Raw genomic sequence first — 576,716 nt, 5'->3', positions numbered from 1 at the left:
GCCTAGTACAAGCACAGCTTGCTTCGATTTCAGTTACATCAGGAGACCAAGAAGATCTTATGGATTGAATTGTGTCACCTCAAAATTCATATGTTGAAGCCCTAACCCCAATATGTCTATATTTGCAGATATGACCTTTAAAGAGGTAGCAAAAATGAGATTATAAAGGTATGGCCCTAATCTAATTGGATGGGTGTCCTTACAAGAAGAAGAGACTGCAAGGGGGTACACACACAGAGGAAAGGCCAAGTGAGGACACAGCAAGAAGACAGCAATCTGCATCCCAAGGAGAGAGGCCTCAGGAGAAACCATCCCTGCTAGCACCTTGATCTTGTACTTCCAACCTCCAGAGCTGTGAGAAATAAACGTATGTTGCTTAAGCCGCACAGGCTTACGTGTTTTGTTATGGTACCACTAGAAGACAAATATGGATGTCAAATATTCAATACAGCTTTCCATGCAAGATGATGCCTGAAACCTCACCTTACTGACTCCTCTTTTCATTAAAGACAAGGGCTGGGTGCAGTAGCTCAAGCCTGTAATCCCAGCACTTTGGAAGGCCAAGGCAGATAACTTGAGGTCAAAAGTTTGAGATCAGCCTGGCCACAATGGTGAAACCCCATCTCTATTAAAAACACAAAAAATAGCTGAGCATGGTGGCCCGTGCCTGCAATCCCAGCTACTCAGGAGGCTGGGACAGGAGAGTTGCTTGAACCTGGGAGGCAGAGGTTGCAGTGAGCCAAGGTCGCACCACCGCCCTCCAGCCAGGGCCACAGACTGATACTCCGTCCCCCACCCAAAAAAAAGACAAAAAACTGCTCCAACAAATGGTGCTGGGAAAACTGTTATGTCCACATGCAATAAAGTTGGACCCTTACCTAACATCATACACAAAAGTTAACTCAAATTAGATTAAAGACTTAAAACTATAAAACTCTTGAAAGAAAACATAGGTCAAAACCTTCATAACATTGGATTTGGGAGTGATTTTTTGAATGTGAAAGCAAAGGCTCCGGCAAACAAAAAAAAGTAGACCGTGAAAATATTTAACATTTGGTGTATCAAAAGGCGCTATGAAAAGAGTAAAAAGGCATCCTAGAGAATGAGAGAAAACAGTTGCAAATCATATATCTGATAAGAGATTGATATCCAGAATATATAGAAAACTAAAAGTTAACAGCAAAGACAAACAATCCAACTCAAAAGTGGGCAAATGACTTGATAGACATTTTTCCAAAGACATATACAAAGAGCCAATAAGCACATAAGAAGATATTCAATCTCATTAATGATTAGAGAAATGCAAATCAAAACTATGAGATGCCACCTCATACTAATTAAGACGGCTACTATCCAAAAACAGAAAATAATAGGTGTTGGCATGGATGCAGAAAAACTGGAACCCTTATGCAATGTTGTTAGAAACCAAAAATGGTATTGCAGTTGTGGAAAATAGTATGGTGATTCCTCAAAAGAGATATTGCTATACCCATGTTCATAGCACATTAGTGGTAGAATGGTGCTTGCCAGGTGCTGGAGGGAAGGGAGAATAGGGAGTTGTTCTCTAATGGGTACAGAGTTTCGGTTTGATAAGATGAAAAGAGTTCTGGAGATGGATGATGGTGATGGCTGGACAACATTATGAATGCATTTAATACCAAAGAACTGTACACTTTAAATAGTTAAGATGGTAAATTGTATATGTATTTTACCACAATAAACAAATAATAATTTTTTCTTAAAAGTCAAAAAACTGAGGCCCAAGCTCATGACATTTGGAGAACAAAAACTAAATAGAAACACAGTCTTCTCGGCCCGAAATGCTGAAACCAGCTACTTTCTCCATGGACTTGTCCACTCTGAACATCAAGGTAACCACAAGATTTGGAGAGTAAAGGACATCCCAGAAAGAAAACAGCCATAAAAGAGTGTCCCAAATTTTGTGTATAAACTCTGTCCAAATCTCTGGCTGACTTTTACACCGTGTTTGTACAGGGCAAATGTCAATCAGACCAGATGAGATAAAATAACTAAATTGAAATTAAAGCCATCATTCTCCACAGGAAGACCAAGTTTTTAGTTTGAGCTGAGGGAAATTAACCACTTGATAAAACAAAAGAAATCAGTATCTTCCAAATAAACAAACAGCAGGACAGGTATCACCAAAAAGGGCAGAGTAGGGAACGCTAAAACTCAGTCCCTCCATTAAAGTAATAATTAAGCTGGCAAAAAATGTTAGAATCAACGTTTTCAGAACTCTAGAATCTAATAAAAAACTTATAACAGTGAAAGGAAAACTTAATAAGAAAGAAGCTACTAAACTTTGATAAAAGAGTGTTGTAGCATTGTAACCCATCTACCATCTCCCACTTCTCCAGTCAGGCAGTGGATGTGAAAATGGTGGCCCACATTCCTGGTCCAGCTTGCTAGGGCCAGAGGGATCAATACGGACCTTCTTCTCAAAAACTTCGGTTGTGTGTTTTTACTTGTCTGGTGGCTCCCTGGGAGATTCACTCAGGAGCTTGCCCTTTTTTCTTTTCTTTTCTCTTTTCTTCTTTTCTTTTCCTCACTTGCTCAGGAGCTTTCTCAGGCTGAACTTTGGTGGGAAATAAAATTGTGCAGTTGCTTAGGAAAACTGTTTTGCAGCTCCTCAGAAAGTAAAACATAAATTTACCACGTGACTCAGCAGTTGCACCCCTAAGTATGTATCAAAAAAAGTAAAAATAGACATTCAAGCAAAAACTTGCACATGAATGTTTCTAGAAGCACTATTCACAGTAGCCAAAGAGTAGAAACAAACCAAATGTCCATCAACTGATGAATGGATAAACCAAACATGGTATTTCCATGCTATGGAATGTTATTCAGCCATAAAAAGGAATAAGGTATTCATACATGTTGCAACATGCATGAACCTTGAAAACATCAAGCTAAATGAAAGAAGGTAGACACAAAAAGCCACATATTGCATTATTCTATTTCTATGAAAGATCCAGAGTAGGCAAGTCTATGAAGAAAGAATGAAGATTAGTGGCTGCCAGGGGTTGGGGATAGGGAAAGAATGGGGAGACAGTGATGAACGCTGGCACAGGTTTCCTTTCAAGGTAATGAAAATGTTCTAGCACTAGACAGTGATATAGTTAAATGACATTGTAAATGTACTAAACACCAAGGAATTGTACTTTAAAACAGTTAAAATGAGAATTCTATGTTTTACAAATTTTACCACAATTTAAAAAATAACAGAACCCAGACTATCAACAATGTATTCTTCAAAATGTCCACAATACAATCCAAAATTACTTAACCTATGAAGAAACAGAAAAAAACACAACTTATACTCAAGAGAAGAGACAGTACATATGTGTGGCCTAGGAGGACCCAGACATTAGATATAGCAGACAATGGCTTTAAAGAAATTATAAAATTATGCTCAAGGATGTAAAGGAAATATGTTTATAATTAATAAAAATATGAAAAATCTCAGTAAAAAAATAAAAGTCATACTCAAAAACATAGAACTATTGAGCTGAAAGTACAATATCTGGAGAGATGTCAAATGTTCATTAATAGACTCAATACTGCTGAGCTGTGACTTCTTCCAAATTTGATGTATAAATCCAATGCAATCTCAATCAAAATACTGGCAAGATTTTGTTTGTTTGTTTTTTATTTGTTTGGAGTCAGGGTCTCGCTCTGACACTTGGAATGGAGTGCAGTGGTGTGATCATGACTCACTGCAGCCTCAAACCCGTGGCCTCAAGAGATCCTCCCACCTCAGCCTCCCAGGTTGTGGGGACTACAAGCACACGCCACCATGCCAGGCAATTTTTTTTTATGTTCTATAGAAATGGAGTCTCACTATGTTGTCCGGGCTAGTCTCAAACTCGTGGCCACAAGTGACCCTACCACCTTAACTTCCTAAATTGTTGAGATTATAGGAATGAGCCATAGCACCCCATTTACCAGCAAGTTATTTTGTGGCTATTGACAAACTGATTCTAAAGTTCATATAGAAACGGTATTGGTGAAAGAATAGACAGAGCAATGGAACAGATTAGAGAGCTTATATGAGGTAACTAAGATAATCAAATTCATAGAGCAGAAAGTAGAATAGTGGTTACCATGAAAGCTAGGGGGAGGGGAGAATGGGGAGATACTGTTTAATGGGTAGAGTTTCAGTTATATAAAAATGCAAAGGACCCAGAATAACCAAAGTAATTTCAAAAATAAACAATAAAACAAAATTGGAGGACTCACACTACCAGACTTGAAGACTTATTATAAAGCTATAGTAATCAAGAATTACTGTATTTATATATGGATTTATAAATTCATCAATGGAATAGAATAGAGCCCAAAGATACACTTTCAGACATACAGTCATTTGATTTTCAGCAATGATTTTTACTAACAGGACTATTCAATATTGAATACAGTGGGAAAAAAAGACCAAAAAAGTAAGGACTGTGCATGATCAGGGAAGCTCATCTGACTGCCATCTTCTAAGGCTGCAGGCCTAGATGACAGTGGTAAAATCTCAGTTTTCTGAAACCTTAAGTAATCAGTTACCCAAATCCAGTATGTTTTCCAGACAGCTAAGTTTATCCCTTCTAAGCAACAAAATTTTAAATTATTAATATTAACTATTTTAGGTGGAAACCTTAACATGATGTATTCTTTTTTTCCTTTTTTTTTTTGAGATGGAGTTTCACTCTTGTTACCCAGGCTGGAGTGCAATGGCGCAATCTCGGCTCACCGCAACCTCCGCCTCCTGGGTTCAGGCAATTCTCCTGCCTCAGCCTCCTGAGTAGCTGAGATTACAGGCACGCGCCACCATGCCCAGCTAATTTTTTTTGTATTTTTAGTAGAGACGGGGTTTCAGCATGTTGACCAGGATGGTCTCGATCTCTTGACCTCGTGATCCACCCGCCTCGGACTCCCAAAGTGCTGGGATTACAGACGTGAGCCACCGCGCCCAGCCAACATGATGTATTCTATGTTTACCTGCCTTCTTAAAACAAAAGTAATTCAACCTTTTCTTTAATGACTTAAATTTTTCATTACTAATATCAATTATGATAGTCCCAACCTCACTGATCTTCAGAATCTCCTGAAGAATGTTTAAGCACAGGTTTTTATACCTCACTGCTAGAACAGTCTTTTGATGCAGAAGGTGTGGAGTGGAGCCTAGGAACCTGTGTTCATCTTCCCAGGTGATGCAGATGATCAGCCTGTTGGGGAACACAGTGGTGTGCAGTGTGAAATTCCCAGAGGCTTCTGAGCAATGCACAACTGTATTTCCTCTGCATGTTAGCTTCAGTTCTTGTGCCTGAATTTAAGGGGTCTTTTGTTTTACTTCTTTGCTGCCAGTTCACCAGTTGTCTCACATCATTCTTGTCAATATGTTTACCTGCAGTAGTGACTTTCCTTATCTTTAAGACATTGCTTTTATTTTTATTTATTTTTATTTTTTGAGACAGAGTCTAACTCCATTACCCAGGCTGGAATGCAGTGGTGCGATCTCAGTTCACTGCAACCTCTGCCTCTGGGGTTCAAGTGACTCTCTTGCCTTAGTCTCACGAGTAGCTGAGATTACAGGTGCCTATCGCACCCAGCTAATTTTAGTATTTTTAGTAAAGACAGAGTTTCGCCATGTTGGCCAAGTCGGTCTTGAACTCCTGACCTCAGGTGGTCCACCTGCTTCAGGCCTCCCAAAGTGCAGGGATTACAGCCAAAAGCCACCACACCCAACCAAGACATTGCTTTTACATACTATGAATTTACAAGATAAACAAAATTATGGCAATTATGTATAAATTAAAAATAAATGGAACATCTTTGGCTCTAAAGTCACCAAAACAAACTGCTGCAACACAAAAAGAATTCTGGAGAGGGTCAGGACTTGGAGGCAGCAGCTATAATTGAAGGTAGAAGTAAGAATAAGACTAAACTCAGGGATAATCATGAAATTGATTAAAGGTCTATATTGCCACCAGCACTGCCATCATTTCATCAACAAAATCATTCTAAAGAACTTGAACAACCTATCAGGGAAAGTTAAGGTTGTTAGTGAGTAACAGTAACCCATGGTGATTGTATTAATATGTTTTTATACTGCTATAAAGAATACCACCCAAGACTGGTGGTAGCATAAACAAAGGAAGTTTAATTCACTCACAGTTCTGCATGGCTTGGGAGGCCTCAGAAACTTACAAACATGGTGGGAGGGGAAGCTGGTACCTTCTTTACAGGTAGCAGGAAAGACAGAGAGAGTGAAGAGGGAAGAATCTCCTATACAACCATCAGGTCTTGGCCAGGCGCAGTGGCTCACGCCTGCAATCCCAGCACTTTGGGAGGCCGAGATGGGCAGATCAAGAGGTCAAAAGATCGAGACCATCCTGGGCAACACGGTGAAACTCCATCTCTACTAAAAAACACAAAAAAATTAGCTGGGTGTGGTGGCACGCGCCTGCAGTCCCAGCTACTCGAGAGGCTGAGGCAGGAGAATTGCTTGAACCCAGGAGGTGGAGATTACAGTGAGCCGAGATTGTGCCACTGCACTCCAACCTGGCACCTGGCGACAGAGCAAGACTCTGTCTCAAAAAAAAAAAAAAGAAAAAAAAACCATCAGGTCTTGTGGAACTCACTCACTATCACAAGAACAGCATGGGGGAAACTGCCACCAGGATCCAGTCACCTCCCACCAGCTCTCTCCCTTGACATATAGGAAGTACAATTCAAGATGAGATTTGGTTGAGGACACGAAGCCAAACCGTATCAGTGATGTTTTCTCAATCCTGATATCTGGGGTCCTCTAGCACAATGGCTGGCCCCTCACACAGAGTTTCCAGTCAGCCTTCATTTTCCTTTGAGCAAGAAAAAATTACCAGACATTAGAGAAAAACCTGCTGCATGAAAGAGAAAAATCACAAGAAGCCCAGAAAAAAAATTTTTCCTGGAGGAAAGAGACAGTATGTGAAGAGACAAAGAAAGCAATTTGAAAAGCATGTCTTGATTAAAAGAGGATTTGCTAAGCCCAATATTTCAAATTTCTCTTTTGTTTGATACACTGGGATTTTGACGCCTTGAAGTAACATACCACGATAAGACTCAGACAAAAGCTATGCTATTCTTACATTCTCATAAAACAATTAGGGCCTACAAACACTTAGGAAAGTCATCACACATCCTCAAGGGTACGTATATTCTAAAGACTGCTATTATATTCAACTCTAAACTAAGCATTAAATAATCCAGATGAAATAGTTAATTTGTTACATATGGAAAATTACCAAAAGTGACTCAAGAATCAGGAATGAAAGAGTAGAAATCCAAAGAGTTACCTCAAATATTAGAAAGATAATAAAGGGATATTACAAACAACACAAGGCAAAAAAAGTGACCATTTAGATGAACTGGACAAGGTCTTTGAAAAACACATTAATCAAGATCAACGCATGATAACACAGAAAATATGAATAGTTCATAGAAAATACTATTTATGTAATAAATTGAATTTATCATCAAAAATGTATTCCCTTCAAGCCCAGATGGCTTAACTGGTTAATTCTATCAAATTTGAAAGACATAATGCCATTCTTATAAAAAGTATTTCAGGAAATAGAAAGAAAAACTTCCACCTGGTTTTATGAGGTCAGCATTGTACTGATACCAAAAACAGATGAAAACATTATAAAGAAAACTCCATCTGACAAAAATAGAACCCCTCATGAATATAGACATAAGAATTCTGTAAAATACATTAGCCCATTGATTACAGATGGAATAGCCCTGTGGTCAGACAGTGGTCGGCATCCCCCCGTGGAGTAACGTATTTGGAAAAGAAGAGCTGTGCCCAAAAGGCAGTACACTGCTCCATTAATTTTTAGAACTTTATCTGAACAGTTTTCAATCTACAGGCTTTCCACACATTTTGTTCAATTTATCCCTAAGGTTTTTGTGGTTTTTCTATATACTGAAAATAAAATTTTTTAAAAAGACTACTTAGTACTAACCATGTCAGCAAACAATGACAGAGCAAGGGCCTCTGAAAGAATACTATGCAGCCATCAAAAACAATGAGTTCGTGTCCTTTGTAGGGACATGGATGAACCTGGAAACCATCATTCTCAGCAAACTGACACAAGAACACAAAATCAAACACCGCATGTTCTGACTCACAGGTGGGTCTTGAACAATGAGAACACATGGACACAGGGAGGGAAACATCACACACTGAGGTCTGTGGGGGTGAACTAGGGGAGGGACAGTGGGGGGTGGGGAGTTGGGGAGGGATAACACGGGGAGAAATTCCAGATATAGGTGATGGGGAGGAAGGCAGCAAACCACATTGCCATGTATGCACCTATGCAACAATCCTGTATGTTGTTCATGTGTACCCCAAAACCTAAAACGCAATAAAATGTATATATTTTAAAACATGGAAAAAAACTGAAAAAAAAGTCATAATAAAGTTTTTCAAAACTCTGGAAATTAACCAAAGGCTTGCAATAACCCAGGTAGCATTCAGTCAAGAAAAATAGCTAGATCTTGACAGAAACTTGAGCTTTTAATTTTACACTCGTCTCATTTCCAACTTCCCAGCTCTTTAGCAGCCTTAGAGAGACAACAGAGGAAGAAAGATAGGCTTGGAGCTAATTTAAAGCCACATTTTTTAACTGAAATTATTATTTGATCAGTCTCATTATTTTCTGGAAAACCCTACTCAAAAGGCTTGTCTTTATTAACATGCAAGAGGGAAGTATGGGATGTCATATTCTAAGTGCTGAAAGAGCCAGGCATGGTGGCTCATATCGGTAATCCCAGCACTTTGGGAGGCCAAGGTGGGCAAATCACCTGAGGTCAGGATTTTGAGACCAGCCTGGCCAACATGGTGAAACCCTGCCTCTACTAAAAATACAAAAATTAGCTGGATGTGGTGGCGGGTGCCCATAATCCCAGCTATTTCGGAGGCTGAGGCAGGAGAACTGCTTGCATTCAGGAGGCAGAGGTTGTGGTGAGCCAAGATCGTGTCACTGCACTCCAGTCTGGGCAACAGAGCAAGACTCCATCTCAAAAAAAAAAGAAAGAAAGAAAGATGCATTAAGAAAAGATAGGCCGGGCGCGGTGGCTCAAGCCTGTAATCCCAGCACTTTGGGAGGCCGAGGCGGGTGGATCACGAGGTCGAGAGATCGAGACCATCCTGGTCAACATTGTGAAACCCCGTCTCTATTAATACAAAAAAATTAGCTGGGCACGGTGGCGCGTGCCTGTAATCCCAGCTACTCAGGAGGCTGAGGCAGGAGAATTGCCTGAACCCAGGAGGCGGAGGTTGCGGTGAGCCGAGATCGCGCCATTGCACTCCAGCCTGGGAAACAAGAGCGAGACTCCGTCTCAAAAAAAAAAAAAAAGAAAAAGAAAAGATAGCCATCAGAAAATTCTGACTATTAAGAACTTACTCCCTCATGATATTTCCTTTAGAGAGTACCATAAAGCAGTGGTCCCCAACCTTTTTGGCACCAACTCCAGGGACCAGTTTTGTGGAATACAATTTTTCCACAGACCGGAGGGAGGGAGGATGGGTTTAAGGGTGATTCAACCACATTATATTTATCGTGCACTTTATTTCTATCATTATTAACATTGTAAAATATAATAATTTTATAACTCACCATAATATGGAATCAGTGGGAGCCCTGAGCTCATTTTCCTGCAGTGAGATGGTCCTGTCTGGGGGTGAAGGGAGACACTGACAGATCATCAGGCATTAGATTCTCATAAGGAACGTGCAACCTAGATCCCTCAGATGCACAGTTCACATCCACAGTTCATGCTCCTATGAGAAGGTAATGCCACCACTGCCCTGACCTGGCAGGAGGTAGAGTTCAGGTGGTAATGCGAGTGATGGGGAGTGGCTGTAACTACAGTTAGAGCTTCACCCACCCACTGCCCAACTCCTGTGGTGCGGCCTGGTTCCTAACCGCTTCCACAGACTGACACCCAGTCCGTGACCTGGGAGCTGGGGACCACTGCCATAAAATACCTTCATGTGCTTCAGCTAATTGTATGTGTAGCTTGTTTTATTTCTTATTTTTATTGTTTGGTTCACTGTTGTCACTTTCAATGCAAATCTGTGCTCAGAATAGAACTCAATGTGACCCAACATTATTTTGATTTCATGAGAAAGATCATAGGCTCAGAATTCAAATAGACCTTAAGTCAAATCTTAACTCCTTTACCTAATAGGTAAGTGATTTTCATAAACTACCACCAATTATTAAGCTCTATGTACCTAGTCTAAATGTTGCTTAATTTAGCTTGTGATCAAGATATTGCCTCTAGTAGCCTTTTCACCTTCTGTAATGTAGCTAAGTGACAATCATGATCAGCAGTTGATCCTGACTGATAACAAGATAACTAAATGCAGTTAAAGTAGTCCTCCTGATTCTCAGGGATAGGTTCCAAGACCCCCAATGCATGACTGAGACCATGGAGAGTACAAAGTCTTATATATGCAGTCATGTGCCACATAACTGTTCTGGTCGATGACAGCCATGGTCCCAAAAGATGATGATGGAACTGAAAGATTCCTATTGCCTACTGACGTCATAGCAAGCATAGGGCGACACAGTACTCACACAGGACTCACCTGTCTGTGGTGATGCTGATGTATACAAACCTAATGCACTGCCAGTCATGTGAAAGTCTAACATATAAAATTATGTACAGGCCAGGCACGGTGGCTCACACCTGTAATCCCAGCACTTTGGGAGGCCAAGGTGGGTGGATCCCTTGAGGTCAGGAGTTTGAGACCTGCCTGGCCAACATGGTGAAACCCGTCTCTACAAAAATTACAAAAACTAGCCAGGGTGGCATGTGCCTGCAATCCCAGCTACTCTGGAGGCTGAGGTACAAGAATCACTTGAATCTGGGAGGCAGAGGTTGCAGTGAGCTGAGATCTGCCACTGCACTCCAGACTGGGTAACAGAGCAAGACTCCATCTCAAAAAAAAAAATTATGCATAATACATAATGCTTAATAATGATAATAAATGACTATGTTACTGGTTTATGTATTTACTATATTGTACTTTTTTAACACTGTTATAGAGCGCACTCCTTCTACATTTAAAAAGAAGTTACCTGTAAAACAGCCTCAGGTATGCCTTTCAGGAGGTATTCCAGAAGAAGACATCGTTATCACAGGAGATGACAGCTCCATGAGTTTCACTGACACTGAAGAGCTTTCTGTGGGACAAAATGTAGAGATGGAAAATTATATTGATAATCCTAACCCTGTGTAGGCCTAGGCTAATGTGTATGTTTGTGTCTTAAACAAAGAAGTTTAAAAAGTAAAAAAAAAAAGAAAGAAAGAAAGAAAAAAGCTTATAGAATAAGAAGATGAAGAAAGAAAATATTTTTGTACAGCTATATAATGTGTTTGTGTGTGTGTTTTAGGTTGTTTCTACAGGAGAATCAAAAAGTTAAAAAAGTTTTTAAGTGTGTAAAGTAAAAAGGTTGCAGTAAGCTAAGGTTAATTTATTGTTCGAAAGACAAATACAGTGATGTCCTAGACCTTCACATTCACCACTCACTCATTGGCTCAGCCGGAGCAAATTCCAGTCCTGCAAGCTCCATTCATGCTAAGTGCTCTATACATGTTTAAATCTTTTATACCATATTTGTACTGTAATTTATTTAGATACAAAATTCTTACCATTGTGTTACCACTGCCCACAGTATTCAGTGCAGTAACACGCCATACATACAGGTTTGTAGCATAGGCGTAACAGTCTATACCATATAGCCTAGGCGTGCAGTAGGCTCTACCAATCTAGGTTTGTCTAAGTACACTCTATGATGTTGATGCAATAACAAAATTGCCTAAGGACACATTTCTCAGAAGGTACACCTGTCATTAAATGAGTCATAACTGTACTATTTTTATTTTTTTCTTTCTTTTTTCTTTTTGAAACATAGTCTCACTCTGTCATCCAGGTTGGAGTGCAATGGCACAATCTCAGCTCACTGCCACCTCTGCCTCTCAGGTTCAAGCAATTCTCCCGCCTCAACCTCCCAAATAGCTAGGATTACAGGTGCCTGCCACCATGCCTGGCTAATTTTTGTATTTTTAGTAGAGACAGGGTTTCAACATGTTGGCCAGGCTGGTCTTACACTCCTGACCTCAGGTGATCCACCTACCTCAGTCTCCCAAAGTGCTGGGATTACAGGTGTGAGCCACCATGCCCAGCCTATTTTGTTCTATACATGCATACCTATGGATAGAGTTTAATTTATAAATTTAATCACAGTAAGAGATGAAGAACAATAATAAAACAGAACATGTATAACAATATGCCAGCATCACTACTCTTGCAGTTTGGGGCCATTACTGAGTAAAATAAAGATTACTTGAATACAAGCACTATGATACTGCAACAGTTGGTCTGATAACTGAGAGGACTACTAAATTATTAATGGATGGGTAATATATACAGCATGGATGCACAGAACAGGATTATTCACTCCAGGGTGGAAAAGAACAGAACAGCTTGGTAGTTCATGCACTCAAAATGGTGTGCAATCTAAAACTCATGAATTGTTTATTTCTGGAATTGTCCATTTAATATTTTTGGATGGTGGTTGACTGTGGGTCACTAAAACCACAGGAAGTGAAACTGTAGATAAAGAAGGACTACTGTAATTGCTTCATAAATTCCTCAGGTAGTTGGACATATTTTAAAAAATAGCTCCAGCTATCTTAGGTCTACAATGAATGTCACCCTTCACTAATACAATTTTTATTATTTCTCACACCCTGGTAAACCAAGTGGCAAATACTATTATCAAGTCAATGAAAAATAGGAAAGTGAAGTTGAGACAAATCAGGAGGAGAGCTCAAACTAAGATAATGCTTCCAGCCTGCAGTGCAAAGCTTCACAGGGGCTGAGATTTTTGTCTTATCCATTGATATTTTCTCAGAGCCTAGAATGGCGTCTCAACGAATGCAATATTTAATAAATGAAAGTATTCCATCTCTAATTACCAGTTGCATTTATGATACCCAAGGCCTGGCTAAGGGGTCCATGGTAAGGATGAAGAAAAAGACCTACCTAGCTCTCATAAAAGTAAGGGCTTAAGAGTTAGAAATAAACTATATTCCTTCTGGAATATATCATAAGTGACATGCTTTCTTTCAGAGATCTTCAGTCTAATACAGAAAATACTTCTATACCAATAATTTCCAGACATTATATAGAAACTAGCAGTGTGACACAAAATTGTACAGGAGTTTAGAGAAAGGAGAGATCACTCTAGACCATGGTTTGGCAAGCTATGCACCATGAGCCAAATTCACCCTGTGGTCTGTTTTTGAATGGTCTAGAGGCTAAGGATCATTTTTATATTTTGATTTAAAAAAAGAAAGAATACAGAGGCTATATGCAGTCTGCAAAGCCTGAAATATTTACTATCTGTTCCTTTATATAAAAAGTTTGTAGACATCTGTTCCAGACTTGAGTGAACAAAGAAGGCTTTGCAGAAGGCACACTTGATCGGGACAGAGATGAGATTTGGGAAGGGCACTTGGAAAAGCGGGAGTGACTTGGCTAAAAGCCCAGGGGGCAGTGGACTTTAGAGCACATTTGAATAGTGGTGACAAATCCCATTTGGCAGGGCTATGAGGTTTATGAAGGGGAGAAGTGAAAGAGAAGTCTGGAAAGAGTCTCGTGGTGCTGGCCTAAAGAATTTTGCTATGCATATAGTAACTGAGGGCATAATAGGTGCCAGAAAGAATTTTATGGAGTTTTTGCAGTGGCCTCTCTTCAAGCACTCTAGTGATGACAGTGAAGATAATTTTTCACAGTAGAGTATTACAGAAACATAATTTTTATGATAATTAGCAAGGGATATACCCCATGCTTTATTCTGGCCACCAAATAAAGTATAACAGCGATGTATATCCTCTTAACCTCAGCCTAAGTCAAACTGAAACTCCTAAATTGCTGCTTAAAGACATTTTGCTTTATTACTGCTCATCTCCTCAACCATCCAGCTCCCTGAAAAAGGGATTTAAATGGGATTTGAGACAGACCCTCCAGTGTAGCTTTGTTTCACATGACACTGTGTTATTAATGCATGACACTATATTATTAATAATATTCACCAACAAGCCTCAGACCCACTATTTCATCCTCATTTAGCAGCAATCTCCAGCAATCAGATAATTGTGCCTGTCTGTCTGGCCCGGGCACAAGAAGCACTTACACAGATTGTTCTGTTGGTCAGTTCCATTCACTGACAGCTCAGCAGGGAGAGCTCAATTTATTTAACGCATAAAGCTGCTACATACAATTGGAACCCCAGATAACGGAAGAGAAAAAAGGACTGAGAATGGCAATGGGCAAATACATGCTAAGATGGAATGAAATGGAGGGTCAGTCGAGGAATCCCCATTTTGGAAAGGCACTTAGGCTACCCCAACTTTCAACTTTTCTCTGAAATCCAGAGTGCCTCAGTTTTCTTTCCTCACTGCCTGAGAAGAGAGCAAAGCCTTTACCCTGAAATATATGTTTCCTGGATGCTGTCATTCTGATCAAACACATTGCAGTTCTCTCACTGGTCCACCACCCATGCCCTAGACTTACACACACACACACACACACACACACACACACACACACACACACACACACACACACACGTCTTTGTAATTAGAAAGGAAAGGAAAGTAGGAGGTCAGTCCAAAACAGGTGCAGGCTGGGCATGGTTGCTCATCCCTGTAATAACGACACTGGGGAGGTCAAGGCCCGAGGATCACTTGAAGCCAGGAGTTCCAGACCAACCTGGGCAACATCATCGCTATAAAAAAAAATTTTTTTTTAATTAGCTGTGTGTGGTGGCACAAACCTATAGCCCCTGCTACTCAGCAGGTTGAGGCAGGAGGATTGCTTGAGCCCAGGAGTTCGAGGCTGCAGTGAGCTATGATTGCACCACTGCACTCCAGCCTGGGTGACACAGTAAGACTGTGTCAAAAAATAATAAAATAAAACAAAACAGATGCAGTGAGAGAAAAATGAAGCAAGTTGAGGAAAGGGGTGATAAAATCACAGAAGAAACAGTTATAAATTATTTTATAATAGCCACAGGGTAGAGCAGGGCCACCTGACTTGGATGCAGATGAGGCCAGCGGGAAGAAAAAGTGATTGGATGCTGGGTCTTCCCTTCTGGCTTCCCAGCATCCCCTCTTCTTCCCCAGTGCCCTGGGTCCTTACATCTTTCCTACCTGGGCCTGTCCTCAACCCCTCTCTTGCTCTAAATGTCTTCTCCTTCCTTTCTTTCTTTTTTTGCACTCCAATTAAAATCTTCCTTTGACTAGTTATAATACCAAAATGATCTATTAGAACACGTTGTAGAAGCGTCTGTTGATCATATCTCAGTCCGGTCATTTACCAAGAATTTCACATTCAGACAGGCGACACAGGATGAATTCCCAATGGTAGTATAAACCAAAAAGCATCTGAGACAGGTCTCAATCAATTTTGAAGTTTATTTTGATAAGGCTAAGGACATGCCTGTAAGAAATAAACACAGAATCACAGAAACAGTCTGTGGTCTATGCCATCCTCCAAAGATAATTTTGAGGGCTTCCATATTTAAAGGGGAAACATGGGCTAGAGGAGAAAGTATGGTAATCCACATGTTGCAAGAGAAAAAGAGCAGGCAAGAGATGAGTCAACAATGCATTTGTCTCATGCTCAGTTAACCAACACTTTGCAGAAGATAAGGTGAATGCAGAGGAGCTACCTATGGAGATATTTAACCTTGTATCTGCAGCTATCTGCTGAGGAACAAAAGGAAAGTCAGCTTTTTGCATGACTCAGCTTTCAGCTTCATTTCTTTCTTTTGGAGTAGTGAACTGGGGTCCCATGTTTTTATTTTCCTTTCACAGTAGATTGTCAGAAGATGGCAGGATCATTGAAAGAAAGGAGAGAGGCCAGGCACAGTGGCTCTCACCTGTATTCCCAGCACTTTGGGAGGCCAAGGCAGGTGAATCATGAGGTCAGGAGTTCGAGACCAGCCTGGCCAATATGGTGAAACCTCGTCTCTACTAAAAATACAAAAATCAGCTAGGCATGGTGGTGCATGCCTGTAGTCCCAGTTACTCAGAGGCTGAGGCAGAAGAAATGCTTGAACCCGAGGTGGGGGTTGCATTGAGCAGAGATCACGCCACTGCACTCCAGCCTGACAACGGAGCAAAACTCCATCTCAAAAAGAAAAGAAAGAGAAAGAAAGGAGAGAAGGAAGAGACAAAAATGGGTAGAACAAAGAAGGGAAAGAAGGGAATATCTACCAAGTGCCATTGCGTTTTAGGCAAGGGGCTTTTCCATTTAGCATTATGTGAACAGCTGCCCACACAAGATAGATCTCCTGGGCTTAAATGGCTACTAGTGAGGAATTTAGATGTCACTAATCCAGACATCGAATAATCCCTAGAAAGAGCGGTAAGGAAATATAGGCAAAGACAATTCTAGGACCTTCTAATTTTATGACCCTAACATACCTTCTGGATAGCTAACAGTAAGACAATTACTGGACTCTGTCAGGGATTTAGAAAAGTCAGTCAACCACTCTGAGGCCCTGTTTCTTCATTTATAAAATAAAACTGCAGGGGAAATATGGTCTCTACATTTTCTTTGCATTCTTAAATTACATAATTCAATAAATGTTTCCAATTTTTCTCCTCTATAATAAGATCATTCCTATACCAGATAAACATGCTTCTCTTTTCCTTTCTTTCTTTTTTAAGACAGTCTCGCCCTGTCGCCCAGGCTGGAGTGCAGTGGTGCAATCTCTCCTCACTGCAATCTCTGCCTCCCAGGTTCAAGTGATTCTCCTGCCTCAGCCTCCCAAGTAGCTTGGACTACAGGTGTGTCACCACGCCCAGCTAATTTTTGTATTTTTAGTAGAGATGGGGTTTTACCGTGTTGTCCAAGATGGTCTCAATCTCTTGACCTCATGATCTGCCTGCCTCGGCCTCCCAAAGTGCTGCGATTACAGGCGCAAGACACTGCACCCAGCCGCTTTTATTTCTTCTACCTTACTCAAAGCTCATTGTTGTTAGTATTTTTTAGAAAAAAAAGCTCTCCTTACGCTGCTTCCTCCTTTCATACTGCCCATTTCTCTAATTTCCTTTTCAGCAAAATTCCTTGAAAGCGATTTTTTAGAATCTGTATCTTCACTCTCTCTCCTCCCATCCTCTTCTAAACCCACTCCAATCAAACTTTCATTCCCATCACACCACAGAAAGTCTCATGAATATGACCTCCAGTAGTCAATTCTCAGTTCTTTACTATTTGACTACTAGCAACACTTGTTTGCTTGTCTGGCTTTTCTGTTTCCAAAGGCTCTCCCTCAGAAGGATATTAGCAGCATTTGACACAGCTAATGACTTCCTCCACTGAACACTTTCTTCACTTGGCTACCGAGACACTACACTTACCTGGCTTATGCCTACCCTTCTTCAGTCTATTACATCATTTTCTGTTCTTCGCTCACGTCCCAAATTCCAAACGCAGATGCATCCCAAAACACAGTTCTTATTCCTCTTTTTTCTGCTCCAGTCATGCAAAGGATGACTTCATCTGTTCCATGGCCTCAAAGACCACCCATGGGCTGAAGACTCGCAAACCTCTCTTTTGACACCAGAGCTATGCGTCCAATTGCTGACTGAACGACACTATGTGGATATCTCACTGGCATTTCAAACTGAACATGGCAAAAGCCTTCCACTTCCTGCTTCTTGCTCTTTCTGAAGTTTTTCTAGCCCGATTCAGTGGCAAATCCGTCCTTCCAGTTGCTAAAGCCTCTAGCTTTGGAGACATTCTTGACTTCTCTCTTTCTCTCACACAATGTATCTCATCCATCAGCAAATTCTATCAGCTATATGTTAAATATATAAGCAAGAGTCCAGCCCCTTCGCTCTACCTCCACTACCATCATTTCTCATTTGAATTATTGCAATGGTCTTTTATAACAGTTATCATCAAATTGGGATCAGTGGCTCATGCCTATAGTCCCCTTAACTTGGAAAGCTAAGAAGGGAGGATCGCTTGAGGCCAGGACTTAGAGGCTGCAGTGAGCCACTGTCATGCCACTGCACTTCAGCCTGGGGAACAGGGCAAGACTTTGACTCAAAAAGAAAAAAAAAAGCATAAACATAATAGTCACTATTCATGTTGGAAACAGATGGTACACTGCCTTAGTCTGGGCTGCTTTAACAAAATACCATAAACTGGTAGCTTATAAACACAAAAAATTGTTTCTCAGAGTTCTGGAAGGTGGGGAAGTTTAAGAATAAGGTGCTGACTGATTTGGTGTCTGATGAGGGCCTATGTCTTCATAGACAGCCATCTTTTCACTCTAAGTCCAAGACCAAGGCAGAATCCATCTGACAAGGGCTCCCTTTCTGTTTCACAGACAGTTCCTTCTCAATGCGTTCTCACAGGGTGGAGGAGGGTCTCTCTCATGCCTCTTTTATGAGGGCGCTAATCCAATTCACAAGGCTCTACCATTATGATCTAATCACTTTCCAAAGGCCCCATCTCTTTGTACCATCACATTGGTTATTAAGTTTCAACATATTAATTTGTGAGGAGACAAACATTCAGACCACAGCCAAATGGAAAGTTTAATTAGAGGACTGTTTACAAAGATGTGGACAGGATTAAGGGAAACTAGCAGAAAATGTTCAAGTGCCCTGTGACTAGCAAGGCAGTAGGGGCCAGTAGCAAAGGCATGACAACCCTTAAATTTGAAGGAGGGAGAGGCAGGAGTAATTACCAGAACACATGCACACAGTAGGAGCTGTATTCTTCAGCAGACCAATTCAGTCAGCCTACAGCAATCACCAGAGAGTGAGAAGTAGAAATAAAAACCATGAATTCACTTTCCTCCTGCCTTCTTATCTCCTGACTACAGAACTAAATTGAACTCTAAGACAGAAAATGAGGGAGCTGCTCATTGATACAGTGCATTAAGGTCACCTCCTAACCTTTTCTGCTCCTCTGGAACATAGAACAGGATAGAAAGGTAGAGAGAGGATCTGGGGAAAAGTGAAATGCCTCTAGCAATATAGCCTCATCTGCAAAACAGAAGTAAATGTTACTTTCACAGAGTGAAATGAAACAATCTAGGTAAAGCATTTAGCAGAATGTCTGGCACATGGTATTTGGCTGGTGGGGGAACCCCTTACTTGCGTGGCATTATAGTTACAAATGTGGATTTTTGCACAGTGATAATTTACAAACTTTAGGTGATGACCAATTAGTGGGCTGTGAGTTTGGTAGGTTTTCTAGCACTTACTTTTTAAGAAACAGAAAAGACCAGCATGCATTTCATGAAGTAAGGATAAGTATTGTCTCATAAATACACTTCTACTACGTATATTTGCGTGTGCAAATATGTATTTTCTCCCTGGGTCACAGTGTAACATGCATTTCTTACTAAGGATGACAGTCAAAAAAGCTGAGAACACTCTCAGCTACTGCTCTTGACTCTCACATTTCTTTCCAAGGAGAAGTGACGTACCTGATTTATAAATGTGGGACAAGAAACTAAGAAGATGTACTTGAATCCTTCTCATTCTTTTGTCCCTAGCCCTCTTTTGTCTTTTATTCCTTTCTATAGTAAATAATATGCCCCAAAGATATCATGTCCTAATCCTTGGAACCTGTGAACGTTACCTTATATGGCAAAGTCTTCGAAACTATGATTAAGTTAAGGATCTTGAGATGGGAAGATTATCGTGGATTATCTGGATGGCCCCTAAATGCAATCACTTGTATCCTCTCAGAGGAAACCAGAAGAAGATTTTACAAACAGAAGAGAAAGACAATGTAAAGATGGAGCAGAGTGAGATTTCAAGATGCTGGCTTACAAGGCTGCAGTGATTCAGTCACAAGTCAAGGAATGCTGGCAGCTGCCAGAAGCTAGAAGAAACCAGGAATGATTATCCATTCATCAGTCAATGGACATTTAAAAAGATTACTTTTCAAAGCTCTTTCTAGGATCTTGACAGGTAGGTAAGAGGCAACCAGACTTAGATTCCTGAGTGAGGTAACATGAGAATCAGGAAGGCTTTGCACTCTGGCTTCCCTCATAATAACAGCCCCACACTGAGTGACGACCACATGCAGAATACAGTATGTGCATAATCTCTATGTACAATATGTGCATAATCTCACAAAAACTCCACAAGGTAGTTACCACTACCTTCATTTTACAAATGAGGAAACTCAATCAGAAATAACTTGTCCAAGTCACAGTGATAGTAAGTGACAGAGCCAGGTTCCCTCCAGTTTGATCTGCCATCAAAAACAGAGCTATCTCCAGCTCAACAAAGTGTCTTTCGGTGTTGCCACTCCCAATTTCCTGAGTCTGGGCTTTTGTAAAGTCTCAAAGCTAATTAGATTCTATTGTAAATCTATCCCTCCAGAAAACTGCATGCCGTAGTTTGTACATACCAAAAGTACACATAATAAAGTTTTCCAGATAGCATTCCAGCCAATTTGGTCCCAGTGTCTTATGCCTCACTTGATTATTTTGTAATTGTTTGGTAAAAACTAGATAAAAGAGAGGCAAAAGAGAAAGTTATAAACTTAATGCTAGTGTCTTAGTGCTGGATGTCACCTTAAATCATGTGTTGACAATGAATTATATTAAAAAATCTTTAGAGCTAGAAGAGCTCTTGGGTTGTCAAATGCAAACTGTTTTTACAGATGAGGAAAACAAAGCCAAAAATTTTGCATATTTGTTTAATAACTAACCAATTCATTAAAGCAGAACTGCGTTGCAATGTAAACAGATTTTTAATACTCTGTAAATTCTAAGTGGTAATTCCACACTTATTTTGATCATACAAACACTGCATTAAAAAAATTATTGTGTCCATTATTTTTCTCTTCTCAAGCATTTAAGTACGGATATATAAAACTGATGTCCACCTAAGAGCAAAATCCAGCTCTACTTTTTATTTTTGGTGAGGGGGGAAACTTTTAAATAGCCCTTTTCAGACAGAATATGAACTGTCTTTAATCCCATTCTACAAAATGAAAACCCAAACATTCACAGAAAGTCTTGTCAAGTCACATCCTTAAACGAAGTTCTTTCAAATTAAAAAAATGTTACCGAGCAGCGCCTGAAACACAGTGCGGTTGGCTTCATTTGTTTTCATCTCATTTCCCACACTGGGTGACAACAATTTGCTTGGGTTCGTGGTGGAAATTGGTTACAGCAAGTTTAGGTAAATTCACTACCCTTGACAACTATTAACATCAACCAAATAAAGGCAAAACGAGGTGCTAAGACGTAGGAAAAGAAACTCGCGCTAAGGTTGCCCGCGTCCTTCCCTGCAAGAATTTCCAAATACCCACCGCCCAGGAGCAAAGGGCAGAAGACACAGAGAAGCCCCACCCCGACGCCTAGAAAGGAAAAGATCCGCCCACCCTTCCACCAACCCGAAGTCGCCATCTCCGCCTGTCCGCCGCTGGCGCGACTCTCCGTCTCCTCCGCGACCCCTTTTACGACAGTTTTGCGGCTTCGTTTGCGGCAGCGCGGGCAGCGTTGCGTAGGGCGCCCGTGCTCGGCCGTTAGTGCGTGCGGTCGCAGGTGCGTCGCTGTCTGCTCCAGGCGTGCGGGTGTCGGCCGCGATCTCTGCGCTGGGATGAGCCGGGCCCCGGGTGGAAGCAAGGGAGCCCAGCCGCAGCAGCCATGGTGAGTGCGGCCTCGGGTCTCCTTGGCCACCTCCGGCGCGGGCCTGGACCTCAGCTCCCGGGCTCAGAGGTGTGCAGCTCTGGGCGGGAGGGTTCGGTTTTGGGCGCGTCATACTCGCCAGGGCACAGCCCTTTTGGCTAGCAGCTCGTGGGTCTTTGTGTTTTTACATCGTCTTTCTGACGGCTCTCCAGCGTCTTGTCCGCTGTCCCCGGGTTCTGGGCGCTAAGGTGTTGCTTCCCTGGAACTGTTGTGGACCCGGAGATGAGTGGAAACGTATTTGATTGTAACTGCCCTCGCCCTAACACATCGTCACGGCCCTGGCTGCCCTCTGCTGCATCCTTTCTTTGGCTCTCGCTGGCAGGTGTCTTCTCCCTCCTATCTGAAAGTATTTGGGCCTCTCTTATTAGGAAACAACAGGGCAGTGCCGAAGGCGTTAGTCTCCTAGTTTAGCCCACGTGTAGCCTTGAAAATGCTGTATCAGGAGTTTACAGGAGCCGTCTGTGAGCAGTTTTTATTTTTCTAGCAGAAACCTTATTTCCACTACTTTTGATTGATCTTTAATGTGACCTAATTTGTCCTGGAATTAAAGAAGTTCTCAAAGGGAGGGAATTATATTTTTCACTGTTGTAGAGGTAAATAAGCAAATCGACTTGCCCTCTTTTCCATAGTAATAAATTCGGTGACTTTAATGCATTGAGTATAACAGATACAGTTTTAAGGCTCATTGGGCAGAATATTTCCGCCTTAAAATTTGTTTCTCGGCTAGACATGGTGTCTGATGCCTGTAATCTTAGCACTTTGGGAGGCCAAGGTGGAAGGATTGCTTGAGGCCAGGAGTTTAAGACTAGCCTAGGCAACAAAGCAACTCCATCTCTTAAAAAAAAAAAAAAAAAAAAAAAATTGTTTCTGCTATTAAAATGCAGTTTGTAATGAGCTGGGAGATGGGAGAATGGGCAAAATGAGAAAGGGTGGGAATTAGAGAAGTAAATATTTGCTCTTCTCCCCTTCACTAGGCCAGTACAGTGGTAGCAGTTGGACTGACCATTGCAGCTGCAGGATTTGCAGGTTTGTTTATGGTTTGGGGGCGGAAGTGAAGTCGGAGAGATTGGAGATTTAGTTTACTTATTCTATTGCTTTTGGTTTTAGGCCGTTATGTTTTGCAAGCCATGAAGCATATGGAGCCTCAAGTAAAACAAGTTTTTCAAAGTCTACCAAAATCTGTAAGACTTAATGAACACTTTTGCTAATTCTTTGCTGCTTATGTTTAAAACCTAGAGCCACACTTGAGGAAGGGTACATTTCCAAACATCCGTGAAGCGCTAAGTGATTGCTTTGGACCCTTTTCCTTGCTTCCCACAGGAGAGTAGAGAAGTTCTGAACTTTGTAATGGTGCCACCCTGAAACATCAGTTGTTACATGCGACAGAGTTGGGTGGGGTACTGACAATTCTAATACCCCACTAGACTTAACTTTCTTGTGGAAGTTAATACCACTTTTTCATATACTGTCAGCTTCAGTATTATCTGTACATGTTCTTGTTTTCCTTCATCTGCATCACACACACACAGAGGGCTGTAAGATTCTAAAGTGATCCGATCTTACCATGTGGCCCTGGCACTCCCAAACATCATACTGTAGTTAATTAGGCTGTAGGGTTTGACCTGATGTTATGGTCATACCCTCTGTGGTCACAATTAAGAATAGATAGGGCTGTGATAGCCTGTTGAATATTTATGTTGTGATCAAGTGTAACAGAATGGAATGATTGTAGGCTTTACCAGTATGATTTCTGACGTAGCAAGCTTAGAGGACCTGAGAGTGGTATTTTCTGTATCTGTATCTTAAAGTCTTACTTCAAATACCCTTGAATCTCTTGTCTCAACAGACCTCCACATCCTGTTCCTGAGGCACTTCTTGCAGACTTTTATCTATAATATGGCTAATTTGGAACTGTCTTTCCTTTACTCCTGGAAGAACTGGCTTTCAGATACTTTTTTTTCTTTTGTCTTATATTTCTAAGGTAGTTCATATTGGCTGGAAAAAAAAATGGATCTGTTTAATAATCATTAAAATACTACTTGTTGCTATTTATTTATAAGCTTTATTTAGCTTTAGCTAAAATACCTCGGGAATTGCACTTAAAGTCCTCTGAAGTGTCAGTTTTTCTTCTGATTCTGTGAACATTCCAGACTTCTTTTTTAAAGCAACTTTGTTTATTCTATTAACCTTTCTTTGCAAATGCATTTCTTCTTTCAGGCCTTCAGTGGTGGCTATTACAGAGGTGGGTTTGAACCCAAAATGACAAAACGGGAAGCAGCGTTAATACTGGGTGTAAGGTAAAATAATCTCTAATATTTTTAGCATTTTTCTACCACTCTAGAGCCATGAGGAAATATAAGAAAGACCTTCTCTCCTTTAATAGGAGGGGTTTATGGAGGATTTTGTCCTAGGAAGATTGATATTATAAATTCTAGTCAATGAAGCTGTACTGTTCCTTTTATGTTATTTTTAAGGTCTTAACACTCCTTCAAATAAGAAGGCATACTGGCACTTAAGCATTTTTTTTCCCTAGAGTGTTTGCTAAAACACAGGCACTTTTCCATTTATTGAAAGATAAGACTCCTCAGCAGATTATCAGTGTTCAGTGTTCGCTGTTAACTGACATTTTTGTGGTGAAATTCTGCCTTCGGCCGGGCATGGTGACTCACCCTGTAATCCCAGCACTTTGGGAGGCCAAGGTGGGTGTATTACTTGAGGTCAGGAGTTCGAGACCAGCCTGGCCAACATGGTAAAACCCTTCTCTACTAAAAGTACGAAAATTAGCCAGGTGTGGTGGTGTATGCCTGTAACTCCAGCTACTCGGAAGGCTGAGGCAGGAGAATCACTTGAACCTGAGGCTGAGATTGCAGTGAGCCAAGATCGAGCCACTGCACTCCAGCCTGGCCACACAGTGAGACTTCATTTAAAAACAAAAGAAAATCTGCTTTCATTTTCAAATCCTTAAACATGCTTTTCTTATCAGTAAGAGGACTGTTGTAACGTATATTACAAGTTCAGTACATTTTTGAGAATGCCTTACTTTTCTAAGCAGTTTAGTCCCCCAATTTAGGATATGCGTTTTGTGTGTGTTGAGGTTTCTAAACAACTTTTCATACTGTTAATTTACTAGTTACAGATCTTTAATTGGCCTTTATATATAGTTTTTTTTGATGTGATGCAGAAGTAGCTGAAGTAAATACTTTTTGTTTTTAATTAGCCCTACTGCCAATAAAGGGAAGATAAGAGATGCTCATCGACGAATTATGCTTTTAAATCATCCTGACAAAGGTAAGTGGTCACCAAATTCTTGTTGTAGATGTTGTTGGTCTAATTGTTACTAATGGAATAATTTTCTCTCAAATTCCTGGCTATTAGAAGGGAAACACCTCAATCTGTGTGTAAGTATTGTCTCCTAGGCTGGAGCCATATATTTTTGGTATCTTAAAAGAAATTTGAGTGCAAACTTTTATTTACAGAATGAGTAGATGTAAGTGCTACTATTAACGTTTTGTGGGGTTCTGGGCCTACATTTAATTATAATTAAAATGCTAAATTTCAGTTTAAACTAAAATGTAATTTTTCCTCATCCATTTTGGATACCTTCAAATGGAGATCACCTAGATAGAAACTTACGGGATTTATTTATTCGTTTCTGATGCACTTATAAGCAGCCTTGGCTATGCTGAAGAAAAGCAAGAAAGAATTCCTTTGAATACCAAAAAATAGACCACAGAATTCATGTTCTTAGTGTTCATATCCTTTTACTTGTACAGAAGAGAGCTTTCATTAATAAAGAGGGTTTTGACAGTTTAAACAGGGTTTTAATTGTTAACTTCACCGTCTCTTTTATGAAATTTAGCTTGTATTATGTAGAGGCCTTCTGATTCAGTAGGTCTGCAGTGGAGCCCCAAAAATAGACACGTATACTAAATTTGCTGCTGTTATTTCTTGCTGGTCTTAGGACCACACTTTGAGAATCACTCCTCCAGCAGATTCATAGGACAGCAGCTGTAGATGACATTGTGAAGGGACAGTAGATAATAGGAAAAGAAAAACTAGACAGAAAAAGAATGTAAAGCAAACATCTTTCCAGTAAACTCAGAGCTCGGAAGCCCCTGAAAATATCACGGTATTAAAATAACATGGGATAATTGATGTTCACTCATGACCCGTAATCATGAATAGGCTAACGCCATTTCAAAGGCATATACATATGTATCTAATATACGTTATAGAAATCCTTTTTCTATCAGTTTAAGATTTCTAAAAAGGTGTCATTTTTGTAGAAATCTCTCCCATGTAAGTTACTTCATTTCCCATCTGGTCATCCAGTTGCAGTGCCAAGGTTATTTATTTTTTAAAAATTAAAAACACCATTTCTGCTATTTCTACCTCGGATAAGCACTGGAGTCCTTGAAACAAGATTACCTTTTTATCAAGCAGAAATTGAGAATCCATATTATAACTGTTCTTTTTTCTTTCTTCCTATAGGAGGATCTCCTTATATAGCAGCCAAAATCAATGAAGCTAAAGATCTACTAGAAGGTCAAGCTAAAAAATGAAGTAAATGTATCATGAATTTTAAGTACATATTATGTATATGAGTATTAACTTTTTATAATAAAATGCCTCAGAGTCACAGTTTTAAAAAATGATTTAGCACAAGCTAAATCTCAAAGCCTTGGTATAATTTTGTTGTTTAAACATGGGGATTTTAGACTATAGTTTAGAATATTTGCATATTAATTATGGGCAAACACACACCATTTGAAGAGGAATATTGTTCATTCCTCATTTAGCAGATGATTTGGGACCTATGTCTACTCTTCAAGGCAAAGTGAAGATGACAGTCCTTGCTCTCAGGTAGCCCCCCCTTTAATGGGAGACCGATAAACTGGTAATTGGATTGTGTGATAAATAGCATGATAGAAATTTACTCAAGCTGTTCAAGTAGGGAGTCTTACGAGGTAAAAAAGGCTGTTCCAGGTACAGGCAACTGGCCCAGCAACTTGGATACTTGGAACTTTGTATTTAGAAATAATGAATTTAGCCACAACTTAGACCTAAGAAATTGACCTAGGGGTGTGAGTGAGTGGGTGTGTATGTATTCTATTTACATACATATATTTATAAACATATTTATTCCATACATTAAAAATAGTATGATAAAGATTTCAGAGTACGGGTCTGGCACAATCACAGCTCATTGCAGCCTCAACCTTCGGGGCTCAAGCAGTCCTCCCACCTCAGCCTCCCAAAGTGCTTGGATTACAGGCATGAGAAGTATTTACTTTGTATTGAGCTAGCCCCTTAAAGGTACTGACCGTTTATAAATTATTCCTTCAGTTGGCTATTATTTCTTGACAATCAAACTTCTGTAATTGTTATGATTAAGCTTAAACACTGTTAGCAAAACTGAAATGTTCTCAATGTAAAAATATTCAATTTGGACTGTTTATACACTAGTAAGTTTAAATGATGTTTAAAGGCAGATTACTTACTGTTCATTTAACATAAAATATATAAGGATCTTAACCAGAGGACCTATATAAAACATCTGACATAAACTTCTATTTCCCAACAGGAGTATTTGTTATGCGTAGCTCTAATATGATAAAGTATACTACCTACCATCTAAACATCCTTAAATCATCATAAGGTTCTTAGTTATTAATGGAGGATACAAGGACTTTTGAGGTTAAAAAGTAGTGGAGGTAATATTTATCTGCCTCTTAAAGGTATATCTGTTTTGTGTTTTCTATCCTATACCCTTGTTTAAAATCTGATGGAGTCTGTTATGATTTAGTGTATGATGAAGCACTAGCTTCTAAGGCTTTTATACAGGATAAATTCTTTTATTTCCAGGGACAAGGAGGCAGGAAGGTATAGTTGGTTCTTGTTTGTGGTAATTCTGTTTTTTAAGGCGGTTGTGAACACTGAAGTCGCAAATAAGTAACAAGTTCCTAAGAGAATTAGATTCTGTGACCCTTTTGTCACAATTTTGTCTACCAGTCAGTATATAAGTTTCATCTACATGTTTCTGCTTGAAAACACCTTTAGTAGTATTTCATTAACTGAATTCACAGCCAGCAGCACTGTAACTCACGCTTGGCACATCACGGCCCTCTTTGCATTTAAGAACACTAGACAGCACGCCTCACTCCTTGGGAACCATCTTAAAAACAGCAAAATCAACAAAAAGCACAAACATGAAACCTGGCACTAAACAGACCCCAGAGAGGATACCTGTTTATGGTGTGAGAGCTGAAACATGGCAGAGCATTGCCTTGTGCACATAAAGTGATTTAAATTTTTTGTCACTGCAAATATTTACAAATGACCAGAAAAGGATGTTGATTTTGGAGTTACAAATAAATTCTAGTGAGTAGGCAAATTCACAAGTAAGGAATCCTGCTAGTAATAAATAATCCTACTAGTAATGAAGATCAACTATATTTTGGTTTACTAACCTTTTATTTCAGTCCATTGGACAAATCAAAAAATGTTTCTCTGAACAAGAGGTTTATGAAGAAATAGTTCACTTAAAAGCAAATTTTTCAAAGACAGACAGTGATTACATGCCCACAGGCAATGAAGCATTAACTCTAAAAAGGGAAATTTAACTTAATAGGTATAAATACTTGAGTGTTTAGTGCAAATAGCATACCTGTTCTAAGACAGGTGTTAAGACAATGGAAGCCACTTTAAAATAATACTGAGAAGCACAGCAGAGCACATTTTTTCTTGCATAGTCATCAGTTTTATTTTCTCTAGGCTTACCTTTTTCAAGTAGAAGAATCCGTATTTCATTGAAGGCTATTAGGCAAACTGAACATTTAAATGTCATCCGTGTGAGGGCTCTAGATCATGGTAGGTAATTGATGCAATTACCTACATATCCATTAAATACAATCCATAAAAAAAACTTTTACTGTTATTTTCTTACAAAATACTTGATCTGTAACATTTGTTGAGTACTTACAATGTGCTAGTATTCTTCCTGTATCTCAGTAGACTAGTTAGTCTACTAACTAGTAGACTAACTAGTAGACTGATGAGTACGTTTTACATGTGAGGAAATGGAAGTTTAGTAAGATTAAGCACCCCAGGTGACGTGCTGAGACAGGCTGATCTTTCTCAGATCCCGAGTTCTAGTCTCTTAACTTTTCTACTACAGTCTTCACAATTCTGATAACCTAAGCATGTTTTCCTTGATGGTACTGAGATTTGAGTCTGGTACTTGTCTCTACGGATCTAGCTTGGGGTCTCATTGGTTTACTCAGGGTTTACTCATTGGTGTTTCGAGATATATTTCAAAGGAGAAGGCGGCATGATTAAACACACTTAGGCAATGGGAGGTAGGTTGCAAGTTAAACTTCTGCAAAAACCAGGTCAATCTGAGCTTTGAGGCTCCGGCTTGCTCTGTAAAAGGGAAGGATACATGAGCAACTTGAAATTCCGAGGATTCCTCCACATTTATGGCTAGGGAAACAGAAGTCCAGAGCAAATGCTTTCCGAGGTCCCACAGCTGGTGAAACTAGAATTGGATCCTGAGAGTCTTCTCCAATTCACTGTGTTCATATTAGTCCTCTTAGAAGTCTGTGGGGAATTCCTATCTAGAGCCTTCATATTAGACCTGAATATCAAGTTTTTGTGATTCACTTAAGCCTCTTCCCTTTGGCCTTTACTGGCCACCTGAGTTGACGTTATTAGAAGTGAGTCCTAAGGTGCTGTATAAAAACTGCTTTGTTGGTAAAAAGTGAGCTATAATGGGTGGTCCTAGAAGTTAACTCTCTTCCCACCTTTAGTTCTCCTGCCATCAAGTATTTTCCCAATGATATACTTATGGAAAACCAGTGAGAACTGAGAAAAATTAGGTAACTGTCTTCTTAACATACTGCCACACTGAAAGCTGAATAAATTCAGTGTACTGAATATATACACCCTCCATACAGAAAACCTTGTATCAGAAATGTCTAAAAATAAAACTTCAGGCATAATGCTTCATTTAAAGGGTTAGTGGGGTTTTAGTTAGAATGCAGAGCTCTGTTTCTATCATGAGAAACTGTATAAGGCATCTTTCTGTTGACAGTAACCTATAAAGGTTTTACAGTTCAGAAGCTTGTAGTAGGTTCACATTTTGAGTGCACATGATGCTCCAAACATGTTAATATGAAGATTTAGAACATGGCTCAACAGTGTCATAGAAGAGACTAATTTTTAAAACCTGTAAATTTGATGTAAACGAAGTAAAAAAATCACTATGTAGAATGCTCTCCTAGGTTTTTGGTTGCGTAAATTATCCTGGAGTGGGTAACCTTGAGTACCAGTTAATCTGAATGACCTAAGCTCTGCTTTTAGTTTTTGGACTGCTGTACAGTGTGCTGTTTATTAGCTTAGAGCCAGCTACTGCCTTAGCAACAAGATGTATTTAAATGAAAGTTGCCAGGAAAAAAAAAAACCAACAAGACATATATATATGAAGAGCTCCTATCTTGTGTCACTTATCACTCCTGACCCAGTAATAGAACAGTCCAGTGATATGAGATAATCTGTTACGGTTAACATTTGCTGCCACCTTACTGCTGTTTCAATTAATGAAATTTCAAATATATGTTTGCATTTTCATTTACAACCTAAAGACAGCAAGTTAGTTGAAAAGGGAAGCTTAAAGAGGTTGAAATATAAGCACCAGGCAACAATTAAGTATAAATTGTTTATCTGAAAAAGCTATTGGAAAATACTTTTAATGAAAATGGTCTCTAAAACTAAAAAATTAGTACGTACATTTTACAGTTAATCCAGTTAAGAGGATACAAATGTGTAAAAACTTTTAGCCAAAAAAAAAATACCAGTCACTGAAATACCAAGAAATTCAAGAAGGTATTAAGTAGCATACTTAATACTGGGGCTGTTAAGACTCTGAAAAATTATTTGTCCTTGCTTTGAGTATCTTATCGATTGCATTCAGCATAGTTGAAAATGGGATGGATACATATGTGAAACAAAAACCACTTAAATTCAGCATACTCCTCCTTATGAGAATAGTTGAAGATTTGGTTAGGTGTTACAGTGTCTGACACATGACTAGACTCAAATTGTATTAATATTGGAAGGGCCTTAAAAATACCAACTAGTGCAGCCCTCTCTGGTTGGATAAAATTGAAAACAGAAAAAGTTAATAGAACTAAAATAGCGGTTTCTAATTCTGTACTGTTACTTAAAGCATCTTTTTGAGTTACCAAAGGAAGAAATAAACAAATGGACTGTGGGAAAGCATCTTACAAAACTGCAGTATAGTTTTTCCAGAATTTTGGTATACCTTGCCTCAGTACTGGCAATAATAGTACAGAAGATACAGATGATCCTGAATCCAAAGTGATACACTGATACTCTTTTTAAAAATTTGTAATTAGATTGAACCATAGGAAATTGCTAATAGTTGATGATTTTTGACCCACAGAAGTGGTAATTTCCTACTGTTTAATCTAATGAACACACATCAGTCTTAAGTTAACACCACTTGCCAAAAGTCTGACTACAGCTATTTCAAAAGCTTCTGAAATAAAACCAAATGCTATCATAGATTAAAGTACACGTTCTAATAAAGAACTAAAATTTAAATGGGGGATGCCTAGCAAATTCACTATAGCAGACAGATATTTTTATGACAAAATATAGGGCATCCAAACCGTGTAGCAAAGACAGGAAGACTGAGACAATAACAAACATCCTTTTCTTTGGGAATTTGCCAAAACAGTAGATTTGAGTTCAATTCCAAGTTCCTTGAAACCTTCCAGAAGAAAACTCCAGGTCTAATTTTCCTTTACTGTCATTCTTAACCACCAGTCATCTGTCCCGGGACATTACATCCCTAGACATAGCCTGTTTTCCATTTTTATCTGTCCTTAGGCAACAGCCTATGAAACCACTAGTTAGTTTGAGCCTCAAAAGTGTCAATCTGTTTGCAGAGGATACAAATGGTACTATTTCTCAATCCAAGATTTAGTTAACATACCAACCTAAGACCTCCTTAGGTTACAGAACAGTAGACACACAGCTGACAGCAGCTACAAAAACACGTGACCGCACAGCAGCTACGGAACCCAGCAGCAGCTCAGGTAAGTTTCCGTGAACTCACCAGTCTGATGTGCTGCTTCTAATTCCACGTTAAAAATACATGATTATTTCAAAATGAAGATTTGTGTATTCCTGTTATACTTTTGCCAATTATGTCTTAAGTGTTACCAGAGACACCATTTTATACAAAACCTTAAAGGGTTTAACAAAGGTGACGCCTAAACCAAGAATCCTAGGGCTTCCAAAGTTTCAGGAAAAGCAGGTCATTTTTGCCACCATATTATCTCAGCTGCTACTGCATGATTCAGTTCAGGTGTCATATATGAATTCATATATATATGCTGAAACATTGTTGGAACTGCACAAGATCTTCCAGAATACTTTTTTTCCCTTCTCTTTAAAGAGACAAGGACTCACTGACCCAGAACTTCTGAGCTCAAATGATGTTCCCGCCTCAGGCTCCCGAGTAGCTAGACCCAGAGGCATGAGCTACCGCCCTGGCTCCAGTCGAATGCCTTTTTTGCTGAGGGCTGTTCAGTGTGTACTGGCAAGTTTTTCCCATAGCAACATCTCGCCCAACAAGGATAGCCGCCAACAAGACAGACCTCTCTCAAATACACTTAGAAGGCTACCTGAATTAAACATGGCTACACTTTGGGGAGTGGGCTCTAAAAAAAACACATGCATGTTTATCACAATTCTGCAGTACCTATATTTTTTAAAGGACAAGACATGGGGTTTAGTCATTTGTGAAGTAATGAATTTCATGTGGTTATTTATTGCTAGTATGAAGAACTGGTTAAGCTATCCTCACGCTTTTTGATTATTCCATTCCCACTCAAACAATCCTTATGGAAAAGGGATTTTAGTGTATCTGACTATTCTATGTGGGAGAGAATGAAAAGTAATTTTTTTCCTTTACCACATTTGCCAATTTTGGCATTAAAATTCTTCTAATACCTTATAATTTTTAACCCAATTATGGAAGAGAACTGAGGCAATTTAAACCTGTTCCTAGCTTTGTTCGATTTTAAAAAAGACATTTGTGGGTAAATTTTTAAAAATCAGGATATGAAATTACTTGATACCTTTTAAATATAAAGGACAAGAGTTGCACTACTCACACCTTTAAAATTATGTTGCCAAAAAACAATTAGAAGGCCTTAGGAAAAAGCATTTAACAACCACATTTTAACCTTAATTAGAATAACTCTGAGGGATAGGGTTATATACATTGACCTGGCAAATTTTACATTTTTAACTACATCCTTAATTATCTCTCAGATCATATAAATTCACATTTTTATGCACATAAAAAATTAACTGCACACAAAAAATACTTTTCATATGCCAAAAAATACAACGGGCTGTCACTCTTCCTCAGTGGTCCATGTAATATTGTGGAACAACCCTTCCCCTATGTCTAACAATTATTTGACTTGACCTCACAATTAGCTGTACTAATTATTGTACCATTGTTCTCTAAAACAAACATGTTATCTTCATAAAATTAAGCTCTGGCTAAAATATATACCTAAAGTTTAATAACTGATTTTCAGTCACTGGTATGAGAGCCTTCAAAATAAGTTACTTGAAAATCAAGAAGCAAATCATTGGCCTATTATTTAAAAATTGCCTGTCATACCTGCTACCCCTCATTGTCTTCCAAAGTTGCCTTTGATTAGAATTTAGTCTTTTTCCCTAATATCACATGTATTATTAATTAGCTATGCATCTAACAGCCTAAGCTTGTGTTAAGATTTCAGAGGATTCTGAAAAAATGATTAAATAGCCAACTGACATTTTAATGCTGTTTATGAGCAACTATAAATGCTTTTTAAAAAGCAAAGTATAGAATAGTATACTTTGCGTTTTAAAAAGCAAAGCATAGGCTTATCCTAAGCCTACAAATAGTTCCAACTACTTTGCAACAATTGGTGTAAAAAGTAGAAAGTTAAAAAAAAAATCAGCAAATGGAAGATCAAAGTTTATTTACTACCTGCATACAAAAACATATTGCACATCAAACAACCAAAAGAAAAAAAAAGAAAAAAAAAAAGATACTCTACTGAAGACTAACATGTAGTTTATACAGAATAAACCTTCTGGAAATTGATCTTTTCAGTAGTTCAGGTTATGTCTGAATGGACATGACTAATTCAGCTTAGTGTTTCAACTAAAGCTATGTTTGATTTTTAAATACTGTACACTTTAATAAATAAACCAAACAAAGCCTCAAGGTAGAACAGTCACTGCCAAGTATCACCCAGTGTCCCTGCAGATTAGAGTTTAACAAATGTATTCCAGTGGTCTGCAGATTTTCCTCACATACAGCATTTAAAAAACATATTAAAACAGACCAGTTTCCAGACTAATGAAGAAATTACAATTCAGTGCAAAATATTGTAGACTGCATTTCACTCTAGTTTTCCTCAGGTGAAGAAGTGGTTGCATATTAAAAATGTAACAAAAGCAGCTAATGCTTTCATAAAGAAAATTACGTTAGGGATTCCCCCCACCCACCACCCCCCATCTCTGCCATATTTTGAAAACAAAATAACATTTTTTCCTATAGCCAGCAACTTTTTTTTAATGTTACATATACTATTCTCAAGGCACATCTGATGATATATTTTATAACACAGTAGGTGTCAAAGTTATGTTTAACATATGATTTCCTCAGGATCCCTCCCCTTTTTGAATTCCAAATGGAGGAACTGAAAGTGCGATGTAAAGACTGGCGATCCATATTCTATCTTTGGCAAGCTTGTACAAGCACTATTGTAAATGTAATGTAAAAGAACTGTAAACTAGGAACGTCTTCAGTTTATGAAACACCATTCAGGACTGCTGCTTCTTGAGTGTTTTCTTCTTTCGGGTTATTAATCTTTTCTTCTCCTGGAGTGCGCTGTAGCTTAGCAATGTCATCGCCAGAAGCACTAGCTGGGCCATTTATTGCCTTTTCTGAAGGACCGTGCTCTTCAATCACATCTTTTGCCTGCCAAAGGGAGACAACTTTTTCAACTTCTTTATTAATGAAATCTGTAGCTGAGGAGGAAAACAGCTACATAAACATTAGCTAATTAAAAATTTCAGTTTCATACACCACAATGGATCAAAGTATTAAAACGTCTTTTAAAATTCAAAACAAAGAGCAAAGTATTCCACTCTATGGGTCTTTCAACTTTGTATCTCTTAGCAGTGCCCAAACCACACAAGACATCTGTACTGTCTAATAAAAACTGTACCTAATTTTAAAACACTGGAAAGCTCACCATGTAAATCACATAAACAGTTAATACTAAATAAAACAAATTTAACTACTCACCTTTTTTTGAAAAATCACATTTACATATCAAATACCTTAAAGCATTTAAAAGAACTAAAATTTAAAAGGTCTATATCCATCAATGAGAAGACGTATATAGCCTATTGCTCCTGAATTAAACAACAGTCTCTATGCCCAATATCTTTGGGCAGACTGAATTTTATAAATGCTATTTGAAGTTCTACCTAAAAAGTATTTCAGGCTCAAGCATGCATATCTTTAGTTACGGGCCAAGAACAAATTCAAGAGTCTTTAACTAAAATAGTATTGTCTACTTGTGGAAACAAGTGATCACACAGTAATAGTAGTAAAAAAAATAAAGCTAAACCATACCAAAAATTAAAAAACCTACAGGTTAAATTCTCCTTACCATTTCTTTCTTGTTTTTAGCCAAAGTTTCCCTTGGGAGGTTTCTTTGTCTGCTCTGAGACTCAGCTCTAGAAATATAATCTGCAACTGTGACTGTTAAAGATGAGAAAAAAATTACAGGTGTTGAAAAAATATTTCTAAAGTTTATGGCTAAAGAGTAATTTCACTATTAAACTAGTGGTGGGTCACCCAGTGTCAAAATTTTCTTAAGCTGGGTATCACCTCCAACCAAAAACAAAGCTTGAAAAATCTGCCTGGGCTTTTGGGCTGAAGAAAATTTCAACTTGAGATTGAGGAAGTCTAGATTAAAGTCCTCTTTCCCCAAGAATCCAGCTCTTTGTTTCCGGTTGAACCTAAGGTTGCGGAACAAGTTTGTAGAGAAACCCACAACCAGCAAAAGGAAGTACAAATGCAGTGTTCTAAGCCCAGTGTGTGCAATTATCAGTGGGGGTAAATGAGGCAAATTTGGTGTAAATTATGGATAAATTTGAAAATTTCATCAGATACAAAAAGTCTTTTTTTAAAAAAAGCACAATTAAGATATCCAAGTGTGGTTTATTCTATGGTTCTGTTTTTTAACGTTTCACACTAGAAACGATTCTGTGTGATTAAAATAACAAACTACAGGCAAACTGAAGATGATAGACCACCACCCTAAAGATGTGGACATTGATCAGAGTGGGAAAAGGTTCAGAGTGTAATCAATGACACCCCTCCCACACCCCCTCTGCCAGTCTTGGTAGGGACTGTCTGAAATGCATGCAAAGAAATGGCAGTAGTGGATTAGGAAAAAGACTCAACTCAAGCCAACACCCTACTGTCAACCGAACTTCAACAAATGACCTATGTTCTACAGTATGTGGACTGACATTTTATACCTCAGCACTTTCTCTTCAAGAATTGAAACTTAGGGCTGGGCGTGGTGGCTCACACCTATAAATCCAGCACTTTGGGAGGCCAGGATGGTCCTGAGGTCAGGAATTTGAGACCAGCCTGACCAACATGTTGAAACCTGGTCTCTAACAATGCAAAATTAGCCGGGCGTGGTGGCACATGCCTGTTAATTCAAGCTACTTGGGAGGCTGAGGCAAGAGAATCACTTGAACCCGGGAGGCAGAGGTTGCAGTAAGCCAAGATCTGCCACACTGCACTCCAGCCTGGGTAACAAGATCGAAACTCTGTCTCAAAAACAAAGAATTGAAACTTAGAATTCACTGGTTTTAAGAAATATCAAAAGATCCACCCTTTATTTTCTATCACAAACTGTTTTAGAAAATCGCTGATACGTAAAAGCACAGTTTATCTTTTAAATTACGGTAGCAAGTTAATTATGTAAAGAATAAAAGCTCAGGTAAATTTAAAATTATTTATTTAAAGTCACTACGTATGGGGAGAATTGGTCCATAAAGTATAAATTCTATGAAAACAACAATCATTCTCGTATAATAAAAAGCTGGATAGTATTTACAATTTATGTTTCCTAATTATGAATTAACATGCTAACACTTTTTAAGACTGAAGAACTTTCTAGAACTATTAAATCAATCTGTTAAAATCACAAAGAAACAACCTATTTCAGAACTTAATACATCATTTAACTAGAAAACCACTAAAGATGTTTGAAATCTGAAAACTATTTCCTTCCAAACTGGAAGAAACTCAGTACGCTCATCTTAAAGCTTTTTAAATTATTTAAATTTATTGCTAATATGTTTATAACTACATTAATGATATCGGTAGCAGGGCTATTGTCATAATCCACTTTATTATGTCTACATACATGGTAGCAAACCCATTACAAGAACAATTCTAGCCAGTGTGGGGAACAGCGTAGCAAAAGCACTGTTTCCAAGTTCAGTCCTCAGTGACACCTGGGAAAACTCATCTAATTGGAAACCCTGCTGCTAAATTAGGTTGGTGCAAAAGTAATTGTGGTTTTTGCCATTTTCAGGTAGGTGCAAAAACTCACCAACCTAACATGTTTAAACAATTCCTAGAACCCTTCATCCACTGTGTACAGAGACATCATAATATATTTTAGTTATCAACTAATATAATTTAGTTATCAACTAAATTAACAAGCATTTAGCTGGAATATCCCCTACCCAAATAAAATGAAGCCAAAAGAAACCTGTTAATTCAAATAAAAACCTGTTTATAGCCAGTCCTTATAATACAATCCCCTTACAAGTCCAATATGGATTAATAAATAATATCTAGAAAAAATAAAGGCAAATTTGTGTAATGACTTGGACTCTAGAACTTCCTCTAAAGGATCCAAGTTAATCAACTGTATTGTCACATTCTAAGTGTGGTAAAGAATATTCACTGCTTAATTTACACTAAGAACAACAAGAAATTTTGAGCAGATGAGATCAAATGAATTGAGTGTTTAAAAGAGAATGTTGATATTAACTTTGGATGGAGGCTGCCCTCTGCAACTGCTGCCAGGATCAAGGTAACAATTTTGTGCTTGTTTCACCCACCCTGTCTTTTGGGAGAAGGGGCAAGCTAGGGAGTGCAAGGAGTTTTAAGAGAGAAAAACTAGTAATCCCAAGCAGAAGTAAAATAGGAATAGATGCAGTGTGGAACACAAATCATTGTCAAATTGTTGAAACCTCCAACTACTTAAGTTGCAATTAATACCATACAGAAATTTTTGCCTCTTCTCCAACAAACCCCACTGTTACTCCTTTTATGCCTGTTGACTTGGTAATAAACCACCATACATCTAGTTAATAAATGTAATATATCCTACGTTAAGCCCATACTGGTATCCTGAATTTTCTTGTTTATAAAGTAGGGCCAGATAATGTATTCACTGCTGTGTCATCTTCAAACAAATGAAATAATCTCTTCATCTAAAACATTTCTTTTTTTTGACAGTGGGTCTCACTCTGTCATCCAGGCTGGATGCTGTGGCACAATCACTATTGACCGCAGCCTCCACCTCCCAAGCTAAAGTGATTCGCCCACCTCAGCCTCCAGAGTAGCTGGTGCAACAGGTGCGCACTACCACACCCAGCTAGTTTTTTATATTTTTAGACAGGATCCCACTACGCTGCCCAAGCTGGTCTCAAACTCCTGGGCTAAAGCAATCCTCCTACCTTGGCCTCCCAAAGTGCTGGGGACACAGGTGTGAGCTACCAAGCCCAGGCCTAAAATATATTCTCAATATTAAAGGAGGAGAGGACAGAAGAGAGAGGAAAACATATTTTTTCTGGACACTTAAAATTTTTGACAATATTTAATTGCTCTAAAAATTTCCAACTATCTTTAAAACATAAACTTTCAGGGATGCGAACTAATTCCCTTAACCGGTTTTACCAAATGTCTCTACAACCACTAAATTTAAAATGGTAAAGAAGCCAGAATTTACATTTTTATTTGGGGAAAACACATGAAAGAACTGGTTTTGGAAAGAATGCAAAAATGGATTTGTTTGAAAGGGGTTTATTTCTGGTGCACACAATTTCTTCATTGTGAATATACATGTGATTCTCTGTACAGGAAATGGAATTATGTTCAAAATAATAGACACAGCAAACAAGTTTCTTTAAAGTCAAAAATTAATGACTACATAAAATAAACATTCTAAAACTAAGTACTATTAATTTGAATAGTTAGTAGGTGTAAAAGGTATCACACTACAGTAAACAAAAACATAACATGCATTACTCTTATTAGGTGAAAGACACTTTCAAGTATTTTTCTTTTATACTTTTTTTTTTTAAACTGTGGGTATTACAACTCCCACAAAAATGAGGTGCTGAATTCAGATATAGTAAGCAGGCACCATGCAAAAGCTGCCCAGTTTTGCCAATCAACCTCAATCACAATCTACAACATAGCCCCTGGGATGGCAGGCCCCATCTCAAGTGTGAAGAAACTGCCAAGTGAAGAAAATAAAATGGTCTTCTCAACAGTCTTTCCATGTAAACAATTGAGACACAACATTAGTTCAATCAGACAAGTTACTAACGCTTACGCTGTGAAGGAAGAATGCATTTTCTTAATAGTAGTAGTCTTATTAGTTGAATAAACAACTTATGCAATGCAAATTTTGAATGTATATGCACACATGTGTACATGTAAGTATAATATATTTAGAAAGCAGGCATATGACATTTTTCTCATGCTTTGTGACCTGATGTCAACAGGTCCACTCAAGTTACCTGGCTGTCTATCTTCTGCCTGACCCCTGAAGCGACGCCTGCGGCTACGATTGCGTCGCTGGGGTTTTTTTTCACTATCATCTGTAATTGCAAAGTTTAACATGAACTATTCTGACAAAAACAAACAAACAAACAAACAAAAAACCTTCTTTCCTTTAAAGATTTAAAGAAGGGGCAAGAGAAACTTTTAATTAAACACCAACAATAAAACAATAAATGTTTACTGACAGGAAATACGTTTTTGTAGCTTTCAGCATTCCAAATGGATTAAAAATGGAATCATCATCTGGAAATTAAGAGGGTTTTAACTCACAGTAAACAAACTCTCAGACTTAAACTGCCATCATTCAGGGACACCATTTTCCTCTCTGGTACGGTTTGGTTTATAGTGAAGTTAATGACATTTTAGCCCTTGAAAATTAATGCCTACTCTTGATATATATATATACATATATACCTTTACCAGTGTCATTTATAATTATTTTAAAAGAGGCATGATGAAAGCCTGATTTTAGTTTGGGGACAATAAAAGCACTAAATACCCTGCAGTTTGAGTATCTGTCTTGATTTAATGGCATCAAAGGGCACTTTAACCCTCCAAGTTTCAAATAATTTGGCTCTAACAAATCTCAGAACTAAACATTTAAGACAGACAAAAAAGCTATCTACCTTGTTCAAAGTAAACACTAAGAAAAAGTCAATTTGTGAATTGCATACTTTCTTTGAAAAAAGCTTCATACACTAACAATAGTATACAGTTATATACGTGTGTGTGTGTGTGTGTGTGTGTGTGTGTGTGTATATATATATATATCTCTTTTCCCTAAGTGCTTACATACCTAGCCCATTTTCATTAACTGAGGCTGTATCAGATTCAGTCATTCCATCCATCAGAACAGCATCTTCATCAGTCCTTCGTCTACGAGACCGCCTACGACGGTTAGTACTGTGATGAGACTCGCTGGCATCAGTGTCTGCAGTCTGATCTGATTCTGTATTATCAAGTAAGCTGTATGGATTGCTGTCTGGATCTTTGAGCACTATATTCATGTCAGAGGCAAGAAATATTCGTTTAAGAGGGCTGCAATTATGAATGTTTGATCTATACTGAAATATATCAATTAATGATAAACTTCAATCTCCCCCAATAAAAATGCACTGTCTTCAAATAAAATCTTTTCAATATCATTATTTTACCTGGAAAATAGCAAAGATAATTAAATATGATAAAACTTTAAATGGTGATGAAAAATTAAAGCAGAAAGTGAGCAGACATCTTGGCTTGCTAACATTTCTTGTGCTTTTTTTTTAAAATATTCATTATAAAATAGTGTATTAAATGCTAATTTTGACATTCACATTTCAAGGTAATCCTGCCCAGAGGCTAGAAAAACAGAAGTAAAAATAAATAAATATTCAGCTGTTAAAAATCATTATAAGAAAGAGCTTTCGTCCCCTTAACTGAGTTCAAAATGACTGCAGCTTTGTTGTGCTAATGCTGATGGACTATTTCCAAATAATACATGCACTCCATGACATAACAGAAATCTGTAACTATAAACTGAAGCAATCAAAACAAGTTTAAATAAAGCAGCCAATTAAATAAGGTTGAACTTGTAACTGGTTATGAAAGGAAAATGTTCAAATGAATGTTGACTAGCACTCTATCTTTAGAAATAATGTGTGAAGGAGAGGTAAAGGTGGAAAAAGAAAAACTGTAAGGTGTAATTTGTAAAAAAAAAAAAAAAAAAAAAAAAATACCCATCTTACCTATGTGCATTTATTGCCTCCAACAATCAAATTTATAGGAGAAATTCACCTAATTCCGATTTTTCCTAAGATTCCTTTGGTAACAGCTAGCAAGCTAAGCATCTTTGCAAAAGACACTAAGTTTATCCATTAATCATAAACACTAGGTCAAGTACATTTATTTTGCAATTCATAATTTTAAACACCTTGGTAACAGTGCACAGTGTACTAAAATATAAAAACTATTTCCCTGAAAGCCTGTAAACTAAAATTAGGGGTCAAAGAATAGTAAGTACTGTGGAAAGAGAGAAAATCTGGTTTGTTCCAGTTTTTGTAATTTGTAAACAGTTGGCATCTATATTTCATGTACATACAAATACTTTATGTACTATTTAAAATACTACGTAAGTTTTCACAAGTGTAACATTAAGAAAAGTGTGAGGTTCTTAAAGTGGTATACCATAATGATATGCTGAAGTTACATCCTTAATATCGTCTATGTATCCCTGGCAATTCTCCCCCTAGCCCATTATGCTAACCAAGAATATTCTGGAAATTCCTACAACTTAACATAAACCATAAAAGAATTTCAAAAGACAGAAGTAATCAAGTAAAATGTTGCTTATACACTCAAATCTTCAGTCATCCAAACACTCCTCATTACAGCTCAATTCCTCAAATGATTAAAAAACTTAATTTCACAATTTTTCCCAGTTCCCAAAGTACTATATAGTGTATCTAAGGACACTCTTCACTTAGTTTTCAATATTAAGTATAGGAAAGTATTGAGATTTCTCTGTATGTTAGAAATCTCTGGGTCTGTCTCACAAACAAAAATACATAACCCAAAAATTCTAGGGAAAACAAAAAATGTCTAATCAAATAAGCCTCCAAAACCTGAAGAGATAAACATCTGACTCTCATAAAGAAAAGCAGCCAACTGAAGTTCTAACCAGAATATTCTAAGTAAACCTTCACTGAAACACTCTACAAGGGCTTTTCCTGATATTGCTACGTGGTCCAATACTTTCTCTGAGACAGTGAGTAGAAAGAGAAACTTGAAAAAATGCATGGCCCTGGGAGATGAATTAACTTTCGTAAAGTTATATTGTTTACACAGAATGGATGTTGACAGAGTATATAAAAGACTACCAGAACTGATGGAGGATTTGCCACCACGTGGTCCACCACGACCTCGACCCCCTGAAACACTTCTGCCTCTTCCTCCTGGGCGTCTCCTGCTGTCACGCTGATGTCGACTGTCTCGATCATCTTCTCCTGCCAATGACCAGTCACTCAGCTCGTCTTTACGCTCAGATTCTGTTTCAGAGGGGTTAGACAGCTCAGAATTTGTACCTTGGAAAAGAGAAGAACATAAGCCAATTAGATTTCTATAAAAAGAGGCTTTAAAATGTTCAGTATTATTTCCTACAAATTATTGTTTAAATAAACAGTAACATTTGGCTGCTTCAAAGAAAGCTCCATGAAAGTTAAAAAAAATCAATAAAAAACGTACTAAGGAATCATCAAATATTATACTATTAATATTATACTAATAGTATCTATTAATTAATATGGATTAAAAACTGATGTGTAGAAGGCTGCTCACTTCTTCAAAACCAGAAGAATCCCTTACTGCAGTCTAAGATGGGTTGTTATATAATATATTCAAAGGTGTAAGCATCCCATCAGCAAAAGGGGATAATATCCAGAAAATATAAAGTCATGGAAATTAAAAAAAACTGATGTGCAGAAATAGAGTCAACAGAAAAATGACATAAAATATACACAACATAATTCATGGGTTTTGGCACCAAAAAGGTAAAAAAATAAGAGGAGGAGAAAAAAGGAAAGGAATAAAACATACAAGAACATCATATATCAGTATTAAAATGTACTTTAGTCAAATGATTCTGCTCATTTGAGTTTTAGTAACCTAAATTATCAGTACAATAAAAATAACTTCTATCCAATATTTGAGAGTAATCATATTTAGAAAAATGAATAGTTTAACTGTATAGTGTATTTCACCATTATTTCACTGATTCTATGGTAGACTTTTATTTCATACATTAACATCTCTAAAATGTATGAAACATATTTTAAAGTATGAAATAAAAGTATGAAACAATTATGAGACACATTTCTTACATTTGAGGGCATCTATATTATAAGCTGGAAGTGTTTTTTCCAGTAGGTTGTATATAAAATAATAGTGTATTTTATTGGCAAGTGTCTTAAATTGTGGTTTTGGCCATTAAAAGTAATTACTTTTACTTTTTGCCATTAATGGCTCAAGCCTGTAATCCCAGCACTTTGTGAGGCCGAGGCAGGCAGATCACAAGGTTAGGAGTTCAAGACCAGACTGGCCAACATGGTGAAACCCTGTCTCTACTAAAAATACAAATTAGCCGGGCATAGTGGCACCATTTCTAACACCACAACTATTGTAATGGTGACCTTTCAAAAATTTAAACACTACAAAGATTTCATCAGAAACCTACAGTATCATTATTTAATCATTGCTGTAATTAAAGTGTCAGATACATATAACTCAATCACTATCATACTCATTTCCACTGATTGGTTCTAGGATGCCACTTCCTCTTTCCCTTATATATGACCAAATATATCTCCTTCATAGCCTAGTTCAATTTCTAACTTCAGACCACCCTAACTAAAAACAGATCTCTCCGCATTTTCTGTTATCCTAAAATCACCCCATATCATAGACTGTGCTGTGTTATTTTCTTCCCCTTTAGAATTCCTTCAAAATTCATCTATGATACAGGGTAGTACTCCATCTTATAAGTCCTCAAATGCCTAGCAGTGTGTAACAATTTTCCAAGCAAAAAATCTGCTGCATTATTTTGAAGTTTATTTGCTAAACTCTCAGACATGAGTGATTTCATGAAACACCTTGAAGTTCCCTATATTTAAGTTCCACAATCATGAGAAAAAATGCAAACAAGAGCTCTTCAGACATAAAAAGTTTTAAGTATTAAGGTGCAGGGAATAAAATGTAAACTTGGATACATCGAGTTTCTATTACTCACTTTCAATTATTTGTTGGGAAATAGAATCTCAGGAAAGGGAATTAATCTCCCCTAACATTTATTTCTCCAAATGACAAAAAGCACTTTATTAACATAGAAGTTGCAATGAAGGCAATTTATCTTTCCTTGAATTGTGAAAAAAACCTTTGGAATGTTTAAGAACTTCTGTATTTATTTACAAACCTATACCCTACCTGAAAACATTACCAAAATTCAGGGCAAATCAAGAATACTTAATTTTGAAGATTCTATCAAAAGTTCCTATTCAAGTATCCTTGGAAATCTAGTGTAATATTTATCTAACCCAGTGTCACAACAAGGAAAGTCTTCCTTAAATTTAACCTACATATAGAATTCAAGAGACTCAGAAGAAACGTCTAAATAATAGATTTCAACAGTTAACACAGATATTGAGGCCAAACCCCTCCAAAATTTTAATGAATTGGCTAGTGCTCAAGATTATAAAAAACTCTTAATAACTCATATTAAATGTTTCTGTGATAGCAAAAAGGACTCTGCAAATGTGACTAAGGTTAAAGACCATGAGATAGAGAGATTATCCTGGATTATCCAGGTGAGTTCAAACTAATCTCACTGGGTCTTTCAAAGTAGAGAAACTTTCTCAACTTCAGAAAAGGGAATCTCTGCCTAGACCTTCCAGAAATAAATGTACCCCAGCGGACACGACTTTAGCGTAGTGAAACCCATCTCAGCCTTCTGACCAACAGAACTATAAGGCAATAAATTTCTGTGGTTCAAGCCTACAAGCTTGTGGTAATTTATAACTACAATTAAAGTGAATAAGGAAACCAGCGAAACCATTTATTCTAACCCCTCAATTTTGTAAAATACAAGTTGGTGATTCAAAGTCTTTTTAAGCAAGTTTAAAAGTAACGACACATTTAATTTTAAATGTCTCCATGACATCCTGTTTTTAACCAATTTTAAAATTGCATTTTCGCCTCAAACATCTAAATTCACCTTATCATGAGATGGCATACATCAATTTCAATGGTTTTTTGTGCTAAGCTTAATAGCTAAAAATAATCACGTTTTATCAAATCCAAGATGACATCAATTTTAAGATATTATTTTATGTGCCATTAAAAAAGAGAAAATACTGCTAATTAAAGTTGTAAGATGTCCAATTTAACACACATAACAACTTCAAAGATGTTACACTGGGAAATGTTTCTTACAGTTCCTATTAAACAGATGAACTATAGTACTTGTTTTATATTGTATATATTATATATATACATATATAATAATATATGTATTATTAATATGTATTATATACATTATATATATGTATTATATATAATACATATAATATATTTTATATATATGTATTATATATATTATGTATTATATATACAATATATATAATACATGTATTATATATATTATATATATAATATATACTTTATATATACTGCACCTTAATACTTAAAACTTGTATTATATATATAATACATGTATTATATATATAATACATATATAAAATCACCTAAAAGTCCCTCCGATATAAAGTATACATGAACATCTACAACCACATTCAAATGTTTTTTCTTGTTTTTTTCAAGCCCACTCAGGTTAAACAACTATTTCAAGAAATAAAATGGTATTAATTCTGCAAAGATTCAGAGCTAAGAGTGCCATCTACTGAACAATTTGCACAGCTTTCTTAAATCCAGATGTTTTTCTACCTCTCATATAAATTCATTATCTAATCTCAACAAAAGCATTTGCCACAGAGTAAGCTCTCATCAATAAGCAGAAATCCCAGAGGCTAATAAAATTCTTCAATGAATTCATCATACTCATCATCCAATAAGCCAAATCTAATTATGCTAATAATATGTATGCTTCCAAAATCAATGAGAATATAATTTCTATGTGATTACTGGTTAACTGTCTTTTGCATTAAATATATTTTCAGGAATATAGTAATAGTTTATAGTTTTCAGTCCCTTATATGCTGAACATTTCTTTATTAGAATTTTGCTTTTTAGGTTTCAATACAGCATTAAATAAAAATATGTATGTAAGAAAATGAGAAGATAAAGATATGATATTAACGGGAAGGGACACAAACTGACAACTCTACAACAAATGGAAGATAGTTCAAGCTCACTGACTTTCACTGCATTAGATTATCCTTCAGTTAATCATGACATTTGCATTTATCTCTATTTTCCTTAAATGCCTTACATTTTTAAAAAGGATTTATAAAGTATTTCCTCAAAAGAGAGTAAGTACAGGAGTGAAGAAAAGGAACAGAAAAGAGAAAAGAAAACGGGAGAATGCAAAAAACAAATCAGGCACTGCTAAGATCCAAGTCCAAATGGAGAAAAACGGAACTCCAAAGCTGAAGAAGAATAAGGGAGAATTGAGGATTAGAGAATTGTACACTATCACCACTCCACTGTCCTCTTCCTACCTGGGTTAGACCCAATCCTCGCAGAGAAATACATTTTAGAAAATGTTCATTTATAAAGTATTAAATTAGATTCTGGCTTTTGGAGCCTTCATTTTAGTGAAATATTATAAAAATAATTCCAGATATGAGATGTTAATATATATGAACATGCCAAATGAGTCAATAAAGTATTTTTTAAAAACTAGTAAAGACTTGCTATATGCAATCTTGGCAGTGATTCACATACTTTTCATTTTTTACTTTAAAGAGGGTAAACAAAGATGATTCCTAAAAGTATCACCACCATTACTAGGTATTTATTGGGAAAGGTATAAACTGTACTAGCAAAATATTTGACAAACAAGTTACATATGTATTCTTTCTAAATATTTATAAAAAACATAATTATGAACTACCAACTTAAAAACATACTTTGCTTCACTACATAACTGCTTGGAAATATTATATATTTTACTGTCATTTTAATGTATACCATCACCACTTTATTAAGAAATGTACTGGCCGGGCGCAGTGGCTCAAGCCTGTAATCCCAGCACTTGGGGAGGCCGAGGCGGGTGGATCACGAGGTCAAGAGATCGAGACCACCCTGGTCAACATGGTGAAACCCCGTCTCTACTAAAAATATAAAAAATTAGCTGGGCATGGTGGCGCGTGCCTGTAATCCCAGCTACTCAGGAGGCTGAGGCAGGAGAATTGCCTGAACCCAGGAGGCGGAGGCTGCGGTGAGCCGAGATCTCGCCATTGCACTCCAGCCTGGGCAACAAGAGGGAAACTCCGTCTCAAAAAAAAAAAAAAAAGAAATGTACTAAACCTTCAGAACGACCTTCTACCCTCAAAGCCAAGACAGAGTAATGAATTACAAGAAAATGTGTTAGAGCACCTAAACTATAACTACTATTACTACCACTACTACAATTACCAAAAAAAAACAAAAAAAGGTTTTTTTACCATAACCGGAGGTGTAATTAGGGCCCCGACGACCTCTGCCTCTTCCACTATAAGACCTAGAACCTTGTACAGAAGAGACGGTACTTTCATCAGTGGCATATCCTTTCTCTTTTTCAGGCCCTCTGGTGGAAGAAGGTCTGAAACCCATACCAATCTGTCGTAGCTGTTCATCAATCTGTAGGCGTTCCATTCTTAGCTGTTCTACTTCCTACAATCAAAACAAAAAAGAGTGGTGTGTGACTTTTTGTCTTCTTAAAGCCTAGAGCTAGAGCTGTACTCCCTACCAAAGCTACGACCTTGGGCAATTACATGGTAAAAAGCATTGTGTTCCTGTCAACAGAACTTATGAGATCATTTGCTGTTTCAGTTCAACATTTACTGAACAGCCTAGAGGGTGCCAAACGTGCTGCTATAAGCATGCAATGTAAAAGACGACATAGGCTCTCCACAATCAAGAGGATGATTAACAGCTTTAAAGTAAGTTATTTATTAAATAGCTAATAATTATACAGTATTACCGGATTTTGCCCTTAAGGAGTTAGGACTGCTGAATGAGATACAGGTAACATCTATGAAAGGTACTATTAACAAGCTACTTTCCTATCAAAGTAGTGACACTTCAGTTGTGACATAGAAGTAGAATGCTAGACTTGGTCATTCGGAAATTCGGGTCATTACAGGATGCAAAGGTTCGATGTGTAGAGAAAGCTCTTGGTTAAAATGAGTACTGAAAGATGCAGCGCTGGCTTTAAAATGCCAGTTTTAATTGCAATTTTTCATATACAGATGAATTTCAAAGAAAAGGAATGACATTATCAGAGAGATTTCAAAATATTAGCAGCAATGATACGAGAGAAAACATAGTAGAGGTAGAGAGCAGGTGAGGATATTATACTTTAAAAAGAGACACAGAGCAGGCAGGAATAAAAGGCAAAGAGGAGAAAATAAACTTAAAATGTTTAATAATCTATAGGTCATGTTTTTTCTAAAACCCTTGCTCTTTATAACCCTAACCCTAACTCTAGACTATTTTGGTAACAATGGTTCGAATAATATCTGTGGACATAATGGAGATGATTTGCATAATGCCAAAGTTACCAAGGAAGTCCCACGTATCTCCTGGTTCTGTACTCTATTTGTATGTAAAGTACAAAAGTAAAAACAAAACGACTTCAGTATAAACATGCAGATACATAAGTGATTTGAATCAAATTACATGAAGACAAAGTAACCATTTCTTAAACAGTAAGGAAAGAAATATAAAAGCTCAGAGAGAAGAGAAACTATGCCCACAAAGGCAGTCATTTTGTGATGACAAAGGACTTTTTAAATTCTCATGTAGAAAAATGGCAAATCTGAAGCTCAATTAACAAAAATATATAAAGATTTGAAATTTACTTCAAATATAAAATGTTTAATGTGAGGACATTTTAAATTTGTAGTAAGTGTACAACGTTTATGTAGTAAATGCAAGAACAATGATATCAGAATACAGTATGAATCATATAGTATGAACCACATACAAACCTTTAGATAAGCAATATGATACTCTAAAAGAACTTGCACATTTCCAATGCTTTCTTTAGTGCCAACAAATACAAATGGAACCATACCCTGTTTAAAAAAAAAAGAGACAGTCTTTAGTATTTAATATTTTAGCAAAGTTCTAGCCTGAAAGTGACATGACATTGACAGGCATGAGTGTGTCTTTTTCTTGAGATGACATCTTGCTCCGTTGCCCACCAGGGCTCACTGCAGCATCAAACTCCTGGGCTCAGCTGATTCTCCTGTCTGAGCCTCCAGAGTTGCTGGGGCTATAGATGCATGTCACCAAAACCAGATTTTTTTTTAATTTTTTATAGAGACAGGGTCTTGGTCTATTGCCCAACTCCTGGCCTTAAGCGATCCTCCTGCCTTGGATTACCAACGTGCTGGGATTATTGGCTTCCCAAAGTGTTGAGATTACAGGCATGAGCCACTATACTCAGCCCTAATACATAATTAGGAAAACTTTTCTGAAGCACACAGCAATTTACATGTACTAAACTTCAAGATTTAATGGGGGAAAAAATGCTAAAATCCATGTAAGTTGAAATACTCAGATTTTCAGTAACTTGTCGTATTTGCACCACAATTTACTACTGTAAATTGTGTGCTGTGCGTTAAAGACTTTAAAAATCATTTTTAAAAATCAGTTTATACCAAGTTTTCTGATTTATAATCAATTTAATTTTCCAAGTATATAAGTCAACGTTTAAAGTTAAGATGATTTTCTGGAAGGTCACAGTGACTCACACCCATAATCCTAGCATTTTGGGAGACCGATGCAGGTGGATCACTTGAGTTCAAAACCAGACTGGGCAACATGGAGAAACCCCGTCTCCACAAAATATACAAAAATTAGCTGACATGGTAGCACATGCCTGTAGTCCCAGTTACTTGGGTGGCTGAGGCAGGAGGACAGCTTTAGTGTAGGAGGCAGAGGTTGCAGTGAGCCAAGATTGTGCCACTGCCCTCCAGCCTGGGCAACAGAGCAAGGCTGTCTCCAAAATCAAACAAACAAAATGTTCCTTCAAACTGGCAATAAACTTACAGACTAGACATATCACCTTAGTAGGTATAGCTTTAAAACATAATAAAGCTCATTAGCCAGTTATCCCTACAGTATGTGCTCAGGTAACAAAATCTTGAATGTACTACAAGAGGTAGTTCCTAACCACTAAAAGAAACATCAACTCCAGAGCATAAATATTTACACAATGTAAAATTAAAGGAATTATTAAGATTTGTAGAAGTATTAAACTAAATCAAAGTATTAGGCCAGACTTCGTTTACTTTGCTGAACTTCTGAATAGAAGGTTTTTAAAAAGTGGCAGAAGAGAAAAATAAGCTGGCACACTGAATTTTTCTTCTTTAAAGAAACATACTTCCAGCTTCTTAATGGCTGAGAAAAATGAGAGTAAAGCTTAAATAAACTCCCCCCAATCAGTTTCCATGTCTCTAATTTTCTTCGTTTTACAGAAGTTTCTAACAGTTACTTACACAGAATGGCTTAGGGATTTTTGATTCTAAATATGAAACTAAGCATAGGTTAAGAAATTTTAGTTCTATATATGACTCAATTATTTTCAAAGTAATTTTTTTAAAATTACGATGATTTTTAGATAGATACGGTTGATTTAAAACTTAGGCAACAGGGCAAGTGCTAGGATACAGCACAGCTGTCATGAAGATTCATAGTGACTGTGAAGAAGTCACTTCAACTATGAAAGCACGAAACGAGGGAAACTAACAGTGTCCTTAGGAGTTCACAAGCAGATAAAAGGGCATTCAAAGTAAATTAAAAACACGTACCCTGTTTTCAGGACTGTATTATACATTCCATGTATTTTATTTAATGTTCATTAAAATATTAACTAAGAAAGAGTATCCTAGCTTTACAGTTAACAAAATAACTTGCTGAAGGCATAAAATTAGCAACTGAGCCAGCCTATTTTATCTAGTTACCTAATTCCAAATAATATCTAATTTGTTAACTGCCAGGATCTTATGCTAAGGTATAAGAATAAAGTTTCTGTAAATCTCAGGAAAAAAAATATACTAAACATTCTTATAAAAAATCCATTGTACAGCATTTATGATATGACCAAAAAACAGGAATTTTATGGAAAATGTGAATTATGCAACTCCAGGTATGGAAAGTTAAGGGAATAAGAAAGAATAATGTTATGTAAAGAAAATATTAAAAATAAACAAAATTTTGCCAAATACATAAAGAGAAAGTCATTCCAGACAGATGACCTAAAGGGAATAAAGAATACAGTGGCTTGACCTTCAATGGGAAATGTTATCACCTTTATGCCATAAAAAAGGAATGGTAAACTCTAAAGAGTCAAGGATTACTAACGAATATGAGTTCATTTTTTCTAAGTTATTTAAGTGAAACTTAAAAGGTTTTTTTTAAAAAAATGCTAAAAAAACAGATGAACACTGAGATAATCAGTTAGCACTAAGAAAAATCTGAATCCCTATTCCTGACACCTTGCACCAATACATATCAACTGGAGCAAAAAGTTTATGCACTGAAAACCAACAACAACAAAAACAAGAATATAATGTATTTCTCAATGATCTAGGAGCAGGAAAGACCCTGCCAAGCATGACAGAAAATCCAGCCATAAAGCAAAAGCCTAAAAAAAAAAAATCCAACAATATAAAAATTTTAAAATGTCTGCTCAGGAAAAAAGAAATCAAGTCAAAATTAACAAGGAATATTTGCTACACATACAAAAATGCAAAATAGTCTTATAACCCACTAATACTGAAGACAAAAAATATATAAAGGACAAAAAGTTCACAGAAAAATAAGTATCTTTTAAGCATACAGAAAGATAACGTGGTATACTTTCTGTAATAGCATTAACTAAAGTTTGATAAAACCTAATACTGAAAATATGTGTAAAACAGACCTATTTCCTACACTGGTGATAGAGATGCGTGAGAAAATAATTATCAAGCTCTAAAAATTTAAATACTATAAAACCTTGATCACTTGAGCCCAGGTTCAAGACCAGACTGGGCAACATGGAGAATTTCCTCTCCATTTATAGTTGGCAAAGAGTCACAGGGGATGTTCACTACAGCACTGTTTTTATAGTATTTATGTATGTATGTATTTATTTAGAGACAGAGTTTCGCTCTTGTTGCCCAGGCTGGAGTGCAGTGGCGTGATCTCGGCTCCCTGCAACCTCCACCTCCTGGGTTCAAGCAATTCTCTGCCTCAGCCTCCTGAGTAGTTGAGATTACAGGTGCCCGCCAGCATGCCTGGCTAATATTTTTTGTATTTTTAGTAGAGACAGGGTTTCACCACCTTGGCCAGGCTGGTCCTAAACTTTTGATCTCGTAATCTACCTGCCTCGGCCTCCCAAAGTGCTGGGGCATGAGCCATGGTGCCCAGTCAGCGTTATTTTTAATAGCAAAACAAAAGCATGCAACAGCAGCTTAAATAGGTTAAAGCCTAGGAGGCATGACGAGGAAAGGAGAGACATGTAGAAGGCACAGATACACATCTATTTTTGGTATTATACTCATCTGTTATTCTAACCTTTAAACTTTCATAATTAAAAACTCAAACTTAATTTTTTTATGACTTAAAATATTTATCAAGTGCCTGTTCTACTCAATTCATAGTCATAGGGGAGAATGAAAAATATGGGAGCTCAGATTTGACTTCGTGATTTCAAGGAGTTCATAAACTGGTTTGGAGACATATACCAGAAAACAAAATGCAAATAAGACTGAAAGACTATCATTAAAAACCCAATTATAAAGACAATAATTACTATAGTATACATGTAGAAAAAGTTATTTCAGGCTAGCAACAGATCACCAAAGCCTTCGGAGTAAAGAAGTTACAGACTGAGTCTCCAACTTAAATTGTGAAATGGTGGCACCAATAAGCCAATACTAACCTTCGGATTTATTTTACCATGCAGTGTTTTGAAAACTGAATATTTGTATATTATAGGTTTCCTGCTTCTCAAAACATATCACTGTAGCAAAAAATAAGGCATTCATTCCCTATGAAGAAAGGCACTGTCCTCTCCATCTCTGTCTTACACAGTCCAACTTGCCTAATCGTGTAACTGCTTGGCCTCTGCAAGCATTTACGTCTCTTGGCCCTGGCATAGAAATGACAGTAACAATGGCCAAAACTACAAACAAGAAAGTACAGTAAATTCTTACTTATGAAGGAAAACCTAAAGCATATGCTTACAACAAAATAAGTATCGAAAAGCAACTGGGAATAAATCAAGCTAAGAGAAGACACTAATATCACACTTACAAATTCATAGTTGAGCAAGTTAATGATTCTGGCCAATGACTATCATGATTTTAAGACAAATGTTTAGGCAGTGGTTGTATGCCAAATGGTTCAGCATTCATCTTACCTTAGTTATACTAAGCACAACAAAAAAAGGTGCCAATAATAATGGCATGAGACCATCAGTTTTAATCCTTATATTTTAATTTTATTTTTTTGAGACGGAGTTTCGTTCTTGTTTCCCAGGATGGAGTGTGATGGTGCAATCTCAGCTCACCACAACCTCCGCCTCTCAGGGTTCAAGCAATTCTCCTGCTTCAGCCTCTGGAGTAGCTGGGATTACAGGCATGCGCCACCACACCCAGCTAATTTTGTATTTTTAGTAGAGATGGGGTTTCTCCATGTTGGACAGGCTTGTCTCAAACTCCTGACACCAGGTGATCCGCCCACCTTAGCCTCCAAAAGTGCTGGGATTACAGGCGTGAGCCACCACGCCCGGCCTTAATCCTTTTCTTAAGCCATCTTTAAAATAATGCAAAATGGGGCAGAAGTGCTTATGAAGAGTAAGTTCTGTGAGATTTGTACTTTTTAAAGCAGTGTAGAATAAAATTACTGAAAACAGCATTCCAAGCCACAAGTATTCATTTGTATGATAATACCTAAACATTTGTTGTTCCTCATTTATTCTTAGTATATTCACCTCCACATTCTAATTAAAAAGGAATAAAGGAAGGCTATCTTTAACATCTTTACAATACCAATACTTGGTTGGGCTAAATATCTAATTTTCTCTTTTTAAAAGACAGATCCTCTATCCAACAGGTTAACAAACTCCCCATACAATGCCCTGCTGTGCAAAGCTAAAGCAACTGTGACTATTTTCTGATAATTTTGTAAAAAATCCTTGTCTTATATTCAGGCACACAAAGCTTAAGCATATAGAGCTGACCACTGAAGCCATAAATGTGAGATCCTTAAAATGAAGTACAAGGAGTAAAGAACAAAATTAGGGACAAAACATCAACATGTGGGAAAAAAGAGGTAGAAAAATTTTAGAAAGCTAGGATCAGAATTAATAGCAATGTAAAAGCATAAGAGGATTTCAATTAAGACACGGTCAGCCAGGTGCAGTGGCTCACGCCTGTAATCCCAGCACTTTGGGGGGGTGAGGCAGGCAGATCAAGAGGTCAACAGATTGAGACCATCCTGCCAAACATGGTGAAATCCCGTCTCTACTAAAAATACAAAAATTAGCAGGGTATGGCAGTGCCCACCCGTAATCCCAGCTACTCAAGAGGCTAAGGCAGAATCGTTTGAACCTGGGAGGCAGAGACTGCACTGAGCTGAGATCGCGCCACAGCACTCCAACCTGGCGACAGAGCGAGAGTCCATCTCAGGGGGAAAAAAAAAAAAAAGGTCAATACTTTCAGATTCTATAAAATGGTTAAGGAGAGTATGATCTACAATTTCTTTGTCAGCACGGTTCACAAGAGCAAAGATATGGAACCAACCTAAGTGCCCATAAACCAATGAGTGGTTTAAAAGAAAATGTGGTATATATGTATCTACAACATGGAATATTACTTAGCCATAAAAAGGAACAAATTAACATTTTTTTTTGAGAAACTGGGATGGAGGCCATTATTCTAAGTAAAGTAAACAGGAATGGAAAACCAAATAACGTTATGTTCTCACTTGTAAGGGGGAGCTAAGCTATGAGGACGCAAAGGTAAAAGAATGCTATAATGGACTTTGGGGACTCAGTGGGGAGGAAGGTTGGGGAAGTGAAGCATAAAAGATTACATATTGGGTACAGTGTCCACTGCTCAGGTGACAGGTGCACCGAAATCTCAGAAATCGCCACTAAAGAACTTTAACCATGTAACCAAAAACCACCCGTACGCCAAAACCTATTCAAATTAAAAATTCCTTTCAAAGTATCAAATTCTATAGCTTTACACTCTACGTATGAAAGAAAACTGTTAAGATTATCAAATAGACATCTTTTTATCGTGTCGTTTTTTTTTTTTACTGAAGTACTACCAAAACAATAAAGAACGACACCCACACAGTAGAAAATGACTTGTTTTCTATGTGTATAAAGCAGTATTACAAAAACAGAATTTTAAAAACAAGAAAAACCCTCTATCAGATAAAATTTTTACCACTATTAAGTTGGCCAAAAAAAGGACATTTTAAAGAGGCAAAGAAATTACATTTTAAACACTTACGTCTTCTCTGGGTAGTTTATTTTCATTGTCCCCTTCAATTCTCACCCGAACCACACCAGATTTGTCCACTATTTCTTGAATAACTTTGCCATTTTTTCCAATTACTTTTCCTTTAGTAAGAGAAAACAAATATAATGGTAAGCTAAAAACCAATTCTGCTATTCTTTCAGTATCGGCCCAACTACTGTAACTTGCTAATAATTATAACCATCGAGTGAAGCTCCAACTTTTTACTGTCAATTAACTCACCCTATAGACTACCAAGGAATTTTAACCCTGGTCTGAAACTCACTTCTCTTTCAGCATGCCTAAGGTTACTAACTGGGAATGACAACAGTGCTAGACATTTTCAGAATCTAGACTTTTAAAATATCCTTTTACCACTTTCATATTTTTTAAATATCCAACCCATTTCAAAACCATAAATATGTACATAAAGGCAAGGAGAAAACTATTTTAATTTGGCATTAATTATATCACTTTCATAATTCACCTAAGTAACAAATCTCAATCTTACTTTTATTTTCAAGTTTCTATCTGTCCAAGAGATTTCTATGACTTGAAGATAACTTTAGAATATTTACATGTATTGCATTTTAACCAAGAAGATTTTAAAGTACTTCACAGCTATACAAAAAATGACATAAAGCATGTACATAATATGTTGTCTTGCTAGGTATAAAATATTGTAAAACGACATAAAATTCAAATTAATTTTTCTACACTTAAAAGTCTGTCAAACAGCAGTTATTGAGTATATTCATAAATAAAGGGGTCAAAAGGCTCTCTTTCCCTGAAGGACTACCTATCTAAAGATTAGCATATACTCACATAAACTACAAAGCAACACTGAGTTGTGTACCCATTAGCAAGTACTATTCAAGTAACCTTCACCATTTGGAACAGATGCATCCCTTAGACAGTGAACAGCAACAGCATAGTTGTTATCAAGTCCACATCCTCAAATAATTTTTTAAGTAAATCACTTCGCAAAAACTTAAATCTTGTTTGAAAGAGTTAGAATGGAAGATTTTCCTACTGCATGCCTAAACAAACAGTTTTCATTAAAGAATGAATAAGAACAAGGACAACAGTAGACTGGTCAATACAATAAAATGACGATAATGGGTTTTTCTCTCTTGTATTCCTACTCTCAAGCCTCATTCCCCATTAATAATCCTAAATTTAAAAGCAGCAGCAATTGAACAGGTTAAAAAAAAAAAGTAGGGCAGGGATTCACATGACATGTATCTTCTCTGAGCAGCCCTAGCAGCAGCACATAAAAGCAACCTTCACTGTTAAGACAGTGAAGCTCAAGCAGCAACTCCATCCTTGACCCTGCTAAAAATAAGCAAATGTCTTTCGAAGAACAAAGATTAGGTTGATATACCATATTCCTCCCCCAGACCCTTTGCCACTTCCTTCTTTTCAACTATACCAGTTGTGAGTGATCGTCCATCACCCGTCCGGGGTCCTTGGTAGGAACCTACCTGCAAGTTTTATTTAGTCCCACCAGAGACCATCAGTATTTTAAATGACCATTTCCATAGTTTAAACTCCAGACCATACTGACAAATTGAAGCAGACCTGTAGTATAAATTGAGCACTTAATACAAATGCTTAAGGGACAAAGAGAAGTGATTAAGGAAGGCTTCTGGAGGTCAAAGGTTTTGAACCATTTTCAAATCAATGTTCAGATATTTTTTCCTTTCATCTGGGAGGGATGGGAATGGTCACCTTAGAACTCTCGGAATCTGAATGAGGAAGGAAATTCTCGCTGGAACTTACCCACCATGTGTCCTCATTCCCTTTTATTCCTCAGTTCTCTTTTTCTTTCATTTGGACTAACAATGTACTATTTTTCAAAAGACTGCTTCATCCATAAAACATTATGGAGGAAAATATTGTATCTGTACACATGACAACCAATAGAAATTCTTATACTCCTTCTGAGTATTTCACCAATGTGTAACAGTTACTGCTAATGTCTATTTCCCTGAAGAGCACACAACCCACATCACCAGAGCCAATGGAGACAAGATCCAGGAAGAGACAAGAGGTACTCACCACTTCACTGAATAAAGACAATGATCTGAGAACTACTAACATACCCAATTTTCTTATTTTTGAAACACCAGAAATTTTTACTCAACTAAGATCACAACTGTCTAAGACCAAGGCTATCTTTTATAATTGATAGACTTGGATTGAAAAGAAACCCAGTTCCCTTTCACAAACCCACTGCCAAATTATTTTTACAAGCGAGGAAACCAGCTGGGCATGGGGGCTTACGCTTGTAATCCCAGCACTTTGGGAGGCCGAGGCAGGAGGATCACCTGAGGTTGGGAGTTCGAGACCAGCCTGATCAACATGGAAAAACCTGGTCGTCTCTATTAAAAATACAAATTTAGCCCAAGTGTGCTGGTGCATGCCTGTAGTCCCAGCTACTTGGGAGGCTGAGGCAGGAGAATCGCTTGAACCCAGGAGGCGGAGGTTGCAGTGAGCTGAGATCACAACATTGCACTCCAGCCTGGGGAACAAGAGCAAAGCTCCATCTCAAAAAAAAAAAAAAAAAAAAAACCAGCAATAAGTGTGACCTTAGTAAAGTTCAATTATGCTCTATAGAGCAGTTACCACAATGTTAGTACTGATAGATGTCAATAATTACAATTTTTTTTTTTAAAGGGCATCATTTTGCAAAAGCAGCTTTCTTGTGAAAGGATTCCATTTGATACTGATAAACATTTGATAACACTGTGGACCCTACCTATGTATATTTATAATGATACAAAATTCTTCAAGTTTATATTCAATTTTAACATCTCAAGTCATCTTTCTAGCACTTCAGTCTACAGTGAACAAAGGTATACCAAGAACAAATAAAGCAGAGCTTACACAACTGGCAATAATGCCACACCTATCCAAATGTTTGAGCAGAACTGAAAGACTTTTTATAGCCAGGCATGGTGGCTCATGCCTACAATCCCAACATTTTGGGAAGCTGAGGCAAAGTCAGGATGAGACCAGCCTGGCCAATATGGTAAAACCCCGTCTCTACTAAAAATACAAAAATCGGTCAAGCATGGTGGTGGATGCCTGTAGTCCCAGCTACTCAGGAGGATGAGGCAGAATTGCTTGAACCTGGGAGGCAGAGGCTGCAGTGAGCTGAGATCATGCCACTGACTCCAGCCTGGGTGACAAAGCAAGACTATCGGCGGGGGGGTAAAAAAAAAAGGCAGGCTTTTTACATAAATACTAATAGTTGAATTCCAAGAAACAAACTGCTGTGTTGTTAACTACTTTTCCTGAATGCACTACTCATTAATGACCAATAAAACAATCTTTTTAGAATGAAAGAGGTTTTTTAGAGCCGGGCGCGGTGGCTCACACCAGTAATCCCAGCACTTTGGGAGGCCAAGGCGGGCGGATCACGAGGTCAAGAGATCGAGACCAACCTGGTCAACATGGTGAAACCCCGTCTCTACTAAAAATACAAAAAATTGGCTGGGCACGGTGGCACGTGCCTGTAATCCCAGCTACTCAGGAGGCTGAGGCAGGAGAACTGCCTGAACCCAGGAGGCGGAGGTTGCAGTGAGCCGAGATCGCGCCATTGCACTCCAGCCTGGGTAACAAGAGCGAAACTCCATCTCAAAAAAAAAAAAGAAAGAGGTTTTTAAAAATTTTTCTATTAATGTTTGTTTTACACAATTTAACAAATAGAATGCCTGTAGTTAAATCATTTCCTAAAGGCAGAACAGGCCATATTATATAAATGGAACCGAAGAAGCTGAAAGTATTTCCTTAGCATCAAAAAAAAATTGAGAGATAACAGGGAACAAAAACTCATCCCCCTTCTAGTAAACTCACTACATTATCTTGATGCTTCTTTTTATATTAAGTATTTACAAGAGTCAATTTTTGGTATAGTCACTGCGTATTTAACACATAACTAAAGCCTTCCTGATTGCCTCACACAGCACCTAAAAGACAGACAGCACAGATGCAGGGCATAGTAACAGAGCTACAAATTAACTCACTCCAAGCTACAGTGCTCATTTAACCAGCTTCAAATTCTCGTCACTTAACTATAATCCATGGGTACAACAGTTTCAGTAATGGTGTCAAATAACTAATAGTGAAACCTCTCCTCACATCATCATCCTTCTCTCCTGCCAGTAAGTTCTTACCTTATTATTCTATGCCTTTGCAACAACTTGTTACTCAGGACCTACTGTGTACAATTTTATAACCCTATTGTTTGTTAGTTCACTGTTACTTTTCTTCTGCACTAAACAATTATCACAAATACCTTCTCAAAAAGTACTATCATAATTTTGACGAATATAAATTAATGATGAAAAGACCATAAGGGAGTGAGAATAATAGGAAAGAACCCATGGGATGAGAAGGCTTACAAAAAACTGTAATGACAAACTTATAAAAACCCTGGGCCTTATTAGTGGGTCACCCTGTAGAGAAGAAACAAACATCTTTACTTTTTAACATGACAAAAACAAGTTACAAGTCACACAAAATGTTATCACCAAAAAAAATAAGTATTGCTATCTAAATAATTGTACACAGAAGTGGAAAAAGGTTATTAGACTACAAGACTAGTTTTCAATAGTTGCTGTATGTAACTAAACGTTTATTTAACATTTAGTAAAAGTACCTACCAACGAGATTCCTAGGAACCTGAATAAAATCCTCCACAAATTCCAAGAAACCTCTAGCTTTTTTTACAGCATCAGCACTCTGTAGATGAGGGGAAAAGTAAAAATGAAATCCTTTTTCAATCTTGAAGCAACCCACAATCCACAACAAAGAGATGAGAAAAGAGAAAATTCTGAATGATTATATTTTAGTAAAAGATTATGCTCATTCCATTGAGGAGAGATTTCAGGTGAAGTGATTCACAAAGTACTTAAAAAAATCATTTTTAAAAACCCCAAATCAGTCAGTACTATTAAAACCAAAAATAACATCTGTAAAATCTTTTTTAAGCTGCTGAGAAATTTAGTATCAGAGTTTACATTACACAGCTGCTGAACAGCCAAACTTCAACCCAATCCTAAATATACTCCTAGGTTTTAATTCTCATGTTGAATGTTAACAATACAAATTGTCTAAATTGTCTGAATTATTTTATTTATTCTCAAAATCAGGTATATGACTTAAAAAGCTATTTTTGCAGAGATGCATTTTTAAAAAGTACCTTCTGTCTGATAAGATAATCAAAATTCATAATTTCTAATGAGTATAATTTTAAATGACTAGAGGGTTGGGAGTGAGTCTCTAAATGAACTTTCTACCTCTCAATAAAGTTACTTTCATTTTTAACATTTGTTCTTCAATAACCATAGCTAAGGCCAGATGTGGTGGGCTCACGTGTGTAATTCCAGCACTCTGAGAGGCCAATGTAGGAGGATCATTTAAGCCAAGAGTTTGACACTAGCCTGGGCAACACAGGAAACCCCCTTCTCTACAAAATATATAGATACATGTTTAAATTAGCCCAGCATGGAAGCACAGGCCTGTAGTCCCAGCTACTCAAGAGGCTGAGGCCAGAGGATTGCTCGAGCCCAGAAGTTTGAGGCTGCAGTGAGCTATGATCACACTACTGCACTTCAGCCGGAGCAACAGAGTATACCCTCTTTTTAAAAAAAAAAAAAAAAAAGCAAATAAAATTTTAAAAAAATATTAAAACAATAGCTCAAATTATTGTGTGCTCACTACATGACATACCATATACGGTATTTTTTACAATATACTCCATCCTTAAGAACTATATTAAGGAAAGTACTACTGTTATTATTTTATAATGAGAACACTTATACAAGGAAGTAAAGTAACGTACTCCAAGCCTACTAAAGTGGTAGATAGAATTCCAACCCAGGCAGTATAGCTCCAAAGGCTGTCTTTTTTTGTTCTTCTTTTCCTCCTCCTCAACAAGAAGGACAGAACCTTGGCTCTGTCGCTCAGGCTAGAGGACAATGGTACAACCACAGCTCACTGCAGCCACTCAGTCTTGGCCTCAAGTGATCTTCCTGCCTCAGCCTCCAAAACTGCTGGAGTTACATACATGAGCTACCATGCCTGGCTGTCTTAATTACTATGTTATACTATCTACTTTTAAAGTTTTCAAAATTAAAAATGAAGCCTCCAGTCAGCTTTACTATGTGAAAGAAGCTTTTCACAGAGCTATGTATAAAAAGTCAAGACACAAAATTGTCATTCAAAAAAAAAAAAAAATCCAGGCCAGGCATAGTGGCTCATGCCTATAGTCCCGGCACTTTGCGAAGCTGAGGCAAGCAGATCACTTGAGCTCAGGAGTTCAAGACCAGCCTGTACAATATGGCAAAACCTTGTCTCTTATTTAAAAAAAAAATTCACTTACTCAAATTTGAAGGATGGTCTCAATTTATATACATAAAAATAGATGTGTGTGTATACATATACATATATATTATATATATATATATATACACACACGTGTGTGTATATATATATATATATTTAAACTCTATGTTGCCCTGGCTGGATTAAAACTCATGGGCTCAAGTAATCCTCCTGCCTCAGATTCCCAAGTAGATGGGACTACAGGTGTATGCCACTACACCTGGCTGAATTACAATTTAAAAATAACTTACTAATTTCCTACCCCTGCAAATGTCATGATTCACTAGTGATGAAGTATTACAGAAATTCAAGTTCTAGAAAAGCTATTCTAATATATGCCATTTACTCCTACCAGTGTATGGCACACAGTAAGCACTCAAAAAAAAAATTGGATAAATTATTTGATATGGGCATAAAACTGAAGTAAACTAGAAGCAGTTAAGAAATTTCAATTAAAAAACACTACATCCTTAATTACTCAGTAAATCTTTCAGTGCCCCCAGTACAAAATCAGCTTCAATTTATCTTAAGTCATGATTATGAGGCTGACTGATGCTAACTGAATAAATTCTACCTCAAAAGTATTTCACTGCAAAACTGGAATTTCAGATAAAAATATAATCAAACAACAGATTGTTAATACATTACAGTAAAGGCCAAGGCAGGAGACAGAGAACTTACCTCTCCATAGATTCTAAATGTTCCGGTATCTTCATCTAGCTCGATGGCGGTAACTCCAGGAACCTTCCTAGCTTGCTGAATGTTACTACCATGTGTTCCTATTGCCAGGCCCATTAAATCTTCTCTCACAACAAATTCCTCATGAAAAGCTGCTGCAAGTTGTTTTGTGCACTAATAAAAAAGGAAAATTAGAATATAAAAGATCAAAATACAAAATGGTTTTTTGTTTGGTGTTTTTGAGACAGGCTCTCTCAATGTCACCAAGACTGGGGGTGCAGTGGTGTGATCGTGGCTCCCTGCCGCCTCAATTTACTGAGCTCAAGCAATCTTCCCACTTCAGCCTCCAATACAGGCACGCACCACTGAGACCTAGGCTTTTCTCGAACTCCTGGACTAAAGCAATCCTCCCACCTCAGACTCCTAAAGTGCTGGGATTATAGGCATGAGCCACCACACACGGCCACAAAATGTTTTATTGCACATCCATGTTTACAGCATTATAAAGAAGTGAAAGAACCCAGATATACAGGCCAATGAATGAATAAACACAATGTTATATATACATTCTGCCTTAAAAAGGAAATTCTGATACAGGCTACATAAATGAACCTTGATGCTAAGTTAAATATACCAGTCACAAAAAAAGACTAAAATGCTTTTACTTACATGAGGTATCTAAAATAGTCAAATTTATAGCAACAGAAAGTAGAATGATGGTTGCCAGGGACTGGGGAAAGGAGAAAATGAGCAGCTGTATAAAAGGTATAGATTTTCAGTTTTACAAGATGAGAAGTCCTGAAGATTTATCAATAATGTAAAATATACTTAACTACGAAGCGTACACTTAGAAATGGTTATGATGCTAAGTTTTATATGTGCTTTATCACAGTGTGAAGAAATACCTGAGAAGAAAAAACCCACAAAAATTAAGTTAAAAAAAGGCCAAAACTCAATCTCTTAAAAAATAAATTAAACTCATCTAATATGTCATAAAATGAATGGGGGAAAAAACTGTTTTATTAGTCTATTTTATTAGTCTAAAACATTTTTCCAGATATAGGCAGATATGTTCACGTATCCCTTGTTCAGAACTTTCAATGAGAACACTTCCAAATTTGTCCTAAGGATAATAAACATATCTCAGTTTCTCTAAGACAGCACAGTGCATGCACGCACGTGTGTTCATCTAGATCTAGAGAGTGGGTGAGTGGAAAAACAACTATCCTAGTAGTGTAGCAAGGAGAAGAGGACAAAACAGATGACCTCAGGACAAGTCAGAGATGTAATGACAAGCTTAATATTTTTTTTTTTTTTTTTTTTGAGACGGAGTTTCGCTCTTGTTACCCAGGCTGGAGTGCAATGGCGCGATCTCGGCTCACCGCAACCTCTGCCTCCTGGGTTCAGGCAATTCTCCTGCCTCAGCCTCCTGAGTAGCTGGGATTACAGGCACGCGCCACCGTGCCCAGCTAATTTTTGTATTTTTAGTAGAGACGGGGTTTCACCGTGTTGACCAGGATGGTCTTGATCTCTTGACCTCGTGATCCACCCGCCTCGGCCTCCCAAAGTGCTGGGATTACAGGCGTGAGCCACCACGCCCGGCAATGCCCCACTCCTAATCCTCCTCTCCTCTCACACAAGAGCCGTTACAATGAAGTAGTTAATGATGAAAAATAGCAGGACTGATAAACAGGGCAGTTAAAAAAATAAAAAGGTTAAATACAAAGTAAAGAACCAGCAATACAGTCTACCCAGTATCTCTAGTTTCTTAGGTTTTTGGTACCTGTCATCTAAGTCCTACCAACAAGTTAATGGGCATTTAGCAAAGGAAAGGCTACATTTGATAAAAGGTAAAATGGAAAAGTAATTCTAAAGACACGACAACTCTAGATAGTCACGAAACAGAGGTCCTAGGTGGCCTTAGTTTGAAGCAAGAAACTTGAAAAATATACTTATAAAACTAAATGGGGGCCAGGCACGGTGGCTCATGCCTATAACCCCAGCACTTTGGGAGGCCAAGGTAGGCGATCACGTGAGGCCAGGAGTTCAAGAGCAGCCTGGCCAACATGACAACAACCCGTCTCCCAAAATACAAAAATTAGTTGGGCTGGGTGGTACACACCTGTAATCCCAGCTACATGGAAGCTGAGGCAAGAGAACTGCTTCAACAAGGGAGGCAGAGGTTGCAGTAGGCCAAGATCGCGCCACTGCACTCTGGGTGACAGAGCCAGAATCTGTCTCCAAAAAAACAAACAAAAACTCAATAGGACACACAGAATTCTTTTGTAGGTAAACCCACTTACTTCTAAATGCTTAGTGGCCTCTTCATTTCTGGACATAAGCATCAACTTCGTACGAATACTTCGCAAATGCATGTCACTTAAGATATTTACTCTCTTCACAGTTGCTTCACTGGCAGACTATAAACAAACAAGCTAATTACTCAAAACTTTAATCATTCTTCCAAATAGCACAAATACCATCTTCTATACAAAGCGTTCCCTGCATCTCATCTACTACACTCCTTTCAACTAACATTCAGTACTCTGAGTAATCACACTTTCCTTTCTGAATTCCTGTATTATTTAGATCTGCTATTCAGAATACGTTTGGTTGGGAAAAAAATCCAGGTTCTCACATGTTAAGAATTTTATGTTAAGAATGTCATGTTAAGAATTTTTTCTCCTTACTCCAGAAGAAATCAAAATTAACATTTTATAGCTGCAAATTTTTCTCCCACACTGTTTTAATAAATAATTCACTATACACTAAGTTGACCTTAGCTTTTCTCTTTTGAAATATCTAATAATAAAATCTGTGCAGTATCCATTAACAATCTACTTTAAAATATGATGTTATCTTACCAGTATCATTAGCTGTGTTGTTTCTGGATGGTAAAAAATTCTGCAGGCTCCTACTGCTTTCTTAAAATCTTTATGTGCATTTTCATTAGCACACCTAGAGAAAAATTAATTCATGTGTAAGACCTCAGTAACAGATTAAATTTAGAGGAGACTTGTAATACAAAGTCAGTGTTTCATTTTGACATCCCCCATTAAAACCTTTGTTCATTAAGATGACTTTCCATCAAAAGGTTTTGATCGGGCATTTGGGAAAATGTTTTGTAGCACTGAAAAATCCTCTTAAGTCAAAAAACAATTCAATAGTAAATAAAATTACTCACGCCTCTCTCAAATCCTCAGGAACATCCACTGTGCATTTAAAGAAGGTATTTTTTTTGACAGTTTTATTTTGATTGACAGGTCGAAGTCGTTCAAATGTGACTATTTCATTGTAAGTAGCATCACAAGCAGCATATTCAATGACATAAAACTAAAAGACATCAAAATACTTTTAAAATCCCATATGAACAAAAATAATGAAGTTTAAATGAAGTTCTAATTACCTTGCTCAGCTTAACCAATGGACCCTCCCCCATGTGGCACAAACACTAAGCACAGCTTAGTTACATCAATCTGATTTGCCTCAACTAGATGGTAAGTTCTTACAAGCATGAACCTTGGTGATCCTTACATGCTTGAGGTGTACCTCTGGAGTGCAGCTTTGGTGTTTGCCAATACAGAACACAAACAGAAATTAATGCTAATGAACTTCTGAAATGTTTGATCAACTATTTCTCAGGTGGGCTTTTAGAAATAAAACTGACAGTAGAAGTAACATTTACAAAAACCAAGCACTGAGGTGTTTCCTTAGAAACTAGTCACAAAGCAAGTGTTAAGACTACTTACTTCTCCTTTCATCATCCGAACTTTAGCCAACCACCATCCACATGGCTCTTGGTCATTTGCTCTTGAATATACCTGAGAAGGAAAACAAAATGCCTATATCCATTCATCCCCAAAAGATTTCAATGCTGTAAATAATGACTTGGTATAAATGTCCAATCCCATTAAAGTTAAGAATCAAAATTGCTATTTTATTTAAATTGGTATAATAAATGCAATATAATAAAAGTGATAGCTACACTTAAATTTAGTACTTAAAAATAAAACTATACTTTTTTGGGCAATTTAGCTTCTTGGAAATTAATTCCATATCCATGAGGTTAACTAAACGTAAGCATTTTAAAGAAATGCTCTTAAAAAGGAGTTTTAAATAATGTATGACATAGGTCTTCCTATTTCTGTCAACATTGTTAATATTAAATATTATTCTCAGAAAGTGATTAACCTAATTTTTAAATTTCATCAGGGATATGACACTTAGATCCCTTGCTAAAGAACCTAAAGCAAATGTACTAAAACTGTGTGAGTAACAAAAAAACTACATACATTCAGTCCATCCAGCAGAGTATACTAAGTATCTTACAAAACTTCTATTCAGGCCAGGCGCTGTGGCTCATGCCTGTAATCCCAGACCTTTGGAGGCCAAGGTAGGTGGATCACCTGAGATCAGGAGCTCGAGACCAGCCTGATCAACATGGTAAAACCCTGTCTCTATTAAAATACAAAAATTAGCCGGGCATGGTGGCAGGCGTCTATAATCTCAGCTACTCGGGAGGAGGCAGCAGGTCGATCATTTGAACTCAGGAGACACGCCACTGCACTCCAGCCTGGGCAACTAGAGAGAAACTCCATCTCAAAAAAACAAAACAAAACAAAACAAAACAAAACAAGAACAACAAAAAAACTCCTATCCACAAAAAAAGTAGTCTTATATTCTTTATAAATATCAGTTTTATTAACATATCACAGAAGTTTTCACTTGGTATTCTAGTTATTTCTTATGATACAACACAGCTTAATGTATTATATTTTCAATATATGGAAAGGTAGAAAAGGGGGGCTGAGAAGAAACAAGTTAAGAACCAATAAAAACCAAGAATGATTGCCCTCGCAGAGATGGCCAGGGAAACCTATCAGTGGGTGTTAACAGCCATCTGGGAGACAAACATAAACAACTAAAGACAAAAAGTTTTAGAAAGCCTGAAGCTTCTATCAGGATGATTTGAGAGTAATCTGAGAAGTGGTAGGAATACTGGAACTGGAAATGAATAAACCAAAACCTACTAATCAACTTTACTGTACACCGTGATTAGAAAAAAGCTATGAGAAAAACAGGAAGTCCAATATACCAATCAGGATCCATTAAACTCAATTAGCTTTTCCATTTCTTTTATAAACAGATCTAACTATTCAAAGGGATCAGTATCTCATGACTTTATTCTTCCTTAGACATATACAAAAAACAAGAAAGTTTACTTTTTTAAGACTAGAATAAAACTCACCCTTATTCTGCAATTATTTTATGTATCCACTGGGCCCTTTTATAAATGTAAGGTAGAATCTAGTGATCTTATTTTTCCTATATCTTGAAACATTTTACTATTTCATCAACATTCATCAGTTATTCTCAGCTATGTTTTAAATAAAGACTAAAATGGAACAGAGGAGTGACGGCATCACCTAGAAGGACACAACAGTGAAATAAATTGTTAACGCTGTGTCATCATACAGGTTCCTTACTGTATAGCCCGAGGTACCACATCTCTGTCAAGAAAGTTCAAAAAGACTGAAGACACCATCCTTGTAGTCTGCTTGTAGCTACTGTTGACCAATTGAGAATTATGAATTTATTTTTCACTCATAATTGCAAAGAGAAGAAAATTTACAGAGGAATGCCTTTCTAATTATTAGAGGTATCAGACAACAGATCCAAAAAGATAGCAGCACACTTGATTCCACTGATAAATGTGAAATTATCTTACAAAGCAAAATCTCAGACTATGAAGTCTTTGGATGGTGACATCCTAGACGAATGTTCTCAAACCACGTATTTCTAAGGAGAAAAGGCAAAGATGATGTGTATTCTCATCCAGTTAATCACTCAACTGAGACTTCATCATGCAAAATCCTCCAACAAGAACCCAGATCATTCTGGTTTTCTAAAATGGTTTATGACAGTATTCTTACATCTTTTTAAGATGTCTGTGGTCAGGCATGGCGGCTCACACCTGTAATCCCAGCACTATGGGAGGCCAAAGTAGGGGGAATGCTTGAACTCAGGAGTTCAAGGCCAGCCTGGACAACATGACAAAACTCTGTCTCTACCAAAAATACAAAAGAAATTAGTCAGGCATGGTAGCACACAACAGTGGTCCCAGCTACATGGTAGGCTAAGGTGGGAGGATCAATGGAGCCCAGGAAGTTGAGACGGCAGTGAGCCAAGATTGAACCACTACACTCAAGCCTGGGTGACAGAACAAGACCCTGTCCGAAAAAAAAAAGTAAAATAAAAATTGAAAATAAAGTTTTTAAAAATATGTTTGTGTGCCAAAATTTACTTCATTTAAGTGGAAATGTCAAAGACAGATATGTATACAAAGGTAAATGCAAAAGATAATGAAATGCAAATATATTCATTAGTCAATCCAACTGACTAAATATGCTAAAATCACAGCACAAAGATGGCTATCCCTTCTTTCATAGAATGAAATGCCAGTAAAAGTTCCAAGTGTTCCAGAACTACATTCTGATTATCCAAGTGTAAGAATAACCAGAAGTGATGATAAACAAATTTATTAGAGATATTTTAAATCTGATAATTTATAAAATGAGTATAATCTAGGTTCATGTTTAACAGTTACTGAGCAGTTAAGTTACATTTAGAGAACTGCATTCATTGTGGATACATATATCATCAAAACCTGGAAAATATGAAAAAGTTGGATTTGCCATGTTTAAACTCTTACTAAAATGTCTAATAAGGCCATGCGTGGTGACTCACACCGGTAATCCCTGTACTCTGGGAGGCCAAGGTGGGCAGATCACTTGAGCTCCAGAGTTGAAGACCAGCCTGGTGAAACCCCATCACTATGTAAAATGCAAAAATTAACCAAGCATGGTAGCATGTGCCTATAATCCCAGCTACTCCAAGTGGAAAGATCACTTGAGCCCAGAAGGTTGAGGCTGCAGTAAGTTGTGTTCACTCCACTGTATTCCAGCATGGAGTCTAATAATGGCCAGGAACAGTGGCCCACGCCTGTAACCCCAGAGCTTTTGGAGGCCAAGGCAGGAGGACTACTTGAGCCCAGGAATTTGAGACCAACCTGGACAACACAGGGAGATCCCATAACTATAAAAAAAATTTTTTTAATTGGCCAGATGTGGTGATGAATGCCTCTAGTCCCAGCTACTTGGGAGGCTGAGGTAGAAGGATCACTTGAGACTGGGAGGTTGAGGCTGCAGTAAGCCATGATCATACCACTGTACAGAAAAAGAATATGCTAACAATCAAAAGAAAGTGCCCATTCGAAGCACTATCTTAAGAGAGGCAGCTCATCCAAGCAGACTGGAATATCTCTTGCTAATCTGTGGGTACATCAAGACTGATCTGCTGAAAAGGTTATGTCTTTAAAACTACCTAGACCCCTTATTCTATTTTCACTAAAGCATAACCATCCATTAACCTGGCTTCCTAAATAAACCATTCTTAACTGCCTGGAGGCTTTTCTAACTAAACAATGAAATGCTGAATTCAGCTTTAAACTTAATATCTAGTTTTCTAAGCTTCGTTAATAACCTCACTCCTGAAAGACCAAGTTACTTTCATAAAGTGACTAAATCTAAATGTCTGAATTAAAACACTACAAATTTGGCCGTGCACGGTGGCTAGCACTTGTAATCCGAGCACTTTGGAAGGCCGAGGCGGGCGGATCACCTGAGGTCAGGAATTCGAGACCAGCCTGGCCAAATGGCGAAACCCTGTCTCTACTAAAAATACAAAAATTAGCTGGGCATGGTGGTACATAACAGATATAAAAATCTGTTATATATTGTGTTTTTCTCCCCAGGCAGTTTTTTAATGCCTTCTGAATTATCGCTTTATAATTCTGTTAACACACTGGAGGTATCTTTTTCATACTCTGAGTGACTGTATTATATTGTTGATATGTACAGTTTTGTAAACTTGGTGGATGGAAGCTGATGTCTCCTGAATTCTCATTTCCTTAATGGTAATATGGGTACATCATTTAAATTAGTTTATTGGCTCTTCATCCTTTGTTCTGTGAATTGTCTATTTTTTGTTTGTGTAGCTTATGGTGTAGGAAATCCTTGTGTTTTATGGCTATCTGGGTTTTTTTCTTGAGACGGAGTCTTACTGTTGCCCAGGCTGGAGTGGCATGATCTCGCCTCAGTGCAACCTCTGCCTCCTGGGTTCAAGCAATTCTCCTGCCTCAGCTTCCCAAGTAGCTGCAATCATAGGCGTCCGCCACCACACCTGGCTAATTTTTTTTCTTTTTTTTTTTTTTAAGTGGAGATGGGGTTTCACCTTGTTGACCAGGCTGGTCTCAAACTCCTGACCTCAGGTGATCTACCTGCCTCAGCCTCCCAAATTGCTGGGATTACAGGTGTGAGCTACCGTGCCCAGAAGGCATTTTTGGAGGATGAAATTGTACATTTTAGTACTTTTCAAAACGTAAATATCATGCCTTTTGATTCTGCAATTGAACCTCTTAGAATATAAAATACTACCAGAAGATTTACATAAGCTGATTAACTTTAACTCTGGTATTGTTTTCTTCTGCTAATAGCAACAATTTTTGGTAATAATTTCAACGGCTTTTAATTTGATATATCCACACCAAATAATTTTGAGGTGATTACAAAAAATGAGGTAAATTTAAAATAAGGAAGAGAAAAAACAAAAAAACAAAAAAAAAAAATGAGGTAAATTTAAATGAGAAGACATCAAAACGTCTGCTATCCTAATTAACTGAATACAAAAATCACAAATATATAACTCAATCCTATTTTTTCAACTTAAATATTTCCTTTACAAATGCAAATAAAAAACTCAGAAGAGACAATCAATCAACGCTGGTAAGTGACATTTAACTTAGGGTTGGTGGGCAAGTACACCTACATTAAGAGGGAAGTACTTCATATAATCTTTTACAATAAGCTTTATTACTTTGAGGGAGGCGGCTTTCAAAACGTTACCTGGTAAAGTACTAACTCAAGAGTTTCTAAACACTCTAGGTACTATGGATAGATCCTTAATAAATGGTGGCAAAAAAAAACCAAAATTCTACGGGTGGCAAGATTACACTTCAACTTTCTCATATGAATTTTCAAATTTTTCAAAAGTGAAAAAACTATGACATCTGAATTTCAAATGACTTACAAAATTCTAGAGAGCAAATTTTCAGTGATGGGCAGCTATTTTAAATTTTAAAATTTAAAAAAAAAAAAGCAAATTTCACAAGAACTGAATCATAAAACATAACATGAAATTTTTTTTAAAGTTCTAGATTCGTTTCTCAATCATTCAATCTCTAGCATCAATGTCTTATTTACAGAAGGGGAGGCAGGCCACAGGGGTGAGCCAGAGACTGTTCAGGAACAGGGCAGGACCTTCCTGGACAGGAACGGAAAAAGTACACTGTTAACAACACCCTCAGCACTCCACTAAGAGTAGTTTTCCCTTTAATCTGAGACTTCACGCTACCAATTTTGTGTCTCAACATCAAAAAAGTCTAAGAAGCACTACTACCAAAACTGACTGCCACACATTTCTAATTCTAGTACATGTCCAAACCTACATCATTCCTTGCTTGACCTAACTTCTGCTTATTCAATATCTAAAAGAAAAACACTGCACCACCAATTTTGAAAAATGAAAATGAATCAAGCCCCTTCCATCCTCACAGAAAACTATCAGAAAGAGCTACAACAATGAGAAACACATTTTCAATAAAATCTAAAGTCCAAATGAAGAGAGTAATCAGCAGCATCAATCTCTGCCACACATAGCACCACCCAGAACCCCACTTGACACTCCCTGATTTGCAGCAGTCACTTCATCACTGTTCCTCGTGCCTCCCCCACGCACATCAGTAACATTTTCCTCAAGAACTCTAATACAACAGCCAGACTACAGTACAGGTATCGTTACAAAAAGTTATTTCTTAACTTACTGCCATTTAAAACTTCTGCCTGGATTTTAACTATGTGCACTAAGTTCACTGTGTACTATTTTGCTTTTGCAAAATCGAACTATAAACTACGTGCGGATGCCAAGAGCCAAGCCCCGCATGAATGAGTAAAGCATTCACTTTACGCTTTTATCTCTGACTTCCACCAAAGTTGAAATGCTGCAATTATCTGACTTCGCAGCATATTATCTTAATGAGAGCTCAAAGAAAATTTATCATTAAAAAAAGTCAGGCCAGGTGAGGTGGCTCACGCCTATAATCCGAGCACTTTGGTAGGCCACGGTGGGCAGATCACCTGAGGTCAGGAGTTCAAGACAAGCCTAGCCAACATGGTAAAACCCTGTCTCTATTAAAATAAAACATTTGCTGGGCATGGTGGTGGGTACCTGTAATCCCAGCTACTCAGGACGCTGAGGCAGGGGAATCACTTGAACCTGGGAGGAGGAGATTGCAGTGAGCTGAGATAGCTCCACTGCACTCCAGCCTGGGTGACAAAGCGAGACTCCATTGCAAAAAAAAAAAAGTAAAATAAAATTGGCAGATAACCAAATCATTTGCAGTGCTTAGTACAGAATATGCATGTTTAAAACGTTTCTAAATGGTCAGGTGTGGTGGCTCACACTTGTAATTCCAGCACTTTGGGAAGCTAAAGCAGGTGGATCACCTAACGTCATGAGCTCGAGACCAGTCTGGGCAACACTGTGAAACCCCGTCTCTACTAAAAATACAAAAATTAGCCAGGCATGGTGGCGCATGCCTGTAATCCCAGCTACCTGGGAGGCTGACGCAGGTGAATTGCTTGAACCCAGGAGGCGGAGGTTGCAGTGAGCCAAGATCGCACCACTGCACTCCAGCCTGGGAGAGGAGGGAAACTCCATCTCACAATAAATAAATAAATAAAATAAAATGTTTGTAGGGTCGGGAGTGGCGGCTTACGTCTGTAATCCCAGCAATCTGGGCACATGCCTTTAGTCCCAGGTACTTGGGAGGCTGAGGCAGAAGAACGGTTTGAACCTAGGAGGCGGAGGCTGCAATGAGCCAAGATCACACCACTGCATTCCAGCCTGGATGAGAGTGAGGCTCCATCTCCAAAAAAAAAAAAAAAAAAAAAAAAAAAAGAAAAAAAAAAAGTTTGTAAAAACACTGAGATAGGTATTTCATCAGTTAAGTTCTCCTACCCCAATTCCCATAACCCACCCTATGTATAGTAGGTACAGTCGAAACTTAAAAATCTTTCAATACTATCAAGCAACTTTCAGTGAGAAATATGTTTAAGAAATTTGAGCACAGTGGCCGGGCATGGTGGCTCACGCCTGTAATTCTAGCACTTTGGAAGGCCGAGGTGGGTGGATCACCTGAGGTTGGAGTTCAAGACCAGCCTGGCCAACATGGTGAAACCCCATCTTTAAAAAAAAAAAAGAAAAGAAATTTGAGCACAAAGGAGGAATGGTATCAGTTTCTTAAAAATTGAAAAAAAAAATTATATTCATCATATCACCAATGTGGTTCCATTTGAAAATTATTTCCAGGTTTCTTGTTATATAACCACAAATAACACGGGAAAGACAGACATCCAAAATCTACTAAGTGTGAAAAAAAGCAAGATACAAAGAAGCAGTATAACATGATCCCATTTTTATTCTGAGAGGTGGGGGTCGGGGGAGAGAGAGAGACAGACAGACACAGACACAGACACACACACACACATGCCTGGAAGAACATGCACAACATGAATAGTGCTTTTTAAATCTCTGAGCGGTGATTTTTCTTTCCCTCGTCCTTTATTACTTCTATTTTTTTGCTTTTCTGTACTTTTAAATTTTTCCTCAGACATTTCTATAATATTCTACAAGGCAAAAAGCTAGTTACAATATTTCACATTGTTACACATGAACTCTGTTAATGATCACTATAGTAAAATAACTGTCATTTCATAAAGACACCCAGGCAAATCATAAGACAAATTATTTAAAGTAAATAGGAAAAAGAAGGAAAAGAATGACACCATAGCACATAGTGTTCTATGCCAGATTCTTTTAAAAATTCAAATGCAGCCTGGGAGCGGTGGCTCACACCTCTAATACTAGCACTTTGGGAGGTTGAGGCAGGTGGATCACCTGAGGTCAGAAGTTCGAGACCAGCCTGACCAACATGGAGAAACCAGTCTCTACTAAAAATACAAAATTAGCAAGGCGAGGTGGTGCGCATCTGTAATCCCAGCTACTCAGGAGACTGAGGCAAGAGAATCACTTGAACCCAGGAGGTGGAGGTTGTGGTGAGCTGAGATCACACCATTGCACGCCAGCCTGAACAACAAGAGCGAAACTCTGTCTCAAAAAAAAAAAAAAATTCAAATGTACTATCATCCATGACTTCCAAATTATAATGATAAGTCTACAAAGCTAACAATGCGACAGGTGAGATCTATCTGACTCCAAAATTCAAGCACTGCTAGATTACACAGCCATTACCACCAATAGAAAGAACAAAGGAATTAGATTTATCATCCATCAACTATGCTAATTTTCCTAAAAGAATATTTAAATACAAAAAATAGACACCACAAGAAAATAAACTTAAAAATACATACCTCTACTTCATCTCCTTCACTAATTTCTTTTTTTATATCAGGTGGTGGTGGTAATCTAACTTCATTAAATGGAACCTGGCGTTCTGGCTGCCAGCTGAAGGATTAGAAAAGGTGTATTAACAATTTAAAAATATACAGTCTATGCTTGGTGCTGCATAGTTTCAAGTTAGTTTACCATTTAGCTTTCCCTAAAGAGAAGAAAAACAACCTTCATACTATTAATATAATTTCCCCAAGTAATTAGTTACTGAAGTAGAACAGATTTTGTATGACAACTCTTGATGAAGTTCATAATTAACATAATTGATAGCAACTGTACATTACCTCCCAAATTACTCATCTTAAGAGCAGTACACATATTCTCCCAACTTATTCATCCTAAGAGCAGAACATACATTATTCTGCAAATGAAATAAGTTCATAATGATGACTAACTTCAAATCAAAATGTCAAATCGATACAGCTGCCCAATAAATAGTAGATCAACTTATTTCAAATACTTTTACAACTATATGACCTATCAATAAAGGAAACACAATTTCATAGATTACAAAACAATATAAACTGTGTAACTCTTTTTAATATACATGTTTACCGAAACACAGAAAATAAATCAGCAATTATTTTGAATATCTGAATTACAAAAGATTACTTTTCTCACGTTCCATTTATCTTTCCTATAGTGGATACATACGTTGTAATTAGAACCCAGAAAAAGCTTACTTTTAACTCTGTAGCAAATATGAATGTATTAAACCAGTAACTTATCAGTTAACTGACATTTTTCTATGTTGTATTTTAAAAGCTGAATTTATAAAGTTAAAAATTCTTCCCTACTATACTATCTCACAGGTCATTTACATGTCTGAGAAGTATACTATGACATAAAATGTCTCTCGAGTTTCTATCTGCCAAGGCTAGGCAAAGTAGCAGCTGACAAAAGATTTGGGGATGCTTTCTTTTCATCATTACTTTCCAAATGGCAGCTGCTCAAAGAAATCATCTCAACACTTGTTTCTACATGAAGCAGCTGTTAGGCAAAGATATTTTCAGGCAATTCCACAAACGGCTTAAAAGTAAAAGCTGAACAGTTTTTTTCTGACCATCAATTAAACAGTTTTTTTTTTTTTTTTTTTTGAGACATAGTTCGCTCTTGCTGCCCAGGCTGGATGCAATGGCATAGTCTTGGCTCATTGCAACCCCCATCTCCCTGGTTCAAGCGATTCTCCTGCCTCAGTCTCCTAAGTAATTAGGATTACAGGCACCCATCACCAAGCCTGGCTACGTTTTTTGTATTTTTAGTAGAGACAGGGTTTCACCATGTTGAGCAGGCTGTCTCAAACTCCTGATCTCAGGTAATTCGCCTGCCTCAGCCGCCCAAAGTGCTGGGATTACAGGTGTGAGCCACGACACCCAGCCCAGTGCTCTTTTATAACCCTTCCTAACCAAGCCCAACATACTGTCTTCCCCATTTTTAGACTGCATACCCCTCAAGCAATTAAAGATGGCTTAATACTTATTCTGATGACCAGTAGTCAACTGGAAAACCTTCTACAACATCATTTCAACATTCTGGGCTTTTAAATATTAAGCATATTATCATCTAATTTGTGCCAGTGATTCACATCCATACATGTTCTGGCAAAGAGAGTTATGAAAAAAGTAACAAGTAAATTATGGACAGAAAAACAGGTAAAGAGTTATCAAAACTAGACTTAAGATCAAACAACCAACCCCCCCCCCACACACACACACCCTCCAAAAGCAAAATCATTTTTCCACTGGCAGCAGGAACACCCAAAAACAAACAGTTTGGCATTGCCAATCTCTAAAATTAAGATCTTTGTCAACAAAAATAACTTACTTATTTTCAAAAACAACTGTAAGAGAGTCTTCATGAACATCTTTGATAAATCCCTGCAAAACACGAAAACATTATTAAAAACATATCAATCTTAGGCACTTCATAACTCTACAAGGCTGTATACAAGATACAAAGATGGCATGGAATACTGAAAGGACAGAGGGTTCGGAATTAGGCAGATGTGAGTTTGATTTCCATCTTTACCATTTATGAGATATATGATCTTTTAAGTTATATAACCTCTCTGAACCTCATTTTTCACCTGGTGTCATCTACCTGGAATTAGCAAAAGTAAATGTGCATCGCTGGAACATCTCAGGTATTAGTTCAGCAAGACAGTTATTTAGTATTGTTGACTAAGAGTTCACTATTTACTACTGTGACAAAGAGTTCAAGCTCTGGAGTACTGGCTCCCAGGATTCATAACCAAGCCCTATCACTTGTATATTCCTGAATATAGTTTTGACCTAATGAAATTAATTACAGCATCATACACCTAATGAAAAATTATGAGAACTAAATGAAGTAATATTTACCACAGTACCTGGCACAAATAAAGAATTTAATTTTGTTAGAAGTGCTATTGGCCGGGCATGGTGGCTCACGCCTATAATCCCAGCACTTTAGGAGGCCAAGGCGGGTGGATCATGAGGTCAAGAGATCGAGACCACCCTGGTCAACATGGTGAAACCCCATCTCTACTAAAAATACAAAAATTAGCTGGGCATGGTGGCGTGCACTTGTAGTCCCAGCTACTCAGGAGGCTGAGGCAGGAGAATTGCTTGAACCCAGGAGGCGGAGGTTGTGGTGAGCCAAGATCGCGCCATTGCACTCCAGCCTGCGTAACAAGAGTGAAACTCCGTCTCAAAAAAAAAAAAAAGTGCTATCAATACTACAACAGTCCACCTTCAGTAAAATGCATGACTAGATTTTGAATACTACCTTTGCCATTAACTTAATCTTATTTTTCCTAGATACTTCTCTTCTTCCCTTAAAAGAAAACTGGGTTATGGTGAGTACACTGTTCACAACTATGACGGAATGAATACAGTCTCAATAACAACTGGTTGCCATTTATCAGCCTTAAAATTAATATTAAAATTAGCCTTTGTACTCTATCTTCCTTTGATTAATACAGCTGAAATAAACCATTAAAGTCTGACATAAGAAAGAGCAAAGGACTTGAGTGTAGAATTATTGTTGCTGAAATCCTGATTCCACTACTATGTAACCTTAGGCAAGCCGTCCCTTTGCACTTGTATAATTACCCTTAACATTAAATGACCTTATATTACTATGAATCAGAACTGCAGATTACTCAATGTTAGTCAAATGCTTATACACAATCAACCACTGGGTACACAGGAAATACTTTTCTGAAACATCTTTATCACAATAGACTCCATAATGTCCACAGCAAACTAGCTACATAAACATATGTATGCAGTATCTAGTCAAAGCATGGCAAAAATGAGCACATCTGTTTATCTCACTCCTTCCCAAAAGTCCATTAAGTAACACTAAAGACATCTGAATAAACCCAAAAGAAAGAGAATAAAGGGAAAAGACAAACTTGCAACAACAACAACAAAAATTTTTTTAAACTTACACAGTAAATGGAAGATTAACAGTAACAAAAAAACGAAGCTTTGGGAGGCCAAGGAGGGCGGATCACCTGAGGTAGGGAGTTTGAGACTAGCCTGAACAATATGGAGAAACCCTGTGTCCACTAAAAATACAAAAAATTAGCCAGGCATGGTGACACATGTCTATAATCCCAGCTACTCAGGAGGCTAAGGCAAGAGAATCGCTCGAACCCGAGAGGTGGAGGGTGTAGTGAGCCAAGACCACGCCACTGCACTCCAGCCTCGGCAACAAGAGCAAAACTCCATCTCACACACACCCAAAAAAAAAAAAAAAAAAGACTGCTATAGTGCTCTGCCTTGCAATTCTGGATATTAATAATTAATCCTCCCTAAATTTAAATATAAGAGTTGCCACTCTAGTTCAGGCTCTGATTATCCGACCATGCTATACTGATGACTTTCTGGCCAGTTTATTTCTAGTAGGGCACACTCTACCTACCTACCTACCTACCTACCTACCTATCTGTTTCTAGTAGGGCACATTCTTATTTATTTATTTGATTGATTGATTGAGACAGATGAGACAGAGTCTCATGCTGTTGCCCAGGCCGGAATGCAGTGGTACGATCTTAGCCTCCTGCCTCAGCCTCTTTAGTAGCTGGGAGTACACCAACCACACCCAGCTAATTTTCTGTACTTTTAGTAGATACGGGGGTTTCGCCATGTTGGCCAGGCTGGTCTCAAACTCCTGACCTCAGGTGATCCACCCACCTGGGCTTCCCAAAGTGCTGGGATTACAGGCGTGAGCCACCACACCTGGCCCACATTCACTTTCTTTCAACAATCACTCTGGTCAGCGCATTCACCATTATATTACCAGCAAATATATCTATATTATACCCTTGCCATTTTTTAATAAATTTCAGAAACTGAGAATGTCCATGTTTATGATTAGTAAAGCATCAGAAGACAGCCATATTTTCAACTTCCACTAACATTTTCTAGTTCTTCAACAAACTCACACAAAGTTTGAAAAGTCTCACAAACTAATCTTCCTAGTTTCTGTATAAACCATATATAGTGGATTAGTTCAAATCAGAACTCTAAGCCACTAGATAATTTCACTCTCCATTCTCAACTTTAATTTTTTTCCCTCACTCTCCTTTGTAATAAGATTCTTTTTTTCTATCTAAAAACCAGCACCCTTCCTTTCTTTCCCATAAATACTTCTATCATAAACATCAGCATCAACTATGAGTGCACATTTTTCACAAAGTTTGAAACATAGCTCTGTACACATCTACTTTTTTTTTTTTTTTTCTCTGAGACGGAGTCTTGCTCTGTCGCCAGGCTGGAGTGCAGTGGCGCCACCTCGGCTCACTGCAACGACTCCCCAGTTGAAGCAATTCTCCTGCCTCAGCCTCCTGAATAGCTGGTATTACAGGCACACGCCACCACATCCAGTTAATTTTTGTACTTTTAGTAGAGATGGGGTTTCACCATGTTGGCCAGGCTGGTCTCAAACTCCTGACTCATGATCCGCCTGCCTTGGCCTCCCAAAGTGCTGGAATTACAGGCGTGAGCCACCGCATCAGGCCCCTTTGCACATCTACTTTTATTGCCAGCACCATTCCGCCATAAATTTTCTAGATTAAGGCCGGATAGTTAGTCCTTAAAATTTATGTGGACTGTGGTGAAGAATTTTTAATATTCTACTCCATAAAATCTAATCCCCAATTCCTAAATGTTAGACAGACATGTTTCTAATGGCCAGATTTCTGTAAAACTGAGCCCACTTGATACAAGACACAGTCAATACTTTTAAATATATTTTTGTACTCTCCAAGTCACCAGAATGATGCTAGGTCCCCTTACCTGCTCAAAAGACCCAAATTGACAGGGTTGGGTCTTTACCAAAATCTAACAGGAGACACCAGTAACAGTCACATTTGTCTGAACACGGCAGGGGTTTTATGCCTTTAAGTCTCCGTAACTTCCATCCTCAGTCCCCATCTCTCTTCTGATTCATACTTATCTGGCCCAGGCCCCATATTTCTCAAAACAAAGCCTCTGACATTTCTTTTTCTTCTTCCCATACATATGCAGACATGGAAGATTTCAAGGCATCCTTATTAAATGCTCACCTGTCTTGTTCACTCACACAGTCCAATATATGTTTACATTTGAAACTCTTAACTATAAGATAATCATTAATAAATAGGCAGTATAACACATCTTAAGAGTATTCAAATGTTCACAGCCTGCTGCAGGTAAATGGAAAAAAAACTTAAAATGTACCCATAACTCTGACAAAACAACAAATAGGCATTATATAATAAAAAACCAGAAATGCCATAAACTAAATGCAAAATGAAGGTAGGCATGGAAGGAGTAGAAGGAATCCTTGAGCAGTGAAAAAACACTATCTGAAGAACTAATTTCAAAAGCAATCTAGTATAAAACAATTTTTTTAAAAAGGTTCTTAGTTAAAGATCCACTTGAGCGGCAAATTAACAATCCATTAGCTTTCTAGATGTAAACGAGCAGGTGTGTAAAATAAAAATTTTATACAAAAAATGTTCTACTTACACTAACAGCCAAAAAATAAACCCTACAAGTGTTCTCAACAAAAATATGCACAGAGCTATGCACAAAAATGGCTGAAGCTCTAATAAATAGAAAATTCAGAATAATGTGAAACACTATCATGTTCTTAGAGACCTTGATATTAAGAAAATTTCAATATGCCCCTAACATTAACCTATTACTTCAATGGGATCCCACAGAAATACTGAGGAAGAGTGTGTCTGTGTTGGGCAAGGAGGGAGAAGGTGGGTAATAAAATAAGTCTATCTCAAAGAAAATTTTTAAAAAGACAGCATTCTAAAAGGAAACTTCTAAAATGGGGTGCGGGGGGGCTGGAGCGGGAGAGAACAGTAACACTCTACACTTACCAAACTATAAAGATTATTTTAAAACTACAATAATGAAAATGGATAATATATTTTAAAGGAACAGAACACAGATTCCAAAAGTAGGCCTAAGTCGCTTAGGAATTTACAAATAGGGAAGGAATGGATTCTTTTTAAAATGGTATTGGAACATTTAAATAATTCTTGAGGAAAACAGAAATAGATGTCCTCACCAAAAAAAAACAAAAACAAAAAAAGATAAAACATTCAAACTTAAAAAAAAAATCAATAAAGATTTCAGGAGAAAGCAGGAGCCAATGGAAGGCCTTTCTAACCAAAAAAGCAAAACCCCAAAACCACCAAGTTTGATAAAGGTATACTACCCGGAAGCTAAAATATGAAAGCATCACATACAAAGGAGAAAGGGGGACAGGGGCCGAAACAACATACAACAGGGTTAAATCCCCAATTCCAGATATCCTCGGGTGAGTAAGAACTAGCTGATGGAAGTATCAATGGACATAAACCAGGTGAACAGGTAATTCACAGGAAAAAATGTAATTTTAATCATATATAAATCTCCTTTAAAGTGTTACATATTTGTTACAATTTGTTCTGAACTTTTTCTCTTCAGTTGTGTCTTGTAGATCCTACCTTATAAAGATCTACTCTTTTTTAGATAGTGCTTAAATGGTCTGTGGAAAGAAAAAGGTACACAGGGTATCCGCCTACTTTATGAACACGTTTTTTAAATTACAGAATACAGCTGAAAAACAAGTTTTTCAACTTGACAGGAGCAGTCATAGAAAAAAAATCCCATAAACAGAAAGAAACATGGTATGAATATATTTCAGGAGTTAAAAGATTAATATTACAACTATAACAAAAAATCTGAACAGATGAATTACAGACCCTGGCTGTGGAAAAGTCACCTAATAACTCTGTATGTGGATAAAAACATCATTTACAAACCTCTCATTTTATAAGAGAATTCATTTTTAAAAAAATGAAGTTGAAACAATACACATATAGCCCCAAAGTTTCACTCTCTAGGTTAAAAGTACTAATTTAAAACCTTATCCGTCTTGAGCTCTTTTCACTAAATCACTATGAACCAGATGATTAAATGCTTTTGCCAATTCGTATAGTTTTAAACTCTAAAAGATTAAGTCTGGTAGTCATGTTAATCAGGGGAATAAGGCACCTATCATAAAAAGATATTTAAGGCAAGGTTCCCAAAGTATCAAAAACTCACAATTGGTAAGGCAATATCTTTTCCAAAACTAGGATTCCAGCTGAAAGAATATTTTAATGTTTAAAATACTGATCAATAGATCAGATACCTTGATTGAGTTGTGGCTCTGAAATCTGTACAGTTGTCCCTTCAGGAACATTCCTGATAAACCCATTAAGAAAATATCATCCTAGTCTAGAAAAATTCCTTTGACTGGAAAGTAACTGCAATTTCAAATTCATCTATTATTATAGTTTTTTTTTTTTTTCAAAGATGGGGTTTCACAATGATGGCCAGGTTGGTCTTGAACTCCTGACCTCAGGTGATCCACCCACCTTGGCCTCCCAAAGTGCTAGGATTACAGGCGTGAGCCACCACGCCTAGCCTATTACAGATTTTTTTAAAACTCACTAATGCCTTCCTACCATTGCAATTCATTACAACACTAAATTTACATTCCTTATAACAACAGAGTAAACAGAAACTTTATTTCAAAATTCTTCTTAGAAGAGTTTTCTGATTGTAAAACAAACTGCCTTTTTTTCCTGACAACAAAAGAACAGTCAGCAAAAAAAAATACAATCCTCCTAAATAGAGGTTAGGAACGATCCTTAGTTAAGCCAACAACTTTTTAATTAAAGACTCCAATCTCAAGATTCCAATCTATTAACATGTTCACGGTAAAACAGGGGACCTGTCAGGAATCACAACTCTAGTTCACGCTTATTCTCTTAAGTAAGCAAAAGGAAGTATCAGACTCACATTACGGATTCCCTCAAAGGTGATCAAGTATTCTTACATAGTTTGTCACTCCAGCTTTTAGACTACAGTTTTTCTTTTTAATTCTCTTCTCATGAATCACTGGCAATAAATTTAAACATTTTTCTCTCTAGATATGGCACAACAGTCAGAAATAACTTTACATCTATTTATGCCTTTGTCAAATGTGTTATTTAAAAAAAAAAAAAAGTGCAATTGATGGCTTAATTCCTGATGCAAAGTTGTGGTAAAGTACTTACTGTATTTCCAAAAATAAACTGATGAAAATTAATTCTTCTTTATTAGAGACACTGGGCTGTTTGTCAGATAGTGAAAGGTCTTTCCTCTGACTAGGTTAACTCTCCATTTTCCCCAACTACACCAGTTAAATATTACTTCTGTGGATAAATGTGATTACAAAACACAGCTCATAAGAAAAAGTTACTAACATAATTTATGCAAATTCAGCAACTCCGGTTTATTTTTTCCCCAAGAACTGCCACAATGGATTTGATTATCACCTGTTATTCCTTGATCAATTATCAGTTTATTTACTGATTCATACTGTGGCTCCAGTCTTGATTTCCAGCTCATCAATTCTAACAACTTAACATCTCTGAAATCAGGATGCGTCTTACAATGGATGGCATCTTGGAATAGCCGATAGCCACATGTCAGTCAGGATATAAATGTCCCTCTTTAGTGCTCAAACTTGGTTTGCTTGCAATTTTCTGCGGTACCTGATGGTAACTCCTTAACATTTCAGTCAGCAAACCAATGAAGAACCACTGTTAAGAATGACTGCGGTTTCTTATCAGAATGTTGTTCTGTTGACACCTTCTGATAAAATCTAGAAAACACCAGGATCAAAGCTCACAAAATGAGTAAAAATTTCTGGAAGAAAATCCTGGAGATAATAGAGGAGAGCACTTTTAAAGTATGCTTACAAGTTCAATACTCTAGATGACACTAAGGAAGATATTTTGAGAAGAAACACAAATATGTGAATATGTTTTAACGAATTTCTTTTGCTTGAACTTCCCATTTTATGTATGGGAGTGTTTAAAAGGTATCTTTCAATAAGTACATAAGAATACTAGAAGATAACCATGTTCAGATTAATTGGCACATTTCTTCTTTCTTCAAGGTAGAGTGCCTCTTACACCTGATGCTGTTTTATGTATAATGAAATTGCAACTGCATCAACGCCCAGCAGTGACTCACGCCTGTAATCCCAGCACTTTGGGAGGCCAAGGCAGGTGGATTACCGAGGTCAGGAGTTTGAGACCAGCCTGGCCAACATGGTGAAACCCCATCTGTACTCAAAGTACAAAAATTAGCTGGGTATGGTGGTGAGCACCTGTAATCCCAGCTACTCGGTAGGCTGAGGTAGGAGAATCGCTTGAACTCAGGAGGCGGAGGTTTCAGTGAGCCAAGATTACGCCATTGCACTCCAGCCAGGGTGACAAAAGTGAAACTTGGTCCCCCCCAAAAAAAGGAAATTGCATCGATCTTCCACTAACTTCCCAAATCTATATATGGAAAAACAATCTATTCTGTTGATTGTAAACCCAGCTTCCAACTATTTAGACATCTCCATGCATAGTTTACTGACATCTAAAATGAACATATCCACAGTCAGAATCTCCTGTTGTCTGCTCTGCACCCTACACAGTATGATCCATTTAACAGGATTTTGAAAATGAAAGAGAAAACTGAACAAAGCAAACAATCTTTGTAAACCAGGGTTCTAAGAGAATACAGCCCAATGTAATAAGGCATCCACTGTGTATAATGAATTCACTGCTCTCTCGTACATCTACATAGTGCTACTACCTATGTACTTTCACTGAGAGAAATGAGAAAACAGTGTTTCTGTGCTTTATAGTTCCGATGAGAAACTCAAGCTAAAGGCTAGGCATGATAGCTCACACCTGTAACCCCAGCACTTTGGGAGGTCAAGGTGGGCAGCTCACCTGAAGTCAGGAGTGCTAGGCCAACCTGGCCAACAAGGCAAAACCCCACCTCTACTAAAACAAAAATCAGCTGGGTATGATAGTGCACATCTGTAGTCTCAGCTACCTGGGAGCCTAAGGTAGGAGAATCGCTTGAACCCAGGAGGCAGAGGTTTCAGTAAGCGAGTATCACGCCACTGCACCCCAGCCTGGGCAACAGAGCAAAACTCTGTCTCAAAAAAAAAAAAAAAGAAATTCAAGTTGCAAGCTGCAAAGTCTGATGTGGTGTCTCTCAGATCTGGGTGATCATCATTATCTAGGCAACTTTAAAGTTCTCAGATCTGGGTGATCATCATTATCTAGGCAACTTTAAAGTTCTCTTTAAAGTTCACCAAAGGGTGGTCTGTAATCCCAACCCACTCAGGAGGCTGAGGCAGGAAGATGACTTGAGCCCAGGAGTTCCAGGCCAGCCTGGGCAACGCAGGGAGACCCAAGACCCGGTCAAACAACAACAATTTCTCTACTTGCAAAATAAAGGAGGTGAAGATTCTTAAACTGGGGTACTCCCAGACATTCAAAGATGTCCTAGGAGTACTTAAAGCCACTCCCTCCACACAACTGCCATGGTAAATCTTCCTGGAGCTTTTATGACAAGTAATTTAAAAGATTGATAATAAACACTTTATGTTTCTGGACTGTCTACATGGTTAACAAATACATAAAGAGCTCCTTATCAAGGCAAGGAAAAAAAAAATCTCACTAAATGAAGACACTATAATATAGTGATTTCACTGTAAGTTCTCAGATCCTACTACTTATGATGTTGTAGGTAAAACAAGAGAGGATCCAAGACAGTAAGAAAAGGAAAATAAGATCCCTAACTGGCCTTATTTGCCAAAAGGCAAATCACAATGTTCCCTTCTCCAGATCTCTGTATGGTATTCCCAAAACACCCCAGACTCTCTGGAGTAATTCTTAGGAGGGTCTGTCAACCTGGAATGGAATCCAGCCCTCCAGGAAGCTGAGCATCATCCTCTCATCCCAGTCCTAGAAGTGAGGGAGATCGAGCTAAGGAGGGCAAATACCTAATTCCCACACATGCAAGAAAAACAGTCTTCAAACAGAGATGATTAATACATGGCACTAGCATAACTGCCTATTCATATGAATATGAAAAATAATTCATGTACTATTTAAATGTAAAAAATAAATAAAACTGCAAAATAACCTAAGAAATTATATGTATAATCTGGGCACAGATTGTCTTAACCAGGACTGGAAACCCAGAAGACTTAATGGAAAAAAAATGAGTATGTTAAAAACTAAAATTTCACTATGGCCAGCAATACAAGAAAAAGAAGCAAAAAGAATAGGGAGGCAGGTCACAGTGTGGCTCATGCCTGTAATCCCAGCACTATGGAAGGCTGAGGCAGGAAGATCACTTGAGTGCCAGGAATTCGAGGCCAGCCTGGGCAATACAGCAAGACCCTATCTCTACAAAAAATTATTTTTTAAAATTAGCTGGGCATGGTGGCACATGTCTTAGTCTCAGGTACTCTGGAGGCTGAGGTGGGAGGACTGCTTTAACCTGGGAGGTCAAGACTACAATGAGCCATGATCTTGCCACTGCACTGCAACCTGGGTGACAAAGTATTATTTATTTTGAGGTCCTATCTCAAAATAAATAATTAATCTAAATAAACAGGTGAGAGAGGGGATACTCTTACATTAGGTGAGGCTTAATATCAGTAATACAAAAAGATTTCCAAAACTGACAAAGGATATCCCAACAGAAAAATGGGCCAAAGACAAGAAATTCTTAGAAAATCAAATTCAAATGGCAAAAAGTCAAGTCTTGAAGAACAAATTCAAACGGCAAACAAACATTAAAATTCACAAGTGGGATCAAGTTCTAATGAGATAATATCCCTTTACATCCAAGAGATTGGCAATAATTAAACCTAATAAAGCCAATTTCTGGCAGAGATATAAAGAAAACCAACTGCCATTTGCTGATGGAGGAAACAGGAAGCCTTTTTGGAAAGTAATCTTTTAACATTTATTACAGTTTTTTTTTTTTTTTTTTAAAGGTTCCCTTTCACCAAGCTATCCCAGTCTTTAAAATCTATCCAATGGAAATAGTTACGTGGAGCAACAAAAAACTGAAAACAAAATGTATGTCTATTAACTAGGGAATGGCTTAATTGTATATATTCTTACAACTATATAACCTTAAATAAATCATACTCCACATGAAAATCGTCAAGATGTGGATGATCCTATTTTTATTTTATTTTATTTTTTTGAGACAGAGTCTTTCTCTGTCACCAGACTGAAGTGTAATGATGCAATCTTGGCTCACTGCAACCTCTGCCTCCTGGGTTCAAGTGATGTTCCTGCCTCAGCCTCCCAAGTAGCTGGGATTACAGGCACCTGCCACCACATCCAGCTAATTTTTGTATTTTTTAGTAGAAAGGAGTTTCACCCGTTGTCCAGGATGGTCTGGATCTCCTGACCTCATGATCTGCCCACCTCAGCCTCCCAAAGTGCTGGGATTACAGGTGTGAGCCATGGCACCCAGCCAAATGATCCTATTTTTATACAGTAATATTGAAAAACCCTATACTTTTATCTGAACACATATATATATACAATTCTATGAGCATGGTAAAAATACCTGGAACCATGTACACTTGCTACAAACAAGGGTTACCTAATATGGATGGGGAGATGAGAGACCCAGGTGGTGAAGGGCAACCAGGAGCCCAAAAAAAAGGGAAAAATGCAATAAACGAAGTTTTTATATCATACTTATATATGTGTGTGTAAAATTATACACATGTATATGTAAACATATACCTTTAAGAGTTAGAATATATCAAATATTTTGTCAGCCAACACGTTTTCAATATAGCAGATATATGCATCACCACTCCGCACATCCATCTAATTTTTCCATCTCTAGGGATCTCGAATATACGCTTTGTGTAATAAACTTATAAGATGCTTACAACACCTAAAAGATTCCAACAAGCAACAGTCAAGGTTGCTATTGCAATCAAATGTCTTAACTTTAAACAACATACTTTTAAGATCTACGCAACTCAATCTACAAAATAAAATTATTTCGAATCACTAGATACTTGTACCACAAATTTAAAAAGTCTGCAAATTTACCAATTACATTATACATTGCAGTAATTATTGCATCATTATGGAGCAAGTTCTTTTTTTTTTGAGATGAAGTTTCACTCTGTTGCCCAGGCTAGAGTGCACTGGCACAACCTCAACTCACTGCAACCTCTGCCCCCTGGGTTCAAGGGATTGTCCTGCCTCAGCCTCCTGAGCAGCTGGAATTACAGGCACTAGCCACAATGCCCCGCTAATTTTTGTGTTTTTAGTGGAGACAGGGTTTCACCATGTTAGTCGGGCTGGTCTTGAACTCCTGACCTCAAGTGATCCGCCCTGCCTCAGCCTCCCAAAGTGCTGGCATTACAGGCGTGAGTTACTGGTCCTGGCCAATTATGGAATAAGCTCTAATTAGAAAAAAGTTATTCAAGGCAAGTATTCAGCATTGATTAGTATTGACCATGTAACTGTTCGGAATTTGAAGAAAAAAAAAGGGGGGGGGGACAACGAGGCTGTGAAGATTTGTTAAACATACATAAGTAATCTACCACTGCTTGCACACCAGTTATGTTCTTGGCTTGTTAGGTTCACCCATTTGTATGTAGTAATACACAGTTCTCTTTGAAATGGAATGAGTTAACTGTTTTCTTTGTCATGGAATGAGTTAATGTTTCCAAATGACCACCCAAAACTATTCTGAGCCAGATAGGATGGCTCACACCTGTAATCCTAGCACTTTGGGAGGCAGAGGCAGACGGATCACCTGAAGTCAGGAGTTCGAGATTAGCCTAGCCAACATGGCAAATCGCTGTCTCTACTAAAAATACAAAAATTAGCTGAGCTTAGTGATGCATGGCTGTAATCTCAGCTACAATAATTACTGAGGCCAGAGAATCGCTTGAACTCAAGAGGCAGAGGTTGCAGTGAGCCAAGACTGCTTCACTGCACTCCAGCCTGGGTGACAGAACTAGACTCAAACAAACAAAAAAGCTTTTATGACTTTCTTGTTGCAGAGTTTAAGTTCTATACAGTTCCTTCTATGTATGCATAAAGTTTGTGACAGTATCTGAACTTGACCATGATCAAAACATAACTCCTTAAAAAAAAAATCATTTAAGTTCAGTTTGAACTAAAATCAGAAATGATAAAATTAGTTACTAAGATTACACATCGTTCAACAAATATATACTGAGGGCTTATGATGTACTAGGTACACATATCAACAAAATTTAAGACTTGAAAATAACCGAAAAACTATAAAAGCAAAAAGTTTGTATGAAAAGAGAACCAAAAAAAGCTATCTGTGATTAATTATGTAGTTTGAGAAAGGAAGTTGGGAGCCTCTGAGGCTCCTGATCCCGAAGAAATCTCAACACAGGAGCACATCCCTTTGCCAACAACAATCAACTTCATCAGCTATTCTACTAATGGAGACCTCTGTTCATCCTCCCAAAAGAGATGGCACAAAACGCTGAAGTTAGAGTATGGCAGGCAAGTTAAAACAACTGAGATCATAAATTATCTTAAAGAAAGAGGTCAGGTGGTGGCTCAAGCCTGCAATCCCAGCACTTTGGGAGGCCAAGGAAGGCGCATTATTGGAGCCCAGGAGTTTGAGACCAGCCTGGCCAACATGGTGAAACCCCGTCTCCACTAAAAACATAAAAACTAGCCGGACATGGTGGCGGCCACCTGTAGTCCCAGCTACTCAAACGGCTGAGGCAGGAGAATCGCTTGAACCTGGGAGGCGGAGGCTGCAGTGAGCCGAGATCACTCCTGGGCAACAGAGCAAGATTCTGTCTCAAAACAAAACAAAATGTATGAAAAACAGGTAATACTAATTTCACTATTATTTAACCTAATGTATCTAAAATATTATCCAACATGTAATCAATAAAAAAAATTATTGGCCAGGCACAGTGGCTCACGCCTGTAATCCCAGCAGTTTGGGAGGCGGAGATGGGCAGATCATTTGAGGCCAGGAGTTGAAACCAGCCTGGCCAACATGGTGAAGCCCCGACTTTACTAAAAATACAAAAATTAGCCAGGCATGATGGAGGGCTCCTGCAATCCCAGTTTCTCAGGGGGCTGAGGCATGAGAATCACCTGATCCTAGAAGGTGGAGGCTGCAATGAGCTTAGATCCTGCCACTGCACTCCAGCCTGGGCAACAGAGCGAGACTCCCGTTCAAAAAAAAAAAAAAAAACCAATTAATGAGGGATTTCACATTCTTTTTTTAATACTAGGTCTTTGAAACCCAATTTGTATTTTACATTTAAAGCATATCTCAATTCAGGCTAGTACATTTCAGCTCTGTGGCTGGCGGCTACCATATTAGAGCAGATTTTTCTAAAGCAAAGGCATAGCTCAAATCATTTCTTTGGGAATCCTCCCAATTTATTCCTCATAATTCTCCTTGTATTAATTAATAACAATTCATAATTAGTAATAATGTGGCAAAACATATTTGTACTTCAAATTATACTTCAAAAAAATTATACCATAACAGTTAAAGAGATTGGCTCTGTGCAGTCAAACTTCAGAGTCTGAATCTTAAATCAGCACCTAACTTTACAGACCTGGATTCACTTAGCCTCAGTACTCTCATATGGTGTTAACATTAACTACTTCACTGTGGTTGAGAGGATTAAATAGGAAATTCAGGTAAGGTGCCTACAAAGTGTGGTAAGTAGTCTGTGTGCTCAATGAAAATTAGTTATGGTTGAGATGGGACTGCCACCAAAGGAAACTAGCAAAGATTCCATACTTGATAAAGAGGTTAAGGGAAATACAACTGCTTCATACTACATATGAAAAAACTAAGTTGTTTACCTGGATGATCCCGCCAGTTAAGAGCTATTACAAGAATTAGGGTCAATCATGGAATGAATGCATATTGCTCTTCCCACTACAAAAAAACTAATCTGACAACCTGAACACTATGATAGAGAACTTACTCATAATTCAGCAAAGTGTCTGCCGTTTTCCTCCTAATGAAAATGTAAGGTCACTACACTAAAATTTACTTTGAAAAATCCCTAATGCTGGCCAGACTCGGTAGTTCATGCCTATAATCCCAGCACTCTGGGAGGCCCAGATGGGAGGATCACTTGAGGCCAGGAGTTTGAGACCAGCCTTGTCAAAATAGCGAGACCCTATCTCTACTAAAAAATAAAAATTTAAAAATAAAACCTACCTCACAGAGTCCTTGGGAGAATAAAATCAGGAAATACACATAAAAGCTTAATACATAATCTAGTAAAGAACAGGCTCTCATCTTAAACTATTATCTTACTCACAGGAGGCATACAATTATCTGATATAGAAAATACACAGGTACACAGAAGTAAAAATATGGAAAAATTATGTTTTCTGGAAGTATTTAAAGCCAGGGCCTTGACAATACATCTCTAGATAGATGTGCTTTTCTGCTTTCATATTTTTTGCAATTATGTCTTGCTCTTGTAATACAAAACACAAAACTTCACAAGAAAAATATGCATTTAAGTTGACTTTTTTTTTTTTGAGACAGAGTCTCACTCTGTCACCCAGGCTGGAGTGCAATGGTATAGCTTTGGCTCACTGCAACCTTTGTCTCTCAGGTTCAAGCGATTCTCCCACCTAAGTCTCCTGAGTAGATGGGACTACATACAGGCACGTGGCAACACACCCGGCTAATTTTTTTATTTTTAGTAGAGACTGGAATTCACTATGTTGGCCAGGCTGCCCTCCAACTCCTGACCTCATGATCCATCCCTGCCTCAGCCTCCCAAAGTGCTGGGATTACAGGCGTGAGCCACCGTGCTGGCCTAAATTGACGTTTTAATAACTGTGATTGACATCAACAAGTTAGAGTAGAAAATCCCAGCCTTCCTTCCCCTCCACAAATAGCAACGTTTTGCAACTATCTGTGAATAAAAATAAAAATTGTTCTTATCAATTTTCACTCTGAGTTAAATCTTCATTCCTTAGCATTTTAATGAAAATCATCTTTTTAAAGATGCACAACCATTTTAAAAGATCTGGAACTACATATTTTTAACAGAGTACCCTAATATTAAGACAGTTTTCATCTTTATATTTTCAATTACGAATCTCCACAATGGAACCAACTAACAAGATTCTGTGCTAACCTTGAAAAGTCAGTATACTCTCTGAACACAAGTCCTTTACTATAATTCTATTGGTCATCATTATTATTGATAATATACCTACTGCATAATTTAGATTGTGATCAAATTCCACTTAATATTAAGCTAAATATGGAAGTTAATTACAGAAATATTATAGTACTTTGAGATTTGTTTTGTAGTCAGTTACATAGTTAAAACAGAGCTCTAAAAGTAATTAACTCTACCTTCTGTACAAAGTGCTTGAAATCTTAGAGATTACAGGTTCCCTTGGAACATCATGGAAAACTTTCCTCTCTCTGAGCCAGAAGCTGAGTAACTCACTTTCAACTTCTATTTACAATTATACTCATGGTCGGGCCCAGTGGCTCATACCTGTAATCCCAGCACTTTGGGAGGCCAAGGAGGGTGGATCACTTGAGGTCAGGAGTTCAAGGCCAGCCTGGCCAACATAGTGAAACCCCATCTCTACTAGAAATACAAAAATCAGCGGAGCATGGTCGCACACACCTGTAGTCCCAGCTACTTGGGAGGTTGAGGCAGGAGAATCTTGAACCTGGGAGGTGGAAGTTGCAGTGAGCCAAGATCATGCCACTGCACTCCCGCCTGGGCAACACAGCAGGGTTCCATCTCAAAAAAATGTAAAATTATACTCAGCCCAAGGCCATATAAATTGCAATGCTATTACAAAGTTTAATATACATTAATACATCAGTTAAAAAGCACTTTAGGCTGGACATGGCGGCTCATGTGTGTAATCCCAGCACTTTAGGAGGCCAAGGCAGGCAGATCACCTGACCTCAGGTGATCTGAAAACCCGTCTCTACTAAAAATACAAAAATTAGCAGGGCATAGTGGCGGGTGCTTGTAATCCCAAGTACTCAGGAGGCTGAGGCAGGAGAATAGCTTGAACCCAAGAGGTGGAGATTGCAGTGAGCAGAGATCACGCCACTGCACTCCAGCCTAGGCGACAGAGCGAGACTGTGTGTGTGTGTGTGTGTGTGTGCGTGCCTTTCTCTCTCACACATTCACACACTCTCACACAGCATTTTAATGATACAAATGGGCAGGAGGTTTCTTTGGGGTAATGGAATGTTCTGAAGTGGTTATACAATTCTGTAAATACACTGTCATGCAACTGTACACTTAAAACAGGTTAATTTTTATAAGATATACATTCTACCTCAATAAAACTTTTTTTTCAGGGCACCTTAAATGTCCAGTAGTATAAAACCTAAGATACTACTCTAGGTATGAGAAGTACAAATGTACAAAGGCTATGTTATTTTATGTAACAGCACAGCCCACTATCAAATGCTTAATTAACGTCTTCCCATTCTCTCTCATCCCCACAGATTTTCAGGGCTGCAAACATACACAAGTCAAGTTTTTATCTCTTTAACTATAGATTCACTGTTAAATGCAGAATAATGTGCACGCCATCATCTGTTTACATACTATTTTTCAAAGACTACCCTAATTTTAGGTAAAATACTCAGATCTTCAGCGCTTCTCTGATTCCAATTAATGTGCGAAATGAAGTTTCACTTCTACTAGAAAAACTTGAATCAAGGTCTACTGACCACTGCTTCAAGGCCTGATAACTGACTTTGAAATTCAATGGCAATTCACACTTGTAGCCAAATGTGTGTCATCTGTGTATATGGGGGGTAAGAGGAGGGGAAAAAGGGAAATTCAAATCACCTGTACATTGAAAATCACCAAAAAAAAAAAAAACTCCAACAAATACACTTAAATGTGAACAGTTCTCATCTTAAGGCAACTTCTAGTTTTTGCTGAGTTCCAAAATTCCCTCAGTGACTATGTATTATCTTCTAAATTAGAAAAAATTAAAATTGCTCCTATGCTAAACGGAAGCCAGACTCAAAACACTACACGATATATTGTATGATTCTATATACATAACATTCTGAATAAAGCAAAACTAAGAAGACAGAAGACGCTAGAGGCTGCGGTTGAGGAATGGCTGACTAAAAAAGGCATGACAGAAATTTGGGGGGTTATGAATCTCGATAAATGCTGACAACTGTGTAACCACCACCACAGTTAAGGTGACAGATAATCTTGGTAATTATCAGCAAAAAATGCTTATCTTACTGTATGTAAATTAACTGCAACTTTTAAATTCTAATGATTAAAAACCAATAAATTTCTGTGCAATAAGCCAATGTTTTTCAAGTCAGCAGTTTAATAGGATACAAAATACTGGATCACTGAACTACTTCAAATCTCTCGTATTAGAGAGATTTGTTCAGGGGTCCATTGTTAAGGTAACAGTAAGCTGAAGTACAGACCTAGAATTCCCATTTGTTCACCACTTCAAATCCAGAACTCTCTTCCACTTCACCATTCTCATTCTTCCAGAGTTCTGAAGACCACGGTGTCCACAAAGTGCATGTGCAAGTGGATTACGGCTGGACATAAAATTCCAAATGTTCGAGTGTACATTATTTCAGTGCATACACATGTGACTAGTGTCCTTTCCAACCCTGCCAAAGTACCACCTCACTTTGTGAGGCAAATGAGTTATGGAGTCAAAGCTTAAGCAGAACCAAGCAGTAGACTGTAGAGTATGCATAGAGATCAATAATAAATACTTCAGAGTTCCAAAATGGGGATATTTGATTCCTTGTGAATTGACTGGGGAAAAAAAAATACCATGAGAAACCAAAGTAAGACTGCAAACAATCTTTGAAACAAATTGACCACCTTCACCTTATTAAAAAAAAGGAAAACATAGCTTGTATAGCAGGCTAATGAAAAATATACTTTGCTAAAAAGAAATAGCTGTCTACCACATGCATTATGTAGAATAACGTGTTAACGCAAAATAATCACTTTATTTTTTCCATCATGCAAGACAAAAATGCCTATCTCCCTTATACAAGAACTATATAGCCAAATCGTGAGAAGCTAAAACTTTTCGGGAAACGGGTGGGGGATGATGCAAAACGACTTATCTACGCTTGATAGGAAAAACGTGGCTAAGTCTGTTCTTTGCGCCATCTAACCCAGCGAACCATATCTGCAGTCGTCCAGGGAAGGCAACCACCAGGTTTCAATAACAACAAAAGTCAATTAAATATCCACTCAAATTTCACCTAGGTCATTTGTCTGACATCAAGTCTTAAACCTAGAACGTAAGGTTAATGTAACTACTCACGCATTAACTTAAAGTCTCATTTCCAACAGGCACTGTCCTGCTTTACGTTTACCACCTAAGGAGATTTAAACTTGTGAAAAGCTTAGGGAGATCCTTTATACGCTGTGATTCCCCATTATGCTAGTACCACGTGAGAGTTAAACCAAATCCACAGAGCTAATCAGTAAACTAAGAAAGGAGAAACAAAACGCTGAAAATAGAAAATCATGCCCAAATAAAATAAAAACTCGTGGGATAAAAGGTACGCTGAAATGAAAACCTGTGAGAATTCATTTTGTAGGCGCACAATACTCACGCATATTAGAAGGCCCTTCATAAAAATAGCCAAGACTCTCAAACATTTGAGATGCTGGCTTAGTGAGATTGACTGACAGACAACAGCTGGGGAGATTTTGTATTGATCTTGTAACATCCTGGCATACTTCGGGAGAATAAGGAGAAAAGAACGCTATAGTGGCAAAAAAAAAAAAAAAAAAAAAAAACTGCTAGGATTTCATTTTCAGATATGTGAACGCTGAAAGCCCCTACCAAATTCCTGTACTCTATTTCTCTTACGTTTTCCAGCCCCGATTTCACAGTAATGCATGTTCTTCCTCCCCAACCAAACAAAAAAACCTCGTGGAAAAAAAGACACACACACCTCCCTCCAAAAACACGGGCAGTCATACAAAGAAATTGGTCACCTCCCCGCCTATCTCCCTGATCCATTTCGCATTTTAAATCTTACTTTAAAGCGGAGAACTCTCTCCTTTTCTTCCGCAATAGAGGGGCTAAGGCGCCGCCCAATTTCCCAGGCCGCAAAAATATTCCAACCCGCCACAATACAAGGTTTCTGCTTTTCTGTCTTCGATCCTGTAACCCTAAATCCGGTACCCCCATTCTCCTCAGACGCTAAAGATGTGTTGGCCAGAAACTCAAATACAAGGGGTGAATTCCAAAGATTCCGCGCTACACGCGCCCCAGGGGGCGGGGAGGGGTCGCAGGCGCGGGCCGAGGCGCTCGGGCCGGGCAGGTCCGCGGGCGGGGGAGCGGGCGCGACCACACAATCCCACCGCCTCCTCACGCCTCCCCGCCTCCCCGGGCTCGGGCCTGCTCCGAGGAGCTCCCGTTGTCCCGCCGCCGCTCAGCTGCTTCCCACCGGCCCGCCAAGAGCCGCACTGGCAACAAGGAAGGTTTCTAACTAGGAAAACGCAAGAGGTGTCCGACGTGTTATTTCAAAACATAACGGAGCCCCGGCCCCCGAGACCGTTAAACCGCGGGTGGAGGGGGGAAAAGCAAGGAATCCCGCGGCCTCGGACTTGGGCCTGGCCGCCTTTCGACCCCAAACCTCACTCTCCGGGACCACCAACCCTCCCTCAAACGCGCCCCAGCCCCCAGAACACTCGACAGAGTGGCAAAGGGGTCAGTACCTTGTAGAAAGCCCCGTTGGAGCCGCGAACCTCCACCGTCAGCTCCGCCATGTTGGAACCGCAAAGGCCGCCGGGAAGAGATTCTAGAAACTTTCCAACCAGAGGGGAGGAGGGGGGAGGGGCGCGGAGGCGGGGAAGGGGAGGGGACAGCAGGGCGGGGATCCGAATCCCCGCCCCTCACCCCGGGGTCTCAGCGTGCCGCACCGACTCTCCAGGTGGGATCCCGGCGCTCCCAGCATCGCCCGCCTCGGGCTCCGCCTGCCGCCGTCTACGTCGGCTTCGCCTCCCGGCACAATCGCCGACCTTTGTTGACCCGCCTCCGGGTCCCCGCCCCCCCGTGGCCGCTGTTCGCGCAGCGCCTGGGTGCTGCCTCCCGCCGCCCCGGAATCATCGGCCCGGGCTCAGCCTGCCCCGCGCGTCGCTTTCGCTCGCGCCCCGCATCCAGACCTGAAACTTCTGGGAGGGCTGGATGCCTGGGAATGGCGTTCTCACCCACTTTTATGGTGCCCCAAGTTTTGTCGCCCCGCTCTTGTTTTTTAAAAAAAGTCGGGCCTTCTCCTCACTCAAACTCCCCGGTTCCACGGCCCTCAAACGAGTTCGCCCAGCCCTCTCCCCACCTGTTACCACTTTAGCTATTTAAAAGTCACACTAGGCCAGGCGCGGTGGCTCACACCTGTCATCCCAGCACTCTGAGAGGCCGAGGAGGGCGGATCACGAGGTCAGGAGTTCGAGACCAGCCTGACCAACATGGTGAAACCCCTGTCTCCACTAAAATTTAGCCGGGCGTGGTGACGCGCGCCTATCGTCTCAGCTGCTCGGGAGACTGAGACTGGAGAATCGCTTGAACCGGGGAGGCAGAGGCTGCAGTGAACCGAAATCGCACCACTGCACTCCAGCCTGTTGACAGAGCGAGATTCCGTCTCAAAAAAAAAAAAAAAAAAAAAAAGTCAAACTATTTTCAAAACTGCGTTCACACCCTGGAGCAGAGTTTACATGAATTCGCCTTATTAAAAGCAGAGGGCTGTATGTGGTGGCTCATGCCTGTAATTTCAGCACTTTGGGAGGCCGAGGTGGGCAGATCACCTGGGGTTGGGAGTTCGAGACCAGCCTGACCAACATGGAGAAATCCCGTTTCTACTAAAAATACAAAATTAGCGGGCCTGGTGGTGCATGCCTGTAATCCCAGCTACTTGGGAGGCTGAGGCAAGAGAATCGCTTGACCCTGGAGAGGGTGGTTGCAGCGAGCAGAGATAGCCTATTGCACTCCAGCTTGGTCAACAAGAGGGAAACTCCGTCTCAAAAAAAAAAAATCAGACAATAGAGCAGGAGACCACGTTTTCCTCTGCTAAGTGAATGTAAAGTTCCACAAATAGGATCAAAGCATCACCGTCTCCGGTTTTGTAAGCATTGTAACAAATACTTTGAGTATGGATTTTAACAAGTTGATAGTGAAGCTTTTTTCCTACACAAGGCCTTTGGAAATAATACTATAAGGGCTCCTTGTTATACTTATTACCATTTTCACAGAAAAACCTTAAAGAAAGGATACTTTGCTAACATTCTATACTTCCCGTGAAATGCCCACTGACCTGGTTTTTCAGATTCTGAAAACAAAACAAAACAAATACGTACATAGCATTTTATGAGCATGTCTGCATCTCTGAAAGTTCTGGAAGAAAATGAGGGCTGTGTAAGTGTTCATTCTTACGTACAGGATATTCTCTTTATTGATTTAAGATAGGGTCTCACTGTGTCACACAGGATGGAGTGCAGTGGCATGATTACGTTGCAGTCTGGACTTCCCAGGCTCAGATGATTCTCCCACCTCAGTCTCCCGAGTAACTGGGACTCCAATATTTATTTATTTATTTATGTTTTCAACAGAATCTCACCCTGTCATCCAGGCTGGAGTGCAGTGGTGCGATCTTGGCTCACCGCAACCTCCACCTCCCGGTTTCAAGTGAGTCTCCTACCTCAGCCTCCCCAGTAGTTGGGATTACAGGTGTCTGCTACCACACTGGGCCAATTTTTTGTATTTTTAATAGAGACGTAGTTTCACCATCTTGGCCAGGCTGGTATTGAACTCCTGACTTCATGATCCACCTGCCTTGGCCTCCCAGAGTGCTGAGATTACAGGCATGAGCCATGGCGCCCAGCCTTTTTTTTTTTTTTTTTTTTAAGAGGGATCTCTATCACCAAGGCTGAAGTACAGTGGCACAATTATAGCTCATTGTAATCATGAACTCTCGGCCATCCCACACTCGGCTGGGATGTTCTTTTTAAAGTGTTGATCATATTGAGAAAAATGTAAACAAACTAATGAGTTTTTTTTTTGAGATGGAGTCTCACTCTGTCACCAGGCTAGAGGCCATTTATTAAGGGCGTCTTATGCTAACACTTCATATGCCATCTCTTTATGATCCTTCAGAATTATAATGTCCTATTTGCTTTTTAAAAAAGTTTTCTTCAGATATAATTCTCCAATTTATAGTGTACAATTCGGTGGTTTTTAGTATATTCACAGATTTGTGCAACCACCACCACAGTCAATTTTAGAATATTTTCACCCCTGCAAAAATAACCCCATACCTGTTAGCAGTCACTCTAGATTTCACCCCAACTCCCAGGCCCTAGGATATCAGTAAACTGTTTTCTACCTGTATATATTTGCCTAGTCTAGATACTTAACATAAATGAAATTGCAGAATATGTGGTGTGTTATGACTGGCTTTCTTTTTTCTTTCTTTTTTGTTTTTTTGAGACAGAGTCTCGCTCTGTTGCCCAGGCTGGAGGACAGTGGCTCCATCTCCACTCACTGCAACCTCCGCCTCCTGGGCTAAAGCGATCCTTCCGCCTCCTGGGCTAAAGCGATCCTTTCGCCTCCTAAGTAGCTGGGAGTACAGATGTGAGTCACCACGCCCACCTAATCTTTGTATTTTTTAGTAGGGATGGGGTTTCACCATGTTGCCCAGGCTGGTTTCGAACTCCTGAGCTCAAGCTATCCACTCGCCTCTGCCTCCCAGAGTGCTAGAGTTACAGGCGTGAGCCACTGCACCTGGCCAATGACTGGCTTCTTTCATTTAGCGTAATGTTTCCAAGGTTCATCCATATTGTAGAATGTATTAATACTCATTCCTTTTTGTCAAGTATACTGTCATATGTATACACCACATCATTTTATTAATTCATCAGTTGATAGACATTTGTGTTGTTTTTACTTTTTGGCTATTAGGAATAATGCTGCTATGAAAGTTTCTTTACATGTTTTAGTATAGAAAGATGTATGCTTTCGTTTCTCTTGGGTATATAGCTAGAAATGAAACTGCTGACTCGTGATAACTCCATGTTTAAACCTGTTGAGGAATTGCCAGACTTTTCCAAAGTGGCTGCAGTATTTGCAACCCCAGGAGCAGTGTAAGAGGGTCCGAGTTTGCTTTATGAGTGTCTTTCTCTCGTAAGGACTGCCCCTCTTCAGGCCTTGCATACAGAAAACATTTGAATTTGGAACCCAGCCAACACTTTACTACTTCTCCTAGGTAGACTTTGTGCTAAGCAACTGAGCTTTATAGCAACCAGTAACACATGTAAGATCAGACAAGCTCCAAGTGGCAGAACTGGGATTTGAGCCCTCTACTTTCCATTTCCAATGCCACATCAATGACTGTTTGCAGCCTCCATGTAATATTCAAAATGGGACATTACACAAAGTTAAAATGTTGATATAGATCTATTTTCATCATCATAAAAAGACGTTCATTTAAAAAACAGCATGCATAATCATATTAAAATATATATGTAGTGTGTCTATACATACATAAAGTCTGAAAGTTAATATTTCCTTATATTAATGGAGGATATTTCCAGAAGATGGGCTTATGATTTACATAAACTTTATAATGTCTATATTTTTTGCACTATCTGAATTTTTTTGTATATTTTATTTATTTATTAAAATTTTTTTTTTCATTTTATTGCACTTTAGGTTCTGGGGTACATGTGCAGATCACGCAGGATTGTCGCATAGGTACACACGTGGCAAGGTGGTTTGCCGCCTCCATCCCCCCTTCACTTACATCTGGCATTTCTCTCCATGTTATCCCTCCCCAACCTCCCCCACAACTGTCCCTCCCTTCCCCCGCCAACAGACCCCAGTGTGTGATGCTCTCCTCCCAGTGTCCATGTGTTTTCATTGTTTAACTCCCGCCTGTGAGTGAGAACATGCGGTGTTTGATTTGCTGTTCTTGTGTCAGTTTGCTGAGAGTGATGGTTTCCAGATTCATCCATGTCCCTACAAAGGATGCAAACTCATCATTTTTTATGGCTGCATAGTATTCCATGGTGTATATGTGTCATATTTTCCTTGTCCAGTCTATCATTGATGGGCATTTGGGTTGGTTCCAGGTCTTTACTATTGTAAACAGTGTCTCCATGAACATACGTGTGCAGGTGTCTTTATAATACAACAATTTATAATTCTTCAGGTATATACCCAGTAATGGGATTGCTGGGTCAAATGGTATTTCTGTTTCTAGGTCCTTGAGGAATTGCCACGCTGTCTTCCACAATGCTTGCACCAATTTGCACTCCCACCAACAGTGTAAAAGTGTTCCTATTTATCCACATCCGCGTTGGTGGTATAGTGATGAGCATAGCTGCCTTCCTATTTCTCCACATCCTCTCCAGCATCTGTTGTCTTCAGATTTTTTAATGATCGCCATTCTAACTGGTGTGAAATGGTATCTCAATGTGGTTTTGATTTGCATTTCTCTAATGACCAGTGATGATGAGCATTTTTTCATATGTTTGTTGGCCTCATGTATGTCTTCTTTTGTAAAGTGTCTGTTCATATCCTTTGCCCACTTTTGAATGGGTTTGTTTGGTTTTGTTCTTATAAATATGTTTTAGTTCTTTGTAGATTCTGGATATTAGCCCTTTGTCAGATGGGTAGATTGCAAAAAATTTTTCCCATTCTCTTGGTTGCCAGTTCATTCTAATGATTGTTTCTTTGGCTGTACACAGCTCTGGAGTTTGATTAGGTCCCATTTGTCTATTTTGGCTTTTGTTGCCAATACTTTTGGTGTTTTAGTAATGAAGTCCTTGCCTATGCCTATGTCCTGAATGGTTTTGCCTAGGTGTTTTTCTAGGGTTTTTATGGTGTTAGGTCTTATGTTTAAGTCTTTAATCCATCTGGAGTTAATTTTAGTGTAAGGTGTCAGGAAGGGGTCCAGTTACTGCTTTCTGCACACTGCTAGCCAGTTTTCCCAACACCGTTTATTAAACAGGGAATCCTTTCCCCATTGCTTGTTTTTGTCAGGTTTGTCAAAGATTAGATGGTTGTAGATGTGTGGCGTTGCCTCTGAGGCTTCTGTTCTATTCCATTGGTCTATATCTCTGTTTTCTTACCAGTACCATGCTGTTTTGATTACTGTAACCTTGTAGTATAGTTTGATATCAGGTAGCGTAATGCCTCCGGCTTTGTTCTTTTTGCTTAGGATTGTCTTGGCTATGTGGGCTCATTTTTGGTTCCATATGAAGTTTAAGGTGGTTTTTTCCAGTTCTGTGAAGAAGGTCATATGTAGCTTGATGGGGATAGCGTTGAATCTATAAATTCCTTTGGGCAGTATGGCCATTTTCACAATATTGATTCTTCCTAACCATGAGCATGGAATGTTTCTCCATCTGTTTGTGTCCTCTCTTATTTCCTTGAGCAGTGGTTTGTAGTTCTCCTTAAAGAGGTCCTTTACATCCTTTGTTAGTTGTATTGCTAGGTATTTCATTCTCTTTGTAGCAACTGTGAATGGGAGTTCACTCATAATTTGGCTCTCTGTTTGTCTGTTATTGGTGTATAGAAATGCTTGTGATTTCTGCACATTGATTTTGTATCCTGAGACTTTGCTGAAGTTGCTTATTAGTTTAAGGAGATTTTGGGCTGAGATGATAGGGTCTTCTAAATATACAATCATGTTGTCTGCAAATAGAGACAATTTGACTTCCTCCTTTCCTAATTGAATTCCCTTTATTTTTTTTTTTTCTTGCCTAATTGCTCTGGCTAGAACTTCTAATACTATATTGAATAGGAGTGGTGAGAGAGGGCATCCTTGTCTAGTGCCGGATTTCAAAGGGAATGCTTCCGGTTTTTGCCCATTCGGTATGATATTGGCTGCAGGTTTGTCGTAAATAGCTTTTATTATTTTGAAATATGTTCCTTTGATACCTAGTTTATTGAGAGTTTTTAGCATAAAGCGCTGTTGAATTTTGTCGAAGGCCTCCTCTGCATCTATTGAGATAATCATGTGGTTTTTGTCTTTGGTTCTGTTTATGTGGTGAATTACATTTATAGACTTGCATATGTTGAACCAGCCTTGCATCCCCAGGATGAAGCCTACTTGATCATGATGAATAAGCTTTTTGATTTGCTGTTGCAATTGGTTTGCCAGTATTTTGTAGAAGATTTTTGCATCAATGTTCATTATGGATATTGGCCTGAAGTTTTCTTTTTTTTGTTGAGTCTCTGCCGGATTTTGGTATCAGGATGATGTTGGTCTCATAAAATGATTTGGGAAGGATTCCCTCTTTTTGGATTGTTTGGAATAGTTTCAGAAGGAGTGGTTCCAGCTCCTCATTGTATGTCTGGTAGAATTTGGCTGTGAACCCATCTGGTCTTGGGCTTTTTTTGGTTAGTAGGCTATTAATTGCTGCCTTAACTTCAGCCCTTGTTATTGGTCTAGTCAGGGTTTCAACTTCTTCCAGGTTTAGGCTTGGGAGGAGGCAACTGTCCAGGAATTTATCCATTTCTTCCAGGTTTACTGATTTATGTGCATAGAGTTGTGGTAATCTCCGATGGTAGTTTGTATTTCTGTGGAATCGGTGGTGATATCCCCTTTATTGTTTTTTATTGCATCTATTTGATTCTTCTCTCTTTTCTTTTTTATTAATCTGGCTAGCGGTCTATTTTGTTGATCTTTTCAAAAAACCAGCTCCTGGATTTGTTGACTTTTTGAAGGGTTTTTTGTGTCTCTATCTCCTTCAGTTCTGCTCTGATCTTAGTTATTTATTGTCTTCTGCCAGCTTTTGAGTTTTCTTGATCTTACTCCTCTAGCTCTTTCAATTTTGATGATAGGGTGTCAATTTTAGATCTTTCCTCATGTCTCTGGTGGGCATTTATTGCTATAAATTTCCTTTTAGACACTGCTTTAAATGTGTCTAGAGATTCTGGTACATTGTGTCTTCGTTCTCGTTGGTTTCAAAGAACATCTTTATTTCTGCCTTCATTTCATTGTTTATCCAGTCGACATTCAGGAACAGGTTGTTCCATTTCCATGAAGTTGTGCCGTTCTGAGTTAGTTTCTTAATTCTGAGTTCTAATTTGATAGCACTGTGGTCTGAGAAACTGTTATGATTTCTGTTGTTTTGCATTTGCTGAGGAGTGATTTACTTCCAATTATGTGGTCAATTTTACAGTAGGTGCAATGTGGTGCTGAGAAGAATGCATATTCCATGGATTTGGGGTGGAGATTTCTGTAGATGTCTATTAGGTCCACTTGGTCCAGATCTGAGTTCAAGTCCTAGACATCCTTGTTAATTTTCTGTCTCACTGATCTGTCTAATATTGACAGTGGAGTGTTAAAGTCTCCCATTATTATTGTGTGGGAGTCTAAGTCTCTTTGTAGGTCGTTAAGAACTTGCTTTATATACCTGGGTGTGCCTGTATTGGGTGTGTATTTATTTAGGATCATTAGCTCTTCTCGTTGCATTGATCCTTTTACCATTATGTAATGCCCTTCTTTGTCTCTTCTGATCTTTGTGGGTTTAAAGTCCATTTTATCAGATACTAGGATTGCAACTCCTGTTTTTTTTTGCTCTCCATTTGCTTGATAAATCTTCCTCCAACCCTTTATTTTTAGCCTATGTGCTTCCTTGCCCATGAGATGGGTTTCCTGAATGCAGCACACCGATGGGTCTTGACTTTTTATCCAATTTGCCAGTCTGTATCTTTTGATTGGGGCATTTAGCCCATTTACATTTAAGGTTAATATTGTTATGTGTGAATTTGATCCTGCCATTTTGATGCTAGCTGGATGTTTTGCCCTTTAGTTGACGCATTTTCTTCATCATGTTGAATGGTCTTTACTATTTGGTACGTTTTTGGAGTGGCTGGAACTGGTTGTTCCTTACCTTGTTTAGTGCTTCTTTTAGGAGCTCTTGTAAGGCAGGCCTGGTGGTGACGAAATCTCTCAGCAATTGCTTGTCCGTAAAGCGTTTTATTTTTCCTTCACTTATGAAGTTTAGTTTGGCTGGATATGAAATTCTAGGTTGAAAGTTCTTTTCTTTAAGGATGTTGAAAGTTAGCCCCACACTATTCTGGCTTGTAGGGTTTCTGCCGAGAGATCCGCTATGAGTCTGATGGGCTTCCCTTTGTGGGTAACCTGACCTTTCTCTCTGGCTGCTCATAGCATTTTTTCCTTCATTTCAACCCTGGTGAATCTGACGATTATGTGCCTTGGGGTTGCTCTTCTTGAGGAATGTCTTTGTGGTGTTCTCTGTATTTCCTGAACTTGTTTGGTGGCCTGCCTTGCTAGGTTGGGGAAGTTCTCCTAGATAATATCCTGAAGAGTGTTTTCCAGCTTGGATTCGTTCTCTCTGTCACATTCAGGTACACCTATCAAACGTAGATTAGGTTTTTTCACATAATCTCATAGTTCTTGGAGGCCTTGTTCATTTCTTTTCACCCTTTCTTCTCTAATCTTGCCTTCTCATTTTATTTCATTGAGTTGATCTTCAATCTCTAATATCCTTTCTTCTGCTTCATCAATTCTGCTATTGAAACTTGTGTATGCTTTGTGAAGTTCTCGTGCTGTGTTTTTCTGCTCCATCAAGTTGTTTATATTCTTCTCTAAGCTGTTTATTCTAATTAGAATCTCATCTAACCTTTTTTCTAGGTTCTTAGTTTCTTTGCATTGGGTTAGCACATGTTCTTTTAGCTCTGAGAAGTTTGTTATTACCCACCTTCTGAAGCCTGTATCTGTCAATTCATCAGATTCATTCTCCATCCATCTTTTATCCCTAGCTGATGAGGAGTTGTGATCCCTTGGAGGAGAAGAGGTGTTTTGGTTTTTGGTGTTTTCATCCTTTTTACACTGGTTTCTTCCCATCTTAGTGGCTTTATCTCCCTGTGGTCTTTGTAGTTGGTGACTTTCAGATGGGGTCTCTGAGTGGACGTCCTTTTTGTTGATGGTGAAGTTATTTCTTTCTGTTTCTTAGTTGTCCTTTCAACAGCCAGGCCCCTCTGCTGCAGGACTGCTGGAGGTCCACTCCAGACCCTGCTTGCCTGGGAATCACCCACGGGGGCTGCAGAACAGTAAGGGTTGCTGCCAGTTTCTTCTTCTGTTATCTTCATCTCAGAAGGGTACCTGCCAGATGTCGGCCTGAGCTCTCCTTTATGAGGTGTCTCTTTGGGTACACGGTGGTCAGGGTGCTGCTTGAGGCAATCTGTCCCTTCTAGGAGCTCAGGTGCTGTGCTGGGAGCTCCATTGTTCTGTGCAGAGCTGCTGGGCAGGTACCTTTAAGTCTGCTGCAGCGGAACACATAACTGCCTCTTTTCCCAGGTGCTCTGACCTAGGAAGGTCGGCTTTATTTATAAGTTCCTGACACGTTGCTGCCTTTTTTCAGAGATGCCCTGCCCCACACAGAGTAGTCTAGTCACAGTCTGACAACAGAGACGTTGCTGAGCTGCTGCGGGCTCTGCCCAGCTGCTGACTACCTCGGTAGCAGCGGATGCCCTTCCCCCAACTGAGCTGGACCGCCCTGGGTCCAGCTGTGCTTGCTGCAAAACTCTCAATCCAGAGCATTACAAACTGCTTGTTTTGTGGGGGTGGTACCCGCCGAGCCCGATTGCCTGGCTCCCAGTCTCAGCCCCCTCCCTTTCAGCTGAATGGGCGGCTCTGTCTCCCAGGCATTCCAGGCGCCAGTTGAAACAGCCACCCAGATTTGTATGTGTTTCTGTGCACCAACTCGTGGCACCAACTGTGCTAAAAACTCATGGTGCTTTTCGTCTGGGAATCTCCTGGTCTGTGGGCAGTGCAAACTTGTTTGGAAATGCAGTGAGCACTCACCCTCTGCGTTGTTCCTGCTGAGAACTGCACTCCGGAGCTGTTCCTACTTGGCCATCTTGGATCCTCCCTCCTGAATTTTTTGCAATGAGCATGTTACCTGATATCAGGAAAAAAAAATCTTTTTAATTGGGCACAGTGGCTCACACCTTTAATTCCAGCACTTTGGGAGGCCAAGGCAGGGGGATCACTAGAGGCCAGGAGTTTAAAGCCAGGCTGGGCAACATAGAGCTCGTCTCTACAAAAAATGCAAAAATTAGCCGGGCGTGGTGGCATGCACCTGTAGTCCTGGCTCCTCAGGAGGCTGAGGCAGGAGGATCGCTTTAGCCTGGAGGCTGAGGGTGCAGTGAGCTATGTTTGCACCACTGCGCTCCAGCCAGGGCAACAGAGCAATACATTGTCTAAAAAAAACAAAAAAAATTCTATTTTTTTAATACTATGCCATGGAATAGTCTACAACCAGTAGCAATGAAGTTATAGAAGACTCTCTCCTGATATGAGAAGATGGGACTGTTGGAATGCAGTCACTGCAATCTCCGCCTCCCAGGTTCAAGTGATTCTCCTGCCCCAGCCTCCAGAGTAGCTGGGATTACAGGACTGCACACCACCACGCCTGGCTAATTTTTGTATTTTTAGTGGAGACAGGGTTTCGTCATGTTGTCCAGGCTAGTCTTGAGCTCCTGAGCTCAGGTGATCTGCCCACCTTGACCTCTCAAAGTGCTGGTGTTGTAGGACTTTTCCTTAGTTCAGCTAAAGATGGGATCCTTGTCTGTCCCACAGCTGCAAAAATTTAGGCTCACAGTTGGATTGAAGGGTGAGTAAAGCAGGGTTTTATTGGATGAAAAGGAAGAAAAAAGGGAAGCAGAGATTCTCGCCAAGTCAGAGTTCCTTTTAGACGCTGTTCAAATCCCAGATTCAGGAGGGGCCAGTCTCCTCCCTGCTGCAAACATGAACTTCCTGAGGCCCCATCCCAGTGGGCAGACTGGCTAGAGTTTCTCTGAGGGCCCCCTCCCACCTGGCTGTCTCACCCCCCCATCTAAAGAAGTACATCTGCCGGGCACAGTGGCTCACACCTGTAATCCTAGCACTTTGGGAGGCTGAGGGAGGTGGATTGACTGAGCTCAAGAGTTCAAGACCAGCCTGGGCAACATAGTCAAACCCTGTCTCTACTAAAATACAAAAAATTAGAAGGGCATAGCAGCATGTGCCTGTAATCCCAGCAACTCGGGAGGCTGAGGCAGGAGAATCACTTGAACCTGGGAGGCAGAGGTTGCAGTGAGCTGAGATTGTGTCACTGCACTCCAGCCTGGGCGACAGAGCAAGACTCCGGCTCTCTAAAACAAACCAACAACAACAACAAAACAAACAAAACAAAAAAACAGACAAAAACCAGAAGTCCATCTAACCTCCCTTAGACTAAGGATAAGGACAAAGACTGATCTTAACTGCTTCCTGCTGACAGGGGCTCTTTTTTGGGGGAAACAGCAGTCAGCGCTCCCTCAGAGGCCTGTGGTCAGGCTCCAGCTGCATGACTTGTTGGAGTTTGATATCCTGAAGGGAAGAGCAGACAAATGAAGTTATTAGAAAACATGATCAAAACGAAACAAGGGGAGGGGTAAGGACAGCTCAAAAATCCCCAGGCCTTTTACCAGTTTGCACAGGGAGAGGGAGGCCAAAAGCCCAACTGGAAAAAACTTTACCCTTTTGCTGGCATGTTGGGCTTCTGGGTTCCCTTCCCTGAGTCCAGTCCTAAGACGACCAGTTTAAGGGTTGGGAAATTAACTCTTTTCAGGTTGGACGATGCATCTGAGGGGAGCATAGTACAAAAACACAATTCCCTTTTAGCGAAGAGAGAACAGAGGAGGAGGAAGGACAAAGAAGGCGTTTTTAAAGGAGTGCCAGAGGTTCTGTACGCATTCAAAAGGGGTATACACTGAAGACGAGTGGCTACCCACACGGAAAGAGGAAAGCAGGTTTCCCCGGTTCCCTTCTCTTCCTAACAGATACCCGGGGTGTGTGAGGGAGACGGGGAAGAGCACCTTGTTTCCGTCTTCCGTCCTTTCATCCCCGAGTCCCTGCGACCTTGGCAGGTGCAACCATGGGTGTCAAAGCCACTTGCAGCCATAAAGCAGTGGGGGTCTATGGCGGAGTCACCCGCTCTCACCCACGTGTACCCTGTCTCCCCTGCTGTCAGTAGCCTTGGTCTTGCCTTGACCTAACTTATGCCATGGATACTAACATGGCCTTTATCCATAGAATAGGAAGCTTGGGCTTGGCTTAATCAGCAGGAATCAGTCACACTCCCCTGCACTGTGCCTTTTACCCTCTGTTGTCGTCTGCCTCTGTGTCCCTTAGATCCAGTTTTCTTTCCCAGAGCTTTGACTTGAAGCTTGAAATTGAATCTGGGACAAAAAATGTGTCTCGGGGGTTGCATAGACTCCTTATCACAAGTTTCACCTTAGCAGGTGACATTGTGGCGTTGAGTCCTGCTCTGACGAGGGAGAGAAAAGGATGTCTTGTGGCACACCCAGATACTGGTAGCTACAGTTTTGCTTGTTAGGATTTGGGTGCAAGGTGCTTGGCTTTGGTTAGCTTCCTTGGTTTTACTTTCCCAAAAGGGAAACCGCCAAGCGATGGGCATCCTGTTCATCCCCATCACCTGGCAGGATTTGCAGGATAATCGCTCAGAACTAGAATACTGATCCGGATTTCTACATTACCCATTCCTCTTGTTCTTTCTGAGCTGCAGCTGGAGATTGCCGGTTGCTTCACAGGAGCAAGCAGGGTTAGTCTAACATGCAGACGAAAACTTAAAAACAACCAATGAGTTTAGAATTTAGCGACAAACATATGATCAGTTTTGGAACACAATTTCTCCATCTCCAGTCCTCGTTTTTTAAAAAACATTACAATAGGACTGAGTGATTTGCAGAATAGACTTCAGTCTTATACTTGACCTGATTATTTGCATGAAGTGCAACAAGAATAACTATTTCTACATAGGCCTTTTGGATTGGCTTTAATGGAACTCTGTTCCCCAAGGGATCTCAGATAAGACCTTTTAAAGCTGAGCCCAACCGTGAGTTTTTATCCTCAAACACCTGTGAGTTGGGTGATTCTCTCCTTTTAAGGTCTCAAGATAAACTTGGAGCTTCTAGATCTGTTAGAAAGTGACATTCTTTACTGACCACAGCTCAGGAATCCTGTGCAGGGACTGTATAGGCAAGGGTATGAGGCCAGTTTCCCCACTCAGCTTTCATTGGCTCTGCAAGTCAAGACTGACTCCTTAAAGGGAAGCATCCCCTTCCAGTGGAAACGGCCAGTTTCTCCAATTGTGTCCTGTTGCAAAAGAAAATGGATTCTTACTGCACTGATGCAAACAACTATATTGCCATATGAATACTCACAGATAATTTCCAAATTTTAGAGGAACCAGGGAGAGAGAAACAAACACGCTCCAAATTTTGTTCACAGGAGCGTAACTTACTCAATTATTAAAGGCCTTGAAGAGTTCCAATACGCTTCCTTGACTCTGAAAAACAAAACAAGGATCAGCAATATTCCAAGCAAATGTCGAAAAGGTTGTTTCAGCTGAGTTCAGTCCATTTAGTTAACTCTTGTTTTGCTTGATATTCATGAGTGTTTCAGCTTTATGAGCCTTGTACGTTTCCTTTATTCTAATGTTACAGTCTCTAAAGTTATCGGAAGCCTATATTTGACAGCACCTGTTAAAGTTCTGTAGCTCATTATAAGCCATCTTTGAAAAGCATTAAAACAAGACAACAATTGTCTGTGAATAGCAAAATGTCCAGGGTAGTTATAGTTTTTAGAAACATAATTGACAAAGATGTTGGATATCTCCCTGGTTTACAATAACTTAACATAAAAACCTCAATTATGATTGGTAGCATAAACTCAGACATTAGAATTTTAGAAATCCCATACAATTTGGAACACGTATTAGCATTATTCACGAAGATATAAACCAAAGAAGGTAGAGCCTGAGTTTGGCAATCCGACGTACCTCAACTTGTCACATCATCCTGTTTACCTCTCTTTTCTGGACACTTCAGGGGCCCTCTGAAGTATTCAAAAAGCCAGGTGGCAGGAAATACAATTTTGAAACTGAAGTTTGATTTTCAGAAGGCTGTTGATGTTCGAGGTTTAAAACACTTGATACTATGAAATAGAATTGCAGATTCCTGGGCTGGGCATGGTGACTCCGGCCTGTAATCCTAGCATTTGGGGAGGCCAAGGTGGGTGAATCATCTCAGGTCAGGAGTTTGAGGCCATCCTGGCCAACACAGTGAACCACCGTCTCTACTAAAAATACAAAGATTAGCCAGGCGTGGTGGCATATGCCTGTAGTCTGTGCTGCTCAGGAGGCTGAGGCAGGAGAATCACTTGAGCTGGGGAGTCGGAGGTTGCAGTGAGCTGAGATTGCGCCACTGCACTCCAGCCTGGGTGACAGAGCAAGACTCTCTCTTAAAAAAAAAAAAATCCAGATTATCATAAGTTATTTATTTTTGCCAAAATGATGACATAGAAATTTTAAAGAAGCAAAAAATCTTTTATAACCCTTTACAAATTTTGCCAAAGAGCAGATTAGCACCTTAGAAAAACCCCATTGTGCTTTTTTTTTTTTTTTTTGAGACGAAGTCTCACTCTGTCACCCAGGCTAGAGTGCAGTGTTGCTAATCTTGGCTCACTGCAACCTCCACCTCCTGGGTTCAGGCAATTCTCCTGCCTCAACCTCCCTAGTAGCTGGGATTACAGGTGCTTGCCACCATGCCTGCCTAACTTTTGTATTTTGGTAGAGATGGAGTTTCACCATGTTGGCCAGGCTGGTCTCAAACTCTGACCTCAAGCCATCCACCTGCTTTGGCCTCTCAAAGTGCTGGGATTACAGGTGTGAGCCACTGCACCTGGCCTTTGTTATGCTTTTATTTAAATGCTCAATTTACAAAAAAAGCTATATAATACCCTTTTTTGAATTTAGTCAATATGTTCCTACAGAGAACTTCTTCTGCAAGATTAATTTCCACAATTCTTCCACCATTTCTTTGAGCCTTCAGCTTTTTCCTAAATTAACACAAAACTAGCATTTAGTGCTAAGCAGAAGTTTACATTTTCCATGCCTTTTTTTTTTTTTTTTTTGAGCTGGAGTCTCGTTTTGTCTCTTAGGCTGGAGTGCAGTGGTGCAATCTCAGTTCCCTGTAACCTCTGGCTCCCAGGTTCCAGCAATTCTCCCCACTCAGCCTCCCAAGTGGCTGGGTGGGATTACAGGTGCACGCCACCACACTTGGCTAATTTTGAGAGGATTTGAGACCCCATCTCACTCACCACTTCTGGAGCCCCCAAGTTGGGTGCCCAAAAATGTTGCAGGACTTTCCTTTAGATCAGCTAAAGATGGGGTCCTTGTGCGTCCTACAGCCACAAAACTTTAGGCGCACAGACAGTTTGAAGGGTGAGTAAAGCAGGGTTTTATTGGGCGAAAAGAAAGAAAAGGGGGAAACAGGGATTCTCGCTGGGACAGAGTCACTGCTGGAGGGGCCAGGCTCCACCTTCTCTTTCCTCAGGACGCAAGGTCTTCTAGCACAAACCCCAACCCTTAAATTTCCAGTCCACCAGCGCCAGCCCAGAGACCTCGTTCTCATCAAAAGTTGGAAAGAGGGAATGCTCGAACCCATCTAGGACCTTATCTAGCACTCCTAACAATTGAAACAGTGGTGTGGACCGCTGAAAAAGGATGGACTCCTCATACCGAATCAAAAAGGCATCACTCTCTCCAGAATCATGGACGGCTCTTCCAGGACCCCAACCAAAGTTTGCTGCAAATGTTATGAGCTTCTCGAGGCTCCACCTCAGTGGGCAGGCTGGTTGGAGTTTCTCCAGGGACCCCCTTCAACCAGGCTGTCTCATTGGGATTACAGGCATGAGCCACCGCGCCTACCTGGGACGAATTATTAATGAAAAAGAATATTTGGAGAACTAAATTATTCTAGGGCTGGGCCAGAGAAAATATTAAATGAGCCATAAACGTCTTCCAGATGCTTACAGAGGCCTATAGAAAACAAGGAAGTACTCAGCAAATTAAAGGGTGGGAGCACATCAAAGAACACAGGACCCAACCTGAAAGAGCTCTCAATGGCCAAAGATGGACAATCTGAGCAAAAAAATAAAGTCGGGTGGCTCAGTGGCTCATGCCTGTAATCCCAGCACTTTGGGAGGCTGAGGCAGTAGGATCACCTGAGGTCGGGAGTTCAAGACCAGCCTGACCAACATGGAGAAACCCCGTCTCTATTAAAAATATAAAATTAGCTGGGCATGGTGGCTCAGGCCTGTAGTTCCAGCTACTCAGAAAGCTGAGGCAGGAGAGTCACTTGAACCTGGGAGGCAGAGGTTATGGTGAGCCGAGATCATGCCATTGCACTCCAGCCTGGGCAACAGGAACAAAACGCCATCTCAAAAATAAAAACAAAAACAAAACAACAAAAAAAAGATAAAAATAAAATAAAATAAATAAATAATGAAAAAAATTCAAAAATTGGCTGGGTGTGGAGGCTGAGGTGGGAGGATCTCTTGAGCCAGGGAGGAGCAGTTTGCAGTGAGCCGAGGTGGCACTACTGCACTCCAGTCTGGGCAGCAGAGCAAGACCCTGCGACAAAAATAAAATAAGGCTGGGTGCAGTGCCTACTCCTGTAATCCCAGCACTTTAGGAAACCAAGGTGTCTGGATCACGTGAGGTCATGAGTTTGAGACCAGCCTGGCCAACATGGTGAAACCCCATCTCTACTAAAAATACAAAAATTAGTTGGGTGTGGTGGTGTGTGCCTGTAATCCCGGCTACTTGGGAGGCTGAGGCAGGAGAATTGCTTGAATCTGGGAGGCAGAGGCTGCAGTGAGCCGAGATCGTGCCACTGCACTCCAGCCCGGGTGGCAAGAGTGAAACTCTGTCTCAAAAATAAATTAGCTAATTAATTAAAAGAAAAGTGTTGGATTACACTCAATGTATATAGTGAATAACAAAGCATCCAGACTGATATAAATGAGTAAAAAAACATATAAATGGAAATAAAGGGACAAACTTTTTTCTTACTGAAGCATTCCAAATAATACATGCAGATAACCTCCCCTCCTGAAGATGGAGCTTATTCACTCTTTCCCCTCTTTACTTTTCCTCACCTTGATTGTGGGTTGAACTTAGTGATGTGCAAAGAATAAAGTATGTATAAGAAACAATTGGGTCAGGTGTGGTGGCTTACCCTTGTAATCCCAGCACTTTGGGAGGCCGAGGTGGGCAGATCACCTGAGGTCAGGAGTTCGAGACCAGCCTGACCAACAAGGAGAAACCCCTGTCTCCACTAAAAATACAAAATTAGCTGGGTGTGGTGGTGAATGCCAGTAATTCCAACTACTGGGGAGGCTGAGACAGGAGAATTGCTTGAACCCAGGAGGCAGAGGTTGCGGTGAGCTGAGATTGTGCCATTGCACTCCAGCCTGGGTAACAAGAGCAAAACTCTGTCTCAAAAAAAAAAAAAAAAAGCAAGTGTTATCTAATTATTTAATACAAGAACATTAAGAAAGAACTGAAAGCAAAGAATTCTAAAATTAAGGATGCCCATAATTTTCCATGCAAATTCTGGAAAATATTCTGGGTAATGTGGAGGCGAGCAAGTTTTTAGGAGGCTGATCACAGCCCCCAGATTATGAGTTTGTAATAATATATTTTCAGGCTTCATTCCCAAGAAGTTGAGAATTTTCCTGAGGTTACCTGCCTAGGCAAGTCAGGTGAACAGCTATCTTGTGATAGTCTCTAAATTTTGTTTTGTTTTGTTTTCATTTTTGCCTTTTTTTTTTTAATTTGAGATAGGGTCTCTGCCACCCAGGTTTAAGTGCAGTGGCTCCATCAAGGCTCACTGCAGCCTGGAGCTCCTGGTCTCAAGCCGTCCTCCCACCTCAGCCTCTCGAGTTTTGATAAAACCTTATGTTTCCTCACATGAGCTTCTGGTCTTCTAAAAGCCACAGCTTGCTTTATTCTACCTTTATTTATTTTTTTATTTTTGAGACTGAGTCTTGCTCTGTTGTCCAGGATGGAGTGTGGTGGCATGATCTTGGCTCATTGCAACCTCTACCTCCTGGGCTCAAGCAATTCTCCTGCCTCAGCCTCCTGACTAGCTGTGCCACCACGGCCAGCTAACTTTTGCATTTTTAGTAGAGATGGAGTTTCACCATATTGGTCAGGCTGGTCTTGAACTCCTGACCTCATGATCCACCCACCTCAGCCTCCCAAAGTGCTGGGATTACAGGCATGAGCCACCACACCCAGCTATTCTACCTTTAATGGATTCCCATTGTCCTTAGAATAACAGCTTTTTTTTCCTTTCTCTCTTTTTTTAGAATGGGTCTTACTCTGTTGCTTAGGCTAAATACAGACTCCTGGGCTCAAGTGATTCTCCCATCTCAGCCACCCAAGTAGCTGAAATGACAGAGGATGAAATGTAAATCCCTAAGTTGTTTGTCAGGGATCTCTAGGCCAAGCTCACCTCTTGCCATATCTCCCTTATTTTCTACGCTCCAGTCATCTTGATCCTTGGGGGCCTTCAAATTCTGACTAGAATACCATCCCCTCATTACTGTCTCCATTCCACCTGGTTACATCTGAAATCATCTTTTTCATGTTTGGACATAGTGGCACTACCTCAAAGAGGTGAACTGGCTAACCTAAGGTAACCACAATAGACTGAAGCCTGCTGTAGAGGTCAGTGCTCTTGCCTTCTGGTCAAAAATGTTTCAATACCAACTTGGGCAACATGGCAAGATCCATCTCTACAAAAAAAATTTCTTTTCTTTCTTTTTTTTTTTTTTTGAGACGGAGTTTTTGCTCTTGTTACCCAGGCTGGAGTGCAATGGCGCGATCTCGGCTCACCGCAACCTCCGCCTCCTGGGTTCAGGCAATTCTCCTGCCTCAGCCTCTTGAATAGCTGGGATTACAGGCACATGCCATCATGCCCAGCTAATTTTTTGTATTTTTAGTAGAGACAGGGTTTCACCATGTTGACCAGGATGGTCTCGATCTCTTGACCTCGTGATCCACCAGCCTTGGCCTCCCAAAGTGCTGGGATTATAGGCGTAAGCCACTGCACCCGCCACAAAAAAATTTCTTAAAAAATTAGGTATGCTCTGGTTTCTCTTCATAACGAATAAATCTTTCGCCTTTTACTAACGATTTCCATGGAGAGGAACATTTATGAGTTTATAACTGAATTTTTTGATGTCCTCCTTAGGCAGGGCTCAAAAAAAAAAAAAAAGAAAAAAAAATTAGATGTGGTGGCATGTACCTGTAATCCCAGCTACGCAGGAGGCTGAGGCAGGAGGATTGCTTGAGCCCAGGAGTTCAAGGTTACAGTGAGCTGTGATCATGCCACTGCACTTCGGCCCAGGCAACAGAGCAAGATGGCAAGCCTGCCTCTAATACATAAATAAAATGAAAAATATGTTTTAACAGTTCTCTTTCTTATTAAATTACATTATGAATGGAATTACAAATAAATGGTTGAGTTGGAGAGGAGCAGTATTCTAATCACCCTAACAAACTGTTTTCATTTAAATTCTTGACTTATTCTTATCTATTTGCACATATAAATTTTACAAAGTTATAATCATAGTGCTGATGAACTTTTTCTTTCAAACCCCAGTACACACCAGAGGATCAACTTATATTCTGCCTTATTTTTTGTGCACGTATTGTTAAGCATTTTCCATGTTATTACATAGGTTAAATATCTATTTACGATTTTTTATTTTGAATTTTTTTGGAGAATGGGGAAATCACTATATTGCCTAGGCAAGTCTTAAACTCCTAGGCTCAAGCTATCCTCCTACCTTTTCCTCCGTAAGTGCTGGGATTACAGGCGTGAGCCACTGTGCCTGGACTATTTATTTTTATCATTCGTATCTTGTGTATTCATCTATATTTACTTAGAACTTGTAATGAATGAAGTAGCAGGCAAGATAGTGTCATGCAAAAACATAAATCTTTGCATCTTTGCTCTAGGGGAGTTTATATCTAGTCTGTGTTAATTGGCTACTTTGCTTTCCATCTTTTTTTTTTTTTTTGAGACTGAGTCTTACTCTGTCGCCAGGCTGGAGTGCAGTAGCACACTCTCCATTCACTGCAACCTCTGCCTTCTGGGTTCAAGCGATTCTCCTGCCTCAGCCTTGTGCGTAGCTGGGATTACAGGGGCCCACCACCACACCAGGCTAATTTTTGTATTTTTAGTAGAGATGGGATTTCACCATGTTGACTAGGCTGGTCTGGAACTCCCGACCTCAGGTGATCCTCGCCCCTACCCCTGCCTCACCTGCCAAAGGACTAGGATTATAGGCGTGAGCCACCATGCCCATCGGACACTTAAATTTTTAAAGGTGATTTACAAACTAAAAAAAAAAAAACAAAATCAGCATTTTTCAACTTTACCACAGAACTCTTTTCTGTTTGGACATGAATTGCCTTTGCTAATTTCGATTATATTATTTCTATGAGGCATTTTGAAAGATAACTACAGATGATATGTATTTTGTAGTACTTGTTTAATGTATTTGGGATAAGAAGTAAAACTACTTAGAAACACGGGTTAAATTTAATAGTGTTTCCTTCAATTTCCAATATAAAGGAAATTTCAAAGCCAAAACAATGGGCAATAAATAACTGCCAAAAATTTTACTGTTCTGATGGGGCGCGGTGGCTCACACCTGTAATCCTAGCACTTTGAGAGGCTGAGGTGGGTGGATCACCTGAGGTCAGGAGTTCAAGACCAGCCTGGCCATCATGGTGAAACCCCATCTTTAAAAAAAAAGAAAAAAGAAAAAAAAATTTTTACTGTTCAGTACTTCCAAGAGTTAATAAGACAGGGGAGGGAATTGGTTTATAAAACATATCTTCAAACAGGCCATATCATTTTATAATGATATGAAATGTGCATCAAAGAAGATTATTCTGAAACTCTATAAAGCATGGCAGTACCACCATTCTGGTAGATTATGAAAAGAGGAATTGGCTGGAGCCCATTAATCTGCATGAGAATTTGATTAAAATTGTTTTGCTTTAAATATATACATGGATATGTTGAGAGGGAGATACTTCTATTTAAAAAACATTAAATCAAGTAGGTACAGTCGGGTAAAAATGGGAAAGAAGTCATCTCATCCGACGGAAGGTACGAAGAGAAGGTTGTTTTGTTTTTGGGAGATTTAACCAGTCATTTGACCTGGATTAGGTTTTTCGTCTGTTTTTCTCTTGTGAGTTTTTCATTCTGTTTGCTGTGAATAAACTAATGCCTAAAAAGAGTTGCAGTAATGATAATGACACCGGCTCTCAAGAAACCATGGGAGGAGGGGATATGGGAGGCGTTTTGGATCCAGTCCACTGTATCCAATGATGCTCTTACCCAGGGAAAAGCTTTTTCCCTTATGTCAAACATGATTAACTATATTGGGTAACCTAAGAAATGTAATCAAATACACATTTGTATATAGATTAAGATAGGAAAGATTTTCAATTCTATCTTTTTTTTAGATTTTTAAAAATTTAAAGTATGATCTTCTAAATTTAACAAAGATTCTTGGGTTTTTTTCTTTGAGATGGAATCTCGCTCTGTCACCCAGGCTGGAGAGCAGCGGCGTGATCTCGGCTCACTGCAACCTCTGCCTCCCGGGTTCAAGTGATTCTCCCGTCTCAGCCTCCAGAGCAGCTGGGGTTAGAGGTGTGCGCCACCACACCTGGCTGATTTTGTATTTTTAGTAGAGATGGGGTTTCACCATATTGGCCAGGCTGATCTCGAACGCCTGACCTCGTGGTCCACCTGCCTCAGCCTTCCTAAGTGCTGGGATTAAAGGTGTGAGCCACCGAGCCTGGCTAAAAAATTCTTACAAAAGCAGTTTTTTATTCATTCATCAACTAAACATGTTTGGAATACTTAAACATGTTAAGTGTTGCCTAGGTGCTAAGCATATAAAGAGCAAAAAAGGACATGGTCGATTTGTTTTAATCTCATATTCTTTTTTTTTTTTTGAGACTAAGTTGCTCTGTTGCCCAGGCTGGAGTGCAATGGTGTGATCTTGGCTCACTGCAACATCTGCCTCCTTGGTTCAAGCAATTCTCTGCCTCAGCCTCCCAAGTAGCTGGGATTACAGGCCCCCGCCACCATGCCCAGCTAATTTTTTGTATTTTTAGTAGAAATGGAGTTTCACCATGTTGGCCAGGCTGGTCTTGAACTCCTGACCTCGTGATCCACCTGCCTCAGCCTCCCAAAGTGCTGTGATTACAGGTGTGAGCCACCGCACCTGGCCTGAATCTCATATTCTTTTGATAGGTACAGGTTAGAGTAAAATTTTTAGAACTACGTGGATTCATTGTCCCCTTCCTAGGGAGTAAAGAGCAGAATAGATGAGGAGAAAGATGAAATAATACTTGAGTGTTTAATTTTCCATTGCATTTTCCAGTTGACTAATTGTGTGTAAGCTTTCTATCAAGACAGTAACCATAATACTCTTATTTTTAGGTCATATCATTCGTTTAAATGAGGACTGGCTTAGCACATCTCTTGAGAAAGACCATATTAATATATGACCACCTCAGATATGGTGTGAGAAATTAAAAAAAATTATTAATGCATCCAAGTAGTCTTTATATTTTGTTATAATTTTGTTTTCTGGTGTCACTTGTAAATTTATTTTATTTCTTTTTCTGATCTTGCTCTGTGAAATCTTTTTCTGCCACAGCTAGAAAATAGTTTCCCTTCTATATTAAGAATTATATTTTTAGGGAAAAGAGTGTTATTGGTAAGATGACGTTTTTGGAGAATAATATGTAATTTACACTGACACAAGTGATAACTCTGAATTTCATCTTCTTGATGATCCCTCATTTAAATACACCAGTTTTATTTTTTCTTTGTTCTTTTTGGCATTGAATTTTTAACCTGTAATTTTGTAACCAGCCAATCTAAAAGTAAAGTACGAAAGTAAAGCAGATATTTTCAGACTAATAGTGACTTGAAAAGTATACTTCTGTTAAAGAATAACTTCAAAAAAGGTAAAATCATGACTCTCATACAGGTAGATATAAAGTGAACATGTGCTAAATATCTTACTTAACTCATTGTTAATGAGGGAACCAGTAAGATTTCACAGCCAGTTTAAAGGATAATTCAAAGAAGCACAAATTTATATGGAAAAAAGGAATTTTGAAATAAACTTGCAAATGTATATGAAGCTTTTTTTTTGTGGAGGTGGGTAGAGGGATGTGAATTATTTATTTTACGTCTATAGATAAAAATTATTTTGCATTGCCGTCAGTTATCCCCAATTTACAGAGTTGTAAAATAGCTCAAAGGTAACAAAAGGAACTGAGCCTCTGTATACAGAATCAGGCAGCTTGGAAAGGTGTGCTCTAAATAACGCATCATTTTTCACTGAAGAACAAAATGTTCCAAGTACACTCCCAAGTGACTTTTATTAGGACACTGCTAGAGAAATGCTTCATCAAAGGGAATGAGTAAGTTTTAAATAAAGAAGACAAAGAAGAGACAGGAGATCCCTCAAACGGGGTGCAGGGTATCCCACACCACAGCAGAGCAATAGGCCAGAGCCCAGCCAGCCCAGTGTCCAGAAGCAAGGGGACCTCCAAAGACGGTTCCAGGAAAACAGACGTGGAATTGGTGTGCTTGAGTATATGGAAAATCTAATTTAAAGGCTTTTGGTAGAGATGTTAAAACTTTTAGAGAACACTAATGATGAATAACAAAAAACAAGGTGAATTTGAAAATGAGGCCAGCATTAACTTTAGGAATCCTGGCTGCACAGGAATGGATATGTGATGCTACAGTTGGCTCATGCATGGTGAAACAGTACGTTGTCTAGGATATACCCTGGGGTTTGCTGTCTCACACTGAGAAATCAGGACATGGACACATATGGGTGGGCTAAGGAGTGGAAAGTTTAGTAGAGGAAAGGAGAGAGGAGAGCAGCTTTTTGCCACAGAGAGAGAGAGGAGAGAGGAGAGAAGAGACAGAGAGAGATCTGGAAAAGAAGGGGACTTCGTGGACAGCAGCAGGTTTTATAGTCAGGCTGGAGGAGGCAGTGTCTGATTTAGCAGGGCTCACAGATTGGTTTGATCAGGTGTGATGTTTACATAGCACACGGGAAGGCTGGTTGCCCCACCCCAATCTTATTATGCAAATGAGCTTTCCAGTTGGTGGTGGCCATCTTCTTTTCTTTTTTTTTTTGAACATATTCCGTAGTCTCACAGAAAAGGTGGGGGCCATCTTGCCTGCTCTACTGAACACGTGGCTGACAAAGAGAAGGAAAGATGGAAGCCGGGCGTCCCAGCACTTTGGGAGGCCAAGGTGGGTGGATCATCTGAGGTCAGGAGTTCAAGACTAGCCTGACCAATCTGGAGAAACGCCGTCTCTACTGAAAATACAAAAATTAGCTGGGCGTGATGGCATACGCCTATAATCCCAGATACTTGGGAGGCTGAGACAGGAGAATTGCTTGAACCCAGGAGGCAGAGGTTGCAGTGAGCCCAGATGGTGCCATGGCACTCCAGCCTGGGCAATAGAGCAAGACTCTGTCTCAAAAAAAGAAAAAAGAAGGGAAGATGGAGCCACCGTCTTGAACATCTAGTCCCTAGTTCCTGCTGGCAGTCACCCGTGCAAGCTCCCAGCATGCTTGTCTGTGTCTGCAGCTTGCCTTTACAGGCTGCTCTCTTTTTTCCTTTTCTTTTCTTTCTTTTTTTTTAAAGATGGAGTTTCACCATAATGGCCAGGCTGGTCTTGAACTCCTGACCTCAGATGATCCACCCACCTCGGCCTCCCAAAGTGCTAGGATTACAGGCATGAGCTACCACACCTGGCCCTTCTTTTCTTTTCTTTTTTTTTTTTTTTGAGACTGAGTCTCCCTCTGTCACCCAGACTGGAGTGGTTTGATCTCGGCTCACTGCAACCTCCACCTCCCAGGTTCAAGTGATTCTCCCGCTTCAGCCTCCTGAGTAGCTGGGATTACAGGCACCTGCCACCACACCCAGCTAACTTTTTTATTTTTGTAAAGATGGGGTTTCGCCATGTTGGCCAGGCTGGTCTTGAACTCCTGACCTCAGGTGGTCTGCCCACCTTGGCCTCCCAAAGTGCTGGGATTACAGGAGTAAGCCACGGAGCCTAGCTAACAGGCTGCTGTTTGTTAGAAAATGATTTGGGGCTGCCTTTCATTAAAAATAAAAGCCTTACCAAGGACTTCTATACACTCACTATCTGCCTGAATGATTTTTTTTCTCAACTCCTATATCAATTATAATGTAAATATTGACTATTTATTCCTCCAAAAATGTGATAAAGCTATGCTGGGATGATGGGGAGGAGAAATGATAGATGTACATGTGGGAAGGTTGGTCATCCACCAGACTCATTAAGCAATGTCTAAAAATAAGGCCGGTGGCAGCGGCTCACGTCTGTAATCCCAGCACTTTGGGAAGCTGAAGTTGGAATTGGAGACCTGTCACAAAACCATGGCTCTACAAAAATGTTTAAAAAATTACCCAGGTATAGGCCGGGTGTGGTGGCTCACGCCTGTAATCCTAGCATTTTGAGAGGCTGAGGTGGGTAGATTACTTGAGGTCAGGGGTTCAAGACCAGGCTGGCCAACATGGTAAAACCTCATCTTTACTAAAAATAAAAACATTAGCCAGCATGGTGGTGTATGCCTGTAATCCCAGCTACTTGGGAGGCTGAGGCAGGTACATTGCTTAAACTTGGGAGGCAGACGCTACAGTAGGCCAGAATCATGCTGCTGCACTTCAGCCTGGGCAACAGAGCGAGACTCTGTCTCAAAAAAAAAAAAAATAGCCAGATGTGGTGACGTGTGCCTATCGTACCAGCTACTCGGGAGGTTGAAGTAGGAGAATCACTTGAGTCCAGGGGATCTGGCTGTAGTGAGCCATGATTGTGCCACTGCACTCCAGCCGGGATGACACAGCCACAGCCGAGCTCAAAAAAATAATTTTTTTCAAAAAATGATAAATTAACAAATAGCCACAGAAGCATAGTACCCGCAAATGTGGAGATAAATACCAGAAAAAAATAGCTAGCAGAGCTTCCAATGACTGCCTCTGGGGAGTGGATAGCAGTTGTAAGAAAGCACAAGGCAGAGAATGGGTGTTTTTCATTAAAAACTTATATACATAAATTTACACATATATCCATGTATAATTATGCATCTATGTATTAAAAATAAATTTGAAAAAAGAGTTATACCTAAAAAATGAGTATCTATCACTAAATGCTGGTGTGGTATTGGCAATCTCAAACATTTACCAGTGATTATAAATGGCCATGGCCATTGTGAAAGATCTAACTGAATGAGTATTTATTTATTTATGTATTTATTTATTTAGAGATGCAGTCTCACTCTGCCACCAGGCTGGAGTGCAATGGTGCAGTCTCGGCTCACTGCAACCTCTGACTCCCTGGTTCAAGTGATTCTCCCATCTCAGCCTCCCGAGTAGCTGGGATTACAGGCATGTGCCACCACACCCAGCCAATTTTTGTATTTTTAGTAGAGACAGGATTTTACCATGTTGGCCAGGATGGTCTTGATCTCCTGACCTTGTGATCCGCCAGCCTTGGCCTCCCAAAGTGCTGGGATTACAGGCGTGAGCCACTGCGATTGGCTGCTATTTATTTATTTATTTATTTGTAATGGAGTCTTGCTTTGTGGCCCAGGCTGGAGATAGTGATGCAATCTCAGCTCACTATAACCTCCTCTCCCGGGTTCAGGCAATTCTCTCTCAGCCTCCCAAGTAGCTGAGATTGCAGGCATGCACCACCACATTTGGCGAATTTTTGTATTATTAGTAGAGATGAAGTTTTGCCATGTTGGCCAAACTGGTCTCGAACTCCTGGTCTCAGGTGACCTCCCTGCCTCAGCCTCCCAAAGTGTTGGGATCACAGGCATGAGCCACCGCGCCTGGATTGACTGATTGATTGATTGATTTTGAGACAGCGTCTCACTCTGAGGCTGGAGTGCAGTGGCACAATCTGAGCTCACTTCAACTGCCCCCCAGGCTCAAGTGATTCTCCCACCTCAGCCTTCCGAATAGCTGGGACCACAGGTGTGTGCCATCACACTGGGCTAATATTTGTATTTTTAGTAGAGATGGGGTTTCGCCATGTTGGCCAGGCTGGTCTAGAAGTCCTGACCTCAGATAATCTACTGACCTTGGCCTCCCAAAGTGCTGAGCTTACAGGAGTGAGCCACCATGCCTGGTCTCCAATGAAATATATATTTTTTAAATTCAAAACCACAATCAGAAGAACCCCAGTGAAATTTTAAATATGTATATTGTGGACCAAACTCTGATTTTTTTCTTTTTATCTTGCCCAAATTCCTATCTAAGGGGTCTGGGGATCCATACCCTACAAATCATAAATTCTCATCAGGTGGGTTGTATTTAACACTATATATCGTTACTGACTTTCCAGCCAGACTCTGACATAACGTTACAAGACAAGGAAAAAAATCAAAATATTTTACCCCAAAACATGTTTCTTTGCCATATTTTGAAATGGCCCTGCAAAGCTGTTCTTTGTGGGAGAAATTTTGCTCTATAAAAAAACTCCATTAACATAGCTAGATCTTTTTCTTCCAGACCATCCCAATCCTAAAGAGATTAACTAAGATCTGAATAGGAGATATTTGTTATGTATCGTCTCTAAGGGCAGCCGCTTTAAGACTTCAAAAGAACTTTGGTCTCCACAATCTTTATCTTAATCTGAACATTCCCTTTCTATCACTCCCAGGTCTTTAGACAAACTCAACCAATTGTCAACCAGAAAATGTTTAAATTCACCTATAGCCTGGAAGCCCCTGCTTTGAGTAGTCCTGCCTTTCTAGACCAAACCAATGTATTACTTAAATATATTTGACTGATGTCTCATGCTGCTCTGAAATGTATAAAACTAGCCGGATGTGATGGCTCACACCTGTAATCCTAGCAGTTTGGGAGGCCAAGCTGGATGGATCGCCTGAGGTCAGGAGTTTGAGACCAGCCTGGCCATCATGGCGAAACCCCATCTCTACTACTAAAAATACAAAAACTAGCCGAGTGTGGTGACACACGCCTGTAATCCCAGCTACTTGAGAGGCTGAGGCAGGAGATTTGCTTGAACCTGGGAGACAGAGGTTGCAGTGACCCGAGATTGTGCTACTGTACTCCAGCCTGGGCAACAGAGCAAAATTCCATCTCAAAAAAAAAAAAAAAAAAAAATTAAGAGAAAACATGAACCATAATCCATATTCTTGGTTTCTTTTAAATTTCATGGTTCATGTTTTAGATAATTTTGTGAGATTATAAAGCGCGGCTAGTGTTGGAGATAAAGGTAGTTTATATGCTGCCAGGTTATCTAACACTGAATTCGGTTTTCGTTTTGTCTGTTTTTCAGCAAAAGACCTTTACCTGGGTCTTTTGTTCTCGCAGTCATTATATATACACAGAGAAACAAACCCACCTCATTGCAGCTTATGTTGTTTGAGAGAGCAGTTTCCTCTACTAATTTTTTCTGCTTCAGTTGTTTGAATTAAACTTGAATTACATTTTCCTCAGCCATTTAAAAAAATCCAGTATCAAGAAAGCTGAATGTAAGCTTCGTGGCAACAGGAAATTTTGTTTTGTTCACGGATCCATTCTAAAAGCAGTGCTGGCACGCTGTAGAGTAAACAACAGACAGCTCCTGACCTTCGCACTTTTTGACTGTAACAAATATAAACAATATAAAAACATTTAAATTTAAAAATGAGCCAGGTGTGGTGGTGCGTGCCTGTAATCCCAGTACTTTGGGAGGTCAAGGCTGGTAGATCGCTTGAGTCCAGGAGTTTGAGACCAGCCTGGGCAACACAGTGAAAACTCTTTTCTACAAAAAATGCAAAAATTAGCCAAGCGTGGTGGCATGTGCCTGTGGTCCCGGCTACTCGGGAAGCTGAGGTGGGAGAATCATTTGAACCCAGGAGGCGGAGGCTGCTGTGAGCCAGGATCATGCCACTGCACTCCAGCCTGAAAGACAGAGCGAGATCCTGTCTCAAAAAATAAATAAATAAAAGTATTTTCTGCCATAAGCCTAATTCCCCAAAGCAACTATTGTTAAGTAGTGTATATCCTTGCACATTTTTTCTATGTGCATCTACTATTTTTCTCAGTTCTTAGAGAGGGTGTACATATTTTATATGTTAATTTTCCATTTATATTTCTTATTTTGTTTAGTTTCTCCTTTTTCCTCTTAGGAACAACGATAAATATAGCAAGCATTGACACTTAAAAAAAAAAAAAAAACCCTTAATTTCAATAGGATTTGGGGGAACAGGTGGCGTTGGGTTACAAGAATAAGTTCTTTAGTGGTGATTTCTGAGATTTTAGTGTACCCGTCACCCAAGCAGTGTACACTGTACTCAGGGTTAGCTTTTATCCCTCACCCCCTCCCACCCTTTCCCCGAGTCCCCAAAGTCTACTGTGCCATTCTTAAGCCTCTGCATCTTCGTAGCTTATCTCCTACTTACAAGTGAGAACATAGGATGTTTGGTTTTTCATTCCTGAGTTACCTCACTTAGAATAATGGTCTCCAACTTCATCCAAGTTGCTGAGAAATAAACCACAACTTCTTTATCCATTCGTTGATTGATGGGCTGGTTCCATATTTGTGCTGCTATAAACATGCATGTGCAAGTATCTTTTTTCTTTTCTGAGACGGAGTTTTACTCTTGTCGCCCAGGCTGGAGTGCAGTGGCTCGATCTCAGCTCAGCGCAACCTCCGCCTCCTGCATTCAAGCAATTCTCCTGCCTCAGCCTCCTGAGTAGCTGGGATTACAGGCTTGTGCCACAATGCCTGGCTAATTTTGTATTTTTAGTAGAGATGGGATTTCTCCATGTTGGCCAGGCTGGTCTCGAACTCCAGACCTCAGGTGATCCGCCCGCCTAGACCTCCCAAAGAGCTGAGATTACAGGCATGAGCCACCATGCCTGGCCCATAAGTATCTTTCTTTGTATAATGATGTCTGTTTTTCTGGGTAGATACCCAGTAGTGGGATTACTGGATCAAATGGTAGTTCTACTTTTAGTTCTCTAAGAAATCTTCACACTGTTTTCCGTAGTGATTGTACTTCTACAATCACCTTCTGGTTTACATGCCCACCAGCAGAGTAATAGTGTTCCCTTTTTACCAAATCCACGATAACATCTATTTTTTTTAAAAAATTTTTTGATTATGGCAATTAGCAAGCATCAACACTTCTGCACTATGGCATCAACTGTAATTCATTCCTATCTTCAGTCACTGTGTTGGTATTTCAAGATCGTTTAGTAAGTTAAGTCACATCCTGAAATTTCCAAAAGACAGATTCTAATTTTTTACTAAAGTGCTGTGTGAGCTTGGGCAAATTATTCAACATCTCTATGCATTTGATTAGATTCCTTCTCTATGAAATAGAAATAGCCAAGGGATTGGTGTAAATAGTCAGCAAAGGAAAATGAGTAACGAATGGATCTTCCACGTCTCAGGATCTGATTCCATATAACCACTGAGCAGGAATCAAATAAAATGCATTTGTTGCAACTTTAAGAGCCAATAATAGTCTTTTTAAAAGACCTATTTAATTGGTGAGTAAAATCATTTAAAATACATACTTCAAAGATTTGAATATTGGAATACTAATTCATCATACAATCAACATATCAGAAAGCACCTACGATTTATGAATCACAAACAGTATAAAATACTTGCAACAGTTACATAGATCACTTAGAATGAGTCAGAATTAGAATGAAAACATCTTCTGGATGTACTAGTGTATTAAAAAAAAATTCTCCCTAATTTTGTAAATGCATTTACCGATACAAGTTCAAACTTGATTCTAATTCATTATATTTTAAAACAATCTTCAAGGTATAAAGGAGTTGCTCTGAGTTTTAGCATGAAAATGCTGAGAAAATATAATTAATGTGAGATTAAAAAAAAAAGACTCAACTGAAAAACTTAAGCCACTTTTAAAGCCTTCTAAGAAATCTATTTCCCTGAAAATTTTCTTTATTCAGTATGGTTGAATTAAATTTAACCTGGCAGGAAATTCAGTTTCACAAGTTTATTAGACACATACAAAGAATGTTGTCCATTGCCTCCCTTGACGGATACCTAACCTGATAGCAATTTGTGCTAATGGGCAATGAATAACTTAGTGCGTGTTATTTTATGGGCTCTTCACTGCCAAATCACGAAGGCTTTTACAACTGGCTGCCTAAGAATAGCAGGGCACAACGGGAAACATGTTGAAATATTATTGAAAACAATATTGGAATTAAAACGAAAAGGTATCCTTTGTTATCATTCGGGACCCATAGCATTGTTTCATTATGCTTGCTGCCTTAACTGGCTTTATGGAGTTTGGAACACTAGTTACTGAATTTTAATACGTGAAATCCACACCTAAAAAGAGCGGACCATGACCCCACAGAGGTCTAAAAATACCCTCTGAGGCCTTCAGAGCTTGATTCTGTTACAATATTCTTAGGTTGCCAAATTAAGAATTACTGCTAATGGAGATGGTACCACATGCGGGAGATTTGGTTTCATTGTTCGGTTTGTCCACCCATGAACCACAGGAATATTTCGTGCCGCATGTAAAACTTATCACATTTCTGCTTCCTTTCTGCTGAATAAGAAAATCTATTTATAGGCTACATAACATGAAAAGCATGGCAGGGTTTTCTTTCAGGCAATAAAAAAATGTAATGTAAGTCTTCCCTTTTAATGAAAAACAAACAGTTTGGCAATGTAATTTCGTAACTGCTTAAAAGAGGAATCACCTACTGAAACAGATCTTTTAGTCTTCTAACAGTGTGTAAATTTAAAACACCTCTGTGTTGTCCATACATAATAATTTTTTTTCTTTTTTGAGAAGGAGTCTTGCTCTTGTCACCCAGGCTGGAGTGCAACGGTGTGATCTCAGCTGACTGCAACCTCCACCTCCCAAGTTCAAATGATTCTCCTACCTCAGCCTCCTGAGTAGCTGGGATTACAGGCACCCACCACCACACCCGGCTAATTTTTTGTATTTTAAGTAGAGATGAGTTTTCACCATGTTGGTCAGGCTGGTCACAAACTCCTGACCTCAGGTGATCCACCTGCCTCAGCCTCCCAAAGTGTTGGGATTACAGGTGTGAGCCACAGTGCCCGTTCTATACATAATAATTACACACTTATGTCTCAATGGGTAATGAGGTACCAAGACTTGAAAGGTACATTCTAACACTCAATAAATGGTTAGTGGTAGCCTAGTGTGAGAGGAGGGAAAAAGGAAGGAAGGAAGGAGGGAAGGAAGAGAAAAAAAATGAAGAAAAGAAGGGAGAAAAAGGAATGAAGAAAAGAAGGCAAGAAAGAAGGAAGAAAGGAATAATAAACTGCACCTAAAGTCAGCTTGTGTTCTCAATTAGATCGGTCATCTCATGAATTTGTCTGTTGCGGTTCCATTTTGAGACATAAGTAACATTTATTAAGGATACTGCTTTAGGTTATATTCATGTAGGCGGTGCTCTATTTGTTCAAATGGTATTATTACGAATCAGTTAGGCAATTCTCTATATGCAACTAAAGTAAAAATGCTAAGCAAACGTATATATGGGAGCGGTTAAGAGGATATTATGTCATTCTAGCTGTTTTCTGCTTTAATTGATTTTTTCAAATGCTATAGAAAAATATGAATAAAGGAATGCTTATTATTCATTACAGCATTGTTTTTAATTACCAAAAACGAGAAGGAATTTATCCATTAATAGATATGATTGAATAAATATATACATCCTACTACTGAATAGCAGTTACTAAAATGAGCTCAGCACATGGAAAATTTTCAAAACGAATTATTAACTAAAAATGCAAGCATAGAAAAATACATTTGTTATGATTTCATTTATGTAAAATATTCAGTTATATATGTGTGTGCAAATACTTATAAAAAAGGAAAGGAACTTTGAGACTGCTTGAATTTTTTTTTTTTTTTTCCTGCTGTTCCTGTTTTGAATTGAATCTTTTATAATAGAATAGGATATATTTATGTGTTGATTATAAAATTTTTTTTTTTTGAGACAAAGTCTTACTCTGTTGCCCAGGCTGGAGTGCAATGATGTGATCTCGGCTCACTGAAACCTTCGCCTCCTGGATTCAAGCGATTCTCCTGCCTCAGTCTCCCAAGTAGCTGGGATTACAGGCACCCACAACCACACTCAGCTACTTTTTGTATTTTTAGTAGAGATGGGGTTTCTCCGTGTTTGTCAGGCTGGTTTCAAACTCCTGACCTCAGGTGATCCACCTGCCTCGGCTTCCCAAAGTGCTGGGATTACAGGCATGAGCCACGGTGCCTGGTCTGAGTTACTTACAAAATTAAATAGACATCTGAACGTAGCAGTTATATTTAGGTTCGAATTGGTTCATTGCATGTTTAGTTTAGCATGCAGCTGGGTACAAAAATTAGTCTCTTTATTTCTTTTGGTTTCTGATCAGTTTTAAGGCAGCTATTAATATATTACAGTTACTGCTTAAAACATATGGACATTCATTCCATCTAATTTCCTAAAACTCTGTCAATCTCAGAGAAAACTCACTTGGGAAGTTTCAAGGAGAAAAGTCCAGGAGCTCTGCCCTTTGCTGGTCTTGGGATAAAATTCTCAAGAATTACTTTTAAAAGTAATTCTTTATTATAGTTTTTATTCATAATCATAATTTAATAATTTCCTCAATATTCTTCTTATATAACAAGGCTTTTCTCTGAGGCTCTGAACGGATGAAGCATAAACCTTCTAAATCAGGACCAGTGAAATTTTCTAAAGAGAAATCGAACACACAAACAAGTAACAACTCCCCTCCCAAAAAATAAGCAAGATACCAGGAGGAGAAACAGTTTAATTCACGTTGCTCTATCAGTGAAAATGCCTTTGGCTGCAGATACCCCGAAACGATGACTCGATTCACCTAACGAGGAAAACATATACTTTCACTTAGCAAGAGATTTTTCTAAGAAGATTGCCTGGGAAGAGAATGGGTCCCCAACAGAGGTTCTGAGAAGTGGGCTCTTGTTTCCAGCTAAGGGTGGATCAGGAACTATAAGAACAGAATGTCTGGCCCGTGTCATAGGAGTTGTAGTTGGAAAGGTCCTACAGGATAGTGTCCAAAGAATCCATGAAACCATCTTTAAGTATGACTCAGTTTGAAACATCTGCCAAAACCAGAGCGTGCAAAGCCATCTTAAAATAGTACCAGTCAAGGAAGAGCTTTCTGCTTCCCGTTCTTCTCCCTCTTCGTGTTCCCGCTGAGAGGGGTCAGCTACAGCAGCTGGGAATGTGAGGGAAGGTGAACAAACAAAACAAAGATTACCACGCTCCCTTTCGCAAAGACAGATGGCCTGCCGCAGCTACGCCCTAACTGGGTAGAGGAGTAAGTGGAGGGAATCCCTTTTTTTTTTTTTTTTTTTTTTTTTTTTGAGATGGAGTCTCCCTCTGTCGCTCAGGCTGGAGTGCAGTGGCGCTATCTTGGCTCACTGCAACCTCTGCCTCCCGGGTTCAAGCGATTCTCCTGCCTCAGCCTCCCAAGTAGCTGGGATTACAGGCATGCACCACCAGACCAGGCTAATTTTTGTATTTTTAGTAGAGACAGAGTTTTACCATGTTGGCCAGGATGGTCTCGATCTCCTGATGATCTGCCCACCTCGGCCTCCCTAAGTGCTGGGATTGCAGGCGTGAGCCACCACGCCTGGCTGGGAATTCTATTTTTTTTTTTTTTTTTTGAGACGGAGTTTCGCTCTTGTTACCCAGGCTGGAGTGCAATGGCGCGATCTCGGCTCACCGCCAACCTCCGCCTCCTGGGTTCAGGCAATTCTCCTGCCTCAGCCTCCTGAGTAGCTGGGATTACAGGCACGCGCCACCATGCCCAGCTAATTTTTTTGTATTAGTAGAGACGGGGTTTCACCGTGTTGACCAGGATGGTCTCGATCTCTTGACCTCATGATCCACCCTCCTCGGCCTCCCAAAGTGCTGGGATTACAGGCTTGAGCCACCGCGCCCGGCCCGGGAATTCTATTTTTAATGAAGGTTAAGGCTGGGTGCGGTGGCTCACGCCGGTAATCCCAGCACTCCAGGCAGTCTAGGCTGGTGGATCACCTGAACTCAAGAGTTCGAGACCATCCTGGCCAACATGGTGAAACACCATCTCTACTAAAAATACAAAATTAGCTGTGTGTGGTGGCACATGCCTGTGATCCCAGCTATTCAGGAGGCTGAGACAGGAGAATTGCTTGAATCTGTGAGGTGGAGGTTGCGGTGAGCCGAGATTATGCCATTGCACTCCAGCCTGGGCAGTAAGAACGGAAACTCTATCTGAAAAAAAAAAAAAAAAAAAAAAAAGAAGGTTGAACTGTTGATTAACATAATGGCCTGGGCATTGGAGTTTCACCTTCAAGTCTGTGTAATGTGGTTTAAAGTGAAGATTCAACTTTGGATTACTTAAGCATGAAGAGGAAATGGAGAACCTGGATTATCCTCCAAGGATCTAGGAACAAATTCCTTTATTGAATATAATTTTCTGAGGGATAGTGGGAAATAATAGTTTCCCGAGATCTACTGATTAGAAATGGTTCCATTTCTTTTGTGTCTTTAACTGCTCCCTCTATATTGGCTACTTTGCACAATCCCGTTTAAACATCTTCACGTCACCTCTATTCTAAAACTAACACCTCACCTCCAACGGCAGCTACATTGACCTCTTGCTCTCTTCTTCCTTTTAAAGTCAAACTTCCAGAAAAAATCAGGTGGGTGGCACGGATGTGTCTCCCAGGACCCTGAATTCCTGATTTCAGCAGTGGGCACATGATTCTGACCCCACGAATCATAATGAGCCATCTCTATGGGAACAGTGATTGATCTGAGGAGTAGGTCTGTGACAGTTTCAGTCAGAGTACTACTTCCTTGACATTGCTACTCAGGGCTGAGAAGCCCCGACCTCCTGGGAAACCTAGTTTTTGCCTCCACTGCCTTACTGATCACGCACTTGCAAGATTAAGTATTTCCAATATTTATTATTATTAACCACGTATTACATCTTTATGCTAGTATCGCTGTAGTATATGTTACTAGACCTGGAATGACTAGAGTAAGGTATATGCATATATATTTTTGAAAAACAGCTTTACTGAGATATAATTCCTATATTATACAGTTAATCTATTTAAAGTACACAGTTCAGTGGTTTTTAGTACATTTATAAGTTGCATTTATAAATGTTTTTTAGTACATTTAGTACATTTATAAGTTTAGTACATTTATAAGTTGTGCAACTTATAAATCTATCACTGATACAGAATGGCTGGGCTCCCAGCTAAACCCCACACTTAAGCCTGGAAGCACAGCCTTGAAAACAGCTGAGCCCGTTTTTCCGCCCAAGGGTTGCTTTTTCGGCCCGCCACGCCCCTCCCGTGGGCCCGTGAAAGGCTTCAGCTGGCCGGGCGGTGGGACGCGAGCGGAGCGCTGCGGGCTGCGGGCGGGGGTCGCCTCCTCTCAGCGCCCCCGTTCCAGTTCCCGTCCTCCGACAGCCATCGCTCATTAAAGCCTCCGCTGACTCTGCTCCTCAGTCCGCTCCTGTGACCTGATGCTTCCCGGACTCCGGGGGGAACCGGGTGCCGAGGGGCAGGGCTCGGACGCCGCCGTGAGGCCCGCGGGGACCGGGCGCCCTGCGCGAAACGAGCGGCTCCAGCTCCCGCCACGGAGGGCGCTCGGGTGAAGGAACAGTCCCGCCTCCTCTGGGCCTGTCCAGGAAATGAAAAAGGGTGAGTTCAAAGGAGGGACTGTTGGATCTGTGTCTTTGCCGAGACCCTGCCACCTCGCTGTCTCCTTTGGGTACAAGGAATGTTGGCACCGTTTCCAGCCTCGCAGAGGTTTAGCTGGCCTGAACCGGGGGAGGGACAGTGATTAAAGAAACGCTTTTCAACAGAGCAAGCGGCTCTTCGCCGGGTGCCACCGCTTTTGTACTTTAAGCTGTTTTTCTTTTCTAAGCGAGTTCTTTTCCTACCCCAGCACTTTGCTTATGATAGGGACGCAGCAGAGGAGCAAGCCCTCCTGGCCGATAGCTGCAAACTTGGCAAAGTCCATCTGGGACTTAATCTAAATGAATCCGTGCAGCCTCTGAAACACTGAAGCGCTTTATTTTTTTTGTTCCAAACTTGATTCTAAGCTTCAGGTTGAAGCCCCAGAAAGGAAAACCAGATCTGAGGGGTCCAAAGCCAGGTAGCAGGCGCAGTGCCAATGGGCAGGACCAGTTCCTGCCAGCGGAAGGAGGCCATGCTCCATGGCATAAATGAAGCCCAGTCAACTCAAAGGGGAGGTAGAGGCATAGATGAGTGTGGGTAATTCCTATTTTCCCGGCCCTCCCCGCTTGGTGGGTGCATGCCACCTTGGCACCCATGGGTGGCACCTGCCAGGGTCGCCAGGACTCAGACAAAAAGAAGAAAAAGGGGGAATGCCTGCTTTCTCTCTCCCTCACACCCCAAGTTTTCACTGAAGAAAGGGAATGAGAGATGCCAAATTCCCTGTCTTTCAGAACGGGTAACCAACAAACTTTACCGCCTCCATTTTATACTCAGAAATGCACCTCCACTTTAGAGGACCTCCTGAAAGTGGCCGCCACAGTCTTTTAGACACGAGAAAGAGGCAGAAGCTTTAATGACCACCATGCAAGCCCACAGACCCCAGAATTCCTAAGGTTCACCTGTTAACTGCTACAGATGTGGCAAAAGCAGTGATCCCTCTCATAATCTTTAACTGCTTCCATGCAAGGTTTAATCTCTTTCACCAGGCTGAGGCAGTTTGGAGTACAGTGTTGCTAGTATATTTCACTTCTTATTTCTGTAATATTTCTTTTTTTAAAATTATATGTTAAGTTCTGGGGTACATATGCAGAATGTGCAGGTTTGTTACATAGGTATACATGTGCCATGACAGTTTGCTGCATCCATCACCTGGTCATCTACATTAGGTATTTCTCCTAATGCTATCCCTCCCCTAGTCTCTCACCCCTCAAGAGGCCCCAGTGTGTGATGTTCCCCTCCCTGTGTCCAGGTGTTCTCATTGTTCAACACCCACTTATGAGTGAGAACATGTGGTGTTTGGTTTTCTGTTCTTGTGTCAGTTTGCTGAGAATGATGGTTTCCAGCTTTTTATTTTCCTGCAAAGGACATGAATTCATTCTTTTTTATGGCTGCATAGTATTCCATGGTGTATATGTGCCACATTTTCTTTATCCAATCTATCACTGATGGGCATTTAGGTTGGTTCCAAGTCTTTACTATTGTGAACAGTGAGGCAATAAACATATGTGTGCATGTGTCTTTATAATAGAATGATTTATAATCCTTTGTAGTGGGATTGCTGGGTCAAATGGTATTTCTAGTTGTAGATCCTTGAGAAATTGCCACACTGTCTTCCACAATGGTTGAACTAATTTACACTGCCACCAAGAGTGTCAAAGTATTCCTATTTCTCCACATCCTCTCCAGCACCTGTCTCCTGGTTTTTTAATGATTGCCATTCTAACTGGCGTGAAATGGTATTTCAAGGTGGTTTTGATTTGCTTTTCTCTAATACCAGCGATGATAAGCTTTTTTTCATGTTTGTTGGTTGCATAAATGTCTTCTTTTGAAAGTATCTGTTCATATCATTTGCCCACTTTTTGATGGGGTTGTTTAGTTTTTTCTTGTAAATTTGTTTAGGTTCTTTGTAGAGTCTGGATATTAGCCCTTTGTCAGATGGGTAGATTGCAAAAATTTTTTCCCATTCTATTGGTTACCGTTTCACTCTAATGATTGTTTCTTTTGCTGTATAGAAGCTCTTAAGTTTAATTACATTGCATTTGTCTATTTTGGCTTTTGTTGCCATTGCTTTTGGTGTTTTAGTCATGAAGTCCTTGTCCATGCCTATGTCCTGAATGGTGTCGCCTAGGTTTTCTTCTAGGGTTTTTATGGTGTTAGGTCTTATGTTTAAATCTTTAATCCATCTGGAGTTAATTTCTGTATAAGGTGTAAGGAAGGGATCCAGTTTCAGCTTTCTGCATATGGCTAGCCAGTTTTCCCAACACCATTTATTAAATAGAGAATCCTTTCCCCATTGCTTGTTTTTGTCAGATTTGTCAAAGATCAGATGGTTGTAGATGTGTGGCATTATTTCTGCAGCCTCTGTTCTGTTCCATTGGTCTATATCTCTGTTTTGGTACCAGTACCAGGCTGTTTTGATTACTGTATATTTATAGTATATTTGTAGTCTTGTAGTCTGTTTTGAGGTCAGGTAGCGTTGTAGTATATTTTGAAGTCAGGTAGCATGATGCCTCCAGCTTTGTTTTTTTTGCTTAGTATTGTCTTGGCTATGTGGGCTCGTTTTTGGTTCCATATGAAGTTTAAGGTTTTTTTTCCAGTTCTGTAAAGAAAGTCAATGGTAGCTTGATAGGGATAGCATTGAATCTATAAATTCCTTTGGGCAGTATGGCCATTTTCACAATATTGATTCTTCCCAAGCTTGAGCATGGAATATTTTTCCATCTGTTTGTGTCCTCTCTTATTTCCTTGAGCAGTGGTTTGTAGTTCTCCTTGAAGAGGTCCTTCACATCCTTTGTTAGTTGTATTCCTAGGTATTTTATTCTCTTTGTAGCAATTGTGAATGGGTATTCACTCATAATTTAGCTCTCTGTTTGTCTGTTACTGGTATATAGAAATGCTTGTGATTTTTGCCCATTGATTTTGTGTCCTGAGACTTTGCTGAAGTTGCTTATCAGCTTAAGGAGATCTTGGGCTGAGATGATGGGGCCTAAATATACAATCATGTCATCTGCAAAAAGAGACAATTTGACTTCCTCTTTTCCTAATTGAATATCCTTTATTTCTTTTTCTTGCCTGATTGCCCTGGCCAGAACTTCCAGTACTATGTTGAATAGGAGTGATAAGAGAGGGCATCCTTGTCTAGTGCCAGGTTTCAAAGGGAATGCTTCCAGTTTTTCCCCAATTCAGTATGATATTGGCTGTGGGTTTGTCATAAATAGCTCTTATTATTTTCAGATACGTTCCTTTGATTCCAAGGTTATCGAGAGTTTTTAGCAAAAAGTGCTGTTGAATTTTGTTGAAGGCCTTCTCTGAATCTATTGATATAATCATGTGGTTTTTGTTTTTGGTTCTGTTTATGTGATGGATTACATTTATAGATTTGCATATGTTGAACCAGCCTTGCATCCCAGGGATGAAGCCAACTTAATCGTGTTGGATAAGCTTTTTGATGTGCTGTTGGATTCGATTTTCCAGTATTTTATTGAGGATTTTTGCATCAATGTTCATCACGGATATTGGCTTGAAATTTTCTTTTTTAGTTGAGTCTCTGCCAGATTTTGGTATCAGGATGATGTTAGTCTCATGAAATGGGTTAGAGAGGATTCCCTCTTTTTGTATTGTTTGGAATAGTTTCAGAAGGAGTGGTGTCAGCTCCTCTTTGTACCTCTGGTAGAATTCAGTGTGAACCCGTCTGGTCCTGTACTTTTTTTGATTGGTAGGCTATTAATTGCTGTCTCAATTTCAGACCTTGTTATTGATCTATTCAGGGATTCAACTTCTTTCTGGTTTAGTCTTGGGAGTATGTAAGTGTCCAGGAATTTATCCATTTCTTCTAGATTTACTGATTTATTTGCATAGAGGTGTTTGTAGTAATCTCTGATGGTAGTTTGTATTTCTGTGGGATCAGTGGTGATATCCCCTTTATCATTTTTTTATTGCATCTATTTAATTCTGCTCACTTTTCTTGTTTATTATTCTGGATAGTGGTCTATCTACTTTATTGATCTTTTCAAAAAACCATCTCCTTGATTGATTGATTTTTTGAAGGGTTTTTTGTGTCTCTATCTGTTTCAGTTCTGCTGTAATCTTAGTTATCTCTTGTCTTCTGCTGGCCTTTGAATTTGTTTGATCTTGCTCTTCTAGTTCTTTTGGTCGTGACATTAGGGTGTAGATTTTCTATGTTTCCTTGTTTCTTTTGTAGGCATTTCGTGCTATAAATTTTCCTCTAGACACTGCTTTAAATGTGTTCCAGAGATTCTGGTATGTTGTGTCTTTGCTCTCATTGGTTTCAAAGAATATCTTGATTTCTGCCTTCGTTTCATTGTTTATCCAGCAGTCATTCAGGAGCAGGGGTTGCTCTTCTCAAGGAATCGCTTTGTGGTGCCCTCTGTACTTGAATTTGAATGTTGGCCCGCCTTGGTAGGTTGGGGAAGTTCTCCTGGATAATATCCTGAAGAGTGTTTTCCAACTTGGTTTCATTCTCCCCAACACTTTCAGGTACACTGATCAAATGTAGATTTGGTCTTTTCACATAATCCCACATTTCTTGGAGGCTTTGTTCATTTCTTTTCACTCCTTTTTCACTAATCTTGCCTTCTCACTTTATTTCATTGAGTTGATCTTCAGTCTCTGATATCCTTTCTTCTGCTTGGTCGATTTGGGTATTGAAACTTGCGTATGCTTCGTGAAGTTCTTGTGCTGTGTTGTTCATCTCCATTAAGTCATTTATGTTCTTCTCTGTGCTGGTTATTCTAGTTAGCATTTCATCTAACCTTTTTTCAAGGTTCTTAGCTTCCTTGCATTGGGTTAGATCATGCTCCTTTAGCTCGGAGAAGTTCGTTATTACCCACCTTCTCGAAGCCTGCTTCTGTCAATTCCTCAAACTCATTCTCTATCCAGTTTTATTCCCTTGCTGATGAGGAGTTGTGATCCCCTGGAGGAGAGGAGGCATTCTGGTTTTTGGAGATTTCACACTTTTTGCGCTGGTTTCTTCCCATCTTCGTGGATTTATGTACTTTTGGTTTTTGAAGCTGGTGGTCTTTGGATGGGGTCTCTGAGTGGACATCCTTTCTTTTAATGTTGCAACTATTTCTTTCTGTTTGCTGGTTTTCCTTCTAACAGTCGAGACTTCCTGCTGCAGGTCTGCTGGAGTTTGCTGGTGTCCACTCCAGACCCTGCTTGTCTGGGAATCACCTACGGGGGCTGCAGAACAGCAAAGATTGCTGCCTGTTCCTTTCTCTGGTAGCTTCATCCCGGAAGGGTACCTGCCAGATGCCTGCCAGAGCTCTCCTGTATGAAGTGGCTCCCAGTCAGGATACACTGGGATCAGGGAGCCACTTAAGGAGGCAGTCTGTCTCTTATTGGAGGTCGAGCACTGTGCTGGGAGATCTGTTGCTCCCATCAGAGCTGCCAGGCAAGGAAGTTTAAGTCTGCTAAAGCTGCACAACTGCCCCTTTTCCTGGGTGCTCTGTCCCAGAAAGGTGGGGCCTTTATTTATAAGTCCCTGACAGGCTGCTGCCTTTTCCCAGAGATGCCCTGCCCAGCAAGAAGGGAGTCAAGTGACAGTCTGCCTGCAGATGACTTGCTGAGCTGCCATGGGCTCTGCCCAGTTGCTGTGTAAACTTCCCAGTGACTTTGTTTACACAGGTGAGGTTAAAACCAGCCACCCGGACCTCAGCAATGGTGGATGCCTCTCCTCCCACAAAGCTCGAACGTCCCTGGTTGAGCTCAGACTGCTGTGCTGGCTGTGAGAATTTCAAGCCATTGGATCTTAGCTTGCTGGTCTTCATGGAGCCAGATCACTTGGCTCCTTGGCTTCAGCCCCCTTTTTCAGGGCAATGAATGATTCTGTCTCACTGGCATTCCAGGCACCATGGGAAACCATGGGAAACCATGGGAAAAGCGCAGTATCTGAGCCAGACTGTTGGGAAAAGTCCCTAATGGCTTCCCTCGGCTAGGAGAGGGAGTTCTCTGGCCCCTTGTGCTTCCTGGGTGAGGCGACTCCCCACCCTGCTTCAGCTCACCCTTCTTGGGCTGCACCCACTGTCTAACCAGTGCCAATGAGATGAACCTGGTACCTCAGTTAGAAATGTGGAGATCACTTGCCTTCTGCATTGCTCTCGCTGGGAACTGCACTCGAGCTGTTCTTATTTGGCCATCTTGGTGGAAATCCCTTCTGTAATATTTCACGCTAGATTCTTTCCTTGTATAATACATGCTTGATCCATGCATATTTAACCTCGTAAAGCTTGTTTTTTTCTCTCACCTAGAGGCCATCACCAAACAAGCAGGCAACCAGAGCCTTGGACTATGGCTCCCTTTTGCTGGAGGTCCTTGGGTAGACCTCTGGGAGGAATCTATCTGCCATCTTCCTTAAACAACAGAAAGACTGGCCATTGTCCATATTCTAATGGCGGTTAGATGTGCCTCTCCAGAGGGGGGAAATGGTACAGAATGGCTTGGCTCCTGACTAAATTCCACCCTTAATCCTGGAACCACAGCCCTACATGAAAACAGCTGACCCCATTTTTGCACTCAAATGTTGCTTTTTGGCCTGCCATTCCCCTATCCTGTGCCCATATAAAAAAGACTTCAGCTGGCAGAGCACCACAAGTGGCTAAGTGTTGGGGATACAAGTCGCTGTGCAGCAAGCAAAGAGCAACTGAGTGTCAGAGACTACAGATAGCTGCAGCTAACTTCAGACGGTGTGGCTTCAGGGAAAAATCACTTTCTTCCCACACCATCCCTTTTCTAACTCCCATCCTGCTGAGAACCATTACCCAATAAAATCCTCTGCATACACTACCCTTCAGTCCCTTTGGGTGACCTAATTCTTCCTGGTCACCAACCAAGAACCTGGGTGCTGAGAGGACAAGGGCTTGAGTGCGGCTGTGGGGCTGCACAGAGCCTGCTCCCACCAGAGAGGAGTGACTGGCCAGTTCCAGCGTTCATTCCCTCCAGTTCCCACACACACTTGCTTGTACAGTCCCTCTCACGAGGAGTGGCCGGTGGCAGGCTGAGTGAAAGAAGCCACTTCAGTTCCCACCCACGAAGGGGGCCAAGGTCAAGGGAACTATCCCATCTCATCTCTATGATCAATTTTAGAACATTTTTGTCACCCCAAAGTAATAGTCTATGCCCATTGGCAGTCATGCCCCATTCCAACCCCAGTCCTTGGCAACCAGTCATTTACTTTGTCACTATAGATTTGTCTATTCTGGACATTTCATATAAATGCAGTCATACAATATGTGTTTTTTTTTTGTGTGTGGTGGTTTCTTTCACTTAGCATAATGCTTTCAAGGTTAATCTGTGTTGAAGTATGTATGAGATTTTCATTCTTTCTCCTTGCTAGATAATGTGCTACTGACTGGATATATCACACTTTATGCATCCATTCATCAGTTGATGGACATTTGAATCATTTCCCTTTTTCTTGCTGTTGTGAATAATGTTACTCTGGACATTTGTGTACAAGTGTTTGTGCAGATTAATGTTTTCATTTGGCTTGGGTATATACCTAGGAGTGGAATTCCTGGATCGTGTAGTAATTCTATGTTTAACCTATTGAGGAAATGCCAGCCTGTTTTCCAAAGCTGTACTCTTACATTCCCACCAGCAATGTACAAAAGTCCGAATTCCTCCACATCCTCACCAACACTTAGTACTGTCTGTCTTTATATATGCATATATAAGTACGTGTGCATACATATATACAGACATGCATGTGTATATAGTGCAATCCTGGGAGTTTTGAAATACTCTCCCATGCATACATATATATAGTGCGATCCTAGTGGTTCTGAAGTATTTTTCGTTTTTTTTCTTCTTTTTTTTGGTTCTGAAATGTTATCTCATTGTGGGTTAGATTTACATTTCTCTAATGGCTAATGATGTTGAGCACATTTTCATGTGCTTCTTGGCCATTTGTATTTCTTTGTGGAAATGTCTATTCAGACACTTTGCCCACTTTTAATTTGTGTTATTTATCTTTTTACCATTGAGTTATAACCGTTCCTTATACATTCCGGATACTAGGCCCTTACCTGATATGTAATTTGCAAGTATTTTCTTCAATTCTGTAGGCTGTCTATTCATTTTCTTGACAGTATCCTTTAATGGACACAGTTTTTTATTTTGGTGATATGATTTGTTTAATTTCTAGTTGGTTGATTGTACTTTTGGTGATACATCTAAGAAACCATTTGAACCAAGGTAAAAATACTTATGTTTTTTTCTAACATTTTTGTAGCTTTAGCTCTTGTATTTATGCCTATGATATATCTTGTGTTATTTTTTGCATGTGGTGTGAGGAAGGGTCTAACTTCCTACATTATTTTACATGTAGCTATATAGTTGTCCCTGCACCATTTGTGAATATGCTATCCTTTCACTCATTGAATGTTCTTGGCAACTTCATAAAAAATCAACTGACTGGGCCAGGTATGGCAGCTCACACTTGTAATGCCAGCACTTTGAGAGAGCGAGGCAGGAGAATAGCTTGAGCGCAGGAGTTTGAGACCAGCCTGGGTAACATAGCAAGACTCTGTCTCTACAAAAAATAAAAAACAACAAAAAAAATTAGCTGGGCATGGTGGTGTGTGCCTGTGGTACCACCTACTTGGGAGGCTGAGGTGGGAGAATTGCTTAAGCCTGGGAGGTTGAGACTGCAGTAAGCCATGATTGTGCCACTGCACTCCAGGCTGGGCAACAGAGTGAGGCCCTGTCTTGAAAAAAAAAAAAAAAAAGAAAAAAAGAGAAGAAAAAAAGAAAAAGGCTGGGCACGGTGGCTCATGCCTGTAATCCCAGCACTTTGGGAGGCCAAGGCGTGCAGCTCATCTGAGATTGGGAGCTCAAGACCAGCCTGACCAACATGGAGAAACGCCATCTCTACTAAAAATACAAAATTAGCCAGGCGTCATGGCACATATCTGTAATCCCAGCTACTTGGAAGGCTGAGGCAGAAGAATCACTTGAACCCAGGAGGCGGAGATGAAGGTGAGCCGAGATTGTGCCATTGCACTCCAGCCTGGGCAACAAAGTCAAAACTCTGTCTCAAAAAAAAAAAAAAAAAAAATCTACTCACTGTAAACTGAGGGGGTGGCACGTGCGCATAGTCCCAGCGGCTCGGGAGGCTGAGGTGGGAAGGACTCCTTAAACTCAGAAGTGTGACGTTGCAGTGAACTATGACAGTGCTTCTGCACTCCAGCCTGGGTAACAAGACAAGACCCTGTCTTAACAAAAAAGTCAACAGACTGTAAATGTAAGGGGTTATTTCTACACTGTTAATTCTATTTCACTGATCTATATATCTGTTCTGTTTCATGACCATACTGTCTTTATTACAGTAGCTTTGTAGTAAGTTTCAAAACAGGTAGGGTTAGTCCTCTAATTTAGTTATTTTTTCCTGATTACTCTGTTTATTCTGAGTCATTTGAATTTCTATATTAATTTTAAGATCAGCTTGTCTATTTCTGCAAAAACTTCAGTGATATTTTGATAAGGACTGCGTTGACTCTGTAGATCAATTAGGGAATATTGCCATCTTAATAATGGTAAGTGTTCTGATCCATAATCATGAAATGTATCTTTGTTTAATTAGATCTTCTTTCATTTCTTTCAATAATGTTTTGTAATTTCCTGTGTATGTGTCTCAGAGGTTCTTTGTTGCTGTTGTTAAATTTGACCCTCAGTATTTTATTCTTTTTTGTGTCATTATAAAAAAATTGTTTTTATTAATTTTCTTTCAGATTGTTCATTACTAACGTGTAGATACATAATTTCTGTGTATTGGTCTTGTATCTTGCAACCTTGCTGAAATTGTTTATAGTTCCCATAGTTTTTTTAGTGGATTCCTTAGGATTTTCTTTCTACAAGATTGTCGTCTTCAAATAGAGATAGTTTTGCTTCTTCCTTTCCAGTCGGATGACTTTTATTTGTTTGTTTGTTTTTTAACCTAATTTCCCTGGCTAGAACCTCCAGTACAATGTTGAATAAGAGTAGTAAGAGCAGACACATTGTTCTTGATCTTAGGGAAAAGCATCCAGTCTTTTACCACTAAGTTGATGTTAGCAGTGGGTTTTTGTAGATGCCCTTAATCTGGTTGAGGAATTTCCCTTCTGTACCTAATTTGTTGACTGTTTTTTATTATGAAAAGGTATTTGATTTTGTCAAATGCTCTTTCTGCATCTATTGAAATGATCATTTGTGTTTTATCCTTTATTCAACATATGTGTACTTTAAACTTTAATAGATAATGCAAAATTGCTCTTCAAAAGCTATAGCAATTTATATTTCCAAAAGAGATCATGAAATTTCCCATTTCCTCATTTTTGGCAATGGTTATTATTTTTTATCTGTCTAATAGATAAAAAAAAATGCTATCTCATTGTTTTGTTTCTAATAACTAATGAGGTTGAAGATGTTTTAAAATTTTTGTTATATTTTCTTGTAAATTGCTTGTCAATATCCTTCGATCACTTTTCTAGAGCCTCTTTTGTCTTTATTGTAAATTTGTGGAAACTTCTTATATATTATAGCTCTTTATTCCATGCCAGGTATGAATATTATAGACATTTTTTCCAAGGTCATAAAAAGATACTTCTGGAGAATAGAAGAAATCACTTTGCCTCAAACACAACATTAAAATTACTTTTTACCTACGATCTTAGGTTAAAATTATATAAAACTCAGTGACTCCTTTTTTTAGGCCTTAAAAAAAGTCAGGGGTTTTTCATCACATCATCTTTTGACACATTTAAAATTACATTCTCAGATCTACTGATGCCTTTCTGCTAAAAAAAAAAAAAAAAAAAAAAAAAAAAGCTGATCATAAAGAAAGTAAAAGTTTCTGGGTGTTAAAAACTATCATTATAACTATGCCTCGTAATTTTTCATGCTTCCTTTGGTCTCTTTTGATTATATACTCACCTACTCTTGCCTGCTGAGACGAATTGTCATTCCTGAAGAAAATGGTAGTTTGTGGCTTTCAAAGAATTTTTCATCTAAGTTGCTGAATTTAAAGGCATAACGTTGTTTATAATATGTTCTTATTATACATTTAATATCTGTAGAATCTTTTTTCTTTCTTTTGAGATGGAGTCTTGCTCTGTTGCCCAGGCTGGAGTGACCTATGGCTCACTGCAACCTTCACCTCCTGAGTTCAAGCCATTCTCCTGTCTCAGCCTCCCAAGTAGCTGAGATTACAGGCACATGCTACTGTGCCCGGCTAATTTTTGTATTTTTAGTAGAGATAGGGTTTCATGATGTTGGCCAGGCTGGTCTTGAACTCCTGACCTCAAGTGATCCACCCTCCTCGGCCTTCCAAAACGCTGGGATTACAGGCGTGAGCCACGGCACCTAGCCTGTAGAATCTTTAAGTTAATTTCCCTGTTTTCTTCCTGATCTTGGTCATTATATCTTTGCTTATTTTTTTGATCAGGCTGGCTATAGGTTTGTCAGTGTTATTGATCTTCTCAAGTAACCAGCTTTTGTTTTTATGTATTGTTCTCTAATGTTTTCTGTTTCCTATTTTATTGACTTCAGATGTGGTCTTATTATTCACTTTATTCTGCTTACTTTGGATTTTGTTTTCTTTCCCAGTTTTTAAAGGTAGAAGCTAATCTCATTGCTTTAAAAATCTTTCTTTTTTTGAATGCTTATGGTGTATTCCACATACTTTGTATGATTTCAATTCTTTCAAATGTTTTTTTGTTTTATAACCCAAGACGTATGGCCTCACTTTATCAATGTTCCAGGTGCATTAAAGAGAATGTTTCTGTTTTCTTTTGTTTTGAATGTTTTGGGTTTTTGTTTTAGCAATAGGGGACTTGCTCTTTCACTCAGGCTGAAGTACAGTGGCATGATCATAGCTCACTGCAGCCCCAAACTCCTGGGCTCCCACTCATCTTCCTGAGTAGCTGGGACTAAAGATAATGTACATATATTTTTGGGGGTGGATTGTTTTATAAATGTCAACTAGGTCGAGTTGGTTAATAGTGTTGTTCAAGTCTTTTATACCCTTACTGATTTTCTGTCTACTTGTTCTATCAGTTATTGAGTCAAGGGAATTGAAATCTCGGACTCCAATAGTGGGCTTCTCTATTTCTTCTTGAAGTTCACGTGTGTATATATTTGCTTCATGTACTTTATTTTTTATTTTTTTCTTCATCTGCTGATAAGAACAAAGATTTTTCATGTATTTCAAAGCTTTGTTATTAGGCGTTTGTTTGGAATTATTTGGGAGACCGAGTTCAATTTCTTGATGGGTAGCCAAAATAAATAAATCAAAAAGTGTTTAGAGTTATTATGTCCTCTGGACAAATTGATCCATTTATTATTATAAAGTTACCCTCTTTATTCTTGAAAACATTTTTGTTTGCTCTGCAGTATACTTCAATATTAATAAAGTCTCCATAATTTTATTTTGATTAGTGTTAGCATGGTGTGTTTTTTCTGTTAACATTTAACCTGTTTGTGACCGTGTTTAAAATGGATTTATTGTAAGTAGGATTTTGTTGAGTCTTTTTTACCTTGTCCAACCTGACAATATCTGCCTTAAGATAACTTTTTAATTTTTATAGATTTAGCAGTTACACAAGCAGTTTTGTTAAAGGGATATATTGCATAGTAATAAAGTATGACCTTTAGTGTACTCATTGCCAAATAGTGAACATGGTGCCTAATAGGTAATTTTTCAACCCTCGCACCTTCCAACGTTGATAATTCTGTTCTTTATGTCCTTGTGTACCCATTATTTAGTTTCCACTTACGTGTAAGAACATGCATTATTTGACTTCCTGTTTTTAAGTTATTTCAGTTAGGGTCATGGCCTGTAGCTGTTCCATATACATACTTTTACAGCAGTAAAAGACGCGAATTCATTCTTTTTTATAGCTGAGTAGCATTCCATGGTATATATACCCTACATTTTCTTTATTTAATCATCCATTGATGGACACTTAGATTGATTTCATGACTTTGCTATTGTGAATAGTGCTGCGGTAAACATTCAAGTGCAGGTGTCTTTTATATAAGAATTTTTTTTTCCTTTGGGCAGATACTAGTAGGATTGCTGGATTAGAGGGTAGTTCTACATTTAGCTCTCTGAGAAATCTCCATACTGTTTCTCTTAGAGGTTGTACTAATTGACATTCTCACCAACAGTGTACAAGCATTTCCTTTTCTCCACCTTCTCACCAACATATGTTGTTTTATGACTTTTAATAATAGCCATTCTGAACGGTTTAAGATGGTATCTCATTGGGATTTTAATTTGCATTTTTCTGATGATTAGTAATGGTGAGCATTATTTCACATGTTTGTTGGCTGCTTGTATGTCTTCTTTTGAGAACTGTCTGTTTATATCCTTTGCTCACTTTTTAATAGGGTCATTTGTTTTTTTCTTGTTGAGCTGTTTGAGTTCATTGTAGATACTGGATATTAGCCCTTTGGTGGATGCATAATTTATGAATATTTTCTTTCATTTTGTAGGTTGACTGTTTCTTTTGCTGTGCAGAAACTTCTTAGTTCAATTAAGTTCCATTTGTCTATTTTTGTTTTTGCTGTATTTGCTGTCGAGGACATAGTCGTAGATTATTTGCCTAGGTCAATGTCCAGAAGAGTTTTTCCCAGATTTTTTTCTAGGATTTTTATCATTTCAAGTCTTATGTTTAAGCCTTAAGTCCACCTTGAGTTAATTTTTGTATATGGTAAGAGAAATGGGTTCAATTTCATTCTTCTGTATATGGCTGTCTAGTTTCCCAGAACCATTTATTAAATAGAGTATTCTTTCCCCCTAGTGTATATTTTTGTCAACTTTGTCAAAGATCAATTGGTTGTAGACATGTGGCTTTATTTCTGGGTTCTTTATTCTTTTCAATTGATCTATGTGTCTGTTTTTATACCAGTACAATGCTGTTTTGGTTACTATAGCCTTGTAGTATAATTTGAAGTCAGGTAATATGGTATTTCCAGCTTTGTTCTTTTTACTTAGGATAGCTTTGGCTACTCAGGCTTTTTTTGGGTTGCATATGAATTTTGGAATTGTTTTTTCTAATTCTGTGAAAAATGACATTGGTAAGTTGATAGATATTGCACTGAATCTGTAGATTGCTTTGGGCAATATGGTCATTTTAATGATACTGATTCTTTCAATCCATGAGCATAAGGTGTTTTTCCATTTGTTTGTGTCCTCAATGATTTCTTTCATCAGTGTTTTGTAGTTCTTCTTGTAGAGATCTTTCACCTCCTTGGTTAAATATATTCTTAGGGGTGTGCGTGCATGTGTGTGTTTTGTAGCTATTGTAAATGGAATTGCCTTCTTGATTTGATTTTCAACTTGATTATTGGTGTATAAAAATGCTACTGATTTTTGTTCATTGGTTTTGTATCTTACAACTTTACTAAAGTAATTTATTAACTCTAAGAGTGTTTTGAATGAGTCTTTAGGGGTTTCCAGGTATAAGATCATATCTGCAGCAAACAGATAATTTGACCTGCTCTTTTCCAACGTGAGTGTCTTTTATTTCTGTATTTTTTTCTCTTGCCTGATAGCTCTAGCTGGAACTTCCAGTACTATGTTGAATAAGAATAGTAAAAGCGGGCTTCTTTATTCTGTTTCAGTTCTTACACGGAATGCTTTAAACTTTTCCCCATTCAGTGTGATATTAGCTGTTGGTCTGTCATAGATGGCTTTTATTATTTTAAGGTATGTTTTTTCAATGCCTAGTTTGTTGAGGTTTTTTTTTTTTTTAAACTATGAATGGATGCTGAATTTGATCAAATGCTTTTTCTGTATTTATTGAGATGATAATACAGTTTTGGTTTTTAATTCTATGTAGTGATTCATATTTATTGATTTGCAAATGTTGAACAATCATTGCATTCCTGGAATAAAATTCACTTGATCATGGTATATTATCTTTCCAATGTACAGTTGGATTTGGTTTGCTAGTATTTTGGTGAGGATTTTTGCATCCATGTTCATTAGGGATATTGGTCTGTAGTTAGTTTGTTTCCTTCCCTCCCTCCCTTCCTCCCTTCCTTCCCTCTTTTCTTTTCCTTTCCCCTCCTCCCCCTCCTCCTCCTCTTCTTCTTCCTCTTCTCTCTCTCTCTCTCTCATTCTTGTCCTTTTCAGGCTTTGGTATCGGGGCAATATTGGCTTCATAGAATGAGCTAGGGAGGATACCCTCCTTCTCATTTTTTTTTTTTTTTTTTTTTGGAACAATTTCAGTAAGATTGGTACCAGTTCTTCTTTGTAGGTCTGGTAGAATTCAGCTATAAATCTATCTGGTCTTGGGCCTTTTTTAAAATTGGGAGGTTTTTAAAAATTCCTGATTTAATTTTATGACATATTATTCATCTGTTCAGGATTTTTGTTTCTTCCTGGTTCAATCTTGGGAGGTTGTATATTTTCAGGAATTTATTCATTTCTTCTAGGTTTTTTAGTTTACTGTAGAGATGCTTATAGTACTTTCTGATGATTTTTTGTAGTTCTATGGTATCAGTTTTCATGTCATCGTTATCATTTCTGATAGTACTTATTTGAATCTTCTCTTTTTTTCTTGGTTAGTCTAGTAGCAATCTATCAATATTATTTATCTTTTCAAATAAGCAGCTTTTTGTTTCATTAATCCTTTCTTTTTTTGTTTAAATTTCATTCAATTCTTCTGCCAACTTTGGGTTTGCTTTGTCTTGTTTTTCTAGTTCCTTGAGGTATGACATTAGGCTGTTAGTTTGAGATCTTTCTAATCTTTCTATCTGTTTTTGTTTGTTTTTTGAGATGGAATCTTGCTCTGTTGCCTAGGCTGGAGTGCAGTGGCACGATCTTGGCTCACCGCAACCTCTGCCTCACCAGTTCAAGCGATTCTCTTGCTTCAGGCTCCTGAGTAGCTGGGATTACAGGCACCCACCACCATGCCCAGCTAATTTTTGTATTTTTAGTAGAGACGGCATTTCGCCATGTTGGTCATGCTGGTCTCTAACTCCTGACCTCAAGTGACCCACTTGCCTTGGCTTCCCAAAATGCTGGGATTACAGGTATGAGCCACCGTGCCTGGCCTTTCTGTTTAATGTAGGCATTGAACCCCATAAACTTCCCTTCCAGCACTGCTTTTGCTGTGTCCCACAGGTTCTGGTATGTTGTGTCTCTATTTTCACTCATTAAAAAATTTTTTTAAATGTCTGCCTTAATTTTATCATTTAACTGAAGATTATTCAGGAATAGGTTCTTTAATTGTCTAGTTTTGAGAGTTCATCTTTGTACTGATTTCTAGTCTTGCTTCCACTGTCGTCCAAGAAGATACTTGTTATACTTTCAGTTTTTTTTTTTTTTTTTTTTTTTTTTGAGACAGTCTCTCTCTCTGTCACCAGGCGCCAGGCTGGAGTGCAGTGGCGCGATCTTGGCTCACTGCAACCTCCACCTCCTGGGTTCAAGCAATTCTCCTGCCTCAGCCTCCGAAGTAGCTGTGACTGCAGGCACATGCCACCATGCCCAGCTAATTTTTGTATTTTTAGTAGAGACAGGATTTCACCATGTTGGCCAGGATGGTCTCGATCTCCTGCCCTTGTGATCCTCCCTCCTCGGCCTCCCAAAGCAGTTTTTAAAAAAATTATTGAGACTTACTTTTTGGGCTAGCATATGGTATATTTTGGAGACTGTTCCATGCACAGATAAGAAGAATGTATATTCTGTGGTTGGTAGGTAGAATGTTCTATAAATGTCTGTTCAGTGTATTTGATCTTTTTTCTTTTTTGGTCAGTGTCTCGCTCTGTTGCCCAGGCTGAAGTGCAGTGGTGTGATCTTGGCTCACTGTAATCTTCGCCTCTTGGGTTCAAGTGATTCTCCTGCCTCAGCCTCCCAAGTAGCTAAGATTACAGGCACACACCATCACATCTGGTTAAGTTTTGTATTTTTAGCAGAGATGTGATTTCGCCATGTTGGCCAGGCTGGTCTTGAACTCCTGACCTCAGGTGATCCACCCACCTTGGCCTCCCAAGGTTTGATTTTAGGCATGAACCACTGTGCCCAGTCAGTCTATTTGATCTTTCTTTATTGAATTTCTGCTTCAGTTATCTGTCTAGTGCTGTCAATGGGGTGTCAACATCTCCTACTGTTATTATATTGTTCTCTATCTTTTTTCTTAGGTCTAGTAGTATTTGTTTTATGAATCTGGGTGCTCTGGTGTTGGGTGCATATATATTTAGGGTTGTTACATCTTCCTGTTTAATCAGTCATCCTTATAATCATATAATGACTTTTCGTGGCCTTTTTTCACTGTTGTTGACTGTTTTATCTGTTATAAAGTCTGTTTTATCTGAGGTAAGTATAGTTACTCCTGCTTGTTTTTGATTTATTTTTGCATAGAATATATTTTCCACCCTTTTACTTTGAGTCTGTGATGTTTTTACTCATTAGGTAAGTTTCCTATAAATGGCATAAGGTTGGATTTTTTTAAAAAAATTTATTCTACCAGGTTGTATCTCTTAAGAGGAGAATTTAGTCCATTTAAGTTCAAGGTTAGCATTGATATGTAAGGTTTTGTTCCTGTCACAATGTTGCCTTGTAGTCTCAATTGTGTAATTGCTTTGTAAGATCTATGAGTTTTAAACTTTTGTGTGCTTTTATGATGATGATTATTACCCTTTAATTTCCATTTTCAGAACTCCTTTGAGCATTTCTTCTAGAACCAGTCTGGTGGTGATGAATTCTTTTTGAGTTTGCTTGTCTGGGAAAAACTTTATTTCCCTTCATTTATGAAGATTAGATTAGCAGGACACAAAATTATTGGCTACCAGTATTTTTCTTAAGAAGATGGAAAATAGGATCCCTATCTCTTCTGGCTTGTAAGGTTTCTTCTGAGAAGTCCTCTGTAAAGCTGATGGGATTGTGTGTTTGTGTGTGTGTGTGTGTGTGTGTAAATATTTATATATTTGTGTATATGTATGTATATATTTACATAAATCTGATGGGATTGTGTGTGTGTGTAAATATATATATATTAATTTACACACACACAATCCATATATATATAAACATGCACACACAATCCCATATATATATGCACACACATACACAATGCCATATAACCAACACACATATATGTTATTAGAGCCTTCTGTCTTGCTTTTAGGCTTTCTCCTTTTATGATAAGTTTGGAAAGCCTGATGATTATATGCCTTGATGAAGTTAATTTTGCAAAGTATCTCTCAGGTGTTCTTTGAGCTTCTTGTATCTGGATGTCTGAATCTCTAGCAAGACCAGTGAAAGTTTCCTGAATTATTTTTTCAAATAGGTTTTTCACGTTTTTTACTTTTTCTTCTTCTTCCTCAGGAATACCTATTACTTTTAGATTTGGTTGATTTACCTAATCCCATATTTCTTCACGTCTTTGTGCATTTTAAAAAGTTCTTTGTTCTTTATTTTTGTCTGACTAGGTTAATTTTTTTTTATTGCATTTTAGGTTTTGGGGTACATATGAAGAACATGCAAGATTGTTGCATAGGTACACACATGGCAGTGTGATTTGCTGCCTTCCTCCCCTTCATTTATATCTGGCATTTCTCTCCATGCTATCTCTCCCCAACTCCCCACCCCCCACTGTCCCTCCCCTATTTCCCCCTGACAGACCCCAGTGTGTGATACTCCCCTCCCTGTGTCCATGTGTTCTCATTGTTCAACACCCGCCCATGAGTGAGAACATGCGGTGTTTGATTTTCTGTTCTTGTGTCAGTTTGCTGAGAATGATGGTTTCTAGGTTCATCCATGTCCCTACAAAGGATGCGAACTCATCGTTTTTGATGGCTGCATAATATTCAATGGTGTATATGTGCCACATCTTTCCTGTCCAGTCTATCATCGATGGGCATTTGGGTTGCTTCCAGGTCTTTGCTATTGTAAACTGTGCTGCAATGAACATTCGTGTGCATGTGTCCTTATAGTAGAACAATTTATAATCCTTTGGATATATACCCAGTAATGGGATTGCTGGGTCAAATGGAATTTCTATTTCTAGGTCCTTGAGGAATCGCCACACTGTCTTCCATAATGGTTGAACCAATTTACACTCCCACCAACAGTGTAAAAGTGTTCCTATTTCTCCACATCCTCTCCAGCATCTGTTGTCTCCAGATTTTTTAATGATCACCATTCTGACTGGTGTGAGATGGTATCTCAATGTAATTTTGATTTGCATTTCTCTACTGACCAGTGATGATGAGTATTTTTTCATATGTTTGTTGGCCTCATGTATGTCTTCTTTTGTAAAGTGTCTGTTCATATCCTTTGCCCACTTTTGAATGGGCTTGTTTGTTTTTTTCTTGTAAATCTGTTTTAGTTCTTTGTAAATTCTGGATATCAGCCTTTGTCAGATAGGTAAACTGCAAAAATTTTTTCCCATTCTGTTGGTTGCTGATTCACTCTAATGACTGTTTCTTTTGCCGTGCAGAAGCTGTGGAGTTTGATTAGGTCCCATTTGTCTATTTTGGCTTTTGTTGCCAGTGCTTTTGGTGTTTTGGTCATGAAGTCCTTGCCTATGCCTAGGTCCTGAATGGTTTTGCTTAGATTTTCTTCTAGGGTTTTTATGGTGTTAGGTCTTATGTTTAAGTCTTTAATCCCTCTGGAGTTAATTTTAGTGTAAGGTGTCAGGAAGGGGTCCAAGACTAGGTTAATTTTAAAGAACTGTCTTCAAGCTCTGAAATTCTTTATTCTTCTTGGTCTAGTCCATTGTTAAAGCTTTTCAACTGTATTTTATAATTCCTTCAATGAATTTTTCCTTTCCAGAAGTTTTTTTTTAAAAAAATATCTCTCTTTAGTCAATTTCTCATTTGTATCCTGAATTGTTTTTCTTATTTATTTGTATTGGTTTTCAGCTTTCTTTTGGATCTCATTGAGCTTCCTTACAATCCATATTTTGAATTCTTTGTTTTTTCTTTTTCTTTTTTTTTTTTGAGATGGAGTTTTGTTCTTGTTGCCCAGGCTGGAGTGCAATGGCACAATCTTGGCTCACCACAACCTCTGCCTCCCGGGTTCAAGTGATCATTCTGCCTCAGCCTCCTGAGTAGCCAGGTTTACAGGCATGCACCACAAAGCTCAGATAATTTTGTAATTTTAGTAGAGACAGGGTTTCCCCATGTTGGTCAGGCTGATCTTGAACTCCTGACCTCAGGTGATTTGCCTGCCTTGGCCTCCCAAAGTGCTGGGATTACAGGCGTGAGCCACCATGCCCAGCTCTGAATTCTTATCTGTCATTTCAGAATTTTCATTTTAGTTAGGATTCATTGCTAGAAAGCTAGTGTGATCCTTTGGCTGGTGTTGAAGCACTCTGCTTTTTAATCGTGCCAGGATACTTACACTGGTTCCTTCTTATCTGGAGAAGCTGTCACTTCTTATGTTTTAACTTATATTTACTTGAATGGGACTTTTAAAAAGCATTTCTCTGCTTGAGAGTGTGATTGTAATGCATATTGTGTGGCTGTTTGGCTTTGATTCTGTGTGCTTTCAGGGGCCCAAATCTTATGAGTGTCTTAGTTATAAATAGCCTTCGTGCAGTGGCTTTCTCAAATGCTGGTTGTAGTCGTGATATACTGAGCATATGGACAGGCTTACTGCACATGGTGGGACTAGAATTGCAGAAGTCTCAAAAAGCGCATCTCATTCCCCAGCACTCTGCACTTCTGTCAGCACATTTTATTTTTATTTTTTATTCATTTATTTTATTTTTTTTTTTGAGACAAGTTCTCTCCCTCTGTCACTCAGGCTAGAGTGCAGTGGCATTATCTTGGCTCACTCCAGCCTCAACTTCTTGGGCTCAAGCAATCCTCTGATTTCAGCCTCCTGTGTAGCTGGGACTACAGGTGTATGCCACCACACCTGGCTTACTTTTTGTATTTTTAGCAGAGATGGGGTTTTGCCATGTTGCCTAGGATGTTCTTGAACTCCTGGGCCCAAGCAGTGCCCTCACCTCAGCCTTCCAAAGTTCTGGGATTACATGTATTTGCCACAATGTCTGGCCTCTGTCAGCACATTTTAAATTAAATTGTGCAGTTCAACCTCCAAATCAGTAGGTGGCACTTATGGGTAAGAGCCAATTGTGGTGGAAGCTGATTGGTATGCTCTTTTTCTTTTCTCAGCTAATTTTTGTATTTTTTTTATTGCATTTTAGGTTTTGGGGTACATGTGAAGAACATGCAAGATTGTTGCATAGGTACACACATGGCAGTGTGATTTGCTGCCTTCCTCCCCATCACCTATGTCTGGCATTTCTCCCCATGCTCTCTCTCCCCAACTCCCCACCCCACGCTGTCCCTCCCCTATTTCCCCCGACAGACCCCAGTGTGTGATGCTCCTCCCCTCCCTGTGTCCCTGTGTTCTCATTGTTCAACACCCCCCTATGAGTGAGAACATGCGGTGTTTGATTTTCTGTTCTTGTGTCAGTTTGCTGAGAATGATGGTTTCCAGGTTCATCCATGTCCCTACAAAGGACACGAACTCATTGTTTTTTTATGGCTGCATAGTATTCCATGGTGTATATATGCCACATTTTCCCTGTCCAGTCTATCATCGATGGGCATTTGGGTTGGTTCCAGATCTCAGGAGGGGCACTTTGTGGTCTCAGCTGGTGGGCTGGTCTGTGGAATGCCAGGTGCTCTGAGTTCCCTGCTCAACCCTGAGGTGGGGACAAAGCTGGGAAGTGCTGGACTGCTAAGTTCTCCCACAGATCCCTTAATGATCCATGCAAGCATCAGACCTGATGGGATTGGTGACAGAAGCAGTGGAGGGGAGGGACTCTGCACCAACTCCACATCCTGGGCAGTCAGGAAAACAATCTGCTTCCCTATCACTCCCCTGTCCAGAGGCCCTGACTTTCAGTTCAGATAGAAACTGCCATTTATCTCTAGTCTGCCGTGTAGCTGAAGGCTATGGAAGACATCTGTACAAAACCTCTCTGCATAAATGGCGTCAAGGTGGAACCTCTTCACTCAGCCCAAGCTGACAGTTTTCCAGCATGCCTAATCTGCACTGCAGGAATGCTGACACTCTCTGTAGAGAGGAGGGGCCCTGCCATTCATGCAAGCCCAGGCCTGGGAGGCACATCCCCAGTGGAGGTACGGCTGCCCCTAATAGCCTTAAAATGGTCATCCACAGGCATACCCATGCCAATCTCTTGCCAGAATAGCTGTGGCTGCATCCAGAGCAATGGGTAAGTGGGGAGAAGTCTCCCTCTTCACATCTGTTTCCAAGCACTGGTACCATCCGACTGCACCCACGTCTCCACTGGGAGAAGTGCAGTCACCTTCAGCTCACAGTGAGGACCTCTTAGTCACACATGGTCTGGTGTCCTTAGTCCCAAGGGGTGTTTTGGCACGCTGCACTCTTTCTTCCTGTAGGAAGCCTGCACTGAGGGTTGGACCTCTGGGAATCCTGCAGCTCCCTGGGTTCTGCCAGTCCTCTGTGGTTGCCATAGTCCAAGGTGCTGGGAATGTTTTGCAGGGGGTCCAGTGATGCAGAGACACAAGGGCTGAGATGCCCATGGCGGGACAGAGACCCCCAGTGGGTGCACAATCTCAGATGGGCCCACCATCCCAGCTAAGGTCTGGGCTGAGGGCAGTGACCCTGCAAGAGCTGGTGGCCTGCTGCTCAGCCCTCAGGAAATTCCCAGATCACTGCCTACACCAGTGCTAGAGCTTCTAAGTGCAGCGTGGCTGTCCAACAATTCAGAAAACAGTGGTTTGCTGCAGGAGCGAGGGGAGCAATCCACACCCTCACCCACCTTTTCCGCAGGACTCCAAGTTCCTTGTGGTTCGGTCTCTGCTATACCCTTGCTTCATCCTTTTTCTTTTCTTTCATTTTTTTTCCCTTTCTTTTTGTGTTTTTGAGACAGGGTTTTGCTTTGTCACCCAGGCTGGAGTGCAGTGGAGCAATCACTGCTCACTGCAACCTTGACCTCCTGGGCTCAAGCAGTCTTCCCACTTCAGCCTCCTAGGTAGCTGGGATGCATCGTCACACCCAGGTAATTTTTTTGACTTTTAGAAGTGATGAGGTTTCTGTATGTTGTCCAGGCTGGTCTCAAACTCCTGAGCTCAAGCACTCCTCCTGCTTTGGCCTTCCAAAGGGTTGGGATTACAGGCCTGATCCATTGGCCAGACCTCATGTTTTTTTCCTGCATCTCAACTTCTTGTGATTTCTCCAATGTGCCCTTCGCTCTTCCCTCAGTCTTTTGTTGGGGCCATGATTATTCACGTGTAACCATGGTTCTTTTTTTCTGAGGAGAACTGGCATCCAGTGTCTCTAGTGAGCCATCTTGAAAAGCATCTGCCTTTTATTTGGGGTGTTTAGATCATGTACATTTATATGACAGTATGAGCATTGAAATGTTTAGCTTTAAATCTATCATTTTGCAATTTGTTTTGTTCATACTGCTGTTCTTTGTTCACTTTTTTCCTTTTCCTGCCTCATTTTAGATTAACTGAATATTCTATTCTATTTTATCTCTGTTAGCATATCAGCTATAATTCTTCTATGGTTTTTTAGTGGTTGCTTCATGGTTCACAGTATACATCTTTAACTTATCACAGTATATCTTTTTTTTTTTTTTTTGAGATGGAGTTTTGCTCTTGTTGCCCAGGCTGGAGTGCAGTGGAGTGATCGCGGCTCACCACAACCGCCACCCCGCAGGTTGAAGCGATTCTCCTGCCTCAGCCTCCTGAGTAGCTGGGATCGCAGGCATGTGCCATCATGCCCGGCTAATTTTGTATTTTTAGTAGAGATGGGGTTTCTACATGTTGCCCAGGCTAGTCTTGAACTCCTGACTCAGGTGATCTACCTGCCTCAGCCTTGCAAAATACTGGGATTACAGGCATGAGCCACTGCACCCAGCCTATCACAGTATATCTTAGAGTGATATTAAATCACGTTTCATGTAGTATAACGCCGTATAACACGATATTTACATTTGTTTCCTCCCAGGCTTTGTGCTATTATTGTCACACATTTGACTCTTCCATATGCTCCACACCCCAAAATATATTGTTACCTTTGCATTAAGCCATCAATTATCTTTTGAAGAGATTTAAACAGTAAGATAATATCTTTATTCACATAGTTACCATTTCTGGTGTTCTTCATTCCTTTGTGTAGATGCAGATTTCCATCTGGTATCATTTTTTTCTTCTGATTGAAGATCTTCCTTTAACATTTTTTTTTTTTTTGAGATGGAGTTTTGCTCTTGTTGCCCAGGCTGGAGTGCAAAGGCACAATCTTGGCTCACTGCAACCTCTGCCTCCTGGGTTCAGTGATTCTCCTGCCTCAGTCTCCCAAGTAGCTGGGATTACAGGCATGCACCACCATGCCCAGTTAATTCTGTATTTTTAGTAGAGATGGGGTTTCTGTATGTTGGTCAGGATGGTCTTGAACTTCTGACCTCAGGTGATCCACCCTCGTCGGCCTCCCAAAGTGCTGGGATTATAAGCGTGAGCCACGCACCCGGCCCACTAACATTTTTTATAGTGAAGTTCTGCTTGCTGGTGATGAAATATTTTTAGGTATGAGAGAATTTTTGTTTGCCTTCATTTTTTGACAGACAGTTTTTCCTAAGTATAGAATTCTAGGTTAATAGTTTATTTTGTTTTAGTGTTTTAAATGTCACTCCACTGTCTTCAGCTTGCATTGTCTACAATGAGAAATCTGGGCTCTTTTTTTTCTTGTTCCTGTGTTTTATCTTGTTGCAGTGTGTTTTCCCCTACTCTGGCTGCTTTTAAGATTCTTCTCTTTATTGATGATTTTAAGCAATTTGTTAATGATGTGACTTGCTATATTTTTCTTCATGTTTTTGGGCTTATGGTTTATTCATATTTTAAAATATATGGGATTATAGCATTTATAACATTTGCAAAATTCTTAGATGTTATTTCTTCTAATATTCTCTTTTGCCTTCCCATCTCCCCTCTCCTTTGGAGACCTCAATTCTACTTGTTTTAGACTTGAATTATAATTGAAGCTCTTCTGCAGCTTAATGTTCTGTTAATTTTTTTCATCTTCTTTGCCCCTCTAGAGTTTTCGTTTTGTATAGTTTCTATTTCTACATTTTTCATTCACTAATCTTTTCTTCTGCAATGTCTTCCTGTAGCTGATTTCATTCCGTGTATTTTTCACCTGACATTGTGGTTTTCATACATGTTCAGTCATTTCTCTAACTTGTTGAACATATGGAATATAGTTATAATATGATGCTTAAAATATGTGTTTTAATGTCCTCTATTAATTTTATAATCAGTGTCATTTCTGGATTAGTTTGTACTGATTGATTTTTATTCTCATTAAGGGTCATTATTCCTCTGCTTATCTACATGCCTGGTAATTTTCGACTGTATGTAAGAGATTATAATTTGGCCTTTTTGGGTAAAATAAATTATTTTTTTATACCTATGAATATTACTGAATTTTTTCTGGGATATGGTTAAGTTACATGGAAATGATTTGATCTTTCTAGATCGCATTTTGTTAGGCAGTACAAGAATAGCATTTACTCTCAAACTTACTTTGCCCTACTTCTGAGGCAAAATACTTTTATGTAATCTACCTTACATTGAACAAATTATGAGATTTTTCCAATCTGAGTGATGAGAATAGGAATGATTTTCAGTTTTGTATGAGGATTGTACCTCTGAACCATTGAATGCTTTTTCTCTGATCTCTTGTATTTGCCTTACATGTATCTGTTGATCAGTACTTGGCTGAATACTCTGAAAGCATCCTCTGCAGACCTCTGGAGTTCTTGCTCAGTGTGTATTTCTCTCTCTAGCACTCTGCATTGTGATTTCTACCTGCCTTGACTGTTCTTGACTCCTGGCCTCATGTGATCAGCCTGCCTCAGCCTTCCAAAATGCTGAATTACAGGCGTGAGCCACCACACCCAGCCACTTTATCTGTTTTGTATTTAATTGTGAAGCTCACCTAATTTGTTTCCTTTCTCTCAGATATGAGCATCCTTTTTTGTCTAATGTCCAGTGTGTTTTAAGGGGTTGCATCAAACTAAAAAGTTTTTACATAATACGGGAAACAACAGAACGAAGAGACAACCTATGAAATAGGAGAAAAAAGTAATCCACACATCTGATAAGGGGCTAATATCTTATAAAACATATAAGAAACTCAAAAAATTCAATAGGAAGAAACCAAATAACCTGGTTAAAAAAATGGACGAAGGACCTGAATAGAAATTTCTCAAAAAAAAAAAAAAGATATACAAATGACCAATGGGTATGTGAAAAAATGCCCAATATCTCTAATCATCAAGGGAATGCAAATCAAAACCAAGGAGATATTACCTCATGCCTGTTAGAATGACTATTATAAAAAAGATAAAGGGTAACAAGTATATGTGAGGATGTGGAGAAAAGAAACAATTGCACACTGTTGGTGGGAATGTACATTTGTAGAGCCATTTTAGGAAACAGCATGGAGGTTCCTCAAAAAACTAAAAATAGAATTACTATGTGGTCCAACAGTACTACTACTGAGTATCTATCCAAAGGAATTGAGGCTGGGTGCGGTGGCTCACACCTGTAATCCCAGCACTCAGGGAGGCTGAAGCAAGTGGATCACTTGAGCTCAGGAGTTTGAGACCAGCCTGACCAATATAGTGAAATCCCAGTTCTACTAAAAATACAAAAATTAGCCTCACGTGGTGGTGGGCACCTGTAATCACAGCTACTCAGGAGGCTGAGGCAGGAGAATTGCTTGAGCTCAGGAGGCAGAGATTGCATTGAGCTAAGATCACACCATTGCACTGCAGCCTGGGTGACAGAGCGAAGCAAGACTCTCTCAAAAAAAAAAAGGAACTGGAATCAGTATGTCATCAGATATCCACACTCCTGTGTTTGTTGCAGACAAGATACATATTCAAGCTTAGTGTCCATCAGCTGAAGAATGAACAAAGAAAATGTGGTACATAAAGAGGAGCTGGCACCACTCCTTCTGAAACTATTCCAAACAATACAAAAAGAGGGAATCCTCCCTAACTCATTTTATGAGACCAACATCATCCTGATACCAAAACATGGCAGAGATACAACTAAAAGAAAATTTTAGGCCAATATCCATGATGAACATAGATGCAATAAAATACTAACAAAACAAATGCAACAGCACATCAAAAAGCTTATCCATCATAATCAAATAGGCTTCATCCCAGGGATGCAAGGCTGGTTCAACATATGCAAATCTATAAATGTAATCCATCACATAAACAGAACCAAAGACAACCACATGATCATCTCAATAGATGCAGAGAAGGCCTTCGACAAAATTCAACAGCCCTTTATGCTAAAAACTCTTGATAACCTAGGTATCGATGGAATGTATCTCAAAATAATAAGAGCTATTTATGACAAACCCACAGCCAATATCATACTGACCAGGGAAAAACTGGAAGCATTCCCTTTGAAAACTGGCACTAGACAAGGGTGCCCCCTCTCACCATTTCTATTCAACATAGTTGGAAGTTCTAGCCAGAGCAATCAGGCAAGAAAAAGAAATAAAGGGTATCTAATTAGGAAAAGAGGAAGTCAAATTGTCTCTATTTGCAGACGACATGATTGTATATTTAGAAGACCCCATCGTCTCAGCCCAAAATCTCCTTAAGATAATAAGCAACTTCAGCAGTCTCAGGATACAAAATCAATGTGCAACAATCACAAGCATTTCTATACATCAATAACAGACAGAGTCAAATCAGGAGTGAATGCCCATTCACAATTGCTACAAAGAGAATAAAATACCTAGCAATACAACTAACGCAGGATGTAAAGGACCTCTTCAAGGAGAACTATAAACCACTGCTCAAGGAAATAAAAGAGGACACAAACAGATGGAAAAACATTCCATGCTCACAGTTAGGAAAAATCAATGTTGTGAAAATGGCCATACTGCCCAAAGGAATTTATAGATTCGGTGCCATCCCCATCAAACTACCATTGACCTTCTTCACAGAACTGGAGAAAACCACCTTAAACTTCATATGGAACCAAAAGAGAGCCCGCATAGCCAAGACAATCCTAAGCAAAAAGAACAAAGCTGGAGGCATCACACTACCTGACTTCAAACTATACTACAAGGCTACAGTAATAAAAACAACATGGTACTGGTACCAAAACAGAGATATAGACCAGTGGAACAGAACAGAAGCCTCAGAAGTAGCACCACACATTTACAACCACCTGATCTTTGACAAATCTGACAAAAACAAGCAACGAGGAAAGGATTTCCTGTTTAATAAATGGTGTTGGAAAAACTGGCTAGCCATGTGCAGAAAGCTGAAACTGGACCCCTTCCTTACACCTTATACAAAAATTAACTCCAGATGGATTAAAGATTTAAACATAAGACCTAACACCATAAAAACCCTAGAAGAAAACCTAGGCAATACCATTCAGGACATAGGCATAGGCAAGGACTTCATGACTAAAACACCAAAAGCAATGGCAACAAAAGCCAAAATAGGCAAATTGGATCTAATTAAACTTAAGGACTTCTGCACAGCAAAAGAAACAATCATTAGAGTGAACCGGCAACCAACAGAATGGGAAAAAAATTTTGCAAGCTACCCCTCTGACAAAGGGCTAATATCCAGAATCTACAAAGAACTAAAACAAATATACAAGAAAAAAACAACCCCATCAAAAAGTGGGTGAAAGATATGAGCAGACACTTTTCAAAATAAACGTTTATGTGTCACTAAGAAAAACAAAATATAGTTGTTTGAAAACTTTTGTACTCTGACTTGGAATGAAAATCTCTACTTTGATTACCCAATGAAAACTTGTTTGTGTAATATAAGGAGACACAAATTTATGAAGTTAGGTAATTTTGGAAAAGCATATATCTATTGCTGCTTTCTGCCTGTCGTGGTGTTTTGTGCTGAAACCACTTACAGAATATTACTTGTACATACCCGTCACAGAATATTATAACTACATTAATTTTAGTAAAGAGGTGTGGGAGAGAGTATTGTGGATAACATAGTGACAAGGTAGGAAAATAATTTAATGTCTTGCTAACCTTTTTTCAGGCATACCTGTACTGGATTATTGCAATAATTGTTTCTTTCTTTTCTTTTTTTTTTTTGGTAGAGTATCACTCCATCACCCAGGCTGGAGCACAGTGGTGCAACCTTGGCTCACTGCAAACTCCGCCCCCTGGGTTCAAGTGATTCATGTGCCTCAGCCTCCTGAATAGCTGGAATTATGGATATGCGCCCAATGCCTGGCTATTTTCTTTTATTTTGAGAAGAGACAGGGTTTCACCATGTTTGTGAGGCTAGTCTCAAACTCTTAATCTGAAGTGATCCACCTGCCTCAGTTTCCCAAAGTGCTGGGATTACAGGCGGGAGCCACTTTGCCTAGCCTGTTGCTATAATCATTAATAAAACTAGTGACAATAGTTATTCATTACAAAGAGACAATTTGGCAGGATCTACCATGCCTATCTTGTAATTTCCATTAAATCTTAGTTCTGGCTGTTGCTCCATTCAAGAGGGAATGCCTTCCCTACTTAGAGGGAAGCAGGATCCACAGCAGAATATCATGTTTTCTCATTTGTTATTTGTCTTTCATTAGCTCCGTTCTACTCAGTGGAGTATAACTCAGGAGGTCAAGTTGCTTCTGCCTAATATTACATTCATTGATATTTGACCCTTGGGAAAGAGGGAAGTTATCTATAGAAGTTCCTCCACGTCTAACAAGATCTGGTTATAAATATTCTTCCTGCTTCCCTCAGCAATAATAGTGTCTACTTTTTGGAGGCTCCAAATAATTCTCAAGTAATTATTTTGTGAAAGGTAGAAATCATTGAAATTTTACTAATAGAAAATTAAATATAGAAGAGATATGAGTTATCATTTGAAAGAAAAAAAGCATGGTTATTCTATTTGCTTTAATTAGTTTCAGGGAAGATGTTTGCAAATGTGTGTTTGGATTTCTCATGAGTACTATTTTTTGATAAACATGTTAATCAAAAATCCAGTCAAAAAATATTTTAAAGAAATTCAATTGAGAGTGACATCACCAAGATGGGAGAGTAGGAGATACCAGCTTTCATCCCCCAACTCCTCCTAACAAAAACAAATATGGACAGATATTCCCAAACCAAAGAGCCCAGGGAGGGCTTGAGAGGCCATTAAAGAATCTGCAGCAAAATAGAGGGGTAAAAAAACCCCAGAGAATACCCACATAGGGAGGATCACTGATGATTCTGGCATACTGAGATGCCAGAGATGGCTAGAATCAAAGAACAAAGGTGGAGGCCGTCAGCCATGCAGTGGGAGCCACTGTGGTCCCTGGGGGCCTGTTCCACAGAAGACATCAGGATCTTTTGCTAGTGTGGTAACCAACAGCAGTTCCCACTGGGAATCCCCAAAGAGGGCAATGTGGCTGCACACATCTCCCTTACCCAAGAAGTGGCTACTGTTGAGCTACTTTGAAAAAGAACCACTGCTTCTTCCAATCCTGTGTGTGCCCCAACTGTGGAGCAGTAGCAGCTCTGTGAGTGCCCATGCTCTGGACCCAGGCTGCATGGTTTCACTGGGCCTGCTCATATGTCAGACGCTGAAGCTATCACTGGAGTGAGCTAGTTCCCATTCTGGGCCCTGAAGCCAAACCTTCCCTGGGCATGCCCGTGTTTCAGGTACTGGCTGAGCAGCTACAGAGAGGTAAACTCAACCCTCACCCCAAAGCTGCTTTAACTGTGTGAACACCTGTCTTCCCATCCCCGGCTTCCCTGACTGCTCACAATCTTCATGCCTCACATGCTGTGCTTCAGGCCTCAGTGCCATTACCACTCCAGATCCTAGACCTGTAGTTCCTCCATGCATGTTCATGCTTCTGGGTTCAGCTCTGTAGCCACTCCACGGGCAACACTCATCTGATGCTGGTGCCACTGTCACTCCAAGCAAGCCCATGAGCCAGTCCCACTGCCAAGATGGATCTCCTCAGACACAGTTTCCCCAGTGAGAAAAAAGGGTGGGAGGATGTTAGTAGCTATTGCCACTGAAGACTTCAATAACCCTCACTACCACTGTGGAAATCCACAGCTCTGACCTCTGAGGACACCTGCAATCTTCATCAACACTCTCCCTAGGTGATAGAGCTGCATAGAGACTACACAGCTGGCACATTCATTGGCGTATCCCAGTGAGCAAGTACCCTTATAGCCCTCAACAATATTCCCAAAGTGAAACTAACCTGTAATGTCTGCCATGGGTGACTGCTCCACCAAATACATGGACATCAATGTAAGATAACAAGAAACTTGACAAACCAAGGAGACGTAAAACCACGAAAAGAACACAATAATCTCACAGTAGCTGGCCCCAAACAAACAGATATGTATATCAACTGCCTGACAAATATATATATTTTAGATGGAATTTCACTCTTGTTGTGCAGGCTGGAGTACAATGCCACAATTTTGGCTCATTGCAACCTCCACCTCCCAGGTTCAGGTGATTCTCCTGCCTCAGTCTCCTAAGTAGCTGGGATTACAGGTGCCTGCTGCCACGCCCAGTTAATTTTTTTTTTTTGAATTTTTAGTGGAGATGGCATTTCACCATGTTGGCCGGGTTTATCTCAAACTCCTGACCTCAGGTAACCAACCTCCTTGGACTCCCAAAGTGCTGGGATTACAGATGTGAGCCACCATGCCTGGTCAAGAATTTAAAATAAATGTCTTAAGGAAGCTCAGTTAACATCAAGAAAATATAGAAAAACAATGGAATAATATCAGGAAAATAGAAAATGATCAAAGAAGAAATTTAACAGAGGTTAGAATTACTTTTTAAAAAGTTCAGAAATTCTGGAGCTGAAATATATGATAAATGAAATTTAAAATCCAATAGAGAGCATCAATAGGAAAATTGAACAGGCTGAAGAAATCTGAACTCAGAGACATGTTATTTGAAAAAATGATCAGAGGACAAAAAAATGAAAACAAAGCTTACAGGATGTACAGGACAGCATCAAAAGAGCAAATATTTAGTTAAAGATATTAAAGAGGTCAAAGAGAAAGACAAGGGGGTAGAAGGCTTATCTAAAAATATAATAGCAAAAATCTTTCCAAATCTGGGGAAAAACATCCATGTTTGAGAAGATCAAAGATTTCTAATCATAGTCAATCTAAACAAGATGACACCAAGACACATTATAATCAAACTGTCAAAAAGCAAAGAAAAGAGAAGATACGCAAGTCACATATAATAGAATTTCACCAAGGCTAGCAGCATATTTCTCAGAAGAAACCTTATAGGCCTGCATGAAGTGAAATGATACAGTCAAAGCACTGGAGGATATATTCAAAAACTGTAAACCAAGAACACAGTACCTAGCAAAACTATACTTCAGAAATGAAGGAGTGACAAAGACTTCCTCCAACCACCCCCACCCCCCCGAAAAAAGCTGAGGAAATTCATCACCACCAGAGCTATCTTAAATGCCAAAGGTACCTCTTTAGACTGGAAAAAAAAGATGCTAATTAGAAACACAAACACATATGAAGCTATAAAACTTATTGCAAAAACTAAGTACACAGTCAAATTCAGAATGTTTACCACGAAATGGTGGTATGTAAATCAATTATATATTTAGTATGTAGGTTAAAAAACAAAATTATTAGACTGGGTGAGGTGGCTCATGCCTGTAATCCCAGCACTTTGAGAGGCCGAGGCGGGCAGATCACGAGGTCAAGAGATTGAGACCTTCCTGGCCAACGTGGTGAAACTCCGTCTCTACAAAAAATATAAAAATTAGCTGGGCATGGTGGCATTTGCCTGTAGCTCCAGCTACTCGGGAGGCTGAGGCAGAATTGCTTGAACCTGGGAGGCAGAGGTTGCAGTGAGCTGAGATCGTGCCACTGCACTCCAGCCTGGTGACAGAGCAAGACTCCATTTAAAAAAAAAAAAAAAAAAGACAAAACTATTACAAATAATAGGTACAGTAGGTTGTTACAGGATGTACAATACAAAAAGTTGTAAATTGGGATGTCAAAAACATAAAATGTATGAGACGTGGAGTAAAAGTGTAGAGTTATTTTATGTGATCAAGGTTAAGTTGTTATCAGTTTTGAATAGCCCATTATAACTTTAAAATGTTTTATGTATGCCTCATGGTAACCATAAAAATATCTGTAGCAGATACACAAAAGATAAAAAGTAAGAAATTGGCCGGGCATGGTGGCTCATGCCTGTAATCCCAGCACTTTGGGAGGCTGAGGTGGGTTAATTACCTGAGGTCAAGAGTTTGAGACCAGCCTGGCCAACATGGTAAATTGAAACTCCGTCTGCACTAAAAAAAATACAAAAATTAACCAGGAGTGGTGGTGCATGCCTGTAATTCCAGATACTTGGGAGGCTAAGGCAGGAGAATTGTTTGAATCCAGGAGGCAGAGGTTGCAGTCAGCCAAAATCATGCCATTGTACTCCAGCCTGGGCAACAGGAGTGAAACTTCCCACACCCCAAAAAAGTAAGAAATCAAAGCATAACAGTAAAGAAAATTATCTAATTACAAAGGAAGGCAGCAAGAGAGAAAGAAAGAAGAAAGAAATGAGCTACAGAACAACCATAAAATAATTAACAAAATGGCAGTAGTAAGTCCTGACTTATCAATAATTATCTTGACTGTAAATGGATTTTATTCTCCAATCAAAAGACACAGTGGCTGAATGGATAATAAATCAGATTCAACCTATCCTGCCTATAAAAGGTTCAGGTCACCTTTGAGAACACAGATAAATTGAAAGTGAATGAATGAATATATTCCATGCAAATGAAAAGGAAAGCAGAGATAGCAATAGTTATATCAGATAAAGTAAACTGTATATCAAAACTATAAAACGATAGAAGGGTTATATAATGATAAAGGAGTCAATTCATCAAGAAGATACAATTGTAAATATGTATGCACCCAACTTCAGAGCACTTAAATATATAAAGCAAATATTAATAGATCTGAAGAGAATAATAGACACAATAATGATAGAGGACTTAAATACTCCACTTTCAACAATGAACAGATCATCCAGACTGAAAATTAATAGGGAAGCATTAGACTTGAACTACACCTTAGAGCAAATGAATACACAAAATACACACACACACAAATACACACATACACAAATGTGAATAACCAAATACACATTCTTCTCAAGCATACAGGATAAATCACAGTAGGCCATAAAACAAGTCTTAAGATTGCAATCATATCAAATATGTTTTCTAGGCACAATGGTATAAAACTGGAAATCAATATAAGGATTTTGGAAAATTCACACATGTGGAGATTAAATAACATGTTTCTAAACAACTAATGGGACAAAGATGAAATTAAAAGACAAACTGAAAGATATCTTAAGACAAACAAAAGTTAAAACACAATGTATAAAAACTTACGGGATGCAGGAAAAGCAGTTCCAAGAGAAAAGTTAGTAGTAATAAATGCCTATATCAAAAAAGAAGAATGATTACAGATAAACAACATAATGGTACACCTCAAGGAACTAGGAAAAGAAGATGGACTAAGCCCAAAGTTAGTGAGAGTAAAGAAATAATAAAGATTAGAGCAGCAATAAATGTAATGGAGACTAGAAAAATAATAGAAAAGGTCAATAAAACTAACACTTTTGTAAAAAGACAAACACATTTGAAAAACCTTTAAAAGCCTTTAACTAGACTAGGAAAGGGAGAAAAGACTCAAATAAAATTGGAAATTGGAGGACATGACAACCAATAACATGGAAATACAAAGGATCACAAGAAACTACTATAAATAATTATGCATCAACACATTGGATAGCCTAGAAGAAACAGATACATTCCTAGACACATACAGCGTACCAAGATTAAATCTGAAGATACAGAATATGTGAACAGACTGATAACTTATATGACTCTGAATCAGTAATAAAAAGTCCCCGTTCAAAGAAAAGCCCAGGAACCAATACTTTCACAGCTGAATTCTAGCAAACGTTTAAAGAAAATTAATATAAATCTTTCTCAAACTTTTCTAGAAAATTGAAGAGGAGGGATACATCCAAACTCATTTAGCAAGGATTACGCTGATACCAGTGCCAGACAAGGACACCTAAGAACATAAAATTATAGGCCAATATCCCTGAAGAACATGGTTGCAAAAATCCTCAACCAGATACTAGTTACCTGAATTCAGCAGCACATTGAAATGATAAATCACCATGATCAAGCATGATTTATCCCATGGAATGCAAGGATAGTTAACATATGCAAATTGATATATGTAATATGCCTCATTAACAGAATGAAGGATAAAAACCACATGATCTCAACTGATGCAGAAAACGCATTTGAAAAAATTTAACATTATTTTGTGATTAAAAACTCTCAAAAAACTAGGTATAGAAGAAATGCATCTCAACATAAAGACCATATATGACATACCCGTCACTAAGCCCTTGTCTATGGAGTAGTCATTCTTTTATTCCTTCACTTTCTTAATAAACTTGCTTTCACTTTATTCTAGGAACTCACCCTGAATTCTTTCTGTGCAAGCTTTCATTTCTGAAAGACAGTTTTGCTGGGTACGGTGTTCTTAGTTTATAGTTTTTGAATGTATCCTTCAGTGCTTTGACTGTATCATCTCTCTTTATCTTGGTCTCTAAGGTTTCTTCTGAGAAATATGCTGCTAGCCTTAATGAAATTCTGCTATATGTGATTTGCTTAACTTCTCTTGTTGCTTTCAGAATCCTCTCTGTCTTTGATATAAAGAAAAGACAAGGATGTCCCACTTTCCACTTTTTTTCAGCATAATAATAGAAGTCCTAGCTAGAGCAATTAGGCAAGAGAAAGAAATAAGGCCAGGTGCGGTGGCTCGTGCCTCTAATTCCATCCCTTTGGGAGGCCGTGGGGGGCGGATCATGAGGTCAGGAGTTCCAGACCAGCCTGACCAACATGGTGAACCCCATCTCTACTAAAAATACAAAACTTACACAGGCATGGTGGTAATTACAGGCGCACTTGTAATCCTAGCTACTCAGGAGGCTGAGGCAGGAGAATTGCTTGAACCCAGAGGCAGAGGTTGTAGTGAGCCAAGATCACACCACTGCACTCTAGCCTGGGCGACAGAGTGAGACTCCATCTAAAAAAAAAAAAAAAAAAAAAAGTAGTAAAAAGGAAAAGAAGAGGCTTCCAAATTGGAAAGGAAGATGTTAAACTGTCTCAGGTTTCGGACAACATGATCTTATAGAGAGAGAACCCTAAAAACTTCACAAAAAAAGTTAGAACTAATAAATGAATTTAATAAAGTTACTGGCTACATACACTGACAACAAACTAAAAAAGAAATCTTAATTTCTTAACACTCCATTCTTAATTCTTAACATTCCATTTCTTAACAATTCCATTTACAATAGCTACAATAAATGGAATATTGAGGAATAAATGTAAGCAAGGAAGTGAAAAATTTGTGTTTCGAAAACTATAAAACATGGATGAAAGAAATTAAAGAAGACATAACAAATGGAAAGATAATCCCTGTTCATGCATTTAAAAATGATTATAATTAAAATGTTCATATAATCTACAGATTGAATAAAATCTGTATCAAAATTTCAATGTCTTTCTTCATAGAAATAGAAAAAACAATCTTAAAATTATATGGAACCCATAAGAGATTCCAAATAGCCAAAGCAATCTTGAATAAATAGAATAAAGTAGTAGGCATCAAATTACCTGACTTGAAAATGTATCATAAAACTATAATAACCAAAACAGCATCAAACAGACACATAGACCAATGGAACAGAAAGAGAGTCCACAAATAAATCCCTGTATTTATGGTCAATTGATTTTTGCAAGGGTGCCAAGAATACACAATGGGGAAAGGACAGTCTCTTTAATAAATGGTATTGGGAAAACTGGATATCCACATGCAGAAGAATGAAACTAGACTCTTATCTCAAACCATATACAAAAATCAACTCAAAATGGATGAAAGACTTCAATGTGAGACCATAAACGGTAAAGCTACTAAAAAAATAAAACACAGGGGAAATGCTCCGTGAAATTGGTCTGGGTAAAACTTTTAAAAATATGATGCCAAAGCACTGGCAACAAACCCAAAAATAGACAAGTGGGATTACATCAAACTAAAAACCTTCTGCAAAGCAAGGGAAACAATCAGAGTGAAGAAACAACCTAGAAAATGGAAGGATATATTTATAAACCACACATCTGAGAAGGATTCAAGAGACAAAATGTGTAAGGAACGGAAACAACTCGATAGTAAGAAAACAACCCAGTTAAAACATGGGCAAAGGGGGCCTGGATAGAAATTTCTCAAAAAAAGATATACAAATGGCCAACAGGTCTTTGAAAAAATCCGAACATCTGTAATCATCAGGCAAATACAAATCAGAAGTGCGGTGAGATATTACTCCACACCTGTCAGAATGGCTATTCAACAAGATAAAAGATAAATACTGGCAATAACTTGCTTATTTTTTTATTTCCATTTTTAGATTCTGGGGTTACATGTGTAGGTTTGTTACAGCGTATATTGGGTGATGCTGAGGTTCTGGGATTCTATTCATCTTGTCACCTACAGAGTGAACATAGTACCCAATGAGAAGTTTTATAGCCCTTGTCTTCCTCCCTCCTTCCTTTCTTTCAGAGTCACCAGTGTTTATTTTTCCTTTCTGTGTCCACATGCACTCAGTGTTTAGCTGCCACTTGTAAGTGAGAACATGGGGTATTTGGTTTTTGTTCCTGTGTTGATTTGCTTAGGATAATGGCCTCCAGCTACATCCAAGTTCCTACAAGGGACATGATATCCGTCTTTTCTATGGCTGCATAATAGTCTGTGGTGTATATGTACCACGTTTTCTTTAACCCACTGTTGATGGGCACCTAGGCTGATTACATACCTTTGCTATTGTGAATAGTGATACAATGAACATGCAAGTGCATGTGTCTTTTGATAGGACAATTTATTTTGGGGGGGTATATACCCAGTAATGGAATTGCTGAGTGGAACGGTAGTTCTATTTTTAGTTTTTTGAGAAATCTCCAAACTGCTTTTCACAGTGGCTCAACTATTTTGCCACTTTTAATGGCAAAAACCACAATTACTTTTGCACAACCTAATAATTTACCTTCCCACCGGTAGTGTAAAAATGTTCCCTTCTCTCCACGGCCTTGCCAACATCTGTTACTTTCCGACTTTTTAATAGCCATTCTAACCAGCGTGAGACGGTATCTCGCTGTGGTTTTGATTTGTCTTTCTTTGATTATGGGTGATGTTGGGCGTTTTTTCTCATGTTTGTTGGCTGCGCATATGTCTTCTTTTGTGGAGTGTCTGTCCATGTTCTTTGTCCACTTTTTAATATGGTGGTTTGTTTTTCGCTTACTGATTTAAGTTCCTCATAGAGTCTGGATATTAGTCATTTATTGGATGCAGTTTGCCGGTATTATCTCCCATTCTTTAGGTTGTCTGTTTACTCTGTTGATAGTTTCCTTTACTGTGCAGAAGCTCTTTAGTTTAATTAGGTTCCATTTGTCAATTTTTTTTTTTTTTTGAGATGGAGTTTTGCTCTTGTTGCCCAGGCTGGAGTGCAATGGCGCAATCTTGGCTAACCGCAACCTCCACCTCCTGGGTTAAGCGATTCTTCTGCCTCAGCCTCCTGAGTAGCTGGGGTTACAGGCATGTGCCACCACGCCCTGCTAATTTTGTATTTTTAGTAGAGACGGGGTTTCTCCATGTTGGTCAGACTGGTCTTGAACTCCCGACCTCAGGTGATCTGCCTGCCTCGGCCACCCGAGGAGTCGGGATTACAGTTGTGAGCCACCGTGCCCGGTGCCAATTTTTGCCTTTGTTGCAATTGCTTTTGAGAACTTTGTCATAAATTATTTGCCAAGACCAATGCCCAGAAGGATATTTTTAGGTTTTCTGCTAAGATTTTTAAGCTTTCAGTCTTATATTTAAATCTTTTATCTATTTGTATATGGTGAAAGAAAGGAGTCCAGTTTTATTCTTCTGCATATGGTTAACCAAATTTTTCAGTACCATTTATTGAATAGGGAGTCTTTTCCCCATTGCTTGTTTTTGTTACCTTTGTCAAAGATCAGTTGGTTGCAGGCATGTGGTTTCATTTCTGGGGGTTCTATTTTGTTCCGTTGGTCTATGTCTATTTTTATACTAGTGCTATGCTGTTTTTGGTTACTTCAAACTGTACGTTCGAAGTCAGGTAATGTGATGCCTACTGCTTTGTTCTTTTTGCTTAGGATTGCTGTGCCTGTTTGGCCTTTTTTGTTTGTTTGTTTCATATGAATTTTAGGATAGTTTTTCAGAATTCTTTGAAAACTGATGTTGATAATTTCGTAGGAATAGCATTGAAATTGTAGATTGCTTTGGGCACTATAGGCATTTTAACAATGTTGATTCTTCCAATCCATGAGTATGAAATATTTTTCTATTTGTTTGTGTCATCTATGATTTCTTTCATCGGTAGTTTGTATTTCTTCTTGTAGAGATCTTTCACTTCCATGATTACATGTATTCCTAGGTGGGGCTTTTTTTGTGGCTGTAAGTGGGATTATGTTCTTGATTTGGTCCTCAGCTTGAATGTTGTTGATGTATAGAAGTGCTACTGGTTTCTGAATGCTGGTTGCTGGTTTTCATATCCTGAAACTTCACTGAAGTTGTTGATCAGATATAGGAGCCTTTTGTTGGAGTCTTCAGGATTTTCTAGGTATAGAATTATATTGTCAGTGAAGAGAGATAATTTGATTTCCTCTTTTCTTATTTTAATGCCTTTTTTTTCCTTTCTCTTGCTTGATTGCTCTGGCTAGGACTTCCAATACTATGTTGAATAGGAGCGGTGAGAGTGGGAATACTTGTTTTATTCCAGTTTTCAAGGGGAACATTCCCAGCTTTTGCCCATTCGGTATGATGTTGGCTATGGGTTTGTCACAGATGCCTTTTATTATTTTGAGGTATTGTCCCTTGATGTCTAGTTTTTTGAGTTTTTTAAAATCATGAAAGGATTGGATTTTATTGAAGTATTTCTACATGTATTGAGTTTGAGTTTGTTTTAATTCTGTTTATGTGGGAAATCACGTTTGTTGATTTGTGTATTGTGAACCAACCTTACATCCCAAGAGTAAAGCCCACTTGATCATGGCGAATTAACTTTTCAATGTACTGCTGGATTTGGTTTGTTAGCATTTTATTGAGGATTTTTGCATTTATGTTCATCAGGTTTAACTGGCCTGTGGTTTTCTTTTTTTGTTGTGTCCATGCCAGATTTCATTATTAGGGTGATACTGGTTTTGTAAAATGAGTTAGGGAAGAGTTCCTTCTCCTCAGTTTTTTGAAATAGTTTCGGTAGGATTGGTACTAACTCTTTTTACGTCTGCTGGAATTCAGCTGTGAATCCATCTGGTCCACAGCTTTTTTTGGTTTGTAGGGTTTTTTTATTTTCAAATTACTGATTCAATTTTGGAACTTGTTATTGGACTGTTCAGGGTCTCAATTTCTTCCTGTCAATCTCGGAAAGTTGTGTGTTTCCAGGAATTTATCCATTTCCTCTAGATGTTCTAATTTGTATGCATAGATGTGTTTATAGTCGTCTCTGGGGAGTTTTGTATATCTGTTGAATTGGTTATAATGCCACCTTGTGATTTCTGATTGTGTTTATTTGCATCTTCTCACTTTCTTCTTTGTTAATCTAGTGTGCAGCCTATTGGTCTTGTTTATCCTATCAAAAAACCCAGTTTTTGTTTTGTTGATTCTTTCTATGTTTTTGGGGTCTCAATTCTGTTTAGTTCTACTCTGGTTTTAGTTATTTCTTTTCTTCTGCTTACTTTGGAATTAGTTTGTTTTTGTTTTTCTAGCTCCTGTAAGTGGTAGAGTGTTAATTTGAGACCTTTCTAACCTCTTGATGTAAGCATCTAGTGCTGTAAACTTCCCTCTTAACACTGCTTTGTTGCATCCCAGAGATTTTGTTGTGCTGTCTCTGTTATCATTGTTTCAAATAATGTTTTGATTTCTGCATTAATTTTACTGTTTACCAAAAAGCCATTCAGGAGCAAGTTGTTTAGTTTCCATGTCATTGTGTGGTTTTGAGAGTTCCTCTTGGTGTGGATTTCTATTTCCATTCCACTGAGGTCTGAGAATATGCTTGGTATGATTTCAGTTTGTTTGAATTTGTTGAGACCTGCCTAATGGCTGAGAATGTGGTTGATCTTAGAGTACGTACCACGTGCAGATGAGAAGATATATATCCTGTGGTTGTTAGGTAGAGTATTCTGTAGATGTCTATTGGAACCAATTGGCCAAGGGCCAAACTTAAGTCCAGAATTTTTTGGTTAGTTTCCTTCCTTGATAATTGAATACTGTCAGTGGGTGTTGAAGTCTTCCAGTATTATTGTATAGCTAAGTAAAAAATGAATTATTCTTATCAGTTGGCATATCTCTACAATGTTTCTAGCATTTCAAGATTGTTATTTCTTGACATGATATCTTATGGGGGTTTATTTTAATATTTAATTTAAAGAATAAGATACAGTAGCTGTGATGTGGAACAGTATCTGCCTAAATATAGTGATTACTCTTTACATATAACCTGAAATCCAGAACAATATAGCATATAAGGATAAGATAATTTAAATTATAAGTGCATGAGATTTGCATCCTGATGTACCTGAAATGTGTTTCATATTACCTTGGCTTTCAATTTCTCTAATTTTTCTATTTGATTAGAAGTTATTCATTTTGGGGGCAATAAAGAATTCCAATTTGAACTGACTCGTATCTTTTAATCAGAATTTTCCCAGAGCACAAAAGTGGAATGTAAAAGTTGCTGTGTTTCGTTAGTTTCGTTCTTTTGAATGTTGCTGCACTGAAAGCTCTGTGTGAAATTATTAGAAGACAAGTTTTCAAATGGTTGTAAAAGAAGATGCATATATGGGGACTCACTCAAAGGGCATTATTTAAAAAAGAAATTTCCAGCCACCCAGATCTCAGGGTAGCTATGTCCATTCAAGGATGGAGAATCCACCAGCTGTATGATTATTTTTACATCTGAACTTTTTTATACACCAGAGAGACTCAAAACTTTGAGGGTCATTTGCCCAGCATGTAGTGGAATGTCCTGTGCAATAGTTTCCAATTAATATGACCATGTTCAATGGCCCTTTACCACCAATGATGTATAACTGCTTTCCACTTGGCTTTATATGGCACTTCTTTGTTACGGCTGCAACCAGGTCTATCGCCCCTTTGATAAAAATTTCAGTTACCCCAGGGAGAAGCTTTCAACTTTATTAAGTATTGAAGTCTGTACATTTGTTCTTCTTTGGAGGAGCAGATCAAAAGCACGCTTTCTAAGTAAGTAATCTGATAAATTAGGATAGCACTTGCAGACTTGGGCAATAATGTTTTTCCGTAATTGAAACCTGAGAACCTGTGTCAACTGTCTGGACTATTATAAACTTCTTAGCGTTTAACAAGAGTTTCTTTCATTTTTTGAAAGTAAATAGAATTTCTTGATTCTATTTAACCAATTCTTTAGCATGCTGTTTCCTTTTGGTTGTTGTTAGGAAAACCTCAATATAGGTTTAGAGATAGAAAACGGATAATCAAGAAGAAAAGCAATTAGATGATCAAGTTGTGGTATAGACAGAAGTCCATGGTGTCGTCTTATCTCTGGCATTAATTTACTGTAAAAAGGTGAGCAAGCTGCTTAATTTTTCTGGGCCACAGTTTCCTCATCTTTGAGAAGGGATGATTGGCTAGATTACGTGTAAGACTTCTGCTGATTCTGAAATTCTCTGATTCTTAGTCTTAGGCAGAATGAGGCTAGACACAGAATACCTTCTAGTTGTATGAGGCCATTTTTACTTTGCATCTCCTACCTGCTTCAATTCCAGGTTTGTCTGGCAATGGAACAATACGGTGCTATTTTATCTTTGGGTAGGAATGAGATATATCTGGATCACTGGTTAAAGCCAGAGTACTAATGCCTTCACAAAGGAGACTAGATAGTTGTGTTTCTCCCACAGTCCCAAGCTACTAGGATTTTGAAAAGGCACCAGATTTATCTTGAAAAAATTGGCCCTTCTTCACATACATTTACACTAAAAATACACATAAATTCAGATTTCTCCATAGCTGATGGGACAAATTTTGCCTTCTGTATTAGTCTGAATCTGAGGGTCACCCCTGTTATTAGCACTTTCGAAGATTTCGATTGAGACCTTTGAATTCCAGTTTGTGGGATTTTGATGCTTAGACAGAGAACTTGGGTCAAGCGTGGCGGCTCACTCCTTTAATCCCAATACTTTAGGAGGCCAAGGTGGGTGGATCATTTGAGGTCAAGAGATTGAGAACTTCCTGACCAAAATGGTGAAAACTTGTCTCACTAAAAATACAAAAATGAGCCTGGCATGGTGGCGGGCGCCTGTAATCCCAGGTACTTGGGAGGCTGAGGCAGGAGAATGGCTTGAACTTGGGAGGTAGAGGTTGCAGTGAGTCGAGATCAAGCCACTACACTCCAGCCTGGGTGACAGAGCGAGACTCTGTCTCAAAGAAAAAAAAAGATAACCTGAATCAAAATGTACATCACATGTTGCCAAAGACTAAATATAATTCCTTGTAGTATTTTGTCAATGGATGCTTAGCATATAAACACTCCATGTAGACATTCTCAAAATGCGTTAGCATTAAAAAATTGGAAACTATTTTGCAGATCAAGTCTTTCTAAATTTTAAGTTCTGATGATTGGGGATCAAGTTGGGGGTACATTCTTCTTCAGAATCTTAAAAAGGCTAAATACTAATAATACAGTTGTGATATTAGTAGAAACTTTTCCTGGGAGGTAGGGATTTTAGAGCCAGGTTTCTCATCTCACATTCTCAGCAATTTATTTCTGGGCTATTCACTTGTTCTGTCTGTTGCTGTTTTCTCTTTTTTAATAGTATATCGAACCTCTGCAAGAGGTAGTTTCTTTCTTTCTTTCTTTCTTTTGAGACTGAGTCTCACTCTGTCGGCCAGGCTGGAGTACAGTGGCTATCTCGGCTCGCTGCAAACTCTGCCTCCTGGGTTCAAGTGATCCTCTTGCCTCAGCCTCCCAAGTAGCTGGGATTACAGGCAGGCACCTGTAGCTACCACGCCCAGCTAATTTTTGTATTTTTAGTAGAGACAGGGGTTTCACCATGTTGGGCAGGCTAGTCTTGAACTCCTGACCCCAGGCGATCTGACACTCTCGGCCTCCCAAAGCGCTGGGATAACAGAACCACCACGCCTGGCCAAGAGCTAGTTTCTTAAAGGTTAATTGTACTGTAGAACCTTAAACTATATACATAAATTTTGTGTACATGGTTGTGTTTAAAATTCTCTTGTTTTGGACTTAGAATGGATTTTTTACTCATGTGTGATTTTGTAACATCATTCAATGACAAAAAATATTGGTTCACTGACTTACTCAGATTTTCTGAATCGACTCATTTCATTACACAGTATCAAAAATTATTTTGTTAATATCACCACTAATCTCATCAGAAAAGCTGGTAATTGTTGAAAAACTATCAAGTTCATAGCAGTAGATTCAAGATTTTAAAAATTTTAATATTTTCTTGAAAGCTCACATTTGATCTTAGGCAATAAATACCATCTGTTGTTTTTTCTTGAAGTGACAGGCTGACTTTGTCCATTAAAATAAAAGTCTGCCAAATACTCTTAAAATCCATCATTTGTCTGACAGTCTTTTTTTCAAGTAAAAATGGTGTTTTATGAAAATGCATGCTGGTTCCATTTGTAACTCAGTTGTACGAGTTTCTTTTCCTAGAGACAACTATCATATTTCAGTATGGAGGAGAGATGCTTCGTATGCACACCCCATTTTGTAATATGGAGTATTAATAAGATGTATACTCAAGGATCTAGATTTAATAAAGTTGGTTATTTTTATTGCTTTGTAAAGGACATTGTTAAGTGGAACTGACATTTTATTTTTATTGTGAGTGCATGGTGGTGAGGAGTGTGATAACGGCCGGTGTAGTTTGGTATCACAGCCTTAATTCTTTCAAAGGAATCTACAGTTTTACTACCATTGCCTTAGCAACACTGGTAATTATCAACATAATGAAGAAGAAAAATCACATCTTAGTTTTATCATAAAAATAGCTTTGGCCTTGCAGACTTCTTGAAATGGTCTTGGAGACCTCGGTAGTATGTGAATTGCATTTTGAAAATCTCTAGACTAAGCCTGGCCAACATGGCAAAGCCCTGTCCCTATTAAAAATACAAAAATTAGCTGGTTGTGGTGTGGGCCTCTGTAATCCCACCTTCTCAGGAGGCTGAGGCAGGAGAATTGCTTGAATCTGGGAAGCGGTAGTTGCAGTGAGCCAAGATTGTGTCACTGCACTTCAGACTGGGTGACAGAGCAAGACTCTCTAAAAAAGAAAGAAGAGGAAGTTGACTAGAGTTTAATATTGTTACAGTCTTGAGTTACCCCTTCTGTTGTCAGAAAAAATGGGCCAGCTTCTTACTGCTCCATTTCCCATGAAGTTAATACATCAGAAGTAAGAAATTATTGACATGAGGCCCACTCATTAAAAGCAAGGACCCACTTCTTAAAGACTAGATTGCCTTGTCTTGCCGACTGAGACAGAATTTAAGAGCAGTAGGTGGGAACTTGAACGAATGTAGTCAATACCTGGTAAGCAGTACATAGTGCTTTCTTATCCCTAAACTTGCCTCATTTTCCAAGGTGAAATAATAATAAACAGACCTTTAGAAATTTTTGGTACAGGGGTAAGGCTATTTTGCATCTGGCCTGAGGCCAAAGCCCATGTACTTGGCCACTACGTTATACTGATCTCTGGGCTGCTACCTAGCTCTGAAAGTCAGTGATTCTGGAAGACGAATATCTTCCTACACTGGCAAATAAGACTGTTGGTAGGATTTGCAGTGGAACTGTAAGGATTTCAGCAAATACGACATATAGTTTTTAACCATATGAAATGTATGCTGTGGATTGGTAGTTAAGAGCAGGCTTTGAACATAAGCTATTCAAAGCCCAAAACTATCACGTACCAGCTTTGTGGTTTGGGGAAAGTTGCTTAACCTCTTTTGCTTCTGTGTACTTATTTGTAAAATGAAATGATGAGAGGTGATGATAATGATGCTACCATTGAGGCTTCAACTAGTCATTGTTTGGCAGGTGGTAGAGCGCATGGTAAGCATTAGTTAGTCCTGGTTTGGTAGCTGGTAGAGCGCATGGTAAGCATTAGTTAGTCCTGGTTTGGTAAGTGGTAGAGCGCATGGTAAGCATTAGTTAGTCCTGGTTTGGCAGGTGGTAGAGCGCATGGTAAGCATTAGTTAGTCCTGGTTTGGTAGCTGGTAGAGCGCATGGTAAGCATTAGTTAGTCCTGGTTTGGCAGGTGGTAGAGCGCATGGTAAGCATTAGTTAGTCCTGGTTTGGTAGGTGGTAGAGCGCATGGTAAGCATTAGTTAGTCCTGGTTTTGTAGGTGGTACAGCGCATGGTAAGCATTAGTTAATCCTGGTTTGGTAGGTGGCAGAGCGCATGGTAGGCATTAGTTAGTCCTGGTTTGGTAGGTGGTAGAGTGCATGGTAAGCATTAGTTAGTCCTGGTTTGGTAGGTGGTAGAGTGCATGGTAAGCATTAGTTAGTCCTGGTTTGGTAGGTGGTACAGCGCATGGTAAGCATTAGTTAGTCCTGGTTTGGTAGCTGGTAGAGCGCATGGTAAGCATTAGTTAGTCCTGGTTTGGCAGGTGGTAGAGCGCATGGTAAGCATTAGTTAGTCCTGGTTTGGTAGGTGGTAGAGCGCATGGTAAGCATTAGTTAGTCCTGGTTTTGTAGGTGGTACAGCGCATGGTAAGCATTAGTTAATCCTGGTTTGGTAGGTGGCAGAGCGCATGGTAAGCATTAGTTAGTCCTGGTTTGGTAGGTGGTAGAGTGCATGGTAAGCATTAGTTAGTCCTGGTTTGGTAGGTGGTACAGCGCATGGTAAGCATTAGTTAGTCCTGGTTTGGCAGGTGGTAGAGCGCATGGTAAGCATTAGTTAGTCCTGGTTTGATAGGTGGCAGAGCGCATGGTAAGCATTAGTTAGTCCTGGTTTGGTAGGTGGTAGAGCGCATGGTAAGCATTAGTTAGTCCTGGTTTGGTAGATGGTAGAGCGCATGGTAAGCATTAGTTAGTCATGGTTTGGTAGGTGGTAAAGCGCATGGTAAGCATTAGTTAGTCCTGGTTTGGTAGGTGGTAGAGCGCATGGTAAGCATTAGTTAGTCCTGGTTTGGTAGGTGGTAAAGCGCATAGTAAGCATTAGTTAGTCCTGGTTTGGTAGGTGGTAGAGCGCATGGTAAGCATTAGTTAGTCCTGGTTTGGTAGGTGGTAGAGCGCATGGTAAGCATTAGTTAGTCCTGGTTTTGTAGGTGGTAGAGCGCATAGTAAGCATTAGTTAGTCCTGGTTTGGTAGGTGGTAGAGCGCATGGTAAGCATTAGTTAGTCCTGGTTTGGTAGGTGGCAGAGCGCATGGTAAGCATTAGTTAGTCCTGGTTTGGTAGGTGGTAAAGCGCATGGTAAGCATTAGTTAGTCATGGTTTGATAGGTGGCAGAGCGCATGGTAAGCATTAGTTAGTCCTGGTTTGGTAGGTGGTAAAGCGCATGGTAAGCATTAGTTAGTCCTGGTTTGGTAGGTGGTAGAGCGCATGGTAAGCATTAGTTAGTCCTGGTTTGGTAGGTGGTAGAGTGCATGGTAAGCATTAGTCCTGGTTTGGTAGGTGGCAGAGTGCATGGTAAGCATTAGTTAGTCAAGGTTTGGTAGGTGGTAGAGCGCATGGTAAGCATTAGTTAGTCAAGGTTTGGTAGGTGGTAGAGCACATGGTAAGCATTAGTTAGTCATGGTTTGGTAGGTGGTAGAGCGCATGGTAAGCATTAGTTAGTCATGGTTTGGCAGGTGGTAGAGCGCATAGTAAGCATTAGTTAGTCCTGGTTTGGTAGGTGGTAGAGCGCATGGTAAGCATTAGTTAGTCCTGGTTTGGTAGGTGGTAGAGTGCATGGTAAGCATTAGTTAGTCCTGGTTTGGTAGGTGGTAGAGCACATGGGAAGCATTAGTTAGTCCTGGTTTAGTAGGTGGTAGAGCGCATGGTAAGCATTAGTTAGTCCTGGTTTGGTAGGTGGCAGAGCGCATGGTAAGCATTAGTCATGGTTTAGTAGGTGGTAGAGCGCATGGTTAGCATTAGTTAGTCATGGTTTAGTAGGTGGTAGAGCGCATGGTGAGCATTAGTTAGTCCTGGTTTAGTAGGTGGTAGAGCGCATGGTAAGCATTAGTTAGTCCTGGTTTTGTAGGTGGTACAGCGCATGGTAAGCATTAGTTAATCCTGGTTTTGTAGGTGGTAGAGCGCATGGTAAGCATTAGTTAGTCATGGTTTTGTAGGTGATACAGCGCATGGTAAGCATTAGTTAGTCCTGGTTTGGTAGGTGGTAGAGCGCATGGTAAGCATTAGTTAGTCCTGGTTTTGTAGGTGGTACAGCGCATGGGAAGCATTAGTTAGTCATGGTTTGGTAAGTGGTAGAGCGCATGGTAAGCATTAGTTAGTCATGGTTTAGTAGGTGGTAGAGCACATGGGAAGCATTAGTTAGTCCTGGTTTGGTAGGTGGTAGAGTGCATGGTAAGCATTAGTTAGTCCTGGTTTGATAGGTGGTAGAGCACATGGTAAGCATTAGTTAGTCATGGTTTTGTAGGTGATACAGCGCATGGTAAGCATTAGTTAGTCCTGGTTTGGTAGGTGGTAGAGTACATAGTAAGCATTAGTTAGTCCTGGTTTTGTAGGTGGTACAGCGCATGGGAAGCATTAGTTAGTCATGGTTTGGTAAGTGGTAGAGCGCATGGTAAGCATTAGTTAGTCATGGTTTAGTAGGTGGTAGAGCACATGGGAAGCATTAGTTAGTCCTGGTTTGGTAGGTGGTAGAGTGCATGGTAAGCATTAGTTAGTCCTGGTTTGGTAGGTGGTAGAGCACATGGTAAGCATTAGTTAGTCCTGGTTTTGTAGGTGGTACAGCGCATGGGAAGCATTAGTTAGTCCTGGTTTGGTAGGTGGCAGAGTGCATGGTAAGCATTAGTCATGGTTTAGTAGGTGGTAGAGCGCATGGGAAGCATTAGTTAGTCCTGGTTTGGTAGGTGGTAGAGCACATGGTAAGCATTAGTTAGTCCTGGTTTTGTAGGCGGTAGACTGCATGGTAAGCATTAGTCCTGGTTTGGTAGGTGGTAGAGCGCATGGTAAGCATTAGTTAGTCCTGGTTTGGTAGGTGGCAGAGCGCATGGTAAGCATTAGTTAGTCCTGGTTTGGTAGGTGGTAGAGCGCATGGTAAGCATTAGTTAGTCCTGGTTTGGTAGGTAGTAGAGCGCATGGTAAGCATTAGTTAGTCCTGGTTTGGTAGGTAGTAGAGCGCATGGGAAGCATTAGTTAGTCCTGGTTTGGTAGACGGTAGAGCGCATGGTGAGCATTAGTTAGTCCTGGTTTGGTAGGCGGTAGAGCGCATGGTAAGCATTAGTTAGTCCTGGTTTGGTAGGCAGTAGAGCACATGGGAAGCATTAGTTAGTCCTGGTTTGGTAGGTGGTAGAGTGCATGGTTAGCATTAGTTAGTCCTGGTTTGGTAGGTGGTAGAGCACATGGGAAGCATTAGTAAATCTTGGCTTTTATAATTATTTGCTGTGCTGAGCACATGATAGCCACGCAGTACAATCTGGCTATGATTATTTAACGCACTTCTTCTTTCTTCTCATTACTGGTGCCAACAGAAGCTTCATTCGTTGTTCATTTATTTCCTCCTTCGTCTGTTCTACAGTGATCCACTGAACACCTAGGATGTAACAGTCGCCGTGCCAGGCGATGACCGTGATCTAGTAAGATCTATTTCATGCATTTTAAGGCAAGATATGTTTATTAGCGGCTCCAATATAGCTATTTTTCCGTTTTACTCTAGTTACTGGGGAAGAAAAGTAGTACGTTGGTTTTTCATAGGTTTCCTCAGATCATGCAGTTCATGTCAAGCATCTCCCCATTTTCCTCTAGTCACTTTTTTGGATTAAAGACAGGTGCTAATAATTGCATCTTGATCTTTAGACCAAGTTTTTTTTTTTTTGAGATGGAGTTTCGCTCTTGTTGCTCAGGCTAGAGTGCAATGGCGCAATCTTGGCTCATTTCAACCTCGGCCTCCCAGGTTTAAGCCGTTTTCCTGCCTTAGCCTCCCAAGTAGCTGGGATTACATGTATGCGCCACCACGCCTCGCTAATTTTGTATTTTTAGTAGAGACAGGGTTTCTCCATGTTGGTCAGGTTGGTCTCAAACTCCCAAACTTAAGTGATCCACCCGACTCAGCCTCCCAAAGTGCTGGGATTACAGGCATGAGCCACTGCACCCTGCTAAGCCACATTTTAAATCAAACAAACAGATAGGAAAGAAAGTGTCTCCCATTTTCTAATATTGTCATAAAGGTTGTAAAAATTGAAGCCAAAAGCACTTTATATGGTATATAATTTTTTATAAAAGTTGAAACAGAGTTCATGTTAGACTGATAATTACAAATGTCTACTTTGAGAGGAAGATCTCTAATGTACTTTTCACCATGTGCAATGCACTTGGTGTTTGTTAAGAACGCGTGTATGCAGATGAAATGTTCTTTACTATTATCCTTATCACAAATAAATTTCCTGAGAATGTGAAGATTCCCTTTTAAGAACCCAAGAACATAAATGCTAACAATTTATTCACTGAAACTGAAACTAAGATTTGAAAATTTAAAGAAGATAATCTTTGCGTGGTAGGAAAAGCTAATCGTTCTCCTTTAATAGCGCTTAAGCTTCATTCTTCCTGAAAGGCTAAATTCCTCCTAATCTTAGCAAATACTGCAACACATAAAAACCAAACAGGTGTACAGCAAATGTATGTTTAAAATTTTGTCCTACAGATTTGAAAATGAAATCATATTTTACATGTATTAAGAGAAATCCCCACATAAAAGCACCTTACGATGAATCATTTCAGTAAGGAATTCTATTGTTAGCCACAGGAAAATCCTCTCTAAAATATATTTTGGGTGACTGGATTTGTGTATTTCATGCATTTTAAGGCAAGAGATGTTTATAGTGGAAGCTATTACAAAAGCATTTCTTTTCTATTTAGTTAGAATCATACCATAAGTTATTCTAGTAAACTATCCTGAAGGAAAAAAAACCAGCTATGAGTCATGAGTTGAGTTTGCTACCAGCGATAGAATTAATTTTAGCGTGGGTTTTCCTCGACCTCACACCACTCAATACCATTACTACCTTCATGTCCAATTTTTTTTTTTTTTTATGAGACAGAGTCTCGCTTTGTCGCCCAGGCTCTGGAGTGCCATGGCGCCATCCTGGCTCACTGCAGTCTTCGCCTTTCCGGTTAAAGCGATTCCCCTGCCAAGTAGCTGGGACTACAGGCGCATGCCACCACGCCTGGCTAATTTTTTGTATTTTAGCAGAGACAGGGTTTCGCCATGCTGGCCAGGATGCTCTTGATCTCCCGACCTCACGATCCGCCTGCCTTGGCCTCCCAAAGTGCTGGGATTACAGGCATGAGCCACCGTGCCCGGCTCTCACTGCCCCTTTCTTGAATGTGCTTTTCTTTTGGCTTATGTTGACACTTGTTTCAACCGTTTCTCTCTTAACTCTGTGACTGCTGCTTCTTCAGAGCCCTTTTCTGCCTTCTCCTTTTCTACCATTAGCTGTCTCTACCTCTAGATATCAGAGTTGTTCAGATGACAGTCCTAGGCTGTTCTGTTTTCACACAGCCAGACTCCATGGATCCAAATCCTGGTTACAGGGCTTGAACTCACTCCAGGCAAGACTTAAGCTCTGTGTGCTTCAGCTTTCTAAAATATAAAAGAGATAATAATAGTCCATACTTCATGGGGTTATTGTGAGGATTATGTAAATACATTTAAAGAACGTAGGTCACGTGTGGTAGCTAAGGCCTGTAATCCTAGCACTTTGGGAGGCATAGATGAATGGATCACTTGAGGTTGGGAGTTCGAGACCACCCTGGTCAATGTGGTAAAAACCGCCTCTACTAAAAAAATACAAAAATTAACTGGGTGTGGTGGGGCACACCTGTAATCTCAGCTACTCTGGAGGCTGAGGCACTCGAACCCGGGGGACAGAGGTTACCGTGGGCTGAGATTGCACCACTGCACTCCAGCCGGGTGCTGGGTGACAGAACGAGACTCCATCTCAAAAAAAAAAAAAAAAAAAAAAAAAAAAGACTTTAAAACACTGCATTTGGATTTTTTGTTTGTTTTTTGAGATGGAGTCTAGCTCTGTTGCTCAGGCTGGAGTGCAGTGGTGTGATCTCAGCTCACTACAACCTCTGCCTCCTGGGTTCAAGCAATTCTCCTGCCTCAGCCTTCCAAGTAGCTGGGATTACAGGCACGCCACCAAGCCCAGCTAATTTTTGTATTTTTAGTAGAGACGGGGTTTTATCATGTTGGTCAGGCTGGTCTCGAATTCCCGACCTCAGGTGATCCGCCCGCCTCAGTCTCCCAAGGTGCTGGGATTACAGGCATGAGCCACTGCCTCCAGCCTCAATGAACGTTTAACAATGTTTTTAAGTGTTTCAGTCCATTGCATTAGTTATTTTTATTGATGCTCAAATTATGCCATCTTTAAGGAGTAGAGGCTTCTTCAGTTTGGCTCCTGAGTCCTTTTGACAATCTCAATAGTCTTTAATAGCTTCATTTTTTTTTGGTATTAAAAGATATATCAGGATTATCATAGACATCTCCTGCTCTAGTAGAGAAATCCTCCATTTCTCCAAGGTATTTAGATGGGAATGGTATTTAGAGACCAGAGTCTGTTTTTTAGGAGTGCTCATTGCTGCTACATTGGCCCTTGTTTCTACACTTGTTCAGTGAACATAGCTAAGAAATACAGAAAATTTTTAAAGAGAAAATCTGAGTTCATTATATTTTAATTATTATTATTTAAATTTTTTCTACCCATTTTCATTTCAGGTTAAGGGAGTACATATGCAGGTTCGTTATGTGGATAAATCGTGTGTCGCTGGGGTTTTGTGTACAGGTGATTTCATTATCCAGGTAATAAGCATAGTATTCAATAGGTATTTTTTCAGTTCTCACCCTCCGCCCACCCTCCACCTTCAAGAAAACCCTGCCGTTGCTCACTGCTTTGCTTTGTGTCCGTAAGTACTCAATGGTTAGCTCCCACTTATAAATGAGAACATGTGATACTTGGATTTTCCGTTTCTGTATTAATTTGATTAGGATAATGGCCTCAGGCTCCCTCCATGCTGCTGTAAAGGACATGACTTCATTCTTTTTTATAGCTGTGTAGTATTCCATGGTATATATGTACCACATTTCCTCTCCAGCTCACTGTCGATGGGCATGGCATCTGGGTTGATTTTGTGTCTTTGCTATTGTGAATATTGCTTCGATACACATGCATGCCTTTTGAGAGAATGATTTACATTCCTTTGTATATCCAGTAATAGGATTGCCTGGACATATGGTAACTGTTTTATGTCTTTGAGAAATCTCCAAACTGCTTTCCACAGTGGTTGAACTTATTCACATCCCATCAACAATATGTGTGTTCACTTTTCTCCGCACTTTGCGAGCACCTGTTGTTTCTGACATTTTAATAACAATTCTAACTGGGGTGAGATGGTGTCTTACTGGTTTTTTTTCATTTCTCTAGTGATTAGTAATGTGGAACATTTTTAATATGCTTATTATTGACATTGTTTACGTCTTCTTTGTAATCTCAGCCCATATCCTTTGCCCATTTTTTTAATGGGATCTTTTTTTAAGGGGTGCACTTTTATTGCACCAGTCTCAAGTTAGTGTACAGGGAAGCCCAGGCTGCCCCGAGCCTCCACCTGCTCTCAGGGAGACCAAAAACCTTTATACATCTCAAGTGGGGAGAAAAAAAGAGGGATCACATACCAATCATTCAAAATAAAATAAAAATGTTCTAAGGCAAAGATTTAAGAAATTTTGCATTATATCCATGAAAGCAATGCTATCACCTCCCTGGACTTGGGAGAAGATTGGGCCATTCTCCCTAGAGAAAAGTGTGGTGGCTTTTTGGAGGGCAAGGGACTTCCTGTAACAATGCATCTCATGACATTTGGAATGACTATTTTAAAAATGAACAATACACAATCAAAGTCCTCAGCCACATTGTAGAACTTTGAGGGATGCTGACTCCAACTGACTGCTGACACTGTCATGGTCCAGTTTTTAAATCCTGAGTCAAGCCAAAGCCAAAAACAAAAACAAACCAACCAACAAAAACAAAAACAAATTAAGCCATGCCAATGTCATATTGTTTGCTGTGCAAGTTTGGTCTTTGTCAAGAAAGAGTGTAACGCAACTTAGTGACAGTCCTCCTAGAGGCATCTGCAGTGGACCACGGAGGGGCGGGACTCGTGGTACTCCTGCTTGCTGATCCACATCTGCTGGAAGGCTGGCAGCCAGGCCAGGATGGAGCCACTGACCCACATAGAGTCTTTGTGCTCAGGAGGAGCAATAAGCTTCATTTGCATTGTGCTGGGAGCCAGGGTGGTGCTCTCCTTCTGCATCCTGTGGGGGATGTCAGGCTACACGGTGGTGCCGCTGGACAGTACTGCGTTGGCGTACGGGTCTTCGTAGATGTCCACGTCATGCTTCATGATGGAGTTGAAGGTAGTTTCATGGATGCCACAGGATTCCGAGCCCAATTAAGAAGGCGGGAAGAGAGCTTCGAGGCAGAGGACCCACTTATTGCTGATGATGCTGACCTAGCCGTCAGGCAGCTCGCACCTCTTCTCCAGGGAGGAGTTGGTGGTCACACTGACCACCTCTGACTGGAAGTCGAGGGCGAGGTAGCAGAGCTTCTGCTTGATGTTGCACGCTCTCCCTCTCCACGGTGGTGGTGAAGCTGTAGCCGCACTCCCCGGGGCTCTTCGTGAGGTAGTCAGCTGGGCCCGGACGCAGGATGGCACCGGGGAAGGTGTGCCCCTTCTAGATAGGCACAGTGTGGGAGACCCCGCCAGAATCCATCATGATGCCAGTGGTACACCCAGAGGCTTATAGGGAGAGGACTGCCTCAATGGCCACGTACATGGCTGGGGTGTTGAAGGTTTCACACATGATCTGGGTCATCTCACGATTGGCCTTGGGGTTCAGGGGGCCCCAGTTAGCAGCATAGGTTGTTCCTGAGGAGCCACAGGTAGCTCACTGAAGAAGCTGTGGTGCCAGATCTTCTCCACTGGTGACAACGCCATGCTTGATGGGGTATTTCAGGGTCAGGATGCTTGTCTTGCTCTGGGCCTCATTGCCCACATAGAACTTCTTCTGACCAATGCCCATCATCATGCACTGGTACCATGGGTGCCTCATGATGGAGGGCCATTGCTGCCTGCTAAGCTGGCCTTGCACATGCCAGAGCCTTTGTCTGTGATGAGCGTGGCAATATCATTATTCATGGTGAGCTGGCAGTGGGTGTGGACTCGTGGCTGGGTGGAGAGGGTGAGACTCTGTGCTCATGGGGCAGACACGGTCTCAGAGGTTAATGCGATCATTCTTGGCTTGTTGATTTGTCTCAGTTCCTTATAGATTCTGAATATTAGACCTTTGTCAGAGGCGTAGTTTGCAAATATTCTCCCCTATTCTATAAGTTGTCTGTTTACTTTGTTGATCGTCAATTGGTTTTTGTATATGGTGAAAGGAAGTTTCATCCTTCTTCATATGGCTATCTAGTTATCCTGGCAACCTTGTCAACTTTGTCACAGATCAGTTGGTTGCAGGTGTACAGCTTTATTTCCTGGTCCTCTAATCTCTTCCGTTGGTCTGAGTATCTGTTTTTGTGCCCGTACCATGCTGTTTTATCTCTTCCATTGGTCTGAGTATCTGTTTTTGTGCCCGTACCATGCTGTTTTATCTCTTCCATTGGTCTGAGTATCTGTTTTTGTGCCCGTACCATGCTGTTTTATCTCTTCCATTGGTCTGAGTATCTGTTTTTGTGCCCGTACCATGCTGTTTTATCTCTTCCATTGGTCTGAGTATCTGTTTTTGTGCCCGTACCATGCTGTTTTGGTTGCTGTAGCCTTGTCACATAGTTTGAAGTTAAGTAGTGTGATGCCTCCAACTTTGATCTTTTTGCTTAGGATTGCCTTGGCTATTTAGGTTCCTTTTGGGTTCCATATGAATTTTAGAATCATTTTTTCTAATTCTGTGAAAAAATGTAATTGGTAATTTGATAGGAATAACATCGTACATTGCTTTGGGCGATATAGCCATTTTAACAATATTGATTCTTCCTATCCATGAACCGGGGATGTTTTTCCATTGGTTTGTGTCATCTCCGATTTCTTTCGGCAGTGTTTTATAATTCTCATTGTTGAGATCTTTCACCTCCCTGGTTAGCTGTATTCCTAGGTATTTCACTCTTTTCATGGCTATTGTGAATGGGATTGCTTCCTTGATTTGGCTCTCAGCTTGGATGTTGTTGGTGTATAGAAATCATGTTTTAATTTTAAATTTAATATTACAATAGTTTTACTTCTTTGATTTTAAATTTATATTCTTTCTACTATTGTAAAAAAAAATTGGTTCCTAAGTGTGTAAACATAATTACTTATTTTCTTTATCCTTGATCTATTTTTCTTTATCCTAGATTGTATTATAATAGTTTCAGAAAATCATAACCAATGTTGTTACTAACAATATGATTGCTGAAAATTGTTCAAGATCTTTTTTAAAAACCATTTTATTTATTTATTTTGAGCTTCAGGGTATATCCAAATAGACAAATGAAATTACTCTGTTTTCAATTCGTTTGAAATAATTCTTCCATATATAATTATGCCATCAACTCATTACATAGATTGATTTCAGTTTGCTTAGATTTTTAGGGATTTAAAAAAGTTAACTTTAAATGAAATTTTAATTTATGTAAAATGGTTACAGGATTCAAAGAAATGTGCCAAACAAGATCTATTCCAAAAAGTCCGTCATTTATTCCTATCTTCCTTAGAGTTTCTTTCCTCTCCCTGTTAGTAGCCATTAAAAAACCTTTTTGCGGCCGGGCGCGGTGGCTCAAGCCTGTAATCCCAGCACTTTGGGAGGCCGAGGCGGGTGGATCACGAGGTCAAGAGATCGAGACCATCCTGGTCAACATGGTGAAACCCCGTCTCTACTAAAAATACAAAAAATTAGCTGGGCATGGTGGTGCGTGCCTGTAATCCCAGCTACTCAGGAGGCTGAGGCAGGAGAATTGCCTGAACCCAGGAGGCGGAGGTTGTGGTGAGCCGAGTTCGTACCATTGCACTCCAGCCTGGGTAACAAGAGCGAAACTGCGTCTCAAAAACAAAAACAAACAAACAAAAAAAACCTTTTTGCTTTAGCCTTACATTTGAAAAAATGTGAAAACATATGTCTGTATCCTCCCTCCTTTCTTTATTCTTCCTTTGTATCTCTCCTTTCTACGGATAAATGGTAACAGGTTATACATAATTTTCTTCAGCTTACTTTTTTCACTTTCCTGGAGATCACGTTTCTAGCAGTATATAGCTCTGTTTCCCTTTATAGTTACATACTACTTAATTGGGTGTGCATATCATGGTTTATTCAACCAGAACCTTTTCGTGGATATTTGCATTACTTCCAGTTGTATGCTGGTAAATACTTAACAACTAGATCTCTATAGGGTAAAAAGTCCTGATTTGGAGTTTGCAAATTTCTATGGTGTCAATACTCCTACCATGGCTGATTTTAAGCTACTAACATAATGTCACTTTATGTGAAGTGGGGAAGTGATGTACAATAGCGCATCATTGTATAGTATTCCCAGCATTTGGATACAATACATGTAAATAATCTCAACAGCATAGTTTTGTTCGTTTTTGTTTTTTTAAACTTTGAGACAGGGTTATGCTCTGTTCCCGAGGCTGGATTGTAGTGACATGATCATAGCTTGCTGCAGCCTTGACTTCCCCAGCCCAAGTAATCCTCTCACCTCAGCCCCCCAAGTAGCTGGGAGCACAGGTGTGTGACATCATGCCTGGCTTATTTTATTTTTTTTGTAGAGACAGGGTCTCATTATGTTGCCCGGGCTGGTCTTGAACTTCTGGGTCCAAGTTACCCTCCCATCTAGGCCTCCCAAAATGCTGAGATTACAGGCATGAGCTTACCTTTGTTTTTAATATGCCTGGCTTACCTTTGTTTTTAATATAATTTGTTTAATTGTAAGTCTGTATAATATGATTTCAACAATGGCTGTCTTTAAAAACTAGCTTGCAAAATTCCTGGAAATTTAACAATCAATTCTTGCAAGTGGGTGCAAGGAAGTTCTAGTATATTCACTGGTTGCTATTGTAAGGTCTGTTCTCACCGAGTGTAAAATGAAGAAACTGAGGCCAGCACGAAAATAATCCAATGCAAGGGAATTTATTCAGGCTCCCAGGTGAGGTTCTGCGGTCTGACAGGAGGGGCTGGAGAAGTCCCGCGGACTCCCCTCAGGCACGGGGTTTTATAGGGAGTGGAGGCATTTGATTGGCTGTGCCCAAGGTGAGTGAGACAAAATGGTGGGGAGTGGGGCCCGGATAGAACAAAATGGCAGGGAGTGGGGCCCAGATAGGACAAAATGGTAAGCAGGAAGACAAAATGGCAGGTATGGAGTGGGGCCTGGATAGGACAAAATGGTAGGTAGGGAGTGGGGCCTGGATAGGACAAAATGGTAGGTAGGGAGTGGGGCCTGGATGGGACAAAATGCTTTCAGGTAGGTCCTGACAGGGCTTTTTTTTCCTCCGGGCTCCCGGGGAGTGGGAGGAGGTGTGTTCGAGCTCCCGGCAAGGGTAGGGGGCGTGTCCGAGGTCCCCGCGAGGGAGGGGGGCGTGTCCGAGTTCCCCGCCAGGGGAGGGGGTGTGTTCGAGGTCCCCGTGAGGGGAGGGGCTGTGTCTGAGCTCTCGGCGACGCAACCAGCCTTACAGCTATTACAAGTGTTTCCGTGGTGAATAGCATTGTACATGTGTCAGTTTTCTATATTTGCTAGTGTAATTTTGGAACAGATTTTTAGAAGTGGGATTATTGAGTCAAAGGATAAATGCTTCTGTTGCCCAGTTGTGTTTGAAAGAGGCTATACCATTTGGTATTTCCACCAGCATTAAATGAGAGTGTTTGTTTTCCTGTCTCATCAACAGAGAATGTCAAGATTTTGGAGGTCTTTTTTTTTTTTAAATAAAGGTGAGAAATGTATCTCACTGTAGGTCTTACTTGCATTTATCTTCTTATGAGTGAGGTTGACCTTCTTTTTGTATCTGTTGGTCATCACTGACACCTCTTTCTTTCCCTATTCTTCATATCTAACCTATTACCAAGTATTTTTTTCTTTTGCAGTGTTCATTGCAACTGTACCAGATCAAACTGCAATCCTTTCATCTTTAAGTTTTGAGCTTCCTATCTTGTCTTCCTGCATACATTTTGCCTTCTCTGATTCATTCTCTACAAATCAGCCAGAGGAATCTTTCCAAGAAAAATGGAATTGTATAACTCACCTTCTCCAGATACTTCAGTGCTTCCGACTATACTTTAAAAACCAAATTGCTTAGTCATGTGTATAAGACAGCCGAGACCACTTTATCACAAAAGCACACATCGTTATAAAGAAGGCTGGAACTATAGTATGAACACGAAAGAAGGAAAGATTTTTTTCTCATATTAGCACAAATTAAATATGTAATTAATTAGATAGTGATTAAGTAAGGTTGGAGTTTATTTGAGAAGCTATCTTAGAGCAGGTGATGAAAATAACCTGGGAGAGAAAGTAGAACAGTGTGTGCAGACCGGGTGTGGTGGCTCACGCCTGTAATCCCAGCACTTCCGGAGGCTGAGGTGGGAGGATTGCTTGAGGCCAGGAGTTCAAGACAAAAAAAAAAAGAAGAATGTATGCAAAGGCCATTAGCCAGAAATTAGCAAGAATTTCCTGGTAGTTGGAGGCAAATGGCAGAGATACTAAGTAGAGAAGTTACAGCTAAGTACAATCTCTGAGAAGTTGAGAAAAACCTAAGCTATTTCCACTTTTTGAGGCTTTTGACATTTTAAAATAGAGATACATTCCAAAGCAGGTCTGCAAAATTTACAGTATATTTCAAATACATCTATCTGATATTTGAAACATCAGAAAGTGTAATAATGCAATATAATGACGACATTCACAAGATGATTACAGGATTTACAAAAAGATTTTAATTCATAATACACTGCAGGTGATGTTGAATTGTGTGTCTCCCGGGTCTCTCCCACCCTTGTATTAGGGTTCTCCAGAGAAACAGAACCAATGGAGGTTTGGGGGGAAGAGAGCGAGAGAGAGAGAGAGAAAAAAATGGATTGATTGATTGTCAGAGTTTTACTCTTGTTGCCCAGGCTGCAGTGCAATGGCGTGATCTCTGCTCACTGCAACCTCCACCTCCTGGTTCAAGCGATTCTCCTGCCTCAGCCTCCCAAGTAGCTGGGATTATAGGTGTGCACCATGCCTGGCTAATTTTTTTGTATTTAGTAGAGACAGGGTTTCACCATGTTAGTCAGGCTGGTCTTGAATTCCTGACCTTAGGTGATCCACTCACCTTGGCCTCCCAAAGTGCTGGGATTACAGATGTGAGCCACCGCACCAGGCCTGAGAGAAATTTTTTATTAGGAATTGGCCCATGGAGTTATGGAGGCTGGCAAGTACAGATATGCAGCATGGGTCCAGCAGGCTGGAGACCCAGGAGAGCTGATGGTGCTGATGAAGTATGAAGACAGTTTGCTGATGGATTCCCTTTTGCTAGGGAAGGCTAGTTTTATTGTTCTATTCAGACCTTCAACTAATTTTGTGAGGCCAACGCTCATCATAGAGGGTAATCTGATTTACACAAAATTTACTGATTTAAATGTTAATCTCATCCAAAACACCCTTCAAGATGTTACACAACGTTAGCCTTCATATACCCAAAGCGATATGTTGAAATTTAAACCTCAGTATCTCAGAATGTGAAGTAACATTGCTGACACTTCAATTTTAGGCTCCTAACCTCCCAAACTCTGAAACAATACATATCTATGGCTTAAGCCTTGCAGTTTGTGGTGCTTTGTGGTAGCAGTGCCTGGAAACAAATACAGACTGTATGTATGACCTCAGCTGGAGATAACACCAAAAATCTAAACTCGAAGCCCTTTATTATAATGTTGACAATGGACTAGATGTCTTTAGGTCAATTCACTGTAAGTTCGTTTTCTAAAACCCATCAGGGACAGTTTAATGATAACCATTTCACCATAGTATCAGGAGAAAGACTATGTTTTGGGAAATAGTTTAATAGTTCACCAAACTGGCCTCTGTTCACCGCTTCAGTCCAATCATCAGTAGACTCTAGGAGCTGCACATGTTAAGGTTCTTGTCTAACAAAACAAGTGTGGCCATTTATGGGAGCGGCTGGTGTAAGATAGCTTTGCACCATGCTAGTGAACAGGCCCCCAACCAGCACTACAGTGACTGTTGGGTTCAAGAGACCCATCAGATAGTTGGAACAAAGTTTTGGGAAGAAAGATTCTGCTTTATTTAGCAAATTAATATTCCCCTTAAAACGAAAAGAAGTCATCCTGCTAACAGTATAGTTCCAGAACTTTCTTCAGACCTAGATTCCCGTGGTTGGTTTACATTGTATTCCGCGTCTTTTCTTCTGTTTCTTGGCTGAAGACGCTGAGGCACAGCAGCTGCGCTTACCAGCGACCCTGACACCAAGTTGGTGCTCACTAGATATTGTTGAGAGAGGAATCCCCGAGACTTGGGGTCAGACTAGTTTTCAATTCTAGCTCTGCCACTTTCTAGTTGATTGACCTGGAGTCAGCCATGGAATTTCTCTGACCTCAAATTTCTTCTTCAGTAAAACCATAGGGAAAATCCCTGAACTTTCTCTCCCGGTGTTTTTCACAACATATTTGCAAGAAATTTATCTTACTTTGGGAACTAGATAAAAATTGATGTGATTTTTAAAAAAAGTAATAATTATTTGTTTGCTTCACAGAATTGGTATGAAGATTGAAGCGATAAAAATAAAATAGTGCTTGACAAAATATAAGTAATATATAGATGTAATGGATTATTATCTTGTTAATAGCATCACTATTCTCAAACACGTTTCTGATTCAATATTGTCAATGCATATGCTCTTTTGAAAGCTTTAGATAAGAAAATTACTTTAATACTAATTGTAGTTTGTACAATTTTTATATATTTTTGTAGGTATAAGATTATCAATTTTTTAAATTAAAATATATAAACAAACAAAGCTCCTTTCTAACATAGCATTACAGGTCTACAAACTGGTACACTGGATCTGTAATTTCTACATCCAAAACTATCATAAAAACAAAAGGTTTTTTGGTAAATAATTGTTAGAAAAATTGTACTTGAACTGATTATAGTCTACTTCAATTAATGTGACTATTTATACATTTTATTCCAAGAGAAGTATATGAATCTTCCCTCCCCGAAAAAGCTTAAGAAAGCCAGACCAACAAAGATGGGGCAATTAAAGAATAGTACAAGTGAGATGTTTAAGCTGCATATAATCAAGAGCTGAAGTGTGTGGTAAAAATAATAAATCCTGTGTGTTATCAAAAAGGGAATAAAATAACTGTAGACTCTAGATCTATCTTCCAGAAAAGCAAAAATTTTATTGAATAATTCATGATATATTCATTTAACATAATCCCTTTAAACAGAAAAAATAGTTTCTGAAATAAACCGTAATTTTTCTTGAACAAAGAAAAGTATTCCAGATTCTTCAGAACTTTTCTTTCATCAGCGTTGAGCCATAGAGTAATAAAGGCTCTGTGTCCTGGGTGCTTACGGCACCTTTTCACGCCACGAATTGGCCCCAAGAAGTGTAGGATCATTATACATCTTAAGAAATAGGCAATTCGATTTCCAGGAGTTGGATTGAACTTCGAGTAAGACTCATATAGGGTTCTTGACCTCAATATTTGCTCAGCTGTCTTTCAAGGTCCTGGCTCGTTCCATCTCATTTTTACAAGGCAGATCTTTCCAACTCTCGGTTTCTTCCCTGGCTGGTCAGTTTCACGGCAAGGCCGGAGTGCCCTGCGTTAATTCTGGAAGCACAGTCCTTGCTGCCAATCTCCTCCATAATGTTTTGCTATTTTCACTTTCTCTCACTTTCTCTCTCTCTCTTTTCTAAGCTGTATTTAAGCCTTAGACTACAGATATAAGCTCTTGGGTCCTAAAATATCTTACATTTTCAATTCATCTGTCCTCCTTCACAAAGTCTTTTTACAATGTGCAATTTATAAAAGAAAAGAATATTTTTTTCAATAAATAGTATATCACTACCAGAAGACGTGCTCAAAGGCATTTCCACTGAGCAAACTGTTATTGTGGGATAGTGGTTAGAAGAAAGAAATTTAGAATGCAAGAAGCTGGATTGAAATTCCAGGTCTACCACAGTTACTAGCTTTGTGACTTTGGGCTAGTAACTAAATCTCTTTGCCCCAACTTTACCATCTGTAAAATGGAGGCAATAATACAGCGGCCCGGGCGCGGTGGCACACACCTGTAATCCCAGCACTTTGGGAGGCCGAGGCGGGTGGATCACGAGGTCAAGAGATCGAGACCATTCTGGTCAACATGGTGAAACCCCGTCTCTACTAAAAATACAAAAAACTAGCTGGGCACGGTGGCGCGTGCCTGTAATCCCAGCTACTCAGGAGGCTGAGGCAGGAGAATTGCCTGAACCCAGGAGGCGGAGGTTGCGGTGAGCCGAGATCGCGCCATTGCACTCCAGCCTGGGTAACAAGAGCGAAACTCCGTCTCAAAAAATAAAAAAATAAAAAATAATAATAATACAGCAATAGATTATTCTGTGTAATAAATATAAAACACTTAGCCAAATTCTCGACATTTCAAAAACTCAAGAAATATTAACTTTTTTCTATTCTCAGAGTGACTAAGCCTCCCTCATTCCAAAGATTTTAGCTTGCCAAATGCTCCTAAAGAGTGTGACGCCATTTCACTATTGTCCGCTTCAGTGGCTGCCACACACCTCACGCTCTAATCCTGACCCGGTCACATACCTATGGAAGCATGATATTCAGAGTCTGCAAGAGCTGTGGGGAAATCTCATGCTTCACTTATTCAAATGTCACTGGCAAGTGTGACTGTCACCTAGAGTGTTAGCGTGACTTTTTAGCTTATTCTACTTTATTTTTTCAGCTCTCAATTTTAACATTTCCATTAACTGCATTCATGCTGTGTCGTTTAACTTGAAAAATTTATTTTTCCACCTCCAACCTAGAAACCAGAGACAGTCCTGGTGAGTTTGGACAGTTTGGACACCTGGCAGGTGGGCTACCTAGCCACGACCTTTTAAAAACCCTATTTCTCTATCTTATTAGTGGACAGTGACAGAAAGAAGGCTTATAAGCATCCAAACGCCGTGAGACAGCATGTTGGCTTTCAAATAGGAGCACGAATTTAGACACACACTCAACCGTATGCACCGGCCCTCACATTCATTCCATTTTTGAGATTATAACACATCATCTAAAGTAAAAACTAATTTCTGAATTTCTCTTGTTGTACCTTCTGTGTGTGAGGCATTTAAAATATTTTTTTATTAAGGTATAATTTATGTACAGTAACATTCACTCTACAAGTTTTAACAAATGTATATAAATGCACCACAGCTAAATTTCCCTGGGCCCTTAAAGTCAACTCCTTCCCCCACCTCCAGCCCTGGCAAACGCTTGCCTGCTTTCTTCCTCTAGAGTGTAGTAATTTTTCATATACATCATCTCAGTTAATATTACTTGATCTTCTGAGATGACAATATTACTCCTGTGGCAGGACCAGAGTTGAATGGATATTTTGATTTATTGCTATAAGTGATAAATATTCTCTATCTTTTAGCTTTCTTATTAACATGGAGTCTTACAACAAAGTGTTTCAACAAAGTATTAACATGGAGTCTTACAAAAAGTAGCCACTCTCAAGTCAAATGTTTGTTTCCTTTTAATTAAACCTGATTACTTTTTTAAAAGGAGGAGAATTGTTTTTATTATATTGCTTCTTTCCCCCCCCCGAAATGTGTGCTTTTATTACCCAGTTTCTACAAGATCAAATCATTAACTGTTTACCCATCCGCGGCCCACTGACCTTCAAACATGGATAGGGAACAGGAAGCAGTAAGACATGAATTTTATGAAAATGTTTTTGGTGCTCATGGCAGACTCCCCTCAAGGACATCTTCTGCCTGAAGGAATTGACTGTCACTCAGTCATGCAAATGAGTTCAGGGCTATATTTATAGTGATTTGTCCAACTTGGTTTCTTGAAAGCTAAAGTCCTGACCTTTCATCCCCCACTGTGCACAGTTACAATAATGTAGGAACAAAGAGAACATGGAATTTCCCAAAGTTAGAAAGTTCCTTTGATTCCTTGGCTTTGCCCGGAACTTAGCCGTGTGGTATTCCAAGCTAAGGAAGGGCAAGTGTGTGTTGAAATGGTTGAGTTATGCGCCTGTGACTTTAGCAGTCACGTTTAAACCAGAGTCACAGATTTAGGAGAAGTCTCTTAATAATCTATGCAGCTATTTTATCATTAAAATATATATTTTTCATTTTCAACTATAAAAGTAATTTCTATTAGTATAGAAAGCTTGTTTGGAGATTTTGATTATTTGTAACCCAACTGCACGCTGCTCTAAAGAATAAAAAAGGCTAGTATACAACTGAACATATGGACCTAATTCCTTTTTATTAGAACTCATTCAATCTGAAAGGAGCCCTTTTCAGAATCAATTTACTCTTAAATACCAAAATGGTAGCCCTAAATCCAAATATGTGTCTATGATAGTAGTAAATGTAAATTATCTAAACATACCAGTTAAAAAACAGGGATTGTCAGAATGATAAAAACAATAATATGCTGCCTATGAGAAACACGCTCCAAATATAACGATATGATGGGTTCAAAATGAAAGAATGGAAAAGGATGTGTAATGCAGACACTATTCAGCAGAAAGCTCAGTAACTACATGAATATAATATGTATTTTCAGATACATAGATTTAGGAAAGATTTACTGAGTAGATAACAATGCTAAACATATATGCCACTCACAACAGAGCTCTTGCAAATACTGATCAAACTGGACAAATAGAAATTATAGTTGGAAACTTCACCTCAATTTTTCTTGTTCTGTCAACTCAGTAATTGACAAGGTAAGTAGAGAGAAAATTAGCAAAGATGGACTAAAAAACAGCATTAACCAACTGAGTTTACTTGACATTCACAGATTCTACCCAGCAATAGCAGAATACGCATTTTCTTCAGATTCACGGAGAGCGTTAACCAAGGTAGACAATACTGAGTATCACAAAACAAAACTGAACAAATAAAAAGAATGAAAATCATACAAAGTATGTTTTCTGAATATAATAGAATTAAATTAAACAAACACAGAAATTCTAAATTTTAGCTGGTATATGTTGGAGTTTAGTAGACAAGAACTTGGGCTCTAGATTCAAATGGAAACAGATTTGATTGTATTACTTACATGCTTTTGGAAACGCTGACAATTAATTTAACTCCGGGTTGCTTTATTTTCTAATTTATAAAGTGAACTTAGTAATTCCATATGTTACAATTTCATCAAGACTAAAGTGATAATACATTTATATTAAGTGCTTAGGACAGTTTCATCACCTGCATGTATTTAATATGCATTAGCTATTATGAGGAGGGCGGAGTCTTTGCTTGAGGCGTGATTATTGATAACAGGGGATGGCATAAGCTCTTCATTTTAAAATAATGAAAAGTTTGATAAATGCCTTGCCATTGATCCAATGTAACTTATTTTGACATTTTACTTGAGTATCTTCACTTACCATTGTAAAAACACATAGGTGATACTGGGGACTGATTCACATTCCAGAGGCCAAATTTTGACTGTTAGACCGTATTTTTTGCAATTTATTCATATAACCCCCCTCTTGACAAGCCCCCTTGACTGATTAATATATTTTTTAAAGAGTTAGGGTCAGCGTGGTGGCTCACACCTTAATCCCAGCACTTTGGGAGGCCAAGGCAGGTGTATCACGAGGTCAAGAGATCGAGACCATCCTGGCCAACATGGTGAAAACCTGTCTCTACCAAAAAATACAAAAAATTGTTCAACACCCACCTATGAGTGAGAACATGCGGTGTTTGATTTTTTGTTCTTGTGTCAGTTTGCTGAGAATGATGGTTTCCAGGTTCATCCATGTCCCTACAAAGGACGTGAACTCATCGTTTTTGATGGCTGCATAATATTCCATGGTGTATATGTACCACATTTTCCCTGTCCAGTCTATCATCGATGGGCATTTGGGTTGGTTCCAGGTCTTTGCTATTGTAAACTGTGCTGCAATGAACATTCGTGTGCATGTGTCCTTATAGTAGAACAATTTATAATCTTTTGGATATATACCCAGTAATGGGATTGCTGGGTCAAATGAAATTTCTATTTCTAGGTCCTTGAGGAATGAGAACACATGGACACAGGGAGGGGAGCACTACACACTGGGGTCTGTTGGGGGGAAATAGGGGAGGGACAGCGGGGAGTGGGGAGTTGGGGAGAGATAGCATGGGGAGAAATGCCACATATAGGTGAAGGAGAGGAAGGCAGCAAATCACACTGCTACATATGCACCTATGCAACAATCTTGCATGTTCTTCACATGTACCCCAAAACCTAAAATGCAAAAAAAAAAAAAAATTATAAAAAATTAGCTGGGCATGGTGGTGCATGCCTGTAGTCCCAGCTACTTGGGAGGCTGAGGCAGGAGAATCGCTTGAACCCAGGAGGCAGAGGTTGCAGTGAGCCGAGATTGCGCCACTGCACTCCAGCCTGGCAACAGTGAGATTCCATCTCAAAAAAAAAAAAAAAAAAAAAAAAAAAATTAGGGTCTTTCTCTGTCACCCAGGCTGGAATGCAGTGGTGCAATCATGGCTCATTGTAGCCTCAAACTCCTTGGCTCAAGGGATCCTCCCACCTCAGCCTCCCAGGTGCTGGGATTATAGATATTTGACACCTTGCCTGGCTCTAATTCTATTGATAAAAATGGAAACCAGGATTGAGAGAGCAGATTCACTCATTGAATAAATTACTATGTTAGACAATGGGGATATAGCGGCAGAACTTAGGATCTGAAGGGGAAGCAAACATAGTAAAATATAATTAATCAAGCAATTACAATTAAAGATATTGAATGCTGTGACTGTTGAAGTATAGTTTAATAGACAAAGAAGAATACTTTCAGTTTAGCTTCCTTTTGCAGTTGCTAATCCATTATCCACCCTGGTAAGCATGAAGGGTAGAGAAAATAACAGTACAGCAAAACAGTTGGCTGAGCTGGTGGATGACGGGCAGGGTGGGGAAGGGAATCACCCCTCAGATGTGTCCTAGTGTGTTCATAATGGTGTCAGAGACCCAGAGAAGATACAAACACATAGTTACAAGCTCACTACCCAGATCATCTTTCGAGTTTAGAGATGCCAAAAGATTTCAAGATTCCAAAATTAGAATCTTCTTGGTTTCTTCAAATGAATGTGCTTACCAGCATTGCCAATGTGATTTTATGAGTATTTGTCAAAAGCTGGCCTGAGGGAAGGACTATGCTTGTGAAAAGTAGAAAAAAATTTATTATAAAGGAGGTTTTCAATAACTAAAGACTCTAATGGTGTATTACATTGTGGCTTTCGATAATGCACAGGAAACAGGTGTCCTGAGCCACACAAAAGAGAGCTAGAACTCAACAGGTGAAATGAGGTGAAATCAGATCTCATGGTCAGCATGTTTAAAAGTGGTTTCTCCAGATTAGGGGGGGACATGAGGAGCTAGACTTATAAAAGAATTCCAGTGACTGAAATAACTGACTTTTTGACTATACAAGGGAGAAAAGTGACTTTAGTTTTTGATCTTTGGGCAAATGGCTACAGAAAAACCAGGGAGTTAAAATTAGCATGAGCATTTTCATTGGCTATTATGCTGGGCTTAGCACTCTTACAGGGACAATGAAGTGCACTAAGAAGCTCAAATCAATTTCACAAAAGGTGTCGAGTGGCAACATGAAATTCTTTCTTTATGGTAGAACACCAAAGCTGTAAGAGCAGTGGCCAAACCCATTAGTAGAAACAGTGGCATTTTCCTGGGTTGGCAGTGTCTCCTGGATTGGGTATGAGAGAATAATAAAGAATGACTTTGTCATCTATAAAGCTGTTGGACATTCTTAAAAATTAGCAGGTTCCCTAAAGGAGAACTTAAGACCTAAAATCTGATCTTAGTTAAAATTGCACTGACTGCTAGTATAAAGTTTATAAAGTGTGCACAGGTATATTCGTTCAATCCTTGTAAGAACTGATAAGACAGGCTTTTGTTCCTTTTTTATAGATAATCACCAGGAAGCTCAGAGAGGTCAAGTGACTCACCAAAGCTCAAACTACTGGTAAGTGGCAGATCGGGAGCTGCTTTCTTTTTAGATTCTTCACCTTTATTGGAATAGGATATAATTTGGATATATGAGTAATCTCTGTGAAAATATTGTTCAAAGATGCAAACACATTTTTCAGAGATGCCACTCCTATATAAATACCACGTAATTTTATGTTGAGTGTAGCTCATATCGCGTAAGATCTTGTTTCTTGACTTGGCAAATGTAAACAAATGATTAAATTGTGAATTCCTGTCAATAAATGGCACTGTAAGAGCATGTTTTAAAAAAATTTTCTTAAGTAATATGATCTTACTACAGAAAAATTTGAAAATAGAGATAAACCAAAAGAAAGATTATCCAAACCCCAAATTTTGGGCCAGAAAAATTAGTGATTAGTGTATATCTTTCCAATGTGTCATATAAATATAAATATGTATATATACATATATAAACTAAATGTATATATATGTAATAAAATACATGTCTACAAAGACAGTTATACATTTAAGATAGATATATGCACATTTTAAATGTATATACACATTCGTATATACACAGATATGAAGTAAAATAGAGACCATTTTATATATCCTGTTTATATATTGAATATTAAAAACTTGTTATGGGCATCTTTATACTAAATAAATATGCTTTACACCATCTTTTGTGACATTATTGGACAATTTCCATTTAGATTGTTATAAAAAATACTGTGATGTAGTAAAAGGAATTTGAGGAGATACGGAAAAACAGAAAAAAAATTGTAAAAAGAAAATACTATGATGAACATCCTTGTAATTATAACCTTGCCTGAATTCTCAATTATGTCCTTAAGGCAAATTCCTAGGAGCCAGTTTTAATGCACATTGACAAATTGTCCTCCAGGAAGTCATCCTTCCACCAGCAATGGATAAAAGCTCTTGTTTTCATACACATTAACATGGAATATTTTCAGTTTATCCACTGGCATTTATTAAAGTCCCTGTGTGCTCATAGTTCTATTCTAAATGGTTGGCTGGTCCTGAGATACATGTGGGCAATGGAGAGACGAGCAGAGCAGTTGGGCTGTAAGGTTTAAACAAGATAATCCATGTACAGCATATGTCGGAGTGTCTGTCTGCAGTAAATATTAAGGATATGGTAGCTATTTATTATTGCTGTAGTTTAACTTGGAAACTTCCTCTTCATCTCCATCAAGAAAAGTCTTTTTTTCAGCATTCACATAGAATATAATCACCTTTTTGATGCCTTTCTTAATTTCTCAAAGGGATGATTTACATCCTTTTTCTCTGCACTCGGCACACTCTCTATGTACTTCTGTTGCATGTCGTATCACATCGTAACATAATTACTCTTTTATCTCTTTGACTCTCAGTACATTGTGAATGCCTGTGAATCAGGACCATGTCTTATCTCTGCCCACGGCACTAAGTACACGTCCTGACAATTGGTAGCAATGCAGTAAATGTTTGTTACATGAGTGAACGATGAAAAAGCAAAAGAATAAAGATTTTGCTCTTCAGACGGGTGACCTGAAACTTCCTCGTGACTCCTTATCGTAGGATGTGAAGTGTGGAGAAAGCGAGTGAGGACTCTGGTCCTAGTTCCCTTGGAAGTTGGCGATAGAATTAAGAAATTGTGAGGCAGCTGTGGGGAAATCTATGGCTGAGGGTATCGTTGGAGGCATCATCACAAAACTTCCGACGTGCGGTCAAAAGCTCCTTCTCTTCTGCCTGTGTAGTCAGAGTATGTCATTGGAGAGAAGCTTGTCCAGTTCTCGGTGAAGGAGGGAAAGCTAGCAAGCAGATTTTCATGAGGATATCTACCCAGACTACATTCTCGTTTCCCAATTCACGTGGGTAGGCCATTTCAGTTCTGTTATTCCACCACTCCCTGGCCATAATGGATTGTGTTAGGGTGGAGACATAACCCAGGAGGAACCAATCCATTCATTGTACTGAATCAACTAAATTCTATCTCTTAGAAATTAAGACTCAGAGCCTGGCTGGAATCCATGTACTAAATGTTGGGAGATACCCTTAGGTTAATTTCAAATTTTTCATTTTTACTTGTTATTTGAGGGTGTTTGCTACTTCTAATTCAAGGAATTTTAACCAAGGCAGTAGGCTCATTGATTTTACGTGTATAGTAGTGCTTTGAAAAATGTCCTCTCTCATGGTGGTGCCGGGGCTCTGTCTCAAAAGACACGTCAGAAGATGTCCTGCTGGTAGTGTGCCTTAGGGCACTTCAGCCAGGGGGTCAAGATGGGCCTCAAAAATACTGTCTTGACTGCGATTTGGATGGGTCTTGGGGTATACCCTGCCCCATGCTGACCCTGGTGCAGCCATGAGAATCTCAGGATTCCTGGACTAGCCTTGCATCCTAGCATATTAGTAGAGAGAAGGATTGGGATTCTTTGGATTGGAAGCAACCTGCTGACGTGAGGGGAAAAGTGGCACAACTCGCTAGGGTGAAAATTCACAAATATACATGAAGGGTGATGTGTCATGCAGACTTTTGGGAATGAAAGAGACATTATTCACAGCTATATCAGAACAAGTTTTAAAGTGAAATTGTCTTTGGCACACAGGGCTATATTGTCACCATGTCTCTGGGTGATTTGTAGCGATTTACATATATACTTAATAAGAATCGTAAGAACTGCTACTTATTTTTATTTGGGAGTACTCATTTTAAAAGCAAATTTTTATTCATTGTACACAAAAATTATTAAATGTAGATATACAGCAAGACGGTAATAAAAAACTGTCATCCAGTGTTCAAGGATAATGAGTTAATACTTTGGCATACCTCTTTCTAGATTTTTCTACATTTAAATTAAAAAAATAGACCATATTGTACATATTACTGTATGAATTGCTTTTTAATGTCCTTTCCATGTCAACATTATTTGTAATGGTTATTTTCGAATTTGTTTATTATGTGCCATCATTCCTTTAACAATCCCCATTCTGGGCCATTCAGGCAGCCTCCAGTTTTACTAATTGTGCTTTAAAAGGCCACTTGTTCTCCTGCAATATTTTTTCTTGTAAAATACATGTGGGAAAGTAAGAGTGGTTTGTACACAGGATTATGCCCTCAGAGATCTCAGGTTAGAAGCATGCTGTGAACTGTAGACATAAGCCTATTAAAACATTTTAATTGGTCACCAACTCAAATGTCAGTGTTTTTTTCCCCCTCTTTTTCCCAAGAAGACAAAGGGAAACATTTGGAAGCAGGGCCTGTGCACCCCCTTGTGTCACCAGGGTGGAATGTGCTGCCCGCAATCCTTCTCTGCACAAGAACAGACAGGCCTTCCGAATGCCTGAGAGGAGGAGAGCTCTGCAAAGGACACTGATGGAAATCAAAACACAAAAAATGACAATGTAATTTGTCTTTATATCTGAAGGGATTGTCTGTGCCATGTAGTGACCTTGACTTTTAAGTGCATTATTAATTTTTTTTCTTTTGTAGCATACCTTTGGTACGATGCCATTTTGTATAATTAAAAAAATTTTTTTTAACAGTAGGATTCTCATTGTAGAAAATACTGAAAAGTGTATAAAATTGCTAGGTCAAAAGACCTAGCAATTATTAACATTTTGATTTATTTTCTTCTAGCATTTTTTCTGCATTTACACACATATATATATATCCATATATAAACCGTATAGTGGATACTACCCTGTTACAAGGGCTTACCCCTTGCTTTCTTTAAGCTGACATTAAATGATCATAGGAAAGTCAGATTCCATATCTGTCTTGTTCACTGCCGAATCTCCGGTGCCTAGCAGGATACGTGGAATGTCGTAAACCTTTGATAAATATTCATTTGATTACTGAATCTTTCTGCGTCTTGTAATTTACTCAACCGTTCGTTGTACCTCGTTTTCGGTTTGTTCACTATTATAAATCATACAGTGATGAATTTCTTTGCACATAAAGCTTTTTCGACCTTCCTGATTTTTCCCTGATGTTAAATTTCTTGAATGCGATGGTTAAAGAAAATTTAAAAAATTATCGTTCCAATTACATGATGCCAAGCTGCTTTCTAATTCACATAAACATAAATGGGGCCTTTGAGTAAATGGCAGAGCTACAAATCCAGCTGAGATCTCCACTCCAAAGCCTGCTTCTGTGACGCTATTCTGTGCTGCCTCTCCATCTATCTAGTTAAGGAATTGATCGGACAATGATAATCTGAAGATTCTGATTAATAAATTCTTATTTATCAAGCCAGTAATTCTAGCACAGAAAGGAAAGCTTTAGTTTGGCTGAGCTTTAATTTAGTGAAGCCAGTCTGACTCATGATGACGAGATATTTTGATGCCCTCTGCAGGAAAATTATCCTAATAAACACACAACTATATGAATACAGAGGCGTAAGTTGCACCTTCTGAGCCATAAGGCACAAAACCTGGACAATTCTATTTTCTAAGCTCTTGGGAATTCTCTGTTTAATCTAGATTAGAGTTTTGTGAGGATATAATGTCAAGCAAAGTAAATTATATTTGCTGGCAGTCCCTTTTTGAAAATTATGATAACTGCATCCTTCTTGTAATCTCTTGGTTCCTCTCCGGGTCTCTTTGTTTTTATAATGTTTCCAGTATTTCTGCAATCTCATCCAAAAATTCTCTTGGGTCATAAATCCTCACAGTTTAAAGTGTGATGGTGGAAAATGTCATTTCATAATAAAATTATTTCTTTTTAAATGCTTAAAAACCATAATTTTAATAATCTAAGGCCAATTTCGTGTGTATATTTTTATTTGAAATAACTTTAAAAACATGGTTATTAGAGTTTCATTTCTGTAATATATTCATCCAGAGAATTTGTTACCCCTTCGATTATTTAGCCCTCATGTTTCCATCAATTTAAAAAGTATGTTTGATATTCAAACATGACAGCTTAGCTTCCAAGTGTGAATCTGTTAATATAAGCAGTGGAGTCTTTACGGAAATATTGTTATCATAAAAAATTTCTGTAAATATCTTATCAGTGTCCTGACAAGTTGGACAATTACGAAGACATTTGTACATTGATTTTTAATTATTGAAATACTGTTGAAGTGCTTCTATAATGAAAGAACAATTTTAAGTGGTACATTTTGTTTGAAATAACGTTCTGAGACCTTTTCTACATTGACGGGGAATACAACTCATTGAGAACAGGTTTTTCTCCTGTATTTTGTTCTGCTGCTGCCATCTAGAGTAAAAATGAAGCAAAGGAAGCAGACCCCACCAAGTGGTGCAGATTCTAGATTCAGTCAGAAACAGGGAAGCCTTAACATTTTTATCTTAATTTTTAATTGACAAATAATTGTATATATTACAATGTGATGTTTTAATGCATGTATACATTGTGGAGTAAGCAAATTAGGCCAATTAGCATATCCACACCTCACTTACCACTTTTTTGTGATGAGAACATTTAAAAGCCACTCTTTCAGCAATTTTTGAAATATACATTATTACTAACTGAAGTCACCCTGCTGTGCAAAACATCACCAGAACTTGTTCCTCTTGTCTAACTTTATACCCTCTCACCAACATTTTCCCTTTCCCTCCCCACTCTTTCCACCCGCTCAACCTCCAGTAACCACCATTCTACTCTCTGTGATTTTAACTTTTTAAGATACCACATATAAGTGAGATCACATGGTATTTGTCTTTCTGTGCCTGGCTTATTTCACTTAACATAATGTCCTCTAGATTCACCCATGTTGTTGCAAAGTTTTGTTCTTTTTTATGGTTAGGTAGTATTTCATTGTGTATATATATATCACTTAAAAAAAAATTCATTCAGCTGAATGCGATGGCTCATGTCTGTAATCCCAGCACTTTGGGAGGCCGAGGCAGGCGAATCACGAGGTCATGAGTTTGAGACCAGCCTGGCCAACATGGTGAAACCCCGTCTCTACTAAAGATACAAAAAATTAGCTGAGCATGGTAGTGCACGCCTGTAATCCCAGCTACTCAGGTGGCTGAGGCAAGAGAATCACTTGAACCCAGGAGGCAGAGGTTGCAGTGAGCTGAGATCATGCCACTGCGCTCCAGCCTGGTGACAGAGCGAGACTCCATCAAAAAACAAACAAACAAAAAATAAATTCGTTCATCTGTTGCTGGACACTTAGGTTAGTTCCATATCTTGGCTATTGTGAATAATAAACATGGGGCAATAAACATGGGGGTACAGGTATTTCATTTACATATTAATTTCACTTCCTTTAGACATATACCTAGTAGGAGTAATGCTGAATCATATGGTAATTCTAATTTTAGTTTTTGGAGGCACCTCCATACTGTTTCCAAAATGGCTTCAGAAATGAACATTCCCATAACATGTAGAAGGGCTCCCTTTCATCCGCATCTGCAGCGACACTTACCTGCCTTCTTTATGATAATGTCCTTTCTAACAGGTATGAGGTGCTATCTCATTGTGATTTTGTTCGCATTTCCCTGATGATTAGAGGTGTTAAGGCTTTTAAACATTTATTTATTTTTTATTTCAATAGGTTTTTGGAGAACAGGTGGTGTTTGGTTACATGAATTAGTTCCTCAGTGGTGGTTTCTGAGATTTGTGTGCACCCATCCCCTGAGCGGTGGATACTGTACCCAATGTCCATTGTATCATTCTTATGCTTCTGCATCCTCATTACTTAGCTCCTCCTTATAAATGAGAACATACGATGTTTGCTTTTCCATTCCTGAGTCACTTCACTTAGAATAATGGCCTCCAGTTACGTCCAGGTTACTGTGAATGCCACCATTTTGTTCCTTTTATGGCTGGGCAGTATTACATGGTACATATATACCATAATTTCTTTACCCAGTCATTGATTGGTGGGCATTTGGGTTGGTTCCATATTTTTGCGATTGTGAACTGTGCTGCTGTAAACATGCGTGTGCAAGTATCCGTTGTGTATGACTTCTTTTCCTCTGGGTAAAAATCCAAAAGTGGGATTGCTGATTTAAAAGTTCTACTTTTAGTTCTTTAAGGAACCCCCACACTGTTTTCCATGGCGGTTGTACTAGAAGTGTTCCCTTTTTACCACATCCACACCAGCATCTATTATTTTTTGTTTTCTTTTGATCATGGCCATTCTTGCAGGAGTAACGTGGTATTGCATTGCGGTTTTGATTTCCCTGATCATTAGTGATGTTGAACATTTTTTTGTGTTTGTTGCTGATTTGTGTATTTTCTTTTGAGAATTGTCTATTTGTGTCCTTAGCTCACTTTTTGATGGGATTATTATTATTATTATTATTTTCTGCTGATTTGTTTGAGTTCCTTGTAGATTCTGGATATTAGTCCTTTGTCAGATGTGTAGATTGCGAAGATTTTCTCCCACCCTGTGGGTTGTCTGTTTACTCTGCTGATTGTTTCTTTTGCTGTACAAAAGCTTTTTAGTTAATTCAGTCCCGTTTATTTAGTTTTATTTTTGTTGCGTTTGCTTTTGGGTTCATGGTCATGAAGTCTTTGCCTAAGCCAATGTCCAGAAGGGTTTTTCCCCGTGTTATCTTCTAGAATTTTTATGGTTTCAGGTCTTAAATTTAAGTCTTTGATCCATCTTGAGCGGAGTTTTGTATAGGGTGAGAGATGAGGATCCAGTTTCATTCTCGTACATGTGGCTTGTCACTATCCCAGCACCATTGGTGGAACAGGGTGTCCTTTCCCCGCTTTATGTTTTTGTTTGCTTTGTTGAAGATCAGTTGGCTGTAAGTATTTGGCTTTATTTCTGGATTCTCTCTTCATAGGTCTATGTGCTTATTTTTATACTGGTGTCATGCTGTTTTGGTGACTATGGCCTTATGGTTTAAAGTCAGGTAGTGTGATGACTCAAGATTTGGTCTTTTTGCTTCTTCTTGCTTTGGTTGTTGGGCTATTTTTTGGTTCCAAATGAATTTTAGGATTTTTTTTTCTAGTTCTGTGAAGAATGATGGTGGTATTTTGATGGGGATTGCATTGACTTTGTAGATTGCTTTTGGCGGTATGGTCATTTTCACACTATTGATTCTACCCATCTGCGAGCATGAGATGTGTTTCCATTTGTTTGTGTCATCTATGATTTCTTTCAGCAGTGTTTTGTCATTTTTCTTGTAGAGGTCTCTCGCCTAGTAGAGTATTTTATTTTATTTTTTTTCCGGTATTGTAAAAGGGATTGAGTTCTTGATTTGATTATCAGCTTGGTCACTGTTGGTATATAGCAGAGATTCTGATTCGTGTGCATTAATTTTGTATCCTGAAACTTTGCTGAATTCATTTATCAGTTCTAGAAGCTTTTTAGAGAAGTCTTTAGGGTTTTCTAGGTATACAGTCATATCATCAGCAGACAGCGACAGTTTGACTTCCTCTTTATCTATGTGGATGCCCTTGATTTCTTTCTTTTGTCTGTTTGCTCTGGCGAGGACTTCCAGTACTATGTTAAATAGAAGTGGTGAGAGTGGGCGTCCTTGTTTTGTTCCAGTTCTTAGGGGGAATGCTTTCAACGTTTTTGGTTCCAAATGAGTTTTAGGATTTATTTTTCTAGTTCTGTGAAGAACCATGGTGGCATTCTGATGGGAATTGCATTGACTTTGTAGATTGCTTTTGGCAGTATCATCATTTTCACACTATTGGTTTTACTCATCCATGAGCATGTATGGATGAATAGAATCAGTATTCTGTATTGATTCAGGTGCAGAATTGTTCAGTATTATGTTGGCTGTGGGTCTGTCATAGATGGCTTTTATTACATTAAGGTATGTCCTTCTATGCTGACTTTGCTGAGGGTTTTAATCATAAAGAGATGCCCACTCTCACCACTTCTATTTAACATCATACTGGAAGTCCTAGCCAGAGCAAACAGAGAGCTTGTGCAGGGAAACTCCCGCTTTTCAAAACCATCAAATCTCGTGGGACTTATTCACTATCATGAGAACGAACAGCAAGGGGAAGACCCGCCACTATAATTCAATTACCTCCCATCAGGTTCCTCCCATGACAAGTGGGAATTATGGGAGTTAAAATTCAAGATGATATTTGGGTGGGACACAGCCAAACCATATCGATTATGAACAACTATCCCCAAACAAATTGGAAACCCTAAAAGAAATTAATAAATTTTCAGACACATACAAACTATCACCATTGAACCATAAAGAAATAGAAAACCTCAACAAACCAATAATGAATAAAACGATCGAAACTGTAACAAAAAGTCATCCACCAGTGAAAAGCCCATGACTTGATGGCTACACTGCTGAATTTTATCAACCATTTAAAGAACTAATAGCAAGCCTTCTCAAAATCTTCCAAAAAATTGAAAAGAACACATCCAAACTCCTTCTATGAGACCAACATTTTCCAGATTTCAAAACCCAGCACACAATAAAAAAAGAAAACTATAGGACAGGACAATATCACTGATGCCCATAGATGAAAAACTAATCAGCAAAACATTAACAAAATGAAATCAACAACACATTAAAAAGATCATTCACCATGATAAAGTGGGATTCATCCTAGGGATATGAGGATGGTTTAACATATGCAAATCAATAAATATGATACATCACATTAACAGAAACAAGAATAAAAAAGTATGTGATTATTTTAATTGATGACGAAAAAGCATTTAATAAAATTCAGCATCCTGTTGTGATAACAATCCTCAACAAACTGTGTATAGAAGGAACATACCTCAAAATAAGAAAGGCCATATATGACAAACTCATAGCCAACATCATACTAAATAGGGAAAAATTGAAGGCCTTTCCTCTAAGATCTGGAAGAAGACAAGGATGCCCACTTTCATCCCTTTTATTTGACATACTACTGGAAGTCCTGGCTAGAGTAATTAAGCAAGAAAAAGAAAAAAATGACATTCCAATTGGAAAGGTACAGTCCAATAAGCCTTATTCACTGATAATATGATCTTACACTTAGAAAAACCTAAGGAGTCCACCACAAAATGGTTAAAATTTATAAATGAATTCAGTAAAGTTGCAGGATACAAAATCAACATACAAAAATTAGTAGCGTTTTTATGCCAACAGTGAACAATCTGAAAGATAAAGCAATCTCATTAACAATAGCTACAAAGAATATTACAAAACTAGGATTCAATTTAACCAGATTGAAAGATCTGTACAAGGAAAACTGTATTAGTCCATTCTCACATTGCTATAAAGAACTACCTGAGACTGGGTAATTTATAAAGAAAAGAGGTTTAATTGACTCACAGTTCCACAGGCTGTACCGGAAGCATGGCTGGGGAGGCCTCGAGAAATTTATAATCATGGTGGAAGGTGAAAAGGAAGGAGTCACATCCTACACGGGCAGAGAAGGAGGAAGAGAGAGTGAAGGGAAAAATGCTACACACTTTTAAACAACCAGATCTTATGAGAACTCACTCACTATCAGAAGAACAGCAAAGGGAAAGTCCACCCCTATGATTAAATCACCTCCCACCTGGCCCCTCCTCCAACACTAGGAATAACAATTTGACATGAGATTTAGGTGGGGACACAGCCAAGCCACATCAAAAACTGTAAAACAATGATGAGAGAAATTGAAGAAGACATAAAAAATAGCTATTCCACGCTCATGGATTGGAAGAATTAATATTGTTAAAATGACATTACTGCTCAAATCAATTTGTAGATTCAATGCAATCCCAGTCAAAATACCAATGAAATTCTTGACAGAAATAAAAAATAAATTTTGAAATTTTTATGAAACTACAAGCGACCCTGGATTGCCAGAGCAATCTTGAGTAAAAAAGAACAAAGCTGGGGCCATCACACTACCTGACTTCAAAATTTCCTACTGTAGTAACCAAATCAGCATGGTACTGGCCTTGAAACAGACCTGTAGACCAGTAGACCAAATACACATCCATGTATTTACAGCCAACTCACCTTTGACAGAGGTGCAAGGATGACACTGAGCTTACGTTTGTCAGAAACACTGGGTGAGAAAGTTTGCTTGTTTCTTCACGATTTAGTTCAAGAACATACAATGGGAAAAGGACAGTCTCTTCAATAAATTGGATTTTATAATTTTCAAATATATATATTTATATATAAATTTAGTCTATATGCTGTCTGCCTACTTTTCAAATGTTTTGAGATTTTCTAACTGGCCTATATGTGATCATGTATTTTTGGTTTTGGCAGTGAAAAGTTTTATATGAAACTATTAGTGCAAACCACTAGTGATACAACCCAATTTTTTAATATCTTTATTTATTTTCCATCAGCTTGATCTGTACACTTTGAGAGAATTAAATGTCTTCTGGCATCTCCTTTCTTTTTTATTATTAAATATTTCAAATATATACAATAGCATGAAAAAAATAACAAACTTGAGTAGCTGTCATTCTTCTTTTTAATATCTTAATATTTGTCATATATACTTCTGAAAGTATTACTTTAATTTAGCTGTTTATTATGAGTTACACTTATCAAGCGAGTAGAGAGTGAATGTACAGTTTAAATGGTATTAGCATTTAAATAAATACACATGTAACTACCACTTGGCTGGAGAAATAGAAAATCACTAACATCTGTGGAGCTTCTTGAGTCTCCCTCCTCAGGTGTGCCCTCTCTTTCTTCCCCAAGGTACGACTCCCCTGGGTTTTGTCTTCATCGTTACCTAACATTTTTTGAAGGTTTATTGCACGTGTATGAGTAATAGACATTATATTGTTAAGTTTTGCCTGTTTTTGCACTTTATGTAAATGGAGAGTACTGTTTGGCATTTTTTTTGTTTTTTGTTTGTTTGTTTTTTTTAAGACAGAGTCTTACTCTATCACCCAAGCTGGAATGCAGTGGTACAATCTCGGCTCACTGCCTCCTGGCTTCAATCAATTCTCCTGCCTTAGCCTCGCAAGTAGCTGGGATTACAGGTGTGTGCCACCACACCCGGCTAATTTTTGTATTTTTAGTAGAGATAGGGTTTCACCCAAGCTGGTATTGAATTACTTACCTCAAGTGATCCACTCCCCTCGGCATCCCAAAGTGCTGGGATTACAGGCGTGAGCCACTGCGCCTGGCCCTGACTTGTTATTTTCCTCCTGTGTTTTTTGAGATTCTTCCACATCAATGTGTGTAGCTATAATTAATTCATCTTCATTGCTGTATAATATTACAAATGTTAATTTACTATGATTTATTTTCCACATAATTGTTGGTAAACATCTGAGTTGTTTTCTGATTTTTTTTTTGTTCATTTTTGAATTGGAGAATTTAGTCCTTTTAGATTTATTGGAGTTATCGATATATTTGATTTTTCTTAGGCAGACCAAAGTGTGAGTTGGTAAGTATTGGCAGTTTGCACTCCAGAATCTCTGCCAATGTATTTTCACCATCAGTGCATGCGATGGCCATTTTCCCACATCTTTAACAACATTTGATCTTATCTGAATTTCTAATATTTGTCATTATTTTGGGTATAAAGACATATGTTGTTTTAATTTGCATTTCTAAGCTAACTGGGGAAATTGAACATCAATATTGTACTTATTTTAAGAGATATAACTGATGTTGTTTGTGTATGTGTAATTATTTTCTGAACTACTTGGGGGTAGGCTGCATATATCATACCTCTTTACTATCTTCGACTGTCTGTGCATTTACTGAGAATGACAATATCCTATTTATATGACAGCAGTGTAGCTACCAAATGTGGGAATTTAACATCGACATAATACTTTGATCTATTGTCTATATTCCATTTTTGTCAATTGCCTCAATGTTGTCTTTTTAACATTTTTCCCAGGAAAGCATCCAGCCCAGGATCACATATTGCATTTGGTTGTCACATCTCCTTGAATCTGAAATAGTTTATCAGCCTTTCTTTGTCTTCATTGACGTTAACATTTTTGAAGAATATGGGCTAGTTATTTCTAATAGAATGCTGCAGTTTGGATTTGTCTGGGGCATCCCTTTTTAACTGAGTTTCCTCAGGAGAACTAAGCCCTGAAGCATACATTGTCTGGAGTGAATTAACCTTTTTCCTACACATCTAGAATGAAAAATTGAGAAAATAGTCACTCAAGTCATTTTCTGTAAGGCTTACATTTGTCATGAAACACTGGGTGAGAACGTTTGGTTGTTTCTTCATGATTTAGTTCAGATTATACATCACAGACCAAACTACTAAGTAAGTAACACTGCATCCTTCTCAACCTATCACATCTGGGCCAGGCATGGTGGCTCATGCTTGTAATCCCAGCACTTTGGGAGGCTGAGGCAGGACAATTGCTTGAGCCCAGGAGTTCGAGACAAGCCTGGGCAAGTGAGACTCATCTCTACGAAAAAGTTAAAATATAAAGCAGGGTGATTGCTTGAGCCTGGGAGGTGGAGGCTGCAATGAGCCGTTGCTCCGCTGCACTTCTGGCTGGGGCCTGGGAGTGAGAACTTCTCTCAAAAAAAATCATATTTGGAGGCTCATAATGTCATTTGTTCGCCATTGATGTTAATTTTGATCATGTAATCGAGGTGTTTTCTAGTTTCTCCACAATATAGTTACCGCTTTCCTCTTTGCAACTAATAAGTAGCCTTGAGAGAGACTTTTTGAGATCATGCAATTATTCAGCTTCCCCTCAAGCTTTCCTCTTTTCTAGGCATTCATGAAGGATCCACTTTCATTGATGATACTTGCCCAAACCAATGATTACCATGATGGTTGCAAAATGGCAAAATATGAAGAAATTACATGGGATACAACACAGAAAGACAATGGTGTGGAAAATAGAAAATATCTGGAAGGCAGCATGTGTTCTATCATGTATCCAGTCAGAATTTCTGAAGGAGAGAATAGGGAGGAGGAAGGAGAAGTCATACTAGGAGAGAGAATGGCTAAGAATATTTCAAAATGCACGAAAGACACTTGCCTCAGATACAGGAAGTCTAAGAATATCATGCGAAATAAAGAGATATCCAAACCCAGACACATCATAGTTAAATTACAAGTTTCAAACAAAAAGAGAGCATCTTAACAAGAGCCAGAAAGAAAAGATAGTGCCAGCACCAATTCCTGGCCACTGGAGGCACTAGAGGTAAACACTATTCTGCTTTTTGAGATAATAAATTCTTTGCTTTAAAAAATTTATTTATAGTTTTGCTATGTGCATTAGTTTCCCAGAGTTGCCTTAACAAATATCAGAAACAAAATAATTTTATTTTCTCGTAGTCTGGGTCTGAAATTTAGGTGTTGGCAAAACCATGGTATCTTTGAAGTATCTAGGGACGGACCTTTCTTTGCCTTTTCCACCTTCTGGTAGCCCCAGGCATTTCTTGGCTTGTGGCAGCAAAACTCCAATCTCTGCTTTTATCATAACATGCTGATCTTGTGGGTTTTTCTTTTCCTTTTCTAATAAAGACAGCAGTTGTATTCGATTACAGTCCATCCTAGTGACTTCATCTTAACTTGATTACATCTGCAAATGCCCCATTTCCAAATGAGGTCACATTCACAGATACTGGGAGTGAGGACTTCAACAGATATATTAGGGGAGCAAAATTCAACTCATGACATCATCCTAAGCACTATCGTCTGGTTTTGCCTATTTTTGAACTTTTGATTTCATAGAAATAGAATCATATTTTGGACTTGTATTCTTTCAGACTTGTTTTATGTTAATATTAGGTTTTGTGATCTAGTCACGTGGGAGTGTGGGATTTCAGTTGTACTCATTTTCATTGTGTTGTAGTATTCAGTTGTATCACTATATCACAACTTATTTCTTCACCAATATTTGATAAGATTTGGGTTTACAGTTTTTTACTCTTACAAACAATGTTGCTAAGAATATTCTGTACCACTATGTTGGTGCACATATGCAACAATTTCTTTGAAAGATGTATGTAGAAGAAAAACTGCTAGGGCATAGAGTTTGCATATCTTTAACTTTACTAAAACGCTAAACTAATTTTCAAACTTTTGTAGACAATTCACAGACCATCAGTGATGTATAGAATTTCCTTTGCCTCACATCCTTGCCAACCTTTGATATTGTCAGAATTTTATTTTTGTCAATTTGATGGGTACCCAAAGCTACTTCATACTGGTTTTAATTTGCATTTCCTTGCTTACTACTGATAGTAAATATTTTGTTATATGTTTATTGGTCTTTTGGAGTTTCTGTTTTGTGAAGTTCTAGAATTTTCCCATTTTAATTGTATTCCATTTTTTTCTTACTAATTTTTAGAAGTTGCTTATGTTTTCTGAATAGAAGTACTCTTTAGTTGTATGTGTTGCAAATATCTTATCCTACTGCGTAGCTTGTATTTTCACTCTTTTATAGTGGCATTTGATGAACTGAAGTTTTAAATTTTAATATGATCTAACTTATTAACACTCAAAAATACTTAGTTCTCGTTGTGTCTTGGTTATAAAACCATTCCCCATTCCAAAATCGTGAAGACATTCTCCTCACTTCTAAGAACTTGTTAGTTTGTCATTTATGATTGAGTCTTTATTACTCCTGGAGTTGGTGTTTATGTTTGGTGAGAGACAGAAATACAATTTATTTTTTTTCCATGTGGCTACTCAGTGGGCTCACCACCAAATATCTTTAGAGTATGTCTTCAAATATCTGTAGAGTGTGTCTTTAAATATCTATAGAATTTTTCTGAGCTCTATTCTATTCATCAATCTACTTATCCATTCCTAACACCAATACTTAATGTGGCTTTAACTATAGTCATTTTGTGGTAAATAATTCCTGCTATTTGGTAAAGCAAATCTTTCCTCTTCTTTTATAAGAGCGTTTGGCTATTCTTGATCCTGTATGTCTTCATTAATTTTAGAATTAGCTTGACAAGATTCACAAAAAGTAAGTTGAGATCTAATATATATGTGTGTTCACATATATATCCATTTTTTTTTTTTTTTTTTTTTTTTTTGAGACAGATTCTCTGTTGCCGAGGCTGGAGTGCAGTGGCATGAGCTTGGCTCACTGCACCTCTGCTTCCCAGGTTCAAGTGATTCTCCTGCTTCAGCCTCCTGTGTAGCTAGGATTATAGGCACGTGCCACCATGCCTGGCTAATTTTTGTATTTTTAGTAGAGACAAGGTTTCACCGTGTTGGCCGGAAATGGTCTCGAACTCCTGACCTCAGGTGATCCACCCACCTTGGCCTCCCAAAGTGCTGGGATTACAGGGGTGAGCCACTGCACCTGGCAGAGATCCTATATATTTCTACATTAATCTTAAAATTAACTTGTCAAGATTCACAAAAACAAGTTAAGATTATTGGCTTTTATTGAATCTGTAAATTAATTGGAAAACATTTACACATTTAAATATTGAGTGTTCTGCTTAATGAGATGACATATTTTTTCACATATTTAGGTCTTATTTTTATCTATTAATAAAATAATATATAATAAATTATTATATAAATTAATAAAATTGTATAGTTTTCTCCATACATGACTCAGAAATTCTTTGTAAGATTTGTTTTTAGGTGTTCTGTGTGCTTAATGCTATTATAAATGGCTATGTGTTAAAGGCATATAGAAATATGGCAATTTATTTCTGTAAAACGATTTTATTTCCAGCAATTCTACTAAACGCTCCTATTTATTTTTAAATTATCTGTAGATAGTTTTAGATTTTTTTTACATCACAGTTATATCACGTGTAAGTATCAAGTTTAGTCTCTTCCAGAACAGTTAATCTGAACACTTTCTTGTGCTTTTTTATGCTAGCTAAAATCCTCATACAATGTGGAATTGTAGTGCTGACAGTAGCTATCTTAGTCCATTTGTGTCGCTATATAGGAATACCCGAAGCTGGGTAGTTTATAAATGAAAGAGGTTTATTTGGCTCGTGGATCTCCAGACTGTACTAGAAGCATGGTGTCAGCGTTTGTTCCTGTTGAGGGTCTCAGGAAGCTTCTACTCCTTGTGGAAGACAAAGGGGAATGGGCATCTCATGGCAAGAGGAGAGAGGAATAAAGCAACGGAAGGGCGGTGCTTGGCTCTTTTTAACAGTCAGTTACCGTGGTAATGAATAGTGACAACTTACCCCTGTGGGAATGACACCAAGCTGTTAATGAGGAATCTGCTCCCACAATCCAAATACCTCCTGCCAGGTCCCACCTCTAACACTGGGGGTCAAATTTCAACACGAGGTCTGATGAGATGTCAAACGTGCAATCTACATCAGTAGGCATATTTGTTTTGTTCTTGATTTCAAAGAGAAAGCTTCCAGGAATTTTATTATGCATAATTTAGCCGAAGCTTTTTGTTTATTTATTTGTAAATATCTATTACTAGGTGTATTAGTCAGGGTTCTCTAGAGGGACAGGACTAATAGGATAAATTTTTATGTGAAAGGGAGTTTATTAAGGAGTGTTGACTTACATGATCACAAGGTGAAGTCCCACAATGGGCTGTCTGTAAACTGAGGAGCAAGGAAGCCAGTTTGAGTCCAAAAACCTCAAAAGCAGGGAAGCTGGCAGTGCAGCCTTCAATCTATGGCCAAAGGCCCGAGAGCCCTTGGCAAACCACTGATATAAGTCCAAGAGTCCAAAAGCTGAAGAACTTGGAGTCTTCTGTTTGAGGACAGGAAGCATCCAGCCAGGGAGAAAGATGGAGGCCAGAAGACTAAGCCAGTCTAGTCCTTTCACGTTCTTCTGCCTGCTTTTATCCTAGCCGAGCTGACAACTGATTAAATCATGCCTCCCCAGATTGAGAGTGGGTCTGCCTCTCCCAGTCCACTAACTCAGATGTTAATCTCCTTTGGCAACACCCTCACAGACACTCCTAGAAACAATACTTTGCATCCTTCAATCCAATCAAGTTGACAGAATTAACCATCACACTAGATTAAAGAGATTCTCTTTTTTTATATATATATGATACTTTTAATATCTAATAATGATGACATCTCAAACTAATAGGAGATGAACTTCTTAATACATATCACTGACAAAACTGGGTATTTTTATTCTCTTCTGTTCTTAGTCAGCCATGAGTATTATGCCTGAATGTTAAATTTTCTGAAGAGCCTTTTTTCTTCACGTAGGTAGAAGAGCAAATGCTATTTCTCTTTTAACCTGCTAACATGTTGAATTACATTAATTGATTGCTTAAATTAAAACAATCTTGCATCTTTGGAATTAAACTGACAGATATAATATATCATCTTTTCTTACACTAATCGGTCTAGTTTGCTAATATTTAATTTATGGTTTTTATATCTAATTTATGTTATATAAGGTGCCATCATTTTATATGTCACTATGAAAGAACAAAAATACTCTCAATGAAACTATGACACAATACTTTTTCACCTTGATTTTTAATTTTATGTTTATTGAAATAATTTTTGGCTTATTTCAACATAGGTTTTATTATATATCACTCCTGTACACAGAAAAATATGTAAGCAAGGAAAATTGGTTTAGATAATCCTAAAACATCTTCACAGCACCCATTATAGCTATATTACATTGAATTTAAAATTACACCTTAGTCAATGTCAACTGCTATATTTCAACAAATTGAAGACTCCACCAACTGCCTCAGGTGAAGACATATTCCTCTAATGTGAATGTGCTGTAGCTTCTGTCATTGTGAATCCTAGAATTGTTTTCTGAAATTCTTAATGTATATATATTTTTAGAATCTTATTTTAGATTCTCTCTTGTTCCATGTATGAATGCTGTGTATTTCTTTTTCAAACTTTAACCTACCTTTAATGATTGCTGGGGAGAGGAGATATGGGCTGTAGATTGAGTGAGATATTCTAGGTATGGGAGCTCTTCAGACTTTCAGAGTTTCCATCTACACTGGCTCCTTGGACTAAAGGCTACACACTCTGCTATTGTTTGGAACTGGACTCCTCTGCTGCTCAGCATTAGATAAACAGGCAGGATAGGAAAAGTTAGACCTAACTGTTTTCACTTGCCGTGGATTCCCATAAATCACCTTGCTGTTTTCTGCAGACCTCCTCCAGCTCCCCATGTATGCTACCTTTGACTTGAAGCACCCTTCAAACTACTTCAGCACGTCTATTAATTTGGAGCTCTGATTTCCTCCTTCAGTACCCTCCTTTGCCTCCTGTATTTCAGAGATTTTTATATGCTTTTAAGATCAACACAACCATCCCTTATTGTTATCCTAGGCTGTTGTGGATTTATTAATAGTATTTTTCTATTTCTAGAAATCTAGGATGGGATGTGAGGTTAGAACGTACATTCATATTGTATTTCTAACAGCATTCAACCATATTTATGTTAGGGTAATTTTAAATTTATATTTGGTGTATTTTTAAACTTTCATATGATATATATACATTGTTTAATTATATTTTAACTCTAAAAGTGAATAAGGTCTTCTTACATAAAATCAAAAATGAACTTTTCTCTTTTCACCCCCTGCAATCCCACTTCTCAGAGTTAACTACTGTCTAGATGATAATTTCACAATCATAGTACTATTGACATGTCAGCCTGACAATTCTTTGTTATAGGGAGCTGTCCTTTCCACTGTGACATGTCTAGCATCATCCCTGACTCCTACCAACTAGATGTTATTAGCGACTGCCAAGTTGTGACAACCAAATCTATCTTCAGACATCATCAGGTGTCCCTGGGGGGAAAGAGGATCTGTGGTTGAAAACTACTGGTCTAAATTTATTTCTATGAATTTGTAAACAAACATGTACATAGAATAACAGTTAAGTAGGAAAATGACTTATTATACTGAAATAGTAAATGGTAAAACCTGCTGGCTTCTGAGCCTTTAAAGTCAGCATTTTCAAAAGTATAGTTTTTGAACACTAGCTTGATGCTAAAGTATTATATGAAAAAATAGTGTATATCTATGTTCATCATGGATATTGGCCTGAAGTTTTCTTTTTTTGTTGAGTCTCTGCTGGGTTTTGGTATTACGATAATGTTGATCTCATAAAATGATTTGGGAAGGATTCCCTCTTTCTGGATTGTTTGGAATAGTTTCAGAAGGAGTGGTACCAGCTCTTCTTTGTATGTCTGGTAGAATTCGACTGGGAACCCATCTGGACCTGGGCTTTTTTTGGATGGTAGGCTATTAATTGCTGCCTCAACATCAGCCCTTGTTATTGGTCTATTCAGGGTTTCAACTTCTTCCAGGTTTAGGCTTGGGAGGGTGCAAGTGTCCAGGGATTTATCCATTTCTTCCAGGTTTACTGATTTATGTGCATAGAGTTGTTTGTAATAATCTCTGATGATGGTTTGTATTTCTGTGGAATCGGTGGTGATATCCCCTTTATTGTTTTTTATTGCATCTATTTGATTCTTCTCTCTTTTCTTTTTTATTAATCTGGCTAGTGGCCTATTTTGTTGATCTTTTCAAAAAACCAGCTCCTGGATTTATTGACTTTTTGAAGGGCTTTTGGTGTCTCTATCTCCTTCAGCTCTGCTCTGATCTTAGTTATATCTTGTCTTCTGCTGGCTTTTGAGGTTTTTGATCTTACTCCTCTAGCTTTTTCAACTTTGATGATAGGGTGTCAATTTTAGATCTTTCCTCACTTCTCTGGTGGGCATTTATTGCTATAAATTTTCCTCTAGACACTGCTTTAAACGTATCCCAGAGATTCTAGTACATTGTACCTTCATTCTCTTTGGTTTCAAAGAACATCTTTATTTCTGCCTTCATTTCATTGTTTTTCCAGTCAACATTCAAGAGCCAGTTGTTCCGTTTCCATGAAGTTGTGCGGTTCTGAGTTAGTTTCTTAATCCTGAGTTCTAATTTGATTACCCTGTGTTCTGAGAGACTGTTTGTTTTGATTTCTGTTCTTTTGCATATGCTGAGGAGTGATTTACTTCCAATTATGTGGTCAGTTTTAGAGTAGGTGCAATGTGGTGCTGAGAAGAATGTATACTCTGTGGATTTAGGGTGGAGATTTCTGTAGATGTCTATTAGGTCTGCTTGGTTCAGATTGGAGTTCAAGTCCTGAATATCCTTGTTAATTTTCTGTCTCATTGATCTGTCTAATATTGACAGTGGAGTGTTACTGTGTGGGAGTCTAAGTTTCTTTGTAGGTCATTAAGAACTTGTGTTATGTACCTGTATGCTCCTGTATTGGGGGTGTATATATTTAGGATCGTTAGCTCTTCTTTTTGCAGTGATCCTTTTACCATTATGTAATGTCCTTCTTTGTCTCTTTTGATCTTTGTTGGTGTAAAGTCTATTTTATCAGAGACTAGAATGATAACTCTTGCTTTTTTTTGCTCTCGATTTGCTTGGTAAATTTTCCTCTATCCCTTTATTTTGAGCCTGTGTGTCCTTGCACGTGAGATGGGTTTCCTGAATACAGCACACGATGGGTTTTGACTTTTTATCCAATTTGCCAGTCTGTGTCTTTTGATTGGGGCATTTAGCCCATTTACATTTAAGGTTAATATTGTTATGTGTGAATTTGATCCTGCCATTTTGATGCTAGCTGGCTGTTTTGCCCATTAGTTGATGTAGTTTCTTCGTTGTATCGATGCCCTTTACCATTTGGCACATTTTTGGAGTGGTTGGAACTGGTTGTTCCTTACTATGTTTAGTGCTTCTTTCAGGAGCTCTTCACAATTGCTACAAAGCGAATAAAATACCTAGGAATACAACTAACAAAGGATGTAAAGAACCTCTTCAAGAAGAACTACATACCATTGCTCAAGGAAATAAGAGAGGAGACAAGCAGATGGAAAAACATTCCGTGCTTATGGTTAGGAAGAATCAATATTGTGAAAATGGCCATACTGCCCAAAGGAATTTATAGATTCAATGCTCGCCCTATTAAGCTACCTATGACCCTCTTCATAGAACTGGAAAAAAACCACCTTAAACTTCATATGGAACCAAAAGAGAGCCCACATAGCCAAGACAATCCTAAGCAAAAAGAACAAAGCTGGAGGCATCATGCTACCTGACTTCAAACTATGCTACAAGGCTACAGTAATCAAAACAGCATGGTACTGGTACCAAAACAGAGATAGACCAATGGAACAGAACAGAGGCCTCAGAGGCAACACCAGACATCTACAACCATCTGATCTTTAACAAACCTGACAAAAACAAGCAATGGGGAAAGGATTCCCTGTTTAATAAATGGTGCTGGGAAAACTGCTAGCCTTGTGCAGAAAACAGAAACTGGACCCCTTCCTGACACCTTACAATAAAATTAACTCCAGATGGATTAAAGACTTAAACATAAGACCTAACACCATAAAAATCATAGAAGAAAATCTAGGCAAAACCATTCAGGACATAGGCATAGGCAATGACTTCATGACTAAAACACCAAAAACATTGGCAACAAAAGCCAAAATAGACAAATGGGATCTAATTAAACTCCACAGCTTCTGTACAGCAAAAGAAATAATCATTATAGTGAACCATTAACCAACAGAATGGGAAAAAAATTTTGCAATCTACCCATCTGACCAAGGGGTAATATTCAGAATCTACAAAGAACTAAAACAGATTTACAAGAAAAAAACAAACAACCCCATTCAAAAGTGGGTAATAGATATGAACAGACACTTTTCAAAATAAGACATATATGATGCTAAAAAGCATATGAAAAAATGCCCATCATCACTGGTGATTATAGAAATGCAAATCAAAACCATATTGAGATACCATCTCATGCCAGTTAGAATGGCTATCATTAAAAAATCAGGAGACAACAGATATATATATATAAATACATATCTATATATATATACACGTACATATATATGTATATAGATACACTATATATACGTATATATATATACACATGTGTATATATATATACGTGCATATAAATATATATATACATCTATATATATAAATACATGTAAAGAAAAAACAATGTGGTCAAGTAAACTTGAGTAACACTGAGTTAACAAAATTAACCAATTTTCTTTCTTATATGACTTCTCTAAAACTTTAGGTTTCTACCTTGCCTTGTGAATCTTCAGGAGGGAGATATAGTTGTACTATTTCCCAAGTTTATATGGCTACAGAATCTTTATTTCATGGAACACGTTATAGGACTAATGTTTTGTGGAAATCCATTGGGAAACTTTACACTGATCCCTTAAATGTAAGAAAGTCCATGACAGTTTTTAACCAAATATAAAGTTGAAACGATGAACCACCACCAACAAAAACCAGAACTATGTACAGCAGGTTTTAAAACAAATGTAAAGCTGAAACAATAAAAAAACAAACACAGAAAGATTCTATGTTACTAGTATTCTTCTATCTCTCTACTCTGCCCTAACCCACACTAGGGAAAATCAAACCATGTGGTTTAGCAGATGAATGAGGCAGAAGCAAACAGATTGGCAAGCCCATTTGTTTTACAGAAGGTCTATGACTCTTTCATTGATGGGTCAGTTATTCAAGGAATGCCACAGGCTGTTGCCAAAGGAATAAAGGATACTAATGCCATTTTAGAAGAGGCTTATCTCATGAGAGACCATAGTAGTTCTTAATATTTCCCTTGCCTCAAGATTCCAGGCCACTATATTTTTCTCTGTCCTTCTTTGGAAGAGGTGGATCAAGTTACTATTAATATTTTCATCAAAATTATAATGGTGCAAATGGAAATTTAATATCCTTTATTGTCTTTCCAACCATTCACTGGAGTTTTTAAATATTTAAACAAGAATCTTTATTAGACAAAGATAAACAATTAAAAATCTTTTATAGTATTTGCATCAGATTGGCAGTCACTGTTCATTTGTGGTAGTTCTGAGGCATTTGTTGTTATTGTTAGATCAGACTCAGACTGGACTATAGGGACTGGGGAAGAGGTCCATTGCAAATAGATGTTATGTATTCATATGAGGTCCGTGGTGAAGGAAATAAGATGAAAGTAGGCTGAAAAAAAAAAAAACCCCAAAAGTTGAAGGTATAAGATGTACAAGGGAATATTCTTGGTATCACCGCATAATTTCCAAGCTGATTATTCAATGTTTAGAATAATGAGAAATAGAAACCAATGGAAAAAAGAAAATATATAAATTCACATGTTTCATTCAGTGGGAAGAGGCCAGGAAGAGTGAAGTTGGTTCCATTCTTATCTAAATAATCTCAATTTCCATTTTCTAAAGAAAAGCAGCATTGTGAGAAGAGGAGCATGTATTACGCATATTTATTCTTATGTATATTGTCACCAGAGGGCACTAGTAAATGTTTATGAAAAGCTAAAACCTCAGAATTTTCGGGAGATGGAGTGCAAAGCTGTACGTATAAATCCTGATTAAGTCTATTAGCCACTCTATACTTTTTATTTTTTTATCTATAAATTGAAATATTTACAACAATCCCTAAATGGAGGTCTAAACTGAAAATTTTGTAATTACTCTAAATGAAGAATTCAATTTTCTAATCAAAACTCTGTTTTAAATTGAGTAATCAGAAAGAGGAGCTGAGTAGACACAGCCAGGAAGAGCTTCTCCCACTGAGAGATCAGACCAGCAAGAAGATAGGCACACTCCAAGCAGGTTGTTAGAAGGAAGGCATTGAATGTGGACAGAGGGCGATGCAGACAGTGGGCTGAAGGGCGAAGAAGCTGGGAATCCTGCATTGGGTTGCAGAGCACTATGTCTTGTTTCTGATCCCAAGTAGCTCCTGGGGAAAGTGTGAGTTAAATAGGCGTGGAGTGGCCCATTCTCACCACGGACCTCTGGAATCCTAGCTGTAGGAGACTTTAGGACCCCATGGACATTTGAGCTGGCAGGGAGAGCTGCTTGGAGAGTTGGCAGGAACAGGAATCCAGCCTGCATGGAGCTCAGATAGTTTGGCTCAGGAATAGCTGCAGTAGAGCATGGACAGGGACACCCATCCCCTAAGGCTTCCATGCTCTTTCAGGTGGCTTTGGCCTTTGTTGACTGTTGGACCTGGACAGAACAGGTCTATTTTGCCACATGGGACAGGGCCAGTCTGATTTGAGTGTCCCTTGTCTGCTGGCATCTCCCAGGGTTCATGTATGGCTGGCACCCACTTGCAGCACAGCCTCAGATGCCTATCTGGGGTACTTCTCAGTGGCTGCCACCATAGCTGTTTTGCTGGCAGATAGTGCCTAACCATCATAGAACTTTTGCAGATGGACCACAGCCAGTGTGCATCTGCTTCCAGCCTCCCCCTAGCACTTTGCTGGTGCATACACATGCATGTGTGAACTGCAGTGCTACTGTCCTGCCTCTAGCGCATGCACGTGCACCGTCCATCACCCTGCTGCTGCCCCGCTGTTGTCTGCATGTGCTTGGACCCTACTGCCACTGCCCCGATGAAGGGCTTTTGCAAGCACCCCACCCCCATCAGAGAGGTGTTGCCACTCTCAGAACATCTCAGATCCTTTAGCACAGCAGGTACTTAATCTCAAGGAGCCAGAGAACAAAGCTGTGGGCCTGGACTCAGCCCCCAGGTTAGAGCACACAGCCCACGAATGCAGAGCTGAGCCTTGGCCCACTGAAATTATTAAGAAATAAAGCCAATGAACTAAACTCAATTTATACCACAGTCAAACCCTCAAGGGGATCAAAGCCTCATTGGAAGAATGGAAACTTCAAAGATTAAAGAAACGTCAGTCCACACAGGTGAGAAGGAACCAGCACAAGATCTCTGGCAACTCAAAAAGCCAGTGTTTTCTTTCCTTCTAATGACTGTATTAGCTCCCCACCAATGGTTCTTAACCAGAATTAAATGGCTGAAATGGCAGACATAGAATTCGAAATGTGCATGGCAATGAAGATCATTGAGATTCAGGAGAAAGTTGAAACCCAATCCAAAAAATCTAAGAAATCCAGTAAAAGGATTCAAGAGCTGAAAGACAAAATAGCCATTTTGGGAAAAAGTCAAATTGATTTGATAGAGCTGAAAAACTCACTACAAGAATTTCATAATACAATTAGAAGTATTTTTTGACGCAAAAGTAGTTGCAGCTTTTGTCATTACTTTTAAGTAGCAAAAACCATGATTACTTTTGCACCAACCTAATGCTAACAGCAGAACAGACTAAGCTGAGGAAAGAATCTCAGAGCCTGAATACCAGTTCTTTGATCAACTCGGTCATGTGAAAACACAGAAAAAAATAATTTAAAAAAATGAGCAGAATCTCTCAGAAATATGAGATTATGTGAAGAGACCAAACCTATGACTCATTGGCATCCCTGAAAGTAAAGGAGAGAAAGCAAGCAACTTGGAGAACATACTTAAGAATATTTACCATGAAAATGTCCCCAACCTTGCTAGAGATGTTGACATTTAAATTCAGGAAATTCAGAGAACCCATCAAGATACTATCCAAGATGACCATCCCCAAGGAAATGGTCATCAGATTATACAAGGTCAAAGTAAAAGAAAAAATATTAAAAGCAGCTAGAGAAATGGGGCAGGTCACTTTCAAAGAGAACCCCATCAGACTAACAGCAGACCTTTACCAGAAACTCTCTGCAAGTCAGAAGAGATTGGGCCTATATTTAGCATCCTTAAAGACAGGAAATTTCAACCAAGAATTTTGTATCCAGCCAAACTAGGCTTCATAAGTGAAGGAGGAATAAAATCGTTTCAGACAAGTAAATACTAAGAGAATTCATCACCACTAAACTTGCCTTATAAGAGGTTCTTCGAGGAGTACTAAACATGGAAACAAAAAGATCATTACTGGCCGGCACAAAAACACCCTTAAGTACATAGACCATTGACACTATAAAGCAACTATAATCAAGTCTACATAGAATCCAAAAACCAATGCAATAGGATCAAATCCACACCATATCAATATTTATCTTAATTGCAAACAGGATAAATCTCCCACTTAAGAGTGGGCAAGAGTGGCACATTATGTGGGACAGGATAAATGTCCCACAGAGTGGGACAACTCAGAAAACCAGGATAAATGTCCCACAGAATGGTAAGTTGAAAGAAGAAGCAAGGACCAACTGTATGCTGTCTTCAAGAGACTCATGTCACATGCAATGACACTTACAGGCTCAAAGTTAAGAGATGAAGGAAGATCTGTCAAGCAAATGGAAACCATAAAAGATCAGGAGTTGCTATTTTTATTTCAGACAAAATAGACTTTAAACCAATAATAATCAAAAAGGACAAAGAAGGGCATTGCATAATGATAAAGGGTTCAACTCAAAAAGAAGACTTAACTATCTTAAGTATATATACACCCAACACTGGAGCATCCAGATTCATAAATCAAGTTCTTAGAGACCTATGAAGAGATTTAGATAACCACACAATAATAGTAGGAGACTTCAACATCCCAGTGACAGTATTAGATCAGTGAGGCAGAAAATTATCAAAGATAATTGAGATTTAAAACAGATATTTGAGACCTAAACTCACATGACATAAACAGGGCTAAGAGGGAAGTTTATAGCACTACATTTTTTGATGTGATAATCACCCACATCAAAAAAGGAAGATCTCAAATTAACAACCTAGCATCATGTTGAGGAACTAGAAAAACAAGAGCAAACCAATCCCAAAGCTAGTAGGAGAAAAGAACCAAAATTAGTGCTGAACTGAATGAAATGGAGACATAAAAAAATTATACAAAAGATCAATGAAACCAACAGTTTGTTCTTTGAAAGAATAAATAAGATCGATAGACTACTAGCTAGACTAATGAAGAAAAGAGAAGACCCAAATGGAATCAGAAATGACAAAGGGGACATTACCACTGACCCCATAGAAATACAAAAACTCTCTGAAACTATTAAGAACACCTCTATGCACACAAACTAGAAAACCCAGAAGAAATGAATAAGTTCCTGGAAATGTACAGCCTCCCAAGATTGAACCAAGAAGAAATTGAAACCCTGAACATATCAATAAGGAGTTATGAAATTAAATCAGTAATAAACGTACCAACTAGAAAACGTCTTAGACTAGGTGGATTCACAGGTGAATTCTACCAGGCATAGAAATAAGGACTAGTACCAATTCAAATGAAACCAAATAATTGAGGAGGAGGGTGTCCTCCCTAACCCATTCTATGAGGCCAGCATCATGCTGATACCAAAACCTGGCAGAGATACACCAAAAAAAGAAAACTTTAGGCCAATATTCCTGATAAACATAGATGCAAACATTCTCAACAAAATACTAGCAAACCAAGTCCAGCAACACACAAAAAAGCTAGTCCTTCATGATCAAGCAGGCTTTATTCCTGAAATGCAAGGTTGATTTAACATGCACAAATCAATAAATGTGATTAATCATATAAATAGAACTGAAACAAAAAAACCATAATCGCCAAGATAATGGGGAAAATGTCTCCAGGGTATGTCATAGGCCTTTCATGGTCTATTCTATTATCACAGGCCTGGAGGCCTATGAGGAAAGAATGGTTTTCTTGTTCAAGCCCAGGGCTCCCCTGCTGTGTGCAGCCTAGATACTTCATGTTCTGCATCCCAGCCACTGTAGCCATGGCTGAAAGGGGCCAAGGTACAGCTTGGGCCATGGTTTCAGAGGATGCAAGGCCCAAGTCTCAGCAGCTTCCATGTGGTGTTGAGCCTGTGAGTGCACAGAAGTCAAGACTTGAAGATTGGGAACCTCCACCTAGATTTCAGAGGATGTATGGAAATGCATGGATGTCCAGGCAGAAGTTTGCTGCAGGCTCAGGACCCTCATGGAGAACCTCTGCTAGGGCAGTGCGGAAGGGAAATGTAAGGTTGAATCCCCCACACAGAGTCCCCATTGGAGCACTGCCTAGCGGAGCTGTGAGAAGAGGGCCACTATCTTCTCGGTGGTAGATCCATTGACAGCTTGCATCATGCACCTGAGAAAGCCACTGACAACACCGGCCTGTGAAAACAGCTGGGAGGGAGGCTATACCCTGCAAAGCTACAGGGGTGGAGCTGCCCAAGATGATAGGAACCCGCCTCTTGCATCAGCATGACCCAGATGTGAGACATCAAGTCATAGTAGATCATTTTGGACTGATTTTACTGCCCCACTGGATTTCAGACTGCATGAGGGCTTTAGCCCCTTTGTTTTGGCCAATTTCTCCCATTTGGAATGAGTGTATCCAGTACCTGTACCCCCATTGTATCTAGGAAGTAACTAAACTTCCTGTTGATTTTACAGGCTCATAGGCAGAAGGGATTTGCCTTGTCTCAGATGAGACTTTGGACTGTGGACTTTTGAGTTAATGCTGAAATGAGTTAAGGCTTTGGCATGAAATTTAGGAGGGGCCATCAGTGAAATGATATGGTTTAGCTGTGTCCTCACCCAAATCTCATCTTGACTTGTAGCACCCATAATTCTCATGTGTTGTGGGAGGGACCCAGTGGGAGATAATTGAATGATGGGGGCAGTTTTCCCCATACTGTTCTCATGGTAGTGAATAAGTCTCACAAGGTCTGACAGTTTTATAACTGGTTTTCTCTCTTGCTTGGCTCTCATTTTCTCTTTCCTGCTGCCATGTAAGATGTGCCTTTTTCCTTTTGACATAATTAGGAGGCTTTCCCAGGCACATAGAACTCTGAATCCATTAAACCTCGTACCCAGTCTCAGATGTCTTTATCAACGACATGAAAATGGACTAATACACTGCCCAAAGCAATGTAGAGATTCAATACTGTTCCTATTAAACTACCAATGACATTTTTTACAGAATTAGAAAAAACTATTCCAAAACTTACATGGAACCTAAAAAGAGCCTGAATAGCCAAAGCAATCCTAAGCAAAAAACAGAAACAAAACCAGACCAAAGGTATCTATAGTATAGATGTCAAAGTATACTATAAAGCTACAATAATCAAAACAGCATGATAATGGTACAAAAACAGTTGCACAGACCAAAGAAACAAGTGTGAGAACCGAGAAATAAAGCTGTATACCTACAATGATCTGATCTTTGACAAAGGTGACAACAACAAGCAATAGGGAAAGGAATTCATAGTCAATAAGTGTTGCTGGGATAACTGGCTAGACATATGCACAAGATTAAAACTGGACCAATTTCTTACATCATATATGAAAATCAACTCAAGATGGATTAAAGATTTAAATGTAAAACATAAAAACATAAATGTAAAACATATAAAAAACTCTAGAAGAAAACCTAGGAAATACCATTCTGAACATAGGCCCTTGCAAAGATTTCATGATAAAGACTCCGAAAGCAATTGCAACAAAAACAAAAATTGACAAATGGGCCCTAATTAAACTAAAGAGCTTCTGTACAGTAAAAGAAAGTATCAATAGAGTTAACAGTCTACAGAATGGAAGATAATATTTGCAAACTATTCCTGTAACAAAGGTATAATATCCAGAATCTATAAGAAAGTTAGATAAATAAGCAAAAAAACACTCTTATTTAAAAATGGTCAGGGACATGAACAGACATTTCTCAGAAGAAGACATACATGTGGCCAACCATGTGAAAAAATGCTCAACATCACTAATCATCAGAGAAATGAAAATCAATGAGATACCGTCTCACACCATTCAGAATGGCTATTACTAAAAAGTCGAAAAATTACAGATGCTGGTGAGTTTGCAGTAAAATGAGAAAGTTTATACACTACTAGTGAGAGTGGAAATTAGTTCAGGCACTTTGGAAAGCAGTTTGGTGAATTTCCAAAGAGCTAAAAGCAGAATTACCATTTGACCCAGCAATCTAATTTTTGGGTACATACCCAAAGGAATAAAAACTGTTCTACCAAAGAAGATAAAGGCATCTGCTTATTGCAGTACTATCACAAAAGAACAGACGTGGAATCCACCTTGATGCCCATCAATGGGGGACTGGATAAAGAAAATGTGGTACATATGCACCATAGAAAGCTATGCAGCCATAAAACATCCCAAAATTATGTCATTTGAAAGATGCAGCTAGAGGCCATTATCCTAACAAATTAACACAAGAACAGAAAACCAAATACTGCATATTCTTACTTTTAAGTGGGAGCCAAGCATTGAGTGCACGTGGACAGAAAGAAGGGAACACTAGACATTGGGCCTACTTGACGGTGGAGGGTGGGAGGTGGGTGAGGATTGAAAAGCTACCTATTCAGTATTATGCTCACTGCTTGAGGGACAAAATAATTTGTACACCAGATCAGCAACATGTGACTTACTCATATAACAAACCTGCAAATGTACCCCAGAACCTAAAATAAAAGTTGGAAAGAAAAAAACAATCATGTCGTTTAGCAAAAAGTACACTTAATAATAAAAACATAAAATAATTTGTTCGTGAAGAGTACAATACAATGGTCAAAGATTTTTCTGTCACATGACCAATGGCCCCCAAAATTCAAGAAGTCTGTTCAATAAAATGGACTAATAAAAATTCATGCAAAAAGTTTGCTTGTAAAAAACTAGAAGCCTCAGATTGTTTTTGATGAAATGTGCTATCTTTTCAACTGCAAATTCCTCTTCTCAGCATTCTGAAGTAATTGAGTTATGAAATTAAATTGGATTAAGAAAGAAGTACAATAATAAATTCAGATGCCTTTTGATTATAACACATAATTGTTATGGAAATTTAATTAAAAAAATAAGTCTTATTTTTGAGGGTCAACGGTGGTACCTGTGTTAGTCTCACAGTGCCATGTTTCTGGAGCCTCTCATTTATGTCTATCATCCTTATGCTATATCCAGACTTTGATGTATCCAAAGACAGTGTGGCTATTTGGAGAGGAAAAGGTAGAGTGGGGTGAGGTTGAGAGGGTTGAGAATGTAAGGCAATATAATATCCTCTGGACAATTTGAAACATCAGAACAAAGATTTTCCCTCCATCAAAAGAAAAAAGGGAAAGGGTAGATAAAATTGAAATTATATAACACATGTTTCAAAAGAATATATACCTGTGTGTTTTGTAATATACTAGATATATATTATCTAGCATATATCTATTATATGTAATATATATAATTACATACATATTATTTAGTATATATCTTTGTAATTTTTTTTTCAAAACTAGAGTCAATAAAAAATGTTTATTTTGAAATATTAGAAGTATAGTTTGCCTACACAGTATCTGCAAATTTACTAAAGTTACTGATATGGTTTGGCTGCGTCTCCACCCAAATCTCATCTCGAATTCCCATGTATTGTGGAAGGGACCTGGTGGGAGGTAATTGAATCATGAGGGCAGGTTTTCCCATGCTGTTCTCACGATAGTAAGTCTCACAAGACCTGATGGTTATTATAAGGGGGTGTTTTCCTGCACAAACTCTCTCTTTGCCTGCTGCTCTCCACGTAAGACATGACTTGCCTCTTCTTGCCTTCTGCCGTGATTGTGAGGTTTCCCCAGCCACGTTGAACTGTAAGTCCAATTAAACTACTCTTTCTTTGTAAATTGCCCAGTCTCAGGTGTGTCTTTATCTTTACACGTAACTTTATTTATTTATTTATATTTACAAATGAAGCAAGAAAAAACTTTAGCATTAAAGGTACTATCATTATTTTGGTAAAACAGAAGAAAGTAATTCTGTGTTCAGGACTTGGTGTCAAGCAGATTTGGAGAGGACTTGCTTTCCAGAAATGAAATGAACATGAGGGGAAAAAAGAAAAGTAACTAAAACTGAAAACAAAATCTGTTGCATGTAAACTTTGTCTCAACAGTCTTCACTGAAGTTAACCCTCTTAGCAATTTCTCTTACCTCTCATTTTTCATTTTCATCATCACAATAGACATAAGAATACTATTAAGGCATTACCTGACATGAATAAAACCTTTCTAATTTTATTTCTCTGATAAAATAAACCTGGTATAAAACAGGATAAAAGATAATAGCCTTTCAAAATGGTTATTATCTTTAGAATTATGCATGGTAAAAATGCCAGGCCAATTTCACCAACCTTAGACTTCAAGATCTTTTCTCTCCGAGACATTGAAAGAAAAGCAGGATGTTGACTAACCAAGTTCATGTGCATAAACGAACTCTGTTTTAGTCACGACCTAACCTTAATGCATCCACAAGAAATCCAGTAGAGCCATCATCTGCCCATGAGAAGTTTGCTTTTTTTTCCCTGAAGATTTTACCCATAAAACCACAGAATTTCTCCAGAAAAATCCTCATGAACCATCTCTTCTCACAGGAACCTCCTCTCAGCCTCTTTCTACCACCCTTTTTTTCCACCCGACTTCCTGCCCTAATCTGTCTCTAAGAAACTCTTAATTTGTCTTTTTCTCTCCCCACCTCTGTTTTATTTTTTCAATTTTAATCCAACATTACAAAGCTTATTCTAGCCTTTCTGTTTTTAAAAATTTTAACAGATTTCATCATTAAAAATTTCCTCGTGCCTCTTTGCAGAATCCCCTCTCTTTACCACAGGGTTCTGTGGATCTGATTTCTCTCTAGATGCTGTTGTCTTTCCTGAATGTCATACAATTGGCCGTAAAGTATGTAGCCTTTTGTGTGTGGCTTCTTCCAGTTTACACAATGCTTTGAAATTTATACATGTTACATGTATTAGTGGTTTGTTCCTTTTATTGGTGAGTAGTGTTGCACTGCACGGATGTAGTACAATTTGTTTCTCCATTTACCGGTATGTATATATGTTGCTGTTTTTAGTTTTTGGCTATTATGAATAAAACTGTCATAAACATTTCCACATAGGTGTTTGCATGGTCACTTCTATTATTCATTTTGGATAGTTACAAATAAGATTGCCGGATCATATATTTAACTTTATAGGTACTGTTAAAGTATTTTCCACATGAACTGTATTATTCTGCATTCTCACCAGTAATATTTGAGATATCCAGTTGCTCCACATGCCTGTCTTGACTTGGTGTTGTCATTCTTTCGAATTCTAGTCATTCTAGTAAATGAATGTATAGAATGTCTTTGTGGTTTTAATTTACATTTTCTCAATGATTAATGATGTCTAGCATCTTGTCATGTCCTTATTTGCTCTCTGTATATCTTCTTTTTTTTTTTTTCTTTTTTAAATTTGCAAGTTTAGCACCAAAAAGGCGAACTTCTGTATTTTTTTTGTAGAGATGGGGTTTTGCCACGTTGCCCGTATTGGTCTCCAGCTCCTGGGCTCAAGTGGTCCACCCGTGTCGGCCTCCCAGACTGCTGGGAATACAGGTGTGGGCCACTGTGCCTGGGCTATATATCTTCTTTAATGAAATTTTATTCAAATGGCTTTTAAATTAGGTTGTTTGTGTTCTTACTGTTGAGTTGGAAGCGTTCTTATATTCTAAATATTTTTCTAAATTTTTTAAAGTTCTTTTTTGTTTCTTAGGAATATCCCTATTGCAGTAATGCTGCAAATATATTTTCCTAGTTTGTCAGTTGTCTTATTTTTAAGTTAATTTTTTTTTTTTTCTGGGAAGAGGAAGTCTCCAGTGTGGACTGAAGGTGCTCTCTTTCTTCCCTAGTTTATTGTTTGTCTTTTGATGTTACTAATGGTATTTATGCAATAAAAATGTTTATTTTAAAATATTTAATTATTTATTTATTTATTTTGAGACAGAGTCTCTGTCACCCAGGCTGGAGTGCAGTGGCACAATCTTAGCTCACTGCAACCTTCATGGGTTCAAGTGATTCTTCTGCCTCAGCCTCCTATGTAGCTGGGATTACAGCTGTCCACCACCATGCCTGGCTAATTTTTGTATTTTTAGTAGAGATGAGATTTCACTATGTTGGACCAGGGTGGTGTTGAACTCCTGACCTCAAGTGATTGGGCTACCTAGGCCTCCCAAAGTGTAGGGATTACAGGCGTGAGCCACTGTGCCAGGCAAAAAATGTTTATTTTTAAAACTGTACTCACATTTCTCAATTTTAAAAATTGCCACTAGATTTGAATCATAGGAAGCCTCTCTTAACAATGAGATTTAAAGAGGAATTCACTCATGCTTTCTTCTAGTGACTTCCATTTATTCTAATTACATTTTAAAATATTTATATTTCATAATTTGTGAATTCTTATATTTGATGTGAAGTTGATATCTCATTTTATTTTTTTCATATGATTCCTCAATTTACCCAGCACTATCTGTTAAATCTTTGTTCCAGTGATTTGAGATGACTTCTTTATCATATACTTAATTTCTGCATATATTTGTGTCTACCTTTGGGCTTTCTATTTAATTTCTGTTAGTCTATGTATCAGTGCCACAATGCTTTAACTGTGATCTGTAGTATGTTTTAGTGTAGGATTAAATCTAGACAGGATTCGTATCCCTCATAGATTTGTTTTTAGTGACTATTTTTGCATATTTGTTTTTTCATATGAACTTTTTAAGACAAACTTTTTATTTTAGAGAAGTTTTAGATATATGAAAAGTTGCAAAAATAGTGCAGAAAATTCCTGGTATACATCACACAATTACCTTTATTATTAAGGTCTTAAAATAGTATAGTACATTTGTCATGATCATTGGACCAGTAACTACCAATAACAACAATACATGGTTATTAACTGAAGTTCATACTTTATTCATATTTCTTTGGTTTTGACCTAATGGCCCTTTTTCTGTCCTAGAATTCCATCCTGGATACCACATTATATTTATTTGTCATATCTTCTTAGGCTCTACTTGGCTGTGGTAGTTTTTCAGACTTTCCTTGTTTTTTTTTTTGTTTGTTTTTTGTTTTGAGACAGGATCTTGCTCTGTCACCCAGGCTGGAGAGCAGTGGCACAATATCAGCTCACTGCAACCTACACCTCCTGGGGACAGTTTTTAAGAGTATTGGTCAGGCATTTTATAGAAGATCTCACAATTGGGATTTAATGTTTTCCTCATGATTATATTGGGTTTTGGGTTTGAGAGAGGAAACCAGAGATGGAAAGTGACATATTTATCATGCACTGTCAACGTGACATCACTGTTGATGTGAACCTCGAACACTTGCAGAGGTAGTTTTTGTCATGTTTCTCCACTGTGAAGTTACCTTTCCATACTACTCTTGATAAAGAAGTCACCATATAGAGACCACACTTAAAGATTGGGGAGTTCTGCTCCTCTTCTGTGAGGATTGAGTATCTACATTAATTATTTGAAATTCTGGCCTAAAGGTTTATCTCTTCTTCCCCATATATTTATATATTCAATTATTGATTTATATCAGGATAGAATGATGGATATTTACTCTAAAGTTTGAACTATAATCTGATATTTCTTTGTTTTGTTGCTGAAATTGTTTCGACTTTGGCCACTGAGAACTCTTTCTGTTGGCTCCTGGGTCCAGCTGGCATACCCCCATCATTATGATTTTGTTGGAGAATCTCCTTTTATTCCTATACTACATGTATTACACCTTTTTAAACTGCCCCACAGTTCTCGAATGTTGTTTTTATTCTTTTCCTTTCCTCTTTTCTCTCTGCTTTTACATTTGGGAAGTTTCTACTGACGATCTGCGGGCTCACTGATGCTTTCCTTCATTGTGTCCAGTCTCCGGATAAGCCCATCCAAGATGTTCTTCACTTCCGTTACAGTGCTTTTTATTTTTTATATTATTATTTGAGATGGAGTTTCAGTCTTGTTGCCCAGGTCGGAGTGCAACGGCACAATCCCGGCTCACTGCAACCTCACCTCTCAGGTTCGAGTGATTCCCCTGCCTCAGCCTCCCAAGTAGCTGGAATTACAGGCATGAACCACCACGCCTGGCTAATTTTGTCATTTTAGTAGAGACGAGGTTTCTCCATGTTGGTCAGGCTGGTCTCGAACTCCCGACCTCAGGTGATCCACCCACCTCGGCCTCCCAAAGTGCTGGGATTACAGGCGTGAGCCACCGCGCCTGGCGTAGTGCTTTTTATTTTTAACATTTCCCTTTGAGTCTGAGAGCCTCCATCCCTTTGCTTAAATTACCCGTCTTTTGTTGAATGTTGTCTTCTGAGACTGCTTAACATCCTAATCATAATTATATTAAATTCCCTGTCTGATAATCCCAAATTTGTGTCATATTGAATCTGGTTCTTATGCTCTGTCTCTTCATACTGATTATTTTCTTGGCTTTTGCCTTTTTTGCCTTGTCATGCCTTGAAAGCTGGACATGTTGTATCAGATAATAGGAACTGAGGTAAACGGGCCTTTAACGTGAGGATTTATGTTAACCTGCCCAGGGCTGGGGCTGTGTTTAATGCTTCCTATACCTATAGTTATCAGAGGCTTGAAATATGTCCCTTGTTTGTTTTCTCCCTTCTTGATTTTGGGATTTCCTAAGTACTTGACAGAGTCTGTATCTTGATGCTCCTTTAGCTATAATCCAATTGTAATTACACTGTAATCTTGTTTGTGAGGTGGTCTGGTGGTAAGACGTGGAGGGATGGGAGCATTCCATAATATTCCTTTTTTTTTTTTTTTGAGACAGAGTTTCGCTCTTGTTACCCAGGCTGGAGTGCAATGGCGAGATCTCGGGTCACCGCAACCTCCGCCTCCTGGGTTCAGGCAATTCTCCTGCCTCAGCCTCCTGAGTAGCTGGGATTACAGGCACGCGCCACCATGCCCAGCTAATTTTTTGTATTTTTAGTAGAGACTGGGTTTCACCATGTTGACCAGGATGGTCTCGATCTCTTGACCTCGTGATCCACCCGCCTCGGCCTCCCAAAGTGCTGGGATTACAGGCGTGAGCCACCGTGCCCGGCCCTCATTCCATAATATTCTGATTAGATCTCGGTGTTTTAGTGGGCCTCTCTTCCGGGGCTATGACCTTCACCTGTGTTTCTCCCCTTTCATCCCTTCTGCTCCCTGCTCCCTGCTCCCTTCTCTAGCTATGACATTCCCAATTTACTGTCTCTAATTCCTGAAACCTTTTCACCTTATTTTAAACCCCTTCAGTGAGACAGGAAAGCTAGTGGTTACTGGAGTGGGAGGAACGCTTTACTGACAGGAACCCCACTAGATTATCACAGATTAGACCAAGGAAGATTTCATCATGACTCTGGCAATGTTTTTTTCCTTCCGGTAAACCTTTGTTAGGAAGCAGCTCTGGGCATATTTCTGTATTTCACAAGGGTTACTCTTCCCGCCACCACCCCCCACCACCGTCAGAGGCATGAGGGTGTCCTTCTCAGTCTTCTCTTTGAGAACCTGATGAAGTATCTAAAAGGAAAGCTCACAAAATTATAGACCCCCAAGACTACTGTCCCCAGGAGTTTCTCATTCTCATTCTAGTTCATATCTACTCTCCTGCAGTTCATCAAAACTACCATTTGAAATTTTTACCAGTTGATGGACCCAGAGACTTCCGTTCCAGGTAAGCAGATCTCAGCTGTGTCCTCTAGACGAGCTTGCTCCTTCAGATTTTCGGTAGCAGTTTGCCTTGTAGCCTCAGTTTTTTAATGGGTTAAAAAATAATTGATTTTTCATTTGTACAGCTTTTTCTTGTAAACACAAGTGTGACAACCTTCAAACTCTTTACAAGTCAGACTTGAAACTGAAAGTGTCCCTGTGAACCTCTTTGTCAACTTATCTAGCTTCATAAATAAGCTATTACTACATTTAATGGGATTTCATCAAATTAATAAATTCACTTCGGGAGAACTGACAGTTTTATGATGCTGCATTGTAGCCTCCAACAAGAGGAAATGCCTGTTCGTTCATTTACATCTGTTTCTGTGATTTGCAGGGTTGATTTAAAGCTTTCCTCACAAGTCTTGCACATTTCTTAAGTTTATTCCTAAATATTTAATTTTCTCCATTGATGCCATTATTGGGATTTTGTCTGCTATTATTTTCTCTAACTGGTTATTATTTGTGTAGATGAAGACTGTTCATTACTGAACATTAATTTTATGTCCTCACTTATTCATTCTTTTATTGTTGGGGCCAGTTTTACCTTTAAATTTCTAGGGGTTTTTATGTGTACTAGCATATCATCTACTTATGGAGGCAGTTTTACTTACCTTTAACCATTCTAATGCCTTCAGTTGGTTCCTCTTGTTTATGTGCATTGACTAAATTGAATAGTAATGGAGATATTTGGCCTTCTTGCCTGTTCCTGAATCTTAGTGAAAATGCCTCAAGTGTGTCCTTATTAAGACATTTTAAGGTGATAGCCTTCCGCCAAGATGGCTGAATAAAAACAGGTCCCGAGCGCAGTTCCCAGGGTGAGCGGCCAGAAGGCGAGTGATCTCTGCACTTCCAACCAAGGTGCCAGGTGCCTCTCAATGGGACTGGTTAGACAGTGGGTGTAGCCCAAGGAGGGCAGACTGAAGCAGGGTGGGGTGTTGCCTCACCTGGGGAGTGCAAGGGGCCAGAGAACTCCCTCTCCTACCCAAGGGAAGCTATGAGGGACTTTTCCAGACATTTCAACACTCCTGCTCAGATACTGCTCTTTTTCCACGGTCTTTACAACCTGCAGACCAAGAGCTTCTCAATGGTGCCAACGACACCAATGCCGTGGGTTTCCAGCACAAAACTGGGTGGCCATTTTAGACAGCGCCTAGAACAGCAGCGAGACAGAACCGCTCATTACCCCCGAAAAAAGGGGGGTGAAGCGGGGAGCCAAGTTATCTTGGCTACAAAGACCAGCAAGCTGAGACTCACTGGCTTGAAATTCTCACAGCCAGCACAGCAGTCTGAGCTTGACCTGGGACAGTCAAGTTCAGTGCAGGTTGGGGCGTTCACTATTACTGAGGCAGTTCTAACTTTGCCTGTGTAAACAAAATCACAGGGAAGTTTACACAGCAGCTGGGCAGAGCCCATGGCAGCTCAGCAGTGCCTCTGCAGGCAGACTGTGACTAGACTCCCTTCTTGCTGGGCAGGGCATCTCTGAAAGAAGGCAGCAGTCCATCAGGGACTTATAAGTAAAGCCCCACCTTCCTGGGACAGAGCACCTGGGAAAAGGGGCGGTTGTGAGTTCCACTGCAGCAGGCTTAAACGTCCCTGCCCAGCAGCTCTGAAGAGAGCAACGGAGCTCCCAGCACAGCACTTGAGCTCTGATAAGATAGATTGCCTGCTCAAGTGGCTCCCTGACTCCCACATATCCTAAGAGACACCTCATACAGGAGAGCTCTGGCTGACGTCTCACGGATACCCTTCTGGGACGAAGATAACAGAGGAAGGAACAGGCAGCAATCCATGCTGTTCTGAAGCCCCCATGGGTGATTTCCAGGCAAGCAGGGTCTAGAGTGGACCTCCAGCAGTCCTATAGCAGAGGGTCCTGACTGTTAGAAGGAAAGCTAAAAAAAAAAACAACAGAAAGAAATAGCTTCAACATCAATAGAAATGATGTCCACTCAGAAACCTCATCCAAAGTCACCAACTTCAAAGACCAAAGTTAGATAAATCCACGAAGATGGGAAGAAACCAGCACAAAAAGGCTGAAATCGCCAAAAGCCAGAACGCCTCTTCTCCTCAAAGGGAACACAACCCCTGACCAGCAAGGGAACAAAACTGGATGGAGAATGAGTGTGACAAATTGACAGAAGCAGGCTTCAGAAGGTGGGTAATAACAAACTTCTCTGAGCTAAAGGAACATGTTCTAACCCAATGTAAGGAAACTAGAACCTTGAAAAAAGGTTAGACAAAATGCTAATGAGAATAGCCAGTGTAGAGAAGAACATAAATGACATGGCAGAGCTGAAAAATACAGCATGAGAACTTCGTGAAGCATACACAAGTTTCAAATAGCCAAATCGATTAAGCAGAAGAAAGAATATCAGAGATCAAAGATCAACTCAATGAAATAAAGTGAGAAGGTAAGATTAGAGAAAAAAAAATGTGAAAAGAAATGAACAGAGCCTCCAAGAAATATGGGATTATATGAAAAGACCAAATCTACATTTGATCAGTGTACCTGAAAGTGATGGAGAGAATGAAACCAAATTGGAAAACACTCTTCATGATATTATCAAGGAGAACTTCCCCAACCTAGCAAGGCAGGCCAACATTCAAATACAAGAAATACAGGGAATACCACAAAGGTATTCCTTGAGAAGAGCAACCCTGAGGCATGTAATCATCAGATTCACCAGGGTTGAAATGAAGGAAAAAGTGCTAAGGGCAGCCAGAGAGAAAGGTCAGATTACCCACAAAGGGAAGCCAATCAGACTCATGCAGATCTCTTGACAGAAACCCTGCAATCCAGAAGAGAGGGGGGCCAATATTCAAAGTCCTAAAAGAAGAATTTTCAATCCAGAACTTCATATCCAGACAAAGGACAAATAAAATCCTTTATGACTTTGGGAGGCCGAGGTGGATGGATCACAAGGTCAGGAGTTTGAGACAGCCTGACCAATGTGGTGAAACCTCATGTCTATTAAAAATACAAAAATTAGCCAGCTGTGGTGGTGCATGCCTATAGTCCCAGTTGCTCAGGAGGCTGAGGCAGGAGAATTGCTTGAACCTGGGAGGCAGAGGCTGCGGTGAGTGGAGATCACACCACTGCACTCCAGCCTGGGCAATGGAGCAAGGCTCCATCTCAAAAAAAGAAATACTTTATGGATAAGCAACAGCTGAAAGATTTTGTCACCACCAGGCCTGCCTTACAAGAGCTCCTGAAGGAAGCACTAAACATAGAAAGGAACAACCGGTACCAGCCACTGCAAAAACATACCAAATTGTAAAGACCATTGACACTATGAAGTAACTGCATCAACTAAAGGGCAAAACAACCAGCTAGCATCAAAATGGCAGGATCAAATTCACACATAACAGTATTAACCTTAAATGTAAATGGGCTATATGCTCCAATCAAAAGACACAGACTGGTATATAGGATAAAAAGTCAAGACCCGTTGGTGTGCTCTATTCAGGAGACCCATCTCATGTGCAGAGACACACATAGGCTCAAAATAAAGGGATGGAGGAAGATATACCAAGCAAATGGAGAGAAAAAAAACAACAAAAAAAACCCAAGGGTTGCTATCCAAGTCTCTGATAAAATAAACTAAACCAACAAAGAGACAAAGAAGGACATTACATAATGGTAAAGAGATCAATGCAACAAAAAGAGCTAACGATCCTAAATATATATGCACCCAATACATGAGCACCCAGATATATAAAGCAAGTTCTTAATGACCTGTAAAGAGACGTAGAATCCCACACAGTAATAGTGGGAGACTTTGACACCCCACTGTCAATACTAGACAAATCAGTGAGACAGAAAATTAACAAGGATATCCAGGACTTGAACTCAGATCTGGACCAAGCGGACCTAACAGACATCTACCGAACTCTCCATCCCAAATCCACAGAATATACATTATTATCAGCACCACATCACACTTATTCTAAAATTGACCACATAATTGGAAGTAAAACACTCCTCAGCAAATGCAAAAGAACGGAGATCATAATAGTCTCTCAGACCATAGTGTAATCGAATTAGAACTCAGGATTAAGAAACTCACTCAACACCACACAACTACATGGAAACTGAACAACCTGCTCCTGAATGACTACTGGATAAATAATGAAATAAAGGCAGAAATAAAGATATTTTTCAAAACCAATGAGAACAAAGACACAATGTACCAGAATCTCTGGGACACATTTAAAGCAGTGTCTAGAGGGAAATTTATAGCAATAAATGCTCACCAGAGAAGCAAGGAAAGATCTAAAATTGACACCCTAACGTCACAGTTAAAAGAACTAGAGGAGCAAGATCAAACAAATTTAAAAGCTAGCAGAAGACAATAAATAACTAAGATTAGAGCAGAATTGAAGGAGATACACAAAAAGCCCTTCAAAAAATCAGTAAATCCAGGAGCTGGTGTTTTGAAAAGATCAATGAAATAGATAGACTGCTAGCCAGACTAATGAAAAAGAAAAGAGAGAAGAATCGAATAGATGCAATAAAAAGTGATAAAGCAGATATCACCACCGATTCCACAGAAATACAAACTAACATCAGAGGTTACTACAAACCACTCTATGGACATAAACCAGTAACTCTAGAAGAAATGGATAAATTCTTGGACATTTACACCCTCCCAAGACTAAACCAGAAAGAAGTTGAATCCCTGAATAGATTAATAATAAGGTCTGAAGTTGAGGCAGCAATTAATAGCCTACCAACCAAAAAAAGTCCAAGTCCAGATGGGTTCACAGCCGAATTTTTTCAGACGTACAAAGAGGAGCTGGTACCATTCCTTCTGAAACTATTTCAGTAATACAAAAAGAGGGAATTCTTCATTCATTTATGAGACCAACATTATCCTGATACCAAAACCTGGCAGAGACACAACTAAAAAAGAAAATTTCAGGCCAATATCCATGATAAACATTGATGTGAAAATCTTCCATAAAGTACTGGCAAACAGAATCCAACAGCACATCAAAAAGCTTATCCATCACGATCAAGTCAGCTTTATCCCTGGGATGCAAGGCTGGTTCAACATATGCAAATCTATAAATGTAATCCATCACATAAACAGAACCAAAGACAAAAACCACATGATTATCTCAATTGATGCAGAGAAGGCCTTAGACAAAATTCAACAGCACTTGATGCTAAAAACTCTCAATAAACTAGGTATCAGTGGAGCATATCTCAAAATAATAAAAGCTATTTACGACAAACCCACAGCCAAAATCATACTGAATTGGCAAAAACTGGAAGCATTCCCTTTGAAAACTGGCACAAGACAAGGGTTCCCTCTCTCACCACTCCTATTCATCATAGTATTGAAAGTTCTGGCCAGAGCAATCAGGCAAGAAAAAGAAATAAAGGATATTCAACTAGGAAAAGAGGAAGTCAAATTGCCTCTATTTGCAGATGACATGACTGTATATTTAGAAGACCCCATCGTCTCAGCCCAAAATCTCCTTAAGATGATAAGCAACTTCAGCAAAGTCTCAGGACACAAAATCAATGGGCAAAAATCACAAGCATTCCTATACACCAATAACAGACAGAGTCAAATCATGGGCGAACTCCCATTCACAATTGCTACAAAGAGAATAAAATACCTAGGAGCACAACTAACTGAGGATATAAAGGACCTCTTCAAGGAGAACTACAAACCACTGCTCAATGAAATAAGAGGACACAAACAGATGGAAAAACATTCCATGCTCATGGTTAGGAAGAATCAATATCATGAAAATGGCCATACTGCCCCAAGTAATTTATAGATTCAATGCTATCCCCATCAAGCTACCATTGACCTTCTTCATAGAACTGGAAAAAACCACCTTAAATGTCATATGAAACCAAGAAAGAGCCCGCATAGCCAAGTCAATCTTAAGCACCAAAACAAAGCAAAACAAACAAACAAAAACAACAAGGCTGGAGGCATCACACTACCTGACTTCAAACTATACTACAAGGCTACAGTAATCAAAAGAGCCTGGTACTGGTGCCAGAACAGAGATATAGACCAATGGAACAGAACAGAGGCCTCGGTAGTAATGCCACACATCTACAATCATCCGATCTTTGACAAACTGGACAAAAACAAGCAATGGGGAAAGGATTCCCTGTTTAATAGTGTTGGGTAAACTGGCTAGCCATGTGCAGAAAGCTGAAACTGGGTCCCTTCCTTACACCTTATACAAAAATTAACTCCAGATGGATTAAAGATTTAAACATAAGACCTAACACCATAAAAACCCTAGAAGAAAACCTAGGCAAAACCATTCAGGACATAGGCATGGACAAGGACTTCATGACTAAAACACCAAAAGCAATGGCAACAAACGCCAAAATAGACAAATGGGATCTAATTAAACTAAAGAGCTTCTATACAGCAAAAGAAACAATCATTAGAGTGAACTGGCAACCAACAGAATGGGAAAAATTTTTGCAATCTACCCATCTGACAATGTGCTAATATCCAGAATCTACAAAGAACTTAAACATATTTACAAGAAGAAAGCAAACAACCCTATCAAAAAGTGGGCAAAGGATATGAACAGACACTTTTCAAAAGAAGACATTTATGCATCCAACAAACATATGAAAAACTGCTCATCACCACTGGCCATTAGAGAAATGCAAATCAAAACCACATTGAGATACCATCTATTGTCAGTTAGAATAGTGATCATTAAAAAATTTGGAGACAACAGATGCTGGAGAGGATGTGGAGAAATAGGAATGCTTCTACACTGTTGATAGGAGTGTAAATTAGTTCGACCATTGTGGAAGACAGTGTGGTGATTCCTCTAGGATCTAGAAATAGAAATAACATTTGACCCAGCAATCCCATTACTGGCTATATACCCAAAGGATTATACATCGTTCTATTGTAAAGAGACATGCACACGTATGTTCACTGTGGCACTGTTTACAATAGCAAAGACTTGGAACCAACCCAAATGCCCATCAAGGATGGACTGGATAAAGAAAATGTGGCACATACACACCATCAAATACTATGAAGCCACAAAAAAGGATGAATTCATGTCCTTTGCAGGGACATGGATGAATGTGGAAACCATCATTCTCAGCAAACTGACACAAGAACAGAAAACCAAACACCGCATGTTCTCACTCATAAGTGGGTGTTGAACAATGAGAACACATGGACACAGGGAGGGGAACATCATACCCCAGGGCCTGTTAGGAGGTGGGAATGCTAGGGTAGGGATAGCAGCAGGTGAGGGGGATAGGGAAGGGATAGCATTAGGAGAAATACCTAATGTAGATGACGAGGGATGGGTGCAGCAAACCACCATAGCATGCATATACCTATGTAACAAATCTGCACAATCTACACATGTACCCCAGAACTTATAATTTAATAAAAAGAAAAAAAAGATATTTTAAGATTAAGGTATAGGTATTTTAGGTAGTTAAGAAAATATCCACCAATTTTTATTCTCTGGAGTATCTTTCTTGTCAGAAATGAGTGTTGAATTTCTCAAAGTTTTCTTTGGCATTTATAAAAATAAACACGTTTTTTCCCTCAGATCTATGAGGATAGTCTATTATATTAGTGGATTTAATCATGTGGAATACATCTTGCATTTCTGGAGTAAATCTTACTTGATTATGGTGTGTTCTTTTCTTTTTTTTTAGAGATGGAGTTCTGCTCTTGTTACCCAGGCTGGAGTGCAATGGCACGATCTCGGCTCACTGCAACCTCTGCCTTCTGGGTTCAGGCAATTCTCCTGCCTCAGCCTCCTGGGTAGCTAGGATTATAGGCACGCACCACCATGCCCAGCTAATTTTTTTTTTTTTTGTATTAGTAGAGATGGGGTTTCACTGTGTTGACCAGGATGGTCTCCATCTCTTGACCTCGTGATCCACCTGCCTCGGCCTCCCAAAGTGCTGGGATTACAGGCTTGAGCCACCACACCCGGCCATGGTGTGTTATTTTCTTCCTTTGGTTTAGAAACTGCTGGCCAACATTTTACTGAGTACTTTTGCATGGATAGTCACTGATCTTTAGTTTTCATTTGTTTGTACTTTTAGATATAATTACCAATGTTCTACTTCCTTCTTTAAAAGAATTAATAGGTTCGCTCATTGTGAATGCTCTGAACGGTAGTCCCCAACTATCTTGGCCCCAGGGATGGATTTCATGGAAGACAGTTTTTCCACAAATGCGATTGGGGGTCAGGGGAGATGGTTTCCAGATGTAAGTGTTTCCCTTCATTATTAGGCATTAGATTCTCATAAGGAGGACAACCTAGATCCCTCATACGTGGAGTTCACAGTAGGGTTTGCACTCCTGTCAGAAGCGAGTGCTGCTGATGATCTGTCAGAAGGCCAAGCTCAGGCAGTAATGCTCACTTACCTTCATTCACCTCCTGCTGTATGGCCCAGTTCCCAACAGGTCCCTGGCCTGGAGGTTGGGGGCCTCTGCTCTGGAGTAATATATGGAGTACTAGTAGTCTCTGTTCTTTAAAGGTTTGGTAAAAATTCTCTGTGAAACTGCCTTGGCCCATTGCTTTTGGTGGGATAGTTCCTTGATAACTTTATTTTGTTTGAAGAAATCATTCTATTCAAGCTTTTACTCTATCTAATGGGATCAGTTTTTGTTGTCTACATTGACCTAGAAATTATCATTCCTTTCTAGGTTTTTATTTGCATAGAGGGATGGAAATTAACATCTTACGAGTTAAAATTTTTTTTTGTTTGAATGGTTATTTCCTCCTTGTAATTTCTCTCCCCTCCCCTCCCCTCCCCTCTCCTCTTTTTTGAGGAGGAGTCTTATTCTTCCACCTAGGCTGGAGTATGGTGGCACCATCCTGGGTTACTGCAACCTCCACCTCCCAGGTTCAAGCAGTTCTCCTGTCTCAGCCTCCTGAGTAGCTGGAATTACAGGCACTCATTACCATGCCTGGTTAATTTTTGTATTTTTAGTAGAAACAGGTTTCACCATGTTGGCCAGGTAGGTCTTGAACTATTGACCTCAAGTAATCCATCTGCATTGACCTCCCAGAGTGCTGGGATTACAAGCATGAGCCACTATGCCTGGGCCCTCCTTGTCATTTCTTATTCTGTAAATGTACATATGATTTTTCTCTACCATGAGAACTAGCAATTTGTCTGTTTTGTTCATTTTTTCTCGAGACAGAATTTTGATATATTAATTAGTTTTACTGTTTTTCTATTCTCCACCTCTTAATTTTTGCATACCTTCCTTATTTTCCTGTTTACAAATTCTTTTGGTTTATTTTATTGCTTTTTCTACCTCATTTGTGAGTTGGAAATGTAACTTATTTTCATTCTTCTATTTTTATAGATAAGTGTTTAGTGCTATGAATTCCTCTGGTTACAACTGTAAATGTGATCAAACAAATTATGCTATGAAGTGTTTTCATTTTTATTATTTTTTATATATTCTGTAATTTTGGATTATATTTTCTCTTTTACTCAAGAGTTGCTAAATAGATGTTTCTTTTTAAAGTTCCAGGTGGAAGGATCTTCCTTTTTTTTTTTTTAACCTTATTAGTAATTTCTAATTTGATTTTGTGATCATAGATTACTGCTTTAATATCTCTACTTTGTGGAACCTACTGATGTTTTTTTGTGGCCTAATATTTAGTTAATTTTGTAGTATTGAATAAGCACTTGAGAAAAAGTGTTATTCTCTCTAATCAGTGCACAAGTTTTGATATATAGCCATGAGACCAAACTTGCTGACCATGTTGTTTAGGTCTTCTATATCCATACTGATAGGACAGCACTTGATGTGCCTTATATTGATAATAGCGTGATGATAGTGAGTTGCTATGACAGCTTTCTTATTATTTCCATTTGCCTGGTACATTTATCCATCCTTTTATTAGTTCTGAGTCACTTTATCTTAATGTGACTTTTATATATGGGACATTGCTGGATATTGCTTTGTGAGCCAAATTGAAAATATTTTTCTTTTAGTAGGTGAGTTCAGCCTATTTACATTTATTGATGTGACTGGTATGTTTGCTCTCAATTTTGATATAATATATACATAATTATTTGTGTTATATAATATTTGCTTTGTTTATGAGATGTGTATTCTTTGCTCTTTTATATTTACTTTCAGTATTTACACAGATTTATTTTTGTTCTGGTGTTTACCTTTGTACTTTTATAGTATACCTATACACCTCTATTTTCTAATGTAATCTTCTACTATCTGATTTATTAGGTTTTAATAGTCTCCTTTAACTCTTCTACCCATTACCTATGTAACAATGATTCTCAATTGGAGTGATTTTTCCCCCTAGGAAAGATTTGGCAATAGAAACATTTATGGTAGTCACACTGGGGGGATATTACTGGCATCTAGTGGGTAGAGATTGGAGATGCTCCTAAACATCTTGTAATAAACAGGACAGCTCTCAAAACAAAGAATTCTCTGACTCTACACGCTGAGATCAAAAGACCCTGCTGCACAGAAATTTTTTCTCTTTCTCTTTTTCTCCCATTTTTGGTAAATATTTTCACAATGTATAGTATTTGTACATTATTCCTTCTTTGTCCTTATTTAATAACTCCATAATTATACATACACACACACACACGCTTATTTTTTGCTGATATTTTCTCAGTTATCTCTTGGTTGGGTGAAACTCATCCTCTAGTACTATGCTGTCTAGTAAGTTAGTCACTAGCTACATGTGGCACTGAGCACTGGAAATATGGCTAGAACCAATTCGATGTGGCATAAGTTTGAAATACACTGAATTCAAACATTTAGTACAAGAAAAAAATGTAAAATATCTCATTTTTTATATTAATCATATATCAAAATTCCAATACTTTGATATATTGGGTTAAATGGTGTATATTATTAAAATTAATTTTACCTCTTTTCACTTTTTAACAAGTGGTTGAGACAAGACATCAGATATTTTTTGGAAACTATCTGATTGTTTCACTGTGTGTTAAGAACAGGAAAGTCTGTAGATAGCTGGGGAAAGATTTCTCCATTGTTCAACTCCCAAGACAAAAAGGTGAACATAGCTGGGTTTTTTAATCATTTTCAAGTTGCTTGTTTTACATAACATGTTGTGTGTGCCGATTATTAAGCTGTTGTCATTCAGCTCCAAAACCTCCCGTCTTTGCTTTGTGATACTAGGGCTGAAGACTCTGCAATTACATTTCTGCTTGATGAAATGCTTTCCTGTTAGGCTCTGCCAGTTGGCAGTGCTGGTGGGAGACGGGAAAACTGGAGGAGGAAGATGGGACTTGACCCTTCCTGGTTTGCTTCCTGTTCTGCCTTTGCTTCCTATTCCTGTCAGTTGGTTTTAGCAGCAGTTAGTTTAAAAAAAAAAAAAAAAAAAAAAAAAAAAGCCTGTTGGCTCTAGTTTGCCTGCCTGCCTTTTTTCTTACTTCCTTCCTCCCTTCCTTCCCTCTTTCTTTCTCCTTCCTTCCTTTCTTCTTTCCTTCTTTAACCTTTCTCTCTCTTTTTCTTTCTTTCTCCTTCCTTCCTTGCTTTTTTCTTTTCTTTCTTTTCTCTTCTCTTCTCTCTTTCTCTGTCTCTCTGTTTCTCTCTCTCTACTCTCTCTTTTTCTCTTTCTCTCTTTCTTTTTGCATTGTTGCCCAGGCTGGAGTGCAGTGGTGCCATCTCAGCTCACTGCAACCTCCTCCCAGGTTCAAGTGATTCTCCCACCTCGGCCTCCTGCATAGGTGGGATTACATGCATGCACCATCAAGCTCAGCTAGTGTGTGTGTGTGTGTGTGTGTGTGTGTGTGTGTGTATTTTTAGTAGAGATGGGGTTTTGCCATATTGGCTAGTCTGGTCTTGAACTTCTGGCCTCAAGTGATCTGACCACTTCGGCCTCCCAAAGTGCTAGGATTATAGGCTTGAGCCACCAAGCCCTGCCTCGATAGGGTTACTTCTCTGCTGAAGACTTTCTGGTAAATTTTTTAAAATAAAATTTATTTCATGTGTATAAAAGAAATTTACTTTCATGTCACATGTCTTCAGAAAGTGTTATGCTAATTTCTAGTCCCATTTGCAATGTATGAGTGTCCATCTCAAATCAGTAGAATTTTAAAAGAATAATGCTCAGATTATGTTTGTATGAGGAGTACACATTTATAAGAAAGAATTTGGAAAGCACATAAGATTAAAGACAAAATTACCCCAAATCTTATTCCTTCCATATAAGCACTATTAAGTTTGGCATATTTTTTTTTATATTTTGAAGGCTGTTTTTAATCTCACTTTTTAAAAAATTGTCAAAATGATGCATGCCGTTTGTAACCAAAAAATCCTAACAGTTTAAAGGATAAAAGTCAAAGGTGATTTGCTTCCTTTTCTCCTCTCCTTAATTCCTGTTCCTGAGCACTATCTTTGCTTTTAAAATTAGCATTACAATGTATTGTTTGCGCTATTATAAATTTTAGTATAAATACCTTCTACTGCGCTACATGAAAAGTCGCCAGTTCACTTACACGCTGGCGGGGCTGTAGACTGTTTCCAGTGACTCCCTATCGTAAGTTTGCAGTTAACTTCTCTGTACAAAAAGTTTTTTTCTGAATTTAAGTGTTTTTTCTCAGAAGTAGAATCGCTAAGTTAAAGCCATTTTATATTTTTGAGTCTCTTGACATCTAATGTAAAGTAGCTTTTGAGAAAAGTTATTTCAATTTATACTTCCAAGAACAACAGAATTTCTGATATTGAAATTTTGATTATCATGACTAATGACAGATTTTTTCAACCAGAGGCCTTTCTGTGTTTCTGTAAAGTCACTTTGCACCTTTTGAGTTACACTTACTTGACTGTATGTCCTCTACAGAATGACTCCTAGTAAAAGATACTTTCATCTTTAAAAAATGTGTCCATTCTATTCCAGTAAACAGTACCTAGCAATTTTGCACCCTTGGGATATTACAGGTGTGAGCCACTGCACCCGGCCTCTGTAAGTCTTGTTAAGTCATTTTCCAGAACACAAAGGGTGGGGGGATTTCTTACCCTTTACTGTTTTCCTGGCTCGGGTGAAATTAAACATTGTCAAATTTCGCAAATAAGGTTAAATTTAGCTACTGGGTATCCTCAGTATTGCACCCTGTTGGATCACGTGTCAGTGGCTGCCATGCTTCATGTGCGTAATAATCCCAGTGATGGGGATGGTGTCGATACGCAGAATGGGCTGTTACTCCACAGGCCCAGTGAGTGAGCCAGGGGTTGGGGTCCTGGAATCTGTACTGTTAACAGGGGATTCTGATGCAGTGAATGGTCTCTCACAAGGCAAAGAGAATCTCTACTCTGTGGGTTAAATTACTGATGATTCTTGATCTTTGGTGATTGCAAAAAAATAAAAATAATAAAAGCCATATAGTAAAAATGAATGTGGGAAATGCTGACTTAAACATATTAAACAGGTGGCTGGGTGCGGTGGCTCACACCTGTAATTCTAACACTTTGGGAGGCCAAGGTGGACAGATCACCTGAGCTCAGGAGTTCAAGACCAGCCTGACTAACATGAAGAAACCCCATCTCTACTAAAAATACAGAAAATTAGCCGGGTGTGGTGGCACATGCCTGTAATCCCAGCTACTTGGGAGGCTGAGGCAGGAGAATTGCTTGAACCTGGCAGGCGGAGGTTCCAGTGAGCTGAGATTGTGCCACTGCACTCCAGCCTGGGCAACAAGAACAAAACTCTGTCTCACAAAAAAACAAACAAACAAACAAAAAAAACATATTAAACAGGTTTAAATGTATTTCTCAGAATTTTAATATGCTGATACTCTTTAATATTCCTATATGCTGATGATACTGTCTGACTTTTCAAGGAGGGCTTTTTTTTTTGTAGCCGAATATATATATATATATATATATATATATATATATATATAACTGAATTCACTTTATTGTTTATATTTTTTTGAGACATGATCTCACTCTGTCACCCAGGCTAGAGTGCAGTGGCATGATCTCGGCTCACTGCAATCTCCACCTCCTAGGTTCAGGTGATTCTCCTGCCTCAGCCTCCTGAGTAGCTGGGATTACAGGTGCATGCCACCATGGCCGGCTAATTTTTGTTATTTTCAGTAGAGACATGATTTCGCCATGTCGGCCAGGCTGGTCTCAAACTCCTGACCTCAAGTGATCCGCCCACCTTGGCCTTCCAAAGTGCTGGGATTGCAGGCGTGAGCCACCCCAGCCGGCCTGTTTATTTTTTGTGTGCCTGGGCCTCCTATTAACGTCTGATCCTCCTAAGAACAACGTTTGAAAGTTCTGGATTAAATGATCTTTCTATTATAGTATTTCCCATTATTCCCTTAGTACTTTAAAAAATTTAATGAGCTTCCCTAGGCACATGGCTTTTATTATATGGTTTAGGCAAAGTAAAATCTTCATATTTTGTAAATCTAAATTTTCTAGGCTAGATTAAGTGACATCCTAGCAAACATGCTTAACTTTTTTCTTTATATTCAAATGCCTTTTTTGTTCATTATCTTAGTAAAAAGTGTACCAAAGAAACCTGTTTTGAAGCCCTCCATTTCCTATTAGTGCCTATTAACCGAAGTAAGATGTGATCTAGAAGAACTTCATATAATGGAATAAAACCCACGTGACCAAAAATTTAACACTCATCTAACAACAACTGCTTTAGAAGTGGCAGGGTCTTTATTGTTCAGAATTTCTAATGTTGGGGTTTATTCAAAGGGTTATAAAAAAGGTCTTTTGAAACACTCCTGTAGCAAATTATTTTGGCTGAATTACAAATCCTCAAAAGTGGGGCTTTGTGATAATGGAAACAGAGTCAGAATAAACTCGAACGTTTGTAGGCAGCGCTGTGTAATGAGGGTCGAGTGCACTGCTGTGTTATGACTAGAGGTCTATCTTTTCACATCTCAGCAAAGCACTCCTAGCTTTTACACGCAGTGTTATTGGTCAAGTGCTCTGTGAGCTTCCCTGTTTCTTTTATCCAATTGTTTCACGCATCTTCTGCATATGAAGCACCGCGATCTCAGGTGACCCTGTCAGGTTGGAATTATTAGCCCTGGATTATTCTCCTGCTAGAAATGTTCCACATAGTCATCTAAAGAAGTAAACAACAGCTTCAGCTTAACATGTCAGCAACTCTGTAGAACATTCTAGCTAACTTGGATGAGCTTCAGTCTTGTGAATAGCACCCTCTGAAGTTTCGTGGGTCAGTAATTAGGAAGGACAAGAAAGGTTAACTCACTAGTTTTGTACTGGTGTTTTGTAATTTGCAAAGCATGTAATATACCTGATCAAATCAGAGAAACCTTGAAACGCTGCTGTGAGGCAGATACCGTTGTAACCTCTCCCCCACAAAGGTGGCGAAGTGAGACTCGACTGAATTAAGTAACTCGCCCAAAATTTCTTCCTCAGGAAATGATGCATCTAAGACTCAGAGCCAGGTAGTTTGATGTGAAAATCTATTTTTTTCTATCACATAAGTTTCTTCTCTCCAAGTCACCTTCCACTTAGACTATATAAACTCCAAGATAATTTGGTTGTTTACATTCACCCTTTAAAGATCACAAGGAACCTACCAACTTTCCAGTTACAAATATTTTCTGTGAAACTTTCATGAAAGCAGTGCAGTGTAGAGAACTGAGTGGATTATGAAGAGTTTGAGTAAATTCTGCATCACTTACTAGTCTTGTGACACTGAGAATGTTACCTCCCTGAGCTAGTTCCTATTTGTGAAAATGAGGACTGACTATAGCACATACTTTATGGGATTCTTATTAAATATATATAGAATATGCCCAGTACAATACTGAGGGTACCTAGTAGCTAAATTTAACCTTATTTGCAAAATTTGACAATGTTTAATTTCACCTTAACCCGGAAAAACAGTAAAGGGTAAGAAATCCCCCACCCTTTGTGTTCTGGAAAACGACTTAACAAGACTTACAGAGGCCAGACACAGTGGCTCACACCTGTAATCCCAGCACTCTGGGAGGCTGAGGCAGGTGGATCATTTGAGGTCAGGAGTTCTAGACCAGGCTGGCCAACATGGTGAAACCCCGTCTCTGCTAAAAATACAAAAATGAGCTGGGCATGGTGGCATGTGCCTGTAATCCCAGCTACTCGGGAGGCTGAGACACAAGGATTGCTTGAACCCAGGAGGCGGAGGTTGTAGTGAGCAGAGATCATGCCACTTCATGCCAGCCTGGCTGACAGAGCGAGACTCTATCTCAAATAAATAAATAAATAAAGAAGAAGAAGACTCACAGATGCCTCCTTTGTTTACCTGTAACAAGGCCCAACTTAGACCCTCAAAATTTCTTATTTTAGCCTCATACGTGAGTAGCTGAACTGTTTGTCCCATTGATCAACTGGCACAAAATTCTTGGTATTCAAACTTTGGTTAAGCTTCTTTCCTTTCTCCAGGACCCTGAACTTTGGCCCACCCTCAGCCTGGCTAGCATACAATGCCCCTTGAGAATAAGCCGGTCTCGGGGTCAGACGTTCTGTGATCACACCAGCTTTCATTCTGTCTTCCCACACCTGGTTCTTCCTAGCTTTGTTTATTCCTCTCTGAAAAAGAAAAAAATCTTTTTTTTTTTTTTTTGCCTAACTTTTGAGATGCGTGCAGACCTCATGGTCAGAGCGTTCTTCCCGTTACAACAGTCCTCCTCCCCTCTTGCAGTAGTTCCCTAACGATAATCTCCCCTCACAGTAAGCCTTTTGAATAAAGTCTCTTCTCACTAAGTCCGGATTTGTTTTTCTTTGACAAATGTATAGAAGGACATTCTATGAAAGAGATCTGCAGCCACTAGCATGTTATCAAGACGATTCCTCGAGAGAATGATTTTCTTTCGGTGGCTGCTTATGACATTGTCCTATAGCTCATCACGGGTCACTTATAGGGAGGGAGATCAGGGTGAGGTCTAGAAAAGCTGCAGGAGGGTGGGAAATAGAACTCTCGTGACCAGCGAAATAACAGTCTCTTCTTTCTATTTAAAATAAACTATAGTATATCCATCCGTCTTAGTCCATTTTATGTTGCTGTAACAGAATACCGGAGACTGGGTGGTTCATAATGAACAGAAATTGATTGGCTCATGGTTCTGGGAGGTCCATGACTGAAGGGTCTGCATATGGCAAGGGCCTTCTTGCTGTATCAAGGTGGAAGGGCAAAAAGGATGAGAAAGAGGAAGAGACTGAACTCGCAGCCTCAGGCTCTTTTATAATTGGCATGAGTCCATTCATGAGTGTGGAGCTCTCGTGACCTAAGAGCTTCCATGAGGCCTAGCCTCTCCACGGTGTCGCATTTGGGGATTAAATTTCCAACCACATACTGTTCTGGGGACACGTTGAAGCCAAAGCACCATTCTATGTACTTGTCTTTATGTAGAACATACAAAAACAATGCTAGACAAGAATATTAAAAGAATGGAAAGTTGTGATAATGTTTTTTTCTTACAGTAAATGTTAAAATGGTATGAAGAGTATGGTCTCATTGTGGTTAAAAACATATGTTTGTACACACAGAGGAAAGACTAGAAGGTTCTGTATTCTAGTCTTTCTAATCCTTCAAGAGGATTAGCCACTGTTAACAAGTACAGAAGATTAGGGTAAGATTTTTCATTTTATCCCCCAAAATGTCTACAATGTACAAGGATTGTTCTTTAAAAAATTGTTTTTCTTTCTTTCTTTCTTTTTGAGATGGAGTCTCACTCTGTCGCCCAGACTGGAGTGCAGTGGCACGATCTTGGCTCACTGCAACCTCTGCCTCCACGGTTCAAGTGATTCTCCTGCCTCAGCCTCCCAAGTAGCTGGGACTACAGGTGCCTGCCACTATGCCTGGCTAATTTTTTTTGTATTTTTAGTAGAGATGGGGTTTTACCATATTGGCCAAGCTGGTCTCAAACTTCTGACTTCAGGTGATCCACCCACCTCAGCCTCCCAAAGTGCTGGGATTACAGGCGTGAACCACTGCGCCCGGCCTGTTTTTCTTTATTTTCATATTTCGAATGAAATATACTGTCTGAGTCTGTTTGAGATGTTTAACAAAATTTTACAGCCTGGATGGGGTTAAACAACAGAAATTTATTTTCTCACAGGTCTGGAAGCTAGACAGTCCAAGATCAAGGTCTGGCAGGGTTCAATTTCTGATGCGGGCTTTCTTTCTCACTTGTCAATGGCTCCCTTTCCTGTGTGTTTTCACAGAACACTTCTTTGGTATATGCACAAGGAGAGAGGAAGAGGGTGAGTTCTCTGGTGTCTCTTCTTCTGAGGACACTAATCCTATCAAATCAGGATCCCACACTTATGACCTCATTTAAACTTAATATTTTCTTACTCCAAATAGGACCACACTGGGGTTAGGGTCTCAACAAATGAGTTTTATGGTGGGCACATACATTCACTTCATAGCACATAAACTTACTGTAACAGAGACAAGCACTGTTCTAGTGTTTTTTCTTTCTTTCTTTTTTTAATAGAGACGGGGTTTCCCTGTGTTGGCCAGGCTGGTCTCGAACTCCTGACCTCAAGCAATCCACCCGCCCCGGCCTCCCAAAGTGCTGGGATCTCAGGCATGAGCCACCGCGCCCGGCCTGTTCTAGTGGTTTTTCTATGCCCACACAGACCCGCATATGTGGGGAGAGGACGCTACACGTGCACGTGTATACGCATGCACATAGCCACACGGAGCTTCTTGTTGTTTTCATGGGATTATACACTCCCTATTTTTTCAGTATTTTGCTTTTTCCACTTTACTACATATCCTAGCCAATTTACAAGTCAGTTCATACAGATCTGTGTTATGATTTTTAATAGCTACTTAGATTCCTCGTGAGTACCATCATTCGTTGAAAGGCATTTAGTTTATTATCACTATTTTTGCCTGTTATGTTTAAGCAAACACAAAAATTAGTATAGGGAGAGCCTAATTGTGAACAAAAAATTTGCATTTTAAAATGCTAGAAAGAAATAAAAATTTAAAGAATACTTATTTCTGATTGTGGGAATATAGATAATTTTATTATTTTTTTAAAAATAATTTGCTTTGTTTTCTACCTTACACTTATAATAAGGTGGCTGAACATTACTTTTGCCCAGTTTCCACGCAGAGTCTTGCTTCAGTTCTGCTCTGTATCTCCGCCACAGAGAACACAACTTCAGCTACTCTAGGAGTCACTCTGGTTAGCTATAAATAATGGCCAGAATTATATTTAATTGCATCATCATCATAATGTTCATTTTATTTACATAAAGCAGTAGCTTCCTTTTGGAGAAATTGTGTGCTGATGAGAATGTGTATGGGATTGGTGTTTGACAGACTTTTGTTTTAAACTAGTTGGACTGTATGTGACTTGAAAAGTTACTTTTAGTTCTCTTAACAGCTCTCTCAGCTGCTAAACAGAGTTGTGATAATTAGAGATCAAAGGATTGAAACTTCCTTTTTTTGAATTCATGGACAAAAATGCTGACACAACTATTTATTTCTCACATATGCCAATGACAAGTGGAATTTATAATCTATACAATGTCCTTCCAGCCCTCCTTTTAATGTGTGTGAGATACATAAGAAATCTGTTGGAGCTCTCTTTCTGCAACCAGTTCATAAGCTGGTCTTGGGGTCAGACATTTTCTCATATACTTGGCAGGCGGAGGCAGGTGAATCATTTGAGGTCAGGAGTTCGAGACCAGACTGGCCAACATGGTGAAACCTCGTCTCTACTAAAAATACACAACAAGCTGGGCGTGGTGATGAGCGCTACGATGTTTGGGCCAGCCCTATGTGATTTCTCCCTTAACTGGTTTTTATTCTGTGCACACTCGCCTTCTTTCTGTCATGCAAGCAATTTAAAAGTTATTTTGAAGACGAGGATATTGCTCACTCCAGGCTGTTGGTCGAGAGAAGATCAGGGCAGCTTTTGCTGCGTTAGGTCGAGTCCTCTGATGTCCCTGAGTGTCCCTGCAGTGCTCTTTTTCTTCTGCACAGTGGAAGCAGCGGGGTCCCTGTTCCAGGCTCCAGCCAGCTCTGTCCCCAGGTTCTAACTCTGCGTTAGGCCGGCCGAAGCGCGGAAAGGGGCGGGGTGCTATATAGGAGGAAGGCATTGCTTCCGGAGAGCTTTTCCCAGAGCAGAAGAAAAGGAGCTAGCGGCGGATCTTTCACAAGTCTACCCACACCAGAAGCTTTGTACACAGGATGCTCTCCAGTTCTTTTATGTGGCCTGAGAGACGAGCTGCCCCCCTTCTGCTCTTAAAGAAGAAAAAGTAAAGCAGACGGTGTAGGCTGTTAATACAAGTCAAAAATGTCTAGATAAAAACCCTAGAAAGTCTTCCATATTTGCTCCCCTCCCCACCACTAGGCCAATGTGCACAGCTACATCCACGCTGTATATCTCCAGTGTTTTTTAAAAATATCAACAAAATTTTATTCCTTACTCATATAAAATCCATTAGAATTCCAGAAAACTTCATGACCTCTCTGTCTTGACGTCAGAAGCAGCAGCAGGCTGGAAGGGCTAGCTCCAGCAATTAGATGCTTAAACACAGAAATGACCCAAGTCACTTTCATTCACAATTTAGTGGCCAAAGCGAGTCACAAGGTCACACCTGTCTTCAGGAAGTACAGTGTCTCCTGTGCCCAGAAGAAGGGCCAGGCTTGAATGCTAGTGTGTGCTGTGGCAACACTTCCACCGCGCGGTTTCCTCCCTGCTTACACTCATCTGAGGGACCGATAGTCTCAGTGCCTGTCGCTTGGCTCACTACTTATTGACCCAAGTGAGGCTGATCCCTAAAACCAGAGTCAAACCTATTTCTCTTTATTAGTTTCCAATCGTTTTCCCTCTCTTCAGCTGGGAGCATCTTCATCTTAAAAGCTGTAGATGCATATAATGCCTTCACAATGTATGGAGCCCTTCACAATGTCAGGTAGGTCATTTCTTTCCCTGTTCCTTCCTTTCCTGTTGCCTTCAAAATCTGTGAGGAGAAGTTATCTGGCATCTTCTCCAGCCCACTAGCGACAGTACAGCAGAAGAGTTAGAATTTGGCCTCTTGTGTCAGAAAAACTAAATGATGACTCTTGGCCCTGGTCTGGTTATCTGAGGACCCGGATCTTGAGCATAGCTGTCATGCCTCCCTAGAGCATGTTTATATCTTTGGATTCTGGAAGGGATATTATTTTTCTTGACCTTTTAAAACACTACAAATTGTTTCAGGCAAGATCTGTGGCTGGTTCCTGTGTCCCAGAGCCCAAACTGCCTGCATCTGCCAGTGAAAGTGAAACGGTGTCGCTTGTCTGGGGTTTTATACCTGCGCGCGCGCAAACACACACACACACACACACATTCTATATGTAACTGTATATTGTATGTACACACACACACACATTCTATATGTAACTGTATATTGTATGTACACACACACACATTCTATATGTAACTGTATATTGTATGTACACACACACAGCCTTAACTCTGGTCGTATGTATACAGTTAATATTTTCTTGGCCGATAGTGGTATCATATTGTACATGTGTGAGATCGTGTACCTGGTGCTGGAGTGCCTGAAGCACTTTTGGCTTCCATTCCTTCAACAGTAATTCCACTTCCCTCTCCCTACCCAGCAGGTACTCTAGCAGGTTGGCCCTGGAAAGCCACATTCATATCTTTCCCTTGAGACTTGCCAATAGTTTCATGGGTGACGAAGTTTTGCCTAAAGTCTAGTTTTCCCGAAGAGAGTACAGGAAAGCTCTCACACTTGCCTGGATATTACCTTTGTCATTGCGTTTCCTTACCTCCTCTACTCCTTGAGAGACTAGTAAATGAAAGGGAAATTTAAAAAATAAGAGAAATAATTTGAGTATTTGTTTAGAAAGTTTTTCAATCCTAGCCTGTGGGCTTTGTGTCCAGTCAAACAATCTGGGGTTCAAGTTGAGAGATGCAGACCTCGCCACCGTGCCCACTGAATTCAGCCCCTCCCCACAGTCCACTGTAGCCAGGCATTGTAACAATTACATTTAAAAAATATTTCTAAAACAAGAGACTTAGGCCCCAATTTAACGCGTATGTTCTTTTGTTCTCTGAGGATACACAGAGCAGTTATCTGTGCTCACAGTTCTGATCAAGCTAATAACTGGAAAATAATCACATCCAAATGGGCTTCAGGATCTTAAATGGTCGTTGTGCTTGGGAACTAACGGATATTTCTCCTTTGGAAGCAGGTAGCTGGAAAGAACACAGCACAGAAAGCTTTAGGATGTATTTTCCTAGCAGCTGTTCTGACTCGTCCAAGGCGAGCTGCAGAGTAGGACGGGCAGGGAGTGCCCCAGTCCCACAGCGTGGGACCAGCGCAGCAATGCAAGCCTGCCAAATGCGTTGACTTCAGGGAAACTTGCTGGGCCTTATAGACATAGTTACGTTCTGACTTTCACCTCGTTCCCATTTGACCCTTTACACAGATCTGTGTTTCCCAACCAGCCTTCAGTCCCTATGGAGGGAGAGTCAGGGGCAGCCAGGAATAGGGTGATTTGTGGAATGAGTGCTTCTTCCCTTCAGCTCGTTCCCACCCAGCACAAGGACGTGGTCTTGTACCCTCTTCACAGCGCGTTCAGTCATTGCCCCTGTCTCCCAGGTGAGCTGAGGTGAGCAGCAGTGATGAAAACAAAGCCACAGCTTTGCAGTGATTTTTGCATCTACAGGTGACAATGGGTGCGGCACGCTCAATTAGCCTCATAACGTTCCTGCAGCATATTGTGTTCTAAAGGCCTCTTCATCCTTTTTTAACACGATGTTAAAGTTATCATTGCAGCTTGTTTCTGTGTTTTTAGGGTCAGTGAGGGAAGAACTTTGTTTTATTCGCTGCTATATCTCCAGCACCTAGAACAGTTCCCGGCACCCAGTAGACCCTCAATAAATATTTGTAGAATGTTTGTAGAATGACAACTGTTATTGCTACTTTATAGCTTTCAAAGGTCTCCATCATAAGAAAGAAACTTTAATATTATGTGTAGTAAGTGGTAGGTTTTTCTTTTTTTAATTTTTTTTTTGATGGACTCTCACTCTGTCGCCCAGGCTGGAATGCAGTGGCATGATCTCGGCTCACTTCAATCTCCTCCTCCCGGGTTCAAGTGATTCTCCTGCCTCAGCCTCCTGAGTAGCTGGGACTACAGGCACGCACTATGACACCCAGCTAATTTTTGTATTTTTAGTAGAGACTGGATTTCAGCATGTTGGCCAGGATGTTCTCGGTTACAGGTATGAGCCACTGTGTCTGGTTGGTAGGTTCTTTTTAAAATCAACAACAAAGATCCTCAGTTCAGATTCTTTAAAAGTAAGAAACGTGTCTCTCGTGTCATTTATGCACTATGCCAGAGTGCCTGGAAAATGGGCTCTCCATTGGTCCAGCGAAGGCTGACTACAGACCCTTTCTAAGGACACTTGGCTGAGGAACCATCCAAACTCAGAACCCTCTCCCGAGATGGCTAATAAGAGCAACGATTGGTACCCACTTGTTCATGTGGAACCAGGGAACACAAACTTTGGTTTAAACATTTTCTTGTATTGTTATCAAGTGAAATCACCTGCAGGTGCTTGCAGTGCAGTCAAAGAACCACACGCGTGAACCACCGGACAGGAGCATCGCGTTGTGACTGCCTGTTTGTTGCTCTGCATGTCTCCTGCTTTGCACCAGAAAAGCCTTTGAATGCCTTTCTGGGCCATTGTGGCACTTTTGACAAGATGCAGAAGATCAGGAACAGGGAACTGAGATAGGAAGACAGACGCCAAGCAGGAACTGGGATGGGAATTGTGATTGTCTCAGGAAAAATCATGTGTGAAGTATTGGTTGTGTGTAAACTGTAGTATGAAAAGTCAAAGAATGGAATTAACAAAATTCATCTAAAATGGAATGAATGAAAAAGTGAGTGACTGGACAAATAAATGGTTAATCTGAAATGCATGTATTTGGCAGTTACTAGATCTCAGGAATCATCTTCCTGTTCTTACGTCAGTATTGGCGTCACATGTAAACCACTTGTTTTAAAATGCTGACACCTACGTGCTTTTCTTCCTACATTAATATGCATCTTGTAATATTACTGTAGGAAGAACAGCCTGTTTCATAAATTTCACTGAAAAAGTACTAGGGAAAATGTGATCTGTAAAAATTGCTTTCCCCAATCATTCATTCAATTGTTTATCAATTATTCATTTATCTCATTGCCATCAAGGATGTGAGGCTCTGGAAATACACTAAGGAAGAAAGCTCCATCTTTGAAGATGCAGTGGAAAACTTTCTGCAGAGTATTGTTAAAATAATTCCTTCATCATGAGAGATTTGGGAATTCTTTTTTTTTGAGACCTGGTTTTGCTCTGTCACCCAGGCTGGAGTGCAGCAGCACGATCTCAGTATTTGGGAATTCTGATGTCAAAGTCCAGTTTATTTCTTGAACGGCAAAACTGTGTAGCCCTATTTAATAGGCTCCTACTTTACCAAGGCCGCTAAAGCCGGTGTATTCAGACGCCGTGTCCTGGAAGCCAAGTGGATCCTGGTCCTCCTACGGTGTTTCTGATAAGGCGGTATGTTCAAGAGCACCTAGCTCAGAGTGAATGCCTGTTTGCTCCTCTTTTTCCTTCAATAACTGCTTGAATTATCAAATATTATCTGTGGTTTTCTTCAGAAAGTACCATTTCCCACCATCAAAAACTGAAAACAGACTTCTGAGAGCAAATTTAATCTACTTTTGAGAAGTATCAGAGGATTCCTGAAGTCTCAGATTTTATGTTTCTTTTTCTTAGTGCAATGCTTTTAATTTCTAATGTATTTTTTGTTGTTGTTTTGTTTGTTTGGTTTTTTGAGACAGAATCTCACTCTGTTGCCCAGGCTGGAGTGCAGTGGCTCAATCTCGGCTCACTGCAACCTCTGCCGCCCTGGCTCAAGCAATTCTTCTGCCTCGGCTTCCCGAGCAGCTGGGATCACAGGCTCCTGCCACCATGCCTGGCTAATTTTTGTATTTTTAGTAGAGACGGGGTTTCACCATCTTGGCCAGGCTGGTCTCGCGCTCCTGACCTCAGGTGTTCTGCCCGCCACCTCGTCCTCCTAAAGTGCTGGGATTATAGACATGAGCCACCGCGCCCGGCCTAACGTGTGTTTTTAATGCAAACAAAAGTCAAACTCAGAAGGGACTCCATCATCACATGCCTTAATCATAGGAAAAGGCAGAAACATCCAGAAGAGGAAAAACCGTATCACAAAGCAAGGGAAGAACCCCAGCAGCCAATGCACGTTGAATTTAGAACACTTCGACGCTGTCGCATGCAAATACCTTACTCCACGCTCCTAAACATACTCGCCATTGCCCAGCTGAGAAGGATTTGTTTAGCACAAATTTCTGGAGATGGCTAATTTCAACACCATTTAAAAATATGCCTTCGTACATAGATACATTTATACATACTCATTTACGGTTACTCTTTTCCCTCTAGGAATGACTTACATTGTAAACTACATTGCTGAGTAGCTTGTGTTTCTATATAATGAAGCGCCGCTGCAGAGAACAGTCACTTGTGGCAGGTAGCAAAGAAATTTCAATAAAGTAAACTCTTAGGATTATCAAAATTATACATTTGGGGCTGTTAGCATGGCCTAGAAAAAGATGAGGACAGGCTCATCTCATTAAAAGAGAAGAAATAGTGGAATTAGCTTGAATCTAATTACAAGCCACACTATCTAATGTAAAAACATGACTGTTTTTTCACTCCCATTCATTTTGACTAGTAATTAGTTTTGGCCTCTAAAATGCCACCCTTTAATCATCCAAACACAGATGTGATTTGCCGTGCAATTTAATCTTGCTTTAATGAAGAACTAATGGACGCATCGCAAATTACTTTCCCCGTTGGAGAAAAATTCTATTTCCTGCTTTTCAAAAGATCAAGAGTATCTTGTGATAATAGCCCAAGCCGCCCTGGCAGCCTCACCGCACAGAGCAAACAAGCTCTTTTACTCAACTCCCAATTCAACGGAGAAAAAGAGGCTACAATTAGCAACAAAGCAGGGGAAACGCAGCATCACAGCCGAATCACTTTCTGTAGCGCAACCCCCGGTAACCACTGGCTTGTTAGAGCCAGGTCTAAAGTGTCAGGCGCGAACAATGCACTGTGATAAATTACTCTCTTCAAACAGCTGCACTGCTAATTTTCAATTATACACACAAATGGCTCTCAGATTGGAAGAAAATGGAGTGCATGGGGCGAACAGTAGTAGATTTCTGTGTGTGTTTGGTAGTGAGTGTAGAGGCGGGAGGATGACATCCTGAAAAGAAGCCGTCGTGAGGAGCCAGTGTTTGAACTTCAGAAGATGAGCCATCCCGAATCTTCCGGAGACCTGTGGTCTCCTCGTTTAGCGCTGGGTTCTAAAAGGACTGAAATGGCGAGTTACTTTCCTTCGTGGGTTTGTTTTTTGACCTGCCACCCACTTTATACTGAAAATTCCCAACTGACCTGGCTGCCGTGTCTTGGTGAGCCCACTTGGATTCACGAAGGCTCCTAGGTACCCTTGCCGTGTGTGTACCAGGTCCCCACAGACCCTTCCACCTGCTCCCCTCCTTCCTTCCTTTATTCCTCACCAACCTAACTGTGCTTGAACCTTGTACCGTTCACTCTTCTTCACCCCATCACCTGCTAGTCCCCATCGCCAGAGCGCGAAGCTTTCTGCGTAGACTCTGAAGAGACACCTCCTCCACCCAAACACAGAACATTCACCCTTACAGACAGAGGAACATTTTAGAAATCTCAGCTGTTTTTTCTGAACTAGATTTTGCCTACAGGGATGTTAAAACTTGGTCAGTCTTCTCTCTCAAATAAGAATGAGTGCCATGAAATCTTCCTTCCTGTTTAGTTTTTAGGTTTTTAGTGCAGAGATAAACAGTACATCAACACACATGATAATTCTTGTTTCTTTGCCTATGTGTTATCCGTGTATCCTAAGCACCAGCTTATTTGGGGGTTGATTTTTAAATTAGAGCTTGGGGACTATCTCTGATTCTTTCAGGAAGGATTCATGGTGGACCTGTGCTCAAACCCACTCCACCCCAGACTCTTAGCGCCCTTTGGAACATTTGCTTCTCCGCTCCCCTGTCTTTCCACTGTGGCTACTTCCCCGAAAGCTAAAGGGAAGAGTTTGCTTCTCCATCAAAAGACACTTGCTATAAAGATCTGAATGGCGGCGTGAATTGATTTTCTTGCAGAAAACACGAAGCCAATTCTTGTTGAATCTATTTCTGTCCGATTCCAAGCAGGAGGTTACAGCCACAAGTGTGTGACACAGAATTGTTCCGTTAGCTCACTTTCTTGGAAAGCAGTTTGTGACCAGAGCAGCTGCTCTTTTGTCTCGCAGCAGGGATGGTGTTGACGTTACTGCGTTTTTCATCTTGAAGACGCCACAAATCCTTTGCCTCCATCAGCGTTCGATCGTTGTGTTCACTGACGAGGAGGCACTCGTCTTTTGGGGAACAGTCTTGGTAGACAGCCCCGTCACCTTTTTTTAAAATGTGCTGATTCAAGCCAGGAGCCTTTTTTGACTTCAACAGCGGGGAAGACGACAATAAATGGGCCTCATCTGCTTAAGGGCCACACATTAAGTACGACACAATCATTCGGCCAGACGAGGATAATGGCCATTAAAATGTTCTGATTTCTAACCGTTTTCTAGAAGAGTGAATGTAATGTAAATTAATGTTCAAAAAAGGGGCTTCTAGAAGGGAATTTGTTTTGAACAGCAATCATTTTAGAAGGATGGGGTGGGGAAACCTCTTTTAGAGCAGTCCTCCTCACCAAGGAAAAACTGTGAGCGTTAGATATTTAAATTAGAAATACTACCGTTTAGGAAAGACTGCGGAAAATTCAAAATGCGAGTCCATTAAAAGTTACTTTTCTTCATGCAGTGGGGGAAGGCCGCTGGGAGGTGGGGGGATGGTTGTGATACCGAGTGGAAATGCGGTATTTTATTTTTTATTTTTTTTTTGCTGAAGTGGGATTTTACTCCTTCTACTTTATAATCGTTACAGAAATTTAAACCTCAAACCATTTCAGCCCAAGCTTATACTAAGCTTGTTAGTGGTTTCTGATGCTGTGGACGATAATGCTGCAGCATTACCATAAATCAGCAGAATTAACTATGATCTTCAGAAGCATGCTTGAAAGTGGGTGACAGAAGTCTGCAATTCGGTGCTCTGAATGTTATGATAACATTCTATATTAAATGTTCATAATCTACTTAAAGCTGAGCTTCAAGTACATTTTGTATTTGTGCTTTGCCCAATATTAAAAGCCAGTAACAATTATTACAGCCCATGTGAGATTTCACTATTTGCAAATGCAAAACATAAAAATATGTGGTCATGCATGTACCAAGTGACCTTTTTATTCATTTTTTAAAAAGTGTTCATTTTTTTCATTGAAATACGGTCATTGCTTTGTCCACTTAAGAATTGGCTTTAAATTGTATTTTTATTACATTGTCATCCATGAAACAAATGACTGCAGATGATCTAAAGATTCAAATGCAATTCCGATACTACGCTGCAAACTTCTAGAATATGTATTCTTCCCTCTACCTTTTCCATCGGATGTCAGTCTTCATATAATCTTACGACTCAAACAACAAGGATCTTTATTGGATATTAAGTCCCAGAAAGTAATACTCTACTTTTAAATACACAAAAATTAAGGCACATAGCATGTTTTTTGCACTTCACTGCCCCAAAAGACTTATTCTCTTACCTGGTCCCAGAATAACCTAATTATGAGCAAATCAAAGTTGATTTTTCATATTGCCCTTGTTACTCCACGCTAACTTGCATACGTACCAGGGCGCATTGATCAGTGCTCTAGATGTACAAAGAAAATATCTAGGCAAGTCATTCTTAGTAAATGGATAGGAAATTAATTTTTTTACAATGTTGATTGTTCACTGCTTGAACTGAAGCCATCAGCTGGCCGTTTAAGCTTACTCCTAAGTGCCACCTGCAGTAAAGGTTGGGTATCGCGAGCAACGGGCTAATTTAGCAGGTAAGCGAGTTAGACACACTGAGGATTTTTAAATATATAACGTGTTGGGCTAAAATGGAGATCAAATAAATGATGCAAAATGTAATGTATCTCTATTTCCCACTGATTTTGTGCAAATGTAAGGGGGAAGATAGAATTCTGATAGTATTTTCATTCACAATGGTTATATAGAAAAGCTCATCTAAACCAGATCCTAAATGGGATTAAATATGATCTATTTTAAGTGGATAATCTTACAAAAACCTCATAAATTTCTAGCACTCAAATGCTCTCAAAGAAGCTCTGCCTCTCGGATCTTGACTGGGGGTGCAGGAGGAATCCGAGTCCTTGAGATTCCTCAGTGTACAGCGCTTTCTCAAGCTCACCCTCACTTCCTTCAATAGCAACGAACGGCTGCCAGCAGCCCGCCCTTCTAGTGTCCTTCGGCCCACGTTTCACCTGTAAAAGGAACATGAAAAGACCTATGAAAGCACTTTGAAGAAACTGCTGTATACATGCAAGATATGCAACAGAAAAACATATTGGCAATAACAATCACAATTTATCATGTACCTCCTAAATGATGCAATATGTAAATGATTTGTACATTATATTTTAAGTCCATGCAAATGATAAAGTAGGCAATTTAAACCTTAGGTAGATGAGGAAATCAAGTCTCTAGAGAAGTTAAATAACTTACCACTATTTAGGATTTGAATTCAGTTGTTTGATTCTAAAGCCCGTAATTTAAATCACTGGACTACTCTGGCTGTAATTACTTAAATACATCTATTATATATCATTATTTTTAAATAATGTTCCAAATTATATGGCCAGTGTGTTATCATGTATGAAAAACCAGGATTTTTAATCAGTTTGCTTCCTCTCCAAAGGAACAAGGTTTGAGAAACAGCGACCTCTTATCGTATGATTGGGAAAAGCGAGAAATACATAAAGGGCTGGAGTTCTCTGGATCACTCAATCAGGGACATAAATGACTTTACCATGATGATGTAATGCTTGAATGTGCCACTTTAGGTAGCTTCAAAAAGAGTCATGTATTGTTTTTTCTTTTTCTTTTTCTTTTTTTGAAATGGAGTCTTGCTCTGTCACCCAGGGTGGAGTGCAGTGGCGTGATCTTTGATCACTGCAACCTCCGCCTCCCAGGTTCAAGCGATTCTCCTGCCTCAGCCTCCCAAGTAGCTGGGATTACAGGTGCCTGACACCACACCCAGCTAATTTTTTGTATTTTTAGTAGAGATGGGGTTTCATCATGTTGGCGAGGCTGGTCTTGAACTCCTGACCTCAGGTGATGCACCCACCTTGGCCTCCCAAAGTGCTGGGATTACAGGCGTGAGCCACTGTGCCTGGACTGTTTTCATTTTTGGCGTGATACGCATGAATGATACTCTCATCAAAAGCAGCATAATTTAAAAAATGAATTTGGCAAAATTCCAAAACTAAATGGGCATCTAGGATGTATGTGGGCACCTTGGCATTATTACTGATAATAGCTAAGAAAATTTAGGAAGGGAACGTATTTGGAGACTTGCCTTACTAGGGGCAAAGAATATTATGAAGATGTGCTAGTTAAGATATGCTAAAATGCAAAGGGGTGTTCATGCAGGAATAAAGGAAGCAATCAATGGAGCAGGATACAAAGTCTAGGACAAGTTCAGTGTACACATGGGAATGCAGTTATGAAAAAAGCACATTTTAAATCAGTGTAATAGATGTACTATTGATTTCCCATTTGGAAAAAATGCAATTACGTCTTCACTGTTCACAAAAAAGTCCAGAAGGATTAATGATTTAATGTAACAAATAAGCAAACACAAAACAGTGCTAACAAATTAACACCAGGAAAATCCTAGAAGAAAATACAAGAGAATATTTTTGTTTTGTATGTGTGATCTATAAGCAGGGAAGGAGCTTCTAAGCAAAACATAAAACTGCCAAGTCATAAATGAAAGAATTGACAAGTTTAAGTACATACAAATAAAAATCTTTTCTATAAAAATCCATTTCTAAAAAGTTAAAATACGAAAAATAGGCTGGAAGAACAAATCTGCAATTCATACAATATTCAAAGGAGTGATAGCCACAATATGTAAGTTCTCTTACAAATCCAACAATAAAAAGAAAAATATTTCAATAGAAAATTGAGCAAAGAATATGCAGAGGCAATTCATTCTTGGAGGGTGAAATCAAACTAGGCAGTAAACATACATAATCTCACTAGCACTCAGGGAAATGCAAATAAGAGCAAGTTACCATTTTCTATCCATCAAACTAGCAGAAATTTAAAAGCCTTCTCATGTCTAGTGTCCATGAAGATTTGGAGAAAAGGGTGAACCCGTACACTGTGGTGAAATATAGATTGATACGATACCCATCAAAAAGTTTTTATAGTACTAGTACTTATTATTTAATTTTTAACCTTTGTTTTAGGTTTGGGGGTACATGTGAAGGTTTGTTACACAGGTAAATGTGTGTCATGGGGTTTGTTTTACATTTTGTTTAATCACCCAGGTATTAAGCCCAGTACCCAATGGTTGTGTTTTCTGCTTCTCTCCCTCCTCTCACTCTCCTGCTCAAGTCGACCCCAGTGTCTGTGTTTCCTTCTCTGTGTTCATAAGTTCTCATTATTTAGCTCCCACTTACAGGTGAGAACATGCAATACCCATCAGAATTAAACATGTACAAACTACCTGGCCCAGTAATTTATTTCTAAAGACAATTCTCTAGAAATCCTTTGCGTGGGCTGGGCGCGGTGGCTCACGCCTGTAATCTCAGCACTTTGGGAGGCCGAGGCGGGTGGATCACAAGGTCAAGAGATCGAGACCATCCTGGCCAACATGGTGAAACCCCGTCTCTACTAAAAATGCAAAAATTAGCTGGGCATGGTGGCGCGCGCCTGTAGTCCCAGCTACTCGGGAGGCTGAGGCAGGAGAATTGCTTGAACCCAGGAGGCAGAGGTTGCGTTGAGCCGAGATTGCGCCATTGCACTCCAGCCTGGGTAACAAGAGCGAAACTCCGTCTCAAAAAAAAAAAAAAAAAAAAGAAATCCTTTGCATGTGAACCCAAAGATGCAGTCATGCATCACTTAAGGATGCAGAGCGATTCTGAGAAATGCATTGCCAGGTGATTTGGTGTTGTGCAAACATCACAGAATACACGTACACAAACACAAATGTGGTATACATGACTATTGCTCCTAGGCTACAAACTGCTACAGCATGCTACTCTACTGAGTACTATAGGCAGTTCTAACACAATGGTAAGTATTTGTGTATCTAAACGTGGAAAAGGCATGGTAGACATACAGTATTATAATTGCATATGTGGTCTGTTCACTGAAGTGTTATGCAGTGCATGACTGTATATGCATCATGGCGCTCATTATAACATTACTCGTAATAACAGAATTGGAAATGTACTAAGAGTTTCTCAATATGAGGAGGATAAATAGGATATACATCACACTATACAGCCATTAATAAGGATGAGACGGATCTGCAAATGGAAAGAGGGCCACTGATTAGTGAAAAACAGGCGTATCTCAGGGTAATACACATAGTGCAATTCTGTTTATGAAAGTCTCTGTATGTATATGTGTAGTATATCAAGCAAAATCGAGATTGGCAGGTTGCAGAGTGTGTGTGTGTGTGTGTGTTTGTGTGCAAGAGAGAGAGACAGAAGTTTTTAGTTTTTTGTTTCTCCCAGATTTATTAGGGCATAATTGACAAATGAAAATCGTGTATATTTAGAGTGTACAGCACACGATGCTTTGATATACGTAGTATACATGGTGAAATAAGTAAAGCTAAGTGTCGTGTTCCTCACCTCACATTCTTACTTTCTGGTGATGAGAACATTTAAAATCTACTCTCTGAGAATTTTTCAAGTCTACAATCCATTATTAGTAACTACAGTCACCATATTATATGATAGATCCTCAAAGCTTATTCGTTCTGTTTAACTGAAACTTTGCATCCTGTGACCAGCACGGACCCATCTCCCTTCTCTCCACCATTCTACTCTCTGCTTCCGTGCATTCAATGAAGTTTTCACTCTCTATTTTTGTATGGCTCGAATTTTTTAAGTAGTAGTCTTGTTTTTTCTTTGGCACTGAAAATAACAGTGACAAGAAGCCCCTTGCCTGATTCACATAAGCAAGGCATGTTGCAGGGAAGACAGGGTTCTTACTAATATTTCTTTTTGTGTGCTTACGTAAGAGTTAGAGTTGCTAATCCTTTCCCACAGCGTAGCACCTAGCTAAGAGAAAGGCCTTTGGAGTCAGATCAGTGTAGATCAGGGTTCTAATGGCAAATTGCTGAACCTTTGGAAGTCTCAGTTTCTCTGTCTGGAAAACGGATCTTTATCTTACAGGACTGTTGTGAGATTGATGAGCTAATGTTCCTAAATCAGGGAGTTTGAAGTCTGGCCAAGGGTAAGAATTTGATGAATGGTGGCTTCTATTTTGTAGCTTTGGAAGAACTCTGCAGTGTGGTAAGACATATTTTAGCATTTTTTTTTTTTTTTAAACAGATGGAGAAACTCAGGCTCAGAGAGGTTAAATAGCTTCTACAAGATCAGACAGGAACAGAGACCAGAGTTGGGATCTAATTACCATTATTCTGACTTCTGGTTCTTTTCCTTAGAAGCTGAAGAAATTGAAGGTCACATAATATTTTCTTCAAACGTTGCCAGTTTTTACCTACATTTTGAAGACTATATACTTTCACCTGTGAAATGAAAAAAAAAACCACCCTAATTTGCAGTGGAAATTGGCATTGAGGGAACGAATAGAACGAGAAAACCTGCACCAGTCCTACCTAACTTCCTGTGAAGTGCCTGGCCTCTGGTGGAGAAATAATGTCACTGCCAGGACCCAAAGGCAATGGGAGAGACAGATCCCTCCCCCATTCTGATTCAAAAGAGGTCTCCTCCTCACCTTCCATCTCATCCCAAGGAGCCCGCCCGTTCTGGAATCTCAGCTTTCCCCTCCCGTTAACAGAACCCTCTGGCCTCCGTCTTGCTTCGGTGTCACCCTGGCACAGCTCCTTTTCCTCAGCACCTCTTCCTGGCTTCTCTGTCCTCATTCAGCCTTGTCGCTTTTCCCATAGTTGGGGCTCTCCTAATAGCTGAGCTCCAAGGACAGATAATTTATAAAATAAGAGCAGGTAGAGCTTTGAGATACTGCTAGAAATGTACAAGAAAATATGAAAATATGTCAGGTGTTGCAGCGCGTGCCTGTGGTCCCAGCTACTTGGGAGGCGGAAGAGGGGGGATTGCTTGAGCCAAGGAGTTCGGGGCTGCAGTGAGCTATGCCGATCCTGTGCTACGTGCTAAATTAGGCATCAATATGGCGACCTCCCAGGAGCGGGACCATCAGGTTGCCTAAGGACGAGTGAAATGGCTTTGGTCAGAAAGAGAGTAGGTCAAAACTTTCATGCTGACCAGCAGTGGGACTGCAGCTGTGAATAACCACTGTACTTTAGTCTGGGCAACATAGCAAGACCCCATCCCTGGAAAATAAATGCATATTAAAATATAAAACTTAAGAAATCAGTGCTAGGGCTGGAGGTTGGTGAATAGCTTAGAGTTTGGCCAGGCAGGGCAGAGAGGACCTGGAAAGCCTACATGCCTTTGGAATGATTCCGGCACTCGGAGGAAGTCTAGCTAGATGGGCCACAATGTTCAGGGAGAACGAGACATCAACAGGTGATAGTCTGGCTGTAGAGGAACAGGTGGTAGGACAAGAGGTAGGTTCTCAAAGACCAGCAGAGAATCCCAGACCAGGAACTATGTGGAGACTCAGGTGGAAGCAGGTGTCTGGCTCCGATCTCCAGGCTGACATTCAGGAACACGCATCCAGGGCCTCAGGTAACTGGGAGAACCAAGCAGGGTGTGGAGGCAAAAATGCGGTAAAACACGTGCAGTCAGGACCCAGCTCAGGGCTCTAAGTAGAGGCCTGGTCATAGAAACAAGACAGACGGGCGGTTGCTAGAAAGGGAGGCCAAGGTGAGAGCATTATGCACTTAAGATAATGAGCTAGGATTTGGTGGCTCACGCCTGTAATCCCAGCACTTTGGGAGACCAAGGCGTGCGGATCACGAGGTCAGGAGTTTGAGATCAGCCTGGCCAACATGTTGAAACACCATCTCTACTAAAAATACAACAAAATTAGTTGGGCGTGGTGGTGGGTGCCTGTAATCCCAGCTACTTGGGAGACTGAGGCAGGAGAATTACTTGAACCTGGGAGGCGGAGGCCATGATGACACGATGAGCCGAGACTGCGCCACCGCCCCCTAGCCTAGGTGACAGAGCGAGACTCCATCTCAAAAAAAGGAGACAAAGAAAGAAAGAAACATAATGAACTAGGGTTTTCAAATTGCTCCTACCTAGACCACCTTAGGATAAGTTCTAAAACAGGCTGAGCCCAATAGGAAGCTTTTAAGGAATCCTGTTTCTGTACTTGATAACCAGCTGGGGCGTTACATTGAGTGATAAGATCATATAGAAAACATTTTTTAAAGTAATCGAAAGACACACGTCTAACTTATTAAAAATGTTTGCTGTTTTTTCTCCCAAATTTGTTAATTAGGAGGATTTTTATTGGCGACATTTAATTTAATTTTACACTGAGAACGTTTAGAGAAACAGTAACATTCCTTCTGTTTTTTGGTTTGCTTTTTCACTAATTATTTTCCAACTATCCCTTTACTATGAAACTATTTTTCATGTGAAGATTTGCTTAAAAGTTATGCTTATGCAGAGAAAGGGAAAAAATTGCACGTTGGTTAATAATAGTTACAAATTATCATTAGCACTATGCAGTTTTAATGAATCATTATCTATTTTAAGTTAATATTTCTGTGATGTGGATCTGACAATCCTCTTTTCACAAAATAATCTGGCTAATCAGGATGTTCTAATCAGGGCAGAAAATAAAATGCAGAAACTTGGGGTCTTCAGCATTTTGGTTGTGGGACTAAAACTGTGTCTCTATTAAAAGCAATTTGAAAGAGCCAGAGGTGGTAGGAGTTTTCTTTCGGCCGGCCACCAGAAGACCTCAAGGACTTGCTTGCCTTATGCAGACAGTTTTCTTCAAGACTGTGGTCCAGGGAGCCAGCAGGGCAACACACACGTTTGACGAGGGCTTTTGATTTCCAGAAAGTCTCCTGCGCTCTTCTGAGCATAGGACGGGAGCGGGTATTTTCCATGAGGAGATCTGTTGAGTTTTTGTGCCAGCTGAAGACTATGAATTAATACTTTTCAGATATTCCTAAAATTAAAACCCCATGAACTAACCATTTTAGGGTATTAAGCTTTGCTTCAAAATGCATTCTCCACAGATGAATCAAAGGGCCTAACCCGTTTGCTATTTGAGAATAATAAAGCGTGAAATGGGGTGCGGGACTTACACATTTACATAAGAAGAAAGAGCTGGAAAACTTAAGGAAAAACAACAGAGGAAGGTGCTACGAGAGCCTTGCTCTGAAAACACAGACACACCAACCGCTTCTCTTCAATCCACCGCCCAGTCCGTGGCAATTGACGAGCACATTTGAAAGCCTCAGTCCTTCCCGACCCTTGGGTCTCCTCGACCCTCCTTGCCTTTGCTGTGTGCCCCTGGGAAAAACAAAGGGTGAGAAGAAACAAGGGAAAGGAAAAACACTCGTGTTTTCCAAGTTTTCAGTGTTGATCAGGTAGGACAATTGCTATAAGGAAACGCATCTTGGGGATTACTGTAGCCCGAGGGAGTGGGGAAAGGATGGGAAAACTAACTGTGGAGGCCGGGCACAGTGGCTCACGCCTGCAATCCCAGCACTGTGGGAGGCCGAGGCAGGCGGATCACCAGGTCAGGAGTTCAAGACCAGCCTGCCCAACATGGTGAAACCCCGTCTCTACTAAAAATACAAAAATTAGCCTGTAATCCCAGCTACTTGGGAGGCTGAGGCAGGAGAATTGTATGAACCCGGGAGGTGGACGTTGCAGTGAGCAGAGATTACGCCACTCACTCCAGCCTGGGCCACAGTGCGAGACTCCGTCTCAAAACAGTAACAACAAAAACCTTCAAAAAACCAAAAACAACTAACTGTTGGGTACTACGATTACTACCTGCATGTGGGATCATTTGTACCCCAAACCTTAGCATCAAGCAAAATACCCACATAACAGACCTGCACGTGTACTGTTTGAATCTAAAATAAAGCTTGAATTAAAAAAAATAAAATGGAAAAGAAAAAGTCAAGATGTAGAAACTTTGGAAATAGCAGTCATCTAGTTTTAACTTAAAATTGAGTCAATTTAGACTTTGCTTTATGTGAGAAAAAGTTGCCTAAATCACATAGAAACGTGCACAGTCTCTTGCAATCTCCTGTACCACCTCGTAGCCCTCATGTAATTCCATTGAAGAATCATGGAATCATACAGCTTTGTAGCTGTGAGGTGAACATCTTAAGATAACTAGGGTTTCATCATTATTGATAGAATCACTTTTATTTTACTTACATCGAAACAAATGCAGGACTAGAGTCATGGTTTTTGCAGTCCTCGAGTGAGCAGAGGGTCGGCTGCATATGATGGCAAGTCCAAAGTTAAAAAGCCATAAATGCGATTAAAAGTTTCTTTCTTTTTCAAGTTGTTATCTGGAGATAGTGAGTCCAGGGTTGACCTGGTGGCTTCGTGGCTGTCGAGGACCCCAACTCCTTTGTTCTTGCTTCCTTGCCATTCCGAGCTTACCTCATTTCTGACAATGGCAGTTCTGGCTCCAGTCCTGTTTGCATTCCAGCCAGAGGGAATGCAGAGAAGAAGCATAAGATGGAGGGCGAAAGAGATTCCCAGAAGCTGCCGCATCTCCCTTCCAGCTGCATTTCAAAGGCCATTACATAAGTGTATGTTCACACGTAGCTGCAGTAAAGGCAGGGGTTGCATTCTGTATTCTGGGCAGTTGTGTGTCCAGCTGAGCACTGGAGTTTTATTAATAAGGAAGAAGGTGGGCGTGAATGTCAGGGTAGACAGTCATGAGTCTCTGTCTACATGTCAGCTGTTCTGATATCCGTTCTTTACCGTGGCTACTTATTTCTTCACTTTAAACCTTATTCATTTCCTCCTAAATGCAAGTACAGAGCCCTGATACATCAGTTACATGATGTAAAGTCTATAACAATAATAATTAATTGGAAACACGAGAGATAAAGACAGAGCTGGTTTCTAACTAAGGAACCCAAAACGAGGTGGAGAAAGGGCCTTTTAATTTTCTCTCTCCCTCTTCTTCACTCTCTAACTCCGCATCACACACACTTTATATACATTCTGGCTGTTTTTCACTATTTCCTGCCTAGGGCACCTCATTGTACAGTGGAAAATATTTCACACAATCCAGAGAAGAAAAGAAACACAGTTACTTGGCTTTTTTGCTCTTAATGAGAGACCATTTTACAGAAGGGACAATGGATTTGTTTAGGGAATTAGTGAAGAGGAAAATAGTAACATATAAAAGGCATCAGCTGAAAGGAAGAAGCAAAACCTTTTTTATCACCGTGAGATGAGGAAAGTCAAAAGCCTTCTGAGCTTTTTTGATGAATTTCAAACCCTGCCTTTCGTTGGATACCTTTTGCGCTCACGTTTTGCCATCTGAGACATAAGTTATTTTACTGAGATAACTTCTAGAAGTGGTGAATTTCACCTGTAACACCAACAAAACCAACACCGAAGAAGACGCATTTGTTCTCTAATTCATTTCAGAGTATAGTGAGTTACCCTACATTTGAAGACAATGTTGGATGGAGACTTTATTGTGTTGGCCTTGAAAGTAGCGCAGTATGAGTGAGGTCCAGCATTATAATATGTTGACTTATTAATTAGTTGGATGATGCTCGTATAATGTGGTAAAAAATAACATACACCAAGAACTGTGGTTATTTGAGTATGTGATCATCAATTGAGGAGCTTGTTAAACACATCTGTTCCTAATCCAATCGCTAAAACACTGATTTAGTACACCTGGAATAGGTCCACGGACTCTAAATTTTTGGCAAGCATCCTAGGATGAGGCTTTGAGAGATATTGACCTAGAAATTCAAGTAGCATAAAGACCTTGATATGAAACTCCGTGCTACAAGGGCTGGATTTGAGCCATCTTCACCACTTACTAACTGTGTGATCTCAGGCACGCTATGTAACCTCTGAGCTCACTTTCCTCATTTTTAACATGGGTAAAAATAGAACTAGGATTGTTTTTCAGATTAACTGAAAAAAACGTGGACACATATAGCACTTTGCTTAACACTTGATAAACATATAAAAAAGTCCTCCATCATGTTAGGATCTGAAGTGCTCTACAGAGACTATTTACCCAAAACTTCTATCACAAGTAGGCACCTAAAATTTCTGCCAAAGCAACAGGCCTTTTGGTTAAACTAATGTCTTCAGAAAACATCTATTGCTACCCAAATAAGCCACTTTGAACAGCTCATCCTTACCTAGTGCTTTCTGTGGTATGTTCTGTGGAACAAGGTTCCTGCACGACCTTAAGAGGTGGCAGTTAGAGTTCATCGTCAAATATTAGATTAAACAAAATCAACAACGTTCCTTTAGCGCAAGACTTCTCTGAGCCTTTAAGATGTTAATGCACATTTGAGTCTATAAGAGCGAGGTTTTGTAAAACACTTTCCAATTTCTTTTTTGTTGTTGTGTTTTTGATATAGAGTCTCGCTCTGTCACCCAGGCTGGAGTGCAGTGATGTGATCTTGGCTCACTGCAGCCTCCACCTCCTGGGCTAAAATGATTCTCCTCCCTCAGCTTCCCGAGTAAGTGCGATTACAGGTGTGCACCACCGCACCTGGCTAATTTTTGTATTTTTAGTAGAGACGGGCTTTCACCATGTTGTCCAGGCTGATCTCAAACCCCTGACCTCAAGTGATCCACTGCCTTGGCTTCCCAAAGCGCTGGGATTACAGGTGTGAGCCAGTGCACCAGCCGCATTTTCCAAAATTAATTGAGAAATATCTTTTCATGTAGCATCTCAGGAGGTTTCGGTCTACAGAACACACTGGGAACGCGATTACATATTTCTACACGAAGTTTTAGATTTGCTAGCAGAGAGCAGTAAGCTAAGAAAGGGAATAGAATATGGATTTGTGGGGAAGGAATAGAAAACTGTGTGGGACATGGGCTTGAGCCTGGGGAGGGAAAGTCCAAGTGAGAAACTCACATCCGCCAAGGACGTCAGAAGAATACCAGGGATTCTGGAGGCTGAAACCCTAAAGTGGAGTAAAGAAGACCTGAAAATCAAAACGCTTTATTTATAATTTCATCTAGTGCTGCTTGTCTGGGGGAACAAGTTCTATGCTTTTCTTTCTCTGTGCTTACGTTTACTTTCACAGCTTCTGACCTCCCTAATTGAGGTTACTTAGGTACTTGCAAAGAAAGTTCATTCTTCCCATCCTCTTCCCCCGAAAAATAAATTTAAATTGGGTGTTTACCATATGTCAAGCATTGGGCTTGGAGCTAAGAACTGAAAGACGTGCATAAAATGTTGTTTGTGTCCTGGAAGAGCAACAGTGCAGTCAGAAGGAAATACAGGTGAAAAGATGAATACAGCCATGTGGAAATGTTAACTAAGTTCTGCCTACTACTTAATAGTGAATGAGGGATGGTGCTTCTAGGATCGGAGATGTCAGGAAGATTTCACATATGAAGTTATGGTTTGATGTGGTTTGGCTGTGTCCTCACCCAAGTCTCATCTTGAATTCCCACATGTTTAGGGAGGGACCGAGTGGGAGATAATTGAATCATGGGGGTGGGTTTTTCCCATGCTGTTCTTATGATACTGAATAAGTCTCACAAGGTCTATGTTTTAAAAATGGTAGTTTCCCTGAACAAGCTCTCTCTTTGCCTCTGCTATCCATGTAAGACATGACTTGCTCCTCCTTGCCTTCTGCCATGATTGTGAGGCCTCCCCAGCCATGTGGAACTGTAAGTCCGTTAAACCCTTTTTCTTGTACAAATTATCCATTCTCAGTTATGTCTTTATCAGCAGTGTGAAAATGGACTACTACATGGTTGAACCAGTTCTTCAGGGAGTAAGGCTTGACTGCAATGCAAAGACTTAGAAGCATGTAGGAGAATAGAGTCCTAGAGGACAGAATCTCAGCTAGAAACAGAGATCACATATATTATTTAACAGAAGCACGTTGTCACTTTATGAAGTGAAGTTCTAAGGGTAAATTCTCAAAACAATGACATTAAATTCTCCCTGTAATTTTCCATCCATGACACAGTGACATTAATGAAGAAGTCAGCACTTTAAATAGTGTATGTATAGGTGAATCTAATGTGCTTGTGGTCACCCTGATGGATTCTCTCTGAGGTGAGTCTTCTTGGGACCTCACATGGTCACTGCTGAGTCATGAGTTCATTGCCTGTGCCCCTTGCTTAGTCTGGATCTTGAATTGGAATGCCCATTTATCTTCATTTGAAACCAACCCATCCTTCAAGGAGAAGTATGAATCTCATGTACACTCAGTGTGAAACTTTCCCTGATTACTGTCGTCCAGAGTGTCATCTTTTTTCTGCTATGGTCTAAAGACAACATAGACGCACTATTTGGCTCATTCACTAGAGTTGCATCTTATGTGGGAATCATCCCAGAACGTTGCTTAAATTATTATTTAAATGGATAGGGTCAGATCACTCTGAAGTTCAAAAACCAAGAACTATTACTTTGATTTTTTTTTAACTTTTTTTCTGTCACTTCTTCCTGAAGCAGTGGAGATGAAGGTTTCAATTTACCTATAGATTGACAAACAGAGAAAATGGGAATTAAATGAAATATGAGGCCAAAGGACCTGTTTAGCCTGTCTGTTTTCTCCTCTTATTCCTGGTTCATTGATTAGTTTGGGGAGAGAAGAATCTACATCAGATTAGAACTATAAATCAAATTCCACAGACAAAAATGGCTACTCAGTATAAAGGCAGCCAGACAGAGAGGCCATCTCTCTGCTTCAGAACAAGTGTCCCTGGTAAACAGCTATTCATTACCCACAAGGCTCTACGTATTCAGATATAATTTAAAAGAAAAAAGGTAGAATTAGATGAAATAAAGCTATTTTCCCCAAAATTCAGGAAATAGGAGTTTTAAAGTATGTATAGATAAAACAGATATGAGTCTCCAGGCTTACTAATTATATTAAGTTCTGACAGGAAAAAAAAAAGCTGTGCTGTTAGAGAAATAAAGTGAAGAGCTGCCAATGTATATGCCTCCAGTGACAAAATATAAAAGAGAAAAATAGAGCACTTATTCCTTCCAGCTGCTACAGCTTTAGGCAAAACTTTGGCCATGAGGTCTGCTGTCTTCTAACTGATTTTCTTATTTCAACAATTGCACTAAATTCTGGGTAAATTAATTTTCCCTCAAAGTGAAAGGTTCTTTTAATAATTCCTTGAGTGTTCACATGATTGTCATTAATGGGCTTTGTTCTGTTCACTGTCAGATAACTTCTTTATAGAATTGTCTTTTCAAAAGCTTTCTTCCAATGAATAGACATCCTAGTAAGTCACTTGAAAAATCTCCTGTAAATATGGATGTTTTTCAACATTATCAGCCATTGTCTCATAATTAAAAAAAAAATTCTAACTTGGAATTACAGAAACCCTAGCCATGAATACCAGGTCAAATTCTATACTTATAGCTTGCAAAAGCAGTTTGATAATAAACACAAAGCTTATTATAGTTTAAAAAAATAGTAACACATCAGTACAGGTTAGCATTTTAAAGAATTTATTTTTTAAGCATATTTTTTCTCAACCTATACTTTGAAGTTTAAACTAATGATACAAAATAAAAATATGAAGAGTTAAAAGTTCAAGGAAATGGCACTTCTGGAGATCATTTTCCTGAAAAGCTTTTTTCTTTTAATTATCAAGTAAAGGATGCAGAAAATAGTGTTTAAAAGTGTGGCTCCAATGAGTTACATAAATGGAAGAATCAATATCTTAGTTCTTTCACTTACTAAATGAATGACTTTGTTTTTCTCATCTATAAATTGGGAATAACAGCAGCTACTTAAGGGACTTTTATGAAAGTGAAATGTGGTAGTCCACCCAAAGTCCTTACATTAGTGTCTTAGGCCTATTAAGGTAGCTATATTATTATTATTGCCCTGTTACTGTGGCATTATATGGCATTTAAAATCAGGAAACCTAATAATTCTAGGAATGAGAATTTGGAAATTTTATTTTTTGTAGGGCCCAAAGGAACAATTTGCAGGGGTAATAGTTCTTATATTTGAGTGGACCAGGTATGAACACAACTTTTCTAGAGGAGAGATGTGGTTAGATATTATTTTATGTCTTCCAAGAGTCTGGCCAGCCATGCAGAGCAGGTCACCAAATCGTCAAGATGATTAAGAATAAATTGACAGATGGCCAGGCATGGGCATGGTGGCTAACACCTATAATCCCAGCACTTTGGGAGGACGAGGCAGGTGGATCAGTTGAGGTCAGGAGTTAAGACCAGCCTGGCCAGCATAGTGAAACTCCATCTCTACTAAAAATACAAAAATTAGCTGTCGTGGTGGCATGGACCTGTAATCCCAGCTACTCAAGAGGCTGAGGCACAAGAATTGCTTGAACCTGGGAGATGGAGGTTGAAGTGAGTCAAGATGGCATCACTGCACTCCAGCCTGGGTGACAGAACAAGACTCTGTTTCACAAATAAAAATAAAATAAAAATAAATTTACAGTCTACAAATCCAGGTGTGTCAAGACACTATTTTTCTATGGGCTAAATTAATATCTGTCTCTAGTTCTCATGCCACCAAGAGGCAGAAATTAAACTCCTAGTTTAATTCAGGTTTGCATCTAAATCCTGGGTTCACTTGGCCCTCACTCATGGTTTTGGACTGAATGTGTGTGTCCCTCCCATGCCCCTACATTCATAATTTGCCCCTAACTGCTAGTCTGGCTGTATTTGGAATAAGGACATAATTAAGGTTAAATTAAATTGTAAGGGTGGGGCCCTGATCTGATAGTGTTATGTTATGTTATGTTATGTTATGTTATGTTAGTTATGTTATGTCATATTACGTTATGTTATATGTTATGTTATGTTATGTTATGTTATGTTATGTTATGTTATGTTATTTTTTGACATGGCGTTTTGCTCTTGTTGCCCATTCTGGAGTGCAATGGCACAATCTTGGCTCACTGCAACCTTCGCCTCCTGGATTCAAGCGATTCTCCTGCCTCAGCTTCCCGAGCAGCTGAGATTACAGGTATGCACCACTATGCTCAGCTAATTTTGTATTTTTAGTAGAGACAGGGTTTCACCCTGTTGACCAGGCTGGTCTCAAACTCCTGACCTCAGGTGATCCATCACCTCGGCCTCCCAAAGTGCTGGGATTACAGGTGTGAGCCACCCCACCCAGTCAGATAGTGTTATGTTCTTAGAAGAAGAGGTACCATCTGTATGAGGACATAGTGAGAAGGCAGCTGTCTGCAAAGCAGGAAAAGAGAACTCACCAAAACCCAAATCGACCTGCACCTTGATCTTAGACTTCCCAGCCTTGAGAATTATGAGGAAATAAATTTCTGTTGCTTAGCAATGTGGTATTTTGTTAGGGCAGCCTAAGCAGAACAATATACTTACCAAGGATTTGGGGGACTTGGCTTCAAGAGTTGGGGGCAGCACTCATTCTCCAATCCATTTTAAACATCAAGCATGATTGTTTTCTTCCCCTGTCTTTTACTTTCCCTAGTCTGGACAACCCCTCTTTAGCCTCTAGAATGAGATAGTATGTCTACTCTCCTCTTCTCTTTCCAACTTACTTATTTACTCATTTTTAGTTGTGTGTGTGTGTGTGTTTAGACAGGGTCTTGCTTATTCCTTTAGCTGGTCTCAAACTCCTAGGCTCAAGTGATCCTCTTGCCTTGGCCTCTCAAATGCTAGGATTACAGTCATGAGCCACTGCACTAGCCCAATTACTTTTTAATGGATAAATTCTATGTCCTGAATCTTTAAGATTAGATTTTTGAAATGGTTTAACCTCAGATTTTACAGACAAAAAGCTTTGTGTTTTATTATGAGGCAATCAGAGAAACACGACTCCCTACATATTTGATGATATTAAGGAATTGTTTAATGTTTTAAGTGTGATAACAATATTGTGATCATATTTAAAAGATGAGCCTCTTCCAATTATACATCATGTACAACAAAAAGATTGATATGGAAAGAGGGAGTTAAAAAAACGCCTTGTCCTCTGGGGAAATATGCTGAATATTTGTGGGTGAAATGATGTCTGGGATTTGCTTTCGAAACTTCAGGACAGTGGGGAGTGTTAGGTGTAGATAAATCAGGACTGACTTGGTGTCAAAGGTTAAATGGGGTGCTACATATATAGGAACTGATTATATTAGTTTCTCTGCTTTTGTATTGGTTTGAGAATTTTCATTATAAGTGATTTCTTAGAGCCTGTTATGGCAATCAGAAACAAGAACTGAATGTCTTCATATTCTACATTCCTTTAGGTATTTCCCTCCTTCTCTGAAATAATGTGTAGTTTCTGAATAAGTGAGAAGAATCATAAAGTAAAATCAGATTCTGGAAAGAGGAAATCCTGTTACTATCCCAAATTTTCATCCTATTACACAAACCAACTAGCCAATCCAGGGTTTGCATGTGGATACATTTAATGAATAAAAGTATGAATCATAGATACTTCCTTTCAGTGATTTATTCACCATGTTAGATGTGCTAGTGATGTGAAAAGTTTAGAACTGCTAAAATATTTCATAACCTGAGGAGTTTTTAAATAATTTTTATATCAACCATTTTTTTAAAAATTAACAAATTTGGGAGTAAGGGTGGGTATATTAATCTGTTCTCACACTGCTATACAGAACAACCTGAAACTGGGTAATTTATAAAGAAAAGAGGTTTAATTGACTTACATTTCCATAGGCTACACAGGAAGCATGGCTGGGAGACCTCAGGAAACTTATAATCATAGTGGAAGGGGAAGAGGAAGACAGTACATGCTCACAGGGTGACAGGAGAGAGAGAGAAGAGGGAAGTGCTACACACTTTTAAACAACCAGGTCTCATGAGAACTCACTATCACAAGAACAGTGAGGGGGAAGTCCACTCCCATGATTCATTCACCTCCCATCCGGCCCCACCTTCAACATGCGAGGATTACAATTCAACATGAGATTTGGGTGGGGCACGGAGCCAAAGCATATTAGTGGGTAAAGTTTTCACTGTGTGAAGTATTCTGTACAGTTTAGCTGAGGGAAGTGTTTACCAAATCATCACCTCCATTGCTGTGGGGTAAAGTTTCACTGTGTGAAGTATTCTGTACAGTTTAGCTGAGGGAAGTGTTTACCAAATCTTCACCTCCATTGCTGTGGGGTAAAGTTTCACTGTGTGAAGTATTCTGTACAGTTTAGCTGAGGGAAATGTTTACCAAATCATCACCTCCATTGCTGTGGGGTAAAGTTTTCACTGTGTGAAATATTCTGTACCGTTTAGCTGAGGGAAATGTTTAGCAAATCATCACCTCCATTGCTAAGAGTTTGTGGCAGTTGATCTAACTGTACTCTGGAAGATAGAAGGAGAGCCTGTAAGAGAATGAAGTTGAGAATATGAAGCATAGAATCAAAATAAAGTAATAGCAATGTCCCTGCCTATGTTGAAAACGACAAAGGCAGCTAATGTGTCGAATGTAGAAGATTCAGCAGTATGGCTGACTTCTGCCTGACTTGTCTCTTTATGGGAGAAATTTTATTCATGAAACATTTGTTGAGTACCTATGCAGTGCAAGGCACTAAACATGAGAAATCAAATGATACACAGACCCCAACATGGAGCTCATAGTATTGTAGGAAGCTGGGGGAACAGCTTGGACTACCTCCAATTTTTATTCTGTCCTTCCCTCACTCTTCTAGCATATATTCATGTATATTAAGATCAGGCATAGCAAAAATCCTGTAAAACTTTATTTATATTTAGTATGAACCATTTAAATACATATAGATTTAGTCCCCTTAATGACAAAGAATAGTGATGATGAACCACTGTGGGATATAATAATTTAGTGTGTTACCTATCTTTGATAACTTTGAAATTCAGAGCTAGGTGTGGGGGAGAAGGTGTTTTCCTTCTTAATTCATTTATTCTGTACTCATTTCTTCTTTTTATCCCTGTCTACCTGCTAGAGTCACAGTGACAATTATTTTAATTTCTAAAAGGCACTTCTGTGGGAGAGAAAAAATAGTTACAGTGGAAATAAATGTTGGAACAGACAGTGTGCCCTCTCTGAAGGACACTGAAGTAGCTAATAGTTCCCCTAAGAGATTACCAGTGGAGTGGTCCTAGATGAAAGAAAGGTGGCATGAAAGATCATTACTTCAGTTATTATTAATGGATTGCTATTCCCACAAAGATCTGGGGAATGGTTCTGATTGGTTGGCTGGTACCATCAAAGGTAGTTTGTTTAGCTGTGTGACTAATGCCACTGTTCTCAAGGTCTGCTCATGGTACTTCAATTAGATGGAGGCTGTGGTAGTTAGAGAAGGCTTCTTGAACTCTTTGCTGAGTTTCAGGGAAGGAAAACTTTTCCATTAACTGTGAAGTTAAAAGAAAAATCCTATAATGTGTTTCTTAACCAGATTAGAAACCAGAACCCTGGTAGGCTTTTGTTTAGCTATTTTGCTGAGAGTGTTCTGCTGAGGCCATGCAAAGAATGAATAATTCACATTGAAAACCTTAGCATTTTGCTTAAAAGCCTTATTTTCGTTTTTGGAAAATATGACAGCAAGAATTAGTACCGGCACTTCTGTTTCAATAATGGTGGTGATGTTTAAATGACAACAAATACATAATTGGACTTACATGCACATTTATGGACACAAAAATGTCATTACCTATTTTGGTGGAACATTTTAAACTTACTCTATATACAAGAAAAATCAGCTTAAGTTGTTTTTATCTATAAGCAATGAATCAATGTGAGAAACCCTTGTGGCATTCATACTTTGAGAAAAATATCCATTTTTTTTGCATTCCCTGACTTTGAAAGGATGAGATTGTTTATTTTAAATAAGACCCTCGATGAGCCCTCCTAAAATAAATGGTAACCCATTTTCATAACATTCCTAAAGGTCTTTTGAAGATCCATATTTAGACTACTCCCTAAATTAGAGGACAGAGACAAACTCTTGCATAGTAATTCTTTGCTCAGTTTGATTGAACTGAAATTGTCTGAATATTACAGCAGAAGAGATTTAGTATTTTATGATGAGAATAGGGAAAAGGAATTAGGAAATTTAATGCTGTAGGAATAATGGGACACCCACTGATACTATCTTGGGTCCTAACTTTCACCCATGGAAAGCACAGGATAGATAAAATCATATAAAACAATGAAGTGAAAAGAACTACTCTCTTCTAAACTGCTGCATATATTTCCATTTCCAAAGTAAGGATAAAATAAATTTAGGTATAATAAAAAATATGGTTATGGGCTCAAGACTTGCTATGAGATGCTGGTGTACTCAACCCTAATGATAGTCAGAACTGAGTTTTTCCATGTCACCTCTGAATTTCTGAGGGGGATGAGAATTATAAATACTCCCCTCACTTTTTGTCTGCCAGTTTCCTGGTATTATTGTGTGTATTCTATTTGCTAGCTTGAATTAAGCTTCTTTCACAAATGTGGTGACTTACCAGGATGTTTTCCCAGATGCTGGATGAAGGGCATAGACACTGCTAGCCTTTGAGGTTATACACGCATCATATCTCAGAGTGGCCATTAAACATTGCTGTTTCTCCTAGAGATGTTTTAGTTCATCTATTATTTGGGACATATTGCACTCTGTAAGTCAGTATATAAAACAACTAGCAATAGATATGCTCAGGTGAACTATCCTGTCTTTAGCATCTGTATAGAGCGAATCCATTTTTTCTCTTTGCTGTGGCTCAGTAAGAGTGTGGCGGCTGCTGCCATTCATCATACATATTTCCCTGTTTCTTTTTCAGCCTCAGGTTATTCTCCATCCTCATTTTTTGACCAGGTTGCTCCATATCTCACAAGACCTCGGTGGTTCCCACATCGAAAACAAGTCACATTTCTTCAAAGGATGGTTCAGTACAATTTGTGACAATCTTGGGTTCTGACCGTGAATGCCAGCTGTCTCAAGTGCAGTCTACGGTAGACACTGGCGGTTTTGGTCTCCGGTGTTGTGGCGTACCCCTCCTCTCCAAGTGTACCCCTACTTGGTCATTTAGTGTCCGCCTGCACTAGAGGTATTTCTTGTTTTCTTTTTTAACCAAATATAACCCCAAGAAAGAAAATGTTAAACTCACAATATTGTCTAAATCAAATATATTGATTCAAGGGTTGCACCCCTCAGCCACATCTACAAATACTAGCTGACATAAGTTTTAGATAACATTGTTCTTTGGGGTAGAATTTTAGGTCTCAAAAAGCGTATTGGAAAAGTTTCTTGGGCGGGGAGATGAAGGTGCCATGAGTCGAGGGGTCTTGTCTCGCACCTTGGAAAATACTCTCAGTCTCTTACTTTGCTTACTTATAAGATTAGTTCTGGTGAAGCCTAACTCCCCTTCTCCAAACCATCTTTCTCTCCCCACCTTTATAGTGAAGATCAGGGAACCCTCCACTAAGAAGCTTTTCTTGATTAGTCTCACTGTGCTTGAGCCAGCCTGTTTAAATTCTGGCCCACTGTTAGCGGGCTGTTGAAGACCTCCGAGGGCCCGGGCACTCCCACTTTTACGGGCCCCACCCCACATCATATCACATCAAAATGCACTGATATCCCACATTCACTATATATAGATTTTTTAACTGTAAAAATAATTTGAAAGGATTTTAATCCTTTTATATCCGAAATTATTTGGTTATATATAACTCACTTATTTTAAGATTGATTATAATTCCTTGGTAATTATTGTGCATACTCAGAAATTTTTGTGATGTGAAAATACACCTTACATTTTTTAATGTAATGAAATTTGTATGAATAGTAAATTTCATAGGTAACAAGACATTAAGGGAGCAGTTTATGGAAATTTAATTAAACACGTTATTTTTAAAGTTTTTCTATTTTATACTAATTTTTTTTTCAGATCTCAAACATAGATTCATGGAAAGCTGATAGACATGTATTTTAGTGACTTCTATGTATTAGGCATTGTCCTGGCTGCTAGAATTAGATTTGAAAAGACAAAGTGCCTGCCTTCAAAGAGTCCAAGATGTGAGGGTATTTGAATAAGTAATACCAAAGCAGTGTGATCAGTGTGCTAATAAAAATAAAATTCGGGTCACGCGGGTGTCTGTGACCAGCCACGTCCTCAGAAGAGATGACCTTCGAGCATGGAGATGACTGACTTCAGTCATCGCTGGACTGAAGAGTCTTTAGATCATGCTGTTTCAAGGGTTGTCTCATGGATTATTTTCACATTCTATTTCTTAACTAACACAATTTTGGGTTCTTACTGAAGAACCCTCAAACGTTTATCACGATGGGTCGGACATAATTTCCAACCCGTTAGGCCACCCTTTGTTTCCAGGTGGCTCCCCTTCCACCACGGTGATGCAATGTGAACAGCGGAATGATTCCGTTGCATGTGATCTCCACAGAGAGCCTTCGAGGTCAGAGTTATTGTTACCCCATTTTATAGATGAGGAAAGTAAAAGCTAAAAGACAGTAAGTTGATTGAATTGTATAATTCAGTCTCCCATCTGTTTCACCTCACAGTCTGTAAACCTCACCACTCGATAGATTGGGACACGGAATAGCACCTTCCAAAACGCATTCCTGTGGCTCTGAGTAACAGTATGTGTTCATTTTCTCATTAATTTTCTTTTCTGATGATGAAGTATAAAAGGCAGGGTGGGGGACCCAAATTTCTCTGTGCCCAGGAAAAGGTAAAAACTTCCATCAGAAAAAGATAACTCAGAAAAGGAAAAATATTGAGCACAAAATCATCCCCCAAATACTTCCAGCCTTTCCCTTAGCTTCTTTCATAAGGTGATAAGCATTTCCATCCCACTCCACGTTTTTGCCTACCTTAGCAAAAAATGTTTTGCTTGATACATAATTTTTGATAGCGGAAGATTCATCAGAATAAAAAGAACCATAATATTTAATATACTTGAATGAATTTTAGGATGGTAGTTAAACAGAACAATAGAAGTATTCATATTCTAATAACCATTTCTAATGTTCCAATTCTAAGATTTTGTTAGAAGTGGATAGTAGAACTCACACAAACATCAAGCAAAAGGTACTAATAGCAAAAATTCCTCAGAGCTATGAAGATTAGTCTTTGCTGTAAGTTAGGATAATATTCTCTTAGAAGAATTTTGACTTTAGAATTGTGTAAGCTGTTTTCTTAATACATATCTACTGTCTGCCTAGGTGACATTCATGAAATAAGGCATAGATAATGCGTTTAGTAACACTGAGCTGAATCATGCAAAACATAATTTGTGTGCAATTTCAGGGAGTATAAAATAAAAGTTGTTTTAAATATCATAAAAAGCAACCATAAAAATAAAGCATTCTAATCAGAGAAAAAAATTCAAAAGCTTGTGTCAAAAAGGAAAACAATTCACTTGTGCCGGTACCCTTAATAAGTGCCCCAAAGCATTCCAGTGCTGTTACATTCTCTAATGATATTACAGTATGTGGCACATCTCATCTAATCTGTTAGTAAAATCCTAAAGTCACTTATGTCAGTCTCTAATGCAAGCCAAATGAGTCTTTCCAGTAATAAGAAGCTTCGCAGAATTAGTTTTCGTTTTGCAGAAAATTGCCATTGGGGCTGGCACTTTTATCTAAAAATTTCACTCGTGCATAAGCAAAAAACTCATATATTATTTGGTTACATTCCATCAGTATGAGAAATAACATTGTGAGAATTCTATGCATGCTAATGATATATAGAAATCCACCTGCTTTCAGATAAAATGAGTTTAATTTTCTGTTGCCCACTGCCTGGTTGGCCTTTCATAAATTACTTATGCACAGCTATTATTAAAATAGAGGGAAAGCAAATTAGAAAGTCCTCCTATCTCTCCACTGGATTTAGCCAAGGCAGGGCTGTGACAGCTAGAGTCAGCGTTTTTGAAAAAATTCTGCTCTCTTGAAAAATTTTGCATCTCTATACAATTCTATACCACTGTTGTAAACGTTCTGACCTGCCTTCTTACCAAATTAACCTAAATCCTTTCTATTTTTCAACATTAATGGAATCCTCTAGAGTCCTGCTGATATATATTAAAATATATTTATTGGTTAATTTGAATTCCAGCATTTTGTACCTCATTTCCAGCACTCCTGTTATATCTGAACAGCCTTGAGCTTTAGCATTTAAAACTTACAAATTAAGATACATACAGTACATCTTACAATTATCAGATCAAAACAACCTTACTTTTATTGGAGTATAGAATGGCAAGTTTAACTTTCTGATAAAATAGAAAATGAAGGTTGTCTGCATGAAAGAGTTAATTGGATTTCAAAGGGGATTTTCTAGCTGATGGTGAGAAGTCTTTATTGGTAAATAAATACTTGATCTCTCGGTTTAAGAACAGGTGAAAAGTTTTTATTTCCAGAGGGTTTTGGAAATCACTTAAGGTTCTCAATTAAATGGAGTTCCCAGTTTGCTTAAAATTAATTCCTGTTAATTATTTCACTTTGTTCAACTATGATCAAAGTTTCTTAGGATGTGTCAGGTGACTGTGTCTTCGAAGGCTGAATAAATATTATTGAGGAAGCTCTACTCTTTCAGTGTCATGGTGTTTAAAAGGCTATCAAAATACTATGTTGAAAATAAACCCTAACTGTAGTTCTGATTGAAAGAGATAAGGACAGTTTCCAAAGCAGTTCATAAAATTTCAGTACAAACAGGTCATTTTTTAAGACAATTACATCCTGTGCCAGAGAGGATACCTACTGTATTCCAAGAGCATTTTAAACTAATTCCAAGAAATAAACTAAGCTTATTTTCTGCTGAGGTTCTTCTTCATAGTGTTCTGATTATAAGCTTTGTCCATAACTAAATGGAGTTTGTAAAAGAGCATCTTGATCATATGAGTTATTGATATGAATAAAATTGCAAATGAGTATTTGTGGTGTATGTGTGAGTAACAGTGGACGGGTCTTGGGAAAGCCTAGTGGGATAGGGAAGGGAGACACATACCTCTTTTTCTCATCTCTCCTCTGAATCCAAACTAGCAATTTCCCTTTATTTTGGGGGAGAAATCTTTCAAAGGTAACAAATGTGCTTACAGTGTTTTAAAACTTACACTCGAAAACAATATCAAGCAACACAACTCAAAAGGCATATAAATGATTCTGAAAATGATGCTTCTACAAGATAGAGTGAAATATCATTTTCAGATCTATCCATAGCAATAGTGTCATCTCTCCTGGTAAAACTTAACGACAAAATGTTTGTTCCTTAACAACACCAAATGGAAAACACTATTTATGTGTCCAGCATTATTAATTCTAAAATTTTCAGTGTGTAATTATATAGTCTTATGATGCTTTTAAATCTCTTCTGAAATTGCAAATTGAAATTCAGCAGCAGTTGAGCTTTGTCAAATGTCCCAAAAAGATAGACTACAGAGTTTGAGATCAGTCAGCTATTTGGACCATGATAGGGTAATCCTCTGTTTATAAGATACTTAACTAACTGAAACTTCTTAGATGTCTTGTTTTGACCTTGGCAATGGTAATTTGAGCCATTAAGAAATCCCATGGAAGAGAAATAATCAAAGTGTCATTATTCCACAGAAATCTGCATTGAGTCTAGCTTTTGCATGAAGTGTGAGACACCCATTCCTTCTGTTAATTTAAGGTATCGGTGTGATTGACATTGTGTAGACACAACTTCCTGTAAGTTCTAAGCATTCCAGAATAGGAAGAGACACATCTATACTAAAACTAGAAAATAAATCAAATTAACACAATATATCAGGCAAAAAAGACTTGAGCTTGATTTTTTTTTCCAGATGGTTTACTTTTAATTAATTCCTCATTTAATTGATGGGTTGTGTCTTTGTGAATTGCCTCAGAGGCAGCATGCATGTAGCTATGAAATGTCGTAAACTCTTGAATCTAACACACTTAGATTTGAAATTTGGCAATGGCGTTACCTAGCTACTCTATGTTGGCTAGATATGTAACTTCACTTGAGCATCGGTTTATTCATTTAGAAAGGTGAGATGACAATACTTTACTCATAGTTTGTTGGGTAGATTGAGTAAAATCATGGATAAAAATGATTGACTTGCTAATATATAGGTACTCAATAAACATTAGGTGCACTTGGTCAGCTGCAGGTATGTAAGCCTACTTTTCTGTGTGCTCTTCAGATCATAATTTTTTTGTAAAATTATTGGTATGATTTCCACATATAACTATTTAGTAAGCTAGAGGTATGTAAGACCATTTTTTTTTTGGTGTACTTTAGTTTTACGTGTTTTTGTAGTATATTGGTGTGATCTCCATACATAATTCTTCAATACATACATCTATGAGTAATGTAGAGATGGACTTGTTTCTCAAACGAGAACTGGGACTTTGAATGTATGACACATTTTAATACCTTCTTAAACAAAAAAGTTATTGGTATGTTCATTATAGAATATTTAAAATATATATATAGAACAATATATATTTTAAAAATTTAAATCTTCTTTTCATATTTCAAAGGCACTTAAATGTGCTGTTTTCTCAGCTTTATTTTTCTACTCATGTATTCAAAGTTGATGTCATACTGTATTTTCTAAGATTTGATATATTTTTCACTTAATAATAGTGCTTCACCATGACTTAAATATTTTGAAATAATATTTATATTTTGTTGTATTTAAATTATTATATTGCTATTTTATATAATATTTTTATATTGAAGCATAATTTTTAATGGCTGCACAGGAGCCAGTTGCATGACCTTATAGTAATTTATCAAACCATTTACTGTTTTTAGATGCTTAGGTTGTTTATAATTTAAGGCTACCATTTAGATTAATTAATAAAATTAATTAACTTAATCTGCATTTCTTGTTATCTTTTTAGGTTAGATAGTTATCAACAATGCAAACATTTTTAAAGGTATTTACGATTCAATGACAAACTCTACAAGAGTTGTAATACTGTATACTCTCACGATCAAACTGTAAGAATATTCTTCTCAAATCCCTCTTTTGTAAGTTGAGCACATTATTTTTCAAAACTTTTATAATTTTAATAATTGAACATTTTAATTTCTACCAAAAGTGTCTGAGTAGCAGTTTCATGTAAGGCTCATTAGCAATGAACATTATAAACAAAACAAGCTATTTTATTTGTTTTGACTAAATTTATTTTAAAAATAAAAGATATATTTGTTTTTACTCGGACATGTTTTACTTTTAGTGAGTTTGAACTTTTTTCTTCTACAATTATTGGAAATTAAATGTCTTCTTTGGTGAATAATCTTTTCTTATCTTTATCTATTGGTGTGTTTATCTTTTTTGTTACGGGTTTATGAGAACTATTTACATATTAAAATACAAACCCTTTATTATTTTACACTTTTTGGCCTTTTGATAGTATGATGTTTTAGAATTTTGGCATTTTTATCTTTTAATAAATATTTATTTTTTAGTGAATAAAGTTTTATTGGAACGAAGTCATACTTGCTTATTTACTTATTATCTGTGGTTGCTTTTAAATAATGAGGGCAGAGCTGAATAGTCACAATAGAATATATAGCCTGCAAAGCCTAAAACACTTATTATCTGGTCATTTATAGAAAAAGTTTGCCCCCTTTTTAAGGGGGTATTACTCAACAATTATGGTGTGATTGGCCTGACTTCTGTCCTTGCTCCATCAACACATACTCACTCAGAAAATTTTTATGTTTTTATAGTGAAAACAAGTCCTTTTTTATTTCTAGTATTATAAATTTTAGCACTTTTATAAATGTTACCTCCAAATATTTCACTCCTAGAAAGCAGAAAGTTATTGCTTAAAATTAATTCTAAATTTTTATAGTTTCAAGTTTTACATTTACACAAACCATCTGAAATTTATTTTTGAATTTAGGAGGAGGTAGGCCATTAGTTTTATTTTTCCACATAGTTGGGCACTTTTTCCTACCCCTCGTATTAGATGTCTCATTGATTTATGATGCTTTCCAACTGACACGACTATTTTGATCTGTTTATCTGTAGGTATTATCTGCCAAATGTTGTGCTCTTTTGTATTACACAAATCTCAGTTATTTTGTTAGTATTTTGGCAATAATAACAGTAAATAATAAACATGATGACAAGTGTTTCAGTCAAGTTAATGACTCATTTTCTGGGTAATCTTAGGTAAGTTATTCCATTTGGGGTAAGTAAAATGGAAAGAATCTGTGAGATGGGGAGAATATTGTCTAGTGAACATTATCACTGAATTCTCAATAGTGGTTCTACCTTAACTCTTTAGTGGCAGATTATGATAGTCTTAATCACACTTAACAGCAGTTGGTTTAGATAAAGTCCTGTCTAAACCAATTTGGGCCAATAAAACTTGAGAAGAGTCTCGCTGAGGCCTTCTGGGAAAGAAGCTTCCTATGTCTAATAAGATTGGCAGGAGTAGCATTTCTCTTTCTCTCTCTGATATATATGCATGCACACACACGCACTGCCCTCAAACATAGACAAGGAATCCTGTTGCCCTGGCTACTGTTGGCAACCAGCTTGAGGTAATGAGGGAGGTCAGCCTGAGGACCAAAGACCAAAGCTGACTCAAAGAGAAGAAAGAAGCTAAGAAAATTATATGAAGTGGAGCCTAGTATTCTGACATCCTTTGTCTGAAGCCCACATTACCTCTGGCTGATTACTGTTACTTGAAACTGGAAACATTGTGACGATACAAATTGAGGCTTCTGAGTCTAGTGTGATAATCAAACAAAATCGTGATTCCAGAGTGCTGTGGACTAGCACCAGGCACATGGCATTTGTCAATAAGATACCTTTAGGTACAAAAATGTTGATGCCACTGTGCATGAGTTAGTTGATCTTACATCTCACCTAGTCAAAAGTGTTTGAGCATGCAGCTTTAATACATTATTCTACAAATGTATATTTGTATTGTCTATTATATAAAATTCACAGAATTACCAAGGAAATAAGCGATAAAAATGAAATAATAACTTTAAAAATAATTTTGTTTATTGTTACAGAAAACTCCTTTCTCCCCACTAACATCATCATTATCACTAAATTTATCTATTTTATAAAAATGTCTGCTGGGTAATACCCAATGCCAAATATTTATCATCTCAGTAAAAGTCAACAAATTTAGAACAGTTGTTTTAAAAAGGCCACAACTGATGTTTAAGCTTAAATACTCTTTTAAGTACGTTTTGGAGAGACTACTAGCAAGCATCTGTAATATACCAGGATTTCTTTTTCTTTTTTTTTTTTGAGACAGAATCTTACTCTGTCACCCAGGCTGGAGTGCAATGGTGCAGTCTCAGCTCACTGCAACCTCTGCCTCTTAATTTACCAGAATTCTTTTTTTTTTTTGAGACGGAGTTTCGCTCTTGTTACCCAGGCTGGAGTGCAATGGCGCGATCTCGGCTCACCGCAACCTCCGCCTCCTGGGTTCAGGCAATTCTCCTGCCTCAGCCTCCTGAATAGCTGGGATTACAGGCATGCGCCACCATGCCCAGCTAATTTTTTGTATCTTTAGTAGAGACGAGGTTTCACCATGTTGACCAGGATGGTCTCGATCTCTTGACCTCGTGATCCACCCACCTCGGCCTCCCAAAGTGCTGGGATTACAGGCGTGAGAATTTACCAGAATTTTTATGGTCACTTCCAATCTAACTCTATATGTTGTGAAGATTCCATTCTTTAAAGTAATACCTGTATGTACATTTATCCTCAGACATAGACTGCGATAGACCATAATATGCTAAAATCTTGTAGATAGTTAGAGCTTTCCTGTCAACCCTTGGCCTTGCTAAAGTCATACACATCCTCCAGGCAAACTGATACATGTTTTATGAAGGGCTGAACAAATTTGGATGCCAGTGTCAACCATTTATATATAATTTAATATAATTAATTTTATTTAATATAATTATTAATTATATTAAACCATTTAATATAATTAATTTTGTTTCTTTTTAAGATAAACATAAATATAAATTCATAATTGCTTCTCACCTGTCAACGAATTGTCTTATGCTCTCTTGGCTTGTGAGCACCCACATTGGAATCCATTAATTAGATATAAATTGTTAATTTCCACAACAAAATTAACAAAGCCTATATACAAATCTTTTTTTTTCAGAAACTGTCATCATGAGATAATACATCAAAACAATTGAAAAACAAATTCTAAGATATAAATTATTCCAGTTGACAAACTGTTATGAATGCAGTGGGTCTTGTTATCTCAGCCACAGTGTTGATTACAAACCTTGCGATCACAGTCACAAGCATGAACAAGAGTAGTCAGTGCTAACATGGAAACTGAGGAAAAACAATGCTAACCCAGCGATCACCTCTGCGAGTTAGGGGAGATAACTAGAAGTTTCTCGTGGCGTAACAAAACCACACACAGTAAGATCTTAAATACTTTCCACATCAGCAGAGAGCCCATAATATTGTATATTTGTAGAGTTTGAAAATTAAGGTGGAAATACAGTTACATCTGGGTACTTTGAATTCTTGGCAAGTGAGTCATACTTTTAAAGGTAAACTTTTGTTTCCTAAAACTAAGTTCTTGGTAGCCCTTTAATATGTTTTCAAGAATTCCGATAGAAAATTTTTCCGGTATGAGTGTCAATCTTTTGTTCACTAACAACGCAGACATTTTCAAGTCTTCAGTAGGAAATAATAGAGGCTCTTCTGAAGTGTAGAAGACCATTTACCAAATCCTTAAAAGCCTCTACACACCTGCCTTTTTGGAGGTCTTGCTTTCCTTTTTATGGTATTTCTGCCTTTTCTTTTTCTTCGATATTGTCATTTCTCATTAAAATACCAAAGTCTGTTTGTAGAAAATATCATTCTACCACCCTCTCTCCCTTCCTAACCTGCTGCTTCAAATCACGTTTGTCCTGGGAGCAAGTTAGAAATGTCCATTAGGAAGCAGATGGGTTTTCATTACTGACATAAAGTCTCTCCTATGAGCAAAGTGTATACATTTTACTGTCTGGGTGTTATAATATACATTTCAACTACTGAACTTTTCTTTTTGGCTTTGAGATTGGTGAGGAGGCTGGAGACCCAAGCTTCAGAATACGGGCAAACTGTTCCTCAGGCGTGTAGGGTTCCTGCTCTTACTTTTGACTTCTCGTCGGCGGATCCCTTCAAACCTGTCACGTGTTGATTGTGAAGTCTTAACTCATGCAGGATAATTATAACACATTTCCTGTCTTCCCAGTTTCTCAATTTTTTTTTCTTAGAATATGCGATTTTGAAAGTCATGAAAACATCCTAAGAAATAGCAGGAAGGAATCCCACACTGAAACACAAATGATACATTATCAAATTTTTATAATTGCTTCAGTCTAAAACCAGATTTACAGAGTACTGATTGACTATGAATTGTTTCTGTTTTAGTTCTAGAAACTCAAGGTGACTGCCTGAATTTTGGCTAAAATAAAGTAAGAGGTAAGTGAATGAAATAGTAAATAAATAAAAGCAAATGTTGCTAGTGTTTGCGCCAGAGTAACTTTCAAATTAATTGAATATTTGCTAAAATTAGAGTTGACAGAGTTCACTCTATGTTTAAAGCATCTGTTACAATAGACTTATTTTCTTTTTTGAAATTTAGAAATTACTGAGACTTTTTCTTTGGGTAGTTACAGAAACGTACTGATCATACAGAATGAAGTCCAATACCACTACTTTTTGTCTGCTTAGGATTTCAGAATTTCCAAAGCGTTTTCTCCATAACTTAAGTTCTTTAATGCTCAGAAGAATGCCAAGAGGCAAATGGGGTAGTTATTATAACTATTTTATAGGTAAGAAAACTGAGCCACTTATGACTGGTTAGGGCACTGGCCAGGTCACATAGATGGCTTATGATTGGCAGGACTGGATGGGAATGCTAAATCTAGTCCAGGCTTTGTGTCCTTCAACATGCTGCCTTGGGATACAGTTCATATAACTCCTGATATGGAAATGAATGCCTAATAAAAAAACTGTTGGTTGACTGACTGACTGATGGATAAAGGAGCAAATCTTCATATATTAAGTAAGAGATTGCAAAGCGTCTCACATAGGCCTTGAGGGAATCTGGCTTGCACCAGCGTGTTTTCATCCCCAGCCACTCTTAGGTCCTGTTCCTACTGTCTGTGAAATGGCCCCGGGAATACTTCTTTTTGGCAGTAGCAGGAACAGTCACAGCTGTATGTAAACAAACTCTTCATTTAACTAAGATTGAGGAGGGACTATAAAAAGAGTGGCAAAGGGAATCATCTTCCTACTGATTAAGCTGAAAAAATGTTCAAGATTCAGGGCAGGCCTTTGGCTCCCTATCCATGTGGAAAAAGAACACTGGAACAGACAAGGAGTTCTACCTGGCCACTTTGGATTTTGGGAGAGACCATTACGATGATATATCACATATCAATACATACAACATTCAAAAAAAAACAGTCCCTTGTCCCCAGTGAATTTCCTGTTTTATTTAGCATGGAACATATCCGCGAAACTTAGTAAAGGGCGTGCTGCAGTATTAAGAACTCTATAATTAATGTTGGCCAGGATTTGAATTTAAATCCTTTACTTTTCAGGGTCTAATTAAAGTCAGACATTATTGTGAGTGGAATAAGACATTTTCCTCACCAACCACATATTAATAGTTTCATGTGTAAGGGTTTTATGTTAAAAGTTTAAAATATATTTGAAATTATGTGTTTCCCTTTGAAGTCAGGAAGAGTGAAAAGTTGTCTTAACATAAAAGGAAATCACCTTTGATAAAAATGGTCTTATTAGGGCAAATATTATTATATCGCTTCACAATTCTGAGTAGCTCTAAAATACACTGCAAGATTGTAAATACAATTATAGACACTATATAAAAATAACTGCTATGGTCTAAATTACTAATTCATTTAGATCACATTTTTTGCTATTAAGTGAAACTCTTTGGGGAATGATGTTAGTATCTGCAGACAGCTTAACCACAAAACTGTTGATGTGACATGATTGTATACTCCAGTGCTTAATTTCAGATTTTACTTGACCTGTGAAAGGTAGTTTAATATATATATCATAGAAAATAAGCTATAAGAAAATTAGCTGTTGATGTTTACTATGTATTCTAGAAAGTAAATACTGTTCATTTTCAGTCAATTATTACTTCAAGAATTATAAATTATATGTGTTAATGGAATTAATACTTTAAATGCCAATAACATCTTTCTCCCTAATCATTGAAATGGTTTTACATCTATTACCTCACTGTCTCTTAACATCACTATATGTGCTTCATCAATGCTGTGTACAGAAACTTGAAAAAATATATTAAAAAAGAATAAAAGTATATGTGCTCCATTATATTTCAAACCTACAAATAAATGCTCATTGAAAAGGACATTGTAAAACTGAGCTGAAAAGAAAAATGAGGCTGAGGCAGGAGAATCATTTTAACCCAGGAGGCAGAGTTTGAAGTGAGCTGAGATCGCACCACTGCATTCCAGCCTGGGTGACAGAGACACTCTGTCTCAAAAAAGAAAAAAAAAAAAGCCTTCCTGGGGGTGAAATGTGAGTCTGAACTCATCCCTTGCCCTCATAGAAACTCTGTGCAGGATAAGAAAGACAAGTCAAATGATTGAGGGAAAAGTGGAGAGAAAGACAAAGATAAGGAGGACCAAAAATAAAGAAAGAGAAAAATAAAACAATAGAAGAATCTTAAAAAAAAAGAAAAAAGAAAAATGCATAATGTCTGAAATCTATAAACTGCAAAAATTATAAAAGAAGTAAAACTCCAAAACTACTGTTTCATACAAGGATAATATTCAAATTTCATGAAGAGGAAACATTAGTTGGATTTTAATTATTTAAAATCCAACTAGTATTGAATGAAATCATCAGGCATAAATAAAACAGCCAAACATGCTTTAAAATGAGCTTTCAATTTTTGTGTAAAATAAGAGTATGTTTTCATGCTCATACACGTTTATAATCTTCTTCTGCCCCACGTCTTCCCTGATCTTAGGAAGAAGGGATCAAGTTCTTTGCTTTTTTTCTCTGTTTTGTCAAAATGGAAATCACAGATCTTAGGAGAAAGGGGGCAAGGAAGTAAATCAAAGAACAAAGCTGGAGACCAAGTGGACTGAGAAGGTGGAGTGCGTTTTCCCAGACACTGGTGTTCCCTGGAGTTGGCTTATCAACACTTGTGTAATAGTCATGTAATTGTCCTTCATTTCTGTATCCTTCCTAAAACTAGAGAAATGGCCTATTAATTTTAGAAAGTGTGTAACTGTCACAAAGCCCTCATATTAAGGTTCAGGACACGCAATGGAATATATGAGCAGGCAGAAATATGTACCTTAAGATTGAACCTGGATGATTTACGTTTTGACTGTCACCACCAGCAAATCCTGAAATTAGATCTCTTGAAACTTATAGTTTTCTTTTGGCAACACAGGAGTTAAGTCTTCTTCTAACTTGCCCTAGGTTCTTCTCAGGAACTGGGAAAGCAGTTCTCCAAATCCCAAGTAAGTTATTCAAGACAACATAAGGCAGAGCTATATTCTTCTGTTGAAGAGTTTAACATGACTCAAACCATAAGGAAATCGAAAGAGGGCTGCCAAGTTATTTTGCTGCTGTCCTCCCCCACCAAAAAAGAGAGAGAAAAATGGAAGATTTACAAAGCAAACTCCAGTGTATGGGATATATTCATCTATAGAGAGAGAGATACATACACACACAATTTTTTTAACCTACCACTTTGTCTTATTTGCATGAGCACAAATCGCTTTCAACTTAATGCCAGAGAAAAAGGCAACATTCCCCGTGATGACGTGCTGAAAAGCTCACTGTATTTGTTTGATAATGGATTTTAGTTCATTGTCATGTACTTCACTCTTCATCAGCAGGAGCACTTCAGGGTAAAGAAACAGGCTTTTACCACACTGGAACAAAAGCTATATAAGGGAAAAAAAATTCTGAGCAGATGGAATATTATTTGCATTTGCACAAATAGTGCTTTTTAGCACAATTCATATTACTCCATTGTGAGCTAAAGTAAGCCAGATGTGTCTACAGCATGCTGCAGACGTGGAATCGGCTTTTTGTTTGTCAGACTCAGAGGTCCCAACCTTATGATATCTTTGTACTTGTATATCCATTAGTTTTATTTCAGTTACTTATCAGAAGGAAAAGAAAAAAGTGGCACTATGCAGTTAAGAGGACCATTGCATGGAGGGCTAAATTAACTATTTTTTATTTTCATGAATGAGGATCAAATAGGTTTCAGGTGTCTGAATGTCTGTCTGGAGATCTAGATGATGATACAAAATTAAAATGCAGAATGTAAGTGTAATAAAAGTTTCTCCATGATTACGTTAAATAACCTTTGACATATATATTTTTCATAAGTATCTCTCATGCAGAGGAGATCAACATATGATTTTACATGATTAAATAGAATTTTAGGTCTAAAGAAATCTTCGACACAAGTCTGACTTTCCCATTCTACAAATCAGGAAACTGAGGCTCAGGAACTAAAGTGACTTGTAGAGGATGGCTTAGTCAGGAGTGGAGCCTGGTCTCTTGACCTTGAATCCAATCCTGTACCCATGTATCAGTTATTTTCCGTAATCTTTTACTTGGGCTCAAGATCAAACAGGTTTGATAATTCAAGCTTCAAAAAAGTTTAACAAATTTTTCCCAGCCAGGAAACAATAATCCACACAATGCAAGTTCACTTTCCCTGGACCTTCTTTTTCCACAGTGCACACCAAAGGCCACTTGTTTTGCAGGATGTCCTTGGGAGGACAGCAGTGAAGAGCTGTACCTCCTGCAATGAAAAGACGATGAACAAAATTAAGAAAATCACAGGGGAAAAAACATGGATGACTTCAAATTCTGGTACAGATAAAATAGGAGTACTCAGTAGAATTTAAAACAATGAGTGGCATTTTTAAAGATTGCTAGACACTGTTTTATTAACTAAAATTTATTTCATTTCTTAAATAAGCCTGTGATTTCCAGGTTATGTAGTATGCTTTGTATAAAACAGTGAGCTTATCCTCCATACCGATAGTGAAATAGGGGCTGTGCGTCTGTGCTGATGGTAGAACAGTGGCTGTTCTCTGCTAGTCCATGGGGACTAGTGGAGTCATTTGTATTTGTATTTAAGATTCCTCTTTCATTTGTCCTTGCAATCATTCCGTGACATGATTAAGCCTCTACTAGAAATCAGGCGCTGCATTGAGAGACCAAAAGACACAAACAAAATGTAAACAAATAAACATATCAAGAAAAAAATAGTTATGATAAAATGCTATTACTGTGTATTCCACACCATATATTATCATAGCATACTTTATGATACCGTAATATGCATGCGTGCCTGTAATAGGATGCTGTGGGAGCAGGACGTATTACACAGACCAGCGGTCAAGGAAAGCTTCCTGGAGAAAGTACATCCGCGCTGAGCTCCGTAGGACAACCAGATGTCAGCTATTGTTAGGCACAAGGGAAGTGTAGCTGCATTGTAGACATAGAAACTCAGCAAGAGGTGAGGGAGGGCATGGCATGCTCTAGGGGTTCTGGTGCAAGCGTATCCGTGTGTGAAAAGGAAAGAGAAGATATAAGGCTGGAAAAATAACAGACCCCAGAAGATGAGGCTTTCATGAACCATGTTAAGAAGTTATCCACTGAGCAGTGGAATGGGAAGCCTGTGAAGGATTTTGCTTTGTGAGATGTACACTTCAGGGTGATAACTCTGTTTCTTACATGAACCAAAGGGGCAGGGGGCAGAGAGGCTGAGAGCATGCGGACAAGTCCAGGAAATAGGTGGTGGTGAACTGAGCTAGCATAGCAGTGGTGGCAGTGAAGAGAAGCAGACAGGTTCAAGGATTTTCAAGAAGGGAACACGGACAGTTCTTAGAGTTGGATGACTTGTGTGGTCCAAGAAGAGAGAAGACTCTAACTGATGCGTGTGGATGGGTCATTGGTACTTACTTAACGGCTTAGTATCTTCTGTTTATGTTTTTCTCTAATCGCTTGACCGCAAAGAAGAAAAAGTGCCTTTTAATTTAGCAGTGCATTTAGTGTTTTTAATGTGGGAAATGTGCATAATTTGCAAAAGTAGAGAGAAGAAAATAAACATTATCTCCCATCCCTGCATTCAGAGACAGGTACTTTTAAACTATTCTAATATACAGGTATTTCTAACTGTCCAAATTCTTGTTATGTGAATTCAGAAACTGATATGAGTTTAGATGGCATGAAATATTTGCATTTCCTTCCAATCTTTTAATGTAGACATTTCACGAAATTGGCTACAAGCTAAATGTGTGCGTGTGCTCTGATTTTCTATTTAACATTATATTTATACATTTTCTTATGTCATAATATAATCTTTAAAAACATGATTGTACTGACTGGACAGTTAGCCCTGTACTGTAATTTATAAACCGTTTCCCAATTGAAGAACATTTAGGTTATTTTTTGGTTTTTTGGTATAACAAATACTGTAGCAATGAACATGTTTTTATGCAGTATTAGCCTTTGTTTCTTTCAAATAAATTCCTAGAAGTGGAATTGCTAAATCGAATTATTCACATCTTTAAGTCTCTTAATAGATAATGCCAAATTGACCTGATGTTTTATATGAATATTTTGAGTGTTCCCTGTCTTCCCAGAAAATTATGAGTGTTTCCAGGAAATAGAAACTTTTCAAAAGTGTCCTTAAATCAGGGATCCATACCAGTTATTGAAAGAGGAGAAAATGTGACTATTTGCTTTGTTAGTCATTTCAAACAGAGCAGTAGGTGTACCTGTGGTAATCGGCAGTTGCCTTGTGTCTCTTCACACCAGCTGAACATGCAGCACCTATCACAGCCCGGTAGAGTGGGGATGGTGAAAGGGACCTAGCGAGGAGTTCATCAATTTGTGACACAGTCAGTGGAGAACAAATAAGACAATGCATAGTCAAGCATTTTGACTTCGTATCTACTCATGTATTAGTTCAGCTCACATTTCCTGAGTGACTGCTGGATACTTTGTTAGAGAACAGAGGTACAAAGACGAATGACACAGAACCTGCATTCAAAAGCCTGGTGGGTAGAAGCGGACTGACACACCAATAATATCTACCATTAGTCTAGTGTTTTCTATGTGCTACTCACTACATGATTCAAAGAATCACAGTTATCTTCTTTATTCTCAGAACAATCTTGTGAAGGAGGTATTTTTCTCAACCCCACTTTCCCCAAGCAGAACCCCACATCCTTGCCTTTTTTTTTTTTTTTTTTTTTTTTAACATAGGAGAAAGCCATGACTTGGGTAATTTGCCCAAGGCCACATGAGCAGTGAATTGTGGCGTGGAAATCCAACTCAGATCTGTATGAAATCTGAAGTCTGTTTTCTTGTCCCAGTGCTATAGAATGAGAATATTACAAGAAGTATAAAAAGAATCTTATTGTACGAAGCCCCCGGGGACGGGCACAAAGGTTGAAATTCTAGTAGCGGATGAAAAATGGAAGATCCAACGCAGCCTCATGGAGATGTTCTGATTGTGTGGTGTCATCTCGGATGAATGTACATTTATGAGATAGATGAAGGAAAAACACCACTCCAGCTTGAGGAATTATCATGAACAAAGGCCTACTCTTTAAATGCTGATGTCATAGACCATAGATAGTCCATGCTCCACCATCTTTTACTTCTCATTTGATGGGCTGCCTGTGAACGATCTTATCCACTCGAGGCTGTAAACACTAGCATAGAGATAATTACTTTTAAGCCTACACATTTACTGTGACCCTCCTGTAGATCAGCAGAACTATATTCTTTTTTAATTTTTTAATTTTTCTTTTTTAATCTTCCGGAGGATCCCTGCAAAATGAACTGTGTTCTTAACAGCCCACTTGTCAGGTGTGTTGGCTCATTTCTTTAATCCCAGCTATTTGGGTCACCAAAGAGGGCGAATCACTTGAGGCCAGGAGTTTGAGACCAGCCTGGGCCACACAGTGAGACCCCATCTATGCAAAGAAAACCCCCATAATTAGCCAGGCTTGATTGTGTGTGCCTGTAATCCCAGCTACTTGGCGGGCTGAGACAGGAGTATCACTTAGCCCAAAAGTCTGATGCTGCACTGAGCTATGATGGAGCCACTGCACTCCCACCTGGGAGAGAGAATGAGACCCTTTCTCTAAAAAACAAACAAATCAACAACAAAAAACCCAACTGGATGGCTCCACTTGGATATTCAACAAGCACTTCAAATGAAACTTGATTTGTTCCTTCCAGCCAGGTTTTCTTCCCATGCTTACTTAAGTTAACCTGATTTCAGAATCTTCTTAGATTTCTGTTCTTCAACATTTAAAATCCATTGATAAAATCGACAGGAATCTAGAATCACTAGATTTTCTTTCTTAAATATCTCTTGGCTTTGTCTTTTCTTCTTGTCCTCACTGCCATGCCTTAGTTCAGGCTTTTATTATTTCTCACTTGGAATACTGATTTCTAATGACACTGATGCAATGTAGCATTGAGACGGTAGAGCGGAAAGAGCATAAACTTTGGAGTTGAACAAACCTTTAGAATGATATTTCCAACTTTTAGCAACTAACTAAATTTTGGGGGACTTATTTGACTTGTTGATTTTTCCCTCTGTAAAATGGGGAATCATAATATCTACATTTTAAGGTCATTATAAAGATTTAATATGATAATGTGCATAAAGTATCCAGCACCATGCCTTGTATACAATAAGTGTTCCATAAATGGCAAGTGCCTTTTCTTTTAAGTTGGGACATTTTTTTAGTCTTTGAATGAAAGAGACGTCGTTCAAATGAGCTTGAACAAAAGGAGGATAATATTGATACACGTAATTGAGTATTTCAAGACACTGTCAATCCAGGGCTGAAGCAATGTCAATAGAGTTCTGCCTCCATTCTTCCTTTCACCTCTATTTTCTCACGTGTTGGCTTCAATGTCATGGCGGGATGGCTGCTGGGATGTTAGCCTACATCCTTAGCGAATGCTATCTGAAAGGATCCAGGTATTAAATCTTAGAAGGGGCGCAGATTAGTTCTGCTTGAGTTACACGCTTCCCCATTCACGTGCTTACCCATGAACTGATCACAGTGTCCCGGGAAATACAGCACAACAATGGCCCAGCCTTGCGGTTATGTGGGACGCTGTGATTGACACTCCAGCCAGGACCATATGAAGTGAAGGAGAAGTTCTTCCCAGGAAATTAACACTTTCGGACAAAACAAAAAATCACTCCTGACATATCTTTCCTACTCAACTCCTGGTCTTCTGCGTTTCTGTCCAGTATGTCCTCCACGATATAATCAGAGTTATCTTTATAAAATATAAAGTATATTGTGTGACTCTCAAAACCTTAAAAACCTGTACATTGAACATGGGGCCAGCATCTTTATAGAGCTCAAATACGCACACCTATCTGACCCCAACCAACCCTCCATCCTTTCCTGCTGCGTTTAACGAATACCACCCATTTCTTTGACACACTTTTCCCCTCTTCCTGTTCACTCAGCTCTCTCCCCTGCTTAGCGTGACCTTTTTCTCCATGTCAGCTCAACAGTGGCCGTCTGTCTTCTAGGCTGCAATGGAATTCATTCTTTTCATTTATCCAGAACCCCTCTTCCTGTAAGAACCTGTTTTGTTCTCACTGCAACAAAGTGTTTTCGGAAGACTTGTCATCCCAGCAGCAGCTCAGTTCTGGTCACTGACCCAGACCAGGCAAGTCATCCGTTTTGCAGCCACAATGATTGGTCCATGGATAAGTAAGTAAGCAAATGTGCCAAGTGGAGTCCTTTCTAGACTGATGTTGGGCAAGAGTTACTCTTTCCTTCTGAGTCATTAACTTGGAATTATGTTAGCCCAAAGCTGCCAGAAAACATGTTCTTCAACACAAGGAGAAAGCTTATGTGCAGCAGGAGAAAATGAGGCCAACATGCTTCACGATCAAGGAGAATTAGAGAGATAGACTAAGGAGTCGAAGAGACGAAGAGAGTCTGGGTGTCCCAGACCGTGTTCCAACAGTGCCAACCCATAATCTCTGTTTAGTTTTTTCTCTTAAACTACTTTGAATGGAGCCTCTGTTACTTGAAAGAAATTGTCTTCCAGGTCCTGCTTAAATATTTCTTTCACTAGGATGCCTTTCTGGACTGTGTTTTTATAGACCTCTTTTATTATACTGACTACTGTCTGCTTTTGAGAAGGTATACATAAGTATTTAATCATTCCACTAGGTTCATTCATTCAGTAATGCTGGCCAAATGTGACCATATTTCTGACTGTGCTAGGCTGAAAACTTGACTCCTACCCTACTTAGCGTAAAGCTTGTTATAAAGTCAAGTTTTGAAAAATATTTATTGAATTGAATTGTGCAAGGTCACTGAAAGACCTTTGTGTCTTCACGTTGTGCCCAGTGACATATATTTCTCTCTCCATTCTAAACTCTGCACTGATAGTAGAATCACAAATGATTAAAATATTTCACTGAAAATGCAAATTTTGCAAAAAATATATGAACTGAAGAACATGAGCTACATTCAAAGTGGAAAAAGGTTAGGTTTTCAAATAATAAACTCAAGCCATTTCTGTGTCTTACCTCTAAATAGCAGGTACAAATTGGTTTATTTGCATTTTCTTGGTTAATTACACGTTTTGGAATGATCTTTCCATGTGGAAGTCATTGATAACAGGATCTAATTCCAGAGACCAAAGTGCCATTAGTTTCATTGAATTGAAGCATTTTCAGAGGTTGGAGTCAAAGCCTGGGAATTAGAAATCATGGGTCTTAATTACATCTTGGTCACAGATTGGTTGTTTTCTTGGAAGCACACAATCTCAAAAAATTCAAATGCCTGTAAAATGAAGATGAGAATCTTTGCTCCCTTCAACTCAGACCTTTATAGAGTTGAATGAAATATTACCTATAAACACCTTTGAAATCCTAGGATGGCATGAATTAATTACTTTCCTAAGCCTCTAAATCCAGGGGCTATTTCAGCATTATGCACCAAGAGGTAAATTGGACTAAGCTCTTATAGAGCCTTTTTTATTAAAGTGATTGCTGTCTGCTCTGATTAAGATCTCTTGATACAGTGATACACAATCTAGTTGTTTGCAAAGAAGTCAAAGGATAGGGAAGAGAAGGCAGCAGACCTGAACTGGGTACCTACATTACACCAGTCGGGCGTTGGGCTAGCTCTTTACCTACCTTTAATCCTTAGCAAATTTTTATGGGATAGAGGAAACATTTACCCATAGTGAAAGTAAACCTCAGGTACCTCAAATAATTTTCTTTAGGATCATGCAAGGAACGACTGAATGATGGTCTGTGTGCTGGGCTTTTGTTGAATTAATTATCATGTGAAAAGGGCTAGGCTTTTGGTTCTGGCAGACTCAGCTGTTTACTTACAACGTCTAATAAAAAGTAGGCACCCGTTACGGGTGTCTTATCAAAAGCAGTGCTATATATTTTATTGTTAATTATTGCCAACCATAAAAGGAACTTTAGGTTTCAGGGTGTTTTTGCTTTATCAGAGTGGTTCATAAACTTAGAAAGTTAGCCCTTGATTCGTCTCTAATTAATTGGGACTAGGAATTCTATGGGCAGTCATTCTTACACTACAGGTTAGGCATCATATTCACTTTGAAACCTTGTTGAAAAACCCAACCCTGAATCCACTTCATGTAGACTCTGACTCTGAAGGGTGTGTGTGTGTTTACAATCTCCTCTCTCAGACAGGAAATTATGACCCAAAATGATACATTTCTCTCGGAAAAGACTCAAGCCAGTTCTATGGAGGCAGATAAATGTAGGAAAACCTATAACCCAAGTTCTCTTTAATGTAACCTGGATTCCCTAAACTCACTTTCCAGTGGCAGATGTTTCTAGATCAGCTTCAGAATTGACCTTCAAAAAACCCGTTTGGCAGAGTCATCACCTGGACCCAACACGTCCTTATTTCTCATTCTGGCGCAAGTCAGAGCCAAGATAGTTAACAGAGGTGGAGAGGCAGCACTCTGGGTCAATATGTGAAGCCGCTCCTCTGGCAACAAGCCAAAAACCTTACCATGAAGGAGGCGGCACCCCATTCAACCACCAGAGAAGACAGGATAATACCTTCATGTTTCACTTGGCCAGTTCATAATGTACCACTCGGAAGGCAGCACACCTGTCAGGCTTGTGACTGCATCATCTGATTTCCTTCACACGGCTCCTGCCATGCCCCCGTCGTGTGGGAAGTGCATTACTTGTTGGAGCAGTGAGGCTCAACCAACGTGGAGAGCAGGCCTGGGGAGAGTGTGGTGAAGGCAGTGCGGCTCCGCTAACGTTAGGCCTGGGCAGAGGTGGCGAGGTGTCTAACAACACAAGCCCTGCTTTGCCTCGCACAACCAGACCCAGTGAAATGGCGGTTTAGGTTTTGGTGGACAACTCTATCGGCAAAAGACAGCTAGAGTTTTTCCAAACCTGTTTCTTTGGAGCTCAGAGGAAACAGTGTTAGGAGGTGAATACCACTCTCTTAATATCGCTTATTGAAAAAAGAAAAAAAGGTGTGTGTGTGTGTGTGTGTGTGTGTGTGTGTATGTGCATTCACCATTCCTTATGTTGACTTGTAAACATGGAAGCCTTTTTTGGCAATAGCTGTAGGATGAGTGCTATGGGATAAAGGTATTTCCTTGAAATTCTTCTTGCACATAAGACACATAATGTAACCTGGTAATCCTTTCCCATGGAAGCTGGCAGTCACCAAACAGTATAGCATGGGTTTCTGATGATAATCAGGGTGTGTGAGGGTCCACATCTTGATTTAAGAGTTTATCTACATGTAAAAGCGAATAGTCTACAGCATAATTAAAACAATTGGTATATATTGACTCTGAGTTTGAGACAGTTTCATATAAATCATTATTTTGTTAACTGAAATAGATATGCTAATCACATCGATTATGAAAACTGGCCTTAGAAAACCACAGGGATTATTTAAAACATGCAGAGTTTAACAAATTTAAATAGATCCAGTCATAGATGATACCCTGCTTTTCCTCATCTTCTTGCCAAAGAAAAATTTCAATTCTTCAGTGAGAATACCACATAGAAAGTACATAGCAGCTTTGCTAGAGAATCTCACATGCACATTTGTGTGTGTGTGTGTGTGTGTGTGTGTGTGTGTGTGTGTTTTGAGATGGAGTTTCGCTCTTGTTGAATAGGCTGCAGTGCAATGGCACCATCTCGGCCCATGGCAACCTCTGCCTCCCAGATTCAAGTGATTCTCCTGCCTCAGCCTCCCTAGTAGCTGGGATTACAGGCATGTGCCACCACGCCTGGCTAATTTTGTATTTTTTGTAGAAATGGGGTTTCTCCACATTAGTCAGGCTGGTCTCAAACTACCGACCTCAGGTGATCCGCCTGCCTCAGCCACCCAAAGTGCTGGGATTACAAGCATGAGCCACCATGCCTGGCCACATTCATTTTCTAAGAGATAAGGTCTCTGTCTGTCGCCCAGGCTGGAGCACAGTCATAGTTCACTGTAGCCTCAAACTCCTGGACTCAAGTGATCCTCCCACCTCAGTCTCCCAAGTAGCTGGAACTACAGTTGTGTGCCACTATGACCAACTTGTTTTCTTATGTTTTTTGTAGAGACAGGGTCTAACTATGTGCTTAGGCTGGTCTTGAGCTCCTGGCCTAAAGCTATCCTCCCACCTCGGCCTCCCAAAGTGCTGGGATTACAGAGGTGAGCTACTATGCTTCACATGCACTTTTAAAAATGAGCATTGAAGAATAACAAAGGCTATTAATAAAAATATCTATCACCTACTGAATAACTACTATGTGCCCTACATCGTGGTGTTTTACATATGTTATCTCAGTCAGTTATCTCGAAAACCCTATTTTCTGATGAGGAAAATAAAGCCTTCCTTGAAGCCATATGACTTCGAGGTCATGTGGCTAAACTAAGTGGTGGATTTAGGAATGGAGCCAAAGAGGACTGATGCCTGGAACTTGGGACTGAGCCATTATTCCATCTTAAAGTCACTAACGCCATCGACAGAATGCAGAGATGTAGCAAAAGGAGTTAAACGGCTTGTCGTTTCGATTGGTCTGGGGCAAGATTTTCCAAGTTCTCAGTAGGAGTTATTCAGATCACATCAAATCAGCATTAAAACAAACCAAGGAATCCTTCTTTTTTTTTTTTTTTTTTTTTTTGAGACGGAGTTTCGCTCTTGTTACCCAGGCTGGAGTGCAGTGGCGCGATCTCGGCTCACCGCAACCTCCGCCTCCTGGGTTCAGGCAATTCTCCTGCCTCAGCCTCCTGAGTAGCTGGGATTACAGGCACGCGCCACCATGCCCAGCTCATTTTTTGTATTTTTAGTAGAGATGGGGTTTCACCATGTTGACCAGGATGGTCTCGATCTCTTGACCTCGTGATCCACCCGCCTCGGCCTCCCAAAGTGCTGGGATTACAGGCGTGAGCCACCGCGCCCGGCCGGAATCCTTCTTGTTTGCCAGCATGATATCAACAAAGGATTGACCAGGGAGATTAGACTTCCAGTTAAAGTTGGTTAAAGCATGACTGTTCCTATAAATATACAAGGTAAGCACCGCCCCACTGTCTAAAAGACCCCAGACATATTCCATTACAACCTCCTTAGATTACTTTTAAATTAAGATTTGCTACTTAGAAATATATTTTCATTATTTGAAAAAAGAAAAAATATATTCAATAAAAAAACCGCCTGTCACCTCATCACCCAAAGGCCACTGTTAACTTTTTGTTTTTCCTCTAGTTTATTTGTGTATTCTTCTAGTTCATTTCTGTGCCTGTATACGCCTACTTTTAAAAAAAAATTAGGTATGTTATAATATTTCATTTACTGTCTTCTATTATCAGTATATCCCATACATGATTTTAATACGGTGCTTGCTTCTTCCACAACGAAGTGTTTATTTGTTAGAGTGCCGTATGAATTTACCACCATTTCTTTCCACATTTTTATTATATGCACAGAGCTATAATGATAGCATCTGGTGCATATACGTAGTTACTTCTCAAGAATTTATTTCTAAAATTAAAAGTACTGGATAGTGCAGTGATTAGGGACATAGATTCTGTGGCTACAACTCAGCTTCACACCTTAAGAACTGTGACATTTTGGGAAAATTATTTAGCTTCTAAATACCTCAGTTTCCTTTTCTACAAAATAAAGGTATTAGTACCTACCTCAGAGTGTGGTCATCATTTTGTTTTTTAATATATGAAAAACACTTAGAGCAGTGACTGGCACACTGCAAACAACATAGATATTTGTAAAATAAAATAATAAGTACCGGAGCAAAGGATATGCATCTTCTAAAAGACTTCGATAACATATTACCAAATTAACTTCCAGAAAGAGTCTACCAATCGTTATTCCCTACAGCAGCATGTAAGTGAAAGGAACTCGTTTTCCTGCCCCCATGGAATAGTGGTTATGAGGATGAGAGATCAAATCACCTTATCTGAAAATCTGGCTCAACCAAGCAGTAACTGTGTCATCTGGGAGAGCTGTTTGACCGTGCTAAACTTCAGTTTTCTTTTTTTGTAAAGGTGATGACAATAAATATCTACCTCATAGGATTATTGTGAAGCCAAAATGAGATGATATAAAGGGCTTTAAAAGGTGCCCAGTGTAGAGTACGGGATCAATAAATGCTGTTAGCCGATGTTTGCTGTCTCTTCATTTCAAAGATGAGGAAAATTAAGACCAGAAAATATGGCATCTATGGCTGAAGCACTAAGGTAATAGATCAAAATTACACAGGAAATCAAGTGAGATAAAAAGAAATATTTAGTTCTGGATGATAAATACTTTCTGCGTGACCGGCCAATATGGATAGCCTTTAAAAAATGTCAGGATGCCTTCCTGTGCCTAGTGCTCAGCATATGTTCACAGAGACACGTAGAGGGGAACTGAAGGGATGGTTACTGAACTCGTCAGTGTGAGTGCGGAAAGGGGGAATTTCACCTTGAAAGAAAGAATCAAGGAAATATGATTTTACAAGGAAAAATAGTAGACTACGTATCAGAGTCCTTTGAATAAAATCCGTTTTCTAAGTCCCAGATGTGGAGCGAGTGATTGTGCCCAAAGCAGTCAGCAAAAGTTGTGTTAGCCACTCAGTGCAAAGCAACAACTAAAACCATCTGACAGCGAACGTAATTCCACAGATAAAATTTACCAATGATACTTGAGTAGATGGACTGAAACTAGGTGGTGGTCTGTTGTTTTTGGGTACCACTGGCCAGCTTTATATGAAAGTTAAGAGGCAGGAATGGATTCCCTAACTAGAGATGGTCTTGCAGAATATAGGACTCATCAGAGGAGACTTACAATACCAATGGCTTGAAAGATAAAGGATCTAACATCATTTTCATTGAAAAGTTTAAGACAGATAATTTTGTTATTTTTCTCGAGTTTGGCCAAGATTCTTATAAAGGAAAGTGTACAATAGTTTTTTCCTACTGAGAATGGAACTGTAGGAAATAAATTTTAAGCTGCAGCATGAAAGAGTTAAGTTAGAATAATAGAAAAAATTTTATTTGCAACATGCAGTGAAAAACACTGCAAATGATTAACAAGGAAAGCCATGCAGGATCTTCAGAAGCATATAAAATAGGGCTGTTTTTGTATTGGTTTCACATTATTTTTGTGGTTCTTAAGTAAAGGCAGGAGAATAGCTGGGTAGATGCTCAAGGTTCCTGTCTACAATTTGACGATAAAAAAACTTGATCCTATAAAGATTTCTCTGGTTTCTCTTCTGTCGCAGCTACCCAAGGAATAGCTGTTGCCTTGACAACAAGAGACATTCTTAGATTCCTCATATGCTAATAGGAAAATGGCCAATTTTCTTGTTCATAAAAGAAAACTGTTGGTTAATGTGTGCATCTGTCTCTCCTTCTCTTTCTTTCTCTCCCCTCCCATTACCAGCTACCCTTCAGTGAATCATAGTGAGAGGCAGAGTTAAAGTAAGAAAGGATAGGATAGTTTGTATCTTCAGAAATCCTCGTTGAAACTTAAGACACTTACTCATAAAGGAGTTTGGAGTAAGATAATGATATGGGAATCATAAGAAATTGGCTTTGAATGTGGAGAGAAGAAAAAGTTTGATAGTATAAAATTCTCAGCTCATGGTAGGGCATGGGCAGACACAGTGATCGGATTCCAGGATGAAGGAGTCAATATAACTTCACAGATGCGTCAACATGGGATGGCATTTGTAAGACAGTTTTTCACATAACTGCTTCCAACCATTTAGGTACATGAATAAAGGCAGTTCACCCACTTTTGAATATACTGACAAGATTGTACAAAGATTGAGCTTTACATAGGATTTATGTGAATAAAACCACAGAATATAGCAGAAGAACAGCAATTACTTTCACACACAATTCACCAAAGTAACAAGCAATAATTAATTCCCCCAGGGCAAGAACCGTGGAATAATCCCTGCTTTCCCCTTCACTACCTGAAATGTAGCCAAACGCAAGCTAAGAAACAGATTGACAGCTGATAAAAAGTGCTCTGAGTAAACTTACCATATATTATGTGGAGAGCTATAGCTCATAGAATAAAAGCCAGCCACCTCTCTGCAGCGTCTCTTAAATTAAAGCCTTAGCTATGAGAAAGCCAGGTGTCTTAGCCCAGCGGAGGGGTGCTTTTTCCGTTTGGCAGCACGGAAGTTCAAGCTGAAGCCTTGTTTTTGTGCTGTGCTCACGTGGATGGTGTGTACGGTATCATGACAAACACGTTTCCTTGTATCTGTACCCTGCATTTTTCTGTACAGTGGTTCCATGGTGGGTATGTTTTTTGTTTGCTGTTTTCACTACTCCTTGTTACTCCAAGGATCTTTTTTGGGGGCATATTATTGTTGTTAGAAAGTATTTTTCTTCTAATTATAAGAGTAATTCATGCTTATTGTAAAGAACATGAAAAAAGTTCAGGAAAGAGCAAGGAAGTACATGAAAGATAGTGTCATTTTGAAGAGCACACTGACAGCCGGGAAAGTCACTGCCAAGATTTCTTTTACTAACAGCTAGTGCAGCACAGGACATGGCACCTGGAATTCCTGCCCTTTTCTTCCTTAGTTCCTGTGCTGAGGCCTGGACTTCTGTGGACCCCAGAGGATTTGCTGATGTTTACAAACATACAGGTACTCGTAGGAGTTAATATAGGTGTTAATATATAACACACAGGTACTCGTAGGTGTTAATATATACTCTGATGCCTTAAAGAGTATGGTAGTTGGGAATGTTGGAGAATATATAAGCATTTGAAAAGTTTGGCAAAAATATATTTACGCTTTATAAGGTGATCTTAAAGAGGTTTTGAAAACTTTGCTTCTTGTGGCACAATCTGGCTGGCAGATTTGGGGGTTTTTCCACCCCAAAGCCCTGGTCCCTGACATTTCCCACACAATGAGAAGGTCATCCTCCTGGCTGGCCCCACAAAGTCTAACCTTCTGCATCTTTTCTCTTCCCCTATTTCATAGCCTCGTTTTCCCTCATCTCCCCCATTTAGAATTATTCAATGTATGCCTACTGTCTACAAGAAAACATTCTTTGTGACCTGATGTCTTTCTACTTTTCCTGCCTTATGTCATTCTCCCAAGCAAATGCTACCCCACAAACGTCACCCTGTGGCCAGGAGTGTTTTAACTACTTGCAGTTAAACAGTTAATTACACTCCACTAATTACAAGTAGTTCCTTGTACTCCCCAGCCAAGCTCAGGACTTTCTACATCACTGTCTTTTTATTGTTATCCCACCACCTGGAATGCGCTTTCACCCAGCTCTTTATGGGAACCTTTGTATCCCTATCTTAAAAGTTTCAGGTAAGAGCCTTTTCTTCCTGGGCGGCTCCTCTGCCCCTGCTGCCCTTCCCCACTGGAGACACAGAAATGCTTGCCTCGATGAGTCCTGACAGCCTTGCTGTACTGTGTGCACTTGGTCAGCTCTAGTTGATTTAGCGAAAGTTCTGGAAGGCAACATTCTAGTCTTTCTTGTTTACAGTACATGTCCCCATCACTGTCTACTGAGAGCGTGTCACATATTAGGTGCTCAATGACCATTAATACAATGAACACATGAGTGTCTACTGTGTACCTAGTGCTAGGGAGCCAGTGCTAAATAAGGCAGATGCTCACTGACTTACGTTGCTTTTAAAGTAATAGAAGACCTGGAGAAATAAAAAGGATAACACTCAAGGAGGCAGGACTGTGCCGTGATAGCAAAAATGCAGCGTTAGGGGAACACGTATAGGTTAGAGAAGGTTGGCATTCACTGGGAAAATGTGAGAAGGGTACCCATGCGGAGGGAACAGGTGTGCGAAAGACTGAAGGGAGAGCGGACTTGAGGGAAAAACCCATTTAGTCGGACTAGAAACTGTAGTGTTAAGGTGAAGGTGAGTGAAAGATAAGGCTGGGGAAGAGCAGGGGCCAGTTCAGGAAGGTCTTATATGCCATGTTAGTGGGGCCAGGGAGAGCCATGGAGATGTTTTCATGGGGAAGGGGTGATGTACTCAGATGGGAGGTTTGGAAAATCGCTTCGGCAGAGGTATGAAGGTGATATTAGAGAGATCAACAATTCAGGTCGGGAGTCCGGGTAGGAGGTCCCTTCCGTAGTTAGGGCTCCACTTGATGGTAAACTCAAGGAAAGGATGATTATTTATAAATGAAGAACTTACTATGACAATGATCATATCTCAAAGAAATCAGAATTTGAGAGCTACTTCCCTTAGGAAGTTCTATCCCTTTACGGCTCATCTAGTCGCCAGGTCAATGTCACCACCTCTAGTTAGGCTAGTTATACAAAGCAGGTGTTAGCAGCGCCCCGCTCTGACCTCATCTCCCAAGAGATATTTAAGTTGACTTATATTATCCACCTTGCCTATATTATAACTGATCATTTTAGTTATATATACTTTGGGTCTTTTTCATTAAGTTGTCATTCTGTCAATTAAGGTGACGTGCTTTTCTATTTTGTGTAGCATACTTAGGAGTAACCAATTCTGTCCTGTCTCCTTGAGTCTGTTCAAAGATAGGTAAAAGAGTTCTGTAATCCAAGCACTTTGGGAGGCTGAGGGGGGCAGATTGCCTGAGCTCTGGAGTTTGAAACCACCCTGGGCAACATGGTGAAACCCTGTCTCTACTGAAATTAAAAAATTATCTGGGCGTGGGGGCGCGTGCCTGTAATCCCAGCTACTCAGGAGGCTGAGGCAGGAGAATCACTTGAGCCTGGGAGGTGGAGGTTGCAGTGAGCTGAGATTGTACCACTGCACTCCAGCCTGGGCGACAGACTGAGACTCTGTCTCAAAAAAAGAAAAAAAAGAGTTAATGGAGATATGAATAAAGGAAACCATACCATAGTCATCTGAAAGGTTACTTCTGATTTTCCTGTCTTTGCATTATAATTTAACCCTTAAAGGGGTATAGTTCATCGCCTAAAGGCATTGTATTAAGCCTTGGGAAAGCAGATTATGACGCCCTGTATCAAGACTAGCACTGATTAGTGACCATAGTTCTCTCAGTTTTGAGTCAATGAAATGAGTAAAAGAATTTTCAAAAAATTTGAAAGAATTTCATGAAATTACATCATAATGAACTAAATCAACGTTTAATATGGTAAACTAATACAGCAATGAAAATATTCTAATCTTTAATAGTTGATGTCTACCTTGTCTTTGATTTGCAATGCAATGACACTTTCAAAGCATTTTGAATATGTGGGATAATAACATATTATAAATTTGCAAACTCAAAAGAGGCAAAAAATGGATAACTTGATTCTGATTATATGTCAAGTTTAGTTGTGTTTAGAGTAAATAAGAAGAAACATAAATTAATTGTTTGTAGGTTGCTGGGTGATATGGATTATTTGTGCTGACACTTAAATATAATCCCTGCTTTTTTAAAGCTTTCTGTTTTTTATGATTCCTAAAGAAGCATTAATTTATATGACTAGATTAATCACTGATTCAACAAAAAACTTCATATTTACAAATTTTTACATACCTAAGTTTATAAGTTGATTAAAAAGCTGATTTATCCATTACAATCCTGAATTTAAACTTTTATTGCTAATTATTATCATTATTATGATTGCTTTAAAACAATAGCAACTAGCAATGTTTAGAAGAATAAGAGGGACTGTGATTTTGCATCTAGATGTTTTTCATGGATTGACACAGAGTTCTGTGTGGGGCCAAAGATTTGTCATTTTAAAGTAACAATGAACCAAGGGAAAAAAATGCTAATAGATTGTTAGGTTGATATCTGGTCCACAATTATTTCTAGGGGGTTTTCTTCTTAAGTACATCTTTAAAGCCGCACCCAAAGATTTGGCTCAGATGTTAGGAATAATGCTCTTCATTATAATAGTAGACCTTGATGAGAGTTCTGGCTCAAAAGAAAAAAGAAAGAAAAGAAAAAAAAAGAGAGGGAAAAAAAAGACACCGTGGTACTTTACAGACATGTAGCACCATCTACTGGATCAGAGTAAACGAATACAATCGGTAAAGTGTGTTTTCCACTAGTAAAGGTGTGGAACTCTGAATATCACAGCCTCCTAGAGTATTGGTTTAGCCAATTCTTTTGATTTTTTAGGACTATTTTACCTATATGTGAGAATACTTTCATATAAAGAGCCTTCCTTCTTTTCTTCTTTGTCCTGGGTTGTAGGAAATGGTCAAAGAAAATTGTTAGCTTTTATTTAAAGTCACTCATCTACAGAAATTAATTAGACACACATATGCATACACACACACACACATGCATACACACCTGTACCCAAGTTCATTACATAATACGCATACACATCCTTAAAAATATTACATAAATTACATAATATTATTTTACAAGGCAGTGGTTGTTACAGGCAAAAACAAATTGTGAATGTGTATTTCCCAGAAAAGGATATTGAAAGTCTGTAATTAGGGAGGTCTTTTCTGTACCTCTGCATTAGAAAATGTTTTTTTTTTTAAAAAATGTAGTTGTCTCTCTTATTAGGGGAAAAAAAATCCATATCCATTCATTAATTCAGTGAGTAGTAATGAAGAGATTACTATGCGCCAGGAACAATGATGAAAACACTGAAAAAAGTAACAATGATTTCAGAAATATTGCATGATATTTGGCCGTGAGGTAGCCTTGTGAAGTGTGCATGTTTAAAAATTTTTATAAATGCTGGTCGAGACAATCATCAATAAAAAACCATTTTGTGTAGATGATGAAATTCTGAAACAGGACAATTAGAGGACCCCTGTGACATTTTCCCTGTGAGGCTTATTTCATTCTCCAAGTCATCATCTCCTTCATTATCCGTTGTGATGAAACGTGTTTCCTCAGGAGGCAGTGAGTGCCTGATCAGTGGAAGCGTAAAAGCACCGCGTGTTGCTGATGTACGTTTTGTAGTTGGGGCAATCTTGGAGGTTCCTTCTAATTCTGGGGTTACAGAAATGCTCTGAATCTGGTCATGTGCAATGATATTAAGAATTAATTACATAAAAGAAGATCTGAACAAATGGAGATATTTAAATACTTCTGGGTAGGAAGACAATGTGATACAAGTTTCAGTTCTTAAATTACTCTGTATATTCAAGAAAATTTCAGTGAAAATGCCTAGGGTCCTTTAAAAAACACTTGACTGCTTGATTCCAAAGTTCATTTGCAAGTGAAAGTGTTTGGTACTAGATAGAATAGTTGTGATGGTGGTGATAGTGCATTTTGCCCTACCATACTAAAAAGCCATGCTACTTAAAACAGCGTGGCACTTTTGTAAAGATAAGTAAATCAATGAAACACCAGACATTCGGAAGCATACCTTTGCATGTATGAGAATTTAATATAAAAAGGATGCATTTCCAACCAAAGGAGAGAGGTAAACTATTTAATAAGTGCTGTATTGCTATTTGTTTTGAAAAAAGAGTGACGAATCTGCTTCTTCTCTCACACAAACATACATTTCATGTGCATTACAAATTTTGCTATAGAATATGTAATTATAAAAGTACTAGGATAAATTATTGGAGACTTAAAATAATCTTCTGGGAAAGGCCTTCCTCAGTGTAGCACAAAACATAAAAATCACCAAAGAAAAGATGGACAGGTATAACTACATACAAATGTAAAACTCTTGTCATTCCCTTGTCATATCTGTTCTCTCTATGGATTTTTAGTGAGCACTATTATGTTCCAGGCATTACTCTAGATTCTGAATATAGTGTGAACAAAATGCATATGCTTCTTGCCGCTAAGCTTAAGCAAAACATTTGTTTAAATGCATGTTTCCTGTTGTCATGGATCTTGTAGTCTAGTAGAAAGATAGAAAATAAGCAAATAGAAACATAATTACTAATTGTGGTAAGTTGTTTGAAGGTAATTACTAAATGTGAAATGTTGCCATAAGAGAAAATAACTGGGAAAAACTATTGAATTAAATGGGCAGGGAAGGCCTCTCTGATTTTGTATACAAACTGAAAAATGTGAGGCCCTGAAAATAATATAGGACTAGCCATTAGGGAAGGAGAATGTTCTGGGAAGAGAGACCAGCATATCTGAAGACATTCCTTTTTTTTTCTTTCTTTTTTTTTTTGAGACAGGGTCTCACTCTGTTGCCCAGGTTGGAGTACAGTGGCCTGATCTTGGCTCACTGCAACCTCTGCCTCCTGGACTCAAGTGATCCTCCCACTTCAACCTCCTGAGTAGCTGGAACTATAGGCACATGCCAGCATACCTGGCTAATTGTTGTATTTTTAGTAGAGGTGGGGTTTTGCCATGTTACCCAGGGTGGTCTTGAACTCCTGGCTTCGAGTGATTTACCCACCCCGGCCTTCCAAAGTGCTGGGATTACAGCCATGAACGACCATGCCCAATCAGTTTTTGAGGCTCTGGAAAAACAATTTTGAAACGTCAGTGTAAGGTATATTGCCGAGTTAAAATGAGGAAACTGAGGCCAGTGTGAGAAAATGAGAATCCAATTTATTCAGCTCCCGGGCGAGGTTCTGTGGTCCAGGAAGGGGCCAGAGAAGTCACACTGGGCTTCTCAGGGTGTGGGGTTTTATAGGGAGTGGAGGTAATTGATTGGTCTTTAGGGAAACAAAGAGCAGACAGTTTCATTGGTGAGGAGGGTTGTTTGATTATTAGGGAAACAAAGAGCAGACAGTTTTATTGGTGAGTTTCATTGGTGAGGGGGTTTGATTGATTACTAGGGAAACAAAGAGCAGAGAGTTTCATTGGTGAGGGGAAGTCAAGGTGCTGATGGGGTGAGCTGCCATTGGTTGCCAGGCAGGACTACTGGTGGGCTGACCGGCTGGGGAGGTCAATGTTAAGCTGCCGTTGGACAAATCTTTGGTGGGCTTTTTAAATTCTGAAGGGGTCGAGTGAGGAATGCGGGAGTGGGTGTGTGGAGCCTGCATAGAGAGACCAGATAGGAGTGGGTGTGGGGAACCAGCATAGAGAGGCCAGCATGGGGAGAGATAAGTGTGCCAGCATGGAGAGGCCGGCACGGGGAGAGATAAGTGTGTCCATTTAACTCCCGGTGAGGCAGCCGGCCTTACAGTCAGTGTGGCTGAAACATAGTGAAGGGAAAGATGACAAGAGGTGGGATGAGAAAAATAGGCGGTGGTCAGATCACATAGGGCTTTGTAGATCAGTTAAGGAGGTTGGATTTAATTCTAACTAAACTGGGAGTCCATTGAGGAGTTCTAACCTGGGAGAAATTTAATTTAACAAAAGATACCCTTAAAATGGCACAGTTACTTTGGATCAAGTTCTGGTGTATTTCTATAAAACTAATCATACATCTGTCTCTTTTAGAACAATTTTATTTAAGAAACAGGGTCTTGTTATGTTGCCCAGCTGGTCTCAAGCTCCTGAGCTGAAGCAATCCTCCTGCATCAGCCTCCTGAGTAGCTAGGACTATAGGTGTGTGCCACCATGCTGGCCAGACACCTCTTATAATCAACATTTGCACTTCTTGGAATTTATTCAAGAGAAATAATAGCATATGTCCAAGGAAACAGCTGTACTGGAGGTACAGGTTAATAATTATGAAACGACTTTCAATGTATGTGGGGGCTGAAACAATGAGTAAATGAATAATGGATGGTAGGAGCAAGATTTCTCATGAGCAGCAGGAAAGTGATAACTAGTGAGAAGGGAAGGCTGGTAGAAGCTCTGTGGTACTGGGTGAGAGTCAGAGCAGCAATATGTGCTAATGTTTAGCTTATGAATACAGAGGCAAAACTGATAGAGATGTATGAACACACGGCTTAATAATGTGCATACATGTATTATTTAGCTCTGACTCTGAGAGGAGCTGGAAGCAATGACACCCCCACCAAAACGAACGTACCCAGATCCCAGACCTTGGTTTCTAAACACCTTTCTCCCATAAAAGGAACCAGGGCCCCTCGGAGAAATGGCTGATTATCAAGCTGGGTTAGGAAAAGTACAAGATGAACCTGAACAGTCATGTGGTGCCAGAAAGTAAGGAGGTGCTCAAAAACAAAACCAAACAACAACAACAGAAGGGTGACGGCATGTCAGAGACACACGGGGCAATGGCCAAGGCTGGAACGAGGTGAATGACAAAATAAATAACATGGTTTGGATTATAACCCAAAATGTAAAGTATACATTTGTCCCTAGTGACATAAAAATGATTGAACAAATAAACAAATGGAGAAGAAATAGTCTTACAGAAAAATTTTAAATAATATATGTAGCTACTATTCTCTTCAGATAGAGCTTAATCTCCCTTCTTTGAGACCAGGCTGAAATTAGTGAATTGCTTCCAAAGAATTGAGTGTGGATGGGGGAAAATAGCAGCTTTACAGTGGAGAAACCTGGCAGACATAACCTTAACAGAATGACTGATGGTAACATCACAAGCGACGTCGTGGAGACATCGTATGCGTCTGATACCATGTGATGAGAAGGACACTTCATCTCTGTGGTTTTCTTTCCGAAAACCCGTAACTCCAGCCGAAGCATGTGACAGCCATCAGACGAAATCAAACTGAGGGATATTTCACTCCGTACCGGACCAGTCAGTATTCCTGATACCGTCAATGTTATGAAAAACGAGAAAAAATTGAGAACTTACCACAGATACTAAGGAGACATAACAATAAAATACAATGTGATATACTGGATTGGATTCTGCAGCAGAGAACGAACATTAATGGAAGGACTGGAGAATCCGGAGTGTAGCGTATAGTCACGTAGCACAGCTGCTGCTTCATTGTGACAAATGTACCGTGGTCGTGCGAAATAATAACCGGGTGAGGGGTATCTGGAAACTCTCTTTACTATCTTTATAAATTTTATGTAAATCCAAAACTAGTCTAAAATAAAAAATACAAGGATACTTATAATAGCTTTATTCATAATTGCCCAAACCTGGAAACAACCCAGCAATCAAAAGAAACAATCTGTTGCTGTGTGCCACGATTATGGGCAAACATCACAAACATTAGCGTGAAAAAAAGCTCTCCATTTCAAAAAGTACAAACTGTCCTTGGATGAGTCTGGGTCCAGTGAGGAGAAAGAAGCCACATGGTAACTTAATAGAGAAAGCTTAATATAAACATTGTTCATTTTAACAGAGGATGAGTCACAACGGTTGACTGTTAAGACGTAAAGAACTCCAAAGAAAATAAAAATAGAAGCAATAAGGAGCAGCAGCTATCCCTAAGCTGAAAGGCAGTACCCAAGGAAGGGACCCCTCCTCCGCCACTGCAGGGCTCAGTGAATGGCAGAGTTGTTTTGGTGCAGTGGAGCTGGCTGAAACCTGTTCTTTATGACGGCACGGACATCTGTCAATTGGGAGATGTCTCGCCAGAGGCACTCTGCTACAGAACTGCCCAAGTGAGGAGTTCAGAGTAGGGTGGGTGCTACGGAACCTTCTGGATGCTGCTGCCTGCTGTGCACTGCGGGAGCTGGGAACTGGAGAAGCAACCAACACTGCGGGAGCCTAATGCTGGAGAAAATGCCTTGATGCAGGGCTCGGTGCGGGGAAGCTGTGTGTGCGACAGGGGAGCCAGGGGCCGGGGGAGCTGTGTGTGTGACACGGGAACCACAGGCCGGGGAAGCTGTCTGTGTGTGACACGGGAGCCAGGGGCCGGGGAAGCTGTGTGTGTGTGACACGGGAGCCAGGGGCTGGGGAAGCTGTGTGTGTGACACGGGAGCCACGGGCCGGGGAAGCTGTGTGTGTGTGACACGGGAGCCAGGGGCTGGGGAAGCTGTGTGTGTGACACGGGAACCACAGGCCGGGGAAGCTGTCTGTGTGTGACACGGGAGCCAGGGGCCGGGGAAGCTGTGTGTGTGTGACACGGGAGCCACGGGCCAGGGAAGCTGTGTGTTTGACACGGGAGCCAGGGGGCGGGGAAGCTGTGTGTGTGTGACACGGGAGCCACAGGCCAGGGAATCTGTTTGTGTGACATGGGAGCCAGCGGCTGGGGAAGCTGTGTGTGTGACACGGGAGCCAGGGGCCGGGGAAGCTGTGTGTGTGACACGGGAGCCACAGGCCGGGGAAGCTGTGTGTGTGTGACACGGGAGCCAGGGGCCGGGGAAGCTGTGTGTGTGTGACACGGGAGCCACGGGCCGGGGAATCTGTGTGTGTGTGACACGGGAGCCAGGGGCCGGGGAAGCTGTGTGTGTGTGACACGGGAGCCACGGGCCAGGGAAGCTGTGTGTGTGTGACACGGGAGCCAGGGGCCGGGGAAGCTGTGTGTGTGTGACACGGGAGCCACGGGCCAGGGAAGCTGTGTGTGTGTGACACGGGAGCCAGGGGCCGGGGAAGCTGTGTGTGTGTGACACGGGAGCCACGGGCCAGGGAAGCTGTGTGTGTGTGACACGGGAGCCAGGGGCCGGGGAAGCTGTGTGTGTGACACGGGAGCCAGGGGCCGGGGAAGCTGTGTGTGTGTGACACGGGAGCCACGGGCCAGGGAAGCTGTGTGTGTGTGACACGGGAGCCAGGGGCCGGGGAAGCTGTGTGTGTGTGACACGGGAGCCACGGGCCAGGGAAGCTGTGTGTGTGTGACACGGGAGCCAGGGGCCGGGGAAGCTGTGTGTGTGTGACACGGGAGCCACGGGCCAGGGAAGCTGTGTGTGTGTGACACGGGAGCCAGGGGCCGGGGAAGCTGTGTGTGTGTGACACGGGAGCCACGGGCCAGGGAAGCTGTGTGTGTGTGACACGGGAGCCAGGGGCTGGGGAAGCTGTGTGTGTGACACGGGAACCATGGGCCGGGGAAGCTGTGTGTGTGTGACACGGGAGCCAGGGGCTGGGGAAGCTGTGTGTGTGTGACACGGGAGCCACGGGCCAGGGAAGCTGTGTGTGTGTGACACGGGAGCCAGGGGCTGGGGAAGCTGTGTGTGTGACACGGGAACCATGGGCCGGGGAAGCTGTGTGTGTGTGACACGGGAGCCACGGGCCAGGGAAGCTGTGTGTGTGTGACACGGGAGCCAGGGGCCGGGGAAGCTGTGTGTGTGTGACACGGGAGCCACGGGCCAGGGAAGCTGTGTGTGTGTGACACGGGAGCCAGGGGCTGGGGAAGCTGTGTGTGTGACACGGGAACCATGGGCCGGGGAAGCTGTGTGTGTGTGACACGGGAGCCAGGGGCCGGGGAAGCTGTGTGTGTGTGACACGGGAGCCACGGGCCAGGGAAGCTGTGTGTTTGACACGGGAGCCAGGGGGCGGGGAAGCTGTGTGTGTGTGACACGGGAGCCACAGGCCAGGGAATCTGTTTGTGTGACATGGGAGCCAGCGGCTCGGGAAGCTGTGTGTGTGACACGGGAGCCAGCGGCCGGGGAAGCTGTGTGTGTGTGACACGGGAGCCACGGGCCAGGGAAGCTGTGTGTGTGTGACACGGGAGCCAGGGGCTGGGGAAGCTGTGTGTGTGACACGGGAGCCACGGGCCAGGGAAGCTGTGTGTGTGTGACACGGGAGCCAGGGGCCGGGGAAGCTGTGTGTGTGTGACACGGGAGCCACGGGCCAGGTAAGCTGTGTGTGTGTGACACGGGAGCCAGGGGCTGGGGAAGCTGTGTGTGTGACACGGGAACCATGGGCCGGGGAAGCTGTGTGTGTGTGACACGGGAGCCAGGGGCCGGGGAAGCTGTGTGTGTGTGACACGGGAGCCACGGGCCAGGGAAGCTGTGTGTTTGACACGGGAGCCAGGGGGCGGGGAAGCTGTGTGTGTGTGACACGGGAGCCACAGGCCAGGGAATCTGTTTGTGTGACATGGGAGCCAGCGGCTCGGGAAGCTGTGTGTGTGACACGGGAGCCAGCGGCCGGGGAAGCTGTGTGTGTGTGACACGGGAGCCACAGGCCGGGGAAGCTGTTTGTGTGACACGGGAGCCAGGGACCGGGGAAGCTGTGTGTGTGTGACACGGGAACCACAGGCCGGGGAAGCTGTGTGTGTGTGACACGAGAGCCAGGGGCCGGGGAAGCTGTGTGTGTGACACGGGAACCACGGGCCAGGGAAGCTGTGTGTGTGTGACATGAGAGCCAGGGGCCGGGGAAGCTGTGTGTGTGACACGGGAACCAGGGGCCGGGGAAGCTGTGTGTGTGTGACACGAGAGCCAGGGGCCGGGGAAGCTGTGTGTGTGACATGGGAACCATGGGCCGGGGAAGGTGTGTGTGTGTGACACGGGAGCCAGGGGCCGGGGAAGCTGTGTGTGTGACACGGGAGCCAGGGTGCGGGGAAGCTGTGTGTGTGTGACACGGGAGCCAGGGGCCAGGGAAGTTGTGTGTGTGTGACACGGGAGCCAGGGGCTGGGGACGCTGTGTGTGCAACACGGGAGCCAGGGTGTGGGGAAGCTGTGTGTGTGACACGGGAGCCACGGGCCGGGGAAGCTGTGTGTGTGTTACACGGGAGCCAGGGTGCGGGGAAGCTGTGTGTGTGTGACACGGGAGCCAGGGGCTGGGGACGCTGTGTGTGCAACACGGGAGCCAGGGTGTGGGGAAGCTGTGTGTGTGTGACACGGGAGCCAGGGGCCGGGGAAGCTGTGTGTGTGTTACACGGGAGCCAGGGTGCGGGGAAGTTGTGTGTGTGTGACACGGGAGCCACGGGCCGGGGAAGTTGTGTGTGTGTGACACGGGAGCCAGGGGCCGGGGAAGCTCTGTGTGTGCAACACGGGAGCCAGGGGCCGGGGAAGCTGTGTGTGTGTGACACGGGAGCCAGGGGCCGGGGAAGCTGTGTGTGTGACACGGGAGCCAGGGGGCCAGGGAAGCTGTGTGTGTGTGACACGGGAGCCAGGGGGCGAGGAAGCTGTGTGTGTGTGACACGGGAGCCAGGGGCTGGGAAAGCTGTGTGTGTGTGACACGGGAGCCACGGGCCGGGGAAGCTGTGTGTGTGTGACACGGGAGCCAGGGGCCGGGGAAGCTGTGTGTGTGTGACACGGGAGCCACGGGCCGGGGAAGCTGTGTGTGTGTGACACGGGAGCCAGGGGCTGGGGAAGCTGTGTGTGTGCGACACGGGAGCCAGGGGCCGGGAAAGCTGTGTGTGTGTGACACGGGAGCCATGGGCCGGGGAAGCTGTGTGTGTGTGACACGGGAGCCAGGGGCCGGGGAAGCTGTGTGTGTGTGACACGGGAGCCAGGGGGCGGGGAAGCTGTGTGTGTGTGACACGGGAGCCAGGGGCTGGGGAAGCTGTGTGTGTGCGACACGGGAGCCAGGGGCTGGGAAAGCTGTGTGTGTGTGACACGGGAGCCACGGGCCGGGGAAGCTGTGTGTGTGTGACACGGGAGCCAGGGGCAGGGGAAACTGTGTGTGCGACACGGGAGCCAGGGGCCGGGGAAGCTGTGTGTGTGTGACACGGGAGCCAGGGGCCGGGAAGCTGTGTGTGTGACACGGAAGCCAGGGGGCGGGGAAGCTGTGTGTGTGTGACACAGGAGCCAGGGGCCGGGGAAGCTGTGTGTGTGCGACACGGGAGCCAGGGGCCGGGGAAGCTGTGTGTGTGTGACACGAGAGCCTGCCAGGTGAGCTCATGGAAACCAGAAAGAAATACAAAACAAAGCAAAAACAAAATCTGTTTTCCTTCTGCAGTGTCTCTCCTATGCCCTCTGTTGATAAAGCCTAATTTTACGCCTACTGCCAAGAGAGAACTCTTTAAAGAGCCCATATGTTTTAACAGAACACGCAAAATGGGTGGATTTGGAGCTGAGAGGCAATAAATTATTAACTGGCATGATATGGTACCTTTCTGTTTATTTGGAATTTCAAAAGAAAGAAAACTTTTAATAGGAAAAAAACCTGGAAAGTAGTTGCCTCTGGGAATTTGGGGAGGTGAGAGCAGGGATTGACTGGAATGTTTTGTGGTAGTGGTAACATTCTGTGTCTTGAGAGTAGTTCAGTTTAACCAAGTCGTGCATTTGTCAAAATGCAAGATTTGTGTATTTCTTTGTATGTAAATTTCACTGTAGAGGAAAAATGTAAACAAAAGTAAACATATGCATGGTATTTAGGAAGGAAGTGTATGATTCTTACAATTTATTTTGAAATGCATGAAGAAATAATATGGATTGATGGATGAATAGAGAGATAAATATAACACAAGAATAGGCAAATATTAATGGCAGTATCTAGGTACCAACCAGATTTAGAGGACATTGGTGCTCATGGTAAAATCATTTCAGCCTTTTTTCATGTTGGAACATTTTGGAATTTGATGTCAGAAAGAAAATATTACCTTAGTTGCTGAGGGGAGGATGGATTTTAGGAGAAGAAGAGCAGAGATGGGCACATTGGTGGGGAGACAATTTTGGTAATGTCATGATGGGGCCTGAAAGCCTAAATCAGAGTAGTGGCAGTGGAGATGGAGAGCAGGAGGGTCAGTACAGCTTCGGGGGTGGACAGTGAGATGTAAGAGTGATGGGCAGGGAGGAAAAGTGATCACGGTCAGGATTTGATTTTATACAGTTCAGTAGATGGTAGTGTCTTTGCTGTGTAGAGAAGATAGAGAAATAGGTTTGAAATATGTGCAGTTGAAATCAAGAATTATATCTTAGACCTGTGAATCAGGTTTAAGATATCTGTGAGACATATTGATGGAACTGTCTAGTAAGCAGTTGGATGTATGTTTGGAGAACAGAAGAGAGATCTGGGCTAGAGAAATGTTAAGAATAAAATTAAGAAAATACCAGCTGTTTTGGACTGAGTTGTGCCCCTCCCCTGCCCAAATTCATATGTTGAAGCCACTCCCAATTTGAGTGTATTTGGAAACGGGGCCTTCACTGAGGGAACTAAGCTTAAATGCGGTCATAAGTGTTGGACCCTAATCCAGTAGGATTGGTGGTATCCTTATAAGAAGAGAAAGAGACACCAGCAATGCATGTGCACGGAGAAAAGACCCCGTGAGGACACGGTGAGAAGACGGCCACCTGCAAGGTGAGGAGGGAGGCTGCTCCTGAAACCATCCTTGCTCTTGAATTTCTAGCTTCCAGGACAGTGAGAAAGTACATTTCTGTTGTTTAAGCCATCTGGTATATGATATTTGTTACGGCAGTCCTAGCAAACTAATACACCTGCTATGGCATTTAGAGACATGACACTGATATCATCACCTAGGAAGCAAGAGTAAGAAGAGGGGAGGGATCCACTCTGGGTCTTGAGGAATACCAACATGGAGTGGCCAGACAGGCCAGGATAAACAGCAAAGGAGATTGATGAGGTTAATGGGAAAATGACAGAAAAAAGTCATGAAAGCCAAGAGAGGAAAATGTTTTAACAGGGAAGGGACAGCTGAGTTTAATGCTGCTGCTAGATTGGGTGAGTTGATGATGAAAGAGTCCATTGAATTGGAAGCATGCTGATGACAACAAGGGTGGTTTCCGAGGTGTGTAGGGAAAAGACACTAAAAACAGAGTTAAACAGAAAGCCTCCAAAAACAGACTGGGAGGAAAATATGATTTACACACACACACACACACACACACACACACACACACAGAGAAAATACTGTCTATAACACAAAGCACTGCTATAATTCAGTAAGATCACTGAATAGGGAAAAACTAGGCAAAGAATATGATAAATTCTTAGAAGAAATGTGATGCTCAGTCTCATTCATTAGAGAAATGTCCATTGAGATACTGTATTTTGTTCTTTACATTATAAAATATTTAATATTTCATAATATTCAGGTATGCAAAGATACTCTCATATTTTTAGAGAATGTGTAAAGCCTTTTAAAATAATACTTTAGTGTTACCTATCAAAATAAAATTGCTTACATGTTTTCCATTAATTTTACTTCTAAGAATTTTTTCTGCAGAGACATTTACATAGATATTCAAGATTATCAAATCTAACTTCATTGTTTAAAAGATGCATCCCAATTTCAGAGATATTAAAATGTGAAAATAAGTATAACCAGAATTGATGCAATGCAGTATTATCAGGATGTGCATCGCAGCATTGTTTAAAAAGTTATAATTGATAATACTGAATTTTAAGCTTTTATAAAGACTAAGGTTGATCTAAACGTACTGAAATGGAAACATGGCCACTACTGTTAAGTGAAATGAATGAATTTGCAGATGTTTACAATATGATGATATTTCTGTAGGACAAATTGGTATATGTAAAATTTATAGCTTCCTTTAAAAATGCTGGTTGGGTAAACACTAAACAGTGATACTCTCTTACAAATAGGATTGGCATGGAGGTGAAATGTATCTTTTTCTTTTACTTCATACATAGAAGTATTTCTTTCTATCTTTTTAAACAAAGATAACATTATTTTTGCAGAACAAAAAATCTTTGTATTTTAGCCTGACCAACCTAATTTGGTGAAGTTACGGGAATAGGATAGTAAAAGGGTAACACCTTCTTTAGCATTTTGGAATTAAATTGAGTATTTCAGCAACAAAGCTTACAAAAAACTATGGGTTTTGTTTCCAAAGCTAGATCTGGATGAATGCAAATAGAATTATGATCTAGAACTTGTAGAATTAGAGTGAGAACTAGGTGATATGAGGTGCTGCGATGATGAGGTAGAGAACTGTAGAATTTGGAGAACGCATGGACATTGTATCCAGAAGTAATTATCATATAATTGTTATCCTCAAATTCAGGAAACGGAATCTTTGAGAAACGGGACATGGGACTCTCAGGCTTCAGCTGTGAGACTTCTTATGCTCATGTGGCGTAAGGGCATGTAACTTACCTATGTGACTGTTTCTGCAGGACATATTCCCAGAAGTAAAATTAATGGAAAGATGAAAAAGACTCCAGTCATGCATTTGGCAGCTACAGCTGACACCGAGAGGGGTGCTTCAAGTCATTGGCACAGGTCAAGGCAGCTGCCTCAGTATTCGTATTAAAAACTGGGATGTTAAATTAGGTAAGTTTAAGATACATGGGCAGTAATAATACCAATTATTTTATTTCATTTTTATTTTTGGCTTTATTAAAATTTAATTAAATGTGACTGGTTTCCTTAGCTCTCGGGAAGGTACTTTCGTAGGTGAATAGTTGTTCAAATTGATGTTTCTGTGAGGGATGATTGCTGGGAGTCCTGTCCTGACATCTTCCTCCCCACCTTTGACCAACACCAATACTTTCGGAAAGCAGCACTGAAATTCAGAAATGTCAGTTATAAATAACTATATGCCATCTTAACATAAGCTGGATACTAACATTTTCATTACTCGGAATGACTATTATAAAATAAGTAATGATCATTTATAAATAATTAAATGTCTTTATATCTAAAATTCCAGTATTCCATGCAGGTCAAAATTTCTTCTACGAGTTGAGCCTTTACTCCCCAGTCTTTAGACATTGTAGAAGGGGGAATATGTCTTGCTAATTCTCGTCTTTAAAGGCACTATTTCTAAGTCCACAACATTAAGTTTATGGAAAACAATGTAGGCACAAAGAGACAAAGCTTCTACAGGAGGATTTCAGAACTATAGTAACAAACAAATCGACTGTAAAAAGACATTTTTAGGACAGTCGAAATGTGAATCTGAAATGGTTATTAGATGATATTGAAGAAATGTTGATTTTTTAAGGTGTGATAATGATACTGTGTTTATGTTAGATAACATTAACCACTCTTCTACCAAATACATGCTTAAGTATTTAGGGATGTCATGTCATGACGTCTACCGTTATCTTTTACTTCAGCAAAAGATACAGAAGATTCTAATATGGCAAAAAATGAATGCTATATCAAGGTGATGCATATATAGCAGTTCTTTATACTCTGCTTTCTATTCTCATACATTTAAAATATTTATAATAAAAGTTTAACAAAGTCTAGGTAAAATAAAATTCGAAAGGGCAAAAAAAAAGTTACAGATGATTATTGGATACGTAAAATTAATTCATGCACAACATGCCTTCTTTAATAACTTTGCCTCAAGGAGCCTCGGCTTAACTTATGGAGCGGTCGCCTGGGACACGTGCGCCGGGCGGCGGAGCGCGGTGAGGACGCCTGGCGATCAGAACGTGCCCGTGATGCCAGAGACTGAGTTCTCTTCGCAAACGCCACTTCACCGCGGCCTGCTCTCACCTGCTGTGAAACCAGCAAACTCGACTTGAAAAGAAACGCAGTGTACGATGTCCGCCGGGTCCCGGGGCCCCCCAGGCAATCGGGGACACGGGGCTTAGTTCCAGCCAGGTGCCCCGGGTCCTCGGCCCCGCTTCGGGGGCGATCCGAGAGCCGCCGCCTTTTCATGCAAAGAGACGCTGTCGCATGGCAACCCCCGGGAACCTTGGGAGGGAGAAGTTGCTGCTCTTCCCTCAGCGCTCAAGTCAAAAAAAAAAAAAAAGTTCTTTGGGCTTGAGCCTGGGAGTCTAGGAGCTCTCAACCGGAAGTTCCGCCTTCCGGCCGGAGCGCTTCCTGTTTGGTAACGAAGGACGCGGGACGGTTGCTAGGGCTCCCGTGGCAATTACCGCCGCGCTGTGCAGGTGCCTGAGCTCGACGCGGGTGCTGCTCACCCGCTGTCCAGGAAGGCGGATCTTTGCTCTGTACCTTTTCTATACGTTCGCAGTCATGAGTAGCGAATTCCTGGCTGAGCTGCATTGGGAGGATGGGTTCGCCATCCCGGTGGCGAACGAGGAGAACAAGATGCTGGAAGATCAGGTGAGGTCAAGTGAAGAAGGCGGGAGGAAGTGGAGAAAGCCTGTTGGAGGCGTTTTCTGGTTGGCAGTACTGCCCTAGCCCTGTCTTTTCTCTCCTTTCCGAATCCTGTGCTTCCTCTGTCTAACGCTCCCTCGCACCATCGCCCTCCTCCCTTATCTGCCTGCCTCTTTCAGTCATTGTTCAGCATTTAAAAGTTTTATTAAAACCATAATTGACATTTAGGGTTATAAAGTTCGAAACTCCCTTCCCCAGGCCCACTCCTCTTATTTCTTTCCTCCTGGCGGGAGAGGAAAGGCTGGTTCCGGCGCCCGCTTTTTCCTTGCTCAAAATTAAGCGCTGCTTGGAAAAGAACTTCTGAGGTTTGCGTAGCAACGGTTATTTGCACACGTTTATAAATAAAACGCCAGAAGGTTCATATTCCTTTGTGAGTTTCTGTTTATAATGTTTAAAGCTGAAAGTGACTTGAGGTGTTTTCAAGAGGAACATTCCAGTAAGAATGTGAAATGTGCAGTTTACAGTTTTTTAGAGAGAAGATTGGGTTGTCACAGATTGACATAAGATGTTTTAAGTTGTAAGGACGAACTTATATCAACTACAATTCATAGCAGTTGTTAAAAATTAATTGCAGGCCAGGTGCAATGGCTTACACCTGTAAGACCCGCATTTTGGGAGGCTGAGGCAGAGGATCCCTTAAAGCCAGGAGTAAACCAGCCTGAACAACAAAGTGAGATCCCCCGCAAAGCCCTCCCCTCCCGCATCTCTAGGAAAAAATAAAAATAAAAAATTGCAGCCGGCTCAGCAAATTTTGAAAAACCTTGGTGGTGATCTGTTGTGTAGCATAAGGTCCAAGAATCGCAGATGATGCTTAGGCAACTTTATAAAACAGAAAAGAAAGTTTTCTCAGCTCTGAAAATGGAAAATGAAAATCCCATGACTGTACCTTTTGAAAAGAATGGAAATACTTTTTAAAACATTCTGACCTATTTACTCGTGTAATTTAGAAGACTGCATTTTTTCCCCAAAGAAGGGCAATGTTAGGAAATGTAAACGATCTAGCACTGAGTACTGAGGAATTAATACTAAGTATCCAGGCCTGGGTTCAGATCCTGCTTGCCAACCCTAATCCTGCTTCTTTTTCTGTAAAGTGGAGATGGAGATAAACTACTTCGCAGGCTCTAGGGACATAATATGGGTTAAAGTTCCATCCAAATTTTAGTTTTTAGTATTACTGCCATCATATGTGTCTTACAGGATTTTTATATGCATATTACTTATAGTAGCTATTTAAAAAATTACAGAGCAGTATAAAGAAGAAAAATGAGAACTACAATTGCATTACATACATAAACTCTGACATTTAAAAAGCGACTCTTGTAGATTTAAGATATTCAAACAAAATAGAAGGGTATGAGATAAAAATATAAGATATTCCTTCCCCAAAGTGTCCACTGTACTGTAGAAATGACTGTCATGGCATTAAACACACATTTCAGATATCTCGGTATACAGATACACAGAAAGAAGAGAAAAATGAGGAGTATTATGATGGAATTGTATTATAGATATGCTGTTTTTAACACAAAATAGTGATTTCAGTATTTGAGAGAAGAAAAAGCAGTTGTTGAATTTCAGGTAAATATTACTTGATTGCAAGAGGTGCTGATTGCTAAAAAAATTCCTTTAAGAAAAACTACTTAAGAAAAAAACGGTTAATGTTTTTAAGAACTCTATTTCAATTATAGATTACTGAATGTCTCTGCTTTTAAAGAATAAGTTAGCACTCTTATGCATTTTCCCACCTCCTCTTCCCCTGTTAAAATGATGGTTTTATCATTTTTGATATTATCAAGTTTATTTGCATTGGACTCAGTGCCCTTAATTTATCACAAGTGTTTAGTGTTAGTTTTGTGCTTGATTTGCTCTAGTGGTCCTTACTGCAGCCACTTTTATTCAGTTTATGTTTCTTGCACTTTTCATTTTGAATTGCCTTTTGGCTGGCTGGATTTTATCCACAAATGATTGTTGCAAGGAGGGCCCATAGTCCTGTGACTTTAGTTTCTTGCGTCCTAGATTGCCAGTCTACTTCCTTGCATCAGCTGCTGTAAGTTTGCACACCTTAATTCAAAGTATCAGATCCTCAAGGTAGTCTTGTATTCCTTCTGCCCCCTTCTTCCCACCCACTTCCTTTTGGAGCACTGTGTTTTCCAATATGTACAGATTTCCCCACAGGCCTGTTTTACAACTGTCACCTTGGAAATTCTCTTTATTCCTCTGCTGATTTGAAGCTGTATTTCCTAGATCACACATGTTCATTTTTCTTGTACAGGCATACCTCCAAGATATTGCAAGTTAGTTCCAGACCACTGCAATAAAGTGAACGTTGCAATAAAGCAAGTCACACAGTCGATGTAAAAGTTATGCTTACTTTTACTTCAGTCTATTAGGTGTTCAAAACTTGTGCTTTTCTTAATTAATAATACTTTTTTGTTAAAAAAAAATACTACGAAGTATCTGAGCCTTCAGTGAGTTGTAACCATTTTGCTGGTGGAAGGTCTTGCTTTGATGTTGATGTTTGCTGACTGATGAAGGTGGCGGTTGAAGGTTCAAGTGGCTATGCCAATTTTTTAAAATAAGAGAACAATGAAGTTTGCCACATCAGTGGCTTCTTTCTTTCATCAAAGATTTTTCTGTAGCATGCAATCATGTTTGATGACATTGTATGCACAGTAGAACTTTCAAAAGTGGTCAGTTCTTTCATACTCTGCTGCTGTTTTATCAAATAAGTTTATGTAATATTCTAAATCACTTGTAATTTTAACAAAGTCCACAGCATCTTCACCAGGAGTAGATTCTATCTCAAGGAACCACTTTTTTTGCTCATCCATAAGAAACAACTCCTCATCTGTTCAAGTTTGTTATGAGATTGTAGCAATTCAGTCACATCTTCAGGCTCCCCTTTTAATTCTAATCCTCTAGCTATTTCTACTTTACCTGTAGTTATTTCCTCCATTGAAGTCTTGAACCTCTCAAAGTCACCTATGAGGGCTGGAATAATCTTCTAAACTTCTATTAATACTGATATTTTGGTCTCCTCCCATGAATCATGAATGTTCTTATTGACATCTAGAATGAGAAATCCTTTCCAGAAGGTTTTCAATTTACTTTGCTCAGATCCATCATAGGAGTCACTATCTTTGGCAGCTAGAGCCCAACAAAATGTATTTCTGAAGTCAAAGTATCTTCTTGATCCATGGGCTGCAGAATGGATGTTGTGTTAACAGGCATGAAAACATTAATCTCTTTGTATATCTCCATCATAGTTCTTGTGTGACCAGGTGCATTGTCAATGAGCATTAATTTTTTGTTTGTTTGTTTGAGATGGGGTCTTACTCTGTCATCATCCAGGATGAGGTGCAGTGGTGTGATCTCGGCTCACTGCAACCTCTACCTCCTGGGTTCAAGCGATTCTCCTGTCTCAGCCTCCTGAGTACTGGGATTACAGGCATGAGCCAACATGCCTGGCTAATTTTTGTATTTTTAGTAGAGAGGGGGTTTCACCATGTTGGCCAGGCTGCTCTTGAACTCCTGACCTCAAGTGATCGCCTGTCTTGGCCTCCCAAAGTGCTGTGATTAAAGGTGTGAGCCACCACAGCTGGCCAATGAGCAGTAATATTTTGAGAGGAATTCCTTTTTTCTGAGCAGCTGGAATCAACAGTGGGTTTAAAATGTTCAGTAAACCATGTTGTAAACAGATGTGTCATCTGGGTTTTTTTGTTTTATTTATAGAGCACGGGCAGAGCAGATTTAGCATCATTCTGAAGGGCCACAGGATTTTCAGAATAGTAAATGAGCACAGGCTGCATTCGCCCCTAATAAAGAGTCAGTCTGTCCTTCGAAACTATGAAGCCAGGCATCGGCTTCTCCTAGTGAGCTATAAAAGTCATAGATGGCATCTTCTTTTACGCTATGCCCGTTTTATCTATGTTGAGAACCTGTTGTTTGGTGTAGCCACCTTTATCCATGATCTTAGCTAGACCTTCTAGAACTTGCTACCTCACTTTGTACTTTTGTGTTGTGGAGATGGTTTCTTTCCTTAAACATCGTGAACCCACCTCTGCTAGTTTTAAACTTTTTTTCTGCAGCTTTCTCACGTTTCTGAAAGTTAAGGGCCTTGCCCTGGATTAGGCTTTGGCTTACGGGAATGTTGTGGGTGATTTAATCTTTTATCTGGACCACTAAATCTTCTAACAGGACCACCAAGGCTCCAAAATTGGGGCTTAGCCCTGGAGGGTTCTTGGCTTCACCCAGGAAATAATTTAAGGGGGAGCCAGTGGTGTTAGACAGCAACTTTTATTGAAGTGGCAGCAGCAGCAGCAGCAGGTACTGCTCCTTGTGGAGCAGGGATACTTGAAATAGTGTGCCCAGAGCAGCAGCTCAGGGGCAGTTCTGTAGTCATATTGATACTCACTTTTAATTTATACATATACTTAGGGTCAGATTAGTAATTTCTAAAACAAGGGTGGTAACTTCGGGGTGATTGGGTTGTTGTCATGGAAAGGGGTGATAACTTCTGTTTATTTATTTATTTATTTTTTGAGACAGAGTCCTGCTCTGTCACCCAGACGTGGCTCACTGCAACTTTTGCCTCCCAGGCTCAAGCCTGTGCCTCAGCACCCCAAGTAGCTGGGAATTACAGGTGCATGCCATCACACCCAGCTAATTTTTGTATTTTTAGTAGACACGGGTTTTGCTATGTGGGCCAGGCTGGTCCCAAACTCCTGGCCTCAAGTGATCTGTCAGCCTTGGCCTCCCAATGTGTTGGGATTATAGGTGTGAGCCACCATACTGGGTTCAAGAGGGTGATCATTCTGGGTGTTGGGATGGCAGTGGTAAACTGACATGGCATACTGGTGAGCGTGTCTTATGGAAAGCTCCTTCCCCTCCATCCCTGCTTTAGCTAGTCCTCAATTTGTTCTGGTGTCTGAGCCCAGCCTTTGAGTCTAGACCCACGTCCTATCTCACTTTCTCCTTATCAGCAATAAGGCTATTTTGCTTTCTTATCATTTGTGTGTTCAAGGAAGTAGCACTTTTTATTTCTTTCCAGATATTAAATAAGGAGAAAAAGGTAAAGAAAGCAAAAAAAGAGAATAAAGGCACCGTGGTACTTTACATATGCAGACATGTGGCACCGTCTACTGGATCAGAGTAAATGAATAAAATCAGTGAAGTGTGGTTTCCACTAGTAAACGTGTGGCCCTCTGAATGTCAGAGTTTCTTAAAGTATTGGTTTAGCCGATTCTTTTGATTTTTAGGACTATTTTACTTATAGGTGAGAATACTTTGATATAAAGACCCCTCTTTTCTTCTTTGCCTTGGGTTCTAGGAAATGGTCATGGAAAATCGTTAGCTTTTATTTAATGTCACTCATCTTCAGGAATTAGACACACACATACCCGCCCTCCTACACATTCCACTGTACCCAACTTAATTATATGATAATTCTTGTGTATATCCTTAAAGATATTAAGTAAATTACATAATATTTTTTTATAAGGCAGTGTTTGTCATGGACAAAAACAAATTGTGAATGTGTATTTCCCAGAAAAGAATATTGAAAGTCTATAATTAGAGAGGTCTTTACTGTTTTCCTCTGCTTTAGAAATTTTTTTTAATGTAGCTATGTCCCCCTGTTATGAGGATAAATAAATCCATAAGAATGATCCATTCATTAATTCATTAATTCAGTTAGTATTAATCAAGAGGTTACTATGTGCCAGGAACAATGATGAAAACACTGAAAAAAGTAACAATGATTTCAGAAATATTGCATGATATTTAGCTGTGAAGTCAGTGCCCCTTAATAAAGACTTACATCCATCTCTTTCCTTAACAGTGCTCAACAGAACAGCCAACAATCTGATACGGCCTTGTGAAATGTACTTGTTTAAACATTTTTATAGATACTGGTCAAGACAATCATCAATAAAAACCATTTTGTGTAGATGAGGAAATTGTGAAACAGGACTGGCCTCTGACATTTTCCCTATGAGGCTTATTTCATTCTCCAGGTCATCATCTCCTTCATTATTTATCCGTTGTGATAAAACGCGTTTCCTCAGGAGGCAGTCAGTGCCTGATCAGTGGAAGCGTAAAAGCACCGCGTGTTGCTGATGTACGTTTTGTAGTTGGGGCAATCTTGGAGGTTCCTTCTAATTCTGGGGTTACAGAAATGCTCTGAATCTGGTCATGTGCAATGATATTAAGAATTAATTATATAAAATATCTGAACAAATAGAGACATTTATTTATATCTGGGTAGGAAGATAATAATTTCAGTTCTTAAATTATTCTGTATATTCAAGAAAATTTCAGTGAAAATGCCTAGGGCTCCTTTTAAAATAAACTTGACAACTTGATTCCAAAGTTCATTTGCAAGTGAAAGTGTTTGATACTAGACAGAATAGTTGTGATGGTGGTGATAGTGCATTTTGCCCTACCATACTAAAAAGCCATGCTACTTAAAACAGTGTGGCACTTTTGTAACAATAAATAAATCAGTTAAACATGAGACATCCAGAAGCAAATCTTTGCATATATGAGAATTTAATATAAAAAGGATGCATTTCCAACCAAAGGAGAGAGATAAACTAATAAGTGGTCTCTTGCTATTTGTTTTGAAAAAAGACTTATGGATCTGCTTCCTCTCTCACACGAACATACATTTCATGTGTGTTACAAATTTTGCTGTAGAGTATGTATAAAAGTACTATGTGAAATTACTGGAGAATTTTTTTTTTTTAAGATGGAGTCTCGCTCTGTCACACAGGCTGGAGTGCAACCTCTGCTTCCCAGGTTCAAGGGATTCTCCTGCCTCAGCCTCCCGAGTGCCTGGGACTACAGGTGTGTGCCACCATGCCTGGCTGATTTTTGTATTTTCAGTAGAGACAGAGTTTCACCTTGTCAGCCAGGATGGTCTCTATCTCCTGACCTCGTGATCCACCTGACTTGGCCTCCCAAAGTGCTGGGATTACAGGCGTGAGCCACTGCACCCAGCCTGGAGACTTTTTTTGTTTTTTAAATATATATATATATATATATACACACACATACATACATACACACACATATTTTCACTTTTATGTATATATATAAAATTGCACTTTAGGTTCTGGGGTACATGTGCAGAACATGCATGATTATTGCATAGGTACACGTCAATGTGGTTTGCTGCCTCCATCCCCCCGTCACCTGTATCTAGCATTTCTCCCCATGTTATCCCTCCCCAATCTCCCCAACGCTGTCCCTCCCCTGTTCCCCCCAGCAGACCCAGTGTGTGATGCTCCCCTCCCTGTGTCCATGTATTCTCATTGTTCAACACCTGCCTATGAGTGAGAACATGTGGTGGTTGATTTTTCTGTTCTTGTGTCAGTTTGCTGAGAATGATGGTTTCCAGATTCATCCATGTCCCTTCAAAGGACACGAACTCATCATTGTTTATGGCTGCATAGAATTCCATGGTGTATATGTGCCACATTTTCCTTGTCCAGTCTATCATCGATGGGCATTTGGGTTGGTTCCAGGTCTTTGCTATTGTAAATAATGCCGCAGTGAACATACATGTGCTTGTGTCTTTATAATAGAATGATTTATAATCCTTTAGATATATACCCAGTAATACTTTTAAAATAATCTTCTGGGAAAGGCCTTCCTCAGTGTAGCACAAAACAAAAATCACCAAAGAAAAGACGGACAGGTATAAGTACATACAAATGTAAAACTCTTGTCATTCCCCTGTCATATCTGTTCTCTCTATGGATTTTTAGTGAGCACTATTATGTTCCAGGCATTACTCTAGATTCTGAATATAGTGTGAACAAAATGCATAGGCCTCTTGCCACTAAGCTTAAGCAAAACATTTTTCAAAATGCATTTGGTTCCTGTTGTCATGCGTCTTATAATCTAGTAGCAAAGATAGAAAATAAACAAGCAAATAAAAACATAATTACTAATTGTGGTAAGTTGTTTGAAGGTAATTACTAAATGTGAAATGTTACCATGAGAGAAAATAACTGGGAAAAACTGTATTGAATTAAATGGGCAGGGAAGGCCTCTCTAAACTTACATACAAACTGAAGAATATGAGGCCCTGAAGAATAATAAGGAACTAGCTATTAGGGAAGGAACATGTTCTGGGAAGAGAGACCAACATATCTGAAGACCCCAAGTCTGGAAGACTCCCTGTTTTTTTCGTTTGTTTGTTTTGATTTTTGAGACAGGGTCTCATTTTATTGCTCAGGCTAGAGTGCAGTGGCAGGTGGCACGATCTCAACTCACTGCAACCTCTGCCTTTCAGGCTCAGGTGATCCTCCTACTTGAGCCTCCCGAGTAGCTGGGACTGCAGTTGTGTGCCATCATGTCCGGCTAATTTTTGTATTTTTAGTAGAGATGGGTTTTGCCATGTTGGCAAGGCTGGTCTTGAACTCCTGGCCTCAAGTGATCTGCCCGCCTCGGCCTCCCAACATGCTGGGATTACGGGTGTGAGCTACTGTACCCGGCTCAAGGGGAAATAACTTCTGGGTGTTGCCCATGGCAAAGGTGAGCACGTCTTATAGAAAGCTGCTTCTGCCTCCTCTCTGTTTTAGCTAGTCCTCAATTTGGTCTGGTGTCTGAGTCTTGCCTCTGGAGTCTAGACCCACCTCCTACCTCTCTTTCTCTATATCAGCAAAAAGGCTATTTTGCTTTCTTATCCTTTGTGTGTTCAAGGGAGTAGCACTTTTAATTTCCTTCAAGAACAGTTCCTTCATATTCACAAGTTGGTTAACCGTTTGATGCAGGAGGCCTAGTTTTTGGCCTATGTCAACTTTTGACCTCCATTATTTCTAGCTTTTGATTTTTACACATAGATGCCATTGTAAGGTTATTAATTGTCCTAATTTCAATATCGTGTTTCAAAGAATAGAGAAGCCTGAAAAGAGGGAGAGAGGTGAGGTGACGCCTGACCTGTGGCACAGTCAGAACACACACGTTTTTTGGTTAAGTTCATTGTCTTATGGGGCACAGTTTGTAGCACCCCAAACAATTACAATAGTAACATCCGAGATCACTGATCACTGATAACTATAACAGATATCATAATAATGAAAAAGTTTTAAATATTGTAAGAAGTACCAAAACGGGACACAGAGACACAAAATAAGCCCCTGCTGTTGGGAAAATTGTGCTGATAGACTTGCTAGACACAGGGTTGCTGCAAACCTTCACTCTGTCAAAAACGTGCTATTGGAGAAGCACACTAAGGTGAAGTGCAATAAAATGAAGTCTGCGTTATTCCCTTATTGTGATAGGATAGTTTCTTGTGTCTCCGTGACAAGGCTGTATGAGACGTAAACACTGAATCTTTGAATCTCTAAAAATATCTTTATTTATACTCACATTTGGTGGTTTGGCTGGGTAGAAGACTCCAAGTTGAAAATAACTTTACTTCAGAGTTTGGAATGTATCAATTATCTTCCAGCTGTGTTTCAGTGAGTAATCTGATATTAGTGTGATTTCTCTTTCTTTGTAGTTTACCTTAAAAAAAAAATCTCTGAGAGTATTTAGGGTTTTATCTTTCCGTCGCATGTTTTATTTGGAACTATATTGATGAACTATATCTTCAAGTTCTTTGTTTGTTGCTTTTTTGTAGCACCATGGCCACCTTTTAGGGGTAAAATATTTTCTCCAATCTGATCGTGTGTGTGTGTGTGTGTGTGTGTGTGTGTGTGTAATGTGTATGTGTTTAGTTCTTGTCTTTTTTGTCCTGAATTATCTGTTTCTGCTGGGATCTTTTTTGTTTATTTGGCATCCTTCACATAATGTAAGTTTTCAATAAATATCTGGTGATTGCTACATGCTCCTGTATATTTAAGAAAGAAGCTATAAAATGTTTTTTGGTAAGTCTATGTGGAAGGGCTTTTCAACTTGGGGAGAGTTAATTAGGAGTCACAAGTTTGCTCTGGGGACATTATACAATTATAAATGGCATAATGGATAAAGCAAATAAAAGTCATAAAGCTGTATGCACCAAACACAATAGCTAATTACATAAATGCAAGAGCTATTATAAATGCAAGTAGACTTTGACAAAATTACAGTTACAGTGAGCTGTTTCATTAATTTGTGCCTCAGAGTTAGACAACTCTACTAGACAAAAATAAGGATACAAGGGATGTGATAATCAAAATAAACACACAGAGACATCTATCTCTTGAATAGAGAATAGACACCTTAAAACATGCCCATAAAACATTTACAAGGGTGGATCATGTACTAGACCAAAACAAAAATCTTAATGCATTCAAAGTGAACGGTGAAACTTGCAAGCATTATGCTAAGTGAGTAAGCCAGAAACAAAAGGCCAAGTATTGCATGATTGCACTTACATGAGGTTCCTAGAGTAGTAGTGAAATTCGTAAAGATGGAAAGTAGAATGGTGTTGCCAGGGGCTGAGAGGAGTGGGGAATGGGGAGTCAGTGCTTTATGTGTATGGAGGCTCAGGGAAGATGAACACGCTCTGCAGGTGGATCAGTGCTGATGGTTGTATAACAATGTGAATGTACTTAATGCCACTGAACTTTGACATAGCAATGGTTAAAATGGAAAATTTTATGTTGTTGAGTATTTTACCACATTAAAAAATTATAATCCCTAAAATGCTACACAGACAGATATTTTATAGGTCACATTATCTGATAATAAGCCAATAGACTTTATAATATTTAAAAATTATTTTAAAAAATTATTTATTAAATAATTTAAAATGATCCTCCATATTAAATACTTAGGCATGTTTCTGAGAAATATTCTTGGGTGGCCCTTCTATAAAAAATAAATTGAAAAGGAAAAATTACCTTTTAGAAAACAATAAAAAGGGGTGGCTTCATGCCCAGATCCATGGGAAACAGCAAAAATTTTATTTAATGAAAACACGTAGCCTTAAATCCTTTTTTAATTCAGTCATTAAGACGAAAAGTAAATCTAAGAGAGATTTCTATTCTGTGTAATATGGTGCTAATTTTCCCCACAGTCATCACCAAATCACACTATTTTTTACTATTTAAAGAATTAGTAGATTTTAGAAGTTCATGTGGACATTTAAAGAACAAAGTGCTCTGTTCTGATTGTTTGTGTCCTCCCTCAGTCCTCAATGTGACGGTATTTGGAGGTCAAGTCTTTGAGAAGTAAATAGGTCGTAGAGGGAGAACCCCCATGAATGGTGTTCGTGCTCTTTTTTTGTTTTTGGCAATAAGAAGCCAAAAATATTTAATAATCTGTAATCAATAATCCAGGGAAGAGACCAAAATGAAAATGAAGCTAACTTTTTTGAAAACATTGCCCATACCTGGATCTGCTGCAAGCTGGGCTGCCCCTAGGCTGTGTAGGGTGCCAGGCACAATTTTTCTTTTTTTGACTGTTTTATTTTTTATTTTATTTTTCTTACATGTTCTTCACATGTACCCCAAAACCTAAAATGCAATAAATTAATAAAAAAAATAAAAAAATAAAAAATGATGCCCTTTTAAGAAAAGACAAGAGAGAGATGATCTCTTCCTCTGCCATGTGAAGACACACCAAGAAGGCACCTGTCTGCAAATCAGAAAGAGAGCCCTCACCAGTAAAAACATTAGTTGGCACCATGATCTTAGCTTTCCTACCCTTCAGAACTGTGAGGAGTTTCTCATGAATCACATTACATTTTGTTTAAGCTACCTAGTCTATGATATTTTTGTGATAGCCAAAATTGACTAAGACAGAAAGTAAATGAAAGTTTAATTTTCTTTGACTTTGGGTCCTTCATGTGGTAAAACTTAATAGAACTTTGGTTAATTGTAGCATTTATTATTTGCAGTTGTCAAAGCTGAAGAATGAAAGAGCAAGCTTGCAAGATCAGTTATGTGAGTATGAAGAGCGAATTAATTCTATGACTTCTCACTTCAAAAATGTTAAACAAGAGCTCTCCATTACACAGGTACAGTAGCTGAAATTTATGTTGATTATGTTATCTGTAGTCATGGAACATCTCACAGTGCATTTACGTCTGCGATTTTTACAATTATAATAGGAAACTTTAACATAAAGTATTGTGAACAGAGCCTTGAACATGAAAGTAGATAGAAAAAGGCTTAGAGGAACTAACTACTGCTCCAATTTTAACAAAAAATCTATATGAAAGAAGAATCATTATTCAAACCATCTGTGTTGGACAGCAGGTTATTTGAGAAGGGTACAGTGATGTTGGTGAGAAATAATGGCCTAATATAATACATAATAAAATTTGTCTCCTTTTTAATTTTTCAGCACAACTCACTAGGGCCATTTTGAGTGGAGGCCAGTAGTCTACACATAGAAGCATTTTAGCATAGTTCAAGAATTGAAATTTATAATAATCCTGAGATTAAAAAGTTCAATTATACTTAAGACTTTATTTAGGTAACTGGAAAACATAAGGTATCTTAGAAATGTTAGCATAAATATAATAAAAGTTAAAACTTGGAGTGATTAAATAAGCTTCTGTTTTGTAAATAATCTGTCCCAGTATAGAAACTCACTCCCTAATGACACCCAGCAAACCAGGCAGCTCAGCAAACAGCACTGGAAAGTTTTCTAACTTCTATCTCAAGCTAGTTTTTTTTTTTTTGAGTGCATCTACTGTCTGAGAAATAGTATGCAGTTTCAAAAAATGAATAGTGCCATGTTTTAAAAAGCAATTTATAATAAATATATATAGACAAGTAAGCACTTCATTGCTTACAAGTCCTATTAGAAATTTACAAATTTAATAAACTTAAAAGCAAACTCAGAATTCTTGACTCTCAAAGTGATTGAGTAACTGATAAACTATTTGGAATGACACTTTTCCTTAAGTTATTAAAGTACTGAGCTGGGGATTTGAGAGGCAGAGACTCTGCGGTTATGTCTTATTATCATCAAACCTCAAATAAATAGAGTAATAGAGACAAAAGAATAGTAAACTTCCAACAATGGCAGCTTTAATACTGTAAAGTTAATACTAAGTGATAACTTCGAAGCACTTTAAAATTAGTTAACACATACTCTTTTATTACATAACACTGAACACAAAAGCATGATTATATGCTAATATATTCTAGGGAATATTTACAACCATTGGTGTTTAAATAATTATTTTAAATACTGTTAATTGGAATGCGAGTCTGTTAATTGGAATATGTGATCAATTCATGTAAAATATCTCATTTCTTAATTATTTGTTAATTGATATTTCTTATTTGTAGATAATAAGGTTTAAGTGTAACCAAAGCTTTGGTTTTCTCTAGTTTTCCCAGATCAAGATAGTATCTGAAAACTGTTGACAGGATTTTCTCCTAGCACAGTTTGACTTTCTTACAACTAGTGAGTCTAATGTACTGTAGGTTTTAGAGTAGTGGAATTAATAATACTTAATGTAAGCAGTTTATTTTGTTTTAATCTAATGGATTATTATAAATATTTTAATTAAAAATTTCTGAAATTTTAAAAGCCTTTTGATCTTGTATGTTACTCTGTAGTCTTTCTGCAAAGCAAGGGAGCGTGAGACTGAAAGTGAAGAACATTTTAAGGCCATTGCGCAAAGAGAACTAGGACGAGTGAAAGAAGAAATTCGGTGTCTGGAAAATGAGATGGCTTCAATACTGGAAAAGAAAGCTGACAAAGAAGTATATGTTGAAATATTACTTAAATTCTATTACTTACTTAAATTACTCAAAATTCTTCTGCTTATTCCTCTGTCACCAAATGAGCATTGACTTTTTTTTTTCCTGTATGGGAGAGGCATACATTAGTTTCCTAGTGTTTACTTACATATGTTTCAGACAATGAAAGGCACATGGAGCTGTCATTTGAATGAAACAATAATAGAATATTACTAGCTACTTATTGAGACTTGTATGCAAAGTATCATGCTTCTTACCTGTTGTAAAATTCTAGCCGTGGTTTATGTGTTATATTTTTAACAGCCACTTTCAAAAAATCACTTTTAGTTTTGAGTTTCATTTAAAGTGTTGACCTTGCATATTGATTTATCAGTTGTGTGACTCCAACATTAAACTACTTTAACCTGTTCCTCTCTTTTCTTTGTTTATAGTTAATTGATTTGGGACCTCTTTTCCAAATTCTGATTCTTCTCTTTACATGTGCATATACATATCAAATACATATACATATGTATGTATACATACACATACATGTTCCGTGATGTAATATTTGTATATAATTACATACTAATTTGTTTATGTAGTATTCTCTGTTTCTTTATGAGTCTAGGTTTTTTAAATGACTAAATGTGCAGAAATGTTTTTATCTCTTTTACTATATTTACTTCAGTTAGAAGTGCTTCCAAAATTGGTCTCTAAGAGTCTTCTTACGGGCAAACGATCTGATTGGAAATGGGGCTGAAGGACACTTGTCTTGGATCTGGGTTAGCATACCAAACATACTATTTTAGCCTTGATTTGTGGGGTGGCTTTGGTGGAGTGATGAATGCAGTTGCCGTGAGGGAGCTACCGTAAAGCCTAAAGCCTTTTAAAGCAAACTCTGGCTCAACTACTATTCCTGACTTTGTATAGTCATCTCTCCTCTATTTTTCAATGAAAGAATTAAGATGTAAGTATAATAGTTATATAATTAAAATATGGCATATTATAAACATCTAGAAGGCAGGGACAGGATTTCTTCTTTTTAAATTATGCTCCATAGTATATAAAGGTATGTTTTATTTCAGTTTGTATAGTAAATAATGATTTGTAATCTCCCCTTCTCTCTCTCTCTCTGGAAATTAGAATGGCATATTTAAAGCCACTCAAAAACTGGATGCTTTGAAATGCCAGATGAACTGGGACCAGCAAGCACTGGAGGCCTGGTTGGAAGAATCAGCTCATAGAGATAGTGACGCGCTCATGCTTCAGAAGTATGCACAACAAGATGATGATAAAATCAGGGTGAGAAATTACAAACTGTAACTGTTAGGATTTCTCTAAATCTGTAGTATGCCAACCTGTTTACCTAAAGTTGTGCTTATGATTTTTAAGGCAGCAATTCTTAAACTTCTGAGTCAGAAGCTTCTTGGAGAAACTAATAAAGCCAAATGTCTTCTCTGTAGAAAAAATGACTATATTCAAATACCCATAAAATACTGCTGACTGTTTTACAGATTCTCTGATTCTCTCAGATTATTTCAGAATCCATGGACCACAGGTTAAAAATATCCTGATTTAAGGATGCTCAAAATCATTTCAGAAGGGAAAGTTTTCTACTGAACTATTTTAATATATTTTGGCTATTTTGCCTAAATTGTAGTTTGAATATTACATGTAATTTTGGCTGATTTGAGACTGTTGCTATTGATTATAAGAATCACTTAAAATCTACTTATATCTGGTGACACTAAAGTTGGTATTATGAAACGTTATTTTCTAGTAGATTTAGTAACAAATCCATTATCTTAAAACTTTCAAATAGCAAATTTTAACTTAATCTTGTTCTAATTTACTTTAAAAATATTAAAAGTCATTTTAGAAGCAATTGAGGTTTTTATGCTGCTGTAGGCAAACACATTAGATTAGCTTTTGGGGGTTAAAAGACAAGGAAGATATTTATTATTTCATAGTTGTTTTAGATACTAAATAAATGTATATGTATAGTGTAATACTATTTAATGTTAGATCTACTAATAACTTTTAAAGTAATTGAATGAGAATTATAAATATCTTTGTATGTAATTACATCATAGGCACTGACTCTGCAATTAGAGAGACTAACTTTGGAACGTAATCGGAAAAGAAAGATGCTTGACAATGAGCTTACAGAGACTGTAAGTGCACAGGTTAGTTTAAAGGAGATTTTTATTTCCTAATTTTAAAGGTGCTGTTTGCAAAACCACTTAAATTCACAGAAGTGTCGTTTGCTCTCTATTTGACAGTTAGAATTGGATAAAGCAGCGCAGGATTTTCGTAAGATTCATGATGAAAGAAAAGAACTCATTAAACAGTGGGAGAACACAATAGAACAGATGCAGAAGAGGGATCAAGACATAGAGGACTGTGCTTTGGTAAAGTCGTTTGGTCCTTGTAATTTCAGCCGCATTTGTCTCTTTTGTATTTAACTCATTATTCCAAATGTAAATTACATTGTTATTTGAAAGCCACTTTAGTAGCAGTATTCAGTAGTTTTGGTAAGTATTTCTGAAAGCTGACTCTATATCCATTTGGAAATGTGGTGGAGATTATTTGCTTGTAGTGTTATAACTCCAAACACTGGATCCTGTCATCTCTGAACTGTGGAACAAGAGTCAGTAGATACTGTTCTTGCAATAAAGCCGATGGCCTGACTTACACATGGCTGTCCAAGGTCCCTTGGATTTAATGTGTCTGTTCTCTGGAGTAAGTTACAGCAGGGAAAGGAACCTCCATGAATAGCCAAGGAACAAGAGGAGAGTCAGAAAGGAAACCTAGAGGGCAATAAAGTTTCCCTTTTGAAGCTGAGACACCAACAATGACATCGAAGGGGGGAATAGTGCACTGATAACACAGACAAGTGTTATCTCTTGTTATTTTCAGAGGTAAATTAGGAGAACGTTTTTGGAAAATCATTAATGAATGAAATAGTGGGGAGTAAAAGTAGAAAGATTTGAGAAAGAAGGAATTCAGGAGAAAAGGAGGCCGGTGAGAAGATGGAGTTAAATTCCATCTACTCCATGGAAATGTATCTGGCAAGCAGCTCAGGCTACTGAGAGTTTAAATTCTGGTATCTGGGTGTGATTTAGTTTTAGTTGTATTTTCGATTTTGTAAGTCACCAACATTTTATCCACAAAATGGGTTATACCTCCCAAGGAGGACAAAGAAGAACCAATCTTAACTGTGAGGTTCTCTTAATTCTTAATGCCGATATTACTATTTCTTTCTTTCTTTTCTTTTCTTTCTTTCTTTTTTTTTTTTTTGAGACAGAGTTTCACTCTTGTTACCCAGGCTGGAGTGCAATGGCGTGATCTTGGCTCACTGCAACCTCCGCCTCCCAGGTTCAAGCAATTCATCTGCCTCAGCCTCCCAAGTAGTTGGGATTACAGGCTCCTGCCACCACGCCCAGCTAATTTTTATATTTTTTTAGTAGAGACCAGGTTTCACCATGTTGGCCAGGCTGGTCTCGAATTCCTGACCTCAGGCGATCTGTTCACCTCACCCTCCCAAGGTGCTGGGATTACAGGCATGAGCCACTGCGCCCAGGCCTGATATTACTATTTCTGAACTTCTCATTGCTTTCAGACATTAAGCTGTTGACCTACAAGGAAGAATCTGAAGCAAACTTAATGTAAGCGGAGAGTTCCTTTGGGCCAACCTTGGAAATTACAACCTGGGAGTATAGATCCTAGTTACCCAAATATATATACTGCAATTAGCAGCAGTTACAAGGGGGTTTTATTTTTTTTTAATTTTACTTTTTTTTTTTTTTTTTGCTTGCTTCTGATTTATTTTATTATAATTATTATACTTTAAGTTCTGGGGTACGTATGCAGAACGTGCAGGTTTGTTACAAAAGTATACACATGCCGTGGTGGTTTACTGCACCCTTGAACCCATCATCTGCATTAAATATTTCTCCTAATGCTCTCCCTCCGTTAATCCCCCAGCCCCCGACAGGCCCTGATGTGTGATGTTCCCCTTCCTGTGTCCATGTGTTCTCACTGTTCAACTCCCAGTTATGAGTGAGACATTGTGGCGTTTGGTTTTCTGTCCTTGTGTTAGTTTGGTGAGAATGATGGTTTCCAGCTTCATCCATGTCCCTGCAAAGGACATGAAGTCATCCTTTTTTATGGCTGCATAGTATTCCATGGTGTATATGTGCCACATTTTCTTTATCCAGTCTATCATTGATGGGCATTTGGGTTGGTTCCAAGTCTTTGCTATTGTGAAGCGTGCTGCAGTAAACATATGTGTGCACGTGTCTTTATAGTAGGATGATTTATAATCCTTTGAGTATATACCCAGTAATGGGATTGTTGAGTCAAATGGCATTTCTGGTTCTAGATCCCTGAGGAATCACCACACTGTCTTCTACAATAGTTGAACTGCTTTACACTCCCACCAACAGTGTAAAAGCATTCCTATTTCTCCACATCCTCTCCAGCATCTGTTGTTTCCTGACTTTTTAACAATTGCCGTTCTAACTGGCACGAGATGGTGTCTCATTGCAGTTTTGATTTACATTTCTCTAATGACCAGTGATGATGAGCATTTTTTCATATGTTTGTTGGCTGCATAAATATCTCCTTTGGAGAAGTGTCTGTTCATATCCTTTGCCCACATTTTGATGGGGTTTTTTTTCTTAGAAATTTGTTTAAGGACTTCGTAGATTCTGGATATTAGCCCTTTGTCGGATGGATAGATTGCAAAATTTTTCTCCCGTTCTATAGGTTGCCTGTGCACTCTGATGATAGTTACTTTTGCTGTGCTCTTTAGTTTAATTAGATCCTATTTGTCAATTTTGGCTTCTGTTGGCATTGCTTTTGGTGTTTTAGTCATGAAGACTTTGTCCATGTCTATGTCCTGAATGGTTTTACCTAGGTTTTCTTCCAGGGTTTTTATGGTTTTAGGTTTTACATCTAAGTCTTTAATCCATCTTGAGTTAATTTTTGCATAAGGTGTAAGGAAGGGGTCCAGTTTCAGTTCTCTGCATATGGCTAGCCAGTTTTTCAAACACTATTTATTAAACAGGGAATCCTTTCTCCATTGCTTGTTTTTGTCAGGTTTGTCAAAGATCAGATGGTTGTAGATGTGTGGTGTTATTTCTGAGGCCTCTGTTCTGTTCCATTGATATCTATCTATCTATCTATCTATCTGTTTTGGTACTGGTACCATGCTGTTTTGATTACTGTACACTTGTATAGCATGAAGTCAGGTAGCGTGTTGCCTCCAGCTCTGTTCTTTTTGCTTAGGATTGTCTTGGCTATACTGGCTCTTCTTTGGCTACATATAAAATTTAAAGTAGTTTTTTCTAATTCTGTGAAGAAAGTCAATGGCAGCTTGATGGGGATAGCATCGAATCTATAAATTACTTCGGGCAGTATGGCCATTTTCATGATATTGATTTTTCTTATCCATGAGCATGGAATGTTTTTCCATCTGTTTGTGTCCTCTCTTGTTTCCTTGAGCAGTGGTTTGTAGTTCTCCTTGAAGAGGTTCTTCACTTCCCTTGTAAGTTGTATTCCTAGGTATTTTATACTCTTTGTAGCAGTTGTGAATGGAAGTTCACTCACGATTTGGCTGTTTGTCTGTTATTGGTGTATAGGAATGCTTGTAACTTTTGCACATTGATTTTGTATCTTGAGACTTTGCTGAAGTTGCTTATCAACTTAAGAAGGTTTTGGGCTGAGACGATGGGGTTTTCAACGTATACAATTATGTCATCTGCGAACAGAGACAATTTGATTTCCTCTCTTTCTATTTGAATACCTTTATTTTTTTCTCTTTCCTGATTGCTCTGGCCAGAACTTCCAATACTGTGTTTAATAGAAGTGGTGAGAGAGGGCATCCTCTTCTTGTGCCAGTTTTCAAAGGAAGTACTTTCAGTTTTTGACCATTCAGTATGGTATTGGCTGTGGGTTTGTCATAAATAGCTCTTATTATTTTGAGATACGTTCCATTGATACCAAGTTTATCAAGAGTTTTTAGCATGAAGGGCTGTTGAATTTTGTCGAAGACCTTTTCTGCATCTATTGAGATAGTCGTATGATTTTTTTCATTCATTCTCTTTATGTGATGGATTACATTTATTGATCCGCATATGTTGAACCAGTCTTGCATCCCATGGATCAGGCCGACTTGATCACGATGAAGCTTTTTGAAGTGCTGCTGGATTCGGTTTGCCCGTATTTTATTAAGGATTTTTGCATCAATGTTCATCATGGATATTGGCCTAAAATTTTCTTTTTTGTTGTTGTTGTGTGTCTTCCTGGTTTTGGTGTCAGGATGATGCTGGCTTCATAAAATGAGTCAGGGAGGAGTCCCTCTTTTTATTTCATTTGCAACATTTTCAGAAGGAATGGTGTCAGCCCCTCTTTGTACCTCTGGTGGGATTCAGCTGTGAACTCATCTGGCCCTGGACTTTTTTGGTTGGTATGCCTCAATTTCAGAACTTGTTATTGGTCTATACAGGGATTCGACTTCTTCCTGGTTTAGACTTGGGAGGGTGTATGTGTCCAGGAATTTATCCATTTCTTCTAGATTTCCTAGTTTATTTGCATAGAGTTGTTTACAGTATTCTCTGATGGTAGTTTGTATTTCTGTGGGATCAGTGGTGATCTCCCTTTTATAATTTTCATTGTGTCTACTTGATTCTTCTCTCTTTTCTACTTATTAGTCTGGCTAGCACTCTATCTATTTTGTTGATCTTTTTTTAAAAAAACAACTTCTGGAATCATTGATTTTTTGAAAGGCTTTTCATGTCTCTATCTCCTTCAGTTCTGCTCTGATCTTAGTTATTCCTTGTCTTCTTCTAGCTTTTGAATTTGTTTGCTCTTGCCTCTCTAGTTCTTCTACGTGTGATGTAAAATTTTAGATCTTTCTTGCTTTCTCTTGTGGGCATTTAGTGCTATAAATTTCCCTCTAGATATAGCTTCAAATGTGTCCCAGAGATTCTCGTATGTTATGTCTTTGTCCTCATTGGTTTCAAAGAACTTATTTATTTCTGCTTTAATTTTATTATTTACCCAGTAGTCATTCAGGAGCAGGTTGTTCAGTTTCCATGTAGTTGTGTGGTTTTGAGTGAGTTTCTTAATCCTGAGTTCTAATTTGATTGCACTGTGGTCTGAGAGACTGGTTGTTATGATTTCCATTCTTTTGCATTTTCTGAAGAATGTTTTACTTCCAGTTATGTGGTCAATTTTAGAATAAGTGCATTGTGGTGCTTAGAAGAGTGTATATTCTGTTGATTTGGGGTGTAGAGTTCTGTAGATGTCTATTAGGTCCACTTGCTCCAGATCTGAGTTCAAGTCCTGGATATCCTTGTGAATTTTCTCTCTCATTGATCTGTCTAATATTGACAGTGGGGTGTTAAAGTCTCCCACTATTATTGTGTGGGAGTCTATGTCTCTCTGTAGGTCTTTATGACCTTGCTTTATTGTATCTGAGTGCTACGCATTGGGTGCATATATATTTAGGATAGTTAGCTCTTCTTGTTGCATTGATCCCTTTACCATTATGTAATGCTCTTCTTTGTCTCTTTTGATCTTTGTTGCTTTAAAGTCTGTTTTATCAGAGACTAGGATTGCAACCCCTCTTTTTTTTTTTTTTTTTTGCTTCCCATTTGCTTGGTAAATGTTCTTCCATCCCTTTATTTTGAGTGTGTATGTGTGTCTTTGCATGTAAATTGTGTCTCCTGAATACAGCACACTGATGGGTCTTGACTCTTTATCTTGTTTGCCAATCTGTGTCTTTTAATTGGGGCATTTAGCCCATTTACATTTAATGTTAATATTGTTATGTGTGAATTTGATCCTGCCATTATGATGTTAACTGGTTATTTTGCCTGTTAGTTGATGCAGTTTCTTTATAGTGTCGATGGTCTTTACAATTTTGTATGCTTTTGCAGTGGCTGGTACTGGTTGTTCCTTTCCATGTTTAGTGCTTCCTTCAGGAGCTCTTGCAAGGCAGGCCTGGTGGTGACAAAATCTCTCACCTTTTTTTGTCTGTAAAGGATTTTATTTCTCCTTTGCTTATGAGGCTTCATTTGGCTGTATATGAAATTCTGGGTTGAAAATTCTTTTCTTTAAGGATATTGAATATTGGCCCCCACTCTCTCCTGGCTTGTAAGGTTTCTGCAGAGAGATCCACTGAGTCTGATAGGCTTCCCCTTGTGGGTAACACGACCTTTCTCCCTGGCTGCCCTTAACATTTTTTCCTTCATTTCAGCCTTCGTGAATCTGACAATTACATGTTTTGGGGTTGCTCTTTTTGAGGAGTATCTCTGTGGTGTTCTCTGTATTTCCTGAATTTGAATGTTGATCTGTCTTGCTAGGTTGGGGAAGTTCTGGATAATATCCTGAAATGCATTTTCCAACTTGGTTCCATTCTCCCCGTCACTTTCAGTTACACCAGTCAAATATAGGTTTGGTCTTTTCACATAGTCCCATGTTATTTTGAGACTTTGTTTATTCCTTTTCATTCTTTTTTCTCTTATCTTGTTTTCTCGCCTTACTTCATTGAGTTCACCTTCAATCTGTAGTATCCTTTCCTCTGCTTGATCGATTTGGCTGTTGATTCTTGTGTATGCTTCATGAAGTTCTCAGGCTGTGTTTTTCAGCTCCATCCGGTCATTTATGTTCTTCTCTAAACTGGTTATTCTAGTTAGCAATTTGTCTAACCTTTTTTCAAGGTTCTTCGCTTCCTTGCATTGGGTTAGAACATGCTTCTTTAGCTTGGAGGAGTTTGTTGTTACCTGCTTTCTGAAGCCTACTTCTGTCAGTTCATCACACTCATTATCTGTCCAGTTTTGTGTCCTTGCTGACGAGGACTTGTGATCCTTTGGAGGAGAAAAGGCATTCTGGTTTTGGAATTTTCAGCCTTTTTGTGCTGGTTTCTCCCTGTATTCGTGGCTTTATCTACTTTTGGTCTTTGATGTTGGTGAGCTTCAGATGGAGTTTCTGTGTGGCTGTCCTTTTTGTTGATGTTGATGCTGTTCCTTCCTGTTTGTTAGTTTTCCTTCTAACAGTCAGGCCCTCTGCTGCAGGTCTGCTGGAGTTTGCTGGAGGTCCACTCCAGACCCTGTTTGCCTGGGTATCACCAGCGGATGCTGCAGAACAGCAAAGATTGCTGCCTGTTTTTACTTTCATACTGTTACCAGAAAGGGGTCCTGACCCAGACCCCGAAAGTGTTCTTGGATCTCATGCAAAAGGGAACTTGAGGCAGATCCATAGAGCAGAAAGCAAAGGAATAAGAGGAGAGAGATCCAAGATGGCTGATGATTAGCAGCTCGGGCACGTACCTCCCAGTGAAAGCGCAAAGAACGAGAGGACACCACACTTTCAGACGAATATTAGTTGCTCACGGACCAGGAGATTCCCAGTGGAGGAGCTCCACGGGTCGCCAGGGCGACTCTTGTGGCCGGCGTGGCGGTTTTGCTGGTGCCTTAGCACGCCAGTTCTTGGTGCAGAGTCCGGAGATTCCCGGGCAGAAAAGCACCATCAATCTTAACACCGCTGTTTTGGCCGGCTCAGTGGATTGCTCAGATTTCGGCGCAGGGAATCAACAAGTTGGACGTCAGAGACCCAGTTAGAAAGCCGGTAATTATAAAGACGACAGACGGACAAATATATAATGAAGGGAAGAAACCAGCGTAAAAAGGTAGAGAATACTCAAAATCAGAATGCCTCTCCCTCTACAGGGGATTGCAATTCCTCATCAGTAACGGAACAAGGCTTAATAGATTACACGTGTGTTCCAATAACAGAAGCAGGTTTCAAAACGTGGGTGATAAGAAACTTCTGTGAATTAAAAGAACTTGTTCTAACCCAATGCAAAGAAACTAAGAACCTTGAAAAAAGGTTTGACGAAATGTTAACGAGAATGGACAATTTAGAGAAGAATATAAGTGAATTGATGGAGCTGAAAAACACAACACGAGAACTTCGTGAAGCATGCACAAGTTTAAACAGTCGAATTGATCAAGCAGAAGGAAGGATATCAGAAGTCGAGGACCAGCTCAGTGAAATGAAACGAGAAGACAAGAATGCAGAAAAAAGGATGAAAAGGAATGAGCAAAGTCTCCAGGAAATATGGGACTATGTGAAAAGACCTAATTTACGTTTGGTAGGTGTACCTGAATGTGATGAAGAGAATGAATCCAAGTTGGAAAATACTCTTCAGGATATCATTCAGGAAAATTTTCCCAACCTGGCAAGGCAGGGTAATATTCAACTCCAGGTAATACAGAGAACACCACAAAGATATTCTTCAAGAAGACCAACCCCAAGGCACATAATTGCCAGATTTATTAGGGTTGAAATGAAGGAGAAAATACTAAGGGCAGCCAGAGAGAAAGGCCAGGTCACCCATAAAGGGAAACCTATCAGACTTACAGCAGATCTCTCAGCAGAAACCCTACAAGCTAGAAAAGAGTGGGGACCAATATTTAACATCCTTAAAGAAAAGAACTTTCAACCCAGAATTTCCTATCCAACCAAACTAAGCTTTATGAGCGAAGGAAAAATTAAATCTTTTGTGAACAAACAAGTACTTAGAGAGTTCACCACCACCAGGCCTGCTTTACAAGAGCTTCTGAAAGAAGCACTATACATATAAAGGAACAACCAATATCAGCCTTTCCAAAAATATATCAAAAAGCAAAGAACTTTAACACAATAAAAAATTTACATCAACTAATGGGCAAAACAGCCAGCTAGCATCAAACGCCGGTATTAAACTTATATATATTTTAATTGGATAAAAAGCCAAAACCCATCGGTATGCTGCATCCGGGCCCATCTTACATGCAACAATACACAAAGACTCAGAGAGAAGGAGGAAGATTTACCAATCAAACAGAGAGTAAAAATAAACTAATAAACAAAACGCAGGAGATGCAATTCTCGCCTCTGATAAAGTAGACTTTAAAGCAACAAAGATCAAAAGAGGCGAGGAATGACATTACATAATGGCAAAAGGATCAATGCAACAAGAAGAGCTAACGATTCTATAGATCAACGAGATAGAAAATTAACAAGGATATTCAGAACTTGAACTCAGACCCGGAACAAGTAAACTTAATAAACATTTATAGAACTCTCCACTTCAAATACACAAAACATACATTACCACCTCACACCTATTCCAAAGGTGACTATATAATTGGAAGTAAATCACTCCTCGGTAATCGCATAGCATTTCATAGGTTTAAATTAAATATTGGTTGGCTGTTTGTTTGTTATCTTCTTCCCTTATTCCTTCCTGACTACATCATTAAGTATAATTATCAATATAAAAGAGGTTTTCAATACCCATTACTAAATTGCATTCTAGCCTGGGCAAGAAAGCAATACTCCCATTCTCTCTCCCTCTTTCTTTTCCTTCTCCCTCCTCCCCATTCTCTCTCCCTCTTTCTCTTCCTTTTTCCTCCTTCCTATTCTCTCTCTCTCTTTCTCTTTAAAAAAAAAAAAAAAAAAAAAAGGAATAAAAGAATGGCTATTCCACAGGCACAGCAGCCCTGAGGGCTGGCGGTTGCCCATTTTTATGGTTATTTCTTAAGTATATGCTAAACAAGGGGTAGATTATTCATGCCTCCCCCTTTTAGATCAGGTATGGTAACTTCCTGACACTGCTATGGCATTTGAAAATTGTCACGGTGGGAGTGTCTCTTAGCATGCTAATGCATTATAATTAGCATGTCATAAGCAGTGAGGGTGACCAGAGGTCACTCACTTTGCCATTTTGGTTTGGGGGTTTTTAGCTGGCTTCTTTACTTCAGCCTTTTTTATCAGCAACATCTTTATGACCTCTTCTTGAGCCCACCCCCTACCTCATCTTTGACTTAGATTGCCTGTCTGGGAATGCAGGGAGTTTCTCTGATTCAAAAGCCTCTGACAGTCGCATATTTGAGGGTGGCAAATTGTATCCCCTGACTGATATCATACTCTTCTGTTCCTCTTCCTGCAAAACAATTCATTCTTGCCTTCTCAGTGTTTTCTTAGCAGGGGTCTGGTCATAAAATCCAGAAATTGTGTTTTTAAAAGAAACAATGTATAGAAGCAGAAAAGTATTTTTCTACTATGCTTTGATTACAGTGTAGAAATTTTAAAATATTACTTAGTGTAACCTATATGAAAACTTTATGATGAATAGCTCTGTTAAGTATGATGTTGAGGTAGAATTAAAGCATCTGATTAAGTGGTAGAAAAAAATCATGAGGCAAGAAACTCTGGATTCATATTTTGAAATATTTAAACTTAGGAAGTTTTGACGTGTATCTTGAGTGAATGAACACAGTAAATATTTAGAATGCTATGATTATAGAATGCTAATTCTATAACTGAACAACTTAAAGATTGGATTAAACAACTTGAAAATTAAACAACTTAAAAATTTCCTTTTTAAAATGTGTTATATCTCAGATATATATGTATAGTATGCTAATACGTATACATGCAGCATTTCTAAAACCTATTGATTTCAGAACACATACCCCCCTTCCACAGTCTCCTGTGATTAGCTGTTTAGAAGGACCTCGTTTTGGAATACATGCAAGTAATACATATTAGGGTGATACTTTTTCCTAATTCGTCTAACTTATTGCCACCAGCATCACTTGTAAAAACATAATCTTTTTATCACCCAGCTTTAAAATCTTTTTGTTTTACATTGTTTAAAAGTTGACATTTGAATTTTTTCCCTATTTGGCCCTAACTCCTACCTTTCCAGCATCATCCCCTTCATGTGGATCCCAACCCTTCTTAATACATTCCCTTTGCACCCCTGCCTTCCCACCCTGCACTTCAGCTGCCTGAGAGTATTAACGCAGCCCCATTCGTGTTCGTGAGCCTGACTCAAGTGATGCCTCTTGGGCAAGGCTTCTTTCTTTTCTTCTTTCTTTACTTCTTCTTTCTTCTTCTCCTTTTTCTTTCTTCTTTCTTTCTTTCTCTCTCTCCCTCTCTCTCTTCCTCCCTCCCTCCCTTTCTCTCTTCCTCCCTCCCTTCCTTCCTTCCTTCCTTTCTTTCTTTTTCTTTCTGTCTCTTTCTTTCTCACTCCCTCTCTCTCTCTCTCTTTCTCTCTTTCCTTCTTTCCTTCCCTATTCTTGAAAGCCAGGAAGGTGTAGTGTCTTCTAATGACTCCTCTGGGAAGGAATTCGTTATTTCTTTGTACCCATGGTCCTTGCCCACATTTCAGTTACAGTGCTTTGTGCATTCTGTTTATTATTGTCTTGTGATCAGCGAAAGGCCCCAGTGAAGGTATTTCTATTACAACCAATAACTAAAACGCTGTTTTCAAAACATGAAAAAATAACTGGCCTGTAAAATATTTGGAAAGCTTCATTGAAACCCCACTTTCTATGTGAAAAATATTCATCACTGTTACACGTGTAGGTTTTACTTTTCACATATAAAAGCTTAACTGTTTTTCTCATCTTTTTAGCAAAGTTCCAGATATATGAAAGAAAACAGAAACATTTAACAATATGAGTTTATAGACATTAATGTGTAGTATACCAATATTTTGTTTTGTTAATATGAAAGTATTTAAAAATGTTTTCTGACAAGTTTTAGGAAAATAAATACTAAATATAATAGAAAAATAAAAAGTGAATTCCTTTTAGTTTTGTCAGTTTAAACATATATATAAGTAAACACATTTATTTTAATCCTAGGAATTAGCAAGGATAAAGCAGGAAACAAGAGAAAAAGAAAATTTGGTTAAGGAAAAGATCAAGTTTTTGGAAAGTGAGATTGGGAATAACACAGAGTATGAGAAAAGAATTTCTGTGGCTGACCGTAATCTCTCAAAATACAGAACGGAGTATCAGCACCATGAAGCTAGTAGAATTCAGCTGAAGGATGAGGTATGTCAACTAAAAAGACTGGTTTGTATGTTCATGACAAATTGCTGTGAAATATAAAATAAGCATAAAGTTTTTCCTGTGATGAAGAAACTTCTAGTTTTTTTTTTCGTATCTCTTTGTTTTGTGGAACTTTTGGGATCCTCTCTGCTTAAGCCCCTGATGAAGCACCCAGGGTACCATTCACATCACAGGTCTATGGTGTGCAAACATTTTCTTCCATTCTGTAGGTTGCCTTTTCATATTGTTGGTGGTTCCTTTTCCTTAAATAAACTTTGTAGGTTGATGTAGTCCTGCTTGTTTATTTTTGCTTCTGTTGCCTGTAATTTGATGTCAGATTCAAAGCATCATTACAGACACCAACGTCAAGAGCTTTTCTCTTATGTTTTAAGAAATTTTACAGTGTCACGTCTTACATTTAAGTCTTTAATTCATTTTGAATTAATTTTCGTGTATGATACCAGAGAAAAGCCCAATTTCTTTCTTTCTTTTTTTTGCATGTGGCTATCCAGTTTTCTTAACACCATCGATTGAAGAGACTGTCCTTTCCCCATTGTGTATTCTGAAACCTTTGGTGAAAATTAGTTGCTCATGTGTGCATGGGTTTATTTCTGGGTTCTCTATTCTGTTCCATTGTTCTGCGTGTCTGGTTTTTTTTTTTTTTTTTTTTTTTGCCAGTAGAGTCAGCTTTCCTTATCCATGGATTCTGCATGTGCAGATTCAACCATTGATAAAAAATATTCAGAAAAGAAACCCAATAAAATAACAGTATAGCAATAAAAAGGATACAAATTTGAAAAATGTAACAATTATGTGCATAGCATTTACACTGTATTAGGTGTTATAAATAGTCAAGAGATTATTTAAAGTATACAGTAGGATATGTATATGAGGTTATATGCAAATACGTGTCATTTCATATAAGAGACCTACACGTCTATAGATTCTGGTATCTGTGAGGGATTCTGCAAGCAGCCCCCTGTGTATGCCAATGGATGAATGCACCATTTTCTTTTGATTACTTTAGCTTTGTAATACAATTTTAAATAAAAAAGTATGTTGCCTCCAGCTTTGTTCTTTCTGCTTAAGATTACTTGAGCTATTTGGGATCTTTTATGATTCCGTGTAAATTTTAGAATTTTCTATTTTGGTGAAGAATGACATTGGAATTTTGATATCGTATTGAATCTATCAACTAAATAACAGAGAGAGGCCCTCTAAAAATATTGAGCTTAATTAGGAATGAGCAGGAAATTTGCAAATCCAGGACATACAGGCTATGACAGATCATAGGCATATCTAGGGAGATAAAGGAAGGCAAAAGTTTTTACAGGTAAAATCAGAAAGTTTACCTAACTTGTTTTAAAATAATAATCTTTGACTACAAGGATCAGTAAGGGTAGCGTCAGTCCAAGGTTGATCAGTCCGTTGCTGGCCAGATGTCTTTGTAGAAGGGTTTTTTTTTTTTGCAACGTTGGTCTTCATGCAAGTCTGTGGTTCTGGCAGAGTCTCTTCGGGTAGTTCTTGTTATCTGGCAAACATGTGTGAGAACTCTCTCTTCATGGCCTTTCCCAGCTCAGTTTTGTCAGAGTTTGACACAAGTGACTCCATTTTGATTTTGACAACTTTCACAAATACGTAGATCACTTTGAATAGTATGAACATGTTAACAGTATTAATTTTTCCAGTCCGTGAACACAGGATATCTTTATGTCCTCTATGGTTTCTTTCATCAATGTTTTACGGTTTTTAGTGTACAGATCTTTTTTCCTTGGTTAAATTTATTCCTAAGTATTTTATTCTTTTTGATGCCATTGTAAATGGGATTGTTTTCTTGATTTCTTTTTTGGATTGCTTGTTTTAAGTGTATAGAATGTAACTGGTTTTGTCTATTGCTCTTGTATACAGAAACCTTGCTGAATATGTCTGTTCTGAGAGTATTTGGAGAGTTTAGGGTTTTTGCAAAGGCCCTTAAAGAGAAAATTTGTGTTTCAGGTTTTCTGTTTTAATAATTGTGACTAATTGTAACATGTAGTTTACTATTCATTAAGAGTAAAAATATAGTTATCAGAAGGCTGATGTATTAGAATCTTTTGAGATTTTTCAAATCCAATTAAACTTGTGATTCTTATGGGCGCATATATATCCATTTACCTTGAGTTTGGGAATGTTTTTTCTGAGAAGTTCTAGTGTAATGAGAGATTTCTGCATTTACTTTCAATACGTGTTCTCTATAATTTGCTAGGATTATACAACAAACCAATTAAAATTTGATATCAGATCAATATGGAAATCTGTTTATATATAAATATAAGAAAATGGCTACATTTTTATGGGTCTGATGTAGGTTAGAACTTGGGCAGAATAAAACTAAGAAATGAAGTTATAAGATACAGAGTAAATATATAATTTCTGTCTGTTAACGAATAAATAGCTGGATTGTTTAAAAGCCACTGTGAATAGAACTTCCAGTGATTTAGAAGCTCTGAGGAAAAATATTTCCAAGATAAAGAAGGATGTTCATGAAGAAACTGCAAGGTAAGAAAAAAGCTATTTAAATATGTTTATATTTACTCTATCTGGAAAAGTATTAAATACTTAAGACTAGTTTTTGGTTAAATGACAGCAAGATTTTAGCTACTACATTATTAAACTTAAAAAATTTTACTCATATTTTCATCATGAATACTCAGAAGCCATATTTTTATGGCCTATTAAATAGTGGTAATAAAAAGGTTTACAGCAAAGAATCTTCAAGTTATACAAATAAATATTAGGATAAACTATTCTTTGTTTGTATTAAATGCTTTTTAGGCATGTTTTCTATCTTTTTGTGATAAACCCTCTTTAGGTTACAAAAAACTAAAAATCATAATGAGACAATAAAAACAAAATTAAAGGAGATAACTGAGAAAACCATGTCTGTAGAAGAGAAAGCTACCAATTTGGAAGATATGCTAAAGGAGGAGGAAAAAGATGTGAAGGTGAAGTTTAATTTTTTTTGAATCACAGAAAATTTAGCAACAGTGAATTAATTAGACTCTTAGAGCTTGAGGAGGTCTTATAAGAAGCTGATTTTTGGTATGATCCCGTTTATAATCTGGCTTTGGACATATTTTCATGTATTGCTTCTGAAGATATACTTAGCCTCCTGTCTTCTTTTTTTTCCTTTTCGTTTTTTTTTTTTTTTTTTTTTTGAGACAAAGCCTTGTTCTTGTTGCCCAGGCTGGAGTGCAGTGGCACAATCTCAGATCACTGCAACCTCTGCCTCCTGGGTTCAAGCGATTCTCCTGTCTCAGCCTCCAGAGTAGCTGGTATTACAGGCACATGCCACCATACCCGGCTAATTTTTGTGTTTTTAGTAGAGATGGGGTTTCACCATGTTGGCCAGGCTCGTCTCTAACTCCTGACTTCAAATGACTCACCCTCCTCAGCCTCCCAAAGTGCTGGGATTACAGGCATGAGCCACCTTGCCTGGCCTGATGTCTTTTTAAAAAAGTAGCTCCCCCACTGTGCCCTGGATTCCATTCCTTCCCAAAGCCTGCTAAACCTGTGTCTCTGCCTTCATCCACATAGCTGTTGGCATATTGCATAAATAGCCTGAAAAGTGGCTTTGTTTTACAACTGATTCCTACCTAATTATTAATGTTTATAATCAAATTCCCATCATCATTACATTCTTGATTTGTATTTCTTCATCCTCTACTGTCTCTTGAACCGCTTGTGATCTGGCAACACGTTTTGGTAAATGGGCTTTGAATTGCTGTCACTTTGCAAACTCTACTAGTAACCGCTTCTACCTCAGTCTTTTTGGCAAGTTGATGACATTAAAGCAATTTTCAAGGCACTGAAAAAGGCTGGTGCACCATTTTCTCTTTGAAAACTTCAAAGTGAACTATAAGTTGTGTGGCCTGACATTACTTCTCTTACTTGTTTTGGGGGAGTGAAAAAGGGGTAGTTGGAGATGGTGGCACAATGTCCCAATATAAGGTTCATATCTCTCAGTGTGCTGTAAAATTTCTGAGTAATAAAATCATGCTGCAATCTTGACCTGAATGGTATTTTGAGTTCAAATTGTACACTATTTTTTAAAAGTTGCAGGGGGTTTTTTCCTAAGAGCATGATTTCCTGTAACATATGTATTAGTACTTATCAGAAATCTGTAAATGCTGTGAAATTTATATGAAATAGACCTTTTCATCACAGAGAATTTAAAACTTCAGACATTTAAGAACTAGCTAAATTAGAAACACTAATAATAGTAGTAGCAGGGTGGGGTTACTGATTGTTTTCCAGCAGGGCTGTGTTCATAGTCTTGGGTTTTTTTTCATTGATGTTGGTTTTTGTTTGTTTGAGAAAATCTCAACCCTATCTTCTTTGGAGATATGCTGTGTTATTCACCACTAAGCACTGATTTTAAAACTCTGCGAGGCCATCTTTGAGAAGACCTTAAACCCAATGAAAATTGTCTGTTGTATGTAAAATAATGCACTAAATATCAGATCATATGTCTTGCTTATGCAAAGATTTAAATGTGCCAGTCACAGATTTGTTTTGTGTCATATTCAGGTTTATTGGTTTAAAGGAAACTATGTTTATCTGGGTACAAGATCACAGAGGCAAATTATTTCAGCGTTTAAGAATGATAATTTTCAAATGATTGTGGCATGATACATCAATTTAAAGCCTAGAACACACTGGTCATGAGGCTTCCAGGTCAAGACGGGTTTGCTTCCTGAGAGAGAAGCAGTGGGAATGGGGGCTCATTTCTGTTTCCTAGAGCTGCATGCACGTAGTAAAGAGGCCGACTGGAGGCAGAGACAGTGACTGGTAGTTCCTGGAGTGTGCTGGGGCCAGCTCCTACCAGCTTCCAAGAGCCAACAGTTAATTTTTTATAAACTCACAATTAAAGAAATGGCACTTACAGAAGCAGTAATACATACTCAGCACTCATTACTTCCAAATATTTTATTCTGTGCTCTTAAGGTTACTTAAGTCTGTTTTGTCTGTATGTTGAAAAACCACACAATGGTCTGCTTCTGTGAATTCCCTCCCAACCTTGCCTTTGGTGCAATCATGTTAGTAGCATGAAATTGGCCGTAATGGGAGTATTTACACCGTGGAAATCAGATTCTCCCCTAGCTCTTATCTCCTGGAGAGACAGCTGAACGTCACTGGATAGTGCCTAAAAGGTGGGAGATTGGGTCAAGACTTGAGTAGACTCTGTGAATGTACAGGCTGTATGTTTCCAGTAGACTTCATTTTTTGAGGAAATCAGACCAGCATCTAGATAGGGTAACATGGGATGAAATAAGATGACAGGTCAGGGTGCATGACACAGGAATGAAAACCATTCTAGTCTACTAGAATAGAGTAGACCAAAAGAAATGTTGGGGACTTGTTAAAATTGTGGGAGAGCTTTATCTTCTAGAGGGCTAAAATGATGGAGAGTCCAGATTTATTTATGAGTGCCTAAATTATTGTGTTCATATAAAACATTTCAAGATACCTACTTTCATTAATCACTATACTTATTATCAGGAAGTAGATGTTCAACTGAACCTCATAAAAGATGTGCTGTTTAAGAAAGCTCAGGAGTTACAGACTGAGACGAGGAAAGAAAAAGCGGTTGTATCAGAAATTGAAGGAACTCGTTCCTCTCTGAAACATCTCAACCATCAGTTACAAAAACTGGACTTTGAAACCTTGAAGCAGCAAGAAATCATGTACAGCCAGGTAGGGGTTACTTTTATGCATATCTTCCATATTGATTTGTGACAGTTGCGATGGGCAAGACATGCCAGTGTTCTAAGGAAACAAAGAATTCTGAGCACTCTCTTGGAGGACAGACAGATGCTGAAGGTGAGACATATGTTAGTTAGTAGTAGCATGAGGGAGCCTTAAAAGCTACTTTTTCCCTCAATCTGAAATAAGCAGGCAAGAGGAGAGAGAACTCCAGTGAGGGAGAACCATGTTTTAAAGGAACCTGGGACATTTGCATCCAGAGTAAAACAAAAGACGGCATGAAATGCCTGAAACCCAGAAAAACGGGGGTTGATTGTTAGTTACGCACCCCCACCCTCACTGCCATGCCAGTAGGGGAAAAGCATTTTTTTTCCAGTTTTGTCTTACTTTGCTCTATTTATATATTTGTGTTAATTTCTTAATATTCTCCATCTCTACATCTTAATTTGCTCATCTAATTTATATTCTTAGTTTTTTAAAATTAAAGACATTAAAGTATAATATTAAGAATAATTAATTAGAAGTTGATATTTGAATGTTTCATGGCTAACAACTTGGGACTGTGTGTTTTGGATCCCTTAGAAAATGTGCCCTCAGAAATCCAAGTTCATGTAATTCCAGTGAATTTACTGAGATTCCATCATGATAGTATGATAAACACCCCGCAGCTCTGTCGTATTTTCAGATTGTTTCTGTGTCTATCATGCACCTTGACTGTTTTACTGAGATTCCCTCATGGTAGTATGATAAACACCCCCCAGCTCTGTCGTATTTTCAGATTGTTTCTGTGTCTATCATGCACCTTGACTGTTTTACTGAGATTCCATCATGATAGTATGATAAACACCCCCCAGCTCTGTCGTGTTTTCAGATTGTTTCCGTGTCTATCATGCACCTTGACTGTTTTACTGAGATTCCATCATGGTAGTATGATAAACACTCCCCAGCTCTGTCGTATTTTCAGATTGCTTCTGTGTCTATCATGCAACTTGACTGTTTTACTGAGATTCCATCATGGTAGTATGATAAACAGCCCCCAGCTCTGTCGTATTTTCAGATTGTTTCTGTGTCTATCATGCATCTTGACTGTTTTACTGAGATTCCATCATGGTAGTATGATAAACACGCCCCAGCTCTGTCGTATTTTCATATTGTTTCCGTGTCTATCATGCACCTTGACTGTTTTACTGAGATTCCATCATGATAGTATGATAAACACCCCCCAGCTCTGTTGTATTTTCAGACTGTTTCTGTGTCTATCATGCACCTTGATTGTCTTACTGAGATTCCATCATGGTAGTATGATAAACACCCCCCAGCTCGGTCGTATTTTCAGATTGTTTCCGTGTCTATCATGCACCTTGACTGTTTTACTGAGATTCCATCATGATAGTATGATAAACACCCCTCAGCTCTGCCGTATTGTCAGATTGTTTCTGTGTCTATCATGCACCTTGACTGTTTTACTGAGATTCCATCATGGTAGTATGATAAACACCCCCAAGCTCTGTCTTATTGTGAGATTGTTTCTGTGTCTATCATGCATCTTGACTGTTTTACTGAGATTCCATCATGGTAGTATGATAAACACCCCCCAGCTCCGTCATATTTTCAGATTGTTTCTGTGTCTATCATGCACCTTGACTGTTTTACTGAGATTCCATCATGTTAGTATGATAAACACCCCCAGCTCTGTCGTATTTTCAGATTGTTTCCGTGTCTATCATGCACCTTGACTGTTTTACTGAGATTCCATCATGGTAGTATGATAAACACCACCCAGCTATGTCGTATTTTCAGACTGTTTCTGGGTCTATCATGCACCTTGATTGTTTTACTGAGATTCCATCATGGTAGTATGATAACCCCCACCCAGCTCTGTCGTATTTTCAGATTGTTTCTGTGTCTATCATGCACCTTGATTGTTTTATTGAGATTCCTTCATGGTATTATGATAAACAACCCCCAACACTGTCGTATTTTCAGATTGTTTCTGTGTCTATCATGCATCTTGACTGTTTTACTGAGATTCCATCATGATAGTATGGTAAACACCCCCCAGCTCTGTCGTATTTTCAGATTGTTACCGTGTCTATCATGCACCTTGATTGTTTTACTGAGATTCCATCATGGTAGTATGATAAACACCCCCCAGCTCTGTCGTATTTTCAGATTGTTTCTGTGTCTATCATGCATCTTAACTGTTTTACTGAGATTCCATCATGATAGTATGATAAACACCCCCCAGCTCTGTCATATTTTCAGATTGTTTCTGTGTCTATCATGCATCTTAACTATTTTACTGAGATTCCATGATGATAGTATGATAAACACCCCCCAGCTCTGTCGTATTTTCAGATTGTTTCTGTGTCTATCATGCATCTTGACTGTTTTACTGAGATTCCATCATGATAGTATGATAAACACCCCCCAACTCTGTCGTATTTTCAGATTGTTTCCGTGTCTATTATGCACATTGATTGTTTTACTGGTGATTCCATCATGATAGTATGATAAACACCCCCCAGCTCTGTTGTATTGTCAGATTGTTTCTGTGTCTTTCATGCATCTTGACTCTTTTACTGAGATTCCATCATGATAGTATGATAAACACCCCCGAGCTCTGTCGTATTTTCAGATTGTTTCCGTGTCTATCATGCATCTTGAGTGTTTTACCTAGATTCCATCATGATAGTATGATAAACACCCCCCAGCTCTGTCGTATTGTCAGATTGTTTCTGTGTCTATCATGCACCATGACAGTTTTACTGAGATTCCATCATGGTAGTATGAAAAACAGCCCCCAGCTCTGTCGTATTTTCAGATTGTTTCTGTGTCTATCATGCACCTTGACTGTTTTACTGAGATTCCATCATGGTAGTATGATAAACACCCCCCAGCTCTGTCGTATTTTCAGATTGTTTCTGTGTCTGTCATTCACCTTGACTGTCTTACTGAGATTCCATCATGGTAGTATGATAAACACCCCCCAGCTCTGTCGTATTTTCAGATTGTTTCTGTGTCTGTCATTCACCTTGACTGTCTTACTGAGATTCCATCATGGTAGTATGATAAACACCCCCCAGCTCTGTCGTATTGTCAGATTGTTTCTGTGTCTATCATGCACCTTGACTGTTTTACTGAGATTCCATCATGATAGTATGATAAACACCCCCCAGCTCTGTCGTATTTTCAGATTATTTCTGTGTCTATCATGCATCTTAACTATTTTACTGAGATTCCATCATGATAGTATGATAAACACCCCCCAGCTCTGTCGTATTTTCAGATTGTTTCTGTGTCTATCATGCATCTTGACAGTTTTATTGAGATTCCATCATGATAGTATGATAAACACCCCCAGCTCTGTCGTATTATCAGACTGTTTCTGTGTCTATCATGCACCTTGACTGTTTTACTGAGATTCTATCATGGTAGTATGATAAACACGCCCCCGGCTCTGTCATATTTTCAGATTGTTTCTGTGGCTATCATGCACCTTGTCTGTTTTACTGAGATTCCATCATGGTAGTATGATAAACACCCCCCAGCTCTGTCGTATTTTCAGATTGTTTCTGTGTCTATCCTGCACCTCGACTGTTTTACTGAGATTCCATCATGGTAATATGATGAACACCCCCCAGCTCTGTCGTGTTTTCAGATTGTTTCCGTGTCTATCTTGCACCTTGACTGTTTTACTGAGATTCCATCATGGTAGTATGATAAACACCCCCCAGCTCTGTCGTATTTTCAGATTGTTTCTGTGTCTGTCATGCACCTTGACTGTTTTACCGATATTCCATCATGGTAGTATGATAAACACCCCCCAGCTCTGTCGTATTTTCAGATTGTTTCTGTGTCTATCATGCACCTTGACTGTTTTACTGAGATTCCATCATGGTGGTATGATAAACACCCCCCAGCTCTGTCGTATTGTCAGATTGTTTCTGTGTCTATCATGCACCTTGACTGTTTTACTGAGATTCCATCATGGTAGTATGATAAACACCCCCAGGTCTGTCGTGTTTTCAGATTGTTTCTGCGTCTATCATGCTCCTTGACTGTTTTATTGAGATGCCATCATGGTAGTATGCTAAACACCCCCCCGCTCTGTCCTATTTTCAGATTGTTTCTGTGTCTATCATGCACCTTGACTGTTTTACCGAGATTCCATCGTGGTAGTATGATAAACACCCCCCAGCTCTGTCGTATTGTCAGATTGTTTCTGTGTCTATCATGCAACTTGTCTGTTTTACTGAGATTCCATCATGGTAGGATGATAAACAGCCCCCAGCTCTGTCGTATTTTCAGATTGTTTCTGTGTCTTTCATTCACCTTCATTGTTTTACTGAGATTCCATCATGGTAGTATGATAAACACCCCCCAGCTCTGTCGTATATTCAGATTGTTTCTGTGTCTATCATGCACCTTGACTGTTTTACTGAGATTCCTTCATGGTAGTATGATAAACACCCCCCAGCTCTGTCGTATTGTCAGATTGCTTCTGTGTCTATCATGGAGCTTGACTGTTTTACTGAGATTCCATCATGGTAGTATGATAAACACCCCCGAGCTCTGTCCTGTTTTCAGATTGTTTCTGTGTCTATCATGCACCTTGACTGTTGTACTGAGATTCCATCATGGTAGTATGATAAACACCCCCCAGCTCTGTCGTATTTTCAGATTGTTTCTGTGTCTGTCATGCACCTTGACTGTTTTACTGAGATTCCATCATGGTAGTATGATAAACACCCCACAGCTCTGTCGTATTGTCAGATTGTTTCTGTGTCTATCATGCCCCTTGATTGTTTTACTGGTGATTCCATCATGATAGTATGATAAACACCCCCCAGCTCTGTTGTATTGTCAGATTGTTTCTGTGTCTTTCATGCATTTTGACCCTTTTACTGAGATTCCATCATGATAGTATGATAAACACCCCCGAGCTCTGTCGTATTTTCAGATTGTTTCCGTGTCTATCATGCATCTTGAGTGTTTTACCTAGATTCCATCATGATAGTATGATAAACACCCCCCAGCTCTGTCGTATTGTCAGATTGTTTCTGTGTCTATCATGCACCATGACAGTTTTACTGAGATTCCATCATGGTAGTATGAAAAACAGCCCCCAGCTCTGTCGTATTTTCAGAATGTTTCTGTGTCTATCATGCACCTTGACTGTTTTACTGAGATTCCATCATGGTAGTATGATAAACACCCCCCAGCTCTGTCGTATTTTCAGATTGTTTCTGTGTCTGTCATTCACCTTGACTGTCTTACTGAGATTCCATCATGGTAGTATGATAAACACCCCCCATCTCTGTCGTATTTTCAGATTGTTTCTGTGTCTGTCATTCACCTTGAGTGTCTTACTGAGATTCCATCATGGTAGTATGATAAACACCCCCCAGCTCTGTCGTATTGTCAGATTGTTTCTGTGTCTATCATGCACATTGACTGTTTTACTGAGATTCCATCATGATAGTATGATAAACACCCCCCAGCTCTGTCGTATTTTCAGATTGTTTCTGTGTCTGTCATTCACCTTGACTGTCTTATTGAGATTCCATCATGGTAGTATGATAAACACCCCCCAGCTCTGTCGTATTTTCAGATTATTTCTGTGTCTATCATGCATCTTAACTATTTTACTGAGATTCCATGATGATAGTATGATAAACAATCCCCAGCTCTGTCGTATTTTCAGACTGTTTCTGTGTCTATCATGCACCTTGACTGTTTTACTGAGATTTCATCATGGTAGTATGATAAACACGCCCCCGGCTCTGTCGTATTTTCAGATTGATTCTGTGTCTATCATGAACCTTGTATGTTTTACTGAGATTCCATCATGGTAGTATGATAAACACACCCCAGCTCTGTCGTATTTTCAGATTGTTTCTGTGTCTATCATGCACCTTGACTGTTTTACTGAGATTCCATCATGGTAATATGATGAACACCCCCCAGCTCTGTCGTGTTTTCAGATTGTTTCCGTGTCTATCTTGCACCTTAACTCTTTTACTGAGATTCCATCATGGTAGTATTATAAACACCCCCCAGCTCTGTCGTATTTTCAGATTGTTTCTGTGTCTATCATGCACCGTGAATGTTTTACTGAGATTCAATCATGGTAGTATGATAAACACCCCCCAGCTCTGTCGTATTGTCAGATTGTTTCTGTGTCTATCATGCACCTTGACTGTTTTACTGAGATTCCATCATGGTAGTATGATAAACACCCCCCAGCTCTGTCGTATTGTCAGATTGTTTCTTTGTCTATCATGCACCTTGACTGTTTTACTGAGATTCCTTCATGGTAGTTTGATAAACACCCCCCAGCTCTGTCTTATTGTCAGATTGTTTCTGTGTCTATCATGCAGGTTGACTCTTTTACTGAGATTCCATCATGGTATTATGATAAACACCCCCCAGCTCTGTCGTATTTTCAGATTGTTTCTGTGTCTATCATGCACCTTGACTGTTTTACTGAGATTCCATCATGGTAATATGATGAACTCCCCCCAGCTCTGTCGTGTTTTCAGATTGTTTCCGTGTCTATCTTGCACCTTGACTCTTTTATTGAGATTCCATCATGGTAGTATTATAAACACCCCCCAGCTCTGTCGTATTTTCAGATTGTTTCTGTGTCTATCATGCACCGTGAATGTTTTACTGAGATTCAATCATGGTAGTATGATAAACACCCCCCAGCTCTGTCGTATTGTCAGATTGTTTCTGTGTCTATCATGCACCTTGACTGTTTTACTGAGATTCCATCATGGTAGTATGATAAACACCCCCCAGCTCTGTCGTATTGTCAGATTGTTTCTTTGTCTATCATGCACCTTGACTGTTTTACTGAGATTCCATCATGGTAGTATGATAAACACCCCCCAGCTCTGTCTTATTGTCAGATTGTTTCTGTGTCTATCATGCAGGTTGACTGTTTTACTGAGATTCCATCATGGTATTATGATAAACACCCCCCAGCTCTGTCGTATTGTCAGATTGTTTCTGTGTCTATCATGCACGTTGACTGTTTTACTGAGATTCCATCATGGTAGTATGATAAACACCCCCCAGCTCTGTCGTATTGTCAGATTCTTTCTGTGTCTATCATGCACCTTGACTGTTTTACTGAGATTCAATCATGGTAGTATTATAAACACCCCCCAGCTCTGTCGTATTGTCAGATTGTTTCTGTGTCTATCATGCACCTTGACTGTTTTACTGAGATTCAATCATGGTAGTATGATAAACACCCCCAGCTCTGTCGTGTTTTCAGATTGTTTCTGCGTCTATCATGCTCCTTGACTGTTTTACTGAGATTCCATCATGGTAGTATGCTAAACACCCCCCCGCTCTGTCGTATTTTCAGATTGTTTCTGTGTCTATCATGCACCTTGACTGTTTTACTGAGATTCCATCATGGTAGTATGATAAACACGCCCCAGCTCTGTCGTATTGTCAGATTGTTTCTGTGTCTATCATGCACCTTGTCTGTTTTACTGAGATTCCATCATGGTAGGATGATAAACACCCCCCAGCTCTGTCGTGTTTTCAGAATGTTTCTGTGTCTATCATTCACCTTCATTGTTTTACTGAGATTCCAGCATGGTAGTATGATAAACACCCCCCAGCTCTGTAGTATTTTCAGATTTTTTCTGTGTCTATCATGCACCTTGACTGTTTTACTGAGATTCCATCATGGTGGTATGATAAACACCCCCCAGCTCTGTCTTATTGTCAGATTGCTTCTGTGTCTATCATGCACCTTGACTGTTTTACTGAGATTCCATCATGGTAGTATGATAAACACCCCCCAGCTCTGTTCTGTTTTCAGATTGTTTCTGTGTCTATCATGCACCTTGACTGTTTTACTGAGATTCCATCATGGTTGTATAATAAACACCCCCCAGCTCTGTCGTATTTTCAAATTGTTTCTGTGTCTATCATGCACCTTGACTGTTGTACTGAGATTCCATCATGGTAGTATGATAAACACCCCCCAGCTCTGTCGTATTTTCAGATTGTTTCTGTGACTATCATGCACCTTGTCTGTTTTACTGAGATTCCATCATGGTAGTATGATAAACACCCCACAGCTCTGTCGTATTGTCAGATTGTTTCTGTGTCTATCATGCCCCTTGATTGTTTTACTGAGATTCCATCATGGTAGTATGATAAACACCCCCCAGCTCGGTCGTATTGTCAGAATGTCTCTGTGTCTATCCTGCACCTTGACTGTTTTACGGAGATTCCATCATGGTAGTATGATAAACACGCCCCAGCTCTGTTGTATTTTCAGATTGTTTCTGTGTCTGTCATGCACCTTGACTGTTTTACTGAGATTCCATCATGGTAGTATGATAAACACCCCCCAGCTCTGTCGTATTGTCAGATTGTTTCTGTGTCTATCATGCACCATGACAGTTTTACTGAGATTCCACCATGGTAGTATGATAAACAGCCCCCAGCTGTGTCGTATTTTCAGATTGTTTCTGTGTCTATCATGCACCTTGACTGTTTTACTGAGATTCCATCATGGTAGTATGATAAACACCCCCCAGCTCAGTCGTATTTTCAGATTGTTTCTGTGTCTGTCATTCACCTTGACTGTCTTACTGAGATTCCATCATGGTAGTATGATAAATACCCCCCAGCTCTGTCGTATTTTCAGATTGTTTCTGTGTCTATCATGCACCTTGACGGTTATACTGAGATTCCATCATGGTAGTATGATAAACACCCCCCAGCTCTGTCGTATTTTCAGATTGTTTCTGTGTCTGTAATTCACCTTGACTGTCTTACTGAGATTCCATCATGGTAGTATGATAAACACACCCCAGCTCTGTCGTATTGTCAGATTGTTTCTGTGTCTATCATGCACCTTGACTGTTATACTGACATTCAATCATGGTAGTATGATAAACACCCCCCAGCTCTGTCGTATTTTCAGATTGTTTCTGTGTCTGTCATTCACCTTGACTGTCTTACTGAGATTCCATCATGGTAGTTTGATAAACACCCCCCAGCTCTGTCGTATTTTCAGATTGTTTTGGTGTCTGTCATGCACCTTGACTGTTATACTGACATTCAATCATGGTAGTATGAAAAACACCCCCCAGCTCTGTCGTATTTTCAGATTGTTTCTGTGTCTGTCATTCACATTGACTGTCTTACTGAGATTCCATCATGGTAGTATGATAAACACCCCCCAGCTCTGTCGTATTGTCAGATTGCTTCTGTGCCTATCATGCACCTTGACTGTTTTACTGAGATTCCATCATGGTAGTATGATAAACACCCCCCAGCTCTATCCTGTTTTTAGATTGTTTCTGTGTCTATCATGCACCTTGACTGTTTTACAGAGATTCCATCATGGTAGTATGATAAACACCCCCCAGCTCTGTCGTATTGTCAGATTGTTTCTGTGTCTATCATGCACCTTGACTGTTGTACTGAGATTCCATCATGGTAGTATGATAAACACCCCCCAGCTCTGTCGTATTGTCAGATTGTTTCTGTGTCTATCATGCACCTTGACTGTTTTACTGAGATTCCATCATGGTAGTATGATAAACACCCCACAGCTCTGTCGTATTGTCAGATTGTTTCTGTGTCTATCATGCACCTTGACTGTTTTACTGAGATTCCATCATGATAGTATGATAAACACCCCCCAGCTCTGTCGTATTGTCAGAATGTCTCTGTGTCTATCATGCAACTTGACTGTTTTACTGAGATTCCATCATGGTAGTATGATAAACACCCCCCAGCTCTGTCGTATTTTCAGATTGTTTCTGTATCTATCTTGCACCTTGACTGTTTTACTGAGATTCCATCATGGTAGTATGATAAACACCCCCTAGCTCTGTCGTATTTTCAGATTGTTTCTGTGTCTATCATGCACCTTGATTGTTTTACTGAGATTCCATCATGATAGTATGATGAACTCGCCCGAGCTCTGTCGTATTGTCAGATTTTTTCTGTGTCTATCATGCACCTTGACTGTTCTACTGAGATTCCTTCATGGTAGTATGATAAACACCCCCCAGCTCTGTCGTATTGTCAGATTGTTTCTGTGTCTATCATGCACCTTGACTGTTTTACTGAGATTCCATCATGGTAGTATGATAAACACCCCCCAGCTCTGTCGTATTATCAGACTGTTTCTGTGTCTATCATGCACCTTGACTGTTTTACTGAGATTCCATCATGGTAGTATGATAAACACGCCCCCGGCTCTGTCGTGTTTTCAGATTGTTTCTGTGTCTATCATGCACCTTGTCTGTTTTACTGAGATTCCATCATGGTAGTATGATAAACACCCCCCAGCTCTGTCGTATTTTCAGATTGTTTCTGTGTCTGTCATGCACCTTGATTGTTTTACTGATATTCCATCATGATAGTATGATGAACACGCCCGAGCTCTGTCGTATTGTCAGATTGTTTCTGTGTCTATCATGCACCTTGACTGTTTTACTGAGATTCCATCATGGTAGTATGATAAACACCCCCAGCTCTGTCGTATTGTCAGATTGTTTCTGTGTCTATCATGCACCTTGACTGTTTTACTGAGATTCCATCATGGTAGTATGATAAACACCCCCAGCTCTGTCGTGTTTTCAGATTGTTTCTGCGTCTATCATGTTCCTTGACTGTTTTACTGAGATTCCATCATGGTAGTATGCTAAACACCCCCAGCTCTGTCGTAATTTCAGATTGTTTCTGTGTCTGTCATGCACCTTGACTGTTTTACCGAGATTCCATCATGGTAGTATGATAAACACCCCCCAGCTCTGTCGTATTGTCAGATTGTTTTTGTGTCTATCATGCACCTTGTCTGTTTTACTGAGATTCCATCATGGTAGGATGATAAACACCCCCCAGCCCTGTCGTGTTTTCGGATTGTTTCTGTGTCTATCATTCACCTTCATTGTTTTACTGAGATTCCATCATGGTAGTATGATAAACACCTCCCAGCTCTGTCCTGTTTTCAGATTGTTTCTGTGTCTATCATGCACCTTGACTGTTTTAGTGAGATGGCATCATAATAGAATGATAAACACCCACCAGCTCTGTCGTGTTTTCAGATTGTTTCTGTATCTATCATGCACCTTGAGTGTTTTACTGAGATTCCATCATGGTAGTATGATAAACACCCCCCAGCTCTGTCGTATTTTCAGGTTGTTTCTGTGTCTATCATGCGCCTTGACTGTTTTACTGAGATTCCATCATGGTAGTATGATAAACACCCCCCAGCTCTGTCGTATTTTCAGGTTGTTTCTGTGTCTATCATGCGCTTTGACTGTTTTACTGAGATTCCATCATGGTAGTATGATAAACACCCCCCAGCTCTGTCGTATTTTCAGATTGTTTCTGTGTCTATCCTGCACCTTGACTGTTTTACTGAGATTCCATCATGATAGTATGATAAACACCCCCCAGCTCTGTCGTATTTTCAGATTATTTCTGTGTCTATCATACATTTTAACTATTTTACTGAGATTCCATCATTATAGTATGATAAACAACCCCCAGCTCTGTCGTATTTTCAGATTGTTTCTGTGTCTATCATGCATCTTGACTGTTTTATTGAGATTCCATCATGATAGTATGATAAACACCCCTCAGCTCTGTCGTATTATCAGACTGTTTCTGTGTCTATCATGCACCTTGACTGTTTTACTGAGATTCCATCATGGTAGTATGATAAACACTCCCACGGCTCTGTCGTATTTTCAGATTGTTTCTGTGTGTATCATGAACCTTGTCTATTTTACTGAGATTCCATCATGGTAGTATGATAAACACACCCCAGCTCTGTCATGTTTTCAGATTGTTTCTGTGTCTATCATGCACCTTGACTGTTTTACTGAGATTCCATCATGGTAATATGATGAACACCCCCCAGCTCTGTCGTGTTTTCAGATTGTTTCCGTGTCTATCTTGCACCTTGACTCTTTTACTGAGATTCCGTCATGGTAGTATGATAAACACCCCCGAGCTGTGTCGTATTTTCAGATTTTTTCTGTGTCTATCATTCACCTTGACTGTTTTACTGAGATTCCATCATGGTAGTATGATAAACACCCCCTAGCTCTGTCGTATTATCAGACTGTTTCTGTATCTATCATGCACCTTGACTGTTTTACTGAGATTCCATCATGGTAGTATGATAAACACGCCCCCGGCTCTGTCGTATTTTCAGATTGTTTCTGTGTCTATCATGCACCTTGACTGTTTTCCTGATATTCCATCATGATAGTATGATGAACACCCCCCAGCTCTGTCGTGTTTTCAGATTGTTTCCGTGTCTGTCTTGCACCTTGACTCTTTTACTGTGATTCCATCATGGTAGTATGATAAACACCCCCCAGCTCTGTCGTATTTTCAGATTGTTTCTGTATCTATCATGCACCGTGAATGTTTTACTGAGATTCCATCATGGTAGTATGATAAACACCCCCCAGCTCTGTCGTATTGTCAGATTGTTTCTGTGTCTATCATGCGTCTTGACTGTTTTACTGAGATTCCATCATGGTAGTATGACAAACACCCCCCAGCTCTCTCGTATTGTCAGATTTTTTCTGTGTCTATCATGCACCTTGACTGTTTTACTGAGATTCCATCATGGTAGTATGATAAACACGCCCCAGCTCTGTCGTATTGTCAGATTGTTTCTGTGTCTATCATGCACGTTGACTGTTTTACTGAGATTCCATCATGATAGTATGATTAACACCCCCCAGTTCTGTCGTATTGTCAGATTGTTTCTGTGTCTATCATGCACGTTGATTGTTTTACTGAGATTCCATCATGGTAGTATGATAAACACCCCCCTTCTCTGTCGTATTGACAGATTGTTTCTGTGTCTATCATGCACCTTGACTGTTTTACTGAGATTCCATCATGGTAGTATGATAAACACCCCCCAGCTCTGTCGTATTGTCAGATTGTTTCTGTGTCTATCGTGCACCTTGACTGTTTTACTGAGATTCCATCATGGTAGTATTATAAACACCCCCAGCTCTGTCGTGTTTTCAGATTGTTTCTGCGTCCATCATGCTCCTTGACTGTTTTACTGAGATTCCATCATGGTAGTATGCTAAACACCCCCCAGCTCTGTCGTATTCTCAGATTGTTTTTGTGTGTATCGTGCACCTTGACTGTTTTACTGAGATTCCATCATGGTAGTATGATAAACACCCCCCAGCTCTGTCGTATTGTCAGATTATTTCTGTGTCTACCATGCACCTTGTCTGTTTTAGTGAGATTCCTTCATGGTAGGATGATAAACACCCCCCAGCTCTGTCGTGTTTTCAGATTGTTTCTCTGTCTATCTTTCACCTTCATTGTTTTACTGAGATTCCTTCATGGTAGTATGATAAACACCCCACAGCTCTGTCGTATTTTCAGATTGTTTCTGTGTCTATCATGCACCTTGACTGTTTTACTGAGATTCCATCATGGTAGTATGATAAACACCCCCCAGCTCTGTCGTATTGTCAGATTGCTTCTGTGCCTATCATGCACCTTGACTGTTTTACTGAGATTCCATCATGGTAGTATGATAAACACCCCCCAGCTCTATCCTGTTTTTAGATTGTTTCTGTGTCTATCATGCACCTTGACTGTTTTACAGAGATTCCATCATGGTAGTATGATAAACACCCCCCAGCTCTGTCGTATTGTCAGATTGTTTCTGTGTCTATCATGCACCTTGACTGTTGTACTGAGATTCCATCATGGTAGTATGATAAACACCCCCCAGCTCTGTCGTATTGTCAGATTGTTTCTGTGTCTATCATGCACCTTGACTGTTTTACTGAGATTCCATCATGGTAGTATGATAAACACCCCACAGCTCTGTCGTATTGTCAGATTGTTTCTGTGTCTATCATGCACCTTGACTGTTTTACTGAGATTCCATCATGATAGTATGATAAACACCCCCCAGCTCTGTCGTATTGTCAGAATGTCTCTGTGTCTATCATGCAACTTGACTGTTTTACTGAGATTCCATCATGGTAGTATGATAAACACCCCCCAGCTCTGTCGTATTTTCAGATTGTTTCTGTGTCTATCTTGCACCTTGACTGTTTTACTGAGATTCCATCATGGTAGTATGATAAACACCCCCCAGCTCTGTCGTATTTTCAGATTGTTTCTGTGTCTATCATGCACCTTGATTGTTTTACTGAGATTCCATCATGATAGTATGATGAACTCGCCCGAGCTCTGTCGTATTGTCAGATTTTTTCTGTGTCTATCATGCACCTTGACTGTTCTACTGAGATTCCTTCATGGTAGTATGACAAACACCCCCCAGCTCTGTCGTATTGTCAGATTGTTTCTGTGTCTATCATGCACCTTGACTGTTTTACTGAGATTCCATCATGGTAGTATGATAAACACCCCCCAGCTCTGTCGTATTATCAGACTGTTTCTGTGTCTATCATGCACCTTGACTGTTTTACTGAGATTCCATCATGGTAGTATGATAAACACGCCCCCGGCTCTGTCGTGTTTTCAGATTGTTTCTGTGTCTATCATGCACCTTGTCTGTTTTACTGAGATTCCATCATGGTAGTATGATAAACACCCCCCAGCTCTGTCGTATTTTCAGATTGTTTCTGTGTCTGTCATGCACCTTGATTGTTTTACTGATATTCCATCATGATAGTATGATGAACACGCCCGAGCTCTGTCGTATTGTCAGATTGTTTCTGTGTCTATCATGCACCTTGACTGTTTTACTGAGATTCCATCATGGTAGTATGATAAACACCCCCAGCTCTGTCGTATTGTCAGATTGTTTCTGTGTCTATCATGCACCTTGACTGTTTTACTGAGATTCCATCATGGTAGTATGATAAACACCCCCAGCTCTGTCGTGTTTTCAGATTGTTTCTGCGTCTATCATGTTCCTTGACTGTTTTACTGAGATTCCATCATGGTAGTATGCTAAACACCCCCAGCTCTGTCGTAATTTCAGATTGTTTCTGTGTCTGTCATGCACCTTGACTGTTTTACCGAGATTCCATCATGGTAGTATGATAAACACCCCCCAGCTCTGTCGTATTGTCAGATTGTTTTTGTGTCTATCATGCACCTTGTCTGTTTTACTGAGATTCCATCATGGTAGGATGATAAACACCCCCCAGCCCTGTCGTGTTTTCGGATTGTTTCTGTGTCTATCATTCACCTTCATTGTTTTACTGAGATTCCATCATGGTAGTATGATAAACACTCCCCAGCTGTGTCGTATTTTCAGATTGTTTCTGTGTGTATCATGCACCTTGACTGTTGTACTGAGATTCCATCATGGTAGTATGATAAACACCTCCCAGCTCTGTCCTGTTTTCAGATTGTTTCTGTGTCTATCATGCACCTTGACTGTTTTAGTGAGATGGCATCATAATAGAATGATAAACACCCACCAGCTCTGTCGTGTTTTCAGATTGTTTCTGTATCTATCATGCACCTTGAGTGTTTTACTGAGATTCCATCATGGTAGTATGATAAACACCCCCCAGCTCTGTCGTATTTTCAGGTTGTTTCTGTGTCTATCATGCGCCTTGACTGTTTTACTGAGATTCCATCATGGTAGTATGATAAACACCCCCCAGCTCTGTCGTATTTTCAGGTTGTTTCTGTGTCTATCATGCACTTTGACTGTTTTACTGAGATTCCATCATGGTAGTATGATAAACACCCCCCCCATCTCTGTCGTATTGTGAGAATGTCTCTGTGTCTATCCTGCAACTTGACTGTTTTACTGAGATTCCATCATGATAGTATGATGAACACGCCCGAGCTCTGTCGTATTGTCAGTTTGTTTCTGTGTCTATCATGCACCTTGACTGTTTTACTGAGATTCCAACATGGTAGTATGATAAACACCCCCCAGCTCTGTCGTATTGTCAGATTGTTTCTGTGTCTATCATGCACCTTGACTGTTTTACTGAGATTCCATCATGGTAGTATGATAAACACCCCCCAGCTCTGTCGTATTGTCAGATTGTTTCTGTGTCTATCATGCACCTTGACTGTTTTACTGAGATTCCATCATGGTAATATGATAAACACCCCCCAGCTCTGTCGTATTTTCAGATTGTTTCTGTGTGTATCATTCACCTTGATTGTTTTACTGAGATTCCATCATGGTAGTATGATAAACACCCCCCAGCTCTGTCGTATTTTCAGGTTGTTTCTGTGTCTATCATGCACCTTGATTGTTTTACTGAGATTCCATCATGATAGTATGATAAACAGCCCCCAGCTCTGTCGTATTTTCAGATTGTTTCTGTGTCTATCATGCACCTTTACTGTTTTACTGAGATTCCATCATGGTAATATGATAAACACCCCCCAGCTGTGTCGTATTTTCAGATTGTTTCTGTGTGTATCATTCACCTTGATTGTTTTACTGAGATTCCATCATGGTAGTATGATAAACACCCCCCAGCTGTGTCGTATTGTCAGATTGTTTCTGTGTCTATCATGCATCTTGACTGTTTTACTGAGATTCCATCATGGTAGTATGATAAACACCCCCCAGCTCTGTCGTATTGTCAGATTGTTTCTGTGTCTGTCATGCACGTTAACTCTTTTACTGAGATTCCATCATGGTAGTATGATAAACACATCCCAGCTCTGTCGTATTGTCAGATTGTTTCTGTGTCTATCATGCAGGTTGACTGTTTTACTGAGATTCCGTCATGGTAGTATGATAAACACCCCCCAGCTCTGTCGTATTGACAGATTGTTTCTGTGTCTATCATGTACCTTGACTGTTTTACTGAGATTCCATCATGGTAGTATGATAAACACCCCCCAGCTCTGTCGTATTGTCAGATTGTTTCTGTGTCTATCATGCACCTTGACTGTTTTACTGAGATTGCATCATGGTAGTATGATAAACACCCGCAGTTCTGTCGTGTTTTCAGATTCTTTCTGTGTCTATCATGCTCCTTGACTGTTTTACTGAGATTCCATCATGGTAGTAAGCTAAACACCCCCCAGCTCTGTCGTATTTTCAGATTGTTTCTGTGTCTATCATGCACCTTGACTGTTTTACCGATATTCCATCATGGTAGTATGATAAACACCCCCCAGCTCTGTCGTATTGTCATATTGTTTCTGTGTCTATCATGCACCTTGTCTGTTTTACTGAGATTCCATGATGGTATGATGAAAAGCACCCCCCAGCTCTGTCGTGTTTTCAGATTGTTTCTGTGTCTATCATTCACCTTCATTGTTTTACTGAGATTCCATCATGGTAGTATGATAAACACCCCCCAGCTCTGTCGTATTTTCAGATTGTTTCTGTGTCTATCATGCACCTTGGCTGTTTTACTGAGATTCCATCATGGTAGTATGATAAACACCCCCCAGCTCTGTCGTATTGTTAGATTGTTTCTGTGTCTATCATGCACCTTGACTGTTTTACTGAGATTCCATCATGGTAGTATGATAAACACCCCCCAGCTCTATCCTGTTTTCAGATTTTTTCTGTGTCTATCATCGACCTTGACTGTTTTACTGAGATTCCATCATGGTAGTATGATAAACACCCCCCAGCTCTGTCGTATTGTCAGATTGTTTCTGTGTCTATCATGCACCTTGACTGTTTTACTAAGATTCCATCATGGTAGTATGATAAACACCCCACATCTCTGTCATATTGTCAGATTGTTTCTGTGCCTATCATGCACCTTCATTGTTTTAGTGAGATTCCATCATAGTAGTATGAGAAACACCCCCCAGCTCTATCGTATTGTCAGAATGTCTCTGTGTCTATCATGCACCTTGACTGTTTTACTGAGATTTCATCATGGTAGTATGATAAACACCCTCCAGCTCTGTTGTATTTTCAGATTGTTTCTGTGTCTATCATGCTCCTTTACTGTTTTACTGAGATTCCATCATGGTAGTATGATAAACACCCCCCAGCTCTGTCGTATTTTCAGATTGTTTCTGTGTCTGTCATGCACCTTGATTGTTTTACTGATATTCCATCATGATAGTATGATGAACACGCCCGAGCTCTGTCGTATTGTCAGATTGTTTCTGTGTCTATCATGCAACTTGGCTGTTTTACTGAGATTCCATCATGGTAGTATGATAAACACCCCCCAGCTCTGTCGTATTGTCAGATTATTTCTCTGTCTATCATGCACCTTGACTGTTTTACTGAGATTCCATCATGGTAGTATGATAAACACCCCCCAGCTCTGTCGTATTATCAGACTGTTTCTGTGTCTATCATACACCTTGACTGTTTTACTGAGATTCCATCATGGTAGTATGATAAACACGCCCCCCGCTCTGTCGTATTTTCAGATTGTTTCTGTGTCTATCATGCACCTTGTCTGTTTTACTGAGATTCCATCATGGTAGTATGATAAACACCCCCCAGCTCTGTCGTATTTTCAGATTGTTTCTGTGTCTGTCATGCACCTTGATTGTTTTACTGATATTCCATCATGATAGTATGATGAACACGCCCGAGCTCTGTCGTATTGTCAGATTGTTTCTGTGTCTATCATGCACCTTGACTGTTTTACTGAGATTCCATCATGGTAGTATGATAAACACCCCCCAGCTCTGTCGTATTGTCAGATTGTTTCTGTGTCTATCATGCACCTTGACTGTTTTACTGAGATTCCATCATGGTAGTATTATAAACACCCCCCAGCTCTGTTGTATTATCAGACTGTTTCTGTGTCTATCATGCACCTTGAGTGTTTTACTGAGATTCCATCATGGTAGTATGATAAACACCCCCCAGCTCTGTCGTATTGTCAGATTGTTTCTGTGTCTATCATGCACCTTGACTGTTTTACTGAGATTCCATCATGGTAGTATGATAAACACCCGCAGCTCTGTCGTGTTTTCAGATTGTTTCTGCGTCTATCATGCTCCTTGACTGTTTTACTGAGATTCCATCATGGTAGTATGCTAAACACCCCCAGCTCTGTCGTAATTTCAGATTGTTTCTGTGTCTGTCATGCACCTTGACTGTTTTACCGAGATTCCATCATGGTAGTATGATAAACACCCCCCAGCTCTGTCGTATTGTCAGATTGTTTTTGTGTCTATCATGCACCTTGTCTGTTTTACTGAGATTCCATCATGGTAGGATAATAAACACCCCCCAGCTCTGTCGTGTTTTCAGATTGTTTCTGTGTCTATCATTCACCTTCATTGTTTTACTGAGATTCCATCATGGTAGTATTATAAACACCCCCCAGCTCTGTTGTATTATCAGACTGTTTCTGTGTCTATCATGCACCTTGAGTGTTTTACTGAGATTCCATCATGGTAGTATGATAAACACCCCCCAGCTCTGTCGTATTGTCAGATTGTTTCTGTGTCTATCATGCACCTTGACTGTTGTACTGAGATTCCATCATGATAGAATGCTAAACACCCATCAGCTCTGTCGTGTTTTCAGATTGTTTCTGTATCTATCATGCACCTTGACTGTTTTACTGAGATTCCATCATGGTAGTATGATAAACACCCCCCAGCTCTGTCGTATTTTCAGGTTGTTTCTGTGTCTATCATGCACCTTGACTGTTTTACTGAGATTCCATCATGGTAGTATGATAAGCACCCCGCAGCTCTGTCGTATTTTCAGATTGTTTCTGTGTCTATCATGCACCTTGTCTCTTTTACTGAGATTCCATCATGTTAGTATGATAAACACCCCCCAGCTCTGTCATGTTGTCAAATTGTTTCTGTGTCTATCATGCACATTTACTGTTTTACTGAGATTCCATCATGGTAGTATGATAAACACCCCCCAGCTCTGTCGTATTGTCAGATTGTTTCTGTGACTATCATGCGCCTTAACAGTTTTACTGAGATTCCATCATGGTAGTATGATAAACACCCCCAGCTCTGTCGTATTGTCAGATTCTTTCTGTGTCTATCATGCACCGTGACTGTTTTACTGAGATTCCATCATGGTAGTATGATAAACAACCCCCAGTTCTGTCGTATTTTCCGATTGTTTCTGTGTCTATCATGCACCTTGACGGTTTTACTGAGATTCCATCATGTTAGTATGATAAACACCCACCAGCTCTGTCGTATTGTCAGACTGTTTCTGTGTCTATCATGCACCTTGACTGTTTTACTGAGATTCCATCATGGTAGTATGATAAACACCCCCCAGCTCTGTCGTATTGTCAGATTGTTTCTGTGTCTATCATGCACCTTGACTGTTTTACTGAGATTTCATCATGGTAGTATGATAAACATCCCTCAGCGCTGTCGTATTTTCAGATTGTTTCTGTGTCTATCATGCTCCTTGACAGTTTCACTGAGATTCCATCATGGTAGTACGATAAACACCCCCCAGCTCTGTCGTATTGTCAGACTGTTTCTGTGTCTATCATGCACCTTGACTGTTTTACTGAGATTCCATCATGGTAGTATGATAAACACCCCCCAGCTCTGTCGTATTTTCAGATTGTTTCAGTGCCTATCATGCACCATGACTGTTTTACTGAGATTCCATCATGGTAGTATGATAAGCACCCCCCAGCTCTGTCGTATTTTCAGATTCTTTCTGTGTCTATCATGCACATTGATTGTTTTACTGAGGTTCCATCATGATAGTATGATAAACACCCCCCAGCTCTGTCATGTTGTCAAATTGTTTCTGTGTCTATCATGCACCCTGACGGTTTTACTGAGATTCCATCATGTTAGTATGATAAACACCCCCCAGCTCTGTCGTATTTTCAGATTGTTTCTGTGTCTATCATGCACCTTGACTGTTTTACTGAGATTCCATCATGGTAGTATGATAAACACCCCCCAGCTCTGTCGTATTATCAGACTGTTTCTGTGTCTATCATGCACCTTGACTGTTTTACTGAGATTCCATCATGGTAGTATGATAAACACGCCCCCGGCTCTGTCGTATTTTCAGATTGTTTCTGTGTCTATCATGCACCTTGTCTGTTTTACTGAGATTCCATCATGGTAGTATGATAAACACCCCCCAGTTCTGTCGTATTTTCAGATTGTTTCTGTGTCTATCATGCACCTTGACTGTTTTCCTGAGATTCCATCATGGTAATATGATGAACACCCCCCAGCTCTGTCGTGTTTTCAGATTGTTTTCGTGTCTATCTTGCACCTTGACTCTTTTACTGTGATTCCATCATGGTAGTATGATAAACACCCCCCAGCTCTATCGTATTTTCAGATTGTTTCTGTATCTATCATGCACCGTGAATGTTTTACTGAGATTCCATCATGGTAGTATGATAAACACCCCCCAGCTCTATCGTATTGTCAGATTGTTTCTGTGTCTATCATGCGTCTTGACTGTTTTACTGAGATTCCATCATGGTAGTATGATAAACACCCCCAGCTCTGTCGTATTGTCAGATTGTTTCTGTGTCTATCATGCACCTTGACTGTTTTACTGAGATTCCATCATGGTAGTATGATAAACACCCCCCAGCTCTGTCGTATTTTCACATTGTTTCTGTGTCTATCATGCTCCTTGACTGTTTCTCTGAGACTCCATCATGGTAGTATGATAAACACCCCCAGCTCTGTCGTATTTTCAGATTGTTTCTGTGTCTATCATGCACCTTGACTGTTTTACTGAGATTCTATCATGGTAGTATGATAAACACCCCCCAGCTCTGTCGTATTGTCAGACTGTTTCTGTGTCTATCGTGCACCTTGACTGTTTTACTGAGATTCCATCATGGTAGTATGATAAACACTCCCCCAGCTCTGTCGTATTTTCAGATTGTTTCTGTGTCTATCATGCACCTTGATTTTTTTACTGAGATTCCATCATGATAGTGTGATAAACACCCCCGAGCTCTATTGTATTGTCAGACTGTTTCTGTGTCTATCATGCACCTTGACTGTTTTACTGAGATTCCATCATGGTAGTATGATAAGCACCCCCCAGCTCTGTCGTATTTTCAGATTCTTTCTGTGTCTATCATGCACCTTGATAGTTTTACTGAGATTCCATCATGATAGTATGATAAACACCCCCCAGCTCTGTCATGTTGTCAAATTGTTTCTGTGTGTATCATGCACCTTGACTGTTTTACTTAGATTCCATCATGTTAGTATGATAAACAGCCCCCAGCTCTATCGTATTTTCAGATTGTTTCTGTGTCTATCATGCACCGTGAATGTGTTACTGAGATTCCATCATGGTAGTATGATAAACACCCCCCAGCTCTGTCGTATTGTCAGATTGTTTCTGTGTATATCATGCACCTTGTCTGTTTTCCTGAGATTGCATCATGGTAGTATGATAAACACCCCCCAGCTCTGTCGTATTTTCAGATTGTTTCTGTGTCTATCATGCACCTTGACTGTTTTACTGAGATTCCATCATGTTAGTATGATAAACACCCCCCAGCTCTTTCGTATTGTCAGATTGTTTCTGTGTCTATCATGCACCTTGACTGTTTTGCTGAGATTCCATCATGGTAGTATGTTACACACCCCCCAGCTCTGTCGTATTTTCAGATTGTTTCTGTGTCTATCATGCACCTTGACTGTTTTACTGAGGTTCCATCATGGTAGTATGTTAAAGACCCCCCAGCTCGGTCGTATTTTCAGATTGTTTCTGTGTCTATCATGCACCTTGACTGTTTTACTGAGATTCCATCATGGTAGTATGAAAAACACCCCTCTGCTCTGTCGTTTTGTCAGATTGTTTCTGTGTCTATCATGCACCTTGACTCTTTTACTGAGATTCCATCATGGTAGTATGATAAACACCCCCCAGGTCTGTCGTATTTTCAGATTGTTTCTCTGTCTATCATGCACCTTGACTCTTTTACTGAGATTCCATCATGGTAGTATGATAAACATGCCCCAGCTCTGTCGTATTGTCAGATTGTTTCTGTGTCTATCATGCACCTTGACTGTTTTACTGAGATTCCATCATGGTAGTATGATTAACATCCCCCAGCTCTGTCTTATTTTCAGATTGTTTCTGTGTCTATCATGCACCTTGACTGTTTTACTGAGATTCCATCATGGTAGTATGATAAACACCCCCCAGCTCTGTCGTATTGTCAGATTGTTTCTGTTTCTATCATGCACCTTGACTCTTTTACTGAGATTCCATCATGGTAGTATGATAAACACCCCCCAGCTCTGTCATATTGTCAGTTTGCTTCTGTGTCTATCATGCACCTTGACTGTTTTACTGAGATTCCATCATGGTAGTATGATAAACACCCCCCAGCCCTGTCGTATTGTCAGATTGTTTCTGTGTCTATCATGAACATTGACTGTTTTACTGAGATTCCATCATGATAGTATGATAAACACCCCCCAGCTCTGTCGTATTGTCAGATTGTTTCTGTGTCTATCATGCATCTTTACTGTTTTACTGAGATTCCATCATGGTAGTATGATAAACACCCCCCAGCTCTGTCGTATTTTCAGATTGTTTCTGTGTCTATCATGCTCCTTGACTGTTTCACTGAGATTCCATCATGGTAGTATGATAAACATCCCCCAGCTCTTTCGTATTTTCAGATTTTTTCTGTGTCTATCATGCACCTTGACTGTTTTACTGAGATTCCATCATGTTAGTATGATAAACACCCCCCAACTCTGTCATATTGTCAGATTGTTTCTGTGGCTATCATGCACCTTGACTGTTTTACTGAGATTTCATCATGGTAGTATGATAAACACCTCGACCTCTGCTGTATTGTCAGATTGTTTCTGTGTCTATCATGCACCTTGTCTGTTTTACTGAGATTCCATCATGGTAGTATGATAATCACCCCCCAGCTCTGTCGTATTGTCAGATTGTTTCTGTGTCTATCATGCCCCTTGACTGTTTTGCTGAGATTCCATCATGGTAGTATGATAAACACCCCCCAGCTCTGTCGTATTTTCAGATTGTTTCTGTGTCTATCATGCACCTTGACTGTTTTACTGAGATTCCATCATGGTAGTATGATAAACACCCCCCAGCTCTGTCGTATTGTCACATTGTTTCTGTGTCTATCATGCACCTTGACTGTTTTCCTGATATTCCTTCATGGTAGTATGATAAACACCCCCCAGCTCTGTCGTATTGTCACATTCTTTCTGTGTCTATCATGCACCTTGACTGTTTTCCTGAGATTCCATCATGGTAGTATGATAAACACCCCCCAGCTCTGTCGTATTGTCAGATTTTTTCTGTGTTTTTCATGCACCTTAACAGTTTTACTGAGATTCCATCATGGTAGTATGATAAACACCCCCAGCTCTGTCGTATTTTCAGATTGTTTCTGTGTCTATCATGCACCTTGACTGTTTTACTGAGATTCTATCATGGTAGTATGATAAACACCCCCCAGCTCTGTCGTATTGTCAGACTGTTTCTGTGTCTATCGTGCACCTTGACTGTTTTACTGAGATTCCATCATGGTAGTATGATAAACACTCCCCCAGCTCTGTCGTATTTTCAGATTGTTTCTGTGTCTATCATGCACCTTGATTTTTTTACTGAGATTCCATCATGATAGTGTGATAAACACCCCCGAGCTCTATTGTATTGTCAGACTGTTTCTGTGTCTATCATGCACCTTGACTGTTTTACTGAGATTCCATCATGGTAGTATGATAAGCACCCCCCAGCTCTGTCGTATTTTCAGATTCTTTCTGTGTCTATCATGCACCTTGATAGTTTTACTGAGATTCCATCATGATAGTATGATAAACACCCCCCAGCTCTGTCATGTTGTCAAATTGTTTCTGTGTGTATCATGCACCTTGACTGTTTTACTTAGATTCCATCATGTTAGTATGATAAACAGCCCCCAGCTCTATCGTATTTTCAGATTGTTTCTGTGTCTATCATGCACCGTGAATGTGTTACCGAGATTCCATCATGGTAGTATGATAAACACCCCCCAGCTCTGTCGTATTGTCAGATTGTTTCTGTGTATATCATGCACCTTGTCTGTTTTCCTGAGATTGCATGATGGTAGTATGATAAACACCCCCCAGCTCTGTCGCATTGTCCGACTGTTTCTGTGTCTATCATGCACCTTGACTGTTTTACTGAGATTCCATCATGGTAGTATGATAAGCACCCCCCAGCTCTTTCGTATTGTCAGATTGTTTCTGTGTCTATCATGCACCTTGACTGTTTTGCTGAGATTCCATCATGGTAGTATGTTACACACCCCCCAGCTCTGTCGTATTTTCAGATTGTTTCTGTGTCTATCATGCACCTTGACTGTTTTACTGAGGTTCCATCATGGTAGTATGTTAAAGACCCCCCAGCTCGGTCGTATTTTCAGATTGTTTCTGTGTCTATCATGCACCTTGACTGTTTTACTGAGATTCCATCATGGTAGTATGAAAAACACCCCTCTGCTCTGTCGTTTTGTCAGATTGTTTCTGTGTCTATCATGCACCTTGACTCTTTTACTGAGATTCCATCATGGTAGTATGATAAACACCCCCCAGGTCTGTCGTATTTTCAGATTGTTTCTCTGTCTATCATGCACCTTGACTCCTTTACTGAGATTCCATCATGGTAGTATGATAAACATGCCCCAGCTCTGTCGTATTGTCAGATTGTTTCTGTGTCTATCATGCACCTTGACTGTTTTACTGAGATTCCATCATGGTAGTATGATTAACATCCCCCAGCTCTGTCTTATTTTCAGATTGTTTCTGTGTCTATCATGCACCTTGACTGTTTTACTGAGATTCCATCATGGTAGTATGATAAACACCCCCCAGCTCTGTCGTATTGTCAGATTGTTTCTGTTTCTATCATGCACCTTGACTCTTTTACTGAGATTCCATCATGGTAGTATGATAAACACCCCCCAGCTCTGTCATATTGTCAGTTTGCCTCTGTGTCTATCATGCACCTTGACTGTTTTACTGAGATTCCATCATGGTAGTATGATAAACACCCCCCAGCCCTGTCGTATTGTCAGATTGTTTCTGTGTCTATCATGAACATTGACTGTTTTACTGAGATTCCATCATGATAGTATGATAAACACCCCCCAGCTCTGTCGTATTGTCAGATTGTTTCTGTGTCTATCATGCATCTTTACTGTTTTACTGAGATTCCATCATGGTAGTATGATAAACACCCCCCAGCTCTGTCGTATTTTCAGATTGTTTCTGTGTCTATCATGCATCTTGACTCTTTTACTGAGATTCCATCATGGTAGTATGATAAACATCCCCCAGCTCTTTCGTATTTTCAGATTTTTTCTGTGTCTATCATGCACCTTGACTGTTTTACTGAGATTCCATCATGTTAGTATGATAAACACCCCCCAACTCTGTCATATTGTCAGATTGTTTCTGTGGCTATCATGCACCTTGACTGTTTTACTGAGATTTCATCATGGTAGTATGATAAACACCTCGACCTCTGCTGTATTGGCAGATTGTTTCTGTGTCTATCATGCACCTTGTCTGTTTTACTGAGATTCCATCATGGTAGTATGATAATCACCCCCCAGCTCTGTCGTATTGTCAGATTGTTTCTGTGTCTATCATGCCCCTTGACTGTTTTGCTGAGATTCCATCATGGTAGTATGATAAACACCCCCCAGCTCTGTCGTATTTTCAGATTGTTTCTGTGTCTATCATGCACCTTGACTGTTTTACTGAGATTCCATCATGGTAGTATGATAAACACCCCCCAGCTCTGTCGTATTGTCACATTGTTTCTGTGTCTATCATGCACCTTGACTGTTTTCCTGATATTCCATCATGGTAGTATGATAAACACCCCCCAGCTCTGTCGTATTGTCACATTCTTTCTGTGTCTATCATGCACCTTGACTGTTTTCCTGAGATTCCATCATGGTAGTATGATAAACACCCCCCAGCTCTGTCGTATTGTCAGATTGTTTCTGTGCCTATCATGCACCATGACTGTTTTACTGAGATTCCATCATGGTAGTATGATATACACCCCCCAGCTCTGTCGTATTTTCAGATTGTTTCTGTGTCTATCATGCACCTTGACTGTTTTACTGAGATTCCATCATGGTAGTATGATAAACACCCCCCAGCTCTGTCGTATTGTCACATTCTTTCTGTATCTATCATGCACCTTGACTGTTTTCCTGAGATTCCATCATGGTAGTATGATAAACACCCCCCAGCTCTGTCGTATTGTCAGATTGTTTCTGTGCCTATCATGCACCATGACTGTTTTACTGAGATTCCATCATGGTAGTATGATATACACCCCCCAGCTCTGTCGTATTTTCAGATTGTTTCTCTGTCTATCATGCACCTTGATTGTTTTACTGAGATTCCATCATGATAGTGTGATAAACACCCCCGATCTCTGTCGTATTGTCAGACTGTTTCTGTGTCTATCATGCACCTTTACTGTTTTACTGAGATTCCATCATGGTAGTATGATAAGCACCCCCCAGCTCTGTCGTATTTTCAGATTCTTTCTGTGTCTATCATGCACCTTGATTGTTTTACTGAGATTCCATCATGATAGTATGATAAACAACCCCCAGCTCTGTCATGTTGTCAAATTGTTTCTGTGTGTATCATGCACCTTGACTGTTTTACTGAGATTCCATCATGTTAGTATGATAAACAACCCCAAACTCTGTCGTATTTTCAGATTGTTTCTGTGTCTATCATGCACCTTTACTGTTTTACTGAGATTCCATCGTGGTAGTATGATAAACACCCCCCAGCTCTGTCGTATTGTCAGACTGTTTCTGTGTCGATCATGCACCTTGACTGTTTTACTGAGATTCCATCATGGTAGTATGATAAACACCCCCCAGGTCTGTCGTATTTTCAGATTGTTCCTGTGTCTATCATGCACCTTGACTGTTTCACTGAGACTCCATCATGGGAGTATGATAAACAACCCCCATCTCTTTCGTATTTTCAGATTGTTTCTGTGTCTATCATGCTCCTTGACTGTTTTACTGAGATTCCATCATGGTAGTATGAAAAACACCCCCCAGCTCTGTCTTATTGTCAGATTGTTTCTGTGTCTATCCAGCACCTTGACGGTTTTACTGAGATTCCATCATGGTAGTATGATAAACACCCCCCAGGTCTGTCGTATTTTCAGATTGTTTCTGTGTCTATCATGCACCTTGACTCTTTTACTGAGATTCCATCATGGTAGTATGATAAACACCCCCCAGCTCTGTCGCATTGTCCGACTGTTTCTGTGTCTATCATGCACCTTGACTGTTTTACTGAGATTCCATCATGGTAGTATGATAAGCACCCCCCAGCTCTGTCGTATTTTCAGATTCTTTCTGTGTCTATCATGCACCTTGATTGTTTTACTGAGATTCCATCATGATAGTATGATAAACAGCCCCCAGCTCTGTCATGTTGTCAAATTGTTTCTGTGTGTATCATGCACCTTGACTGTTTTACTGAGATTCCATCATGTTAGTATGATAAACAACCCCAAACTCTGTCGTATTTTCAGATTGTTTCTGTGTCTATCATGCACCTTGACTGTTTTACTGAGATTCCATCATGGTAGTATGATAAACAACCCCCAACTCTATCGTTTTGTCAGACTGTTTCTGTGTCGATCATGCACCTTGACTGTTTTACTGAGATTCCATCATGGTAGTATGATAAACACGCCCCCGGCTCTGTCGTATTTTCAGATTGTTTCTGTGTCTATCATGCACCTTGTCTGTTTTACTGAGATTCCATCATGGTAGTATGATAAACACCCCCCAGCTCTGTCGTATTGTCAGATTGTTTCTGTGTCTTTCATGCACCTTGACTGTTTTACTGAGATTCCATCATGGTAATATGATGAAAACCCCCCAGCTCTGTCGTGTTTTCAGATTGTTTCCGTGTCTATCTTGCAACTTGACTCTTTTATTGAGATTCCATCATGGTAGTATGATAAACACCCCCCAGCTCTGTCATATTTTCAGATTGTTTCTGTGTCTATCATGCACGGTGAATGTTTTACTGAGATTCCATCATGTTAGTATGATAAACACCTCCCAGCTCTGTCGTATTGTCAGATTGTTTCTGTGTCTATCATGCACCTTGACTGTTTTACTGAGATTCCATCATGGTAGTATGATAAACACCCCCCAGCCCTGTCCTATTATGAGATTGTTTCTGTGTCTATCATGCACCTTGACTGTTTTACTGAGATTCCATCATGGTAATATGATAAACAACCCCCAGCTCTGTCGTATTGTCAGATTGTTTCCGGGTCTATCATGCACCTTGACTGTTTTACTGAGATTCCTTCATGGTATTATGATAAACACCCCCCAGCTCTGTCATATTTTCAGATTGTTTCTGTGTCTATCATGCTCCTTGACTGTTTCACTGAGACTCCATCATGGTAGTATGATAAACAACCCCCATCTCTTTCGTATTTTCAGATTTTTTCTGTGTCTATCATGCACCTTGACTGTTTTACTGAGATTCCATCATGGTAGTATGATAAACACCCCCCAACTCTGTTATATTGTCAGATTGTTTCTGTGTCTATCATGCACCTTGACTGTTTTACTGAGATTCCATCATGGTAGTATGATAAACACCCGCCAGCTCTGTCGTATTGTTAGATTGTTTCTGTGTCTATCATGCACCTTGTCTGTTTTACTGATATTCCATCATGGTAGTATGATAAACACCCCCAGCTCTGTCGTATTGTCAGATTGTTTCTGTGTCTATCATGCACCTTGTCTGTTTTACTGATATTCCATCATGGTAGTATGATAAACACCCCCCAGCTCGGTCGTATTTTCAGATTGTTTCTGTGTCTATCATGCACCTTGACTGTTTTACTGAGGTTCCATCATGGTAGTATGTTAAAGTCCCCCCAGCTCGGTTGTATTTTCAGATTGTTTCTGTGTCTATCATGCACCTTGACTGTTTTACTGAGATTCCATCATGGTAGTATGATAAACACCCCCCAGCTCTGTCGTATTGTCAGATTGTTTCTGTGTCTATCATGCACCTTGACTGTTTTACTGAGATTCCATCATGGTAGTATGATTAACATCCCGCAGCTCTGTCTTATTTTCAGATTGTTTCTGTGTCTATCATGCACCTTGACTGTTTTACTGAGATTCTATCATGGTAGTATGATAAACACCCCCCAGCTCTGTCGTATTGTCAGACTGTTTCTGTGTCTATCGTGCACCTTGACTGTTTTACTGAGATTCCATCATGGTAGTATGATAAACACTCCCCCAGCTCTGTCGTATTTTCAGATTGTTTCTGTGTCTATCATGCACCTTGATTTTTTTACTGAGATTCCATCATGATAGTGTGATAAACACCCCCGAGCTCTATTGTATTGTCAGACTGTTTCTGTGTCTATCATGCACCTTGACTGTTTTACTGAGATTCCATCATGGTAGTATGATAAGCACCCCCCAGCTCTGTCGTATTTTCAGATTCTTTCTGTGTCTATCATGCACCTTGATAGTTTTACTGAGATTCCATCATGATAGTATGATAAACACCCCCCAGCTCTGTCATGTTGTCAAATTGTTTCTGTGTGTATCATGCACCTTGACTGTTTTACTTAGATTCCATCATGTTAGTATGATAAACAGCCCCCAGCTCTATCGTATTTTCAGATTGTTTCTGTGTCTATCATGCACCGTGAATGTGTTACTGAGATTCCATCATGGTAGTATGATAAACACCCCCCAGCTCTGTCGTATTGTCAGATTGTTTCTGTGTATATCATGCACCTTGTCTGTTTTCCTGAGATTGCATCATGGTAGTATGATAAACAACCCCCAGCTCTGTCGTATTTTCAGATTGTTTCTGTGTCTATCATGCACCTTGACTGTTTTACTGAGATTCCATCATGTTAGTATGATAAACACCCCCCAGCTCTTTCGTATTGTCAGATTGTTTCTGTGTCTATCATGCACCTTGACTGTTTTGCTGAGATTCCATCATGGTAGTATGTTACACACCCCCCAGCTCTGTCGTATTTTCAGATTGTTTCTGTGTCTATCATGCACCTTGACTGTTTTACTGAGGTTCCATCATGGTAGTATGTTAAAGACCCCCCAGCTCGGTCGTATTTTCAGATTGTTTCTGTGTCTATCATGCACCTTGACTGTTTTACTGAGATTCCATCATGGTAGTATGAAAAACACCCCTCTGCTCTGTCGTTTTGTCAGATTGTTTCTGTGTCTATCATGCACCTTGACTCTTTTACTGAGATTCCATCATGGTAGTATGATAAACACCCCCCAGGTCTGTCGTATTTTCAGATTGTTTCTCTGTCTATCAGGCACCTTGACTCTTTTACTGAGATTCCATCATGGTAGTATGATAAACATGCCCCAGCTCTGTCGTATTGTCAGATTGTTTCTGTGTCTATCATGCACCTTGACTGTTTTACTGAGATTCCATCATGGTAGTATGATTAACATCCCCCAGCTCTGTCTTATTTTCAGATTGTTTCTGTGTCTATCATGCACCTTGACTGTTTTACTGAGATTCCATCATGGTAGTATGATAAACACCCCCCAGCTGTGTCATATTTTCAGATTGTTTTTGTGTCTATCATGCACCTTGTCTGTTTTACTGAGATTCCATCATGGTACTATGATAAACACCCCCCAGCTCTGTCGTATTGTCAGATTGTTTCTGTGTCTATCATGCACCTTTACTGTTTTACTGACATTCCATCATGGTAGTATGATAAACACACCCCAGCTGTGTCGTATTGTCAGATTGTTTCTGTGCCTATCATGCACCTTGAATGTTTTACTGATATTCCATCATGGTAGTATGATAAACACCCCCCAGCTCTGTCGTATTATCAGATTGTTTCTGTGTCTCTCATGCCCCTTGATTGTTTTACTGAGATTCCATCATGATAGTGTTCTAAACACCCCCCAGCTCTGTCGTATTTTCAGATTGTTTCTGTGTTTATCATGCAGCTTGACTATTTTACTGAGATTCCATCATGGTAGTATGATAATCACCCCCCAGCTCTGTCGTATTTTCAGATTCTTTCTGTGTCTATCATGCACCTTGATTGTTTTGCTGAGATTCCATCATGATAGTATGATAAACAGCCCCCAGCTCTGTCATGTTGTCAAATTGTTTTTGTGTCTATCATGCACCTTGACTGTTTTACTGAGATTCCATCATGGTAGTATGATAAACACCCCCCAGCTCTGTCGTATTGTCAGATTTTTTCTGTGTTTTTCATGCACCTTAACAGTTTTACTGAGATTCCGTCATGGTAGTATGATAAACACCCCCAGCTCTGTCGTATTTTCAGGTTGTTTCTGTGTATATCATGCACCTTGACTGTTTCACTGAGATTCCATCATGGTAGTATGATAAACAACCCCCAGCTCTGTCGTATTGTCACATTGTTTCTGTGTCTATCATGCACCTTGACTGTTTTACTGAGATTCCATCATGGTAGTATAATAAACACCCCCCAGCTCTGTCGTATTGTCAGACTGTTTCTGTGTCTATCATGCACCTTGACTGTTTTACTGACATTCCATCATGGTAGTATGATAAACACTCCCCCAGCTCTGTCGTATTTTCAGGTTGTTTCTGTGTCTATCATGCACCTTGATTTTTTTACTGAGATTCCATCATGATAGTGTGATAAACACCCCCCAGCTCTATTGTATTGTCAGACTTTTTCTGTGTCTATCTTGCACCTTGACTGTTTTACTGAGATTCCATCATGGTAGTATGATAACCACCCCCCAGCTCTGTCGTATTTTCAGATTCTTTCTGTGTCTATCATGCACCTTGATAGTTTTACTGAGATTCCATCATGATAGTATGATAAACACCCCCCAGCTCTGTCATGTTGTCAAATTGTTTCTGTGTGTATCATGCACCTTGACTGTTTTACTTAGATTCCATCATGTTAGTATGATAAACAGCCCCCAGCTCTATCGTATTTTCAGATTGTTTCTGTGTCTATCATGCACCGTGAATGTTTTACTGAGATTCCATCATGGTAGTATGATAAACACCCCCCAGCTCTGTCGTATTGTCAAATTGTTTCTGTGTATATCATGCACCTTGTCTGTTTTCCTGAGATTCCATCATGGTAGTATGATAAACACCCCCCAGCTCTGTCGTATTTTCAGATTGTTTCTGTGTCTATCATGCACCTTGACTGTTTTACTGAGATTCCATCATGGTAGTATGATAAACACCCCCCAGCCCTGTCGTATTGTGAGATTGTTTCTGTGTCTATCATGCACCTTGACTGTTTTACTGAGATTCCATCATGGTAGTATGATAAACACCCCCCAGCTCTGTCGTATTTTCAGATTGTTTCTGTGTCTATCATGCACCTTGACTGTTTTACTGAGATTCCATCGTGGTAGTATGATAAACACCCCCCAGCTCTGTCGTATTTTCAGATTGTTTCTGTGTCTATCATGCTCCTTGAATGTTTCACTGAGACTCCATCATGTTAGTATGATAAACAACCCCCATCTCTTTCGTATTTTCAGATCTTTTCTGTGTCTATCATGCACCTTGTCTGTTTTACTGAGATTCCGTCATGGTAGTATGATAAACACCCCCCAACTCTGTCATATTGTCAGATTGTTTCTGTGTCTATCATGCACCTTGTCTGTTTTATTGAGATTCCATCATGGTAGTATGATAAACACCCCCCAGCTCTGTCGTATTGTCAGATTGTTTCTGTGTCTATCATGCACCTTGTCTGTTTTACTGATACTCCATCATGGTAGTATGATAAACACCCCCCAGCTCTGTCGTATTGTCAGATTGTTTCTGTGTCTATCATGCACGTTGACTGTTTTGCTGAGATTCCATCATGGTAGTATGATAAACACCCCCCAGCTCTGTCGTATTTTCAGATTGTTTCTCTGTCTATCATGCACCTTGACTGTTTTACTGAGATTCCATCATGGTAGTATGTTAAACACCCCCCAGCTCTGTCGTATTTTCAGATTGTTTCTGTGTCTATCATGCACCTTGACTGTTTTACTGATATTCCATCATGGTAGTATGAAAAACACCCCCCTGCTCTGTCATTTTGTCAGATTGTTTCTGTGTCTATCATGCACCTTGACTGTTTTACTGAGATTCCATCATGGTAGTATGATAAACACCCCCCAGGTCTGTCGTATTTTCAGATTGTTTCTGTGTCTATCATGCACCTTGACTCTTTTACTGAGATTCCATCATGGTAATATGATGAACACCCCCCAGGTCTGTCGTATTTTCAGATTGTTTCTGTGTCTATCATGTGCCTTGACTGTTTTACTGAGATTCCATCATGGCAGTATGATTAACACCTCCCAGCTCTGTCTTATTTTCAGATTGTTTCTGTGTCTATCATGCACCTTGACTGTTTTACTGAGATTCCATCATGGCAGTATGACAAACACCCCCAGCTCTGTCATATTTTCAGATTGTTTCTGTGTCTATCATGCACCTTGTCTGTTTTACTGAGATTCCATCATGGTAGTATGATAAACACCCCCCAGTTCTGTCGTATTGTCAGATTGTTTCTGTGTCTATCATGCACCTTTACTGTTTTACTGAGATTCCATCATGGTAGTATGATAAACAGCCCCCAGCTTTGTCGTATTGTCAGATTGTTTCTGTGCCTATCATGCACCTTGAATGTTTTACTGGTATTCCATCATGGTAGTATGATAAACACCCCCCAGCTCTGTCGTATTGTCAGATTGTTTCTGTGTCTATCATGCACGTTGACTGTTTTACTGAGATTCCATCATGGTAGTATGATAATCACCCCCCAGCTCTGTCGTATTTTCAGAATCTTTCTGTGTCTATCATGCACCTTGATTGTATTGCTGAGATTCCATCATGATAGTATGATAAACACCCCCCAGCTCTGTCATGTTGTCAAATTGTTTTTGTGTCTATCATGCACCTTGTCTGTTTTACTGATACTCCATCAGGCTAGTATGATAAACACCCCCCAGCTCTGTCGTATTGTCAGACTGTTTCTGTGTCTATAATGCACCTTGACTGTTTTACTGAGATTCCATCATGGTAGTATGATAAACACGCCCCCGGCTCTGTCGTATTTTCAGATTGTTTCTGTGTCTATCATGCACCTTGTCTGTTTTACTAAGATTCCATCATGGTAGTATGATAAACACCCCCAGCTCTGTCATATTTTCAGATTGTTTCTGTGTCTATCATGCACCTTGACTGTTTTACTTCGATTCCATCATGGTAATATGATGACACCCCTAAGCTCTGTCGTGTTTTTACATTTTTTCCATGTCTATCTTGCACCTTGACTCTTTTACTGAGATTCCATCATGGTAGTATGATAAACACCCCCCAGCTCTGTCGTATTGTCAGATTGCTTCTGTGTCTATCATGCACCTTGACTGTTTTACTGAGATTCCATCAAGGTAGTATGATAAGCACCCCCCAGCTCTGTCCTGTTTTCAGATTGTTTCTGTTTCTATCATGCCCCTTGAATGTTTTACTGAGATTCCATCATGGTAGGATGAGAAACACCCCCCAGCTCTGTCGTATTGTCAGAATGTCTGTGTGTCTATCATGCACCTTGACTGTTTTACTGAGATTCCATCATGGTAGTATGATAAACACCCCCCAGCTCTGTTGTATTTTCAGATTGTTTCTGTGTCTTTCATGCACCTTGACTGTTTTACTGAGATTCCATCATGCTAGTTTGATAAAGAGCCCCCAGCTCTGTCGTATTGACAGATTGTTTCTGTGTCTATCATGCACCTTTACTGTTTTACTGAGATTCCATCTTGATAGTATGATGAACACGCCCGAGCTCTGTCGTATTGTCCGATTGCTTCTGTGTCTCTCATGCACCTTGACTGTTTTACTGAGATTCCATCATGGTAGTATGATAAACACCCCCCAGCTCTGTCGTATTGTCAGATTGTTTCTGTGTCTAACATGCACCTTGACTGTTTTACTGAGATTCCATCATGGTAATATGATAAACACCCCCCAGCTCTGTCATATTTTCTGATTGTTTCTGTGTGTGTCATGCAACTTGATTGTTTTACTGAGATTGCATCATGGTAGTATGATAAACACCCCCCAGCTCTGTCGTATTGTCAGATTGTTTCTGTGTCTATCATGCACCTTGATTGTTTTACTGAGATTCCATCATGATAGTATGATAAACACCCCCCAGCTCTGTCATATTTTCTGATTGTTTCTGTGTCTATCATGCACCTTGACTGTTTTACTGAGATTCCATCATGGTAGCATGATAAACAACCCCCAGCTCTGTCGTATTTTCAGATTCTTTCTGTGTCTATCATGCACCTTGATTGTTTTACTGAGATTCCATCATGGTAATATGATGAACACCCCCCAGCTCTGTCGTATTGTCAGATTGTTTCTGTGCCTATCATGCACCTTCATTGTTTTACTGAGATTCCATCATGGTAGTATGATAAATACCCCCCAGCTCTGTCCTGTTTTCAGATTGTTTCTGTGTCTATAATGCACCTTGACTGTTTTACTGAGATGCCATCATGATAGTATGATAAACACCCCCCAGCTCTGTCGTGTTGTCAGATTGTTTCTGTATCTATCATGCACCTTGACTGTTTTACTGAGATTCCATAATGGTAGTATGATAAGCACCCCCCCGCTCTGTCGTATTTTCAGATTCTTTCTGTGTCTATCATGCACCTTGACTGTTTTATTGAGATTCCATCATGGCAGTATGATAAACACCCCCCAACCCTGTCGTATTGTCAGATTGTTTCTGTGTCTATCATGCACCTTGATTGTTTTACTGAGATTCCAACATGATAGTATGATAAACACCCCCCAGCTTTGTCATATTGTCAGATTGTTTCTGTGCCTATCATGCACCCTGACAGTTTTACTGAGATTCCATCATGGTAGTATGATAAACACCCCCCAGCTCTGTCGTATTTTCAGATTGTTTCTGTGTCTATCATGCACCTTGATTGTTTTACTGAGATTCCATCATGGTAGGATGATAAACACCCCCCAGCTCTGTCGTATTGTCAGATTGTTTCTGTGCCTATCATGCACCTTGACTGTTTTACTGATATTCCATCATGGTAGTATGATAAACACCTCCAGCTCTATCGAATTGTCAGATTGTTTCTGTGTCTATCATGCACCTTGACTGTTTTCCTGAGATTCCATCATGGTAGTATGATAAACACCCCGCAGCTCTTTCGTATTGTCATATTGTTTCTGTGCCTATTATGCACCATGACTGTTTTACTGAAATTCCATCATGGTAGTATGATAAACACCCCCCAGCTCTGTCGTATTTTCAGATTGTTTCTGTGTCTATCATGCCCCTTGATTGTTTTACTGAGATTCCCTCATGATAGTGTGATAAACACCCCCTAGCTCTGTCGTATTTTCAGATTGTTTCTGTGTCTATTATGCACCTTGACTGTTTTACTGAGATTCCATCATGGTAGTATGATAAACAACCCCCAGCTCTGTCGTATTTTCAGATTGTTGCTGTGTCTATCAGGCACCTTGACTGTTTTACTGAGATTCCATCATGGTAGTATGATAAACACCCCCCAGCATTGTCGTATTCTCAGATTGTTTCTGTGTCTATCATGCACCTTGAGTGTTTTACTGAGATTCCATCATGGTAGTATGATAAACACCCCCCAGCCCTGTCGTATTGTCAGATTGTTTCTGTGTCTATCATGCACATTTACTGTTTTACTGAGATTCCATCATGGTAGTATGATAAACACCCCCCAGCTCTGTCATATTGTCAGATTGTTTCTGTGTCTATCATGCACCTTTACTGTTTTACTGAGATTCCATCATGGTAGTATGATAAACACCGCCCAGCTCTGTCGTATTTTCAGATTGTTTCTGTGTCTATCATGCTCCTTGAGTCTTTCACTGAGATTCCATCATGGTAGTATGATAAACAACCCCCTGCTCTTTCGTATTTTCAGATTTTTTCTGTGTCTATCATGCACCTTGATTGTTTTACTGAGATTCCATCATGGTAGTATGACAAACACCCCCCAACTCTGTCATATTGTCAGATTGTTTCTGTGTTTATCATGCACCTTTACTGTTTTACTGAGATTCCATCATGGTAGTATGATACACACCCCCAGCTCTGTTGTATTGTCAGATTGTTTCTGTGTCTATCATGCACCTTGTCTGTTTTACTGAGATTCCATCATGGTACTATGATAAACACCCCCCAGCTCTGTCGTATTGTCAGATTGTTTCTGTGTCTATCATGCCCCTTGACTGTTTTGCTGATATTCCATCACGGTAGTATGATAAACACCCCCCAGCTCTGTCGTATTTTCAGATTGTTTCCGTGTCTATCATGCACCTTGACTGTTTTACTGAGATTCCATCATGGTAGTATGATAAACACCCCCCAGCTCTGTCGTATTGTCACATTGTTTCTGTGTCTATCATGAACCTTGACTGTTTTCCTGAGATTCCATCATGGTAGTATGATAAACACCCCCCAGCTCTGTCGTATTGTCAGATTGTTTCTGTGCCTATCATGCACCATGACTGTTTTGCTGAGATTCCATCGTGGTAGTATGATAAACACCCCCAAGGTCTGTCGTATTTTCAGATTGTTTCAGTGTCTATCATGCACCTTGACTGATTTACTGAGATTCCATCATGATAGTGTGATAAACACCCCCCAGCTCTGTCGTATTGTCAGACTGTTTCTGTGTCTATCATGCACCTTGACTGTTTTTGTGAGATTCCATCATGGTACTATGATAAGCACCCCCCAGCTCTGTCGTATTTTCAGATTGTTTCTGTGTCTATCATGCACCTTGATTGTTTTACTGAGATTCCATCATGATAGTATGATAAACAGCCCCCATCTCTGTCATGTTGTCAAATTGTTTCTGTGTCTATCATGCATCTTGACTGTTTTACTGAGATTCCATCATGTTAGTATGACAAACACCCCCCAGCTCTGTCGTATTTTCAGATTGTTGCTGTGTCTATCATGCACCTTGACTGTTGTACTGAGATTCCATCATGGTAGTATGATAAACACCCCCCAGCTCTGTCGTATTATCAGATTCTTTCTGTTTCTATCATGCACCTTGACTGTTTTACTGAGATTCAATCATGGTAGTATGATAAACACGCCCCCGGCACTGTCGTATTTTCAGTTTGTTTCTGTGTCTATCATGCACATTGTCTGTTTTCCTGAGATTCCATCATGGTAGTATGATAAACACCCCCCAGCTCTGCCGTATTATCAGATTCTTTCTGTTTCTATCATGCACCTTGTCTGTTTTACTGATATTCCATCATGGTAGTATGATAAACACCCCCAAGCTCTGTCGTATTGTCAGATTGTTTCTGTGTCTATCATGCACCTTGACTCTTTTACTGAGATTCCATCATGGTAGTATGATAAACACCCCCTAGCTCTGTCATATTGTCAGATTGTTTCTGTGTCTATCATGCACCTTGACTGTTTTACTGAGATTCCCTCATGGTATTATGATAAACACCCCCCAGCTGTGTCGTATTGTCAGATTGTTTCTGTGTGTATCATGCACCTTGAGTGTTTTATTGAGATTCCATCATGGTAGTATGATAAACGCCCCCAAGCTCTGTCGTATTTTCAGATTGTTTCTGTGTCTATCCTGCACCTTGACTGTTTTACTGAGATTCCATCATGGTAGTATGATCAACACCCCCCAGCTCTGTCGTATTGTCAGATTGTATCTGTGTCTATCATGCACCTTGACTGTTTTACTGAGATTCCATCATGGTAGTATGATAAACCGCCCCTAGCTCTGTCGTATTGACAGATTGTTTCTGTGTCTATCATGCACCTTGACTGTTTTACTGAGATTCCATCATGGGAGTATGATAAACACCCCCCAGCTCTGTCGTATTGTCAGATTGTTTCTGTGTCTATCATGCACCTTGACTATTTTACTGAGATTCCATCATGGTAGTATGATAAACACCCCCCAGCTCTATCGTATTTTCATATTGTTTCTGTGTCTATCATGGATCTTGACGGTTTTACTGAGATTCCATCATGGTAGTATGATAAACACCCCTCAGCTCTGCCGTATTATCAGATTGTTTCCGTGTCTATCATGGACCTTGACTGTTTTACTGAGATTCCATCATGGTACTATGATAAACACCCCCAAGCTCTGTCATATTGTCAGATTGTTTCTGTGTCTATCATGCACCTTGACTGTTTTACTGAGATTCCATCATGGTAGTATGATAAACACCCCCCAGCTCTGCAGTATTATCAGATTGTTTCTGTGTCTGTCATACACCTTTCTTGTTTTACTGAGATTCCATCATGGTAGTATGATAAACACCCCCCAGCGCTGTCGTATTGTCAGATTGTTTCTGTGCCTATCATGCACCTTGACTCTTTTACTGATATTCCATCATGGTAGTATGATAAACAGCCCCAAGCTCTGTCGTATTGTCAGATTATTTCTGTTTCTATCATGCACCTTGACTAGTGTACTGAGATTCCATCATGGTAGTATGATAAACACCCCCACGCTCTGTCGTATTGTCAGATTGTTTCTGTGTCTATCATGCACCTTGACTGTTTTACTGAGATTCCATCATGGTGGTATGATAAACACCCCCTAGCTCTGTCATATTGTCAGATTGTTTCTGTGTCTATCATGCACCTTGACTGTTTTAGTGAGATTCCATCATGGTATTATGATAAACACCCCCCAGCTCTGTCGTATTGTTAGATTGTTTCTGTGTGTATCATGCACCTTGACTGTTTATTGAGATTCCTTCATGGTAGTATGATAAACGCCCCCAAGCTCTGTCGTATTTTCAGATTGTTTCTGTGTCTATCCTGCACCTTGACTGTTTTGCTGAGATTCCATCATGGTAGTATGATAAACACCCCACAGCTCTGTCGTATTGTCAGATTGTTTCTGTGTCTTTCATGCACCTTGACTGTTTTACTGAGATTCCCTCATGGTAGTATGATAAACACCTCCCAGCTCTGTCGTATTGTCAGATTGTTTCTGTGTCTATCATGCACCTTGACTGTTTTACTGAGATTCCACCATGGTAGTATGATAATCACCCCCCAGCTCTGTCGTATTTTCAGATTGTTTCTGGGTCTATCATGCACCTTGAGTGTTTTACTGAGATTCCATCACGGTAGTATGATAACCGCCCCCCAGCTCTGCCGTATTATCAGATTGTTTCTGTGTCTATCATGCGTCTTGACTGTTTTACTGAGATTCCATCATGGTGTTATGATAAACACCCCCCAGCTCTGTCGTATTTTCAGATTGTTTCTGTGTCTATCATGCACCTTGACTGTTTTACTGAGATTTCATCATAATAGTATGATAAACACCCCCCAGCTCTGTCGTATTTTCAGATTGATTCTGTGTCTATCATGCACCTTGACTGTTTTGCTGAGATTCCATCATGGTAGTATGATAAACACCCCCCAGCTCTGTCGTATTGTCAGATTGTTTCTGTGTCTATCATTCACCTTGACTGTTTTACTGAGATTCCATCATGGTAGTATGATAAACGCCCCCCATCTCTGTCGTATTGTCAGATTGTTTCTGTGTCTATCATGCACCTTGATTTTTTTACTGAGATTCCATCATGATAGTATGATAAACACCCCCCAGCTCTGTCGTATTTTCAGATTGTTTCTGTGTCTATCATGCACCTTCACTGTTTTACTGAGATTCCATCATGGTAGTATGATAAACACCCCCCAGCTCTGTTGTATTGTCAGATTGTTTCTGTGTCTATCATGCACCTTGATTGTTTTACTGAGATTCCATCATGACAGTATGATAAAAACCATCCAGCTCTGTCGCATTTTCAGAATGTTTCTGTGTCTGTCATGCACCTTGACTGTTTTACTAGATTCCATTATGGTATTATGATAAACACCCCCAGCTCTGTCGTATTGTCAGATTGTTTCTGTGTCTATCATGCACCTTGACAGTTTTACTGAGATTCCATCATGGTAGTATGATATACACCCCCTTGTTCTGTCGTATTGTCAGATTGTTTCTGTGTCTATCATGCACCTTGATTGTTTTAGTGTGATTCCATCATGATAGTATGATAAACACCCCCCAGCTCTGTCGTATTTTCAGATTCTTTCTGTGTCTATCATACACCTTGACTGTTTTACTGAAATTCCATAATGTTAGTATGATAAACACCCCCCAGCTCTGTCGTATTGTCAGATTGTTTCTTTGTCTATCATGCACCTTGATTGTTTGAATGAGATTCCATCATGGTAGTATGATAAACATCCCCCAGCTCTCTCGTATTGTCAGATTGTTTCTGTGTCTATCATGCACCTTGAATTTTTTCCTGAGATTCCATATTGGTAGTATAATAAACACCCCCCAGCTCTGTCGTATTGTCAGATTGTTGCTGTGTCTATCATGCATCTTGACTGTTTTACTAAGATTCCATCATGGTAGTATGATAAACACCCCCAGCTCTGTCGTATTTTCAGATTGTTTCTTTGTCTATCATGCACCTTGTTTGTTTTACTGAGATTCCATCATGGTAGTATGATAAACACGCCCCAGCTCTGTCGTATTGTCAGAGTGTTTCTGTGTCTATCATGCACCTTGACTGTTTTACTGAGTTTCCATCATGGTAGTATGATAAACACCCCCCAGCTCTGTCGTATTTTCAGATTGGTTCTGTGTCTGTCATGCACCTTGATTGTTTTACTGAGATTCCATCATGATAGTATGATAAACACCCCCCAGCTCTGTCGTATTTTCAGATTGTTTCTGTGTCTATCATGCACCTTGACTGTTTAACTAAGATTCCATCATGTTAGTATGATAAACGCCCCCCAGCTCTGTCGTATTTTCAGATTGTTTCTGTGTGTATCATTCACTTTGATAGTTTTACAGAAATTCCATCATGGTAGTATGATAAACACCCCCCAGCTCTGTCGTATTGTTAGATTGTTGCTGTGTCTATCATGCATCTTGACTGTTTTACTGAGATTCCATCATGGTAGTATGATAAACACCCCCCAGCTCTGTCGTATTGTCAGAATGTATCTGTGTCTATCATGCACCTTGATTGTTTTACTGAAATTTCATCATAATAGTATGATAAACACCCCCCAGCTCTGTCGTATTTTCAGATTGTTTCTGTGTCTATCATGCACCTTGACTGTTTTACTGAGATTCCATCATGGTAGTATGATAAACACCCCCTATCTCTGTCGTATTGTCAGATTGTTTCTGTGTCTATCATGCACCTTGATTGTTTTACTGAGATTTCATCATAATAGTATTATAAACACCCCCCAGCTCTGTCGTATTTTCAGATTCTTTCTGTGTCTATCATGCACCTTGATTGTTTTACTGAGATTCCATCATGGTAATATGATGAACACCCCCCAGCTCTGTCGTATTGTCAGATTGTTTCTGTGCCTATCATGCACCTTCATTGTTTTACTGAGATTCCATCATGGTAGTATGATAAATACCCCCCAGCTCTGTCCTGTTTTCAGATTGTTTCTGTGTCTATAATGCACCTTGACTGTTTTACTGAGATGCCATCATGATAGTATGATAAACACCCCCCAGCTCTGTCGTGTTGTCAGATTGTTTCTGTATCTATCATGCACCTTGACTGTTTTACTGAGATTCCATAATGGTAGTATGATAAACACCCCCCCGCTCTGTCGTATTTTCAGATTCTTTCTGTGTCTATCATGCACCTTGACTGTTTTATTGAGATTCCATCATGGCAGTATGATAAACACCCCCCAACCCTGTCGTATTGTCAGATTGTTTCTGTGTCTATCATGCACCTTGATTGTTTTACTGAGATTCCAACATGATAGTATGATAAACACCCCCCAGCTTTGTCATATTGTCAGATTGTTTCTGTGCCTATCATGCACCCTGACAGTTTTACTGAGATTGCATCATGGTAGTATGATAAAAACCCCCCAGCTCTGTCGTATTTTCAGATTGTTTCCGTGTCTATCATGCACCTTGACTGTTTTACTGAGATTCCATCATGGTAGTATGATAAACACCCCCCAGCTCTGTCGTATTGTCACATTGTTTCTGTGTCTATCATGAACCTTGACTGTTTTCCTGAGATTCCATCATGGTAGTATGATAAACACCCCCCAACTCTGTCGTATTGTCAGATTGTTTCTGTGCCTATCATGCACCATGACTGTTTTGCTGAGATTCCATCGTGGTAGTATGATAAACACCCCCAAGGTCTGTCGTATTTTCAGATTGTTTCAGTGTCTATCATGCACCTTGACTGTTTTACTGAGATTCCATCATGATAGTGTGATAAACACCCCCCAGCTCTGTCGTATTGTCAGACTGTTTCTGTGTCTATCATGCACCTTGACTGTTTTTGTGAGATTCCATCATGGTAGTATGATAAGCACCCCCCAGCTCTGTCGTATTTTCAGATTGTTTCTGTGTCTATCATGCACCTTGATTGTTTTACTGAGATTCCATCATGATAGTATGATAAACAGCCCCCAGCTCTGTCATGTTGTCAAATTGTTTCTGTGTCTATCATGCATCTTGACTGTTTTACTGAGATTCCATCATGTTAGTATGACAAAAACCCCCCAGCTCTGTCGTATTTTCAGATTGTTGCTGTGTCTATCATGCACCTTGACTGTTGTACTGAGATTCCATCATGGTAGTATGATAAACACCCCCCAGCTCTGTCGTATTATCAGATTCTTTCTGTTTCTATCATGCACCTTGACTGTTTTACTGAGATTCAATCATGGTAGTATGATAAACACGCCCCCGGCACTGTCGTATTTTCAGTTTGTTTCTGTGTCTATCATGCACATTGTCTGTTTTCCTGAGATTCCATCATGGTAGTATGATAAACACCCCCCAGCTCTGCCGTATTATCAGATTCTTTCTGTTTCTATCATGCACCTTGTCTGTTTTACTGATATTCCATCATGGTAGTATGATAAACACCCCCAAGCTCTGTCGTATTGTCAGATTGTTTCTGTGTCTATCATGCACCTTGACTCTTTTACTGAGATTCCATCATGGTAGTATGATAAACACCCCCTAGCTCTGTCATATTGTCAGATTGTTTCTGTGTCTATCATGCACCTTGACTGTTTTACTGAGATTCCATCATGGTATTATGATAAACACCCCCCAGCTGTGTCGTATTGTCAGATTGTTTCTGTGTGTATCATGCACCTTGAGTGTTTTATTGAGATTCCATCATGGTAGTATGATAAACGCCCCCAAGCTCTGTCGTATTTTCAGATTGTTTCTGTGTCTATCCTGCACCTTGACTGTTTTACTGAGATTCCATCATGGTAGTATGATCAACACCCCCCAGCTCTATCGTATTTTCATATTGTTTCTGTGTCTATCATGGGTCTTGACGGTTTTACTGAGATTCCATCATGGTAGTATGATAAACACCCCTCAGCTCTGCCGTATTTTCAGATTGTTTCCGTGTCTATCATGGATCTTGACTGTTTTACTGAGATTCCATCATGGTAGTATGATAAACACCCCCAAGCTCTGTCATATTGTCAGATTGTTTCTGTGTCTATCATGCACCTTGACTGTTTTACTGAGATTCCATCATGATAGTATGATAAACACCCCCCAGCTCTGCAGTATTATCAGATTGTTTCTGTGTCTGTCATACACCTTTCTTGTTTTACTGAGATTCCATCATGGTAGTATGATAAACACCCCCCAGCGCTGTCGTATTGTCAGATTGTTTCTGTGCCTATCATGCACCTTGACTCTTTTACTGATATTCCATCATGGTAGTATGATAAACACCCCCAAGCTCTGTCGTATTGTCAGATTATTTCTGTTTCTATCATGCACCTTGACTAGTGTACTGAGATTCCATCATGGTAGTATGATAAACACCCCCACGCTCTGTCGTATTGTCAGATTGTTTCTGTGTCTATCATGCACCTTGACTGTTTTACTGAGATTCCATCATGGTGGTATGATAAACACCCCCTAGCTCTGTCATATTGTCAGATTGTTTCTGTGTCTATCATGCACCTTGACTGTTTTAGTGAGATTCCATCATGGTATTATGATAAACACCCCCCAGCTCTGTCGTATTGTTAGATTGTTTCTGTGTGTATCATGCACCTTGACTGTTTTATTGAGATTCCTTCATGGTAGTATGATAAACGCCCCCAAGCTCTGTCGTATTTTCAGATTGTTTCTGTGTCTATCTTGCACCTTGACTGTTTTGCTGAGATTCCATCATGGTAGTATGATAAACACCCCACAGCTCTGTCGTATTGTCAGATTGTTTCTGTGTCTATCATGCACCTTGACTGTTTTACTGAGATTCCCTCATGGTAGTATGATAAACACCTCCCAGCTCTGTCGTATTGTCAGATTGTTTCTGTGTCTATCATGCACCTTGACTGTTTTACTGAGATTCCACCATGGTAGTATGATAAACACCCCCCAGCCCTGTCGTATTTTCAGATTGTTTCTGGGTCTACCATGCACCTTGACTGTTTTACTGAGATTCCATCATGGTAGTATGATAACTGCCCCCCAGCTCTGCCGTATTATCAGATTGTTTCTGTGTCTATCATGCGTCTTGACTGTTTTACTGAGATTCCATCATGGTGTTATGATAAACACCCCCCAGCTCTGTCGTATTTTCAGATTGTTTCTGTGTCTATCATGCACCTTGACTGTTTTACTGAGATTTGATCATAATAGTATGATAAACACCCCCCAGCTCTGTCGTATTTTCAGATTGATTCTGTGTCTATCATGCACCTTGACTGTTTTGCTGAGATTCCATCATGGTAGTATGATAAACAACCCCCAGCTCTGTCGTATTGTCAGATTGTTTCTGTGTCTATCATTCACCTTGACTGTTTTACTGAGATTCCATCATGGTAGTATGATAAACGCCCCCCATCTCTGTCGTATTGTCAGATTGTTTCTGTGTCTATCATGCACCTTGATTTTTTTACTGAGATTCCATCATGATAGTATGATAAACACCCCCCAGCTCTGTCGTATTTTCAGATTGTTTCTGTGTCTATCATGCACCTTGACTGTTTTACTGAGATTCCATCATGGTAGTATGATAAACACCCCCCAGCTCTGTTGTATTGTCAGATTGTTTCTGTGTCTATCATGCACCTTGATTGTTTTACTGAGATTCCATCATGATAGTATGATAAAAACCATCCAGCTCTGTTGCATTTTCAGAATGTTTCTGTGTCTGTCATGCACCTTGACTGTTTTACTAGATTCCATTATGGTATTATGATAAACACCCCCAGCTCTGTCGTATTGTCAGATTGTTTCTGTGTCTATCATGCACCTTGACAGTTTTACTGAGATTCCATCATGGTAGTATGATATACACCCCCTTGTTCTGTCGTATTGTCAGATTGTTTCTGTGTCTATCATGCACCTTGATTGTTTTAGTGTGATTCCATCATGATAGTATGATAAACACCCCCAGCTCTGTCGTATTTTCAGATTCTTTCTGTGTCTATCATACACCTTGACTGTTTTACTGAAATTCCATAATGTTAGTATGATAAACACCCCCCAGCTCTGTCGTATTGTCAGATTGTTTCTTTGTCTATCATGCACCTTGATTGTTTGAATGAGATTCCATCATGGTAGTATGATAAACATCCCCCAGCTCTCTCGTATTGTCAGATTGTTTCTGTGTCTATCATGCACCTTGAATTTTTTCCTGAGATTCCATCATGGTAGTATAATAAACACCCCCCAGCTCTGTCGTATTGTCAGATTGTTGCTGTGTCTATCATGCATCTTGACTGTTTTACTAAGATTCCATCATGGTAGTATGATAAACACCCCCAGCTCTGTCGTATTTTCAGATTGTTTCTTTGTCTATCATGCACCTTGTTTGTTTTACTGAGATTCCATCATGGTAGTATGATAATCACGCCCCAGCTCTGTCGTATTGTCAGAGTGTTTCTGTGTCTATCATGCACCTTGACTGTTTTACTGAGTTTCCATCATGGTAGTATGATAAACACCCCCCAGCTCTGTCGTATTTTCAGATTGGTTCTGTGTCTGTCATGCACCTTGATTGTTTTACTGAGATTCCATCATGATAGTATGATAAACACCCCCCAGGTCTGTCGTATTTTCAGATTGTTTCTGTGTCTATCATGCACCTTGACTGTTTAACTAAGATTCCATCATGTTAGTATGATAAACCCCCCCCAGCTCTGTCGTATTTTCAGATTGTTTCTGTGTGTATCATTCACTTTGATTGTTTTACAGAGATTCCATCATGGTAGTATGATAAACACCCCCCAGCTCTGTCGTATTGTTAGATTGTTGCTGTGTCTATCATGCATCTTGACTGTTTTACTGAGATTCCATCATGGTAGTATGATAAACACCCCCCAGCTCTGTCGTATTGTCAGAATGTATCTGTGTCTATCATGCACCTTGATTGTTTTACTGAAATTTCATCATAATAGTATGATAAACACCCCCCAGCTCTGTCGTATTTTCAGATTGTTTCTGTGTCTATCATGCACCTTGACTGTTTTACTGAGATTCCATCATGGTAGTATGATAAACACCCCCTAGCTCTGTCGTATTCTCAGATTGTTTCTGTGTCTATCATGCACCTTGATTGTTTTACTGAGATTTCATCATAATAGTATTATAAACACCCCCCAGCTCTGTCGTATTTTCAGATTCTTTCTGTGTCTATCATGCACCTTGATTGTTTTACTGAGATTCCATCATGGTAATATGATGAACACCCCCCAGCTCTGTCGTATTGTCAGATTGTTTCTGTGCCTATCATGCACCTTCATTGTTTTACTGAGATTCCATCATGGTAGTATGATAAATACCCCCCAGCTCTGTCCTGTTTTCAGATTGTTTCTGTGTCTATAATGCACCTTGACTGTTTTACTGAGATGCCATCATGATAGTATGATAAACACCCCCCAGCTCTGTCGTGTTGTCAGATTGTTTCTGTATCTATCATGCACCTTGACTGTTTTACTGAGATTCCATAATGGTAGTATGATAAACACCCCCCCGCTCTGTCGTATTTTCAGATTCTTTCTGTGTCTATCATGCACCTTGACTGTTTTATTGAGATTCCATCATGGCAGTATGATAAACACCCCCCAACCCTGTCGTATTGTCAGATTGTTTCTGTGTCTATCATGCACCTTGATTGTTTTATTGAGATTCCAACATGATAGTATGATAAACACCCCCCAGCTTTGTCATATTTTCAGATTTTTTCTGTGCCTATCATGCACCCTGACAGTTTTACTGAGATTGCATCATGGTAGTATGATAAACACCCCCCAGCTCTGTCGTATTTTCAGATTGTTTCTGTGTCTATCATGCACCTTGATTGTTTTACTGAGATTCCATCATGGTAGGATGATAAACACCCCCCAGCTCTGTCGTATTGTCAGATTGTTTCTGTGCCTATCATGCACCTTGACTGTTTTACTGATATTCCATCATGGTAGTATGATAAACACCCCCAGCTCTATCGAATTGTCAGATTGTTTCTGTGTCTATCATGCACCTTGACTGTTTTCCTGAGATTCCATCATGGTAGTATGATAAACACCCCGCAGCTCTTTCGTATTGTCATATTGTTTCTGTGCCTATTATGCACCATGACTGTTTTACTGAAATTCCATCATGGTAGTATGATAAACACCCCCCAGCTCTGTCGTATTTTCAGATTGTTTCTGTGTCTATCATACCCCTTGATTGTTTTACTGAGATTCCCTCATGATAGTGTGATAAACACCCCCTAGCTCTGTCGTATTTTCAGATTGTTTCTGTGTCTATCATGCACCTTGACTGTTTTACTGAGATTCCATCATGGTAGTATGATAAGCACCCCCCGCTCTGTCATATTGTCAGATTGTTTCTGTGTCTATCATACACCTTGATTGTTTTATTGAGATTCCATCATGATAGTATGATAAACACCCCCCAGCGCTGTCATGTTGTCAAATTGTTTCTGTGTCTATCATGCACCTTGACAGTTTGACGGATATTCCATCATGGTAGTATGATAAAAACGCCCCAGCTCCGTTGTATTGTCAGATTGTTTCTGTGTCTATCATGCACCTTAACAGTTTTACTGAGATTCCGTCATGGTACTATGATAAACACCCCCAGCTCTGTCGTATTTTCAGATTGTTTCTGTGTATATCATGCACCTTGACTGTTTTACTGAGATTCCATCATGGTAGTATGATAAACAACCCCCAGCTCTGTCGTATTTTCAGATTGTTGCTGTGTCTATCAGGCACCTTGACTGTTTTACTGAGATTCCATCATGGTAGTATGATAAACACCCCCCAGCATTGTCGTATTCTCAGATTGTTTCTGTGTCTATCATGCACCTTGACTGTTTTACTGAGATTCCATCATGGTAGTATGATAAACACCCCCCAGCCCTGTCGTATTGTCAGATTGTTTCTGTGTCTATCATGCACATTGACTGTTTTACTGAGATTCCATCATGGTAGTATGATAAACACCCCCCAGCTCTGTCATATTGTCAGATTGTTTCTGTGTCTATCATGCACCTTTACTGTTTTACTGAGATTCCATCATGGTAGTATGATAAACACCGCCCAGCTCTGTCGTATTTTCAGATTGTTTCTGTGTCTATCATGCTCCTTGAGTCTTTCACTGAGATTCCATCATGGTAGTATGATAAACAACCCCCTGCTCTTTCGTATTTTCAGATTTTTTCTGTGTCTATCATGCACCTTGACTGTTTTACTGAGATTCCATCATGGTAGTATGACAAACACCCCCCAACTCTGTCATATTGTCAGATTGTTTCTGTGTTTATCATGCACCTTTACTGTTTTACTGAGATTCCATCATGGTAGTATGATAGACACCCCCCAGCTCTGTTGTATTCTCAGATTGTTTCTGTGTCTATCATGCACCTTGTCTGTTTTACTGAGATTCCATCATGGTACTATGATAAACACCCCCCAGCTCTGTCGTATTGTCAGATTGTTCCTGTGTCTATCATGCCCCTTGACTGTTTTGCTGAGATTCCATCACGGTAGTATGATAAACACCCCCCAGCTCTGTCGTATTTTCAGATTGTTTCCGTGTCTATCATGCACCTTGACTGTTTTACTGAGATTCCATCATGGTAGTATGATAAACACCCCCCAGCTCTGTCGTATTGTCACATTGTTTCTGTGTCTATCATGAACCTTGACTGTTTTCCTGAGATTCCATCATGGTAGTATGATAAACACCCCCCAGCTCTGTCGCATTGTCAGATTGTTTCTGTGCCTATCATGCACCATGACTGTTTTGCTGAGATTCCATCGTGGTAGTATGATAAACACCCCCAAGGTCTGTCGTATTTTCAGATTGTTTCAGTGTCTATCATGCACCTTGACTGTTTTACTGAGATTCCATCATGAAAGTGTGATAAACACCCCCCAGCTCTGTCGTATTGTCAGACTGTTTCTGTGTCTATCATGCACCTTGACTGTTTTTGTGAGATTCCATCATGGTAGTATGATAAGCACCCCCCAGCTCTGTCGTATTTTCAGATTGTTTCTGTGTCTATCATGCACCTTGATTGTTTTACTGAGATTCCATCATGATAGTATGATAAACAGCCCCCAGCTCTGTCATGTTGTCAAATTGTTTCTGTGTCTATCATGCACCTTGACTGTTTTACTGAGATTCCATCATGTTAGTATGACAAACACCCCCCAGCTCTGTCGTATTTTCAGATTGTTGCTGTGTCTATCATGCACCTTGACTGTTGTACTGAGATTCCATCATGGTAGTATGATAAACACCTCCCAGCTCTGTCGTATTATCAGATTCTTTCTGTTTCTATCAAGCACCTTGACAGTTTTACTGAGATTCAATCATGGTAGTATGATAAACACGCCCCCGGCACTGTCGTATTTTCAGTTTGTTTCTGTGTCTATCATGCACATTGTCTGTTTTCCTGAGATTCCATAATGGTAGTATGATAAACACCCCCCAGCTCTGCCGTATTATCAGATTCTTTCTGTTTCTATCATGCACCTTGTCTTTTTTACTGATATTCCATCATGGTAGTATGATAAACACCCCCAAGCTCTGTCGTATTGTCAGATTGTTTCTGTGTCTATCATGCACCTTGACTCTTTTACTGAGATTCCATCATGGTAGTATGATAAACACCCCCTAGCTCTGTCATATTGTCAGATTGTTTCTGTGTCTATCATGCACCTTGACTGTTTTACTGAGATTCCATCATGGTATTATGATAAACACCCCCCAGCTGTGTCGTATTGTCAGACTGTTTCTGTGTGTATCATGCACCTTGAGTGTTTTATTGAGATTCCATCATGGTAGTATGATAAACGCCCCCAAGCTCTGTCGTATTTTCAGATTGTTTCTGTGTCTATCCTGCACCTTGACTGTTTTACTGAGATTCCATCATGGTAGTATGATCAACACCCCCCAGCTCTGTCGTATTGTCAGTTTGTATCTGTGTCTATCATGCACCTTGACTGTTTTACTGAGATTCCATCATGGTAGTATGATAAACAGCCCCCAGCTCTGTCGTATTGACAGATTGTTTCTGTGTCTATCATGCACCTTGACTCTTTTACTGAGATTCCATCATGGGAGTATGATAAACACCCCCCAGCTCTGTCGTATTGTCAGATTGTTTCTGTGTCTATCATGCACCTTGACTATTTTCCTGAGATTCCATCATGGTAGTATGATAAACACCCCCCAGCTCTATCGTATTTTCATATTGTTTCTGTGTCTATCATGGATCTTGACGGTTTTACTGAGATTCCATCATGGTAGTATGATAAACACCCCTCAGCTCTGCCGTATTATCAGATTGTTTCCGTGTCTATCATGGATCTTGACTGTTTTACTGAGATTCCATCATGGTAGTATGATAAACACCCCCAAGCTCTGTCATATTGTCAGATTGTTTCTGTGTCTATCATGCACCTTGACTGTTTTACTGAGATTCCATCATGGTAGTATGATAAACACCCCCCAGCTCTGCAGTATTATCAGATTGTTTCTGTGTCTGTCATACACCTTTCTTGTTTTACTGAGATTCCATCATGGTAGTATGATAAACACCCCCCAGCGCTGTCGTATTGTCAGATTGTTTCTGTGCCTATCATGCACCTTGACTCTTTTACTGATATTCCATCATGGTAGTATGATAAACACCCCCAAGCTCTGTCGTATTGTCAGATTATTTCTGTTTCTATCATGCACCTTGACTAGTGTACTGAGATTCCATCATGGTAGTATGATAAACACCCCCACGCTCTGTCGTATTGTCAGATTGTTTCTGTGTCTATCATGCACCTTGACTGTTTTACTGAGATTCCATCATGGTGGTATGATAAACACCCCCTAGCTCTGTCATATTGTCAGATTGTTTCTGTGTCTATCATGCACCTTGACTGTTTTAGTGAGATTCCATCATGGTATTATGATAAACACCCCCCAGCTCTGTCGTATTGTTAGATTGTTTCTGTGTGTATCATGCACCTTGACTGTTTTATTGAGATTCCTTCATGGTAGTATGATAAACCCCCCCAAGCTCTGTCGTATTTTCAGATTGTTTCTGTGTCTATCCTGCACCTTGACTGTTTTGCTGAGATTCCATCATGGTAGTATGATAAACACCCCACAGCTCTGTCGTATTGTCAGATTGTTTCTGTGTCTATCATGCACCTTGACTGTTTTACTGAGATTCCCTCATGGTAGTATGATAAACACCTCCCAGCTCTGTCGTATTGTCAGATTGTTTCTGTGTGTATCATTCACTTTGATTGTTTTACAGAGATTCCATCATGGTAGTATGATAAACACCCCCCAACTCTGTCGTATTGTTAGATTGTTCCTGTGTCTATCATGCATCTTGACTGTTTTACTGAGATTCCATCATGGTAGTATGATAAACACCCCCCAGCTCTGTCGTATTGTCAGAATGTATCTGTGTCTATCATGCACCTTGATTGTTTTACTGAAATTTCATCATAATAGTATGATAAACACCCCCCAGCTCTGTCGTATTTTCAGATTGTTTCTGTGTCTATCATGCACCTTGACTGTTTTACTGAGATTCCATCATGGTAGTATGATAAACACCCCCTTGCTCTGTCGTATTGTCAGATTGTTTCTGTGTCTATCATGCACCTTGATTGTTTTACTGAGATTTCATCATAATAGTATTATAAACACCCCCGAGCTCTGTCGTATTTTCAGATTGTTTCTGTGTCTATCATGCACCTTGACTGTTTTACTGAGATTCCATCATGGTAGTATGATAAACACCCCCCAGCTCTGTCGTATTTTCAGATTGTTTCTGTGTCTATCATGCACCTTGACTGTTTTACTGAGATTCCATCATGGTAGTATGATAAACGCCCCCCATCTCTGTCGTATTGTCAGATTGTTTCTGTGTCTATCATGCACCTTGATTTTTTAACTGAGATTCCATCGTGATAGTATGATAAACACGCCCCAGCTCTGTCGTATTGTCAGATTGTTTCTGTGTCTATCATGCACCTTGACTGTTTTACTGAGATTCCATCATGGTAGTATGATAAACACCCCCCAGCTCTGTTGTATTGTCAGATTGTTTCTGTGTCTATCATGCACCTTGATTGTTTTACTGAATTTCAATCATGATAGTATGATAAACACCCCCCAGCTCTGTCGCATTTTCAGATTGTTTCTGTGTCTCTCATGCACCTTGACTGTTTTACTGAGATTCCATCATGGTATTATGATAAACGCCCCTCAGCTCTGTCGTATTGTCAGATTGTTTCTGTGTCTATCATGCACCTTGACAGTTTTACTGAGATTCCATCATGTTAGTATGATAAACATCCCCCAGCTCTGTCGTATTGTCAGATTGTTTCTGTGTCTATCATGCACCTTGATTGTTTGACTGAGATTCCATCATGGTAGTATGATAAACAACCCCAAGCTCTCTCGTATTGTCACATTGTTTCTGTGTCTATCATGCACCTTGACTTTTTTCCTGAGATTCCATCATGGTAGTATAATAAACACCCCCCAGCTCTGTCGTATTGTCAGATTGCTGCTGTGTCTATCATGCATCTTGACTGTTTTACTAAGATTCCATCATAGTAGTATGATAAACACCCCCAGCTCTGTCGTATTTTCAGATTGTTTCTGTGTCTATCATGCACCTTGATTGTTTTACTGAGATTCCATCATGGTAGTATGATAAACACGCACCAGCTCTGTCGTATTGTCAGAATGTTTCTGTGTCTATCATGCACCTTGACTGTTTTACTGAGTTTCCATCATGGTAGTATGATAAACACCCCCCAGCTCTGTCGTATTTTCAGATTGTTTCTGTGTCTATCATGCACCTTGATTGTTTTACTGAGATTCCATCATGATAGTATGATAAACACCCCCCAGCTCTGTCATATTTTCAGATTGTTTCTGTGTCTATCATGCACCTTGACTGTTTTACTGAGATTCCATCATGGTAGTATGATAAACACCCCCCAGCTCTGTCATATTTTCAGATTGTTTCTGTGTGTATCATGCACGTTGATTGTTTAACTAAGATTCCATCATGGTAGTATGATAAACACCCCCCAGCTCTGTCGTATTTTCAGATTGTTTCTGTGTCTCTCGTGCACCTTGACTGTTTTACTGAAATTCCATAATGTTAGTATGATAAACACCCCCCAGCTCTGTCGTAATGTCAGATTGTTTCTGTGTCTATCATGCACCTTGATTGTTTGAATGAGATTCCATCATGGTAGTATGATAAACACCCCCAGCTCTCTCGTATTTTCAGATTGTTTCTGTGTCTATCATGCACCTTGAATTTTTTCCTGAGATTCCATCATGGTAGTATAATAAACACCCCCCAGCTCTGTCGTATTGTCAGATTGTTGCTGTGTCTATCATGCATCTTGACTGTTTTGCTAAGATTCCATCATGGTAGTATGATAAACACCCCCAGCTCTGTCGTATTTTCAGATTGTTTCTGTTTCTATCATGCACCTTGATTGTTTTACTGAGATTCCATCATGGTAGTATGATAAACACGCCCCAGCTCTGTCGTATTGTCAGAGTGTTTCTGTGTCTATCATGCACCTTGACTGTTTTACTGAGTTTCCATCATGGTAGTATGATAAACACCCCCCAGCTCTGTCGTATTTTCAGATTGGTTCTGTGTCTATCATGCACCTTGATTGTTTTACTGAGATTCCATCATGATAGTATGATAAAAACCCCCCATCTCTGTCGTATTTTCAGATTGTTTCTGTGTCTATCATGCACCTTGACTGTTTAACTAAGATTCCATCATGTTAGTATGATAAACCCCCCCCAGCTCTGTCGTATTTTCAGATTGTTTCTGTGTGTATCATTCACTTTGATTGTTTTACAGAGATTCCATCATGGTAGTATGATAAACACCCCCCAGGTCTGTCGTATTGTTAGATTGTTGCTGTGTCTATCATGCATCTTGACTGTTTTACTGAGATTCCATCATGGTAGTGTGATAAACACCCCCCAGCTCTGTCGTATTGTCAGAATGTATCTGTGTCTATCATGCACCTTGATTGTTTTACTGAGATTTCATCATAATAGTATGATAAACACCCGCCAGCTCTGTCGTATTTTCAGATTGTTTCTGTGTCTATCATGCACCTTGACTGTTTTACTTAGATTCCATCATGGTAGTATGATAAACCCCCCCTAGCTCTGTCGTATTGTCAGATTTTTTCTGTGTCTATCATGCACCTTGATTGTTTTACTGAGATTTCATCATAATAGTATTATAAACACCCCCCAGCTCTGTCGTATTTTCAGATTGTTTCTGTGTCTATCACGCACCTTGACTGTTTTACTGAGATTCCATCATGGTAGTATGATAAACACCCCCCAGCTCTGTCGTATTTTCAGATTGTTTCTGTGTGTATCATGCATCTTGACTGTTTTACTGAGATTCCATCATGGTAGTATGATAAACGCCCCCCATCTCTGTCGTATTGTCAGATTGTTTCTGTGTCTATCATGCACCTTGATTTTTTAACTGAGATTCCATCGTGATAGTATGATAAACACGCCCCAGCTCTGTCGTATGTTCAGATTGTTTCTGTGTCTATCATGCACCTTGACTGTTTTACTGAGATTCCATCATGGTAGTATGATAAACACCCCCCAGCTCTGTTGTATTGTCAGATTGTTTCTGTGTCTATCATGCACCTTGATTGTTTTACTGAATTTCAATCATGATAGTATGATAAACACCCCCCAGCTCTGTCGCATTTTCAGAATGTTTCTGTGTCTGTCATGCACCTTGACTGTTTTACTGAGATTCCATCATGGTTTTATGATAAACGCCCCCCAGCTGTGTCGTATTGTCAGATTTTTTCTGTGTCTATCATGCACATTGATTGTTTTACTGAGATTCCATCATGGTAGTATGATAAACACCCCCCAGCTCTGTCGTATTGTCAGAATGTATCTGTGTCTATCATGCACCTTGACTATTTTACTGAGTTTCCATCATGATAGTATGATAATCACCCCCCAGCTCTGTCATATTGTCAGATTGTTTCTGTGTCTATCATGCACCTTGACTGTTTTATTGAGATTCCATCATGGTATTATGATAAACACCCCCCAGCTCTGTCGTGTTTTCAGATTGTTTCTGTGTCTATCATGCACCTTGACTGTTTTACTGAGATTCCATTATTGTATTATGATAAACACCCCCAGCTCTGTCGTGTTTTCAGATTGTTTGTGTCTATCATGCACCTTTACTGTTTTACTGAGATTCCATCATGGTATTATGATAAACACCCCCCAGCTCTGTCGTATTTTCAGATTGTTTCTGTGTCTATCATGCACCTTGACTGTTTTACTGAGATTCCATCATGGTAGTATGATAAACACCCCCCAGCTCTGTCGTATTTTCAGAATGTTTCTGTGTCTATCATGCACCTTGACAGTTTTCCTGAGATTCCATCATGGTAGTATGATAAACACCCCCCAGCTCTGTCGTATTGTCAGATAGTTTCTGTGTCTATCATGCACCTTGATTGTCTTACTGAGATTCCATCATGGTAGTATGATAAACACCGCCCAGCTCTGTCATATTTTCAGATTGTTTCTGTGTCTATCATACACCATGATTGTTTTACTGAGATTCCATCATGGTAGTATGATAAACACCCCGCAGCTCTGTCGTATTGTCAGAATGTTTCCGTGTCTATCATGCACCTTGATTGTTTTACTGAGATTCCATCATGATAGTATGATAAACACCCCCAGCTCTGTCGTATTGTCAGATTGTTTCTGTGTCTATCATGCACCTTGAGTATTTTACTGAGATTCCATCATGGTTGTATGATAAACACCCCCCCAGCTCTGTCGTATTGTCAGATAGTTTCTTTGCCTATCATGCACCTTGATTGTTTTACTGACATTCCATCATGGTAGTATGATAAACACCCCCCAGCTCTGTCGTATTGTCAGATTGATTCTCTGTCTATCATGCACCTTGACTGTTTTACTGAGATTCTATCATGGTAGTATGATAAACACCCCCCAGCTCTGTCGTATTGTCAGATTGTTTCTGTGTCTATCATGCACCTTGATTATTTTACTGAGATTCCTTCATGGTAGTATGATAAACACCCCCCAGCTCTGTCGTATTGTCAGATTGTTTCTTTGTCTATCATGCACCTTGATTGTTTTACTGTGATTCCTTCATGATAGTATGATAAACACCCCCAAGCTCTGTCGTATTTTCAGACTGTTTCTGTGTCTATCATGCACCTTGACTGTTTTACTGAGATTCCATCATGTTAGTATGATAAACACCCCCCAGCTCTGTCGTATTTTCAGATTGTTTCTGTGTGTATCATGCACCTTGATTGTTTTGCTGAGATTCCATCATGGTAGTATGATAAACACCCCCCCGCTCTGTCGTATTGTCAGGTTGTTTCTGTGTCTATCATGCACCTTGACTGTTTTACTGAGATCCCATCATGGTAGTATGATAAACCCCCCCCAGCTCTGTCGTATTTTCAGATTGTTTCTGTGTGTATCATGCACGTTGATTGTTTTACTGAGATTCTATCATGGTAGTATGATAAACACCCCCCAGCTCTGTCGTATTGTCCGATTGTTTCGGTGTGTATCATGCACCTTTATTGTTTTACTGAGATTCCATCATGGTAGTATGATAAACACCCCCCAGCTCTGTCGTATTGTCAGATTTTTGCTGTGTCTATCATGCATCTTGACTGTTTTACTGAGATTCCATCATGGTAGTATGATAAACACCCCCCAGATCTGTCGTATTGTCAGATTGTTTCTGTGTCTATCATGCACCTTGACTGTTTTACTGAGATTCCATCATGGTATTATGATAAACACCCCCCAGCTCTGACGTGTTTTCAGATTGTTTCTGTGTCTATCATGCACCTTGACGGTTTTACTGAGATTCCATCATGGTAGTATGATAAACACCCCCCAGCTCTGTCGTATTTTCAGATTGTTTCTGTGTCTATCATGCACCTTGGGTGTTTTACAGAGATTCCATCATGGTAGTATGATAAACACCCCCAGCTCTATCGTATTGTCAGATTGTTTCTGTGTCTATCATGCACCTTGATTGTCTTACTGAGATTCCATCATGGTAGTATGATAAACACCCCCCAGCTCTCTCATATTTTCAGATTGTTTCTGTGTCTATCATACATCGTGATTGTTTTACTGTGATTCCATCATGGTAGTATGATAAACACCCCCCAGCTCTGTCGTATTGTCAGATTGTTTCCGTGTCTATCATGCACCTTGATTGTTTTACTGAGATTCCATCATGATAGTATGATAAACACCCCCAGCTCTGTCGTATTGTCAGATTGTTTCTGTGTCTCTCATGCACCTTGAGTATTTTACTGAGATTCCATCATGGTTGTATGATAAATACCGCCCAGCTCTGTCGTATTTTCAGATTGTTTCTGTGTCTATCATGCACCTTGACTGTTTTACTGAGATTCTATCATGGTAGTATGATAAACACCCCCCAGCTCTCTCGTATTGTCAGATTGTTTCTGTGTCTATCATGCACCTTGACTGTTTTACTGAGATTCCATCATGGTATTATAATAAACACCACCCAACTCTGTCGTGTTTTCAGATTATTTCTGTGCCTATCATGCACCTTGACTCTTTTACTGAGATTCCATCATGGTAGTATGATAAATACCCCCCAGCGCTGTCGTATTTTCAGATTGTTTCTGTGTCTATCATGCACTTTGACTGTTTTACTGAGATTCCATCATGGTAGTATGATAAACACACACCAGCTCTGTTGTATTGTCAGATTGTTTCTGTGTCTATCATGCACCTTGATTGTTTTACTGAGATTCCGTCATGATAGTATGATAAACACCCCCCAGCTCTGTCGCATTTTCAGATTGTTTCTTTGTCTATCTTGCACCTTGACTGTTTTACTGAGATTCCATCAAGGTATTATGATAAACATCCCCCAGCTCTGTCGTATTGTCAGATTGTTTCTGTGTCTATCATGCACCTTGACAGTTTTACTGAGATTCCATCATGGTAGTATGATAAACACCCCCCAGCTCTGTCGTATTTTCAGATTGTTACTTTGTCTATCATGCACCTTGATTGTTTTACTGTGATTCCATCATGATAGTATGATAAAAACCCCCCAGCTCTGTCGTATTTTCAGACTGTTTCTGTGTCTATCATGCACCTTGACTGTTTTATTGAGATTCCATAATGTTAGTATGATAAACACCCCCCAGCTCTGTCGTATTGTCAGATTTTTTCTGTGTCTATCATGCACCTTGATTGTTTGTCTGAGATTCCATCATGGTAGTATGATAAACACCCCCCACCTCTGTTTTATTGTCAGATTTTTTCTGTGTCTATCATGCACCTTGAGTATTTTGCTGAGATTCCATCATGGTAGTATGATAAACACCCCCCAGCTCTGTCGTATTATCAGATGGTTTCTGTGTCTATCAAGCACCTTGACTGCTTTACTGAGATTCCATTATGGTAGTATGATAAACACCCCCCAGCTCTGTCGTATTGTCAGACTGTTTCTGTGTCTATCATGCACCTTGATTGTTTTACTGAGATTCCATCATGATAGTATGATAAACACCCCCAAGCTCTGTCGTATTGTCAGATTGTTTCTGTGTCTATCATGCACCTTGATGGTTTTACTGATATTTCATCATAATAGTATGATAAACACCCCCCAGCTCTGTCGTATTTTCAGATTGTTTCTGTGTCTATCGTGCACCTTGACTGTTTTACTGAGATTCCATCATGGTAGTATGATAAACACCCCCCAGCTATGTTGTATTGTCAGATTGTTTCTGTGTCTATCATGCACCTTGATTGTTTTACTGAGATTCCATCATGATAGTATGATAAACACCTCCCAGCTCTGTCGTATTGTCAGACTGTTTCTGTGTCTATCATGCACCTTGATTGTTTGTCTGAGATTCCATCATGGTAGTATGATAAACACCCCCCAGCTCTGTCGTATTGTCAGATTGTTTCTGTGTCTGTCATGCACCTTGACTTTTTTCCTGAGATTCCATCATGGTAGTATAATAAACACCCCCCAGCTCTGTCGTATTGTCAGATTGTTGCTGTGTCTTTCATGCATCTTGACTGTTTTACTGAGATTCCATCATGGTAGTATGATAAACACCCCCCAGCTCTGTGGTATTTTCAGATCCTTTCTGTGTGTATCATTCACGTTGATTGTTTAACTAAGATTCCATCATGGTAGTATGATAAACACCCCCCAGCTCTGTCGTATTTTCAGATTGTTTCTGTGTGTTTCATGCACCTTGATTGTTTTGCTGAGATTCCATCATGGTAGTATGATAAACACCCCCCAGCTCTGTCGTATTGTCAGGTTGTTTCTGTGTCTATCATGCACCTTGACTGTTTTACTGAGATTCCGTCATGGTAGTATGATAAACACCCCCCAGCTCTGTCGTACTTTCAGATTGTTTCTGTGTGTATCATGCACATTGATTGTTTTACTGAGATTCCATCATGGTAGTATGATAAACACCCCCCAGCTCTGTCGTATTGTCCCATTGTTTCGGTGTGTATCATGCACCTTTATTGTTTTACTGAGATTCCATCATGGTAGTATGATAAACACCCCCCAGCTCTGTCGTATTGTCAGATTGTTTCTGTGTCTATCATGCATCTTGACTGTTTTACTGAGATTCCATCATGGTAGTATGATAAACACCCCCCAGCTTTGTCCTATTTTCAGATTTTTTCTGTGTCTATCGTGCACCTTGATTGTTTTACTGAGATTCCATCATGGTAGTATGATAAACACCTCCAGCTCTGTCGTATTGTCAGAATGTTTCTGTGTCTATCATGCACCTTGACTATTTTACTGAGTTTCCATCTTGATAGTATGATAAACACCCCCCAGCTCTGTCGTATTTTCAGATTGTTTCTGTGTCTATCATGCACCTTGACTGTTTTACTGAGATTCCATCATGGTAGTATGATAAACACCCCCCAGCTCTGTCGTATTGTCAGATTGTTTCTGTGTCTATCACGCACCTTGACTGTTTTACTGAGATTCCATCATGGCAGTATGATAAACACCCCCCAGCTCTGTCGTATTTTCAGTTTGTTTCTGTGTCTATCATGCACCTTGATGGTTTTACTGAGATTCCATCATGGTAGTATGATAAACACCCCCCAGCTCTGTCGTATTGTCAGAATGTTTCTGTGTCTATCATGCACCTTGACTGTTTTACTGAGTTTCCGTCATGGTAGTATGATAAACACCCCACAGCTCTGTCGTATTTTCAGATTATTTCTGTGCCTATCATGCACCTTGATTGTTTTACTGAGATTCCATCATGGTACTATGATAAACACCCCCCAGCTCTGTCGTATTCTCAGATAGTTTCTGTGTCTATCATGCAACTTGACTGTTTTACGGAGATTCCATCATGGTATTATTATAATCGCCCCCCAGCTCTGTCGTGTTTTCAGATTGTTGCTGTGTCTATCATGCACCTTGACTGTTTTACTGAGATTCCATCATGGTAGTATGATAAACACCCCCCAGCTCTGTCATATTTTCAGATTGTTTCTGTGTCTACCATGCACCTTGATTTTTTTACTGAGATTCCATCATGGTAGTATGATAAACACCCCCCAGCTCTGTCGTATTGTCAGAATATTTCTGTGTCTATCATGCACCTTGACTATTTTACTGAGTTTCCATCATGATAGTATGATAATCACCCCCCAGCTCTGTCGTATTTTCATATTGTTTCTGTGTCTATCATGCACCTTGACTGTTTTACTGAGATTCCATCATGATAGTATGATTAAGACCCCCCAGCTCTGTCGTATTGTCAGATTGTTTCTGTGTCTATCATGCACCTTGACTGTTTTACTGAGATTCCCTCATGGTATTATGATAAACACCCCCCAGCTCTGTCGTGTTTTCAGATTGTTTCTGTGTCTATCATGCACCTTGACTGTTTTACTGAGATTCCATCATGGTAGTATGATAAACACCCCCCAGCTCTGTCGTATTTTCAGATTGTTTCTGTGTCTATCATGCACCTTGACTGCTTTACTGAGATTCCATCATGGTAGTATGATAAACACCCCCCAGCTCTGTCGTATTGTCAGATTGTTTCTGTGTCTATCATGCACCTTGATTGTCTTACTGAGATTCCATCATGGTAGTATGATAAACACCCCCCAGCTCTGTTGTATTGTCAGATTGTTTCTGTGTCTATCATGCACCTTGATTGTTTTACTGAGATTCCATCATGGTAGTATGATAAACACCCCCCAGCTCTGTCGTATTGTCAGATTGTTTCCGTTTCTATCATGCACCTTCATTGTTTTACAGAGATTCCATCATGATAGTATGATAAACACCCCCAACTCTGTCGTATTGTCAGATTGTTTCTGTGTCTATCATGCACCTTGAGTATTTTACTGAGATTTCATCATGGTATTATGATAAACAACCCCCAGCTCTGTCGTATTATCAGATTGTTTCTGTGTCTACCAAGAACCTTGACTGTTTTACTGAGATTCCATCATGGTAATATGATAAACACCCCCAGCTCTGTCGTATTTTCAGATTGTTTCTGTGTCTATCATGCACCTTGACTGTTTTACTGAGATTCCATCATGGTAGTATGATAAACACCCCCCAGCTCTGTCGTATTGTCAGATTGTTTCTGTGTCTATCATGCACCTTGATTGTTTTACTGAGATTTCATCATAATACTATGATAAACACCCCCCAGCTCTGTCGTATTTTCAGATTGTTTCTGTGTCTATCATGCACCTTGACTGTTTTACTGAGATTCTATCATGGTAGTATGATAAACACCCCCCAGCTCTGTTGTATTGTCAGATTGTTTCTGTGTCTATCATGCACCTTGATTGTTTTACTGAGATTCCATCATGATAGTATGATAAACACCCCCCAGCTCTGTCGCATTTTCAGATTGTTTCTGTGTCTATCATGCACCTTGACTGTTTTACTGAGATTCCATCATGTTATTATGATAAACACCCCCCAGCTCTGTCGTATTGTCAGATTGTTTCTGTGTCTATCATGCACCTTGACTGTTTTACTGAGATTCCATCATGGTAGTATGATAAACACCCCCCAGCTCTGTCGTATTGTCAGATTGTTTGTTTGTCTATCATGCACCTTGATTGTTTTTCTGTGATCCCATCATGATAGTATGATAAACACCCCCCAGCTCTGTCTTGTTTTCAGACTGTTTCTGTGTCTATCATGCACCTTGAGTGTTTTACTGAGATTCCATCATGGTATTATGATAAACAACACCCAGCTCTGTCGTATTGTCAGATTGTTTCTGTGTCTATCATGCACCTTGACAGTTTTACTGAGATTCCATCATGGTAGTATGATTAACACCCCCCAGCTCTGACGTATTGTCAGATTGTTTCTGTGTCTATCATGCACCTTGAGTTTTTTCCTGAGATTCCATCATGGTAGTATAATAAACACCCCCCAGCTCTGTCGTATTGTCAGATTGTTGCTGTGTCTATCATGCATCTTGACTGTTTTACTGAGATTCCAACATGGTAGTATGATAAACACCCCCCAGCTCTGTCATATTTTCAGATTGTTTCTGTGTGTATCATTCACGTTGATTGTTTAACTAAGATTCCATCATGGTAGTATGATAAACACCCTCCAGCTCTGTCGTATAGTCAGATTGTTTCTGTGTGTATCATGCACCTTGATTGTTTTACTGAGATTACATCATGGTAGTATGATAAACCCCCCCCAGCTCTGTCGTATTGTCAGATTGTTTCTGTGTGTATCATGCACCTTGATTGTTTTACTGAGATTCCATCATGATAGTATTGTAAACACCCCCAGCTCTGTCGTATTGTCAGACTGTTTCTGTGTCTATCATGCTCCTTGATTCTTTTACTGAGATTCCATCATGGTACTATGATAAACACCCCCCAGCTCTGTCGTATTGTCAGATTGTTTCTGTGTCTATCATGCACCTTGACTGTTTTACTGAGATTCCATCATGGTAGTATGATAAACAACCCCCAGCTCTGTCGTGTTTTCAGATTGTTTCTGTGTCTATCATGCACCTTCACTGTTTTACTGAGATTCCATCATGGTAGTATGATAAACATCCCCCAGCTCTGTCGTATGTTCAGATTGTTTCTGTGTCTATCATGCAGCTTGACTGTTTTGCTGAGATTCCATCATGGTAGTATGATAAACACCCCCCAGCTCTGTCGTATTGTCAGATTGTTTCTATGTCTATCATGCACCTTGATTGTCTTACTGAGATTCCATCATGATAGTATGATAAACACTCCCCAGCTCTGTCATATTTTCACATTGTTTATGTGTCTATCATACACCTTGATTTTTTTGCTGAGATTCCATCATGGTAGTATCATAAACACCCCCCAGCTCTGGCGTATTTTCAGATTTTTTCTGTGTCTATCATGCACCTTGACTGTTTTACTGAGATTCCATCATGGTAGTATGATAAACGCCCCCCAGCTCTGTCGTATTATCAGATTGTTTCTGTGTCTATCATGCACCTTGATTTTTTTCCTGAGATTCCATCATGATAGTATGATAAACACTCCCCAGCTCTGTCGTATTTTCAGATTGTTTCTGTGTCTATCATGCACCTTGACTGTTTTACTGAGATTCCATCATGGTATTATGATAAACACCCCCCAGCTCTGTAGTATTGTCAGATTGTTTCTGTGTCTATCATGCACCTTGACAGTTTTACTGAGATTCCATCATGGTAGTATGATAAACAGCCCCCAGCTCTGTCGTATTGTCAGATTGTTTCTGTGTCTGTCATGCACCTTGATTGTTTTACTGTGATTCCATCATGATAGTATGATAAAAACCCCCCAGCTCTGTCGTATTTTCAGACTGTTTCTGTGTCTATCATGCACCTTGACTGTTTTACTGAGATTCCATCATGTTAGTATGATAAACACCCCCATCTCTGTCGTATTGTCAGATTGTTTCTGTGTCTATCATGCACCTTGATTGTTTTACTGTGATTCCATCATGATAGTATGATAAAAACCCCCCAGCTCTGTCGTATTTTCAGACTGTTTCTGTGTCTATCATGCACCTTGACTTTTTTTCTGAGATTCCATCATGTTAGTATGATAAACACCCCCCAGCTCTGTCGTATTGTCAGATTGTTTCTGTGTCTATCATGCACCTTGATTGTTTGTCTGAGATTCCATCATGGTAGTATGATAAACACCCCCCACCTCTGTCGTATTGTCAGATTGTTTCTGTGTCTATCATGCACCTTGAGTATTTTGCTCAGATTCCATCATGGTAGTATGATAAACACCCCCCAACTCTGTCGTATTATCTGATTGTTTCTGTGTCTATCAAGCACCTTGACTGCTTTACTGAGATTCCATCATGGTAGTATGATAAACACCCCCCAGCTCTGTCGTATTGTCAGACTGTTTCTGTGTCTATCATGCACCTTGATTGTTTTACTGAGATTCCATCATGGTAGTATGATAAACACCCCCAAGCTCTGTCGTATTGTCAGATTGTTTCTGTGTCTATCATGCACCTTGATTGTTTTACTGAGTTTTCATCATAATAGTATGATAAACACCCCCCAGCTCTGTCGTATTTTCAGATAGTTTCCGTGTCTATCATGCACCTTGACTGTTTTACTGAGATTCCATCATGGTAGTATGATAAACACCCCCCAGCTCTGTTGTATTGTCAGATTGTTTCTGTGTCTATCATGCACCTTGATTGTTTTACTGAGATTCCATCATGATAGTATGATAAACACCCCCCAGCTCTGTCGCATTTTCAGATTGTTTCTGTGTCTATCATGCACCTTGACTGTTTTACTGAGATTCCATCATGGTATTATGATAAACACCCCCCAGCTCTGTCGTATTGTCAGATTGTTTCTGTGTCTATCATGCACCTTGACAGTTTTACTGAGATTCCATCATGGTAGTATGATAAACACCCCCCAGCTCTGTCGTATTGTCAGATTGTTTCTTTGTCTATCATGCACCTTGATTGTTGTACTGTGATTCCATCATGATAGTATGATAAACACCCCCCAGCTCTGTCGTATTTTCAGACTGTTTCTGTGTCTATCATGCACCTTGACTGTTTTACTGAGATTCCATCATGTTAGTATGATAAACACCCCCCAGCTCTGTCGTAGTGTCAGATTGTTTCTGTGTCTATCATGCATCTTGATTGTTTGTCTGAGATTCCATCATGGTAGTATGATAAACAGCCCCCAGCTCTGTCGTATTGTCAGATTGTTTCTGTGTCTATAATGCACCTTGACTGTTTTACTGAGATTCCATCATGGTAGTATAATAAACACCCCCCAACTCTGTCGTATTGTCAGATTGTTGCTGAGTCTTTCATGCATCTTGACTGTTTTACTGAGATTCCATCATGGTAGTATGATAAACACCCCCCAGCTCTGTGGTATTTTCAGATTGTTTCTGTGTGTATCATTCACGTTGATTGTTTAACTAAGATTCCATCATGGTAGTATGATAAACACCCCCCAGCTCTGTCGTATTTTCAGATTGTTTCTGTGTGTATCATGCACCTTGATTGTTTTGCTGAGATTCCATCATGGTAGTATGATAAACCCCCCCCAGCTCTGTCGTATTGTCAGGTTGTTTCTGTGTCTATCATGCACCTTGACTGTTTTACTGAGATCCCATCATGGTAGTATAATAAACACCCCCCAGCTCTGTCGTATTTTCAGATTGTTTCTGTGTGTATCATGCACGTTGATTGTTTTACTGAGATTCCATCATGGTAGTATGATAAACACCCCCCAGCTCTGTCGTATTGTCCGATTGTTTCGGTGTGTATCATGCACCTTTATTGTTTTACTGAGATTCCATCATGGTAGTATGATAAACACCCCCCAGCTCTGTCGTATTGTCAGATTTTTGCTGTGTCTATCATGCATCTTGACTGTTTTACTGAGATTCCATCATGGTAGTATGATAAACACCCCCCAGCTTTGTCCTATTTTCAGATTTTTTCTGTGTCTATCATGCACCTTCATTGTTTTCCTGAGATTCCATCATGGTAGTATGATAAACACCCCCCAGCTCTGTCGTATTGTCAGAATGTTTCTGTGTCTGTCATGCACCTTGACTGTTTTACTGAGTTTCCGTCATGGTAGTATGATAAACACCCCCCAGCTCTGTCATATTTTCAGATTGTTTTTGTGCTTATCATGCACCTTGGTTATTTTACTGAGATTCCATCATGGTAGTATGATAAACACCGCCCAGCTCTGTCGTATTGTCAGATTTTTTCTGTGTTTATCATGCACATTGATTGTTTTACTGAGATTCCATAATGATAGTATGATAAACACCCCCGGATCTGTCATATTTTCAGATTGTTTCTGTGTCTATCATGCACCTTGACTGTTTTAGTGAGATTCCATCATGGTAGTACGATAAACACCCCCCAGCTCTGTCGTATTTTCAGATTCTTTCTGTGTCTATCGTGCACCTTGACTGTTTTACTGAGATTCCATCATGATAGTATGATAAACACCCCCGAGCTCTGTCGTATTGTCAGATTGTTTCTGTGTCTATCATGCACCTTGATGTTTTTACTGAGGTTCCATCATGGTAGTATGATAAAGGCCCCCCAGCTCTGTTGTATTGTCAGATTGTTTCTGTGTCTATCATGCACCTTGATTATTTTACTGAGATTCCATCATGGTAGTATGATAAACACCCCCCAGCTCTGTCGTACTCTCAGATTGTTTCTGTGTCTATCATGCACCTTGATTGTTTTACTGAGATTCCATCATGATAGTATGATAAACACCCCCCAGCTCTGTCGTATTTTCAGATTGTTTCTGTGTCTATCATGCACCTTGACTGTTTTACTGAGATTCTATCATGGTAGTATGATAAACACCCCCCAGCTCTGTCGTATTGTCAGATTGTTTCTGTGTCTATCATGCACCTTGATTGTCTTACTGAGATTCCATCATGGTAGTATGATAAACACCCCCCAGCTCTGTCGTATTGTTAGATTGTTGCTGTGTCTATCATGCATCTTGACTGTTTTACTGAGATTCCATCATGGTAGTATGATAAACACCCCCCAGCTCTGTCGTATTGTCCGATTGTTTCGGTGTGTATCATGCACCTTTATTGTTTTACTGAGATTCCATCATGGTAGTATGATAAACACCCCCCAGCTCTGTCGTATTGTCAGATTTTTGCTGTGTCTATCATGCATCTTGACTGTTTTACTGAGATTCCATCATGGTAGTATGATAAACACCCCCCAGCTTTGTCCTATTTTCAGATTTTTTCTGTGTCTATCATGCACCTTCATTGTTTTCCTGAGATTCCATCATGGTAGTATGATAAACACCCCACAGCTCTGTCGTATTGTCAGAATGTTTCTGTGTCTGTCATGCACCTTTCCTTTTTTACTGAGTTTCCGTCATGGTAGTATGATAAACACCCCCCAGCTCTGTCGTATTTTCAGATTGTTTTTGTGCTTATCATGCACCTTGGTTATTTTACTGAGATTCCATCATGGTAGTATGATAAACACCCCTCAGCTCTGTCGTATTGTCAGATTTTTTCTGTGTTTATCATGCACATTGATTGTTTTACTGAGATTCCATAATGATAGTATGATAAACACCCCCAGATCTGTCGTATTTTCAGATTGTTTCTGTGTCTATCATGCACCTTGATTGTTTTACTGAGATTCCGTCATGATAGTATGATAAACACTCCCCAGCTCTGTCGCATTTTCAGATTGTTTCTGTGTCTATCATGCACCTTGACTGTTTTACTGAGATTCCATCATGGTATTATGATAAACACCCCCCAGCTCTGTCGTATTGTCAGATTTTTGCTGTGTCTATCATGCATCTTGACTGTTTTACTGAGATTCCATCATGGTAGTATGATAAACACCCCCCAGCTCTGTCGTATTGTCAGATTGTTTCTGTGTCTATCATGCACCTTGACTGTTTTACTGAGATTCCATCATGGTATTATGATAAACACCCCCCAGCTCTGACGTGTTTTCAGATTGTTTCTGTGTCTATCATGCACCTTGACGGTTTTACTGAGATTCCATCATGGTAGTATGATAAACACGCCCCAGCTCTGTCGTATTTTCAGATTGTTTCTGTGTCTATCATGCACCTTGAGTGTTTTACAGAGATTCCATCATGGTAGTATGATAAACACCCCCAGCTGTGTCGTATTGTCAGATTGTTTCTGTGTCTATCATGCACCTTGATTGTCTTACTGAGATTCCATCATGGTAGTATGATAAACACCCCCCAGCTCTGTCATATTTTCAGATTGTTTCTGTGTCTATCATACATCGTGATGGTTTTACTGTGATTCCATCATGGTAGTATGATAAACACCCCCCAGCTCTGTCGTATTGTCAGATTGTTTCCGTGTCTATCATGCACCTTGATTGTTTTACTGAGATTCCATCATGATAGTATGATAAACACCCCCAGCTCTGTCGTATTGTCAGATTGTTTCTGTGTCTCTCATGCACCTTGAGTATTTTACTGAGATTCCATCATGGTTGTATGATAAATACCGCCCGGCTCTGTCGTATTTTCAGATTGTTTCTGTGTCTATCATGCACCTTGACTGTTTTACTGAGATTCTAATATGGTAGTATGATAAACACCCCCCAGCTCTCTCGTATTGTCAGATTGTTTCTGTGTCTATCATGCACCTTGACTGTTTTACTGGGATTCCATCATGGTATTATAATAAACACCACCCAACTCTGTCGTGTTTTCAGATTATTTCTGTGCCTATCATGCACCTTGACTCTTTTACTGAGATTCCATCATGGTAGTATGATAAACACCCCCCAGCGCTGTCGTATTTTCAGATTGTTTCTGTGTCTATCATGCACCTTGACTGTTTTACTGAGATTCCATCATGGTAGTATGATAAACACACCCCAGCTCTGTTGTATTGTCAGATTGTTTCTGTGTCTATCATGCACCTTGATTGTTTTACTGAGATTCCGTCATGATAGTATGATAAACACCCCCCAGCTCTGTCGCCTTTTCAGATTGTTTCTCTGTCTATCATGCAGCTTGACTGTTTTACTGAGATTCCATCATGGTATTATGATAAACACCCCCCAGCTCTGTCGTATTGTCAGATTGTTTCTGTGTCTGTCATGCACCTTGACAGTTTTACTGAGATTCCATCATGGTAGTATAATAAACACCCCCCAGCTCTGTCGTATTTTCAGATTGTTACTTTGTCTATCATGCACCTTGATTGTTTTACTGTGATTCCATCATGATAGTATGATAAAAACCCCCCAGCTCTGTCGTATTTTCAGACTGTTTCTGTGTCTATCATGCACCTTGACTGTTTTACTGAGATTCCATAATGTTAGTATGATAAACACCCCCAGCTCTGTCGTATTGTCAGATTTTTTCTGTGTCTATCATGCACCTTGATTGTTTGTCTGAGATTCCATCATGGTAGTATGATAAACACCCCCCACCTCTGTTGTATTGTAAGATTGTTTCTGTGTCTATCATGCACCTTGAGTATTTTGCTGAGATTCCATCATGGTAGTATGATAAACACCCCCCAGCTCTGTCGTATTATCAGATGGTTTCTGTGTCTATCAAGCACCTTGACTGCTTTACTGAGATTCCATCATGGTAGTATGATAAACACCCCCCAGCTCTGTCGTATTGTCAGGTTGTTTCTGTGTCTATCATGCACCTTGACTGTTTTACTGAGATTCCATCATGGTAGTATGATAAACACCCCCCAGCTCTGTCGTACTTTCAGATTGTTTCTGTGTGTATCATGCACGTTGATTGTTTTACTGAGATTCCATCATGGTAGTATGATAAACACCCCCCATCTCTGTCGTATTGTCAGATTCTTTCTGTGTCTATCATGCATCTTGACTGTTTTACTGAGATTCCATCATGGTAGTATGATAAACACCCCCCAGCTTTGTCCTATTTTCAGATTTTTTCTGTGTCTATCATGCACCTTGATTGTTTTACTGAGATTCCATCATGGTAGTATGATAAACACCTCCAGCTCTGTTGTATTGTCAGAATGTTTCTGTGTCTATCATGCACCTTGACTATTTTACTGAGTTTCCATCTTGATAGTATGATAAACACCCCCCAGCTCTGTCGTATTTTCAGATTGTTTCTGTGTCTATCATGCACCTTGACTGTTTTACTGAGATTCCATCATGGTAGTATGATAAACACCCCCCAGCTCTGTCGTATTGTCAGATTGTTTCTGTGTCTATCACGCACTTTGACAGTTTTACTGAGATTCCATCATGGCAGTATGATAAACACCCCCCAGCTCTGTCGTATTTTCAGTTTGTTTCTGTGTCTATCATGCACCTTGATGGTTTTACTGAGATTCCATCATGGTAGTATGATAAACACCCGCCAGCTCTGTCGTATTGTCAGAATGTTTCTGTGTCTATCATGCACCTTGACTGTTTTACTGAGTTTCCGTCATGGTAGTATGATAAACACCCCACAGCTCTGTCGTATTTTCAGATTATTTCTGTGCCTATCATGCACCTTGATTGTTTTACTGAGATTCCATCATGGTACTATGATAAACAACCCCCAGCTCTGTCGTATTCTCAGATTGTTTCTGTGTCTATCATGCAACTTGACTGTTTTACTGAGATTCCATCATGGTATTATTATAAACGCCCCCCAGCTCTGTCGTGTTTTCAGATTGTTGCTGTGTCTATCATGCACCTTGACTGTTTTACTGAGATTCCATCATGGTAGTATGATAAACACCCCCCAGCTCTGTCGTATTTTCAGATTGTTTCTGTGTCTACCATGCACCTTGATTTTTTTACTGAGATTCCATCATGGTAGTATGATAAACACCCCCCAGCTCTGTCGTATTGTCAGAATATTTCTGTGTCTATCATGCACCTTGACTATTTTACTGAGTTTCCATCATGATAGTATGATAATCACCCCCCAGCTCTGTCGTATTTTCATATTGTTTCTGTGTCTATCATGCACCTTGACTGTTTTACTGAGATTCCATCATGATAGTATGATTAAGACCCCCCAGCTCTGTCGTATTGTCAGATTGTTTCTGTGTCTATCATGCACCTTGACTGTTTTACTGAGATTCCATCATGGTATTATGATAAACACCCCCGAGCTCTGTCGTGTTTTCAGATTGTTTCTGTGTCTATCATGCACCTTGACTGTTTTACTGAGATTCCATCATGGTAGTATGATAAACACCCCCCAGCTCTGTCGTATTTTCAGATTGTTTCTGTGTCTATCATGCACCTTGACTGCTTTACTGAGATTCCATCATGGTAGTATGATAAACACCCCCCAGCTCTGTCGTATTGTCAGATTGTTTCTGTGTCTATCATGCACCTTGATTGTCTTACTGAGATTCCATCATGGTAGTATGATAAACACCCCCCAGCTCTGTTGTATTGTCAGATTGTTTCTGTGTCTATCATGCACCTTGATTGTTTTACTGAGATTCCATCATGGTAGTATGATAAACACCCCCCAGCTCTGTCGTATTGTCAGATTGTTTCCGTTTCTATCATGCACCTTCATTGTTTTACTGAGATTCCATCATGATAGTATGATAAACACCCCCAACTCCGTCGTATTGTCAGATTGTTTCTGTGTCTATCATGCACCTTGAGTATTTTACTGAGATTTCATCATGGTATTATGATAAACAACCCCCAGCTCTGTCGTATTATCAGATTGTTTCTGTGTCTACCAAGAACCTTGACTGTTTTACTGAGATTCCATCATGGTAATATGATAAACACCCCCAGCTCTGTCGTATTTTCAGATTGTTTCTGTGTCTATCATGCACCTTGACTGTTTTACTGAGATTCCATCATGGTAGTATGATAAACACCCCCCAGCTCTGTCGTATTGTCAGATTGTTTCTGTGTCTATCATGCACCTTGATTGTTTTACTGAGATTTCATCATAATACTATGATAAACACCCCCCAGCTCTGTCGTATTTTCAGATTGTTTCTGTGTCTATCATGCACCTTGACTGTTTTACTGAGATTCTATCATGGTAGTATGATAAACACCCGCCAGCTCTGTTGTATTGTCAGATTGTTTCTGTGTCTATCATGCACCTTGATTGTTTTACTGAGATTCCATCATGATAGTATGATAAACACCCCCCAGCTCTGTCGCATTTTCAGATTGTTTCTGTGTCTATCATGCACCTTGACTGTTTTACTGAGATTCCATCATGTTATTATGATAAACACCCCCCAGCTCTGTCGTATTGTCAGATTGTTTCTGTGTCTATCATGCACCTTGACTGTTTTACTGAGATTCCATCATGGTAGTATGATAAACACCCCCCAGCTCTGTCGTATTGTCAGATTGTTTCTTTGTCTATCATGCACCTGGATTGTTTTTCTGTGATCCCATCATGATAGTATGATAAACACCCCCCAGCTCTGTCTTGTTTTCAGACTGTTTCTGTGTCTATCATGCACCTTGACTGTTTTACTGAGATTCCATCATGGTATTATGATAAACAACACCCAGCTCTGTCGTATTGTCAGATTGTTTCTGTGTCTATCATGCACCTTGACAGTTTTACTGAGATTCCATCATGGTAGTATGATTAACACCCCCCAGCTCTGACGTATTGTCAGATTGTTTCTGTGTCTATCATGCACCTTGAGTTTTTTCCTGAGATTCCATCATGGTAGTATAATAAACACCCCCCAGCTCTGTCGTATTGTCAGATTGTTGCTGTGTCTATCATGCATCTTGACTGTTTTACTGAGATTCCAACATGGTAGTATGATAAACACCCCCCAGCTCTGTCATATTTTCAGATTGTTTCTGTGTGTATCATTCACGTTGATTGTTTAACTAAGATTCCATCATGGTAGTATGATAAACACCCTCCAGCTCTGTCGTATAGTCAGATTGTTTCTGTGTGTATCATGCACCTTGATTGTTTTACTGAGATTACATCATGGTAGTATGATAAACCCCCCCCAGCTCTGTCGTATTGTCAGATTGTTTCTGTGTGTATCATGCACCTTGATTGTTTTACTGAGATTCCATCATGATAGTATTGTAAACACCCCCAGCTCTGTCGTATTGTCAGACTGTTTCTGTGTCTATCATGCTCCTTGATTCTTTTACTGAGATTCCATCATGGTACTATGATAAACACCCCCCAGCTCTGTCGTATTGTCAGATTGTTTCTGTGTCTATCATGCACCTTGACTGTTTTACTGAGATTCCATCATGGTAGTATGATAAACAACCCCCAGCTCTGTCGTGTTTTCAGATTGTTTCTGTGTCTATCATGCACCTTGACTGTTTTACTGAGATTCCATCATGGTAGTATGATAAACATCCCCCAGCTCTGTCGTATGTTCAGATTGTTTCTGTGTCTATCATGCAGCTTGACTGTTTTGCTGAGATTCCATCATGGTAGTATGATAAACACCCCCCAGCTCTGTCGTATTGTCAGATTGTTTCTATGTCTATCATGCACCTTGATTGTCTTACTGAGATTCCATCATGATAGTATGATAAACACTCCCCAGCTCTGTCATATTTTCACATTGTTTATGTGTCTATCATACACCTTGATTTTTTTGCTGAGATTCCATCATGGTAGTATCATAAACACCCCCCAGCTCTGGCGTATTTTCAGATTTTTTCTGTGTCTATCATGCACCTTGACTGTTTTACTGAGATTCCATCATGGTAGTATGATAAACGCCCCCCAGCTCTGTCGTATTATCAGATTGTTTCTGTGTCTATCATGCACCTTGATTTTTTTCCTGAGATTCCATCATGATAGTATGATAAACACTCCCCAGCTCTGTCGTATTTTCAGATTGTTTCTGTGTCTATCATGCACCTTGACTGTTTTACTGAGATTCCATCATGGTATTATGATAAACACCCCCCAGCTCTGTAGTATTGTCAGATTGTTTCTGTGTCTATCATGCACCTTGACAGTTTTACTGAGATTCCATCATGGTAGTATGATAAACAGCCCCCAGCTCTGTCGTATTGTCAGATTGTTTCTGTGTCTGTCATGCACCTTGATTGTTTTACTGTGATTCCATCATGATAGTATGATAAAAACCCCCCAGCTCTGTCGTATTTTCAGACTGTTTCTGTGTCTATCATGCACCTTGACTGTTTTACTGAGATTCCATCATGTTAGTATGATAAACACCCCCCATCTCTGTCGTATTGTCAGATTGTTTCTGTGTCTATCATGCACCTTGATTGTTTTACTGTGATTCCATCATGATAGTATGATAAAAACCCCCCAGCTCTGTCGTATTTTCAGACTGTTTCTGTGTCTATCATGCACCTTGACTTTTTTTCTGAGATTCCATCATGTTAGTATGATAAACACCCCCCAGCTCTGTCGTATTGTCAGATTGTTTCTGTGTCTATCATGCACCTTGATTGTTTGTCTGAGATTCCATCATGGTAGTATGATAAACACCCCCCACCTCTGTCGTATTGTCAGATTGTTTCTGTGTCTATCATGCACCTTGAGTATTTTGCTCAGATTCCATCATGGTAGTATGATAAACACCCCCCAACTCTGTCATATTATCTGATTGTTTCTGTGTCTATCAAGCACCTTGACTGCTTTACTGAGATTCCATCATGGTAGTATGATAAACACCCCCCAGCTCTGTCGTATTGTCAGACTGTTTCTGTGTCTATCATGCACCTTGATTGTTTTACTGAGATTCCATCATGATAGTATGATAAACACCCCCAAGCTCTGTCGTATTGTCAGATTGTTTCTGTGTCTATCATGCACCTTGATTGTTTTACTGAGTTTTCATCATAATAGTATGATAAACACCCCCCAGCTCTGTCGTATTTTCAGATAGTTTCCGTGTCTATCATGCACCTTGACTGTTTTACTGAGATTCCATCATGGTAGTATGATAAACACCCCCCAGCTCTGTTGTATTGTCAGATTGTTTCTGTGTCTATCATGCACCTTGATTATTTTACTGAGATTCCATCATGGTAGTATGATAAACACCCCCCAGCTCTGTCGTACTCTCAGATTGTTTCTGTGTCTATCATGCACCTTGATTGTTTTACTGAGATTCCATCATGATAGTATGATAAACACCCCCCAGCTCTGTCGTATTTTCAGATTTTTTCTGTGTCTATCATGCACCTTGACTGTTTTACTGAGATTCCATCATGGTAGTATGATAAACACCCCCCAGCTCTGTCGTATTTTCAGATTGTTTCTGTGTCTATCATGCACCTTGACTGTTTTACTGAGATTCTATCATGGTAGTATGATAAACACCCCCCAGCTCTGTCGTATTGTCAGATTGTTTCTGTGTCTATCATGCACCTTGATTGTCTTACTGAGATTCCATCATGGTAGTATGATAAACACCCCCCAGCTCTGTCGTATTGTTAGATTGTTGCTGTGTCTATCATGCATCTTGACTGTTTTACTGAGATTCCATCATGGTAGTATGATAAACACCCCCCAGCTCTGTCGTATTGTCCGATTGTTTCGGTGTGTATCATGCACCTTTATTGTTTTACTGAGATTCCATCATGGTAGTATGATAAACACCCCCCAGCTCTGTCGTATTGTCAGATTTTTGCTGTGTCTATCATGCATCTTGACTGTTTTACTGAGATTCCATCATGGTAGTATGATAAACACCCCCCAGCTTTGTCCTATTTTCAGATTTTTTCTGTGTCTATCATGCACCTTCATTGTTTTCCTGAGATTCCATCATGGTAGTATGATAAACACCCCCCAGCTCTGTCGTATTGTCAGAATGTTTCTGTGTCTGTCATGCACCTTTCCTTTTTTACTGAGTTTCCGTCATGGTAGTATGATAAACACCCCCCAGCTCTGTCGTATTTTCAGATTGTTTTTGTGCTTATCATGCACCTTGGTTATTTTACTGAGATTCCATCATGGTAGTATGATAAACACCCCTCAGCTCTGTCGTATTGTCAGATTTTTTCTGTGTTTATCATGCACATTGATTGTTTTACTGAGATTCCATAATGATAGTATGATAAACACCCCCAGATCTGTCGTATTTTCAGATTGTTTCTGTGTCTATCATGCACCTTGATTGTTTTACTGAGATTCCGTCATGATAGTATGATAAACACTCCCCAGCTCTGTCGCATTTTCAGATTCTTTCTGTGTCTATCATGCACCTTGACTGTTTTACTGAGATTCCATCATGGTATTATGATAAACACCCCCCAGCTCTGTCGTATTGTCAGATTTTTGCTGTGTCTATCATGCATCTTGACTGTTTTACTGAGATTCCATCATGGTAGTATGATAAACACCCCCCAGCTCTGTCGTATTGTCAGATTGTTTCTGTGTCTATCATGCACCTTGACTGTTTTACTGAGATTCCATCATGGTATTATGATAAACACCCCCCAGCTCTGACGTGTTTTCAGATTGTTTCTGTGTCTATCATGCACCTTGACGGTTTTACTGAGATTCCATCATGGTAGTATGATAAACACGCCCCAGCTCTGTCGTATTTTCAGATTGTTTCTGTGTCTATCATGCACCTTGAGTGTTTTACAGAGATTCCATCATGGTAGTATGATAAACACCCCCAGCTGTGTCGTATTGTCAGATTGTTTCTGTGTCTATCATGCACCTTGATTGTCTTACTGAGATTCCATCATGGTAGTATGATAAACACCCCCCAGCTCTGTCATATTTTCAGATTGTCTCTGTGTCTATCATACATCGTGATGGTTTTACTGTGATTCCATCATGGTAGTATGATAAACACCCCCCAGCTCTGTCGTATTGTCAGATTGTTTCCGTGTCTATCATGCACCTTGATTGTTTTACTGAGATTCCATCATGATAGTATGATAAACACCCCCAGCTCTGTCGTATTGTCAGATTGTTTCTGTGTCTCTCATGCACCTTGAGTATTTTACTGAGATTCCATCATGGTTGTATGATAAATACCGCCCGGCTCTGTCGTATTTTCAGATTGTTTCTGTGTCTATCATGCACCTTGACTGTTTTACTGAGATTCTATCATGGTAGTATGATAAACACCCCCCAGCTCTCTCGTATTGTCAGATTGTTTCTGTGTCTATCATGCACCTTGACTGTTTTACTGGGATTCCATCATGGTATTATAATAAACACCACCCAACTCTGTCGTGTTTTCAGATTATTTCTGTGCCTATCATGCACCTTGACTCTTTTACTGAGATTCCATCATGGTAGTATGATAAACACCCCCCAGCGCTGTCGTATTTTCAGATTGTTTCTGTGTCTATCATGCACCTTGACTGTTTTACTGAGATTCCATCATGGTAGTATGATAAACACACCCCAGCTCTGTTGTATTGTCAGATTGTTTCTGTGTCTATCATGCACCTTGATTGTTTTACTGAGATTCCGTCATGATAGTATGATAAACACCCCCCAGCTCTGTCGCCTTTTCAGATTGTTTCTCTGTCTATCATGCAGCTTGACTGTTTTACTGAGATTCCATCATGGTATTATGATAAACACCCCCCAGCTCTGTCGTATTGTCAGATTGTTTCTGTGTCTATCATGCACCTTGACAGTTTTACTGAGATTCCATCATGGTAGTATGATAAACACCCCCCAGCTCTGTCGTATTTTCAGATTGTTACTTTGTCTATCATGCACCTTGATTGTTTTACTGTGATTCCATCATGATAGTATGATAAAAACCCCCCAGCTCTGTCGTATTTTCAGACTGTTTCTGTGTCTATCATGCACCTTGACTGTTTTACTGAGATTCCATAATGTTAGTATGATAAACACCCCCAGCTCTGTCGTAGTGTCAGATTTTTTCTGTGTCTATCATGCACCTTGATTGTTTGTCTGAGATTCCATCATGGTAGTATGATAAACACCCCCCACCTCTGTTGTATTGTAAGATTGTTTCTGTGTCTATCATGCACCTTGAGTATTTTGCTGAGATTCCATCATGGTAGTATGATAAACACCCCCCAGCTCTGTCGTATTATCAGATGGTTTCTGTGTCTATCAAGCACCTTGACTGCTTTACTGAGATTCCATCATGGTAGTATGATAAACACCCCCCAGCTCTGTCGTATTGTCAGGTTGTTTCTGTGTCTATCATGCACCTTGACTGTTTTACTGAGATTCCATCATGGTAGTATGATAAACACCCCCCAGCTCTGTCGTACTTTCAGATTGTTTCTGTGTGTATCATGCACGTTGATTGTTTTACTGAGATTCCATCATGGTAGTATGATAAACACCCCCCAGCTCTGTCGTATTGTCCGATTGTTTCGGTGTGTATCATGCACCTTTATTGTTTTACTGAGATTCCATCATGGTAGTATGATAAACACCCCCCATCTCTGTCGTATTGTCAGATTGTTTCTGTGTCTATCATGCATCTTGACTGTTTTACTGAGATTCCATCATGGTAGTATGATAAACACCCCCCAGCTTTGTCCTATTTTCAGATTTTTTCTGTGTCTATCATGCACCTTGATTGTTTTACTGAGATTCCATCATGGTAGTATGATAAACACCTCCAGCTCTGTCGTATTGTCAGAATGTTTCTGTGTCTATCATGCACCTTGACTATTTTACTGAGTTTCCATCTTGATAGTATGATAAACACCCCCCAGCTCTGTCGTATTTTCAGATTGTTTCTGTGTCTATCATGCACCTTGACTGTTTTACTGAGATTCCATCATGGTAGTATGATAAACACCCCCCAGCTCTGTCGTATTGTCAGATTGTTTCTGTGTCTATCACGCACCTTGACTGTTTTACTGAGATTCCATCATGGCAGTATGATAAACACCCCCCAGCTCTGTCGTATTTTCAGTTTGTTTCTGTGTCTATCATGCACCTTGATGGTTTTACTGAGATTCCATCATGGTAGTATGATAAACACCCGCCAGCTCTGTCGTATTGTCAGAATGTTTCTGTGTCTATCATGCACCTTGACTGTTTTACTGAGTTTCCGTCATGGTAGTATGATAAACACCCCACAGCTCTGTCGTATTTTCAGATTATTTCTGTGCCTATCATGCACCTTGATTGTTTTACTGAGATTCCATCATGGTACTATGATAAACAACCCCCAGCTCTGTCGTATTCTCAGATTGTTTCTGTGTCTATCATGCAACTTGACTGTTTTACTGAGATTCCATCATGGTATTATTATAAACGCCCCCCAGCTCTGTCGTGTTTTCAGATTGTTGCTGTGTCTATCATGCACCTTGACTGTTTTACTGAGATTCCATCATGGTAGTATGATAAACACCCCCCAGCTCTGTCGTATTTTCAGATTGTTTCTGTGTCTACCATGCACCTTGATTGTTTTACTGAGATTCCATCATGGTAGTATGATAAACACCCCCCAGCTCTGTCGTATTGTCAGAATATTTCTGTGTCTATCATGCACCTTGACTATTTTACTGAGTTTCCATCATGATAGTATGATAATCACCCCCCAGCTCTGTCGTATTGTCAGATTGTTTCTGTGTCTATCATGCACCTTGACAGTTTTACTGAGATTCCATCATGGTAGTATGATAAAAACCCCCCAGCTCTGTCGTATTTTCAGATTGTTTCTGTGTCTATCATGCACCTTGACTCTTTTACTGAGATTCCATCATGATAGTATGATTAACACCCCCCAGCTCTGTCGTATTGTCAGATTGTTTCTGTGTCTATCATGCACCTTGACTGTTTTACTGAGGTTCCATCATGGTATTATGATAAACACCCCCCAGCTCTGTCGTGTTTTCAGATTGTTTCTGTGTCTATCATGCACCTTGATGGTTTTACTGAGATTCCATCATGGTAGTATGATAAACACCCCCCAGCTCTGTCGGATTTTCAGATTGTTTCTCTGTCTATCATGCACCTTGACTGCTTTACTGAGATTCCATCATGGTAGTATGATAAAAACCCCCCAGCTCTGTCGTATTGTCAGATTGTTTCTGTGTCTATCATGCACCTTGATTGTCTTACTGAGATTCCATCATGGTAGTATGATAAACACCCCCCAGCTCTGTTGTATTGTCAGATTGTTTCTGTGTCTATCATGCACCTTTATTGTTTTACTGAGATTCCATCATGGTAGTATGATAAACACCCCCCAGCTCTGTCGTGTTGTCAGATTGTTTCTGTGTCTATCATGCACCTTGATTGTCTTACTGAGATTCCATCATGGTAGGATGATAAACACCCCCCAGCTCTGTTGTATTGTCAGATTGTTTCTGTGTCTATCATGCACCTTCATTGTTTTACTGAGATTCCATCATGATAGTATGATAAACACCCCCAACTCTGTCGTATTTTCAGATTGTTTCTGTGTCTATCATGCACCTTGACTGTTTTACTGAGATTCCATCATGGTATTATGATAAACACACCCCAGCTCTGTCGTATTATCAGATTGTTTCTGTGTCTACCAAGAACCTTGACTGTTTTACTGAGATTCCATCATGGTAATATGTTAAACACCCCCAGCTCTGTCGTATTGTCAGATTGTTTCTGTGTCTATCATGCACCTTGACTGTTTTACTGAGATTCCATCATGGTAGTATGATAAACACCCCCCAGCTCTGTCGTATTGTCAGATTGTTTCTGTGTCTATCATGCACCTTGATTGTTTTACTGAGATTTCATCATAATACTAGAATAAACACCCCCCAGCTCTGTCGTATTTTCAGATTGTTTCTGTGTCTATCATACACCTTGACTGTTTTACTGAGATTCTATCATGGTAGTATGATAAACACCCCCCAGCTCTGTTGTATTGTCAGATTGTTTCTGTGTCTATCATGCACCTTGATTGTTTTACTGAGATTACATCATGATAGTATGATAAACACCCCCCAGCTCTGTCGCATTTTCAGATTGTTTCTGTGTCTATCATGCACCTTGACTGTTTTACTGAGATTCCATCATGTTATTATGATAAACACCCCCCAGCTCTGTCGTATTGTCAGATTGTTTCTGTGTCTATCATGCACCTTGATTGTTTTACTGAGATTCCATCATGGTAGTATGATAAACACCCCCCAGCTCTGTCGTATTGTCAGATTGTTTCTTTGTCTATCATGCACCTTGATTGTTTTTCTGTGATTCCATCATGATAGTATGATAAACACCCCCCAGCTCTGTCGTATTTTCAGACTGTTTCTGCGTCTATCATGCACCTTGACTGTTTTACTGAGATTCCATCATGGTATTATGATAAACAACCCCCAGCTCTGTCGTATTGTCAGATTGTTTCTGTGTCTATCATGCACCTTGACAGTTTTACTGAGATTCCATCATGGTAGTATGATTAACACCCCCCAGCTCTGACGTATTGTCAGATTGTTTCTGTGTCTATCATGCACCTTGAGTTTTTTCCTGAGATTCCATCATGGTAGTATAATAAACACCCCCCAGCTCTGTCGTATTGTCAGATTTTTGCTGTGTCTATCATGCATCTTGACTGTTTTACTGAGATTCCAACATGGTAGTATGATAAACACCCCCCAGCTCTGTCATATTTTCAGATTGTTTCTGTGTGTATCATTCACGTTGATTGTTTAACTAAGATTCCATCATGGTAGTATGATAAACACCCTCCAGCTCTGTCGTATTTTCAGATTGTTTCTGTGTGTATCATGCACCTTGATTGTTTTACTGAGATTCCATCATGGTAGTATGATAAACCCCCCCCAGCTCTGTCGTATTGTCAGATTGTTTCTGTGTGTATCATGCACCTTGATTGTTTTACTGAGATTCCATCATGATAGTATGATAAACACCCCCAGCTCTGTCGTATTGTCAGACTGTTTCTGTGTCTATCATGCTCCTTGATTCTTTTACTGAGATTCCATCATGGTACTATGATAAACACCCCCCAGCTCTGTCGTGTTTTCAGATTGTTTCTGTGTCTATCATGCACCTTGACTGTTTTACTGTGATTCCATCATGGTAGTATGATAAACACCCCCCAGCTCTGTCGTATTGTCAGATTGTTTCTATGTCTATCATGCACCTTGATTGTCTTACTGAGATTCCATCATGATAGTATGATAAACACTCCCCAGCTCTGTCATATTTTCACATTGTTTCTGTGTCTATCATACACCTTGATTTTTTTACTGAGATTCCATCATGGTAGTATGATAAACACCCCCCAGCTCTGTCGTATTGTCAGATTGTTTTCGTGTCTATCATGCACCTTGATTGTTTTACAGAGATTCCATCATGATAGTATGATAAACACCCCCAGCTCTGTCGTATTGTCAGATTGTTTCTGTGTCTATCATGCACCTTGAGTATTTTACTGAGATTCCATCATGTTACTATGATAAACACCCCCCAGCTCTGTCGTATTGTCAGATTGTTTCTGTGTCTAACATGCACCTTGACTGTTTTACTGAGATTCCATCAAGGTAGTATGATAAACACCCCCAGCTCTGTGGTATTGTGAGATTGTTTCTGTGTCTATCATGCACCTTGACTGTTTTACTGAGATTCCATCATGGTAGTATGATAAACACCCCCTAGCTCTGTCGTATTGACAGATTGTTTCTGTGTCTATCATGCACCTTGATTGTTTTACTGAGATTTCATCATAATAGTATTATAAATACCCCCCAGCTCTGTCGTATTTTCAGATTGTTTCTGTGTCTATCATGCACCTTGACTGTTTTACTGAGATTCCATCATGGTAATATGATAAACGCCCCCCATCTCTGTCGTTTTGTCAGATTGTTTCTGTGTCTATCATGCACCTTGACTGTTTTACTGAGATTCCATCATGGTAGTATTATAAACACCCCCCAGTTCTGTCGTATTTTCAGATTTTTTCTGTGTCTATCATGCACCTTGACTGTTTTACTGAGATTCCATCATGGTAGTATGATAAACGCCCCCCATCTCTGTCGTATTATCAGATTGTTTCTGTGTCTATCATGCTCCTTGATTTTTTTCCTGAGATTCCATCATGATAGTATGATAAACACTCCCCAGCTCTGTCGTATTTTCAGATTGTTTCTGTGTCTATCATGCACCTTGACTGTTTTACTGAGATTCCATCATGGTAGTATGATAAACACCCCCCAGCTCTGTTGTATTGTCAGACTGTTACTGTGTCTATCATGCACCTTGATTGTTTTACTGAGATTCCATCATGATAGTATGATAAACACCCCCCAGCTCTGTCGCATTTTCAGACTGTTTCTGTGTCTATCATGCACCTTGACTGTTTTACTGAGATTCCATCATGGTATTATGATAAACACCCCCCAGCTCTGTAGTATTGTCAGATTGTTTCTGTGTCTATCATGCACCTTGACAGTTTTACTGAGATTCCATCATGGTAATATGATAAACACCCCCCAGCTCTGTCGTATTGTCAGATTGTTTCTGTGTCTATCATGCACCTTGATTGTTTTACTGTGATTCCATCATGATAGTATGATAAAAACCCCCCAGCTCTGTTGTATTTTCAGACTGTTTCTGTGTCTATCATGCACCTTGACTGTTTTACTGAGATTCCATCATGTTAGTATGATAAACACCCCCCAGCTCTGTCGTATTGTCAGATTGTTTCTGTGTCTTTCATGCACCTTGATTGTTTTACTGTGATTCCATCATGATAGTATGATAAAAACCCCCCAGCTCTGTCGTATTTTCAGACTGTTTCTGTGTCTATCATGCACCTTGACTGTTTTACTGAGATTCCATCATGTTAGTGTGATAAACACCCCCCAGCTCTGTCGTATTGTCAGATTGTTTCTGTGTCTATCATGCACCTTGATTGTTTTTCTGAGATTCCATCATGGTAGTATGATAAACACCCCCCACCTCTGTCGTATTGTCAGATTGTTTCTGTGTCTATCATGCACCTTGAGTATTTTGCTGAGATTCCATCATGGTAGTATGATAAACACTCCCCAGCTCTCTCGTATTATCAGATTGTTTCTGTGTCTATCAAGCACCTTGACTGCTTTACTGAGATTCCATCATGGTAGTATGATAAACACGCCCCAGCTCTGTCGTATTGTCAGACTGTTTCTGTGTCTATCATGCACCTTGATTGTTTTACTCAGATTCCATCATGATAGTATGATAAACACCCCCAAGCTCTGTCGTATTGTCAGATTGTTTCTGTGTCTTTCATGCACCTTGATTGTTTTACTGAGATTTCATCATAATACTATGATAAACACCCCCCAGCTCTGTCGTATTTTCAGATTGTTTCTGTGTCTATCATGCACCTTGACTGTTTTACTGAGATTCCATCATGGTAGTATGATAAACACCCCCCAGCTCTGTTGTATTTTCAGATTGTTTCTGTGTCTATCATGCACCTTGATTGTTTTACTGAGTTTCCATCATGATAGTATGATAAACACCCCCCAGCTCTGTCGCATTTTCAGATTGTTTCTGTGTCTATCATGCACCTTGACTGTTTTACTGAGATTCCATCATGGTATTATGATAAACACCCCCCAGCTCTGTCGTATTGTCAGATTGTTTCTGTGTCTATCATGCACCTTGACAGTTTTACTGAGATTCCATCACGGTAGTATGATAAACATCCCCCAGCTCTGTCGTATTGTCAGATTGTTTCTTTGTCTATCATGCACCTTGATTGTTTTACTGTGATTCCATCATGATAGTATGATAAACACCCCCCAGCTCTGTCGTATTTTCAGACTGTTTCTGTGTCTATCATGCACCTTGACTGTTTTACTGAGATTCCATCATGTTAGTATGATAAACACCCCCCAGCTCTGTCGTAGTGTCAGATTTTTTCTGGGTCTATCATGCACCTTGATTGTTTGTCTGAGATTCCATCATGGTAGTATGATAAACAGCCCCCAGGTCTGTCGTATTGTCACATTGTTTCTGTGTCTATCATGCACCTTGAGTTTTTTCCTGAGATTCCATCATGGTAGTATAATAAACACCCCCCAGCTCTGTCGTATTGTCAGATTGTTGCTGAGTCTTTCATGCATCTTGACTGTTTTACTGAGATTCCATCATGGTAGTATGATAATCACCCCCCAGCTCTGTGGTATTTTCAGATTGTTTCTGTGTGTATCATTCACGTTGATTGTTTAACTAAGATTCCATCATGGTAGTATGATAAACACCCCCCAGCTCTGTCGTATTTTCAGATTGTTTCTCTGTGTATCATGCACCTTGATTGTTTTGCTGAGATTCCATCATGGTAGTATGATAAACACCCCCCAGCTCTGTCGTATTGTCAGGTTGTTTCTGTGTCTATCATGCACCTTGACTGTTTTACTGAGATCCCATCATGGTAGTATAATAAACACCCCCCAGCTCTGTCGTATTTTCAGATTGTTTCTGTGTGTATCATGTACGTTGATTGTTTTACTGAGATTCCATCATGGTAGTATGATAAACACCCCCCAGCTCTGTCGTATTGTCCGATTGTTTCGGTGTGTATCATGCACCTTTATTGTTTTACTGAGATTCCATCATGGTAGTATGATAAACACCCCCCAGCTCTGTCGTATTGTCAGATTTTTGCTGTGTCTATCATGCATCTTGACTGTTTTACTGAGATTCCATCATGGTAGTATGATAAACACCCCCCAGCTTTGTCCTATTTTCAGATTTTTTCTGTGTCTGTCATGCACCTTCATTGTTTTCCTGAGATTCCATCATGGTAGTATGATAAACACCCCCCAGCTCTGTCGTATTGTCAGAATGTTTCTGTGTCTGTCATGCACCTTGACTGTTTTACTGAGTTTCCGTCATGGTAGTATGATAAACACTCCCCAGCTCTGTCGTATTTTCAGAGTGTTTTTGTGCTTAACATGCACCTTGGTTATTTTACTGAGGTTCCATCATGGTAGTATGATAAACACCCCCCAGCTCTGTCGTATTGTCAGATTTTTTCTGTGTTTATCATGCACATTGATTGTTTTACTGAGATTCCATAATGATAGTATGATAAACAGCCCCAGATCTGTCATATTTTCAGATTGTTTCTGTGTCTATCATGCACCTTGACTGTTTTAGTGAGATTCCATCATGGTAATACGATAAACACCCCCCAGCTCTGTCGTATTTTCAGATTCTTTCTGTGTCTATCGTGCACCTTGACTGTTTTACTGAGATTCCATCATGATAGTATGATAAACACCCCCGAGCTCTGTCGTTTTTTCAGATTGTTTCTGTGTCTATCATGCACCTTGATGTTTTTACTGAGGTTTCATCTTGGTAGTATGATAAAGGCCCCCCAGCTCTGTTGTATTGTCAGATTGTTTCTGTGTCTATCATGCACCTTGATTATTTTACTGAGATTCCATCATGGTAGTATGATAAACACCCCCCAGCTCTGTCGTACTCTCAGATTGTTTCTGTGTCTATCATGCACCTTGATTGTTTTACTGAGATTCCATCATGAGAGTATGATAAACACCCCCCAGCTCTGTCGTATTTTCAGATTTTTTCTGTGTCTATCATGCACCTTGACTGTTTTATTGAGATTCCATCATGGTAGTATGATAAACACCCCCCAGCTCTGTCGTATTTTCAGATTGTTTCTGTGTCTATCATGCACCTTGACTGTTTTACTGAGATTCCATCATGGTAGTATGATAAACACCCCCCAGCTCTGTCGTATTGTCAGATTGTTTCTGTGTCTATCATGCACCTTGATTGTCTTACTGAGATTCCATCATGGTAGTATGATAAACACCCCCCAGCTCTGTCATATTATCAGATTGTTTCTGTGTCTATCATGCACCTTGATAGTTTTACTGAGATTCCATCATGGTAGTATGATAAACACCCCCCAGTTCTGTCGTATTGTCAGATTGTTTCCGTGTCTATCATGCATCTTGATTCTTTTACTGAGATTCCATCTTGATAGTTTGATAAACACCCCCCAGCTCTGTCGTATTGTCAGATTGTTTCTGTGTCTATCATGCACGTTGACTGTTTTACTGAGATTCCATCATGGTAGTATGATAAACACCCCCCGCTCTGTCGTATTGTCAGATTGTTTCTGTGTCTATCATGCACCTTGACTGTTTTACTGAGATTCCATCATGATAGTATGATAAACAGCACCCAGCTCTGTCGTATTGTCAGATTGTTTCTGTGTCTATCATGCACCTTGACTGTTTTACTGAGATTCCATCATGGTAGTATGATAAACACCCCCCAGCTGTGCCGTATTGTCAGATTGTTTCTGTGTCTATCATGCACGTTGATTGTTTTACTGAGATTTCATCATAATAGTATGATAAACACCCCCCAGCTCTGTCGTATTTTCAGATTGTTTCTGTGTCTATCATGCGCCTTGACTGTTTTTCTGAGATTCCATCATGGTAGTATGATAAACACCCCCCAGCTCTGTCGTATTGTCAGATTGTTTCTGTGTCTATCATGCACCTTGATTGTTTTACTGAGATTCCATCATGATAGTATGATAAACACCCCCAGCTCTGTCCCATTTTCAGATTGTTTCTGTGTCTATCATGCACTTTGACTGTTTTACTGAGATTCCATCATGGTATTATGATAAACACCCCCCAGCTCTGCCGTATTGTCAGATTGTTTCTGTGTCTATCATGCACCTTGACTGTTTTGCTGAGATTCCATCATGGTAGTATGTTACACACCCCCCAGCTCTGTCGCATTTTCAGACTGTTTCTGTGTCTATCATGCACCTTGACTGTTTTACTGAGATTCCATCATGGTATTATGATAAACACCCCCCAGCTCTGTAGTATTGTCAGATTGTTTCTGTGTCTATCATGCACCTTGACAGTTTTACTGAGATTCCATCATGGTAATATGATAAACACCCCCCAGCTCTGTCGTATTGTCAGATTGTTTCTGTGTCTATCATGCACCTTGATTGTTTTACTGTGATTCCATCATGATAGTATGATAAAAACCCCCCAGCTCTGTTGTATTTTCAGACTGTTTCTGTGTCTATCATGCACCTTGACTGTTTTACTGAGATTCCATCATGGTAGTATGATAAACACCCCCCACCTCTGTCGTATTGTCAGATTGTTTCTGTGTCTATCATGCACCTTGAGTATTTTGCTGAGATTCCATCATGGTAGTATGATAAACACTCCCCAGCTCTCTCGTATTATCAGATTGTTTCTGTGTCTATCAAGCACCTTGACTGCTTTACTGAGATTCCATCATGGTAGTATGATAAACACGCCCCAGCTCTGTCGTATTGTCAGACTGTTTCTGTGTCTATCATGCACCTTGATTGTTTTACTCAGATTCCATCATGATAGTATGATAAACACCCCCAAGCTCTGTCGTATTGTCAGATTGTTTCTGTGTCTTTCATGCACCTTGATTGTTTTACTGAGATTTCATCATAATACTATGATAAACACCCCCCAGCTCTGTCGTATTTTCAGATTGTTTCTGTGTCTATCATGCACCTTGACTGTTTTACTGAGATTCCATCATGGTAGTATGATAAACACCCCCCAGCTCTGTTGTATTTTCAGATTGTTTCTGTGTCTATCATGCACCTTGATTGTTTTACTGAGTTTCCATCATGATAGTATGATAAACACCCCCCAGCTCTGTCGCATTTTCAGATTGTTTCTGTGTCTATCATGCACCTTGACTGTTTTACTGAGATTCCATCATGGTATTATGATAAACACCCCCCAGCTCTGTCGTATTGTCAGATTGTTTCTGTGTCTATCATGCACCTTGACAGTTTTACTGAGATTCCATCACGGTAGTATGATAAACATCCCCCAGCTCTGTCGTATTGTCAGATTGTTTCTTTGTCTATCATGCACCTTGATTGTTTTACTGTGATTCCATCATGATAGTATGATAAACACCCCCCAGCTCTGTCGTATTTTCAGACTGTTTCTGTGTCTATCATGCACCTTGACTGTTTTACTGAGATTCCATCATGTTAGTATGATAAACACCCCCCAGCTCTGTCGTAGTGTCAGATTTTTTCTGGGTCTATCATGCACCTTGATTGTTTGTCTGAGATTCCATCATGGTAGTATGATAAACAGCCCCCAGGTCTGTCGTATTGTCACATTGTTTCTGTGTCTATCATGCACCTTGAGTTTTTTCCTGAGATTCCATCATGGTAGTATAATAAACACCCCCCAGCTCTGTCGTATTGTCAGATTGTTGCTGAGTCTTTCATGCATCTTGACTGTTTTACTGAGATTCCATCATGGTAGTATGATAATCACCCCCCAGCTCTGTGGTATTTTCAGATTGTTTCTGTGTGTATCATTCACGTTGATTGTTTAACTAAGATTCCATCATGGTAGTATGATAAACACCCCCCAGCTCTGTCGTATTTTCAGATTGTTTCTCTGTGTATCATGCACCTTGATTGTTTTGCTGAGATTCCATCATGGTAGTATGATAAACACCCCCCAGCTCTGTCGTATTGTCAGGTTGTTTCTGTGTCTATCATGCACCTTGACTGTTTTACTGAGATCCCATCATGGTAGTATAATAAACACCCCCCAGCTCTGTCGTATTTTCAGATTGTTTCTGTGTGTATCATGTACGTTGATTGTTTTACTGAGATTCCATCATGGTAGTATGATAAACACCCCCCAGCTCTGTCGTATTGTCCGATTGTTTCGGTGTGTATCATGCACCTTTATTGTTTTACTGAGATTCCATCATGGTAGTATGATAAACACCCCCCAGCTCTGTCGTATTGTCAGATTTTTGCTGTGTCTATCATGCATCTTGACTGTTTTACTGAGATTCCATCATGGTAGTATGATAAACACCCCCCAGCTTTGTCCTATTTTCAGATTTTTTCTGTGTCTGTCATGCACCTTCATTGTTTTCCTGAGATTCCATCATGGTAGTATGATAAACACCCCCCAGCTCTGTCGTATTGTCAGAATGTTTCTGTGTCTGTCATGCACCTTGACTGTTTTACTGAGTTTCCGTCATGGTAGTATGATAAACACTCCCCAGCTCTGTCGTATTTTCAGAGTGTTTTTGTGCTTAACATGCACCTTGGTTATTTTACTGAGGTTCCATCATGGTAGTATGATAAACACCCCCCAGCTCTGTCGTATTGTCAGATTTTTTCTGTGTTTATCATGCACATTGATTGTTTTACTGAGATTCCATAATGATAGTATGATAAACACCCCCAGATCTGTCATATTTTCAGATTGTTTCTGTGTCTATCATGCACCTTGACTGTTTTAGTGAGATTCCATCATGGTAATACGATAAACACCCCCCAGCTCTGTCGTATTTTCAGATTCTTTCTGTGTCTATCGTGCACCTTGACTGTTTTACTGAGATTCCATCATGATAGTATGATAAACACCCCCGAGCTCTGTCGTTTTTTCAGATTGTTTCTGTGTCTATCATGCACCTTGATGTTTTTACTGAGGTTCCATCATGGTAGTATGATAAAGGCCCCCCAGCTCTGTTGTATTGTCAGATTGTTTCTGTGTCTATCATGCACCTTGATTATTTTACTGAGATTCCATCATGGTAGTATGATAAACACCCCCCAGCTCTGTCGTACTCTCAGATTGTTTCTGTGTCTATCATGCACCTTGATTGTTTTACTGAGATTCCATCATGAGAGTATGATAAACACCCCCCAGCTCTGTCGTATTTTCAGATTTTTTCTGTGTCTATCATGCACCTTGACTGTTTTATTGAGATTCCATCATGGTAGTATGATAAACACCCCCCAGCTCTGTCGTATTTTCAGATTGTTTCTGTGTCTATCATGCACCTTGACTGTTTTACTGAGATTCCATCATGGTAGTATGATAAACACCCCCCAGCTCTGTCGTATTGTCAGATTGTTTCTGTGTCTATCATGCACCTTGATTGTCTTACTGAGATTCCATCATGGTAGTATGATAAACACCCCCCAGCTCTGTCATATTATCAGATTGTTTCTGTGTCTATCATGCACCTTGATAGTTTTACTGAGATTCCATCATGGTAGTATGATAAACACCCCCCAGTTCTGTCGTATTGTCAGATTGTTTCCGTGTCTATCATGCATCTTGATTCTTTTACTGAGATTCCATCTTGATAGTTTGATAAACACCCCCCAGCTCTGTCGTATTGTCAGATTGTTTCTGTGTCTATCATGCACGTTGACTGTTTTACTGAGATTCCATCATGGTAGTATGATAAACACCCCCCGCTCTGTCGTATTGTCAGATTGTTTCTGTGTCTATCATGCACCTTGACTGTTTTACTGAGATTCCATCATGATAGTATGATAAACACCCCCCAGCTGTGCCGTATTGTCAGATTGTTTCTGTGTCTATCATGCACCTTGACTGTTTTACTGAGATTCCATCATGGTAGTATGATAAACACCCCCCAGCTGTGCCGTATTGTCAGATTGTTTCTGTGTCTATCATGCACGTTGATTGTTTTACTGAGATTTCATCATAATAGTATGATAAACACCCCCCAGCTCTGTCGTATTTTCAGATTGTTTCTGTGTCTATCATGCGCCTTGACTGTTTTTCTGAGATTCCATCATGGTAGTATGATAAACACCCCCCAGCTCTGTCGTATTGTCAGATTGTTTCTGTGTCTATCATGCACCTTGATTGTTTTACTGAGATTCCATCATGATAGTATGATAAACACCCCCAGCTCTGTCCCATTTTCAGATTGTTTCTGTGTCTATCATGCACTTTGACTGTTTTACTGAGATTCCATCATGGTATTATGATAAACACCCCCCAGCTCTGCCGTATTGTCAGATTGTTTCTGTGTCTATCATGCACCTTGACTGTTGTACTGAGATTTCATCATGGTAGTATGATAAACACCCCCCAGCTCTGTCATGTTGTCAGATTGTTTCTGTGTCTATCATGCACCTTGATTGTTTTACTGTGATTCCATCATGATAGTATGATAAACACCCCCCAGATCTGTCGTATTTTCAGATTGTTTCTGTGTCTATGATGCACCTTGACTGTTTTACTGAGATTCTATCATGTTAGTATGATAAACACCCCCCAGCTCTGTCGTATTGTCAGATTGTTTCTGTGTCTGTCATGCACCTTGATTGTTTGAGATTCCATCATGGTAGTATGATAAACACCCCCGAGCTCTGTCGTATTTTCAGATTGTTTCTGTGTCTATCATGCACCTTGACTGTTTTCCTGAGATTCCATCATGGTAGTATAATAAACACCCCCCAGCTCTGTCGTATTGTCAGATTGTTTCTGTGTCTATCATGCATCTTGACTGTTTTACTGAGATTCCATCATGGTAATATGATAAACACCCCCCAGCTCTGTCGTATTTTCAGATTGTTTCTGTGTCTATCATGCACCTTGATTGTTTTACTGAGTTTCCATCATGGTAGTATGATAAACACGCCCCATCTGTGTCGTATTGTCAGAATGTTTCTGTGTCTGTCATGCACCTTGACTGTTTTACTGAGTTTCCATCATGGTAGTATGATAAACACCCCCCAGCTCTGTCGTATTTTCAGATTGTTTCTGTGTCTATCATGCACCTTGATTGTTTTACTGAGATTCCATCATGGTAGTATGATAAACACCCCCCAGGTCTGTCGTATTGTCAGAATGTTTCTGTGTCTATCATGCACCTTGACTATTTTACTGAGTTTCCGTCATGATAGTATGATAAACACCCCCCAGCTCTGTCGTATTCTCAGATTGTTTCTGTGTCTATCATGCACCTTGACTTTTTTACTGAGTTTCCATCATGGTAGTATGATAAACACCCCCCAGCTCTGTCGTATTTTCAGATTGTTTCTGTGTCTATCATGCACCTTGATTGTTTTACTGAGATTCCATCATGGTAGCATGATAAACACCCCCCAGCTCTGTCGTATTGTCAGATTGTTTCTGTGTCTATCATGCACCTTGACTGTTTTACTGAGATTCCATCATGGTAGTATGATAAACACCCCCCAGCTCTGTCGTATTTTCAGATTGTTTCTGTGTCTATCATGCACCTTGATTGTTTTACTGAGATTCCATCATGGTAGTATGATAAACACCCCCCAGGTCTGTCGTATTGTCAGAATGTTTCTGTGTCTATCATGCACCTTGACTATTTTACTGAGTTTCCGTCATGATAGTATGATAAACACCCCCCAGCTCTGTCGTATTCTCAGATTGTTTCTGTGTCTATCATGCACCTTGACTTTTTTACTGAGTTTCCATCATGGTAGTATGATAAACACCCCCCAGCTCTGTCGTATTTTCAGATTGTTTCTGTGTCTATCATGCACCTTGATTGTTTTACTGAGATTCCATCATGGTAGCATGATAAACACCCCCCAGCTCTGTCGTATTGTCAGATTGTTTCTGTGTTTATCATGCACATTGACTGTTTTACTGAGATTCCATAATGAGAGTATGATAAACACCCCCCAGCTCTGTCGTATTTTCAGATTGTTTCTGTGTCTATCATGCACCTTGACTGTTTTACTGAGATTCCATCATGCTAGTATGATAAACACCCCCCAGCTCTGTCGTATTGTCAGATTGTTTCTGTGTCTATCATGCACCTTGACTGTTTTACTGAGATTCCATCATGGTAGTATGATAAACACCCCCCAGCTCTGTTGTATTGTCAGATTGTTTCTGTGTCTATCATGCACCTTGACTCTTTTACTGAGATTCCATTATGGTAGTATGACAAACGCGCTCCAGCTGTGTCATATTTTAAGCTTGTTTCTGTGTCTATCATGCACCTTGACTGTTTTACTGAGATTCCATCATGGTAGTATGATAAACACCCCCCAGCTCTGTCGTCTTGTCAGATTGTTTCCGTGTCTATCATGCACCTTGACTGTTTTACTGAGATTCCATCATGGTAGTATGATAAACACCCCATAGCTCTGTCGTATTGTCAGAATGTATCTGTGTTTATCATGCACCTTGACTATTTTACTGAGTTTCCATCATGATAGTATGATAAACACCCCCCAGCTCTGTCGTATTTTCAGATTGTTTCTGTGTCTATCATGCACCTTGATTGTCTTACTGAGATTCCATCAAGGTAGTATGATAAACACCCCCCAGCTCTGTCGTATTGTCAGATTGTTTCTGTGTCTATCATACATCTTGATTTTTTTACTGAGATTCCATCATGGTAGTATGATAAAGACCCCCCAGCTCTGTTGTACTGTCAGATTGTTTCTGTGTCTATCATGCACCTTGACTGTTTTACTGAGATTCCATCATGGTAGTATGATAAACACCCCCCAGCTCTGTCGTCTTGTCAGATTGTTTCCGTGTCTATCATGCACCTTGACTGTTTTACTGAGATTCCATCATGGTAGTATGATAAACACCCCATAGCTCTGTCGTATTGTCAGATTGTTTCTGTGTGTATCATGCACCTTGACTGTTTTACTGAGATTCCATCATGACAGTATGATAAACACCCCCCAGCTCTGTCGTATTTTCAGATTGTTTCTGTGTCTATCATGCACCTTGATTGTCTTACTGAGATTCCATCAAGGTAGTATGATAAACACCCCCCAGCTCTGTCGTATTGTCAGATTGTTTCTGTGTCTATCGTACATCTTGATTTTTTTACTGAGATTCCATCATGGTAGTATGATAAAGACCCCCCAGCTCTGTTGTACTGTCAGATTGTTTCTGTGTCTATCATGCACCTTGACTGTTTTACAGAGATTCCATCATGGTAGTATGATAAACACCCCCCAGCTCTGTCGTATTTTCAGATTGTTTCTGTGTCTATCATGCACCTTGACTGTTTTACTGAGATTCCATCATCGTAGTATGATAAACACCCCCCAGCTCTGTCATATTTTCAGATCGTTTCTGTGTCTATCATGCATCTCGATTGTTGAGATATAGTTTATTTTTGTTCCTGTTATAGTGAAAAGAATTTTGTCCTGAATTACTGAAAGACTAAAGTGACTTTATTACATGGCAATGCCCAGTCCAAACTCATAAGCATTCACTTTGTTTTTACACTTATAGAAATGCTTTTGTTTGTTTCTTTGTAATAACTATTTTTTTTTTTTTTTTAAAAACAAACTGTAAAAGGATTTTCACATTCAACAATTGGAACAGAGAATGTCACGGTTAAAGGGAGAAGTTAATTCAGAAGAAAAACAAGCCCTTGAAGCAAAAATTGTTGAACTTAAGAAGTCTTTGGAAGAGAAAATATCTACATGTGGCCTTTTGGAAACACAGATCAAGAAGCTTCATGTAACTTAGCCAAAATACATTTTATATTTCAAATATCCTAGTCTTTCTGTTTCAAGTCAACATGTTCCTAAGACTACTTTGGATAGGGTGTTTGGTAGTCTACACATGTACATAACTAATGTATGAACAGTGTTCTTATTTCTGTACTATAAGTGTGTAACGTTGCCATTGGTAATGCATTTAGTACCTCCTAAATATTGTATGACATGCCTCTAGTATTTAATTTCATATAATCCTTACAGCTGTTCTGTGAGGAAGATACCATTATCTGTTTTGTAGATTAAGTAATTTGTCCAGGTTACGCAGCTAGTACATGGAGAGCTACGATTTGACACCTGCTGCATTTGACTTCTAAATACTCTTCAAGAGTACACTGTTCAGAACATTGATGAGTTCTAGTTTTCTATTTTATATGTGCCGTGACAACTTGATCGCCCTTTGTCTTTCTTATGCCATCTACAGAGAAGCTGCTCTTTTATGAGTCAGCAGTTATTACTCAAATCTTTACTTATTTATAATATTTGAAATGATTCGATTCTGTTAATAAGGCAAGAATGTCTTCATCTTTAGGCATTTTATTATGTTTATTGTAATATAAAACCTATGTTAAAGTTTGACTAGAGAGTAAAAGTGAGAGAGTGAGCGTGGACTTGAATGGGGTGAGAAGTTGACAGGGTCTAAATGTTACTTACCACTGGAAAGGCTATTGATGAGTGTCCTCTGGTGGTTATGAAAAGAATTGCCCTAAATTCCTTGAGGGCTGCAAAAGGTGGAGAGGTATTACTTAATTTTTTTCCTCTTATTTTAAGAAGACAGAATTTTGGTTTGGAGTACTTTGTCATCTGATGAAATATTCTTAAATTGTTACCCTTGTTTAGTGGAAAAAGAACACTTGTTTTTGGATCAGAATGAGTTTTAAATTTCAAGGCTATACCACTACTGCTATTTTAACTTTTCTGAGCTCTAGTTTACTCATCTATTAAATGAGGGAAAAATTAATATTATTTTAGGACATTTGGGAGAACTAGAATTTGTATCTTAGCACAATACGTTAGTAGGTACTCAATATGTGGTATTGTTTTGATTATTTAGAATACGAGAATATTAATGCTATAGAATGTATAGCAGGATGAGATAATAAAACAGGATTATTATAAATATCTCAGTATATAATTTAATGTAGGATATATATAATATAGTATTTAATATTTTTGTTAATATTTAAAACATATATACCTTTTTTCTTTTTGCAGAATGATCTTTTTTTTATCAAGAAGTCAAACAGTAAAAGCAGTGATGAAAAACAGTCCCTTATGACCAAAATAAATGAACTAAACCTGTTCATCGACAGATCAGAGAAAGAACTTGACAAAGCCAAAGCTTTTAAGCAGGTGCAGTAAAATCGTATGCATCTATAGTATTGAAAACCATGTTTCCATGTTAACTGTAGACAAATTCAGCTAATTATGAAAAAGTGACTGTAATCACTATTCCCAATATACCCAGTGTTAAAGTCTGTTATTTCCTTCCAGTCTTTTAAAGAAATTTGGCTTTTTATGGTATATTAAAAAAATTTCTACATACCATATGTTTCTTAAAACATTATTCTTTGAAAAGTAGTTTTGAAAGCTTTCTGTAAGTGCATTGAATGAAGTTACCATAATTTATTTAAACGTCCACTATTTTTTAGGATTTGGTTTCTCTCCAATGCTTGGCTATTGTAAATAGTACTACATGTACAATGCAGTCATTCAATTAGTTGTTCATTGTACAGTTATTCAATTAGTTCCTTTGGATAAATTCCTACCTACATAATTACAGTTCAAAAAGAAATGAATATTTTTAATTTTTCAAACTGTTTTCAATCCCAATGACCTTCTAAAGCCTACCACTAATACTCCTGTAAGCATTCTATTTTATTCAGTACCACTGAGGCTGGATATCCTAATTTAGAAAATTGTTGGCAATTTGATAGTCAAATATGGTATCTCATTGTTTTAGTCTGCACTTTTAAAGTTGGCGGTTTAAAACTATTTTGTTTAATGATAAATTTTCAAACATTTATGCTTAAATAAAAATGTTTAAAACACTTTCTCTGTTAGGTCATGCTCCATGTTTTCTCTTTGGAGCTCTGGTTTGTATTCTTGGCCTGTTTTCCCCTGGGAGGTTTACATACATAAATTGCTTTACAAAAGATTTTCACATGTAAAAATATTATCTCTGTCATAAATATTGTAAATATTTTCCCCATTTACATTTTTATTTATTGTTTGTGACATAAAACTTCTTTAGCCATCAAATCTTTAGATTTCTTTTTTCTTTTTAATTTTTATGCTTAGAAACTTCTTGGTTATACCAAAAATCAGACCAGTGTTTATTATGTCTAGTAGTTACACTGGTCTCATCGCTTAAGATTTTTCATTCATCTTGAATATATTTTTGGTACATGTGAGATGTAAGTATCTAATCTCTCCAACTGAAAAGCTATGTTTATGAAATAATAAAATCTGATATTATGGAGCATTTGATTCTGGGCTTTGTATTCTGAAAACTGATAGATACGTGTATTCTTATGTCAGTATTCTACTCATGACTGAATTGTTTTAAGATAAAAATATATTTCCACATTATTTTTGTGAGATTCAGAGTATAAAAATGGCCATTCATAGGACTTTATGTTTTCCAGATAGTATAAGTTTAATTTCAGGAATAACTTCTTCCTTTTGTTTTTTATAATAGCAAAGCTTGACTTTAACATTGAATTATAAAAAAGATTTGAAATAACCATAAACCCTTTTCTTAAAAGAAAAAAATCTATGACTCTAAACAATTTAAATTCAGCCCTAGTTAACATCTTGGTCAATGGTTCAATTAGAAAAAGGTATATTTTCAAGTTTGACTTATGTAGTAATAAAAAGAAAAATATTTTGGTTTTGTGATGAAAAATAATTTCAATATTTGACCATTTTGTTACGTTGATAGGATTTGATGATAGAGGACAATCTTTTAAAACTTGAAGTTAAGCGTACTCGAGAAATGCTTCACAGTAAGGCAGAAGAAGTTCTGTCCCTGGAAAAAAGAAAACAGCAATTATACACAGCTATGGAAGAGCGAACCGAAGAAATTAAGGTTCATAAAACAATGCTTGCATCACAAATAAGATACGTTGATCAAGAACGGGGAAACATAAGGTAATTTTTAGTTTTAAAACACTGCTGAGGAACTTTGAGAAAAAGAAAAAGTGAGGGTGATGTTGGGAGAACTGGCTGTCCCTGACATCCTGGACGTGCATCTTTTTCTTATTCGTTTGAAATGGCTTTATAAGACATAGGGCGTGTTATAGCCATAAATCTAGGCTCTTCCTTTCGTTAATTCTTCATTCTTTGGATTGTCCCTTTTACATTAAGATCACTAATCTACTTGGAATTGCTTCTCAGGTATGGTTTTTGTTAAAGTCCAATAACATGTCTTTTATAAAGTAGATATTCATTAGCTGCATCTATTGAAGTGATTTATCATAGAAATTTTGCACATCTTTATGCGCAAAGATTATTTCTGGCTACAAGTTTTCTTTTAATGTTACTGTCAATTTCATTTTTGGTTTGTTGCCGGTATGTAGAAATACAGTTAATTTCTGTATGTTCAGCAACCTTGCTTAACAATCTTGTTCCAACAATCAATAGGTTCTAATTCTATATACTGTATTTCATTTATATTGTTTTCAAACGATAAGTTTTATTTCTTGCTTTCCAATCTTTATAGCTTTTCTTTTTCCCAGCTCAGTACTGAAGAGCAGTGTTGACTCCAGGTATCTCTGTCTTGTTTGCTCATCTCAAAGGGAGAGCTTTCACTGTTTTTTCATTAAGTGTAAGGTTTACTGTAGTTCATTTCTGTTTTTTAAAGATACCTTTTACCATATTAAGTGAGCTCCCATCTATTTTTATTATTTACTAAGAGGTTATTTTAATTTGTTTTATCAAGAATGGATGTTACTTTTATTATATGCTTTCTCAGGATTCATTGACAAGATGTAGCTTCTTCAATCTGTTAATGTGTTTAACATACAGATCAGTTTTTCAAAGTCAAACCAACCTTCCATTCTAGAATAAACCCAACTTGTCTGTTACATATTATCCTTTGCACACACCTAGATTTTGTTAGGGAATGTCTTAATACAACTTTCGCATCTACGTTCATATGTACAAACCCGCAATTCTCCTTGCTCTGCTGTCCTTGTCAGGTTATCACGCTGTTAAGGTTATGTCTGCTTTCATAAAATGACTTGTATTTCTTATTTTTCTCTACCCTGAATGTGCTTCTAAAAGAGTGAAATTATATCTTTTTTGTTTTTCAAAGACCTCACTGGAAAAAAAAGCCATTGTGAGCCTGAAGTTTTCTATAGGGAACATTTTCAACTACTGGTTGAAATGGTTGAATTGTCCTACTGGTTACAGGACAATGCAGATTTTGTATTTCTTATGGATTCCGTTTTGGTAAACTATATTTTTCTCTAGGAAAAATTTTCTGTATCCAAATTTCAAATTTATTGCCATAAAGTTGTTTATAATATGATTTTATTATTTAATAGTTGTAGTATTTTTAGAGATGACTCCTTTTATATTCCTGACATTGGTTATTTCTTTATCCACTCGTTGGTTGATTGGCATTTAGGCTGGTTCCAGTCATTGTTATAAGTCAACTCTACCACTGTAGACTTTTAGGGTGGGGTAAATCTCACCACAAGTTAATCCGTTTTAACATTATTTGGAAAGGATCTGCTCTTATCGGTATCTTCTGTTGTCCATTCATTATTTCATTAGTTTCTGATCTTGCCTTTCCTATTTTTCCTTCTTTTAAATGGGGGTTTAAATGTTCTTTTCCTAAATTCTTCAGATGCTTATAGCTTATTAATTTTCAGCTTTGAAGTCTGAAGAAATACCTTTAAGTATTAGATGCATCCCACAAAAAGTTAATATTGCCATTATTTTCTTTTTTGCCTTTCCTCTTTCAATTGTCATAGACTTTTACTTTTTAAACTTTATTGAGGTATATTTGAGATACATAAGTTGCACATATTTAAAGTATACATTCGATAGGTTTTGACATGTATAATATGCCAGAGAAACCATCACCACCATCAAGACAGTGTTTCCATCACCTCCACAAGTCTCCTTGTAACCTGCTGTAATTCCTCCTTTCGGTCCCTCCCAATGTTTCTCTCTCCAGACAACTGATCTGTTTTTTATCCATATAGTTCAGATTGCATTTTCAAGAGTTTCATGTAAATGGAATCCAACAGTAGGTCCGTCTTTTGTCTGGCTTTTTTCATTGAGCATTCATCCATGTTGCGTATGTCAGTATACATTCCTTTTTATCAGGGGTTGACACACTGTTTCTCTAAGAGCTAGAAAAGTAACTTATAGTTCCTTGCAGGCCATACGGTCTTTGTTTTATTAGTTTTGTTTGTTTTCTTTTTTTGAACTTCAGTTCTATGTTTTATTAGTTTTTTTCTAAAAATTTATTTCAGTAGTTTTTGGGAAACAGGTGGTTTTTAGCTACATGGGTAAGTTCTTTAGTAGTAATTTCGGATATTTTGGTGTACCTGAACCCAAGCAGTGTACAGTGTACTCAAGACTTAGTCCTTTATCCCTCAGGCCCCTCTCACACCCCCCGATGAGTCCCCAAAGTCCATTATACCATTTTTTATGCTCTTCCATCCTCGTAGCTTAGCTCCCACTTATAAGCAAGAACATAACAGTATCTGGTTTTCCATTCCTGAGGTACTTAGAATAATGTTGCCCAACTCCATCATCCAAGTTGCTGCAAATGCCACGCTTTTCTTCCTTTTGTGGCTGAGTAGCATTCCATGGTGTGTATATACCACATTTTCTTTAGCCACTCGTTGGTTGATTGGCATTTAGGCTGGTTCCAGTCACTGTTTCAATAACTCAACTCTACCACTGTAGACTGAAAGCCACCACAGACAATATGTCAAAAAATGAGCGTGGCTATTTTCCAATAAAACTTTATGAATATTGAAATTTGAAATTTTCATGAAACATAATTCTTTTATTTTTCTAACCACTTACAAATTTAAAAGTCATTCTTTGCTTGTGGGTTACACAAAAACAGGTGGCAGGCAGGATGGTTTGCTGACCCTGGCTTTCTCTTGGTAAATAGCAGTATTCCACTGCACGTGTTTGCTCCGATCTGTTTATCCATTTACCTGCTGATGGACATTTGAGTTGTTCCCAGTTCTTAGCTATTATAAACAAAGGTGCTGTGAACATATGTGTTCCTGGTATGGACATATGCTGTCTTTTCTCTTACTTAGGAGTAAAATTGCTGGATCATGTAGTAGGTACATATTTAACCTTTCAGGAAACATTAAGCAATTGCCATGTATTCATTATTTCTGTCTTTCCTGCTTTTCATTGGTTTTACTGAATTTTATTTTGCTTTTTCTTTATTTGGAAGGTATACATTCTAATTTTAATTATTTTGCTGGTTGTTCTTAGATTTAAAAGAAACCTTATTTCTCAATGAATATTGAAAATTATTTTGTAAGACTTTCTCTTCCTAAAAAATAAGACTTTTAGCATCTTTCACCTCTTCTTTTCCTCTTCCCATCATTCACATATTGCTGAAACAGTGATTATAGTTTCTTGTTATTGTTTTTAATATTATGTCTGTACTTTTTAAATAACTCCTTAATGTGCACTAAGCTGTACAGCCAAATGCCAGCAATAATTTAAAACTACCTATGTTTTGTTTCTTAATTTTTTTTCATGTATCCCTTGTTATCATTCTATTTTCTCGTGTTTCATTTTTTGGAGTATGATTTTGAATTTGTTTTTTCAAACTGATGTCTTCTGAAATTTTGCAATCCTTGCATGTTTAATATATATTTATTCTCCCTTAAACTTGAATTAGAGAACATTGTGAAACATTGTTTCATATTCTGCTAGATTACAGTGTTGTTTATGAGAAATCTGATTATAGATAAATTGATTTTGTAGGGAAACTGGGTTTTGTTTTCTTTCTGGAAGTTTTGCGATACTCTCTTCATCCTTGGTGTTTCATAATTTTCTTGTCTGTGTCCGGGTGTTTTGCCATTTTTAAGTTTCTCTTTCTTGACCCTTCCTGGGTAAACTCTTTTAGTTATTTAAAACATTTTTTTGTCTTAGGATCAGGGGTATGCATGGAGGTTTGTTATACAGGTAAACTTGTGTCATGGGGTTTGTTATACAGATTATTTCATCATCCAGGTATATTTTTTCTGTTCCTCTTCCTCCCTTCACCCTCCACCCACCAATAGGCCCAATGTCTGTTGTTTGCCTCTTTTTGTCCGTGAGTTATCATTTAGGTCCCACTTATAAGTGAGAACATGCAGTGTTTGGTTTTCTGTTCCTGCATTAATTTGCTAAGGATAATGGCCTCCAGCTCCATCCATGTTCCCGTGCAAGACAAGATCTTACTCTTTTTTTTATGGCTGCATTGTATTCCATGGTGTATATATGCCACATTTTTATAATCTGTCACTGATGGGTATTTGGGTTGATTCCATCTTTACTACTGTGAAGAGTGCTATGATGAACATTCATGCACGTGTGTCTTTATGATAGAGTGACTTACATTCCTTTGGGTATATACCCAGTAATGGGATTCCTGGTTTGAATGATACTTCTGCTTTTAAGTTTTTTGAGGAATCATCAAATAGCTTTCCAAATGGCTAAACTAATTTACACTCCCACCAACAGTGTATAAGCATTCCTTTTTCTCTGTGACCTCACCAGCATGTTATTTTTTTTGACTTTTTAATGGTAGCCATTCTGACTAGCGTAAGACGGTATCTCATTGTGGTTTTGATTTGCATTTTTCTAATCATCAATAATGTGGAGCTTTTTTTCATATTCTTGTTGGCCGCATGCATGTCTTCTTTTGGAAAGTGTCTGTTTATATTCTTTGCCCACCTTTTAATAAGGTTGTATTTTTTCTTGTAAATTTGTTTAAGTTCCCTATAGATGTTGGATATTAGACCTTTATTAGATGCATAGTTTGCAAAAATTTTCTCCCATTCTGTAGGTTGTCTGCTTACTCTGTTGATAGTTTATTTTGCTGTGCAGAAGCTCTTCAGTTTTAACTAGATCCCATTTGTCACTTTTTGTTTACGTTGTGATTGCTTTTGGCAGCTTCATCATGAAATCTTTGCCCATTCCTCTGTCCAGAATACTACTGCCTAGGTTGTCTTCCAGAGATTTTATAGTTTTGGGTATTACATTTCAGTTCTTAATCCATCTTGAGTTGATTTTGGATGTGGAGTAAGAAAGGGGTCCAGTTTCGATCTTCTGCATATGACTAGCCAGTTATCCCAGCACCACTTATTGAATAGAGAGTCCATTCCCCACTGATAGTTTTTCTGTTTTGTTGAAGACAAGACGGTTGTAGGCATGCAGCCTGATTTCTGGGCTCCCTGTTCCATTAGTCTGTTTTTGTACCAGTACCATGCTGTTTTGGTTACTGTAGCCCTGTAGTGTACTTGGAAGTTGGGGAACATGATGTCTCAAGCTGTGTTATTTTTGTTTAGGATTGCCTTGTCTACTCAGGCTTTTTTGGTCCAATATGAATATTATGGCTTTTTTTTTTTTTTTTTTTTTGAGACGGAGTTTTGCTCTTGTTGCCCAAGCTGGAGTGCAGTGGTCTGATCTCAGCTCACTGAAACCTCTGCTTTCCGGTTTCAAGCAATTATCCTGCCTCAGCCTCCTGAGTAGCTGGGATTACAGGTGCCCCACCACCATGCCCAGCTAATTTTTGTATTTTTAGTAGAGACGGGGTTTCACAATCTTGGCCAGGCTGGTCTTGAACTCCTGGCCTCGTGATCCACCCACCTCCACCTCCCAAAGTGCTGGGATTACAGGTGTGAGCCACTGCGCCTGGCCAGCATGGCCATTTTAATGATACTAATTCTTCCCATCCATGAAAAACCAGCTTTCTGCTGATTGCCTTAAGCAGGAAATCTTGTAATTCTCATTGTAGAGATTGTTCACCTCCCTGGTTAGCTGTATTCCTAGGTATTTTATTTTTTGTGTCAATTGTGTAATGGGATTGCATTCCTGATTTGGCTCTTGGCTTGGCTGTTGTTGGTGTATAGGAAGGCTAGTAATTTTCCTACATTGATTTTGTATCCTGAAACTTTGCTGATGTTGTCTATCAGCTGAAGCAGCTTTTGGGCTGAGACTATGCGGTTTTCTAGATATAGAATTGTATCATCTCCAAACAAGGATAGTTTGACTTCCTCTCTTCCTATTTAGATGCTCTTTATTTCATTCTCTTGCCTGACTGCTCTGGCCAGGACTTCCGACACTGTGTTAAGTAAGAGTGGTGAGAGAGGGCATTCTTGTCTTATGCTGGTTTTCAAGAGGAATGCTTCCAGCTTTTCCCCGTTTAATATGTTGGCTGTGAGTTTGTCATAGATGGCTCTTATTATTTTGAGTTATGTTCCTTCAATATCAAATTTACTGAGAGTTTTTAACATGAAGAGGTGGTGAATTTTATCAAGACTTTTCTACATCTATTAAGATAATGTCATTTTTGTCTTTAGTTCTGTTTATGTGATGAATCACATTTATTGATTTGTGTATGTTGAACCACTGACAGCTTGCACCGTGTACCTGGAAAAGCCAGAGGCACTCAATGTCAAACTGAAATTAGCCACAGAGGCTGTGCCCTGAAAAGCCACAGGGATGGAGCTACCCAAGGCCTTGGGAGCCCACTCCTTGTATCAGTGTGCCCTGGATTTGAGACATGGAGTCAAAGGAGATTATTCTGGAGCTTTAAGGAGTGCCCTGCCACATTTTGGACTTGCATGGGGCTTGTGGCCCCTTTGTTTTGACCAACTTCTCCCGTTTGGAACAGAAACATTTACCCAATGCCTGTACCCCCTCTGTATTTTGGAAGCAACTTGCTCTTTTATTTTACAGGCTCTTAGGTGGAAGGGACTTGCTTTGTCTCAGATGAGACTTTGGACTTTTGAGTTAATGCTGGCATAAGACTTTGGGGGTTGTTGGGAAGATGTGATTGGTTTGAAGTGTGAGAACATGAGACTTAGGAAGGGCTGGGGCAGAGGATGCTTTGGCTCTGCGTCCCCACCCAGGTTTCATCTCCAACCGTAATCCCCGCGTGTCAAGGGAGGGACCTCGTGGGCGGCAAATGAATCATGGTGGTGGTTTCCCCAGTGCTGTTCTTGTGAGAGTGAGTGAGTTCTCATGAGATCTAATGGTTTAAAAGTGTTTGGAAGCTTCCCCACCTTGCTCTCTTTCTCCTGCTGCCTTGTAAAGAAGGTGCTGCTTCCTCCTTGCCTTCCATCATGATTCATGATTGTTATGTTTCCTGAGGCCTCCCCAGACATGCGGAACTGTGAGCCAATTAAATGTTTTGTTTGTAAATTATCCGGTCTCAGGTGGTGTCTTTACAACAGTTTGGATATGGACTGACACAGTGGTTGTTCCTCTAACTGTGGTGTAGACCGAGTACAGTCAACAGACTTGTTTTCTGGATGTTTTCACAGGGCCAAGGCTTTGTGTGGGGTCTTTGTTTGTAGCTGACTTCTCATCTTTGGTTTCACAGGGGGATGTGTTAGGAAGTATTTTTGGTGTTGAAGCTTGGGGTGTGATGCAGTAGGTGGTGCTTAGGTGTGGTGTTCAGTAGGTAGGCTCTTGCTTGGCTGGGTGGCTCCTCTCTATTTCCTCACAGTTGTAGCCATGCTCCCCGCAATGCTCTGAAAGTGTGGGCTCCTCTGTCACCTCGTGCTGGCTGCAGATGATGGCCTGGTGCTCCTGCGCTGCCCACCACAGGTCTGGGGTGATCTCAGGGTTTACGCTTCTTTCCAACTTGGAAGCAGCAGAGGAAGGTACCTTAGTAGTGGTTGTGGCTGAGGATCTTTTGCTTGTCTCCTGAGGGCTCCATCCGAGAGATGCAGGTCAGTAATCACCGAGTGCAGTAAACCCAGGATGAGGGGTCTGTGCTGTGGGCCCAAGCTGAGGATACCTGCCTGGTGATGAGCAGCATGGGTTCATGTGATCCATGGGAGATGGACTGGCCTCCTCTCCTTGGGTCCACTGCAGCTTGTTGCAGATACGGATGAGGAACTTAGGGTCTTTGCTCCTTGGTTAATCTGAGGATAGTTGGGGTAGTACCACTGCAGAGCCAGTGACAGAGGCTTTTGCTTGCCCTGGGGCTTCACCTCTGAGAAACATTTAGCTGCTGTTACTGGGAGCGTTCAGCTGGTGGGGTGCGGTTGCTGTACTGCTGGTGTGAGCTTGTGGCTTGCTGGGGAGCAAGGAGTTCAGGGAGTCGGGAGATGAGAGTGGTGTCTTCTCTTTATGACTGCAGCGTGCTGTAAGCTCAGGTGCAGCCCCCGGTTTGCTTCTTCTCCAAACCAAGGTCGGCAGCGATAGAACTGCTGTGGCAGTGGCAGAGGGGCTGTCACATGCTTCTGGGAGCATCTCCAGGAAACTCCAGGCCGCTACCAGTGGGTATGCTCTCAGCCATGGGTGGAGCAACTGTTCTGTGGTCATGGGCTGGGGCCCCCCTGCCTGGTGAAGTCAGGGGATGGGGGTTCCCAGGGAAAAGGAGCTGAACTCCTCTCTGTGTGGTCTCTTAGTTATTTCAAGTTTTTCTTCAGGTCAGGGGAGTATTTTTCTATTTGTTTTTTTCTTACCATCATACTCTCCGCTGTTGTCTCTTTGTGGTTCACTTTTAGTAGGTGTTGGCCCTTTCAGGTCTGTCCTCCAGGTTTCTTTTTTCTCCTTGTATTTTACTTTCTCAGATATTCTTAACCTCTCTCTCCCAATTCCCCTCTCCTCTGCCTAATCTGCCCCCTTGTCTGTCTCTCCAGATTGCTCATTAAATCTTTATTCTTCACTGTGCTTACACTGAAAACTTATTTGCAAGCACTGCTGTTCTGTCACTGGTCCTTTATTTTCATAGCTGCCCATCTTGTGTTATGGGTGTTTTTGGAATCAATATCCTCTCTCGTTTAGAGGGTACTAATTAGAAGAATGAAAATTGTCTTCTGTGCATTATGTGTTCATCTCAGGCCTGTTCTTTGTTCATTGTGTTCTTTCCATTTATGCTGCTAGCTTTCTGTTAGTATTTATTAATTAATGCCTAATAATCGTTGGATACTGGTAGCTAACTGGTAAGGGATTCCTCTGCAATTAAGTGGATCTCTCGTTTCCTTCCACAGAACACTTCTCTAAATGGGAGGGCTGATGGTGGGCTCTGAGCTAGTCTGTCCTGTAAAGAGCATAATAGCTATTAAGCAGGGTTAGGGCCTCATGGTTACAGAAAGTTAGGAGGTGTTTGAGTGATAAAGACTTTATCTAATTCCTAGGTAGAACTGCCTTTCTTTTTTATTTATTTCTACTGTTGTGGAGGCCTAGAATTACTTCATGTTTTTACCTCTTTGTCTAGCTTCAATATAGATGCTAGGAACTCTGGTAAATATTTTTATCATTGGAGCAGAAAGCATTCCTGACATTTCTGTATACTTTGAGGGTTGAGGGGAACGGCCCAGAGGTGTTAATTATAGCCTCACAGACAATTCTTGTTCTTTTTATTTTTATTCCTGAGTTTGGATATTTTTCAGACTTCTTTGGTGGAAAATAGCTCCTGCTTCTGCAGTGGTCTTCCATGTGTGTGTCTATGTTTTTCCATTAATTTTACCCCATCTGTTTTCCATGAATTAATGAAAAATTATTGTGTCTTTCTTGTTCTCAGAACTGCTATGTTGCTGTTTTTTTGTTTTGTTTTGTTTAATCTTTATTTTAGAAAGGAAGAGCCATATACTGTGCTTGGTCCACAGTCTTAAACTTGAAGTCCAGCAAGTTTTATGATCACATAAAGGATGAGTAAATATTTTTTGAGGAAATGAGTGATAATTAAATATAAGAAAAACTAACTTCTGACACTAAACATATTTTACCATCAGTTCTCTCTAGCAGTAGAAAAACTGGTAGGTTGAAGATTTATTTTTCACCATGGTTAGATAGCTTACTTTCATGAGTTTGTAGCAGAGAACTGAGTCACTCTCCATACTGTCATGCATATATTAAGATTACTATTACTGGATGTTCTAAAAAATAGCTCATAAAATATAAATTTACTGAAAGAAAAGAAAGTAACCAGTGGATTTAAGAATCTGAATCTGACTGCTGGAAGACAAATCTCAACCTCCCTGTTCGGGTTCTTTAAAGATGTTTGAATAGCAAACAGCCTCAGAAACTACAGGTAGCATCTCCCTCTGGAGCAGAAGTTAGGCATGTTTGCTTGTTTCCCACTGTAAAATATTTGGGTTACCTCGGCTTGAGATTCCTTAGCTGTGATCCAGATCTACTGTGCGCAGCACTGATGTAAGCCCCTTCTTGAGATTCCTCAGCTGTGATGCAGATCTACTGTGCGCAGCACTGAGGTAAGCCCCTTCTTGAGATTCCTCAGCTGTGATGCAGATCTACTGTGCGCAGCACTGATGTAAGCCCCTTCTTGAGATTCCTCAGCTGTGATGCAGATCTACTGTGCGCAGCACTGATGTAAGCCCCTTCTTGAGATTCCTCAGCTGTGATGCAGATCTACTGTGTGCAGCACTGATGTAAGCCCCTTCTTGCCCCCATGGGATGGAGGGAGCAAGGGGAATCAATGCAAAGAGGAATCTTATGCTACTTGCTTGTCATAAGAAATAAAGTCCTTTGTCTCTGAAATGGGAATTGTGTCTTCTGCCAGTAAAAGACACATGAAACTGTGGCAGGCTAACTTGTCAGGTTTCCAGTAGGGTAAATATCAGACCCTTCACACCAAATTATTAAATTAAAAGTGAGAAAGCATTTAGCCTTTTCAGTTTAGTAGTAACACAAATTCAAATGTCTTCGATAAGAACACCTGATATAAAGTATGTTATTCATTTCTCAGTGTTTCTTTTTCTTATTAGCACTGAGTTTCATGAGCGGCTAAGTAAAATTGATAAGCTGAAGAACAGATATGAAATTCTGACTGTTGCTATGTTGCTTCCTGAAGGAGAAGAGGACAAAACACAGGCGTACTACGTAATCAAGGTAATTTTAATTGATTCACAGTTGCGACTGTATCAAATTTTCTTTGTTAACTCATTCACTGTAATCCTCTGAATTTAAAAAAACCGAAATTGTAACTTCCCCTCCATGAAATCTAGTGACTATTTCACTTAATTAGGGCCACTAACTATTGCACTCAATAAAGGCCAAAACATTCATTGCTAAATGGAGATACTGAAAGCACTACTCATTCTGTACACCTCCAGTCCCTGAGGTCAAAGCACTGCCCCCTTTTTGAGTTCAGGTCATTCTACTTGACCATTCTTTGACACTTCTTTCTTTTTGCTATTTGTGTCATGTCATTTCTCCTCATCAAGATTTCTAAGCTTTTTCTCTAAGACCTATTACCATTCTAAGTGTCTTTGGTATGCATGTGACAACCTGTTCAACAACTGAGGCTTAAAGCTTTGGCTTTACTTCACTATAGGCACCCACTCTTATGCCACACTCTGGCTTAACCTCAGCATTTCTTAGAGCTACACCACCTCTGAATTTTAACTCCAGTTTACCATTACAGTCCTGGTAGGGCAGCTGTTCAGAGAGGAGGAGGGTTGTTTCCTGCCCTCGTATTATAGGGAGACAGACCAGGTGAATCTTTTTCTGATGTTTGACAGCTGTCTGCCATCCCATGGTTATCTTTACCCATAAGAGGAAATTCATTGAGTGATGTGGAATTGAATGGTATTCCCTTTCTGAGCACTGCTATATTCAACTTTCCGACATAGAAAATACTCTGAACAGGAGTAATTTCCTTTACAGAAAGATCTAGGAAATTACTCAAAATGCTAAAAATAAGAAATGGAACTTGTAACTGACTCATTTCCCTGTACCATACATGGATGGGGTGAGATGATTTTCCAATTCACACCTTTAGAGAATGGCTCTCCCTTTGACGTCTACCAACTTAATTGCCCAAATTTTCTCCTGTACCTTTTCTTCAAATCTGCCCCTAACAAATACACCAAGTATGGTATGCCTGCAATTTTGCTTCTTGAAATTCTGCCTTCCCCATGAGAAATCAGTCCCAGCTCTCAAAACTTTCTTATAACTTGTCAGTCTGTAACACCGCAGGCTTCTGTCAAAACAGGATTTTCCTCTTCTCAGGTTTTAAAAGTTCCTGAAGGATAAAGGGTAGGCTCTAATTTTTTAGGTGTTGGGAAACAGGTAGATGTCACAATTCTAGTTAAGCTTCTCTGACAAGCGGTGTGATGGGTTACCTACATGTACTGGCGTTAAGTGTGCGTTTGTCCCCATCCTGGTTTTACCACTGCTTAGGCAGGTGACCAGGCATAAGTTACTTAACCATGCAGTGACTAAGTTTCTTCGCTCAGAAAATGAAGAGGATAATAGTGTTACTTTTGTTGGGAGAAATAAGAAAATATATGTAAAGCTCCTGGGATGGTGTCTGGCACAAAATGATCATCAATAAATATTATTGTTATTACTGTGATGATGCTGATTAACCTAACAGGAAAGCAGGCAAGTTTTATATGAAAAAAGAATATTCCTTCTGTTTACAGTGAAAGTGCTGGGTAAATAGCAGTATAATGATTATGTTAAAGGAATTGAGGCTATCAGTTACTTTCTCATCTTCCTGATGCCATATTTCTTCCATCTTCTCTGGGATCCACAGCTTGCCGCACAGTTATTCCCATTTTTTTGTTGTTGTACAGCATGTTTAAACTTTTACTGATAACACTTCACAAGTCTCAATATGTGAAAGTGAAACTTTATAACTAAACTCAGTCCAGCTTGTATCAGGAAAAATAATTATCATCTATGGCCTGAAAAATAGAGAAAAGCAAACCATGGGTGCAACAATGCCACTGCATAGTGACACCCAAGTGTTGGCATTTTCTAGTGGGCCCTCCAGGTATCATCTGATTCTATAGGAGTGCACACCTTTGACTATTGACTTCTTTTACAACAACTCTGTAGGTACAGATGATAACTTGTAAGACAACTGACAGTAACATAAGTGATTCTTGCTGCTAACAATGTAAGTAAGTGAATTTTTGGCCAGTAGCAATACAACTCTGCTCTGTAGAAAAGATAACCCAAGCATTAAAGTTTATTACACTAAAATATATTAATATGTTTTGCATCTACCAGCAAATTCATTTCAGCATTTCTGATTCTATATGTCTACAATATAAAATGTTTTTCATATTCTTCTTTGAAATAGTCTAAATACCTTTCTGGCTCATTAATAAGTTGAATAAAAGCTGTAATGTTCATTTCATATTTGAGAATTTTTATTTGAAAATAGTACTTTGGCATTTTCACTGCTAGAAAAAACCTAAATTGCCAAATAGAAGTTAATTTTTGTTTTTTGTTTTTTTCAATATAAGTCGTCTGTTTTTCAATGTAGTAGATTGTTTCTCAATGTAGTCTATTTAGGATTTAAATTCAGTCAAACCAAAATTGATTCCCACCACCCACCCCCACTTTTTTTTGAGATAGAGTCGTCTTGCTCTGTCACCGAGGCAGGAGTGCAGTGGCATGATCTCGGCTCACTACAACCTCTGCCTCCTAGCCATTCTCCTGCCTCAGCTTCCTGAGTAGCTGAGATTACAGGTGCACAGCACCACGCTGGCTAAGTAGAGACAGGGTTTCACCATGTTGGTTCAGGCTGGTCTCAATCTCCTGACCTTGTGATCTGCCCACCTCGGCCTCCCAAAGTGCCGAGATTACAGGCGTGAACCACCACACCCGGCCCATCATCTTTCCTATGTTATCTACAATGGGATTTGTCTTGATGGATATGTATGTTATATTCATGGCTGTGGGTAACAGGAATTATTTGATTACAATGCTAACCACTGTTGTGTTTTCTGAATGTTGTGGATTAGGCATCAGCAAAATATGAAACTACGCACTCCAGCCAAATGCTGCCCACCACTTGTTTTGTAAATAAGTATTGGAAGACAAACTACTTATTCATTTACATATTGTTTAGAGCTGCTTACATGCTACAATGACAGAATGAAGTAGTTTTGATAGATTGAATGACCCATATAGTCTAATTACTATCTGACCTTTACATACAAAGCTTGTTGACCCTTTTATTAGTTTCTTAGGGCTGATGATACCTGCACACACCAGCTGCCCAGGGACCTGAAAACCTGCCTACATGTCTGGCCCACCGTTCCCCACTACCAACATCTGAGCAAGATACCCAGAGGCCCAACAGTCAGCCTTTGAGGACCCACTAATACCAGCAACAGCATGAGCCACTCTTGGGCTTAGGAATAGAAACACTCAGCCCACCACTTCTACCAATTGGACCCAAAGACAGGCGTACCTGGCATCCTAGACCCCAGCAAAACTTCTTCACCAAGGCTCAACTAATAACCATACAAGTCACTGAGGAAATCACAGATACCAATGACCCTGTGTATGCCTAAGAAATTATACAAAGACCACCACCACAGGCACCCCAAATCAAAGCATCAACTACATATGTACATCTTCAGGAGAAAAATCCTCCCACAAAAAAGCAATTTCAAAAAATCAGCAGAAGCAACTGTTACATGAGATATGCATATATTAATGGAAGGACACAAAAACCATGAAAAAGGAAGGAAATGTGACCTGCCATATGACAACTGTTCAGCAATAGATCCCACTCAAAAGAAAATCTTGAAATGCCAGATGAAAATTTAAAATACAGAAGCTCAATTAGATGCAAGATAGATCTGAAAGCCAATACAAATAAATCAGAAATCAATTCAGGGTATGAGCAAGATATTTCCAAAAAGATAGATATCTCAAAAAAAATTCTAAAACTGAAAAATTGATTCAAAGAACTATAATACACACTTGAAACTTCAATAATAGGTTACACAAGCAAAAGAAAGAGCCAATAATAGACTAGACAAGCAACAGAGAGAATCGCAGACCCTGAAGACAGGTCTTTAAAAATAATCCAGTCAAATTAAAAAAAAAATAGCCTTAAATGTAAATGCGCTAAATGCTCTAATCGAAAGACAAAGACTGGCAAATTGGATAAGCAGTCAAGACCCATCAGTGTGCTGTATTCAGGAGACCCATCTTATGTGCAAAGACACACACAGGCTCAAAATAAAGGGATGGAAGAAGAGTTATCAAACAAATGGAGAGCAAAAAAAAAAAAAAAGCGGGGGTTGCAATCCTAATCTCTGATAAAACAGACTTTAAACCAACAAAGATCAAAAGAGAAAAAGGCATTACATAATGGTAAAGGGATCAATGCAACAAGAAGAGCTAACAATCCTAAATATATATGCACCCAATACAGGAGCACCCAGATACATAAAGCAAGTTCTTAACCACCTACAAAGAGACTCAGACTCCCAAACGGTAACAATGGGAGACTTTAAGACCCCACTGTCAATATTAGATCAACGAGACAGAAAATTAACAAGGATATCCAGGATTTGAACTCAGATCTGGACCAAGTGGACCTAACAGACATCTACAGAACTCTCCACCCCAAATCCACAGAATATACATTATTATCAGCACCACAACACACCTACTCTAAAACTGACCACAAAATTGGAAGTAAATCACTCTGCAGCAAATGCAAAAGAATGGAAATGATAACAGTCTCTCAGACCACGGTAAGAAATGGTAAGTTCCTGGATACATACCCTCCCAAGACTAAACCAGGAAGAAGCTGAATCCCTGAAAAGACTAATAACAAGATCTCAAATTGAAGTAGCAATTAATAGCCTACCAACCAAAAAAAGTATAGGACCAGATGGGTTCACAGCCAAATTTTACCAGAGGTACAAAGAGGAGCTGGTACCATTCCTTCTGAAACTATTTGAAACAATAAAAAAAGATGGAATCCTCCAGATAATCTGGGGACTTTCGCCAAGATGGATGAATAGGACAGTTCTGGAGTGCAGTTCCCAGTGAGAGCGACACAGAAGGTATGTGATCTCCGCATTTCCAACCGAGGTACCAGATTTATCTCAATGGGACTGGCTGGACAGTGGGTGTAGCCCAAGGAGGGCAAATTGAGGCAGGGTGGGGTTCTGTCTCTCCTGGGAAGTGCAACAGACTGAAGGACCCCCCCATCCTACCCAACAGAGGCCATCAGGGACTTTTCCGGCCACTCCAGCACTCCGGTTCAACAGCCCACAGACCAGAAGATTACCGCCAGGCCAATAAGCGCCGTGGGTTTCCAGCACGAGTCTGAGCGGCCATTTCAGCCAGCGATGTGGGTTTCCAGCACAGTCTGGCACCTTGAATGCCTGCGAGACAGAGCTGCCCAATCCCCTGCAAAAAGGGGAGCTCAAGGCAGGCAGCCAAGTGATCTGGCTTGGTGGGTCCCACCCCCACAAAGACCAGCAAACTGAAACCCTCTGGCTTGAGAATTTCACAGCCAGCACAGCAGTTTGAGCACAACCTGGGACTGTCAAGCTCACTGTTGGGAAGGACATCCGTCATTGCCGAGGCAGTTCTAACCTCACCTGTGTAAACAAAATCTGGAGGAAGTTTAAACAGCAGCTGGAAGGAGCCTGTGGCAGCTCAGTGCCTCTGCAGGCAGGCTGTGACTAGAATTCCTCCTTGCTGGCAGGGCATCTCTGAAAAAAGGCAGCAGCCCATCAGGGACTTACAAAGCCCTACCTTCCCAGAACAGAGCACCTGGGAAAAGGGGCGGTCGTGAGTTCCGCTGCAGCAGACTTAAACATCCCTACCCAGCAGCTCTAAAGGGAGAAACGGAGCTCCCAAAACAGCATTTGAGTTCTGATAAGAGACAGACTGCCTTCTAAAGCGGCTCCCTGACCCCTGTATATCAAAAAGGCACCTCATACAGGAGAGCTCTGACTGACATCTGGTGGGTACCCTTCTGGCATGAAGCTACCAGAGGAAAGAACAGGCAGTAAACCTTGCAGTTCTGTAGCCCCCGCAGGTGATTCCCAGGCAGGCAGGGTCTGAAGTGGACCTCCAGCAGTCATGCAGCAGAGGGGCCTGTCAGAAGGAAAAGTAAAAGACAGAAATAGCTTCAGCATCAACAAAAAGGAAGTCCACTAAAGGACCCCATCCAAAAGTCACCAACTTCAAAGACCAAAGGTAGATAAATCCACGAAGATGGAAGAAACAAGCACAAAAAGGATGAAATACCAAAAACCAAAATGTCTCTTCTCCTCCAAGGGATCACAACTCCTCACCAGCAAGGGAACAAAACTGGATGGAGAATGAGTCTGACAAACTGACAGAAGCAGGCTTCAGAAGGGGGCGGGGTACTGACAAACTTCTTTGATCTAAAAGAACATGTTCTAACCCAATGCAAAGAAACCAAGAACCTTGAGAAAAAGGTTAGACAAAGTGCTAACTAGAATATCTAGTTTAGAGAAGAACATAAACGACCTGATAGAGCTGAAAAACACAGCATGAGAACTCTGCGAAGCATACACAAGTTTCAATAGCCAAATGGATCAAGCAGAAGAAAGGATATCAGAGACTGAAGATCAACTCAATGAAATAAAATGAGGCAAGATTAGAGAATGAAGTGAAAAGAAATGAACAAAGCCTCCAAGAAAAATGGGATTATGTGAAGAGACCTAATCTCTATTTGATAGGTGTACCTGAATGTGACAGGGAGAATGAATCCAAGCTGGAAAACACTCTTCAAAATATACACCCAGAAGAATATATACTTCCCCAATCTAGCAAGGCCAGCCAACATTCAAATTCAGGAAATACAGAGGACACCACAAAGATATTCCTCAAAAAGAGCAACCCCAAGGCACATATCCGTCAGATTCACCAGGGTTGAAATGAAGGACAAAATGCTAAGGGCAGCCAGAGAGAAAGGTCAGGTTACCCACAAAGGGAAGTCCATCAGGCTCACAGCGGATCTCTCAGCAGAAACCCCACAAGCCAGAAGAGAGTGGGGGCCAATATTCAACATCCTTAAAGAAAATAACTTTCAACTCAGAATTTCATATCCATCCAAATTAAACTTCATAAGTGAAAAGGAAATAAAATCCTTTACGGACAAGCAATTGCTGAGAGGTGTCGTCACTACCAGGTCTGCCTTACAAGAGCTCCTGAAGGAAGCTCTAAACATGGAAAGAACAACCAGTACCAGCCACTCCAGAAACGTACCAAATGGTAAAAAGCATCAACACAATGAAGAAACTGCATCAACTAATGGGCAAGACAACCAGCTAGCATCAAAATATAGGATCAAATTCACACATAACAATGTTAACCTTAAGTGTAAATGGGCTAAATGCCCCAATCAAAAGACAGACTGGCAAATTGGATACAAAGTCAAGACACATCAATGTAGCTGTTTTTAGGACCCATCTCACGTGCAAAGACACACATAGGCTCAAAATAAAGGGATGGAAGAAGATTTACCAAGCAAATGGAGAGCAAAAAAAAAGCTGGGGTTATAATCCTAGTCTCTCATAAAATGGACTTTAAACCAACAAAGATCAAAGAGTCAAAGAAGGGTATTACATAATGGTAAAGGGATCAATGCAACAAGAAGAGCTAACAATCCTAAATATATATGCACCCAATACAGGAGCACTCAGATACATAAAGTAAGTTCTTAACAACCTACAAAGAGACTTAAGACTCCCACACAGTAACAGTGGGAGACTTTAACACCCCACTGTCAATACCAGACTGTTCAACGAGACAGAAAATTAACAAGGATATCCAGGATTTGAACTCAGATCTGGACCAAGCAGACCTAACAGACATCTACTGAACTCTCCACCCCAAATCCACAGAATATAGTCTTCTGAGCACCACATCACACTTACTCTAAAATTGATGACATAATTGGAAGTAAATCACTCCTCAGCAAATGTAAAATAACGGAAATCATAACAGTCTCTCAGACCACAGAGCTATCAAATTAGAAGTCAGGATTAAGAAACTCAAAACCACACAACTACATGGAAACTGAACAACCTGCTCCTGAATGACTACTGGATACATAACAAAATGAAGGCAGAAATAAAGATGTTCTCTGAAACTACTGAGAACGAAGACACAATGTACCAGAATATCTGGGACACATTTAAAGCAGTGTCTAAAGGGAAATTTATAGCACTAAATGCCTATATGAGAAGTGAGGAAAGATCTAAAATCGACACCCTATTGTCACAACTAAAAAACCAGAGGAGGAAGATCAAACAAATTCAAAGGCTAGCAGAAGACAAGAAATAACTAAGATCAGAGCAGAACTGAAGGAGACAGAGACACAAAAAAACTTTCAAAAAAAAAAATCAACAAGTCCAGGAGCTGGTTTTTTGAAAAGATCAACAAAATAGATAGACTGCTAGTCAGAATAATAAAAAGAGATAAGAATTGAATAGATGCAATAAAAAATGATAAAGAGGATATCACCACCAATTCCACAGAAATAAAAACTACCATCAGAGACTACTACAAACAACTCTTTGCACATAAACCAGTAAGTCTAGAAGAAATGGATAAATTCCTGGACACTTACACCCTGCCAAGACTAAACCAGAAAGAAGCTGAATCCTTGAATAGACCAATAACAAAGTCTGAAGTACAGACAGCAATTAATAGCCTACAAACCAAAAAAAGTCCAGGTCCAGACAGGTTCACAGCTGAATTGTACCAGATGTACAAACAGGAGCTGGTACCATTCCTTCTGAAACTATTCCAAACAATACAAAAAAAGGGAATCCTCCCTAACTCATTTTATGAGACCATCATCATCCTGATACCAAAACTTGGTAGAGACACAACTGAAAAAGAAAACTTTAGGGCAATATCCACGATTAACATCGATGCAAAAATCCTCAATAAAATACTGGGAAACCAAATACAACAACATATCAAAAAGCTTATCCACCATGATCAAGTAGGCTTCATCCTTGGGATGCAAGCCTGGTTCAAAATATGCAAATCTATAAACGTAATCCACCACATAAAGAGAACCAAAGACAAAAACCACATGATTATCTCAACAGATGCAGAGAAGGCTTTGACAAAATTCAACAGCCCTTTATGCTAAAAACTCTCAATATAACTATCGATGGAATGTATCTCAAAATAATAACAACTATTTATAACAAACCCACAGCCAGTATGATACTGAATGGGCAAAACTAGAAGCATTCCCTCGGAAAACTGGCACTAGACAAGGGCACCCTCTCTCACCATTCCTATTCAACATAGTATGGGAAGTTCAAGCCAGAGCCATTGGGCAAGAAAAAGAAATAAAGGGCATGCAATTAGGAAAAGAGAAAGTCAAACTGTCTCTATTTGCAGATGACATGATGGGATATTTAAAAGACCCCATCATCTCAGCCCAAACCCTCCTTAAAATGATAAGCAACTTCAGCAAAGTCTTAGGATACAAAAATTAATGTGCAAAAATCAGAAGCATTCCTATACACCAGTAACAGCCAAATCATGAGTGAACTCCAAATTAAAATTGCTACAAAGAGAATAAAATACCTAGGAATACAACAAGGGATGTGAAGGGACCTCTTCCAGGGGAACTACAAACCACTGCTCAAGGAAATAAGAGAGGACACGAACAGATGGAAAAACATTCCATGCTCCTGGTTAGGAAGAATCAGTATCATGAAAACGGCCATACTGCCCAAAGTAATTTATAGAGTCAATGTTATCCACATCAACCTACCATTGACCTTCTTCACATAACTGGAAAAAACCACCTTAAACTTCATATGGAACAAAAGAAGAGCCCACACAGCCAAGACAATCCTAAGCAAAAAGAACAAAGCTGGAGGCATCACACTACCTGACTTCAAACTATACTATAAAGCTACAGTAATCAAAACAGCATGGTACTGGAACCAAAACAGTACCAATAGAAGAGATATAGACCAATGGAACAGAACAGAGGCCTTGGAAATAATGCCACACGTCTACAACCATCTGATCTTCAACAAACCTGACAAAAACAAGCAATGGGGAAAGGATTCCTTATTTAATAAATGGTGTTGGGAAAACTGGCTAGCCATGTGCAGAAAACTGAAACTGAATCCCTTCCTTACACCTTAAATAAAAATTAACTCCAGATGGATTAAACATAAGACCTAAAACCGTAGAAACCCTAGAAGAAAACCTAGGCAATACCATTCAGGACATAGGCATAGACAAAGACTTCATGACTAAAACACCAAAAGCAATAGCAACAAAAGCCAAAATAGACAAATGGGATCTAATTAAACTTAACAGCTAAGAGCGTCTGCACACCAAAAGAAACAATCATTAAAGTGAACTGGCAGCCAACATAATGGGAAAATATTTTTGCAAGCTACCCATCTGACAAAGGGCTAATATCCAGAATCTACAAAAAATTTAAACAAATTTACAAGAAGAAAACAACCCAATCAAAAAGTGGGTGAAAGATATGAACAAAAATTTTTCAAAATAATACATTTATGTGGCCAACATGAAAAAGTGCTCATCACTGGTCATTAGAGAAATGCAAATCAAAACCACATTGAGATACCATCTCATGCCAGTTAGAATGGTGATCATTAAAAAAATCTAGAGACAACATGCTTTAGAGGATGTGGAGAAATATGAACACTTCCACACTGTTGGTGGGAGTGTAAATCAGCCCAACCATTGTGGAAAACAGTGTGGCGATTCCTCAAGGATCTAGAAATAGAAATACCATTTGACCCATAAACAACTGCTACAAAGAGAATAAAATACCTAGGAATACAACTAACAAGGGATGTGCAGAGCCTCTTCAAGGACAATTACAAACCACTCCTCAAGGAAATAAAAGAGGACACAGATGGAAAAACATCCATGGAAGTTTTTCCAAAAAATAACAGGAAGAATCAATATTGTGAAAATGGCCATACTGCCCAATGTAATTTATAGATTCAATGCTATCCCCATCAAGCTACCACTGACTTTCTTCACAGAATTGGAAAAACTACCTTAAACTTCATATGAAACCAAAAGAGAGCCCATAGCCAAGATGGACGGATAGTTGGACAGACGGACGGACAGACGGATGGAAGGAAGGAAGGAAGGAAAGCAGACAGGCAGCCAAGCTAGCTGGAGGAATCATTCTACTTGACTTCAAACGATACTACAAGGCTACAGTAATGAAAACAGCATGGTACCTGAACCAAAACAGTACCAATGGAAGAGATATAGACCAATGGAACAGAACAGAGGCCTCAGAAATAATACCACACATTTACAACCATCTGATATTTGATAAACCTGACAAAAACAAGTAATTGGGAAAGGATTCCTTATTTAATAAATGATGTTGGGAAAACTGACTAGCCATATGCAGAAAGCTTAAACTGGATCCCTTCATTACACCTTATACAAAAATTAACTCCAGATGGATTAAAGATTTAAACATAAGAACTAACAAACACCATAAAAACCCTAGAAGAAAACCTAGGCAAAACCATTCAGGACATAGGCATGGACAAGGACTTCACGACTAAAACACCAAAAGCAATGGCAACAAAAGCCAAAATAGACAAATGGATTCTAAATAAACTAAAGAGCTTCTATACAGCAAAAGAAACAATCATTAGAGTGCACAGGCAACCAACAGAATGGGGAAAAATTTTTGCAATTTACCCATCTGACAAAGGGCTAATATCCAGACTCTACAAAGAACCTAAACAAATTTACAAGAAAAAACTAAACAATCCCATCAAAAAGTGGGCAAATGATATGAACAGACACTTTCAGAAGAAGACATTTATGCAACCAACAAACATGAAAAAAAGCTTATCATTGCTGGTATTAGAGAAAAGCAAATGAAAACCACATTGAGATACCATCTCATGCCAGTTAGAATGGCAATCATTAAAAATTTTATCAGGAGACAAAGGCTGGAGAGGATTTGGAGAAATAGGAATGGTTTTACACTGTTGGTGGGAGTGTAAATTAGTTCAAGCATTGTGGAAGACAGTATGGCAATTCCTTAAGGACCTAGAAATAGAAATACCATTTGACCCAGCAATCCCATTACTGGGTATATAACCAAAGGATCATAAATCATTCTATTATAAAGACACATGCACACGTATGTTTACTGCAGCACTGTTTACCATAGCAAAGACTTGGAACCAACCCAAATGCCCATCAATGATAGGCTGGATAAAGAAAATGTGGCACATATCCACCATGGAATACTATGCGGCCATACAAAAAAAGGATGAGTTCACATCCTTTGCAGGGACATGAAGCTGGAAACCATCATTCTCAGCAAACTAACATAGGAACAGAAAACCAAATGGTGCATGTTCTCACTCATAAAATGGAGCTGAGCAATGAGAACACATAGAAACAGGGAGGGGAACATCACCCACCGGGTCATGTTGGAGGGTGGGGGGCAAGGGGAAGGATAGTATTAGGAGAAATACCTAATGTAGATGACGGGCTGATGGATGCAGCAAACCACCATGGCACGTGTATACCTATGTAACAAACCTGCACATTCTGCACATGTACCAAAAAACTTAAAGTGTATATATTTAAAAAAAAAAAATGAATAAAGCCTTCAAGATGTTTGGTGACTGAACTTAGAAATTATCAGTTATGCCTGAGGGGTAAGAAAGAGAAAAAAGTTTAGAAAGCCTGTTTAAGGAAATAATTGATGAAAACATCTTAAGTCTAGTGAGAGAGGCATCCAGATACAAAAGGCTCAGCAATCCCAGGAAAATACATTTCAAAAAATACCTCATCATGGTGTATTGTAATCAGAAGGTCTACAGTCAAAGTGATACTGCAAAAGAAAAGTTAAAATTAGCAAGAGAAAAGCATCTAGTCACCTATAAAGGAAATCCTGTCAGAGTAACAGCAGATTTCTCAGCAGAAATCTTACAGGACAGAAAAGAATGGTATAGAATTTTCAAAGCTAAAAGGAAAAACAAAAACAAAACAAAATACAACAGCTATCAACCCCCAATTTCATATCCAGCAAGAATAAGCTTCATAAAGAAAGAATACCCAGCCAAGCAAACACTAAGGGAATTCATCACCACTAGACCAGTCCTATAGGAAATGCTTGAAGGAGTTTTAAAATGGAAACAAAATGTCAGTATTCACCATCATGAAAACAGACAAAAGCTATATAGAACTCAAAGGTCTTATAAAACAAACACACAAAAGAGGAAGAGAAAGGAATCATTGCCAACACCAAAGAATTCCACCAAAACACAGACAACCACACAGAGAAAAAAGAATTATAAACCAAGTAGGTAATAATTGAAAATATGATAGGAACGAAACCATATATATCAATATTAGTTTTGAATGTAAGTGGATCAAATGATCCAAGTAAAACACAGACAGTGGAATGGATAAAAAATGTGATCCAACTATATGCTGCTTATATGAAACTCACCTTATCTGTAAAGACACACATATACTGAAAGTAAAAGGGTGGAAAAGATATTCCACAGAAACCAGAAGCAAACAGGAGTAGCGTTACTTATATCAGATAAAACAGGTATTAAATCAAAACAGTAAAAGACAAAGAAGGTTATTATATAGCGATAAAGGAAAATAAATGCACACGACACTGCAGCAGCTAGATTCATAAAGCAATTATTACTAGACTGAAATAATTAGACAGCAATACAATAATGGTAGGTCAACACCCCACTGACAGCACTAGGCAGATTATCAAGACAGTGTCAACAAACAAACACTGGACTTAAATCGGACTTTAGACCAAATGGACATGTAACAGATATCTACAGAACACTCTACCCAATGACTGCATAATATACATTCTTTTCACAAGCACATGGAAAATTCTCCCAGATAAACCATATATTAGGCCAGAAAACAAGTCTTGAAAAAATAAATAAATAAAAATCTTCTCAGACCACAATGCAGTAAAAAACTGGGAATCAATGCCCAGAGAAACTCTGGGCACCTTAGAAACATATGGAAATCAAACCATATTCTCCTAAATGATCACTGGGTCAACAAAGAAATCAGGATGGAAATTTTAAAAAAGTTTTAAATGTATGATAAGGATAAGATGTAGTAACAGCCAAATTCTACATACCAAAACCTGTGGAACAGAGCAAAAGCTTTGCTAAGAAGGAAGTTTATAGCATTAAATACCTATATAGAAAATGTAGAATGATCATCAATTAACAATCTAACACTGCACCTCAAGGAATTAACAGGAAAAAAAAAACTCCAAAGTTAGCAGAACAAAAGCAGTAAGAGATCAGAGCAAAACAAAATAAATGGAGACAAAAACAGTTACAAATGATCAAGGAAATTAAGTTTGTTCTTCGAATGACAAAATTGATAAACTACTAGCTAGTCAAGAACAGAGATCTAAATAAACCAAATCAGAAATAAATGAGACATTTACAACTGAACTACAGAAATAGGAAAGATCATCAGAGACTATACCACCTCATAAATTAGAAAACCTAGAAGAAATGGATTCCTGGAAACAGATAAATTTCTGGAAAGATATAATACAACCTCCCAAGGTTGAACCAGGAAGAAACAAAAATCCTGAACAAATCAATAATGTAAATAGCAAGAATGAATCCATAATAATAAACAATGTCCTAACAACAACAAAAAAGCCCAAGATAAAATGTAGTAACAGCCAAATTCTACCAAGCATACCAAGAACTAATACAAATACTCCTGAAACTGTTACAAAACATTGAGGAGGAGGGAATTCTCCCTAACTCATTCTGTAAGGCCAGTATGACACTGATCAAAACCAGACAAGGACACAACACAAAAAAGAAAATAACAGATGGATATTCCTGATGAACACAGACCATAGACACAAAAATCTTCAGCAAAATACTAGCAAATTGAGTCCAATAGCACATCAGAAAGATAATACACCATGATCAAGGGGGTTTTATGCCAGGGATGAAAGAATAGTTCAGTATATGCAACTCAATAAATATGATACATCACATAAACAGAATTAAGGACAAAAATAATATAATTGTCTCAACAGATGTAGAAAAAGCAATGTGATAAAATTCAGTATTCCTTCATGACAAAATCCTTCATAAACTAGGCAAAGAAGGAACATAACTCAAAATAATAAATGCCATCTATGACAAACCCACAGCCAACATCATACCGAATGGGGAGAAAGCTGAAGGCATTCTCCCTAAGAATTTAAACAAGACAAAGATGCCCACTTTCATCACTCCTATTCAACACAATACTGGAAGTCCTAACCACAGCAATCAGGCAAGAGAAATAAATACAAGTCTTTCAAATAGGAAAAGAGGAAGCCAAATTATCTGTGATCTTAATCTAGAAAACTCTTAGAACTCCACCCAAAAAAAATCTTAGATTGGATAAAAGAATTTAGCAGAGTTTCAGGATACAAAGTCAAGGTATAAAAATCAGTAGCATTTCTATACACTAACAGTGATATAGCTGAGAACCAAACCAGGAAGGCAATTCCATTTATAAAAGATACAAAACAAAGGACCTAGAAATGTATTTAACCAAGGAGGTAAAAGATCTCTATAAGGAAAACTACAAAACACTGATGAAAGAAACCATAGATGACACACACAAGGGTAAAAACATTACATGCTCATGGATTGGAAGAATTAATACTGTTAAAACGACCATAGTGCCCAAAGGAATATACAGATTCAATGCAACCCCTATCAAAATACCAATTTCATTTTTCACAGAATTAGAACAATCTTAAAATTCATATGCAACACAAAAACCCAAATAGCCAAAGCAATCCTAAGCAAAAAGAACAAAACTGGCAGGACTACATCATCTGACTTCAAATTATACCATAAGACCATAGTAACCAAAGCATCAATGGTACTGGTATAAAATGAGACACAATCAATGGAACAGAATAGAGAACCTAGAAATAAACCCACATACAGCTAACTGATCTTTGACAAAACTGACAAGAACATACACTGGAGAAAGTATGCTTATTACGTGTGTGACAAAAAAATCTGTACACCAAACCTCCATGGCATGCAATTTACCCATATTACAATCCTGCATGTCTACCCCTTGAACCTAAAAGTTGGAAGAAAAAAAGTGGGCTAAGGACATGCTTATACACTGTTGGTGGATATATAAATTAACACAATCTCCATAGAAAACAGAAGTAAGATTTCTCAAGAAAGTAAAAATAGAACTACTCTTTGATGCAGCAATCTAAACAAAGGAACAGAAATCATTAAATCAAAACGATAGCCCCACTCCTATCTGCAGCACTATTTACAATAGCAAAGATGTGGATTCAACTGAAGTGTCCATTGATGGATGACTGGATCAAGAAAATGTGGTCTCTATGCACAGAGATACTATCCAGCCATAAAAAAAAATGAAATCCTGTCTTTTACAGCAATACGACAGAACTGGAGGCCATTATCTTAAGAGAAACAACTCAGACACAAAAGCAAAAACCATGTGATCTCACATATGTGGGAGCTAAATAATGTGTACACATGGAGGTGTAGTGTGGAGTGACAGACACTGGAACTCAGAAGCATGCTGGGGGTATCAGAGGGGCAGGGAAGAGAAATTACATAATGCACAATGTGCAGTATTCCAATAATGGGTAGTACACTAGAAGTCCTGACTTCACCACTACACAGTATAGCCATGTAACAAAATATACTTGTATTCCTTAAATTTTTACAAATAAAAATAATCAGAAAAAACTTTATTTTTCTAATTGACTACACTCAGGTTTAAATACACACATCTAAGAGCTGAATAAATTAAAATGAAATTAGTGATTTTGACTAAAAATTTTCTTGCATATATATACACACACACACGTATGTATAAATATGCGTACTATCTATGTCAACCTTTAGGAAGTTCTTTGGAATTGTTCAGGTACAACTCTAGAGAACCTAGCCCAGTGACAGCATTACCCTGGTAAAAAGTCACTGAGTATGTCTACTCTTATAATTTTGGTCTTTAGCAATTCACAGACTTCATCTTTTTCAGCCACATTTATCACAATGGTCTTTTAAAAATTTTTTTTTAATTGTGGCAAAACACCTTTTTGCTCCTAAAATATGTATCTTTTACTCCTTAATTTTCAAAGTGTTCCTGAACCTCTTTCAGGCCAGAAACATTCTTCTGATTTAATATCCAGTTTCAAACCTGACCTCTAGCTAACTTATTTCTCTTTCCAGTAATATTTATATATGATTAACTCTTTGGCAATTTTTGCTAGAGAATTTGGTAAGCTTTGATTAGGTACTACATTTCCATCATAGTTTTGAATTCTGTATCCTCTGTGCCATATTTTGAAGGCTGATAATTTGGTCTTCCATTCTATGTCAAATGCAAGACATAAATGCATTGTGCCTTATGTAGGCCATAAGATAAACTGTTACTGTTACAAGTTGACTATTTTCTGGGAAGTATTTCCCATCGTAAATACTTCCATTCAGCCAATTCTATTCTGTACTTCACAGGCTGCTCAAGAAAAAGAAGAACTCCAAAGGGAAGGTGACTGTTTGGATGCTAAAATCAACAAAGCTGAAAAAGAAATCTATGCTCTAGAAAACACCCTGCAAGTACTGAACAGCTGTAACAACAATTACAAGCAATCTTTAAAAAAAGTGACTCCATCCAGTATGTAGTTTAAATTTTATACATATACATATATACATATACGTACATATATATATACACACACACACGCACATATATATATATGCAGTGACAAGTGTATAGATAAACGGAACACTGTGAGACATGGAGAAAAACAAAAGTGTACTGTTTGATTGGATCAGAAAAACTAATCCCTTTTCTTTCCTCCCCCACTCCCTTTTTTTTCGGTAGGTGGTTTGCTAGGGTGTTACTTCCATTATTACTTCTTGTTTGGTACGGCATATCACCTCTCTAGGGTAATTAATTCAAAAAGTGAAAAAAATGGCAGCATACCACTGCTTTATGTAGACCAAACAAGAAATGGCTACTGCATGTCTATAGTGTTTTTCTACCAGTGGATATAAAAAATTTAACCTTTCATAACAAATACTGGTGCAATTTATGTAATACTTTAAAACTGATTTCTACATAGTACGTTCAAAATTTAAACTAAAAATGTTCTACATTCCAGGTGATGAGTATGAGCTACAAATTCAACTAGAAGAACAAAAAAGAGCTGTTGATGAAAAATACAGATACAAACAAAGACAAATCAGAGAACTTCAAGAAGATATCCAGGTAAATTCTACAGGCATTTTAGTAATATGCCTTCAGTAAAAGTCAACTTCATTACTACTAATTCTATTCTCTTGATCTTGGACCAAGACGACAGTTATTTAGAATCTCTTTTAGGGAAGTAGATAGTAAGAGGTTAACAGTCTCGAAGAGAGATCCAAGAAGGCCGAATACTTAACAGCTCAGGATTGTGGCTCCCAGTGAAAGTGCAGAGAACGAAAGGACGCCACGCTTTCAGATGAATTTTTGTTGCTCACGAACCAGGAGATTCCCAGCGGAGGAGCCCCATGGGTCGCCAGCGCGACTCTTGTGGCCGGCGTGGCGGTTCCCAGTGCAGAGTAAACGGGGCTGGGTCCCCTTTTGGTCGACGTTTGAAGCTCCAGGAAGGCAGAGACGCCTATTCAGCTGATTGAAAAAGGAACTCAAGAAGGAAGCCAGACCGGAGATTCCTGGGCAGAAAAGCACCATGAATCTTAACACCACTGTTTTAGCCAGCGCAGTGGGTTGCTCAGATTCCGGTGCTGGGAATCAACAAGTTGGACGTCCACTCAGAGACCTAATTTGAAAGTTGGTAATTACAAAGATGACAGGTGGATAAATTAACAATGACGAGAAGAAACCAGTGTAAAAAGGCTGAGAATACCCAAAATCAGAATGCCTCTCCCTCTACAGGGGATCACAGTTCCTCATCAACAAGAGAACAAGGCCTGATGGAGAACGAATGTGTTCCATTAACAGAATTAGGCTTCAGAAGGTGGATAAGAAGAAACTTCAGTGAGTTAAAAGAACATGTTCTAGCCCAACGTAAAGAAACTAAGAACGTTGAAAAAAGGTTTGACGAAATGCTAACGAGAATAGACAATTTAGAGAGGAATATAAGTGAATTAATGGAACTGAAGAATACAATATGAGAACTCCGCGAAGTATGCACAGGTTTTAACAGTCAAATTGATCAAGCAGAAGAAAGGATATCAGAGGTCAAAGACCAACTTAATGAAAGGAAACAAGAAGACAAGATTAGAGAAGAAAGAGTAAAAAGGAATGAGCAAAGTCTCCAAGAAATATGGGACTATGTGAAAAGACCTAATTTACATTTGATAGGTGTACCTGAATGTCATGAAGAGAATGAATCCAAGCTGGAAAATATTCTTCAGGATATTATTCAGGAAAACTTTCCTAATCTAGTAAAGCAGGACAATACTCAACTCCAGCTAATCGAGAGAACACCACAAAGATATTCCTCAAGTAGAGCAACCCCAAGACACATAATTGTTAGATTCACCAGAGTTGAAATAAAGGAGAAAATTCTAAGGGCAGCTAGAGAGAAAGGTCAGGTTACCCATAAAGGGAAACCTATCAAACTCACAGCAGATCTCTCAGCAGAAACTTTACGAACTAGAAGAGAATGGGGGTCAATACTCAATATCCTCAAAGAGAAGAATTTTCAACCCAGAATCTCATATCCAGCCAAACTAAGCTTCATAAATGAAGGAAAAATAAAATTTTTCGCGAACAAGCAAGCACTCAGAGATTTCATCACCACCAGGCCTGCTTTACAAGAGCTTCTGAAAGAAGCACTATACACAGAAAGGAACAACCAGTATCAGTCATCCCAAAAACTTACCAAAAGGTAAAGAGTATCTCCATAATGAAGAATCTATATCAACTAATGGGAAAAATAGCCAGCTAGCATTAGACAACAATATTAAACTCACAAATATCAATATTAATCCTAAATTTAAATAGATTAAATGCCCCAATCAAAGACACAGGCAAATTGAATAAAAAGTCAAAACCCATCGGTACGCTGTATCCAGATCCTTCTCCTAAGCAAGCACATACTAAGACTTAAAGGGTTGGTGGAAGATGTACCAAGCAAATGGAGAGCAAAAAAAAAAAAAAAAAAACAAAAAACAGGAGTTGTAACTTTCGTCTCTGACAAAATAGACTTTAATAGTAACAAAGACTAAAAGAAACAAAGAAGGACATTACATAATGGTAAAAGGATTAATGCAACAACAGGAGTCAACGATCACAAATATATATGCACCCAATATAGGAACACCCAGATACATAAGTCAACTTCTTACTGACTTATAAAGAGACTTGGACTCCCGCACAATAATAGCGGGAGACTTTGACACCACATTGTTAATATTCGACGGATCAACGAGATAGAAAATTAACAGGAACATCTATGAATTGAACTCAGACCTGGAACAAGTAAACTCTACAGAATTCTTCACCCCAGGTCCATAGAACATACATTTTTCTCACTATCACAGTACACCTATTTTGAAAGTGACCACATAATTGGAAGTAAATCACTCTTCAGCATTTGCATAGCATTTCACAGACTTAAATGAAATATTGGTTGGCTGTTTGTTTGTTATTTTCTTCCCTTATTCCTTCCTATCTCCGTTGTTAAGCACAATTATCGACATAAAAGAGGTTTTTAATACCTATTTTTAGATTGCATTCCAGCCTGGGCAATAGAGCAAGACTCCTGTTCTCTATCCCCCTTTCTCTTTCTCATTCTTTCTTTCTTTTTTTCTCTTCCTCCCTCACTCCCTCTTTCCCTCCCTCTCTCCCTCCTTCCTTCCTTGAAAAACAAAACAAAACAAAAAAAGTCTCATTTAAAGGAGACAAAAACAAGTGCTCAAAGTCTTAGGCAAATTAAAATCCCAGTGCTAAGCACTGCCAATTACTTGTTATTAGTTGGTAGATCATAGTTATTATGATGTACCCATTAACCGTTTAAGGAACTTTAATTTCTTAGAGATCACATTAAGATTGCTCCTTAAAGAGTTTGAAAGAAAAAAATAATCTAGTAGAAAGTAGTAACTAAAGCAAATCACTAAAAGATAAAAGAATTAATTTTACTAATAAAGCTGAAGAAGAGACACCGTAAATTTTTGAAAATTCCATTTTGTCATTATTTTTTCCCAAATACCATAATTTCCAGTTGAATTACATACAAAATTTAATCCATAAGACCATTATACAGTCGTGCATTGCATAACAATGGGACTGCATTTGGATGAATGCATCCTTGGGTGATTTTGTCACTGTGTGAACATCCTAAGAGTGTACTTACGCAAACCTTGATGGTACAGTTCATTGTTCCTAGGCTATAAATCTGTAGAGTGTGTTACTGTACTGAGTACTATAGGCAACTGTAATACAATGGTACTTAAACAGCTAAACAAATCTAAACATAGAAAATGTACAATAAAAATATGGTCTAATGGACAAAAAAATGGTACACTTGTACAGGGCACTTACCATACATGGAGCTTGCAGGACTGGAAGCTGCTCTTGGTGAGTGAGTGAGTGAGTGAGTGAGTGGTGAGAGTGAAGGCCTGGGACACTACTGTAGACATGATGAACAATGTACACCCAGGCTACAGTAAATTCATAAAAATTTTATTTCTCCAATAATAAATTGACCTTAGCTTACTATAGCTTTTTAACTTTAAAATTTTTTAATTTTGTAAGATTTTTTGACTCTCGTAATAACACTTAGCTTAAACACATAGTTCAACTGCAAAAAAATATTCTTTCTTTATATCCTTATTCTCTAAGCTTTTTTCTATTTTTAATTTTTACTTTTTAACTTTTTTGTTAAAAACTAAGACACATACACACACATAAACCTAAGCCTACCCGGGGTCAGGATCATCAGTATCACTGTCTTCCAGCTCCATATCTTGTCCCACTTGAAGCTCTTCAGGGCCAGTAACATGAATGGAGCTCTTTCATCTCCTATGGTAACAATGCCTTCTTCTGGAATACCTCCTGAATGACCTGCCTGAGGCTGTTTTATAGTTAACTTTTTAAATAAATAGGAGTACACTGTAAAATAATGATAAAAGTATACTGTATAGTAAATACATAAATCAGTAATATCTTTTATTATCAAGTATTATGCACTGTACATAATCGTATGTGCTAGACTTTTATATGACTGGTAGTGCAGGTTTCTTTACACCAGCATCGCCACAAACTGGTGAGTAACGTATTGTGCTACAACATTACAATGTCACTAGGTCACAGGAATTTTTCAGCTCCATTATAATCTTATGGGACCACCATTATATATGCAGTCCATCACTGACCAAGACATGACGTTAAGAGGTTCATCACTGTACTTATTATTCACCAGCAGAAATAACGTATATATGTACAGAAATAAATGAGTTAAAATTCAATGAATACTTGATAAATGCCAAGTTATAAAAGTCAATTTCTGATTCTAACAAATACGTTAATACTTTTTCTACAGAGCATGGAAAATACATTAGACGTTATAGAACGTTTAGCAAATAATGTCAAAGAAAAATTATCAGAGAAGCAGGCTTATTTATTTCAACTAAATAAAGAAACGGAGGAGCAGAACCCAAAATTAGAAAGAGTGACGAAACAGGTATTGATATCTTTGAAAAACTGACCTGTCATATTTTTGAAGTCCCAAATCCTCCTTTATCTATTAAAAATACTAAATTCTGGAACACAGTTTTATAGAACAATTGACTATTATTTACCAACAGTGTGCAAAACTCACAAAGGAAATCCGTCTTTTGAAAGACACAAAAGGTGAATCACTGGAAGAACAAGATATCAAACTTCGTGAACTCAAACAGTTTCACAAGGTTATTGATGAAATGTTAGTTGGTATCACAGAAGAAAATGCTGAGATCCGTGTTATCCTTCAAACATACTTTCAACAGGTAATATACAGCACCTCCTATTAAATATATCTTAAACACTTCATGAAAATGAAACTTTTATGGCATTCATCATGAAGTGAAATCTAATTAAAAACATTTCTCCTCTAAAAAATAGTACTAATGACTGCTATTGAATATTCTTCCAGAGTGGGTTAGACCTACCTACAGCTAGCACTAAAGGCAGTCACCAGAGTTCTAGATATCCTTCACACACTTCACTACCATCAGCAAGGTAAGTGTAAGGTTACAAAACAATCTCAACTCACATCTGTACACTAAGTGATCCCAGCCACCTCTATGTCACCACAGCTGTTGGGACAGGCCCATGCACTCACTGCTGTGTTCTTTGCACCCTCAGACGTCTCACTAGTCAGCATCATAGAGATTAGATTCAGAAACCGCCAGCAGAACAGGAATTTTGTTCTGACTTCTGCTGGTGTCACTACTTCCAGTATAGCCCAAGTACTCTGTGATGATCAGCTATTTCAGTAGGATAAAGCAGAAATAAATTTGGGGGCTACATCTAGCATTTCGGGGTAAACTTGGGGGAATATCTTTTAAACCTGTAAGGGCAGCTTAGATGTACAGACACATAGAATATGATTTTTGTGATTAAAACCACATTGTGCATAATTAGGATTTGACTTTATTTATGAAGCTTTATTTTGCTAAAAAGGAAACATTTTTTTCCTTCTGCAGTTTATTGTTACCCAGAATTCTATCACCAAATGCTTAAACCAACATTCTCATGCTGTGCTGACAAAAACTTATTAATAATAATCCTGAATTTAGAATTCACAATCTCCTGCATTTAGTAGCTATGCATTAAATTACTATTCGTTAGTCCACGTAAAGATTTCATGAAGAGGCCCCTAAAAAGCAGTGTTTAAGTATAAAAAATTTTTCTATGTAATTGAACATCCCTGTACTTTCATAAAATATGTATATTTAAAACTTACCATTTCAGAATTACATAGTTGTTTTTCAAATGATCCCACCACTTCCACTTTACCCATCAATATGCTTCTCACTTTTCTCTTCAGCTTAAATTACAAAGGGAATCATTTTTATTCTTGCCAGCACCAAAATTCTATAGCCCCTCTTTCCTCTGTCTTGGAAACTTTTAATGTTTAATGATTGCAACTCTAAAAAATTGATTATAGTTGAAAGCATTTTTACCATATAGAAACACAAACCACTTTTCTACTAGTGTGAAACTCATCTATGTTCATCTTTCTTTTCTTTTTAAATTTTTTGGTATCTATTAATGGTCATTTAAAAAACTTAGTAACACTATTAATATGTACTTTTTAAATCTCTTTACTTACGGAATTACGGTACCTTTTGCCAATAATGGAGGGGTCTATACTAAAATATAAACTTTGCATTAAACATACAATTCTGGCTTTTCTTCCAGGTCATCTAGGAGGACAAGCACACCTACTTCTCAGACCTCGGTTAAAGTATTAGAGCTTCACTTCCCGGCCGCCTCTTCACTAGCAGGCAGCCCTTCTAGGCCAACTAGTGCTAGTAGTAGCTCTAGTAATGGTAAGAGCAAAAAGAGCAGCAAATAAACATTTTAATCTCTTTTGAAAAAGCTGTAAACGCAAAAACAAAAATATCATACTTTAAAATACAAAATGATCCAACACATTTTATCTAGTGGAAAGTGTAAAAACTTAGTAGAAACTGTAACAATAGTTTTTTTTTAAAAAAGGAATGTTCTCTACTGTTTTCTTCCTTGACAAGGCTACAGGTTATACAAGCATAGGGAAAACCCTGTATTTCACTGTAATTTTGATGTTTGTAGTGTTAGAAAATAGTTTGCTTTATTATTTCACAAACTACACTCACTTCTAATGTAACAATCTTTCAGGAAGAAATTTCTAAAGATTTACCCTACTATTATGAGCTTATTACAATGTTAAAATCTCACTTACCCCGTAAGACACCAAAATAAGGTTTTCTTTACTCAAAGTAAGTATTTCTCAGACTTTTGGGGAGAAAAGTTATTAAAGGCAGTTTCTTCTTTTGGTATAATTTTTAACCAAAAAATAGCATGAACCCCCACTCTCCCCAAAAAAATCCAATTGATAAAACACTGTACATCCATTTTAAAATGCAGCTTAAATTTCTAAAAATCACTTCATTCTGACCTTGAAAGAAATCAAAAGCATTAAAGATTTGCTTTCAGATACAGCCAACCAAGTATAAAGAATACATTTTTGAAATGTTCTTGATGTAATAAACAATTTAATGAAAACTAGATATGATTTGATTTGCAATAGAAATTTTTTAAGTTTACAGTTGGAGGTAGACTGCCAAATTTAGTAGTTTTTCCAGTTAACACTTCATTATAACATGTGCCCAACACTTTGTACTCTTGGACTAGAATGTGGAATATTATAAAACTGGATTTTAAATAAATGTATTAGAATTCATGAATGTACATGTGTCTCCTTTAAACCTAGGGAAAAGAAAACTCATTACAACTGTCATTTTAGAACTGCTATTTGTATTTCTTTCTGAAAAGCAGTAATGGTAATGAATAGTTCTCCTGATTATTATTTTTTTAGAAATAGTGAGGGAAAGGCATAGCAAAGTCCAAAGAATAAGATAGGCAAAAAAAAAAGCTAGGTAATAAAATTTTTGGCTGAAGTATTGCTCTAATGCATGAGGTTTATAAGACCTAAAAACTGATTAAAGCTACTTTACTCACCAAAGTTCTTATTCTCAGCCCTATACTAGTTTGAGAATTACTTAAATCTTGAAGTAACATTAAACACTGTTCTGTGCAGGCAGAGGTTCTATCTTACTAGCTCTGTAACCTTGGCTAGTTACTTCCTTTTTCCTCATTTGTAATACAGACGCAGAAAGAAATCACTGGATAACATAAAAAGGATGCACAGGGCTTGACACACAAAAATTGCATTATGTAACAACTTCTACTTACTAAGATGCCACCCAGAGCTTAGCACATCCGTAGAATGGTTGGGTTCTTAGGCCAGCATACAAGTCTACATTTAATCCTTAAATGACAGTTCTAACTTCAGTGTACTAGTGATAAATGGTATAACAGGGGATCAATGCATCTCCAACCTGGACAGTTATCCTCATATCCAAAAGTCACACTTAATCTGCTTACGGAGACCAAGATATTTTCTCCCATTCTGCAGGTTGTCTGTTCACTGTGTTATTTCTTTTGCTGTGCAAAAGCTTCTTAGTTTACTTAAGTCCCATTTTGTTTTTGTTGTGTTTAAGACACCAGTCTCGCTGTCACCCAGGCTGGAGTGCAGTGGCACAATCAGAGCCCACTGCAGCCTCAAACTCCTGGGCTCAAGTGATCCTCCTGCATAGCTGGGACTATAGGCATGCACCACCACACCCAGCTCATCTGTAAATGTTTTGTAGAGATGGAGTCACGCTGTGTTGCCCAGGCCAGTCTCAAGCAATCCTCCCGCGTCAGCCTCGAGTGCTGGGATCACAGGCATGAGCCACTGTGCTCAGCCCCTTTTGCTTGTACTTTTGAGGTCTTAATCATGAATGTGCCTACACCAATGTTGGTGGGTTGGGAGGGGGTGAGGGAAGAGAAATTATGTAATGGGTGCAATGTATAACATTTGGGTGATGGTTAAGCTAGAAGCCCAGACTTCACTACACAATATATCCATGTAACCAAAATGTACTTGTACCCCCTTCAATTTATATGAATTTAAGAAAAATTTTTTTAAATGGTGTGTTTAAAACTGTAAGCTGTACTAGGTATTCCAAAAGGTCAAAGACTATGCCAAGAGATAGTTTTCACTCTATAAACACCACTACATAGTAAACTATGTAAAGATGACACTGGAGCTATTAATACATAGAATTAAGGACTCTTTTGAGACAAATTTCTTCAAAGAAGCTTCTTCTTGGTGCAAAGACTAATGCTTTGAGTGACTAACCCCATTTCTACCACCATAATCTACTGCTCTTGACCAGGGTTTCTCTTCCCTGTTCCATTTGCAAAACAAATTTCAGACTTTTCACTAGGCCCTCATCCGTGGAGTTTGGTAGACACAAAATAACACACACCCAGTACTTAGCCTGGACATTTTACTGTTGGCAAGAACTGCAAGACAGAACAGGGAATAAAAGTCTCTTCTTCCTGTATTATTCTTCCTCACTGAGACTTCTGTAGACACCCAGCTACCCACCTACTTATCTAGCGTCATCGTGTGCGACAGTATCCAAAGCCTGTCATAATTTACAGCTTCAAGAATCTTAAACTGCAAAGACTCTAATGACACCATAAACCCAATACCTACAACTCCTATCTCTATCTCCCAAAGAATATACTATACTATTTTCAGCAATTTGGGGAGTCTCTGTTCTTCAGCTCTAGCTGCTGGAACTTATTCTGAGTAAAACCAGGCTCTGGTTGGTCTAGTTATTTATTCAGACTGAGGAAGGGTTCACCAGGGAAGCATCAAGGGACAGGAGGCAGTGTGAGGTGGAGAAATGCGGGTCAGATTTCAAAACCTGCCTGGAGCCTTCTGGACTGAACATCTGCAATACTAGGTTCCCAATTTTCTTTCCCTAGAGAAAAGCCAGATTTACAATGTGCTTCTCTGCTACTGGTATGTTTTTGCTAAAAAGATTTTTTTCTTTTCTGATGTACTCTTGCCTCGAATATAGGCACTAAGGGTCTTGCAAATATTTCAAGTTAAAAAGCTTTTTATCACTACAATGCTAGCAACAGGTAAAAAGAATGGAGAAACCAGCAAAATGGGCTTCTATTCAACTTTTATGGTCTTATTCCTCAGGCACTTATGCTGGGTGCAAGCCAATGACTGTTCACAACTACTTTTAATCAAATTGGGCTTTAGAGGAAAATTAAGACACATAATCTCTCTACCATTTAAAAATAAAAAAAAAAACTGGGCAAAAATGTAATATTTAAACTGATCAATATAAAATAGTGTTCAAGAAACACTCGAACATGTCATCTTTCAAAAGCTGATGATCTTTAATTTAACAGAAAAGAAAATGTAATCATTTTTTATAAAAACGATCCATGGGTTCAAAGCACAAATTTTCTCTCAAACAGCAGGATAAGATGGACCCAGGAATTCTCATATACCGTAACAGAAAGAAGAAACAGTACTTTCAGAGAATTAGCTTTAAGTGAAGAAATTCAAACTGTAATATACTATACATAAATACATACATAAAAAGCCTAAAAACCAAGCTGTGACAAGGGACCTACAACTGAAAGAAAATTTGAGAAAAGCTTAAAAGCATTTGTTTTCTGTGATCTCGACACATAATTTTAGGAGCAGAGATTTCTGCACTGAACTGTTATGACTAAAAACACCCAAAACCTTACTTAATGGCATTCTGTGTAATGGCGCTGATATCCTTGGTGTATTAATTTTTTGACTTATTTCCTTTTTCTTTTTCAAATTCAGCTATCTGGTTGAATATATTGAGCAAGTTCTGAGGTAAATTTTTTTTAACACTGCTTTCTGCGTGTCCTTTGCTACTTAATGCAGCTTCCTCTGGAACCTCTGCTTTGCTAACCTCCCCATAATTGTCCTCTCTTTCATATTCTCCTTGACTTGTGTTTAACCGGTATCTTTGCTCGTGTCTACTGAAGTCACGTGATCCAGAGTGAGTATACTTTTTGTATTTCTCACCTGACTTCCAAGAGTAGTCTGAGCTTGCTGGTGAGGTAGAATGCCTCACAGAACCTGGTTCCCACCTTCTATAGTGCTCTTTTCTTCCTTCTATATCCTTTTCAAATCTCCTATAACCATATATCTTGTCCTCTGAATTCCTACAGAAAAAATCTGAGGAATTTCTTCTACTAGAAAAATGTCTTTCTGATTTATATTGCTTTTCTGTTTTGCTACTGCCTGCTTGGGTTTTATAGCTATTATAGAAACCTCTTGGATCTTCAGACCTACCTCCAAAATCATCCGGTATTTCAAGTGAAGATGAAGAGAGAGGGCATCTATCTTTCTCTTTGATCTGTGTCTTTTCACACTGTAACCTAGCCTGCTTTCCCAGGAGTTTCTCCACTTCTTGTTTATGGTTAAGAAAAGAGGCTGAAGTATTAGCTGGAACTGGGTAGCACTCATCTTTCCTATTCTGATCTATCTGAGTTGAGGATGCCCTAGATGAACGCCTTCTGGAACTTCGAGAAGACTCTGAACGGTTCCTCTTATGTTTCTTATGCCTTTTGTGACCAGAAGACGAAGAGGATGATGATGAAGACACTGATTCATCAGCAGAAGAAACACTTGAAGAGGAAGAAGTTGATTTTCTTCTTTTCTTCTTTAGCCTAAAAAATATATCATTTACCTTGTCATATATATACAAAAATGTTTCTAAATTATTCATAAAGATGTGGGTCCTATTTGTTTCCTTTAAAGATTTTATAAAACTGTGGTTCAGATACATGATATAATAATCTCAGCTACTACAAGATCTAATATTACCATTAAGCACTTTTGGGAGGAAAAAGTGCTTGCAGACATGCATCATTTTAAGTAAATCCATCATTTCTGAAAGACAGAGACTTTTTCAATGCTATCTTAAAAACTTAAGACTACTGAACACATATAGGAGAGAATTAAGTTTTGTACTTGGCTACTCTAGTTCATGGTTTCTTGACCTGATTACTGGTACTTTCAGCCTAGTAATTCTTTGTCAGCAGTGGGCACGGGAGCTGTCCTGTGCACTGTAGCGTGTGTAATAGCATCCCTGACCAACACACATTAGATGCAGTAGCACCCTATTAGTTATGGCAATTAAAAATGTCTCCAGATGTTGTCAAATGTCCCTGGGGGAATAAACCCACTCCTAGCTGAGAATCACTGCTCTAGTTCTAAAACATTTCTTCCTGAAATACAATTAAAGCAACTTATTCTGTATTTTAACTCTAAGGTTAATTTTTTTTGTAGAATTCTAGGCTTAAACTCCACTTCATCTCTTTAATAGGAAAATACATGGAACACATACTTGCTAAAGATTCTTAACAGTCATTGATTACCACTTGAAATACTTTCATATTTTTATTTACTTTACCTCCAGTATGGCACTTTAGGTTCAATTCAGTAGGTGCCTTAAGTTTAAAAATACTGAATATTATAGTTTACCTCTTCTCTTCTTTTAAGAGCTTACGCAATTTTTCTGCACTTGTTTCTATTTTCTTTGTTTTCTGCTTTTCTTCCTTTTCAGCTTGTTTTTCTCTTAATTCCAAAGATTTCTTTTAGAACCCAGATATCGAAAAAAACCACACGTTAAAAATAGCAGAATATATAAAAACCCAGTATTCAAAAGACCACCCCCAACCAGAAGCCCAATTCAGTAAAACCAAATCACCATACAGCCAGCATTAAGCAGTATTTTTTTAACATAAAGAAATTAATCATACAGATGTTTGGCATTAATCATTGAAATGGCCAGAGCAGCATTGAGGACCATATTGCAGTCGGTATCCCATCAAAAAAGGGGAAGCCATTGCAGTGGTACCCATAACGCAAAGTGCAAGAAAGGTTAAAAAAAAAATGATTATTTTTAAAAATTGAAAAATGTAGACACATTTTACACATAAAATTCAAATAAAGACATTCCATTAAGGTGAATTGAAGGAGGAATCACCATGTTCAAATACAAACCATTTTTAAAAATAGCACAGCCCAGTAGGATGCATGATTACATAGGAAATCATTTTCCAGTTTGTGGATGGGGAGGAGCAGCACCAGATGTCCCAGACACAGCAGCAATGGTCCAATTCAGAAGAAAATGCATGAGAAAACATCATCATCAGTATTACAGGAAAAGACAATTTAAAATATGTCTCAAAAAGGCTTTTATAATTAGCTCATAGTAGCAACAATGATAATTTTAAAACCACCAGGTAAGCTCACTACAGGGATATTTCTCAAAACCACATACCATATTTAGACAATAGGAGTTTCCTCATAGCTATTTTTACTTTCAAGTATGGACAAAAACAGAGGCACTATGAAGCAATGTCAAACGCACTTAGGAAAAACTGTACCTAAAAAGAAACTTCATAATGCCTTAACCTAAGTAATCTAGAATAGTTTTCCTAGAAGAACATTAAGTTTGGGCGTTAATTTCAAATATCACTAAATTTCTAGGAGGAAATAAGGAATCACCTGCATATATTTATGAAGCTTCTGCAAAGCATCCTCTGCATCTTTAAAAGTCTCATCCAAAGCCAAAGCTTTCTTATAGTAACTTTCAGCGTTTAAAAACTTTTCTTCTTCTTCTAACCTAAATTTGAAAGAAAGATTTAGCTTTTTTGTATAACTAACAAAAGTATGCAAATATGCATACAGGTCAGAGACTTATAAAAGAAAGCTTATTAGGGAAAAGCCACATTTAGTAAATTATTTTCCAAAATGAAAAACACCCAAATAATATGCTTTTTATTGTAATTTATTTCACGGACCACATAAACAGAAATCCATTACTAGTAGCTAAAGCCGTATGTCCAATATTGGCACATTTTTGCAGTAATACCTGAAAACCCACGATAAACAGGTATCCATAAATTTAGTATAATCTTGAACTTTAGCACAGAATTATACTGTCAGGCCTTTTCTTCTAGTAGTTTATGAAAAATTATCTATAGAAAATGTTGGAAATCTTTGGAAATCCTAACACACATGTATATTACAATATGCCTGTAAATAGCATAATCATTAGATGTAGCTCACAAGTCTATGTTGTGAAAAACCAGAATTGGAAAGTTTGGACATAGAGCAGTCAAAGGACGTTGCAAAGTGCTTTTGGTTCTTAGACGGAAAAAGAAATTACTGTAAAACAAATACAATGGGATCACTTTTGTGTCAGCAGACTGGACGTGGGAAACAAAGGACAAGTCAAAGATGAGCAGTATGTCTCGCTCAGGGAACGGGATGGTACTGATATTCACCTGGCTAAAAGACCAATACAAGGCTGTAACACAACCACATGTAAGTAGGTATCTCTGGCTCAGGGAACTGGATGGTACTGATATTCACTCGGCTAAAAGACCAATACAAGGCTGTAACACAACCACACGTAAGTAGGTACTAGTTGTCTACCTAGTAGGAATGTAAAATGCTGCTCCAATCATTAAATAGAAGTTCCTATGAATTATAAACGAATATTACAAAATCTCATTAACTTGGAATTTGTGATCGCAAACTGGAATGTCTATACAAATAGAAATAATTAGGCAAATTCGTGAAACAGAAGAGAGAAGCATCTATTCTAAAAAAAATTAACAATGAGAAATACTATTGATTATAAACTGGCTTCTGTTTTCACAAAAGCCATAATAATTACAGCTTTTAATTACTAAAGCAGTCTGTTATCAAATCATATTTAAAGTATTATGTTTCTTCAAAATACCTTGTAAATTAAGACTGGTGTGTTAATCACTAAATATTTTACAAACTACTATGCTAGGTATTATGCCAGCATCTCAAGATAATAACGTAATTACAGTTTTCTTCTTAATTTGCTCTTCCATTTACTACAAATATCTTTTTTAGTGTGAAGACTGGAGTTGATTTTACTAAACAAAGTGGAGTAATAATCTGAATATAAGGGCAAAATCTTATAATTAACTGTAGAACACTTGATTCATATTTCTGACATTATACTACTCAAATGATGAATTTAGAAATTAAATTCTTCATTATTAAACCAAACTCTCTTGCACTTTTCCATTTATTTTTTGAACCAAGAGTGTTCTAAATTAAGTGCCTTAAGAAACTATTTCCTCATGTTAAGTTCAACATCTTTTAGGGGTTGTTTCAACAATAGACCTCTACCATTAAACAAAATCTGACACTTACTGCCCTCCTCTCTCTACAAGTGTCTGGCAGAGGTATTTTCTAGCATTTCTGTGAGTTGGACAGTTTTCCAATGCAAGCTCGAAATCTTCTATTGCTTTGTTCAGACTTCCTTTTGTCGCATATCTAGAGATAAGAAACACAATTAAAGGGCTGTATCTCACAAGCTCTTCATACATCTTGTTCGCGTTTACCTGGTAAACATTCTCTTTTTTTTTTTTTTTAGACGAAGTTTCGCTCTTGTTACCCAGGCCGGAGTGCAATGGCGCGATCTCTGCTCACTGCAACCTCCGCCTCCTGGTTTCAGGCAATTCTCCTGCCTCAGCCTCCTGAGTAGCTGGGATTACAGGCACGCGCCACCATGCCCAGCTAATTTTTTGTATTTTTAGTAGAGACAGGGTTTCACCATGTTGACCAGGATGGTCTCGATCTCTTGACCTCGTGATCCACCCGCCTCGGCCTCCCAAAGTGCTGGGATTACAGGCGTGAGCCACTGTGCCTGTACCTGGTAAACATTCTTAAAATCCATGCATGATTCACTTACAATGCTCCACGAGCTACTAAAGCTTCCACGTTTTGTTTGTCTATTTCCAAAGCTTTATTGTATTCATTCATAGCATCCACATGGCGTCCAACTTTAAAATAATCAACTCCAATCTTCACGCTAAAAAAGATATTTGTAAAGCATCACAAACACTTCAAAGAATATCTAAATGAAATGTTAGTGTGAATAAGTTTGAAAAGCAAATGTCATCAAACTTGGCAAATACTTAGTTTTCCGAATACTCACAATATACCTAAGAAGGATTCTTCTGCCTTTGGACATTTTCATAACAAATATTGGTGAAACCCAGATAACAATATACTAATTCCTTTTGAGAAAACTGAAATACTAAATAAAACTTAAGTCTGTTAAGTGTAAAATTTAAGACTACTTACATCTTATAAAATGAAAACTGTAAATCTATTCTAAAAAATTAACAATGAAAGAAATTAAAAGCTCATGTGAAAAAGGCATCACTTTATCTCAAACAAATTTCAGTCTTAATGATGATATAAGCATGCTTGCCTTGCCCTAAGCTTTTAGACGAGATAATGCAATTGTTGAAAGACAGTCTTCATACCATTTTAAAGCCCAAGATGCAGATTGTTGTTTTCTCAATGCAGAAGCAAAATCATCTTCAGAGAAATTTTTGCTATTAAAAAAAATAAAATTTAAAAAGTTAAATCAAAAATATTTTTAAATTAATTATACTTAATTCTGCTTGACAGGCACTCAACACTGAAAATATGAATCCCAAGCAAGAAATTCATTCCATTTACATAGCAAAATGTTTGAACTTTCGAAATGGTTATTGTTAAACAGTATTTTTCTTTAGTATACATACAAAATTCTTATAAAGTTTCTGCATCCTTCTCTACTTGGTCACACGGTACACATCTAATCACTGATAAGACAGTCCAGTTCAGAAGATGGGATCCCTTGCTTCATTCAACCTTTGGCATATGCCTGCTACTAGGTGGCTTAGGATAGTCATATACGTCCTTCAGCTATGCAGCTTCTGAGCTTAGCCCCACTCCCCTTACCACCTAAGAGAATAACACTGATTCACTATACCTTTGTAGGCCTCTCATTAAAGATGGTGGATTAGATTCATCTATTCCTAGTTTTTCTAGAAGGAATTCAACTACTCCTGGATTAACAAATCCCAAGGAACTCTGCATGATATTTTCATAGGACTCCAAAGAATTGCTATTTAGTTCAACACTTCTCCTTAAAAAAAGAAAATATACACAAACACAAAAACCGTAAAATGACTAATTTGACATTCCATTTCCAGTAAAGAAACAATATTATCATATGAGGTTGAAATACTAATACCATTTTTGCATAAGAAGGTGTGGCAATATCATGATATGGTTCCTTTTAGCAAGTCAGAAGTGATTTAATGGTTATAAAGATAAAATGAATGCATTTTGCAATAAGTGAAATTAAAATTCCCCTTTGTTGTCAAGTTTGACAAAACTTGGTATTCTTCAATTCAAGAGACTTTTGTAATGAATTGTTGAAATAATATGGATAAATTACCTGTAGTACAAAGGAAGCTCTTCAGAGCTAATTACGCCTAATTTAATACCAGACAGGTGTGGTGGGAGAGAAGAGCTATACAGAGATACTGCTAGCTTTTCATGGTATCTGTCAATATCCTTGATTCCAGCTTAAGAGAAAAAAAAAAGAGAGAGAGAAAACTAAGCTGATTAGCAAGAAATGTAAACTAACATAATATATAAATATAACAAATATAAAACTCCCAAACACTATCCTCTTAGACTGTATTTTCTAAAATTAATAAAAACAAAAATTCAACAATCATCACTTTTGTATTAGTATGATGAAACTAATCACCTCGAATGATGTCACCAGTTTGGTAATATGATAAAGGATCCCCATGGTTACTGTGAGAAGGCACATCTCTTAAGGGACAAAGAGCCTGTAATGAGAAGTATTTTAAAACACCAGACATTTCAAGCTTTGGTAAGAACAGTGTCTTCTTTTATCCTAGTTGTTCAGTATTAAACAGCTAATAACTGAATGTCCTAAAGTAGAAATTTAAATGAGGATGTAGTTAAAAGCAATTTCCATGTCCAAACACAGTAAAATATGTTCAGTTAAAAAACTAAAACCCCATGAAACTTTCCATTCGTTTCAGGAACCAAATATGATGGATTATGACAGTATACTACACTCTCAAAAGCAAACTAAAATTTGTCTATAAGTTTTCCAATGAAAATGAAACGTGAATTCTGCAAAGTTTTTGTCTTGTTATCCAGTCTGTGACACATTCTGCTATTCTTCCTTTTCATCTGCCTGGATAGATAGCAAATACCCAATCTTTTGTCATCACACATTAGTTCAAATTCAGGACTATTCATCTTGGGCAAAGTACCTTATTATAATGTACAAACCACTTACATTTAATTACTGTAAATATGCAAATGACAGAAATTTCTCTCCACATTATCCACATGAAAATATCCAATGCCAAATATTAACTAAGAATACATATGTTCAACTACAAGAAATAAGTCCGAATATCAATCAACCTCACCATATCCACTGATACCTCTTGGAGTATTTAAAAAAGGACACTGCGCCTACCAACCAGATTTTAAATTTAAAAAACGCCCCCAAACCAGAAATAGAGGGAGAAACTGGGTAACTTTCACTAATTTTTTTTAACGATTTTTCTACAATTAACATGTAATTCCCAAAAGTATCTTGTTAGGTATACTTGAGTACAACTGCATGCAAATATTTAATTCTTGCATTGAGATGACTTAACAAAAATAGAAGCAATCCAAATAACAAAAATAACTTACTGTGATTTCTAAGTGGGAGATATCTCTCATGATACCACTTCCTAAACAGATCAACACCATGAAAAAACCGAATTCCCGAATGGAACTAATTCTTCCAATCACTATATCACCACGCTCAATATCTCGGAAAAACAGCTCTCTCCGATCCACACTAGGAATCTCCATGAATTGCTCTAAAGGTGGCATGACTGCATAGTGATCTAAAAAAACAATTAACAAAATCACTAACAACTGTTTTGAGTTCCGTTTCACCTGAGGTACTGTTAAACCAAACCGCAATCTTCAAGAGTTTAAGGCTAAACCCACCTTCACTGTCTTCGTTAATTTCAGAAGTTACAGGTGCATCTGATTTCCAGGAAACGGCAAAAAGCAGATCCGCTTTTTTGGAGATGAATTTCTGTATCTCAATGTTGTCAACTCTCTTCTCCTTCCTTAAAAAGAAAAAAATATATATACGAAAATGGGTTTATCTGCAAAGCCTTTTTACTTCCAAATTTCGGCTAATGGTTTTCATCGCCCATTCTGCTCCATCTTAAGCTCCAGCCCATACATCCCGGGAGAAAATGGTTGGGGGTGGGGGTTAGGGGAGGGATAGCAGGGCGTGGGGAGATTGGGGAGGGACAACAATAGGAGAAATACCTAATGTGGGTGACGGGGGACGGGAAATGGATGCAGCAAACCACCATGGCGTGTATATACCTATGTAACAATCTTGCAAGATGTGCACATGTACCCCAAAACTTAAAAAAAGTTTTAACTAGGCATTCCCTCATTAACCAACCTGGAGATGGAGGGCGGGAAAACTTAAAAAGTGCGGCCTCCAACCCAGATACAAACGCCTAAGGGATTTTTGCTAAGGAATCTGAGAAAAAATTCAGCGCGCACCCGGCATTGCACACACCAGGGGCGCCCCCACAATCCACCCAGCCCAAGGCACCAGCGCGATCCTCCGGTGCTCACGGCCGCGGTTCCACTTGCTCGAGACGCAGCCCCAGGGCGGCCGGAGCGGCAGCCAGAGCTGCGACCCCTCTCTGGTCGCGCAGCGGCACCAACGTCTCCTTACCTGCCCTGCAACGCCTGCTGGGGCGGCGGGCCCCGGGCTGGCTCCGCGGCCGAACCCAGGAGGCTCCGGAAGTGCGGATTGTCCTGCTGCTCGCTCCGAAGCAGCGAGAGCAAAGACGACCCGTGGCAATTCAGCGACTGCCGCAGAAGGTCACGGTCCATGGTCACAGACTGCAGGCCCGGCGACCGACGGGCTGACCGTCCCGGGTTCCGTGTCAGCTACCTGCGCCGGGTGGTTCCGGAGGCGGAAGAAGCATTCCGGAGGCGGAAGAAGCATTCCGGGGGCTGCCGGAAGTACACAGCACGGACGGTTACACCCGGAAGTGTTCCAGGGCCGCCCCCACGGCGGCGCGGATCTCGCGAGACCGGGCGAGACTACGGAACCGCCGAGGATTGGGGGCAGCATTGCTGGGGCCCGAGACGGACTAGGGCTTCCGGAAGTGATGTATGTGAGAAGCTTGCTTTTGAAAATGTACGTGAGGTCGTTATTACGTTGAAATAGGTCGAACTCCAATGGAGGGTAAATAATAATTCCTCCTCGTGTTCATCGAGGTGCTTCTAAGTGCCGGTGCCAGGCCCCAGACGAGGCCCTCGCACGAGCTTCCTCCCTCCGCGAACCAATGCCTGTGTGTGGAACCGCGTAACACCCGCGGCTCCGGGAACGTTTCCAGGTGCTTCAGAGGCAGCAGAAAGGATGGACGCGGACGTTTGTTAAGCATCTAGAGTGGTGTTCGCCATCCACACCCCACTTGCTGGTAGTGATTGTGAGTTCTGAAACCAGAATGGCATTAATGTCCCGCCCTGTGCATACGCCACGCTGGTTTTAGGATAACTAACGCAGACATGCGCTTCTTATTTAGTCTATCTCAGCGGTTGCTCGAAATTTAGCGTCTGTAGTACTTACTGTATGGTGATGTGTAGCGAAACTCGATCTGTGTAGTTACGGACGAATCAAGTGATTTTAAAAGGGAATGTCAGCGTAGGTCGCCCATTCGCTTACTGACGAGAACATAACCCCTACGGCAGATACTGTGCTTTCATTTTAGAGAGCAGAGAGACGTGCTCAGAGAACCTCAGGGAATTGCTCAATGTCACACAGCTAGCAAGAGGCTACAGTTAGGATTCCAAACGAGGTGTCAATGGATCTTCACAGGCAGAGTTGCTGGACTGAGTATTTTATCATACAGAAGGTCTAACGAACCCTAATTTGGAGATAACGTAGCTTCGTTTTATTCCGGTATAAAATTTGTGCCACTTAAATATGTTCAGTATACATAGTTCAGTATAGTTCTCTGGAACAGAAATAAACGGTGGCAGTTAGTCTCCCCGCTTCCCACCGCGTGTGTCTTTCAGGAAAACTTGCCCTTCACTGTGTTACCACTTTTGTATGGGAGATCTAGCCCAGAACATAATCGATATCGCCACACTGTTTTGTGGGATACCCAGGCAAATAGGTAAGCAGTTTACTGAGACTTGACAAAATGCAACAAACAAGAATGCAAGTGTAAAAGATAAATTTGGGCCGGGCGCGGTGGCTCCCGCCTGTTATCCCAGCACTTTGGGAGGCCGAGAGCGGATCACTTGAGGTCAGGAGTTCAGAGTCCAGCGTGGACAGCATGGCGAAACCCCGTCTCTACTAAAAATACAAAAATTAGCCAGGTGTGGTGGTGCATGCCCATAGCCCCAGCTGCTCAGGAGGCTGAAGCACAAGAATCGCTGGAATCCAGGAGGCGGAGGTTGCAATGAACCGAGATCGTGGCAAACAAACAAACACACAAAAAACATTTCAAGCTTCTTTAGGTATATCAACTTTAATAAATAGTACCAACTGACTTGTTTTAAGCCGTAACTCAAGAGAATGGTTGTTTTTAGGAAAGAGTGCTGTCACGGAAAAGGAAAGCTGACCACTAAAAATCTTGATAAATATTTACATGTTGGTAAATATGTGGTTTGTGTTAGAGTCAGTCTGTGATCAAGGACCTAATTTTTTGGAGGGACTAAGAAACCATCTGTCGGAGAACCAGATGCCAAACGGTGGCACTTAGGCTGGGAATGTTACCTTCTGAGGCCGTTCTTGAGTAGCAAATGGTTTTATCACCATGGGATCTGTCTATACTTCCTAATTCCAACACTAGGACAACCCTCCCCCACCTCATGTCTCCAATCTCTGAAGGGGCCGTGAACATAGAAAGCAGCTCCCTTTTGAGGGTAAGCAGCACTTATCAAGAGTGACATTTTTTGTATGTCACTACTCTGTTTGCAGAGTAGTGACAGAAGAAATGAACTTCAAGCAAGTGTACTCAAAACTCAGGGTGGGATTTTCTGTCTTTGGTTAGTTCCTTATGTGGAAGTAGCCACATTAGTTGGGTGCCAAAGGCAGTCTTATTTTTTACTTCCAGAATACCACTCCTGTTGCAGAGGATAAAGCCTTTTACAATTACAGGTGTATTTGAATTCATTTTCTTTTGAGACAGACACCCCTTTGACTTTAAAGGGGACAGAGCACTGGATCTTTGACATAGGACTGGAGAAGGTTAGAAAAGGAAATAAGACTAGCTTTGCTTCTCATTTTAGAGAAACCAGTACCACATATGGGGCTTCTCAAGTGGGCACAGGAAGAAAATACTTTTTTTCTTTTTTACTTCTTGCCTTACCTTAAAAAATATCTTTTCCAAGAAACTTTTCTGATCAAGCAATATAAATAACTAAATGAATATGTTGAGGAGAGGGACGGGGAAAGTGTGGGATGTGGTGGGGGGAAGAAGGCAAGACATCTAAAACATCTTTGATGGCTGGTTCCTGTGCCTATTTTTATTGTGATGTTAAATTCCATTTCTAAAAAAACACATATGTACATTCTTTAATAAACACTCTAGACCCTAGAGATATAAAGGTGAAGAAAGCATTTCTGGTTCTTGAGTGGCTCACAGTCCAACACAGGATTAGACATAAGAAACAAATATGGCACAGTGGTAAGTGCTATTGTGGACACCTACTAGGGTGTCTGCGTAGATCCCTCTTCTCTCTGAAGTGAGATAGTGGGAGTTACTGGGGGTAAGAGAAGAGAGGGGGAGGCAACTATGTGCAGACCAGGCACAGAGGGCAATATAATTAAAGAAGTAGAGGTGTGAAAAAGCAAGATGCATTATGGAGACAGCAAGTGTGAAATGGAGGTAGGTAGGGATATTTTAATTATAGACATTTTGGTTGTGTAAGCATGTCATTTCAGGTAGGCTATAGATTGGTGGGAAGAAAGCGCTGGTGCCTCTCTGCATCCAACACACACATACACCCACTCACACAGAGTAAATTCCTGATTTCTTTAGCAAAGAATGCAGAAACAGGTGAAACAAGGTAGCCACATAAAGAAGTGGGAGAAACAATGTATCTCATTGTAGCTTTTCTCGGATCTCCCAAATGTCCACAAATAACTTGTGCCGCTAGTGACATCATCTGCAAAAGATAAGGTCTTTTTTTTTTTTTTTTTTTTTTTTTACGTCTCAGAAACTTTTATAACCAATTGTTAAGGACCTACAAATAATCCATGACTTTATGAGAAATACTTGTAGATACATTGTTTCTGGTTCTTGATCCTGATACCAACAATTTTAACAAGGCTTCACTTTTATCTGGGGTTAAGCGTGACGCGTGACGTGTGTGTGTGTCAGGGATGGTGGATACCAAATAAGGTCCTAGAAGTCTATTATGATACTTGTAACTTCAGTGTCTTACTGTCTTTTTTAAGACTCTCTTCTTTTTAGAAAAAAAAAATGGACTTTATATTTTAGAGCAATTTTGGGTTAAAAGCAAAAGTGAAAAGAAGGTAAAAAATTTGCCGTGTATCCCCTGCCCCAACACATGCATAGCCTCCCTCATTATCATCATCCCCTTACCAGAGTGGTATGTTTGTTAAATTGATGAACCTACACTGACACATCTTTATCATCCAAAGTCCATAGTTTATCTTAGGTTTCACTCGTGGTGCCACACATTCTGTAGGTTTGGACGAATGTATGATGACATAGTCACCATTATGGTGTATGAAAGTAGTTTCACCACCCTAGAAATCCTCTGTACTCTGTCTGTTCTTCTTTTTCTCCTTGAAAAACCTTACAACCACTGATCTTTTAACTGCATCTATATTTTTGCCTTTTTCAGAAGGTTATATAGTTGAGATCATATAGTATATAGCCTTTTCAGACTGGCTTCTTTACTTAGTAGTATACATTTCAATTTCCTTCATGTCTTTATAGCTCATATATCTTTAGTGCTAAATAGTATTCAATTTACTGGATTTATAAAACAATTTATCCATTATCCTACTGAAGGACATACTGGTTTCTTCCAAGTTTTGGCAATTCTGAACAAAGCTGCTATAAACATACATGTGCATGTTGTTGGGTGAACATAAGTTTTCAGCTCTTTTGCATAAATACCAAGGAGTGCAAATGCTGGGTTGTGTGGTAAGAATATGTTCAGTTTTTGTGAAAAAAGCACCAAACTGTCTCCCAAAGTGGTTGTACCATTTCACATGCCCATCAGCAATTAATGAGAGTTCCTGTCACTCCACATCATCACTGGCATTTGATGTCAGGGTGGTGAAATTTGGCCATTCTAATATGTGAGTAGTGGTATCTCATCGTTATTTCCATTTGCATTCCCCTGAAGATATATGATGTGGAATATCTTTTTATATGCTTATTTGCCATCTGTATATCTTCTTTGGTGTGGTATCTGTTAAGATGTTTGGGCCATTTTTTAATTGGGTTGTATGCTTTCTTATTGTTGAGTTTTAAAAGTTTTTTGTATATATATATATATATTTTCTTTTTTCAAGTATTTTCTCTTGCCCTGTGGATTTTCTTTATATTCTCCCAATGGTATCTTTTGCAGAGTAGAAATTTTTAATTTTAATGAAATCCAGCTTATCAATTTTTTTTCTTTTATGGACCATGTATTTGGTGTTGTATCTAAAAAGTCATCACCAGGCTGGGCGTGGTGGCTCATGCTTTTAATCCCAGCACTTTGAGAGGCCAAGGTGGGCAGATCATAAGGTCAGGAGTTTAAGACCAGCCTGGCTAACACGGTGAAACTCTGTCTCTACTAAAAATACAAAAATTAGCTGGGTGTAGTGGCTGGCGCCTGTAATCCCAGCTACTCGGGGGGGCTGAGGCAGGAGAATTGCTTTAATTCAGGAGGCGGAGATTGCTGTGAGCCAAGATCACACCACTGCACTCCAGCCTGGGTGACAGACCTAGACTCTGTCTCAAAAAAAAAGTTATCACCAAACCCAAAGTCATCCAGATTTTCTTCTTTGCTATCTTCTAGGAGTTTTATAGTTTTATCTTCTAGGAGTTTTATAGCTTTATATTTAGATCTATAATCCATTTTGAGTTAGTTTTGTGAAGGATGTAAGACCTGTGTATAGATGCATTTTTTTGCATGTGGATATCCAGTTGTTCCAGCACTATTTGCTGAAATCTCTTTTCTCCATTTTAGTGCCTTTGCACTTTTGTTAAAGATCAGTTGATGGTACTTAGGTATTATGGAGGTCTATTTCTGGGCTCTTTATTCTGTTCCATTGATCTATTTATCTATTCTTTTGTCAATACCACACTGTCTTAATTGCTATAGTTTTGTACTGAGTCTTGAAGTCAGGTAGTGCCAGTTCTCCAGCTTTGTTCTTCTCCAATTACTCTCTTTATTTTCCTGACAATAATCCCTTTTGTTGCTTAAGCCAGATGGAGGAAATTTGTACTTTGGAACCAAAGGTCTTGACTAATACACTAAGAAGCCACCAACTAGTAGCCTTTGCTTTTTCTACTCTGCCATTTTAAAAATGAAAAATTGCATATATGTAATAAGATACCTTGGGTACTCAAGTCTAAACACAAAATTCATTTATGTTTTATATGCACCTTATACCCATAACTTGAAGGTAATTTTTTCTTTTTTTGAGACCGAGTCTCGCACTGTCACCTAGGCTGTAGTGCAGTGGTGCAATCTTGGCTCACTGCAATCTCCACCTCCTGAGTTTAAGCAATTCTCCTGCTTCAGCCTCCTGAGTAGCTGGGATTACAGGTGTGTGCCATCATGCCCAGCTAATTTATTTGTATTTTTAGTAGAGGCAGGGTTTCACCATGTTGGCCAGTATGGTCTCGATCTCCTGACCTCATGATCTGCCCGACTTGGCCTTCCAAAGTGGTGGGATTACAGGCATGAGCCACTGCACCCGGACCTTGAAGATAATTTTATTTTCCCCTTGGGACACTGAATAAACGAACTGTTGTGTTGTGTTCCTACATTTTGACTGAGATCTACCGCACAAGGTCAGATGTGACATTTTCCGCTTGTGGAATTATGTGAGAGCTCAAAAAATTTCCAATTTTGGAGCATTTTGGATTTTGGATTTTTGGCATAGGGATGCTCAACCTGTAGTTAATTTTATGTGTCATCTTTACTGGCCAGGGGACGTCCAGATAATTGGTTAAAGACTATTTTTAGGTGTATCTGTGAGAGTGTTTCCAGATGACATTAGCATTTCAATTGGTGGACTCAGTAGATTGCCCTCCCCAATGTAGGTGGTCATCATCAAATCTGTTGAGGGACAAGGATCAGTTGCTCATGCCTGTAATCCCAGCACTTGGGGAGGGCCAAGAGGGCAGATTTCTTGAGGCCAGGAGTTTGAGACCAACCTTGGCAACATGGCAAAACTCTGTCTCCACAAAAAATACAAAAATTAGCCAGATGTGGTGTTGCATACCTGTAGTTCCAGCTACCCAGGAGGCTGAGGAGGGAAAATCACCTGAGCCTGGGAGGTTGAGGCTGCAGTGAGCCTTTCCCATCCTGGGCGACAGAGCAAGACCCTGTCTAAAAAAAAAAAAAAAGAAAGAAAGAAATTAATTGAGGGCCTGAATAGAACAAAAGGCAAAAGTAGGGAAAATTTGCCTTTTTTTGGCCTCTCTATTTGAACTGGGACATCTCATTTCATTTTCTTTTGCTCTCAGACTAGGATTTATATCATTGGCTCTCCTTGGCCTTTGGACTCAGACTAAATAATGCCAACTATTAGCCTTCCTTGGTCTCCAGCTTGCAGATGGCTGATCACAAGACTTCTAAGCCTCCATAATCCTCTGTAATTGTGTGAGTTAAGTCTTCATAATGTGTGTGTGTGTGTGTGTCTCCTGTTGTCTGTTTCTCTTGTGAACTGTGACTAATAAAAATATCCGTTATTATGTTATTATTTAAAATCACTTTGAACTCTTTTTTCCATTAATGGGGCTACTGGTTTCATTTCTAAGCACATGGTGCAAAAGGTTCAGATTACAGATTTGCGGCCATATAAGATAGCTATCTGTGTTCAACACTCTATTCAAAGCTGTCCTGAAGTGACTCAGCAAAGAGTGAGGAATACTAAATGGAAACTATGGCTAACTCAGCCAAGCATCTATCCCCATTGTTAGAGGAGTAATTCAAACTGCAAGCCCTTCTGATAAGGGTTGGCACATCTTCATTCATTCCAAAGTTTTTGTTTGAAAAGTTTCTACCACCTTCTATATTTCATATCATAGACTAGCACCTTTCTTCCAGAAGAAAAACAGTGTCAGTCTAATCCACTTGAGGGTGCTGTAAGATCATCATGGTATCCAGCTTTATGCCCTTCACCAGAAAACCTGCTAACTAAACAAGGACTTAGGATGAGGAACTCTGACCCTAGTATATAGAGTCATTTTAGGATAATTATCTCTGATATTGTCTCCACCTTTTACTGACTGATAAATATTTTGAGGATATTATTTTAATTTAAATCAATTCATATCTCATTAGGATTTGAATGAAGATGTTTCAGATTAAATCTATCATGATTGTTAGAAAAAAAGTTAAAGGATGTATGTAATACTGAATAGATTAAGGTACTTATGAAGTTCTTGGTCATGACTGCTCATAGATACACAAACACACACACACCCCCCTCTTAGATTCTTGTTTTGTAGCAGTTTCTCAGAATACTATACCAGAGAACATGTCAGTATTATGAAAAGAATTGAAAGTTTAATGCTAAATAAATAGTATTCTTTGTCAATACATTCTGGATTGCTTTGATACCTATTTTAATGCAATTTAGACTTTCCCTTAAAACGAAAGTAATTGGTCATCTATCTAATTATTCAACAATAATTCTTTTTTATTTTATTAGTGACAACACCAAAGGAGAATTTCAGGGAGTAGAAATACATTAGTGGTTTAGTATATTGTCCTTCTTAATGGAATTCATTGGAAGATCCAGTATATCGGGGAAAGGATTTAACCTTGATCTGGGCCACATTAGACATAGCATTTGGTTATCTGTAGACATACTGGTCAAATTGCCAAATGCATTAATTTATTCATTTAATAAATATTTGGGGCTTAGGCTCTATTTCAGACGTTAGGGATATAAGAGTAAAAAAAAATACACCAATCTCCCTGCCTCTACGGAGATTTTATTCTGGAGGGAGACATCTAATGAGTAACAAACATAATAAATAAGAAAATGATGTAGCACATATATTAGAAGGTGATAGATCCTATAGAGAAAGGAGTAAGTTAGGATAAAGGGCATTGGAAGTACAGAGCGATGGGTATAGTAGTTTTAAATAATCATGGCAGATCTCATTAAGAAGGTGATATTTGAGCAAAGATTTGAAGTAGATGATGAGTTAGTCATTCAAGTTGTTTGAGGAAAGAGAGTTTCAGGTAGAGGGAACAGCTAATGAAGGGTCCTGAGACAGAAAAGTATTTGATATATCTGAGAAATAGCAAGAAGGACGGTGTGGCAGGAACAGAGTGAGCATGGAGGATGGAGGTATGGGGCTTTGCAGGGCATTGCAAGAACTTGGCTTTTACTGTTACTGGTTGGGAGTAGCTTCAGGGTTTTAAGGAGGAGGGCACTTTATGACTCATTATAAAAGTATCACTTTGGCTGTTATCTAGGCAGGAATTGATTAAATACCTATTGCTCATAATAAAAGGGAGAAAGTTGTATAGGATGTCTTCTTATTTCTTAGGAAATACAATTTCCTTTTAAAATTTACCATTCATTGCATAGAATGAGAATATGAAGTTTCAACAGCTACAAGAAGATTAAGAGTGTGAGCAACTATTTTGAAATAGTTATCATAGTAGAAAGAACGTGGCCTGGCGTCCCAGCCGTATTTTGGGTAAATAATCTAATCTTCCATGCCTCTCTTGCCACCTTTAAAACTAAGGGGTTGGATGAGATGAACTTTGAGATCTAACCCTTAACATTCAGTGTCCTATGATGAAAACAGTTCAAGTGCTAAAACTGCATGTCTCTCTTTAAGCCAGTGTGCTGCTTTTCCTATGAAATCAGTATGAAGTTATTTTCCTATTGTATTGCAGTGCTGGTAAGTGTGGATTCCTACTGTGGTTGGTCTCTTTAAATGAATGTGATTCTTTATAGTTCCTTTAGCTGTAGTTAGAAAATGGACAAGCCACGGAAGTCACAGGGAGAGATTGGCTGATCGTGGTTCAGCAGTCTCAGTTGGCAGTTCCATGAGGTAGATTGAGTTCTGGACACTGATCCTTAGTTATTCAAGTGCAGAAATTCAAGTAAGGCTTGACATACTGATACACACTAGTCAAACTAAACACCGATTTAGAAATCACACTGACAATGTATTACAGGTGAACTATGAATGCTGTATGAATCAGAAACTAATATTGACTGTCAATAAATTCTCCTGTGGAAAGCCAGCTTCAGTCAGAAGCTTGTCTGTAAGCCCCAAATAAGAACAAAAGCAGCCTGTTGGGTGATTTTAATGATTAATCTCATTGAACTGTATAATGTTATGCATTCATTTCCTCTACATGTGTATTATTCTAAGACAATCAAAAACTGCTTACCTGGGCATCCTTTTCTTTCTCCCTTTAATCTCTGTCTTTCTTTACACACACACACACACACACACACACACACACACAATATCTATATATAAAATATGCATATATGCCTATGCACATATATAACACGTTAATAGCAAATATATTGAGAATATGACTGCTGCTATGTGTGTCTATATTTGAAAACTACTTTCAAATACATTGTTCAGTTTTGTTTTAACTTTCTTAAAATGGAAGTCCAATATATAAAATAGATGATAGCACAGTTACCCTTGTTGAAGCAGTGACAGGAAGCTACTGAGAACTCAACCAAATAGTATCTTTTCCTTTTTGTCTCCAGCCCCCTCTCCCTCACACACAGCAAATGATGGCTACAGAGGTTACCTTTAAGGCAGTGGTCCCCAACCTTTCTGGCACCAGGGAGTGATTTCATGGAAGAATTTTTCCATGGACTAGGGCAGTTGGGATGGTTTTGGGATGATTTAAGCACATTACATTTATTGTGCTCTTTTCTTCTGTTACTACGACGTTGTAATATACAATGAAATAATTATACGGCTCACCATAATGTGGAATCAGTGGGAGCCCTGAGCTTATTTTCCTGCAGCTAGATGGTCCCATCTGGGGATGATGGGAGACAGTGACAGATGATCAGGCATTAGATTCTCTTAAGGAGCATGCAACCTAGATCCCTTGCATGTGCAGTTAGCAGTAGGGTTCTTACTTCCATGAGAATCTAATGCTGTGATGATCTGACAGGAAGTGGAGCTCAGGGGGTGATGTGAGCGATGGGGAGTGGCTGTAAGGATAGATGAAACTTAGCTCCTTTGCCTGCTGCTTACCTCCTGCTGTGTGACCTGATTCCTAATAGGCCATGGACTGGCACCTGTCAGTGGTCGGGGTTGGGGACCCCTGCTTTAAGGAATATCTCAGACTTGTTAACAGGTTACTTCTTCTGGCAGGATTCTATATCACTGATCAGGTTTCAGCTTAAGATATAATAATATGCTAATCAAAGTTTTCTATGTCTATACTTTAATCACTCTAAAGTATACTCTTATGTCTAGACTAACGTCCTAGGCATAGAAAAAAGAATTGTACATTTTTCTAATTCACACACACACACGCTTTCTTTTCTGATTGTAGTCATTTCCACAGATGGTGTTTCTTGTTCATTATGCTTTGATCTTTTGTGGTTTTACTTTCTCAGAAAGTAATTTTATTTCTAAGTTCATGAGGGCTCCATTCTTTGCCCAAGTAACACATTATAAAGCCCTTCATAATCTGGTCTCTGCCTATGTTTTCTAACTCATTTTCATTTTCAACCTTTTTCATCAATCATCAGAATTCAACCACATGGATTTTCTGGTATTTTCTGAATACACCAAGTTTTCCCTACCTCATAGCTTTTGTACTTGTTTTTTTCTTTTCTTTTTTGTTTTTTATTCTTTGTTTTTTCTTGTTTTTTTTTAACTTGTTTTTTGAAATACTATTCCCTCACTTTTCTTTAATTTCTCTCTATCTCCAGTTCTCAACTTAAGAGGTACTTCTTCTCTCTCACAGCACTCCATTTATTTCTATCGTACATTTATCATAATTTATTTCCTTATTGATTACCTGTATTCCCCACTAAAATATAAAATCCATGAAGGCAGGGCCATATCAGTCTTGTTCATGGCTCCGTACTCCATACTTCATTGCTCTGTGCTCAGTGCCTGGCACGTAGCAGATGCTAAATAAATGTATTTGAATGAATATGTACAAATATTTACGTGTAAATACCACACTCACTCAGAGTAATGGATGGGTCATAGTGTGTCATATATGTGGCTGAGAAAGACTTAGCTAACCAGATTGGATGGAAGTTGAAGGCTGGAAATAAACTTCAATTCTGGGCATTGGGACCATCTGTTGGCTTGGGAGGTAGTTATGATAAACAAAACATGTCATTGGGTATTATAGCAACTGACAAAGGGTAACTTAACAAAAAAGTCACCCATATTGCAGGTTAAACCTGAAATAAAAGTGCTTTCTATACAGGTTCAGGGATCATGGTGACTAGATACTTCAGGAGCACAGAGGTGGATTTTTTTTTTTTACTTGACTTTATGGAAGGTTTTTGTTTGTTTGTTTGTTTTAAAATAAGCTCAAATATGAGTTGAATGATGTGTCGGCTAAAAACAAATGTAATCTTCTCTTTTTGTCCTTTTATCTACCACTCCACGTTTAAATTTGGATTTTGTCTTTTATCTTGTGTTAATAATTGTTTATTTCATTGTATCTGTGACTAGGGATAGTCTCTCTGTGGTAGTCCATGCTTATGGGATAAATATCTGCATATTTCCTGTATTATGGTTCTTCAGGGAAGCAGAACCAATAAGATGGGTATGTGTATATTTAGAAGGAAATTTATTTTAAGGAATTGGCTCATGTGATGAGGGGACTGGCAAATCAAACTATACAGGGTAGGCTGGCAAGCTGGAGACCAAGGAAAAGCTAATGCTGCAGTTTAAGTCTGAATGCTCTCTGCTGGTAGATTTTCCTCTTTCTTGGTGGAGGTCAATCTTTTGTTCTATTCAGGTCTTCAGCTAGCTGGATGAAGCCTTACCCAGATGATAGAGGGAAATCTGCTTTACTCAATGTTCATCAATTTAAATGTTAATCTCACCCCAAAATACCCTCACAGAAACATTTCAAATAATGTGTGATCACATATCTTGGCACTATGGCCTAGCCAAGTCGACATATAATTAACCATCGCAATTATGTCCTACTTCAATGCCATATTTTAGGACAATGAAGCCTATTTAAAGCATTACAACCCCATGATGATGAAGCAGCTGGAAACCACATTATTTGAGGAACAGCTGAAGTAACTAGGAATGTATGGAAATTCTGCCTCATTTAATCTACTGGGTTCCACACTTACACACAGTCAATATCAATCTGAGTTGAATCATTGTTTCTTACGTATGTCAGAGTTATAATGTGAATTGTAGAGATTTCATAGTTTTTTGGTCTAAAATTTCTTTAAGTTCATTCAAAGGCCTTTATCAACAGAATTTCTCAGCTTATAATGCTTTTTTATTTTGTTACTTTCAAGATCTAGAACTTAAAGATATTTCTTATTCTCTATAGTGGTTTCTGAAAAATAATTTATGTCTTGAGCACTGAGTAAAAAATTTTGGGTCATGCACTGACCAATTTCACATGTATCATTGACTCTAGGTGACTTTCTTTTCGGAGCTATCAAAGATCATTCTTAATTGTAGCAGCCCGGAATTTTGCTGTTACCCATTTCATGTCTATTTCTGTGGCCACATTTTACCTCTAACAAACAAAAGAAACATCATTATGTTAGGAACATTGTTTGTCTATGTTTTTGTTGTTATTTTTTTCTGTGACTTTTCATTAGCCAATAATCCAGAATTTATCGTATTCATTTTCATTGGCATCATGGTGACTAGCATGAATATGAGAACTGTAATTTAGAAATTCACCTAACATTTATTTGACTATCTCTTTGTTCCAAATAGCTGTAGGTGCTGGGAACTGGGTAATGAACAAATCATAGACAAATCCCAGTTGAAAAAAGATAGTGTGAGTGGTTATTGCTGGTTTTGTTTTCATCCTGAGGAATCTTCCTTAATTATAAACCTGTGGAGGAAAAGTATGCTGTTTTGTATAGCCTTATCAGCTCCACAGAATAAAATAACTAGTACCTTTTTATAATTTAAAAATTTAGGGAAGAAAAAAATTCACAATAAAATAGTATAATTTCACAATAATAAATACCATCACCTTGATTATCTCTGCATAATTTAAATATTTCTAAGCTGTTGCCATTACCTTTTATTTTAGGATAATTTAAAGATAACTCATTTTCTGAATTGCATAACAGAATAGTCTCTGTAGGACCCTTGGAGCTAGTGTTGTGCAAACTGTATCAGTGAAATTTCTGTACCATTTACTAGGATATTTGTTTTATGGAATAGTCTTGGTTTACATAAACTCTCTTCCCACTGCTCTTGGAGCAAGAGAGTTGAACTTGGAGACAGACTTTATATAGATAATACTAAGTGAATTGACAGCATGTTGCTGCTGAGATATTTCTGGGCAGTCTGTCTTTTACAAACCTGTTTGTCTTTTTGAAACATTGATGCCTTATCTATTCTGAGAACCCATATGTGATATTTTTGGCATGCTTGTCCATTTAGGTTGTATGGAACTTTGAATTTTCCTGAAGCTCTATCATAGGTGTTCATTTCAGTTTCTCTAAGATCCATGCAAAACCCATACTCACTTGGGGCATATGGCACACTTCCTCTCTAATGCTGGCCCTACCATATCACATCTTAGGTCTTGGAGGGAGGTATGAAAATTCTTTTAGATCTTCCTCACTTTAGCATCCATTTACTCTCTTCCAGACACTGTGTTTTATTTTCTTAAAGACCATGCAGTCGTCAAATACCAGCTCCCTAAGGAACTCTTTTCTGTTTAATTGGAAAAGAGCAGTACTTAGTTTTTTTGTTTGTTTGTTTGTTTGTTTTTCTGGAAGTCATTTCTAGCTCCTGTATCCATCTTCTCTTCTGTTCCAGTAAGTTATCTTTTGCCCTGTATTATCAATCAGTCTTCCAGCCGTATCTTAGCATGTCACATACCTGGATGATAGTCATTGCAGTAGTAATAAAATTTGACAATAATTCTAGTTTGCAGACCTATGGCAACTGGGGATAAGGTATGGTGGCATGACTTAGGAATTGCGATTTTTTTTCCTGGCCTACATGATTAAATGGTGATCCTTTTCTCAGTTGGGCACTTACCATAGAAGGATAACTATTGTTTTGGGGACTTTCAATAATAGTATACATGAAGAAAATCAAAAGCCTTGACTCCTGATTGCAGCTATGACTAACGGGTACTAGACTAACTCTTTCGCTATAAACAAATCCCCTGCCACAGAAGGAAACAACAAAATTATATGAAACAACCACTTTCAGATATTGGATAACAGGCCATGAAGGATAGTACTGTCTGAGAGAAGAAAATAAACTAGATAACTGCTATTATTGCCAAGTTTTCTTGTGAGAAATACTTACCGGGCAAAGGAGCAGAGAGATGAAACCCAGACAGAGCATGGCAGCCTTGCTGAGATGATGAGACAGATATTAGAATTTGGAGAGGCGCAAACAGCTGAAATCTATGGGTTGAAGACCATAGAGGAGAGAGCTAAGCAGGGAAATAACTCCAGAAATCTGCATAGGTTTTTTTTTGTTTTTTTTTTTCAGTATTCGATAACTAAACTGCACAAATATGGGGTGAGACTCCACAAGGCCAAAGAACAAATACAAGGGAAAGTGTAACTACTGGAAGGCTGCAAGCTGAACAAATACCAGAATTTTACAGGGCTGGCACAGTTTGAATTCTAAGCGACGAGGGTGGAAAGACCTTGTGGAACACTCATGCAATTCATTAGAGATCCCCAAAAGGCCGTACTCCTTCTTGGTTTTAGTCCTAAGAAGAAGGGCTAAAACTAGCCTTAGAGTAAAATCTATTCTAGACCCTTCTTAACAACGTTGAAAAGGAAGCTTCAAAATAAACAATGTAATTCAGCTATCCAATACATATATAGATATGACAAGTTACTAGATAAACAAAAAAATCCATGAAAATGTGACCCATAACCAGGTTAAAAAATCTATCAATAGTAACAGTTCTAGAAACAGGTGAAATTAATGGACTTGGACTTTTCAAGAGCTATTATAAATATGTCTAAAAATTGAGAGTAGGAATGGAGACAGAAGAAAGGAAAAAGAACTTCGGCATTTTTTTCTGTTGGTTTCTGCCTTGGAATAAATTCTGGTGCAAGTACAAGGAAGGAAGAGAGTGGAGGTAAATTTCTTCTCCCCGTCTTCCTCTGATGGGTCTCGTCTCTGTGTCTTACACTCTCTCTCTGGAGCTCTAGTAGGCTTGCCGAGGTTTACCATGCTGTAGCAACTTGAAACAAATGGATCAGAAAATGCGTAAATCATGCTTTGGCACAGTGAATACCTGCTGACAACCTGGGACCCTGTGGAGTCCAAGAGGTATGTGAAAAAGCGGTGGATGTTTCTCTATGTCCACAAGAAAGAAAGGGCACAGAATATAGATGAGAAAGGAGTACTCCACAGACTTGGAGGAGAATTATTCGTTTCCTCAGCCTGGATGAGGAAACCCCTAGGGAAGATGTGGTAAGATCAGAAGAAAATGCTGCCACATCTCAGTAGATGGTCAACACAGTGGGAAAACAGATATGAGAACGGTTAAGATTCAAAGTACACGCTCTTCTCTCAGGATGGCATGGTGGCATTTAGCTCAGCAACAACTAGGGAAGAGGAAGAGGGCAAAAAGAAGGCAATCTTAAGTAGTGCTAAGTGTACTATTTATTTTTGTACGTCTCAGTGTGTTTCGTTTTGGTACATCTCAGTTTGTTTCTTGTTAAACAGACTAAAATAAAATGATATCCTGCTCTCCAATTGATCTTCTAAACATGTAGCTTTAGATTCATTACTGAATAGTTTTAGAAACGTACTTATTTCTGTAGAGAAACATGAAACCAGCCAACAAATCTGTGAGAAGCGAATGCACTTTGTGTAGGTAAGCAATTACAAAGTAGTATGTAGGTATGTTATTGAAAGGAAAGGTAAGAGAAGCATCCTAGACAGCTAAAAAGAAATGATCTTCTCTACCATTTTAAGGATGTAATGATTAAATACTTGGATACTTCACTTTGTCTTATCAGCAAATATGCAGCTGCAATAAAAAATCTCCATCTACCCTATCAGTGTGATGATCTGAGAAAGTGGAATGCTGTGTCTACTTGGTTAAAGCTTTTCTTCTCTAAACATCAGGATGATTTAAGGAAAATACACATCGAAGCGCAGTTCTAAGAGTTCCTTGCCACTCACTTGGAAAAATTCACTGCGAGTTGCAAGTTCATGTAGTACTGTTTCTGGTTAAAATGCAGCAGCTCTGCCATTGCTGTCTCATCATACTGTAGTTTCTCTGGGACATAAACGTACATTTATACAAGATGTTATTATAAAATGCTATCTAATTTAGGGTCACTTGGATTTTGTTGGTTCTTAATGCCTAAAATAACTTGTGAATTTCCAGCTTTAAATTTCTGTGACTGTGTGATCGTTAGTTTTCATAACCTTTCATCTTGGGAAAGAAATTACACTTCCTTTTCAGAGTATAGCCCAAAGTGTCATTTTATAATTAACATCAAATTGACTCATTAATTCATCTTCCTATACTAATATGGGAAGAAAATATAACTAACAACAAAAATAGAAATGGCTTTCTTTTTTCAGGGGTTAGCAGCCTAAAGAGAATGCTTATGTTGTGGAAAGTGCTTATAAAATTGGGAAAGGCAATAGAAATATTTAATAGCACAACAAATCAAATTGTTGCATATGGCAAGTTTTATATATACATATATCTATATATAAATATATAGATATAGATATAAATATTTGTTTCACATCTTTATTGGCATAAAATGTGGAAATCAGAAGGTAGAAATTGTCACCATATTTTTAAATGCTACTTAGCCTAAACTGATAGGCTCTTATATTCCTGAACATCATGATACTTGAGAGCTAAGAGGTGAATTGGATTCCAAATGCAGTATTGTAGACTTTAGTGGTCATTTGTTGTTTTTTGGTTGCCTAGCATCTATTTTTCCTAATTTTGGTAACAGTACCCAAGGGCTCACCCTTCCTCCATCTCTGACCTTGGTCTGTGGTTGGCCTGTAGCATTGAGTCTAAAGATAGGCATGTGACTCAGGACAGGGCAATCATCTTGCTTAATACTTATGAATAAATTGATTGGCCTAGGAATGGACAGGTGACTTGATTTAGAACAACAGTAGTCAAGCCCAGGGTCTCTGATTAAAGTGTTGAAAGAACCTAAGTTTTATTTGTTTAATTTAATTTAATTATTATAATTATTATTATTATTTTTTGGAATATCAAGCTGAAACTACTATCAGATATCTTGCTACCACGTGGAGGCTTTGAGTGAAGTCTACATGGAAGAGAACAGAGCTGAGAGATGGAAAGATACTGAATCCCAGGGACATCCTTTGAGATTCTGGATCAAGCTGAGCTGGGTGTGAAGATAGAGGTACTCCTGTACTTTTCAGATACACAAGTCAATGAATTCCCTCCTTGTTTGCTTAGACAAGCTTGATTATATTTTCTGTTACCTGGAGCAAAAGAGTGCTACTACTTTGAACATTTCCTACTTTCTCTCCAGATTCACTCTCTACTTTTTTTTTCAACCTTCTCTGTGCCCCAGGGGACTTGCCTATAAGGATTGTATCAAATAACACATTTGCCCTCTGGCTTCTGATTGTGTTCAGCCAGTGGAAATCTCCCCAGAAAGGGAGGTCAGAACATAAATACTCTAGGGGCTCTCCCTGCTAGATCACAATAGGTTGGATGGTTCCTCTTTTAAAGGCTGTTGGTCTTGTCAAGTGTCCTTTCCTTTCCAAATGTCAGTAGCCATCTTCTCCCTGTACACCGTCAGATCCAGGGGAGTTTTACCGTCTCACAAGTGCAAGCCCTAGAACAGAACATTATCCTTAACTGATTTCCCTTAGTGCTTCCCATATTTCTATAAATAGTGCCTCTATTAAATTCTTCTCAATTATACAGTTTGAGTGAGCCATCTCTTTCTGCCAGGAGCTAGAGTGATACATACTTCATTCATTTTAGTATTCAGAATAAGTGGAAAATGCAGCAATTTTAAAAGACAAAATAAGATTTGCCATTTGAAGAGTTATTGCTTGTTAGTTAATGCCCAATTGAGTATCATGTTACGATTTTAGAATTTTTGCAACACATGGAATTTTAGGAAGTCTGTGATGAAGGGAACTGAAAGCTGTTGGCATCTACATGAGTGGGGACTTAATTTAAGATTTTGGATTATTTTCTAGTCTACCACTCACAGAAACTACCTTTTAGTGCAACCATGGTGGAAACCTGCATTTTTCTTACCCATAGTATCTCTAGGTAAGTATCATTATGCTCTTAAAAATTTATATTTTCACTTCTCCAGATCTTAGAAAGAGGACTCCTTGAATTTTTGTGAATAAACGAATTAAGATGCACACTGAAATCTACACTCAGTGAATTTACGTCGCATGATTTAGAAGAACAGATTTTCCATAGGTCTTTGTATAGTTCAGAGGGACACAGCAACAAGTATGCTAATTTCAAATTTATTCACTGAAGCAAGTTCTGAAGAAGTCAACTAGGTATCATGTAATTATTCTGTATATTTTAGGTATTAAGATTAATTTAAGATGATTTATCATTCACACTTTTTACCATGTTAGGTTTTTCTTCAATTAGTCTGAATTGATGAGCCCTGATGAGCTTTTTTAGTGATACAACATTTAAAAGATTAACTACATTGAACATATGTAATGGATTAACAACAGTGACTATTCAATATTAGCTTGAGGCTGTGGATTATATTCAGTAGTCAACATGAAGCAAAATATTATTTATGCTTTGAATAGAGAATACTTTACTAAATTAGTCAAGATACTTTTCTCATCTCTCCTGGCTTTCCTTGGCTCTAAGCTTACAGTACTGTTTTATATTGGACTACAGTTCAAACTAGTAACAAATATGTGATTGCCACATTCTTCTGAACCACAATATCTGCTAATGGTGCTAATCAAACAATATATTTGGATTGCCCCAACCTAAGAAAAAAAATGTAAGCCATAGTGTCACTAGGTGTATCCTGTCATATGTGTAGCATACTTCCTTTCAGTTCCTTCCAACAACAAGCTTAAAAAATATGTGCCAGTCTTCAGGGAAATACGGTAGATAAAACAGCTAAGAATATAAATGTTATAATTAACATTACATAAGAGTTCTGTAGTAGGAATTAGGGATTCAGTTTATGAAAGTCAAAAGGTGGATTTTCACCTTCCAAATAAAGGAAAAGCTCAAACCTGACAAATATGGTAGGGTTGTTTTTACTCCTCAGTCATAAGTCAGTGACTAGGTAGGTAGGTAGGTAGATAGATAGACGATTCCTGTGCTATAGAATTCTGCTAGGCGCCCTTGTTGATTCAAAAGTGCAAAGAGATATGATTCCTGCTCTTAAGGACAGTGTAATCTACTGTAAGATAAATGAACTATTAAGACAAGTCCTCTAGTAATCCAGCCCTCCAAAATGTTATGGCTTCTTACACTGCCTGTGTTAACAGTTCACTTCTCTTAAATTAGATTACGCTTGATAAACCAATATTGACACATTATTATTAACAAAAGTCTGTAGTTTACATTAGGATTCACTCTTTTTTTAAATTGTACTTTAGGTTCTGGGATACATGTGCAGATCATGCAGGATTGTTGCATAGGTACACACATGGCAAGGTGGTTTGCTGCCTCCATCCCCCTGTCACCTATATCTGGCATATCCCCCCATGTTATCCCTCCCTAACCTCCCCACCCCCGCACTATCCCTCCCCTAACTCCCTCCAACAGACCCCAGTGTGTGATGCTCCCCTGTGTCCATGTGTTTTCATTTTTCAACACCTGCCTATGAGTGAGAACATGCGGTGTTTGATTTTCTGTTCTTGTGTCAGTTTGCTGAGAATGATGGTTTCCAGATTCATCCATGTCCCTACAAAGGACACGAACTCATCATTTTTTATGACTGCATAGTATTCCATAGTGTATATGTGCCACATTTTCCTTGTGCAGTCTATCATCAGTGGGCATTTGGGTTGGTTCCAGGTCTTTGCTATTGTAAACTGTGTTGCAATGAACATATGTGTTTTGTAAAGTTCTGAGTTTTGAGAAATGTATAATGGCATGTGTTCACCATTACAGTATCATACGAAATAGTTTCATCACCCTCCCAAATCTCTGCTCCACCATCCCTCCACTCCTCCCTAAGCCTGGCAGCCACTAAGCTTTCACCGTGCTCATAGTGTTACCTTTTCAAGGATGTTAATAAATAGTATGTGGCTTTTTTAGACTGCCTTCTTTCACTTAGCAATATACAGTTAAGTTTCCTGCATGTCTTTGGTGGCTTGATAGTTCATTTATCTTTTTTCAAATCACTGAAGAATAGTATATTGTATGGATGTACCGCAGTATGTTTAGCCATTCACTTACTAAAGGATATCTTGGTTGCTTCCAGAAACTACAATGCTGAGTGATAAGTGCGGTAAGAAAGATGCAGGGTGTTAAAAATGGAGAATTAGTTTGGCATTTAGAGGAGACTTCACAGAGAAGGAAACACAAGCTGAGTCTTGAAGGGTTAGTAGGAATAGAAAGGTATGCTGGGGCAGGAGTCAGGGGAACAGGCAACTATAGGCAGAGGAGAACACGTACAGAGATGTGAGATGGTGTGGCACGCCTAAGGCACCTGCGGAACCCAATATGGCTGTGGAGTAATGCAGGCTGGGGCTGGGCTAGAGGAAGCAAAAGAGACTATCCTCAGAGGACTTCATATATTAAAGAATTTAGATTTATTCTAGATAAATGGAGAGCTATTGAAGGATTTTAAAGAGAAGAGTGATTTAAAAATAATAATGTGGCTAGTAGAACATTTTAAATTACATATGTGGTTCACATTGTATTTCTGTTGGCTAGTTTTTATTTGGATATCCTGTCATCAGTTTGAAAATTCCACATCTAAAATGAAATGTATCATTTTGCTCTCAAAACCAATTCTTCTCTTTTCTATTTCTGCTGGTGGTGTCATAACCCATCTTCCCATTCCCTCATTACCCTAAAATCTGGCTCTACTAAAACATACCAATAGCCTCCTGATAAATATGGAACACTTCATGAATTTGCATGTCTTCCTTACACAGGGACCATGCTAATCTTCTCTGTATCATTCCGATTTTAGTATAGTGCTGACGAGGCAAGCACCTAACATTTTTGTGATCCTTATTTTCATTGGTCTTTTTTTCCTGCTGCTTCATGCAACTGAATCTCTACTTTCTTGATTATCTTCCTCCTTTGACTTCTGTAACTCTGAGCTACTACAGTTCCTATCCAATTTCTCTGATTACCTTTTCCCTGCCTCTTTCTTTCACTGGCTTCTCCTCTTCATTCCTTAAAGATCTAGCCACATGCTCTGCTTTGTCTCTCTTCCCTCCTCTTTGGATATCTCATCTATTATAATGATGTAACCATTGCATAAATGAAAATGATCACATTACCATCTCCAGTCTCAACCTTCTTTTTAGCTGCAGTACTGCATCTGCAGTTATCTGCCAGATGTTTCTATTTGGAATCCTGTCAGTTTGAAAATTCCATATCTAAAATGAAATGCATCATCTTGCTCTCAAAACCAGTTTTTTTCTTTTCTGTCTCTGCTGGTGGTATCATGATTGTCTTTATCACCAGTTTGAAACCTCTGATTTCAGTTGAACTCTTTCCTTTCTCCCCAGCCTCTCCCATTCCTCCAGTCATGAAGACTTGAAGGCTCTTCCTTCCTAATGTCCTGTGTATCCATTCCCTTTCTCTGGTCTCATGGATAGATGTCCTCACATGCTATACAGACAGCTGCTTCTTTCTGAACCCAGAGTACCTGGGAGTATGACATGGATATGAAACACCAAGTCTGGGGTGGGGAGTGAGAATGGCAGTTCCTTAAATGCTCCAAAGTGATTTATTCACAGTATACTTTGAAGTTGCTGACAGAACACAAATGAAACTAGTGTTTAAAAAAAGAGCTGTTCCTATATAGTCATGATGAGAGATGACATTCTTTATTTGGAGGTAAAGAGTTAAATGTAGACATACAGGAAGAAAGAAAAACCAGAATGAAAGCACAGTATGTACATTAGGAGAGTTGAAGAGAAATGAGCCTTATCATGCAAACCACATTGACTTCGAAACATATTGCAGTCATAACGTTCCGAAATTCTTATTGTAGGATACATAGTGAGACTGTCAAAAAGGCTGTGTGAACGAACACTGGGGCTTTTGCAGCACTGACAATATTTTTACCTATTTTTTTATTTTTTGGAAAAGAAGTTCCTGAAGAGACAAAAACCACTCCATGCATTCTTTAATGGCTTTGACACCTTTCGTATGACGTGGCCACAAGACACTACAATTCTCAAAAATTTAAGGCACAAAACTGCAAAGAAGCAAAGTGTAAGGGTCTTTGGGTAGTCCTAGATAGAGGTTACTTAGGCAATTCAAATGAAGTAAAAACACTATATAATACAAAGTTGTATTTGAGTTTGGGCAGGCTGATCAGAGATGAAAATGTGAAGAGACTGGATGCCCCGTTTTTGTTCCTACCATAACACACTAGTGATACATGACACACTGTGGGTCCTTCAAGTTCTCCAAAAACAGTTCATACAGATGATTACTTTTGGTGTATCTCCCAATAAAAACTTTTACTTCTTTGTTGTTTAAGTCTGTGACATCATTCTGATGTTATTTATCTTAGTTGAAGAATCAGTGAGTGCCACCTGTAATCCCAGCACTTTGGGGAGGCTGAGGCGGGTGAATCACCTGAGGTTGGGAGTTCAAGACCAGCCTGACCAACATGGAGAGATGCTTGTCTCTACTGAAAATGCAAAATTAAATGGGCATGGTGGTGCATGCCTGTAGTCCCAGGTACTTGGGAGGCTGAGGCAGGAGAATTGCTTGAACCTGGGAGGTGGAGGTTGCATTGAGCCGAAATTGTGCCATTGCACTCCAGCCTGGGCAACAAGAGCACAACTCCATGTAAAAAAAAAAAGAAGAAGAAGAAAAAAAGAAAAGCTTGGGCAAGGATGTGTTGTAATTTTGATTTTGATGTACCCAGTCTTGTGTTTCTGCCCTCCAATCAGACTCCCATTACTCTTATGGTTTTTTATCTTTTCATGCATTTTTAAGGAGAAATATTCCGTACAGTTGTATCACTCACTTATGGTTTAGGTTACTGACACTCAAACTTTAGGGTGCATAGATACAACTGGAGGAGCAAATTTAAAATGCAGGTTACAAGTCCCTAGTTCCACAGATGCCAATTTGATAGGTCTGGAATAGGATTTTTTAATAGTTTCTCTAGTTATTGTGATGCAGTATGCTGGAAGATTATACTGTGAGCAACATGGGTATAGTGAATTTGAGAACATTTCTTCTCATTCCTGTTATTATATGCATATTATTTCCTGTTTTTCATTGTGTAACACAAGTTTTATGTCCCTGCACATGGAATTTCAGATGACCAACAGTGTGGGAAATATTTAGAAACAGATTAAGTAGAAGCCTACTTGGTATGTGAAGGTGATGCCAATTAAAAGAAAAGTTTCCAGGTCTTTGCTATTGTAAACAGGGCTGCAGAGAACATACGTGTGCATGTGTCTTTATAGCAGAATGATTTATAGTTCTTTGGGTATATACACAGTAATGGGATTGCTGGGTCAAATGGAATTTCTATTTCTAGATCCTTGAGAAATCACCACACTGTCTTCCACAATGGTTGAACTAATTTACACTCCCACCAACTGTGAAAGAGTGTTCCTATTTCTCCACATCCTCTCCAGCATCTGTTGTCTCCAGATTTTTTAATAATCGCCATTCTAACTGGCATGAGGTGGTATCTCAATGTGGTTTTGATTTGCATTTCTCTGATGACCAGTGATGATGAGCATTTTTTCATATGTTTGTTGGCCTCATATATGTCTTCTTTTGTAAAGTGTCTGTTGATATCCTTCACCCACTTTTGAATGGGGTTGTTTTTTTCTTGTATATCTGTTTTAGTTCTTTGTGGATTCTGGATATTAGCTCTTTGTCCATCAATGATAGACTGGACAAAGAAAATGTGGCACATATACACCATGGAATACTATGCAGCCGTAAAAAACAATGAGTTGGTGTCCTTTGCAGGGACTTGGGTGAATCTGGAAACCATCATTCTCAGCAAACTGACATAAGAACAGAAAAACAAAAACCGCACGTTTTCACTCACAGGCAGGTGTTGAACAGTGAGAACACGTGGACTCAGGGAGAGGAGCATCACACACTGGGAACAGTTGGGGGGACTAGGGGAGGGACAGCAGGGGGTGGGAAGGGTGGGGAGGGATAACATGGGGAGAAATGCTGGATATAGTATGCATCTATGCAACAACCCTGCATGACCTGCACATGTCCCCAGAACCTAAAGTAAAATAAAATAAATTTAAATAAAAAGAAAAGTTTCAAATTTTAAGATGGTGTTAAAATGCATTTCCTCTAGACAACGTATTTTTTTATTAAATACCTTACGTAGAAATTATTTATGTGACCAATCAGTGAAACAACTAGACTGGGATGAGCCAAGTGAAGAGATGGACAGGATCCTGTGCTTACTTGCTCTTTCATTTTTCCATTATTTTTGAGGAAAAAAAAGTATTATTGACATTGATCAAAAAAGGACCCCCTTTTTATTGTGGTAAAATGTACTTAACAAAATTTACCATTTTGACCATTTTAAGTGTAGTTTATGGCCTTAAGTATATTGACGTGGCTGTACAACCATCATTTGCAGACTTTTTTCATCTCGTGCAACTGAAACCCTAGGCCCATTAAACAGTAACACCTCAGTCCTCCCTTTTTCCAGCAGCTGGCAACCACCAGTCTACTTTCTGTCTGTATGAATTTGACATCATTAGGTACTTTGTATAAATGAAATCATACAGTATTTGTCTTTGTGTTGCTGACTTATTTTCACTTCACGGAATTTCTTCAAGGTTCATCGAGGTTGTGTGTGTTGGAATTTCCTTCTTTTTTAAGGCTGACTAATAATATTGTACGTAGGGACAATATTTTGTTTGTCCATCTATTGGTGGACATTTGGGTTGCATTCATCTTTCACTATTGTGAATAATGCTGCTGTGAGCATTGATGTACTATTCGAGTGAGAAAGCTCCTTTTCTAATTTAGAAAAAAACCCTAGAAGGTCATTTCTATGCTTTTAAGATACATAAATTTCTACTTCCTCAGCCACCTGCTCATAAAGTAGGTATAATGCTACCACTTGCTTGCAGAACACACAAATCCCTAGGTGGTAGGTCTACTGCATTATTATTTATTTATCTGTTCTGACGCAAATAACATACTTGCTCAACAGACGGTGAAGTCTCCAAGTAAAATACCATTTGAAAATTGGAGTTCAGGTTTGCCAGCCAGTGACCTGGAACCAATCCGTATGCAGCAGTACCACAGCATGCATAATACAGAGGTGTAGGAGAAAAATAAAAATACAGCAGAGATCACATTAAACCTGTAGCAGACTTGTTCTTAGCCCAGTTCTATCTGCTCTTGCAAGAAAGAAAGGAAGGAAGTTATATCAGTGATGCAAAACCAAAATGATTGAGTAATAGGTGAATGTGCTTTCACAAAAAGAGGTAAGTACAGGCAGAAGGAAGACAAAAAGAGCCAGAGCCTTTGCTAGAGCATTGGTTTAAACAGAGAGGCCTGGCCACATATGAGGAATGTTGCTTTGGGGTGTCTCCTGTGGAGCTTTCCTGGCTCCTCATTTGTGCTAGTGCACTTACAACACCCTACGAATAGCTCCCGATAATACTTCTCTCCTCGGTTTGAAAGGAAAGGAAGTGCTCTCCTAGTCTTTCTGGAGTTTATACTCTGATTATGGAAAAGTGGAGAAGTGAAACAGCTTAGTAAAAGCAAACAACCAAGAAAGAAGAGATACAATGAGAGACAGAGACAATGATGCTTTAGTGAAAAGGAGATTTGATATAGGCTGATAAATCTGGAAGGCAACTCAGGAAGAAGTTGGATGTAGGAGGGCTTGATCTGGAATTGAAAAAATAGATAGGCTCTGGATCAGTGGAGAGGCAGAAAGGTTCTCTGAGAGATGTCCTGTTGTAGAAGTTAGGCCAAAGACAAGACTTGGGCAGGCTTTGTGTATGGGGGTGGGGGTGGGGTTGCAGGAGATGGAAGGGATATACTAGAATGTGCTTCCTCTAATATAAGGAAAATACAAAAACAGTTTTAATTCAAGAAGCTCTTCCTTTTCCAAACACTTACAACACACATACAGAAGCTTCCTTTCCTTAATTTTTTTTCTTGCAATAACTAAGCATCACAGCTTGACAAGATTATCTCTTTTTGAATAGTTGTTACAGTCTCAGGAACAATTTAGTCACTTCTTTCAACTTTGCAAATTAGGCCAACCTATGTAAAACTTGCAGATTAAATTCTGAGTACATATCAGGGTAGCAGATTGGGGTTTGGCAGAACTGTGTTATTAGATTCATCGATAATTTTGTTCAGAAGTTGTCAAGAGACTAAAGAACAGAAAGGGTTTCAGCAATCTTTACGTCTGGTGAACTTATTGGTAGTTTTGCAGTTTTGCTCTTATCTCCAAATCAGCAACTTTAAAGAGCAGCTTGTGTAATGTGCACAATAAATAGTCACTAAAGAGCAATTAGAACAAATAACCACTGAACATTCAGTGAAGAGGGAGTTAACACATTTCCCTGAAGCAATTAACATTGCCTTTCCTTGTTTTGTTTAAATTTTGTTTTTACCTAAATTATCTTAATGCTGCCCTTAGTGAAACAGTTTAAAATTACAGTTGCTGGAATTGGATCTTTCTTGATTAAATGCTAGAAATACTGAGGTTAATTAGGTCAAATCTATATCTGGAGCTGTTGAATACAGGTCAGTGGTCCCGACATTTTCCAAGGAAGCCTTTCTCCTATCTCACAGTAGGCCCAGATTTTAAGGCACAAAGATCTGCACCACCATTTCCCCTGGAGCTTTCTTTTGTACATGCATGTCTGTGAAGACAAAAATACAGAGACCCAATGATTTGGAAGCATTATCTTGGGACTCCTTTCTTTTTACCTTTTGCCTTATAAACAGCTAGCACAAGTTGCATCACCTTAAGTGGAGCTGAGGTGAGGCTTAGCAGAAACGTTCCAAAAGTGTAGCCTTGTGGTAAAGAAGAAACAAGAATTTGTAAAAACCAAATGTCCATGGGCTCCTGAACCAAAGGGTGCCAACTAAGTGAGGTATGCCTCTGTCATCAAAATATCTGGCAAATGCAATGGCCATCAAACTTTTGCCCATTTCCAGTGGGATAAGAACTTGGGGTAACAATAAAGCATCTCTGTTAACTGCTCCTACTCCTCCCACATTCCAGCAGTACATTTTATATGGCTGTTTTAACAATGGACATAGGAATAACTCATATTAGAAACATATTTCATACTTTCCTTAAAGACCACTGCAGAATTACAGACCCAAAATACTGCTGGTACAAACATTTATTATTATAAACAATAGGGTAATCAAATAATCACCAATAAACTGGATTGATAATGTTGAACCTCAGTGAAACGTCTTTTTGTTGTTGTTGTTGTTGTTGTTTGTTGTTTTTTGTTTTTGAGACACAGCCTTGCTCTGTGCCCCAGGCTGGAGTGCAGTGGCACAATCTTGGCTCTCTGCAACCTCCTGGTTCAAGTGATTCTCCTGCCTCAGCCTCCCGAGTAGCTGGGAATACAGGTGTCTGCCACCGTGCCTGGCTACTTTTTGTATTTTTAGTAGAGGCGGGATTTCACTGGTTGGCCAGGGGCTGGTCTCGAACTCCTGACCTCAAATGATCCACTCACAATTGGCCTACCAAAGTGCTGGGATTATAGTTGTGAGCCACAGTGCCGGACCATGAAACTTCTATTTAACAACTTCTATATCATTAAAAAGTAAGAATTGCAGCAGTTGATACCAGAATTCATTCATTCATTCATTTAACCCACAAGTATAGATGTGTGTGTGTATATATATGCACATAGACATCTATATATATTTGGATATACTGAACACCTACAATGTATAAGACATGCTATGAGCTGGGTTCATATTGGTGAAAAACGAGACATGGTCACTGATCTTATGGAGTGTAGACTCTACTGAGAGCTACAGACTTTAAACAATTTAATTAATGACAATTATGGTAAGTGATGTAGAATAAAAGAATAGTATGTTATGGTGATGATGGTACATAATGTCTGTGAAATAATTTAGGGACTGTAACATGTAATCTGTGTACTGTAAAAGCTCAACAGGCTCAGAGGTGGGGAAAAATTGTAGCAGCATTAAATTGGTTTTAGTTTGTTATAGCCAAATTTAAGTAATGCTTAATAAACCATTTATTAAGCATTATTAGATTATAATCATTAGTTTATAGTACATAAAAATAAGCGTGTAGCATTTTGTCTCATTTATTCAGTCCTTAACAACCAAATAAAGAACTCACAATTTTGAATCAGATCCTACCACAGGGAACCTTGCAGCTCTCAGGAGGCCAAAGATTATAGTTTAAGAGTTACCAGCTTAGACAAGGGATGAGCAGGTTGTGGCCCCTGGGCTGTTATTGTATGGCTTGTGGAGTAAGAATAATTCTTACATTTTAAAACATCAAAAAATAAAAAGAAAGCTCATTTTTTGTGACGTGAAACGTACATGAAATTCAAATTTTAGTGTCCATAAATAAAAGTTTATTGTAACAGCCACACCTATTTGTTTATGTGTTATCTATGGCTGCTTTTGTGCTACAATGGCAGAGCTTTGTAGTTGCTACAAAGATCTTATGACCTGCAAAGCCTTAAATATTTACTAACTGGCCCTTTACAGAAAATGTTGACTGACCCCTGGCCTGAATTATAACACTTTAAAAGACCCCCTTTTTGCAACACTACTGGTCCCCAACTTTAAAAGCTTTCTGTATTAGAGTTTTCCAGAGGAACAGAACCAATAGGGGGTGTGTGTGTGTGTGTGTGTGTGTGTGTGTGTGTGTGTGTGTAGGGAGAGAGAGATTTATTTTAAGGAATTGGCTCACGATTGTGAGGGCTGGCAAGTCCAAAGTCTGCAGGGTAGGTTGGCAAGATGGTGACACCCAGGGAAGAGCTAGTGTAGCAACTCAAGTCCAAAGGCAGTAGGGAGGCAGAGTTCCCTCTTCCTTGTGAGATATGAGTCTTTTTTTTCTCTTAAGGCCTTTAAATGATTGGATGAGGTACACTCACATTATGGAGGGTAATCTGCTTTACTCATTTAAATATTAATTTATGTAAAAAAAAAATATCTTCACAGCAATATCTAGAGTGGTGTTTGACCAAATATCTGGGTACAATGGCCTAACCAAGTTAATAGATAAAATTAACTATCATATTTTCTTAACAGAGCTCAGAAATATGATCCCCAGAGTATTAAACAAAACTCTTATTTATGAATGTCTAATGATTGGGATAGATGAAGACAGTGAGCCCAGTAACAATCAGTTGGTGCGGGACAAAATTAATTAAGGGTTGTTTTTTCAAACATGGTGTGCTAATTCATAAAAGGGAAAACTTGACTGGACTGCATATACAGTCAATCAGCTGTAGCAAAAAATACGGTTCCGAACCAAGCAGCGCTTTTAGCAGAGGCATTAACTCAGTGATCTGAGGTAATTTCCTGAGAGTTTTTTCCCTGGACAATTAAAAGGCAAGAAGAAAATGAACTTTCTTTCCTCAAGGCTTCTGGAGGTGTAACCTCAGACTTTGTCTGTCTAGCAGAATTAGGGACTTGCTGCCTTCCTGTAGATGCTCCCAGGCCTCTAGTTTTTAGCCACATGAGCCTGGGGGTTTGGTCGGGGGAGGAAATCTACTTGAGCTCCCGTACCTGCTCAGAGGGTTGGCCCCTAAGGACAGCTTCCTTCCTTTATGACTAGAGACCTTTTAGAGAACTCCTTTGGTTTCACCACTCAATGGGCCTCTGGCTTAGTGCATCTGCTTTCTCCTGTGAGCCTTAATTATAACACTACAATTTGAAACTTGAAGTTTTGTACCACAGAAGAAGCAGTAATGAAATTGGCCTCAGAGGCCATCCCCTGGAATCCCTTTTCAACTGTTCTCTTGGCAGCCCCCGTTCGCACTTTGCCGTTCACCTCCTCTGAGCCCTTTTCCAAGGGAGGGCTGCAAAGTGAGAATGCCTTCAGTCTTCCCAGCCCCAGCATAGATGCCAGCCCTTTCTAGTCCTCCTTGGATTTCAAGCCTGCACCACCCTCAGGCCCAGTCCTGTCTTAAAAACCCCCAGATTTAAAATTCATTTTGTTTGATTTCATCAGGCAATGAAGGCGTTATTTCTACAACATCAAATTTTGGTGTAGTTTAGATATTTAGCTAGCATTTGTTAAGTGCCTATGATTTTACTACATTATTAAACTTAAGTTCTGTGAGGTTAAAAATATTTGTCAAAATTACATAGCACATAAATGGGAGGCCCAAGATAATGAGCTCAGGCTTGTTTAATTCCAGTGTCCGTGTTCTTTCTATTGTTATGCAGCATCTGAGAGATTAACTTCAGCTTTTGAGTTCCTGGTTAGCTAATGCCTTATGGGACTAACTAGCACAACTTACTGATATGCAAAGCACTATCTATGCGACTTTGTCAGCTGTATGTTTTTTGGTACTGAGAATGGAACGTGGCAGATGTCAGGAAGCAACAGGCGTCTGCGGTAGCCAGAAATCGGCACCCACATAAACGTCAGTTGCCTAAACGTTTTCTTTAATATATCCTGATATTTCCTCAGAAGTACACCATCTGCTCATGGAATAGATAACCTGAAAAAGTCTGACGCAGTTTTTCTCAAGTTATCTCTTTTCTTATAATGCATTACTTTGGTTCTTATGCATACCTAATCCAATCCTATACAGAAGCACAAAATATCTGCCAGTTTACCCACGTAAAATGGATTAAACGTGAGAAGCAAAGCAGGTGGAGATTAAGAGCTCAGCCTCTGCTGTTGGACAGACAGTATTTGAAACACTTAGCACAGTGACTAGATCTGTTTTACTTGCAGAACTTTCTCCCTTACTGTGAGTGGACTAATAATGAAGTCAGTTTAATTGATCTTTTATTTTGCCTTATGTAGCATGTAAATTTAAAAAATCAAACTAAGATTTCCATTTATTCATTTATTAAGAATACTTATTGTGCATCAGCAATTTTTCTAGTTGCTAGGAAGAAAATGTTGAGCAAAAATAGAAGGTCCCTGTGTTCAGGGTCTTAGAGTCTAGTGTGAGAAACAGCGAGTAAGCACATGAGCACACACATACTTGTATCCTTACAGAGAGAGGGGATGAGAACAAGCAGGGTAGCGGTTTCTGCTGGTAATGGGGAATTTGACTTCATACATGACGTGTGAATTGAGATCCATAAGATGAGTAGGCTCTCACTAAGGAAAGAGAAGGGAAGGGTGAGTTGTTCTGGAGGAAATGATATGTCATCGCTCCTCCTTTCTCTTCCTTTCCTCTTTCCTCAGTTCCTGAAAGCTCATGACAGCACCAAGGGTAATACATTGTATGGCTCTTCCAGGTGTTCAAAATACTGAAAGTCTTTCATTACTGGTTGGTAAAGAGTTTCTGCACCACAATCTCTGAGTGGGTCCTCCCCAGTTTTCCCGCCGCCTTGGCTGCCCTAGATCCTTTCCCAGAATCACCAGAGCTCCCCATAATCAGCAACTAAATGGTTGGTGCCTGCTGCAAAAGAGGCACTCAGGGGCCAACTTCTGCTTTCAGGCTGGAGACTGCTCTCCTAGGTTGGCGCTGGTGGCATGTTAGTTGTGAAATAGTTTGAATGTCACTCATTAATACAATATCCACAGTTTCTCTATTTCATCTCCTGGGAGAGATACGAAGTGATAAATTACCTACCTAAGTCAGTCTCAAGAGTTATTTGCTTTTCTTTCAATTCTTTAAATTTGCTTATAATTTTTAATTTAGTACCTATAACCTTTGAAGCTAACAGCAGAGAAACTTATCTTGCCCTTTGCGTGAATTATTAAGTATCTCACTTTAATTCCTTGGTTCATTGTGATTATATTTTACTTTTGTGTTACTTATTTTAATGACAGAATCACAGAAATTTTACTCTATCTTCCAAATACAGTTTAAAATGTATAGATCTAATCACAGTAGAATGTAAGCAAGAGAGCACAACTTCCAATCTATTTCAAGAGGATTAAATTCACAGTTCTGGTTAGCAGATAAGAAGACTATTGCTTTCCATGTTGCTTTGGAAATTGAGAGCTAACTGTTGTGGTTGAACTGAGATATTAGCCAGTATAGAAACTTTTAGTTTTATTATTGCCCGTACATCCAGATGGCAAATCCTACATGTTGCAGTGGGATATTTAATGAAGAAAAAAAGGGTTACCTCCACTATATTGTTTTAACTCACTAAATTTTCCTTATTTCTATAGATATCTAAGTGAGGAATGGATGCTTTTAGCATGTGAATGGAATCTTCTAAGGCCTTTTCCTGAATAATCACTGGAAATAAGGGCTTCTTTTTCAACTTCTCTGTGTTAGACGTGTTTAATCTGTTTGATTCTTCTTTATGAAGAAGTCAGGTTTGTGGAAGCAGCAGCTTTACCTTTCCATACGTTATGTATGCACGTCGCCTAATTTAGCAAAGGTTTTAACAATGCACAATATCAGTAATTATTCCAACGTTTCCATCTGAGCTAACAAACTTCAGTCTTAGCCAGCAACTTCTCATTTTTAATGATGAATAGGCAATACCTAGAATATAAAGGACTGCTGCACAGGTTGCCTTTGTTACTTAACAAAAATTCTCAGGGAAGCCTAGAAAGTTTCCAGAGCTTGTGATGAGCAGAGGAAGCAGGGGGCAGCTTTCATTTCTGCATCTCCACATGGCAGGGGATTTTAATGCAGTAATTATCTTAGTGCTTAATGCTAATGAGTTAACCCTCGTCTAACAGATACATGGCAGTTATATTTTGGTAGGAAAGAATGCAGAACATCACCACAGAAATTCAAAGATTTCAGGAAGTTTTATTTAGATAGCAAAATATATTCCATGACAAAATGAACTGAATAATGAGAAATGAAAAAAAATGTGTCTACCTCAAAGGAAGGAGAAAACAGCAAAGCCTCCTCACGTCATCACTGGGAAAAGAGAAAATGAGACAGGTGTGGTCCTGCAGGTGGTCCTGCAGGAATGTTTACCTCCATAAGAAAGGTGCTATAATGGGCCACAATTCCAGGCAGTCTACCCTAAGACAGATGGGTGATGAAGTCTTTTCAGAATCTGACAAGGTCAGGTCCTGTGAGTTTCATGGTATCAAAAAATGATGGATCTTGGGGGAATTGATTCATGTGGTTGATATTTATTGAGCATTTACTGTTATAGCCACCACTGTTTAAGCACTGTCCAAGCACTGAAGGTAAAGCTGGTAAAAAAGCACCCTAGGTGTGTGTCCTCAAGAAGGTTATTATCAAATAAGTGTTAACTGTAATTTCAGGTAACTGTAAATGCTATGAAGAGAAATGAAGTCCAGGGTGTGTTGACTGTGAGAGAAGGGCTGAGTTGTTTTAGGGAGGGTAGTCAGGAATTGCTTTTTTTTTTTAATTCTAAAATTCTATTATTTTATTTTATTATTATGATGATTATTATTTTTAATTGCATTTTAGGTTTTGGGGTACATGTGAAGAACATGCAAGATTGTTGCGTAGGTGCATACGTGGCAGTGTGATTTGCTGCCTTCCTCCCCTTCACCTATATGTGGCATTTCTCCCCATGCTATCTCTCCCCAACTCCCCACCCCCTGCTGTCCCTCCCCTATTTCCCCCCAACAGACCCCAGTGTGTAGTGCTCCCCTCCCTGTGACCATGTGTTCTCATTGTTCAACACCCACCTATGAGTGAGAACATGCGGTGTTTTATTTTGTGTTCTTGTGTCAGTTTGCTGAGAATGATGGTTTCCAGGTTCATCCATGTCCCTATAAAGGACACAAACTCATTGTTTTTGATGGCTGCATAATATTCCATGGTGTGTATGTGCCACATTTTCCCTGTCCAGTCTATCATCGATGGGCATTTGGGTTGCCTCCAGGTCTTTGCTGTTGTAAACAGTGCTGCAGTGAACATTCGTGTGCATGTGTCCTTATAGTAGAAGGATTTATAATCCTTTGAATATATACTCACTAATGGGATTGCTGGGTCAAATGGAATTTCTATTTCTAGGTCCTTGAGGAATTGCTACACTGTCTTCCACAATGGTTGAACTAACTTACACTCCCACCAACAGTGTCAAAGTGTTCCTATTTCTCCACATCCTCTCCAGCATCTGTTGTCTGCACATTTTTTAATGATCACCATTCTAACTGGCGTGAGATGGTATCTCAATGTAGTTTTGATTTGCATTTCTCTAATGGCCAGTGATGATGAGCATTTTTTCATATGTTTGTTGGCCTCATGTGTCTTCTTTTGTAAAGTATCTGTTCATATCCTTCACCCACTTTTGAATGGGCTTGTTTGTTTTTTTCTTGTGAATCTGTTTTAGTTCGTTGTAAATTCTGGATATGAGCCCTTTGTCAGATGGGTAAGCTGCAAAACGTTTTTCCCATTCTGTTGGTTGCCGATTCACTCTAATGACTGTTTCTTTTGCTGTGCAGAAGCTGTGGAGTTTGATTAGGTCCCATTTGTCTATTTTGGCTTTTGTTGCCAATGCTTTTGGTGTTTTGGTCATGAAGTCCTTGCCTACACCTATGTCCTGAATGGTTTTGCCTAGATTTTCTTCTAGGCTTTTTATGGTGTTAGGTCTTATGTTTAAGTCTTTAATCCCTCTGGAGTTAATTTTAGTGTAAGGTGTCAGGAAGGGATCGAGTTTCTGCTTTCTGCATATGGCTAGCCAGTTTTCCCAACACCACTTAAACAGGAAATCCTTTCCCCATTGCTTGTTTTTGTCAGGTTTGTCAAAGATCAGATGGTTGTAGATATTTTGTGTTGCCTCCAAGGCCTCTGTTCTGTTCCATTGGTCTATATCTCTATTTTGATACCAGTAACATGCTGTTTTGATTACTGTAGCCTTGTAGTATAGTTTGATGTCTGGTAGTGTGATGCCTCCCGCTTTGTTCTTTTTGCTTAGAATTGACTTGGCTATGCGGGCTCTCTTTTGGTTCCATATGAAGTTTAAGGTGGTTTTTTCCAGTTCTGTGAAGAAGGTCATTAGTAGCTTGATGGGGATAGCATTGAATCTATAAATTACTTTGGGCAGTATGGCCATTTTCACAATATTGATTCTTCCTAACCATGAACATGGAATGTTTCTCCATCTGTTTGTGTCCTCTCTTATTTCGTTGAGCAGTGATTTGTAGTTCTCCTTGAAGAGGTCCTTTACGTTCCTTGTTAGTTGTATTCCTAGGTATTTTATTCTCTTTGTAGCAATTGTGAATGGCAGTTCGTTCTTGATTTGGCTCTCTTTAAGTCTGTTATTGGTGTATAGGAATGCTTGTGATTTTTGCACATTGATTTTGTATCCTGAGACTTTGCTGAAGTTGCTTATCAGTTTCAGGAGATTTTGGGCTGAGGCGATAGGGTCTTCTAGATATACAATCATGTTGTCTGCAAATAGAGACAATTTGACTTCCTCCTTTCCTAATCAAATACCCTTTATTTCTTTTTTTTGCCTGATTGCTCTGCCTAGAACTTCCAGTACTATACTGAATAGGAGTGGTGAGAGAGGGCATTCTTCTCTAGTGCCAGATTTCAAAGGGAATGCTTCCAGTTTTTGCCCATTCCGTTATGATATTGGCTGTTGGTTTGTCGTAAATAGCTTTTATTATTTTGAGATACGTTCCATCAATACCTAGTTTATTGAGGGTTTTTAGCATAAAGGGCTGTTGAATTTTGTCGAAGGCCTTCTCTGCATCAATTGAGATAATCATGTGGTTTTTGTCTTTGGTTCTGTTTATGTGGTGAATTACGTTTATAGACTTGTGTATGTTGAACCAGCCTTGCATCCCCGGGATGAATCCTACTTGATCATGGTGGATAAGCTTTTTGATGTGCTGTTGTAATCAGTTTGCCAGTATCTTATTGAAGATTTTCACATCTATGTTCATCATGGATATTGGCCTGTAGTTTTCTTTTCTTGTTGAGTCTCTGCTGGGTTTTGGTATCAGGATGATGTTGGTCTTATAAAATGATTTGGGAAGGATTCTCTCTTTTTGGATTATTTGGAATAGTTTCAGAAGGAATGGTACCAGCTCCTCTTTGTATGTCTGGTAGAATTCGGCTGTGAACCCATCTGGACCTGGACTTTTTTGGGGTAGTAGGCTCTTAATTGCTGCCTCGACTTCAGACCTTGTTATTGGTCTATTCAGGGTTTCAACTTCTTCCTGGTTTAGGCTTGGGAGGAGGCAAGTTTCCAGGAATTTATCCATTTCTTCCAGGTTTTCTAGATTATGTGCATAGAGTTGTTTGTAATAATCTCTGATGATGGTTTGAATTTCTGTGGAATCTGTGGTGATATCCCCTTTATTGTTTCTTATTGCATCTATTTGGTTATTCTCTCTTTTCTTTTTTATTAATCTGGCTAGTGGTCTGTCTATTTTGTTGATCTTTTCAAAAAACCAGCTCCTGGATTTATTGATTTTTTGAAGGGTTTTTTTTGTCTGTATCTCCTTCAGTTCTGCTCTGATCTTAGTTATTTCTTGTCTTCTGCTGGGTTTTGAGTTTTTTTGATCTTGCTCCTCTAGCTCTTTCAATTTTGATGATAGGGTGTCAATTTTAGATCTCTCCTTTCTTCTCATGTGGGCACTTATTGCTATATATTTTCCTCTAGAGACTGCTTTAAATGTGTCCCAGAGATTCTGGTATGTGGTGTCTTTGTTCTTGTTGGTTTCGAAGAACATCTTTATTTCTGCCTTCATTTCATTGTTTATCCAGTCAACATTCAAGAGAACGTTGTTCAGTTTCCATGAAGCTATGTGGTTCTGGGTTGGTTTCTGAATTCTGAGTTCTAACTTGATTGCACTGTGGTCTGAGAGACTGTTTGTTGTTTCCATTCTTTTGCATTTGCTGAGGAGTGATTTACTTCCAATTATGTGGTCAATTTTAGGGTAGGTGTGATGTGGTGCTGAGAAGAATGTATATTCTATGGATTTGGGGTGGAGAGTTCTGTAAATGTCTATTAGGTTTGCTTGTTCCAGGTCTGAGTTCAAGTCCTGGATATCCTTGTTAATTTTCTGTCTCGTTGATCTGTCTAATATTGACAATGGGGTGTTAAAGTCTCCCACTATTATTGTGTGGGAGTCTAAGTCTCTTTGTAAGTCATTAAGAACTTGCCTTATGTATCTGGGTGCTCCTGTATTAGGTGCATGTATATTTAGGATCGTTAGCTCTTCTTTTTGCATTGATCCTTTTACCATTATATAATGTCCTTCTTTGTCTCTTTTGATCTTTGTTGCTTTAAAGTCTATTTTGTCAGAGATGAGAATTGCAACTCCTGCTTTTTTTTGCTCTCCATTTGCTTGGTAAATCTTCCTCCATCCCTTTATTTTGAGCCTTTGTGTATCCTTGCATGTGAGATGGGTTTCCTGGATACAGCACACCAATGGATTTTGGCTTTTTATCCAATTTGCCAGTCTGTGTCTTTTGATTGGGGCATTTAGTTCATTTACATTTAGGGTTAATATTGTTATGTGTGAATTCGTTACTGCCATTTTGATGCTAGCTGGCTGTTTTGCCTGTTAGTTGATGCAGTTTCTTCATTGTGTTGATGCTCTTTATCATTTCGTGTGTTTTTGGAGTGGCTGGTACTGGTTGTTCCTTTCTATGTGTAGTGCCTCTTTCAGGAGCACTTGTAAAGCAGGCCTGGTGGTGATGAAATCTCTGAGTACTTGCTTGTTCGCAAAGGATTTTATTTTTCCTTCACTTACGAAGCTTAGTTTGGCTGGATATGAAATTCTGGGTTGAAAGTTCTTTTCTTTAAGGATGTTGAATATTGGCCCCCACTCTCTTCTGGCTTGTAGGGTTTCTGCTGAGAGATCTGCTGTGAGTCTGATGCGCTTCCCTTTGTGAGTAACCCGATCTTTCTCTCTGGCTGCCCTTAGCATTTTCTCCTTCATTTCAACCCTGGTGAATCTGATGATTATGTGCCTTGGGGTTGCTCTTCTTGAGGAATGTCTTTGTGGTGTTCTCTGTATTTCCTGGACTTGAATATTGGCCTGCCTTGCTAGGTTGGGGAAGTTTTCCTGGATAATATCCTGAGAGTATTTTCCAGCTTGGATTCATTCTCTCCGTCACATTCAGGTAAACCTATCAAATGTAGATTAGGTCTTTTCACATAGTCCCATATTTCTTGTTGACTTTGTTCATTCCTTTTTACCCTGTTTTCTCTAATCTTGCCCTCTTGTTTTATTTCATTGAGTTGATCTTTGACCTCTGATATTATTTTTCTGCTTGGTCAATTTGGCTGTTGAAACTTGTGCATGCTTCACGAAGTTCTCGTGTTGTGTTTTTCAGCTCCATCAGTTCACTTATATTCCTCTCTAAGTTGTCCATTCTCGTTAGCATTTCATCAAATCTTTTTTCAAGGTTCTTAGTTTCTTTGCATTGGGTTAGAACATGTTCTTTTAGCTCATGGAAGTTTCTTATTACCCGCCTTCTGAAGCCTGATTCTGTCATTTCATCACACTCATTCTCCATCCAGTCTTGTTCCCTTGCTGGTGAGGAGTTGTGATCCCTTGTAGGAGGAGAGGTGTTCTGGTTTCTGGTGTTTTCATCCTTTTTGTGCTGGTTTCTTCCCATCTTTGTGGATTTATCCAACTGTTGTCTTTGTAGTTGCTGACTTTCTGATTGAGTCTCTGAGTGGACGTCCTGTTTGTTGATGATGAAGTTATTTCTGTTTCTTATTTTTCCTTCTAACAGTCTGGCCCCTCTGCTGTAGGACTGCTGAGGTCCACTCCAGGCCCTGCTTGCCTGGGGATCACCTGCAGCAGCTGCAGAACAGTAAAGGTTGCTACCAGTTTCTTCTTCTGCTTTGTCCCAGAAGGATACCTGCCAAATATCAGTCTGAGCTCTCCTTTATGAGGTGACTCTTTGGCTATACGGGGGTCAGGGAGCTGCTTGAGGAGATAGTCTGTTCTTTATAGTAGCTCAAGTGCTGAGCTGTGAGCTCTGTTGTTCATTCAGAGCTGCTGGGCAGGTACGTTTAAGTCTGCTGCAGCAGAACTCATAAACCCCTTTTTCTCCCAGGTGTTCTGTCCTGGGGAGTTAGGGCTTTATTTATGTGTCCGCTGTGCTGCTGCCTTTTTTTTTTTTTTCAGGACTGCCCTGCCTGGCAAGGAGGCAGCCTAGTCACTGTCTGCCTGAAGAGGCTTCGCTGAGCTGCTGTGGGCTCCGCCCAGCTGCCATGTGAAATTCCCTGCAGTCCTGTTTATATGGGTTTAGTTAGAGCTGCCTTGGCAATGGTGGCCCACCTCCATAATGATGGACTCTCTCTGTAATGGCGGGTTGCCTTGGCAATGGCGGTTTGCCTTGGCAATGGCAGGCTGCCTCAGCAATGGCGGACTGCCTCTGTGGTAGTGGAGTGCCTCAGTAATGGTGGACACCCCTCCCCCACAGAGCTGGACTGTCCCAGGTTCAGCTGTGCTTGCTGTGAAACTCTCAACTCAGAGCGTTTCCAATTGCTGTTTTTTTGTTTTTGTTTTTGTTTTTGTGGGGGTGGGACCAGCCGGGCTTGATCACCTGGCTCCCTGCCTCAGAGCCTTTTGTTTTTTAGTTGGACGGTTGGCTCTCTCCCAGGTGTTCTGGTCGCCTGTTGAAAAGGCGCCGGGATCTGTGTGGTTTCCCATGTGGCGACCCACTGTGCCGGCTGAAACAGTGGCTCTGAGATTCGTGGCGCTTTTTTGCCCAGGAATCTCCTGGCCTGGCTCCCTGTTTCAGTCCCCCCCCCTTATTTTTTATTATTATTATTTTTAATCAGATGAATGAGCAACTCTGCCTTCCTGGAGCTGGCTAAGAAGGGACCCAGTCCCGTTTACTCTGCACTGGGAACCGCTGCACTGGGGCGCCGGCAAAACAGCTGCGCTGGCGACCCATGGGGCTCCTCCGCCTGTGAATCTCCTGGTCTGTGGGCAATAAAAATCCATCTGGAAATGCAGCGTCCACTCACCTTCTGCGCTTTCACTGGGAGCTGCAATCCTGTGCTGCTCCTAACTGGCCATCTTGGATCTCTCCCCCAGGAATTGCTTTTTGTGGAAGAGACATTTAGTCAGGGACCTGAATGATATGATGGTGTCAAATGTATACATGTCTTTGGGAAGAACATTCCAGGCAAATAGAAATGCCCATTCACAGGACCTAATGTGAGGGTGAGTTCATGTAATTGAAGAACAGCCAGAAAGCTAGTGGAGTAAGTTAGGGAGGGTGGGTAAGGATGAGCTGAGAGTCAGGCTAGATCATGTAGTATTTTATTTCAAATTTGATGGGAAGTCACTAAAGGTTTTGAGTAGGGGGAGGGGCAATGTGATCTCCATGTTTTAAAAATGATTACTCAGCATGCTATAGGGAGATGAGACTATAGAAGGGGAAGTAGAAAAGCAGAAGCCAGCAGAGAGGCACTTGCAGATTTCCTGGTGATGATGCAGATGGCATGCACTAAGTGGTAGCGTAGAGTGGAAAGAAATGGTTGGAATCTGGATTTATTTTGGTGGCAAACCTAATAAGACCTGCTAAGTTGGGTTATGGGGTGAAAGAAAGGCAAAAATCAGTAATGAGTCTGATTTTTAGCTTGAGCACCTGGGTAAATACTGGCAACTTACTACTATAAACTGAGAAACCTATCCTAAAAAGGATGCTGTTACAGAAGTTATTATCCACTTAACCTAAAAAGACCTTCAAGGTCTCTCAATCTCTGCCATGACCAGCTACCTACATGTGACAGTTTACCCATCACCAGAGGGGCATGACTCTGGAGTCAGACTGGGTTCCAACCCTAGTTCCGCCACTACTATATGTGTAACATTAACAAGCCACTAAGCTGTCTGTGACTCAGTATACCCATCTGGAAAGTGGGGATGAAACAGTGGTGCTTACCACATTGAGTTTATGTGGCAGCTATTGTACAAGTTTACGTGTAGCTCTTCAGCAATGTGGCATGTGGTTATTGTTCTCTAAGTTAGCTGTTATCACACAGACTTCTCTGTCCATAAGCCATGTTTATGTCTTAGACCTTATTATTGCTAATAATTGGAGTATAGTCTATATGGAGCTTTGAAGGTTTCATTTAAATTCAGGAATTTTTAAGGCTATTCAGTTCAACAATTTCAACATGTTAAAAAAATTGCTTTTGACAGATGTATAATCTAGGCCACAGAGAAGTTAAGTGAGTTGACAGAGGTTGCAGAATTAATTAGTGGCTGAGCTGGAATGCCTGCTTGGGTCATTTTCACTGCGTTTTTACACCTCTGCCTTTATTTTAATTTGAATTTCTTGAGTTTTCTGTATCCTATCACATTTCATATCCATCATTGATAAGGTCACTTAAAGATTTTTGAAATATTGTCCTTGGTCATTAACAATGTCTCTCACACATAAATTGCATTTGACAATTTTTGAGTCAAATAGGCTCATACATGTATAAATGACATTTGTGTTTTGTTTTGTTTTTAGCAATAACAAGCAAAATTCAGAAGTCCAACAAATAAGACATTGATTTCAGTAAGAGAATTAGTAAGCAAGCTATTTGGGAAATACACGCTGATAAGAATATTGTTTCATGAAGTCTTGAGCAACATGGGAAATAGTAAGTAAGGAGAGCAGAATGAGGGAATCACTGCACAGGGAAAAAGAAAGTACTGTACTAGGCGTGAGTTCCTGACGTAGACTTTGGTTTGAATATTATCTCTAGCTGCTTGTGCCATGTCAAAGAAGTCATTCGGCCTCCCTGTACCTTAGTGTTTTACATGTAAAATGAGAGAAGGGAGCCAGGTGATCTTGGGGTCTGTGCCATCACTAGACTGCTGAGGTAAGGCTTGACTGATCTTGTCACCATTTTAAATTTTGTTCATTGAGTCTTATTTAAAGGAGTCATGTGTAGAACCATTTGAAAAATATTGCTATAGATAGCTTAGGAGTTGAAGGAAAGTGTTAAAAATAGAATCAAATAAATGGATTTTCTCTTAGCAAAAGGCAGTCATCAGTTTCACAGACTCTGAGGACTGGTGTAAGGAGTGAGCAGCAGGGTGATTTTAAGAGCTCTTCTTGGGAAATTTCGTGACTATCAGACTCAACATTAGTCTATCGTTGCTGTGTCCTGCCATGACCTTGTGTGCTATTGATAGTTATGCCTCTAAAGTCTGACATCTTCCTCCCAAGCCCAGATGAAGACTTTATTTGCCTGCACACTTCCATGAAGTGCACTGCTGTCAGACTCCCTCTAAGAATACTTCAACTGCTCATGAAGTGGGGGCCTTAACTGTTTCCTTCTTTTGGAAGCCTCCATCTGGCTTACCTGTCTTTATTCTCCCAGGATCCCAGGTACATTGTGATTATTGTACTTTCTTTTGCTCACCACAGTCTGTTTTATCTCTTAGTCTGCTCATTAGATGGGCTTATCTGGTCTCTGGACTCTGTCATTGCTGCTGGAACTTCTGACAGCAGGGTCACAGAGTTCTTTCATCTTCTCCATAGTTTCTAGGTCTACAGGGGTTGGACCATTCACCAACACTTCCCAGCACTGTCTCTAAAAGCCTACTTCTTCATCATGAGCTATCTGGTGAAAGGCCTGGCCTACTTGCTCATTCTGTTTTCAGAAATGAGCTGAAAGTCACTGGGGCTATACTAAGGAATATTGGGTACTACCCCTTAACACTCTTACCATCCCTTCAGTTCCACTGACTCTCATGGAAGCAGTCAGTTACCGTGGCTCATTTAAATAGACAGATGGTGGGTTTGGCCTATTGTCAGTAGTAGAATCAGAACCTCTGACCCACAGAATGGTGTTCTTTTATTAAAGATATCCTATGGAAGTTTGAAATGATATAAAGCTCACTTATCCAATAGATTTATTATTATTCTTTTAACACAAACTATATATGAAGCATATACCTGGGACGAGGATTAAAAATAGTGAAAAAAGCATTTAACCCTCTTGGTAACGTCTGAGGTATCCAGAAAGCCTCGGAATAGTTACAGATACTCTTCACATGTCTCCTTAGAGGGTATGCAAACTGAGTTGTAGAAATGGTCCTAAACGTGCTGTGGTCGCCCAAGGTAAATACGCAAACTACTGTTGGTTATGTTTTCTTTGGTTACAAGAGACTATATTTAGAGAAATGAACAAAATTCCCTGCATGTAGATTATGTAACTACTCAGTAAGAGTTTATTGTATAAGTACATCAATAATAAAATGTTTTTATGAAATGATCACAGTTATGTTCACTGCCGTGGAAGTCAAAATAGAACTGAGTAGCTGCAACTCCTAGCTATTGTTTGTCATACACAGGAAAAATCCCAGTTTGGGGCATTGTACAGACTGCAGGCTTTTTAGACTTGAGAGGTAATTCCACTGCCAAAGGCTGCAACTGAAGAGCCAGCAGGAAAATTTCCACACTGACCAAAACAATGATATTGTTCCTGTTACCCTGTAAAATTTATCATGACGTTGGCTGTTGGCAAGGGCTGTAGATGAGATAGGGAAACATTGCTGTCAGCAGCAAGAGTACTTTAATATTTATGCTTTTGACCCCAAATGAAATTTAGATGGCTAACTTAAAAATGATTTATATTTACCTTAACAGAGTATTGATTTATGCTTTGTTTGGCATGCTCAGTATCTGTGTCTCTTCAATCTTGAAATGTTTTTAGGTGGTTCTTGTGGGTATAATAGAAAAAAAATAAAGTCAAATATAAATGCAAATCCCAGCACTGCCACATATGACAAGGCATTTAACCTCTTTAGCTTCTTTTCTTCTGTAAGATAGCGATAATAATCATACCTATAATTATTATTAATTATATCTTTGCTATACTGTGTAAAATATATAGTGTAGTGCTTCACACACAGTAAGTGCTCAATAAATATTACTTATATTAGGTTGGTGTAAAAGTAATTGTGGGTTTTGCCATCAAAAGTAATAGCAAATGTCATTAAATGCCAATTAAAAGTAATGGCAAGACCCTCAATGCCATTAAAATTAATGGCAAAACCCGCAATTACTTTTGCACCAACGTAATATTAATGCCAATTAAAATATTGCCAATATTAAACACCAATTAAAAGTAATGGCAAATACCATTAAATGCCAATCAAAAGTAATGGCAAAATCCATAATTACTTTTGCACAAATGCAATATTAATACAATAGCTTATATATAATAGGTTATTATGAATTATTATTAAATGAAAGAAAAAGCGAATAACTTTAGTATCACAGGACCTCAGGAATATTTTACCATTTATTATAATTTTGCTCAGTTCTTTTACATAGATCCAGCATATCACATTGTTTTCTTTTGTGAACATGTGTCCTCTTTCTTAACCTCAACCTTTTGGTGTCATGCCAGGGAAGTCTTAGAATATTTTGTTTCTCAGGCCAAGTTACATTGGCCTGTCAAGGGATAATCCTTCATCTGGGAAAAGAAATGGACACAGACCTACTGTACACAAGGTTCAGGGTGTTTTCCTCTTAAGAAATATAAACAGTAAACACGGAAAGTAACAAGAACATGAAGCATTCTTCAGATTCTGCATGTCTTGCCCTACGTCGTGAGGATTTTGTCATGCTTGCTGCCGAATCATTTCTATGTAATGCACATTTCACTGCCCCAAATAAAACCGGAAAAGTAGCATTTGTATATTGTCACTGACAATCACGTTCTGTACAAAAAAGAGAGAAAGATCATCTCAGCTCCAATGAAGCATTAACTGTGAACAAGCCCTTCTTTGTCCACCTCTCCTATAATTAGATGTGGGTCGGGGGTTGCCACTATTGGGGAATTTCAAACAATAGAAGGAAAGGACTCTCACAAGAAGAAAGGGTCATGCAAACAGTGTGAGTAATATTTGATTATATCTTAATATTGTTTTGAATAGAAAACAAAAATAACTTTATTGAAAAACCATTCTGACTGATGTCTGTTTATAGGAGCTCTAAATCTTTCTTTCACTGCCTTATATAAATATTGATTGGTTAATTTCTGACCTATCAAGAAAAGGGTCTCTCTGATCAATGGCTAAGTAGTTTCTCAAGCAGTGTTTCACTTTTATTGTCTAATTTCATATTCATTCTGTATTTTAAAAGGTATTTCTCTTGGACTAACAATATGTCCAATAGTTGCTTTTTTCACCACATTTTCTTTTAAGAATAAACATTTACCCATTAATTCTAATATGACTGAAGGGCATTGGTCAAAGTTAGGATAGCATCAGGGAAGATTAATTACCTGCCCAGAGGTCTCTATTTTGATGCATTCATATTGGTTTAGGTCAGGCTTTTCTTCTTGAAGGAAAAGAAGCCTGAACATGTATTAAGTTACATGATAAGAAGATTGATATTTGACCGTTTTTGGCCTACAAGACTGGCAGTTTCACATAGTTCAACATAATCCATCAAAGATGGATTCCTGCCTCAGAGGAGAACCATTTAATAGAGAGATTGATAGAGAAAACCAGTTCATAGAGATTGATGTATAAACAGGAATGCTACTTTCACGACATGTAATAGCCACTGTTAACTGCCATGGGAAGCAGTTACGGGCACACTCTGACCAGGGTGACATATCTGCCCTGTAGGCAGATCTACACAAGAAGACAAATGATAAGCCAGTGGTTATCAAAGCTACAGAATGTATATATTTCTTTCAGGAGAAAAAAAAAGACTTTATAAATTAAAAATACCATTAAGATATATACAAATACAGAACTAGGTGAAAACCCTTCATATATTCAAGTTTTACATAACAATCATCTAAAACACTTACAAATCAGTTACAAACAAAACTAAAAAACCAATAAAACGTAAATGAGCCAGATTGATTTAATAAAACTGGGGTTTTTTTGTTGTTGTTGTTTTCTGCTCCAACGAAATCACAGATTGCATTATTGATAGCACAGATTTCATTAGTGGAGAGTCCTCTGAGTCTGCGTGAGTCAGCATCACTTCTCTACATCATCTCTATTGTGAAAGCTTCATTCCTACGGTGTGGAGCGAGGCCATTTGGTTTTCCCTTGGATGTGTCATTAAACACTGGGACCACCTCTGCTCCTTTGAACAGGGGTTGGACCTTTCGCAATTAAAAGTTACTCTTTGGTGTCAGAACTATCCCAAACACTAACGCAAATACCTTTTTATACCTGTTTACCCTTATATGGTTTCAGGGAGTAGCTCCTTGGGGATCCAGCTTTATGTGGGGGTGTCTCATATTAGTTTCCCAACCCTGTAGTGAATCCTGTGCCTTTGCTGCAGCATTTCACTTGGCTCAATATCGAAGGCAGGTTGAGGCTATCTAGTCCGTAAAATAGCTACAAGAAGATTTCAGTTGACGTTATTTTAGTAATAAATAAATAAAATAAATGTTTGAAATTAAATTCTCATTTGGTTTAAATCTCACCTAGGTTGAGATTGCATTCCTCTGCTTCTTTCTTTCAGTAGATGTTTTTCCTGTCAGATTTCATTAGATTGGAAAACCACTACAAAGCTTCCATCCAAACCTTCCATCTCCTAATTGCTGACAGAGGATGATGGCCTTCCATCTGTATGGATATTAAAAAGTTAAGTAATGACTCAGGAGTTAAGTAGCAGTACACATTTTTAAAGTATCAGTTTTGCAGTTGACATTGCCAGCATATCACTTTGGTATTTCAAAAAGAGTAAACAACAGCAAACAAATATTTTAAAAATAAGCCTAAATTGGATTAAAGATCCCTTATGGTAAGATTTTTTTTTTTTTTTAAGAAAAGGTGTCTAAAATCATTCTTTGGATCTATAGCTAATGAGTAGATAAAGGGCTCTTGGCCTAAATGTCAGCTGTTTCTTAGAATAAAGGGCAAGAAAATAGAGTTAATACTTTTAAGAGGTGTTGATTGGTTCTCTGTGAGGTCTTCCATAATTCACTCATCCTACACAACTATTTGGAGATCAATTACTGATGAGATTAAAGAATTTCAAGATGATTTTAGGAAGCAAAATTCCAAAGCGTAACTGATATAAAATTAATTATCTTGGAATTTTTTGACTTGTATGATCTGAATGTTAGTGTTCCATTACAATTCATATGTTGGAACCTAATAGCCATGTGATAGTATTAAAAGGTGAGGCCATTTGAAAAATGATTAAATAGTGATGGTTCTGCCCTCATGGATAGATTAGTGCTTGTCTTTATCTGTTTTGTGCCGTTATAACAGAATATCCAAGACGGGTAATTTATAAAAAGTACAGATTTATGTATCATGTTCTTGAGGCTGGGAAGTCCACGATTGAGGGTCTGGCATCTTGTTTAGGGACTTCTTGCTGCATCATAACATGGTGTAAGGTATCACATGATCAAGAGACAGAAAAGATATCTGAACTCCTTTTAAAATGAGCCCACTTCCATGGTAACTAGCATACTGCTGTGATAACAGCATTAATTCACTCATGAGAGCAGAGCCCTCAAAGCTGAATCACCTCTCATTAAGCCCCACCTCCTAACAATGTTGCTTTCAGGTTCCAGTTTCAAACACGTGAGCTTTGAAGACATGTTCAAGCCACAGTGGTGCCTTTATAAAAGAGGCTGAAGGATGTGCTCCTGGCCCTTTCACCCTGTGGGAATGCAGCAAGAGGCACCGTCGATAAAGCAAGAGAGTGAGCTTCCACCAGACCCTGAATCTGCTGGCGTCTTGATTTTGGACTTTCCAGCCTCCAGAACTGTGAGAAATAAATTTATATTATTTATAAAGTACCCGGTTTAAGACATTCTGTTGCAGAAGCCCAAATTAAGACAGAAACATACCATTGTGTTGTAATAGTTAACCTTTAATGACTGAAATACGAAGACAAAGCACATTCAGGGAGAAAGAAGTCATGTTTCTTTATGACTTACTTATTATTCAACAAACATTAATTGAGCATTTTGCCCTTGAACTAGATACTAGAAATACAAATAACTCAGTGGTTTTGCATATGTAATTTTTTCCTTCAAGAATGTCTCTACTAGTTCTCCATCTAGAAACCTACTCATTATTCTAGGTTCTGTTCAAGGGATATTCCCTGAACAAAGATAATTAGTTGATTAAGCCTCTGTTTTTTGGTATATTAGTTGTATATTGTATATTATGTGTGTATTACTAAATAGATAAAAATGTGTCTACCAACTCATATCTATAAACTTAAGGGTAAACTCTTCATAAACAGATATTACTGTTAACCTTTTATCTTTTCTTGCTTTTTATTGTTCACTATGTTATAAAATTGTGATACTAGTTTTGCCTCATTCTCTAAACATTACATGAGAAGCACTTATTTATGTGGCTAAATATTCTTCGAATTAATGATTCTTTGCTGGTACCATAATATTACATGTTTATCATATTTGGTTTAGCTCTTACTCTATTCTTGGACAATTAGGTTATTTCCTGTTTCCTAGTATTATAAATAATGCTGAAATTCTTGTAGATAAATACTTTTTATTTTGAATTTTAATATTTCTAGAAGTGATACTACTATGTCAAATGATATGAGCACTGTTAAGGTCAAATTGCTTTCTACAAAGTCTGTTCCATGGTAATAAATGAGCATGCCTATTTTACCACACCTGCCCTGCCAACACTAGATATTATCATTTCAAAAACTTTGCCAGCTTGATACACAAGAAATATCTCATTTTATTTCTTGAATGATTATTATTGTTTTTATTCTGCTTTTGTCCTTGGACAGATATGTTTTCAACCATGACTCTATTTTCTGCACTCTGTTTTTTAGGAAAAGAGAAATTAAGAGGTTAAATAAAAATCAACTTCAAATATGCTTTTAAAAAGAATAAGAATGTTTAAGTAATATACATCTTGAGTCTATTTTTAATTGTTGATAAGTACAGATAGAAATGTATTTACCATTGTGGTGATAATAACTGTAATGAGAAAAACCAGCACTCATATTTAAAAACCATCCCCTAAACTGTGAGGGAGCTGAGAGACCAGAAAATGACTCAGACAAGTCCAGCATGGCAAGCAGGGAGTTTATTAGGACTTACATATGAGACACTCCTGGATGGCAGCAGGGCATCTTTAAAAATCCTGCCTCCCATCTGTAAGCTGCTTTAAAGCTAGTGTTCTGGCTCTTTGCTGTGTGTGTGTGTGTGTGTGTGTGTGTGTGTGTGTGTATGTGTGTGTATGTGTGTGTCTATGTGTGTGTATGTGTGTGTGTTATGGGACTCTTTTCCCTGGTAACTTCTCATATACTCTCTCTCAGATGTTTGTGTTCTTAGGGACGCCTGTTCCTTGTCTAGGAGCCATGACCTTGGCTCACAGCGTGGCCTTCAGGGTTCAGGCAGCAGACAGACACCCTTAAGTAACATGTGAAGGAAGTGTCACACTGCAATCCATCAGCTCTTACATTCTTTCCACAAATCTTGTGTAAGAGTCCCCGTGTAGGGTATGAGCAGAAGAACTCTACAAATTTATAACATATAGACATGGCTTGTATGTGCAAGTCACATCCACAGTATGCATAACAGCATAAAAACCAGAAGCTAACTTTAATTATAATGCCTATTAGCAAACATAACTCCAATGGGTAGGTAAGGTGTGTAACCAATTTGAGAATGAGTCAAAGAAACCTAATTGGGCTGTATCATGGATCTAAGTTGACAAATTATTTACAGCATCTGTGACATTGTCCCTTTTATCAGGGATTTAGGTACAACAGGTAGTGCGTATAAGGGCACATGTTGTTGGGTCTCCATCAAGTTGGCCATTAGGCTTCTGGGTGGAGACAATCCCTAGTGAACCTGGGTTGCACTATTGGTGCTGTTGCACCAGACACCCCAATTCTGTAGGGAGAAAGGCAAACTGTTGCAAGGCATATCATTCTCATTTCATAGGGGAATTATCCATATATCCAATAACTGGACTGGCTGCTGACTGCTACTGTAGTTACATTCCAGGGCAGCTTCCATGGGTGGCAGGAACAACAGCCTGTTGGCATAAACACAGGTGTTTAGTAGGAACCCTCATGGGTGTATCCACTCCTTGTAACATTATTACTGCTGTATTATCTCCCATTGTCCCTATCAGGGAGGCCAGCATGGACTTCAGGCCTAGCTTACAGTACCACGCATGGTTTCCCTCCCTGAGAGTGGGCATAATAGCCAACTGGTAAGTTTCCAGCCTTGCCCACATTGCCAACACTACGCTTACTCCTGTAGGTATTGGTACTGCCGTGTGTTGATATTGTAAAGCTCTCAGACCTCTATAAAGAAGCATAGCTGGGATGATGTCTCCTCCATCCATCTTTGTAGTGCCCTCCAGTGCCATAAAACTGACCCAGTATGTGGGCACTTTCCAGGTCAACTTCAGGTCCACGTAGCCATCACCACTTGGCAGATCCTGTTCTCAGGAGCACAGCCTGCCCATCTGCTTCAGAAGCATGGCTTGGAGTCTCGGGTAATCCTGAGAGTTTGTGGCACCTGTTTTACAGGCCTCCCAACCATTCGTAGGGAGTGATGCCATGTGTGGTACGAGTTAAGTCATACCTTCTCCCTCTGCCTGGGGACAGGAGGACAATATAACTGACTTGCCCGTCTTGCACAGGTTGTATGGCTTGATGTATGTGAGTTGGTGTGGAGGGAGCTTTTCCAGGTGGCAGTTATGAACCGATCTCACAGTCCTGAACAACTGCCAAACATCACACTGGATAGCGATGCCTGCTGCCTTTGGCATGGCCCACCCATCGCTGCCCCTGGTGGCCACTCCTATGATGCACCTATATGACTGCCTCCTCCAATGGGCTCAGGCAAATTGCCCAAACGTGAGTAAGGGCGTCTGCCTCCTGACTTCTCAGAGGCAACCTGGGGCTGTGTGTATCCACATGGCCCACCTAAGTTGGGCATCCTTCTCTTATAACTTATGCATGTGCAGGGGACACCACTTTGTCCAGTTCATGGTATCTGCAGTCATTCTCCAGGCACTATCTGACTTCTTCACAGGCCACATAGGGCTGCTACAGGGTCTGTGGGCCATGCTGACTATGTGTACTTATGTAATTCCTGGATTGTTTGGGTGATTTCAGAGTGCCCTCCTGCAGACAGTATCGTTTGATATATATTGCCTACTTGGGCGGGGCAAGTGCACAGACACCCATTTGGTCCATCATCCCCTTTTTGTTCCTTAATTACTTTTTGGACATGGTCCTTGTTTTTATTCAGCTCACTGAGGTCCACCAATGCTTCCCTCATGTTATAACCTTTTTTAAAAAAATTGGAAATGATCAAGACATTCAATGAGTGCCTAAAATAATTTAAAAGAGTTTCATGAAAGTTTTTCCCACAAGTATTGATATCATTTACATTTACTCAGTCTATTCACTTTTAGCAGTTTATCTAGATTACTAGTGAGAACCAAGACATTATATAAAGCTAAATAGCATTGCAAGCTCTTTTTCTGTTAACTGTTTTCATAGCTTGTGAATATAAGGTATTGAGCTAAGCAAGAACCTTCAAGTTAAACATGGGCATTTTTGCTGATATCTCAGAAAAGTCCAGCTGTTTCCATTATTCCATTAAATGAACAATATCAAATTAGTCTTGCTTATAAAAAAAATCACACAAACAAAGATCATTTTGTTTTTGGCTGGGTTTACAGTCTTATAACCTTCATGTCCAACCCTGACACCGTAAAGTATCTAGCAGAGGCATATGTAAAATGTATCTAATTAGCAACTCAAGACAAAAATGTTTTCTGACACTTTTGAAGACATATTTTTATTTTACTACTAATATTAAAGCCAGTGTATTTACCAAAGATTATTGAATTTATATGAATTTGGAAAGTATTTGAACTTATTTAATTTATGAGTTATTAATTTATAACTTATTTATTTATTAATTATAAACTTATTAATTTATTTATAAGCTAATTTGGTAGAATGCTAGATACAACAGATAATATAATACATGTACTTACCCATAAACACATTTAAACATGTACACACACATAAAAAGATCCAGTAGCTTTCACCTTGGACTTCTAGCCATGAGACAGCATCACAAGCTCATTATATTACAAAAGACAGCTGGATTCAAATTATTTTTTATAAAATTGGGACCTGTTCATGTAGTTAAAATTTATTTGCCCTGTTAGGTAATCCAAAAAAAGCTATGGATCAAAATTTTGGGTAAAGCAGTTTCCATGGCAGTTTGATTTTTAAAAACCTCTTTTGTCCTTTTTTTCTTCAGTTTCAAATGAATTTCATTGTTTACATTTTGGCTAGAACTGGCTGAACTGTATAAGAAAAATGAAATCCCCAAATAACCTTGAATTAGTGTTACCATAAACAGTGAGTTTTATTTCAACACGAGCAACTTAAAAATAGCAGATTCAAAGCAGGCAGAAAAGGAGAGAGAGAAATAGAAAGTAGTGGAAGACTAGCTTTATAGTTGTGGGTTAAGCATTTGACCATTTGAGCTCTGATTTGTTGTTTTTTTTTTTGTAATTTGCCCATCAGTTTAAAAATGTACCCAAGAAGGGGCCATGATATGTAACAAGCTGGAGTCCTAAAAAACCTGATATAAGATTGAACCTCTGCAGGAATTTCTACTCATTTTCCCTTTCCTACTCTAATGATTTCCATTCATTTATTATTTATTTATTTAATTATACTTTAAGTTCTGGGGTACACGTGCAGATTGTGCAGGATTGTTACATAGGTATACACATGTCACAGTGGTTTGCTGCATCCATCCTTCCGTCATCTACATTAGGTTTTTCTGCTAGTGTTATCCCTCCCCAATCCCCCCACCTCCTGCTATGCCTCCCTTAGCACGCCCACCCCACAACAGGCCACAGTGTGTGGTGTCCCCCTCCCTGTGTCTATGTATTTTGTTCAACATCACTTATGAGTGAGAACATGCGGTGTTTGGTTTTCTGTTCTTGCGTCAGTTTGCTGAGAATGATGGTTTCCAGCTTCCTTCATGTCCCTACAAAGGACATTAACTCATCCTTTTTTATGGCTACATAGTATTCCATGGTATATATGTGCCACATTTTCTTTATCCAGTCTATCCTTGATTGGCATTTGGGTTGGTTCCAAGTCTTTGCTATTGTAAACAGTGCTGCAATGAACATACGTGTGCATGTGTCTTTATAATAGAACGATTTATAATCCTTTGGGTATATAGCCAGTAATGGGATTGCTGGGTCGAATGGTATTTCTATTTCTAGATCCTCGAGTAACCACCACACTGTCTTCCACAATGATCGGACTAATTTACACTCCCACCAACAGTGTAAAAGCATTCCTATTTCTCCACATCCTCTCCAGCAACTGTTGTCTCCAGATTTTTTTAATGATCACCATTCTGTTAGATGATACCTCAATGTGGTTTTAATTTGCTTTTCTCTAATGACAGTGATGATGAGCTTATTTTCATATGTTTGTTGGCTGCATAAATGTTGTCTTTTGAAAAGTGTCTGTTCATATCCTTTGCCCACTTTTGGATGGGGTTGTTTGTTTTTTTCTTTTAAATTTGTTCAAGTTCTTTGTGGATTCTGGATATTAGCCCTTTGTCAGATGGGTAGATTGCAAAAATTTTTCCCATTCTCTTGGTTGCTGGTTCACTCTAATGATAGTTTCTTTTGCTGTGCAGAAGCTCTTAAGTTTAATTAGATTGCATTTGTCTATTTTGGCTTTTGTTGCCTTTGCTTTTGGTGTTTTAGTCATGAAGTCCTTGCCTATGCCTATGTCCTAAATGGTGTCGCCTAGGTTTTCTTCTAGGGTTTTTATGGTGTTAGGTCTTATGTTTAAATCTTTAATCTATATGGAGTTAATTTTTGTATAAGGTGTAAGGAAGGGATTCAGTTTCAGCTTTCTGCATATCACTATCCAGTTTTCCCAACACCATTTATTAAATAAGGAATCCTTTCCCCATTGCTTTTGTCAGGTTTGTCAAAGATCAGATGGTTCTAGATGTGTGACATTACTTCCGAGCCCTCCGTTCTGTTCCATTGGTCTATATCTCTGTTTTGGTACCAGTGCCATGCTGTTTTGATTACTGTAGCCTTATAGTATAGTTTGAAGTCAGGTAGCATGATGCCTCCAGCTGTTCTTTTTGCTTAGGATTGTCTTGGCTGCTCTAATGATTTCTTAGAAGCTAGACTTACTGCAACAACAGTGCCTTTACTATCCTTATTGCCCTTAATATCTTAGCTTCTTGCAATAGGTGCTCAGTCTCCACCAGTGTTTTCCAGGTGTTCCTGTACTTACGTGGGGGCCCAGAAAGGTTGAGCAGTTGGATAAGTCCACCTCACATGCGTGTTGCCAACTCTGAGATTTCCTCCACAGATACTCCTTCCTGACTCATCATTTGGTCTCTCAGATCCTGTTTACAATGCCAATTGTAATGAGAAAAACTTGGAATCATATTTTAAAAACTATCCCTTAAACTGGGAGGGAGCCAAGACACCAAAAAGGAGATAGCAGTGCAGTGGAATGGAACTGAGTACAGAATCTGAGTTCTGGCCGTACTGTGTGAATGCCTGAAAGATACCCATCTCTTTAAAATGGGATGTTCTTATATGTAAAAGAAAAAGTTTGGTTAAAATATCCACAGTAATAGATTTATAAGAGAAAAGCAGGATTAAACATAGTCTTATTTTATCATCAGAAAAAGATGGGCAGCCATACTATTTATCTATAGGAACTGATTTGAAACACATTTAGGCTTATTTCTTAAAATCTAACACTCTGCCATTTCTTAAAGTATGAAATGATTTGTGAAAACCTATTCCTCCCCTTCAACCTTACTTATATGACATCTAAAACCTAGGTTGACCTTGGAGATTGTCTATTGGAGCTGATCCAATTCAATGGAGTGTCAAATTTAATTTATGTTTTCTGTTAGAGATTCTACATAAAATGAAATTGGGAGCCTAATTCTAAATGTTTAGGTCTATCAAACATCTTTTTTTCTTAAAAGGAAGCATTGATAAAATCATTTTATCTTTAGATT

At 39.2% G+C, this 576,716-nt stretch overlaps 4 protein-coding genes, 2 long non-coding RNA genes and 2 other non-coding genes across 19 annotated transcripts in view; 4 read left to right on the top strand and 4 right to left on the bottom strand.

Annotated features, from left to right (window-relative positions):
• LOC135270792 (uncharacterized) overlaps window positions 1-21,571 on the bottom strand; it is a 718,673-nt gene extending 697,102 nt beyond the window's left edge. The window contains exons 1-3 of one of the 4 annotated variants that reach the window (XR_010338923.1): window positions 21,518-21,571; window positions 11,145-11,249; window positions 9,675-9,732 (exon numbers count right to left, since the gene is read on the bottom strand). This is a non-coding gene — a long non-coding RNA (uncharacterized LOC135270792). Of the gene's footprint in view, window positions 1-9,674; window positions 9,733-11,144; window positions 11,250-21,188; window positions 21,380-21,505 lie in introns of those variants that run through there. The other 3 variants (XR_010338920.1, XR_010338921.1, XR_010338922.1) reach the window with 3 other exon arrangements.
• An 89-nt stretch (window positions 21,572-21,660) lies between these two features.
• Window positions 21,661-26,453, top strand: DNAJC19 (DnaJ heat shock protein family (Hsp40) member C19). 2 transcript variants are annotated; one of them, XM_021674518.2, is made up of 6 exons: window positions 21,661-21,773; window positions 22,787-22,838; window positions 22,920-22,993; window positions 24,030-24,109; window positions 25,030-25,100; window positions 26,304-26,453. In XM_021674518.2, exons 1-6 carry the CDS (start codon window positions 21,771-21,773, stop codon window positions 26,372-26,374), a joined length of 351 nt encoding a protein of 116 aa, XP_021530193.1. In that variant the 5' UTR covers window positions 21,661-21,770; the 3' UTR covers window positions 26,375-26,453. The 2 variants fall into 2 exon arrangements, with proteins under 2 accessions (XP_021530193.1, XP_064222914.1); XM_064366844.1 differs by having other exon boundaries at window positions 21,661-21,842.
• Window positions 26,454-33,866: 7,413 nt separating this feature from the next.
• FXR1 (FMR1 autosomal homolog 1) lies at window positions 33,867-97,888 on the bottom strand. 6 transcript variants are annotated; one of them, XM_012456960.3, is made up of 18 exons: window positions 96,686-96,817; window positions 77,505-77,557; window positions 75,641-75,734; window positions 66,842-66,913; window positions 66,277-66,425; window positions 65,957-66,050; window positions 65,396-65,512; window positions 63,096-63,266; window positions 60,692-60,770; window positions 56,016-56,125; window positions 49,488-49,574; window positions 48,111-48,168; window positions 47,961-48,023; window positions 42,666-42,869; window positions 40,604-40,804; window positions 39,765-39,845; window positions 35,591-35,682; window positions 33,867-34,890 (listed from the first exon to the last, which is right to left on the bottom strand). In XM_012456960.3, exons 1-18 carry the CDS (start codon window positions 96,800-96,802, stop codon window positions 34,720-34,722), a joined length of 2,013 nt encoding a protein of 670 aa, XP_012312383.1. In that variant the 5' UTR covers window positions 96,803-96,817; the 3' UTR covers window positions 33,867-34,719. The 6 variants fall into 6 exon arrangements, with proteins under 6 accessions (XP_012312383.1, XP_012312388.1, XP_012312367.1 ...); XM_012456965.3 differs by lacking the exon at window positions 96,686-96,817 and adding an exon at window positions 97,800-97,888 and having other exon boundaries at window positions 47,961-48,168; XM_012456944.3 differs by having other exon boundaries at window positions 47,961-48,168; window positions 96,686-96,818.
• Window positions 97,889-117,086: 19,198 nt separating this feature from the next.
• On the top strand, window positions 117,087-117,203 carry LOC135270887 (U5 spliceosomal RNA). Its single transcript, XR_010339042.1, has one exon. It is a non-coding gene; the product is annotated as a U5 spliceosomal RNA (small nuclear RNA).
• A 185,137-nt stretch (window positions 117,204-302,340) lies between these two features.
• Window positions 302,341-337,434, top strand: LOC105721174 (uncharacterized). The gene is made up of 3 exons (XR_001108272.2): window positions 302,341-302,383; window positions 336,163-336,319; window positions 337,347-337,434. It is a non-coding gene; the product is annotated as an uncharacterized LOC105721174 (long non-coding RNA).
• A 423-nt stretch (window positions 337,435-337,857) lies between these two features.
• On the top strand, window positions 337,858-508,907 carry CCDC39 (coiled-coil domain 39 molecular ruler complex subunit). Its single transcript, XM_064366843.1, has 20 exons — window positions 337,858-338,068; window positions 349,956-350,075; window positions 351,634-351,780; window positions 352,903-353,061; window positions 353,853-353,945; window positions 354,042-354,170; window positions 365,469-365,660; window positions 368,092-368,195; window positions 368,509-368,641; window positions 371,199-371,393; window positions 469,263-469,427; window positions 470,681-470,818; window positions 472,410-472,618; window positions 483,412-483,535; window positions 500,992-501,151; window positions 501,642-501,748; window positions 506,031-506,171; window positions 506,296-506,475; window positions 506,622-506,707; window positions 507,893-508,907. Exons 1-20 carry the CDS (start codon window positions 337,979-337,981, stop codon window positions 508,047-508,049), a joined length of 2,829 nt encoding a protein of 942 aa, XP_064222913.1. The 5' UTR covers window positions 337,858-337,978; the 3' UTR covers window positions 508,050-508,907.
• Window positions 505,628-521,031, bottom strand: TTC14 (tetratricopeptide repeat domain 14). Of its 3 annotated transcripts, none has more exons than XM_064366842.1 (13): window positions 520,780-521,031; window positions 520,023-520,147; window positions 519,717-519,916; window positions 518,743-518,827; window positions 518,425-518,554; window positions 517,954-518,109; window positions 517,460-517,531; window positions 516,880-516,999; window positions 516,339-516,461; window positions 514,647-514,764; window positions 513,618-513,727; window positions 512,424-512,800; window positions 505,628-510,024 (listed from the first exon to the last, which is right to left on the bottom strand). In XM_064366842.1, exons 1-13 carry the CDS (start codon window positions 520,938-520,940, stop codon window positions 509,957-509,959), a joined length of 1,845 nt encoding a protein of 614 aa, XP_064222912.1. In that variant the 5' UTR covers window positions 520,941-521,031; the 3' UTR covers window positions 505,628-509,956. The 3 variants fall into 3 exon arrangements, with proteins under 3 accessions (XP_064222912.1, XP_064222911.1, XP_012332030.1); XM_064366841.1 differs by lacking the exon at window positions 505,628-510,024 and adding an exon at window positions 510,554-511,053; XM_012476607.2 differs by lacking the exon at window positions 505,628-510,024 and having other exon boundaries at window positions 511,460-512,800.
• A 21,499-nt stretch (window positions 521,032-542,530) lies between these two features.
• On the bottom strand, window positions 542,531-542,635 carry LOC135270898 (U6 spliceosomal RNA). The gene has a single exon (XR_010339052.1). It is a non-coding gene; the product is annotated as a U6 spliceosomal RNA (small nuclear RNA).
• Window positions 542,636-576,716: the final 34,081 nt, after the last annotated feature.

Source organism: Aotus nancymaae, unplaced genomic scaffold, assembly GCF_030222135.1.
Source record: "Aotus nancymaae isolate 86718 unplaced genomic scaffold, 86718_ANA_hifiasm-v0.15.2.pri h1tg000067l, whole genome shotgun sequence".
NCBI lineage: Eukaryota > Metazoa > Chordata > Mammalia > Primates > Aotidae > Aotus > Aotus nancymaae.
The sequence above is the reverse complement of the archived record's forward strand: the minus strand, read 5'-3'. Positions and strand labels throughout refer to the sequence as shown.

Excerpts from the sequence above, each read along its gene's own strand:
- FXR1 (XM_012456944.3), bottom strand. The coding sequence starts at position 96,802 with ATGTTACAAGATCAATACAAAATCTCCCCAGCTGTTGTCTGTCAGTCA. Across the intron at positions 75,735-77,504 it reads ACAGTTGTTTTTGAAAATAA|CTGGCAGCCAGAACGCCAGG; the intron begins GTAAGTTATTTT and ends CTAATCCTTCAG. Across the intron at positions 39,846-40,603 it reads AGTTAATGAAAATGGGCTAG|ATGATAGTGAAAAAAAACCC; the intron begins GTATGTAAGCAC and ends TTGCAATTACAG.
- DNAJC19 (XM_064366844.1), top strand. The coding sequence starts at position 21,771 with ATGGTGAGTGCGGCCTCGGGTCTCCTTGGCCACCTCCGGCGCGGGCCT. Across the intron at positions 22,839-22,919 it reads TGCAGCTGCAGGATTTGCAG|GCCGTTATGTTTTGCAAGCC; the intron begins GTTTGTTTATGG and ends TTTTGGTTTTAG. Across the intron at positions 22,994-24,029 it reads TTCAAAGTCTACCAAAATCT|GCCTTCAGTGGTGGCTATTA; the intron begins GTAAGACTTAAT and ends TTCTTCTTTCAG.
- CCDC39 (XM_064366843.1), top strand. The coding sequence starts at position 337,979 with ATGAGTAGCGAATTCCTGGCTGAGCTGCATTGGGAGGATGGGTTCGCC. Across the intron at positions 353,946-354,041 it reads CAGAGACTGTAAGTGCACAG|TTAGAATTGGATAAAGCAGC; the intron begins GTTAGTTTAAAG and ends TCTATTTGACAG. Across the intron at positions 472,619-483,411 it reads CAAGAACGGGGAAACATAAG|CACTGAGTTTCATGAGCGGC; the intron begins GTAATTTTTAGT and ends TTTTCTTATTAG.
- TTC14 (XM_012476607.2), bottom strand. The coding sequence starts at position 520,940 with ATGGACCGTGACCTTCTGCGGCAGTCGCTGAATTGCCACGGGTCGTCT. Across the intron at positions 517,000-517,459 it reads GCATCTTGGGCTTTAAAATG|CGTGAAGATTGGAGTTGATT; the intron begins GTATGAAGACTG and ends TATCTTTTTTAG. Across the intron at positions 513,728-514,646 it reads AGCTTCATAAATATATGCAG|AAATCTTTGGAATTAAGAGA; the intron begins GTGATTCCTTAT and ends GGGTTCTAAAAG.